Source organism: Giraffa tippelskirchi, chromosome 11 (assembly GCF_054371585.1).
Source record: "Giraffa tippelskirchi isolate mGirTip1 chromosome 11, T2T-mGirTip1v1.2.pri, whole genome shotgun sequence".
Classification (NCBI taxonomy): domain Eukaryota; kingdom Metazoa; phylum Chordata; class Mammalia; order Artiodactyla; family Giraffidae; genus Giraffa; species Giraffa tippelskirchi.
This window is the reverse complement of record NC_137285.1, coordinates 107,412,011-107,988,726: the sequence shown is the minus strand read 5'-3', so window position 1 is coordinate 107,988,726 and position 576,716 is coordinate 107,412,011. Positions and strand designations below refer to the sequence as shown.

Below are 576,716 nucleotides of genomic sequence, written 5' to 3'. Positions count from 1 at the left end.
ATGTATGGGAGTTTTTGCAACAAAAACCAGTAGTCAAAACATCAAAAGATTAAACAAAAAACAAACATCTCAAGTTAGTGAGTTTAGTGCTTTTCTATGAATATGTATGGGAAGATGCAAGAGTGTGGGCTTAATGAAGCTGCTCCTTTGATATGCACCTCAGATATCTAGGGCCAGTATCCAGTTCTTTAACAATGTGAATCCCCTCAAGGTCCACAGTTGAGGGTGACTGCAGTGGCTGACTGGCTTGGCTTGATGGTAGGCAGCTTCTTTGTCTCCATCCCGAGTACCCTCAGGGCTCACCAGCCCAGTGGCTGTAGTGGCTGATGGCTGATGGCTTGATGGCCACAACATCCTTTGTTTGCTGATGTGGCAGGTGGCATTCTTTGTCCACAGCTGTGAATGTGACTGCCATGGTGCTGGAGCACGTGGCAAGGGGGATGTTCGGTTATCTATTGTTATGTAATAAACCGCTCCCAAAACTCAGTGGGTAGAAACAACTATTTATTCTCTTCTGATTATGCAATTTGCACAGGGTAGGGTTGGCATGTCTCTGCTCCTGTGGTACTGGCTGGAAGGTCCAGAGAGGCCTCACTCATATGTCTGGTGCCTTAGCTGGTGAGGCTGAAATGGCAGGGGCTTGCCTGGGTCTCTCTTGCTTTCATCTCCCACAGCTCTAATCTCTCCATATGGCCTCTATCTCCAGCAGGGTAATCAGACTTCTTTACATGGTGGTGGGCTTCCAAGAGGAGGAAGCCACCAGTCTCCAGAAGGTCTAGGACTAGGATTGGCACAGTGTCACTTCTGCTACCTTTTACTTGTCACAGCAATTGAGACCAGCCCAGATTCAATGGGATAGGAATTAGGCCCCACCTCATGAAGGGCTGGTAGGAAATGTTGGTGGCCCACCTCATGAAGGGCTGGTAGGAAATGTTGGTGGCCTACAACAGGGAAAGAAAATGTGAATAAGATCTGTTTTTTTTCCTAAAGGAGTTCATGGTCTCACTTTCCTGTGGATAAGATAACATGAAACCATTAGGTGTTGTGTCCAGGGCTCTGGAGAGCTCCAGTACTACAGTTCTTTATGTCTCAGCACAGAGAAGAATTCAGTGAGAGTAAGGTGGTAGATAAGAAGTGATTTATTAGAATAGGATGCTTGTGAGGCTTACAAGCAGAGAGGCAAGAAATGCTGCACCCTGAGAACTTGATGGGCTACAGTTTTATAATCAAAGGAAAAGTGGGGAGGGGGAGAAGACCATCTTTCTTAAGTAGACATCATGTTTTCATCATCAGCTCCTTGTCCAGGTTGAGCAGGGGAGTTTTCTTGTCCCTACATGGTCAAGCTGGGTCCACAAATTATCATTTTTTATGTGTGCAGAGCATGTCCTAGGAATCATTAACTTACTGAGCTCATTGGGCAGGTTGTGGTCTCACGTCGCCATTGTTTTATTGTTTAGGGGCATAGTCCATGATTCTGCTGTATGGTTTGGTTGCTAAGCAAGCCTGCTTGGTTTTGTGGTTAAGCAAACCTGCTTTCTTGAGTATTCATTAACTTACAGGGGTCGCCCATATTTTCTCTACTTATAATCCCCTAGTGGGATGAACTCTCTACTCACCTACTTTGTCCCTTCCCTCTGTCCCTATCAAACATACACTCTGAACAGAGTATAAAAAGTCCCCGAGCTCTGTGTCAGCTCCCTTGGGAAACAACCTGCAAGACTTGATCCCTGTGAAGTCCTGTGTCCAGCTATTGGTTTAGGGAGATTTCTGGTCACCTGATATTGCTTGTTCAGGTACCAGAATCTTTCCTTTGGAATGTTGTGCCTGCCTTCTGGAATGTTTAAAGCAGTAAAGGAACAGAGAGCTAGGATTCATTGTGTTTGCCAAACAAGTTATATGAACTGTGCTCTTTCAGTTTGCTCCTAATGCTTGTTGAATAATTTTTTTTTTCTTTTGGCCACACTGGGTCTTCATTGCCTCATGTGGCCTTTCTCGAGCTGTGGAGCATGGGCTCTAGAGTGCACAGCTCACTAGTTGCCGTGCACAGGTTCAGATGCCCTTAGGCATGTGGGATCTCCGTTCCCTGAGCAGGGATCGAACCTGTGTCCCTTGCATTGGAAGGTGGATTCTTAACCATTGGACCACTGGTAAGTCCCTTGTTAAATAATTTCTTGTATGTATTCGGTTTGAGGTTTATTTTCATTTTAATCAAGGTCCCAGGTGGCTCAGTGGTAAAGAATCCATCCACCAATACACGAGAAAGAGGAGACCTGGGTTCGATCCCTGGGTGGGGAAGATCCCCTGAAGAAGGAAATGGCAACCCACTCCAGTATTCTTGCCTGGGAAATCCCATGGACAGAGGAGCCTGGTGGGCTACAGTCAGTCCATGGGGTCGCAGAGTTGGACATGACTAAGCATGCACACACATCTAGATTGGAGGGGAGCAGCTAGTTTATGCCACTTTTAAAATTCCTAGCTGGGGACTTCCCTGCTGGTCCAGTGGCTAAGACTCTGCTCCCAATGCAGGTGGCCTGGGTTCAATCCCTGGTCAGGCAACTAGATTCCACATGCTGCAGGTAAGACCAAGCACAGCCAAATTAAAAAAAAAATTTTTTTAAAATAAAATAAAAGTCCTGAGTGGCTTTTACAACAGGTAGTCTCTCCTTTCACATCTCGGGCCACAAATCTCCAGCTATCTTCTCTCCTCTGCTGTTGGTGGCGTTTTGTCTCCTAAAGTCGGAATCACCTGTGCGCAAAAGTGCCCCCTTGTGGTTTTCCCTGGGCTCTGCATTTCTTGTTGTTCAGTCACTAAGGCGTGTCCGACTCTGCAACCCCATGGATTGCAGCGCACCAGGGTTCCCTGTCCTTCACTATCTCCTAGAGCTTGCTCAAACTCATGTCCATTGAGTTGGTGAGGCTATCCAACCATCTCATCCTCTGTCGGTCCCTTCTCCTCCGGCCCTCAACCTTTCCCAGCATCAGGGTCTTTTCCAATGTGTCGGCTCTTTGCATCAGGTGGCCAAAGTGTTAGAGAGCTTCAGCTTCAGTCCTTCCAATGAATATTCAGGGTTGATTTCCTTTAGAAGTCCCTAGGGGCTGGCTCATGGGTCCCCGGAGGAGCCTACACAAGATGCCACCAGGCTGTGGGAGGCATACATCAAAAAGAACAGTCTGTTTGCCAAGGGAATGTGTGTGTGCAGAAGTGTATAGCTCAGTGTAACTGCTGCACCGAGAGGAAAATCACAGCATCTGCCAGCCGGAGAAGGCTGCTCACACTCTTTCCCGTGTCCCCCTCCCTCCCAAGAACAGCTGCTACACTTATTCCAGTCACAGTTGAACGCTTATTTTGCAAAAGAAGAGCACAGGCCTGCAACAGCCATCTGATCTAAGAGCCAATTTATACTTGAGCAAAAGATGAAAATTTCTGGTGTGATCAGCCTCAGGGAGTTGAAAGCTGAGGGATGACATTTTAATGATGTTTACATTTTCAACGAGTTTTTATCTGAGGAAGTCTGCTTTTAACTGAGGAAATCTCCTATATGTATCAATGCAGATAAATTAATGTTCAATAGCAGTGAAAACCATTTAATGAAACCCATGGCAGATTTTGAGAATGCATTTCTATTATATTCAAAGGACTGTGCTGAATAATGTAGGAATGTGAGAGATACCCTACTGAAGCCCGATTTTGTTGTTGTTTTTCCCCTATTGAGTTTAGAAATTAAAATATTGGATTTCATTTGAGTTTCTTAAGGATCCTCATGTTGTGATCTGTTACTGTGCTAAGGATTAGAACCAGCTGATGTGTATGGGACTTTATGTATTAAAAATGAATTTACTTATTTGCTTGTTTGTTGTCAAGCATGTTTTTAATTGTGGTAAGGATATTTAACATGCGATCTACCCTCTTAACAAATAAGTAAGTGTGCTATAGTATGGCTAACTATAGGTACAAGGTTGCACAGTAGATCTCTAGAACTTGTTCATCTTGCATAATTGACGCTTTTTACCTTCTTGCCAACTAAAGAATATCTCTCACCACCTGATTCTACGAGAATTAAGTTATTAGGTACTGCCGTTACTGACCTTCAACACACTCTGAAAGGAACTCCAGGTGGAATGAGGCATTCTGTGCTCTGGGAGAACTGGCAGAACAGGGCTTCAGACAGTTAGATATTTCTAGGAGAGATTCTTTAGGAACCAGGATTCTTGCATCTTCCTGAACTTAGAAAAGCACTGAAACTGAAATTGCACAACTCAGATTAGGACTTGAGTCCACTGTCTTTTAATTAGAATCACTCACTTGGTGTCATGGACAGAGGAGCCTGGTGGGCTACAGACCACCGGATCACAAAGAGTCGGACACAACTGAAGTGGCTTAGCATGCATGCACACACATTTGGTGTCAGGACTTAATGAAACTCAGGTTCTTTTCTTTATGTCTCAGTGCAGAAAGAATTCAGTGAAAGACAAAGTGATAGGTAAGAAGTAGGTCTTTTAGGGAGATGCACATTCTATAGAAAGAATGTGGTCTGTTTCATTAGGCAAGAGTGGCCCTGGAATATGAGGTGGTTGGTTTCAAGGGTTGGGTAATTTCATAGGCTAAGAAGCAAGGGGATTTTTTTCAATTATTTTGGGGAAGAGGTGGGATTTCCAGGATCTGGGCCACTGTCCGCTTTTTGCCTTTTATGGTAAGCCTCAGGACTGTCATGATGCCTGTGGGTGTGTCATTCAGCATATGCTAATGTAACACCATGAGTACATAATGAGGCTTGAGGTCTACTGGGAGCCAAATCTCCTGCCATCTTGGGCCTAATCGGTTCTAACCAATTTTTTTGTCGTATCCACAACAGCTCTGTCATTCTTTTAAAGGTTGTGCCCTGTCCCCTTCCCTCTTGTTTCAAAACCATTAACTGAGCTATCTGTTCCTTGTGACTAGCAGCAAGGCTCTACAGAGGTGTGCTTGATTGCATTCTCTCTCCCTCTCCTTTTCTGAAGCAATAAAAGCACATAATGAAAGACATAGGTGAGTCTTCCCTCTCAGACTCCTAATCCACGACTTCTTAGAATCAACCACAAACATTGTTTTCTTCTTCCAGATTATCCCCACTTTTATTAAAAAACATAATTAGTAGCACAGTCTTTTTCTGTATTTGGTTTCTTCATATGACATTTTCAAAATCTCTCCATGGACATACTAGAGCACCACCTTATTCTATTAAAGAGCTATATTTTATTATATTCCTTTATCACAGGTTATATAACTGTTTCCAGTCTCATATTACTAAAGATGCTACAATTAATAGTCTTGTACATGCATGATTGAGCACATATATATCTGAAGGATCAACCCTAGAACTGAAATTGCTGCATAAAAGGATATCTTTTCACTCTTGATGATCTTGCTAAATTTCTTTCCAAAAGAAGTTGTATCAAATTATCCTCTCAAAAGAAAAGTATAGAAATGCTCATACATTGCATTATCCATTTTTTCTATCTTTGCCAACATAAATTTAAAATGATATCTAATAGTTTTAATTTGCATATACTTTATTTGAAAGGTAATAATAACAATAAAAGTTAACAGGTAGTTAAGTAAGCATTTAAAAAATACTTTGTATATATTTGAACACTTTTTAAATACTTAAAAGACATCTGTAATTATTCTGTAATTTCATTCTCGTCCTTGTCCATTTTCTATTAAGGAGATTAGACTTTGCATATAATGTGAATTGAAAATACTTCCCCCTAAGCTGTAATCTGTTTTTCAACTTTATAGCCCCTTTAAAATGGAAATTAAAAAAAAAGTAAAATTTATGACTTTAAAAAAAGTTAAGGACTTCTGCTTTCAGGTTCTGCATGTTAGCTTAGAAGTTGCCACTTCATCCTAGCAAGTAAAAAGCTGAACAGACTGAAAAATCAATAACATTTCTAGGATCTGAAAGCAGCATGGACACAAGGCAAACTGCAGCTTGGGAGACAGTCAAATGAATACAGGAAGTCCCAGCTTCCCCGAACAGAGACTCACGAATGGAAATCACCTGGAGGCCAGCACAGGCATAGGAAAACCAGCACTCTAATTGGCAAATTGCTGGAGGCTCTGCTTGTACCAGTCTGAGAATTAAAAACTCTAGGAAAACCCAGTCATAGGGGGACCTTCACAATATTGTAAGTTTACCTCCAGGAGCTTGACTATGTTCTCATAGTAAATTTTGGAGAAAAATCCCCTAGTGCTTCGGGCTGGGGAAGAGGAAAAGGAACCATTTAAAATAAGCCAGAGCATTCTACTCTTCTGAGTGCCAAAGAATCGATGCTTTTGAACTGTGGTGTGGAGAAGACTCTTGAGAGTCCCTTGGAGAACAAGGAGATCAAACCAGTCAATCCTAAAAGAAATCAACCCTGAATATTCACTGGAAGGACTGATGCTGAAGCTGAAGTTCCAATACTTTGGCCACCTGATGCAAAGAGCCGACTCAGTGGAAAAGACCCTGATGCTGGGAAAGGTTGAGGGCGGGAGGAAAAGAGGGCAAGAGAGGATGAGATGGTTAGATAGCATCATGGACTCAATGGACATGAGTCTGAGCAATGAGATGGGGAAAGACAGGGAAGCCCGGCGTGCTGCAGTCCACGGGGTGGAAAAGAGTCAGACATGACTTAACATCTGGACGCCAATGCTACTCTTGCCCTCAGGGGAAATTAGTTAACAAGAGCTTAACCTTCAGGGTATTCTTAGAGCCTAAGTGACCTGGGGGAGGAAACGCCCAACACTAGCTCACTCCACCATCCTCCTCTACCTCTTAAAGAGGGGAAAAGGAAAACCCAAGAAAGTCTTGTGAAGCTCACAGTCCAGAGGCATGGGCTCACTAAAACACTGAGACTTTGTCACAGGACTGTAGAAAGTTTCCCCTCAATCCATTCCTCACCACCACATTACTAAAGGCCTTTTATACAGTACATTAGGACAACTATTAAGAAAAAAACACATTAAAAAAAATGCACCAGTTGTAAGTTGAGAATTGTATTTTACTTGGCAGATAAAACTGAGGACTCTGTTTAGCCTCCAGAATATCATGTATTTGGAGTCATATGATACGACCTTTCAGACTGACTGTTTCACTTAACTATTTGCATTTCAGTTTTTTTTCCCAGTCTTTTCATGGCTTGATAGCTCATTTCTAGCACTGAATAATATTTCGTTTCGGTATCCATTCACCTATTGAAGGACATCTTGGTTGCTTCCAATTTTGGGCAATGATGAATAAGATTGCTATAAACATCTGTGTGCAGGTTTTTGTGTGAACCTAAGTTTTCAACTCCCTGGGGTAAATATTTAGAGTGAGGTTGTTGGGTCACATGGTGAGACTACATTTAGTTTTCTAAGAAGACACTGTCTTCCAAGTGGATGTATCATTCTGCCTTCCCACCAGTAATGAATGTCCTGTTGCTCCACCTGTTAGTATTTTCATTGGGATAGCATTAAATTTAGAGATTAATTTAGGCATGCTTGATCTTTTCATTACCTTTAGTGATTATTCAAGAATAAAACAGATCTTTTAATTTATGTAATCTTCATTTATATCCTCAAATAGCATTTTGAAGTTTTCTCTGCATATGTTGGGAGACAATTCTCCAAGGGTCTGTCATGTTTCTCTGTGTCTTGGTTTCTGCCTTTGTTCCAAACTATCTTTATAAGGATGTTTGCACAGCAAAAAGCCTTAAAAGATAACGTCTTCCTTTTGAGCAAAGGGCAGGCATGATCAATGTCTAATATAAAAGATTCAAGGGGCTTACCAGGTGGCTCAGTGATAAAGAATCTGCCTCCCAGTACAGGAGACGCAAGAGACGTGGGTTTGATCCCTGGGTCAGGAAGATCCCCTGGAGGAGGAAATGGCACCCCACTCCAGTATTCTTGCCTGGGAAATCCCATGGATAGAGGAGCCTGGTGGGCTATAGTCCATGGTGTTGCAAAGAGTTAGACATGACTAAGCATACACAGTGCTTTTAAAATGGGAAGCTCTTTGATAACATTTTCCATTTTCTCTATTATCTTTTAAGGCATTTGTACCCTGTGCCATATTCATTGGAGCTTGGTTATATTATCCTGTGCTAGTCTAAATGCACTCGATTTCCCTAGTTAGACTGTAATGATGCCAATACCTCTAGTATTGGGCACTTTCTACTTCATTCGTACCAACTTAAAATTTTTTTCCTTTTAACTTTTTATTTTGTAATGGGGTATAGCCGATTAACAATGTTGTGATAGTTTCAGGTGAATAGAGAAGGGACTCAGCCATATATATACACGTATCCATTCTCCCCCAAACTCCCCTCCCATCCAGGCTGCCACATAACACTGAGCAGAGTTCCCTGTGCTAGCCAGTAGGTCCTTGTTGGTTATCCATTTTAAATACAGCAGAGTGTACATGTCCGTCCCAAACTCCTAACTATCCCTTCCCCCACTAACTTCTAAGTTGATTGAATTCACTCCTTGAATATACCTAACAAACCACTACTTTTAGTTTATCAGTGGATGAGTTCGAAGTCCATAAAGTTTAATGAGTGTTTTGTGAGGACTGAGTTTGATGATCAATTATATTTCATAAACTCAGGCTTCAACAAGGGACCAGATTGCTTCACTGCAGAGTATCCGGGAACCTCAGACACATAGGGCGTCTCGGAGAGGATGCGGTCTGCACACAGTGTTTTCCACATTTATTTGGCCATACAACTTCGCTCTGGCCTCTGCCAAGAGTGACTCATATGTTCTGTAGCAGTACTACTCAGCGAGTAGTTTGTAAAATGTCTTAGAAATTTTATTTTTCAAGTAATTCGCTTTTATTGTATGCTACAAAAATATCAGTCTGTCATATAAGTTGGAAATAAAAGACAAACTGTCACTCCCCAGTTTGAGGAACATTGTTCTATAGCCACTTTGTGATATGCTGCTTGCGCATGGCACACACTGTTGGTATCTCTTTTGAGTCCTTTGTGTTAGTCGCTCAGTGGTGTCCAGCTCTTTGCGACCCATGGACTGTAGCCCGCCAGGCTCCTCTGTCCATGGGATTTCCCAGGCAAAAATACTGGAGTGGGTTGCCATTTCCTTCTCCATTTGAGTGCTTTACTGCAACTTAAATTCCTTCACTGCAACTTAAAAGTGTGGGAGAGTTAACTCCCTATAGAGTGAACTTGGGATCAACAAGGAGACAGACCGGAGGTTGGGGTTGGGGGGAGGGAGGGCAAGGCAGGTCGCTTCCCCCTCCCCATCTTCTCTACGCAGAATTTCTGGAGACACTCCACGTGCCAAATGGACACATCTGCAAAGATCTGCTTTGTCTCACTGTGGCTTGTCATGAACAGTAGCCAGAATGCTAGCGCTGCCGTGAATCTTTCCTTGTCTCATTTTTCCTGCCCTAGATTTGTATCTCACAAATTATCAAGCTCTTTTTTTCTAGAGAACCCTAACTAAACACAGCTACAGGGATAATACAGTCTCTAAGCAGCTTTCACAGTGATTTTTCCTTATGTAAGGATAACCATACAGATATCAGAATATGTATCTATTTGGGGCTTCCCAGGAGGTGCAGCGGTAAATAATCCACCTGCCAGTGCAGGAGATGCAAGAAACCTGGGTTTGATCCCTCGGTTGAGAAGATCCCCTGGAGGAGGAAATGGAAACCCACCCCAGTATTTTCGCCTGGAAAATTCCATGGACAGAGGACCCTGGTGGGCTACAGTCCTTGGGGTTGCAGAGAGTTAGACGTGACTGAGAATGCAGTCTGTCTATATGGTCACAGTCTGTCTATATCTATTTATCTCTAGATCTATCTACCTACCTACCTATCTTTAGAATGTGCAAGTCTAAGTTCCAGGCACCAGAGCAGAATTTTTGAAGACTCCTGACTCTCATTCATTCACTGATCATGTTTTGACTGCCTACAACGTGCTGCGTTTGATAGGAGCTGGGAGATGATGCTGAGCAAAATCTGACTGTGTGACTGAGGAGACCACCGTGGAGTGGAGGACACAGGCAGGCACAGAGACACTACAGAGAAGGGAGTGGGGAAGACGTGCACACGGATATCATGGGGCATTTGAGGCTGGTACCAAACCCGAAGGATGGGACGGTGATCAGAGGGAGGCTCTGCAGAGCTGCATGGAGAATGAGTTCACATCAGCTGCGTGGGGATAGGGCTGCAATGTGGGATAGCAGCAGAACACTCATGTTCAAAACACAGAAGTGGCCCAGGGGCTGACATGTTCAATCAGGGACCTCAGGGTTGTTGTTTTTTTTAACTTATTTTTGGCTGCACTGAGTCTTTGTTGCTGCACATGGGCTTTCTCTAGTTGCAGCAAGCAGGGGCCACTCTCTAGTTGTGGTGCGCTGGCTTCTCATCATGGTGGCTTCTCTTGCTGCGGAGCACAGGCTCTAGGTGTGTTGGTTTCAGTAGCTGTGGTGCATGGGCTTAGTTGCCCCAAGGCATGTAGAATCTTTCCGGACCAGGGATTGAACCCATGTGCCCTCCTTACTGGCAGGTGTATTCGCAACCGCTGGATCACCAGGGAAGTCCCCAGAGTTGTTTGGTGAGACTGTTTGGTATGAGATGATGGGGAGAAGGTGCTTGAGTTGGTGAGGCTGAATCCAGACAGCCCAACAATGCCCAGATCAAGAAGAGCCCTGAGAGCCTGCTACGGGAACTTGCATTTCATCCTGAAGGCAGTGGGGGACAGCTGATGGATGTTAGGAGGAGAAATGGTGTCATAGTCTTAAAATCTGTCTGCAAAGTTGTGTTGTGACTTTGGAAAATTAACACTTTGTTCAGTAGACCCCTGGGATGTTGGTTGGTGAGCCGAGGTTCAAGAAAAGACTACAAGGGTAGTTGAAGTATAGAAATTTATTGCTCACAGGTCTGGGAGAAGGTACACATCCCTCCTGGAGGGGCCACACAGGGAGGTCAAGGCTGGGTGCAGGCAGATAAGAGTGGCAGGGCCTGGGGCACCTGCCTTTATTAAGACGTGAAGAGGGAGTGTTTTGTGGTTCCCCAGCTATGGCTGGATGGGTCAATTCAACCCCCAAAGTGTGAGGTTTGGGTGAGTTCTGAGGGGCACATAGGGGCAGGCCCTAAGAGGTGGGGGAGATTGTGGCTCATGAGGGCTGCTTGTAAAGTAGTATCAGGAACTTAAGTTTGCTCATGGCCCTGCAGGCTGTTCTGTCCCCAACATTTTTGGCACCAGGGACCAGTTTTGTAGAAGGCAATTTTTCCATGGACTGGGCTGGGCAGGGGTGGAGGGATGGTTGGGGATGATTCAAGCTCATCATATTTATGTGCACTTTATTTCTATTATTATTACATCAGCTCCACCTCAGATCATCAGGCATTAGATCCTGGAGGTTGGAGACCTCTGATCTAGGGCATGAGCTTGTATGAGGGGCTAATGTCAGTTTAAGGGCCTTGAGGATGCTTGGCCAAATAAAATGTGTGTCAAGGCAGCAAACAGCATGGAGTAGTTCTCTAAACTCTTGATAAGACACTCTTTCTTTCAAAAGAGAAAGTCTAATTCAACTCCTCTTGAAAGTGACTCAGACTAAGTAACTCACTTCCATTGAATAGGAAGTGGTGGGAATGACACTGAATCATTTCTGAAGCCAGGCAAGAACAGATTATAGACCTTCCGACTGGCTCTCCTGCAGGGCTCATGACCTTGGAGCACTGGGCCACAATGTAAGAAGTCTGGCTGCCTTGCAGATGCTACACTGGAGGGACCATGCGTAGAGATCATATTAAAATAGAGAGCGATGCCCAAGAAGCCTCGAGATTTTGAGTCCTCCCAGGCCAGGTACCAGTCATGGGGGTGAGTGAGGCTACAGGTGACCCCATTCCCAGTTACTATCTGACAGCCACCATGGAGATCCCCTGAGTGAGAACCACTGCAACTTTTGTTGTTGTTGTAGTTCAGCTGCTAAGTCGTGTCTGACTCTTTTCGACCTCATGGACTACAGCACGCCAGGCTTCCCTGTCCTTCACCATCTCATGGAGTTTGCTCAAATTCATGTCCATTGAACTGGTGATGTTATCTAACCATCTCATTCTCTGTCGCCCTCTTCTCCTCCTGCCCTCCACCCTTCCCAGCATCAGGGTCTTTTCCAACGAGTCAGCTTTTCGCATCAGGTGGCCAAAGTATTGGAGCTTCAGCATTAGCCCTTCCAATGAATATTCAGGGTTGATTTCCTTTATGACTGACTGGTTTGATCTCTTGGCAGTCCAAGGGTCTCTCAAGAGTCTTCTTTAGCATCACAAGTTGAATACATCAATTCTTTGGTGCTTAGCCTTCTTTATGGTCCAACTCTCACATACATACATAACTACTGGAAAAACCATAACTTTGACTATAATGACCTTTGTGGGCAAAGTAATGTCTCTGCTTTTTAATACACCATCTAGCTTTGTCACAGCTTTCCTTACAAGACCTTTTATTTTATGGCTGCAGTCACTGTCCCTAGGGATTTTGGAGCCCAAGAAAATAAAATCTGTTACTGCTTGTACTTTTCCCCCTTCTATTTGCCATTGCAGTTAAGCCCAGTCAAATTCTAGGACCAGTCAAATAATAATCATGCATGACTGCTACTGTTTTCAGCCATTCTTTTAGGTTGTTTACCCCATGGGAACAGATAACTAATACAGTTGGCATGGTGGGACATGGTGGAAATGTACTCTGGAAGCAGGGTAAAGACTGAAGACAGAGTATAGCCATGCGGGAAAGAAGTTCTGAGCTCTGAAGCCAAAACTGGACAACCTTCTGGCCCTTCCTGATTTGGGATTTCCCCAGGCATTCCAGGAGTTGTTTGATTAGCACTCTTTCAGGCTACTGAAAACCTATTTTTTAAGAAATATTCATTTATTGGGCTGCATTGGGTCTTAGCTGTGGTACGTGGGATCCCTGTTGCAGTGTTTGGGCTTCTCTAGTTGTGGCACTCAGGCTTAGTTGCCCATGGCATGTGGGGTCTTTAGCTCCCTGACCAGGGATTGAACTCGTGTCCCCTGCACTGGAAGGTGGATTCTTAGCCACCGGGCCACTAGGGAAGTCCGTGATGTGTGGTTCTTTATCAATTACCTCGCAGTGAATCTGTTAAAAGAATTAGTGCTTCCAGAGCAGGTGGCTTCATTTCTCATTGTCCTCACTCTGCTGTGTTATTTATCTGTTTATTTCTCTGCATTCTCCTACTCAGCTGGGGGCTCCTTTAAAAGTTTTTTCCTCCCTTATTCATCTTTGTACTTCTTCAGTGCCTCGTAAAGTTGCTAGCACAAAGTAAGTTGTTAGTAAATTGAATCTACAAAGGGGAGGACCAGATAAGAGAGAAAGGGGGAGATGGGGTGTGTTTAAGTTTTCAGTCCTCCTTGTCTCCAAAGATGCATGAAGTGACTCCGCCTGGCTACTTAGCATCTGGTTGGTACCACCCATATACACCTAGGAATTCGCTGGGGTCAGCATAATGGCCCTTATCTGGCTCTTAGAAACCAGTTTGCCTACCTGTGCTGTGTGGTCCACAGTGGAGCTCTAGCTGTGATCTGAAGTGGGTTTGCGGGAGACTGTTCAAGAGCTCATCTTCTATAGTGTTCATGGCATCTCCTCTGCCAACCCTAGGAGAGGATGTAGCATTTTCAGTTTTGGCCAGACAGTCACACTTAGGTCCTCACATTGCAGTGATGTTTCATTCATCATGTTTTTAAAAAATTAATTAATCTATTTTTTTAAATTTTTGGCTGCACTAGGTCTTCGTTGCGGCACTTGGGCTTTCTCTAGTTGTGGTGAGCGGGGGCTACTCTTGTTGCAGTAGCTTCCAGAGAAGCGGTGCCTAGCCTTCTCACTGCAGTGGCTTCTCCTGTTGCAGAGCATGGGCTCTAGGGGTCTTGGGCTTCAGGAGGTGTGACACATGGGCTTTAGTTGTTCTGAGGCATGTGGGACCTTCCCTGAGGGATCGACCTGTTTGACCATGTTCCCTGCATTGGTGGGTGGATTCTCATCCACTATACCACCAGGGAAATCCCTCATTCATCAACTTTTGACTTCTAGCATTCTCAAGTGTTTGTAGGGTAGCTGTGAACCTAGAAGGAAGCAGCAAAAAACAGCAAGAAAATAGATTTCACAGAGCTTGTATCCTTTACCTTCTGCTTCAGTAGAGAATGGAACCACCTTCAGGTCTGTTGATCCCAACATATTTTTGTAGCCTAAGTGAATTGGCTTGGTTGTCTGATGTCTTGCAATGGAGGACTGACAGTAGAGATGAAAGTGAGGGATTGCCTAAGGTGACATCCTCAGACATGAAAGAAGTCAAAGTGTTAGTCACTCAATCATGTCCGACTCTTTGCGACTCCATAGACTGTAGCCTCCCAGGCTTCTCTGTCCATGGAATTCTCCAGACAAGAATACTGGAGTGAGTTGCCATTTCCTTCTCCAGGAGATCTTCTCCACCCAGGGATCAAACCCACGTCTCCTGTGTCTCTTGTGTCTCCTGCATTGGCAGGTGGATTCTTTATTCTTGTGCTACCTGGGAAGCCCCTCCTCAGACATGGCCAGAAGAAACTCCCTGATGGTCCAGGGGTTAGGACTCCATGCTTTCATTGCAGGGGGCATGGGTTTGACCCTGGTTGAGGAACTATGAGCTGACAAGCTGTGTGGTGTGGCCAAAAAACAAAATTGAAACATAAAACAAAAGGTCAGAGACAGGAAGAATAGAGTGACATCCCCAACAGCAAGAGGAAATGTCTTGTTTAGGGGGGAGCCCCTCTAATATAACCCCAAATCATGAAGAGAAGGTAAATTATTGCCTTTTCTGTTCAAGAAAGTAGGAACATAGGTGACACATTTTAGAAATATTTCCAAATTAATTTATAAATTAAAAAACTAAAGTTATATGCATATAATGCCATAACCCTATTGTCCAATGTCAGGGAAGCTCTGTGATTAAAAAGATACACTGAGGCAACTAAAATAGTTCTAAAATCATAGTATTTCACTCACAGGTCTCAGGTAAAGGACGGAAAACTTCTGCTCTTTGTAACTTTCCTCAGAACAAGGCCTCTTATCAAGTCACCCTCCTTTTTCTTTCTTTGGGTAGGTTACCTGGACTGGTGGGATCTTATTTCCCTGAGCAAGGATTGAACCCGTGCCTCCTGCATTGGAAGCACAAAGGCTTAACTATTTGATGACCAGGGAAGTCCCCTCACCCCTGGATGAGGTGGATGCTCATCTGACTATTTAATTACTAATGGTGATGGAGAACTTATTACCCTACAAGTTAACTCATAAACATTAGGAACAGAAAATTCTTTAGCTTCAGCCAAAAAAAAAAAAACAACAAAAAAAACATGGCCTGGAAATTTCTGCCCCTTGGCTTCCAAGCAAATCCATTTCTACATAATGTCAGGTATGTGCTCTTGAGTCTTCTCTGTTTTGGGTAAAATATGCCCAGTGTCTTTGACAGCCGTAAGTAGTGATTCAAAGCAAGGTCTCTGTGATTAGGCTTATGGGCAATAATTTATTTAGCCCAGGGGTTGGCAATTTGTTCCTGTAAAGGACCAGATTATAGATCTTTAGACTTTGTACAATCTCTGTTGCAATGACTCAGGCCTGCAGTTGTAACATGAAAGGAGGCACAGACAACATGGCTGTGTTCCAATAAAATTTTACTTTACAAAAACAGGGGTGAGTTGGGACTTGGGTGGTAATTTGCTGAGCCCTGATTTAGCTAATTCTCTGATGGTTTATTGCCCAGGAGGTGGCTCAGATGGTAAAGAATCTGCCTGCAATGCAGGAGACCCAGGTTCAATACCCGGGTTAGGAAGATCCCCTGGAGAAAGAAACGGGTACCCACTCCAGTATTCTTGCCTGGAGAATTCCATAGACAGAGGAGCCTGGGCGGGCTACAGTCCACGAGGTTGCAAAGAGTCGGACATGACTGAGCAACTAACACACATACACACACTGGTGGTTTCTCAAATCTCATCTATTTGATTGACTCCTTGTCCCTTCATCCCTCTTAAAACGTGGCCTCCAGACCTGAAGACAACCTCCAGATGAGGGTGACCAACACACAGTTTAATGGGCTTCCTGGCTGGCTGCCTCTCCTAAGAACACTGACACAGGAAGACTATACCACGCAGTGGGTTAAGGCAAAGAATACTAGCCCTGCCACATACTGTGTGCCCTTGAGCAATTATTCGTCTTGTTCTGAACCATGGCTTCTGCATTCTGAAAATAAGCGCTTCATACCTCTCCTGAAGAACTGCTTTGATGATCTTGCATAAAATGTGTAATGTACGTAGCACAGGGCCAGCACTTAGAAAGCAGCTCTAAATATTAGCTGTTACAAATGATGTTGTGCTGTTCTGTTCTATTGTGACTGAGTGCTGGAGCCCAAACTGAAGTAAAAAGGAGGAAAATTCCACTCCGGTTAAAATTAGGTTACGGCAGTCAGCTTCTGCCCTATCCACTCTTCGCTCACCCCACCCTCTGTGGCTCCACCTGTTATCCAATTAACACCCTATTATGCTGAACACCTGCACGGAAGCCTTTCTCTGGCTCCTTTCCAGCACTCTCCTTACCACCTCACTCACCCAGAGCCCCCTGAGTCCACTGCCAGGTCTTGCAGGTGTTTGCCTACAGGAAGGCTTTAGGCTTTGCTGAGCTTTCCCTGGGACAAAAAATTAATGGGGTAATTAATGCAAATGGCTTTGCAGAAGCTTCTCTCCTGGGTCCTAATCAGAAGAGATGCTCTTCACATCTTTCTTAACTTTGAAAATCTAACTCTGTGTGTGCATGTGTGTGTTGGTGGCGGGTGGGTGGGATGGGAAAGACACGAGGAGAAGGGACCATGAGAAACAAGAGCAAAGGCAGTGGGAGGACAGAGGGAGAAAACCTAGTTTCTGAATCTGTGCCAGGCAGTGAGAGGAAAGCTCAGTGATGCTGGCTTTTGAAGTCTCACTTTCTCAAGTGTAAGTCAAGGATAGTGAAAAAGCCTGGTGATCTCACTCCCCTCCTACATGATTTACCAACAGGCTGCTGCCTAAGGGCTCCCATGTACCCCGAATAGTGCTTGATGCTCTACCGTTATCACCTTTTTTGATGAGCCCCGGGTGTATCATCTCAGTGTTCAAGATGCTGGCAGTGGACTTACACCTACTCCCCCACCTGCTAGCGTGCTGGCCAGAGGGTACCGGATGAGAAGCTGCATTTGTAAAATCTCAAGGGTGCAGGGGAGTGCAGATAAGTACTTCTCAAGCAGAGTGGGCACATGATCTACCTGGGTCCTTGTTAAAATGTTGATTCTGCTTCAGTGCATCTAGGGTAGAGTGCGGAGTCTACATTTTAACGAGCCCCAGGTGATGCCCACCAGGCTACTTTGAGTAGCAAGAATAGAGACAAATTCATTCTGAGTCAGTCTGGAGGACCACTGCTTCCAGCACCCAGTCTGACTTCTATTACAAACAGCCAGGCTTCATTGGACAACACAGCTTTGTTGTTGTTGTTTAGTCGCTAAGTAGCGTTTGACTCCTTTGCAATCCCATGGACTGTAGCCCGCCAGGCTCCTCTGCCCATGGAATTTTTCAGTCAAGAAGGCTGGAGTGGGTTGCCGCTTCCTTCTCCAGGGGATCTCCCCAACCCAGGGATCAAACCCACATTTCCTGCATTGGCAGGCAGATTCTTTACCACTAAGCTACCAGGGAAGCCCCAACACAGCTTTAGGTGATCATAAAGATCAGTGTCATGGATCCAGGGCGTTTGAGCATCCTGAGCCTACTCACTGAGTCCTGAATCTAACTGAATCTTCTAGTAGTTTATAGTCATCGACTCTGAACCAGTATTTAAGCCCTGTTTCATGCTAGTAAACCTGTTTTATAGCTGCCAAATTCAAGACCCCAAATCAAGTGGTAGCTAAGTTTTCTCAGGGTAGAAACTTCTACTGTTCTGAATTTAAAATGAGCAGGTCAAAAGGAAAGTATATGCAGGCAGATAGCTAACTCACATTGTTGTACAGCAGAAACTAACACAACACTGTAAAGCAATTATACTCCAATTAAAAATAAATAAAATGCAAAAAAAGAAAATGAACATGAAATAAAGTTGGAAGATCAGAGTCAGCAGAGGCTCTGACATTCACAAGCAAAATACTTCACCTTCCTGGGCCTCAATTTTATCATCTATAAAGTAGGATAACATCCTGTAGTACCACCTACGGTGAAGCATTCATGGACAAAGCAAATGATTCCTAAAACTTTAAATGGATGTAATACATGTGGGAGTGCTCTACTAAGTAGCTTTATTTTGAGACAGAATACATAAAGGTGCAGTTTCTGTAGAATAAATCCAAAGAGCAAGGCTGTGCAACTGTACATTTGCTCTGGGTAAGTCAAGGGTAGGGAGCTGGTCTGAAAGGTTTATGCCAATAAAAACTGTGCTTTCTTCACCTCTCCCTAGCCCACCCCGGCCATGCCATGTGGCTTGTGGGATCTTAGTTCCCTGACCAAGGATTGAACCCATGACCTTGGCTGTGAAAGCATGGAGTCCTAACTACTGGACTGCCAGGGAATTCTCGAAACTGCTTCCTTATCCAACGACCTGCACGAGATTATGTTTATGGGGATGATGGGGCAGGATAATTAAAATATGAAATATCTTGGAAAATCTGAACTTCCGTGTCTCTAAAATGATGCTACCTCTCTGTTCACACATAGGTGTCCCATCAATTCCCCCAACTTCTGAGTCTACTCCAAGAAGCTTATTTAGTTAAGGTTATGGAACTCCAGGGAGCTGCAAATTTCTGAATCTGCCTGGCTCTGCATGGCTGTTCTGTGAGTCAGATCATGGAATCCGTGAATCCAAGAGTCAGAAGGGCCCTTTGAGACTGTCCTGTGCAAGGCCCTCGTCTTCCAGATGTGGAGCGGGCACAGCCGGCCAAGACCACACTGCTCCTTAATTAGCGGAAAGCCAGGGGTGGGTTGTGAGGCTTGGCCTCAAGCAGGGCACCTCCCCCTACAGCAGGTTGTCAGTCACTTCTTAGGGTGGAGTCCCCAACCTCCAGGATCTAATGCCTGGTAATCTGAGATGGAGCTGATGTAATAATAATAGAAATAAAGTACACAGTAAATGAAATGAGTTTTAATCATCCCAAAACCACCTCTCTCTTTCACCGGTCCACGGAAAAATTATCTTCCAAAACCCGTCCCTGATGCCAAAAAGGCTGAGACCACTGCTTTAGGGACTTAGGTGAACTCAGCAGAAGGCTTCTTCCCTTTGCGGAGCAGAGTGTGCTTAAAAACCAACATTCAGGGCTGCCTGTTTTCAGGACCACCCAGTCACTCAGTCTAATGTGTCACTTTTCAGTGAAAACCTTGTGATTTCATCATCAGGAAATTCAATCAGAGACTGTGGGCAGTGAGGTAGAGCTGGAGAGGGTTAGTACAAGAATTCTTTTGGGGGGAGGGGCAATCTGGAGGTCATCACCATGTTCTATATGTATATTTATTTATTTGGCTACACTGGGTCTTGCTGTTCACAGTATCTTTGTTGTGGCACTCAGGCTTAGTTGCGTGTGGGATCTTAATTCCCCAACCAGGCATCAAACCCATGTCCCCTGCATTGAAAGGTGGATTCCTAACCACTGGACCACCAGAGAAGTACCCATCACTGTGCTCTTGACTATGGGCAGTGCCACAGCCAAGTGTACTGATTACTGTAAATATTAGTGGTAGTAATGAGTTATTAGTAAGATAATAATGTTAGCAGATTTATTTTTTGTTTTTGTTTTAATATTTATTTATTTTAATTGATTGATGATTGCTTTACCATATTGGTTTGACTTGTCATACAACAACATGAATTAACTATAGATGCACATATGTCCCCTCCCTCTTGAATCTACCTCCCACTTCCTGCCCATTCCCACCCCTCTAGGTTATTACAGCCGGTACTCTTGCCTGGAAAATCCCATGGACGGAGGAGCCTGGTGGGCTGCAGTCCATGGGGTCTCGAAGAGTTGGATACGACTGAGCGACTTCACTTTCACTTTTCACTTTCATGCACTGGAGAAGGAAATGGCAACCCACTCCAGTGTTCTTGCCTGGAGAATCCCAGGGACGACAGAGCCTGGTGGGCTGCCATCTATGGGGTCGCACAGAGTTGGACATGAGTGAAGCGACTTAGCAGCAGCAGCAGGTTATTAGAGAGCCCCAGATTGAGTTCCCTGAGTTATATAGCAAATTCCCATTGGCTATCTATTTATATATTTTAGTGTATATGCTTCCCTGGTGGCTCAGTCGGTAAGGAATCTGCCTGCAATGTGGGAGATCTGAGTTCAATCCTTGGTTTGCAAAGAACCCCTGGAGAAGGAAATGGCACCCACTCCAGTATTCTTGCCTGGAGAACCCCCATGGACAGAGGAACCTGGTGGGTTACAGTCCACGTGGTCTCAAAGAGTCAGACACGACTGAACGACTGAGCACAGCACAGCAGTGTATATGCATCCATGCACTCTCTCCATTCATATCATCCTCTCCCTCTTCTCTCCCATTCTTGTTCATAAATCAGTTCTCTATGTCTGTGTCTCCATTGCTGCTCTGTGAACAGGATCATCAGTACCATCCTTCTAGATTCCATGCTGCTAAGTCGCTTCAGTCGTGTCTGACTCTGTGCGACCCCATAGACGGTAGCCCACCAGGCTCTGCCGTCCCTGGGATTCTCCAGGCAAGAACACTGGAGTGGGTTGCCATTTCCTTCTCCAATGCATGAAAGGGAAAAGTGAAAGTGAAGTCGCTCAGTCATGTCCGACTCTTAGCGACCCCATGGACTGTAGCCTACCAGGCTCCTCCATCCATGGTATTTTCCAGGCAAGAGTACTGGAGTGGGGTGCCATTGCCTTCTCCTCTAGATTCCATATATATGTGTTAATATACAATATTTGTTTTTCTCTTTCTGACTTACTTCACTCTGTATAATAGGCTCTAGGTTCATCCACCTCATTAGAACTGATTGTTAGCAGAATTTTGATGGCAATTTTAACTTGCTTGGGTGTTCTCAAGACACCTGAGTTTTTCTAGCTCTGGGTCTACCATAACCCAGTGGCTGTCTGACACTAGGACAATACTATCATTTTGCTAAGCTTCATGTCTAGAGTGTAGATTCTGCTTATGATAAAATTTTGACCAGAGTCGACACCCCCTGGATGAAAATAAACTGGCTTCCACCTTGTACTTGACAGACTGATATAATCATGAGTTCTCTCCTTTCCTGCTCCCTTTTTTTTCCCCTTTGCTGAGCAACTGACGGTACTTTTTTTTAAGACGAGTACAAGGTAGATTTCATCCGGAAGAATGTATTTTTAAAACATTAATTTACTTTATGGCTGTGCTGGCTCTTTTGTTGCTGCTAGGGCTTTCTCTAGTTGTAGCGAGCAAGGGCTGCTCTTTGTTGGGGTACAAGGGCTTCTCACTGTGGTGGCTTCTCTTGTTGAGGAGCACAGGCTCTAGAGCACAGTCTCAGCAGTCCCACAGCACATGGGATCCTCCTGGACAAGGGGTTGAACCCGCGTCCCCTGCGTTGGCAGGCAGATTCTTAACCATTGGATCATCAGGGACATCCACATGGTACTTTTCAGTTTAGACTCAATGCTGCTCCTTAATCCGGGTTTTATATTTGCTCAAGAATGACAATCTGAATTTAAGACTGGTGGAAGGGGCCAGGACTCTGTTCTGAAGGGGTTAGCCTGGCTGTGAATCTTTAAAACGGCCCCCCATTTACTCCAAATCCCTTGGGCTCTGCCACTGGGACAGACATGTGGACGCCCATGAGTGGGCACCCATCAGTGGACAGTCATGTGGATACCCCTGTGTGGGCACCCAGGGCACCCATGTGTGGATGTCCACGGGTGGGCGCTGATATCTCATGCCTGAGAAGGACAGCTACACAGGTAAGCAGCCCCCAAAACCCGCTGCCCATTAGACTTGGCCTGGGGGATTTTTAGAAGTCATGGTGCCCGGCTGCACTCCATCCCAAATTAGATCAAGATGCTTAGGTGAGGCCCAGGCATCAGTTTTCCCTAAAGAACCCGTGTGATTTCAATGGGGAGCAAGTTTGGGACTCAAGAGATGGGAGACAGGCTCCACGTCCATGAAGCAAAACAGAATGGTCTTTTCTGACTTCCTTCTTGCTTCCATTTACACTGAATTTTTCAGAGGATGATGAAGAGAAAGAAGCTGCAAAATGTACAAGTTGGATAAGTCAGAGTGGGGAAGCTGCCAGGATTAGAGAAAGTATAAAGGAGGGAGGCTGGGGAGGGAACGGGGCGGGGGGGACAGAGGGGAGAAGCCCTGCGACTTCTGAGTTGAAGAAGTTGGGATGTCACAGAAGGTGGTGGGAGAATTTGGGAGGAGAAGAGTGTCACCGAGAAATATGGTGGGACGCGGGCGTGTAGAAATACACTGCTGTCTGGTAGGGAATGCCCGGGGATATTTCTGTACTGAGGAATCATTCTTGGTAACTAATTAAGAGAAGGGAATCCTCTCTGAAACATTGCTCAAGTTCCTTGAGGGAAATTTACACACAGGTTCAATTTATAGCCTGCCAGGCTCCTCTGTCCATGGAATTTTCCAGGCAAGAATACTGGAGTGGGTTGCCCTTTCCTCCTCCAGGGGATCTTCCTGACCCAGGGATAGAACCTGCATCTCTAGTGTCTCCTGCATTGGCAGGCGGGTTCTTTCCCACTGTGCCACCTGGGAAGCCCAGATAAATAAATAAATAAATATTGAAGAAAAAAAGAAGGTGGGAGTTTAGTGAGTCCTCACACCCCTTATTTCTTCAGGTACAGTGACCCCTCCTTCCTTCCACTTCACATATTAAGTAATGATTAGTTTTTCCTTTCTTCTTTCTCTTGTCCTCTATTTATTCATTTATTCTTCTGTTCCTTTGAAAAGTTGTGACTTTTATAGCTAAATAAAATTTGAAAAATCTGGGCCAGGGAAATCTTTGTAGTTCTATTAATAACATTCTGGAGTATTATGTTAGTATCGAGCAGTAATAAAGCTTGCTTCCCAGGTGGCACTAGTAGTAAATAATCTGGCTGCCAATACAGGAGATGTAAGAGATGCAAGTTCGATCTCTGGGTCAGGAAGATCCCCTGGAAGAGGGCATAGCAACCCACTCCAGGATTCTTGCCTGGAGAATCCCATGGACAAAGGAGCCCAGCCGGGTACTATCCATAGGGTCACAAAGGGTCAGACATGACTAAAGCGACTTAGCACGCACCCATGCAGTAAAAAAAGCGTACGAGATCTGACAATTCTCAAAGTCCTGATAATTCATGAAAGCAGAAAACCTTCACACCTTCCTTTAGACCCCGTTTGCTAGCTGAGCTCCTCCAGGAAGATAGAGAGGGCTAGATAGCTGCATTACAAACTTTCTGCTTGTCCTTTTTGTACGTTTTCTTGTCCCTGTATGTTAACACATTTTTCCCTCCAATGTCATCTCTTCGAAAATAAACAACTTCATATATAATAACATAAGGAGACTTGCTTTTTTCCCCAAAGACTGACTTCTTAGTGGCCCCATATATCTTGGGAGAGCAAAAGGCAAGACAAGACTCCCAGACCAAAAGGTAAGGAGTACTTCTGCTTCTGTCTTTCTTACACAGGCTGTGTTAGGTCTGCCAAACCGGAAACTCCTCCTCTGTCACTGCAACTCATAATATGCTTCTTTTTTTTTTAAAAAAAAAAGTATAACCCCTATGTTCTATTTATTTAGTTAATAGTTTATTTATTCGGCTGTGCTGGGTCTTAGTTGCATCATGTGGGATCTTTCAGTTGTGGCATGTGGGGTCTAGTTCTCTGACCAGGGATTGAACCTTGGAACCCTGTGTTGGGAGCATAGAGTCTTAGCCATTGGACCACTAGGGAAATCCCCATAATTTGATTCTTTTAATCACAATGAGAGGAAAATGTCAGGACATCAGCATGTAGTGTCAAGAAATGCCTCTATATTCTAAGCATGGTTCCTGACCTCTTTCTGAGGGTGGAAGTCTTCAATCATACAAATAGTTCGGAGCCTCAGAACAGGTTCAGTTTACTTAGTGTTTACAAGCAGATGACAAGAGGAGTCGGCTGCCATGTCTGCAGCCTCATCCTTGCCATTATACCTAAGGGTGCACCTCTAAGGAGGGACGTGTTCTGACCCCATTTTTTTTTTTATTGTTTTCAGTGCAGAAACTATAGGCCGGTTGCATTATTCAAACATAAGTCTCTTACATAATTTGAAGCAAGTTTTTTTTAAAAAAAAGATTTATTTTCATTTACTTGGCTGCTCTGGGTCTTAGTTGCATTATGTGGAATTTAGTTCCCCGACCAGAGACTGAACCCAGGCCCCCTGCACTCGGAGCATGGAGTCTTAGCCACTGAACCACCAGGGAAGTCCCTGAAGCAAGTTTTATAAGGGCATCTCATCCCCGCCTTGCTTTTCAAAAATCTTATTTGGACACTGAGACTTTCCTTCCTTATTCTTTAATGAAAACTTCACAAATATGTATAATTTCTGAGCAAAGACAGGCTTTTCACAGGAAATTGCAAACAAAATATGTGCTTTTTTTGGTTGCAAGTCTATAGCTTCTCTTCCGGGAGGGCAGGCACAGATCCTTCCTGTACTTAGGAACAACAGGCAATCGTCGGAGTCTGTAAACCTTGCTGGATTCCCAAGAGAATAAAAAGCAGTTACGATAATGTAATCAATGGGTCTTTAAGGCTTCCTCCAACTGGTCTTCCATGGTGACTGGAGATGTGATTCAGGAGGGCAGTGGGAGTAAAATCTTTTGAAAACCTTTTTATGCAATTCAGATAGCAACTGAAACAGTATCTAATTTTCATGATGTGCTATATTAGCACAATCTCACGAATCTTCTAACCGATTGGTTCTGGTCTTTAATCCATCCCAGGATCCCTTAAGAGTCACAGTGACAGAAACTTTGGGGATGGGTCTCTGATGGCCAAGATGATGGGTATATTTGCTAAAAATTCAATAAAAACACTGCTCATTATGTTTTTTTAGGATCTCACTTGGAGCCTCTGTTATTGTCCCCACCAAATTTCTAGGTTGAAGCCCTATGAATGTAATTGTATTTGGAGATAAGTTCTTTAAAGAGATAGTTAAGTTCAAAGGAGGTCATTAGGGTGGGCATTAATTTAATGTGTTTCATATTCTTAAGGAAGAGGAAGTTTGGACACAGACTTGTGTGCACACAGAATAAAGACCATGTGAGGACACAGCAGGAGGGCGATCAGCTGCCAGCCAAGGAGAGAAGCTTCAAAAGAAACCAACCCTGCTGACACCCTGACCTTGGACTTCTGGCCTCCAAAAGAGAACTCTCAGAAAATAAATTCCTGTTATTTAGGCCACCAAGGCTGTTGTATTTTGTTATGGCAGTCATAGCAAATTAATAGTCGCTAGTATATTCTTATGTCCTTAGATTTTAAAAATTGTATTTATTTATTTTTGGCTGTGCTGGGTCTTTGTTGCTGTGTGTGGGCTTTCTCTAGTTGGGGAGAGTGGGGGTTACTCTGTAATTGTGGTACATGGGCTTCTCATTGCAGTGGCTTCTCTTGTTGCAGAGCATGGGCTCTGGGCATGCAGGCTTCAGTAGTTGTGGTGCACAGGCTTATCTGCTCTGAGTCATGTGGGATCTTGGTTCCCCAACCAAGAACTGAACCCATGTTCCCTGCACTAGCAGGCAGATTCTTAACCACTGGGCCACCAGGGAAGTCCTAGGTTTTTTAAATTATAAAAGTAAGATAATCACATAGTGAGTGGTGTTAAATACTAGATTTTCCGAGCAGTTAAGATCTAGTCAACAAACTATAGAAAAGAAAATGTTACTGATAGAGATATTCTGTGTTGCAGTGACCAGAGGTGGTCCTCTGAAAAAGGCTTGGACCTTGGAGATTTTTACCGGAATCCGCCATCTGCCACTTAATGCCAATGTGGTTTGGGGGCAAGTTTCTAAACCTTTCCAAATGTTCTTCTTTTCATTTGTGTATCACGGACAACAGAATTTATGTGCAAAAACACTGTGAGAGTAAAGATAATATAGGATGGCCTGAAAAAAGGCATAACCTATAAGTTGAAAGTTATGTTTTATTTGGTGGACATACTGATGATTCAAGCCTGAGACAGACTCTCAGATAGCTTTGAGGGGCTGCTCTAAAAAAGGGAAGAAAGAGTCAAGATATATGAGTTTTTTTGGAAAAAAACCCAGGCAGCTGGAACATCAAAAGATTACTATTAATTAAAAAAAAAACAGAACATCTAAAGTGAATAAATGTAGCACTTTTTGAAGTATGAGAAGATGCAAGGCTCTGGACTTCATGAAATCATTTCTCTGAGATGCACCTTAACTAACTAGGGCCAGTATCCTGAAACAGTATCCTGTTTCTCTCCATCCTGACGGTGCACCGTTGGGGGTGGCGGTAGAGGCTGCTGGCTTGACGGCTGCAGCGTCCTTTGTTTACTAACACGGCAGACAGCATCCTTCATCCACAATAGATATAAGATGACCCTCTTTCTGGACATAAAACATGCTCAACATTAGATCGAGCAATTGCAATGATAATAATTCTGAACTGATTCTAGCCAATACCTTGTTGCCAGGACATTTGTGAACCTCTTGGTCAGGAATGCCTGGTAAATGTCTATTGTGATTTTGGTTGTTTCTTCCACCCATCTTTGAGGTCATTTTCCAACTGTTTTCTATGAGCCCCAACAATACACATCTCACTTTCACCATCACCTCTGGACACATCAATTGCAAACGGTCCTTGGTCATTCATCCTGGAACTGCTTCAAGTTCACCACCTGGATTTGCACTGGTCTGGCAGTTTCTGTTCTGATTGTATCTGAACTCTGCTTAGATGCTCACAGACTTGCTCCAGCTTAAGATAATACCCTCTGAGGTCATTAAGTGAGGGGATTTTTAGAATGAATTTTGGCAGGGAAAGAACAACTTCCCAGCTGGGTTATTCTCAAGAGATTTCCATCCTATGATTATAAACTCCTTACCCCACAACTGTTTCCCATGTCCCCCGCTCAAATATCTGTCCCTCTGAAGCAGCTGGGCTTAAAAAGTATAACTTCTGCCTCATGACTGTTTTGCAGTTTAACTATTTCATGAATATGTCCAGCTAGAGTTCACATGAACCTTGAATTGTCTTTCCAGGAGTGAGGATGGACTTTTTCATTTTTTATTCTACTTCCCTCCCCCCACCTCCTATTTTTTGGCTGCGCTGTGTGGCATGTGGGAACTAGCTCCCTCACTAGGGATCGAACCTGCAGTAGAACTGCATGGCCTTAACCACTGGACCACCAGGGAAGTTCATGGATAGATTTTTTTTTTTTTTAATGTTTCACTATAGGAGAAAAGCCTCATAAATCATGACATTAGCTTTCTTAAAAAATTTATTTATTTTTGGCTGTGCTGAGTCTTCTCTGCTTCGAGGGCTTTTCTCTAGTTGTGGCTATCGGGGGCTATTCTCTAGTTGTGGTGCGAGGGCTTCTCATTGAGGTGGCTTCTCTTGTTGCATAGTGCAGGCTCTACAGAGTGCGAGCTTCAGTAGTTGCAGCCCCCGGGCTCTAGAACACAAGTTCAGTAGTTGTGGCACGGGCTTAGTTGCTCCTCGGTGGCATGTGGGTTCTTCCAGGATCTTATTTAATAGCCATGCTAATGGGTATTCAGTGATATCTCATTGTGGTTTTGATCCGGATTTCCCTGACTATTAGTGATATTGAGCATCTTTTCACATGCTTATTGGACATTTGTTTATCTTCTTTGGAGAAATTTCTATTTAAGTCCTTTGCCTATTTTTGATTGGATTTTTTGTTGTTATATTATAAAAGTCCTTTATATATTCTAGATGTTAATCTCTTACATATATATGACATATAGAAGTATTTTCCCATTCTGTGGGCTGCCTTTTCACTCTCTGGACACTGTCCTTTGAGGCACCATTTTTTTAACTTTTGATGAAGTCTAATTTATCCATTTTTCTCTTGTTCCCTCTACTTTTAGTGTCATATCCAAGAAATCACTGTCAGATCCAATGTAATGAAATGTCTTTTCCTATTTTCTTTGAAGAGTCTTATAATTTTATCTTTTACACTTATGTCTGTAATCTACTTTGACTTAATTTTTTTATGTGGCTAAAGTAAGAGTCAACTTCATTTGTTTTTCATGTGGATATCCAATTTTCTCATCACCACTTGTTAGAGAGACTATTCTTTCCTCACTGAAGTGTCTTGGCACCTTTGTCAAACATAATTTGATGATATATGTATATGATATGCTTGTATTTCTTGGCTCTCTATTCTAGTCCACTGGTGTGTCTGTCTGTCTTTATGGCAGTATTATATTGTTTTGATTGCTGTAGCTTTATAACAACTTTTCAAATCAAGAAGTGTGAGTCTCTGACTTTGTTCTTCTTTTTAAGACACAGTGCTTTGATAATCTTGGAAATGATAGCCAATTTGCCATATTTCATTCATTAGATGTAATTAATACATCAAGCCCACACTCAGTGGGAGGGGATTACACTGGACTTTGAATACCAGAGGTAGTGATCATTGGGGTCAATATAGAGGCTGCCCATCCTTTCTACAGAATATCTACTACCATTTCAGAAGACAATACTGTTTCATAATTTACTTTGAGAAACCATGAAACAGAGACTCACCAGGCACTCCCAGAAGGGTCACGGCATTAACTTTTTGGTCTACTCATCTGCTTCTCAAATAGTCTATCCAGGGTGACTCTGAGAAATGGTGGACAACTAGAGAAAAAGGTGAACCGTGCTTGAACTGGTCTGACAGTCTAGTTGGAGGGACAAAATGTAGAAGACACACGAGGTGAGTATTTATTGAAACAAAATTCAACAAATATTCACAAATTTGCCAAATGTCTGCCTAGCACTTCGCCAGAGGCTAAACCCATCCAGGACACATCAATGCATCTGCAGGTCTCACTATGCTGAGAAGTGCAGTGTGGCAGGTGAGACCTCACAGTGCAGTCCCCTAGGTAGATGAACACCTATGAACCCCACTATAACAGCAGGGCATGGGAGACTGTCATGGGTGTGGAAGGTATTTCAGAAGGAGTATTTCAGGAGGTGATCTGTGTGCAGAAAAGTCTATTAACCTGGATGAAGCAGGGAGTCTGCTGAGAGAAGACTGAAGAAACGTGAAGGCTGTGATGAGCCACCAGAGGGGCTGGACAGCCTGGCACAATCTGCACTGCAGGCATAGGGTAGGGATCTTTGTCAGAACTTGGCTCATTCGCTATAGGCAAGCAGCCCGCTGACCTCTTGTCAGCTGCTTCTTCTGTTATTTCTACCCACATTTCTAAGTAACATGCTTTTGAGCAATTTCTTGATGGAGTATGTACACAATATCCGTTCACTGCCCTTAATGTTTGATAGTTTTCCTGTCAAGTCCCTTCTACATTTTTCTTTAATTCTAGTCCTTTGACGGTAATTGATCTGTTAAGTTTCCACTTCTTAGTCTAAGTAATTAATATCTTCCCAGGAAGCCAACCACCTCATATGGCTTTCTATAGTTATATGCATAGTTCTGAGCAAAGTAGTCTCAATGAAAACCTTAATCTCCTCTGTAAGAGTGAACATTTTTCTTCAATAGCATTCCTTATTTTCTGTATATGTTGCCTATTTATTGAAAAAAAAAATCAAGTTTTATGATTCTCCTCTTGAGTTCTCTAAAGTACATTCAATGTTTAAAAGCAAAAATTATAACATTGCCTGATGGGGTTTTAATGTATGTAGATGTAATATAATATAAAAGAGCATGTATAAATAGCCCTACGTGGTGGTAGAATTTCTACATTCTACTTGAAGTGGGAAGGACCCTGTTAAGAGAATAACAAGCTAGAATAAAAGAAATATTTGTAAATCATATATCTGACCAAAAAACATACCTGTGTCCAGAATATATAAAGAATTTTCAAAACTCATTAGCAAGATAACAAACAACCAAATTTTAAAAAGAGCAAAACTTGAACAAACACCTCACATTGACGATATATGGGCAACAAATATGAGTAATGAAAAGATATTGAACGTCCTTAAGCATGAAGGAAATGCAAATTAAAATCTCAATGAGATACCTCTGTACGAATGTTGGAATTGCTAAAATTAAAGCACCAACCATACCAAGTGCTGAGCAGGATGCAGAACAACTTGAATGCTCACACATAGCTGATATAAATAAAAAATGAAACAACGATTCTGGAAACATCCTTGGACATTTCTTTCAAAGTTAAATGCACAAATACTATTACCCAGTATTTTTGTTCCTGCATAGTTACCCTAAGGAAATGAAAAATTAAGTATACAAAAAAACCTGTACACATATTTATAGCAAACTTATTTGTAATAGCCAAACACTGGAAACAACCCATATATCTTCAACAAGTTAAGACATAACTTATATTACATGCATAAAATAGAATACTACTCAGCAATAAAAATGAATAAGCAGCTGATGTTTGTAATAGCTTGGATGAATCCCAAAGGTATGACACTGAGTGAAAGAACCTTCTCAAAAGGTTGTATAATGTGTTTCTATTTACATGTTATTCTCAGAGAGACAAAACTGTGGTGATGAAGAACAGATCAGAAGTTGCCAGGGGTTAGAAGGGCAGAGAGGGTGTGATTATAAAAAGAGAATGAGGAAATTCTGAGTGATGGACTGTTCTATCCTAGGTAGTGGTACATGAATATATGAAAATGTTAGTTGCTTAGTCGTGTCTGATTCTTTGCAACCCCATCGACTGTAGCCCACCAGGCTCCTCTGTCCATGGGATTCTCAAGGCAAGAATACTGGAGAGGGTTGCCATGCCCTTCTCCAGGGAATATTCCTGACCCAGGTGTTGAACCCAGCTCTCCTGCATTGCAGGCAGATTCTTTACCATTTGAGCCACATGAATATATACATGTGTTCAATTTCAAAGGTCTATATACCAAAATAAGTTAATATTACTCCATGTTAAAAAGTAAAATTAACAATGTTAGTGGTAGAATCTAGGTGATGGATATACTCATATTCACTATAAAATTCTTCTAGTTACACTGCAGGTTTGAAATTTTTAATAATATGTCAAGGGAAAAAATTACGAATTCATACACCTCTGTCCATTCAGACTGCTGTAACACAATACTGTGGACTGGGTGGCTTACACTGGCTGTACCCCATGACCTGATCACCTCCCAAAGGCCCCACCTTTGAATATCACATTTGGGATTAGGAGTTCATCATATGGCTTTTTGGGGGGGGAGGGGACACAAACATTATAGCAATCTCACTCGCAGAAATTCTGATTTAATTTTCCAAGAAGGCCTGAGCACTCATATTTTATAAACCACCCAGGGGCAGTGTCGATGGGAAAGCTAGGACCACCGGTGAGGACAAAGCCTTATAAAGCTGCGTTGTCCTATCCCTCTTATTCCTCTGCACAGATTTTCTTCCCACCTGCCACCCAACTTTCTGGTTTTCTCCCATAATAGACTTATTAGTGTTACGGAAAGTTATCCATGGGGTGGGGGTGGGGGTCTAGCTGCTTGTCACTCAAAAGCCAATAAGCAGGCCGGGTTGGTGGAAAGGAAAGTTTGCTTTATTTCAGATGCCAGCAACCGGAGGGGAGGGTGGCAGACATCTGTCCAAAGGCCAACTCCCTCCGACCCTTGACAAGAAGGGGGTGAGAGCCTGTATAGACAGAGTGGGCGGGGGGGGTGGTTACATGAAGAAACAGCACAGTTGTCTCTAACAGTCGTGTTCAGTTGGTCACCAGTGGTCTGACTAGCACCATCTTGGTTGTTTTAGGTTCAGTTAATCTTTGGTTCCAGGGTGCACTTGTTCCCATTCCTTTGCAGTCAGTTCTTGGAACTGTGGCAGCTCGAGTCCTGGGTACAGTCTGGCCATCATGTAGTTAACTTCTCCACGTGGGGTTCTGGTATCTATCAGACAGCTCACAGGATATGGCTCAGAATATTATCTATAGCCCTGGAGAAAGAACTAAAGGTCCTTGACTATGCTTAATGACTATATCATTATTATTTAGTCTCCTTCGACTGTTTTCCTTTGTGGCAGCTTTCCTCACTTCTCTGATTAAACTTTATAAAGTTTTCCACAGACAAAAGGCAGGCAGAGGACACGGTGGTGGGGGGGGGGGTATGGGCCATATGGTCCTCCTCCGTTTTACGAGATGTGGCAGCTTTATACTGACCATATCATTTTCTCCTGTTGTTGTTCTGTTATCAGCTGTTTTTATGCTCACACTTGAAACTCAGGTCTGATCTGTTTCCTTTCAATTTGTATTTATGTTGTTTGCAATTCTTTTTTTTTTTGACCAATTTGTTCGGCATGCAGAACATCCCTGACCACAAACACCACACCCCTCTTTCAGTGGAAGCATGGAGTTTTAACACCGGACCACTGGTGCCAGCACTCCACACCTGCATGCCTTTGCTCATACTGTTGCCTCCCTTTCGGAAATTTCTTCTACCTGTTCCTACAAAATAACTCCATTCTAAATTATCTTGAGTGTGGAGTTGAGGGCCATTCCCTAAGGAATTCCAATCATTGAGGTCTGGATAATGTGAGAGACGCTGCTGCATCACCTAAGTGAGATGGTGATAATTATGAAGAGGGGAGGGGGAGGAGAACTGTACTGATACCAAGAGGTTCAGAAGCAGACAATGGGAAGAAGCCAAGGAAGACAGGCAGGACCAGAATCCCAAAAGCAGTGTGGAATGTTGACGGAATCTGGGCAGAGGTCAGGATGTTGAATCTACTGTGTCCCAGTCTGGGCGCTTCCAGGAAATACGCTGGGACTCAGACAATACACTGAATGTCTTCAGGATTCAGCTGCATCATTTGGAGAATATGGGATGTGAACCAGACGACCTCTAAGCTCTCTCTGATTTCTAACATTCAGCAGTTCTAAAATTCTGACAGAGGATTATGTAACGCTAGGATCCAAGAGGGAGAGGCTGTTATTAGTCATTTTCACATGATTGTACATCAATTCAGTGAGCTTGCTTTCTCAGAAACTGACATAGCCTGACACTGAAGAAAAATGAGTTTGGATGACAAGGTAGGAACGGAGCATGTAATCTGGAGGCATGCGGGTATTTTTAAGGGAAGGTTAGACTGAAAGGATGAAGCCTCACAAGAGCGGGCTGGTGAGGTTCCGGTACTGCCATTTCACATATGAGAAACAAGGTCGAGAAACATGAAAATGTCACCCAGCTAGCAAGGGAGGCTATCTGAATTTAACCCCAGATCTGTCACAGGCCAAAGTGCAGAAGAGTGGTGGCTCGGAAAGCGGAAGAAAAATGCAGAAGGAAGGAAGGGAGGGAAGAGCGGAGGAAAACAGAGGAGGGGGCGGAGGAGGGGAGGGGGCGGGGGGAAGGGAGGCAGATTCGGGGCTGAGCTCGGGTACTCGGAACATTTCCTCCGGCCAAACTGAAGTAGGAAATACACGGTGCCTTTTTTCCCCTTCTTCTGTACCCAGAGATGCCCTGGTCCTCTGCTAGGTTCTGTGTTCCTGGCCCAGGAGCTTGAGCAAGAGGCTGTTAGGGAGAGCTGGGAGTTGTTGCCAAGACAAAGCTTTTGGAGGAGAATCAAAGATTTACTCAGGCTTTCTGAAATGGTGGGGGGTTAGAGAAAACTGACCTCGAATGCTATGACTATGAGGCTCCTGCTCAAATAATAGTGGGGTGCTAGGGTGAGGCCTTGGTTCTTAGGAAGCGTGAGAGGTCCTTTGCGATGTTCACTGGGACTGTAAGGTGACAGAGACCGACTAAGTCCTCACAGGCAGCTATGAATATACTGACCACCTGCTTTGGACCTGACACCAGGAGGTGCTGGTGGGGACAGAAGGGTGCTGTGACAGGTGTCACAGAAAGTCCACGTGAAGCATCTACACCAGGGTTTTATTTGCCTGTCCAGAGAGAAACAGCTCACATTCACCACTGGGTGGCAGTAGGGGGCTCCTTTTTGTTTCCAGTAAGTGGCTCTATTATCTGGACCTAAGGAATCACAGGTCTTTGGATTAAACCAACTACACTTTCCTTCTTCCCTCCCCGAATGTCCCTGTCCTGTCCCTATATATTCTGACCTGGAGTGTGTGTGTGTGTGTGCGCGCGCATGGAGGCGGCTAGGGATGAGGGTTGGGGTTAGAAGGCAGAAAGATAAACGTTCAGGATCGAGTCCATCCTCTCCTTTCCTCACATCATCTTTCTATACCTCTGAAGCAGCTCGGTTAGGTCTTTGTTTTATTAATAGAGATTGATAATGAATAAAAAAATAGATAGCAAATGTAAACACAACACTGTGGGGGGAATTCATTTCTAGGTTGAGACGTAAAATATTTCTGTTCCAAATTTTACTTAGCGGAAAGTCCTGAAAAGAGGAAGTAAGGTATTTTTCGAAAGATACACTGATGCTTTTTGCCAAGAGCAAAGCGGCGCAGGTAACAAGAGGTGGAGCCTCAGGACGGCAACTGTGGAGCTGCTCTGCCATCTGGTGGACAGAGTGCAGTTTGTAAAGTTCATGGTTCCCAGACTTAATTTTTATGAATAATAAAATAAGTACAAACAAGCAACCAAGCAACAAACCCAACAAAACGTCTGAATAAATGAATAAAGCCAGCTCATGGTTGCAACTTTTTAGTCTGTCCACTAAAATTTTTTAAAATCCAGCATCTATAGTTACCATCACCTTACCCTTAAAGGAAAATATTTCAGTGTTTTCTAGGAAAAAAAGAGCAGCCCTTTTAACTGTATATTTGGCTTAATTAAAATATCATCATACTTTTCTTATTTTTATCATTTATAAAAGGGTGAAAAACTTACCAAGATTTGACACTGCTCTAAGGTGTATTTGAGAACCGTGGTGTAAAACAGGGCTTCCCAGGTAGCTCAGAAGGTTCACACAATTATTTTAAATCATTTAAAATTACGTAGGGCCTCTAAAATATTTCAACACAGGGACCTGGGGTTAAAATACCATATTCAAAATTGTCTTTGGTGGTTATTATTATCATTTTTTAAATTTTTTGGCTGTGCTGGGTCTTCGTTGATTCTTGGGCTATTCTCTGATGGTGACGGGGGCTACTCTCCTGTTGCAGCGTGCAGGCTTCTGAGCGCATGGCTTCTTCTGTTGTGGAGCATGGACTCTAGGGCACTGGGGCATCAGCAGTGGCGACAAGTGGACTCAGTAGTTGTGGCGCATGGGCTTAATTGCTCCACATGTGGGATCTTCCTGGAAACATGGGATCAAACCCATGTTTCCTACACTGGCAGACAGATTCTTTACCACTAAGCCACCAGGGAAGCCCTTTGGTGGTTATTTTTAACCATACATTTTTTTTTTTAAAGTCACCATTTCAGAGTTTCTGAGTTGTAAAGATTCCTGTGGGTGTCTCACATTTGTTCCATCTTTTCCGGGTTTAAGAATAAATTGCCAAAAAAAAAAAAAAAAAAGAATAAATTGCTTCATTCTAGTATCATCTCAGTAATTTACTGGTGGTAGCATATTATGTTTCTCTGGCTTGTTTCTAAATTTTGATTGTAAGAATCATGTTTAAGCTTCACCTCTTGTTTTATGTGTACTTATGAAGTTCATAATATACTATCACATATTATATATGTTATAAAGCATATGCATGACTGGCATCTGAAGTTAGGGCAGTCTTTTTCTTTTTTATGACCACATTGCACAGCGTGTGAGATCTTAGTTCCCAGGCCAGCAATTGAACCCAAGCCCTCAACAGGGAAAGTATGAGTCCTAACCCCTGGACTGCCAGGGAGTTCCCTGGGCAGTCTTGTTGGGGACTATGCCCCTTGAACTCTGGGGTCTGTGATAAGTAGGGTAGTTAGTGTATTTGTGTGTTAGTCACTCAATCATGTCTGACTCTTTGAAACCCCATAGACTGTAGCCCACCAGGCTGCTCTGTCCATAGGATTCTCCAGGCAAGAATATTGGAGTGGGTAACCATTCCCTTCTCCAGGGGATCTTCCCGACTCAGGGACTGAACCCAGGTCTCCCGCATTGCAGGCGGATTCTTTACTGTCTGAGCCACCAGGGTAGCCCAGGGTACTTAGTGCTAGAATTGAATTGTGGGATTATAGTACTTTCATGTCTTCATTTGTCAGATGCGACATAATAGTAGTATTTAGTTAATACATTTATTAGTACAGAATAATACATGTATTAGTACATGCCTCACATTAGGGAAATAAAATATTATTGGATGGTAATTCTTCAAAATTCAACATAAAATCAAAATCACACAGCAATCATTTTGCACTTCTGAATTTTACCAAGGAGAAGAAGCAGGAAAAAATTTTAAGGACAATTTGAAAGGTGGAGTAGAAAGGGAAATTCCCTAGCAGGTAGTAAAACATCTAATGCTGCTACACTGAAATCAGTGAGGTGCTGCCATCAAATAGTGACATAGAGAAGAGAATTCAGAGACAGGCAAGACCCTAAGACTTCTTTTTCTGTGTGTGAGATGAGTACAGCAAAGTTCATTGTGAATCCAGAAGTTTCATGATTTCATAACCGAGTTGACAAAATGCATAAGGAAACTGTAAGAGTTAGGAGTTTTAACATCAGATTTACACACTTAAAAACATATGTCTCATCTGCAAAATATTCAATCCATTCATGAAAAAGACTGAACATTGCCTTAACTTTAAAGTGAGAACAGAATGCGTAATTATCATAGTTTGTCACTTCTGATATTCATTAACATCAGTTAAGTTTTTAATTTTGTGAGGTTAACTCTACGGGTGTTTATGGTTTGTTTACTTTTTTTTTTTTGGCTGCACTGCCTGGCATGAATGGGGGCAAGATGCTCAAATTCAAGCTTACCATAATATATAGTCAAAACCATCTTTAAATACATAGAATTTCTATATCTGGTATTGTAAACACTTAAGCTTCCTGACCACGTAATTGGTTTATTCAGCCATCCACCTACGTATCTTACTATATGATCGACATTGCAATACTCAGGGAATATAAAGGTACACAGGACACAGTCCTTGTTTGGGAGTTGATGTATTTGTGACTGGTGTGGATAAACCAATTGCTACAAATTCCTGAAAATCCCTCGGACTGCAAGGAGATCAAACCAGTCAATCCTAAAGGAAATCACTCCTGAATATTCTTTGGAAGGACTGATGCTGAAGCTCCAATACTTTGGCCACCTGATGCAAACAGCCTACTCACTGGAAAATATCCTGATGCTGGGAAAGATTGAGGGCAAAAGAAGAAGGGGGTGGTAAAGGATGATACAGATGGATAGCATCGCTGACTCAGTGGACAAGAGTGAGTAACTCCAGGAGACAGTGGAGGGCAGAGGAGGTCCATGTGTCCACGAGGTCACAAAGAGTTGAACATAATTTAGTGACTGAACAGCAACAACAAAAGTGCTCTAGATCAGTGTTCACACAAAGCGGGGACTGCTCTGAAGACACAGAGTAGGGAGTTCTAACATGTCCTGTGTCAGGGAAGGGAGTGACACCTGAGATGGATCTTGATGTTTTTTATTATTTTTATTGAAGTATAGTGGATTTACAATATTGTTAATTTCTGCTGTACAGCAAAGTGATTCAGTTATACATATATGTATCCTTTTTAAAACATTCTTTTTCATGATAGTTGAATATAGTTCCTTGTGCTATACAGTAGAACCTTACTATTTATCCATTCTGGGCATTATATTATAGCTCACATCTGCTAACCCTAACCTTCCACTCCAACCCTCCCTCAGGTCCCTCCCCTGGATCTTGATGTTTTAGTTAGTGTTATTAAGTGAAAGGTGAGGTCAACAGGAAGCAGAGGGAACAGTGTGTGTAGGTATAGTATGAGCTATAATATCAATTCGATTTTTAGTTTTCATCATATGAGCTCACCACATGTTTACAGTAGGTACAGATGCTGACACAGGAGCATGTATTACGTCACTATAATTACTGCTATCCCAACAGGAGTGGAAGTATTTAGTTGATTAGCAACCCTTCACAGAGGCAGTATTAAATGATCTCCAGCCATAACAAACCTTAGGTTTAATTTTCCTTTTTATAGTAGATGGATGAACAGGAATGGTCCTAGCTAATTCATCACTAGACACTCCTTCATGATGGATATTAGGTCACTGCACAAGTCCACGTACTTTGAGTAGGAGTCATGTTCTCTGTTATAGGAGGCTTCGTGCATTGATTCCCACTATCCTCAGGCTATATGTATACACTCAAATTAACATGCGCAAAAGTTCACTTTGTAATTATATCTGTAGGTGTGAATATAACTTGATTTCCACAACATTTCCCAGGTCTATCTGGAATATCACAGCGATATTCTGACTACACAGATGCATAGACAATATGAAACATTATCTCATCAATAGGCCTTGTTTATTTTACTAACAGCAGTAATAGTCATAATTTCCATTATTTGAGAAGCATTTCATAAAACAAGAAGTCCTAACGGTAGAATTAACTACTACACATCTAGAATGACTAAACGGATGTCCTCTATCATATCACACATTTGAAGAGCCCATGTATGTTAACTCAAAAGAAGTAAGAAAGGAAGGAATTCAACCCTTTTCTACTGGTTTCAAGTCAACATAATAACCATTATGTCTTTCTCAATATGTGAGCTATTAGTAAAATTGTACATAACTTTGTCAAAATTAAATTACAGGTGAAAACCCTTTCTATCTCTGTGGCATATCCTCTCCAATTAGGCTTTTAAGAGGCCACACTACCCACTGTAGAAGAACTATGACATTTTTGGGATCACACATTAATAACTGTGGTTTTAATCAGCTCTTTGGTCGTCTATATTATTTCACTAATAGTGACAAGTAAATTAGCAGAAACAAGTACAACAGATGCACAAAAAGTAGAAACTATATGTACTATCTTACAGGCCATTAGTCCAGTTCTAATTGTCCTGCCATCATTACAAATTTTCCACATGATGGATGGAGTTAGTAGTCCTTCCTTCACAGTAAAAACTCAAGACATCAGTGATACTGAAGTTATGAGTACATGGACTATGAGGATTTAAATTTTGACTTCTACATAATCCCAGTATCAGACCTAAAGCCAGAATTATATTAGAAATAGATAACCAAGTGGCATTCTCTACAGAAATGACAATCCAAATACTAATTTCTCAGATGATGTTTTATACTCATGAGCCATGCCTTCACTAGGCCGAAAGACTAATGCAGTCCCAGGCCACCTAAATCAAGCAACTCATATTAACATGATCAGGTCTTTATTACGGACAATGTTTGGAAATCTGTGGGTCAAGTCATAGTTCCACACATATTGTCCTTAAACTGCTGCTGCTAAGTCACGTCAGTCGTGTCCGACTCTGTGTGACCCCACAGATGGCAGCCCACCAGGCTCCTCCGTCCCTGGGATTCTCCAGGCAAGAACACTGGAGTGGGTTGCCATTTCCTCCTCCAGTGCATGAAAGTGAAAAGTGAAAGTGAAGTCGCTCAGTTGTGTCCGACTCTTCACGACCCCATGGGCTGCAGCCTACCAGGCTCCTCCGTCCATGGGGTTTCCCAGGCAAGAGTACTGGAGTGGGGTGCCATTGCCTTCTCTGTGTCCTTAAACTAGTATCACTAAAATACTAGGTTGGCCAGAAAGTTCTTTTGGGGTTTTCCATACGGTGTTACAGAAATGAACTTTTCCACCAACTCAATACTATAAATCCATAAAGAAGCTAAACAGCGTTAACCTTTTAAGTTCAAGCCTGAGAGTTAAAAAACTTTCCTTAATAGTACGCCACAATTAGATACATCAACATGATTTATTAGTGTTTTATCAGTATTTCTAGTTCTGTATATTCTATTTCAACTAAAAATTTCAAAATATATTATTCAACTAATTGATGTCTACCAAGGTACAAAAACAATCATAAGTGTAAATGATATGACACACTTAGGAATGAAAGCAGCTGGGTATGGCTGAATGATGGCTGTGTGTGTGTGTGTGAAAGAAAGTGACAGTGTTAGTTGCTTAGTCGAGTTTGACTCTTTGCAACCCTATGGACTGTAACCCGCCAGGCTCCTTTGTCCATGGGATTCTCCAGGCAAGAATACTGGTGTGAGGAGCCATTCCTTTCTTCAGGGGACCTTCTCCACCCAGGAATCAAACCCAAGTTTCTAGCACTGTAGACAGATTCTTCACCATCTGAGCCATTAGAGAAGCGTGTGTGTGTGTGTGTGTGTGTGTGTGTGTGTGTGTGTGTGTTAGGAGATAAAACTGGAAAGGTAGTTTGAAGTAAGAATGTGAAGGCCTGTAGGATGCTGAAGGTCTTAGCAATTTCTGGGGGTTCTGACTTTGAACACATTTGTTGAATCTCATTTATATGTGTGTAGAACCTGCTGATTGGGTTGGTAAGAGAAGAGAGAGGAATCACCTGGTGAAGATGCTTAACACTCACATATAAGGTCAATGAATTCTCCATCACTGTTGGAAAGAGGCAAGATAGTGTCTTGTGGGGTATTCTGACTCCTGTGAGTGCCTAGTGTGGGTTGTCAGCCTTAAAAAGGAAGGGTTAAGACAGTCTTCTGTTGGTTTTCACTCTGCAGCATTCACATTGTCTATAATGAGGTAATCAGGTAAGGAGAGCGGCTTGGGCACACATCTAAGCTGGCTGGCCCCTGGGAAGAGATGTAAGGACATGTATTAAAAGACTGCAAGGGTTTCCCTGATGGCTCAGCGGTAGATAATCTGCCTGCCAATGCAGGGGACACAGGTTTGACTCCTGATCCGGGAAGATCCCACATGCCGTGAAACAACTAAGCCGGTGCACCACGACTATTGAGCCTGTGCTCCAGAGCTTGGGGGTCGCGAAGCCCAAGAGCCCATGCTCCGCAGCAAGAGAAGTCACCGCAGTGAGAAGCCTGGGAACAACAACGAGAGAGCTGCCCTGCTTGTCAAAACTGGAGAAAAGCCGGCACAGCAGTGAAGACCCAGCACAGCCAAAAATAAATAAATTATTAAATTAAAAGAAAAAAAAAAGACTACAAGCACAGATCCACCTCCAGGCTCAAATTCCCTCAGGATTATTGTTGTTTAGTCCCTAAATCGTGTCCGACTCTTTTACGACCCCACGGACTGTAGCCCACCAGGATAAGCTAAGCTATTATAATGGGAATGAATCTTAAGTCTACAAACCCAGGTGTGCAAAGCATATCAAATTTCTTAATTTCCTTTAAATCAAATTCCTTCTGACTCAAAATCGCTAATCAATTTGCTGGCAGGAAATTAAGCCTCAGTCATTACTGGAGTTCCTCTCCCCAAGGACATACGCAGGTCCAAAGGTCACCGGGTGCTAAAGCACCGGCGAGGCCCTTCCAGTCACTGTCTGCTGAGTAGCCCAGTGTCTATGAGTTTGTCCCTTCAGGACCAGTGCCCACCTGTCTCTATGCTACATGCAGAACACAGGAAAAACTTCTAAGACTTTAGACTTCAGTTATTGGGGTTCAGTCTTTTTAGGTTCACAGTGGAAGCACATTACAAGAAGCATCTGATACATAGTTGGAGCCTCAAAGGCTTCTTGAAAGAATGCCCTTTCTGCTAAAGCATTCTGCTTTGTCTGTTAGACTCCTTCTTCTCTTGAACTAGCTAATCATCTTTTTGCTTTTTTCCCTCCCCTTCTGGTCACTCCAGCTCTGGTCCCTCTGGAGTCATCTGGCCCACTGCCTTTTTCTTGCTCTGCAGCTTGCTGATATCATTCCTGCAGAGATAAAGGAAACATCTCCACCATGCAAGCAATACATTTTTCCATAGGAAAAAAAGCATTATAGAACTTCCTTGGTGGTCCAGTTGTTAAGAATCCACCTGTGAATGTAGGGGACATGGGTTCGATCCCTGGTCAGGTAACTAAGATCCTGCATACTGTGGAGAAACTAAGCTGGTGTGTGGCAAATCCTGAGCCCACACACTGCAACAAAGATCCCACATGCCCCAACCAGACCCGACGCAGCCAAATAAAGAAATAATTTTAAAAAGATCCATCTACCTAGGGATAGATTGGGATTCTTAAAGCAGGGATGTAAAGGAGAAGGGAGTGCGAGAGGATGAGAAGAAAGGCAGCTTCTACCTTTTCATTTTCCTTTTCTCTCTTGAGGCTGAGACACTCAATAATCCCAGAGTCTTGGCTTCCACTATGTGGTTCGGCAAGGGACTCCCCACCTCCCCACCACACACAGAGCCCTCTGCAGAGGAGAGCTCAGGAGGCAGGCAGGAAACAAGAGCCCTCTGAGGGCACAGGTATTCCGTTTTCCACATAGAGACTAAGGATTCCCAAAAGGGACAGTTCTGATGACTGTCCTGGATTCAACCCAACTCAGGGAGAGTCTCCTTCCCACTTAACCATTGGGTGTGGGCTTATGAAGAACACTGAATCAGCGAGACAAATAAACCAATTTTCTCTCACATCTGAGTGTACTGTGAGTGGATTTCCACCTTCATGTGCCATATAGGGGGTGGGGTGCAACATGGGACAGAAGGAGGGAATTTTAAAGGCCGTAGCACAGATAAAGGCAGAGACGAGAATGTTTAGGGTATGTTTGGAATTGTGCTGTGCTGAGTTGCTCAGTGGTGTCTGACTCTTTATGACCCCATGGACTGTAGCCCAGGCTCCTCTGTCCGTGGGATTTTCCAGGGAAGAATACCAGAGCGGGTTGCCATTTCCTACTCCAGGGGATCTTCCCAACCCAGGGATCGAACCTGAGTCTCTTGCATCTCCTGCATCGGCACAGGGACAAGCCCTACATTCAAAGAGTAGTGTGCCATCCAACTGGGCTGGAATGTTGAGTATATATGAAGTGACAATGGAACATGGGTCCAGAAAATTGGGCTAAGTTTTAGAGTGCTTTGCATATTGGAGTGAGAAATCTGCATACATGTCAGTGGGAACTGAAAACCATTAAGAGATTTAGAGGAGAGAGATGCCATTACAGGATAACTCTTCACCTGTTGGGTTAAATCCTTGAACCCTTTGACCTACAAAAATAGTGTCCTTGTAAGGTTCCACCTAACATTTAATGCAATAGTGTTGAGTTCCTGTGATATCAAGGCTAGTTTTCACTTGTTGGTTCAGGACCCACCAGCAGGAACCTCTAAATCAACACATTTTCATTACATTAATTCTTTGATTATTTGTCCTACTACTTGCTAATACTCTTAGTTACCTTTTCATAGATACATACTTCCTTGTTTTTATTCTCTCTAAAGGGTATCATTGAAAGTCATTGTCAAATGCTTTGATAAAAATCTGTTTTAGTGCAGTAACACTCTCAGGGAAAGGAACAAGGTTCATACAATGAGATAAGCTCTCGGTGAATCAGTTCTGTGTTTTAATGGTCATTGCTTCCCCTGTCAATATTTCCAAACAGCCCTGTATATGTCCACTCATCAGTCTTGCTCAAGTGTGACATCAAGACAGCCTATTTTCAGAATTCCGTCTCTGAGTTTCTGGTAATGCCCTCATTTTCTACAGCAGAAGCATTTTACCATCTATCTACCTATCTATGTGTCTGTCTCAGTAGTGCAGAAGGGAGTGAAAACACTGCACATCATAGCAGTCTTTTCTATAAACATATGCAGTTTCTCATGTGTTTTTATTTTCTTCTAGAGCAGTGGTTTTTCAAGTGTGGACCCAGACTAACCATTTTAGAGAATTTGGGAGTTTTTATGTTTTTAATTGATTATTTATCTTTGGCTGTGCTAGTTCTGCACGTGGGGCCTACTCTCTAGTTGCGGTGCACGGGCTTCGCATTGCAGCGGCTTCTCATTGCAGAGCATGGGCTCGAGGGCACGTAGGCTCCAGCAGTTGTGGCTCTTCGGCTCAAGTGTGGGCTCGGTCGTCGTGACACAAGGGCTTAGCTGCCCCCACGGCATGTGGCATCTTCCCAGGACAGGGATCGAACCTATGTCCCTGCATTGCCAGGTGGATTCTTTTTTTTAAAAAATAGATTTTATTTATTTTGACATGGACTATTTAAAAAATCTTTATTGAATTTGTTACAATATTGCTTCTATTTTATGTTTTGGTTTTTCGGCCTCGAGACATGTGGGATTTTAGCTCCCTGACCAGGGATTGAACCCTCAGCCCCTGTGCATTGGAAGCTGAAATCTTAACCACTAGACCACCAGGGAAGTCCCGACAGGTGGATTCTTTACCACTGAGCCACCAGGGCAGTCCGAGAGTTTCTATGTTTTAACAAGACATCTTGGTAATTCTGCTGTACACTGAGGTTTGAGAATAACTATTCTAGAGAAATATTTTATGATGTGATAAAGTGGACCCTACACAAATACAGTCTTCAAAGATTTTAGTTAATGCATTAACTAACTACTAAAGGCCAAGTACTTTATATTAGACATTTTCAATTTAATTTTTCTACATGTGAATTAACCATATTCATTTTTACAAATGAAGAAATTAAAGTTCAGAAAATTGAGCAATTTCCAATCCAGGACTCTGTCCACTATCCTGATTTGTAAAATATAAGAAGTCCAGTTAACAAATGTCATTCTAATGTCATTTAAAAAGAGCGTGTATGTTGTTGGTGCTGTTTTCATTTTAGGCAAAATGTATGCACTGTTACACATTTTGAAGTCTGTCACTATTGTTGGGGTTGGCTGAGGGTTTTTTCCCTTGTCTGCATAATAAACTGACTGGCACATTTAATTAACAAAACCTGTCCTGTGAAAGGTGCAAATACAATTACACACAAATTGACAAGTCAATGCACTAGAATAATGGAGAGATGAATGGAAGCTTGTACATGAATACACTTATAGATACACTACACACACCCGCATTGCCCAAGCTGCTTCTATGAACCTTTGCTACGGAAACTGTGGTCTGTGGACCAGTTGCCTTGGAATCAACCGGGAAAAACTTAGACATGAAGAACTTTAGGCCCCATCCCAGACCTACTGAATCGGAATCCACATTTTAAGAATAAATCCAGGTGAGCCATAGGCAAATTACAGTTTGAGAAGCTCTGTTCTGATGTTTTCCTTTGGGACTTCTCTGGTGGTCCAGTGGTTAAGACTCCATGCTTCTACTGCAGGAGGTATGGGTTCAATCCTTGGTCAGGGAACAAAGATCCTGCATGCCATTGCAGCATGGCAAAAAAAAAAAAAAAAAAGAGTAGTTTCCTCAAAGCTAATGATATGTTTTCTGTAGGCCAAGGGTACCATTGTCAAATAAGCTTGAGAACACTTGCATTTAACAGGCGGCTTTATTTATTTTTTTTATAATTTATTTAATTATTTTATTTTTGTTTTTGCTGAGTCTTTGTTGCTGTGCTCAGGCTTTCTCTAGTTGTGGAGAGCAGGGGAGAGGGGGCTACTCTCTAGCTGTGGTACTTGGGCTGCAGTGGCTTCTCTTGCTGTGGAACATGGGCTCTAGGTGTGTCGGCTTTAATAGTTGCAGCATGCGGGCGCAGTAGCTGTGGCACATGGGCATGTGGGATCTTCCCCGACCAGGGATAGAACCTGTGACCCCTGCATTGGCAGGTGGATTTCTATCCACTGTACCACCATGGAAGTCCCAACAAGTGGCTTTACACTGCATAGCTCTGATCCAAGGGAGTAGAAGAAATAATGTTGCTCAAGTTTAAGGTCATTTTCAGGTCTACGACTGTAGCTCTCTGACCAAGATAAATATCCTCAGAAACATGCCCACACTTCTAATTCTAATTGCGTCTTCATCTTTTATCTGTCCCGAGAGACACTGCAGCATAATTATTTTGTCACTCCATCAGTGCACTGGGTGAAACATTGAACAGAGATGATTTTATTTCTCTTACAAAGGAACAATCAATACTTCTGTTTTACAGGAATATAAACTGAGGCACAGAGATGTTAACTAACTGACTCACAGATTGTAACTGGCTGGGCTGGGATTCAAATCCAGGGAGTCTGGAGCTGCAGTCTGTGGTCTTAACAATTATTCTAATATATGCCTGTGCAGATCTGTGCACTTCAAAACTTGGGACATGTGATAACTTATGAAGAAAAGTAAGTAACAAAAAATTTTAAAGGTTTAAAGGCATTTGATTTTTATTTAGTGTTTGTGTGTGGGTGCTTAGTTGCTCAGTCTTGACTCTTCGTGACCCTTTGGACTATAGCCTGCCAGGCTCCTCTGTCCATGGGACTTTTCAGGCAAGAATACTGGAATGGGTTGCCATTTCCTTCTCCAGGGGATCTTCCCCACCCAGGGATTTTCCCCAGCCAGGGATTGAATTTGTGTCTCCTATGTCTCCTGCATTGCATGAAGATTCTTTAGCTACTGAGTCATTGGGGAAGTCCTATTTAGTGTATAAACAATAGTTTAAATGGTATTTAATTTTTGACTAGTTAATACACTTCACACGGTTCAAGGATCAAAACACAGAAAAGGACGATTTGATGCAAAGTCTTTCTCTGACTCTTCCCAACTGGCTAGCTCCCCTTTCTGGAAGCAAACAATGTTATCAGTCTCTTTGTATCATTCCACAAACATTTTAGCAAATGCCTAAATGTGTGTGTTTGTATATCTTTTCTCTTACTACCATTTTAGACAAATGGTAGAGACCATAAATATGTTTTTCACCATTAATGTGTTTAAGTAACAATATATCTTGAAATACATTCCACATCAATATACAAAGGACTTTCTCACTCTTCTGGGTGGGTACTTAGTATTGTTTGGATACACTTACAATACTCTGTGTGTGTGTTAGTTGCTCAGTTGTGTCTGACTCTTTGTGACTCCATGGACTACAGCCCACCAGGCTCCTCGGTCCACGGAATTCTCCAGGCAAGAATACTGGAGTGGGTACCCATTCCCTTCTCTAGGGGATCTTCCAGACCCAGGAATCAAACCCAGGTCTCCTGCATTACAGGCAGATTCTTTACCGTCTGAGTCACCAGACAATACTTTAACAGTTCTATATGGCTGGACTGGTTGAAATATTTTGCTATTTCAACTCCTACAGTCACATATAATCTTGCATTCTCATCATTTTGCATGTTCAAAAATAAGTATGTAGAATAAGTTGTGTTCTCTAGGAGTGTTTTTAGGATTCTGTCATTAGTTACACAGTTCTTGCTTCTTGGGTATTAGAGTATGCTCCTTAGTATAATGTCTAATATTTGTATGTTTGAAAGCTATTGTGACATATTTCTACTCACGACACTTCTGACACCAAATACATGGGTTCCCCCCACCCCCACCCCCATACCAACAACCAGTTCTCTAACTCTCCAGACACAACAGAATGCCCAGTGATTTAAATCAATCCTGACACTAACTATCCAGAGTTAATGCAGACCCCAGAGGTTAAAGGCTCAGTCCTGCAAGACTGCTCCCACTTCAGAGATCAGCAGCAAGGTGAGCACCTCCCAGAAGTCAGCACTTCACAGAAGATCAGCACTTCCCAGGTCTCTTGGTGTTCTGATCAACCAGTTATTCATTAGATGGATCCCCATGACTCCCTCCTCAGGTTCAATAATGTGCTGGAGTGGCTCACAGAACTCAGGGGAAAGAGTTTACTATTACCGGCTTATAAAGGGTGTTATCAAGGACAGGCATGTAGGGCAAGACGAAGGCAAAAAGCTGCACAGGGCAAGGTATGGGGTGGGGGATTAGAACTTCCATGGGAGCACCATCTGTCCAGCATTTTATGCACTCACCAATCTGGAGGATCCCTGAACCCCATCATTTAGGTATTTTTATGGAGGTCTGACACAGGCATGAGTGATGAAGTCATTGGCCATTGGTGATTAACTGAATCTCCATTCTCTGTCCCACCGCCTGAGGTTGGGGCTGAAGTTCCAACTCTCTAATCATGTGGTTATTTCCTCTGGTAATAGATCTAGGGGACCACCAAGAGTCACCTCATTAGCACAAACTCAGGTATGATTGGGGCTTCCCCAGTGGCTCAAGTGGTAAAGAATCTGCCTAACAATGCAGGAGTAGCAGAAGACGTGGGTTCGATCCCTGGGTCAGGAAGATCGCCTGAAAGAGGAAATGGCAACCCATTCCAGTATTCTTGCCTGTACAATCCCATGGACAGAGGAGCCTGGCATGCTACAGGTCACGGGGTTGCAGAATTGTACATGACTAAGTATGCACATACATATACGTACAGGTATGATTAAAAGGGGGTTATTATGAATAATAATAGATGCACCCCTCCCCCATAACTCAGGAAACTCCAAGGGTTTTAGAAGTTCTTGTGTTAGAAACCCAGGTGAAGACCAAATACGTTATTTATTTTATCACAATATTACAGCTATTGATTTCTGTATTCTGATTATATATTCGTTCATCTTTCTGAATTTTCTTATTTTTCTTATGGCTTTTCAGCTGATTCTTTTGAGCTTTGCAGATATATATCATACTATTTGCAAAAATTCATTTTCTCTCCTCCTTTCCAATATTTATACCGCATTCTTTTTGTAAATTAGTGTTGCCGGAAATGGGTCAGCAAATGACAGCCTATTGGCTGAATCCAGCTAGCCACTTCTTTTTGCAAAGTTCCCTAGGATCACAACCCCATGCATTCATTTACATACTATCTATGGCTTTTTCACTTCAACTGAGTAGCTTCCTCAGAGACAATGTGGCCTATGAAGCCTTAAATATCTACTATCCAGCCCTTCAGAAAAAATTTACCCATCTTTATGCTAGAACAATGTCAAATACTAAATTATAGTTAATAGTGGGCATCCTTGTTTCTCACTTTAATGGGAATACTTCTGATGTCTCCTCATTTAAGCATGATGCCGTGGTGGTTTTCCAAAATGTATCTGCACATTTTTAACAGTCTCCCACAGAGGTGGAGTCTTGTCTCCTCTCCTTGAACTTGGATAGGCCTTTATGGCTGCCTCAGGGAACATATACAAATTGACTCCATTGGTTTTCCCAGCAAGCTTTCCCAGAAAAGGCCATGCCTGTTTCTATTTCCTGGGACACCAGCTTTGGCACGTTCAGCTGCCGTTTAAAAATATCTAGCTCCAACAAATATTATATATTAATGCATATATGTGGAATCTAGAAAAATGGCATCAGTGATTTTATTTGCAAAGCAGAAACAGAGACACAGAAGTAGAGATCAAGTATACGGACACACGAAGGGGGAAAGAGGCTGATGGAATGAATTGGGAGATTGGGATTGACCCTGTTGATGTGCTCTGTGCTGTGCTGTGCTAAGTCACTTCCGTCCTGTCTGACTCTGTGCAACCCTATGGACTGTAGCCCGCCAGGCTCCTCTGTTCATGGGATTCTCCAGGCAAGAATACTGGAGTGGGTTGCCATGCCCTCCTCCAGGGGATCTTCCCCACCCAGAGATCGAATCGCCCTCTTGAACTCTGCCTTGCAGGCAGATTCTTTACCATCTGAGCCACCAGGGAAGCCCTACACTATTGACACTATGCATAAAACAGGTAACTGATGAGAATCTCCTGCACAGCAGAGGGAACTCCACTCGGTGCTCTGTGGTGATCTGAACAGGAAGGAAACCCAGAAAAGAGGGGATATATGTACATATATAGCTGTTTTCACATTGCTGTACAGTAGAAACTAATACAACATTGTAAAGCAATTATACTCCAATAAAAATTAATTCAAAAAAATCTAGTTCCTCTGAGTTCTCTACCTGAGGTCTCATACAGAGAGAGATGCCTGCTGGGTCCTGCCTGTTTGATTCTCTGCAGACTAAGCACCAGGCTCTGGAGTGGAGGTGCTCTGTTGAAGGCAAGCTTGAGGGTATTCCTAACAAACTCAGGCAGGAACTGCCTCTCTGAGCCCAGGAGACCCCGATTTGTGAGCAAAATAAATGTTATTGTATTAAAGCCACTGATTTTGAATGGCTTGTTGTGTGTGTGCTCAGCTGCTCAGTCGTGTCTAACTTTGCGGCCCCACAGACTGTAGCCTGCCAGGCTCCTCTGTCCATAGAATTATCGAGGCAAGAATACTGGAGTGGGTTGCCATTTCCGGGTCCAGGGAATCTTCCCCACAAAGGGATCCAACCCACGTCTCCAGTGTCTCTTGCATTGGCAGGTGGATTCTTTACCAGTAGCACAACCTGAGAAGCCCATGGCTTGCTACAAAGCAACAGATAACTGGACACTGGCTTTGCAGTAAAGTTACACATACCTTTATTATGTTAAGGAAAACTGTATCTGTTTCTAATGAGTTTTTTTTTTTTAATATTCTACGTTAACTAATGGCTTTTTAACAACTATGAAAATGTCTGACTTTTCTCCTTAGATACATTGTAATGATAAACTGTATTAGTAGATTCCTAATACTAACCTATTCTTGCATTCCTGAAATAGGACCTCCTTGGTCATAATCTTGCATGCAGCTAAGTTCTGTTTGATAAAATTTTATTTAGGGTTATTTGTATTGGTATTCATAAGTGAACTCATACTGTGGTCTTATTTTCGTGCTGTTTTTACTAGATTTTGGTTTCAGTAGGAGTGGACGTTAAGTTGTAAGAGACCAGAAGCTTACACAGTTTGGGAGGCATGCTGAGAAAAAGAACAGAGTCGGATGAATATACATTTGGGGCCAGGGCTCTGGGAGGAGCTGTTGCTACCGAGGGAACCTGAAATTTACGCCTCTTCGCTTTGTTTTATATCCTTCGCCAGGTGTCAGTGTTATTCTTACTTCACAAAAATTTTTGGAAGCATGTCTTATTTTCCTTTGGGCTGTAGCAGTATAAATAATTTTTTAAATAAGAAAAATAAAACAAATATCACTTAATATCATCATCGTACCAAACAATTTTCTTTTTTTACATCCTATTATAGTCCTTGTCTTTACAGAGGCATTTTTAAAAAACAGTTCATTCATTCTTCCATTATCTATTAAACAAATGTTTATCATGTTAGGGAGATTTTAGGACTTCCTAGCGGTCCAGTGGAGAAGGCAATGGCACCCCACTCCGGTACTCTTGCCTAGAAAATCCCATGGACGGAGGAGCCTGGTGGGCTGCAGTCCATGCAGTCGCGAAGAGTCGGACACGACTGAGCGACTTCACTTTCCCTTTCCACTTTCATGCACTGGAGAAGGAAAGGGCAACCCACTTCAGTGTTCTTGCCTGGAGAATCCCAGGGACGGGGGAGCCTGGTGGGCTGCCATCTGTGGGGTCTCACAGAGTCAGACACGACTGAAGCGACTTAGCAGCAGCAGCAGTGGTCCAGTGGCTAAGACTCTGCACTCCCAACGCAAGGAGCCTGGCTTCTTCCATCCCTGGTCAGATTTCCACATGCCTGCATCTCAGAGTTTGCATGCTACAACTAAGACCTCATGTAGCCAAATAAGTAAATAAATAAAGATATATTAAAAAAAAAGATATTATACTAGCGGCCATGGGCTTAAAGGGCCCAGAGAGAATACCTACCTCCCGAGGCAGAGGCAACGACCGAAAAACACGCAGACATTTACATCACACCAAGGCCGTTTTAACACTTGCAGGCCCGCGAAGCAACCCGTATCCACAACATTCACTTGTCTGCCTCAGCTGTTTTCAAGGACCATCAAGTCAGCTGTGCTCAATTCAAATTGAGCCGGTTCAGACCGGATAGGACCGCGGACCCTCCAACTGGGCATGCGCGGCGGCCTTTTGGGGGCGGAGGGCAGAAAACTCCACGTGCAGAGGCCTCTAGCTTAGCTGCGCCTGCGCAGGAGGAGAATCAGCGTCTCTTCTCCCCGTCAGTTTACCTACGTGTCCCGCGCTCCTGCCGCCTTGCACCCTTTTATTCCTTGTCTCAGAAATACCCCAGTTCTTTGCCTTCAGGTGGAGAAGGGAATGGCAACCCACTCCAGTACTCTTGTCTGGAAAATTCCATGGACTGAGGAGCCTGGTAGGCTACAGTCCACGGGGCTGCAAAGAGTCGGACACGACTGAGCAACTTCACGTTTGCCTTCAGGAGGTGAATTTCAAACTTGTTCTCCTGCTTCTCTGCTTGGCTGTCTTGCAAATCAACCGTCTTTGGGGCAGACCTCGGCATCTCAGCCTTTTGGCTTACTGTGCGTCCGGCGAAACGAACCTGATTCGGTAACTGACCAAGAGCTCTTACAGAAGAGTGGAAGGCACCATGGAGATATGCCGGTGTGCGCCTTACTCAGCCTGAGGGAGGGGTTGGAGGGGAGAAAGAGCCTTCAGAGAAGGCTTCCCAGAGGGGCCAGCATCCAAGTTAGATTGGGATGGAGAAGTACTTCCTTATTTTTGCTTTTTCTGTTGAGCTAAAGGCCATAGTGGGCCCTGACACTGTGTGTGTGTGTGTGTGTATTAGTATTAGTTGCACTCTGTGACCCCATGGACTGTAGCGCGCTAGGCTCCTCTGTCCATGGAATTTTCCAGGCAAGAATACGCGGTTAGGTTGCCGTTCCCTTCTCCAGGGGATCTTCCCAACCCAGGGATCAACCCGAGTCTCCTGCACTGCAGGCAGATTCTTGACCATCTGAGCCATCAAGGAAGCCCTGACCCTTTGGTGATACCGAAAGTCCTCCCAGAAGACTTGGTTGGCCGGCTAGTAGGAGACCTAGGGAAGTCTCGCTGGGCCGTGAGCCGAACTCAGAGGCAGGTGGTCAGACAACCGGTCTGTTCAGTGTCTTGGTCAGGCTGACTTCCCAGGGGACCGAACCTCTGACGCAGAGTCAGAAATATGGAGCGTCCGGGGAGAAAAGAGGTGGTGTTGCAGCCAGGTCTGAAGGCCAGGTATTTCCACTATAGGTCTGCTGCTTCCTCCACAATTTTAAGGGCTGGTATTTTGTTTCAGGCACAAGGTTCGGTAGGGGTTGTACTGAGGAATAATTTTACCTGGCCAAATCCTTGAAAGTCTGTTATTGAGCATCTTCATTGAATACTTTTGTTTCCCAGGGCTCCTCTTGGTTGCTTTCTTGTCCTGGGATACCCTACACCCACCTCTCTCACACACGAAGGTTGGAAGCTTATATGAAGCTGAGGATTCTGAGCCAGAAGCTCTTCTATGCTACTTGGTAAGTCTGTTTCCTCTTCTGCAGTATTACACATGATTACAGGGTGATTGTGAAGATAAAATGAGAACACATTAGTGAAAGAGTCTTATACATTGTACCACTATGCTATTACAATGTGTAAGTCTTATACATTATACAATGTATTAATGTTGTTATTGTTTAGTCCTGTCCTCACTCTTTTGCAACCCCATGGACTATAGCCTGCCAGGCTCCTCTGTCAGTGAGATTTCCCCAGATAAGAATACTGGAGTGGGTTGCCATTTCCTTCTCCAGGGGATCTTCCAAACTCACTGATGGAACCCACTTCTCCTGCATTGGCAGGTGGAGTCTTGACTGCTGAGCCATGTAGCCCCTGTTCATAGGGTTTAGAGATTCTTAGTGTTCAGTTCAGTCTCTCAGTCGTGTCCAGCTCTTTGCAACCCCATGGACTGCAGCACGACAGGCCTCCCTGTCCATCACCAACTCCCAGAGTTTACTCAAACTCATGTCTGTTGAGTCGGTGATGCCATCCGACCATCTCATCCTCTGTTGTCCCCTTCTCTTTCCACCTTCAATCTTTCCCAGCATCAGGGTCTTTTCAAATGAGTCAATTCTCCGCATCAGGTGGCCAAAGTATTGGAGTTTCAGCTTCAACATCAGTCCTTCCAACGAAAATTCAGGATTAATTTCCTTTAGGATGGACTGGTTGGATCTCCTTGCAGTCCAAGGGACTCTCAAGAGTCTTCTCCAACACCACAGTTAAAAGCATCAATTCTTTTGCACTCAGCTTTCTTTATAGTCCAACTCTCACATCCATACATGACCACTGGAAAAACCATAGCTTTGACTAGATGGACCTTTGTTGGCAAAGTAATGTCTCTGCTTTTTAATATGCTGTCTAGATTGGTCATAACTTTTCTTCCAAGGAGTAAGCATCTTTTAGTTTCATGGCTGCAGTCACCATCTGCAGTGATTTTGGAGCTCCCCCCCCCCAAATAAAGTCTCTCACTGTTTCCACATCTGTTTGTCATGAAGTGATTGGACCAGATGCCATGATCTTAGTTTTATGAATGTTGAGCTTTCAGCCAACTTTTTCACTCTCCTCTTTCACTTTCATCAAGAGGCTCTTTAGTTCTTTGCTTTCTGCAATAAGGGTGGTGTCATCTGCATATCTGAGGTTATTGACATTTTTCCTGGCAATCTTGATTCCAGCTTGTGCTTCATCCAGCCCAGTGTTTCTCAGTTGTAATCTTAGAGATTAGAGAAGTGAGGCTTGATGGCTTGGAAATGTTTGGAAAGCCATCCAAACAAAATGATACCAAGCTTATGAGGACAAACACAGAGTTCTACCAATTGGCCAAAGTAGAGGAGTCTCAGGTGATTTCTAGCTGAGCTCCAAAATACGCTGGGAATGGAGTAAAACACATGTGTCAAGATGGCAGCATTTCTTGCTATACCTTGGACAAGCACATATTTTGTATTTTAGCAGATTTTTCTAGTGAGACTCCAAGAGGTTGGCTGCTTCTCACTTACTTTCAAGATAGCAGAAGCCACAACAGGTGTTATGTGGAAGGCATGGGGAACTAGATAATGACCTGGTATGGATGGTCTAATGCTGAGGTAGAGTTAGTCATCATCCTGGCCACATAATGTCCACTGATGGTCTGGGAACTTTGCATTCTCAATTTCCCCTGGATTGGTTTCAGGAATTTAACTGGCATCAAAATGGCCCCAGCTATAATCCCTCATATCTGCAAAGCACTTAAGTTACCGAACACTCAGGTGTGCATTATCCACATAATCATGGGGGCACCAGGTGAGATAGATGAGACAGGCATTTTTTATACCCAGTGAGTAAACGATGGCTAAGCATTTGCCTGAGGAAAATAATGACTTTATGCCAGGCACTGCATCAGGCCCTGAGGATGCATTGCGTTATTTCTTCCTCAATAACTCCACGAGACAGGAATTTAATCCTGGTCTGACAATTGGGAAACTAAAATTGCGGAGTGATTAAGGAAGCCAGAGAAAGTTGCACAGCTGTCTCCAGCAAGTGGCAGATCAGTGGTTGGAATGGAGGTCCGTCTTCTGACTCGAAGTCCTGTGTTATTTCCACCTTCCTCCTTTTATTAAAAAAAAAAAAGGAACTCTGTTTTACCTCCAATTGTTTCCAAATGGAAGCATATGTTTGGTCTGGTTGTTGAGTCTGAAATAAATAGCTCCTTTTAGACTGTTGAGACAGCCAAATGCTTTCAATATGCTCCCAAGGTCAGTGATTGGATCTGAATAGAAGCCAGATGTCCTGGATTCCAGAGCTATTTCCTCGTGGTCCGGTTTTCCCTCACCCCCAACCCTCCATGAAACGGGGGAAGGGAAGGAGCGGCCAGACTGCTCCCATTTTTCACATAGTTCTTTCTGGAAGAAGGAGGTCAGGGAGCCATCGAGGTTACAGTTGGGCTGGAGCAGGCCGTGGGCTTTGGTTGGAATGCAGACTGGATGAAAAATAGCCAGGAAGAATGTGCAATCGCTTATTCCAGGCCTGTCGCACCCCTCTGCCGCCTGACCTTTCTCTCCTCCTCCATCGCTGACAGCCCAGCTCAGCTCCCCGTGAGGAGGAAGTGCCCCACAGTTGGTCTGCTGATTACAAAAACAGAACCGTCGTAACACTTGTCAGCTCTGCTTCCTCCATGTGCTTTGGCAGATTTTTTTTTTTTTTTTTTTTTTTTTACCAATATCTTGTTTTATTACTGTTTGTCAGACTGAGGAGGCTTTGAAGTTCTTTACAGATCTGACTTTTATCAGAGCATGTAGGAGTTGGGGGGTGGGAAACGGGGTGGATGGGACCCATCAAAATATTCTATTCCACACCCAGCTCACTCGCCCCCCTCTCCCTGTCTGAAAAGGTTTTTGACATGGTGTTTCTATACGTGGCCTGCCTTCCGGATGAGAGAGTGACATCTATTGTCGTAATATAGGGAGGAAATTATGATTACTTAATGATAGCGTGTCGCAGCTTGTCGCTTCTTTATTTTCCTCTTAAATACTTGCTGTCACAGCACCACACAATTGGCCTTCAATCCTGGGCTGGTGGGACCTCGTGTGGTACAGGGTGGTGGAAGCGTGACTTTTGGGGGGAACTGGGGGAAATAAGAGGGAACACAGGTGTTTCTGCTGCCCTGCTTGTGATGTGAGCATCCTGCCTTGACCTGCGCTTGGCCAGCGCAGGTCAAGTGCACCCTTTGTCCCCCAGAGTCTAACCATCTTTTCTTGTCTGGTTGGTTCTGGGCATGTAGTCAGCATCGTTCATGGAGACAGTCAGCAAAGGGGGATGGGCCAGGTCTCAGCTGGTTGGGGTCACCCCTGACTTAGCTGTCTGGTGACAATAAAAATCACTTCAATACCTCTTAATAATCTGATGTGATTCCCTTTGGTTGAAACAACGAAACACTCATTTTGACATGCTACATCTTCCCCAATCTGGTCCGGATCTACCAAAACCCACCTCTCAACCACCTCCTATCCTCTGCCCCAGTCGTGTACCTTTCTTTGCTTCCTGAAAAATCGATTTGAATCAAGGAACATTCCAAAGCTAGGAAAAAGTCAGAAAACACAGACTCTTGTGTCTCCATCATGTAAATACATGGGCAAATGTAGAATACATACTACTGAGTGTCAAAGTTGAAGAAAGTCTGTATAGTGAAATAGTCTTTGTGAAGGCATCAGAAGTCAGTTCTGTCTCCACCTCTTGAGCTGCTTTTATTCCTTATAACCCAGTTCAAATACCATCCCCCCTCCCAGTCTCCAGATCAGCAGGGTCGTTGCCCCTCCCTCATGACTTCCAGCTGCTCATTTATAGGGTTTCTATTACATGTTCCTACTCCTTGAATTATAGTTTCCGTTTTCATGTTGGGATCCCTCAGTAAATCGTGAGCTCTTTAAGGCCTGGGCTGCATTCTTCTTTGTACATCAGGGCCTAAACTCATGGTAAGAGTCTTACCAGGAGTCTAGTGAGACTGAAATATTATTATATGACACAAGTGTGACCTGACTATCAGTAGAGAATGATTTCAGGAAGAGGCCCCAATTTTAATAGCAGCAGCTCTTCAACTGTTTACAGAATGCTTTCAAACGCATCCATTCCACTTCATTATAACTCTTTAAAGTATGTCATGCAGGCGTATTCCCATTTATTGGACGAAGAAACCAATTCAGAGAGGTTAAAGGACCTGTTTGTTGTCACACAGCTTGTAAGTGATGGGGCTGACTCTCCAGCTTTAAAGGTCATGTTCTTTTTTTGTTGCTTTTAGATTTTTCTTCCAGTTTTATTGATATAATTGACATGGAGTGTATATGTTTAAGGTGTACAGTATAATGATTTTACCTACGTACATCGTGAAATGATAACCACAGATTTAATGAATGTCCATCATCTCATATAGATACAAAATTAAATGGAAGAAAAAAATATTTTTCCTTTTGATGAGAATTATTAGAATTTACTCTCTTTTAACTACTTTCATATGTGACATACGTGTGTACTCAGTTGTGTTCAACTCTTTGCAACCCCATGGACTGTAATCAGGCAGGTTCGTTCCTCTGTCCATGGGATTTTCCAGGCAAGAATACTGGAGTGGGTTGCCATGCCCTTCTCCAGGAAATCTTTTTGACCCAGAGATCAAACCTACGTCTATGTCTCCTACATTGGCAGACAGATTCTTTACTACTGCACCACCTGGATACAACAGTGTAAATAATTTATTATTTTGTGTATTACATCCCTAGTATTTACTTATAACTAGAAATCTTTACCTTTGACTTAAAAGATCATGCTCTTTTATTATGACTTTTGACATTGGAGTAACTCCAGTCAATCGTTCCATACCCCCCTCTTTTCTTCTCCCTTCTCCTTTCTCTTTATTCAGTCACTTGTGTAACTGTACAGCATCTATACACACTGTGTTAGTCTCTGGGGATAAAATAACAAGCCAGACTATTACTAGTTGTGGCACCTACAGAGGTACCAGTCATTTGGAGAACTTGAAATCCTTCTAAACAATACACAGCATGCAGGCTGGTGAATGTTTGGTAACTCCTTGCAAGACTGTTATGCCAGAATGATGATAGTAGGATAAAAAGCTTCCCAGTGCTTTGCAGAGTCCTGAGCACTCTGAGATTTTTCTAAAGCTAATTGGAGGGGGGGGGGGTTTAATTCACTTTGTTTAGCTCTTAAGCACTCTTTCCCCTGGTAGTGAATTGCTTAATGGTGGGTGCTTTGATGCTGGCAGGTACTTTTAGTGGAATATGATGGCTGTTGCCCTCTCTTACAACCTGCACTGTTGTGTGGGCTGAAACCAATTAGACCTAAATTAATTAGCAAGAAAATGATGGGCCCACTTGCTGAGCCATTCACAGTACCATGTGAAGAAAGAGGAACAGTGTTTGAAGGATGCTGTGTGCTTCTGCTCAACCCTAATGATTGAAGTAGTTCTGAATATGGAAGTAGATTTAAGGTGTTTCTGGATTAAGTGGTCCACTTCTTTTAACCCATGCAAGTCCTTTATTGAAAGGTGAGTTAGAAAACTATTAAGAACTCCTTATGGGTCCTAGGACTTTTGATATGCTTTGAGATGAACTTAGAAAATATTTGGGATCATTATGTAATTAAACTTTCTAAGACCCAAAGCAGATGAAGAAATGGATGGCAGAAAAATATATAAGGACCAGTGTCCTAAAGCGCAATGTGAGCTACAGGTGAGAAAGCTTTCTTCTGAAGGACAGATTCAGTTTTCCCTGTTCTTGGTTTCTTTATAATCTTCTTGGCTGGTACCTCTTCCACTGTCTGCTCCTTAAATTAGAGCATTCCTAAGGCTCCAGTCTCAGCTAATGGCTCCTCCAGGACCATCTCTTCTCCCCTAATGATAAACACCACCACTGCATGGACCCCCTCCAGAGCTAGACTGCTATTCAGAGGCTCTTCTGAATTCCAATTGCCCATACTTCTTCTACTGGCTGTCTCACTAGTATGTCAAACAATTATTTCTAGAACCTAACATCTTCTTCCTTCTCCTGACCAGCCAACTGTTCATGCAAGCTGGAAACCTCAGGTTCATTCTCTCCCCCTTCCACTCCCTCATTCCTCTCATCCAGGATATTGAGGAGCTCCATTCATATCTTTGTATGTACTTCTTTCCAACCCTTCTTCAGACCAGGTTCCTGCTCCGCTGCCTCTAGGCTTATTCTTCTGGTCTCCCTTGATGTCGCTCAGTCCTCAGTCATCCCTTAAATGGCAGTTTTTCCTAGAGTTTTGCTGCCAGGATTCTTCTCTTTGAACATTATATTGTGCCAGAGTGACTTCACCCATTTCAAGGTTTTGGCTACCGTTTTTCCACTCATAGCTCCCAAATGTATGTTTCCAACTGCAGATTGTCTCCCCAGCTCCAGATCCACATAACCACTGACAAGCCAGGGCACGTCCCCGTGGATATTCCATAGGTGTCTCAAACTCAGTGTGTCCTTAAGCAAGTTCATGCTCTTCCTCCCTAAACCTGCTCTCCTACTGGGAACAGCATCCCTATCTATTCAGTCATCCAAGTTAGAATTCTAACTGCCATTGTTGACTCCTAACTGTCCTTTATTTCCTTTATATGCTTATTCTTGTTTCCAAGTACAGTTGCATCTAGAGTTTAAGACACTCCAATCTGTCTACTTCTCTTCCCATTGCTACCATCTTTGTAGAGGGCACCACCATCTCTGCCCTGAATTACTACAACAGTCTCTTTCATGAAGGTCTTGCATATATATCATTTTGCAGTCTGTATGCCACATGGCCAGACTGATTTTTTTGAATGCTGATTGGATAATACCATGCTCTGATTTTAAAATGTTCATAGTTCTACAAAAGTCCAAGGGTGAAGTCTAACAGCTTACTTTGGGTTTGCAAAACTCTTTTAAGACTTGGCCTCCTAATGAGCTGGTCTCATCATCTTCTGCTTCACTCTTGACACTCCCATGTTCTTGCTGTATGGAACTTATTGCTTTTCCAAATGTGCAGTGTTTCCAGTTGTCTCTGGTTGTCTTTGGGCCCTGGTGGCTCAGATGGTAAAGAATTTGCCTGCCGTGCGGGAGACCTGGGTTCGATTCCTGGATGGGGAAGATTCCCTGGAGGAGGGTGTGGCAACCTACTCCAGTATTCTTGCCTGGAGAATCACCATGGACAGAGGGGCCTGGTGGGCTCCAGTCCATGGGGTCGCAAAGTGTCAGACACAACTGAAGTGACGAAGGACAGTACGCGGCCCTGGTTGCAGACGTTGTCAGTGCCTGTTTATCTTTAAGACTTAGATGACACTTCCTGGCACATCAAGAAGCCTTGCTGTAGTTACATCTAATATGAATGCCTGTTTTCTCATCTGTCTTCCTCGCGAGACTGAATTGCTCTGAGTGCAAGGACTTTGTCTTTTTCATTGCTATGCATCTAGGTGGAGGTTTTTTCTCTATGGACAGAGAAGAAATGATATATTGATAGTTGATGGTTTTGAATTTGAATGATATCCTCTTACATGTTCTTCTCTCAGCCTCAGTCTTTGCTAGTGTGCCCTCCATCTGTTCCAGGATGATTCTTCTGAAATACAAATATGACCGTGCTTCTTCCCTTAAATCTTTCAGCAGCTCCCTACTGCTAGGAAGAAGAGATGGGCTATGCTCTTTCTTATGAGCCCCTGTTGTTTTTTTCTATACAGTCTGCACTAACTCTACCTTTATCAGAATTAATTTCTCCTGCATCTCAAACTCTGGGACTGGAGTGAAGTTGATTTCATCCTAGCCGTCAGGGTAAAACATGTGATTCAGGCCTAAGACAACTATAATGAAGCATCCTCTTGTACCTGGTGACTGGTTTGGGAATGGACATGTTAATCAATTTGGGTGGCATTTTTGGCAAAGGTACTCTTCTCAGATCTTGCTATCACATGAAGCCCAGGACTGAGGCTACAATGATGGAAGATAAAGCCTATATATGGAGAAAACTCGAGTCCTGATTATTTAATCCTTGAGCCCAGTGATATCTGAAGACTGCCTTATCCTGTGAGTTTAGCTTGTGTATTCCAATATGTTTCCTTGCTTGCTTAAGCCAGATTAAACCACATTTGTTACTTCATTTATTCATTAAGTGAGTAATCATTGAGGTCTCCAATTTTTTATGGAGATGCTAGGGATACAGTGGTAGACAGTAGCAGTAGACAGGGCAGTAGACAGATAGACAAAGTGTTTTTAAGGGGATATCACAAGATGAATGAATGCCATAACTTTCATAATCTATCTCCTGGCTGTTTCTCCAACTGAAGATGAATTCAGTCCTGACCATGGTGCATCTGAAGTTCTGTGTTCCTTATCACAATTTTCCTCCATCTCTGAAATCATCAACTTTAACATCCTATTGTTTAACCAGTCCTTTATCCTTACACCTCTTGGCACCTCCACCTCTCCCCGCATCAAAACCTCCAGTTTTTACAACAAATTTATTTATTTGCTGCACCGGGTCTTAGTTGCAACATGCGGGATCTAGTTCTCTGACCAGGGATTGAACCCAGGGCTCCCTGCATTGGGAGCACAGAGTCTTAGCCTCTGGACCACCAGGGAAGTCCTGACCTGCAGTCTTTTATCTCTCTTAGCCATTTCATCACACACCCATTTCTATCCTGGCTCTGTGTTTCCCTTCAAGACCAGCCTAGATAGGTAGGACATCACTTTCAATTACCCAAGTTCCTTTGCCATATTAGTTTCCCTCTGCCCTGCCTTTGGAAAGCCTCAGTGCTGTATCAACATCCCCAGCCACATCTACAGCTCCTATGCCTTCTTTTCAGAGCACAGCTTGGAGAACACAGACTCGTGAAGATCAGTACCACTATAATTTCTGTGTATTAATGATCTCCAGACTCTACTGGCTCTTCGTTGTTGCCTGGAATCTGTGTGTCTTGTCAACAATTTTCTGTATTCCTTTTAGCTAGACTTTCAGTTCTTCACTTTTCTACACAAGGCCTCTACATAATCATCTAACTTTAGCCTTAACTTATTAATTGTTTAATAAAGACATTGAACTTGCCATGTAACAGCCACTTAGCTGGGTATTACAGTCACACTGAACAAGGTGGACAGTGATTTCAGATGTGGTGAGTGTTATAATAGGGGAGGAGGTGACAGGGTGCTGAGGTGGCACTTAACCTGGAGACATAAAATTTTGGGAGGGAGGTTAAGAAGACTTTATAAGGAAGTGACATTTAATGGCAAAGGAAACAGTCAATAGGAGCAGCTCATGGGAAGTCCCCTTGGTGACCTACTGCGGGTTTAGTCATGTCTGGCTCTCTGCAATCCTGTGGACTGTAGCCTACTGTAGGCTCCCCTGTCCATGGGATTCTCCAGGCAAGAATAATGGAGTGGGTTGCCATTTCCTCCTCCAGGGGATCTTCCAACCCAGGGATTGTATCCGAATCTCTTGTCTCTCCTGCATTAGCAGGCAGGTTCTTTACCACTAGCACCACCTGGGAAGCCCCTCCTTGAGGTGAATACTTGGTCAAAAGTCCAGTATGGATGAAATATAGAAGTCAAGGGGAACATGGCAGAGATGGAGAAGGCCACTCCTTCATTTAGTTACTGATTGCAGTTTTCATTCAAACATCTATTGCAAGCTCACAGTGTACCTGGCACCCTTTTTTATTCCAGGGATCTGAGAATTATAGTGGATGCTGTCAAGGGCCTGCTCCTGTTCCCTTGAACATACTATTTCTAAGACCCTCTGTCCTAACTTCCGCTTCCCTTTGCTGCTGCTGCTAAGTCGCTTCAGTCATGTCCGACTCTGTGCAACCCCATAGACAGAAGCCCGCCAGGTTCCCCCGTCCCTGGGATTCTCCAGGCAAGAACACTGGAGTGGGTTGCCATTTCCTTCTCCAATGCATGAAAGTGAAAAGTGAAAGGGAAGTCGCTCAGTCACGTCTGACTCTTAGTGACCTCATGGACTGCAGCCTACCAGGCTCCTCCGTCCATGGGATTTTCCAGGTAAGAGTACTGGAGTGGGGTACCATTGCCTTCTCCGCCCTATGCTGTATGTGATGTTTTATCTCAGGGCTCTCTCTGGCTGCTGAAGCAATTCTACCAAACATCTAGAAGTGTTGGGAAGCCCTTCTTCCCCATCCCCCAGCATCCCTCCTGTAGTGACCTAGCAGTGGTTCCCAACCTTTTCGCACCAGGGACTGGTTTCGTGAAAGATAATTTTTCCACGAATGGGTTGGGGGGGATGGTTTGGGATGATTCGAGTGCATTACATTTATTATGCACTTTATGTCTATTACTATTGCATCAGCTCCACCTCAGATCATCAAGCATTAGATCCTGGAGGTTGGGGACCCCTAAGTGTAGGAGATAGATAGATAATGGAAATCCCAACCCGTTTGCCCCCACGTGTGTGGGGAAACCTCTGTGTCCTCCACACTGGCTGACAAACATTCCAGGTGGGATTACACACCAGTTGTTCACAGTGGTAACTGGTCTGAACACCCATTCCTTATTGTCTTCCTGACGTTTCTTTGGATCACCTTCCACATTAACTCCTTGCGTTCACATCCCAGTTTCAGGGTCTGCCCTTGAGAAATCCAAATGAAGACAGTGGGAAACAAGATAAATGGGCTTCTTGCCTTCATGACACTGATGTCCTATCAACAAATACAAAGGAGACAAAAAATAAACAAGGTATTTTTAGCTAGAACTAACGTGATGAATAAAGTAAAACAGGCTAGTATAATAGAAGGTGACTAGTGCGGCAGGAAGACAGGCAGAAAGGGTGGGCCACATAGGTTGGGTGTTCGGGGCAGATGAGGTGGGGCAGGCTCTGATTCTTCGTGTCACTTTTTCCTAGATGACAGTTCTGTGCCAGATCTCCCTTCTTGAAGCTGTCCTCATGCCGTGGCTCCAGCGCTACTCATCTCCTAAGGTTTTTCTTTCGTCCTTTCTGGTGATGACACTGAAATCCCCTCCATGAACTTTTTCTCTTCATCCACCTAAATTTCTAAGCGTCATATTTTACCGGGGGCTTTTCTGGTCCGTCCTTCCTTCTCTCTGATGGCTTCAGCCAGCCCCGCTTGGTGATGACTCTCAAATTTTTATCCATCGTGGACCCCTTTCTTGAATTCCAAGTCCAGATGTCCAACTGTTTGTTGCATATCTCTTCTTAGATGTTTCACAGACATCCTAAATTAAAAATTTCCAAATCCAGCTTAATCTTTTCTCTCCCCAAACTGGTTTTCAACTTAAATTCCTTACCTCAGAGAATAACACATCCGTTAGTCAGTCAATTAGTCCGCTAGTCAATTTCTGCCAGACACTAACTCACAAATTTTGATATTTTCATTAACTTGACTGATTAAACTTTATATGAACTAAAAAAAAGAAAAAGAAATTCCCTTTTAACTTTTGTCCCCTCATTTCCATTTTCATCTCTGATCCATGTCCAGGATGTCATTAAAAGTGCTTTTCTGGATTACTACAACAGCTTGGAAACAAACCTCTCCATCCCCCTCTAATCCAGATGCTAGATGGCAGCCTGAATAATAGTTCATAAGTTCAAATTTGCTCATGTCACTGTTACGCTTAAAAGTATTCATGGTCTCTCTTCAACTTGGATACAGTTCAGAGTCCTTCACATCGCAATCAAGATTTTGTACCACACACTGCTATATTTAACATGGGTAACCAACAAGGACCTACTGGATAGCATATGAATCTCTGCTTAATGTTATGTGCCAGCCTGGATGGGAGGGGAGTTTTGGGGGAGAAAAGATACATGTATATGTATGGCTTAGTCCCTTCACTGTTCACCTGAAACTATCATAACGGTGTTAATTGGCTATACTCCAACAGAAAATAAAAGGTTCAAAAAAAAATGGAAAAGAAAAAATTAAAAAAAGATGCTGTACGAGTTTGTTCTTAACTCCATTTTCAGTCTCTTTAGCTGCTTTCCCCTCTCACCCTTTTTGTACCTCTGTGTCATTCCATATGCCGCTTGCTCCCGCACTTTGATGCCTGGTTTATTAAATCTTGTTGCCTGGCATATTCTGCAGGATTCAGCTGAAGCATCACCACTTGTAGTAAAGATGTCTTGACCATCCAAAACCAGAGGTTCATTCCCTCTGAACTCCTTCAGCTCCCTCCCCGTGGGGTTATCTGTGTATCTGTATCTATAGTGCATTGTCATAGTTTGTGCTTTGCTTATTTCTGTCACCAACTCTGAGCTCCCTAAAAGCAGGTAATTGGTTATTTATGTCTCTCAGTGCCCAATACATGTAGACGTTCAGTCAACCTTTGTCACATGAATTAACAGTGTAGCTTACTCTGTGTGTAGGTCTGGGATAACATCTGACCTACCCTTGACTATTTTCCCTAAATCATACTATGAAGAATTCTATTTGACATAGAAGTGTAAATTGTTTATAAAGATCACTCACCCTGTTCCTTAAACCACCTAGACCTTTGCTCTGTGACAGAATGCTTCAAGAACAAAGATACCTTCACATTAGCTAGACTGTTTCCTGCATTTGCCTTAATTTATTACAGAGGGAGCTGTGGTTTCATCTCTGAATTCCTGTTACTTTTGTTCCATTTCTGTGCTTAGCCTTAGACAACAGAATGGAGAGGCTGAGTTATTCAGTAATGCTTAGCTGTGTTATTTCTGAAATATGCTTTTGTTCTCCCTATCTCAAACCAGTCATTGGAGGTGACCCATGAAAAACAAATTGAAAAAATTAAAGCAGATTTGATCATTTCCATTGAGCTTCCTATTTAGTTTAGATCTGTGTTGGCAAGGTCTCTCACTTTTTTTTCCTACTGTCATACAAAGCATTGCCTTTCTGTTCTGTCATTCCTTTATTTAAGCACTTATATGTTCAGAGTACAATTACAAGCACTTTGTGGGTAGGGAGAAAGTGGGATGAATTGGGAGAATGGGATTGACATATATACACTATTGATACTATGTATAAAATAACTAGTGAGAACCTACTGGATAGCACAGGAACTATACTCAGTGCTCTGTGGTGACCTGAATGGGAAAAAAATCCAGAAAAGGAAATATATGTATATATCTTGAAATATATAAGTACATGAAATATATGCATATGCATGAAATATATGTATAGTTGACTCTTTACAGTAGAAAGACAACATTGTAAAGTTAACTATACTCCAATAAAAATTAACTAAAAAATACTGTAGAAAACATATGGTAGAGAATACTCCACAAACTGTCAAGAATTGGTGGTTAGGGCATATGGGAGAGTTTGGAGTATATTGTTCTAGACTTGAATATAGCTTTACCCATTTATAGATCTGAGTATATGTTCACATATCTGGATAGACAGTTTTTTTAATTAAAATGAGGTTAAAAAAAAAAGCCATGTGAGTATCACTTTGAATACATCTAGGCATAGTTTTAAGTATACATAAAATATACTATCTTTTTTTGTTTTTCAACAGATGAATTACATTTGTCTTTCTACTAAAACAAAACAAAAGAAAGTACAGTTATAAGCACTTTGTATCTATTTCTTAATCTGTCCAGCAACCCTATGAAGGATTAGTATGTGGAAACATAATATGATGGTCATACCCAAGAGAAGGTATGAGAACCTTGGGAAACTGGTAGTATAATTGTGCTATGTTGCTTTCAACATTGAGATTGTGGGGGAGGGGGCCAGGTGAATGATGGGTGAAGATACAGTTAAACAGAGGCTTTGTCTTATGATCCTTATATCCCATGTTTAAGAGTCTGGGCTTTATCCCAAAAGTAATGAGTGTCATTGGTGGTGACCTTGTTAGATGTGTTCTTTATATATAAAGAGTACTGGCTGCAGAATGGAGAATGGACAGAAAGATTATAAAAACAGAGGAAGAGAGACAAGTTAGGATAATCCAGTAATCTAAGTAACTTCAAAAGAAAAGTGCTTGGGAATTCATGCTATTGCCATGGCTTAATTTGGAAAAGCTAAATTTGGGGAATTGAGAGATTCATGTGGACATGTTTACCTGGTGGTTAAGATACAGGCTCTGGACCTTAGGTTTGGGCTACAGAAACATATATCATCACAAAGAGAATGAGCTTGTTTCACTCCATCACACTCAGTAGAAAGTTGGGGAAAAAGGATGCCTTCTCTGGTCCCTGGATCCTCAAATTGACTTCTTGGGCCTTACACTCAGGATTGCCTGGGGGCACAAGGGCGTATCTGTGTCTTGGTCAATCATTTCTGGGCTAAAATCAGTGTCTTAAATACGGCTGTTAACCCAGGGGAATACTGAAATTGAATCTTACTCCCCTTTCTTGAAGCAACAGAATCCAACTCTAAGGGGTTATTTCACATGTGAAAAGTAGCCATGAAATTAGAAGATGCTTGCTCCTTGGAAGGAAAGCTGTGAGAAACTTAGACAGTGTATTAAAAAGCAGAGACATCACTACCAACAAAGATCCGTGTAGTCAAAGCTATAGTTTTTCCAGTAGTCATGTATGGATGTGAGAGTTAGAACATAAAGCTGAGCGCCAAAGTATTGATGCTTTTGAATTGTAGTGCTGGAGAAGACTCTTGAGAGACCCTTGGACTGCAAGGAGATCAAACCAGTCAGTCCTAAAGGAAATCAACTCTGAATGTTCATTGGAAGGATTGATGCTGAAGCTCTAATAATTTGGCCACCTGATGTGAGGAGACCACTCATTGGAAAAGACCCTGATGCTGGGACAGACTGAAGGCAAAAGGAGAAGGGAGTGGCAGAGGATGAGATGGTTAGATAGTATCACCAACTCAGTGGACGTGAATTTGAGCAAACTCTGGGAGATAGAGGAGGACAGAGGACCCTGGCGTGCTGCAGTCCATGGGGGTCACAGAGAGTCAGATACAGCTTACCAACTGAACAACAACAACAAATGGAAGGGAACTGATGCTAGGTGATTGCTCTGCCTGATTTTTAAGGTATCGAGCATGCCTCTCAACTACCAGCAACCTCAGCCATGAGGTAGACTGATTTTCCCCCCGCTTCTTTCTGTTACTACCTACAATCCTCCAAGCTGGATCTGTAATATTGTGCTGTGTCTTAGATGTCAAAATACTTGTGTAACTGCCCTAAGTGATTCTGCTTGGAGGATTTCCTAGCTTACTGTGTCTACCTCCAGCAATAACAGAATGACACAGGAACACAGTCAGACCTTCTCACTGACGTTATTTCAAGCTCAGAAAAAGGCTCTGTTACTGCCAGGTCAGTGTATAAGTGCAAATCTGTGTGTTCCAACCAAGCACAACTGGACACAAGCTCTCTAGTTGGGCCTAGGCCTTCTCCACGTCCTAAGTCCTACAAAAGAACTACTTGGTGGATAAGAATATCCACTAAGGCTTCAGAGTTTCCTGGTGGTTCAGAGTTTGTCAATAGAAGACATACCATGTTATAATCACAACCACTACCATTTCCGGGGGATCTGTCATTTGCTTCATCCTGTGCTATGGTGCTTTACATGTATGATTTCTTATGCTCACCACAGTTTAGTGGGAAGAGTATTGTTATTTTTATCTTCATATACTTTTTTCTTAGTATATTAGGGCTTCCTAGGTGGCACTGGTGATCTCCTAGAGGAGGATATGGCAATCCACTCTAGTATTCTTGTCTGGAAAATCCCATGGACAGAGGAATCTGGAGGTTTACAGTGCATAGGGTTGCAGAGAGTCAGGCATGACTGAAGAAGCAACTTAGCATATTAGGTGAAGAAATGGAATCTTAGGCAATTTGAATAAATTGCCCAAGCAAATAAAATGGCACAGCCCTAATTTAAAATCATTTTCATCTGCCTCCAAAATTAACAGTGTTTCTCATGTACATGTTTGCAGTGTTTATAATGAAGGACAAAGCTGGGATGGTACAAGACTTTCTAGAGCTTCAGCCTGAGCCGTGGTATCTCTGGGAACTTCACCATTAATTCCCCCATCCCAGGATTGCATATGTATTCTTTATTTCAAACCAGCATTTATTATTGAGTATTCACCATGCCAGGCATTGTGCTACTTGAGGAAGATGTGTCTATTGCCTTCAAGGAGCTCATTTTCTCATGGGATAAATGAACAAGATATATTCTCTCAGGACACAAGGAGGCAGCTTGCTCTGGGGACTTGATGAAGAACTGTAATATTCTCTTGATCGTGTCGTCTGTCTTTCCCTGTTCTACTTTGACTGTGGGCCTTCAGATGCATGCTTGTGGTCTTGGAACACTAATGCAAAACTGCTTAGATGCAGTCTCTTGGTCTACATGATTTCCCATCTCAGCCACCATTATTTCCCTTCCTTGTCTGTCTTCCTCCATTCATGATAAAATAGCAATGAGGGTCACATAACAAACCCTATAACAGTCACTATTTATTATCCAGAGGCTGAGGAAGGGGTCTAAGGCTCTGTCATTTCCCAGATGCTCAAGACTTGTCTTTGCTCCACTGGCCTCTCAGTGGTAGGCCCCTCCTGAGTGTCAGAACTGGACGTTTCAGCCTGACTTCTTTGCCATCAAGGGCCACACCCGCTTTGCAGTAACCACAGGCCAGAAAGATGCAGTTCAGCAGAATGAAGCTGGACTTCTCTGTTTTCCCACCTGGACTTCCCATTCCCTGAGACCTTGACCTTTGCTCCTACGCACAACTACACTGACAGCCCTTGTGTTGTAGAGTCTTCTCCTTCCATGTCTTGTGCACCCCACTCCCATCTGTGTACCCTCTAGGGTTGCCTCTCAGACTAGATTTGATTGACACCCACAGTGTCTGGGTATCAGTAATAGGCAAATACCTGATTTTGATCTCCTTTTGCTTGTCTTTCATTGCTGTGGCTGGATCTTGTGTCAGTTCATTCTTCCTAAATGTTGCTGTCTTTCTTCTCAGTGCCATAGCAAATATTTTAAACACTTGGACCTGTCTTCTGATCCCATCCTGCATCTTAGCCCTGTCACATGTGCGTGCATGCTCAATCGTGTCCACTCTTTGCAACCCCAAGGACTGTAGCCCTCCAGGCTCATCTGTTCTTGGGATTTTCCAGGTAAGAATACTGGAGTGGGTTGCCATTTCTTCCTCCAGGAAATCTTCCCAACCCAGGGATCAAACTCTCATCCCCTCCTTCTGCATCAACAGATGGATTCTGTACTGTTGAGCAACCCAGGGAAGCCCTTACCTTATCCCTAAACCTCTCGATTGTATAGCACTGTTGTATAGCATTCGGACCAATCTGGACTGCTCTCTGCTCTCAATGCATTCTTGTTTCTGTGTAAGCTACTTTATGCCCCAGATATGCTTCATTTATTTTTCTTTTTCAAACTCTTTCATTTGTCTGGCTAGCTCCTACTCATGCTTTAAGACCCAGTCAAAGCCTTTCACTGTTGGGTCCCTTGCCCTTTGCAAAGGCTGAAATAATAACCCCCATTTTTATAAGAAGTATGGAACTTACATGTAGCACCTTACTAACACCACACAGCAATTATTTCTTGGCATATTTACCATTGGTTTGTGAGTGTTGTGAGGTCAGAAATCTTGCCTCTTTTATCTGTTTATTTCAAATACCCAAGCACAATGACTGGCATTACAATAGACATCCTGTTATTGTTTCTTGAATAGATAAACAGATTAGTGTTCGCTCTACTTGCTATGTTTTGAAAACATCCCACAGTGGCTGTGAGACAACACTGAAGGTGTCACCAAGACATCATTTTCTGGTGAAAAGAAAGTGAAAGTGAAGTTGCTCAGTCGTGTCCAACTCTTTGCAACCCCATGGACTGTAGCCTACCAGGATCCTTCGTCCATGGGATTGTCCAGGCAAGAGTACTGGAGTGGGTTGCCATTTCCTTCTCTAGGGGATCTTCCCGACTCAGGGATCGAGCCCAGGTCTCCCGCAGTGTTGGCAGATGTTTTACCACCTGAGCCACCAACTCTTAAGAAGGATCTTGTTGTTTAGTCACTAAATCGTGTTTGACTCTGTGACCTCATGGACTACAGCACACCAGGCTCCTCTGTCCTCCACTATCTCCCAGAGTTTGCTCAGAGTCATGTTCATTAGAGTCAGTGATGCCATCCAACCATTACATCCTCTGCCACTCCCTTCTCCTTTTGCCTTCAGTCTTTCCCAGCATCAGGGTCTTTTCCAATGAGTCAGCTCTTTGTGTCAGGTAGCCAAAGTATTGGAGCTTCAGCATCAGACCTTCCAATGAATATTCAGAGTTGATTTCCTTTAGGATTTACTGGTTTGATCTCCTAGCAGTCCAAGGGACTCTCAAGAGTCCTCTCCAGCACCACAATTCGAAAGCATCAGTTCTTCAGCATTCAACCTTCGTTATGGTCCACCTCTCACATCTGTACATAATTACTGGAAAAACCATAGCTTTGACTGTATGGACCTTTGTTGGCAAGGTGAATTCTCTGTTTTTTAATACACTGTTTGTCATAGCTTACGAGGCAGAGAAGTGAAGGAGTTCATTTAGACTAGAGGAAACAGCATAGGCCATTCAGGGATTAGGGAAAAGTTTAGTGTGTACTGGAGGATGGGGAGATTGTAAGACATGACAGGTAGTCATGCCTGGATTCTGAAGAGCCCTGTCTGCTTTACTAAGGAGTTCAGACCTTACTCTGTAGTCAGGGGAGGAACCATTGGCCATTTAAGGTCTGTAAGCGATGGAGTGACATGGTTGGATTCAAGTGGTCCATAACTCTGATGCTTCTTTTGATGTATATTTTCTATTTATTTATTTGGCTGTGCTGGGTCGTAGTTTCAGCATGCAGGGTCTTTGGTTGCAGCATGTGGGATCTAGTTTTCTGGCCAGGGATCAAACCTGGGCCCCCCTGCATTGGGAGTATGGAGTCTTAGTCACTGGACCATTAGGGAAGTCTCTTTTGATACATTTTTAAAGATGCTGTGCATAGATTTTCTGGAAAGCGGTCCTGTCATCCTGCATGCTGGCTGAGAGAGAGCCTTTTTCCTAGGACTGGAGGTGAGGGAGATGGTTTTGGGATGATTCAAGTGCATTACATTTATTGTGCATTTTACTCCTAACCTCAGCTGCTGCTGATCTGACAGGAGGTACCAGTCCTTGGCTCCGAGGTTGGGGACCCCTGCAATAAGGAAACGGAAGCTGGGGAGGGCCCCAAGGTGTCACGGGACTGGATGGGCTCAAGCAGACTTGGATGCCTTGGACCACAGGGGCCGGCACTTGGATTTGAGGGCACTTATCTATATCCTTTACCAATGAGTGCAGGCATTTTGTCCTCTTCCAGAGGCACACCTGCCGCTGGAGGTCACTATTGCACCATAGATGCGCATGCACGATGCCGAGTTGCCCTTTGGCTTCTGCAGAGGGTGAATCCAACATGCTCTGCGCAGGTTGGAAATTCCCTAGGGCAGACATCTTTCTGTCTCCACTGAAAAATGTGGGTGAGGAAGAGCTGTGTCTGAGGCAAGAGGGAGAGAGAGTCTGGACGACCTAGTGCGAGGAGGGAATAGCAGTCATCAGAGATGGGGAATTTGGTATAGTCTGGACTTCATTATACTGAGTCTGGTGTGGGAGAGGCTGGATACCCCTTGGGTCAAGACGACTTTTCTCCTGCTGCTTTCTAGTTTGAATCTGGTTGAGGTTAGGGAAGGTTGTTATTGTCCTGTGGATCCATAGAGGTCAGGGGACACAACGTGAGTTGGCACCTCAGACTCCATCCTGGGGGTCGTCTGGGGATTGAAGGAGGCCTTCCTTGTCCTGCTTGGCTGTGACAAGAGAGCTGCCAGGTGCAGGGGGAAGTGGACACTGAGACCCACCCCTTAAACACACCCACCGGCCTTAGGGCCAGGTGTCAACCAAGGCATCCAACAGAACCACAGAGAAGGGAAGGAACTGCTGTTTCTCATGAGAAACCCCGTGCCAGGTCTTTGTATCTGTTTCCTCAGTTCTCATAATAAGTGTGTGCAGCGGATATTATTCTGCCCATTTATTATTTGAAGCTTGGGGTTTGAGCCGACATTCAAACCTGTGTCTCTTGAAAAACAAAGAGCACAGTTGGTAAGATGATTACTCATGGGCATCTTCTAAAAATTTATCCAAGCTTGAAAATTTGGTTGTGTCCTAGAGGAAAACAGAGACTGGCTGTAGAGTTTGGCAGTAGCTCACTTCACCATTGGTTGAGAGTAACTTCTGGTAGAAGCTGAGTAACTTTCTAATAAGCCATCCTTTGCTTATAACTTGATGTAAAAAGAAGCAGTTAACTAATCTGATTCTTAGAATAAATACATTATTCCCATTTTTTTAGATGAAGAATCTGAGCATCTAAGGATTTGCTGAAGAAACTATAGTTCATTAGTGAGGTGGGGTTCACATTCAGGTCTTTTTTTATTCCCCATGCATACTCATTATATGACACTGGACTTACACACCTGGGTAGGTCTTGAATGATGGAAAGATGTTGCATAATAGCCTGGTTAGCAACAGAAGTCAGAAGTCATGCAGCATAATATTTTCAGAGATGAGGGAATTTCAACCCAGAAAGGTTAAGCTCTGGAGAGAAAAATCTTTTCTTCTGAAGTTCGGGTTCCCAGATTTAGTCAATAAAAAGAGAGGATGCCTAGTATGGATGGGATATGCTTATCCTAAATTTTTCACTGTTTATCAAAGTGAAAGAAAACTTAAAAGTGTCAGTTGTTCAATCATGTCCAACCCTTAGTGACCACATGGACTGTAGCCCACTAGTCTCCTCTGTCTATGGAATTCTCCCGGCAAGAATACTGGAGTGGGTAGCCATTCCCTTCTCCGGGGGATCTTCTGACCCAAGGATTGAACCTGGGTCTTCTCACATTGCAGGCAGATTCTTTACCATCTGAGCCACCAGGGACATACTTATCCTGAATTATTCACTGTTTGTCTGAAATTCAAATTTAACTGGACTTCCTATGCTTTAGGAGAAGGCAATGGCACCCCACTCCAGTACTCTTGCCTGGAAACTCCCATGGACGGAGAAGCCTGGTAGGCTGCAGTCCATGGGGTCGCTAAGAGTCGGACACGACTGAGCGACTTCACTTTCACTTTTCCCTTTCATGCACTGGAGAAGGAAATGGCAACCCACTCCAGTATTCTTGCCTAGAGAATCCCAGGGACGACGGAGCCTGGTGGGCTGCCATCTATGGGGTCGCACAGGGTCGGACATGACTGAAGCGACTTAGCAGCAGCAGCCTATGTTTTATCTGGAAACCCTGTCCTGAGTCCAAAGAGCGAGTTGTTGTTCCTTTGGACCTCTTTTAATTTTGGAAATAAGAATGCTTTGAAAAAACACCCTAAAAAATTAGAATGACTTTCTGTGGCTTTATCCTGGCTTTGCCACCCCAGCCTCCCCGAGCTGGGCTTGCCCCATGACATCGCCTAATGGGTTCATGCTAAAGAGCATGCTTAGAAAAAACAATTGCAAAGCAATTTGAAAATACAAAGGGCTGCAGGACAATTATGAAAGAAACCAGCCCAGTTAATCATACCAACTACTCAAGGGAAGCCAAATCATGGAAAGAAATCCCCAAGGAGCATCAGTTAGAATACCCTTCCGATGTACACCTTTAATCAAGATTCAAAAGGAAGACAGCCAGTTCCCTTTGGAAACTTTTATGTAATGAAATCAACCCTGCTTTGTACTCCCAGACTAATTATTGGATTTATTCTTCTTACTCGATTTATTGCTAGGTATTTGGACATTTTTCATTCATATTCTTTATTTTACTCAAGAATAATATATAAATAGTAATAATGATCTGACCTGACCTGGTGTGAGAATGATTTTAGAGCTAATATTAAACACTAAAATATTAAGGGAGTTTTGTGCTTCTTAAATATATTTATATTTAACTATAAAGAGACTTTTCTGATCTATTGTGTGTATCATTGTAGGTCTAGGACTTGTAATAATAAAGCTGTGTGCCTATATGGTGACTGTCATCCTGGAAAGAGAAAATTATTGGTTTTTAAAGCCTCATGGTGATAAGGTGAACAATAATAATGCATGTATGTTTCACCTAATGCAGCATAAACGTTGGCAAGTTGAATTTCTTTGTTTCCGCATCAGAGTCTCCCGCCTTTCACCATCTTTTCCATTCACTCACACTTTGTGCTTCCCTCTCATCACTCATTATTTCCACAGATATTTATTGGGTGCCATCTATGAGGCACACTCGGTGCGAGGAACTAGGGAAGCAGGTGAAAGCCACAGTGCTGTCCTCAACATGCTCCCAGGCTGGAGGAGGGGAAGGACCTGTAAACAATGAAGTCGAGCAGATGAAATGTGAAAGCACAGAGGAGCAGGCATTAATTCTGCCTGGGGTGGAAAGGAGCAGAAACCTCCGTGCAAGCCAGAGAACAGTATTTACAAGGCAGAGGCTTGTGGAAGGAGGTAACATATTTCATGAATGACAAGCTTATGATGGAGGGAAGGAAGAAGAGACTGGGTAGACGGTTGAGATTCAATGGCAAAAAGGTCTTTGTACATGAGACAAAGGGATTTGGACTTAATGGGAAGTCATTGGAAATCTTTAGCAGGAGAGTGACATAAGCAGGTTTTAGAGGAGAGGAACTGAGAGAGAGGAGTCTAGGATAAATGGAGGTGGGGTGAGGGGAAATCAGTAAAAGGGGCCACTTAGGATGCCACTGTTATCCAAAAGGGTGATAAGGGACTGATGTAAGCCTTGAGCTTGTGGGGGGAGGAGGAGGGGAAAGGAAACCAGATTCTCTCTGGTTGTATTCCTTTAAAAATTTGGTTTTTTACTGGAATATAATTGCTTTACAATGTTGTGTTACTTTCTGGTCTATAACAGCATGAATCAGCTATGTGTGTGTGTGTGTGTGTGTGTGTATCCCTTCCCTCTTGAGCATCACTCCCCAACCCTCTATGTCATCACAGAGCACCAAGCTGAATTCCCTGTGCTATACAGCAGCTTCCCACTGGTTATGTATTTTACACATGGTAGTGTACCTATGGACGTCCCAGGTGGCACAGTGGTAAAGAATCTGCCTGCCAATGCAGGAGATGGAAGAGATACAGGTTCAATCCCTAGGTCGGGGAGATCCATCCCCTGGAGTAGGAAATGGCAACCTGTTTCAATGTTCTTGCCTGGGAAATCCCTGGACAGAGGAACCTGGTGGGCTACAGTCCATGGGGTCGCAGAGTCAGACATGACTGAACACATACGCACAGTGTATATATGTCAGTACGACTCTCTCAGTTCATCTCCCTTCCCCTTCCCTCTTTGTGCATAAGTCTGTTCTCTACATCTGCACCTCTATTCCTGCCCCGCTAATAGGTTCATTAGTACCATTTTCTAGATTCCAAATATATATATGTTATGTATTCCTTTTTTATTCTTTGATTTTTCTCCTCTTCAAGTCCTGCAAAACTCAAAGTATCAATAGTAATTGAGTAGGATGGTACAGTTCAGTTCTGATCAGTCACTCAATTGTGTCTGACTCTTTGCGACCCCATGGACTGCAGCACACCAGGCCTCCCTGTCCATCACCAACTCCCAGAGTTTACTCAAACTCATGTCTGTTGAGTTGGTGATGCCATCCAACCATCTCATCCTCTGTCATCCCCTTCTCCTCCCACCTTCAATATTTTCCAGCATCAGGGTCTTTTCAACTGAGTCATTTTTTTTTTGCATCAGGTGGCCAAAGTGTTGGAGTTTCAGCTTCAGCATCAGTCCTTCCAATGAATATTCAGGACTGATTTCCTTTAGGATGGACTGGTTGGATCTCCTTGCAGTCCAAGGGACTCTCAAGAGTCTTCTCCAACACCGTAGTTCAAAAGCATCAATTCTTCGGCGCTCAGCTTTCTTTATAGTCCAACTCTCATATCCATACATGACTACTGGAAAAACCGTAGCTTTGACTAGACCTTTGTTGGCAGAGTATTGTCTCTGCTTTTTAATATGCTGGCTAGGTTGGTCATAGCTTTTCTTCCAAGGAGCAAGCATCTTTTAATTTCATGGCTGCAGTCACCATCTGCAGTGACTTTGGAGCCCCAAAAAATGAAGTCTGTCACTGTTTCCACTATTTCCCCTTCTATTTGCCATGAAGTGATGGGGCCAGATGCCATGATCTTCGTTTTCTGAATGTTGAGTTTTAAGCCAACTTTTTCACTCTCCTCTTTCATTTTCATCAAGAGGCTCTTTAGTTCTTCTTCGCTTTCTGCCATAAGGGTGGTGTCATCTGCACATCTGAGGTTATTGATATTTGTCCCGGCAATCTTGGTTCCAGCTTGTGCTTCATCCAGCCCAGCATTTCTCATGATGTACTCTGCATATATGTTAAATAAGCAGGGTGACAATATACAGCCTTGATGTACTCCTTCCCCTATTTGGAACCAGTCTGTTGTTCTATGTCCAGTTCTAACTGTTGCTTCTTGACCTGCATACAGGTTTCTCAAGAGGCAGGTCAGGTGTCTGGTATTCCCATCTCTTTCACAATTTTCCATAATTTGTTGTGATCCACCCAGTCAAAGGCTTTGGCATAGTCCATAAAGCAGAAATAGATGTTTTTCTGAAACTCTCTTGCTTTTTTGATGATCCAGCGGATGTTGGCAATTTGATCTCTGGTTCCTCCTTTCTAAATCCAGCTTGAACATGTGGAAGCTCATGGTTCACGTATTGCTGAAGCCTGGCTTGGAGAATTTTGAGCATTACTTTATTAGTGTGTGGAGAAGGCAATGGCACCCCACTCCAGTACTTTTGCCTGGAAAATCTCATGGACGGAGGAGCCTGGTAGGCTGTGGTCCATGGGGTCGCTAAGAGTCAGACACGACTGAGCGACTTCACTTTCTCGTTTCACTTTCCTGCATTGGAGAAGGAAATGGCAACCCACTCCAGTGTTCTTGCCTGGAGAATCCCGGGGATGGGGGAGCCTGGTAGGCTGCCGTCCATGGGGTTTCACAGAGTTGGACACGACTGAAGTGACTTAGCAACAGCAGCAGCAGTTACTAGTGTGTGAGATGAGTGCAATTGTGTGGTAGTTTTAGCATTCTTTGGTGTTACCTTTCTTTGGGATTGGAATGAAAACTGACCTTTTCCAGTCCTATGGCCACTGCTGAGTTTTCCAGATTTGCTGGCATATTGAGTGCAGCACTTTCACAGCATCATCTTTCAGGATTTGAAATAGCTCAACTGGAATTCCATCACCTCCACTAGCTTTGTTCGTAGTGATGCTTCCTAAGGCCCAGTTGACTTCACATTCCAGGATGTCTGGCTCTAGGTGAGTAATCATACCATCATGATTATTGTGACATCTGACTTGGGACAGTTAAGTGAGCAAGAATTCAATTTCAATTATGTTAAGCCACTGAGATTTAGGAAACTCTTTTTTACAGCAGCTATTACCTTACTATCACACACCTGCTAAAATAGTATACAAAACCATTTATTTTGAAAAAAGGGACCTCAAATCAATGTATTATCACTGAAAACTCCTCATGTAATGAGGAGTACAAGGATGGTACAAGTGTGCTCTAATTAGAGGAGGTTCCAATTAGAGGCCAGAGTTAGAAAAGGTCTGTAGAGAGCTCACAAAAAATGCAGTCATGAAAATATTTCTGGAAATGTTAGTCTAAGCCCAACTTTTCAATAACTTTTATTAATGGCTCAAAGGTAGAAACTTTGATTAAATTTGCAGATGCCAGGGAATTGAAAGGAATAGTTAATGCACAGACTGAAAAAAATCAAACTCCAAATGGATATCTAAAATATTCAGAGATTGGCTAAATCTAATAAGATGAAATTTAATAAGGATGCATGTTAAGTTCTGTTCTACAATTGGATCCAAGAAAGCAATACAAATTTACAGACTGGGGAAAATTTTAGTTTGCTTATATGAGGAGTTTTCAGTAATAGCACATTGGTTTGAGGTCCCTTCTTTCAAAATAAATGGTTTCGTGTGCTGTTTTAGTAGGTGTGTGATAGTAAGGTAATAGCTGCTGTAAGTTTCTTAAATCTCAGTGGCTTAACATAATTAAAATTGAATTCTTACTCACTTAACTGTCCCAAGTCAGATGTCACACATCTTGCGTGTTTTCTTCCACATGGAAACCCAGGTCCTGGGCTCCTTCCATGTGGGTCCCCAGCAATTCTCTAAGCTATGGTCTCACTGTTATTTACTGTTACTTACATCCAACTTGAGGAAGAGAGAAGAAAGAGTGGAGAGAGGACCTCTGTTTCATACAAACCTTGGCCCAAAGATATTCCATGCCATGTCCTCTCACATTTCATTATTGAGGGAGACTAGGAAATATACTAATAGCTCTTGGATGGCAAACTTCTTTCCAGAAACAAATCTATATTATGAAAGTAGAAGACCCATGTTGCTGACTTGTTTACCATCCATCCATCCCTTAGGCCATCCAGGCTGGAGATGATAGCCCCAGCTTCGGCCAATCCCCAGTTGGTGGGTTAGTATCAATTCAGAGCTTTCCATTTTAGGAGGAAAAATTGGCAAAAAAAAAAAAAAAAAAAAAATATATATATATATATGTATGTATGTATGTATACACACACACACACACACACACACACATATATACTTGGAAGCAATGGAACAGAAGAGACAATGGAAAGATCTGTGAATGTTTATTCTAAACAAGAGAAGGCCCTGAGGGACTCAATGGCTATCTCTAGATATTGGAATCATCTTTAAATGTTAGAGTTCCCTGGTGTTCTATTTTATGCTTCTCCTTTCTCAGACTGTGTTTTTTGTACCTGGATGATCCCACATATTCTTAAGCTCATTATTCACTGAGATTCTGGGTTTATTTCTCCAAGCTCATTTTTGCCTCTGAGCTGCTAACTTGTATCCGATTACTCACCATTCATCTTAACTGGCATTTTAAGTTACATCAAACAAATCCAGTCTCAACTCATTGGTACTTGGTATACCAACAATTGGCAGTATCAACAGTCACCTAATTCTTCATGTTAGAAGCCAGAGACATCTATGAGCTGCCACCTTTCCTTTATCATTTGCATCAAATGAGTTATCCAGGCCTGTTGGTTTTATTTCATAAACATTCCTTAAAGGTGTACATGTATTAGTACAGGTTGAACTCAGGTTTTCGATATTTTATTCACCTGGATAACAAATAGTCTCATTTCTTCAACCCTTGTTTCTCATACTGCCTCTAGAGTAACCTAACAAAAAGCTACTTTTATTTTATTCTCTTTTTCAAGTCACTTTTAAGGTGCTAGGTCTGATACTTACTTAGTCGCTCAGGCATGTCCAACTCTTTTGCAACCCCGTGGACTGTAGCCCACCACGTTCCTCTGTCCATGAGATTTCCCAGGCAAGAATACTAGAGTAGGTTGCCATTTCCTTCTCAAGGGGATCTCCCCAAACCAAGGATCAATCCCATGTCCCCTGCATTGACAGGCAGGCTCTTTACCACTGACTCACCAAGAAAGCCCTTAGGTCTGATATACAAGTCTCTTGATCAGATTCTTGTTTATATCTCTGATCTCATTGCCTATTACTCCCCTCATCCTTCTATTTGTAGTTTCCTTGAATAGATAATAGTATTTCTCATTGCTTTGTTTCCTTATTTTTTCTTCAGGGAATTACTTCCTTGGAACTTTGACTTTCTTCATCCCTTCAAATCTGAATTAAGTACCGTGTTCTATACATGTGAACACTCTGAGTATACTAGTAGGCACCTGTCTGCCCACCACAATGTACCTGTCTCTAAAGGATGGGCCATGCCTCATTCATTCATTTATTCACTGTTTAGTGCCCAGCACCATGTCTGGTGCACACTCAGGTAGTGTCTGACTTGAATTCTCCCATGGGAGATGGGACAGATTTGGCCTCTGTATCTCAGAAGGCAAAACCACAAAACTGTAGGATCACAGCAGGTGGCTTTCATTGGGTGGTAATGCATGAAATTGATAGGTGACTTCGGAAAGCTGTAGGTTTCCTCTTGTTCACTGAATTCAAGTAGAGGCTGGAAGAGCCACTTGATAGGGTACAATGGTGGGGATTTAAGACACTATCGAAGGTGGACTTGACATCCTATCACATCCCGATAAACAGTAATACTCCCTAATTTTGATTCATATTTGATGGTTTTATAAAAATGTATTTTAATCATCTTTAGTGTGTATGGGGCATAATCAGTGGTCTTGGAAAATGTCTTAAAGAGGAAACAGACATAAAAATCTGTAGGTAGAAAACCCAGTCTGAGTATAATATGTATTCCAATGAGGTTTGGCAAAAATAGAGATCTTTTAAAATCATTGCTGGTGACTCTTTTCTGATGTCTATGCATATTATAACAAGGTGGGTCCAAAAAGGGATTTAAGACTGGGGTCCACATGCTTTAATGAGGAATTACCTTTTCATTGTGTTACCTCTACACCCCAAATATCTGTGTTTAGTTTCTCAAAGGGTTTAACAGAGAAAATGACTATTTGAGATTTCATGAATATTCCTTTGAGGGATTTGAACTATTACAGTGATTCCTATACCTATTTAAAATACTTGGACCCTTAATACTGTGACCCAAGATTGCAAATCCTTTGGGTTAGCTTTTCTGGGGGCAATGTTTAGAAAGGCAACAGCATTAGGCAAATGAAGTAATAGCTTTCTTTTCACAAAGAGATCTCTTATGTTTTAATCTCCTCGGGCAAACTTTGCCTTCTGGAGGAATCTGAAACTCAAAGAGAAGTATGGCTTTTGACTACCTGGCCTTGAAGCTGGCCAGAAAATTTTATTCTCATCATCTACAGGCTTGTTTTTCTATTAGTCATTAAGAAAGATTATCCCATTTGTCTTGTAGGATGAGCATGCACTTTTATATTTCCTTGCATGGAAAACAATGTTTTGGTGTTTTTTTTTTTTTAAACAGGTGTAAGTTCTTTGAGGGGAGGCTTATTTCCTATTTAAGAAAGAGTTGGATGTAATGGAAAGTGCTTTGGATTTGAGAATTAGGTACCTGCATTTTGGGCTTCCCTGGTGGCTCAGATGGTAGAGTCAGCTTGCAGTGCAGGAGACCCAGGTTTGATCCCTGGTTTGGGAAGATCCCCTAGAGAAAGGCGTGGCAACCCACTCCAGTATTCTTGCCTGGAGAACTCCATGGACAGAGGAGCCTGATAGCTACAGTCCATGGGGTCACAAAGAGCCAGACATGACTAAGCGACTTATACTTTCAACCTGCATTTTAACTATGGTTAATTTTGACTGTTGTTTGGGGCCTCTGCCAACACCCAGAAAATGAGGTCATTGGACAAAAGAGCCTCTAAGCTCCCTGTTACTTTTTTTTCAAAATTTTTTTTATTGGAATGTAGTTGCTTTACAGTGTTGTTTCTACTTACAGCAAAGTAAATCAGCAATATGTATACATATATCCCCTCTTTTTTGGATTTCCTTCCCACCACAGAGCATTGAGTTCTCTGTGCTACATAGAGGGTTCTCATCAGTTATCTGTTTTATACACAGTATCAATAGTGTATGTATATCAATCCCAATCTCCCAATTCATCCCACCCCCTTCCTCCCTTGGTGTCCATACATAACGTTTGTTCTCTATGTCTGTGTCTCTAGTTTTGCTTTGAAAATGTGGAGAACAGTATGGAGGTTCCTTACACTAAAAACAGAACTACCACATGTCCCCACTACTCTTATATTGTGTTCTGAGATTCCAGATGATACTTCTCTAATGCCCGTGACAGGGTTTGCCAGTTGGATTCAGTTCAGTTCAGTTCAGTCACTCAGTTGTGTGTGACTCTTTGCGACCCCATGGACTGCAACATGCCAGGCTTCCCTGTCCATCACCAACTCCCAGAGCTTGCTCAAACTCATGTGCATCGAGTCAGTGATGCCATCCAACCATCTCATCCTCTGTCGTCCCCTTCTCCTTCCGCCTTCAATCTTTCCCAGCATCAGGGTCTTTTCAAATAAGTCAATTCTTTGCATCAGGTGGCCAAAGTGTTGGAGTCTCAGCTTCAGCATCAGTCCTTCCAATGAATATTCAGGACTGATTTCCTTTAGGATGGACTGGTTGGATCTCCTTGCAGTCCAGGGGACTCTCAGAGTCTTCTCCAACACCACAGTTCAAAAGCATCAATTCTTCAGCGCTCAGCTTTCTTTATACTCCAACTCTCATATCCATACATGACTACTGGAAAAACCATAGCCTTGACTAGATGGACCTTTGTTGGCAAAGTAATGTCTCTGCTTTTTACTATGCTGGCTAGGCTGGTCATAGCTTTTCTTCCAAGGAGCAAGCATCTTTTAATTTCATGGTTGCAGTCACCATCTGCAATGATTTTGGAGCCCAGAAAAATAAAGTCAGCCACTGTTTCCATTGTTTCCCCATCTATTTGCCATGAAGTGATGGGACCAGATGCCATGATCTTAGTTTTCTGAATGTTGAACTTTAAGCCAACTTTTTCACTCTCCTCTTTCACTTTTATCAATAAGCTCTTTAGTTCTTCTTCGCTTTCTGCCATAAGTGTGGTGTCATCTGCATATCTGAGGTTATTGGTATTTCTTCCAGCAGTCTTGATTCCAGCTTGTGCTTTATCCTGCCCAGCGTTTCTCATGATGTACTCTGCATATACATTAAATAAGCAGGGTGACAATATACAGCCTTGACCTACTCCTGTCTCTTTTTGGAACCAGTCTGTTGTTCCATGTCCAGTTCTAACTGTTGCTTCCTGACCTGCATACAGATTTCTCAAGAGGAAGGTCAGGTGTCTGGTATTCCCATCTCTTGAAGAATTTTCCACAGTTTGTTGTGATCTGCCCAGTCAAACGCTTTGGCATAGTCCATAAAGCAGAAGTAGATGTTTTTCTGGAACTCTCTTGCTTTTTCGATGATCCAGCGGATGTTGGCAATTTGATCTCTGGTTTCTCTGCCTTTTCTAAAACCAGCTTGAACATCTGGAATTTCACAATTCACGTATTGCTGAAGCCTGGCTTGGAGAATTTTGAGCATTACTTTACTAGCGTGTGAGATGAGTGCAATTGTGCAGTAGTTTGAGCATTCTTTGGCATTGCCTTTCTTTGGGTTTGGAATGAAAACTGACCTTTTCCAGTCCTCTGGCCACTGCTGAGTTTTCCAAATTTGCTGGCATACTGAGTGCAGCACTTTCATAGCATCATCTTTTAGTATTTGAAACAGCTCAACTGGATTCCATCACCTGCACTAGCTTTGTTCATAGTGATGCTTCCTAAGGCCCACTTGACTTTATACTCCAGGAGGTCTGGCTCTAGGTGAGTGATCACACCATCATAATTATCTGAGTCATGAAGATCTTTTTTGTATAGTTCTTTGAAGAGATCTCTAGTCTTTCCCATTCTGTTGTTTTCCTCTATTTCTTTGCATTCATCACTGAGATCATGAACTCCTTATTGCAAAATTCAAACTTAACTTGAAGAAAGTAGGGGAAACCACTAGACCATTCAGGTAGGACCTAAATCAAATCCCTTATGATTATACAGTGGAAATGACAGATACAAGAGATTAGATATGATAGAGTGCCTGAAGAACTATGGATGGAGGTTCATGACATTGTATAGGAGGTCAGTTTGATTGGAGCAACTTAGATGAAGAAAATGACCTAAAGCTGGTGTCTTTAGTTGAGGATCCTGGACTTGAAGTTCACTATGTATAATGAACACTCCTCAGAAATAATGATGGCATTTACCTTGGATTCCCTTTCTTGGACACCACTTCCCCATACAAGGACTGCATATTAATGATTGTTAAATGTAAGCGTTGGACTCTGCTTATAGCAATTACTTCTGAGATCTCCCCTCTTTCATCAGTACCTCCTTGCTCGCATTTAGATCCTTATTGCTTACTAATTATATTCCCATATTATCTTGTTCAAATCACCTGTGAGGTATCGATTATATGATTTAATTGCTCTTTATATTTCTGTTTTCAGAGGTAGGGTATGAGTTTTTTGATTAAAAAAAACAAACTGTCTTTCCCCCCCCTAGTGGCCAGCCCCAGTGCCTGGCACATGGTAGAGATACTCCCTGAATCTTTGTTGAGAGAATGAATGCTGTCCTATTCGATTTTGCCAGAAAGAGCTGACTCTGTAAGAAGTTGATGAATTGAACTGCTTTATGATCAGTCTAAAACATAGAAGGTGATTGCTTCTGAAAATGGGATGCATCTTTTCTTTGTTTCTTGGCATTTTTCCTGTGAGGAATGGAACTTGAGCAGATTAAATAGGACTCGATCTTGAATCCACACATGATACCAAGCCTGAAATGATGCTGAGGTTGGAAGTGATTTAGTTCACTTGAATTTTATTTGAGGGATAATGTTTTCCTTCTGGGAAGAGAAATGCTAATGAAAAAAATCACCTCCTGACTACAACTCAAAAGTAATAGGAATCTGGCCAGAAATATGATCTTATGAAAACTCTCCAAGCAAAGCATCTTATACTCATGTCTGTGCCTTTGGATTGACATTCTGATGTTTGCCTTTCTCTGGTTTCCAGAGATCAGGGTGGAGAGAGGCGCCAGGGTAACAAGCCAAATAGGTCTATTATGGGATGTCATGCTCACTGGGCATGAGTGCTGTCTCCTAGGACATTTATAGCGTTTATTACTCAGCCCAACTTTAATAACACATGGACAAGCCTGGAGCAATTTGTAAAGGATCTGAGAGTTTTTTTGTTATGAATGTCTGTATTATAGAATTAGTGAATTTCAGGATTGGACTGGATTGGAAAGATGATCTCATCAAAGGGGCCCCAGCTCTCTACTGGAGAAGAACTGCTTTCAATATCCTGACATTCTAAATAGTCATGGGTATTGGGGGACCATTTATAAGGATAAGTTGGCAGATGGTGACTGTTGAATTGTAAGATAGAACATGGGCAAAAGTGGCAAATACTAACTTGACCTTTTCCCTTGGAGCCATGGAGAGATGGGGAAAGACAGGAACGACCAGCTGTCCTGAATTTTCTGTGATATACCATAGCTAGGAGAGTGTGAATGAGGTGCAGTGATGTAAGTCAACGAAGAAAGAATCCACTGTCTTAGAGGTCAGTGGTTCTTTTTCAAGTTCATTTTTCATTACTATAGTTGCTTTATAATGTGTTAGTTTCTCATGTACAGCAAAGTGAATCAGTTATACATATATATATATATCTCCTCTTTTGTAAGATTCTTTCCCATATAGGTCATTACAGAGTATTGAGCAGAGCTCCTGTGCCATACAGTAGGTCTTTAGTAGTTATTTTATATATAGTAGTGTATATATGTCAATTGCAATGTCCCAGTTTATCTCCCCTTCCCCCTTGGTAATCATAAGTTTGTTTTCTACCTCTGTGACTCTATTTCTGTTTTGTTTATAAATAAGTTCATCTGTTTCATTTTTTTAAAGATTCCTCATGTAAGTGATATATGATATTTGGCCTACTCTGCTTGACCTCACTCAGTATGACAATCTCTAGGTCCATCCACATGGCTGCAAATGGCGTTATTTTGTTCTTAGACTTGAATGTTCATCAAGTCACCTGGAGATCTTGGTAAAATTCAGGTTCTGTCAGGAATTCTGGAGTGGAGTCTGAGATTTGTTAGAAGCTTCCAGGTGATGTCAGTGCTGCTGACATGTGAACTACGTTTGACGTAGTAAAACTGTAGAACCTACAGGGCTGATCAGTCTATTGGGAATTGAGCCCCATGATAACCATCTTGAATAGAGAAGAAGCAGAGTCTTAACGTCATAATGATGAAAAAATTACTGAGTTATAGATGGCCAGAACTGAGAAAGAACTTTTAGAGATAATTCAGTCAATTGGTTTCCAAATTTGTTTTTTAAATTCTTTGTTTTTTTAAAGAAAAAGTGCACATAGATCTTCACTATATAAGACAGTTCGAAACTTTGATGCTTTGAAATCTGGAACAGAGAGTTGGGAGCCAACTTGCCCTCCCTTGACTCCTCTCATTTCTTTAGAACTCGTGCGTCATTTCCTTAGAACCCCAGGACTTTTGAGTAGCACTTGAAAAACTGCTAACCTTATTCAGTGCATTCAGGAAATATCAGGTGGAACCCAAATCCAAATCACGATTGCTTGACTGATATTCTTTCTAGTATGCAAGGCATCATGACTCATTTTTGACCTTGGTTTGGAAGCTAATTATAATTGATGTGGGCTATCGCTGGTTATCTGGGTGTTGGTCTATCTCTGACATAATTCCTGCATCCCTTGCACTCACAGCTAACTTTGGACTGGGGAAAGTCACTTAACCTTTCTGGGTCCCAGGTTTCTGATCTATAGAATGAAGAAAAATACAACCTTCTCTATTTGGGCTTCCCTGGTGGCTCAGACAGTAAAGAATATGCCTGCAATGCAGGAGACCTGGGTTAGATCCCTTGGTTGGGAAGATCTCCTGGAGAAGGGAATGGCTACCCACTCCAGTATTCTTGCCTGGAGAATCCCATGGACAGAGGAGCCAGCAGATCATGGGGTCGCAAAGAGACTCTTTGCTCAAGACTGAGAAACTAACATTTTCATTAAATATATTACCAGCACAGTGTCCAGAACTGTATGGCAACTAAATAAATATTCAGTGAATGTAAATTAAATGAGGGCAGAGACTGTATTTCTCCTCTCTACCATTGTAACCCCAGTGAACATCTTGCATGGCACCTGTCATGAGCAGATTTTAATGCCTATTTGTTAAATAAATGAAGACTAATGATATATCATAGGCAGGAAGCTATTTTTTAGTCTTGTGTTTTAAAAGTTTAAGGGATCACCAGGATGATCATGATAATCAAATAAGCTTGAAAGCATCTGTGATGCTCTGCCAGGGGTTGACAAAAGGGAACCCACATTATCTGTGTCCCTGGCATCTGGTTGCTTATCACCTCTGACAAACAGCAATGATTAGAATGTACAGAGCTTAGTAAAAGTTAAGCAAAAATCTGATCCTTTAGAAAGGGATTAGAAAGGAAATTTTTTACATAATGTATAGATAGGGAAATGCATTTCAGATTGAAGAACAAGCACAAATGTAGTTCAGATGGAAAGAAAATAAAGTCACAGGTAATTTTACTTTCAAACTAGGCATGCAAGGGATTTTATTAGCTTTCCTCTGAGAAACTGGAGAAGGCATTATGAAAGAAATGAAATTCTCAGAATTGTGCAGGTCCCAACTCTTTTGGCAACAGGTTAAAGCATTTGTCACAGGGGAAGTCAAACTATCATCTGGCTTGTTTCTGGGCAAAGGCCAGTGTAGAAAGCAATTGCATTTTCTGTAGAGAAACGCACAGAAGACAGGTACAAACCCTACTCCTCGTCCAGGTATTATTCTTCTCTTTGGGGAGCAAGACATTTGGGACACAGTGCATGTATGAGCTGACTGGGGCTGGATTGTGGGAAGAGGACTCTGCAAGCCAGCATGTGCACTTTAAACAACTGCACCAGGATTCATTTACCTCTTTTTCTTACTTGCAAAGCCTTGATGGAGAATATCTGCTGGTTCGGTTGGAGAAAAGAGACTTCCTGAGACATGATGTAATTTTTGTAAAGGGGAAACACATGTGGAGTTCTGCAGTGCAAAACAATACCGAGGTGCTGATAGCCGAGCTGTCAGTCATGTGACAGGATACAGTGGGGGTCAGGCAGTACTACCCAGGACCCTTTGGAGCATGGGGTGTGGGGGAGGGGAAGGGAAGAAAAGGTCTCTGAAGCTTTTTAAATATAGAGGCTCCATTAAGTTTATGAGAGTCTGAAAGGAATGCTTTTCTGTTTTTAGTTAGAATGATTTTCCTCCTTGGAACATGACAGAGCATGCCTGTGCTGCTTTTCTGCTCCAGAGACAGACAGTACTTAGAGTGTTTGTGGAAAGTTTCAGTATATCTGTGTTTAAAAATTCAGTAGAATAAATGATTATTATCATCATCAGTATCCTTCTTAATGCATTTCTCATAATCATACGTGAGTAATGTATCTATCTTAGAGCAGTGGGCTAAACCTTGGTACTAGGGCTTGAAGGCTTCACTAGATCTTTACTTGTCCTTAACAATTGAAAATCGGATACATGTCCATAGATGTCAGCAAGTAAGAAGTCAAGGTTTCACCAGGAAGCGGAAGACTAAGGTGAAACCTGTTTGTGTCTCTGAATCTCTCTTGTCTCTTTATCTAGCTAGTATTAATGATCTATATAGTCCTCTATTCCATGCTATGGTAATTACAAAGGTGGGAATAACTCACTTTCTTCTTTAAATAGTTATTTTTCTAGTTGATGAGATGATAAAAATATAAGACTTTGCTGCTCACACAGTGGAGTCCTCTGAGACCAGAAGCATGAACAGTGCTTGGGAGCTTTTAAAACTACAGAGCTCAGAATCCATTTCAGGTGACCCGCATGAACATTAAAGTTTGAGAACTGCTGGTGTAAAGTAGTGTATTCTGGGAACATAAAAGAAGAAGAGATGACTTGTGGAAGGATGCTAGTTGGAGAATTCAAGAGAAGTTGGCACTGAGATGGGCTTTGAAAAATGGATAGCTAGAAATACACACAGTGACTCAGAAGTGAGAAAACAGTGGGTTCGAGAACAGTGAATAATCCAATAGGCAAATGTGTTGTGGGGAAAGTAGAGATGAAATTGGAAGATTAGGGCAGGTTACCATGAAGTTTGGGCTTTTGTAGTATATACATAAAAACATGATTGATGGAGTTTTAAGTAGGAATAATGATAAAACTAATACACTAATGATAATGTATTATTAAAATTAAAGTATATGAGTTTATTTTCTTATACATTATTTCATTGAGTCTTTCTGTAAGAAGGTGTGATGGGACTATTACTATATTCATTGAGAGACAGAGTAACAAAGAGGTAAAGAAAAAGCATTTGCTTCACTTTGAAGGTATAGTTCCATTGTCCTCTGACTTGCATTATTTCTGGTAAGAAGTTCATGGAATTGCATGTTTTCCCCCCTCAAGGTAATATAATGTGAATTTTTTCCTCTGCATTCTCCTAAACATTCCTCTTTGTTGCTGATTCTGGCAGTTTGATTATGATGTGAATTGACATTTTTTAAGAATCAAATTTGGAACAACTTTAGCCATTATTGCTTTAAATACATTTTCTGTCCTCTTTCTCTCCTTCTGGGGCTCTTAACTATGCCTGTAGTAGTTGCTTAACATTGTTTCACAAGTCATCAAAATTCTGTTCATTTAATTTCTTTTTCCCTGTTAAACTTTAGTCTGAAGAGTTTTTTTTGCTATGTTTTCAAGTTTACTGATATTTCTTCTGATATACTATAATCCAGTTCATTTCTTACTTCTATTAGTCTTCTAGAAGACCCATATGTATGTTTTGTTTTATTTTTTTACTTCTTTAGTATTTTCCCATATTTGATGTTTCTTTTAATTCAAAGTCTAGTAAATTATGACCTCTGGGCCAAATTGAACTGATGATCTATTTTTGTATGAGCTGAGAATGGCTTTTAAGTTGTAAAAGATTATTTTAAAAAGTTGAAAATATGCAGCAGAGACCATGTATGGTCCATAATACTTAAAGTATTTGATATCTGGCTCTTTACAGAAAAATTTTGCTGACCTCTTCTTTAAATCCTTGATTTAAATTATATAATTGTTTTAAGGTACTTGTTTGCTGATTCTGTTATCTCTGTAATTTCTAGGTCTGTTTCTGTTGACTAATATTTTCCTTTGCTGCTTCTTTGCAAGTCTGGGAATTTTTTATTGGATGTTAGGCATAATGAATGTTGTTGAATATTTGCATCATGTTGTCTGTCTTTAAAAAAACTTGAGCCTTGTTTTAGAAGCCTGTTAAATGACTTTTGGATCAGCTTGATACCTTTTGAAGCTTTATTTTGGTACTAATTCAGCCATGTCATCAGGGTGTGACTCCTGGTCTTTCGTCAATGGCGTCTGTGTTCAGCAAGGTCTCTCCGTTCTGGTTGATAGTTACTGGAATATTTTCTAGTTGTGTGTGGACCTACAGAATTGTTCAGCTTATAACTCCCTGGAAATGAGTTGGTTTTATCCTGCCTTATAGAGTTTCATTCTAAACTTGGGCAGATCAGTATTTAAACAAACACTCGAAGGAGCTGTTATGTAGATTTTTGGATTTCTTTCTTTGCCTACTTCCTTCCTTTTCCATTTTCTTCCCCAGAAGTCTCATATTCTTTGTTGAATCTCATTTCTGACTCATCAGCTTAGTAGAACCCTGGGGCTATGCTTGGCTTGCCCCCCACCCCCTACCGAAGCAGCTGAGCGTTCTCTCCAAGGAGAAGGATGGCGCACTGTGGCGCTCACGTTGCTGTTTCTGGACTGCAATGCTGTTGCTGCCTGTGCCTTCCAGTCTCTGAAAATACTTGTTTCCTGTATTTTGTTTACTTTCTAGTTGTCTATAGTGGGAGAATAAGTCTTGGGCCCTTTTATGGGCCAAGAGCATGTGCATTTGAGTCAGACAGACTTGTTTCTGGTTCTGATTCTGCATTCGCTAGATGTGTACCTTAGGCTAGTCATTAACTTCCATAAACATCTGTTTATCATATGTAGAACAAGGATAGAAGACTTTTTATGAGGATTAGATTGAAACAGTGCGAGTCAGATATTAACTATGTGCCTAGAAAATAATATAAAATAAACACATGATGGTTATTATTACATCTCATTTTGGGGAAGCCCAGAGAGAGGAAGTTACTTGTTCAGTATCATACAGTAAGCAGTAGAGTTGGTTTCTCTCCTGGAAACTCTGACTCCAAAGCCTCTGTTCTATGTCAGCATTGACCTTGGCTAGCTCACATAGAAACGGTTGGGATGGAGACCAGAGAGTCAAAGGGCCCAAGAAAGGGCCACGCTGATGCAGAATGTATTAGAGGCAATGAGAGGTTCTAAGTCACAATTAGATCTGAAAGGATGCTTGGATTGGAACACAAGCTTGTTGCTTGTTGGGGCTAGACACTGTGTGTAATGGTGACGCATATGTCAGTGGTGGGAACAAGTGGGTTTCTTCCTTACTGAGCCTTCGATTGCACTGTAACTGATTCAGCCAACATGGTTCTAACTGTTCCTATTTCCCATTTTCTATCCCTGCCCACACCACTAGGGTACTTCAGTCAGACAGACTCTACCCTTTCTGGCTGCCTTCCATTCCTGCACCCTGTGAGAAATATCCCTTTATTGCAGGGGGCTCCTGCAGGTCCTGAGTGGGTCATGAAAGGGCATCTGAGTAAACACACAGTCAGTACATTGAGGGCGCAACAGTCTAAGACAGGTGTGTCAAAGTGGGCGTCAGGGTGGACTTCAGTTGTCCTGGGGCCCAAGCCACGGAGATGGGTCTGACAGGTGATAGAAGATTGATTTGAATTCTGACCTCAGCTCTGCCAATTCCTGGGTAGATAATACTGGGCAAATTACCGAACTTCTCTCAGCCTGCAATATCTTATGTGAAGTGATGAAAACAGGGGCTTTATGAGATTAGATAAGATAATGTATGCAACACACTTTACACATAGTGAAACTGAGACATACAACATCCCCAAATAATAACAAGAAAGTGTACTCACGAAAATCTAACTCTCGAAAGTCCATTCCATTCCCTTTCCTCCCAGATTATTGTGCAAACTAGGAACCTGGAGCCTGAGCTAATGTTCTCTGATAACAGCTTTCATTCACAGACTCAAACCTAAATGGGCTTCGTTCTGGCAAACAAAAACCAAATGCATTTTTTAAAAGAGAATTTAATGTTAGGAGTTTGTTAAACAGACATCGCAAGAATGAAAAGGCAAAAAAGAGACTATGGAGGCAGCATGGAGATGGTTCCTGCAGGAAGCACCTGCCATTCCTAGGCTGTTCCCTGGGGAGGGCAAGAGACAAACTGGGAGGATTAGAACCCAAAGCTTAGAGGAACAACCCCAGGAAGCCGGGACTGAGAGGAGAAGGGGTTTGACCTTGCTGGTGCCACAGGAGCTTAGTTTGGGGACCCCGTGTAGCTAGGACTTGGGCAGCAGAAGAAGGGGCACTGCTCAGCTGGTGATGGTGCCTCTGAAGGGCCCTGGGCTAAGGGAGCAAACCCGGGATCCCGGGCCAATTGTTTCTGCGACTCACCGCTACTGCTGAGATGGGGAACTTGCTGGGTGACACTCACAGGCAGTAAACGGGAAGAGAAATCCCTTTGTCTCGGCTCGCAGTCTGTGGACAGAGTGCAGCAGACATCTGGCTGGCAGAGGAGAAGTGAGGTGTTCCGAGTCCCTGCCTCTGTGGTGAAGCCGAGTCTGGGAGAGAGCGTATGGAACTGAGAGGAACCAGCACAACGTGCTTTGTGCTCTGATCCCTGACCTTTTTCTGATCTCCGTGGCTCCCGACTTCCAGATTTGTTTCCTGTTTACTCTCCTGCCTCCATGCTAGCACTTGATATTTCATCCCATTTATGCAGCTCTGATCTTTGGGATTCTCTCCTCGATTAGGATTTGCATTTGTTAGGACTTTTTTGGGTGTGAGTCAAAAACGGCCAGCTTGACCTAGCTTAGACTTTTGTTTGGGGCCTGTACTGAACAATATAACTAGGAAGGAAGAGAGACCAGTGGGGGCAATTAAAGCAAGGATGCCACGCTGCTGGTGTTTCTCCTTCATCCCTGGTCTGAGTTTTCTCGATAAGTTGGCCAATTCTTTCCCCTGTTTGGCAGACGTCCTGGCATGAATGGTGCATGCAGGCTGTAGGTGCATGTAGCCTGGGCTCACAACCTCACCGCTGTGTAGAAAGAAGAGAGTTTTCTCTCTTGTAGCCCCAGAGTGAACAATTCCAGGGGTTTCTGGTTGGTTGGCTGTGGTCCTGGGCCCTCTTCTTGGACAAGGAAAGGAGGTATTAGCTTTTCGGTTTAGCTGACATCTTCTGTCCACTCCCGTGAACTCGTATGACTAGAAGGAATAAATGAGATCTTGGGAAAATAAGACACATAGTTGTCCACTGTAACTTTTAATTATTTTTAAATTATAGACAAGAATTCCCTCATTATTCCTGTAAAACAGTGACAGATAGAAATTGTACACTGATAGGTCTGTTCTAGGCAATGCCTTGATTGTGTTGTCATTTCTGCAGACACCAGGTAGTCAAGAATCTAGATGGCATTTTTACAGGGTCCCTATGTATCTTACTGTTGGACAGTTGGGAAACACAATAAACAATAGTCTCTCCCCAATTTTTTAAGCCAGAGTTCTGAAACAATTGGAGAAAATCGTAGGCTCCCCCTGATCTGTGACAATAAAGTCAGGTAACCATTCATTAAATCATTCATCTACTACCTCGCTTAAAAGATATGTCAGGAGAGCAGAAGTAAGAAAATACAGCCATGGGTTTATAAAGGAAGAATCAATAAAGCAATGAATATGTATCAGTCCAGGGACAATGTGCCAGGGATAATGAAAGATTTTAAAGGAAACACGGATATGCTGGCTTAACCCCTAATAATGTATTCATTTATATGGGGAGACAAAATTAGCCTACAGCTTATTTATTTATTGAGGACTGTCCCAGTGGTTGTTCTGAATTATTCCAGTCCCCTTAAGTCCTTTGTCCTTCCTTCTCTTCCTTTCTTCTCTGTTTCTCCTTCCTCCCTTTCCTTTCTTGCCCCTTTATTTTACTGTCTAGATGGAGGCCAGCATGTCTGTCAGGGCTCAGCCAGGAAGACAGAACCTGTATGAGGTACCTGTGTGTGCTCAGCCGCTCACTCGTGTCCGACTCTTTGCGACCCCGTGGACTGTAGCCCGCCAGGCTCCTCTGTCCATGGGGACTCTCCAAGCAAGAGTACTGAAGTGGGTGGCCATGCCCTCCTTCTGTCTGTAGAATGCTCTGAGGCAAGGACACTGGAGTGGGTTGCCATTTCCTACTTCAGGGGATCTTCCCAACCCAGGGATCCAACCCATGTCTCTTGCATCTCCTGCACTGGCAGGCGGGTATGAGGTATATATTAATAGATTTAGTGCAGGGAATTGATTGACATAATAGTAGGGGCTAGTTAGGTTAAGTCTGGAATCTATAGGGCAGGCAGGGAGAATCATATAAATCTCAATCATTCTTTCCTCCTTTAGTTTGCTGTCATTATCACTTCTCCTCTGAATTATTCTTTAAGATTAACTAGTGTAAACCCTGGAACTGCTCTTGATTCTTCCCATTTCCTGTCTTCCATATCAGTCACTCAGTAAGGTCAGTGGTTCTTTCTTCCTGATAATTCTCACATTGGCCCATCCCTTTCCATCCCTACTTCCACCTCTCTAGTTGGAAACCTTGATTCTCATTCCTGGACTATTTTGTTAGACTTTCATGAATAGATACTTGACCTTTTTGCTCTTCAATTCTTCCTGTATAATATGATCAGATTATTCATCTCAAAATGGTATTTTTAGTATGTTACTCCTCTAACAAGATTTTTCTATGAGTTAGAACTATATATAATGACCTGGAGGGATGTCTATGGTAAATTTTTAGATTAAAACAGCATGGTGCATAGTACTGTGCATAGAAATATACTATTTTTAATTAAAACTGGGTATATTGGAATGTATTTATGTATGGTTGTATGAACATAGAAAAAAGAGTGGAAGAGGTCATGCACTGAACTATAACACTAGTTCATTGATTATCTAGGGCAGTGCTTTTAATGGTGATTTCACATTGGAGTCATCTGGATAACTTTAAAAAATAGAAATTTCATTGGCATGGGCATCAGAATTTTAAAAAATTCCTTATGTGAATCTAACAGGTTGAGAACCATGGCTCTAGAGGCTTAACCTGGATGAAGTGACTCAGAAGTATTTCTATGAATAGAAAAACATATACTCACAACTCAGTCACACTTCCACACCCCAAAAATGTGTATGACTCTACTTAGTCACATGAGCAGAGACAAGGCAGCTTGGCTTAAAAAATACTATACCAAGAGGGAAGGGATATATGTACACATATAGCTGATTCACGTTGGTGTACAGCAGAAACCAACACAACACTGGAAAGCAATTATCCTTCAATTAAAAAAAAATGGAAAAAGAAGTGTCACTATGTACCCAGGGAAAAAACCCGATACATCTAGTAGTAAATGCACACTATCCATGAGTAAAGTATAAAATGAAACAAAATGCACAATCAGAAAAAAACAACGAATGATAATGAATGTACCTTGGAAAAACATGTATTATGTCACAACATTGTAAATCAGCTATACTTCAAGAAAAAATAAGTTACTATTGATCTACATGATCAAAAATTATATGTATATAACAAGCATCTATGTTGTATTACATAACTGTACACACCCATATATATGTATATATATATTTGGTATTTGATTATGTATTCCTGTGAAGAGATTACATGATTTTTGTTTCTATTTTTCTTTTGTTTTTTTCAATATGACATCAGTGGCTGAGATCTTTCCTTGTGCAGTCCCTATGTTTGACACCAGAGGGAGGAGGCCTGAGTATTGATATCTGATTAAAAGGCAGTTTTGCTGAAGAGGATGTGTGTGAATGTTATTTAATCATTACTAATTAGAAGGCCAGGTTTCCTGTGCTTTCTTTTTCTCAAAGCCAAATAACTCGAAATAGACATGGGACTCTATAGAGACAAACTTGAATCGTATTTCACAAGTGACAGGTCAACTATGAATTGATGTACGTGAGACAAGAAGCCATTGATCTTGTCTTAGAAACTCTGGAAACCATGGGTTTGGGCCTATGTTTGCTCAAACCTAGAGAACAGCTTAGGCTGAGAAACCGATAGCAGATTTCTTCCCCCATCCCAAGTTTGGAAACTTTGCCCATTATTTCTGCTTTGATCTGGACTCTGTTCAGTTTCAGACTGAACCATCTTAACAATGTAAAAGCCCCTGACACTGGAAGCTCATATCTATATAAGGTCCATACCACAAAAATTTGGGCAGTAGGTGGTATTTGGAGAAAGCACATGGTCTCTATGAGAGGCAGGCTGGTGCCTGGACTTTCTGGGACATCTTGTTTTCTCTTGTTCAGAGTCCTTAATGATCTATAGTGTAATTAAAAAGTAGATGGTCACTGTGGCCACCAGACTGAGATATATTCAGTGATGTGCTGTGCTGGTTCATACTGGCTCATAAAAGATCACTGCTACATTTTCAAGAATTTTGCTTGTTGGTTGTTAAACTTGGATATTCTTTCTTTTTTTTGTAGTATGTTATTCATTTAAACATAAATTTTCTTTTATTTAAAAAATTTTTTTTATTGGTTTACAGTGTTGTGTTAGTTTCAGGTGTACAGCAAGGTAAGTCAGTTATGCGTATACATGTATCTATTCTTTTTTAGATTCTTTTCCCACATAGGTCACTATGGAGTACTGTGCTTAGTCGCTCTGTTGTGTCCGACTCTTTGCGACCCCATGGACTGTAGCCCACCAGGCTCCTCTGTCCATGGGGACTCTCCAAGCAAGAATACTGAAGTGGGTGGCCATGCCCTCCTTCAGGGGATCTTCTCAACCCAGAGATCGAACCCAGGTCTCCTGCATTGCAGGCAGATTCTTTACTGTGTCCTTATAGGTTATCTATTTTATAGATAGTAATGTGTATATGTCAATTCCAATCTCCCAATTTATTTCTTCCGCAAACATAGATATTCTTAAAATATATAAACTTAAATCACATATAATTATATTGAATTACATTAAGAACAAAAAATACTATCACTTGTCACTTCCTAATTATTTTACTACATTTTGCTATTATCTATTCCCATGAGGCTATTTGTCTTTTATATCTGTATGATTGAAATACTGTATGCTGATATGATGCTCATCTCATCCTAACTCTACATTTAGTGACATCATGTTGGTAGCTTGAAATTGACCACTCTGGGTCATAAGGCAACATGACAGGCCCCCATGAAGGTTACACAACCTAGTTCTCTCATAGTCACACTATGGTGATTTTCACCTACTTAATTGCCTATGTGACTAGCTACAAAAATGGCTCAGGGTCAGAAGATGGTTAGGTCATACAGTTTGGCACACCCAGCAAGGACATGCCAGGATGTTTGGAGCCTGGGATGGACTGCCTTTCTGAACAACTGTGGATACAAGAGTTCAGAACGAGTCAGTGAATGAAAGCATACTGAGAAGCAATTGGTTACATAGGATTTATTATACAGAGTATTATATATTTATTATTTGTCAGGTATACATACACGTCCTTTGTATTCATAAAATTTTAATAAACACAAATGCATACATATACACCATTGTTTTTTTCTTTAAAGAGAGCTGTTAAACAGTTACCATAATCTCACTGGATGCCTTCATTATAGAGTTCTTGTTAACAAGATAATCTGGGTCCAAAGGAAAGGGTGCAGAATAAATAAGGAGGGGAAATTTGTCAGTGGCTTGCAGATTATAAACCTTGAAAAAAATCTCAGGAGAAGGATATTTATACATAGGCAGGGATCCAATGCTAGACAACATAAGACCCCTTAAGTATGTGGAGAGGCAATCTGATATGTGCAAATTTCCCACCTCTGATACCGCTAAACCAGATAGGGGGTCTCTTTAAAGATATTTACATAGATATTACTCTGAAAGCGTGAGCTGCCTGCAACAGCAGCCACAGGGGAGAAGCAGGGTGCTGGAAGAAAATGGAATCTCCCTTAATTTTTTCCCCCTTTCCTTCCCTGCAAAATATCTAATTTACTTGTTAAACCCAACCTCACATTGTTTATCCAAGCTGTCTATTTTTTGTCCTAATTGATACTAATTAAAATCAAAATAAAATTACAACTGTAAAACTTGGCTGAGATTTTGAGCCACTGCCAGCATGCCCACAACCAGTGAGAGTTACTATATCAACACTCTTATTTGGAAACTCCAGGTATTTTAATAGTGAATAGATGCGGGGGAAAGAAAAGAAAAAACAGTATTTTCATTCTAAGATTTCTTTCCAGCTGCTATTATGGAGCATAACAAAAATAGAACCTATCTCATACTTTATTGAGACTGAGGGTCTTCGTTCAGAAATTGAAAAGTCAGTGTGGTGTGTGTGAGTGAACACTGATGAATCTGGAATTGTTAAATGAGTTGTTTAGCATTTGGTGCTAATGAGGCTAGACTCCTGTGTTCTGTCCCCTTATGGACTGGTTATCTTTACCTGGAGGAAAAAGTCTGATCCTCAATTAGGAAGACATTCCAATTGGCAGAATTATCTTGCAAGTGCAATAATGGGTCATTTGGGTACTGGGCAAGAGTCTATGAATGGTTCAAGCAAATCAGCTACAAGCAGTCTTGTAAAATAACTCTAAAGTACACCTTTTATTGAGGGTAGGTTATTAATTGTTTGCTAATATACCCTACTACAGCACTGAATTGAGTATAAAGCTATGTCTTAAATCATATCCAGAAGAGATTGTTGGAAGTATCAAAAGTTCAAGAGATGTAGTAGAAAGAACATGCAACTTTGATTTAGATGTGAGGGTTCTGCCACTGATAATTTTTGTTACTGTATGCTAGACATAATAAATGCCTTAAATTTTGTTATTTATCTTAAAAATCTGTGGGGTAGGTAATTCTGTAGCTTCATTTCCTAGATAAGAAGAGGTTAAGTAACTCACTTGATGTTACATAGGTAAGCCAGTGAGCTGGCATTTGAGCTCAGGTCTGTAGAACTTCAGAATCCAGAGCTTTACACACACTACTATCTCTACACCAGACACCTTGTGTTTAAGGTAGAATTGCTTTACTGCTCTGAGCCTGGGTCTCCTCTCTTATATGATGGTGATAATAATGTCTACTGTTCTCACTTAAAGGGTACAATAGTCGAGAAATAATGTAGGTAGATTATAAAAGGTTGGCATGAATCCTAAAAAAGAACATTATATAGCAGGACATGTATTTAAATACAATGCAAATAGGTCAATATTTATCCTCGGTCAATGTTTCTGATCTATTCATTTACTAATTAAAAAAAAAAAAACAGATCTTAGTTGAGTCACTTGAGTAGTAGAAAAAGACTTGGAGTTGATCAATTTGGAAAATTTGAGGATCAGCTCTTGCCTCTCTCTTGATAGTTGTGGGAACTTGGACAGATTGCTCATACTCTCAGAGCCTGTATAACAGTAGCTCCTCCAGCGGCCCATGGGGAGAATGAATCAAGATGACATATGCATGCATGCTTAGTCACTCAGTCATGTTCGACTCTTTGTGACCCCATGGACTATAGCCCACCACGCTCCTGTGTCCATTGGATTCTCCAGGCAAGAATACTGGAGTGGGTTGCCGTTTCCTTCTCCAGGGAATCTTTTCAATTTAGGGATCGAACCTGGGTCTCCTGCATTGCAGTTGGATTCTTTACCATCTGAGCTACACTAAATGTAAACTTCTTTGCTTAACTCTAACTTTTGCTGTGGTAAGGGTAATATGAAGTTTAAAAGATAAAAAGATAAGTAGGAGATAAATGCCAATATAATTTTAGAGTTGGAAGACAGAACTCATCTCATTGGAATTTCCCTTTTTGCTGATGTAGAAGATAAAATTGAGAGGGACTGATGCAGGATTACACAGCCAAACATCAACAAGAATCAGCCATAGATAAGATTCTTGTTGATGTTTGACAGAGAACAACAAAATTCTGTAGAGCAATTATCTTCAATTAAAAAAAAAATTACACAGCCAACTCATGAAAGAAATAGGACTGGAACCCAGGTTTTTTTTTTTTTTTTTAACTCAATTTTCAATTGAATCAAAATATGCTGGTTTCCGAGTACTTCTGAATAATGACACAAATCCGTCTTCATGTCCTAGCATTTAAGTTGTATACACAGAATAGTTTTAGAAATGTGGTTTGGAGATGCAATTGTGAATCCAGCTTTTCTGAGTCAGTCCTGATGACTTCACAACCATTTTTCCATTTTACAGTTCACTTGCCATGTGGGCACCATTTTGCTTGCAAAATTTTGTCCTGTGTATCTCAAATACTCAAAATTTCAACATGGCTCTCATCCTCAAAGAGCTTCTTTCAGATTTGTGGACAAAAATATGTACCCTTAGTAAGTGGGGCTTCCCTGGTAGCTCAGTTGGTAAAGAATCCACCTGTAATGCAGGAGACCCCGGTTTGATTCTTGGGTTGGGAATATCCGCTGGAGAAGGGATAGACTACCCACTCAAGCATTCTTGGGCTTCCTTGGTGGCTCAGCTGGTAAAGAATCTGCCTGCAATAAGGGAAACCTGGGTTCGATCCCTGGGTTGGGAAGATCCCCTGGAGAAGGGAAAAGCTACGCACTCCAGTATTCTGGCCTGGAGAATTCCTTGGACTGTATAGTCCATGGGGTTGCAAAGAGTCAGACCCGACTGAGCAACTTTAACTTTCAATAAGTTGAAGGAACTTCCCTGGTGGCCCAGTGGTTAAGAATCCATCTGCCAGTGCAAGGGACATGAGTTTGATCCCTGGTCTGGGAACTAAGCCCTTGTCTGACAGATTGAAACTGTGAACCTAAGATTCTGAATAATCTGGACCACAAACACTTTAAAAATATAAAATCCAACTTGTCACTAAGTTGTTCAGATTTTATTCTCATGAAGAACTTGGAAAGAATCTACTGTCCCATGTCTTTGTATATGTAGGATAAATTGCTGGTAGGAGTGAAGGAAAGCTTCTCATCAAATATATTCCTATGTAATATACCAAAAGAATTGTGTACTTCTGTAATGTCATCCTTAAAGCTCAAGGTAATGTAAAGATAAGGTTTGTTGTTTAGTCACTAAGTTGTGTCCACTCTTTTGTGACCCCATGGACTGTAGCCCACCAGGCTCTTCTGTCCATGGGATTTCCCAGGCAAGAATACTGGAGTGGGTTGCCATTTCCTTCTCCAGGGGATCTTCCTGACCCAGGGATCAAACCTGCGTCATCCACAAAAGATAAGGTTACTGTCCATTTTATTTGAAAAATTAAACACACACATATCATCACAAAGTAACACACATATGCTGAGGTCCCATAAAGAGGCACAGAATACTAAGATTTGCTATTGAATCCTTATTCTGTATCTGTTTCTCCTTAAGTGATTCAACTACTTGCCTTCGTTTCTTGACTAGAGATTAGTGATATTCTTACACATCTTAGAGGGGTGACGATTGGCTAAGAGAGCACACGTCAGGCACCCAGAGTAGTGACTTTCCTAGGGGACACTCTTAAGTTCTTCAAGAAAGATCAGGACTTCAGAACTAAACTTGAGAAAGGAAACTTTCTCCCTAAGGGATGTATGTGTAAGCGAAAGCATGGAAATGTATTTTTTTTTTTTTTTTTTGGCACCTTCCTAAAATGATGATCTGTGAAGTTTGGCTAGAGGAGTGAGTTAAAAGTAGTAGTTATTGGCAAGTAAGCACATGAAAAGATGCTCAACATCATCAGTCTTTACGGAAATACAAATTAAAACCTCAATGAAATACTACTGCTCACTGTTAGAATGGCTGAAATTAAAAAGTGTGACCATACCAAATGTGACAAGGGTGCAGAGAAACTGAAACTCTCCTACACTCCTGATGGGAAATTAAAATCATAAAATCACTTTGGAAAGAATTTGGCAGTTTCTTTAAAAAAGTTAAAATATACCTACTGTATGACTCAGTCATTTTAGTCCTTTGTATTTACCCAAAAGAACTAAAAGCATACATCCACACGAGACTTATATAGAATTATCCATAAATGTCCATAGCAGCTTTATTTGTAATAGATCAAAATGGGAAGGAATACAAATGTACATCAACAGGTAAATGAATAAACAAATTGTAGCACATCTATAAAATGAAAAAAGCAATAAAGTATTAATATAAACAACGTGGATGAATCTCAATTATGCCAAATGAAAGCAATACACACAGTATAATTCTGTTTATAGAAAAATTCAAGAAATAGTGATAGAAAGCAAATCATCAAACACAATATTGTAAATCAGCTATCAGTTCAGTTCAGCCCAGTGGCTTAGTCATGTACAACTCTTTGCGGCTCCATGGATGGCAGCACACCAGGCCTCCCTGTCCATCACCAACTCCTGGAGCTTGCTCAAACTCATGTCCATCGAGTCGATGATGCCATCCAACCATCTCATTCTCTGTCGCCTTCTTCTCCTGGCCTCAATCTTTCTCAGCATCAGGGTCTTTTCCAGTGAGTCAGTTCTTCGCATCAGGTGGCCAAAGTATTAGAGTTTCAGCTTCAACATCAGTCCTTCCAATGAATATTCAGGACTGATTTCCTTTAGGACTGACTGGTTTGATCTCCTTGCAGTCCAAGGGACTCTCTAAAGTCTTCTCCAACACCACAGTTCAAAAGCATCAGTTCTTCGGGAGTCAGTTCTTTTTATAGCCCAACTCTCACATCCATACATGACTAATGGAAAAGCCATAGCTTTGACTAGACGGACCTTTGTTGGCAAATCAACTATACTTCAATATAAAAATTTTTTAAAAAAGATAAACACCCCCCAAAAAGAAGAAAAATCAGTTTTCTAGAGGGGCAATGGCAGCCCACTCCAGTATTCTTGCCTGGAGAATCCCAGGGACAGAGGAGCGTGGTGGGCTGCCATCTATGGGGTCGCACAGGGTCGGACACGACTGAAGTGACTTAGCAGCAGCAGCAGCAGAGGGGCAAGGGGCAAGAGGAAGGATTTAGACAGAGGAGTGAAGTAACTTTAGTGGGTGGTGGTTATGTTCAGCATCTTGATTGTGGTGATAATTTCATAGGTGTATTTGTGTATCAAATTTTATTTTAATAAAATTTAAAGTGCACATGTACAGTTGGTCATATGCTAATTATACTTCAATAAAGCTGTCTCTTTAAAAAAAAAAGTAGTAGTTATTGGGATGGGGAGGGAGGTGGGAGGGGGGTTCTGGAAGGGGAACACATGTACACCCATGGTGGATTCATGTCAATGTATGGCAAAACAAATACAATATTGTAAAGTTAAAAAATAGATAAATAAACTAATTAAAAAAAAGTAGTAGTTATTGAAAGATTTTGGTGGAGAGACAGGTCAGGAGCAGATTTAAACATTACTATATGTCAGGATGAATGGTTCAACTCTATCCTGCAGGGGAATAGTTTTTCTTTTTAATTCAATCCAAAAGAGTTATTTTATTTGAAATTCCGTGAATAAAGAATACCGATACTAGATTTGTTTTGTTTTCTTCTGTGTCATAGATCTTTCTCTTTGAGTGAATAAACCAGATATACAGTCAGTGAAGTAATCCCACTTTTTAAGTATTCAGAAGTTTTCTTTATTTGGGGAATGCTTTCTTTCTTTTTTTTTTTTTTTTGGTAGGGAAGGGAAATTCACAAATGTCTGGAGAGAAAAGCAGCTTTTCCACGTTGAAACATTTGAAAAGAGAGGAGGCAGGAGGCATAGAAAGTCTGTGCTTTGTGTGGATGGGTGGACTCTGTGGGACACCCCTGCATTTTCTAAGAGAAAGTTCTGTTGAACTAGTAAGGCAGCCCTGTTCCCTAGTCTCTTCTTGGTCCCTTGTTTTGGCTGATTTCTTTCCCTTTTCTCTCTACCAACTCATGTTTCAGTCTTCCTTCTGAACCCAGCTTGAAGTTCATCTCCACTGAAAGATCTGTTTGGTGTCTGGTCTAGAACTGATTTTTAATTTGGTTCAGTGATCCATTAAAGAAAAATGGTGGCCTATTCTGAACTACAAGACTGACTGCCAAGAGCTGAGCCAGTGTTTCGTGGTGGTGTTGAGAAAGTGCCCAGTGAATGTCAGATCTGTATTCTCCAGAGGAAATCAGAGAGTGGATCTGACGGAAGTGGAATCAACCCTTCTTCACGACATTTTCCTCTTTGTGTACTATTCTTGGGATGGTGCCCAGGTCTGGGAAGAGGAGAGTGACTATAGCGCCATATGGGTGAGCTGTGAATAGGCATCTGTGTTCTTGGATACCATAGCCTAGGAGCAAGAGGAGGTCAGAGTGCTTAGGAGAGGAAATGAGAAGATTTTAATTAATGCACAGATACACCCAGTTTGCAGGTCTAGGAAAAATCTGCAACAAATCTATGTATGAAAATGTCTGAACCTGCTCTTATACTTGCTCCTATTTTATGACTGTAGAGTAAAAATAAATAGGTATTTAGTAATATTTAACTTTGTGTTTGTCTCAAATATATATTCAGTTCATTGGTCAGTCACTTCAGCCAGTTTTCTTCCTTTTCAAGTCAGTTTTATTGAAGTATAGTTTACATAAGTAAAATTCACACTTTTAAAGTACACAGTTCAATGAGATTTGACAAATGTCTACAGTCATGTAACCACTGTCATAGACAAGAGCTAGAACATTCCCACAACCCATAAAAATTCCCTTGTTCTCCTTTGTAATAAACCTCATTCTTCTATTTCTATCCTAAGTTAATGATGATTTCAGCTTTCTCTTTTCCAGAATGTTACATAAATCAAATCTGGCTTCTTTCACTTAACCTAATGCTTTTGAGAATATCCATACTGTTTCATCTATTAGTGTTTTTTTCCCCTTTTATTACAGAGTGGTAGTCTGTTATCTGAAAGTGGTGGACCAGTGGGTTGTTTCCAATATTTGCTAATTAAGAATAAACTTGCTATAAACATCTGCATGTAGGTCTTTGCATGGATACAGACTTACCTCTTTTTGTTGAGCTTCCCTTTACTGCCCTTCCCAGATACTGTGCTTTCTAAAAATTGATAGTTTATGGCAACTCTATATTGAGCAAGTCTGTCAGTACTATTATTCCAACAGTATTTGCTCACTTCGTGTCTTTTGTCACATCTTGGTAATTTTTCTTAATATTTCAAAGGTTTCATTATTTGTTCTGGTGATCCGCGAACTTTGTTCCTACTATAATTGTTTTTGAGTGCCATGCTGCTGCTGCTGCTGCTAAGTCGCATCAGTCGTGTCCGACTCTGTGCGACCCCATAGACGGCAGCCCACCAGGCTCCTCCGTCCATGGGGTTTCCCAGGCAAGAGTACTGGAGTGGGGTGCCATTGCCTTCTCCGCGAGTGCCATGAACCACATCTATATGACAGTGAACTTAATAAATGTTGTGTGTGTTCTGACTGCTCCATTGACTGGCTGTTCCCTCATCTCCTTCTCCTGGGGCCTCCCTATTGCCTGAGTCATAGTTACATTGAAACTAGGCCAGTTCATAATCCTACAGTGGGCCCTAAGTGTTCAAGTAAAGGGAAGAATTGCAAAAGCTGGAAATGATTAGTGAGGAAGGCATGTTGAACGTTGAGCTAAGCTGAAAGCTAGGCCTCGTGCACAAACAGCCAAGTTGTGAATGCAAAGGAAATGTTCTTGAAGGAAATTAAAAGTGCTTCTCCAGCATGCACACAAACGATAAGAAAGTGAAACAGATTTATTGCTGATAAATAGAAAATCTTAGTGGTCTGGATAGAAGCTTAAATCAGCCACAACAGTCCCTTAAGCCAAAGCCTAATCTAGAACAATGCCCTTAACTCTCTTCAACTCTGTGAAGGTTGAGAGAGGTGAGGAAGCTATAGGATAAAAGTTTGAACCTAACAGAGGTTAGTTCATGAGGTTTAAGGAAAGAAGCTGTCTTCTTAAGATAAAGGTGCAAGATGAAGCAGAAACAAGTGCTGATATAGAAACTGGAACAATTTATGCAGAAGATCTAAGCTAAGATAATTAATGAAGGAGGCTACACTAAAGAACACAGTTTTCCGTGTAGACAAAAGAGCTTTCTATTGGAAGAAGATGCCATCTAGGATTTTCATAGCTAGTGAGAAGAAGTCAGTGCCTGGTTTCAAAGGATTGGCTGACTCTCTTGTGACAACTCACTCCAGTACTCTTGCCTGGAAAATCCCATGGATGGAGGAGCCTGGTAGGCTACAGTCCATGGGGTCGCAAAGAGTTGGATATGACTGAGCGACTTCACTTTCACTTTCACTCGTTAGGGGATAAAGCAGCTGGTAACTTTAAGTTGAAGCCAGTTCTCCTTTGTCATTCTGAAAATCTTAGGGCTCTTAAGATTTATGCCAATTTTACTCTTCCTATGTTTACAAATGCTGCACTCAATATGCCAGCAAATTTGGAAAAGTCAGTGGTGGCCACAGGACTGGAAGAGATCAGTTTTCATTCCAATCCCAAAGAAAGGCAATGCCAAAGAATGTTCAGACTACTGCACAATTGCACTCATCTCACACGCTAGCAAAGTAATGCTCAAAATTCTCCAAGCCAGGTTTCAATAGTATGTGAACTGTGAACTTCCAGATGTTCAAGCTGGATTTGGAAAAGGCAGAGGAACTGGAGATCAAATTGCCAACATGTGCTGGATGATCGGAAAAGCAAGAGAGTTCAAAAAAAACATCTACTTCTAGCTTTATTGACTACGCCAAAGCCTTTGACTGTGTGGATCACAACAAACTAGAAAATTCTCAAAGAGATGGGAATACCAGACCACCTGACCTGCCTCCTGAGAAACCTGTATGCAGATAAAGAAGCAACAGTTAGAACTGGACATGGAACAATGGACTGGTTCCAAATTGGGAAAGGAGTACGTCAAGGCTGTATGTTGTCACTCTGCTTATTTAATGTATATGCAGAGTGCATCATGAGAAATGCTGAACTGGATGAAGCACAAATTGGAATCAAGATTTCTGGGAGAAATATCAAAACCTCAGATATGCAGATGACACCACCCTTATGGCAGAAAGTGAAGAAGAACTAAAGAGCCTCTTGATGAAAGTGAAACAGGAGAGTGAAAAAGTTAGCTTAAAGCTCAACATTCAGAAAACTAAGATCATGGCATCTGGTCCCATCACTTCATTGCAAATAGATGGGGAAACAATGGAAACAGTGAGAGAGTTTATTTTTGGAGGCTCCAAAATCACTGCAGATGGTGACTGCAGCCATGAAATTAAAAGATGCTTGCCCCTTGGATTATGACCAACCTAGATAGCATATTAAAAAGCAGAGACATTACTTTGCCAACAAAGGTCTGTCTAGTCAAGGCTATGGTTTTTCCAGTAGTCATGTAAGGATATGAGAGTTGGACTATAAAGAAAGCTGAGTGCCGAAGGATTGATGCTTTTGAACTGTGGTGTTGGAGAAGACCCTTGACAGTCCCTTGGACTGCAAGGAGATCCAACCAGTCCATCCTAAAGGAGATCAGTCCTAAATATTCATTGGAAGGACTGATGTTGAAGCTGAAAGTCCAATACTTTGGCCACCTGATGGGAAGAATTGACTCATTTGAAAAGACCCTGATGCTGGGAACGATTGAAGGTGGGAGGAGAGGGGACAACCAAGGATGAGATAGTTGTATGGCATCACCGACTCAATGGATATGAGTTTGAGTAAACTCCAGGACTTGGTGATGGACAGGGAGGCCTGGAATGCTGCAGTCCATGGTGTCACAAAGAGTTGAACACGACTGAGCAACTGAACTGAACTGATGCTCTACAAAAGGAACAACAAAACCTGGATGACAGTGCATCTGTTCACAATGTGGTTTACTTAATATTTTAAGCCCCTTATTGGCACCTACTGCTTAGAAATAAAATACTTCTTTCAAAATATTTTGTTCATTGACAATGCCTATTGTCACCCATGAGCTCTGATGGAAATATACAGCAAGATTCATGTCATTTTCATGCCTGGTAACACAATACCCATTCTGCAGTCCATGGATAAGGGGTCATTTTGGCTTTCAAGTGTTAGTGTTTAATAATTACATCTCATAAGGCTATAGCTGCCAAAGATAGTGATTTCTCTGATGGATCTGGGAAAACCAAATGGAAAGCTTTCTGGAAGGGATTTGCCATTCTAGATGCCATGAAATACATTTATGATTCAAGGGGTGAGATCAAAGCATCAACATTAACAGGAGGTAAGAAGTGTATTCCCACCCCCATAAATTAGTTTGCGGGTTTCAAGACTTAAGTGGTGGAAGTAATTGCAGATGTGGTGGAAATAGCCAGAGAACTACAATTAGAAGTGGAGCTGGAAGTAGTGACCGAATTTCTGCCATCTCATGAAAAAACTTTCACGATGAGGAATTGCTTCTTATAGATGAGCAGAGTGGTTTCTCAAGATGGAATATACCCCTGGTGAAGATGCTTGTGAACTGCTGAAATGACCCCTGGCAGTAAACTCGTCTTCCTCATTGTGAACAATCAGGGGAGATCTGTTACAGGCACCTACGATGGCTTCGAGATCCCCTGGAGAAGGAGATGGCATCCCACTCCAATATTCTTGCCTGGGATATCCCATGGACAGAGGAGCCTGGCAGGCTATAGTCCATGGGGCTGCAAAAGTTGGACACGACTTAGTGACTAAACATAACGCATGTTTGTTTTCTCTTCTGACTTTCACCTGATTTAATCCTGTAGTTCACTTGTTTCTTAGTCTTCTTTAAGGAAATGATGTGAGTGGTTTCAGGCCAAAGGCCCAAACTCAGGGTATTTTGGTCGTTTGAGGAGGGTATGTGCCCAGTTAACCAGCCACTCCCTTGTGTCCTTTCTATCTTCCATGTGCCCAGTCTCTCAGCATGTGATTGTGCCACAGGGGGACAGCTGACTCATACCGAGCCTGCTGCCTTTTTTTGCCTTCTAATTTGGCATCAGGTTTCAAGAACAATGTATTAAAGGCTGTGTGGGCCAGGAACTGCAACATGTAAATGATTCTGCACCCACATTCTAGCATGTGTCCAGAGAGGGAGGGAGTTAGTGAAGGAAGAAGTTTGAAGAAAACAGGCAGAGATGAGAGAAAGGCAGAGTTAGACCCATGTCCCTACAGCTTTCTAGTTCATGCTTCCAAATCCTTCCTTAGACCCAGCAGTTTTTTTTTTTTTTTAATTCTGTTAATACCATATCACTTGTATAACAAATACTCCTGAACCTACTTTTTTTCTTCAGGTTCCTCCAGTTTGTTTCCGTTAGTCATATTGGAGAGCCTTGCATGCATCCTTAGTCGCTTCGGTCGTGTCCAACTTTTTGCGACCCCATGGACTGTAGCCCACGAGGCACCTCTGTCCAATGGAATTCTCTAGGCATGAATACTGGGGTGGGTTGCCATCCTCTTCTCCAGGGGATCGTCCTAACCTAGGGATCGAACCCGCATCTCTTGTGTCTCCTGCATTGGCAGGTGCATTCTTTACCACTAGTGCTACCTGGAGGACTGTGGCTAGCATGTGTTCCTCAGTTTCCCACATTAGATGCTTTATCATCCCTGGTAGGTGAAGGAAACGTCCCCAAAATGCTCTTTGCAGGTCTATCATTAGTTAATGAAATCATTTCCTCTAGAAAGACAGAGATTTTCTCCTTTTAAGCTCTTTTGCTTTTTTTCACACATTTCCTTGATGTGTAATCACTCTGATGTTCCTCACACCTACTGCATTTTATGCTGTTCCTGAGTTTATTCTTCCATTATATTCTGTTCCTTCTCAGCATGCTTTGGTCTATCCCAATATTAGCATTTATTAAGTATCCATATTGCATAAAAGGTGCAGAAATCACATTTCATCTGATATTTTCCACCATATTCATTATGCAGGATCCAGTTTAAATCTCATTTACACCATGAACTCCTGTATCATCAGTTTCTTTGCTTCTCTTTCAGAAAGAATGTTGGTAGCTCTTTGTGTGTAATTATAATATTCCTCTATTAAATCTCCCTAAGACAAGGGATCATATCTTATTTGTATTATAAGTACTTTGTATAATAAGCACTTAAACCATAGTAGGTAATCAGTAAGTGCTTGTTGAACGAATGAGTAAGTGAATGTAAGGGTGTGTATTTTGCTGTATGTGAAATTGAGAAAATTGCCTGATGATCACAAATGTCTCTTAAAGCATCCTGTTTTCAGGGCTGTGTTCATCTCAGTCTCTTTCTCATTCCACTTTACCCTGTTTCTCTAGATGTTCTTGACTACCACTAGAATGTCAGTTATCATCTGCCATATGTCAGGCACTCCCAAGTCTATATTTTTGTAGACTGGCTCTGTCTCCTGAGAGCCAAACCCCTAAATCCAACTGTTTACTAGGCTTTTCTAGTGGGAGTTTCTGCAGGCACTTTAGTCTTCGTCTGCCTTATCTTTATTCGCGGACTTCTCCACTCACTCCATGCTGACCTCCTCTCTTTCTCTTCCTCCTCTTCTGATGTTCCATAAACAGTTAATGGCAGCATTATCTAGCCACCTGAACAAATTTGATGTATGGTACCTAGTAGGTATCAGTATTTCTTGAAAAAACAAATGCCATTCATGGAGATGGCCAAATCAGCTGAATATGAAAATTTGATGGCTACATTTAGAAATGGTGTTAAATACAGCAGTAAAAAGCTAGAATGAGAGTGGGCTCTGGGAATTTCCCATCTTGCACTTTTGGCATCTTTGGAACATCAGCCAATGTCACTCTTGAGGTCTCCATTTAAAACCAGACCTAGAGGCTGATTGATTTGTCATCCTCCTTGCAATTCTGAAATGTTTTCCTCTAGGCTTGTGGGACTTTGTAGTGAAGCCCTCTCAAGGACACGTGCCAAGGTATGTTTTCCTTTCTTCTAAAGATTGGGGACATTTTATGTAATATCATGTTAGGAATGAGGCTCAGAACAGATTTTTCATTCTTCCTTCTCAAGCTTCTATTGGAGGCATCAATTATAATGAAAAAGCAAGAGATTTGGGTGGCAGACTGATGTGAGTGTGAATTCTGGCTCCTTATTTATTTCTAGCTGTGTGATTTTGTTTAAGTTCCTTAAGTTCATCGAATCTCAATTTCTTCATAAAATGGAGACAATGTTAGGCATAATATAAGGTTATTGAAAAGTTACGTGTAAGAAGCTAAGCATGGTCTCTGAAACAGGGGTCTCCAAAAATGCACATTCCTTCCCTTCTTTTGTTAAGTAAGTAGTGTTTTCTGCTGCTAACCTTGATTATCACTTTCTTCATTAGTGAATGAAATAATGCTTACCCACAGTTGTGAGGACTAAGTTAGTTACAGTCACATGAAGTACATGATTAAGAAATAGTAGAGTACTTCTTATCTTCCTTCCCAGGTTTCATCCTTCCCAGGAAGGCATTGGGAAATACCTGTTAACGGATGTGTTTTGAGTCTGTTAGAACTTCTAGTGGACCTTAAGGCTCTTGTTAGGAGACCTAGGAAGATATGAACATGGAAGAGTATTACTGCTTTGCTTATTTTCTATGATTCAGTGCTGCTCAATAGCAATGGTTCTGAGAGGAAACTTGCCATCTTCTCTCTGTGCCAGCTGCATACACCAGTATACCTTTATCAGATTTTCCTTGAGGGTCTTTCACTGTGGTGCATTTAACCAATGGGAACTAAATAATGCCCTGAGAGCTTTCATTGGTTACTTGTGGGTGTCCATATTTTCTGACTGGTGTAAGAATCCACCAGTGTTCATCCACTTATTGGCAGTTCAGTTATTAGGCTGGTACTGACTTCCATTAAATGAAGGTATTTTTTCCCAGCCATAATGGACTCCTGTGTATTCTTTCTTCCTTCCACGGTGTACAGTGCCCACCCCAAATGAAGTGATTGTAGTCCATTCTCTTCAAACACCCAGAGCTTTCTGCAGCTAATACCTACAACAAAAGTAGCAGGAGCAAGAACTACTTGTATTTCTCTGGACACATAAACTCTAATGAAAGAACTGATATGTATTCAGTGTGTTTATGTAATGATTTGAGCTGGGGAACAGGCATATGGAGGCAGGTGTCACACACTGAGATGACACCACTACAGTGAGCTGTTTTTCAGGATGGGTTGATAAATGCATGGCTCTCACCTAATCTCTGCTTCAGCTATGACAGACTGTGTCACTCATCAGCTTACTTTAATGGTAGATGGAGTCTGATGAGGAAGAAGAGAGGGAGCAAAGCAAGAGGACAGGGGATTGGCAAGGATGGGCATTTCCATGTAAGAGACTCTGGGAATCTACAAGCAAACAATTTGTAACCCAAACCTCCCACTCTCTTGATAGATTGCTGTTGGCATTTGTGTTTCTGCAAGAAAAAAAGTCGTTGCTTCTTAAAAAATTAGGCAAACACAGGACTTTAAAATGTGGCAGTGGGAAGGAAAAAAAGCGAGAAAGTGCGCTTGGCAAGAATTCAGGGACAGCCAGTTGTCTTTATTGAAATGGCATTGAATTAAAAACTCAAAGAAGGCAGTGGCATCTTCTTTAATAGAGAAATTAGAAAAATGCTAGGCCATCACTACCCAGTAAACATCGCAGGGAAAAAAAAAAACCCCACAAAAACTGTGTGCAATGTTTCTTGCTTTTTTTTTTTCTTCTCCTGTCTCCAAACAAAGAGATCTGTGCTTGCTCCTGAAAGAAGGCAAATAAATACACTGCCCACATACCCTGGTGGTTGTGAACCTCTCTCAGGAAGGCAGACCCCTACCGCACTCCACCCCACCCCAGCCCTTCCCATCGGTTCAGGCACCAAGGCCTGCCTCTGTGCCGGCTGAACAGGTCCTCCAAGTCCACGTTTACATACACTTGTTTCCAGACCATGGGCTTTCCCAACGGACAGTGTTTCTGTCTCTGATGGTCAAAAATGGGGTTCAGGGTGAGAACAATTAGAAACTTTAATTACTCTCCAGGCATCTATAAGCCACATTCCTATTTTTATAAGGAATTAGCTACAGATTGGGTAGCGCTTGTCGCACTTTGAAACGTTTCCTGTGTCTTTCTGGCACAACTGTGTTCTCTTTGGAACGCTGGGGCTTCAGAGCCCCTCTCCGCATCTCTCGCTCAGTCTTTTTTGCTTGCCAGTTCCAGCACCTTTGCATGCATTACTCCGTCTTTTCCTCTCCAAGATGACCTGAAATGACCTTTTGCTTGGCACGAGACGTGATTCAACTGATAATAAAAGGGTTGGGGGCGGGGTGGTGACTGCACTGGCTGGCTGTTCAGAACCGCGGAGGCGAGCAGGGGAGGGGGGAATCGTATCCATTTGAAGACAAACGCTGCTCCATTTTTTTTTTTTTTTTGGCCATGCATTTCCTGTAATTAATTTTCCACCTATCGCCTACTACACGCAGAGAATTTTTTTTTTTTTTTTTAAGGCATACCACTCTCTTTGTTTAACCCAAGCTCTTGGGTTGTTTGGATGAGGCCGGGGAGGAAGCGGAGGAGGAGGGAGATGGGGCACCCCGGCTGAGAGGCCCGAGCCCTCCGCTGGAATGCGGGGTCGGCTGCCCCGCAGCTTCCTTTCTTTCTCCCGCTGGGGTGTTCAGGGCTGGGAGCGTTTCTCCAAAGCCACGGTGGCGGCTAAGGTTCCGGCGCCTGGCTCCTCCTATTTCCCATCCGCTGCCTTTGAGGGGCGTGGGCTTGTTCCGGAGGCCGTGGTTCTTTGTTGTTTTGCGAAACGTAATTTTTTTTCACTAACTCCAGAACTCCCAAAAATGCCCCTGGCAAGCCTCATCGATCCTTTCTCTTATTCTCTCACTTGGGGAGGGGCGGGAAGAAGAACAGACCATTTGTTTGGGTAGTAGTTGGCTGAGGTTGCAGCAGTTGCCACAGCAACAGCTCTGAACCTTGCACTACGGAAGGTCCTCATTGTAGAGTGTCCTGCCTTCCTAAAGACCTCCTCTTTAAAGAGACCCTGCTAGCGTTACTCCGTCTGTCCGTGTGAGGTTTCCGTGCATTGGTATCATCGAGGCTGTTTGAAAAGACAAAGACAAGGTTTCCTTGGGTGGTTGGCGGGATATTTTTAACCAAGCTTGATTAGATGAGCTGTGAGAAGAGAAACGTGGACTTAAGTCACGTGGGATGCTGAGGGTAGGGAACGTCTCCGTCCAAAGGCTTGTGAAATGCTAGAACATAATCTAAAGGTGTGTTGCCACCCTGCAGGTTGCAGACAGCTTCCGTGTGAGCTGATGGGGATGGTTATGCAGCCATCCTGTCGCTCTCTCTTCTCCCAGCAAAGGGAACTTACACATGAGATGCTCAGAGAGGTGAGGACCATATTCCTTAGTCTGGAAAGACTTGCTCTTCCCAAGAATGCCTTACAAGCTCAAAGTTTCCTGAAAGGCAAGGGGATTGCTGCACAGCCCTCTTCTAGTTTCATACTTTCTGGCTTTTGTTGGAAACCATCAATTCATTAATTCATCATGGACATCTTGAATGTTGACTCTGTGCTAGACACTATAGCTATAAGATTACCAAACACACACCCACCCACCCAACTAGTCTTAGCACTTGTCCTCCAGAAGCTTTCAATCAAGAAGTAGAAATAAGTAAACAGAAGATGAAATTCAGGGAAGAAGTAACTGTAGGATGCTGCCATTTAAGGGGAAGAGTAACTCTGTGGTCCTGCCAGTTGCATTAGAGCCACCGGTGTGATCTGCACTGCTTCATTTATTAAAAGGAAGTGACACCTGTGAAACGCTTAATGAAATACATCCCCTTCTCCTCTCAGCCAATCAGTATCCCTCTCTTACTCTTCTTCAAAAGAAAAGAACTGCCCTTCTGGAACAAATGCCAGGAAGCTGGCCTTGAGAATCCCAGTGTGGATGGGCACAAGCACCATCTTGGATGAGAACCTCAGCCCAGTTTCTTTCTAACCTGCTGTAGAGAAGGAAAGAAGCTCATAGCCCTGAGTGCCTTCCATGTACCATTGCTGATTCTTTATCATGTCTGTAGTGTTCTCATGCAGTCTTTCTCATGTGGTACCTGGTTTCATCTGAACCATAGAATTAAAGAAAAAGATTTGAGTTGATAGTTTTCTCAGTTATCATAAGGATTGTAAATAACTGGTTCCATTCTAGATGTGCAGACAGAAATAGATTGGTTGTGTAAAGAGTGAGGATTCACTTCCTGGGGAACATAGAAGCCAATATGATGATGGTTCACCAGGTTTTGAGAAGAGAGAGTGTTATTTTGTGATCAGTCAGCAAGGAGACAAGAGGCAGGGCTCAAATCTGTCGCCCCAATCCAAGATTTGGGGCCAAATTTAAGGGATTAGGGGAATTTCCAAACTTGGAAGCTGACTGGCTAGTCCATATAAGCTACTTCTGCTGCTGGAAGCCAGATCTTCTTTATTGAAGGACTTCTTGTAAGGGCTCAGGTGGCAATGTTTCTGTTCTTTATGTTTGTTGACTGAAGAGTCTTGATTCCAGATTCATCCTGGAGATTGGGTTCCTATCCTGCAAATGCTCAGTGCTGTCTCTATAAAGTAACTCTGGTTTTGATTAATCAACCACCTATTTTAAGGAAGTGAAACCAATTTAAGCCAGTCAGTGTCTTACATGCTGCTTCAATTTTATGCAATAGATGATCTGAGTCATTAGTCTTAATTCGCCCTCAGAGTCCCTTTTGAGAATGTTGCAAGGTATCTGTATTAACAGATGAGGAAACTGAAGCTCAGAGAAGCTGTTCAAGATCACATAGCCAGCAGTGATGAAACTAGGGATGACAACTTTTCCTTTCCGACTCCAAAATTCAGTCTTTCGAGATGGCTTGAGTTGCTTGTACTATTAAAAAGAATTGGTTCCAATTCTCCTCTAGGCTATTGAAAAAGAATGGAATGGTAGGATTAAAATTCAGTGACTTAAAGTGCTAATAGTTTGATTGGAAACTCTACAAAGACAAGAATTGAGTCTTTTTTCTTTTCTCGCTAATCGCTCTCTCTCTTGACATTATCTTTTGATTTAGGCAGAGAGTCTTGCCAGGAAAGTGACTGCTCAGCGTGACAGGGACGCCTTGTTTTTAACTCAAGTCATTACCATCCAGCTTCATCACTCACTGGACTTGACCTCACATGTCTTGTAAAATCAGATCTCTCTTCAAAGGCTGGAAACTTTTGCCATCAAAATCAAATACTGAGCCTCAAGGTCTAGGATCATTCCTAAAGAAGAGCTAGAAGCACTAACATGTTTGACAAAGTGAGAGCTTTTCAAGGGATGATAGTAATTTGTAAGACTTTGTCTATGAACTTCCTCCTTTGTACCATAGATTGTCAGTTACTCAAACTCTCTCTTCCTTAGTTTCATCTGAAAAGTAGGGTAACAGTAGGATTATCAAAGAAGATCATGGTAAGGGTTCCTCTGAGAATAAGCCTGCACAGCCCTGTGCACAGTGCCAAGCCCGTGTGAAGTGCTATTTATTATGCCAGCTATTATTATGTTAATTATCGCCATCACTTTTATTTGTATTAGAACTGATGGATTAAATGGAGAGTTGGCATTGTATTTCCCAGGCCTACGATGGATGTAAGCCACATTACAGGCTGATAAATCTTTTTCTTTCTGAACTTTGTCTTCCTCTCACCATGACACCACTTCTCTTGGTTTTAAACATCCATGTATCCTTGGACTCGTCGCTTCCTTCTCCCTTAGCCTTCTCAAGCAACACAAAATATCTTGCTCCTAAAATGGTTGTATGACAACACCAGGAATCAGCAAGTTTTGTTTATTTATTTTTTTTTGGTAAATAAAAAGCCAGATAGATTTTTAGACTCTGCAGGCTATAGGACCTCTGATGTAATGGCTCAACTCTGTTGCTCATAGTGCAGAAGCACATGCCTTAGACAATACTGAAATGAGAGTGCAGGTGTTCTGATAAAACTATGTATGATTGGATTTCACAAAGGTTCAACTGTCACAAAATATTAGTACTTAAATTTTTTTTCAACCATGTAGAAATGTAAAAATCACCCTTAGCTCCTGGGCTTTATAAAAACAGGGAGTGGGATTTCCTGGCAGTCCAGTGGTTAAAGCTCTGCACTTCCAATACAGGGGGCATTCAATTTGATCCTTGGTAAGGGAACTAACATCCCACATGCTCCATAGCACAACCAAACAGTTAAAAAACACCGAACAGTTAAAAAAATTCAATTAAAAATCTATTTTAAAAAAAGCAGATAGTGGACCCCTATTTTGCTGATCACTGCTTTACACTTAAATATGTTTCAATCACTGTGGCACTAGAAGAACTTACAGAAAATACATCTTTGAGGGGCAGTGCCTTGTGTGGGCCACGCACAGTGGCAGTTTATCCCCTTGGTTCTCTGTGGGAAGGATGGCTGGCACAGTGGGACCCAGGTTGGCCAGCTCAGTGTTTTCATTTTCAGGAAAACATCAGAGCATCTGGGAAGAGCATCTGCCATCACAACAGACATGGCTTCAACCACATTTGGGCTCTCAACCCTTAGTACTGTTGTGATTTAGTTTTTCAGCTTCAATTTTCCTAACCGTGAAAGTGGAAGTGACCGTGCTTACTCTGATGTTACTATACAACTAAATGATATAGATGCTCTGTGTGACGATATATATTAAGAGGATAATGACAAATACATGGTGGATATTTTCTGAATGTGTGAGGAGTATCAGTAGGCACTCAGCTTATGTTTCCTTCTGTCATTCACCAGTGAGGGCAGCTAGGGGCCAGTCTTGGCTGTTGTTAAAGATGAGAGTAGGAGGGTACGATGTCTGGAATTTAAAAAAGAAGTCTTCTGATCTTTTCAGGGATAGATGTGAGGGCTGGTGAGAAGACAGAGTTAGGACATTTTTGGCAGAGGGAAAAATAGATCATTTGACATAAGTGAAACTGGAGCTTGTAGAATCAGAGGCCCTGTCATCGGGTTAGGACTCGGCTCAAGATGACATTGGTGTCTGAGGGCGCGATCAAGGTGTCAGGGCCATTTCTGGTACGGCATCTTCAGGGAGAGGGAGCCATCATTGCCTGATTCCTGTGTGAATTGGGGCTTCTTGAATGGAGAAGCAGAGCTCTTTGAGAGACTCTGTCTGCACTGTCAGGATCTGAACCACTGAGGGAAGTAGGTCTATGTGCATGCCTGTGTGCATGAGAGAGAGAGACGTACTCTTTTGCTCATATGCATTAAGTCTTGCTGGTTGAGAAAAAAAACAGGAGAGAAGTGTCTTAGGAGTTTGGAAACACAGGAAAAGTGAAACTGTTAGTTGTTTAGTCGTGTCTGACTCTTTGCGACCCCATGGACTGTAGCCTGCCAGTCTCCTCTGTCCATGGAATTCTCCAAGCAAGAATAGTGGAGTGGGTTGCCATTCCCTTCTCCAGAGTATGTTCCTGACCCAGAGATCAAACCCAGGTCTCCTGCATAACAGGCGTATTCTTTACCATCTGAGCCACCAGGAGACACAGGGCAGTCAGTCAGTTCTGTGGATTGCATACATCGTAAAGGGTTCCGAACTGAAGGAAACATTTCTTTTTTTCTCATCTCTGAGACAGCTTAGTTATATATATTTTGATATATGAATACAGAGATTATTTTGTATTAAAATTAACTTATGTGATGTTCCTGAAGTTGATGCCTCAAATTAGGGAGATTTAACTTTAGCTTAAAAACAGCTGTATTTCTGCTCCCTCGTTTGACCAACATTTAAAAGTAATGTTAGCAAAATATTTTAAGACAAGATTTGGATTTAGTTTATCATGCATATTCTAAAAATATAAAAATTCCTACATAAATTCTATGAACTCAGTAAGTTATCATTGTTTCTACAAATTATTTAAAATCATAAGAATGTGGAGTCATATTTAATTATATGAACTTGTAACAATACATATCTTTTAAAAACAGTTGATCCTGTGAATTCCTGTAATGCTAAAAATCATTCATATGTGATGTGTTAGCTTAAATTGTAATTTCTGTACCTTTAGTCAACTTTAGACTAACATTAAATTAATATTAATTTATCCATAAATTTTGGATTTGTGGGCAATTTTAAGAAAAAGATGTAAATATTAGGTATTAAATATGATTTTAACTGACCTTTATTTTATATATTAATTACTATACCTTGGGCTTCCCAGGTGGCTCAGGTAAAGAATTTGCCTCTCAACGCAGGAGGTGTAGGTTTGATCCCTGGGGTCGGAAAGATCCCTTGGAGAAAGAAATGGCAGCCTACTACAGTATTCTTGTCTGGGAAATCCCATGGACAGAGGAGCCTGGTGGGCTACAGTCCATGGGGTCGTAAAAGAGTCAGACATGACTCAGCTACTAAGCAACAACAACTGTCCCTTGGCAAAATATGCAAATATCTTTAAATGTTATAATAAATATGCTTGTTTTTCTACCTTATAAATTGTCACAGTGGTAAAATATATATGTGGAAAAAATTAGCTATTTTTGTTTCTGATCTTCCAGTTTTCTGTCTGGAAAAACAAAAGCTACTTACCTTAGGGAGCAATTCATGTAAATTGTTGAGATAATACTAAGTGCAATAATTTTGGAGAAATATAAGTACATATAAAAAATAATAAATATGGTTTGCCTTTTAAGGAAATTGTTACAGTTTATTAGAATGATAAATGTAATTATATATACATACATGTATGTACACACATTTTATTTTATGCTAACAAAATCTATTTCCATAGTTATATATTTGTATATGTCTAAATACATACATGTAAAGGCATATTAAGATTGATCTAAAAAGTTTAGAGATAACATTAATCTTTTATTACATTTTTTAAAGTCAGATTAAATGTTAAGGGTCTGAGGAAGGTAAAATTTGTTTGTTAGGTTTGTAATGCTAGCATGAGTTTGAAGGAAATGCTGAATTGTGAAAAAAAAATACTATTTACAAGGTTGCCCTAGTGTTAATGGATTTATTTAAAAAGAGTCTGTGCATCTTTTACTGAAAATTGTTACACGGATCATGTATCTCATGTCTCAGTTCAGTTCAGTCACTCAGTCATGCCCGACTCTCTGTGACCCCATGGACTGCAGCACGCCAGGCTTCCCTGTCCATCACCAACTCCTGGAGCTTACTCAAACTCATGTCCATTGAGTCAGTGATGCCATCCAACCATCTCATCCTCTGTCATCCTCTTCTCCTCCTGTCTTCCATCTTTCCCAGCACCAGAGTCTTTTCCAGTGAGTCAGTTCTTTGCATCAGTGGCCAAAGTATTGGAGTTTCAGCTTCAGTATCAGTCCTTTCAGTGAATATTCAGGACTCATATCTATGACATATCAAATTAGAATGTATTTGGGCTTTCTTTTTAGATTTTTAAATTTTATTTAATTTTTTAACCTTTTAATCTTGCATTGGGGTATTAACAATGTTGTGATAGTTTCAGGTGAACAGTGAAGGGATTCAGCCATACATAAACAGGTATCCATTCTCCCTCAAACTCCCCTCCCATTATTTGGGTTTTCTTTTTAAAAAAATGACCAAATTATTCTGTGTCCAAATAACAGAGATTCCTTTTCATTGCCCAAATATTCTGCCAAATGTCTAAATTTTTGGCAAATTTTGAATCGTTTTGACCCAGATTCCCCCTTTTATTGACAAAGGTTAAATTTCTAATAATCATTGTTTTTCTTGTGAGTTTAAAAATATTGTCTATAAATATTTTTTGCCTTTGGATGTGATGATTTATATTCCTATTTTGTTTCCTTTGACATCCCTTCTTGATTTTAGCTTTCCAGGGCAAAATCCCCAAATCAGAAGAATTAAACTGTTAAGATATCTTTTCAACAAAATCTTTGGGTTTCCTGGTATGTCCATGAGGTAGCATAAAATTGAACTCTTTTACTTTATCAAAGAAAAAGTAATACAAAAATTTTGGACCTTTCATTTGAGCTTGCCTTTGTAATCAACCTTATTTTAAGAAATAGAGCTTTGGAGTAATTTAGGGAACAATGCTCTGTTTTTGGACACTTCCGTTTTTTTTTTTTTCCAGACCTTACAAGAAAAGCTCATTACTTAAGGTAAAGCCCAAGTTATTTTGATTTAGTCATATCTGATGACAGCTACATTGCAAATTTCATCTCCTGGTGCAGTATCACTTTTGATGAGTGGTTCAACACTTTCTTGTGTTATTTGATAACCCCATTGGAGTATTTTTTCCCCTGGAAAACAGATCATTGGATGGCCCTTAATATCTGATATTCAGTTTGCAGTGTACAAATCTCTTGACAACTACCCACAAATAGGGCACAAATCTTTTATCTTGTTAACATGATGCTTTTCAGGATAGTCTGTGATGTATCACCCATGATTATTTTGGTCCATGAATTTTTCTTCTCAGAAAAAGAGATCTTTGGATAATTTAATTCAAGAAGGGGAAAAAAATCATAAGTCTCATTTAGAGTTCAAAGTCTTTAACAACCAAACAGGGGACTCGGGACTGCCTTTTTTGTCTGAAAGCTCCTTCATTTCATGTTTTACAAGAATTCCCCCAAATGAGAGGATCTTAACATGTTGTGGTTTGGAAAGGAACAGGAGAGTCAGAATTACTGATGGCTCAGTGGTAAAGAATCCAACTGCCAATGCAGGAGATGCAGGTTTGATCCCTGGGTCAGGAAGACCCCCTGGAGAAGGAAATTGCAACCCACTCCAGTATTCTTGCCAGGGAAATCCCACGGACAGAGGAGCCTGGTGGGCTAGAGTCTATAGGATCACAAAGAGTTGGACAGGACTGAGCAACTAAACAACAAAGAGCTTGAATAACACAGGCCCCCTAGAGGTAATTGTCTCCTATAAGAAGATTTTTTAATTTGTGTCTCTATAGACCTCCTAGTATCTTTAACATTATCAACAAGATCTAGGGATCAAAGAAATCTTGACAGTAGGCAAATTAGTTCATTCTCCTGTATCTGGTTCTTTAGTCTGACACCAGAGTTTATCTATTGTAAGATTCCATTTATTTTTAAAAAAGTTAATTTATTATTTTTTATATTTTAGTTAAGTGTCTACATCATTTTTATTTCTCCTGGGATTTAAAAAAATTTTTTATTGGAGTATAGTTGATTTATAATGTTGTGTTAGTTTCAGGTGGAGAGCAAAGTGAATCAATTATACCTGTACAATATATCCACTCTTTTTTAGATTCTTTTCCCGTATAGGCCATTACAGGATTTTGAGTGGAGTTTTGTGTGATTCCACTTAAATGAAATATCCAGAAAATGTAAATCCATAAATCCTAAAAATCCTGGGGGTGGGGTTAGGGAATGTGAAGCAAATGTTGTGGGTTGGGGGTTTTTTGTTTTGTTTTTGAATTTGATAGAGATGGTGACTGCACAACATTATGACTGTGCTTATTGCCACTGAATTGTTTTCTTTAACGTGATTAATTTTACATTATGTGAATTTCACCTAAAAAGCGAAACTGTGAGATTGTTCATGAAGGCCCTCTTTAAGATCCTTGACTTGCTGTGCCCACCCCTCCAAGGGTCCAGAAGCTTTGCTGAGTCTCAACTTGTTCCAGGCCTTCTAAGACCTGCCTTAAAATCATGCAACTCAGGTCCTTAAACTTTATAAATACATTCCTCTGATTACTCCAGCTGAGACACTTTTGGTCTCTCTTACTGCAGTAGTTTCAATAAACTTGTCTTTGGACTCAACACAAACTGGATCAGGGGATAAGGGAAAAGCCCAGAAAAGCTAATGTCTGAGGCTCAACTCTGCATATGGGAGGCCAGGCTTATAGAGAAACCAGTCTTAGACCAAGTCTATTGGGAAGGAAGGGTATAAAACTGTCAGTGGACTTACACGCCTTGATCTGATTTGACTCAAGAAATAGTGAATGCATGCGTGCTCACTTGCTCAGTCATGTCAGACTCTTTGTGACCCCATGGACTGTAGCCTGTCAGGCTCCACTGTCCATGGAATTTTTCAGGCAAGAATACTGGAGCGGGTTGTCATTTCCTACTCCAGAGGATGTTCCTGACCCAGGGATAGAATCCACGTCTCCTGCATTGGCTTCTTTATCACTGCGCCACCTGGGGACCCCTCAAGAAAGTGCCCAGTCTGAATATGAAGTGTCTTGGTACTTGACGATAATTAGGATTTTTTAGAGGTGTGTGTGTGTCTGAAATAATGTCTATTACTTTGTAAAAAATTATCCCTAAACTAGTGGCTTAAAGCAATACACATTTGAGTAGCTTATAGTTTTTATGAATTAAGTTTACAGGTACATCTTAGCTGGTCCTCTATTCCAGGATCTCTTACAGGCTGCAATCAAGGTATTGGCTGGGCTGCAGTCATCTTGAATTTCACGTTGGAAAGTTCTGCTTCTGAGCTCTTGAGAGAGTTCCTCCTGGGGTGTTTGACTGAAGGCCTCAGTTCCTCACTGGATGTTATTTAGAGGCAACTTGCTTTCTTCCCACATGGATCTGTCCAACATGGAGGCTTGGTTCATCAAAGGATGAGGACTGAGAAGTTGATAGAATCTAGCAAGTGAGAAATCAGTCTCTTGTAATCTGATCATGAAAGTGACATTCTATCCCTTTTGCTGTATTTTAAAAAATGATTTATTTTAATTGGAGGATAATTACAATATTGTGATGTTTTTGCCATATATCAACATGCATTGGCCATAGGTATACATGTGTCCCCACCATCCTGATCTCCCTCCCACTTCCCTCCCCACCATCCCTCTAGGTTGTCCCATAGCACCAGCTTTGGGTGCCCTTCTTCATTCATCAAACTCACACTGGTAAGAATCAAGTCACTGAGTCCATCCCACCTTCAAAGGGAAGGGACTACACAAGGGTATGAATACCGGTGAGGGTCATTTGAATGCAGCCTGTGAAAACTGGCTACCACAGATGGTAATCATACCCAAATTAAACAATATGTCTCATTAGCCACAGAAGCTTGAAAATTATAGTGAAATTGGTTTTCTTTGATTTAAACTTAAAGCTAGAATATTAGGTTGGCTAAAAAGTGTGTTCAGGTTTTTCTCCATAACATCTTATGGAAAAACCCAAATGAACTGTTTGACCAACCCAATATCACAAGTAAAAGTGAATTCAAATTTTTATCTTGAGGTTCTACAAGAGGCTAAATAGTTAATACACACTTTTGTTTTTAAAATTCCAGACCTGTCTGAAAGTATTATTGCCTTTTTCTCAGATAAAGTGCCAGATAGTCTTGAAACAGGAGTGTCTGAAAAGTTAGGGTGTTTTCTGAGTATTTCCTGTTTCCCTTGAAAATTACAAGGCTTGTGTTGTCATCAGCCTCATTCCAGTTAATTAACTGGATTTGCAGACCTCTCCATGGAAAAGCTTCACTAAATGAACCAAGCATTTTGCAACTAGTGAAACGTCTCAAAATATGGGAAATTGTAGTGTCTGCTTCAGAAGCAGAAGAGATTATTATATTTTCTTACCATCTGAACTTGTCTAATTGTAGAAACAGAAACTTGGTTTGCCTGTATCCAGTAGATTATCAGTAAGTATTGCTTTATTCTCTCTTGGAGATGGAGCTCTTTGGTGTGCTACAATGGAACAAGATTTAGATAAGTAACTAAGAGACCAAGGCATTGAAAGAACAATTCTGTAATATATCTGGGATAGACCTTAAAAAAACCTTCTCATTTTGCCTGGGAAGAAATTGAGGCACAAAGAACTGAAGCAATTTATCCAAGAAGATAAAGCTGGTTCAAGGAATTTTTAGATTGATATCTGATCTGTTGTTGATATGTTTAACTACATACTATAAGCATTATAGTGGAAAGTATACAAGACTAAGACCAAGATTCAAATCCAACAAACTTTGTCCATTTTTTCCCCCACTGTATCCTGTGCCTGAAACTGAAAACCTATATCTGACATTATATCTGAAAAAGTATTAGTCACTCAGTTTTCTACAACTCTTTGTTACCCCATGGACTGCAGCCTGCTAGGCTCCTCTGTCCATGGAATTCTCCAGTCAAGAATACTGGAGTGGGGTTGCCATTTCCTTCTCCAGGGGATCTTCCTGACCCAGGGATCAAACCCAGGTCTCCTGCATTGCAGGCAGATTCTTTGCTGTCTGAGCCACCATAGTTTATATTAGTAATATTTCTTGAACACATAATGAGTGAATGAAGCCCTAGTTGTATGATGAACTGGTTGAGAGATTATGGGCAGTTTGTTTCCCTTCTTTGAATGTTCGTTTCCTCATATTTAAAACGAGGATTTTGGTCTGGTTCATCTTTAAAATCCCTTTCAGTTCTAAATTTCTATGATGTACTTATTAATGTTTGTCAAACACTCTTTGTGTCCTGTGCATGATTGACATGACCCTGCCGTTTAATTCTTACGACCGCCCTGTGATACAGCTAACCCGGAAGGAAAAGGGTGAAGAGCTAACAGCTACTCTGACCTCACGCTGAGCCAGACACTTATTAACCCGCTTTAATCTTCATCTCCACCCTATGGGGTACAGAGAAATTTAATTTGTCCAAGGCCACATAAGTAGTCAGGGATAGCGCTACAACTTGAACGCAAATGGTCCAATTTCAGAGCTTACCTGCTTAATCCCATTGTAATACCAAATAGTGACATTGTAAGGTCAAGACTGTGGCTCATTCTGCTCAGTTAAACCTGCGTTTCAGCTTCTTTGTGGCTACCAGCTTCCTCTTTATTTTTTATTTATAAAATTATTTGGACCCAAATACATTAGTCTTTACATTTCTTCCCAAGGTATAGTTCCCAAGCAAGCCTTAAATTACTAAATGTGTTGCTTATTTGATATATCTTCTGTAATACTACCCAGTCATTTAAATGGTGGGTAGAAGTTAGTATAATTGGCGTTAGTTCTGTTTCACAAATTGGAAATGGAGAAATATTTTCTGAAGTCATGTCTGGGGTATGGTGGGTGGATATTTGGCTCTCTTGGAGAAATTTAGCTGAAAACTCCAGAATTACTCAAATGTTTGGACTGGTGAGGCTTAATGTTTTGGCCAACTGGCAGCCGGAAGACATGAATCAAACCCATGGAGAATGAGGAAGATGAGGTTCAGATGCTGTGGATCCATCTGTTTTATTTTTGTTTTAGTCTCCTTAGACTCTGACTCAAGAACTCTGTGAGTCTTCATTTTTTTTTTCTTTTTTCCTTTTTCTCTATCTCTGTCTGATTTATCTCTCTTAACAAAATGCCTTTAGGGTCCATCTGTGTTGTCACAAATGGTAGGATATTACTCATTTTTATGGCTGAATAATATTCCATTGTGTGTGTGTGTGTGTGTAGTTCATCTTAATTTCTGAATACCTGTTATGACTAAGAATAGATACTTTGTAAATCTTTATGCAAAAAGTGAGATTAGAGGCAATTTTCTAAATTAACTTTTTGTATTGAACTGTAAAAGACTTGGAAGAGTCAAAGAAATGTTGAGAAAAAAGAACAAAGCTGGAGGTTTCACATTTCCTGACTCCAGGCTATACTACAAAGCTACAGTAATCAATACTATATGACACAAAACAAACACGTAGATCAGTGGTGCAGAATAGAGAGCCCAGAAATCAACCTATGGTAGTCAGTTGCTGCTGCTAAGTCACTTCAGTTGTGTCCGACTCTGCGCGACCCCATAGACGGCAGCCCACCAGGCTCCCCCGTCCCTGGGATTCTCCAGGCAAGAGTACTGGAGTGGGTTGCCATTTCCTTCTCCGGTAGTCAGTTAATCTATGACAAAGGAGGGAAGAATATACAATGGGGAAAAGACAGTCTCTTCAATAAATGGTGCTGGTAAAACTGGACAGCTACACATAATATAATGAAATTAGAACACTTTCTTGTACCATATAGAAAAACTCAAAATGGGTTAAAGACCTAAATGTAAGATCAAAAGCCATAAAATTTCTAGAAGAAAAGAGAGGCAGAACATTCTTTGGCATAAATTGTAGCAATATATGCATTTTTATCTGTCTCCTCAGGCAAAGGGAACTAAAACAAAAATAAACAAGTGGGATCTAATTAAATTTGAAAGTTTTTGAAAACACAATCTACTGAATAGAGAATATTGAAAATGATAAGCCCAATAAGTGTCTTACTGGTAATACCCAAAATATATAAATAGCTCATACAACTCAATATCAGAAGACCCCAAACAGCCTGATTAAAAAATGAGCAGAAGACTTGAATAGACATTTCTCCAAAGAAGACATACAAATGACCAGTAGGCACATGAAATGATGCTTAACGTTGCTAATCATCAGAGAAATGCAAGTCAAAACCACAGTGAGATATCACCTCACACCTGTCAGAATGACCATTATCAAAAACTACGAGTAATAAATGTTGACAAGCGTGTGGACAGAAGGAAATCCAGTACACTGTTGGTGGCAATGCAAATTGGTGCAGTCACTGTGGAAAACAGTATGGAGATTCTGCTCAAAGCTAAAAATAGAACTGCCATATAATGCATAAATTCCATTCCTAGGAATATATCCAAAGAAAATGAAAACACTAAATCAAACAGATACATGTACCCCAATGCATGGCAGCATTATTTTCAGTAGCCAAGATATGGAAGCATCCTAAGTGTCCATCAACAGATGAATGAGTAAAAAAGATGTTACACACACACACACTGGAATATATTATTCAGACATAAAAATTAATGAAAATTTTCCATTTGCAGTAACATGGATGCAACTAGAGGGTATTATGTTCAGTGAGATAAGCCAGAAAAAGAAAAAAAAATAGTGTATCTTATCAGTTATATGGGAATCTAAATAGTGAAACATGAATATAACAAAACAAATTCACAAACTAGTGGTTACTAGTGGGGAAAGAAGGGTAGGGACAAGACAGAGGTTAGGAGATTAAGAAGTTCAAACTACTGTGTATAAAATAAACTACAAGCATATCTTGTGTGACACATGGAATATAGCTGATATAACTTGAAATGGAGTATAATCTATACAAATATTGAATTATTACGTTTTACAGCTGAAACTAATGTAATACTGTAAATCAATTATGACTCGATGAAAAAAATTGAGATTGTGGTGAGGAAATGAAAAGGCATGTATTTTGAGCACAGTTGTCTTCTCCAGTGAACCCACTGAGTATCTTTTCAGTGCTGGCTTCAGTTCAGCCAGCCTATAATTTCATATCCATATGAATGTGGGTGGTACTGTATAGGGTAGTGTTAAAGAGAAGTGGAATGCTATTAAAAAAAAAAAAAGGCCAAAGATTGAACAGTTAGTAGGAAAAGTGTTCTTATCAAGTACAGGACCTTGTCTAATACAGAGCCTAGATTTTGGAAAGAAGATTGAAGTGGGTCTTTTTTATTTAGTATTTCAGTTCAGTTCAGTCGCTCAGTCGTGTCCGACTCTCTGCGACCCCATGAATTGCAGCACGCCAGGCCTCTCTGTCCATCACCAACTCCCGGAGTCTACCCAAACCCATGTTCATCGAGTCGGTGATGCCATCCAACCATCTCATCCTCTGTCGTCCCCTTCTCCTCCCGCCCCCAATCCTACCCAGCATTAGGGTCTTTTCCAATGAGTCAACCCTTCGCATGAGGTGGCCAAAGTATTGGAGCTTCAGCTTCAACATCAGACCTTCCAATGAACACCCAGGATTGATCTCTTTTAGGATGGATTGATTGGATCTCTTTGCAGTGCAAGGGACTCTCAAGAGTCTTCTCCAACACCACAGTTCAAAAGCATCAATTCTTCGGCGCTCAGCTTTCTTCACCGTCCAACTCTCACATCCATACATGTTTAATTTTTATTTATTTACTTGGCTGCGCTGGGTCTTAGTTGTGGCATGCAGGATCTTCAGTCTTCGTTGGGGCTTGCGGGATCTGTAGTTGCAGCATGTGGGATCTAGTTCCCTGATCAGGATTGAACCTAGGCCCCCTCTATTGGGAGGGCAGAGTCTTGGCCACCAGATCACCGGGGAAGTCCATGAAGCGGGTCTTTTCAAGCTAAAAAGTGTTAGTTGTCTCTGCCTCATATTAGGAGAGCACTGTTTTTGAGTGATGCTGACTTGTTGAGGGTGCCTGGGATTGTCCATTCTGTAAGTCTATGCTGGCCAAATGTTCTTGGCAGTGTATGTGGGGTGCCTACTTCCAGATAGCGGTGGCCAGTTACCTCTGCTCTGTATGTGATATTTTGCCTCACATTATGTCACTTGTTCAGTGTCTGCAGGTTAAGTGGCCAGTTCAGAACTTGCGGGAGGGAGCCTGTGGATTCTAACACAGGATTGAGAAGTCCTGGGTTCTGTTCTTGGTAGTGCGATGCCCTTAGCTCTGTGAACCTTTGGCTCACATTAGCATTCCCTAGGACTTAGTTTCCTAATTTGTAAAAAAAGACAGAGTGGCCCTAGATCTGTGAAAATCACCTCACATTCTGCTGTAAGTTCTGTTGAAGGATTTCAGGATCCACCCTACCTGAACTCCCACCCCACAAGAGTATCTCTTTATGCCTGCTGTTTTACATAGAGGGGCTTCTTCCCCAGAGTTTCCTTAAAGACAGGTCCTGGTTCTTAAAAATAAAATGGTCTTTAAGATTCCTTCCAGTGCAGACGTTCTAGAAAAACAAGTTTGAAACTACTTACCCTCAGAAGTATTTTAAAAATCAATTATAGTCTGACTGAAAACATCGTTTTTGCATGGAAGGAGAGAAGAATGTGAGTATCATTTTTTTCTTCTAGTTTAAGATGAGCCTGTTGACATGTCATTGTGAAAATCTGGGAGCCTGAGGTGGCAAGTGAATTCATGTTTCTGGATCCTGAGTTTAGCCTGAGAAATGAAACTGGATGGAAGACATCCTGTTCATCCAAAGAAAATATCCTCTCACTGTGATTTCCTTTGGTAAATATCATTTTGGAGAAAGATGGCATCATTTCTTTTGGAAGTTTTCCCTTCGTCATTCCTCAGAGTGTATTTCCATTGAGCTCCCTGGGGGGGAAAAAGGGCAAATGAAAGGGAAATCACAGAGTATATCCACTGAGAGTACCTAGTGTCCCATCTGAACTTCTGGGAGATGTAAACGCTCCTCTCTAGCCCACGTGACTCAGTGCCCTACTCCTCTGCCTGCAGCCCCCAGGTCAGTGGTGCGGTCAGCATATCTGTGTTTTATTAACTAAATGGAATTTGCCTGCATCAGGCTATTAGTGATTTAGCAAGAAATAATATGTATGTTGCAAAAGTCATTGACTCTCATGAAAATTAAAGTAGAGGTCCACTTTTCTGCCCAAACACTTCATCGTTATGTAGGCAAATCCCATAAAGGTGACCATTCTCCATAGGCATCTCCTAGTATCTTAACCTCGTCAGATTCTCCATGAGGTTTTCTCTAGTGAGTTTGTGTCCCCACAGCTCTAGAGATGGCTTTCACAATTCCATCTAAAGACCCTAAGGTCTCTATTCCAAATGAGATACAGATGAGAACATCAGGGAGGCTTTACGTGACTTAGTGCTGTCTTGGGAAAGTACTGACTTTGTTTTTCATCCGCTCTGTCCAATAGGCACAGTATTTGTTTGGCAATCTGGAGTGAAGAGGCACCTATGAAAGTGTATTTGACAGTCATGGGGAAGTAGTTGAGTTAGGTACTGTCCTTCAAGGCTCTTATGTGTGCGTTTTTTTTTAATGTTAAAAATTTAATTTATTTTTTAATTTAAAGATTTATTTTTTATTTTTAAATTAATTTTTTTTTTACCTATGTGTGTGCTTTTGTGTTCTCTTTATGTATAACAAAACTTAGTGACTTAGAACAGTGGTGATCATTACTTTGCCTATGTCTCTGCAACTTGGGCAGCTGGGTGGAGTTACCTGGGCCTCTTCCCTGCTCCATACAGACATCTGCGGCCTCCGCTGGTATGACATAAATAGCAAAGCGGGAAGCCCTTTCTCTCTATGTTTTCTAAGGGTCTTCCCACTGGGCCTCTCAGCATGGTGGGCTCAAGGTAGTTTAAGTTCTCATATAGTAGCTCAGGGTTCCCAAAGCTATTGTTCCATGAGGCCTGGGTTGAAGCTCAGAAACTTCTTATGACCTATTGGTCTATTTTTCATACAAGTCACTATGGCCAGGCCATGTTCAAGGGAAGGGGGAATTAGTCTCCACCTCTCAATGGGAGTGACAAAGAACTGACACATCATCTAACATGTGTTGAGTTAAAAAAAATTAAAAAGCACAATGTGAGAGTTGCAATTTTATCTGGGGCCAAATGAGGACTGCAGCCTGGGAGATAGCATCTCAGATAGCTCTGAGAAACTGCTTCAAAGAGGCAGAGGAGAAGCTGAGGATGTATGTGATTTTGGTGCAGGGAAGTACATGCAGTCAAGTACATATTTTTCTAGAAGGTTTCTACTAGTATCATGAAACTTTTGCTAGTCATGAAGAACAGTTGTCACCATGAAGGATTTTAGTGTGTTTCTAGATATGAGGAGATACAAGAATTGGGCTCATGAAAGCAACTCCTGAAAATATCTATCTGAAGACCTTTCCAGCCAGTTTTTCCCTGAGCACAGAGTGCCTCTTTTCTGCTCTCCACTCTGAACTCCATCAGGAGGTGTTGAAGGTCTGCAGCTGCAGCAGCACATAATTTAATCCTTAGAGAGGTAGATGGCAAGTGTCAATGGCAAGGGCCCGTTTGTAGTTGACACATGTTATATGTGTCTCCCTCTGTGTTCACAACCACCTTGGATAAGAATGTTACAGATGAGTTAACTGAGCTATGATGGCTCAGGTAACTTGCCCAGGCCACTCAGGTGGCAAATGGCAGAGTCAGGATTCAAACCTTGGATTCTTGTCTTCCAGAAGAGGCCTTTTAGGTCTTTTGTTCAGTTTCTTTAATTTACATTAAGAAAAACAAACAAAAAAACTGAACCCCAAAGAAAGGAAAGGAACGCCTGCTTGGTATCACACATTTTATCAGCAGAGTTAGGATAACCCATGCCCAGCAAGTTAAGCAAACACAGTGATTGTAGGCCACTTTGGCAGTGCTCCAAGGGAGGGGCTTTGAAAGGGTTAATGGAGGCCGCTCTTTCAAGGCTGGATGTTTTTAGATGAGGTAATGCTGTCTGTGGTCAACAGACACAGTGTTACTACACTGTTCAATGTGTCAATTCCAGGAAACTATAGAACACTTTAAACTGATGCCCAAATGACTTTGACCTATTGACATACTTGGGGTAAAATTATTTCATGATGAAGTCTAAAATTCTGTCATGTTCTGTTCAAATGTATTTTAGATGATTGCATGAACTAGGATTTGAAACTCCAAATGGATAATACATGTTTAAAAGAAGGAAGATTTTTTTTCTGTGTTGCGTGAAAGAGGCTTGCCATTGCCTTTAGATCCATCAGCATTTACTCGTTAGGTGGGAGGAGAGGAGTCTCTGTTGTAACAGGGAATTAAGCTTTTTTGATTACAAAAGATAGACTTGTGTCATCTTGTTGATACAGATGCACCCTACAGGTCTATGCTGCTGCTGCTGCTGCTGCTAAGTCGCTTTAGTCGTGTCCGACTCTGTGCGACCCCATAGACGGCAGCCCACCAGGCTCCCCTATCCCTGGGATTCTCCAGGCAAGAATACTGGAGTGGGTTGCCATTTCCTTCTCTAATGCATGAAAGTGAAAAGTGAAAGTGAAGTCGCTCAGTTGTGTCCCACTCTTAGCAACCCCATGGACTGCAGCCTACCAGGCTCCTCCGTCCAGGGATTTTCCAGGCAAGAGTACTGGAGTGGGGTGCCATTGCCTTCTCCGTTACGGGTCTATGCTTCCTCTCTTTCTGCAAGGAAATGATGAAGAGAAGCAGTTTTTCTTCTTTCAAAGAAAGAAGGTAGAAACCTAGATACTATATAGGAACGTGGCAGGTAGAGAGAGAGAGAGAAAGGAGAGAGTGCAGGAGAGCCAGCCAGCCTCTGGTTATCAGATGACTGACTCCCTTTTAGGAAAGAAACTGTAACAGAAGAAATATTGCCATGGTTTCCATACCTTCTGAAATTGTCAAAAACTCCAGAAACAGACCATTGAGGAGGTCCAATTTCAAATTTAAGAAATCCACTTGGAATTACTATGCAAACTAGGGGAAAAGTTGAAACATATTAAAGTTTGCTCTAACGGAGAATCGGTGTGTAATGTGTCTGAATGTATGAAGGGGTTTGAAGCCAGTGTGTGTATGTATATTTCAATGTGTACATTTCCTCCTATCTAAAAGTATTGTTAATCTAGTTTTCTTGTAATTAGGTATAAAAATTAGTTTTTGCTCCATTTTTCAACAAAATGCTCAATTTTTAAAAAGGATGAACGAGGAAGAAAACAACCTGCTTGTCTTTAATCACAATGGGAAAGCATGAAAGTTAACAATAAAACCAAAGGAACACATTGCAGGAGACTTGTAGTTGCTTACTCTAATTGCAAGCCAAGTATGCAAGAAAAAAAAAGGACACCCCATAAAGCAAGCCCATAAAGAAATGGTTGTCATCATGCTTTTCTTAGGTCAGTCCTCATCTTTATGCAAGCCACATAAAGTATTGTCTAAGGAGATCAGTTACCTGCTTTAGGTGGGGCCTGTGTGGAGGGCAGGGATGGAGAAGGGGCCAAGAAGAACAAAGTAAAGGAAGAAGGAGTGAAATTACTACACAGAGAATTCACCTTGGCAGCTAGAACTTGCCATTATCTTTTTATAACTTTATTTGGGCAAAAAAGGAGTTTGGCTGTGTTTGTTGTTTATTTTTTTAAGTTTGGAAACTATTGTGATATGAAATAAGTTTGGAATTCACAGCTCCAAGGTTACAAGATGCAGAACAGGAATGTTTCATGTAGGCGAAGCCTTTACCAAAGGATGTGAAGAGAGTCCCCAGCAGATGGGTAGGTCCTGGGTGAGGCAGCTGAGCTGCAGCTCACCTGAGTCTGTGTGTTGGGGGTTAGGGTAGGGGGTGGTGGAATTTTGTGAATTCTGACAGAAACAGGTTGGAGGAAAGAGACCTGTTCCCTGTCACATTGCCTTTGTCCTTTCCAGCCTCTTCCAACCACCTATCTGCCCTCTGTTGCTTCCACATTCTCTCCATTCATGATAGGCAAGGAGGCTAACCAGGTTCTGGGACTTTCTGGAACAGTTAAAAGCGATTTAAAAGGATTTTACTATAGTGAAATAATCATATGTAAATAATTCTCATTCCAACGAGGGTTAAGTGACGTGCCTCTGTCCTAGGGCTTATGAAACCATTCAGTCACTTCAGGAGGAGAGTAAGAGGAACGAGTTAATTGAATTCCATTCTTTGTAAGACTTTTAATTCCATAACATTATTGAAAGGCAATTAGGATGGAAGATCACTTTGATCTAATTTTCCTCTTTGAGACATTTTGGGTCAGTTTGTTCCTAATGGGCTTGACTGAGCCACAGTGGGTATTGCCACATTAAAAAAAAACAAGGCAACTCTCTCCTCTGTTGGATAATTGGACAGTTAGATGGTAAAAATTACATCTCTGGGATTTCTTCTTCCTTCTAAATGCATCATGTGGAGAGGCAATTTAATGGAAAGGGCTTCTTGAAATTTCATGTGGAACCCTTGCCAAGAATTTTAGCATCAAGCTAGATGAATCTTCCCAAGACGATGTGAACTAAGAACATCTTTTCTTGCAGTACATTCCCTTTACCTCCTAGCCTACCCCGAAGCCTGATGTCATCTTTGGCTTCAGTCTACTTTATTACTCTTCTAATTCCATTAGATTTTCTTCCTTTCCCCCGGACCTCCATCAAGGATCTGGCTGATCATCCAGTGGCAGATTTCTGCGGTTGTGCCAACATTGAACTTACGGAGGGTGGTGGCTGAGTGGAAAACTGTGGGTGCCATTTCTTGATGGGCTTTACTTGCTGGTTTTGGACCAAGAATCTGGCTGTGTAAGGAAGTAAAATGACTCTGAAGTTTCACATATGATAATTTACATGCTTCAATGCCATTCTCCCATATCATCCCGCCCTCACCCTCTCCCATAGAGTCCAAAATACTGTTTTATACATCTGTGTCTCTTTTGCTGTGTCGCATACAGGGTTATCTTTACCAATTTACTAAATTCCACAGCACAAGTTCAATGCATGATACAGGGTGCTCAGGGCTGGTGCACCAGGATGATCCAGAGAGATGGGATGGGGAGGGAGGTGGGAGGGGGGTTCTGGAAGGGGAACACATGTACGCCCATGGCGGATTCATGTCAATGTATGGCAAAACCAATACAACATTGTAAAGTAAAAAAATAAATAAATTTAAAATTCCACATCTAAATTGAAAAAGAAAAAAAAATGACTCGGAAGTTAAATGCTGACTTTAGGTTACGCAAGAGACAATGTAGTTTAACCTGAAGCCTTTTCCATCTCTTGACTAAATCCATGCTCAGTTTGAAGGAGGCCAAGAGTCTTGCCATAAGCTAAACCAACAGAAACGGCTTTTTCTTCCCATTGTTAATGGTATATTTAATTTTATACTTGATGTGTTTGGTTCATTCGTTCATGCATGCTCAGTTGTGTCTGAGCATTTATGACCCCATGGAATTTTCCAGGCAAGAATACAGCAGTGGATTGCCATTTCCTCCTCTAGGGGATCTTCTCAACCCAGGGAATGAACTTGCATCTCTTGCGTTTACTTCATTGGCAGGCAGATTCTTTACCACTGAGCCACCATTTTATACCTGAGGTGTTTGGTAGCTATTTGTGTATATACACACACACATATATACATAAAATATATATGATAGAAAAATATGTATACATGATAGGAATTCTCTTATCTAACCTCCAATTAACTGACCACAGATTAACTAAGGCTCCCATTTTCTGTAATATATACTGTGTGAAACCAGTGCAAATTTGATACAGTGTAGCCAGCTCACTTCTCCATCTGCTGAGTATCCAGGAGCCAGTGGTGTTTGCTACCAAGTCTGTTTCTTCTGCCCATTTTACTTGTTATTCTATAGATATAATTTTTTTTGAGTGTAACTTTTTTTAATTTATTTTTTTATTGAAGGATAATTGCTTTGTAGAATTTTGCTGTTTTCTGTCAAACCTCAACCTGAATCAGCCATAGGTATACATATATCCCCTCCCTTTTGAACTTCCCTCCCATCTCCCTCCCCATCCCACCCCTCTAGGTTGATACAGAGCCTCTGTTTGAGTTTCTTAGCCATACAGCAAATTCCCGTTGGCTATCTGTTTTACATATGGTAATGTAAGTTTCCATGCTACTCTTTCCCTACATCTCACCCTCTCCTCCTCTCTCCCCGTGTCCACAAGTCTATTCTCTATGTCTGTTTCTCCATTGCTGCCCTGTAAGTAAATTCTTCAGTACCATTTTTCTAGATTCTGTTTATATGTGTTAGAATACGATATTTATCTTTCTCTTCCTGACTCACTTCACTCTGTATAATAGGTTCTAGGTTCATCCACCTCACCAGAACTGACTCAAAGGTGTTCCTTTTTATGGCTGAGTAATATTCCATGGTGTATATGTATCACAACGTCTTTATCCATTCATTTGTCGATGGACACCTAGGTTGCTTCCATGTTCTAGCTATTTTAAATAGTGCTGCAAGGAATAATGCGATAACATGTGTCTTTTTCAATTTTGGTTTCCTCAGGGTATATGCCTAGGAGTGGGACTGCTGGGTCATATGGTGGTTTTATTCCTAGTTTATTAAGGAATCTCTATACCATTTTCCATAGTGGCTGTATCAATTTACATTCTCACCAACAGTACAAGAGCGTTCGCTTTTCTCCACACCCTCTCCAGCATTTATTTTGTGTAAACTTTTTGATTATGGCCAGTCCCTTGGACTGCAAGGAGATCCAAGCAGTCCATCCTAAAGGAAATCAGTCCTGAATGTTCATTGGAAGGACTGATGCTGAAGCTGAAACTCCAATACTTTGGCCACCTGATGGGAAGAACTGACTCATTTGAAAAGACCCTGATGCTGGGAAATATTGAAGGCGGGAGGAGAAGGGGATGACAGAGGATGAGATGGTTGGATGGCATCACTCACTCAATGGACATGAGTTTGAATAAACTCCAGGAGTTGGTGATGGACAGGGAGGCCTGGCATGCTGCAGCCCATGGGGGTCACAAAGAGTCGGACACAACTGAGTGACTGAACTGAACTGATTCTGACCGGTGTGAGGTGATAGCCCATTGTAGTTTTGATTTGCATTTCTCTAATAATGAGCGATATTGAACATCTTTTCTTGTGTTTGTTAGCCATCTGTATGTCTTCTTTGGAGAAATGTCTATTTAGGTCTTTTTCCTACTTTTTGATCAGGTTGTTTATTTTTCTTGTATTGAGTTGTATGAGCTGCGTGTATATTTTGGAAATTAATCCTTTGTCAGTTGTATCATTTGCTATTATTTTCTCCCATTCTGAAGGTTGTCTTTTCACCTTGCCTGTAGTTTCCTTTTCTGTGCAAAAGCTTTTAAATTTAATCAAGTCCCACTTGTTTACTTTTGTTTTTATTTCCATTACTCTAGGAGGTGGGTCATAGGGGATCTTGCTTTGCTTTATGTCATCGAGTGTTCTGCCTCTGTTTTCCTCTAAGAGTTTTATAGTTTCTGCTCTTACATTTAGGTCTTTAATCCATTTTGAGTTTATTTTTGTGTATAGTGTTAGGAAATGTTCTCATTTCATTCTTTTACATGTAACTGTCCAGTCTTCCCAGCACCATTTATCGAAGAGGCTGTCTTTGCCCCATTATACATTCTTGCCTCCTTTGTCAAAAATAAGGTACCCACAGGTGCATGGGTTTATTTCTGGGTTTTCCATCTTGTTCCATTGGCCTATGTATCTGTTTTTGTGCCAGTACCATACTGTCTTGATGGCTGTAGCTTTATAGTATAATCTGAAGTCAGGAAGATTGATTCCTCTAGCTGCATTCTTCTTTCTCAAGACTGCTTTGGCTATTTGGGGTCTTTTGTGTTTCCATTTAAATTGTGAAATTTTTTGTTCTAGTTCTGTGAAAAATGTCATTGGCAATTTGATAGGGATTGCATTGAATCTGTACATTGCATTTGGCAGTGTGGTCATTTTCAAAATACTGATTCTTCCTACCCAGGAGCATGGAATATCTCTCCATCTGCTTGTGCCGTCTTTGATTTCTTTCATCAGTGTCTTATATAATTTTCTGTGTATAGTTCTTTTGTCTCCTTAGGTAAGTTTATTCCTAGATATTTAATTCTTTTTGTTGCAGTGGTGAATGGGATTGATTCCTTAACTTTTCTTTCTGATTTTTTCATTGTTAGTATATATAAATGCAAGGGATTTCTGTGTATTGATTTTGTTTCCTGCATCTTTGCTAAATTCACTGATTAGCTCTAGTAATTTTCTGATACTATCTTTAGGGTTTTCTGTGTACAGTATCATGTTATCTGCAAACAGTGAGAGCTTTACTTCTTTTCCAGTCTGGATTCCTTTTATTTCTTTTTCTTCTCTGACTGTTGTAGCTAGGACTTCCAGAACTATGTTGAATAATAGTGGGGAAAGTGGGCACCCTTATCTTGTTCCTAATCTTAAGGGGAATGCTTTCAGTTTTTCACCATTGAGAATAATGTTTCCTATAGGTTATAATATATGGCCTTTACTAAGTTGAGGCAGGTTCCTTCTCTGCTTACTTTTAGAAGAGCTTTAACCATAAATGGATGCTGAATTTTGTCAAAGGCTTTACTGCATCTATTGAGATGATCATATGGTTTTTATCTTTCAATTTGTTAATATGGTGTATCACCTTGATTGATTTGTATATATTGAAGAATCCTTGCATCCCTGGAATAAACCCAACTTGATCATGGTGTATGAGCTTTTTGATGTGTTGCTGAATTCTGTTTGCTAAAATTTTGTTGAGGATTTTGCATTTATGTTCATCAATGATATTGGCCTGTAGTTTTCATTTTTTCTGTTGTCTTTATCTGGTTTTGGTATCAGGTGATGATGGCCTCATAAAATGTGTTTGGAAGTGTTCCTTCCTCTGCAGTGTTTTGAAAGAGTTTTAGAAGGATAAGCATTAGCTCTACTCTAAATGTTTCATAGAATTCTCCTGTGAAGCCCATCTGGTCTTGGGCTTTTTTTGGGGGGGGGGATTTTTGATCACAGCTTCAATTTCAGTGCTTGTAACTGGGTTGTTCATAATTTCTATTTCTTCCTGGTTCAGTCTTGGAAGATTGAACTTTTCTAAGAATCTGTCCATTTCTTCCAGGTGATCCATTTATGGCCATATTGTTGTTTATAATAGTCTCTTATAATCGTTTCTGTTTCTGCATTGTCTGTTGTAACCTCTCCTTTTTCATTTCTAATTTTGTTGATTTGATTCTTTTTCTTGATGAGTCTGGCTAAAGGTTTGTCAATTTTATTTATCTTCTCAAAGAACCAGCTTTTAGTTTTATTAATCTTTACTATTCTTTCTTTCATTTCTTTTTCATTTATTTCTGCTCAGATCTTTATGGTTTCTTTCCTTCTACTAATTTCAGGTTTTTTTTTTTTTTGTTCTTCTTCTTCCAGTTGTTTTGGGTGTAAAGTTAGGTTGTCTATTCAATGTTTTTCTTGTTTCTTGAGGTAGGATTGTATTGCTATAAACTTCCCTCTTAGAACTGCTTTTGCTGCATCCCATAGGTTTTGAGTTGTGTTTTCATTGTCATTTGTTTCTAGAAATTTTTTGATTTCCCTTTTGATTTCTTTGGTAACTTGTTGGTAAAAATGTATTGTTTAATCTCCATGTGTTTATGTTTCTTACAATTTTTTCTTGTAATTGATACCTAGTCTCATAACTTTGTGGTTAGAGAAGATGCTTGATACAGTTTCAACTTTCTTAAATTTACTGAGGTTTGATTTGTGACCCAAGATGTGGTCTATCCTGGAAATGTTCCATGTGCAGTTGAGAAGAAGGTGTATTCTTCTGCATTCGGATGGAATGTCCTGAAGATATCAATGAGATCCATCTCATCTAATGTATCATTTAAGACTTGTGTTTCCTTATTAATTTTCTGTTTTGATGATCTGTCCATTGGTGTGAGTGGGGTGTTAAAGTCTCCTCCTATTATTGTGTTACTGTCAATTTCTCCTTTTATGTCTGTTAGTGTTTTGTCTTATGTATTGAGGTGCTCCTATGTTGGGTGCATAGATATTTACAATTGTTATGTCTTCCTCTTGGATTGATCCCTTGATCATTATGTAGTGTCCTTCCTTATCTCTTGTAATCTTTATTTTAAGGTCTATTTTGTCTGATATGAGGATTGCTACTCCAGCTTTCTTTTGCTTCCCATTTGCATGGAATATATTTTTACATCCCCTCACTTTTAGTCTATATGTGTCTTTAGGTCTGAAGTGGGTTTCTTGTAGATAGCATATATATGGGTCTTGTTTTTGTATCCATTCAGCCAGTCTATGTCTTTTGGTTGGAGCATTTAATCCATTTGCATTTAAAGTAATTATTGATATATATGTTCCTATTGCCATTTCCTTAATTGTTTGGGTTGATTTTGTAGATCTTTTTTCTTCTCTTGTATTTCTTGACTGTGTAAGTCCCTTTAACATTTGTTATAAAACTGGTTTGGTGGTACTGAATTCTAACTTTTGCTTGTCTGAAAAGCTTTTTATTTCTCCATCAATTTTCAATGAGATCCTTGCTGGGTACATTAATCTTGCTTATAGATTTTCCTCTTTCAGTACTTTAAATATATCCTGCCATTCCTTTCTGGCCTGAAGAATTTCGCTGAAAGATCAGCAGTTAAGCATATAAGGTTTCCCTTGTATGTTACTTGTTGCTTCTCCCTTGCTGCTTTTAATATTTTCTTTGTGTTTAGTCTTTGTTTGTTTGATTAGTATGTGTCTTTGGTTGTTTCTCCTTGGGTTTATCCTGTATGGGACTCTCTGTGCATTTTGGACTTGATTGACTATTTCCTTTTCCATGTTGGGGAAATCTTCAACTATAATCACTCCAAAAATTTCTCATACTCTTTTTCTCTTCTTCTGGGACCCCTATAATTCGAATGTTGGTGCATTTTATATTGTTCCAGAGGTCTCAGAGACTATATCCTTAGTTCTTTTCATTTTTTTTTACTTTATTCTGGTCTTCAGAAGTTATTTCCACCATTTTATCTTCCAGATCACTGATTCATTCTTCTGGGCCCAGTATTTTGCTATTGATTCCTTCCAGAGCATTTTTAATGTCAATAATTGTGTTGTCTCTGTATGTTTATTCTTGAACTCATCTAAGTCTTTGTTAATTGACTCTTGCATTTTCTCCACGTTGTTTTCAAGGTTTTTCATCATCTTTACTATTATTATTCTGAATTCTTTTTCAGGTAGTGTAGTTTACCTATTTTCTCTTCATTTATTTGGACTTCTGTGTTTCTAATTTGTTCCTTCATTGGTGTAGTATTTCTCTGCCTTTTCATTATATATATATATATATTTAAACTTGTGTTTGAGGTCTCCTTTTCCCAGTCTTCAAGGTTGAATTCTTTCTTCCTTTTGGTTTCTGCCCTCGTAAGATTGGTCCAGTGTTTTGTGTATAGAGTGAGATTTGTGCTGAGTTTTTTTGTTTGTTTTTCCTCTAATGGGCAAGGCTGAATGAGGTGGTAATCCTGTCTGCTGATGATTGGGTTTTTATTTTTGTTTGCTGTTTGGATGAGGTGTCCTGCACAGGGTGCTACTGGTGGTTGGGTGATGCCAAGTCTTGTATGCCAGTGGTTTCCTTTGTGTGAGTTCTCACCATCTGATACCCCCTCGGGTTAGTTCTCTAGTAGTCTAGGGTCATAGAGTCAGTGCTTTCACTCCAAAGGCTCAGGGCTTGATCTCTGGTCAGGAATGAAAATTCCACAAGTGGTTTGTTATGGCATTAGGTGAGATTAGAACAAATATCCCAAAACGAGAAACCAAAGATGAACCCCAGACAAGTGGCAGTTACAAAATCAGGCAAATAATAATTAAAATAATGGAATATACACATATACATATACACTCACGAGCAAAGTCAAAACAGTCCAACAAAAATAAAGTACAATAGATTGACTTGATGAACAAAGGAAATCAAAAATTATATTTACCAGTTAAGAACAAAACTAACTAAAGCATAAACTGGAAAAGAAAACTAAAGCAAGATGCCAAGTGGGGAATAAAGCAATGAAAACAAAACTAACATATGTTGAGAGGAAAGGAAAGAAAGAATAGATATACAAAGTTAAATAGAGGTAGATGAAGAAGATTTATATACATTAAAGATTAACTTCAAGGGAGAAATATCAGTAGGAAAGACAAGCAAAGGAATAAATGTAGAAAAAATATGATAGGTTTAAAAAATTAAAATTATAACAAAGAGAAAAAAGAGAAGAGAAAAAAATGAAAGAAGAAAAAGGGGAAAAATGGAAAATTTCACAGAACTGTGAAAGCCCAACGTAGATGCAGAGGTTTATAACAATAATAAAAAGTGTGACTGAGTATACAGATATACATATACACCCATAAGCAAAATCAAAACACTCCAACAAAAATACAGTGCAATAGATTGACCCAGTGAACAAAGGAAACCAAAAATTACATCTACCAGAACAAAACTAAGGCACAAACCGGAAGACAAAGCTAATGCAAGGGTGTCAGTTAGGGAATAAAGCAATGAAAATAAAACTAACAAATATGTTGAGAGGAAAGGAAAGAAAGAAAAGAGAAAGAATAGATATGCAAAGTTAAATAGAAGTAGATAAAGAAGATTTGTATACATTAAATATTAACTGCACGGGGAAAAGAACAGTAGGAAAAGCAAACAAAGGAATAAATGTAGAAAAGATAATAATAGGTTTAAAAAAATAAAAATTAAAATTAATAGAAAAGAAAAAAAAGGCTCAAAAGCTTAATTAGATTTCATAGTGCTAATAGAATCGACAACTACAACAGAGGGGGAGGAAAAAGGAAAAAAAAAAATCCAAAAGAATCTACAGAACAAATCAAAACATAAGAATAATAAATGTTTTTCTTGAGTCACTGCTGTCAGAATGCTTTCCCTCGCTGGGAGTCACAGTCCACCTCACCTCCTAGGATGCCCTCCAACTCAGTGCTGATCTCTGGTCCTGCTGTGGGGGCAGCTCCTATTTTAATTTGGTCCTACACCTGTGTGTTCTTGCTTCCCATGTCCAAGGCTATCAGAACTAGTGGGTTTTCTTTTGTGCGAGCTCTCAATGTCCTTTAATATATTCTACAGACACAGAGTCTGCCTAGTTGATCATGTGGATATAATCTGCAGCTTGTATAGCTGATGGGAAGGTTTTAGGTCTTTTTCCTTAGCCACACTGCCCTTGGGTTTCAGTTGTGGTTTTATTTCCACCTCTGTACATGGGTCATCCAATGGGGATTGCTCCTGAGGCTGCCCTGGAGGACTTGGGTTTGCCCCTGTGATGGCCAGGTGTGGAGGTGGTGCAGCTGCTTGGGTCTTAGGGGTTCTGGCATCACCAGGTACTCAGGGGAGTTGGCGGTTAGGGCAGCAGGAAATATAGTGCTCTAGAAGGGTATGGCAACCAGTATTGGCCAATGTGCTCCAGTATGCTTGCCTGGAGAACCTGCCCTGACAGAGAAGCCTGGCAGGCCACTGTCTACAGGACCACAAAGAGTTGGACATGACTGAAGCAGCCCTGTACATATAGAAGATTATTTTTTTTTGCCTTCTGGCAGCTCTGCCCCTGTGAGAGTCGAGCGTGATGGTGGCACAGCTGCTTGGCTTGCGGTGACCCTGACGGCCCAAAATGTGCAGGGGTACAGACTGCCTCCACCGCAGGAGTTATGGCCCTATCAGAGTCTTTTTTCGAGCCTCTAGTAGCTGGCGATCAGAAGGCCTCTTTGGCCAGTCTTTCTCCGTAGCTCTGCCCTTTCAGGCACTTAGAGGGCTTCGTTGCATGGGGTCCTTCTCTGTTGTTTGGCGTCAGGCACATAGAGCGGCCCCCCTGGCTGGGGTCCTACTCTGTAGATCGGTGCGTCAGGCACTTCAAGGGGCACCCTGGGAGGGGTCCTGCGCTGTAGTTCAGTGCGTCAGGCATTTGATGGGCCAGCCTCTATTGTTCAGCTGCCAATGCTGGCATGTGGGGAGGAAGAGGCTATGGTGATGGCTCCACCCACTACATGTGACTCAGCAGTATCACCTTGTTTCCATGGCTGCCCGACTTTCTTCCACAGGCATTTCCTACTGCATTCTCCTCCCTCACATGCCCTTGATCTGTCTCTCTGCACTCAACAGCAGCCCTCGCCCTGGGATTGCTCCACAATCCCTAAACTCCAGCTGCCAGCCGCTGTGCCTTCCCGGGGACCTGCATCCCTGTCCGGGGTATGTATGACTGGCAAGGACTGTCTGATTCTCATTCCATCTAGGCTTCCACAGATCAGCTGTTTCACTCTCAGCCTTAAATATTTCTCCTCTGACTCAGACAGTTGCCACCAAAAACCTTATGTGGGGATTGGACCCCTGCTTCAGTTCCCCCACCTGCCTAGGGCAGGTCCAGTCCTACTAACACTTCTGTTTTTCCCCCTAGTTCCTTCATCCTACTGAGTTTTGTGTGGTTCTGTATTTTCTTTTCCACTGGTCAAGTACTCCTGTCCTCTCTCAGCTGGTGTTCTGCATGCACTTCTGTGTCTGAAGGCGTATTCCTGATGTATTGGCGGAGAGAGATGTACTCCACGTCCACCTACTCCTCCACCATCTTTTTCTCTCCTATAGAAATAATTTAATTTTATGTTACAGGAGATGTTTCTATGAAAACTAAGTTGAATGCTTTGGAAAGACTTGGGAAAACAGTCAATATGAAACTTGTCTTGAATTAAGTATGATAAAGATGATTGTAAAAAAAAGTAGGAAATATCCTAAATATCTAGAAGGATCCTAGATATTTTTTAATAATTACTCCAGGGTAAAAATTTTCACCTAGGACTGCCCTATGTAGAATGCTGCATATTTTCTGCTCTGTTTAAAAGAGAGATGCTTGATCAGACCAGGCATGTGGAGGATGAAGGATATTTCAATAAAAGTGAACTGCTTGAGTAAAGATGCTAAAAGGAAGGCATGTGCTGTGTGTGCATGAAAAAGTGGAACCTTGGTTTGGTAGGTCACAGAAAGTCAATGCAAATTATTGAATAATAGGAGACAACCATGTGCTTTGTTTTGTTTAAACTTTTTACTAAAGTGTAATCTATATATAAAAAGGCACAAATGCAAAGTGTAATGACTTTTCATCATGTAACTAGTGCCTGGAATAAGAGACAGAATATTACAAGGACACCCTTCTGGTCCTGACTAGTCAGTATCCCCATAAGGGAAGCCATGCATTATAGATTAGTTCTATCTGTGTCGTCTATGTAAATTGAATTTTGCCGAATGCATCTTTTTGTGTCTGGCTTCTTTCATTCAGTGTCATTTCTCTGAGACTCATCCATGTTGTTCACATATTGTTGTATTTCATTCATACTTTCTGCTAATAAGTGTTTCATAGTATGATCACACAACAGTGTATTTTTCCATTGTACTCTAGGTGGATATTTGGCTTATTTTCAGGCTTTGGCTATTACAAAAGACACGAAGTGAGCAAATGTTCTTGAATATGTCTTTTATGGAATACATGCCCGTTTCTGTTAGTGTATACCTGGGGGTGGAATTTCTGGGCCTAGGGTTTGTGTGTGTGTAACTCTCACTGATGTGGAAGTTGTCCCCAATTGGTTGTGCTAACTTGTATCCCCACCAGTAAGCCGGTTTCAGAGTTCAGTCGCTTCACTTCCACACCATCACTTGGCATTTTTTTTGTCTTTTTTATTTAACCTTTCTTGTGAGGTGTGCAGTAGTCATTCATTGTGCTTTTAATATTTATTTTCCTGGTGACATATGAGGTTAAGTGTGTCTTCATAGATATACTGGCCATTCATATATCCTCCTTTAAGAAACACCTGTTTAGATTTTTGTTCACTTCCTATTGAGCATCTAAGTTATTTCTGTATTGATTTAAGGATTTTTTTGGGAACATTTTTATTTTGAAATAATTTTGAACTTACAGAAAGGTTGCAGACATAGTGTAAAGCTCCCATATAATGGTCACCTAGATTCTTCAAATATTAATATCATATAACAGTAACATAATAAACAAAATCAAAAAATTAACATGGGCACAATACTATGCAGTAACCTACAGACTTCAGTAGGATTTCAGCAGAGTAGTGATTTTCAAACTTCACATTATGACCCATTAATGCAGTGATTTTTCAACTTTGGCTTCATATTGTTATCATTTGGAAATTTTGTTTATTTATTAAAATTGTATATGTTGATGGTGTATGACTTATTTTGATACACACATATACATATAAATGATTGCTACAATCACTCAAATTAACCTACCTTCTCATATAATTATTAGTGTGCATGTGTGTGTGTTGAGAGCCCCTGAAATCTACTCTCAGAAAATTCCCAATATTCAATGGAGTTATTATGAATACTAACTATAGTCTTATGCTCTATATTAAATCTCTAGACATGGAGAAGATCATGGTGGCATATACCTGCCAGAGGGCTTGTGGGAAGAGGTTGGAGATGGACTAGCCAAGAGCCTATATACATATACACACACGCACACACATATATATATATGCGATATGTAGCAAACACTTAGGTATCACCTAGGATTTAAAGAGAAGGAGAATAGGATCAAGAGCTCTGGTGAAGACGTGGGGTCGATCTTCCTGCCTGACTGCGTGAGGGAAGAATGGATCCAGAACGCAAGTCTAACTTTGATACTTACTTAGATACAGAGAGAAGGGAAATCCTTTCAAATTGCAGAATCCACCCTTCTCAGTGATGTATTGAGTACCTATTTGCCAGATTCAGAGAACAGAATAAGCAAGAAGTTGTAACAGGTATAATTCTGGAACAAGAAAGGATTGGAGAAGTTGGCTGGCGGAGGTCCTGGGTCTTGATCTGAGAGACAAGCAGAGTGACCAGCCAGCCGTGTGAGTAAGTGTACTGCTGGCTGGATGGAGTGAATGCTAACGGCTTTAGTGTGTCCTCATCTCACAGCTTGAGGCTGAGTCATGGGAGCCATTTACTTGGGGAAGCTGACATCTGTTTAATGCCAAAGATGGCTGGGTTTGCCAAGTTTACTTTTCTGAGGCCGTGATTGGTAAACTTCGCTGAAAGACCTTCTCCTCTAAATTACAGACGTCACATTTGAATGGCTTGTGCCCTGGGACTGTCTAAATGACGCAGACTTCAGCATAGTCACGTCATGAGGGAGAGGTCTGTGTAAACTTTTCAGAGAAGAGAGCCTGCAGTTTAGATATTTTTGTTACTAATTCATTCTCACTGCATTCTGGTGAGGATGTGTGTCCATGATTTAAGTAAACAATTTCTCCATTAGACTGGAGATTGAGGTAGGAGTAACCCCATCCTTTGCTAACTCAAAATATTGTGCCAGATTTGAAATTCCACAAATTTTGACTAGCAGTTGGGTTTTATTGTGAGGCAGTGAAAGGATAAGTAGAACATGAGATACGCAGACTCTGGTTTTTAAAAAATTTTTTACTGAAATATAGTTGATTTACAGTGTGTTAGTTTCAAGTGTACAGCAGAGTGGTTCAGTTGTATATACATAGATACATATATTCTTTTTTTTAACATTCTCTTCCATTATAGGTTATTACAAGATACTGCATATAGTTCCTTGTTGGTTATCTATTTTATATATAGTAGTCTGTATATTTTAATCTCAAACTCCTAATTTATTCCTCTCTCTCCTCTCCTTTGGACTTCCCTGGTGGCTCAGAGGTTAAAGCGTCTGCCTCCAATGCAGGAGACCTGGGTTCGATCCCTGGATTGGGAAGATCCCCTGGAGAAGGAAATGGCAAACCACTCCAGTATTCTTGCCTGGAGAATCACATGGACGGAGGAGCCTGGTAGGCTACAGTCCACGGGGTCGCAAAGAGTCGGACACAACTGAGCGACTTCCCTTTCGCTTTTCCTCTCCTTTGATAATCCTAAGTTTGTTTTCTGTGTGCAGACTCTGATTTTTTAATATCTTAACATCATTTAAAATTCTCTCATTTTTGGAAGTGTTTACTTGCCTTTGTGCCTGGTTTGTCCTCTTTGGACTAGTGAGGAATTGGGTTTCATTTGCAGAGGACTCTAGTCCCACAGTAGGGCTTTATCTGTGGGTTCATTCATTTGCTCAGTTTCAAATCCTAAAAGATGATGCTGTGAAAGTGCTGTACTCAATATGCCAGCAAATTTGGAAAACTCAGCAGTGGCCACAGGACTGGAAAAGGTCAGTTTTCATTTCAATCCCAAAGAAAGGCAAGGACGTTCAAACTACCGCACAGTTGCACTCATCTCACATGCCAGCAGAGTAATGCTCAAGATTCTTCAAGCCAGGCTTCAACATACGTGAACTGTGAACTTCCAGATGTTCAAGATGGATTTAGAAAAGGCAGAGGAATCAGAAATAAAGTGGCCAACATCTGCTGGATCATCGAAAAAGCAAGAGAGTTCCAGAAAAATGTCTACTTCTGCTTTATGGACTACGACAAAGCCTTTGACTGTGTGGATCACAACAAACTGTGGAAAATTCTTCAAAAGATGGGAGTACCAGACCACCTGACCTGCCTCCTGAGAAATCTATATGCAGGTCAGGAAGCAACAGTTAGAATTGGACATGGAACAACAGACTGGTTCCAAATCGGGAAAAGAGTACATCAAGGCTGTATATTGTCACTGCATGTATTTAACTTATATGCAGAGTACATCATGTGAAATGGCCGGGCTGGATGAAGCACAAGCTGAAATCAAGATTGCTGGGAGAAATATCAATAACCTCAGATATGCAGATGACACCACCCTTATGGCAGAAAGTGAAGAGGAACTAAAGAGCCTCTTGATGAAACTGAAACTCTCCTATGAAAGAGGAAAGTGAAAAAGTTTGCTTAAAGCTCAACATTCATAAAAATAAGATCATGACATCTGGTCCCATCACTTCATGGCAAATAGATGGGGAAACAATGGAAACAGTGAGAGACTTTATTTTCTTGGGCTCTCAAATCACTGCAGATGGTGACTGCAGCCATGAAATTAAAAGACGCTTGCTCCTTGGAAGAAAATCTATGACCAACCTAGACAGCATGTTAAAAACCAGAGACATTGCTCTGCCAACAAAGGTCCGTCTAGTCCAAGCTATGATTTTACCAGTAGTCATGTATGGATGTGAGAGTTGGACTACAAAGAAGGCTGAGCACCAGAAGAATTGATGCTTTTGAACTGTGGTGTTGGAGAAGACTCTTGAGAGTCCCTTGGAGTGCAAGGAGATCAAACCAGTCAATCCTGAAGGAAATCAGTCCTGAACATTCATTGAAGGGACTGATGCTGAAGCTGAAAGTCCGATACTTTGGCCACCTGATGCAAAGAACTGACTCATTTGAAAAGACCCTGATGCTGAGAAAGATTGAAGCCGGGAAGAGAAGGGAACAACAGAGGATGAGATGGTTGGATGGTATCACCGAGTGGATGGACATGAGTTTGAGTAAGCTCTGAGAGTTGGTGATGGACAGGGAACACTGGCGTGTTGCAGTCCATGGGGTCACAAAGAGTTGGACATGACTGAATGGCTGAACTGACTGATACCCTTAACATCTCATCTGGGTTGTCACCTTCTAGAGATATAGGTCCTTCCTTATTCTTTGCATTCCCTAAATATCCTATTGTATTGTGTTATGTGTAGAAAGTACTTAATAAATACTATTGAAACAAAACAGTGGACTAGCACAGGGAAATGGGGGTGAGAGATCTTCTGTCATATGTTCCAAACTTCTGTATCCTTCCTTATCTCTGAGCACAAACTGTCATATAGCCTGTCATTTAGTTGCAATGGCCAATTTGCCACTTCTTGAATTTTTCTCCTGTATATATATATATATACAACCTGTAACTGTACCTCACAGTAGAGAAAATTGGGGGCAGAAAAAACATTTGAAGTAATAATTGCTCCCCAAAAGTCCAAGTTAGATTTAAAAATTGTAAAGTGCCAAGAACGTCAATGAACCCCAAGTCAGAGAGAGAGAAAACAATATATCTCAGCTCAGTGATTTGGAGCATCCCTTTCCCTTCAGCATGGATGACCTTTTTCTCCCAGGAAAAGCCTCCAGCAAACTTTTCACCAGAAAAGATATCCAAGTGGTTTATAAGCATATGAAAAGGTACTCTGCATTTTAGAAACACAAAATCACAAGGAGGTAGGGATTTCCTGGTGGTCCAGTGGTTAAGAATCTGGCTTCCATCGCAGAAGTTGGGGGTTCCATCCCTGATCATTGAACTAAGATCCCACATGCTACAGGGCAACTAAGCCTGCATACTGCAGTGAAGAGCGCATGTGCGGCAACTAGGACCTGATGCAGTCAAAAATAAAATAAATACTTAAAGAAGAATCAACAGGATGTTAATTTCTTTAAAAAAATTAAAAGGACGTGCAGAAAGAATCCAGAGGGAGAAAAAAGAGTATTTATTATATGGTTCTATTTATGTGAATTTCAAACCAGACCAACTAATCTCTCATGACAAAAGGTCAAAATAGTAGTTGCCGTGCCTGGGTAGGGGTATAACCTGGGAGGAGGCATGGGACAGGGGAGCTGCACTTCCATAAAATTAATTAATAAAATTAATTAAAATAAGGATACTGAAATTCACAAAAATAACAATACTAAGTGTTGGTGAAGATGTGAAGTTAATGGAAGTCTAACTCCTTGCAAGTGAGTGAATTGTTACAAGTGCTCAGGGAAAATGTTTGGCAGGATCTAATAAAGCCAAACACACCCACTCTGTTATACACTAGCGAATATATACCCCAAAGAAATGAGTGCTTATGTTTGTCTATAGCCATTTATAAGAATGTTTGCCATAGTCAAAACTTGCAAACAACTCATATATCTATCAGTGGTTGAATGGATGAATAAGTTGTAGTGTATTCACACAATAGAATATTGCATGGCAATGAAAATGACTAAGACTGCATACGATACGAATGAATCTTTTAGACATAACATTAAGTGAAAGAATCTGGGTTGGGGGAAGAGTATATGTTATATGGTTATATTTAGGTAAATTAAAAAAAACAGACCAAGTAATCTCTCATGATAAAAAGTCAGAATAGTAGTTGCCATGCAGGCAACTGCCTGCAGTTGAGAATAGAACTGACATGCAGTTCTCAGAGACTGGACACAATATTTGTATGCTTTAAGTTATATCTCAATAAAACATTAAAGAGGGGAGGGAGGTGGGAGGGGGGCTCAGAATGGGGAACACATGTAAACCCATGGCTGATTCATGTCAATGTATGGCAAAAACCACTACAATATTGTAAAGTAATTAGCCCCCAACTAAAATAAATAAATTTATTAAAAAAAAATTAAAGAATTAAAAATCTATACAGTAAGCACCAAAACCAATTAAATGCAGATTTACCAGTAACTGTTATAAATATCATTATAAAAAATCAAGTATAAAATTTAGAAATGAAATATATTGTAAAAACAATTTTTTTCAAGAATATGGCTTTTTAACCTAGATTATATTGACATTATTTGGAAGTAGAGGTGAGAGGTGGGTAACTAATAGCAAAATAAATCAATCATCTTACATAAAAAGAGTAAAAATTACTATTTTTTTAAAACTGATTTTACCTGTAGGAAATATGGGAAGTAGAAAATAAACTTTCAGGTGCCTGATTTGGATTTACTTTGTTAAAACACGTAAAATTTAAACAAGAAGTTTTTTTGTTCTTAAGTTCCTATGTTAGCTAGTAACAAACACTAAATTTTTTTCAAATCATGATCTTTGAATTTAGACCCGTTCTCTGTGGTTTCTCTTCCATAGTAATAGACCTCGGCACCATGAAATATTAATAATAAACTGGCCTGGTGGACAAAGCAACTTTGACCTCTGTTCTCTCATGACTCCTCAGTCGGTCGCATTTAATTAATTAATGTTTGTCTGCACTGGGTCTTTGTTGCTGTGCACAGGCTTTTTCTAGTTGCTGCAAGCGGAGGCTACTCTTCACTGAAGTGTGCAGGTTTCTCATGGCAGTGACTTCTCTTGTTGTGCATTATGGGCTCCAAGTAGGGGGACTTCAGTGGTTGTGGTGCATGGGCTTATTAATAGCTGCCCTGAGGCACGTAGAATCTTCCTGGACCAGGGATCGAACCTGTATGTCCTGCATTGACAGGTGATTCGTAACCATTGGACCACCAGAGACATCTGGCTGCATTTTACAGAGAGGGTGGGGTGGGGATTATTACTATGTTTACAGACTCGAAGCAAGGAAATTTTTGAAAGATGTCTGAGAAATCAAGTCCGTTACCTCCCCTCCCCCCGTCCCATATTTCTCTGCCTTCAGCCTACCTCTCAGGGGCTTCATATATTGTTCTTTTCTTGGCACTGAAGTGTGAAACAGGCAGCTTTTGCGGTTCTTCAGGTTTCAGGGTGCTCTGGCCTGCCATGATCTTGGATCAGTGGCCACAGGCAGAAAGAGGGTCTCTTAATAAAGCTGTCATCTCTGTCTTACTGTTCCCTTCTGATTTCAAATCCAGCTCCCTTGAACTAATGCTCATCTCTTTAGCTCCACAGTCATCAGAGACAAAGCTCCCAAAACAGCAGCTTTGGAGGGAGCATTGTTTAATCCTCAAGACGCCAAAAGGACATATGAAATCTGCAACTTTTCTATGTAACAAAGATTGCTTTTAGAAAACTTAAATGCAAATATGAAAGAAAATTAGCAGTGGAACAAATAACATGAACAATTTTATAGCAAAATATGGCTTTTCAACCGAGATTATTATTTGGAAGTAAAGTTGGGAAATGAAAAAATAAAATGAACTAGTCATCTTGTATAAAATGATGCCCATCACCTGATTTTGACAAAGGCAATTCCGTATTTTAGTGTCTGCCATTTGTAATACCCTAAGCCTGGTAGCAAATCTCTATGAAAAAGCTTGCCATTGAAAAAGCTCAATTTAACTTAGGAAAAAACAAACAGAAGGAAAACTTGCAGAGGCTCGTTGACAAAATATTGTTGAAACTCTAGAAGGTAGAGATTTCAGGGCAGGCACATCTTACTAAAGTGGGAATTGGAACCAGAAATCAGCCACTGTCTCAGTTCAGTTCAGATCAGTCGCTCAGTCGTGTCTGACTCTTTGTGACCCCATAGACTGCAGCACACCAGGCCTCCCTGTCCATCACCAACTCCCGGAGTTTACTCAAACTCATGTACATTGAGTCGGTGATGCCATCCAACCATCTCATCCTCTGTCATCCCCTTCTCCTCCTGCCTTCCATCTTTCCCAGCATCAGGGTCTTTTCAAATGAGTCAGTTCTTCCCATTAGGTGGCCAAAGTATTGGAGTTTCAGCTTCAGCATCAGTCCTTCCAGTGAATACTCAGGACTGTTTTCCTTTAGGATGGACTGATTGGATCTCCTTGCAGTCCAAGGGACTCTCAAGAGTCTTCTCCAACACCACAGTTCAAAAGCATCAATTCTTTGGGGCTTAACTTTCTTTATAGTCCAACTCTCACATCCATACATGACTACTGGAAAAACCATAGCCTTGACTAGATGGACCTTTGTTGGCAAAGTAATGTCTCCGCTTTTTAATATGCTATCTAAGTTGGTCATAACTTTCCTGCCAAGGAGCAAGCGTCTTTTAATTTCATGTCTGCAGTCACCATCTGCAGTGATTTTGGAGCCCCCAAAAATAAAGTCTCGCACTATTTCCATTGTTTCCCCATCTGTTTGCCATGAAGTGATGGGACCGAATGCCGTGATCTTAGTTTTCTGAATGTTGAGCTTTAAGCCAACTTTTTCACTCTCCTCTTTCTCTTTCATCAAGAGGCTCTTTAGTTCCTCTTCACTTTCTGCCATAAGGGTGGTGTCATCTGCATATCTGAGGTTATTGATATTTCTCCCAGCAATCTTGATTCCAGCTTGTGATTCATCCAGCCCAGCATTTCTCGTGATGTACTCTGCATATAAGTTAAATAAGCAGGGTGACAATATACAGCCTTGACGTACTCCTTTTCCTATTTGGAACCAGTCTGTTGTTCCATGTCCAGTTCTAACTATTGCTTCCTGACCTGCATACAGATTTCTCAGGAGGCAGGTCAGGTGGGCTGGTATTCCCGTCTCTTGAAGAATTTTCCACAGTTTATTGTGATCCACACAGTCAAAGGCTTTGGCATAGTCAATAAAGCAGAAATAGATGTTTTTCTGGAACTCTCTTGCTTTTTCAATGATCCAGTGGATGTTGACAATTTGCTCTCTGATTCCTCTGCCTTTTCTAAAACCAGCTTGAACATCTGGAAGATCATGATTCACGTACTGTTGAAGCCTGGCTTGGAGAATTTTGAGCATTACTTTGCTAGCGTGTGAGATAAGTGCAATTGTGTGGTAGTTTGAGCATTCTTTGGCATTGCCTTTCTTTGGGATTGGAATGAAAACTGACCTTTCCCAGTCCTGTGGCCACTGCTGAGTTTTCCAGATTTGCTGGCATATTGAGTGTAGCACTTTCACAGCATCATCTTCGAGGATTTGAAATAGCTCAACTGGAATTCTGTCACCTCCACTAGCTTTGTTTGTAGTGATGGTTCTTAAAGCCACTTGACTTCACATTCCAGGATGTCTGGCTCTAGGTGAGTGATCACACCATTGTGATTATCTGGGTCGTGAAGATCTTTTTTGTACAGTTCTTCTGTGTATTCTTGCCACTTCTTCTTAATATCTTCTGCTTCTGTTAGGTCCATACCATTTCTGTCCTTTATTGAGCCCATCTTTGCATGAAATGTTCCCTTGGTATCTCTAATTTTCTTGAAGAGATCTCTAGTCTTTCCCATTCTGTTGTTTTCCTCTATTTCTTTGCATTGATCACTGAGGAAGGCTTTCTTATCTCTTCTTGCTATTCTTTGGAACTCTGCATTGAAATGGGAATATCTTTCCTTTTCTCCTTTGCTTTTCACTTCTCTTCTTTTCACAGCTATTTGTAAGGCGTCCTCAGACAGCCATTTTGCCTTATTGCATTTCTTTTTCTTGGGGATGGTCTTGATCTTTGTCTCCTGTACAGTGTCACAAACCTCCATCCATAGTTCATCAGGCACTCTGTCTATCAGATCTAGTCCCTTAAATCTATTTCTCACTTCCACTGTACAATTGTAAAGGATTTGATTTAGGTCATACCTGAATGGGCTAGTGGTTTTCCCTGCTTTGTTCAATTTAAGTCTGAATTTGGCAATAAAGAGTTTACGATCTGAGCCACAGGCAGCTCCCGGTATTGTTTTTGCTGACTGTATAGAGCTTCTCCATCTTTGGCTGCAAAGAGTATAATCAATCTGATTTCAGTGTTTACCATCTGGTGATGTCCATGTGTAGAGTCTTCTCTTGTGTTGTTGGAAGAGGATGTTTGCTATGACCAGTGCGTTCTCTTGACAAAACTCTAGCCACTGTCTAGATGCTGTCTTTTTTTTTTTTTTCTCATCTGTGATTCTCTCTACTTGGTTTCTTTGTATCTCTGACTGTAACATAGACGCATACATCACACACACATATATATGTAACATATATACATAACTATCTATATCTAGAGAGAATGCCTTTTTTCCATTTGGTGGGAACATTGGTCCCAGCAACTCTGAAGTTTTTGTCATTTTAGTTTCATGACTGAAGAAGCAGGAGTTTCTTTTTCTTCTTTCCAACTTTAGTGAATATAATTCCAAGGGCGGATTGTAGCTGACAGAGGTTTAAATCATATATCTCTGAATATATGTCCAGCTACTATAGTCAGAAGGATAGAATACTATGGTTTGCTTCAGACTTGGCCTTTGATCAGGATGGGAGATATGAATTGGACTAAGATCTTAGCTGCTGTCTTCTATGCTTTACATGGGAAAGGTATTTTGGATGGAAAACTATTTTTATGTCAAAATACTTTTCTCTTCATTTTTTATAGATACTGTATTATTGTTTAGAATTGCAGAGATCTGAGAGAATTCACTGAATTTTAAATTGATTTTATTTTTTCCCACATGGAGAGAATATTTTTCTTTATAATTTAAAGAATTGCTAGGACATGGTTATGAAGTTAAGAAAAATTTTAAAGGTAGCTTATTTACCTGACATGTAGTCAATCCTTTCAACTAATACACAATACATTTTCAAGTTTTTATAGGATTATTTCTTTTATTTTTGTTTATTTTCACTTTTTTTTGCTTGTTCTCTTGAAAAATGGTGTACTTTCACAATCTAATAAAGAACACTTAATTTGCATTTATTAATAATTTTCTCATTGTGACACAACAGAAGTTCTCACTGAAGAAATGAATAAAGTATAGGCTTCCCAGGTGACACAGTGGGAGATAAATCCACCTGTCAATGCAGGAGATACAAGAGATGTGGGTTTGATCCCTGGGTTGGGAAGATCACCTGGAGTAGGAAATGGCAACCCACTCCAGTATTCTTGCCTGGAGAAACCAATGGACAGAGGAGCCTGGTGGGCTACAGGCTTTGTGACCATGGGGTCACAAAGAGTCCGACATGACTGAGAGATGAGCATGCTCACGTGCTTATTAACGCTGTTGAAAAGTCACATATGAGACAAAGGTTGCCTGCCTGCTCAGCAGCTCAGTGACACCAAATTGAGATTCCTATTCTTTGTATTATGCTGATGATAGAGAACTTTTTCCTTTTCCTCTCTTCTACACCAACCTCTTGATCTTTGTGACTGCTCTCTGCCTCCTTAAACACTTTTTACCTGACTTTCATATTTCAGTCTGTCTAGAAATTCTTTTAACTGTTGGATAAGCTGAAGTAAAGAAGGGTGTTCCATTTTAGCAGGAAAGATATACCTTATTATTTCAGTTCAGTTTAGTCGCTCAGTCATGTCCGACTCTTTGCAACCCCATGAACTGCAGCACGCCAGGCCTCTCTGTCCATCACCAACTCCCGGAGTCTACCCAAACCCATGTCCATTGAGTCAGTGATACCATCCCACCATCTCATCCTCTGTCATCCCCTTCTCCTCCTGCCCCCAATCCTACCCAGCATTAGGGTCTTTTCCAGTGAGTCAACTCTTCACATGAGGTGGCCAAAGTATTGGAGTTTCAGCTTCAACATCAGGCCTTCCAATGAACACCCAGGATTGATCTCCTTTAGGATGGATCGATTGGATCTCTTTGCAGTCCAAGGGACTCTCAAGAGTCTTCTCCAATACCACAGTTTAAAAGCATCAATTCTTCGGTGCTCAGCTTTCTTCACCGTCCAACTCTAACATCCATACATGACTACTGAAAAAACCATAGCCTTGACTAGACGGACTTTTGTTGGTAAAGTAATGTCTCTGCTTTTAAATATGCTATCTAGGTTGGCCATAACCTTCCTTCCAAGGGGTAAGCGTCTTTTAATTTCATGGCTGCAATCACCATCAGCAGTGATTTTGGAGCCCAAATCACTGCCAAAAAAATAAAGTCTGACACTGTTTCCACTGTTTCCCCATCTATTTGCCATGAAGTGATGGGACCAGATGCCATGATCTTAGTTTTCTGAACGTTGAGCTTTAAGCCAACTTTTTCACTGTCCTCTTTCACTTTCATCAAGAGACTCTTTAGTTCTTCTTCACTTTCTGCCATAAGGGTGGTGTCATCTGCATATCTGAGGTTGTTGATATTTGTCCCGGCAATCTTGATTCCAGCTTGTGTTTCTTCCAGCCCAGCGTTTCTCATCCTGTACTCTGCATATAAGTTAAATAAGCAGGGTGACAATATACAGCCTTGATGTACTCCTTTTCCTATTTGGAACCAGTCTGTTGTTCCATGTCCAGTTCTAACTGTTGGCTTCCTGACCTGCATACAGGTTTCTCAAGAGGCAGGTCAGGTGGGCTGGTATTCCCGTCTCTTGAAGAATTTTCCACAGTTTATTGTGATCCACACAGTCAAAGGCTTTGGCATAGTCAATAAAGCAGAAATAGATGTTTTTCTGGAACTCTCTTGCTTTTTCGATGATCCTTATTATTTATAGTATCAATAATTGGTGACCCACCCTAGGCAGAATGGTAGTGACAGTACAGATTCTTCTAGTCACAGGACCTCTGGCTAATACCTTAGCCTGGGTCTTTGCAGAAAACAGAGGGTGAGACAAAAGTTTATGAGCTACCACTTCATTAAGGAATATAATCACAGGAAGGAAGAGTGAAGAAAAAGGAGTGAGGCAGAAGATGTGCCTTTATGGGGCTATGTTACTCAGGTGTCTACTGCTTGGAATTTAGTAAACTGATGTCCACAGAAAGTCTATTGTTACAGTGGCAACTGGGGTGGAACAGGTGGTAAAGGGTTCCCTAAAACTGATACAGTTGAGAGGATGGCTCACACTAAGTCACTGACAGTATAACACTTACACCATTGAAGTGTCCCATTGAGTCCTTCTCTCACATCTGGTTCTTAGTTACAGTGTGGCACCTCCATTTTTGTGAGAACAAAGTATTTTCACTTATTTTCAGACAGAGCTGGTAAAAGCCCAGCTAATCACAAAGAGCTCCTCAGGATAGCGGCCAGTGGCAGCAATCTGGCATAAGACTTATGTCAAGAAGATCGTGGAAATAAGCAGCAGTTGGTCCCCAGGCTGTTTTTGATCATCATCTCTCCTCTCCTCCACTCCGTTTAGATTTTCCTTTCTATCAGCCACCCCTTTAGCTGTCTGGTGGGGAAATCTAGATTTCCACTCCTGTGGGGTTGGCACGCTAAGTTACCTTGACCATTTGAGTTATGGTCACTGCAGTTGCTGATTTGCTCTAGCCACTGAACATGAAAACAGAGAGAAACCTCAGAGGATCCCTAGCTTCCAGGCAATCCCTCAGACTCCCTGCTCTCAACTGTGGAGCAGCAATCCTCATTTCTCATAGTAATCAGGTTTAATTACCACCAGGAGTCCAGCAGTTCTTTTCTTTGACCTCTAGTCCATTGAGGTGAGGAGAGATAAGTGGCTGTGTGGCTACTCCTGCTTTCACCTTAGTAAAACCGGTGGAAGCGTTCTCTCCAAAGAGCCAGGACTTTTAACCTGGCAGAGTCTGATGATGCAGAAACGGGGAAACATACATTTTGCAAGTAAGTCACTGGGAGTGATTCTGAGAGGGTTCAATCTTACTACTCTCCTTGGGTTCCCGGATTCACGTATTCCAGCTTTTAGAGTCATGGGCCATCAAGCTAACTGGCTGGCTGGCTGTGTGTGATGGGGTGCCCGGTACAGTGGATCCCGTGATTATATGTCCAGTGTTGCACCTCCTTGACTGTAAAATATTTCTGTTGGTCTGAGGCAGTCTTGAAGTGTTGTACCTCATCAGTGCAGTAGACATCTGGATTGTGGTGCTGGTGAAAGCAACATGCACAGGAGCAGGGAATGAAAACCCATTTTCTGAATAGAAATAACCCTGAATAAAGAAGAACCACTGCTCCTTTCAGAGTGGAAAAGACCTGATGGAACTGATCTAACATCAGTGCTGGCCTGTTTATAGGGCAATGCTACTCAAAATGAGGTCCATGGAACCTCTGATGTGTCTTTTACCAATCTGGGAATAGTATAGAAATTGAGAAGAAGGGCTTAGAAATTAAAAAATAATTTGTTGGTGCCACATTCAAATATCTAATCACTTTTCTAGTAATTTATTTCATTGTGCTATAGAAAAATATTTTGTTTAGAGGTTTAAGAACAGAAGACCTTGTTGCTCACCACAGATAGATTGAGAAGCAGTGTCCTAGAGGAATGGTACCCTATCAAGTGGTTAGAATTGGTCTCTGCAGCTGGCAGGCTGTGCAGGATCAAGGACCCTGGTGGGAGGGAGCCAACACTGTTGTGACTATGTGATACTCCACCTTTCCCGCCCTAGCCACTCAGGGGTGACTCATGGCCCCTGAGTTGGTACTAAGCCAAACTGAGAGGCTGACTGACATTCATTGCAGGGCATGCCGTCTCCTTGGGGACTGAGAACATTTTTCTGTTTGGCTAATGGTAACACGAGACAGAAGAATTCTCACAATTATTTTAAAATTTACTTTATAATTGTAGTATAATTGCTTTACGATGTTCTGTAGTCTTTGCTGCATAATGATGTGAATCAGCCATGTTTGTATACGTAGATCCCCTCCCTCTGGAGCTTCCCTCCCGCCACCCGCCTCATCCTACCCCTCTAGGGTATCACAGGGCACTGAGTTAACTCCTGGTGCTATTCACACTGGCTTTGTTTTACACATGGCAGTGTATACATGTCAGTGCAACTCTCCGAATTTGTCCCACCCTCCCCTCCCCTGCCACCCCCCCGCCCCCAGTCATGTCCAAAAGCCTGTTCTCTCAATTTTTGTGCCCACTCACGTAGGTCCACTCACAAATCTCTTTCTAGGACCTGCTCACTCCAAATTGTGGTGGATTAATAGGAGCCGCTGAAGGGATCTGGCCTTCATTTCTGGAATCTATAAATATGATCTTATTTGGAAAGGTAGTTTTTGCAGATCTGACTAGATAAAGATCCTGAGATTCAGAGATTATCTGCGTGGGTCTTAAAAACACATGTGTCTTTATAAGAAAGAGGCAGAGGAATTTGATAAAAACTAAGGAGCAGAGCGTGTGAAGATGGAGCCCAGGCTTCTGTGATGTGGCCACAAGCCCAGGAGCACCAGTAGTCATCAGAAGCTGAAAGAAGAGAGGGTGGATTTTCCTTTCAAGCCTCCAACACTTTTCTGTCAATCCAGTCATAGTGGCCTCAGACGTCAGGCCTCCAGAGCTGTGAGAGAATAAATGTCGGTGGCTTTAAGCTACCAAGTTTATGGTACTCTGTAACAGCAGCCACAGGGAATGAATACACACATATTCTAGTGGTGTCCCTTTCAGCCAAGCAGCTGGCCACTTCTCAGGAGTTCATGTACATATCCCAACCTCAGACCTTCCTCCATATGAAGTGTATGGCCTGGATTACTGCTTTGAAGTTCTGATTTCTAGGGGGATTATCCTTTACCAATGTCCTTAGTGTTTCTCCTGATTGAGGCTGGAAAGTGTCAACTGTCCACGTTTGGTGTAGCCCCATTTTTAAACTAGGTTTTTGTTTATTTTTTTTAAATTGGAGTATAATTGTTTCACAGTGTTGTGTTACTTTCTGCTGTTCAACAGTGTGAGTCAGCTATAAGTATACATATATCCCTCCCTCTTGATCCTCACTCTGCCCACATCCCCCTACCTGGGTCATCACAGAGCACTGAGTTGAGCTCCCTGTGTTACAGTTATAACAGCAGCTTCCCACTAGCTGTCTGTTTTTCACATGGTAGTGTATGCATGTCACTGCTGCTCCTTCAGTTTGTTCTACTTTCCCCTACTGTGTCCACAAGTCCATTCCCTATGTCTGTGTCTCTTTCCTGCCTTGTAAATAGGTTTGTCAGTACCATTTTTCTAGATTTCATATATATGCATTAATACATGTTACTTGTTTTTCTCTTTCTGACTTACTTCACTCCATATAACAGACTCCAGGTTCATCCACGTCAGTACAAATGACCCAATTTCATTCCTTTTTATGACTGAATAATATTCTATTGCATATAAGTATTAATGCCGCAACCTCTTTATCCATTCATCAGTTGATGCATATCTGGGTTTCTTCCATGTACTGGCTGTTGTTAAAATAGTGCTGAAGTGAACATTGGACTACAAGTGTCATTTTGAATTAGCAGGGTCTGTGCGCAGTGGTGGCATTGCTGGGTCATGTTTAAGCTATGTGTCCTTCACAGTTGTGAATTGAAGGAGAAATAGGAAGGAGCATGGAAGTCTGGCCACTTACTCATATCATTTATTGGTGATATCATTTTTCTAAATCCCTCCGGGCCTGAAGCACAATTTCCATCGCACAGGAATTTCTCTCGCAGTTGGTCAGGTAATACCCAGCTTCTGATGGGCGGCCCTCATCACACAGATGCTTGGTATCCTGTTGCCATTCATTTACTCATGCACTTCTTTTCAAATGGCAGTCAGCAGTCATTTCTGCTGCAGCAGACATGGTTTCCCTCCACATTCACGGTCTGTGCTCAGTGTCCTAGTGTAGCCTACAGTTCTACACAACATCTTTATCCATGTCTAGTGTCTCTAGTATCAATACCATTGAATCTGGTCCTGAGTGGCAATTGAATCTAGTCCAGAATTTGAACTAGAGGCTGGACCTGCAGCGAAGCCTTATCTTACCCTGAACCTCATTTGAAACTGCACTTAATATCACGATGTTCAATTTCATGACTGCATCTCCTGTCAGTTCTGTTCTGTGGGGGATAGCCACCTCTGAGCTTCTCAAAGATGGCAGTGACCCCACCACCAGTGTGTTTCTTATTATCTTAATGAGGAGAGAGTGCTCTGGGTTCTCCCAGAGCAATGGTTTCTAAACTCTTATATTCTAGTGTGTTCAGTGCTGAGGTGAAAATATGCAGAAGGAGGACAGCGGAGCCCACTGGGTTTTGCTGATCCAGGAAGGAGGCCTGGAAAGCCTTTGTCTCTCTGTCTGTGATTATTTGAGGTAAGGAATAATATGCAAGCTCATGGGACAAGAAGGGATCTCAGTAAGCACCTGTTGCACCTCTCCCCCTCCTCCGCAAAGAACCTTTTGAGGTTGAAAGGAAAGTGATAAGGAACAGAGCTGGAGCAGGGATCCAAACTGATGTTTAAAGTAGTTATCTGAGTTGACTGGGGTGTAGTTTTGGTAATTGATTATCTTATGTATTTGGCTTTTATGTTAGAAAACCCAGAAGAGTGGCATGAATCCCTGAAAACCATTCGTCTTCCTAATTTCTATGAGGCAACGGCCTCCTTTGCTCACCCATCATCTTTAATGCACTGGGGAGTCAGTTGTGAACTTTCCATGTAGAGGAAACGGCATAGTCTTGAGCCTGCACAGAGTGGAGACTTTCTTTGCCCCCACCTCCATTCCGTCTCCTCTTCCTGGGCTCCTCCTACAGCCTGGTCCTGGCAGGACTGCTTCTCCACAGTCTGCAACATTCCACGGGGCAAGGCCTGAATTCTATTCTAGGATTCCTGGAACAGTGAGAAAGAAGCCAGGACCGTTACCTTATACATCCTGAGGATTTAATAAGTCATTCTCCCCTCTGCCTGTCTGGGTCAGTTCTGAGAAAGAATGGTAGTCTACTGCCTTGCAAGGCCTAGGGAACAGTGGCTCCCAACACCAGTCGTCACCGTTCAGCTTGCAGCTTAACCTTCAGTGGAACAATTTTCCTGACTGGGAATAATTAGCTTCTGGGACAAGGAAAGATAGCCAAATGCAAAATAATTAAGAAGACAAGGTCTGTGCATTTCAATAACTCACTCATCTTGTTCCCCTGCCCCTCCCTGACATGGAGGCAAGGGCCAGGGCTGGAATCCTTTCCAACTGGAACAAGAACCTGTCTCCATTCCGAGCCAAGGCGGAGTTAAATAAGCCATTGTGCCATGTGCTCATGGGTAATTAGGCATGAAAAGGATCTGCCATCGGCTCCCTCCATTGTTCCTCGCAAGCTGTCCTTTTGCCATGTGCCCGAGCCCCTGGGTCTCGGAGCTGGCACTGCTACAGAGATGGGGATGTCGTTGTCATGGCAACTCCTCTCTGCTAAGCAACTTTATGGTCTAATATTATTAAGGGGGCAGGGGTCAAAAGCCAGCGAAGGACTTTGTCTCTGAAGCCCAGGATAACTGTGGCGGGGATGGGGCAGGATTGCAAGCTCATGGGAGAAGAAGGGTTCCCAGTCAGTACCGATTGCCCCCGCAAAGAATCTTTTGAGGCTGAGAGATGGCCATACTGTGAAGTCAATAAAATATGACTGTGAAACGCCCAGTTTCTCATCTCCATGTCCTGTTCTCCCCCTCACTCTCCCTTCAGGTGCCCCATACCCTGCTGCTCCCTCCTGGGAAAGGATCTGCTTTCAATAGTTTCCATCTGAATGTGAATTCTAGTCACTGTTCATCGGTATTTGTGTTTGTATTTCCAATCTTATCTCCAACTGTGAAGTGAAAAGCATTGACTAGGAGGGAGTGGAAAACGTTTGGGGGAGAAAGATCCCTTTTCCCCAAACCCTAAAGTTAAATAATATATAAACTGCCTTTTCTTTCAAGTTTAATTTTTTATTATGGAAGATTTCAAACATTGACAGAAGTGGAGAGAAGAGTGTCATGGGATTCTGGGTACCCATTGTCCCAGGAGCCTTCTTTACAACCTTCTCCTCAATTGACAGGTAAATACAGAGCAGAAAGAAGCCTTTATATCCGTCTCTTTACCTTAGCAAGAGAGGGTTACTCAACAAGCCGGGGTAAAAGATTCCTTCAAGACCTACACAGAAGAGGAAGTACTGGGCACTGCCTGGGTCCCTTTAAAGCACTGGATTAGATGTTGAATGTTCTGCTTTATTCTCCCCTCCATCAGCTATTCAGAAGACCTGGGGATGCCCAGAACACCCAGGTATCCAGCCAAGCAGTGGCCAAAGGTGGCTGGCTTCTCAGTCATTCTGCTCTGTTAGCCATGATACCGTTCTTTGGTTTACACAGGCCCTATTTACAGACTGTATCATCAAGTAATCTGAACCAGCAGATGGACTCTCGGTGTTGACCAAGAGAAGGGTTCAAGAAAATGTCCTCAACCTTTGAAAAACTTCGTTCATCTTCATATTAAGTGACAAAATGAATCCACTGTTCTGATAGAATCCCCAGTGCTGCCACTGTTGCAGAGGTTTTCATAGCATACACTGGTGTTTCTTCTGAACTAGCTTTTGACCTTCATGGACAGGGAGTAGAGGACAGTACAGTCTAGGAGACTGTTATAATGAGGTTATTCTTGTCTGTCTGTTAATGAATTAGGTTTATGATACTCCCCAATTATATTAAAAATGGTATTGTGGCATGAAAAAACTGTGGTTTAAAAAATAAAAGAGTCAGCATAGAGTTCTGTGTGAGGTATAAAGATGTAAGAGTTGAGTTCAATTTCACATTACCAGATGTAATTTTCTATAGTGTAGACATGACCACCGCTACCGCCAGTGCTTACTGCTGTCACTACTGTGGCCATTACCACCTAATATTTACCATTTCTAAAGGACTCTCTTGCGTATCATAGCTGGAATAACTTTTTTTCAGTCAAACAAACATGTTAGAGTGTTTCAAGGTGAGATGTGTTGATTATTCAGTTATTGGATATTAGTAAAACTTGGCCAGAAATAAAAGACAGTAATGGTAGAGTAAGTACTATAAGAGAAAGAAGTGGTAGGTAGGTGGGATGGGGTGGATGTAGGACTGCTCAGTAAATCTTCAGCTGATGTTACTAAAAAGAGAATGTAAACAATTGTTCCTGTAATTGATACAACTCTTGATTATTTTTATTAGTACCTTATATTTTCACTTTTTAATATGATACCTAATCTTTCAATATGATTATCCATCCCATGAGATAAATAGGTCAAGGTTTACATCACTACTTCGTAGGTAAGGAAATGAAGACCCAAACCAAGAGACTTGTTAAATAACTGAATGAGTTGGGCAAGCATCAGCCCCCTTCCCAATCCAGAGAACTTTAGGAACAAATCAGTAGGACCAATCGCTGGTTGAGTTGCTCAAAGTAGCTTACTAACATCTCTTCATTCCATTTTAAAGAACTCAAACGGCCTTTGTTTTATACAGCTTCTGTTCTATTGCCTTATATTTTTCTTTCACTTCACAGACAAGGCTCCTTTAAAATAACTTTAGTCAGGCTCTTCTGGTTTCAAAGAAGAGAGACACTCAACTCAGACTAACTCAAGGAATAAAGGAACTTAATGGGCATGTATTTGCGCTGGAAGCAGGAAGCTCTCTAGAGTTGAGGAGTTGTAGAGACCAGTGACTTCTTTCTCTTGAGTGACCCCTCTTCTGTCTGCTACTGGAGTCCATTTTTCTCTCTATCAATGAATTCCTTAGCTTGCTTATCATTCAGTCTTCTATTGTTTGTTCAGTCGCTAAGTCATGTCCTACTCTTTGCAACCCCATGGACTGCAGCACACCAGACTTCCCTGTCCTTCACTGTCTCCTGGAGTTTGCTCAAACTCATGTCCATTGAGTCGGTGATGCCATCCAACCCTTTCATCCTCTGTCTTCTATAACTTTGGTCTATGTGTGACCCATTGCAGCTCTTTTAGCCTCTAAATGATAACCTTTCTTCAGCTTTTCTTCCATGGTCCACTAGTAAATTTTTATGATATTTTCTTGCTCAAAGTCTTAGAAGAGGAAATATGATTAACTCAAGTGTTCAGAGGGTTTAGAATTAGCTCCCCTTGGATCAGATGTTCACGCATGGGCTGTCAAATGTGGCCTGTTTTGGGGTTCATATAAGACAAAACATGGTAGCTTAAAGCTACCCTTTCAGGGTGACTCATAGGAGAAAGAGATGGAAAACTCGAGTCAGGGCAGTACAGTTAAGCTTGCTGACTCTACCTGTTTCCCTCTTGTTTACTCTTCAGCGTGGCCACCAAGGGCACCAGTGGCCTCTATGTTGTTGTAAACCAATGAACATTTTTAGACTTTTAAGATCTCTTTTTTTGACCTTGCTATGTGTTTGACACTCCTTCATTAAAAGTATTCTCTGTATTTTCTTCTACTATCTCCAGATAATCTTTTTTAAAACAAAAATTTTATTGAAACATAGTTGATTTGCAATGTTGTGTTGATTTCTGCTGTACAACAAAGTGATTCAGTTATATATATATATACACACATACATATATATACACATTTGTTTTTATATTCTTTTCCATTATGATTTATCACAGGATAGTAAATACAGTTCCCTGTGCTTTACAGTGAGACCTTGTTGGTTGTCTATTTTATATCGAGCAGTTTGTATATCTGCAGATAATCTTAATCTCATGCATGCTCCCCTTTTCAACCGGTCTTCACATTTGGGCATATTATGGTTGTCTCTTAACATAACTTCCGTAGGACAGTTGAACTATACCTTGGGTTTCCATCAGAACCATGTATTGATGTGATTTTGAAGTTTACATCTTCAAACTGGATCTGTCTTCTGATTGATTGTCCACATCCCGTTTGCCTTCCAAACCTCTATCTTGATGTCTTACGTCAGAAGTGTCAAACTCAATATATCCCAGCACATGTATATAACTGTCCCACAAAAAAATCTTTCTCAGCGTTTTGTTACCCACATCAGCAAATCTATTAGATCAATCAAAACAAATGACCATATCATTCATGACTCCTTCCCATGATAGCCAATTTGGTAGTGAGATTTTTTTAACTGTCTCCTAAATATCTTGCATCTTCTCATTCTTGTCCATCTGTACTATTGTTACCTAACTCAGACTCTACTCCAGTTGCCCACAAAGTGATCTTTTTAAGTCCCATCTTCCTCATTTTCCAATCCATTCTCCAGACTACAGCTAGAGTGATCTTTCAGAAATGAAATTCTGAACATGTTAGTCCATTGAACAAGATTCCTAAATAGCTTATCATCATTTAAAAGAGAAAGTCTGAACTTTTTAGTATGGTTTCAAGATCCTTTATAACCTGATCCCTTACTATCTCTGAATCTTATCTACCACCACATTCTCAGAGCTTCTAATCCAGTCGTATCATATGACTAATATTTTCCCCCAAGACAGGCGTTTCATGAATCTATGCCTTTTATATGCTGTTCCTTCTACCATTTTCCATTTGCCCAGAAAACTCCTACCCATCATTGAAGACCTATCTTCAGTGTTACTTATTAAGAGAGTGTTTCTCATATAACCAGAGCTGAAGGCTACCTCTGTACGATTGTGTGTTTTTGCATCTTTTCTCCAGCACTCATCTGACTAGGTAGTGGTAATTTTTCACTTCTTAGACTTGCAGTTCTTTGCAGAACAGGAATTTTCTTTACTCCCCTTTGTAACTTTGGTGCCCAATTGTTTCACAGAGCTAACTCTCAGTGGGCTTCCCTGGTGGCTCAGATGGTAAAGAATCTGCCTGAAATGCAGAAAACCCAGGTCTGATCCCTGGGTTGGGAAGATCTCCTGGAGAAGGGAATGGCAACCCATTCCAGTACTCTTGCCTGGGAAATCCCATAGACAGAGGAGCCTGGTGGGCTACAGTCCATGGGGTTGTAAAGAGTTGGACACGACTGAGTGACTGACACTTTCACTTTCAACTCTCAGTACTCAGAATATGAGCTGCTTCTACCTTTCTGGGCTCAGGGAATGTTTGTTGCTGAGTTAATACTGCTGTCTGATTTCCGGAGCATTTTCATGGGGTTCCTATTGTGTGGGGTCGTTACTGCATTGGATGATTTGCGTCATGGCTTCTCCCTTGGATTGCTCCTATTGAAAGCAGAGTGGAGTGGCTGGAAGGGGACCAGAGATCTCCCGGGTCTGTCTTTGATGGTGACATCACCCAGCTCTCCCATGTCATTGCTTGGGTGTAGCTGCCCTCTCTCCCCTTCAGATGTCCAGTGTGTTCCCGCTTTTCTCTATTCTCAAGAATGACCTCTCTGTTCTTAGGAAATAATCTGATAAGCTAATTCACCCATAGGTGAATGACTGAAAGCACTCAAAGGACACCTGGCCTCAAAACCTGTCAAATCACAGTGGTCAGGCCACCACTACGCAGCACCTTCAAAAGACCCACATGTCTCCCAACCCCTAGTTTCCTTCTTCAGCACTTGTTGTTTCATTTCATGAATAAAATGTGTGGCAACTTTGATAATATTCAGTTGTCAATCCATTAAATCTTATTAACATCTTGGCACTGGTGAGTTTGTCATAGTATTGAATTGGCCAAAAATATCTTACCGAAAAACCCAAATGAACTTTTTGGCCAACCCAGTGTCTTACTTAGAGGAGCCCTGAGAGAATAAAGGTCTGACCAGGGGTGGGAGGGTGGAAGGGGGAACCTAGGAACTGGGAATCAACTGTGTCTCTAAGATCTGGTCCAAGTGTGGGTCATGGGTAATTTGGGAGCAGGGGAACTGGCTGGCTTTTGGACAGTGGTGAGGGGTGGTAAAAAGGGGAAGGAGGGACTGAAAAGCAAAGAGGGCATGTTTGGTGATTCATTCAATACTTTTATTTAATTTTACTATGGGCCAGGCTCCAGGGTGATGGAAAAAAAAATTAAAAATTGATGCTTCTGCATTGAAGAAACTCATTATGTGGGAACATTAGATACTGAAGATTACAAAATAGTGTCTCGATTATTATGGCAGAGGTTAAATATAACATGCTCGTTAACATAAGCACTAGGAGGGAGCAATGAACTCTGATGGGGAAGAGAAGTCAACAAAGCTGGGAAGCTGCAGAGAGAAGGTAATCTTTGATATCTGAGTGGGTAACTATGTCTGAATAGAGAAGAGGAGGAAGAATGTTTTAGGGAGGGAAAATGTGGGAAAGGTATTCATTGAACAAATATCTACTAGGCACCTACTATGGATCAGGTGCTTTTCTGATTGTATGGAGTATATCAGTGAATAAACAGTCTTCGTGCTTATAAAGTTTACAGTCTAGTTAGGGAGACAGAAAATAAGGTGAATAATTAAAATATATAGTAAGTTATATATGATAAGTGGTAAACAGCAAGAATAAAGCAGACATGAGACATGTGAAACATTTGGACGAAGAGTAACCTTTTATTTATTTGGTCTTTTTTTAAAATTAATTTTTATTGGAGTATAGTTGCTTTACAATTTTTTTCTCTTTGTTTTTTACTTATTAAATTATGAAAGTAGATAACACATTTACAAGAAACTTGGAAAATACAGAAGAAAATTACATATAGTTCCTCTGTATTTTTAGGGCTTCCCTGGTGGCTTAGTGGTGAAAGAACCTGCCTGCCAGCATGGGAGATGTTAGAGACACAGGTTAGATCCCTGGGTCAAGAAGATCCTCTGGAGGAGATGGCAACCTACTCTAGTATTCTTGCCTGGGACATCCCATGGACAGAGAAGTCTGGTGGGCTGTAGTCCATAGGGTGGCAAAGAGTTGGATAGAACTGAGCAACTAAATAAACAACAACCTCTATATATTACAATTATTTTTTAAGTAGATAAATTAAAGAGTTTTAGTTAGAGTTTCAATAGCAAACTCTCAAAAATGAATAGAATGAATATACAGAAAAGTAAAAGGACATAGTAGGCCTGGAAAGCACTGTGAACTAATTCAACATAATTAAGATTTATGCAATTTTCACACAATAGTAGGATACAAATTCTATTCGAATTCCTATAGACTATGAACTTGGAGACGCTGGAACATATCCAAAGACATAAAACAAGGTGCGAAAAACTTCATGGTATAAAAGTGTGGAAATCATACAGAGTCTGTTGTCTTATCACTGTGGAATTATGTTAGATGTCAATATCAAAAGATATTTGAAAATAATCCACATATTTTCAAGTGCAATGTGACATTTACCAAGAGAGATCTTTGACTTAGTCATTGAAAACCTCAGTAAAGTTAGAGGAATGACAAACCACAGAGAGTGACTGCAGAGAGGAAAGCTTTTAAATGAGAAATTAATATCAAAATGAGAAATTAGCATCAAAGATACTTTAAAAACCCATGTATTTGGAAACTAAATGTCCACTTTTAAATGGTGGTTGTATCTAAGAAGCCATACCAAGGAAAATTAGAAAGTAGTTGTAACAGAATAAAAATGAAAAGAGAATTTACCAGAATTTGTTGCATGCAGCTAAAGCTGCTCAGTGCAGTTAAATACAGTATGGAGTCTTGAATTAGGTATGAAAACAAAAAATGAACACTAGCATAAAATTTTGTGAAATTTCAGTAACTTTAATTAATAATGTATCACATGTTAATTTCCTGTTTTTTTAATTTTTGCCACATAATATTTATATTCTAAGAATTGGATTAAAATTTTCAAGCCTCATTCAATAAAAAAAAATCACTAAGATAGTAAACTTTCTGGACTTTTAACAGTCATACCAGAATATATGTTCCAAAATATATGGAACTATATCCAAGTTTTGAGTGAATGTAAATTAGAAATCTAGCATTCTATCCATACTAAGTCAAACAAGTGAAATCAAAATGTCATAAACTTTTTAGTTAGGACAAAGTTTAAAAGTTTTCAAATATATATTATGCATAATATTTATATATGTGTGTATGCAAAAGTTTTTGTAGTAGGCTTGATAAAGGGTTGAGAAAGAACAACAACAAAAAGAGATGGAGAAATTGGAAAATAAAAACTAAATGAAATGAGATTAACATTTTAGATGGGGGACCAGGAAAGGGTACCTGAGAAGGTGGCCTCTGGGTAAAGGTCTGAAGGAAGAGAAGGAATGAATCATATGAGATTATCAGAGGTAGGAATGCTCTGAGTAGAGGAAACTGAAAGAGCAAAGGCCTCAGCTGGGGGTAGGCATGGAGTCTTTGAGGGTCACAAAGGAGGTGAGAGTGACAAGAATGAAAAGATGGAGTTGGCGTTAGGAGGAAGTGAGGTTAGGGAGGCAAGGAGGAGGCAAATAATTTGGATCTTTGTGGGTGTCAATAAGGACTTTGGCTTTTACTATGAGCAGATGGATAGCCATCAGAGGGGTCTAGACAGAGCAGAAAGACATTCTTAGGTGCTAACAGCACCACTCCGGCTGTTATTTAAGAAATGATTGCAAGGAGTCAAGGAGGATGATTTAGGGGGCTCTTTTGACAGTCCAGGCGAGAGTTGATATTGACTGGAACTGCAGTAGAGGTGGAGGGGTTGGTGAGAAGTGGTCAAATCTTAGATTTATGATGACAGTGAGCCACAGAATCCATGATGTTTTGGCATGAGGTGCAAGAGAAGGAAGAATCGAGAACAGCTCCCAGTTTTAAAGCCTGAGTAAATTGCCATAAATGGAGAAAGGAAAAGAATGGGTTTGGGGAAAAACAACAGGAGCTCAGTTTGAGGGCATGTTAAACTGTAATATCCAAGAGGTGATAATAGGTAATAAATAGGTAGTTTTGGGTACGTTGGGAGAAATCCAAGATCCAGGCTGAAGAAATAATATTGAGAGTCATCATAACCAGATAGAGTGTCATCCTAATTATATCGATAGCATTTAAAGTCATGAATCTTGAAGAGGTTATGTAATATAGATCATAGACGATATCTTTTGTCAATAAGTATAAATAGAAGACATTCTAGAACTGAGCAATGGGGGGATAGCTTTCAGAAGTTATACATTAAGGAGTAAGAGAGATGAGGACAAACCAGGGAAAGCAAATGAATAGGACAGCCAGAAATGAAGAAAAAGAAAAAGATAATGTGCTGTCCTGAAAGCTAAGAATATGAAGTGTTTCAAGGAGAGTTTTCACTTATGTCAAAAGCAGCTGATGGGTAAACAAAGATGAGAACTTGAAAAATGACCTTTGGATACAGCAACGTGGAGCTCATTGGTAGTTTTCTGTTCCAGTGGGGTGATGGGGACAAAATTTTGATTGGAATGTGTTTAAGAAAGATACTTAACATCATTAGCCATCAGGGAAATGCGTCAAAGCTACCATGAGCTACTGCTTTTCACCCATTAGGATGGCTGTAATAAACGTGATGGATAATACCATGAATTGGCAAGGAAAGGATTTGGAGACATCGAAAGCTTCATACATTGGTGGTGGGAATGTAAAATGATGCCACTACTTGAGAAAACAGTCTGGCAGTTCCTCAAAATATTAAACATAGTTACCATATGACCCAATAAATAATTCCATTCCTAGTATATACTCAAGAGAAATAAAAACATACATCAACACCAAAATGTATGTATGAATGTTCATAGAAGCTTTATTCATAATAACCAAAAAAGCAGAAATGACCCAAATGCCCATCAACTAATGAATGAATATGTAAAACGGAATACTATTGGCAATTAAAAGGAATGCATCGCTGATACATGATATAATATGGATGAATCTTGAAAACATTAGGCTAAGTGAAAGAATCTAGTCACAAAAGACCACATGTTAATTTCCATGTATATGAAAAGTCCAGAATAGTCGAATCTATAGAGACAAAAAGACTAATGGTTGCCTGAGTCTAGAGGGTAGGAGACAGGGATGGATAGGGAATGACCTGCTAATTGATAGGATGTTTCTTTGGGGCTGATAAAAATGTTCTAAAATTAGATTGTGCTAAAAACTGCAACTCTGAATACTAAAACCATTCAATTGTATATTGTAAATGAGTGAATTGTATGGTATGTGAATTATATCCCGGTAAAATTCTCTAAAAAAGTCATACTATGAGGAAAGGAGAAAAATAAGTTGGAGAGGGAAACTGGATTAAGGAAGGAATTTTTTTAAGTCAGAGAAATTTATCAGCATGTTCTTTGATATTGCAGTTGACCTAATGGAAAGGAAAAGTTTGATGATATAGGAAAGAGATTTGGTGGAGCAAGAGAAAATGACGAGTGCATCAGTGAAGGGACTATGGGGAGCTCAAACAAAATAATAACAGAGAAAGTGGAGTATATTCACTCTGGTTCTGGTAGGTAGGTGGATATGGAGTTGGAGGAATTTAAAATTCTGTTCTAATTGCTTCATTTGAAAAATTATAGTAGAAAGCAAGATTGCCTAGCTGAGAGTGAAGGTAGGGAAAGAGGTGCTGGAAATCAGAGAAAAAAATCTGAAATAGTTGTCCTGGAGAGTGAAAAAAAAAAGAATGAATTAGGGAAGGTAAGAATGATTTCTGAGGAGAGTTAAAGACCCATATGAGGTTGGGTGAGCCTGAGTGTAAGATGAGACTAATTGGCTTGCTTGTATATTTTCTCTCCAGCTATTTTCAGTTGCATGGGTTCAGGCATGGAGTAAGTTAAGAGTTGAATTTAGCCAGGGTTTTGATTTTACCAGATTAGATTGGGTTTCCAGAAAACAGACTCTGAGGTGGAGATTTGTGTGCCGGAAGTTTATGGAGGAATGCTCTCAGAGACGACATCTGTGAAGAAGAGAGAGAAGGAGGAACTGACCAGAGGAAGGAGAGGTTGACTGGCCAACACACGTGTAACAGAGGCTCAGGCAATTCTGTGAGGAGTTATGGGGCTGGAATGCCTTCAGTTGTCCCAAATTGAGGGAAGGGGGGTGGTTTGCGTGCCTTTGTAGATACTTAGATATGGGATTCCCCTGGGGCAGAGGTACTGTCTTGGGTAAGGAGACTTCCTTCGGGTGAAGGGAATTCTGCAGGAGGGACTTGGCTGTGAGAGGAAAGTCATCAGTATTCCTAGGAGCTGAGGTAACAGTGCCTCAGTCCTCTGGGGAGGGGACCCAACCAAGACCACACAGCCCCCTCCAGTTCACCCTGCACTCTGCTTGCTGGTGTACGAAGTTTGCCCCTTCTAGGAAGAGTGCCTCTGAGTTTCTGATTGGTCTCCTTTTCCCAGCAAACTTCCAAGAAGAAAGTTAGTGGGACTAATCCCACCTCTATAACTGGCTTGGAGGCTGTGCCTGATATGCATCATCTCTGTATTCTGTACCCATTCTAGATTCTCTCTTTCCTTGGCTGGCACCTCTGCATATCTAGGTGGCTCACCTAGTTTTTATATATGAGGCGTCTGAGCCCGCGGTGACCAACCCATTCTTAGGATTTGGCTGTTGCATTTGTCCATTTACCATTAAAATTGGGTAGAGAAGTATCAAGAGATGCCACAGTGGATTACCTAGTTTCCAAACCCAGTTTTCACTCCCCCCTTATGGAAAAACCATCCTGTCTTCTAATGGTCAGGGTTAAGTTCTTCTACCCGGATGGTGACAGCTTTCTTCAGTTGCTAGTACTGTGGTACAGGGAGCTCGAAGTGACCAACTGACAGACGGAGTTTAAAGTTTGGCTCAGTCTGTATAGAATCCACCTGCAATGCAGGAGACCCCAGAGACCCAGGTTCAATCCCTGGGGTGGGAAGATCCCCTGGAGAAGGAGAATGGCTATCCACTCCAATATTCTTGCCTGGAGAATCCCATGGACAGAGGAGCCTGGTGGGCTACAGTCCATAGGGTTGCAAAGAGTTGCACATGACTGAATGACTAAGCACACATACATGCAACATGTTTCTTTATTGATTTCCATTTTGGGAATGAGGAACTTTAAACCTGTGGGGCACTGATGTGACAACAGGATGCTCATGTTCCCAAGTGGGTCACTGGGATGCTAGGAAGCAGGCCACCTGGTTCCCAGACCCACGCGTTTCATATACTGAGGACATGGGATCATAAAGTCATCATTGCATTAAGGTGTGCACTGTGTCTTGGAGGATAGCACCTCATCCTTTAGAGTATCATCTCCAAGCTGGTGCCAGTTCTGCACTTCTGAAAAGTCTTTCTATTGCCTAATCAGTGGGCTCCAAAATCACTGCAGATGGTGACTGCTGCCATGAAATTAAAAGATGCTTGCTCCTTGGAAGGAAAGTTATGACCAACCTAGATAGCATATTAAAAAGCAGAGACATTGCTTTGCCAACAAAGGTGATCTAGTCAAGGCTATGGTTTTTCCAGTGGTCATGTATGGATGTGAGAGTTGGACTATATAGAAAGCTGAGCGCCAAAGAATTGATGCTTTTGAACTGTGGTGTTGGAACCGACTCTTGAGAGTCCCTTGGACTGCAAGGAGATCCACCCAGTCCATCCTAAAGGAGATCAGTCCTTGGTGTTCATTGGAAGGACTGATGTTGAAACTGAAACTCTAATACTTTGGCCACCTCATGCGAAGAGCTGACTCACTGGAAAAGACCCTGATGCTGGGAAAGATTGAGGGCAGGAGGAGAAGGGGATGACAGAGGATGAGATGGCTGGATGGCATCATTGACTTGATGGACATGGGTCTGGGTGGACTCAGGGAGTTGGTGATGGACAGGGAGGCCTGGCGTGCTGCGGTTCATGGGATCGCAAAGAGTCAGACACGACTGAGTGACTGAACTGAACTGAATCAGTTTTATAGGTGAGGTGGTGCAGTATATAATGGGATCTTAAGTTCAGGTGCTCTCTGCCACATCTGCTTTAAATAAAGTTTCTTGGTACAGTCAATGTTATATGGCATTTCATGCTAGTGGATCAAACATTCTAAATGGTCTTGGTTAGCAGTGCTGATCAAGGTTTTTTTGGGCAGGAAAGGCAAACCCACATTGGGTTTGGATTTCCTGTGAAAATGAATTGCTGTTACTTTTAGCATGGAAGAGATTCAGTGTAATAAGCTTACCACCAATGTCTTATTGGTCTCCTCTAGTGATAGGGCCCCATCAGGGGCTGCCTATTTGTCTCTGTTGCTAGCAAGTTGAGCATTTGGCAGCATCAGTAGGGAGCATCGGTAGCTAGATTGGCATTGCTGACTGGTGTTTCATGCTGTTGGGTTCATGAATAGCCTCTAACTCTATTACCATAGCTTCTCTATTCAGAAGCCTGTTATGCTGGCCTTGGGGTGACTACTAACAGTGGCTGGAAAAATTACTCAGTCCATTTGGTTGTTTAGTGCTTATTCCATGGTGGGTGCCCTCTTGTGGGCATAGCCAGCAATAAAGACTTCCTTTCTTTGTGATCCTTCCATACTTCCATTTGGGGCTTCCCAGGTGGCGCAGTGGTAAAGACTCTGCCTGCCAGTGCAGGGGATGCAAGAGATGGGAGTTCGATCCCTGGGTTGGGGATATTCCCCTGGGGTAGGAAATGACAACCCACTCCAGTATCCTTGCCTGGGAAATTCCATGGACAGAGGAACCTGGTGGGCTGTGGTCCACGGGGTTGCAAAGAGTTGGACATGACTGATCAGCACAGTGGAGCATACTTCCATTCACACATCACTTCCCCTGGCCTCCTGTCCACAATCTGCCAAACTTGCTAGGTTCTGACCAACAAGCCACGTTCATTATCACTGCCCATGAGTCATGTATATTCTTATATCGGGCCACTTCTTTCTCCGTACAAAGTAGATGAACAACTTCTCCCTCTGAAGTCTACACATTGGGAAAACTTCCTCTTACCTCTGTCTTTGGTGTCACCTTTGAGTGAGGCTATAATACATCGGTGGCCCTCATTTGTCTTGCAACATCATACTGAACTGATGCAGCCATGATCCAGACTTCAACTTTTTCATCCCCTGCCAGAGTGATCCTGCACCCCATGTAGTCATAGGTGTGAGTTTAGAGACAGGCATTGGTGCAATTGTGGGGATAACACAGGGGGCGGGGCTCTCTGCTTACTCAACTTGTACCTGCTTGCAGTCCTGCTCATGCCTGATCCTGATAGACCACTTCCATCTTACAGCAAATTGCCTTTGGGTCCTCTGGACCTTACAAAACATAGATCTCTCCAGATGGCTAGCAGAATCTAGCCCATAATGGTAGTTCTGGCCACATGGCCTCTTAATGTTCAATGGTCAAATTCTTTATCTCAACCAGGGTCCAGTAGCAATGCAAGGAACATTGTGTCAAATAAATTATAGTTATCTGTAAGAGAAGGCATAGCCTTGCTCTGGATGCCTAAGAGTTTGTGTTGTGATTCTTTTATCCAAGTTTGGTATGAAGTCCCTATGATGGACAGTCCATGACTCTGCTGGGTCATATGGCCCAAGTGGTTGGCTTCCTGCAGTGTGGTCTTGATTCCTGTTCTAGACCTTACTTGAAGCGGAAAGACTTTTATATTGTTCAGTAAGTGGGTCAGAGAAGCATCCCAAGAGTGGAATATGCTGCCTCTAGAATGTGGAGAGGTTTACCAGGCATTTTTTCCTTCCTAGTAGTGGAAGGTACATGATACAATAATATGAGCTTTGATATAGACAGGGTGTTTCAGACCAAATTCTTTGTACGAATGGTGGTCCCCTCATTCTTTGAAAGTTGGCTTTCTAACTGTCATACACATCTTAATAATGTACTCGCTAGTTTTTATCCACCCAGTTGGACTAACGAGATGTCATCAATATAGTGGAATAATGTGATGTTCTGTGAAGAATCCGAAGTGTTCAGGTACTTTTAGACAGTGTTAAGGGGAAGGGTCACCTTGGGGCAAACTTGTGTCTGTGTTCTTTTGTCCATTGCACATGGATGCAAACTCTTTCTGAGCCTACTGTTGATAGAGAAGGAAAAGAGCACATTTGCCAAGTAAGTGGGTATCCAAATACCATGTGCTTAAGGCTGTGTAACCAGCAAAGATCCCCCATCTGGAAAAGTAGCTGCAACCAGGGTTACTATTTGGTCAGATTTGCTGCATATCATTGTCATATACCACAATCCATCTGGTTTTTGTAGGAGTCAGAATGGTGCATGAAATGTGATATGATGGGGACCATCACCCTTGCATTCTTCAGGTCTTTAGGGTAAGTTATCTCTAACATTGTCTCCTGGGACAAAATGCTATTTTGATTCATTATTTTAGCCAGAAGTTAAGATTTAGAGGATTCTTCTTGGATTTCTCAGTTGATAAATCTTCTTCCACAGTCCAAGGAACCATATGTGGATCCTATCAGTTATCAAGTATGTCCATTGCGATTGCACATTCAGGAATCAGAGAAATGACCACTGGTGGATCTTTGAGTAAGTGGACCTATTGTAATTTGGACCTGGGATAAGACTCCATGCATTACCTGGCCCTCAAACCCCCCACTCTCAGAAAGTGGCCACGAATATATCAGATTTCAGTGTCCTCAAGATGCCTCATTACTCCCATCTTCTTAATAAATGACTTTCTTTCACTTTGGTTTTTCTGGAAGGGTCAGGAAAATTATTTTCACATATACTTGCTGACAGCAAGGAGATCAACTCAGTCATTCCTAAAAGAAATCAACCCTGAATATTCATTGGAAGGACTGATGCTGAAGCTCCAGTGGCCACCTGAAAAGCCGACTCATTGGAAAAGACCCTGATGACGGGAAAGATTGAAGGCAGAAGGAGAAGAGGATGACAGAGGATGAGATGGTTGGATGGCATCACTGACTCAGTGGACATGAGTTTGAGCAAGCTTTGGGAGATAGTGAAGGACAGGAAAGCCTGGCGTGCTGCAGCCCGTGGGGTTGCAAAGAGTCGGACACAACTGAGCGACTGAAAAACAAATACTTGCTTTATTCCATACATTTTCTTCATGGGAAATCAGGCTGTATTTCAAGCAATGGGTTCTGGATTTGTCCAAAAGATTTTGACTCTTGATTGGAGTGACTACCTTCAGTTTCTAGGATCCATGCTTGATTTCTTTTGGTTCTATGAATTAAGAAACTTCCTTGTTGGCTGCACATCATCTTTCCCTAAGGATTAGTAAGAACCATTTTTTATCAATCATCTCCATGGCAGTCCTTCAAGAGGTAGTACATGTTCTTTTGTAAAACCAAGACCTAAAAAAGGCATAAATGTCCTTATAAAGGCATAAATGCCAGCTTTTAACAAAGAAGAGTGGGCCACTGCTGCAGGTCTAGGAGGTCCTTGGGTATCTGGGGATTCTAGATTTTCAAGTTCATCACCACACATGTCCCTGTACCCAGATTCAGGGTTCCATTGCTTCCTAATTGTGGAGTAGCAGCTCCCCAGGGACTGAGAATTCAGCCTCCTCTGGAATTCTGCTACAGCAATCATTAAGTTGCCCTGGTCCCCAGCTTTCTGTTTCTCCAGCTGCAAAAGAGAAGTTCTCTTTAAATACATCTGAAGAGGCCTACTGACTTTCACACTTAACCTTTAATTGATGATTAATCACCCACAGCCTTTCACTGTCATTCCTCGCGTCAGTAACCCCCAACAACAGCTATTCAACTTCATGGTCTGTGTCTTTCATGTTCCTGAGATATCCTTCCTAGTGCATTTCATTACACCAGCAACTTATCCAGTTTACCGCTGGTGGAAGTTACAACAGTTGTACTGTGGGAGCATGCCAGGAGCTACTCATACCTCTCACCCCAGTGATGGGGTCTTCACTGCCAGCTAGCTGGTGGGTGATCTGGCTCCAAAATTTATTTTAGAGTCTGTTTCCAAGAACTCATGGGACCAGTTGTTTTGGGTCAAAATTTCTTAAATTTTTTTTTTAAATTTTATATCAGAATATAGTTGATTAACAATGTTGTGTTAGGTTCAGGTGTACAGCAAAGTGATACAGTTACACATAAACATGTATTCTTCTTCAAATTCTTTTCCCATTTAGGTTATTGCAGAATACTGAGAAGAGTTGCCTGTGCTATACAGTAGGTCCTTGCTGGTTATTTAAATATAGCAGTGTGTATATGTCAATCTCACATTCCCAATCTATCCCTCCCTCCACCCTTCCTTCAGTAACCATATATTCATTCTCTAAGTCTGTGAGTCTGTTTCTGTTTTATAAATAAGTTCATTTGTATCATTTTTTTATATTCCTTGTAAATAAGTTCATTTGTATCACTCTTTTTTTAGATTCTGCATATAAGCAGTATTGTGATATTTGTCTTTCTCTGTCTGACTTAGTATCATAATCTCCAATCCATCCATTTGCTGCATATGGCATTATTTCATTCTTTTTTATAGCTGAGTAATAATATTCCATTGTGTGTTTATGTGTGTGTGTGTATAATATATATGTTGTATGTGTGTGTGTTAGTCACTCAGTTGTGTCCAACTCTTTGTGACCTCATGGACTGTAGGCTGCCAGGCTCCTCTGTCGATGGGATTCTCCAGGCAAGAATACTGGAGTGGGGTTGCCATTTCCTTCTCCAGGGGATCTTCCTGACCCAGGGATCAAACCCATGTCTTTTATGTCTCTTGTATTACAGGCGGATTCTTTACTGACTGAGCCACCACACAGCCATATACGTATTTACATGTACATACACACACATACAGCATCTTCTTTGTTCATTCCTTTGTCAGTGGACATTTAGGTTGCTTCCGTGTCTTGGGTATTGTAAACAGTGCTGCAATAAACGTTGGGGTACATGTATCCTTCCGAACCATGTTTTTCTCCAGATACATGCCCAGGACAGGGATTGTCGGATCATATGGTAGCTCTAGGTTTAGTTTCTTTAAACACACGTGGAGGTAGATGTGTGCATGTAGGAAGCTTTGGGGGATGCTCTTGGCAGAAATACCTGTAAAGGAGTGAGGGTAGCAGGATGAGGCAGAGGGAGGTAGAAGTGTGGTGCTACTGCCAGAGAACTGGCAGCATTGTTCCAAATGAGGCCAAGGGGGTCTGGCTTTTGTACCTGCTCAGGGACCGATCAGGATGTGGGCTGTCTCAATGGATGGGGTCTAGCCTTGGAGAAGTGGCTCCCATTGGCCGAGGACAGTGCTCAGGGAGAGACTCACCTGTGAGCCCTCAGCAGCAAATGCCCCCCACACCCCCTGGCTTGGGTATTGTACTGGGGCCTTCAGGACTGACTCTTCCAGGCCACCACAGCATCCCCTCTGCTCTGTGAGAACGATGACTTGAGAAAGGATCAGGAGAACTGAGAGTGTCCACAGAGGGAGAACTCGGATGGTTGCCCATGCCTTGGTCAAGAGAAAAGTTGGGGTAAGGATAGTGAAAAAGAGGCAGGACCAACAAATTGTAGGTTCCTGAGGGTCTGAAGGGTTGTTGGAGTTAGAGCAAGTGGTTGAAATTAATCTGAAAAGATAATTAAGGGTTAGCATATGAAAAGCTCTATGGATCTAGCTAAGGCATTGGGCTTGTCTCATAGAAAATAGGTAAGTGATGGAGATTTAAAACACCAATTGTCTTAATCATATGTTATTTAGAAAGATTAACCTTGCAGTGGCTCACATACCATACAGTCCAGAACAAGGGCAACTGATTAAGATGCTTTTGCAAGAATCCAGGCTTGGTTCTGGCTTCAAATGCTAGATATTTGTGTCAAAAGCTGCCAATTACCTATCCAACATCTAGCCTTCCTCATTCCTTAGGAAAGGCTGCAATATTGTCAAAGGAGGGGCCACTGATGTAAGAGAAAGACATTGGATAAAGCTTTTAAGAAATCTATATTAAGAGAGGTAAATCAGTTGAAGGCAAGTGTAGAAAGCAGGCTGATGTTCCCCAAAGATGTCCAGGTCCTAACCCCTGGGCCTTTGAGTATATTACCTTACATGGAAAAGAAGGATTAAAGTTGCAGTTAGTGTTGATTATCAGCTCCATCCTAGATTATCCAGGTGCACTCAATGTCATTTCATGGATCCCAAAAACTGAAATAGAGGGAAGAGTTCAGAGTAGTGCAACATAAGAAGGACTCAACCCCAGTAGAGGAAGGGGCTCAAAACCAAGGAATGCAGTGGACTCCAGAAGATGGAAAAGACAAGGAAAAGGTTCCCTCCTATAGGCTAGAAGGAAATGCTGCCCTTCTCATGCTTTAATGACACCTGAAAGAGACCAAGTCAGATTTTTAGCTTATAAAACTTAAGGTAATGTGTTTATATTTTTTAAGTCACTAAATTTGAGGTAGTTTGTTACAGTAGTCATTTTTACTTTTTACTTCACCCCTGCTTCTTTCTAAATTCTGGAGAGTAGATGCGATGGTTGGAGTTCCAGCAGCCATATTGGACTATAAAGCAAACCAAAGCAGGAACCGTGTACGTTAAGGATGGTAGACCAAAAAATTACAAAGACTTGAGTGGCCAAGTTTTGGACTGTCAACCTCCAAATTTCTTTTAAATGAGAGTAAAACAAACCTGTGGGTACTTAAGAAACTGTAATCAGGTTCCTACTAATAATTACACATAGTTTCTGAATAAAATAATAGTGTAGGCTGGATATTCTTATAACCCTTAAACTCAACATAATCCAGTAAATATTGGAGCTAACCATATATTAGACATGATTTTCTTTCTCTAGATTTCTGCTAAAGGTACCACCCTTCTCTTTTAACACACATTAGATTGGCATAATTAGTTTTCCAAATATGCCTCCCATTTTCCTGGTTTTGTGGCTTCAAGCCCTGACACACACACACCCGCCCACCCACCCAACATGGTTTTCATAACTTATTCTTTCTCGTCATTTCCCTTTGACTCCTTCCCTTTGCTTATGTTCATATTTATTAGTTTACATGGTTATTTATTTATACTTGCACCAGAATGTAAGCTCCCCCAGGAGAGGAACCATGTCCATCTCAGCCACTACCCGATTTCTAGGGCCTAGATGAGTGTCAGAGTAGGGGCTCAGTAAATGTTCTTTCAATTAAATGAATGAGTGTGCTGTCATTGTAGAAACCACCATAGCTTTGCATAGAATTGTCTTAAAATTCGAGCTGAAAAAGGAATGACTGTTTCCGTCAACAGCACCCTTAAATTCAAGATGAATGCTCATTCTCATGGGAGAAGACAAACAAGCCTACTGTACTATGATGGCAGGGGGGCCTGGCTCTCTAAGGTCAGAGCACCAACCTTGATCGAGGGTCCCTCGTCTCTGTGTTGTGGGGCCTCTCTGATCTCTAGTCCATCTCTTTGGGTCAAATGGACAAATGTCCTTCCTATTTTACTGTATGGCAGGCGATGAGATTATTTCATCTTTTTTATTAAAAAAAAAAATTTATTTTTAGCTGCGCTGAGCCTTTGTTGCTACATTGGCTTTTCTCTAGTTAAGAAGAGCAGGGGCTGCTCTTTAGTTGCGGTGTGTGGGCTTTTCGTTGTGGTGGCTTTTCTCATTTCAGAGCGTAGGCTCTGGGGTATGCAGGCTTCAGTAGCCGTGACACATTGTGGCTCGTAGGCTCCAGAGCACAGGCTCAACATGGCAGCCCGTGCTGGAAACTTAGTTTTCTCTGTACCAGGACAAATAAATACACTTGGAACAGGGGGCTAAATCTTATTTTTCAACAGTTGTGGCTCACAGGCTTAGTTGCTCCAGAGCATGTGGGGTCTTCCTGGACCAGGGATCAAACCCATGTCTCCTGCATTGGCAGGCAGATTCTTTACCACTGGGCCACCAGGGAAGCCCTATTACATATTTTGAAATTCCATTTCTCCTGGGCTTCATCTAACTGCTAGGAACTTTGCTGTTTGGTCGCTAAGTCATGTCCGACTCTTTGCGACCACATGAGCTGTAGCCCTCCAGGCTCCTCTGTCCATATGATTTCCCAGGCAAGAATACTGGAGTGGGTTGCCATTTCCTTTTCCAGGGGGATCTTCCCGGCGCAGAGATCGAACCCACGTCTGCCTTGCAGGCAGATTCTTTACCACCAAGCCAGCAGGGAAGTCCATTCTGGAAGCTTAGTTTGCTCTGTAACAGGGGACAAATAAACACACTTGAAACAGGGGGCTAAATCTTATTTTTCCCTTAGGCAAAGCCGAAAACAAAGAAAACACCCCGTCATCCCTCATAGTGAGTCTGTACTCACTCCAGACTTCATAATTACAGGAAGGAAAATGTGTCTGAGGAAATTTTATTCATTCAGCAGCAGGCAAGGAGATAGTTTATGCTGCAAGGCTCTTACATAAGGAAATATGTCCTAGCAGTTGAGTGGCTGCTAAAAATGTTACAGGTATGAAGAAGCAATGGGTTTACTCATAAGGTATACAGAAGCCACTTGTGTTAATCCATGAAATCAAAGCTAGTTAGGCAGGCTTTGTATTAGAGGCTCGGTGCATCATATTTCCCTGTACACTTAGAAAATTTCTGTTGCTTTTCATCCTCTGTGTCATCATTTCTTTTCAAACACAAATTGGTGTGTATGTGTGTGTGTCTAGGCAAATAAGTACTTTAATTCCAAATGATTATTTAATTATATTTATAATTTGTAATTTGATAAAGCACAGAAACCCATGAATGGTACCCTGAAAATGTCAGAAGAAAAACAAAAGATATTTTATTATTATGATTATTTTAAATATAAAATACCCTTTCATTACTATGCTGTCTATATTAAGTTCTCTCTCTCTTCAACCCTTTTCATTTGCAGGGTAAGAATCCTGCCCTCTTGGACTATCAGAGAAATAGTTCATTTTTACATTTTTTCAGAATCTCAGGCCTCCCATCATTAAACATGACAAAGGGATTTAGAGAAAGGGAAAGCATTGTTTGAAAATTAAAACCTTTTTTTTTTAAACTGTGACCTGGGCAGCAGGGCAGATTAAATCTGAATTTTGAACATATTTTAACACTGTCTACTGGTGTATAGCATTTTAGAAAGACATGATGTATAAGTTATCAGAAAGAATACATTTGGGGTAGAAATTTAAAAAATTCCTGAAAGTCCAAGCATTGTCACAGTGTGTTCTGATATACAGATGACCTTTATTCTAATCTGGGTTTGGAAGCTTCATCTGGAAAGACCTTTACACTGGCGTTTAAGACGTGATGTTCTTTAGAAAAAAAGCGGTTTCTTTTTTCTCCAGGGGAACTGCAGTTTAGGACAGGCACAAGGCTTGGAACACAACCAAGGGCAGAAAAAAAATTCACCTTCATGTTCTATTTGTCAAACTGACCTGCAGGTCATAACCTGAAAGTTTATGGATCGGTGAGGCCTTGTCTCCGCATAAGCGTGTTTTCTGGACTTTGGCTGGAGCTAAATTCCTGACTTCTGAAAGCGGAGTGGGTGTGGACTTCCAGCAGGAATAGCCAGTGGGAAGGAAGTAATATTCATTAAGTGTGTCTCATGCAAGCCGTGCGGGGCTAAGCATGCTCAGTGTAAATTCTCCTGTAGCCTGTCAAGCTATGTTTGAACCCGGTCCAGAATCCTGGATTTACTTTTTTTTTTCCACGAGGAAGAATGCTCGATTAGACTGCATTTTGCCCTGCTTTTCTCTCTCTTTCTTCCCTTTCTTTCTTTCTCTTTCTTTTCTCTCTCTCTTTTCTTCCTGCCAGAAGATTGGAAACAATATCTTTTTCCGATCAGTTCAGTAGTACAATGTCTTTCAGTGTTCACAGGAGCATTTCAGTGGAGAAGAAAAGAAACTTTGCTACCTGGGAACAGAAGACTACTTAGGTCTGCTAATAAAGTCCTTAGGACTTCTGGAGCCAGGAGTTAAACTTTTCTCAACTGTTAAGGTAATCTATAGCAAATTTAATTGCCTTTTCAACTAAGTGGGTGTACATCAAAAAAAAATTGTTTTCCACACAAAAAGTATGTTTTTCATATGTTGGAGCGATTTTCCAAACACAGGGAAGATATGTCTTTTGGTTCATTTGCATTTGAAAGAACCTCTTTTTTGTATTAGAGGTTCTCTCTCTCTACCGCAAATTATGTGTTTTTCAAACAAATATTGTGGTAAGCTGATGTAGCCATAATGGTCTGAATGTGGATGTGTTCTGTGTTATATTAATTCTTGGCGTGGGTTGGTTTGGTGAAAGTTATTGCTTTTGTTGCTGCCAAAGATGAAAGAGAGTTTGTTTTCCGTTGCTGTTGTTTTTGGAACTTTTGGTGGGCTTTGAGGCTGCACTGGGAGCCCCTTAGAGAGAGGAGAGCCACCTCTTTCTATGTTTAATGTGCATTTTTTGTAATGTTCAACTCTAACGCTGAGAAAAGGGGAAAGGAGTACAGATTTTACTTTAGAATCAGGGTAGGAGTGGAACTTTATTTTTTTTTTAAATATAGTTTTGGAGGGAAAGAGTATTTAGAAAGGCAGAAACAGGTTTGTAATGAGGGAATTAAAATCAAGACCTTCTCGGTGAAAATAAGAAGTATATGCAAAAATATTGCCTGCTATATACTCACTGATTTCAGTTAATAATTTTACTTTTTTAATTAAAAAAGGGCAGATCAGACTTTAATATCAATGGATGACACAGAAAACTCAGATTAGAGAGCTGTTGGGATCTCAGAAATAGCAAGTTGGCAAAGGCAGCCCCTTTAAAACATCCGAGGACTGAGGTTATGAAACCACATGGCTTCGCGTAGGAACAGTGCATCCTGGGCTAAAGCAGTTTAATTTTATTCAAGAATTTTAAGAGTAAAAAGGGGATTTATTTCTTTTCAAAAAAAGAACAGTCAGACAGGGATTATTGATCAGTCAGGGATTAAATATTTGCTGGAATACAAAGCATCACATATTATCAATGTGTAAATCAGACTGGCCAGCTATTCAGGGGATGTAAATGAAAAGACCACAGTTTCATAGGAAATCAAATGCATTAGCACCTCTGCCCTTCATTCTCCATCTTTATGTCCCAGAAAGGGATGATAGAGGTGGGGCAGCATGTGAAATAAGACTTTAGTTGATGGGCTGACCTTGTTCCTTTAACTTCTGTCCATCTGTGCTCACTGGGCAGCTGAAGCAGTGAGCACACTCAGAGGGAAGGGACCTCAGGGAGACGAGGACGCAGAAGCCAGACCCCACCAGGGCCGTGGTCTGCTCACTCCCCATCCTGCAATTTCGACGTAAGCAGAGGAGCTAAGTGGATGCATCTCAATCCACTTTCTCCTGCTCTCAGGGTTTTGATTTAGTACCAGTGCCGCCACTCTGCACCTGCCTCTGTTTTTCATAAGTAAAAGCCTCTCCAATGCATAGATGGTGGTTTATTTGATATAGATTGATCCCCAAGGAGATGGCCACAGTAATTCAGGCTTGATTTGGTTTTTCCTTTCTTTCCTAACATGTGGTGTAGATCTTGATGGGTTTAATTGAAACAACAAATCCTTTCTGGGATGGGAGAGCACAGTTTTCCATGAAAGTGTGTGTGTGTGCGTGTGTGTGTGCGCATGTCCACGCCAGTTGCACTGTGGGCTCTGGGACAGTGCTGCCTGGGAGGCTTTGCATGGCTGATGGCATTTGTCTGGACTCAAGGACCCTCTCACTGCCTTGCCTCCGTCTGTATTAAGAGAGGGGAAACACACATTCTGGAGCTTTCTATACCTCTTTTTTTCCTGACTCCCCTGCGTCCCTCTGCAACTTTGTTCCCTTCTTCATGGCCTGTGTTGTAAAGAATAGTATGGAAACCTATTGAGGCACAAAGGAAAATGAAAGCGTATGCATAGAGACAGAGAGCAAACAAAGACAGGCCTCTTCATGTTCACATCTGGATAAAATTTAGACTGTGACAAGGGAAAGTGAGTGGGAGAAAAAAAGAAAAAGTCTGACATCACATTGAAAGAAATGCGTATACTTGACTTTCTAGAGGTTTTCTTGTCTCAAATGCTCTGAGTGTTTCTGTATCCTGCCCACACCCTACCTTCTGGGCTTGGGGAAGGCAAGCATCATATCCTTATTTCACAGTGAAGCCTAGTGACTCATCCAGAGCAGTAGCCGAGTAAGAACCAGCAGCCAGAGCCCTCAAGCTTCAGTTCAAGACTCTACCTATGCAGTAATCAAGAGCAATCTGGGCTGAGTTTCTGTATCTTGGACTCAGTTTCCCCATTCACTTTGACATTTTAAATGATGGTAGTTATTCTGTGCAACAATTTCTCAAACTGAATCCCTTACTAGGATGGTTTCTTAACTTGGAGAAGTGCTTGCAAACCTTTCAGGGATCTTTTGCCTCTTTCCTTTTATCTTACCATCAACACTACTCATTACAAGAGATCAGGCCAGTGTTGACATTTTCCTTTGACAAATGATAAACATCAAAAGACTGAATGACTGACTTGCCACCTGAGATCAGGAAGAGGATGGGAGTTCAGGTTGCTCAACTCAGGATCTGAAGTTCTTGACCATCCTGAATATAGATGGGACCCTCTGGACTTCCTGAGGTGTAGGGATAATACAATAGGAGGAGTTCCATGATTTATGAATGTAAGATGAGTGGTAGTGCCAGGAACTTTATTGTTAGTCCCACGGTGAAGGAGAAAATTTGGGCTGGAAAAGCTATGCACATCACCCACAGTCACACTCAGGGTACTGGGGAGCTCGCTTTGAATCCTGACTGTGGGACCTCTGGGTGTGTGCTATCTGGAGTAATGACAAAGCACATGGCCTTTTTTAATTATCCTGTTCATTTATGTCTGTGCTGGGTTTTTGTTGCTGTGTGGGCTTTCTCCAGTTGCGGCGCACGGGCTTCTTGTTGCGGTGGCACATTGTGGAGCACAGACTCTCGGGCTCAGTAGATGTGGTGCATGGGCTTAGTTGTATCGCATGGTCTTAGTGTGCACGGGCTTTTCTGAGTTTCTTTGTGTCTCTGTTTCCTTGTATGTAGTTTGGGGGTATCTAGCACAGGGTTGGCCATGAGGATTATATAAGATGATGCTTCACACAGAATAAGCCTTCCAGTGTTTTGAACGGTGCATGCTTTCATTGTTGTTTTGTTCTATGTTAAGCTAAGTGTCAGCTCTTCTGATTGTGATTCCCAATCCCTGGTGGCTCAGAAGGTAAAGAATCTGCCTGTAGTGCAGGAGACCTGGGTTCGATCCCTGGGTTGGAAAGATCCCCAGGAGAAGGAAATGGCAACCCACTCCAGTATTCTCACTTGGAGAATTCCACAGGCAGAGGAGCCTTGTGGGCTACAGTCCACGGAGTTGCAGAGTCAGATAGGACTAAGTAACTAACACTTTCACTTTCAATCAGCTCTTAGCTCAACTCCTAGATCCTCAGGATGGTTGTGATGGTGAATTAACATCATCAGATGAGTTCAGCATATTGACTGAAAACTCAAACTGTGCTGAATGGCCCAAGGAGATAACTGAGACAAGAGCAGGGGTCTCCTTGGTCTCTGCTGAGGGACAGGCTGGAGGAAGGTCATTGTCTAAGAGGACCAGTACTGTTGGGTCACATCTAGTTATCTCTGAGGGCCTTCAAGTGCAGGCTTCTAGCATGGGAGGAATCTTCTATGAAGGGAAGAATGGATAGTTTGAGTTATTCTCAGACCATGGGTCTGGTAGGTATAGAAAAATGAGGGAAGGCACACATACAGGCAAGCCATAGAATTGTCATGAGTTTGTTTTTCTTGGCCCTTCTGAACAGCACCAACTTGGCTGTTTACACTGATGGATTATCTGGACCCTGAAACTCCTGGGATTACCCTTGGCATTGTGTTATCAAGATCCCCCTAGAGAACTCAAACGCTTGTTTCTGACCAAGCCAATACTTTCTCATTGAGTATTCTCTGGATAGAGAAATGTAAATCCACCATCATGGCATGCATGCATGCTTATTCGTTTCTGACTTTTTGCAACCCCATGGACTGTAGCCTGCCAGAACCATGCAAGAATACTGGAGTGGATAGCCATTTCCTCCTCCAGGGGTTCTTCCCGACCCAGGGAGCGAACCCACATCCCCTGCATCACCTGCATTGCAGGCAGATTCTTTACCGCTGAGCCTGAGAAGCCCCAAGTCCACCATCACAGGGCTGCAAAATGCAATGGAGGGCAGGACCGTTTCCCTCAGAACACGTTCGGTCTAGCTGAATATATGGTGCATGTAAAGGGAAGCACAGACTAACAAAACAAGTATGGAGAAGCAGAAGCATGAAGCAGTCTGCAGGAGCAGTGGAGGATGAGTAGAGGTGTAATCTTCTTAAGTTCTTTAGTTGTGTTCTTCTTCAGATGCCTCGCCATGGCCTTCAGCCACTTGTCCTTGCTGAGAAGGGAAGGTCACTCCCAGGAGATGGGGTAGATGAGTCTCAATTTCTTGAGCATCTGTTATGTACCCAACACTAGATTTTATTTTACCAACAGTCTTCAAAGTTCACAATATCCATGGGAAGCTTAAAGAGGAGGAAATCTGCTCCGAGGAGAGAAGGATATGGTTGATCCTCTGTATCTGCATGTTTGGCATCCTCGGTTTCAACCAACCAGGGATTGTCTGCCAAGGTCAACTATACCACCCTATTATACATAAGGCTTAAACGTGTGGATTTTTAAAAAAAAATAATAGTTAGTTAGTTATGTGGCTGTGCTGGGTCTTAGCTGCAGCTTGCAGGACACTTTAGTTGCAGCATGTGAACTCTTAGTTGCTACATGCAGGGTCTTAGTTCTCCTACCAGGGATTAAACCCATGCCCCCTGCATTGGGAGTGCAGAGTCTTAGCCACTGGGCCAACAGGGAAATCTCCATGTGTTGATTCTGGTACCTGTGGGAACGTGGGGATTCCTGGAACCGATACCCTGTGGATACCCAGGGCCAGCTGCACATGGCAAAAAGTGTTCATGTAATTGAACAACTGGGCATACCTTGTCTTGTGTAATCGGAAAGCATCCACAAAGCATTTTAGTTGGAAAAAAGATGACTGTGGTCCAGTAGACTTGGCTATTGAGTAGTACTTCTCCAAGCTTCTTAGATGGAGGATCTAAGGACCTGTTTCTTGTCTAATTCTGGATCCATCAACATGAGTTGTCCAGAGTTGGGCAAGTCTGGTCCCAGGAAGAGATAGTGCTTCATGCTCTATGCACTGCCTGCCTTTGGGGAGCTGTTGAACAACAGATAGAAATTATCCCCCACCCCCTGCCTATAGTTAGATCCTTAAAATTTTGCAGCTTCAGAAATGAAGACCTCAGTCATTATTAGGTAGTATCATGTAGTTTAAAAACAGGATTGGAGTGACATGACTAGGATTTAGGTCCTGACCCTGAAATCTTCCAGCTGTGTGACTTTGAATCAATGATTTCACTTCACAGCACCTCAGTTTTCACATCTGAAAAGTGGAATGTAAGCAGGAATTCCTTCAGGTGGGAAGATCAAAGGTTAAAGTGATTTAGAAAAATGTAGGCTGCTATGCAAGCATCTGTTTTACACCTGTCCCCTGGCTGTTATCTCAGAGTTCTAATGCCTCACTGTTTTGCTTCTAAAAAGCCTTTCTGCCTCACTTACTTAAATGGTAGGTGGCATGATTAACAGAGCTAGACAAACTGCTTTGAATCGGAGGACTAAAAACTATTTTTTTTAAACAACAGTGAAATAGAGTTGAGGTACAATGTTGCATGAATTTCAGGTGTACAACATAGTGATTTGACATTTATATACATTGTGATATGATCACCATGCTAAATCTAGTTGCCATTTGTTACCATTTAAAGTTACTATATTATTGACTATATTCCCTATGCTGTATGTTACTATCTCATGAATTAGTTATTTTGTAACTGGAACTTTGTGCCTCTTATTCCCCTTCACTTAGTTCGCCCATCCCCCAACCCCTCTCTTCTCTGGAAATCACCAGTTCTCTGTATCTATGAGTCTCTTTCTGTTTTGTTTGCTCATTTATTTTTTGTTTTTTAGATTACTCATGTAAGTGAAATCATGTGGTATTTACTTTGACTTACTTCACTTAGTATAATACCCTCTAGGTCCATCCATGTCGCAAATGGCAAAGTTTCATTCTTTTTTATGGCTGAGTTGTATTTCGTGTGTGTGTGTGTATCTCACATTTTCTTTGTCCATTCTTCTGTTAATGGACATTTCATTTCCTTCCCCTGAAATCTCTTTAATTGCCCAAATTAACTTTACGTTTCCTAAATTAGTGGAAGACGGAAGACTTTGAAAGGACAGGAAGACTATATAGAAAATGTAGCCAGAGCAACATTTGTTTGAGCATAAGAAGTTCCTGTGTGCAAACTAGAAATTAACAACAAGTCAGTGTACCAGACAAATTGTTGACACATGCATATTTCCCCCAAACTCGCTGAGAAGATGGGAGAACAACTACATCGATTAGGATGGCTACTTTAAAAAAAATGACAAGTGTTGGCAAGGATGTGGAGAAATTAGAACCATGTGCACTTTTGGTAGAAATGTAAAATTAGGTACAGCTGCTATGGAAAACAGTATGGCAGTTTCTCAAAAAGTTAAACATAGAATTACCATTGTTGTTGTTTAATCACTAAGGCATAATTGACTCTTTTGCGATCCCATGGACTGTAGCCTGCCAGGCTCTTCTGTCCATGGGATTTTCCAGGCAAGAATACTGGAGTGGGTTGCCATTTCCTTTTCCAGGGGATCTTCCCAACCCAGGGATTAAACCCACATCTCCTGCATTGGAAGGCAGGTTCTTTGCCATTGAGCCACTAGGGCAGCTCTAGAATTACCATATGATACAACAGCTCCACTTCTGAGTGTATAACCAAAATAAGTAAAAGCAGGATCTCAAAGAGATATTTGTATAGCCATGTTCACAGCGGTTTTATTCACAGGAGCCAAATGGTGGAAGCAACCCAAGTGACCATCAACAGATGAGTGGATAAACAAAAAACAGTATGTACACAAAATAGAATATTATTCAATCTAAAAAAAAGGTGGAAATTCTGACACATGCTACTGCATGGATGAACCTTGAAGACATTATGCTAAGTGAAACAAATCAGACATAGACAAACATAGGTATAACTCAGTGATACTGGATATTAGGTTCCAGACCACTGCAGTAAAGTGATGATAGCAATAAAGCAAGTCACAAATTTTTTGGTTTCCTAGAGCATATGAAAGTTATATTTATACTCCACTATAGTTTATTAACTGTGAGATAGCATTATGTCTAAAAACAGTATGCATATCTTAATTAAAAATATTTCTAAAAAATGCTAAGCAGCATCTGATTGTCCAGTGAGTCGTAATCTTTCTGCTAGTGGAAACTGTTGATGGCTGCTAAATGATCAGGGTGTAGTTCTGAAGATTGAGGTGGCTACAGCAATTTATTAAAATTAAGACAACAGTGAAGTATGTCACATAGACTGACTCTTCCTTTCATCAGTACTGCTTGTAGTATGCAATGCTGTTTGATAACATTTTACCCACAGTAGAACTCCTTTCAAAATTGGAGTCAGTTCTCTCAAACCCTGCAGCTGTTTTAGCATCTAAATTTATATAATATGTCAAATCCTTTGTTGTCATTTCAACAGTCTTCACCACATCTGTACCAGGAGTAGATATCATCTTAAGCATCCTTTTTTATTGTTTTACTCATCCACAGGAAGCAGCTCATCATCCCTGAAAATGTTATTATCAGATTACAGCAATTCGTTCACATCTTCAGGCTCCACATCTGACTGTAGTTCTCCTGCTCTTGCTACCACATCTTCAATTACTTCCTCCACTGAAGTCTTGATCCCCTCAAAGTCATCCAGGAGTGTTGGAATCAACTTCTTTTAAACTCCTGTTAGTGTTGATATTTTGACCTCTTCCCATAAATTACAGATGCTCTTTATGGCATTTTTTCCATTCCAAAAGGTATTCAATTTACTTTGCCCAGATCCATTAGAGGAATTACTATCTATGGCAGCTATAGCTTTATGAAATGTATTGCTTATATAATAAGACTTGAAAGTCAAAATGACTCCTGATCCATGGGCTGCAGGATGGATGTTGTATGAACAGGCATGAAAACAACATCAATCTCATTGTACATCTCCCTTAGAGCTCTGGGGTGACCAGGTATGTAGTCAATGAGTGGTAATATTTCAAAAGGAATATTTTTCCTGAGCAGTAGTTCTCAACAGTGGGCGTAGAATTTTCAGTAAATGATGATAAAAACACATTCTCTCATCCAGTCTTTGTTTCATTTAAAGAGCACAGGCAGAGTAGAATTGACATAATTCTTAGGGTCCTAGGATTTTCAGAATACTAAATGAGCACTGGCTTCAACTTAAGTTCAGCTGCGTTCATCCCTAACAAGAGAATCAGCCTGTCCTTTGAAGCTTTAATGCCGGGCATTGACTTCTCCTCTGTAGCTATGAAAGTCCTAGATGGCATCTTCTTCCAAGAGAAGGCTATTTTGTCTGCACTGAAAATCTGTTGTATATTGTAGCCATCTTTATTAATTGTCTTAGCTAGATCTTCTGGATCACTTGCTCCAGTTTCTATATCAGCATTTGTTGCTTCATTTTGTAAAATACTTTGAGATTATGGAGTTGGCTTTTTGCCTTAAACCTCATGAACCACACTTTGCTAGCTTCAAATTTTTCTTCTGCAGCATCTTCACTTCTCTCAGCCTTCATAAAATTGAAGAGAATTAGGATGTTTCTCTGGATGAGGCTTTGGCTTACAGGAATGTTGTGACTGGTTTGATATTCTGTCCAAACCACTAAAACTTTCTTTAAACCAGCCATAAGGCTGTTTCACTTTCTTATCATTTGTTGTTCACTTTAGTAGCACTTCTAATTTCCCATTATACAGAGTGAAGTAAGCCAGAAAGAAAAACAACAATACAGTATACTAATGCATATATATGGAATCTGAAAGATGGTAACGATAACCCTATATGCGGGACAGAATGAGAGACACAGATGCATGGAACAATTTTATGGACTCTGAGGGAGAAGGTGAGGGTGGGACGTTCTGGGAGAATGGCATTGAGACATGTGTATTGTCATATGTGAAACAGAGCACCATTCCATGTTCGATGCATGTGACAAGGGCTCGGGGCCGGGGCAGTGGGATGATCCAGAGGGATGGGAGGGGGAGGGAGGTGGGTGGGGGGTTCGGGAAGGGGAACACATGTAAACCCATGGCTGATTCTTGTCAATGTATGGCAAAAACTATTACAATATTGTAAAGTAATTAGCCCCCAAGTAAAATAAATAAATTTATAAAAAAAAAAAAAAAAGAATGTTTACTTTGCATTTGCAACGTGGCTAACTTTGGCACAAGGGGCTTAGCTTTTTTTTTTTTTTTTTAATAGTTTTATTTATTTATTTTTGGCTGTACTGTGTCTTCATTGCTGTGTGGTTGGCGCGAGCAGGGGCTACTCTCTAGTTGCAATTCCGGAGCTTCTCGTTGCAGTGGCTTCTCTTGTGGGAGCACAGGCTCTAGGGTGCTCAGACTTCAGTAGTTGTGGCACATGGGCTCAATAATTATGGCTCCCAGGCTCTAGAGCACAGGCTCAGAAGTTGTGGTGCACAGGCTTAGCTGCTCCTCAGCATGTGGGATCTCCCTGGATCAGGGATCAAACCCATGTCCCCTGCATTGGCAGGCCATTTCTTTATCACTGAGCCACCAGGGAAGCTCAGGCACTTAGCTTCTGACATGTTTTCCTCACTAAACTTAATCAGTTCTAGTTTTTGATTTAAAGTAAGAGACATGCAACTCTTACGTGAACACTTAGGGCACACTCTAGGGTTATCAACTGGCCTAATTTCAGTATTGTTGTGTCTTGGGAAATAGGAGCTTTCCCAGTGGCTCAGACAGTAAAAAATCTGCCTGCCATGCAGGAGACTCAGGCTTGATCCCTGGGTTGGGAAGATCCCCTGGAGAAGGGAATGACAACCCACTCCAGTATTCTTGCCTGAAGAATTCCATGGACAGAGGAGCCTGGCGGGCTACAGTCCAAGGGGTCACAAATAGTTGGACACAGCTGAGCAGCTCACACAAACACATACAACAAGACACAGTGAGACTGGGGACCAGCTGGTTGGTGAAGCAGTCAGAAGGGATAGGAGGTTTATTGGTTAAATTTGCCTCTTATTTAGGTGCACTTGGTGGCACCTCCCAACAATTATAGTAGTAACATCAGAGTTCTCTGATCACAGATCACTGTAACAAATATTGAATATGGTCATAAGCAAAAGGTGAAATACTATGAGAGTCACCAAAATGTGACAGAGGCATTAAGTGAATAAATGCTGTTGGAAAAATGGTGCCAACTGACTTACTCAAGGCACAGTTGTTATAAACCCTCAATTTATAAATAACACAATGTATCTGTGAGGCCCAGTAAATTGAAGCACAGTAAAACTAAGAAAATGGGGTATGCCTCTGTTATATGATTCCACTTACAGGAGGTCCCTGCCAAAGTCAAATGCGTAGAGACAAAGTAGAATGGTGGTTGCCAGGGGCTCGGATAGGGGAGAACGGCCAGTTTTTCTTTAATGTGAGTACAAGAGCTTCAGCTGGGGAAGATGGAAATTTTTGGAGATGGATCGTGGTGATGGTTGCACAATAATGTCAGTGTGCTTAGTGTTACTAAACTGTATATTAAAAAATGGTAAAGATGGTAGCATTTGTATTATGTATGGTGGTGATAGTTTAGTCACTAAGGCGTGTCCAATTCTTTGCGACCCCATGGACTGTAGCCCGCTAGGCTCCTCTGTCCATTGGATTCTCCAGGCAAGAATACCGGAGTGGGTTGCCATTTTCTTCTCTAGGGAATCTTCCCAACCGAGGGATTGAACCCGGGTCTTCTGCATTGCAGGCCAGTTCTTTACCAACTGAACTGCAAGGGGAAGCTATTTTAGTGCAGTTACAAAATTGAGGATATAAAAAATTCAGTCTATTAGATAATTGTGAGGGCTGAGACACTGAAAGTGTTTCATTACTGAAATTCAGCTGCATATGAGGAAGAAGGTTAGGCTCAAACTGAGAAGAAAGAGAGAATAATATCATTCAATAAATGCAGTTTATGGAAGTAAAACAAAATGAGGGAACAGATACAGGAGAAAAATAGGCTCTTGGAACAGAGCAATGGAAATTCCAGAATTTCTCTCCATGAGATACTTAGGCATAGGGTTTTGTTTTGACACTGTGTTCACATAGCAAGTATCTCACTTTAACACAGGCTATTTATTTGGGGTGGCATTTAGCAGCTGATACATAGAGATACCAAAAGCCCTTCTGAGCCTCCTATTTTTGGTGGACCCTGAACTTTCTCTCAGATTAAATTTTCATCAGCCCTCACCTTTGTGAGTGATCTGTGATGAAAAGACTTGCAGAACTCAAGAGCAGTGAAAAAGCTACTCAATAATCAGGCTGAGGGAGGGAGGAAAAATAACTAGCATCCATTCTATGCCTATTTATGTGTATTATCCAGTTAATCCTCTTAGTTGCCTCTAAGGTAGATCTCATGTTGGCATTTTATAAAAGTGACTTTCTTAAGATCCTTTTGCTGCCGAGTGGTGAAGCCAGGACTGGAACCCAGGTCTGAGAGAGCCTAAAGCTTATTCTGTTGCATCACCCTTCAGGCTTTAGAAATGATTTCCTTAGTTAACAATCTAGGTGATCCCTCCCTGGTTTTGCTGTCAGAGGCCAGAGAGGTCTTCCTGGAATAGATACAGATCTCACACACTGTGCTTAGGGCTGTCCAGGGGTCCCCCAGCATTAGCATGCACAATCTGAACATCGTTTCTAATTTTCACAAATACTGACAGAGCAACCTTTAGCATCCCCGAGGCAAAAAGCTCCAGACGCGCAGGTGTCTGGGATGCGTCTTTTCCGCGGTGCTGTCTTGGGTTCAGGTGTTGGGATGAATGAACCCACAGAGCACCCGCCCCTCCCTGGCAGGCTGCTCTCAGGCTCCTTTGTTTGGTTTATGTATAGCCATCAATGCATCATTCCTTCTGCTTCAGCTGTTTGAGAATCCCATCTTCTCTATTGATTTCCCACAGAACGTTTACTGCTCTCCAAGGTGTGACCTGTACCTCTAGCTAATTTATTTCTGTCATGGCTGTAGGATTTAGGAATGAGGGGGGAGGGGAGCGAGGGCTTGAGGGGAAAGAGGGAGGGTGGCGAGAGAGCTGTGCGTCCAAGATGTGGGAGATAAATTCAGCCCTGGAACCCCCGACAGGCAGGCCGGCAGCTCCGGAGGGCAGGCACGGCAACAAGGAGACTTTGCTTGAAAATCTGCTCAGTAAGATGGAGGCTGCAGCCACGGGGTTTCAGGAGGCCGGGAATGATAGCAGGGCCCCATGGGGATGGAAAAGCAAGGAGAGAATGTGTTTGGAAATAATCTCTTGCCTGTTCAGGAGCCAGTCACCCTATTGAGCAGGATGTGGTAGGTTTTTTTTTTTCTCTTTTTAATGAAATGATGGAAAACTCTTCTAGGGGCGAGGTGGGGGGGGGGCGACTGGTGAAGTCCTATTCTCTTCTTCATTATGAGATTTTCAACAGCAGGGCATTCCTGTGTCAGTCCTGGCACTGTGATTACAGTGACTGACGTGTGCGATATTAAATCGAACCACGTTAACATAAACCTCCTTCCCCTGCGTGCCTAGAACAGACTGAGTTACCCTTTCCATGGTCTCATTTTGCTAGATAACTGTTAGAATGCCCACTTCATTTTTTTCTTCCTCGTGAAAACAGCTTATATCTTCTGAGAAATTCTAGTTATAAACTTATGCAAGGAAAGATGTTGGTTATTTATTACTTTCACCTAGATGGAGACATGTTTGTGAAGTGAGTGGATGTGTCACACGTGAAGGGCATTTTAAAGTTTTCAAAATTTTTTTCATATACTTTATTTCATTTCCATAACAATTATTATTTTCACAGTTGTAGAAATGCTGGCTTATTAGCCCAGCTAAGATCACGTGGCTAATAAATAGCAAATGCAGAGTGCAGGGTTTCTGGCTCCAGATTCAGGTTTCAGTACATGACACCCCAGAAATGTGGGGTCACTCTGTTCTACCAAGACCACCCCTTGAAAAGCAGAAGCTGGAGAGTAAGAGGTACATGAGTCAAAATTTGTCCCCCTCTTAGAAAGGTGTTGATGGAATGAATTTGAGTTAAACCAAACATGTACCCTTCTAAGCTTCCACTCGTATGTTTTATGCCTAAGGTCAGTCCATCTGAAGTATAAAAAAGCCTTAGGAAGCAGGGCAAAAATCACTAGTAGTTTCTCCCTCCTTCCCATATACCAGTCTCCAGTCCCTCCCCAACTTATATACAGATTCTTTGTCATTCTTTATAGGGAGTAAAATAAAACAAGTCATCATTACCACTTTATGTATCACCATCTATTGTAATGTACTCTGAGCTGGGCATTAGAATAGCAGTTATTTGTGAGGCTGGCTAGTGGAGTTCATGCTTATACATCCCAGGCACTCTGCGACCCCCTCCATTTTCATGGTGTGATGTATGGAGGGGCTTCTGGGATGTTGGTAGGAGAACATGATGGCAGGGATGGTGGACTGGTGGGTCTTTCACAACCTGGACCTACTCTAACTGGAACTGTCTAACTTTGGGAGAAGAGTAGCCTACCTCATCTTCCTTGTAGCCAGAAAAATGATCTGCGTGCCACCTCAGAGCCTAACAGAGCCTCAGAGCCTCCTTAAAGAGTTATTTGACTTTTAAAAACAAAGCATGACAGTATTATGGAAAAGATTTCTATCCTGAGTGTCTGTCATGAAAGAAGGGATCATCTTGTGGATAAATAAAAGTGCCTCCCTGGTGGCTTAGACAGTAAAGAATCTGCCTGCAATGCAGGAGACCTGGGTTCAATCCCTGGGTCGGGAAGATCCCCTGGAGAAGGGAAAGGCAACCCGCTTCAGTATTCTTGCCTAGAGAATCCCTTGGGCAGAGGAGCCTGGTGGGCTAAAGTCCATGGGGTCGCAAAGAGTCAGACATGACTGGGTGATTAACACACTTTCATATCCAATGTGTAGGAATTAAATATTACTGTGAACATCCCTGGAATAACCAAAGTTACTTTGGTTTGAAAAGATCTGGACTTTGAAAAGAAATGTGTACATTTTCTTTGTAGTCAGCAAACTATATTCCCGCCATCTCTGAAGTAACCTTCATCTTAGGACTCAGGATTTGGGAAGGGATGAGTAAGGCAAAAGTAAGAAATGCTCAGAAGAAGATCATATTTACTTCTACATCAACATTGTGTGATGTGTTTTGCTGTTTCTCTCGTCTGGAGCAATTTTTATTTCTCTACTCTTTTTCTTTTTGCAGACTGACCTAGGGTGATTTAAAACGACTGAATTTTGAGTCCTGTTTCCATAAATGAAATTGTGTGCTGCGTGGCTAGAGAGTTTAATGATCAATTTCTGCAAGGTGGAATGGGTATGTTAATATCTATCCTAACTCACCAGGTTGTTGTGAGGACCTCAGGTAACAATGGGTGGTGTAGTGTTTTGTAAACTCGAAAGCATGGTACAGGAAAGAATTTACCCTCTATTATTTTGAGTTCTCAAAATATATACACAGGGACTTCTCTGGAGGTCCAGTGGTTACAACTGCATGCTTCCATTGCAGGGGGCATAGATTTGAGCCCTGGTTAGGGACACCAGATCCCACATGCTTCACAGTGGTCAAAAAAAAAAAATGTGCAATCAGTATTATCTTCATTATCTGTGTGATCATGGTGGTGAAAGGGCATTATGGCATCCAGAGTGTCATTATTTAGCATTAGAGTCTGTGTGGGGCTATGATTTGGAATTAGCCTACAGCTCACTCAGTTCACTTCAGTTCAGTCGGTCAGTCATGTCTGACTCTTCGCAGCCCCATGGACTACAGCACGCCAGGGCTCCCTGTCCATCACCAACTCCCAGAGCTTGCTCAAACTCATATCCATCAAGTCAGTGATGCCATCCAACCATCTCATCCTCTGTCATTCCCTTCTCCTCCTGCCTTCAATCTTTCCCAGCATCAGGGTCTTTTCAAATGAGTCTGTTCTTCGCATCAGGTGGCCAAAGTATTGGAGCTTCAACATCAGTCCTTCCAATGAGTATTCAGGACAGATTTCCTTTAGGATTGAGTGGTATGGTCTCCTTGCTGTCCAAGGGACTCTCAAGAGTCTTCTCCAGCACCACAGTTCAAAAGCATCAATTGTTTGGCGCTCAACTTTCTTTATAGTCTAGCTCTCACATCCATACATGACTACTGGAAAACCCATAGCTTTGTCTAGACTACAGCTCACTATTAAATATGAAATATAAGCCTTGTCCCTTCTCGGCTTTACCTCTCCTTATATTTTCTAAATATCTTGCCACTTTGCTTTGAGAGTTCATGCAACCCTCATATCCACTTCTGTTTATCTTTGGAGGTTTGCCTGGGAAGATCTTTAGTTTAAAGATCATCAGCGGAATTCCATCTCACTTCTCTCGGAGTTTGCACAGTTATTGGAGCACAGTGGGGTGGGGTGGGCCAGGCAGGATGCTGAGAGAACCACTGCTGGGAGGGGAGGCTGAGTTTCATACAGCCGTTCAGACATTTTCAGACATTTCTCAACTTGGAATGGTTTTTCTAATAAAAATTATAGAACACATGCATTTTAAGTCTGATAACTCGATGGAGTTCTACCACGTTATGGATTAGCTAGTTGGTAGACTAATATGAGACTCTACAAACCGTTTATACAATTGTGTATTTGGGAAAATGCTTTGTGAATTACAAGGACTGACTGACAAACGTATATTTAGAGCTAAACTTAGTTGTGACTTGAGGCCTTTCTTGTCCCGAATATGAGAACCTTTCTTCCAAATTTATTTTGTACCTATTTTATGCTCAACGTTGTGAGTAGTGGCCGGGTTAGTGTGAGTAGCTGGATGACCGCTGATGCTGGGGTGGATGGAAAGGGAAGGTTCCCATCCTGGTTCTGTCATTTGCCGGCTGTGACACTGAACAGCTACTTATGCTCTTTACTTCTCAGTTTCCTCGCCTACAAAATAAAGATGTTGATAATAGAACTCAGTTCCCAGGGTGGTTATTGTTAGAAATGCATCAAAGGAAAAAAAAAAAAACAGTTTGGGGAGGATGGGATGAATTGGGAGGTTGGGGTTGACATATACACACTATTGATACTGTGTATAAAATAGACAACTAATGAGAGCTTACTGTATAGCTCAGGGAACTCTCCTTAAGACTCTTTGGTGTCCTAAATGGGAAGGAAATCCAAAAGAGAGGGGACATATGTGTACATATAGCTGATTCACTTTACAGTGGAAACTAACACAACACTGTAAAGCAACTATACTCTGGTAAAAATTAATTAGAGATTAAAAGTTAAAATTAATTAAACATTAAAAAGAGAAAACTACAGCTTATACGAAGAGAGTTGTTATCCTGACTTCACACAATATTCAGAGAGCTTTCTATTTTGTTGAACAGATGATGACTGGCTTCGGAGCGAGGACTCTTAAGACTATGTTCATTGATAGTAGGGAGATCAAAAATTACCATGGATGCTTTAGGTGCACCTAGGAGTTGACTAAACTGGTATATACATACAATGGAATAGTCATTGTTGTTTAGTCTGTCAGTTGTGTCTGACTCTTTGTGACCCCACAGACTGTAGCTGCCAGGCTCCTCTGTCCATGGAATTTCCTGGGCAAGAATACTGGAGTGGGTTGCTGTTTCCTTCTCCAGGAGATCTTCGCGACCCAGGGATCAAACCCACATCTCCTGCACTGGCAGGTGGATTCTTTACTGCGAAGCCACCAGGGAAGCCCTTACAATGAAATATCATTCAACCATAAAAAGAAACATGACAGTGATGCATGCTACCAGTGTGGATAAACCTTGAAAATATTATACTAAGTGGAAGTCTGTCTCCGAAGCTTATTATATATAGCTCCATATATACGAAATATCCAGAATGGGTGAATCTGCAGAAGCAGAAAGCAGATTGGTGGTTCCCAGGGGCTGAGAGGAGGGGGAACGTGGGAGGTAACAGTGGTATGAGATTTTCTTTGGAGATGATAACACTGTTTTAGAACTAGATAGAGGTGATGGTTACACAATACAGTGAATGTACTAAATATCACTGAATTTAAAATGGTTAATTTTATGTTATGTGCAGTTTTTAAAAATGCTATGGGAGAAGAAAGCCACCTAAATAAGTTAACTGTCTAGGAAGCATTCCTGACTATAATTTATATACTCTTGATCATTTGCTGAGTCTGTGAAGACAGTCTCTCTTATTTCCTTACAATTTTTTTTTTTTTTTTGCCTTTTGTAGTCCCATCTTAAGACCTTGGTTTTCTGTCCCTCCATGAAGACTCAGATTCTGTTTGAGTAACTTCTTTCATTCACTTCCTGACTCACTCATTCACCTGGTGTCCAGGAGGATGACAATTAATATGTGATCTGGGACAGAGGACAGCTGGCCCTGCTGTGTAACCTTGGCAAGCATCTTAACTTCTCTGGTCTTAGGGAGATATCAACAAGATCATTTCTTGGGATTCTTTCAGTTTTAAATTTCTAGATTTAAGAAATAAGGAATTCATTATTAGGTTACTTTAAATAGTCTGTCAGCTAAATTCTCTGATTCTTTTACTTTGAATTCATTTATCAGACCTAGCTAGACAGACAGAAAAAAAATAAATTACATTTAGAATGAGCCTCCTCTTTTTCATTAGACCTCAGTAACGAGGAGAATATTCATCTCCATGTCTGGGGTAAAACTTCTTTGACCATGGGAAACCTTTCTTCATGTTTTTTTTTTTTAAGATTAAAAATGTCCAAGGCATGAAACTGATCTGCTTTTCTTAAGGTTTGAAAAGCATCAAAAATGATGTTTTTCTCTTTAATTATAATATATTACAGAAAACAGACATTGCAATAACTTAATAGCCCATCAAAACACTATCTTCAAGGGTCATTTAGTATTTCCATGATAAATTGCTATTTTTAGAAGCTTATGTAACCAAACAAAGAATGTGTTCTTGGCTATGGCCATGAAGACAAGTTATTATCGTGGGAGGGACAAAGGAATCTGAGAGGCTCATGAGAGACGGAGCCAATTGCAGGGAACAGTTTATAGAGCACCCTTTCTTCTGGGTCTCCAGTTTCTGCAATCAGGATAACTCAGTTCCTCTCAGAGCCATTTTCATTTTTGAAGTGCTCTTTAACCATTAGCTAATAAATACTCATCAATGAATTTTCCTCCGCATCTTGGAAGTTGGGGGAGAAAGAAAATCGCTTTCTATTTTGTAAGTATTATTCCCCATGGGGTCTCCCTTCTCATGCTCCTAATGGAAACAAGAAATAAATTATACCTACTCTTTGAAAGGGCCAAAGACCACCATTCTTTCCATAGAGAACACCTGGAAATTTGCATCAGAGATTAATGACCTTCAGTAATTACCTCACTGTCATAGCAGAGGGAATGTCTGTCTCCCATTACCACGCTCTATTCTCATGAGGACAGTTGAGTGGAAAGATGCTTTGGGGGGGTCTTCTCAGGGAGCTGTGTGTCTAGAGTTGAGCTAAGGGAAGGTGGGGTCTGAGCGTGGGTTTCCAATGGACTTCGTATCTCCAATTTCTAGCATCAAAAAGTTAACGGTTTTGGAATTTTCTGTTCTTTTGTATTATCTGTGTATCTTCTCCCCTTTATCAGCTTCATTCCATTTAGACTTGGCTGTGAGTTTGTTTCTGCTGTGGTGAATTGCACCACACATACTGAAAGCTGCACCAAGACTTTTCTAGCTGCACATGTGTTGTGAGGAAGACAATCTGATTTATAGCAAGAGCTATGTCTTATTGGGTTTCTGTTGTCTTATGGTCTAAAGTAATGCTATCCAACAGACATAGAATACAAACCACATCGTGAGCCATTTATAATTTTAAAGTTTGTGGCAACTACGTTAAAAAAGTGAAAATAGGTGAAATTAATTTTAATAATATATTTTACTTAATCCAGCATATTCAAAATTTTATTACTTCTGTATCTAGTAAGTGTAAAAGTTAATGAGATATTTGACGTTTTAAAAACCAAACTGATGAATTTTTTTTTTTTTGAGGTTAAAAAAATCTATATTTGAACTGCCCCATTCACCATTATTGGTCACTCTGTTATCCATGAAACTCATTTTTTTTTCATGGCAGTTGTGATACCATTCTCTTTTTTTGAACTGTATACTTAATATTTTTACTATTTTAATTTTATTTAAGTATAGTTGTGTCACCAAACTGATAAATTCTGATGTGTCTTTTATACTGACAACATCTTATACAACCATCTCAATTTGGACTAGCCGTGTTTCATGTGTCTTATAGCTACAGTATTGGACAGCATGTAGTCATAGTAGATGATATTTTAACAAATATTTTAAAATTAAAAAGTAGTTCTGAATTACTTTTTACAACCTGAAGTTCTGATATAAATTGCTGTAAGTTTTGTCTTCAGGGCTTTCTCTTTATAAAGTAACCCTTGTTTTATTTTTTCAGGAATGGGGGGATGTTAGAAGGTTCTAGTGTTTATCCGCAGGAAAGGGGTTAATGTATGTTCTCTCAAACCTACAATTCATTCTGGAATTAAGATAGCATCAGTGAATTATGATCCCACCCTCCCTATTTTGCTTTATGTTTGGCTGTACCTTGACCTCAGAACTACGTATGAGCCAAGAAATGCCAAGACTGTTGATTTTAGATCAAGATTAGGATTTGGTCATGTTTGATTGGAGCCCTGTCTTACATTGTTGCTGCACTTGAAGTGCTTTGCACACACATTCTTAGTTTTTTGGTGCCATCATCCTCCAAAATAACTTTCTGTGTTTACTTTTTTTTCTCTTTTTATGGATATGAACTTTATTTTTAAAATTAAAAAAAAGATTTTATTTATTTTTATTTCTGGTTGCACTGGGTCTACGTTGCTTCGCTCAGGTTCTCCCAAGTTGTGGCGAGAGGGGCTACTCTTTGTTGTGGGGTGCAGGCTTCTCATTGCTGCGGCTTCTCTTGTTGTGGAGCACAGGCTCTAAGCAAGCAGGCTCAGTAGTTGTGGCACATGGGCTTAGTTTCCCTGTGGCATGTGGAATCTTCCTGGACCAGGGATTGAACCCATGTCCCCCGCATTGACAGGAGAATTCCCATCCACTGTGCTACCGAGGAAGTCCTTTATGTGCTTATTTATATGTGGTTGTGTTCTCATAACAAAAAAGCATACTTTTTGTACTTGTAGCTTCTCACCTTAACTGAAAGAATTCCAGGGGGCAGCAGCCACAACCAAAGGAGGCAGAGACACTGAGGTGGCTACACATCACTTCCCAAAGGCTGGGCACCCACATTTTTGGGCCAAGTGTCTCATTCTGAGGGAGAGGGATATCACAAATAATTGGTCTGTCTGTCATTCCATTGGCTAGAACTTCAGCCATTGGCATTTCCATCCGTCTACATAAGAATGATGGTTAACAGCAATAACTATTTATCATTGAACATCAACAATGAACTGTGGTAGGTGTGATGAGAAATGAAATGGAGGTGGCATCCTTTCTGCCCCTGAAGAGCTTAGCTCGATCATGAAGAAGAGATGACATATGGAGTCCTAGTTGAGGTTCTCAAGTGTTGGACCTGAGATATCAACAGGGTATGAGGTGACCCTGAGGTCCTGAACAGGGGTATCCAACCTCCAAAATCTAATGCCTGATGATCTGAAGTGGAGTTGTTCAGTTCAGTTCAGTCACTCAGTCGTGTCCGACTCTTTGTGACCCCATGAACTGCAGCATGCCGGGCCTCCCTGTCCATCACCAACTCCCTGAGTCCACCCAAACCCATGTCCATCGAGTCGATGATGCCATCCAGCCATCTCATCCTCTGTTTTCCTCTTCTCCTCCCGCCCTCAATCTTTCCCAGCATCAGGGTCTTTTCCAATGAGTCAGCTCGTTGCATCAGGTGGCCAAAGTATTGGAGTTGCAGTTTCAACATCAGTCCTTCCAATGAACACTCAGGACTGATCTCATTTAGGATGGGCTGGTTGGATCTCCTTGCAGTCCAAGGGACTCGCAAGAGTCTTCTCCAACACCACAGTTCAAAAGCATCAGTTCTTTGGTGCTCAGCTTTCTTTATAGTCCAACTCTCACATCCATACATGACTACTGGAAAAACCATAGCCTTGACTATATGGACCTTTGTTGGCAAAGCAATGTCTCTGCTTTTTAATATGCTATCTAGGTTGGTCATAACTTTCCTTCCAAGGAGTAAGCGTCTTTTAATTTCATGGCTGCAGTGACCATCTGCAGTGATTTTGGAGTCCCCCAAAAATAAAGTCTGACACTGTTTCCACTGTTTCCCCATCTATTTGCCATGAAGTGATGGGACCAGATGCCATGATCTTAGTTTTCTGAATGTTGAGTTTTAAGCCAACTTTTTCACTCTCCTCTTTCACTTTCATCAAGAGGCTCTTTAGTTCTTCTTTGCTTTCTGCCTTAAGAGTGGTGTCATCTGCATATCTGAGGTTATTGATATTTCTCCCGGCAATCTTGATTCCAGTTTGTGTTTCTTCCAGCCCAGCGTTTCTCATGATGTACTCTGCATATAAGTTAAATAAGCAGGGTAACAATATACAGCCTTGATGTGGAGGTGATGTAACAGTAATACAAATAAAGTGCATAATCAATGTAATGGCTTGAATAATCCCCAAGCCCCTGCCCGGGTCCTCAGAAAAGTTGTCTTTCACCAAAATGGTCTCTGGTGCCAAAAAGGTTGGGGACCACTGCTATCAGATACAGTGAACCAGCATTTATTAAGGACTGTGTCACGCCACGGAGAAGGCAATGGCACCCCACTCCAGTACTCTTGGCTGGAAAATCCCATGGATGGAGGAGCCTGGTAGGCTACAGTCCACTGGGTCGCTAAGAGTCAGACGACTGAGCGACTTCACTTTCATTTTTCCCTTTAATGCACTGGAGGAGGAAACGGCAACCCACTCCGGTATTCTTGCTTGGAGAATCCCAGGGACGGCGGAGCCTGATGGGCTGCCGTCTATGGGGTCGCACAGAGTCGGACACGACTGAAGCGACTTAGCAGCAGCAGCAGCAGCAGTGTCATGCCAGGAGACTGACTAGGTGTCAGTGACAATTAAGGTGAAGACAGTCTCTCTTCTTACCAATATCCTAATCTACTGTGAGATAAGGGTGAAAAAACCACCTGCCGTGCCATGTGAGATGTGATATAATGGAGAAACAGAACTACAGAAAGACAGAGGAAGGAGAGAGTAAGACCTCCAGTCTAAGCTGCAGTCATGTCTTCAGAGGTAAGGATGATGGGGCTGGCTTTCAAAACAGGAAAGGGCAGGAAAGGGAGATGGAAGCAGCCTGAAGAGAAACGGGTAGGAGGGAAGGTGAAGGTGGTTCTGGAGCTGGTGTGTGTGTGTGGGTGTGTGTGTTAGCTGCTTAGTCGTGTCCGACTCTTTGCAACCCTATAGACTGTAGCCCACCAGGCCCCTCCATTCATGGGATTCTCCAGGCAAGAACACTAGAGTGGGTTGCCATTTCCTTCTCCAAAAGGAACTATAGAAAGAAAGAAAGTGAAGTTGCTCAGTCGTGTCCGACTCTTTGCGACCCCGTGGACTGTAGCCTACCAGGCTCCTCCATCCATGGAATTTTCCAGGCAAGAATACTGGAGTTCGTTGCCATTTCCTTCTCTACTGGAGCTGGTGAGCCCTGGAGAAAAGTCACACTTGGGCGTATTGTGATCTCAACTGTCTTAGGACGTTTGATTCAAATGCTGCCTGTGTTATGTTCGTGGATGTTGAAAAAATTATTAAAAGTTCTGAGGGATGGATAATTTATTTTTTCAAGATTATTTAAAAAGTACCACATCAATGACTGTTTTGGTTTAATTGCTGTAATAGTGAGGATCCATGTACTCACTGAGGACAGACTCTGTCCTTAGGTTAAGGGCAGACTCTGGAAGTTGAATTGCATAGATTCACATCTCAGCTCTGCCACTTAAACTGTGCTATCTAGCTCCTCAGTCCTTCAGTGTCTTCATCTGTAATAGGAGAAATAATACTAGCACCTCCCTCAAAGATTGTTCTTAGTCATGAGTTAAGATTGGGGAAGGGCATAAAAGAGTGTCTGCTTCAATATAAGTATCCTAAACGTTTGTTAAATGAAGGCACTACACAAAGTTCTAGTGGCTGGTAATGGCAAAGAGTTTTCTGGGTGAATGTTAGATGATCAGGACATTGTGTTTTTTTGTTTTTTTGTTTTATGATAGAGTGAATTTGTTTGTCGTCCACCTGGGCTGAATGCATCCATGATGTCACTGACATGAACGACGATTGCAGTAGGCAGCTCTGACCTGGGATTGTACATGTTTTATATTTTACTTTAGCCTGTGCTAAAAACACTTTTAGTTCAGAATATCTAAATGATCCACTTCAAAAAAACTTGCATATAAAATATTCAAAATGCAGCTCTCTTCTTAGAGAATATGTGAGAATATGTATACATCAGTATTGGATCATATGTGAAAATAGCACTTTTGTAAGAAAAAGCAGAACCATGTCATGTTGCAGTGATTGATTTGCACTCATAAAACTGATAAGAAAAATTACAAATAGGCATAAAAGTAAAGAGAATAGTGTAGTGATCCCTCATGTACCCAATATTTAGATTTTAGCTCTTCTTTTGGGGAGAAGTATTTTAAAGGAAATCCCAGAAAACATGACATTTGAAACCATTAAATGTTAGATTAGAAATTTTGAAAGTTTGCTTTCTTATACAACTGCATTATCCAAAGCAATAATTTTTTTTTGATACATCCCATCTATAGTCAGAATTCCCCACTTGCCCCCAAATGGCTTTATAGAGAATTTACTTGAATCAAAATACAAATAAGACCTACCCAGGGCATTTGGTTATCAAGACCCATATGTTTCTATTAACCTAGGATGGTCTAGATTTCTACATTAGTTTGAGAGGGTCTTATTGTGGGATGGCCTCCAGGTCGGAGACCTAGTTGACGCCAAATGATGGACATGACCAAGTTCATCTTGAGTAGAAATACTTTTGTCAACAAAGTTAAATTATAATTCTCTCACAACCAGCTTTTAAACGTTTTGTTTATCTGTTGATGGCTGTGCTGGGTCTTGGTTGCTACGCACACGCTTTCTCTAGTTGCAGCAAGTGGGGGATACTTTTTGTTGTGGTGCAGACTTGTCACTGTGGTGGCTTCTCTTGTTGCAGAGCGTGGGCTCTAGAGCACAGGATCAGTGGCTGCGGTGCACATGCTCTGTGGCATGTGGGATCTTCCCAGACCAGGGCTCAAACTCTTGTCCCCTGCATTGGCAGGCAGATTTTTAGCCACTAGACCACCAGGAAAGTCCCTTACAGTCAGTTTGAATGTCAACTGTAAGTGTTGTAGGCAGGGGACCAGGGACCAGGAATGAATGAGACAGGATCCCTGGGCTCCGCAATCAGGCAGAATTTCTACTCTTTGACCTACCAGAGGATAAGATCTTGTGGGCGAGTGGGGAGTGTGGCTGCCGTCTCATACAGTGCTGCCAATTCCTGCTTATGGCTTTTCTTTGCATCAGACAACTGAGAAGGCTGGAATTTACAGCTCAGTGGGAAATGTTCCTGGGTGATTAGAGACAGGAGGTCTGGGGTCTGCCCTCCATCCTAACACACTCTCTCCTTGGGACACACTGTCAGATGTTTCCTTCCTCCATGATTATAAGTTGTGTCAAGCCTCCACATGTATGCCAAGCCCTGGATAGCATTTGAGAGAGAGTTAATATTTCCCAGGAAGGGGCATTCTAAAGAAAGCACACGTGAAGTATTAATATTTCCCCTCTTAGGTCTTGGCTTTATGTATGCCGTCCTTCTTCTAATTTGGAAGGAATTGCTGAAGGTGGAAAATTTGCTGGGAAGAAAGGAGAAAGCTCCTCCTGCCCGTCCCTTCTCAAGAATGTGTACATCAGTGAGAAAGCATGTTCTAGACACCAGAGGTGGACCAGGAGAATGTGGAGGGGAGATAGGGGGTGGTGAAAGCCTGGTCTGAGAACTGGAAGGAACTGGTGTTGAGTTCTTCTCTTGTCACTCAGAAGATGTTTTAACTTGAGCAAGTTTCTGAACTTCTTGAAATCCATTTTCTAATCTGTAAAATGGGTAGTATGATGCCTTTTCCACATGGTTTGAAGATGAAATAAAAGATTATGTTGTTGTTCAGTCGCTAAGTTGTTTCCGACTCTTTACAACCCCGTGGACTGCAGCACTCCAGGCTTCCCTGACGTTCACCATCTCCCTGAGTTTGCTCAAATTCACATTTATTGAGTCGATGATGCCATCCATCTCATCCTCTGTCGTCCCCTTCTCCTCTTGCCTTCAGTGTCTTTTCCAGGGAGTTGGCTCTTCCCATCAAGTGGCCAGGGTATTGGAATTTCAGCACCAGTCCTTCCAATGGATATTCAGGGTTGATTACCTTTAGGATTGACTGGTTTGATCTCCTTTCTGTCCAAGGGACTCTCAAGAGTCTTCTCCAACACCACAGTTCGAAGGCATCAATTCTTCGGCCCTCAGCCTTCTTCATGGTCCGACTCTCATATGACTCCTGGAAAAAATCATAGCTTTCACTGTATGGACTTTTGTTGGCAAAATGATATCTTTGCTTTTTAATGTGCTGTCTAGGTTGGCCATAGCTTTTCTTCCAAGGAGCAAGCGTCTTTTAATTTCATGGCTAGAGTCGCCAACTGCAGTGATTTTAATTAAAGTCTGTCACTGCTTCTATTTTTTTCCACATCCATTTGCCATGAAGTGCTGGGACAAGATGCCATGATCTTAGTTTTTTGAATGTTGAGTTTTAAGCCTTCTTTTTCATTCTCCTCTTTCACCTTCATCAAGAGGCTCTTTAGTTCCTCTTCATCTTCTGCCGTTAGAGTGATATCATCTACATATCTGAGGAGATTGATATTTCTCCTGGCAGTCTTGATTCCAGCTTATGATTCATCCAGCCCAGCATTTCACATGACGTACTCTTTATATAAATTAAATAAGCAGGGTGACACTCTACAACCTTGACATACTCTTTGCCACTTTTGAACCAGTCTGTTGTTTCATGTCTGGTTATAAATTGCCTCTTGAGCTGCATATAGGTTTCTCAGGAGGCAGGTAAAGTGGTCTAGTATTCCCATGTCTTTGGGAATGTATACCATAAAACTCGGAGGCCATTCATTTTTAGTCTGAAAAAGACTTGGAAATAAAGACTTTCAGAATCATTACATTTCTCCCAATAGGACACTCCCCTACCTCCCCCTACCACCACCACCCAGACCCACACGTGCACGCGTGCCAGATCACTCAGTTGTGTTCAACTCTTTGCAACCATATGGACTGTAGCCCACCAGGCTCCTCTGTCCATGGGATTCTCCAGGCAGGCATACTGGAATGGGCTGACATTTTCTTCTCCAGAGTATCTTCCCGACCCAGGGATTGAATCCATGTCTCTTGCATTGCCAGCAGATTCTTTACCATTAGCACCACCGAAACACCCATATGCTTTCTGTCTATGCACATGCATACCATGTAGACTCACTTCTGTTCACTTTTTGGTCCTCTGATCTTTGTTATCTAGGTTAGAAGAAGTAGTTAGGGAAAGTGAATTGAAAGTTGTATGTTACAGGTTTTAGGCCTTAAAAGATGGCATATCATCAGAGAAATATATCCTTTCTTCTGAGATGCCTGTATTATTATTTTGTGTCGGGGACAAGTCCTCCTTCTCCTTTCCAACTCTCCCTCTTTAAGTTTCATCCATTATCTCATTTATTGAAATGAACTTCACTTGGGAATGAGAAAGTTTTGGCATAGCTAGGAGCTTTTAATGGAAATAAGAGAGAAGACATCTCTGACATATATAATATGTTCAATATGTTTCCATATATTGCACAATCTCTGATGTGTTACCCAAGATTCATAATGACAGATGGGCTGAGTAGAAGCAGGAGCACTCCCCAAGTGGGAATGTCTTTAGGAACCAGCACTCCTTCCAAGGTGCTTTGAGCTATTCTGAGCAATTGGGGTTCAACACATTCACCCCCAGCCAGAGAAGGTTCTGCCAACACACTGCCTGTGGGAGCTTTGTTGCCTAGCATTTTGCTCCAAACAAGAGTCAAGCCAGACAGCAGAGTCTTAGAGAAACCTAGAGCCAGAGCATTGAGTTCCTGTTTTCAGCTGTGTGACAAGTTATTTGACTTCTTTCAACCTGTGATTCTTCAGCCATATAATGGGGATGAGAAGTAGTTTCTGTTCATTTTCCAGCTATGAAATAAGTGATGAGAAATTTTTGAGAGAACGGTAGAGATTATGAAAGTCTTGATGTTCTTTGCAGCTATCCTTTTTACACATCTAGAGTGGAAATATTGGGCTGCCCAGATGGTGCTGGTGGTAAAGAATCCATCTGCCAAGCAGGAGACACAAGAGATATGGGTTCAATCCCTGGGTGGAAAAAGATCCTCTGGAAAAGGAAATAGCAACACACTCCAGTGTTCTTGCTTGGAAAATCCCATGGACATGAGGATTGCAAAGAGTCAGACATGACTGAGCACACAGCAGAGTGGAAGTAATTAGGAGGGATGTTTCTTTCCTGTCTTGTTTGACTCAAATCTAATCTCATCATTTGATGACTCAAGATTTCCTCAAATGCAAACCGCACATTCTAGAATAATGCAAAATTTTATTTTGGGGTGAGAGAGATGAGAAGTAAAGAGATTTGGCCATATAATGTGGAGTTAAGAAAATTTTAAAAACACCTAAGTGAAAATATAGGGTCAGAACAATAGCTGTGCAGTCATTTGCAATGTTTTCCTGTATAGTCATTCTAAAAGCTTCTTTTACTTTCTTATTTTTCCCCCATCCTCTCTGACTCATGCTATAGCAGATCTGAATCTATGGAATATTTTGTATGCCATCTTTCTTAACCACATTCTGTGAGCTTAAACTGTTTATCAGAAACTTTTTCTTTTTTAAATCATTTCTTTTTAACTTGCACACAGTCTAATTGCCTTTTTTCACCACGCCCATACATTGTGCTGACAGAGCCTTGTTTTTTTTCAGCATAGTTTTCCTATCTAGGGTGTGTTCTTGTTATTGTAGTAAGATAGATAAAATGCCTACGTAAAGATATACTCGGGCTGAACCCAAGTATATTCCCGGATTTATGGCTTGTTAAAGTAGAAGAGAACCAAGCCGTCTTTGGAGCCAGTGCCTTAGCTTTGCAGATGAGACAGGAAGGATTTAGAGAAAGAAAGTGCCTGGGTGTTATAGGGCTCATGATTCATCAGGGGAACACATGCCTTTGAAAGGGAATATCTACCAATGACAGATATCCTAGGATGTCTCCTTGGGTTAATTTAGGATTTTATTTATTTTTCATTTTTTTTCCTGGAAATAACTGGGGCCACTGGAAGTATAGAAAATTAAGGATATTATCTTGTTTCTCTGAACGAATAAGAATATTCTTCAAACTTGGAAAACATTATCCAATTGCAGATTGCAAATCAGAAGATAACTATAGCAGGCAGCTTTACTGGATGTTCTCATTCCTCTGGAAACTGTACAGTAAAATGACTATAATCTTTTTTCCTTTTTGCATTCTTGACATGCCTACCAGTCTGATCACTCCCTGCTTCCCACTGCATACCTTCTCTGCCTCTGCCCTTTCATCCAGCCTAAACACCCATTGCAAACATATCCTTATGTGCTGTTGTCAGCTGCCTTTTGTTCTCATCTGTCCTACGTGTGCACGCTCAGTCGTGTCTTACTCTTGGCAACCCCAGGGACTGTAGCCCGCCAGGCTCCTTGGATCTGATCTCAGCCCATCTCCAAAGGCCTGACTTGGCAGTCTTAAACTCCATTCTGCCTGTGATTCTTAGGCTTGGTGTTTGGCCTTGGCCTCCATGGAGTCTGGATAGTGATGTGTTCGGTAGACAAGGAAGCAGGGCTCAGTGAGAACCTGAGCTCTCAACTGGAGGCAGGAGCTCCTCCAGCTGGGACTTGTTGATTCAGGGGCCATGCCATTCATCACAGAATCACAGGGACAAGATGTGCCCACAAAAGGTGGCTCTTCATGTCAGGCACAACGAGTATGTTCTCACCAGCTTGCCTGCGTTAGGGAATCCTGCAGTAGCTGTGAAATGCAGGGGACTTCACTCAAGGGAACACCCCACCACATGTCCAGAGCTTGTTTTACGTCCTCAGCCACTCACAATGCCCCAGCCATGGTCTAATCCTCTTTTCCACTCATCTCATTGCCCACACCTGTGGTGCACACGCTTCTCTCTTCTGAGTGAGCACACTGTTCACTGTCTGTAAAACCTGAGTTTTCCTCTTGCTTTACCTTTGTTTCTCCTGTTCAATTTGAGCACCAAGCTTTCAGGTAATAATCCTGTTCAATTTGAGCACCAACCTTTGAGGCAATAATCCCTTCCTTTGCTTCTAGAAACTTCTTCCACAGCACCTCCCATTCAGGTGACATTTCATTCCACTTCTTTTGGGTGAATTCAGGAAAGTGTATACATTGTTCCTGAATCAAACTGTAGATCCTCTTTAGAGGGGTGTGGTGTGTGTTTGTGTTTATGTGTATAAATGCCGCTTCAGAATAGTGATTTAGCTCTTGATTCATACAAAACAGGCATAGAATCTCAGCATGAGGTAATGGACGGAGTCCTTGATAAGGATCAGCAGACCTGAATTTTGTACCTAGGTCTGCTACTATCCTTTGCTGTGTGACAGAGGACAGTCACAGTCTCCATGCAATCTTAGCTAAAAACTATGGAGTCAAATTATTTGACACTGGCATCTTTTACCGATTTTGTCCATGTAAGATAGATCAACTTAGCATGATTTGGGAATAACACGTGTGGGAATTTATTATAGAAATAGATTAGATCTCTTAACCACCCACTGCAGTGATTTTGGGGGACCTGCAAGTTTGATTCAGTGGAAGAAGATGGACTTGTTAATGGCTAGTAAGTAGAAGGTGAGAAGACCTAGAGGAGATACCTCATTAGCAATTATTGAAGATATTCTTCTTACATCTGGCTGATGCTGTTGACATGTTGACTTTCTGAGAAAATATTCTTCCAGCAGCACTTTACTGGCATGGGCTATATTTTTAAGATATTTGGCTTTTCTCACATAAACCAATTAACTGTCATATTCTATCTTTCCAGGAGTATCCAAATATAAGGTTGGCTGATAGCCAGTTTGCCAAGTCTTGGAGGATAATAGCTTATTATCTATCAACAGCTTTCTTTTAAAATCTCTTTGTTCAATCCTGGCAGTACTTGTGATGCAGAGGTTATTTATAAGGCTGTGAATAAAGGTCTTACTTTGGGTGTGAGCTGCCCTGAGTAGCCCTGGTGATTTAATTTTTCCATTCAACAGCTCATTGTTGCTGTAGATGAGCAAAACATGGACTCCCTTTCGACTCTTCGCTGAAACTTTCACCATTGTCTGAAAGCTTTGATATGTCTGACTTGCTGAGTGGTTTAGAATGGTCCAATGCAATCTTAGTAATATCCTGCAAATACAGATAAATAACGGGAAAATGTACTTAGTCAAATTTGATAGTTCAGATTCATAGGCAACAGTATTATAATAGATTTAGGTTTCTCTTCTGTAAAAAATGACCTCCATATTTAAGAGGAAAATCTGCTTTCAACAACTTCAATGAGAGGGTGATTTTTTTTTTATCTTATAAAGCTTATTTGAACCAGCATATTAATGATTTATGAACCAATAAGGGGACAATATAAGGGATTACATTTTTGAGCTATACAAAGTTGTAAAAAGCTTAGAGAAAAAGGACTTCATTCAAGATAAATGTTTGTTGAACTGATTTATTGCACCCTTCTAAATGCTCTTGGATGAAAAGTTCATATCTGAACTCATGTTTTTTCTGTTGGTAAGTTTTCTAGAAGATGGCTTTGAAACTTGAATGAACATAGATTTAGCCATAATGCCTGGCCCTTGATAATTCCAGTTGAGAATGTGGACACTGTGATTTTAGTGCGAGAAAGGATGGCACTCAATTTAGCGTTGTGGCACCCTACAAAAAAAGGAAGAACCATGTGACCAGTCTTCTCTGTTTTGAATCCAGTTGCATGATCTCACAATTCAATGAATATTTACCGAGTGCCTTCTATGCACTATTACATGGCTGCATTGTAGCTATAGTAATAAAGGAGAAATGCATTCTCTGCCTTCAAGGAGTTTATAGTTCAGTGGAAGGGTGTGGACAAGGAAACAGAATATTAAAAGGCAGAGTTACCACCAGAGACAAATAGGGTGGTTCTGGAATTTGTGGAGCATAGTCAGGAGGGGCAGGGAAGACTTCTGGGAGATGGGCAGTTTGGGCTGAGCCCTGAATGGTGAATAAGTTCTTACAGGTTAAGGGTGGAAGTGGAAGAAAATTATTGAAAACAAAGGAAGTAATATGTGTGAAGGGCTTCAGATGCCAGAGGATGGAACTAGAGCAGAAAGGGCAAGGGGTAAACGATCTTCCTCAGCTGCTTTTCATCATCATCAAAAGAAGACCTTCCCTGTGGGTCAGTTGTGAGGCTCTGTGAGCTGTCATAGAGCACGTGCTTATCAATGGTTCCCTATTTTGAAAATGTTGTTCAGCTGCTCAGTCGTGTCCAACCCTCAGCGACCCCATGGACTGTAGCCCACCAGGCTCCTTTGTCCATGGGATTTCCAGGCAAGAGTACTGGAGTGGGTTGCCATTTCCTTCTCAACCCTGCAAAAGTACCTTCATTTAAAAAATTTTTGCACATGTATTTTTTTTTCATTTTGGCAATTTTATTTTTTTTTTTTGCTTTTAATATGATTTATTTAATAACAAGTTTGTACAATTTATTTTAAAATAATGGTTGTGCTTAACAATGCCAATATTTCATTTTTCTCTTTTTTTAATATTTAATTAATTAATTTATTTATTTATTTTTACTTTACAGTATTGTAGTGGTTTTTGCCATACATTGATGTGAATCAGCCATGGGTTTACATGTGCTCCCCATCCTGAACCCTCCTCCCGCCTCCCTCCCCATCCCATCCCTCTGGGTCATCCCATTGCACCAGCCCTGAGCACCCTATCTCATGCCTTGAACCTGGACTGGCTTTAAGTTTAATTAGGTCCCATTTGTTTATTTTTGCTTTTATTTCCAATATTCTGGGAGGTAGGTCATAGAGGATCCTGCTGTGATTTATGTCGGAGAGTGTTTTGCCTATGTTTTCCTCTGGGAGTTTTATAGTTTCTGATCTTACATTTAGATCTTTAATCCATTTTGAGTTTGTGTATGGTGTTAGAAAGTGTTCTAGTTTCATTCTTTTACATGTGGTTGACCAGTTTTCCCAGCACCACTTGTTAAAGAGATTGCCTTTCCTCCATTGTATATTCTTGCCTCCTTTGTCGAAGATAAGTTGTCCATAGGTACGTGGATTTATCTCTGGGCTTTCTATTTTGTTCCATTGATCTATATTTCTGTCTTTGTTTTGCACGTGTATTATCTCATTTAATTCTCACAGTAAACCTGTGAAATAGATCACATTATCTGGCTTTATAGCTGAGGCTCAGAGATGTGATAACTTCACCAAGATTTCTTGAGTAATGAGCTAGAGTGGTTTGCTTTCTTCCCTACACTGCCCTGCATCTTCATCTTCTCCATCTCCATCTGCTTAACAGTGGCCACCATTGTTAACAAAGCCTCTACCATTGGTCAGATACTACCAAGCACTTTACAAATATGGGGTCACATAACCCTAATAACAACCAGGATCACCTGGAGAGGAGGAACCCATGTTCTTTTCACTCATCCTATCACCTACTTTGTGAAGAAGAGAGCTCACCCCTCTTCTGCCTTCAAACACAGTTGGAAAGCACTGATTTGTGGGGAGAGGGAAGGTTATTTAATAACAATTCCTTATATGAAGACTGAGGCCTTTTATCTTCTGAATACCATGGATTGTATAACTGATCAAATTTTCCTCTTTGATGGACTGCTGGCCAGTTTTGAGCTAAATTTGTACCCGCCTCTCCCCATGTCTCCTGCAAATCCATAGGTCTTTTTGAAATGTATTTTTGTATTAGCTCCACTCCTGTTTCTGTTTTATGGTATTAGTCTTATTTTTCTTCCTCTTTTTTTCTCCCACATCTAGTTCATCCTACTGTTCCTAGAATAAAGCAGGACATAAACAATTAAAATGTCATTAAATTACCTGAACATAGCATGGAATTTAAATGTTATGCTTTGTTGTTCTCTGCTGCTGGAGGGTGAGTTTGTCCACGTCATTTCACTCACTCCTCCCTGGGACCACAGCTTTTGCTTGTGAGTTGGCAGTCCAGGATTTCAGGCGCTCAGGGATCAGAGGACAGTCTTGGCTTATCAGTCAGTTCAGTTGCTGAGTCATGTCTGACTCTTTGCATGGACTGTAGCATGCCAGGCTTCCCTGTCCATAACCAACTCCCAGAGCTTGCTCAGACTCATGTCCATCAAGTCGGTGATGCCATCCAACCATCTCATCCTCTGTCTTGGCTTATAGTGGCCCCCAAATCTTTGCCAATAAACTTACCTAATTAGCCTTATAGTAATATTTTTTTTCCTCTGAAGCTCACTATTCACTTACTCTTCAGGTTTGCCTTGTCTTTATAAATAACAGCAGGTTTTTTTTTCTTTTTAAACAGATGAGCTTAAGGAAGAAGTCAAAGCTGTAGCATCCTGTGTGCTTTCACTCCGGAAAGATGTACATGTAATTTACTGTAATTTAGAATGAAGTGATAGGATGCAGTTTAGTAGATTTCTCCAAAAGTGGAGCATCAAAAATATACTGTATCTGCAAATGAACTTATTTATAAAACAGAATCAGACTCATAGACTTAGAGAACTAGCTTATGGTTCCCGGGGGAAGGGATGGGGAGAAGGGTTAGGGAATTTGGGATGGACATGTACACACTGCTATATTTAAAACAGATAACCAACAAGGACCTACTGTATAACATAGACATCTCTGCTCAATGTTATGTGGCAACCTGGATGGGAGGGGAGTTTGGGGGAAAATGGATACATGTATATCCATTCAAAGGACTGAGTCCCTTTGCTGTCTACCTGAAACTATCACAGCATTGTTAATTGGCTATATTCCAATAGAAGATAAAAAGTTTTTTTAAAAAGTATAAAATAAAAGGATATGGTAAGTCTACAGGCACTCATTTGAAAATAAATTTTAAAATGTTAAAAAAAATACTGTATCTGATGGAAAATAAGAAACATATTTCTTGGAGATGTTTATCTAAATCAGTCAGATAATATTGTGCTTGGGGCAAAGGACAATTCAATATCATGAACCTGGCTCTTGGAGCCACGTCTAACTCTGCCTGCTAACTTTGTGACTGGGCTAATGAAATCATTGTGCTGGCTTTTTAAATCTGTATAGGTTAAAAGAAAACAGGAACACCCTAGTCTTGTAAAGATTCCTCTGATGCCATGGAATTCCTCTGTAGAATGCCTGATGCTCAGTGTTAGTTATTATTCTTAGCTAGACTTCTGCATAGGCTTTGTATGTAAGCTTAATTGTTCCATTTCCTGGAAAGATTTTAATAGAAATAACAATCGTTATTATGATAACCACGGTGAGGTTATTATATATGTGTATATTGTATAAAGTATCCTATATATTCATATGTATACTGTGTGTATCATATAAATGATATAAATAGAATACTCTGTACACATTGTATATAATATGTATTGTTTTTTGTTGTTGTTCAGTGCTAAGTCCTGTCTGACTCTTTGTGACCCCATGGACTGCAGCATGCCAGGCCCTCTTGTCCCTCACTATCTCCCACAGTTTATCCAGATTCATGTCCATTGAGTTGGTGATGCCATCCAAGCACCTCACCCTCTGTCATCTTCTGCTGTCAACTTTTCGCAGCATCAGGGTCTTTTCCAGGGTGTTGACTCTTCACATTAGGTAACCAAAGTATCGGAGTTTCAGCTTCAGCATCAGTCCTTCCAATGAATATTCAGGGTTGATTTCCTATAGGAGTATATATATGTATGTATATATGTCCAGTGTTTTTGCTACTTCTTGGCGTACTTTTGCCATTTATAAGACCTCACTTCCTCTCTGCTCTCCTGATCCCCCCTCCCTTTTTTTCCTCTAAGCATTTCTCACTGTCAAATTTACTACATATTTCACTTGTTTACTGTTTGTCCCTGCCTTGTAGAATGTACACTGCAAAAGGGCATGGTGTGTGTCTGTGTGTATGTGAGTTTGTTCATACTACAGTAATCCTCAACATCTAGAACATTACCTGGCTTGCAGTAGTCACTGGAATCTGTATTGAATCAATGAATGGTCTTCAAACATCATCAAATTTTCATTAATATGAGTTTTGATGATACTTGAAAAAGAAAAGGTACTTGTTTGGTTAAGGGCAGAAGCTCTTCCCGGTGGAAGTGGGTGCTTGAAAGGCCAAGGGAAAATACAGGTTTTAAGACTCTTAAAGTGGTTGGTAGCTCAGAATTCTGTAACAAATTAGTTGCAGTCTTTTTGTCATCAATGAATGGAGTGCTGACTGTAAGCTAGGGCAAGACCAAATAGGAAACGTCCAACATGCCTTCAGAACACTAGCCATTTTTCTATTTATACACAAGGGTATTTTGACAGTACCGAGACAGTTGAATGTCTTAGTTGGAATTCACAGATGTCAGATATTTTTCTTGTGCAGTGTCTGGTCTACTGACCCATCTGGGGTCATGGAAGTTGACCATTTTGTATCCAAATACCATGTTAGTTCAAAACAATCTTAAGTCTTGATGGACACAGGAATCCTAAGATAAATTCAGCTCAACAGATATTCACATAACACATGTTATATGCAAGGATTCTGCAAGGACAGCAGGGGACGTGAAGATAGAACCCTGTGCCAGACCTTTAGGAACCAACAGTCAGGTAGAGAGAATGAAAAAAAAATGCCATCATTCTGGGCCAAAAACAGTCAGAAGAGTTGTTTTTCTCTATTCTTTGCAGAGAGTTTTAATTCTTCTGACTGTATTAATGACAAACTTTCTGAAAATACCTCTCTCTTTATGAGAAGGCTTAATTTCCTGCCTGTCACAGGTAGAGATGAATGTTTTTACATTCTTGGGGCTTCTGGATTTCTGTATGAAAGGAAAGTATTTACCAATACTTCCTCTGTGGCGAATAATGTGGTAGACATGATACTCCCTACATTCCATTTACTCCCTGCATTCCATTGTGAATCAGGTATAATTATGCTCACATCATAAGGAAGCTGAAGCACAGAGACATTAAGTAGTTATTGCCAATTTGCTGTTGTTTAGTCACTAAGTTGTGTCTGGCTCTTTTGCAATGCCCATGGACTGTAGCCCACCAGGCTCCTCTGTCCATTGGATTTCCCAGGCAAGAATACTGGAGTGGGTTGCCATTTCCTATTTCAGGGGATCTTCCCAACCCAGGGATTGAACCTGTGTCTCCTGTATTGGCAGGTGGAATCTTTACCACTGAGCCACCCATGGAGTTATCAAATTCAGTTAGTAAATGGCAAATAGATTCCAAAAACATTTTTCTGACTAATATCATGCTTCTCCCTGCCCCATTTTTCTTGTTTACACTGTAATTGACTATAGAGACTCTCTGAGAAGTAATATTATGGCATCAATTTTCCTGGTTCGAGGGAGAATATCACCATATGTTTTATATACACAGAAAACATACCTTTTAACCTATAGTAAATCTTTCTCTGGTGTATGAGATCTTTGAGCATAAAGTTACACTTGAATTACTCATATAAGAGTTGAATTTGTTGTTTCTGTTCAGTTACTCAGTCATGTCCCACCCTTTGCGACCCCATGGACTGTAACACGTCAGGCTTCCCTGTCCCTCACTATCCCCCAGAGCTTGCTCAAACTCATGTCCATTGAGTTGATGATGCCATCCAACCGTCTCATCCTCTGTTGTCTGCTTCTGCCTTCAATCTTTCCTAGCTTCAGGGTCTTTTCTAATGAGTTGGCTCTTCAAATCAGTGGCCAAAGTATTGAAGCTTCAGTTTCAGCATCAGTCCTTCCAATGAATATTCAGAATTTATTTCCTTTAGGATTGACTTGTTTGATCTCCTTGCAGTCCAAGGAACTCTCAAGAGTCTTCTCCAACACCACAGTTCAAAAACATCAATTCTTTAGTGCTCAACTTTCTTTATGGTCCAACTCTCACATCCATACATGACCACTGGAAAAATGATAGTTTTAACTATATGGACCTTTGTTGGCAAAGAAAAGTCACTGCTTTTAAATATGCTATCTAGGTTTGTCATAGCTATTCTTCCAAGGAGCAAGCGTCTTTTAATTTCATGGCTGCAGTCACCATCTGGATGATTTTGGAGCCCAAGAAAATAAAGTCTGTCACTGTTTCCATTATTTCCCCATCTTTTTGCCATGAAGTGATGGGACTGAATGCCATGATCTTAGTTTTCTGAATGTTGAGCTTTAAGCCAACATTTTCACTCTCCTCTTTCACTTTCATCAAGAGGATCTTTGGTTCCTGTTTGCTTTATAAGGGTGGTGTCATCTGCATATCTGAGGTTATTGATATTTCTCTTGGCAGTCTTGATTCCAGCTTGTGCTTCATCCAGCTTGGCATTTCGCATGATATACTCTGCATATAAGTTAAATAAGCAGGGTGACAGTATACAGCCTTGACGTACTCCTTTGCCATGGAACCAGTCCATTGATCCATGTTTGGTTCTAGCTGTTGCTTTTTGGCCTACATGCAGATTTCTCAGGAGGTAGGTAAGGTGGTCTGGTATTCCCATCTCTTTAAGAATTTTCCACAGTTTGTTGTGATCCACACAGTCAAAGGCTTTGGTATAGTCAATACTGCTACTGCTACTGCTACTGCTAAGTTGCTTCAGTCGTGTCCGACTCTGTGCGACCCCATAGACGGCAGCCCACCAGGCTCCGCCATCCCTGGGATTCTCCAGGCAACAATACTGGAGTGGGTTGCCATTTCCTTCTCCAGTACATGAAAGGGAAAAGTGAAAGTGAAGTCGCTCAGTCATGTCCGACTCCCAGCGACCCCATGGGTCTGCAGCCTACCAGGCTCCTCCACCCATGGGATTTTCCAGGCAAGAGTACTGGAGTGGGGTGCCATTGCCTTCTCCGGTATAGTCAATAAAGCAGAAGTAAATGTTTTTCTGGAACTCTCTTGCTTTTTCTATGATCCCATGGGTTTTGGCAATTTGATCTCTGGTTCCTCTGCCTTTTCTAAATCCAGCTTGAACATCTGGAAGTTCTTGGTTCATGTACTGTTGAAGCCTAACTTGGAGAATTTTGAGCATTACTTTGCTAGCGTGTGAGATGAGTGCAGTTGTGTGGTAGTTTGAGCATTCTTTGGCATTGCCCTTCATTGGGAGTTGAATTAGTTAGAAAATTTTTCAAATATAAACTATAAATTGGTTATGAAACAGCAAAGAGGAAAGTAGTAACCAGCAAGGACTGCCATTCCATGACTGAGGATCTGCTAGATGCTGCATGCAGAGATTTTGCCACAGAAATTAAAAAGACAAGAGTCACCAACAGCAAGCGGTGTTTGGCTTGTTAGTCTTTTTGTGCTCAGAGCAACATTGAAGATAAATCTATTCTTTGGTCCACCTATGTTTCTTTTTTTTAAAGTTTTTTTTTTTTTTTTTTAATGGTGACCATTTTTAAAGTCTTAATTGAATTTGTTGCAATATTGCTTCTTTTATGTTTTGATTTTTTGGTCCCACGGCATGTGGGATCTTAGCTCCCCGACCAGATATCAAACTTACATCCCCCACATTGGAAGGTGAAGAGGTCTCAACCACTGGACCACTGGGGAAGTCCCCAACCTATGTTTCAAATTGCGTCCTGAAAGTTGAGTATGTAGTACAACAAGATCTTGTTAATTTGAATTAATTGATGGGAAAGAGAATCTAAATTAATAAGAAATTTGAAACCAAGAAGAGATCCAAAAGAAATACATTTTTGTTATTTTCAAGGAACTTGAAACAGAGACACTTGGAGAGCTCAAGAAGATCTCTAGTCCTTGGGTAACATAAGACTAAAGTGTCCTTTTATTAAAGAAATCCATGGAGACTAGAGAGATCAAATGATTTTCCCCAAGCTCCCTAGCTGGTAAGTGACCTGAGAAATGCCAGAGTCTAGTCTTCCAAGAATAGGGCTCTCTGCTCCTATGTACACTGAATTTAAAATGAACAAAATATTGCCCTTTTCATATAACTTCTCATGAATGGATTTTAAAAAATCATTACATGACATTTATTTGTATATAAATGATTGCTGTTAAAGTGCTTTACCTCAATTATGGTTTTATTTTCTCCTTGTTGGTACTAATTGACTTTTTAAAAAAAATTAAGTATAATTGACAAGTGAAATTGTAATATATTTAAAGTATGCAACCTGATGATTTGATATACATAGATGCTGTGAAAAGATTCCTGTCATCAAGTTAGCACATCCATCACCTCACAGATTTACCTTTTTTTTCTGGGTGTGAGAACAGAAGTTTTAATTGCTTATCAAATTTCTGTTATAACATTCAGTATTATCAACTATAGTCATGTTATGCATGAGATCATTGGACTTTATTCCTGTTTATTTATTATTTATTTGGCTGCACCAGGCCTTAGTTGTGGCACACAGGGTCTTTAATTGCCATAAGCAAACTCTTATGTGGCATGTGGGATCTAGTTCCCTGACCAGGGATTGAACCTGGTTTTCCTGCATTGGAGCACAAAGTCTTAGCCACTGGACCACCAGGGAAGTTGCTGGACATCATTTCTCTTACAGCTGAAAGTTTGTACCCTTTTACCAGCTTCTCCCTATTTTCCTCACCTTCCTAGCAGCCACCATTCTATTCTCTGCTTCTATGAGTTCAACTTTTAAAAAAAAATTCCATATGTAAGTAATACTATGTAGCATTTTCTTTCTGTCTGGCTTTATGGCCTCCATGTTCATCCATGTGGTTGCAAATGACAGTTTTCTTCCTTTTTAAGGCTGAACAGTATTTCACTGTGTATTTGTGTATCACATTCTCTTTACTCATTCATCAACGGACACTTGGATTATTTCCATACCTTGGCTATTGTGAATAATATTGCAGTGAGCACAGAAATATATATTTCTCTTTGAGATAATGATTTTGTTTCCTATGAGTATATATTCTGAACTGAGATTGCTATATTATATGGTAGTCTATTTTTAATTTTTTGAGTGATCTCCATACTGTTTTCTGTAACGGCTGTACTAGTTTACATTCTAATGAACTGTATCTGTGTCTGATACCCTTACTATCATTTGCTGTCTTCTGTCTTTGCAGTGAGAGCCAGTCTACCAGGTACGAGGTGATATAAACATCTATTCTGGATATTTGTCCATTCTAAAATTGGGTTTTTGATATTGAGTTATATGAGTTACTTGTATATTTTGGATATTCTTTATTCAGTATGTGGCTTGCAAATACTTTTCCCCAATTTCATAAGTTGCTTTCTTTTGTTGATGACTTCATTTGCTATGCAGAAGCTTCATCTTTTTTTTGAAAGAGAATTGGCAGTAGAAAAGTAAGTTGAGCTATCTGGTTTGAATTATCCATAATTTGAATTAGTATGACCCAAATTAATAGAATTTTACTTGACTGTTTTTAAAGAGGATAGTATCACCACGAAGATGTTCTGATGAATTCAGGGGATATTTCAAATAATCCTTTGACAATCAATTTCCATGTCCCTTATAAAATTGTTCTTTTTCTCTTACATATCCTATGACCTCCTAAAGAACATTAATTTAGTATTTTCCTGTGGACTTGAGGATTCATTTACAGTGAATATCTTTTTATTTTTAAAGCTTTTCTGTTGGGTCTCACTCTGTTTGCAGTGTTCTGTGTAAAATAAAAATAATAGCTATAAAGGTAGTCTGTAAGAAGGCCTATTCACTTGGGTTGAACAGTCTCAACTGTGTGAACTTTTTTGGCTCACGCTGTTATATACGTTTCAGGTATATGACATAGTGATTCAGTTTTTAAAGATTATACTCCATTTATAGTTATTATAAAATACTGACTGTATTCCCTGTGCCATACAGTATATCTTTGTAGCTTATTTATTTTATGCATAGTAGTTTGTATCTCTTAAACCCCCTACCCCATCTTGTCCCTCCTCACTTCCCTCTCCCTACTGGTAACCAATAGTTTGTTCACTGTATCTGTGAGTCTATTTCTTTTCTGTACTGTTTACTAGTTTTACCTTTTTGATTCTATATATAACTGATAACACATAGTATGTGTTTTTGTCTGTCTGATTCATTTCACTAAGCATCATATCTTCTAAGTCTCCATGTTGTTGCAAATGGCAAAATTTCATCCTTTTTTATGACTGAGTAGTACTCCACTGTCTGTGTGTGTGTCTGTGTGTGTGTGTGTGTGTCTGTATACCGTGTGTGTGTGTGTGTGTGTGTCTGTATACCATGTCTTCTTTTTCCATTTGTGTGAAGTTTTTGAAGCTATGCTTATCAAAGGAAAGATGCACATTGAACCTAAGCTCACATCAAAGAAAGTGACTTTTCTTTTAATTTCACTCTGTAAAAGACTATTAAAATGAGACCAAAACTCAGCTCATGGACGTCAAGTAAATAGTATAGCAAAGTGCTGTGTTCTTACCTAGATTATTTTTCTTTTTTTCCAGTTTTATTGAGAAATAATTGACATATGTCATTATATTAATTTAAGGCATACCGCATGATGGTTTGATTTAAAAATATTGTGAAATGATTACTACAATATGTTCATCTAACATCTATCTTCTCATAAAGATACAATAAAAATAAAGAAGAAAGAATAATTTTCCCTTCATGATGAAAATGTAGTATTTACTCTCTTAATAAGTTTTCTGTACATCTTGTAGGACTATTAGCTATAGTCATCATGTTGTACTTTACATCCCTCATAATTATTTCTCTTGTAACTGGAAGTGTGTAACTTTTGACCACGTTTTTCAATTCCCCTTCCAACCACCTTTGGTAACCACAAGTCTGACCTCTTTTTCTATGAGTTTTGGATTTGGTTTCACTTAGAATAGTGCCTCCAAGGCCCATTCATGTTGTTACAAATGGTAGAATTTCCTCATTTTTTAATGGCTGAATAATATTTCTTTATATATCTGTTGTTGTTTAGTCACTAAGTTGTTTCCAACTCTTTGTGACCCCATGGACTGTAGCCTGCCAGGCTCCTTTGTCCATGGGGTTTCCCAAGCAAGAATACTGGCGTGAGTTACCACTTCCTTCCCGAGGGGATCTTCCTGACCCAGGGATTGAAGCCGTGTTTCCTGCATTGGCAGGTGGATTCTTTTGCACTGAGCCACCTGGGAATCTCTCTTTCTCTCTCTCCTCTCTCACTCTATATATATCAACTTTCTGATTCTTTCATTCACTGATGAACACCTATGTTGTTTCCATGTCTTGACTATTATAAATAATGCTACTGTAAACACAGAAGTACAGATATCTTTTCAGGTTGGTGTTTTCATCTGAATATATTTCCAGAAGTGGAATTACTGGATCATATGGTAGTTCTGTTTTTAATTTTTTGAGGAACCTCCACACAGTTTTCTGTAGAGGCTCTATGTCAATTTACAGTCTCACTAACGGTCTACAGGAGTTCCCTTTTCTCCACATCCTCACCATCATTTTTTACCTCTTCTCGTTTTGATGATAACCATTCTAACAAGCATGGAGGTGATAACTCACTGTGGTTTTCATTTGTATTTCCCTAATGGCTAGGGATGCCGAGCATCTTTTCATGTACCCATTGGCCTTTTGTATATCTTCTTTGGAGAAACATCTATTCAGGTCCTTTGTCTCTTTTTATCTGGGCTGTTTGTTGTTGTTTTTGCTGTTGAGTGGTACGAGTTCTTTATATGTTTTGGATATTAACCTGTTACCAGATATATGTTTTTTTCACTTTGTTGGTGGTTTCTTTTGCTGTCCAGAAGCTCTTTAGTTTGATACAGCCCCATTTGTTTATTTTTGATTCTGTTGCTCGTGCTTTAAGGAACTCTTCCATGGAAGATGTCAGTACAGCTGAGTCCCTGGGATTTTGTACATGCACGTTTCCCTGATATGAAGTTGCAGATGATGGAAAGCAGCCCCTTTGAGGTGATCATTTTTCCCAGTCTGTGTTTTTCTTGGCTTGGGTATGGAACACGGAGATCTCTGAGCCCTTGGAAGAAGGGCCCCCCATGCACGTACTGCTCAGCTCCCAGGCCTGTGTTTGTGGAAAAAGTTCGTAAAGAAACAGATTGGAATTGAGTAAGCTCAAGTATTCTCTTGGGAGTTTCCACGAAAGTTTCTTTAAAAATTTTTTTCCCCCTTCACGAGCTTGTGGAAATGTCTCAGGGCTGCCTCATCTAGAGAGATTTGCACATTAAGCAAAAATTTTTTATAATTCATATTCCTTCCTCTTCTCCCAGGGCTTCAACACACAGGCAGCCTTCATTTGCATTCTCCAGCATTCATCTCCCTGCTTCCTATTTGTTTCAGGACTGTCTTAGGGAATTACAACAACATCCTTCTCTCCAGCTCCCAGCCTGTGTCTCTTGTAAGTCAGATAGTTGGTTGTGTTCAGAGTGGAAGAAAACTGTACTTATTTACATGGAAAGTGTCTTTCTGGATATCCACTGGCCTCTTTCTCTGTATTTCAAATCCTTGAATTGAGAGCCAGAAGAAATGATAGGAAGCTGAAGGATTCAATGGCAAAGCCTTAGAACCAAGTGCCATTCTCTATTCTCTTTGCTTCAGGAGTTATTCTTAGCATGATGATTTTTCATAAACATTGGCTTAAGTGTACAGATTCCCCCCACCCCCCTCCCCATAAAAGATGTTTTTCTAAAAGAAGTTAATTTCCTTTAGAAGCATTGATAATTCTTTCAGACCAAAGAATGTACTTAAACATTTTCAAGCATTCTAACTAGTAAGCGAAAACCTGTTCCTCTGAACATTTTTGAAGCATTGAGAGCTATTTGAGAGAATAATTTATGTTCTGAGTAAATTTGGATAATAATATGTTGCACTAAGAACAATCCTCCTTGCCCCTTTGTCTCCGTATCAGTGAGGAGCCAAACATCAAATGCTCCTCTCATATTGTCCCAGTGAGTCCCTTACTAAGTCTGATGGTGAACGTCAGTCCGCATCTCACTCAGTCTAAACATCAGGGCCCAAATGGAAGAAGAAACTCCATTCAACTCAATAACCTTCCTTCTGCTTCTTTCCTGCTATATCTTGGAGGAAGTATGGTATAGTATAGTAGAGCATTAATTAGTCCATTCATTCAATCCATACTGTCTAGGTGCCTATAGTATGTAGGTCTAGGTGCTTACATTATGTGGAATGGTGGGCTAAATCAATATTTAAGAGCTGTGAGTAAGCTATTCAAGATAGACATGAAAAAGTGAAAGTGTTAGTTGCTCAGTTGTGTCCAACTCTTTGCGACCCCATGGACTAGCCTTCCAGGCTCCTCTGTCCATCCATGGGATTCTCCACGCAAGAATACTGGAGTGGGTAGCCATTCTTTTCTCCAGGGGATCTTCTTGACCTAGGGATTGAACCCAGGTCTCCTGCATTGCAGGCAGATTCTTTACCATTTGAGCCACCAGGGAAGACCATCCATTCATTCAGTACACACTCTCTAGGTGCGTATAGTATATGGGTCTAGGTGCTTATAGTATGTGGGATGGTGGGCTAAATCAGTATTTAAGAGCTAAGAATTAGCTGTTCAAGATTGACATGTACACAAGTAAATGAACTGAAGTATTATATATGCTATAATAGAATGTCTGTAGGAACAACGGGGAGAAATAGAGAACCTCTGTGTTCATGAGAGGTGCTTGATGCAAGAGGGCACTTAGCATTTCCTGTGGCTGGTCTCACCAGGAAATTAACACAGAAATGGAAAGTCTAGTTTCTCTAAGAAGCACCTTGCACTTTTTCATGTATTCTCTTAGCACTTCCTAGAAACCATTATGAAAAGCCTACATCCCACCCAGCCGACCTCCCAGTGCTGGTGGTTTAGGAGCACATGTTGCTAGTGAGGATCACTGGCATAGAACTCTGACCTGGACAGAGTCTGTGTAAGAGTTCACAATTTTACAACACAGATCTCAATATGAGTAAATTAACCAGTGACATGTGTCCTTTTCCTAGCTTTGTTGCTGACCCATTGTGTGACCTCCTGGGTTTTCTGTTTATTAGTTGTAAAAATGGCTGCTCTGTTTTATTTCATGGGGACTGATATAAAAGATCAAATGAGAAGACCAAGGAAATATTTTGAAATGTGTAAGGTGCTTGAAAAAATGATACATATGTAAGGAAATGCTATTTATCATTGTATTTTGGGAAAAAATAACATGACATAGTGAACATGGGCAGAAGAGAAGAAATGAAGGAAGCAGGGGAGGAGGGAAGGAAGCAAAGAAGGGAGAAAATAAAGGGAAGAGAAGGGAACAGAAGAGAATAATAAAATGAAACACATTCTTAGACACCTGAATCCAGGCTGTGGTTTCTGCCTAATGCCAAGGTGTGTGAAGGAGGTACTGGGAGAAATGGAAAATACGGTCAGGGAGGATCCCAGTGGACTCAAAGGCTGTAACGTGCTCTTTGGATTCTACTATTCAGCGACTGGAGTTGATCTTTGCTGCTTCTACTTCTACCGCAACCATTGAGGAAAACTTTTTTGGATAAATAAATGACATGAAACCAACCCTCACAGGATCAAAAGATGTAAGATGTGACATCAAAAACATAAAACATGGAGGAGGAGATTAAAAACATTGAGCTTGAAAATGGGATCAAACTTAAGTTGTTATCAACTTATTAAAATAGACTGTTATAGATTTAAGTTTACATGTAAGCCTCATGGTAACCACAGAGCAAAAACTTACAGTAAATACATCAAAGGTAAAGAGAATGGAATATAAGCATACTACTAAAGAAAGTAATCGAACCACAGAGAAGAGAGGAAGAGAAGAAGAAAGGAGTAGAGAGGAATTACAAATGAGGAAACAGTTAATAACAGAGCAATAAGCACATATCTATCAATAATTACTTTAAATGGACCAAATTCTTCAATCAAAAGACAGAATTGCCGAATGAATTAAAACACAGAACGTTCTATCTATAGGCTGCCTACAAGAGAGACACTTAAGATGTAAGGAAATCCACAGAGCAAATGTGAAGGGACGGAAAAAGTCCCATGCAAGTGGAAACCACAGAAAACTGGAGTAGCTACATGTATATCAGACAAAATAGACTTTAACACAAAGACTGTAATAGGTACAGAAAGGCATTATATAATGATAAAGGGGTTAATCCCTCCAGAAGTTCTTATATTTGTACATATTTATACACCCAACATAGGAGCACCTACAGGTATGAAGCAAACATTAATTGAATTAAAGGGAGAAATAGCATACAATAATAGTAGAGGACTTTAATACCTCATTTACATCAATGGATTGATCATCCAAACAGAAAATTAAAGCCGTAAGGAAGAATTGGCCTTAAACAACACATTAGACCAAAAGAACTTAGCATAATAGACTATTTCATCCAAAAGCAACAGGAAATATATTCTTCTCAAGGTAAAATTCACCACTATTCTGGTCCTACCAAATTACTTGAAATTCTTAAACCTCACTGTGCCATTTCTGCCTTAATGTCTGCATATTCTCTCTCTCTTTCCTTCTTGACTAAATCTCCTGACTCCCCCCCCCTTTTTTTTTTCTTGCCAAACATAGTTTCTGCTCATCCTTCAACACTCAGCCCAAGCTCTCAATCCTTCTATAAAACCTCCCCTGACTTTCCGCCAGGACAGGTGGTGGCTGTTTCTTCAGCTCCTTGTGACCCTTTTAGAGGGAAGGACTTGTCTTTTTTCACCTCAGTATCTTGATGCTTAATATAGTGTCTGGCAGGCAGTTCATTCTAAAATTTGATTAATACAAATGTACATCGAATGACATGTCAGTATTAATTTTCCCCAGTCCATTCTGGAATGAATACGGTGAAAGAGAGTTGAAACCAGGTTTTCTGAAATCAACTGCCTTTGATTTTTCTCCATTTCCATCTTTAGGCCACGATCTTATTACTTAGATCCTTGAAATGGCCTTGGAACATGTTTCCTGGATCCAGAGTTTTCTCTCCACCAAACCACTCTCCATGCAATCTGTAAATGGATTAATCTTTCTAAAAGTAATGTTTATACCACTCTTCAGTTTAAAATTTCAATCTCTCTTTTTCCTACCCGATAAAGTTCAAACTCCTTAGCCGTGTATTGAAGACTTCAAAATCTGTTCCTCAACTTATTTTGCTGCTTTTTATCTAACACTACCCCCAAAGCAAAAGCTTTCTGTTATAACCACCTGCACTGTTTACCATGGTCCATATGTACCCAGCCAGGCTCTTGTTTGAAATGTCTGCCTTCTTCATTTCAGGTGTCAGCACTACAGCCCTCCCCACATCCTTCTGCTTGCCCTCACTCTTCTTTTTTCACCCTACTTTGGGGTTCCTTTTTGTACCACACCATTCGGAAATGATCCCACAATTTCTGATCTTCCCCTACAACACGTAGGTTTATACCAACCACTTTGAACTTGCCACATACTGCATGACCTTGAAGACCTAGAACACCTGGTTTCTAGTTCTCGTTTCAGCGTTGATAAAAATGACTTACTCATCTTTGAAGGGGGACTGGTGATAGCTACCCATGTACCTTTGTTAGAGTATGGTAGAGATCAAGTGTGAAAATGGTATTTATGTGAAAGTACTATACACTGTAAGAGGGTTCTTGTTATATATTATCTTTGATATTGCAGTTCTAAAGGAAGCCAGATCTACATCTTATACACAGGTACTTTCTCTTTGCATCCTGAGCGGTTTGAAGTCTGGTGCCTTGCACATAGCAGGTGCTCAGGAAATATCTCTCGAATGAATGATGAATCATCTCTGCAGGAAAGAGGGGGAGCCAGTTCATTGTCCCCACAGGGTTTGTTGACAACTGAGACTAGGATCATCCTGAAATGTGAGATCATGTTTCAAGCTCTTTCCCCTCAAGCCCCCCCCCCACACACATATATTCACACTCAAAACCACTTATTCCCTGTGTCCTGCTGCTGCCTCTGTGCTTTAGAAAGTAAACAGTAGAACCATGAACACCTGCCATTCATTTTATTTTGATGCTAATACTTGGCTAAGCCCTTGGACCCTTTGCCCAAGCAGAAGACCTAGGATGTGTTATCAGGTTGAGTATATTTTCTTGGTTGTGATGAAGATGACAAAGGCCAGTAAACTATTCCACCTTGTTATGGGGAGAGAATGACGGTCAGAGTTAGAAATTGGATATAGATAGCTTTGTGCTTCTTGGTTTTTAGTGTTTTATTAAAGTCATGATCTGAGACATGTCCTCGAATAGACATGCCTGTGAAGATGAAAGAGCAGTTCTGAACATTATTGTGAAAGTGACTGATACTCACAATGAAGGGCCAGTGATGCATCTGGTGATATTCATGCAACTGAAGTGCCTGCACAAGAAGAGCATAAGTTTTACATTGTGGGACATCTGAGGCGGGTGTCTGGGTGTCACTTCGGTGCCACACCAAGCCATGTTTGGAGCCTAAGTCCAAAATCCGTAACAGCGGCTGATCCTGTCTTAAAAAAAAGATGTACTATGTTCATCATGGATTTTCTGGCATTGATTTTACTTTTATAATGCTGCATTAAATATTATTTGGGCTTCCCAGATGGCGCAGTGGTAAAGAATCTGCCTGCCAATGTAGGAGACGCAGAAGATGCGGATTAGATCCCTGTCGGGAAGGTCTCATGGAGTAGGAAATGGCTTCTCACATCAGTATTCTTGCCTGGAGAATTCCATGGACAGAGGAGCCTGGTGGGCTACAGTCCCTGGGGTCACAAAGAGTCAGACACTATTGTGTATGCGTGCATGAAATATTATTTGTCTTTTAAAAAACTTTTTATCTTATATTGGAGTTTACCAATTAGCAATGTTGTGATAGTTTCAGGTGGACAACAAAGGGACTCAGCCATAAATATACATGTATCCATTCTCCCCCAAACTCCCCTCCCATCTAGACTGCCACATAACATTGAGCCTTTTCCTGTGCTATGCAGTAGGTCCTTGTTGGCTTTCCATTTTAAATATAATTTATCTTGATAACTGAGATTTTAACTTCATCTTAAATCTATGCCTAAGGTAAGTGCCTTGGTCATCCAAACCTAGTTCCAGCTCTACCTCATTTGATTTTAATGTGCCTATCTGTGTGTGCCCTGGTAACAAATGAAATAGTTTAAACATTGTCTCAATTCCAGAAAGAGTACAAGTTTCTTTAAGGAAGCATAAATTAAGAAGGTAATGAATGTATACAATGTAGCCTGCAAAACCATAGAATAAATCATTATCCTTATAGTAACAGTGATTCTTTTTAGATTTCTGCTAGGTGTTTTCCAGAAGGCTTTGGTCACATGTGATGTCTTGGAATTTGCAATCTAGCCACATAGATGTGTATACCTGCAGGGACATTTAGAGGTGGTTGAAGTTTAGTGAGCACACATATTGTTCTAGATGCTCTCTGAAGCAGGTTTATGTGCTTTATATCCTCTTGTATCTTTTTTATAACAGTCCTGTGTAATAATATTATACCCATTAAGAAAGAGGCTATTTTTTAGAGCACTTTTTGGTTCACAACAAAACTGAGCACAAAAAACAGAGTTCCCACATCCATCCTCCTCTCACCAAACACAATCTCTCCCACCATCAACATCCCCCACCAGAGTGGGGCGTTTGTTACAACTGATGAGCTTACATGGATATACCAAAGTCTATAGTTTACCTTAAGGTTTACTCTTGGTGTTGTAAATTCTATGGGTTTGGACAAATGTATAATGACATGTGTCCACAGCTACAGTATCACACAGGGTATTTCCACTGCTCTAAATGTTCTCTGTGCTCCACCTATTCATCCCTTCCCAACCCCTCACAACAACTCCTGACAACCGCTGATCTTTTTACTTTCTCCATAGTTTTGCCTTTTTCAGGATGTCATGTAAGTGGAATCCCATGGTATGAAGCCTTTTTTAGATTGGCTTCTTTCACGTAGACATGTACACTGAAGTTTCTTCCATGTTTTTTCATGGCTTAATAGCTCCTTTCTTTTCTTTTTAAAAATAATTTTATTGATTTATTTATTTTGGCTGTTTTGGATCTTCATTGCAGCTCAGGCTTTCTGTAGTTGTGGTGCATTGGCTTCTCATTGCAGTGGCTTCTCGTTGTGGAGCAAGGGCTCTAGTAGTTGGGCAAGGGCTCTATGGGGGCTTCAGTAGTTGCGGTTCCTGGGCTCTAGAGCACAGGTTTAATAGTGTGGTGCACGAGCTTAGTTGCTCGGCAGCATGTGAGCTCTTCCTGGATCAGGAATCTTACCCATGTCTCTTGCATTGTCAGGCAAATTCGTTACTGCTGAGCCACCAGGGAAGCCCTATAGCTCCTTTCTTTTTAGCACTGAATAATATTCCATTGTCTGGATAATATTATATTCATTTTCATATGAGGAAAATGAGGCTCTATGCCGAAGTCAAAGTGAGCAGAGGGCCGAGATTGGAGCTCCAGATCTAATGCCTATTTGAGCGCAGTATTTACAAATCTATAGTTGCTTCAGATAAGAACACAGAGGACATTGTCTCGATATGTACGGATACAAAAGGAAAGTGCATTGATGGCGCCTTGGATACATGGTGAAGTCTTCAGAACCTCTTTTGGTAAGGCATGATTGGGACAAGCTGTCATTCTTCCTTTGGTCATTCCAGTAATGTTTCAGGGAGTGAGGAGTCCTTAGGAGTTGTTTTAAAGGCTTCTTAATGAAAGAAAGAGACTGAGACTTGGGAATTTCCCAGACATATGATGTCAATTGACAAATGTAGGACATGTAAACAAGTCAACTTCTTGAGAAACTCCCATGCAAAGCAATATAGTCCTATACACCAGCTATCAAGGTAGTGCAGCTAAAGGATGACAAAACCACAACTCTTTCAACAGAATCAAGTTTATGTCTCTTCCTTTGACATTTTTATTCTCTACTGAACAGTGGTCTAAAGTCAGGCCTGGTGCTAACTGCTTTATATATTGATTATGTACTTCTCATATGTCTTTTTTTTTAATTTATTTTTTATTGAAGGATAATTGCTTTACAGAATTTTGTTGTTTTCTGTCAGACCTCAGTGCAATTCTCGTATATCTTTAAGGCAGGTGCCACCTTCTGCCCAGTCTACAGATAAGGAAACTTTGTATCTAAAGAGAAGAGACTTGCTCAAGTATTTAATGGGGTGAAATTTGAACCTATGTTGATCTGATTGCAGATCCAAACTCTTACTTACTCTGTTTCGTACAATTGCATCAAAGTGTATTAAACCGGTGTTAATTACTGTTTATCACATTTGATCATCCTCTCTGCACTTCTGAAGAGTTATGCAGGGGAACTTACCATCAGTAAACACACACTAAGTCTATCATTCAATAAAGATGTGCTTATTTTCTGTTTTTAGCCTACAGATTTTAATATGTATCAATGAGATATAACTTATTAATTATGTAGGTCTTCCATTTCCTCAGGTATATCAATATTTTGACCTGTTGTAATCTGAGGAAAGTAAATTAAAATCTGTTACTACTAAAATAAAGTAAAATAAAATAAGGATGTGCCAAGCACTTTCAAGTTGGCTAGATGGAGCATTGATACTTGTGATAGGAGAGAGGAGAAACATGGTTTGTGTCTTTGATATGTCTGCAGTTATGTGTAGTTACACCAGACAAACATTTCCACTTCTTAAAAGTAGAGAAGTAAAGTTATATTGTGAGTTGGCAAATTGGCCAAGTCTTGTATCAGCAGCCTGTAATGAATAGAAGAGAAGCCAACATTTATTGAACTCTGTGGCTGTGATTTTATTTCCTCAATGATAAGGCATCATTTTGTTCACTTTATAAGTAAGGAAACTGAAGCTCAGAAGAGTAGTTTGTTCAGTTACCAATGAGGCAGTAGGTGGTAGAGTTAGAATTTCCACTCACACCTGTGTGACTCAAAAGCCTTTGCTCTCTCTAGTACATCCTGATGCTTCTTATTAAGCTCAGTTTTGTGGATACATGTTGTTTCTGATTTTTATATGTTGCCTCTGTTGAATGTGGACTGTTGGATACCTCGTAAAGGCAGATCTGGTTATTAAAAATGCCTATGAGGAGAAGAGATGTCAGGAGCATGTTGAGAGTTTAATGGCAGTTCTGAAGTATTCCACTATTCTTGTCTGGGAAGTCCCATGCACAGAGGAGCCAGGTTACTGTCCATGGGGTTGCAAAGAGTTGGACATGACTTAGTGACTAAACAACAACAACTGAAATACTCAGGTGCTCTGTTAAGGGAATACTCAGATTCACTGGTCTTATCCTCCCACCTTCCTATTCTCTTTCTATAAGGTGGGTCAAAAAATAGCATAGTATCAACTCAAGAGTCCTGGCCTGTCTACAGTGTCCAAATATGTATGGATACGAAAGGGAAGTGCATTGATCACGTATGGTTTTGCATATGGTTTTCTGCAACTTTGGATGTTGGTTTTCCTTTTTTTGCAAAATGAGAAGGGGTTGGACACATTGCATTCCTTAGCCTATGTTTTTATAATTCACCTCTGATCTGGGGGTCTGCTTCCACTCAGTTTTCCTTAATTCAGGGGTATGAGCTGTATCTTCATCTTGTAAGATCTTCATTTTTTATTTTTCACTCTAATCACAAAGCATCAGTTACACTTAGGCAACCTTGAGTGCTTTCTCCACTTGTCCTAAGTTTGTGTAGCTCTCAGTGGTTTATCAAGCCCCATTATCCACCGTGCGCTGTGTCTCATTTTCTCTCTCAGTAACCCAGATGAATGGAGGCAGCATCAAGCGTAGGTTCGAGTTATTTAATCTGAAAAAACATGCATAATATTAGTGTCTACCTCTGCAACAGGCCATGGGGAAGAAGTAAGTTGACGCACATAATGTGATTAGCAGGGAGTCCACCAGCATAATCAGTTGAGTATGTGCCAGCTATTTTCTGGTGGCTTCCTCCAGATCTACACGTTCCTGATGACAGAGCTAGTTTAGAACCTCGGTGCTCAACTCAAAGAGAAGTGCTCTTACTCCTACATTCTCCTGTTTTTCAAGGTCTCTGAGAGAAACTGGAAGGAAAATTTCTTTTGGGCAAACAATGGAGTGTTGACTTTGATCTTGGGTCTGTGGGTACTCAGTATATCCATGCAATATGTCTTACAGTTACCTACTCTGCTTTAGGCACTGTGGAGGCTAAAATATAAGCATGGCCTTGTCTTTGTGTGCAGAGAACTCACGTGTATCGTGTGAGATAGAAATGTTAAAAACAGTGAGCCAGGCTTTTAACAAAAGTTATTTTATTTTTTAAAGATTTTTGTTAATGTGGCCCATTTTTGAAGTCTTTATTGAATTTGTTACATTATTGCTTCTGTTGTTTATGTTCTGGTTTTTTGGCTGTGGGGCATGTGGGGTCTTAGCTCCCTGATCAGAGATCAAACCCACACCCCCTGCATTGGAAGGCGAAGTCTCAACCACTAGACCACCAGGGAAGTCCCTAACAAATGTTATTGTAAGTGAATAATAAAAGCAGGTGTGGGATACCTTGGCGTGAATAAAGAAGGAAGCACCGAGGTGCCAGGGGGAATTTGGCAAAGTTATATTTGAGCTGAGAGTTCAGAGTGATGAGGTGGTATTTGCTATGCAAAAGGCTGGAGAAAGGAAGGGCATTACAAATAGTGGGAATGGTGTGTACAGAGGAAAGAACGTGAGAGAACACGGCACACCCAGGAATGCAAGGACCTCTGTATGCCTGAAGCCCAGCAAGGTCTGAGGGGTTGACAGAGGTGGAGTCTGAGAAAGAGGGTAGGAGTCCTGTGGCAAAGGGGCTGTGTATGCCATAAGGGGATGGACATTTATCTTGAAGGCAACTGAGTAACATTTCATGATTTTGAACCACCGAAAAATGACATGTTCTCTTATTTTACGAGTGTTCCGGTGTTTAAGTGGGGAAGGACTGGAGAGTGCAGTTACTGGAAGCAGGTTAATAAAATTATTTTATTTGGTCTAGATACGAATTGCACAATTCTCAGCCATGTTGGGAAGTACCTTAGGAGACTTGTTTGATGCTGTTTAGTCACTAAGCCGTGTCTGACTCTCTTGCGACTCCATGGATTATATAGCCCTCCAGGCTCCTCTGTCCATGGGATTTCCCAGGCAAGAATACTGGAGTGGGGTGCCAAATTTTCTTCTCCAGGGCATCTTCCCCACCCAAGGATCGAACCCGTGTGTCCTGCCTTGCAGGTGGATTCTTTACCACTGAGCCAGTTACAAACAAGATTGCTGTGGTTCTGACACACTGTGGAGTTTAGACTTCATTGGTGACTAGGTTACTGTGTGCAAAGTGCTGGGCTTGAAACGATTTCAGATGCTATTTCTGAAAACCCCACATTGCCCCTTGAAAAATCTGTTTGGGAAGTCAGATTCTGTCTTTCTTTCTTTTTTTACTACTACCTTTTAGGCAAGAGAGACTTTGGATACAGAATGAGACTGCAACCTTGGACAATTGCCTCTAGGTTGATGAGCTATTTTGGAGATATTTGGGAGGATTGTTTATTGGAAGTGGAGAAGAAGTTAGAGGAAGGAAGTAGAACTGACTCCCAGGTTTCTGGCTTGAGTGATAGAGTGGATGGTTGGCCATTGTTGGCAGAAGCCATAAAATGTCATGTATTAGCAGGGGAGAAAAGGGCACTCACTGATGATATTAATAGTTCTTTTTCAGCGATGTTGAGTTTTAGTTTCCTGGAGGTCTTTGAAAGAAGTCTTGGGGGACTTTGAAAGTATCTGCCTGGAGTTCTGGAGAGAATCCTAGAATGACAAAGGGACTGTGAGTGAGCACTATCAGGAAAGTGTGAAGGGCTTGTAGCTTCAGCTGTGGCAGAGATGGCCCCGGGAGAATGGGATTGAGAAGTCGTTTTGTTGTCCGTGTATCTGCAGAGACCAGGGAGTTTCACCCCATGAATGAGATTGTTGAATGAAGCTCCTCTGAGAACCAGAGGTCCAGGCACTTCACTGGGGCTGCACGTTTCTCAGAGTGACGAAAGTGATGAGACAGCCAGGAGGTGATTGAGGCTTCCTCCTCCCCACTGCTCACCTCTGCCATATCACTGCTCTTCTGAGACTGAATCAAATAAAAATGAGGAGAGAAAAAACAGAAGAGTCCACTGGGCTACGTGGGAAAGACCCATAGTTTGTGAGGACTGGAGATGAACCCCTCAAACTGTTGGTGATCGTGATGCTGTCGTGTTATTCTTGAATGTGTGTCTCCATTCCCAGATGCTGTTAGGGATGGTGGGAAATGGACCATCTTAATTATGGTCAATATTCTTTTTTTGTGTGAGACATGTTTTATATATATATATATATAAATTAACCCCCATTCCCCAAGTTCCTTTCTCCAGAAAGCTATTCCAGAATGGGTAGCTCTCTGGAAATTTTTCTCAGAAGAGCTTCTCTTTTCAGCTCAGAGTTTTATCAGCAATTCTTATGCTAAGAGGGGTCAGGAGATGAGGCATTTCTCACGTTACTCTTGAAGCTACTCATGAATAATGGCCTATATCACCTCTATTGTCTGCCCCCAAACATAAGCAACCAGACAGGCAGAGGAGAAATTAAAGATTGCTGAATGAGCGAGAGGGCCAGGCTAAGGCAGAGATGGTAGGAAGAGGTGAAAAATGCAAGGTGGGGCAGAGGGTTACACAGGGGGAAATGTTTGAGTTGATTACTCAACAGATAGAGAATAAGTCAGATTCTCTAGCTTAAAGGCAAGCAGGATGAACAACAGAAAAGTATTGTGAAATCTTCCTAGGGAGATTAAGGGCATCCCCACTGAAGAGTGATGTAGCTAAAATAAATGAGGGGTCATTATTCCGGGCTGAATGCATAATGGATTAAGAAGTTCACAGGGGTTTTCACCACCTCTTCATACCATTACTGGTGATTTATGCTGCGGTTTCTGCTTGGGGGGGGGGTGCGGGTGATGGAATCTGTCTGAAAAATTTTCTTCCTTCATCAGTGAATTGATTTCCTTGGTCTCTGACTGGGGTTTTAGGTTTGTGGGGATTAAGAGGGATAAGAAAAGTCCAAATAATTTGAAACCATCTTGGGACTTGCAGTACAGTTTCTTGATGGGAAGGCTGTGTGTAGTTTTTGCTACCTATAGGTGATGCGATGTATGAAAATGGTGCCTTCTCCTGACTTGAAAGCATCTCACCTGCCTACCAGAAAACTCATCCAGGACTCTGAAGAGAGAGGCAACATTTAAAATGAAAACTTGGCGGGGCTTCCATGCTGTGCCGGCTGAGTCATTTTACAGTGAGAGGAGGCAACAAAGACTACACCAGCCGAGGAGGTCACGGAGTGTGACTGAGGTCTGTGAGAAGGCACGCGGTGCTGCAGGATGAGAGCAAACCAAGCTCTTTGTGCTACGGCTCAAGTCTTGGGGAGTGATGGATGCTTTATGTACTGAGGAGGCTCCAAGCATCCTGCCCTGTGGCTGTGCTGCTCCTGGGCCCCGTGAGATGACTGGCTGGGGGTGGGGGTGGGGGTCTGGGCTTTTATTTCAGTGTCTTCAGAGCAGTGACATCAGATTTGATAGGCTCTTGGTATCTTCAGAGAGGCAAACTTTATGTTCCTGTGAAGTGAAGTGAAAGTCGCTCAGTCGTGTCTGCCTCTTTGCAACCCCATGGACTATATAATATAGTCCATGGAATTCTCCAGGCCAGAATACTGGAGTGGGTAGCCTTTCCCTTCTTCAGGGATCTTCCCAACCCAGGGATCAAACCCAGGTCTCCCGCATTGCAAGCGGATTCTTTACTGGCTGAGCCACCGGGGAAGTCTAAGAATACGTAAGTGGGTAGCCTATCCCTTCTCCAGGGGATCTTCCTGACCCAGGAATCAAACTGGAGTCTCCTGCATTACAGGTGGATTCTTTCCCAGCTGAGCTATCAGGGAAGCCCAATAAGTTCCATAGGAACGTATGTTCCTATGTTTCTTATTAAAGTTTGTTAAAAGTAAGTAGAAAGGAGCCCTTTAATCCTAATGGGGAGCCAGAGCTGAGACTTTTGATTGATTATAATGGTAAAACCACAGCAAAATCACTGCAACCCTCCTAGCCTTTCTTAAAAAAGAGATTACCACATGCTAGATCCATGAAGACATGAAGAGAATAAAACAGTGTTGCACTCCGGCCTGAATCTTCCTCATTTTATTTTTAATCAAGTATTTTAAGGCAACAATCTCTTCTTTGCCTTGTCAGTCTAGCACTAGTGAATGCAAAACTGGTTGCATTCTGGGGTCTTCTGAGAATATGCTTCGATGTGACAGTGTGGTGGCAGTGATGGAGATGGTGGTAGTTGATGGTGGTGGTGGTGGTAGTTATGGTGGAGGTGGTGGTAGTTTTGATGGTGGTGGTAGTTATGGCACTGGTTGTGGTGGTGGATGTGATGGTCTTCCATCCCAGAGCTAAGAGGGGTCTGACATATGCAGGGTATCTTTCAAGTAAGATGGTTCAGGGACTATTACAAGGACTGGCTCATACTCCCATCGTGGACCCTTTGAGTTAAGATGATAACAAATCGGAATCTATAGAATCAGAATTGTACATGGAACGGACTTTGTGAGGTCTTTCTTGCCCATCACACGTTGCCAGCTGAGAAGCCCTTTAGCTGCCCATCTTGTTGTTGCTCTTGTTTAGCTGTTAAGCTGTGTCCAACTCTTCTGTGACCCCATGGACGGTAGCCCACCAGACTCCTCTGTCTGTGGGATTTCCCAGGCAAAAATACTGGAGTGGGTTGCCATTTCCTTCTCCAGGGGATCTTCCTGACCCAGAGATCGAACCTGCATCTCCTGCATTGCAGATGGATTTGGGGGAAGCCACAGATGAAAATCTCCACTGCTGTACACTATGTCCTTCCTTTAAATAAGAACTAATATACACTATTAGACATACTTCTGAAATGACTACTCAGCTCTACCTAGAAAAAAATGTCTCCATGTTGTTATTCTCAGAACACTGCCTTTTCTTTTTCTTTAACCTACTGAATCTTACAGATATGTGTATTAATTAAATCATTCATTTATCCAACCGATATTGATACATTAAGTGCCTAGAGTGGGCACAGTGCTAAATGGAGCACTGTGGGGAATACAAAGGAAATAAAAGAGCAGCCCTAGTTCTTGAGGAGTAAGTATATCATATCGCAGAGGCAAGAAAATAATTCATGAAGTGTCTACAGAACAGTGCAGCCCAGTGCAGTGGAAGTAGGACTCTGGGGTGGCGGGTGGAGCAGGGTGACGCCACAGGCTGTGGGAAAGAGGAAGGTGTCATGGAACAAGGCCAGTCTTGATTTCGAGGAAGGGATTTCAATTGGTAGAAGCTGAGGGTTTGGGAGAAACATCTGACTTTTTGTTTATAGAGTGTATAGGAATTTAGGATTCCATTTCTTTCTTCCTTAGTGACTGCTCCCATGCAAGATGTAGGGATCATCCCACCAACCTTATAACCCATACTCTCCATCCTGCACCCTCCACCAAGACTTCTATTACTCATGTTGGAAGAGCTCTGTGCTGGCTGTTCTCCAAACAGGACCCTGTCTATGAGATGCAGCTTAGGTGCCATAGGAGGACTTGGTTCCATGGACAAAGCTCGCTGAATGCCCACCTTTCTCTTCTTCCCTACTGGTGGGCAATACTAGATTGATGTTTCTTTCTACCTTTATTCCCTCCAATGAAGGGCTGGTAAACTAAGATAGTCAGGGTTTTTGCACTTCAGAGCATGGGACCCATTATTTACACTATAGTTTCCGAAGGTCAGTATCGGTAATTTCATCAGCCTCATGGACTGCTTCCTTCCAGCCAATGTTCATGAAAATTTTATACTCTAAGCTAGTGTTGCATCTTTTATATCATGATGTCAGCTTCAGTTACACTTCCTCAGGGAGATTGTCCTTAAATCCATATAATCTCTTTCCTCTGCTCAACTGTGGTACTCCAGTCATGATTTGTGACGACATATTTACCTGTGTGGTTACCAGATACGCTTTTGAGTCTCCCACTAGAAGGAAAGATCCATGAGTTAGGAAAATAGTGTGTCTTGTTCACTACTATACACTTCAGCCCCTAGCCTAGCTGTAGAAATAAATGTTTGATGGTTGGAGGAATGAATTTAAAAATAAAGGCATGAGTGGGTAGAGATGCATGATCCTGGGAATTAGGACACCTTGGGATGACTATCACAGGCAGGAAGGTTTACTGGCTGCTGGCTCTGGAATCACCCACAGGACCTCAAATAAAGCAGTTGAGAAAGAAGCCTGCTGCGGCAGCCTAGAGAAATGTCATCCTTGTGCCCTCTGAATTAACTCAGCAGACCCTTGGAACTGCCATCCCAGCTGTTTTAGAGGTATTACCTTTTCTGTGATTACAGGCTGGATACTCTAGCGTTGCCACTGGAATCCATTTTATTGCAGTGCAGATTTTCCATTAAGGATGGGTCAATCAGCTCAGAAAATCAGGTTTGTTGTTGATTTTCAGCTAAGTTGTGTCTGACTCTTTGTGACCTCATGGACTGCAACACACCAGGCTTCCTTGTCCTTTACTATCTCCTGGAGTTTGCTCATGCCCACTGAGTGAGTGATGTCGTCCAAACATCTCATCCTCTGCCACCCTCTTCTTCTTTTGCCTTTAATCTTTATATTTCCAGAGGAAAAGAAATTTCCCTTTATGTTTTCAGTTTCTTACTGACTTTTGACCTGGGGAGTTCCACCATGCATTCTGAGTACTAAAACAATAACAACAGCTAATTTTTTATAGGTAGGCACAACTGTTTAAGTTTGTATGTATATCATTTCATTGAGTCTTCAAAACAACCTATGGAGTAGATAGCTTCCCTGGTTTCTCAGCTGGTAAAGAATCTGCTTGCAATGCAGGAGATCCCAGTTTGATTCCTGGGTTGGGAAGATCCCCTGGAGAAGGGATAGGCTACCCACTCCAGTATTCTTGGACTTCTTTGGTAGCTCAGCTGGTAAAGAATCTGGCTGCAATGCAGGAGACCTGGGTTCAATCCTTGGGTTGGGAAGATCCCCTGGAGGAGGGCATGGCAACCCACTCCAGTATTCTTGCCTGGAGAATCTCATGGACAGAGGAGCCTGGCGGGCTACAGTCCATGGGGTCGCAAAGAGTTGTACACAACTGAGCAACTAAGCACATGGAGTAAGTAAAGTTGTAATCAAATACCCATTTGGTAGAGGGGGGGCAAGGGAGGCATCAGAACAAACAACAGTGGTGGTCTAGTGGTTAAGAATACTCCTTGCAATGCAGGGGACACAGGTTTGATCCCTGGTCCAGGAAAATTCCACATGCTGCAAGGAACTAAGCCATATGCCACAACTACTGAGCCCACACACCACATACCTGTGCTCACAACTAGAGTGAAGCCACCACAATGAGAAGCCTGTGCACCACAACTGGATAGAAGCCCCCTCTTGCTGCAATTAGAAAAAGGCCGTGCAGTAACAAAGACTCAGCATGGCCAAAAGTAAAAATAAAAATTAATAAATGATTTAAAAAAGAACAAACAATAGAGTTGGCGTTTGAGCCCAGATTGAATCTTCCACCTCACATTCCCTTTCCTGTCTCCTAACATAGGCCAGCATTCTAATGCTCCCCATGTAACAGATCCATATATATTGTCCAAGTGTGTTTTCTTATTTATTGTTATAACAACCCTATGGGGTGAATACAGCTACTCTGCCCATGCTACAGGTGAAGGCACCGAGGCTCAGAGAGGTTAGGGAACTTACTCAAGATCACACAGCTAGTTATGGGCACAGTTAGACTCGACCATTGGTTGGCTCTCCTCTAAAGGCCATGTTTCCAGCCACGGCACCTTGATCCCTATGCTGTCCCAGAAATGCCACGTGTGGACAATTCAGTGTGGTAGCACGGAAGGACTAGTTAATTGTGTACCAGGCAATAGCAGAAGAAAGCCAACAAGTTTTTCTACTATATGCCATAGCCTTCTTTTCCCCTTTACCTTAAAAAGAGGAAGCATTCTTTCTTTTGACAACCCTGCATTGTCAATGGACCTGTTTTCCCTGATTGGAACCCTCCATGTTTCCAACACTAGCACAGTGCTGGTAAATGAGCTGTTTCCGTTTTCATCCTTCCCACCTGAACTGATGTGGGCACTGCAAAGGGAGAAGGTGACCTGAGGTGGGTATCCCTCTCTTTAATTTTGGACCAAACTCGGTCTTTGTACCAGTGAAAAATAAAGAAATTTAAATGACCCAGCACAGTTCGATATAACAAATTCATCACATATTTCTTTGGGGAAATCTAAACTGTAGTTGGGCTTACCTGGTGGCTCAGATGGTAAAGAATCTACCTGCAATGCAGGAGACCTGGGTTTGGTCCCTGGGTCATGAAGATCCCCTGCAGAAGGGACTGGCTACCCACTTCAGTATTCTTGCCTGGAGAATTCCATGGACAGAGGAGCCTGGTGGGCTATAGTTCACGGGGTCACAAAGAATTGGACACGACCGAGCAATGCACATGCACACATTTACACACGTAGTAGTTAAGTTTCTGCAAACTAGATGTCCAGATGAACTCGTGCTTCCTGGTTCTGACTAAGAACCTTGCGTCATTCTTATGCTTGCTCAGGAGATGAGCAGAGTCCCCTCCCCACCCCCATCCTCTTACAGGGTCTATCTTCTCTTCAAGATGCTCTGGCTCCCCTCTTCATCTGGGTCTATAAGGATGAGCTCAAATTTGGCTGATCTCTTCAAACTTTAATTTCTAAGTGCTCTTGTCAGTACCTGAGTCTTGACTTTCTCCTGTAGATTTTTATTTGATTAACCCCTATGACTCCTGCCTTCCCTTGTTGCCATAAGGTGGAATCTTCTGCCTTAATCTCAACTCCTCTGAATTCAATTTCAGCTCTTGGTCATCGAGGCTCATCCAGAGATCCAGCTGGTTTTAGCAGCAGTCTTATCACCTAATATCAGCAATGTGATTGGCCCAATCCGTAATAATAGGATATTTTTGTCTCTCTGATGGCAGAACTCTTTCCTGAGATGATGAAATAGAAAATGCTTTGATAGTTTCATACATTAGAAAGAATTTAAATATAAACATCTGAATGGACTAGGTGGTCCTGAAACAAGTTTGAATATATATATTTTATTATACTTAAAATATCAATGGGGATCAGGGTGAAAGGTAGGGAAATCGCCAATTGAGAAAAGAAAACCTTCCTGTTATATCCTTATCTCACAAAATGCACTAACTGAAACTTAGTAATATTACATGCAAAGATGTTTCATGTAAAATAACTTTAAGACAATATAGGTGAATAATTTTGAATGAAAAGTGCTTCAAAAACATCTGATGATATCACAAGGGAAGATATCAATAAATTTGCATATACAATATAAAAGTTCTGCAAACCGAAAAAATTCATAAACATCTTAGAAAATATATTTCCAATAGTTGACAAAAGCTATCTATGTGTCTATAAGATATACATATATATTATGAATCATGCAAATCAGTAGGAAAAACAATAGTGACATAGTAAGGAAATGAAAAAAGATAAACAGGTAATTAATAAAAAATAAGTGATGAATAAATTCGTAAAATATCAGTCCAGTCTCACTAGAATTCAAATAAATACAAATTAATCAGCACTACTAAAAAGTAGATACTAAAGTAAATAAAACTAAAGGCTGGTGAGATTATGGCGAAATAATTTCCTCCAGTAGTTAAATATGTAAATTGTCAGAAGCTTTCTAAAAAGCAATCTAACAAGACGTTAATAAAAACACTTTGATCAAATAACCCTACTTCTAATCTGTACTAAGAGAAGTAGCCACATAGTTACATAATAAGATGGTTTTTACACATTTTTATATAATACAAATTGTAAATACATCTAAATACCTAATATTGGGAAAATAGTTAAATAGCATATCCCATAGAATAGAATATTACATAGTATTTTTATATGTTTTTGAAGGATATTTAAACACCAAAAGTGCTTCTGATGTGGTGTTAAAACTAAGAGCGTCAGAGGCAAAATTATTTACATTTTGATCCAAGTGCTGTAAAAAAAAAAAAAAAAGCCAAATATTAATACGTAAACACCTACATATGTAAAAGACTAGAGGAAACTCTATTAAAATACCAAAAGTGGTTATCTTTAATTACTATTATCATGGATAATTTTAATTGTCATCTTTAAATTTTTATTTTTTTCTAAAATTTTGATAGCGACTGTGTTCTGTGTTACTGTTATGATCAGGAAAAGTAATAAACATTATTAAAATGTGAGTCCCTGCCTTACCTGAAAAAAAATTTTTTTTGCGCATCTGTTCCAGTTGAGGCGAGAGAGGAAGACAGGAAGGTATCTTCCTTTCTTTCCTTGTAGGATCTGGGCTGGAGCAGGTTGTTTGCACACAGGGGATGCATGTCTCCAGGGCAGTTGAAAGGGGGTCCTGGTGAGCAGCTTACATCAGCATGTATCACACAGGGCCAGAGAAAATAAAGATAGAAATTAAGAAGAGTGATTGTGGTTAGCATTAAGCCAGATGAAAATACTTCTCTGAGAAATTTCTGGATCCTGACATACCTAATCTCACAAACCTGCTCTCCTAAAAGCTATCCTAGATGCAAAACAAGTATCCGGCTTTTCAGTTCTAGATTTTCTAACAAAGCCCTCATCTCCGTGTGTTGTCATTGTTGTGACAGTGCTCTTATACCAGCCTGTAAGCTCTGTTGGGCTAGGGACCCACTCTGTCTGGTAGAGTATTGCTCAGTGATAATACTTGAAAGTGTGAATGAATGAACTTGGGAACTGAACTAGAGGATAAACAGAAGACTGGCTTTGTAGCAGCTTCACACTGTTAATGTTTTGGTTTTGGCTGTAGGTTTTACTTGACTATGTAGATGCCGTCTCTTTTTTTCTCTTAGGGTTTACCCATGGCTGATTTAACTTGTTGTCCACTCGGCCCCACTTTGTAGTGAAAATCAGAATTGATGAGGATCTAAGGGGGGAAAAAGGATGAGAGGTGATTGACTCTAGTGGTCAAGAGTGTGGGCTCAGGCATGCAATTGGTTGGGTGTGCAACTTGATTTTGCTTTGTGCTAGCTGTGTGATCTTGGGCTGGTCACTTGACCTCTCTGTGCTCTAGTTTATTCATCGGTAAGGAGTGATGAAAACAATAGAATGAATGTACCTCAAAAGGATGCTGTGAGGCTTAAGAGGATTATTATGACACATAAAGCACTCATCTTGACAGCGTAAGTGATATATGCATGATAGCTTCTATTGTTTTTGTTCCAAAAATCAGCAGACATCCTCTGCAATTAACTGCAGCTATGGAATTAGTACATTTTGGTTTCTGTGTGCCTCCCAATGTTTCCTATCCAAAACCATGCATAAATGATGTACCTGAAGTCTTCATAAAGCTTGTTATTTTGCAGCATTTTAATCTCTCTCATCTATCATCTTGTTTCATTAGTTAAGAATTGTCATGACAAAGTAACAAAAAGGGTCCTTTAAAAATAGTTCTAATATTTCAGATGTCAAATACCAATTACCACAAAATTTTATTCTGATACCTGTAGTATTTTTCTCACTCAATGCTTTGTAATTCTTTTCATTTTATGATTTAAATGTCTCCTTTTCTAGACTCTAAGCTCTCTGAGGGCAAACACTATTTACTAGCCCTCCTACCTATTCTACTCTTTATGGATATTTTACTGACATACAAGTGTTTCTTAAACGAATGACTAGGTCCCTTTTTGTTTTATTACAAACACAGGGGACCCTGAGTTGTGATAGTCTTACCTCTTAGTAGAGGTGTCTCTGACACTTTGGTAGATGATTTCCTATAATTTCATCTGGGAATTTAAAAATCTTGTTTTCCACCCTCTAACAATGCCATCTGCAATGAAGAGAGGATGTACTGGAAGACTGGTTGGTGATGACCATTCATGACACACCTTATCCTGTAGAAAGCAACTGTTGCGATCTCCCCTGTGGATTTGAAATACATAATTGTGCACACGAGACGCTGGACCATATTCCTCAGCCTCTATGTCTTACACTAAATAACGTGTTTATTTTTAAAAGCATTGTTGTTATTTTATGACAAAAATAATACGCTTCTGTTATGCTAAACAGTTTGTAGAATGTCCTATATATATTATTTCATTTAATCTGTACAGTAAGTTTATGTATATATTTTTAAAAATTTAGATTATTTATTTGGCTGCATCATGTGGATCTTTCATTGTAGCATATGGGCTCCAGAGAGCATGGACTCTAGAGCACATGGGCTTGGTAGTTGTGGCACATGGGCTTGGTTGCCCCGTGTCATGTGGGATCTTGGCTCCTCAACCAGGGATCAAACCCATCCTGCATTCCAAGGTAGATTCTTAACCACAGGACCACCAGGGAAGCCCCAGTAAGCTTATATTTTTATTGCTATTTTGCATGCAGCAGTCTGAGAACTGGAAGGAGAAAGAGCTAGCTAGTCTGTGCCATGTGCTTAGGTACATTATCTCATTCAACTTGATAGCAGCCCTGGAGGTAAGCAATAGGGTCTCTATTGTACCAACACAAATCCAAGGTTCAGAGATGCTTACTATAATACAACTGAGACTCAAACTCTTGTTTGTCTGGCAACAAAACTTATGCTCCTCTCACTACACCAGTGGTTGATTCAATGCTATAGTAACCTTTATTCTGTAGAGTCTACTTCTTAGGACTGAAGTCACTGATTTCTGCTCTCCTCCCCCCGCCCCAGGTTTATTGAGGTATAACTGACAAATAAAAATTGTATGTATTTAAGGTACTCAATGTGACGATTTGATATATTCATACATTATAAAGTGGTTACCACAGTCAAGCTAATTAACATATCCATTGCCGCACATATTTACCATTTTTGTCTCTGAGACCAATTAGGTCTACTCTCTTAGCAAATTTCCAGTATGCAGTACAGTGCTGTTGACTATAGTTACCATATTGCACATTAGATCCTCAGAACTTAACTTGTCTTATTACTAGAGGTTTGTACCCTTTGGTGCCCTTTGACTCACCTCTTCCCATTTCCCTGACCACCAGGCCCTGGTAACCATGATTTCACTCTCCGCTCCTGAGCTCAGGGAATCCTTGCTTACCCCTGGTAACCCTGTGATGTAGACATGCACGTGAATCTGGAGAACATCTTAGGACAGGCTTTCTCTGCCTCCTTCTTTACACACTTGAGTCCTCTGTCTGTGGTGATAGACAGAGAAGATCGGACACCAGGTTTTATTCCTGTCTGGTGCTGTTCACATTGTCTCCAACCAAGGCAGTGATTTGGGATTAATAATGCCGACCATTATTAGCATTCTCATCATTCTTTCCCTGTCCCCCCTTCCTAAACCTAATTCCTTTCTACAGAATGCCCTCGAAAACTAGGACCACAAATTTGGCAGTTTGGTTGGACTAAGAAGCAGAGAGCGATGGCTGCCCTGCCTCTGTCTTGCATTTCAAGGATGTTTGTTCTAAAACTCCCCAAAACGACTGATTTAACTAGACCAACCTGTGGCCTTGTGAGAATACTGCAGAGACTCTTTAGAAAAAAGACTAAGCTTGCTTCTGACCAAGTAGACTAATCTTTGGATGCTAGTAACCCTGGTTGGAAGGTAGAAACATCAGTGTTCAGTTTGGGGTCAGGAAGTCCTTGTTCAATATGCTAAGAGAATTCATTTTCCTTGAGTGTTTTTCTTTTCAAGTCACGTTTTACTGCTGGAGTTACTCAGCAAATTAATAGGTATAGAAATACAAAGCTCTTCTCTTATTACATCCTATCGATCTGATTGCAGTGTCATTAATTGAAAGACGGGGAAATGTGATGGATGGCTCAGCTTAGGATTCTGTATTCATTTTGGCCCAAATCTGTTGGCAGAATGCTGCAGGAAACTGACCGAAAGCAGCCTTTTGGTCTGACGTGAATTCTTTCTTTGTCAGTACTTGTGAGAGCATTCAGTCCTAGTGAGATTTACAACGTGAAATTATAAACTGTTTCTACTCTTAAAGGAAAACCAACACTCAGGTTGTTTATTTGTAGAGTTGGCAAGAATCCATTTTGTACCTCCCTTTTATAGATACCATATATATGACATTTCCAAAAATAGCCAGTTCTGACAGAAACAAATTTTGACTCAAAAATAAGGAAGTGGACATTTTGCTCTTTGTTTTAAGTACTTTTATTTGGAATATTGTGGTTGTGAAACATTATTTTCATTCATCACCACTGCAGCCATCTCATTTTTGTGGTGTGTGAAACTTCAGAGACTGGTATGTGGTTAGAGATTGTTTTTTAGGGTTATTTTCTTTTGGGGTTGTTGGACCTGCAATCCCTTGAATTTCCCCCACAAATTTAAATTAACTTGGGAATTTTATATGTGTACAGATGTGTCCAAATACATATTTAATAAGGAATCTTTTAAAATATTTTAATCCTCTATGTGAACGAAAAATTCCCAGGCTCAAACAAAAGCATATCAGATTATGTCTGATTTGTTTGCAAAGGCTGAGCTGGTCTCCTTGCTTTCTTGCTTATGCTTTAATGAGCTGGGCTATTTTTCTCTCCTGTTTATTGTTTTAAATGTTTGAAACTTGACGTGAACGGGAGGAGCACTCAGATTCAAAGCACGTCAACATGACACAAGACATCACTCGTCTTGTCGCTTGGTTTTAATAAACGTTGTTTGGAGAAGTTTTGAAGTTTAAGACATGTTACTCATAATACATGCCCCGCCAAATATTTTTTCATCACTAGTTTGTGGCATTCAGATGTGGTATTTCTCAAGGTACGAATGCTGCTCCTGGTTGTACTGTTGGATGGTAGAATAAGACATGCGTGGAAAGATATGAAGTGAGCAAATGGCCACACGGTGTGACCTCGGTCTGGAGCACATCTTGAAAATGTATTTCATGGTCTGAGTGCAGAGACAATGGATTGCAGTTTGGGGTCCTCTTCACTGACCTTTGCCTTGGTGAGAAACGTGGGCTGCTTCCTCTGATCTTCAACTCCTCTGAGAGTGAGAAAGAGGCTGCTCTCGCATTCGGATGTGAATACTGCCGCTGAGTGCACAGACTGCCTTACCCCGATATTGTGTCTAAAAATACATCCTCAGAGAGGCAGGCATATGCTCGCGCCTCGGTGTGAAGGAGCTGTCGCCTATGTTCCTTGCTGTCCCCGTCTAGATGCTGGAGTGAGAGATTAAATGATCCCAGAAGCCCTGCCAGGGTTTTGATTTGCCATTGTCTCTGCTTCTTCGCTGCCTGTGACCTGGACCCCCGATGCAGGGCTTTCAGAGACCAGCCGGTGCTGATGGAGTCCGTGACTCGCTGCCGGTGCCTGCTCCTTCGGTTGTGCTCTGTCCCAGCCACACTTTTCTTGTCTTTTTGGGAGGCAGAGAGCACGGGGCAGAGGTTGCACTTGGCACATTTCAACTCCGTTGTCACTGCTGTGGCTGTTACTCCCTTCGGCAAGAGCCAAGGAGCAAACAGGACGGTGGGTCACCTCTCCAGCTATTTAGCACCATTTCCCTTCCCCTCTCTCGATGTGGTTAGGATTTTTTTTCTGTCTTAAGTGACAGGGTTTGATGGGTGGTGTTGTGTGTGTTGGGGGGGGGGTGTGTGTTTCATGAGCTTCCCTCGCTACCTCTGCTGTATCTTGATGGGGACCTGCTTTCTCCTGATTTCTACCATCTCTCCTCATTTCCAGAGCTTGCTAGATTCTTCATCCTGCTCCTTCAAGTCAGTGGGGTTTTCTGTTTGAGGGTTATCTCCAAATTTCTCAGCTTCTGTAGTTGCCTCCCAGGTTAAAAGGGGGTAACATGATTGTTGAAATAATTTTGTCCAGGAAGAAAGAAAACAGAAATGGCTCTTTAGAGTGATAGTCCTAAGAAGAGGGATCCATAGCACAGGGAAATCAGGTGGACTCTTGGAGCCCCTATCACAGTGTGGCTGTAAATGTATGTCTTCAGGTGAGACTTTCTGTCTTATTTACAGAGTTAGGAAAATATATTAACCTTCATGATAGCTCCCATACCTTATTGGAAAATAATTTCAATTCTAACAACAAGTGCTGAGGAAAGAAATGCAGCTTTTTATGGGACAGAAAAGAAGAGTAAAATCACAGATCACATCAGAAACAAAGTACACCACTCCCTTTGCAATGACCCCTATGCAAAAGTGAGTAAGATCAACTGTTACTTGTTCCTCCCTCTTTCCTCTTATATATTCAAGTTAACAATATTTTGATGGCCTTGAAAACTGAAAGTCAAAGCCTTGCTTTTCCAAAGATTAGTTTTTTTTGAGGTTTCTGCAAAATGAGAGAAAAGAATTCTTTGTATTGTTTCAGATGGTTAGCAGGATACATCCAATATAAGCTGATATTCACAAGATGTGCAATTAGAAAAAATATACTCACGCACACACATGTACACACACATATACACACTCCAAAAGAAACCCACCCAATGTTAAACAATATCCAGATTTGAATTTAAACCAGAACAGTTTCATCTATTGTGGAGAAGAATTAGTCTTCTTATATACTTTTTAATGGCTGAATACTTCCTTCTTCTTTCATCATTATTTTATTGGTTTATTTCATAAAAGGCAATGAAATGGACAAAGAACTCTACCATAGAGTTAAGTTCTAGTGGCAATTCATTGAAATGGAGCATGGATCAAATGTGTCATAAACTCTTATTTGTAATCAAGTATTTCCTTTTAGTTCAGCTTAATACATTTTTTTCCCAGTTGTGTCAAAGAAACATGTATGCCTTTAGACACTCTGTGCCTAATTATGCAGCTGGATACATTAATATCCTGTCATGTTACATGGATTGGGGAGTTAAACGGGGAAAGGTGCTGTTATTCATAGCCAGCAATTTCCCAGGATCCAGCAAGATCCTGCTGCTGGAGTATTTGCTTGTCTTTCTATCTTTGTTCCTTCAGAGGCAATGAGGGTCTCTGCTATTGCTGACTAATTGATAGTCTTACTAATCACTGTGGGCTTCTCAGATTAGAATTGCATGCAGATATGGGTCTTGATTCAAACACTAAGGAATGCACACTCTCACTTACATGGGCAGAAAGTCTTCATACTAAAAGAGGTGTGATGGAGACCGCAGGACATAGAAGAGGGTGGGGGTGGAGTGGGAGAGAGATGGCTGACAGCAAGTATACCCCTGCAAATAGTTCTAAAATGCGTGTACAAATGTAGAAGCCTTCAGAATCATCCAACAATGCAGACACCCTTTTTTATTTCTTCTCGGCAGGATATCTCCATCCAGAGTATTCACAAACACACACACATGCACACGCAAACCAAGAAAAGGTGAGAGCCCTGCCATCTTAGCTCTGAATTCATCTGATTTCCTTTTTTCCCCCCTGCCTTGTATTCCTCCATGCATTGTCCCTGCATCCGATGGCAGCCGCCCTTCCTCTTGAAAGCAAGAGACACAGCAGGAGCAGAAAGGGTTGAGGGAGGCTTTGTCAAAGCCACTGTTGTCTATTGTTTCTTTGCTTTTACTGCTCTGCTATTTTTTTTCCTGAGTCTTTCCCTTACTAGTGGCCTGTGTCCAGGAGGAGGGAAAAAATTGCAAGAGTCTGTAGAGTAGCAGAGGGTAGCTATTTCTTTTGCACACTGTTTTAAGAAACAGCTTAGCAATTCGGTCCACGAAATTAGGAAATACAGCAAGAATGGGGGTTTCTGGTGGAAGAGTGAGGAGCGGGGGTCTTCGGCGCTCATTTGCTCCAGCCTAGATGCCAAAGGCAGTTTCTTCACAAGGACTTCTGTGGTTGTGTGTGTTTCTGGCTACATTTACAGTTTTAAAAAATCATGAGACAAGGCTCATGTCTCTGTCAGGCATTCCGCATGTTTATTTTTTCGGCTCCACAACTGGATGGACATTTTAAGCCAGGCCAGATCTGCTGTTTGGGATTTACTCAGATGCTGAAATCAGTTCAGCCTGAATTGGTGATTGTCTTTTAAGCTTGCATGTAAAATGTACATAGTAAATTTTCCAATGTAGATTACAAAAACTGTTTTTTGACTATCATTTGTATGGCTATAAATCTTGGGGTTATGCTATTTTGCACCTAAACTAACCATAGCTATTCTTTTGGGTGATATTTATGCCCAAGTGATTACCTTCTAGTTGGGCCAACTCCTCTGATAACTTGCAAAGCTGTCAAAGGTTACAAAGTCACACTCTCAAAATAGATTTTCAGCAAAGTATTTCAAATGGGCATTTGACATAGCATGAAAATCCTGGGACTTTTTCCCAGGGATTTTAGCTTCCTATAATTTGTATTTCTTCAAATAAATAAAAGTGATGAAAACTGATTCCATGTGGAAGGAATCAGAAGGCAGATTAAATCTGAATTCCATTTTCACAAAATTTTGCTAAAAAACACATTTGCCTTCATTTTAGCTTAGGAAAATCACATATGTATATTAGTTGTCCATAGTTTTTTTTTTCCCTTCTAAATACTATACTATCTATAATTATCTAGAAAAAAGTTATTCTAAGTTGATTTTTTTTTTTCCCTCAAGCCATCTAACTTCTGACATGGGCCCAGGACTCCTGACTGTTGTCAGAATTTGCTACGATTCAGCGTTTCACTTCCAAAATGTATTTTAAGTCCAAAGGGAGTACATCTGCATGCAGAGGAGTTTGTTCTTTCTTTTGAGGAGCCATTCCATTTTATGACACATGCTGTTGGGTTGACGTTCAGTATGAGCTCATGATTTCTTTCTTTTCCAAATAATGATTGTAGTCTGCATGTGAATGTCAGAGTAGAATACCTTCTGGGTTCCATAAGAAAACACCCTAAATTGGAAGTATGAGACCTTCACTCGGCACCCTGCAAATACATTCTCTTCCTGCCCATTTTCATTGCCTTGATTTAGGGGACTCAGGCCCAGCCACCCTGCCTCCTTCTTTTGTGAAGAGACATTCTGAAATGTCTATAGAAATCTAACTTCTCCAAGAAATGCAGTGCGGGCCATGGTTTGAATGCAAGTCTGAATTTAATTGCGGCCACCCTGGTAGCACACTGTTTAATTTCCAGCACACATCTACATGAACCTACAGCAACTCCAGGCCAGGAATTGTGAACAAGGAGAATTTATCTGTGATAAAGCATATCTTTTCCAAGGAGCAGTCCACTTGGGGTTGATTCCAAAGTCAAATTTTAAACACATGTTGCCAACGCCTCTGTGTCCTGGGAAACTGGTGTTGCTAACTTGTTCAGAGCATTTTGGACAGAAAGAAATGGAGAGCTCCAACTTGTGACCAATTCTTCTTTGGTAAATGGGGAAATGAAGGGAAAATGAAAAGTATTGCAAGGCTGGCTAGCATTTCCACTTGAAAATACCAAAGACAAAGAGGTTCATGAAAGGCTCAGGGTCTCAATGACTGAAGTAGTTCAAACCAGTCCCTTTTGCACTGCAACACTGTGTAGTTCTCCATGGAGCTGGGAGGAATGCTCATCCCCATGGGAGGACAGACTTGGAGAGCACTCCATCTCTCAGCCTGTGCCCCCTGCAGATAGCTAATTTCTGCTGGCTCAACTTAAAAGGAACAGCTAAGCTTGTGGCCAAGGTGAGTCTCTAGATATTTTAAAGGCACGGGTTCAAGTTCAGCCGTTAATCCAGATATTTCACACAATAGTCTGTAGTTGCTCCAGTTGATGTTAAACTTCCAAATCATGCAGAAGACCCAAGCTGGGCTTTTCTTGAAGATGGAAACCCCACTTCTCATATTTTACATATTGAGCACAATGTGGTCAAAATACTATCTGTGCCTTAAATCTCCCGGGTCCTAAAAATACAAATGTCTTTAAAAACTAAAGGGGAAAAATAGCATCTTTGGCATGTTAGAACAATTTAACAAGAATAAAGCAAAGGGTCACAGGTGTGTGTATATGGCAGCTAAAGTGCTAAAGTAGGATATAGCTGCTTCTACTTCTCTTTGCCCATATGCCTGCAGGCTGATTTAAAATAACCACTAAAATGGCAGCATATGGTCCAAAATATGAAACTCACCTACAACCCCCTCATTCATTAAATGAGCTTCCATTTCAGAAGCATATACTCCATTGAGACACTACAGTTCAGTAGTTGACACATCTTTCAGGGTTCATCACTTTGTAAACCTTTTCAGAGTTTTCTTCCCTCCAAATTGAGGGAACAAAGTGGAGCTGCTTCCCCTTTGCCACCACCGCCCCCCCTTTTAATTTTTGGCTGTGCTGGGTCTTTCACTGCTGCACATGTTTTTCTCTTGTTGTGGCAAGCGGGGGCCACTCTCCAGTTGCGGTTCACCAGCTTCTCGTTGCGGTGGCTTCTCTTGTTGCGGAGCACAGGCTCTAGGGCCTTAGGCTTCAGTATCTGTGGTCCGTGGGCTCAGCAGTTGCAGCTCCTGGGCTCTGGGGTGTGCATGGCTTAGTTGCTCCATGACATGTGGGATCTTCCAGACCAGGGATTGAACCCACCTCTCCTGCATTGGCAAGCAGTTTCTTTACAACTGAGCCACCAGGGAAGCCCTGCCCCACTTTTAAATAAATAGCACACCTTCCTCTACTTAACTGTATAAGGCCTTTAGAAAGAAAATGCTCATTTAATTTCCTTTGCGATGTAGGGTTCCTAGTCCTCCTAAGAAATGTGACACACATTAGCACTGAAGAAAGTCTTCGTTTTGCTAATGAACCAGCACAACAAACTGTTCTTGTGGTATTTTGGGAAGCAAACAGAAAGCTCGTAATGGTTTGTTAAAATAGCAAAGAGGTAGCACTTGGATGTGGTGTTATATGTTCAAGGAGATGGATTTTAAAATAAGCAAATCTGGAAAATGAGGATTTCATCGATAGGGAATGATGCTTCGATGAAGCTCTATTTTCTCCCCAGATTTATTTTTTTTAGCTGGGGGACATGAAGACGCTCTTCCATTTATATAAACTTGCTAGGCTAATTGTAGATGTTTGGGATTTCCTTGAAAAACCATTATCTTATTTTGACAGTTGGTGTTTTAAGGACAGCATAAAACTCCCAGAATGTTCTAAGAGAACATTACCACAGGATTGGATTTTTTCCCCATGTTCATTTAATGTGAAATTCTGTGGAAGAGATGATTTGGAGACAATTCCTCCTGTACTCACTTCTCTAAGTGTCAGTCTGGAAGTATGGAAGAGGAAATGTAAAAATGCCTGCCCCAGAACTGCCAGCAAGAAGGTTTGTGGGAGGGTATTAGAAAGGAAACTAAACAGGGAACTGTATTCAGTGTCCTGTGATAGCCCATAATGGAAAATAATATGAAAAGGATGAATGTGTGTATATATATTTATGTGTGTGTGTCTGTGTGTGTGTATATATATGTATGTAAGTATATGTATATATGTATATATATATATATATGAAAATGAAAAAAAATGAAAGCGTTTGTCGCTCAGTCATGTCCGACTCTTTGCGACCCCATGGACTGTAGCTCGCCAGGCTCCTCTGTCCATGGGATTTCCCAGGCAAGAATACTGGAGTGGGTTACTACTGCCTTCTCCAGGGGATCTTCCTGACCCAAGAATCGAACCCAGGTCTCCCGCATTGCAGGCAGATTCTTTACCATTGAGCTACCAGGGAAGCCCATATACATATGCATAACTGAATCACTTTGCTGTACAGCAGAAATTAACCTAACATTGGAAATCAACTATATACTTCAATGAAATAAATTAAATTAAAAAGGAATTTGAGATCAGCCTTTCTTTGAAAAGGGAACAATTTTGTAATGCCTCTCTATCCTTCAATCCCTTTTGCTAGTCCCCATCCCTTTGGGTTTTCTTGTCCCACTCTTGCCCCAGCCACTCGCAAAGTAGAACTGAAAGCCCAACAGGAATCACCAGTGCCATGACCCCCATGAAACCAGCTCACCCAAACAGAAATCAAGAACTCATAGAAAAATTTTTCCACCCCTAGGAGGAAACAGGTTACTGTTACTGCTGCAAAATCTTTTCCCAAAAAGCTAAAGTCATTTGACTATCACAGTCTAATTCATCGTCATACTTTGGAAGAGTTTGTGTTGTCCCCCCCCACAATATACATAAGGAACCACTGAGGACCAAAGGGAGCTTTGGCTTGTCCAGGGTTACAAAAACATCGTGCTGAATCACAAGACAAAGACCTTAGCTTCTCAGTTCAGCAGCTTGTGGCAGCATGTATCACTTTTCAAGGTTATGCTTGAGATGGTGGAGGAATTCAGTGGCTGCTCTGGGGTGGTTTGTGGGATCCTTGATGTAGACTGCCCTAAGAAGCTCACAATCAAAAGGAAAAGTTGTTTCAATATGCTGCACTTGGCTAATTTCAGGAACCAATTTCCTGGTAGAGAGAATCAACCGTTTGGCCCACTTGAGGCATCTAGAGTAGTTTTGAGCTTTCTTTGCACATCAAGTGTTAACAAAGTAGGACTAGTGGACATGAGGGTGGATGACGCTAAAAGTGTTGAAACTTCTCAAAATGTTTATTTCTTTTCACTTCCTGGAAATCTGAGAAATGATCTGAAATGACACCTCAAGTCTGCAGCATAGTGACCTTAACAAAGACCTCTCCTTTTTGTGTTGGGACTAGTCATTTTGGATATGCAAGATCACTCCATCTTATACCAGTGAATTTCAGTTGTATGGATAATCAGTCAGAATCATTCAAGTCCAGAGCAATCTTTTTTCTAATGTCAGATTTTATAAGACTAGTCTACATTGTTGCCTCAGTTTCTGATTTCCTTTCATTCTTCTTGATGGAGTCTTAAAATACTGCATTGCAGCTAATAACACAAATGATCTCACTGCAGAAAGAAAATGATCTATCCTAGATCATAGGATTTAAAAATAAGCATGACTCTGGGGATGTTTAAATATGGTGATAAAATGTGAATTAAAGTTCACCAGTATCCCATGTCACAGTCATTACTTTCTGTTTCCAAGTAATTTCATTCGTAGACCTATCTGGAAGAAACTCTAAAATTTTTTGACATCTCTGCTGTCGTGATGTATGATGGTAGCAGTCTTGCTTGGCATCTCTCCTCTCAGTTGATGTGCTATGATCAATGTTGAGTCTGTTCTTTTTATTTAACTCAAGTTAATATAACTTACCAACTTCCAGAAAAACTATTTCTTCATTGGTTGTTCAGTTCCTAACTTAATGTTTTGAATGATGGTGTTAGGTAAGTTGTACCTAGGCATTTGAGAATGGTTGGGCAATTTATAAACTTATAGGACCATGTTTGTGTTGTTTTATTTAAACAGTGGAGAAAAAGAGAACTTTTATCACGTTAGTGCTTTTTAAAAGCATGATTATTTTTACTACCTAAAATAAAACATACTGTTCAGTGTCTTCATTGTTTTAATAATAATGAGATATTGAGTTTATTTTTTTGTTTTTGTTTTGTTTTTTAATTTATTTTTTATTCAAGGATAATTGCTTTACAGAATTTTGCTGTTTTCTGTCAAACCTCAATAAATATTGCGATGTTTTAGTTTTTAAAAACAGAACTCCAAAAATGTTCAGTTGTGGATAAAGGAATGTTTTTCATTATCCAGTTGGCCTCTGTATTATGAATACATTGAACAGTGATCCCACCCTCAGCCTTGTTGGACTAGAATTTATCACATTAGTAGGCATTATTTTCACTCCTGGTTGAAGTTAAGATGGTGCATGCCATTCTGATGAACACATTGGGACAACTGGAGAGAAGGGAGGTGGTTGGTATTGGACCAGGTAAATAAGCTGGGAATTGCAAAGCGACAGATGTGATCTTTCTAGTGACATGATGAACCATGATGAAATACCAGGATATATACAGTATGACAATTAGAGTTAGGAGATGGTCACTGCAAGACTAAATCCCTCCTTTCTTGGAAACACAGCCAATAGGGACATGGCACCCTCTCAAGCAGGCCTCAACTTACTCAGGAATATTCAAGAAGAATGCATCAATGGACGAATATTTTGCTGAATGTTTGCTCTCAACCCAGGACTGGAGGAGATGTTGAAACTGTGAGAGGGGTAATAAAAGATACAGTGAGGGTCTTTGAAGAGCTTATCACCTGGAAAGAAATGCCAGTAAATTCGGTTCAGTTATTCCAGAAGCTTGGTGGGTAGAGCTATTTGTTGGGCACTGTACAACATGTCACAGGTCAGACAAAGATAAAGACGTGGTTCCCATCCCTGATACACTCATTGTCTTAGGTAAGGCTATGAACTCGTAAATAACAATAGAAGGTGGTACTGGCAGCATGCTGTGGTGGCAGAAGGAAGGCACTGCTACTTCTTAGAGCCTGTAAATGCTTACTGAGGGGATGATATCCAATCTGGATCTTTTCTTTTTAAATATTTTTATTTATCTGGCTGCACTGGGCCCTAGTTGTGGCATGCAGAGCTTAGCTGAAGCCTGTGGGATATAGTTCTGACCAGGGATTGAACCAGGGCCCCCTGCATTGGAAGCTCAGAGTCTTAGCCATTGGACCACCAGGGAGGACCCTCCAATCTGGATCTTGACTGAAGTTATATTTGTTTAGCATGCAATAAAATTCCATACTCTTACTTGTGCTGGGGATTCAAAGAAGGATAGGATGGTGTCTATCTTTGAGGAGTTCATGGTCTGTATTACTAGAAGAACAGGTTATGAACCACCCCACTCCCCAACACATGGAATAGAATAGGGTGTAAGTATGAAACAGGTGTAAACAGTTACTGAGAGGACCAGAGGAGGTACTTATGTCCTTTCGGAGAGTCCAAAAAGGTGACCTTCTTGAGCTGTTACTCAATAGATGAGCACTGTGAATATATTGAGATGGGATATAGAGAAGAGAAGAACTAATTCTGCCTGGAAGAGGGTGAAAATGGGTCATGACTTTGTGGAAGAGATGGCATAGGTCTGAACATTGAAAGTCACGTGGAATTTTCCCAGGCAAGGATAGTGAGGTGAGAGCAGAAGAGAATCCCAAGAAGATGAGATGGCATGAATCAAGACCTGGGGTGTGAGAGGGCATGGTGTGTCTAGAGGAACAAGGTCAAATTTATTTTGGCTGGAACGCATGAGGCATGGAAGGAGTTGGGGAATCCCGTTCAGGAAAGTAGCCTGGAACCAGAACGTGAAAGCCAGGCTAAGGAATCTCGTTTGTTTGCTTGTTTCTGAAAGGCAGTGAAGAGCCATGATAATTGGAGGTTTTGAAAAGTAATTTGGGCAGTAGAGAGGGCTTCCCTTGTGGCTCAGCTGGTAAAGAATCTGCCTGCAGTGTGGGAGACCTGGGTTCAATCCCTGGATTGGAAAGATCCCCTGGAGAAGGGAAAGGTTACCCACTCCAGTATTCTGGCCTGGAGAATTCCATGGACTGTATAGGGGAGTAGAGGGGGAAGGGATTGGAGGAAGGGATTGCTCATCAGTGATGAGCAATGTTATCAGAATACCTTGGAAACTTGTGCAGGAGACTCAAGCCTAGTTTTTCCCTTCGTCTTCTGTCTTTTCCTTCAACTAAAATTTCAGATCCTGTATGGGCTGATGGAAACATTAATAGGGGTATTTTGAAAAGCTTACTGGATGATGTTGATACATACTTCCCTCCACTATTGCATTAATCTAGTCAAGAGAGGCTCCAGGAAGGCTGAGACGATGGAGATGAGAAAGGATGATGTGAGATGCATGAGAGTTGGAATTAATGGGATGGATAGGAGGAGGCTGTGATGGAGACAAAACATAACAAACACTTACATACCTAGTATAAGCAACTGAGAAACTATGAACCAAAATGATCCCATGAAGAGGAGTAAGGTCTTTGAGAAGATTATGGATTCTACTTGAAACATGTAGAGTTTGAGGTCACTGGAGGCAGTTGGTAACGTAGGCTGGAGTCTCTGTGCTTAGTTGCTCAGTCATGTCTGACTCTGTGCAACCCCTTGGACTGTAGCCTGCCCGGCTCCTCTGTACATGGGGATTCTCCAGGCAAGAATACTAGAGTGGGTTGCCATGCCCTCCTGCAAGGATTTTCCCAACTCAGGGATTGAACCCAGGTCTCCTGCATTGTAAGTGGATTCTTTACCATCTGAGCCACCAGGGAAGCCCAAGCTGGAGTTTAGGAGAATTTAAACCACAGACATCCAAGTCAATCATGCGGCAACAGAAAACACCACATTGGTGTTTTAAAAGGCAACAGAAAACCAGAGACAAGGGAGATTTGTGTTGGCTGGAGCAGGCAGATACATCTCTGTGAAAAAAATGGACTTTGAGTTGCATCTCAAAGCATTAATAGAAAATTCAATTTTGAGCGATGAGATTAAAAATGGAGGTTACTTGCAAAAAGAGTGTGGGGTAAGAAAGAAAAATGCTGTTTCGAGAGGGCAGGACAGTAATATAAATGACTTAATAATAAAACCTAATATACTCTCATTTATTTTTCACTCCTAGAAGGAGCCATTATTATTCACAGTTTACAGATGAAGGAATAGGTTCAGAGAGGTTAAACAAATGACCCACATGAGGACAAGTGAAACAGTGGCTCCTTTAAACCTAGACTCTTGTTTTGATCCATGAGATTGTATGTCCTTAAAGGCAGTTATCATTTCTTATATGTTGTTAAATACCTTCCGGCTAATGTGTAGCCTGAAAAGACAGTAGGCTCACAAAAAACATTTATTGAATTATTGAAATGTATCCGTTCTTTTGTATATCAGTTTAGTTATTTGCTATCTACTCTTAAGACTAAATGGCTTCCCAGGGGGCACACTGGTAAAGAATCCTCCTGCCAATGCAGGAGATGCAAGAGATGTGGATTCGATCTCTGGGTTGGGAAGATCCCCTGGAGGAGGAAACGGCAACCCACTGCAGTATTCTTGCCTGGAAATCCATGGACAGAGGAGCCTGGCAAAGTGTCCAACACTACTGGGCAAACACACACACAAAGACTACATATGATATGTAACTTTATAGGACTGGAAAGTATCTTAATAATTTTCCAATCTAACCAGCTCACTTTATAGAGGAGGAAATTCACTCTCAAGAAAGGAAGTGTCATACCTAAAATCTCACATCCAGTTACTAGCAGAGCTGGGCCAGTAACCTTGACCTCAACTTCTTCCACCAAAGCTTTTCTCTCATAACATTCAATCCAAGGGAACCATGGCAGTCATCCCTCTTCTGAGCTCTCCAATGCTTCATGGAAATGAAAAATGTGGATAGGACATAAGAGGTGATTTGATAGGTAAGAACTTTGTCTTTTTAATCATCCAATCAAATCATTGGATTTAGTGGCATGGGTCAGAGAAGCCTGACAGAGAACTGAAGACACAGGAAGTAGTGAATATTTCATCTGAAACAAAGAATAAAGGTAACAGCAACAAATAAAGAGGTTCAGGGAGGCAGCAAGTTTTTCCACATGTCGTCATGGAAAGCTATGGAGCCACCAGCAAGTGGGGTGGGACAGTGACGTGGGGTGGCTCTACATTGCCATGGATGTGGGCTCCTAAGGGTGAGCAGAGCCCCTGGGGCTGCAGGAGCATTGAGTGGCAGCCTCTGTGCTCAGTCAGCACCTTGTGCGTCCAGCTGGCTCCTCTGCTCCCTTCTGCTTGCGTTGCTGGTGTTCAGCGGAAACCCCACCTCAACCAATCAGCAGTGAGAACCTGATCTTTTTACCTGATCCCCAGCAGCCTGTCCTCAGGGCTCAACTCTGCCCTTGCCCTCTGCGCTTTACCTACATTCTAGACAGGGACCTAGGCATTATTAGATCTCACTCTAAAAAAGATTGTTTTTTTGTTTTTGGCCACATGGTGTGGCATGCAGCATCTTGGTTTCCCTACCATGGATAAGACCCTGCACCCCTTACAGTGGAACCTTGGAGTCTTAACCACTGGTCTGCCAGGGAAGTCCCTAGATCTCACTCTTTATCTGTGCATCCTCTCCTGTCCCTCAAGTTCTACCCCTTTAATTTTCTTTTATGGCTCAGTTTTTTTTTTTTTTAATTTTTATTTTTTAATTAACCTACAGTGAAACTGACTTGCTTGTACAGTTTAATGCATTTTAACACCTGTATACATTCATGTAATCATCACCAAAAGCAGGACAGAGCAGTTATATCAACTGCAGAAAATTCTTTTGTGCTGTTTCCTTTGTTGTCATCCCCTTTCCTCCCCCCAGCCCCTGGAAATGCTGAGATGTTGAACATGTCTTACAAATGGAATCATGCTAATGGAACTTTTTCTTGAGAATGGTTTCTTTCACTCCATGTGATACCTTTGAGGTTCATCCATATTGTTGTAGGGCTTCCCAGGTGGCACTCATGGTAAAGAACCCGCTTGCCAATGCAAGAGACATAAGGAATGTGGGTTTGAACCCTGGGTTGGGAAGATCCCCTGGAGAAGGGAATGGCTACCCACTCCAGTATTCTTGCCTGGAGAATACCATGGACAGAGGAGCCTGGTAGGCTACAGTCCATGGGGCTGCAAAGAGTCGGACATGACTGAAAGTGACTTAGCATGCACAGCACGCATATTGTTGTATATATCAATAACTTGTCCTTTTAAAATTGCTGAGTGGTTTTTCACTGTATGGATATACCACATTTGGTTTATCCATTCACTGGGAGAAGGACATTCGGATGGTTCCCAGTTTGGGATGGCTGTAAATAGAGCTGCCATAAATATCCATGTACAGGTGTTTGTGAAAACGTAAGTTTTCTCTTCTCTAGGGAAAATGCTGAGAAGTTTGTGGTGCTGGGTTGACCCCCTTCATTTTGATCATTTCCCACTTTTGAACTAGGCTTACCCCTCCCCTTGGATTTCTGATACTGGACTCTCTCTGTGGCCTTCCCTCTTCCTCAGATGAGCAGGTCCATCAACTAATACATTTTTGGCTCCATCTCTTCCCTCCCATGGCTCTCTTCTTTCTGGCTAGGAGCTCCCAGCACATCATAAAGCTGGAGCCCATTTTGATTAGTCTAACATCATTTTCGGCTCTGAATTTGCAGTGATTTGGATTATTGCACCAGTTTTGAGGTGCCCTCTGCTGGCTGATTTACAAAGCCGGCTTTATGCCTAAGCCCGGGGAGAAATCATAGGTGCAATGGGAAAAAGAAAAATTATCAGGAAGGGATGTTGTTGTGGCAAACTAACATTGTCGTGACAGCCTGATGGGGACTCTTCCTGTATTTGATGCTACACATATAAAGAAATGCTGCAATATTTTTCTGGTATCCTACAATATTGTGCTTGTCTTCTCAATTGTGGGCAAAGATGGGCTGTCTGGAAAGCTGGACTCAGCCTGGAGCCTGTTACCCAGATTGCTGTTTTGTGAAGACATCCGCATACAAATGACTCAGATCCAAACATTCAGAAATGCTCTTGGAGGGCCATCTGGTTCTTGCTGGTTCTAAAAGCCTCATTCAGCCTGGTAGATGGATCCAGTACAAAAGATAGTGAAGGCTCTTCACTGAGGTTTAAATAGCTTCCACTGACCAAGAAGAGAAGCTGCCTTTTAAAAACAGCTGATACTGATGCTCTGAGAGCCAGTGGATGATGCTTCCCTCTCGTAGGTCAGTGGGAGTTTGATAAATATTTAATTGACAATCGTGCGCTTGCACGGAGGCTTTGAAACACACACTCACACAGAAACGCAATTTTGTATCACCATGGAACATGTGTTAATTTGTTTGGGTGTCTGAAATAGGCTGGAAAGTCGGCTGACCCAGTCTGTCAGGCACTGAGGTCTGTATGAGCCTCGGAATCATTGTGATGTGTCATATTTAATTCGTGAAGACAGCACTGTCTGAATGGTGGTGCTGATGGGTGTGCCATTTGTACTCGCTGGCTGCTGGCCTTTCCAATCAAAGGTATGGCTGCGCGTTCTGTGGCCAAAGGGACAGGGAGTGTCTCCTTCCTGGGAGGCTGACCAGCTGGAGAAGGGAGGGAATCCTGTGCTGTCAGCCTCAGCTTTGGGCTCTGACCAAGTCCAAACAGAGACTGGGCATCTAGGGAGAAGGACACTCGGTACTAGGGAACAAAGATTTGAGACAGCCATCTCAGCAAGCAAAATGCAGGACATGGTGCTCGTTTCTCGAGTAACCTTTTGTTTCTCTGAGGTTTGTCTTTCTCATCTGACAGTGGAATGATGAGAGGTGCTCATCCTTCCTTTAGTTTATGCAGACATTAAAACAGTATATCCTGGATTGTGTGTGTGTGTGCTCAGTCGTGTCTGACTCTTTGTGACCCCATGAAGGAGCCTGCCAGGCTCCTCTGTCCATGAGATGTCCCAGGCAAGGATACTGGAGTGGGTTGCCATTTCCTCCTCCAGGGGGTCTTCCTGATCCAGAGATGGAACTTGCATCTCCTGCATCTCCTACATTGACAGGCAGATTCTTTACCACTGAGCTATCTGGGAAGGTGTATCCTAGATAGTGACAGTGTAATTCATACTTCAATGCATTCTCACTCATGAAGACTCCCCTGGTAGCTCAGACAGTAAAGAATCTGCCTGCAATGTGGAAGACCTGTGTTCAATCCCTGGGTCGGGAAGACAACCTGGAGAAGGGAACAGCTACCCACTCCAGCGTATCTTGCTTGGAGAATCCCATGGACAGGGGAGCCTGGCGGGCTACAGTCCATGGGGTTGCAAAGAGTCGGACACGACTGAGCGACTTTCACTTTTCACTCATGAGGATATCAAGTTGTTGGAGGCAGGGGTAGCATCTTATTTCTGTATGCCCCCATCTCAGCACAGCACTCAGCCCAAACAAGAGATGAAAGGGAGCTTGGTAACCACTGTGGATAGAGGTGTGGCTTTTTTAGTGCACCTGTGAAGTTGCATGAAGTTTATAAATGTTGACTCTTCAGGGAAGCCATTTCAGCTTTGCCTCGGGTAATTTGTCTTTCTTTTCTTCCCTCTCAATAGAGATGTTGGTGTCCCACATCCTGTTGGTCTCCTCTCTCCAGGACTGTGGCCCTCCAGGGAAATTTCCCTGCTGAAGGGGAAGCGACAGCCTAGAGGACCTCTTAGAAAGGATCGGTAAGTCCTTACCAGCAAGCTTCTAAAAGAAAAGAACTACAGAGATCTTCTCAGTACCTGTTGCCCCCATCTGAGGACACAAAGCAAAAACCTCTTAACAGTCAAAGGCAAAGCTAATAATTTGAAGTTTTTTAGTTTGTCCTACTCTGTCTCTCCTGTGGCAATGACACTTGAAATGATTTCTGACTGTTAATGGAGAAATTTCACATGGTCGATTTTATAAACCTCTGGTGAGGCTTATTGTCTGCAAGGAAGACTTGGCAGGATTCTGCAGGTGACCAGCTTTATTCCATGTGGACTCTCCTCTTCTCTCAGTGTTCAACACTTTCAGAGAGTCTTAACCTTCTTTTTCTTAAATTATTTTTTAGGAAATAATTAATTTATCTCTATCTGGGATAGAGTTGCTTTACAATATCGTGTTAGTTTCTACTGTTCAACAGAATGAATCAGCCATACATATACATATATCCCCTCCCTTTTGTAGTTCCCTTCCATTCAGGTCACCGCAGTGCATTAAGTAGAGTTCCCTGTGCCATGCAGTATGTCCTCACTAGTTATCTGTTTTATACATAATATCAATCATGTATTTGTGTCAATCCTAATCTCTCAATTCCTCCCACCACCCCCTTCTCTTTTCTGCTTGGTATCAATATATTTGTTCTCTATATCTGTGTCTCTGCTTTGCAAATAAGATCATCTGTACCATTTTTCTAGATTTCATATATATGTGTTAAATATATATGTGTGTGTGTGTGTGTATATATATATATATATATGTTTTTTTTTTTTTTTTCTCTTTCTGACTTCATTTTGTATGACACTCTCTGGGTCCATCCATGTCTCTACAAATGACCCAATTTCATTCCTTTTTATGGCTGAGAAATATTCCTTTGTATATATGTACCACATCTTCTTTATCCATTCCTATGTTGATGGACACTTACGTTGCTTCCATGTCCTGACTATTGTAGATAGCCAGTTCTACTATGAATATTGGGGTGCACAATCTTTTAAATTATAGCTTTCCCAGGGCATATGTCCAGGTGTGAGATTGATGGGTTATATGGTAGGTCTATTTTTAATATTTAAAGAAACCTCCATACTGTTTCCATAGCAGTTAGAGTCTTAACATTCTTTTGAGTGGTTTCTATTGGGCCCTCTCCTAGCCTGATCTCTTGCAGTGTGGCTGGGGCACCAGAGGCTTAAATTGCCTCCTGATGAGTTTGCTGATGATGGTTATTGCAGTGCTTGTATTTTTTTTTTAATTTTGGTAAAATACATATAGTATAAAAATCACCATCTTAACTATTTTTGTGTTCAGCTCACTGGCATTAAGTACAGTCACATTGCCTTGTTATTATCACCTTAGTCCATCCACAGAACACTTTTCATCTCATAGAAATGAAACTCTGTACCTATGGATCAAGTACCACCCCTTCCTCCCTCTCCTGCCCTTGGAACCATCATTCTGCTTTCTGTCTCTGTAAATGACAGCTACTCTAAGTACTTCATAGAACTGGAACCAGACAGTATTTGGGTTTTTTTGGTGGCTGGGTTATGTCCCTTAGCACACCGTCCTCAAAATTCATCCACACTGCAGCATGTATCAGAACTTCCTTCTTTCTTGAGGTTGAGTAATGCTCCATTGTATGTATATATCACATTTTATTCATCTATTCATCTGCAGATGGACACTTGGTTCACTTTTACCTTTTGGCTGTCTTGAAAAACTCGGCTATAAGCGTGGATGTACAAGTATCTCTTCAAGACCCTGCTTTCAGTTCTTCTGGGCATGTACCCAGAAGTGAGATTGTGAAATCAAATGGCAATTCTATTTTTAAGTTTTGGTGGAGGCGCCACTACCCTGTTTCCCACACTGGCTTGTGTCTGCATTCCACCAATGGTGCACAAGAGTTCTGATTTCTCCATATCTTTTCTAACACTTAAGCTTTCCGATTTTTTGATAGTAGCCACTCTAAAGGGTGTGAGCTAGTAGTTCACTGTGGTTTTGATTTGCATTTTCCTGACAGTTAGTGATGTTGAGCATCTTTTCATGGGCTTATCAGCCATTTGTGTGCCATTTTTGGAGAAATGCCTATTCAAGCCCTTTGCCCTTTTCTGAATCGAGTTCTTTGTTTTGTGATTGAGCTGTTGGAGTTCTCAATATGTTCTGGATCCCTTATCAGATACGTGATTTGTAAACATTTTCCTCCATTCAGTGGGTTGCCTTTTCACTCTGTTTATCATGTCATTTAATGCATAGAAGTATTACATTTTGATAGAATCTGATTAATTTTTTTCTTTTTTTGTTTGGCTTTTTGTATTGTATCCAAGAAATAATTGCCAAATCCTGTTTTGAAACTTTCCCCCTATATTTTCTTCTAAGAGTTTGATAGTTTTCAGTCTTATATTTAGATCTTTGATATACTTTTTGTAGGAGAAGGAAATGGCAACCCACTCCAGTATTCTTGCCTGGAAAATTCCATGGATGGAGGAGCCTGGTAGGCTACAGTCCATGGGGTCGCAAAGAGTCGGACATGACTGAGCAACTTCATTTTCTTTCTTTCTATAGTTCCTTTTGGAGGAGGAAATGGTAACCCACTCCAGTATTCTTGCCTGGAGAATCCCGTGGACAGAGGGGCCTGGTGGTCTACGGTCTATGGGGTTGCAGAGAGTCGGACACGACTAAGCAACTAACACACACACACACATACTTTCTGTAGTGCTTGTTTTCACCCCTTCCTGTACAGTGAATTTCTTAAGCACAGAGACTGTGGTTGTTCATTTTTATATTCTTAGTGCTTAGGGTATACCTGACACAGGATAGGTGCTCAGTAAATTATAGTTGAATGAAGCAACTTTATCAGATATGATGAGACTAAATGAAGGCCTATGTTTATAGTGATTTGCCATTTTCATAATAATAATAATTATAGCAGACTGTCTTGGAGACCCATAAAGAAATCTCTGAAATAAAAATGTCAAACCGGTTTCAAGGGCTTTTTGGTATTGTATTTATTTACTTTTCCTTGAGGATGTTGAATAGTACGCTTGAATATTTGTCACACTAATTGTGTTCTCATCATACTTGACCTCTAGTTCCTTTCTCATGAGCTCTGTACACTGTGAGCTCCATCATGATGAAACAATTAGACAAGGTATTCTACCATCCATGGTGCAGTGGTAAAGAATCTGCCTGCCAATGCAGGAGCCACAGGAGATGTGAGTTCGATCCTTGGGTCAGGAAGATCTCCTGGAAGAGGAAATGACAACCTATTCTAGTATGCTCACCTGGAGAATCCCATGTTTAGAGGAGCCTGGATGGCTACAGTCCACAGGGTCGAAAAGAGTCAGACACAACTGAGTGACTGAGCACACACATTCTACCATCCACGTGGGTCCCTAAAATCCTGCTTCAGCCAGTGAAGGAGGTGGACACTGGATTGCTAACTGGCCTTGGGAAACTTATTCCCACACCTCTGTTTCTCCCTTAGTTTTCTCGTTTATCAAATGAGAGCTTGTATAAGATTCCTTCTGGTTTTATTTATTTATTTGGCTGCTTGGGTCTTAGTGATAGCATGTGAAATCTTTCTCTGCACCATGCAGGATCTTTCATTGCGGCCTGCAGTCTTTCTAGTTGTGGCATGCGGGCTCAGTAGTTGTGGTGCGAGGGCTTAGTTAAGCTGTGGCATGTGGATCCCTGGCTGTTCCCCAACCAGGGATTGAACCCACATCCTCTGCATTGCAAGGAGTATTCTTAACCACCACTCCTTCTAGTCCTAACATGATGATGAAAGTTTAGGTATTGCAGTGTGTGTGTGAATGCTAAGTTGCTTCAGTCATGTCCAACTCTTTGTGACCCTATGGACTGTAACCTGCCGGACTTCCCTCTCCATGGGATTCTCCAGACAAGAATGCTGAAATGGATTGCTGTGCCCTCCTGCAGGGGATCTTCCTGACACAGGGATCAAACCTGCGTCTCTTACCTTGGCAGGTGAGTTCTTTACTACTAGCGCCACCTGGGAAGCCCAGGTACGGGCAGTAGAACATTTCAAAAAAGAGTCAAAATTCAGCCACTTCTGGGAAGAAATAAAGACAAGATCACCACCATCCAGCCTCTTTCTGAGCACCTTCCTGCCTGAGAAATGACCTGAGAGTCAGGTAGAGAGAGCCACAATGCCACCTTTGCAGTTAAGTTCCTGCTTGTGCCCCATGTGTAGGCAACGGGAGCAGAGGATGAGTTGAAAACAAAATTCCTATTATAGTTGTGTGGTCTGAATCAAGGACATCATCTCTGCATCTCGGTATTCCAGAGCCAGTTGTCTCATGCTTGTATGTGTGTGTGGCACAACCAGCTTAAAAGATATGAGAGCTCCTATTTATACCGTTGGCTAAAACTGTGAATGCCATGCTACATGTCCAAAATGTCCAAAATGCCATACATCCTACATGTTTCCTGGGCCAGTTTCCACCGAGTGAGGGGAAGTTACAACTACAGCCTCCCTGGTAAACATCCTGCAGGAGGTAGTCTGTGTTGCACTGATATCTGACCCCGAGGCTGCCTCTGCCAAAGCCATCATTGGACCTGTCTGAATCTGGATATTGGGTCATCTTCCTGGTACCAGTCAAACAGCAAGGCCTAGCGAGGGCATTGGGGAGATCTGGGTTCTTGCCTCCACTATGTCCATCTGAACACTTTGAAAAAGTGACTTACCCTCACTAGGAATGGGTTTCCACAAGTGTGAAAAAGTAGAGATTTTCTCTGCTGTTTTGTATAGAGAATTGGGTTGTTGAAAAAGGAATAAGTAGCTTTTACTGAGCACGTTCTAGGTGCTAGGTCCTGTGCTGTGTGTTTATACAAATTATCCTGTTTACTGCTCAAATGGCTCCATGAAGGAGCCACTATTAGACTCCTCTTAGGATGGGAAAATTGATGGCCTGGAGAGGTGAAGTGTTTAGTTCAGAGCCACACAGCTTATGCACACAGCAAAATCAGGACTGCAGTGTACCTCTGCTAGGCCTGAAGCCAGTGCCTTCCCCACATCGTTAGACCTAGATATAGAGTAAAGTGGGTGCATTTTTCACTGATGGGGGCCCCCCTCACCCTCTCCTTCCTCTGCTCACAGTGCTGATTTGCTTTCCTTAGGGCTCCTGAGGAAGGGAACTTGAAACCATATTTTCAAGTGAAAGAAGTAACTTTTGGTTACATTTGAGGGGGTAGGTGGGACAAAGTGCTAGTCGCTCAGTTGCATCCGACTCTTTGCGACCCCATGGACTGTAGCCTGCCAGGCTCCTCTGTCCATGGGATTCTCTAGGCAAGAATACTGGAGTGGGTAGCCATTCCCTTCTCCAGGGAATCTTCCTGACCCAGAGCTTGAAATTCAGTCTCCTGCATTGCAGGCAGAAATTCTTTACCGTCTGAGCCACCCAGGGTGGGACAAAAACAATCCCAGTGCAAAGATCCAAGCACAAGTGAGGTTCATCTACCCGTGCTCTGGCCTTGCAGTCCTTTCTTTTCCTCTCTCTTCCTTTTTCTAAACATACTCTTCAAAACCTCGTTCTCCTTGTGGCCCCTGGTGAGGGTGATGGTGTCCAGATTTCCGCGCCGGGGCCTGGGTTCACAAAAGGCCAAGTTGACGTCCATTCTGCATCTGGCTTATTTGATGCCAGAGGAGTGCTGGGGTCTCCTGAGGAGCCAGGAGAGATTTGCCTCCTGCAGAGGTTTGGATAAGCCCCAGCTAATCTCCATGGCTTCTTAAGGGCACACCTGTTTGTCTGCCAGCCAGCAGCCTCCTGGCTCATTTCCCGTGGGACGGCTGGGGTCAGAGGGCCTCCAGAAAGCCTTTCATCCCCCACTGCCCCACCAGGCCCCCCTCAGCAGCACCTGGGCTCCACACAGAAAACTTCCTTTGAGGGGAGATCAAGACGTCCCTCCCCAAATGGGGTCCGGTGCCCTTTCCCTTCCTTCTGAGGCAGCTTGCCTGCTCCTTCTTCCTAAAAAAGCGTTTAATTCAAGCTTTATCATGCATGGCTCCAACTTTATCCCACTGGGGCTAAGCTGATCTGAATTAGTTTCTGGGCTGCTGAGCTGTGAACACGTAGTAGGTGCTCAGTAAATAAAGATGATGTCTAATTACAATCTGCTTGGGCATCCAGGAAAGCCCCGTCAGCTTTCCCTGTGTTTTGTCACCAGAAAGTAAATAATAACACTGGTAATATTAAGATGGCAGAGAATTTGAAAGTCATTTCTGTTTAGCTGTGGAAGTTAGAGATTGGAGGCTATCTCCTCCCTCTTTTCCCAAATCACATTTCCTTCTTAATTATCTTTAGGAGTAGTTAGTAGTGAAACTAATTCTTTTTCTGTGAGCACTGTGCTTAGGATGGGTGGCGAGAGGTTGCTCTTTGACATGCGAAGCTCCCAGGGGTTGGCTGTCTTCCTCCTTCCTTCTGCCCCTCCTTCCTTCTCTCTCTCCCACCTTCCATCCTTCCTTCTTTTTTTCTCCTTTCTTTTTCCCTCCCCTCTGTCCCTCTCTTTCCTGTTCCTAAAAGGAAGACAAAACTCATTTTGGAAGAGGGAACTGTATTATTAATGGTACCCTTTGAGGTACCATGGCTGAAAAATCTAGTTTGAAAAACTGGGATTCTCTCTTCCTTTGAACTCACCAGTTGCTCTGTAGGCTTATCATTCCACTTGTCCCTAATTCCACTGATATTTGTTGAGCCCTTACTCTGAGACCCTGGATGGAATAACATGGGATGGATCCAGCCCCATGGAGACGAGTTTAACTGAAAAGATGAGCCATTGGAATTATATGATAAAGTTATGTGTGAATTGATCGCCAATTGGAGTTTTAAGGAAGGGAGGAGAGATGAGCAAAGATTTATTACTCTGATGCCAAGCATGATCTCCTGAGCTTATACATATTTCAGTTATCTTCCCAAACCATGCAAGATAAGCAGTGTTATTCCCATGTTATAGTTGAGGAAGTGGAAGCCCAAAGACATTGAATAGTTTGGTAGATTGTTTGCAGAATTAAGACTATAATTCAGGTGATAAAACTTTGCCTAGAAATCAAGCTGTAATTCGAACCTGGCACTGGGTCTAAACAACCGTTGGATTCTCTCCTTTTCCGTCTACACAGAAAAACAGCTGTGAGAGAGGCAGAGACTTCTGTGTAGGCAGCCGCTTTAGAAAGTGAATACTCCAAAGTGATTTTTTTTTTTAAGGGGAATGCATGTAAAGATAATTTACCAGCTAATTGCTAATGTCCCCTTTCAGTCCGGATTGTGTATATATCAGGGTATGTGGTGACTTTAAACCATAAGTTTTAATTATTTTAGCTGCAGTGCTGCACCTCTGCCTCTGCCAATGGCATTCCCATCAAGATGCTCCCCGCTCCCTGAAATGCTTTGGCATTGTCTCTCTTCTGATAACGTGTACACAAAAGGATGCTCCCCACCTCCCTTTTCCCCAGCGGAGTACACAAACAGCAAGCAGATAGACACTCTCTAAGCGACTGCAACTCAGAGCCCATGATATTTTGGCAGAAAGTGGAAAATTAAACAGCCAGTGCTGGGTGCAAGAAAATAGCATAATAGGGTAAGTGTGAGAGAGTCAGGAGGCAGTAAATGGCCCTGGAAATGTCGAGATTCTGGGAAAGTAGGGCAGGATAAAAGCGGAGACAGCATCTGTGGGAGCCAGGCAGTTGTGAGAGACTCTGAATGACACAGTGTGGGGATCTGTTACACAACACAACAAATAATAGTAAAGTAATCATTGGGCCTTACGATCGACAGATACTCTTTGTTTGAAATGCCACCCTCCTGGCCATGAACACCAGTGTAGCCATGGTTATAAATGGCAAGGTTATAAACTGCCTCTTCCTCCAGCCAGTAAAATTGCAGAAAATAAGAATCAAAACAATGGATGCCTCCTTTCCTCCCTAGATAGACTCTCCCCTGGCCCAGCAGTAGGCACCATGCATGCCCTTACCACATCTTTTTTTAAAAAATTTTTAGTTATGCCATGTAGCATGTGGGATATTAGTTCCCCAACCAGTGATTGAACCTGTGCCCTCTGCAGTGGCAGCACAAAGTCTTAACCACTGGACCACCAGGGAGGTTCTCCTTAACCCAGCTTATTCAATCATAATAAGCAGCTATGTCAATAAACAGCCATATCAGAAGGAATTGAGGGACAGAAGAAGGGATTGAGAAAGGAACTGAGCTTTTCCTTTCTAAAAGTTTGTTAGGAAGTTTAGTTTCTAGTTTGAGTGGGTACGTCTGTGTGCTGGCCTTTCTGCACAGACCATCTCAGTTTGTTCTCACAATACCACTTTGAGGTTGATAGCATCATTCTGACTTTAAAGATGAAAACTGAAGTGCAGAGAAGGGAAAAGTCTTGCTCAGCTTCATCCGGTGGTGAAGTCATGGTTCTCATTCAGATGTGGATGACCCCCAGGTTCCTGCACTTTCCCATTCACCCTGTGTTTCCCATGGGTGGAACAGTTGCGAAAGTATTGCATCTGCTCATCTGAGCTCCTTTCCCCAAAAGCCATTATCCACAAAAGATCTTTTGGACATGAAAAACTTCTCGTTAAGTCTCTGGAAATCTGGAATCAACTAACCCAAAGCCTCAAGTAATTGGAATGATTCTTATATATTTCAATATTAGATGAAAGAGACAAAGGAGAGTTAAGCCACATAGTTTAGGAGTTTAGCAAAGCATTTGCTTCTTGGATATACATTTATTTCAGTACATTTTTTTTTTCAGCTCAATAATATATACTTCTGCTCTGTTGAACTATGACTTCCAGAGTTTAGAATGATGACCCAGAAGTGTGGCAGGGACATAAATCATTAAAGAGAACCAAGGAAGAGCATAGAAGAAAGAGTACTGATTTACAAAGTCTTAAGAATTTTGGCTTGAACCCCCAATGCAACCCACAGGTCCTGCCTCTAGGCATATACCATCACTGTAACCTTCAGTTCTATCAGCTGCTAGATAGGCATGTAGTGCCTCAAAAGGTCATTGTGAAAAGTCAGAGAGATAGCATGTGTATCCATTACCTGGTGCAGGGGATGTGCATTGTACCTGCTCAGTCAATCCTAGTGTTCTTCATAAATCAGAAAGTTAATCTTTAAACACAAGTAAAACAAAATGGATATTAGTCATTTACAATTTTTCCATCTTTTGCTATTTATGTAGCATCTGTGAAATGGGTCGAGAGGGTTGAAGAGATTCAGATCATTTACCTTGGCAAAAGGGTCCTGAGAATGTGCTCCCAATGTGGAATTTTTTTATGTCCAGTCAACTCTCTGCCTCCTACATTATTCCTGCTCCTGCCAGTGTCTCACAGTGATATATTGAACAACAACAATAACAACACAGATGTTGAGGTTTGAGCAACCCACAGTAGAATTTACCAGCTTATTGCTTTAATGCAACAGTCCAGTTTTCTCTAAGCAGACTCAGTCAAGGGGAGCAAATAGTAGAGTACAAGGCTGAAATCTCCTTGCTTTCTACATTTCTTCATAACCCATTATTTTATGCCTCGACTCTCTGCCTAAATAACTCAGTTGCCTTCGGAGGTATTTGTTCTTGTTCTTGTGAATCCAGACAGCTCAAGAGCTTGCCAGTAACTTGGACATGATGAAGATCATGAAGAAGAGAATGGCTTTGAAACACGTATTTGCAAGTGACTGTTTAACATTGGAGCGAGGCAGACCTTGGTTTGAGTCCTAGATTTACTGCTGACAATCTTCAAGCTTTAGTTTCCTTATTAGTCAGCTGTATCTGGCTCACGTAATAAGTTCTCAATACATTTCAGTCATTAAAAGAAGTTTGCTTTCTGTTTATCCTACTGTTAGTAATCTCATTTAGCTACCTCCCAGTCTCTTCTGAGACTGAGATGTAGTTTATACCCATCATTCTAAAAACAATTCACATTCTCAGTGTTTACGCCTTGGATTAGCCGGATGGGCACTGCAGTCTTTGGGGCTTCTCTGTTAAAGACAACACAATGCGGTATCCACCCTCGGCTCCTGCTCTTTTTCTCCTTGCCTCTCTCTCATTCTCCCCTCCCAAGGAGGGAGGGGTGTCCCAGTGACAAGGTCGATATGGCAGATGTAGGGCTTCCATCAGGAGCCCTGCACATGGGGGACATTTTATCTAAATTTGCAATGATTTGCTTCTTACTGCAGACACTCCTCTTTAGCATTATTGATCTCTGTCTGCGGAGCCACGTCAGATGTCTTTGACCCTGCTTTGCACCACAAGCAGTGGAGAAGCCGCCCGAGACTGTCTGGCACTGGATTGAATTCAGTTCCTCATGATGTTTGCAAAGGCCTTTTTCATTTTGCCTTGAAATGGCTTGTGCCATTGTAGGTGGGGTCCAGAGCCTGCCTCCTTTGTGTCACACCTTGCAGTATAGTAACTTCTTCCGGGGGTGAGACTCTTACCTGCATGGATCGGGTTGTTCCAAGTTGAGAAGGGCTCTTGAAGCTTGGGTTTGTTCTCTAGGAAGTTGGTCAGGATAGTTTCTGAATAAAACTAGGAGGGGATGAAAGAAGATGTTGTTTATATAAAATTATTTTTTAAGGATGTTTTTTGATGTGGGCCATTTTAAAAGCCTTTATTGAATCTGTTACAATACTGCTTCTGTTTTATGTTTTGGGTTTTTTGGCCATGAGGTACGTGGGAGTTTAGTTCCCTGACTAGGGATCGAACCCATACTTCCTGCATCGGAAGGAGAAGTCTTAACCATTGGACCACCCAGGAAGTTCTGAGAAGATATTATTTAATGAGTGCATATAAACTGAAATGGTAGCATAAGTGGGAAGGAAAGGAGAATAAAGACTAAAAGTAGGGGTGCTGTCTTCTTTTCTTTTTTCTTAGAATTGAAGGTTTTCCTGAATTATCCCCAGGGCTTTAGTGAGAAGAGAAGCCAGGTGAAGATTTTTTCTTTATTGTTTTATTTTACCCATCCAAAGACCAGCTCAAAATATTACACTCCCTAGGTCTTCCTGGACCATCAGAATTCCCTACTCCAGCTTACCACAGCTCATGAACTCAAACCCATTTTTTTTTCCCTTGTATTCTGGATCCTGTGTGATAATACAAGACACCTACTGTTTGTGCCGTCTCACAGTGACGACTTCTGGACTCTTTGAAGCCCTGAGGTCACTCAGAGAGACGAGTAATAATAACCCTGGAGGACCCAGAATAGCCCTGCTTGAAACATTTAATTTTCATAAGAGAATGATGATAACTTACATCAGTAGCAAATATATAGCAGAGAAATAGGCCCCTGGTCCACAGAGAGCGGATCAATAAAGGTTGTGCTTGCAAGATGAAGTAAATCAGAGAGTTGGGGTAATTACTGAACAAATTTTCTCTAGAACCTCTGCTCAGGAGGGGTTTAATTTGAGTGCTTACTTTAAATTTATTGTCCCCTAAATTCATCAAGTTTATCAGATTTTACTTGTGCAGGTCCAATCTCTTCTCTCTGTCAGTTCCTCTCTCTCTCCCCACCACCTCTTTTCTCTCCCCCGACTTCCTCTGTGTGTGTGTGTGTGTGTGTGTGTGTGTGTGTGTGTATTTTTCTAGGTGGCTGGAAATTGAGTGATGATCCTCTACCAATCTCATCCTTAGTCTAAATTTCATTTTCTGCCAGGACTGGCAATATTATCAAAATTGTTAACAAATTATTGTGTTAAGTTATGGTCCCTTGAAGGTGAAAGACAAATAGTTGACTATCACACATTACCCTTAGTATAGTTCTTTTTGTAGGATATAATTATTTTATGTTTTTGCTGGCATGGCTAGCACCAGGCATCCCAGTACATCACATATACTCTGTTGCTTAACCCTGTTGCCATGACAACCTCAGCATTCTCCCACAGCAACAAAATTTAAATATGTATCTATGAATTTGAAGAAACAACTATAAGATTGAATAAAACTCTACTAACATCAGTCTGTTTCGTATGGAATTCTGAGATGATTTTCATAATAACAATTATTGCATATAATGACATAAAATGCAATCCATAGTTAATCTTTCCTGGTAAAGTACAGTGTAATCAGGTTCTTTCATAGGCAAATAGGTGAATGCCCTATTCATTATCTTTTGAGTGTCTTGTATGCCACTGCATTAGACTCATGTATCAGTTAGGGTGCTCTCTAGTAACAAACAACTCAAAACTATGGTTTCTCAAAAATGGAAGTACAGTTCTTTCTTTTGTAGTAATCCAGTACACTGTTTCTAGTCAGTATGAGTGCAGTAGAGTGTGGCCCTGCACAGCGCTTAACACACAACCATTGCTGTGCACCATTACCCTGCAGCCTGTTACTAGGCAACCATTACCCCAGGACCATTACTGGTGCTGCTCAGCCATTGGTTGGTGCTACAGAGGACCCCTCCCCCAAGCAACCAGCTGTCAGTGAGTGACTGTTAGTGGTCCTGCTCAGCCATTGGTCGGTGCCACAGTAGGCCCCTTCCCCAAGTGACCAATTGTCAATGAGTGACTGTCAGTGATCCTTCTCAGCCATTGGTCAGTGCCACAGTGGGTGCCTACCCTGACTATTAGTGGTACTGCTCAGCCATTGGTCAGTGCCATAGTGGGCCCCTACCCCAAGTGACCATTAGTGGTCCTGGTCAGTCACTGGTCAGTGCCACAGTGGGCCCCTCCCCCAAACAACCAACTATCAGTGAGTGACAACTAATGGTCCTGCTCAGCCATTGTTACATGCCATAGTGGGCCCCTCCCCTAGGCAACCAACTGCCAACGAGTGACAGTTAGTGGTCCTGCTCAGCCGTTGGTCAGCACCAGAGCTGGATCCTTCCCCGAGTGATCAACTGTCAATGAGTGACCATTAGTGGGTGATTCAGCCAGTGGTCAGCAGAGTGATGGTCATCAGGCAGAGTGAGGTAAGAGGTAGATCCTGGCCTTCTCCTGGAGGCCTCCAGCTCATCTGGCCTCAGGTCAGTAGGTGACCTGGGGGCCCAGGGAATAAACTGAAGGATGTGTCCTGCAGGAATCCAGAGCCCTCATCAAAGCTGCCCACTGGTGGGGCCAGGCCTTGAGGCAGTGGTGACCTTGTCTGCCATTCCCATTACCTGATGGCAGTGGCAGTCCTCACAGGATGCAGTCTGCCCCCCACAGTCTGGGCACCCTGAAGAGCCTGGGGACCTGACCTTGAGGGACTGCCAGCTGAGATCTGCCTCCTCTCAGCCAGAATTGGGACCTCAGACAATGACAGTTGTACCTTGGGACCTGGCCCTTTCTTGTCAGAACAGAGGATAACATTTGTTTGGTGGAGATTTATAGATACATCATTACCTGACCACGACCTGACCTCAAGAACATAGGATCTACGTCAGGACGTTTGCAACAACTCACCATGCCCCTCCCTCACCTTTCCTAGAAAAGAGCTTTGCTGAAGGCTTTCAGGGAATTTGGGGGTTTGAAGGTATGAGCCATCCATCTTCTTGCAGGGCCTTGCAGTAAACCTTTCTCTGTTCCAGACCAACATTTTGGTATAGTTTGGCCTCTCTGTGCATCAGGCACATGGATTTCTGGTTTTGGTGACAGTAACTTTCTTTAGGGCAGTGATCCAGAGACCCAGGTTCTTTCCATCACACAGCTCAACCAGCCCCTGAGCCCTTCTCAGCCTCAGCATGTAGCTGGCAGCAGGCAGAAGACAGCATGGAGATGTGTTGTGTTGTAAACGCCTTGAAGCGAAATGCACACCTTCTCATTTTCCATTGGCTGAGATTAGGTCACGTGGCTGCCACTAGGTGTAAATGGACCTGGAAAATGTAGTCTGTGGCTTGGTAGGAGTTTCTCAGCAGTAATTTTATGATAGCAGGAGCATCATGAATTTTCATAGGTAGCTGGCTAGCTCTGTCAACGTGCAGGAAGATAGAAAGAAGAAGAAGGCATGCTTCAAACACATGAAGGTTCACAGTTTGGGGGGAGAAAGTCATGCGGTAGTAAAAGGTGAGCTGGGTGCCATGGGAAAGCCTGCTTCCACTTGGCAGGATTGGGGAAGTTGGTGGCAGTGCCATTTCATCAGGGTAGCTTGCATTGTTAAGAAGACATGTTCATTGTTGTTAGTCACTCAGTCATGTCTGGCTCTTTTGTGACCCCATGGACTGTAACCTGCTGGGCTTCTCTGACCATGGGATTCTCCAGGCAAGAATCCTGGAGTGAGTTGCCATGTCCTTCTCCAGGGCATGTTTCCGGCCCAGGGATCGAACCCACATCTCCTGCCTTGCAGATGGATTCTTTGCCACTGGGCCACCAGGGAAGCCCATAGGAGGCATAGCGTCTAGTAGTTTTAAAATAATGAACTTGCTTAAAAGCGTATGGGCTAGAGAAGATGGGATTGAAGAGGAGTAACTAGATAGCAAAGTTGTCTCTGCTGATTCTCAAGTGATAAGCCTGTTTTTCTCTTGCACTCTCCACTTGCCTTATCATGAGTGGGTGACCTTGATGAGACATTTTCAACACAGTATCTTTGGTTTCCTTTAATCTCCTGTCAGTTGCTATCACTGTCAGCATGACCTAGCTCCAGTAAAACATTCAGTTTTCATTTCTGCGTTAGCAGGAATGTTAAATTATGAGGACATGTCAGGATGGGAAGAGGCCATACACACCATGGACACATTACTTGAGGGGAGTCATTGAAGGACACTGATCTCTACTCTCAACATTACAAGGATTAAGAAGGCATGCATTTTGACTTTCTGGATTCTTCTACAGTTTGAATTGATATAACTTGTCACTTGAGCACTGTCTCTTTTGAGTGCTGACTACTGTTGTGTTCTAGCCAGGTAAATTGGAATAGACACCTACTTGCCTGGAATGAGAATGACAAGTTATCAGTTTACCAAAAGGCTCCAAGACTCCAGACATAACTTTCATTGGTGGGTGAGGTGATTGATAAAGGATTTGTGGTTGTAATGTTCTCTGAAGTGTGTTCAAGAAACAAACACCAAAATGCAGTGGTCACTGTAAAAATGCTTTGAAAAGTTATAATGACTTCAATACAAATGAAAGACAGAACAGAGTAATGATTTGGAATGGAGAATTTCTCTAGTGACATTTGTATGAGGCACTTCAAGTAATCTGTCTTACCTAAGGAAAAGCAGAAGTTGGGTTTGTGTGATTTCAAAGCATTTCAGTGATTCTTTGAGATGCTTGCCAACCATGGTAGACATGGCAAGAGATTAAGATGGATGAAAGAAAAGCATTCAAGTATTTGGAGATTGGTTTGGGAGACAACAAAAGTAATAATTGATGAAGCATGAATTTAAATGCATAAACAGGCAGGAGAAATGGAGGCAGATAATTGGATCAAAACCCCTCTCTATGAATACTGTACATTTTGATATATTTTGCCATTTAACAAACTCGTTTTCTCTCTTTGAAAGCTTTTTAAGGGAAAAAGAGAATTTCATAGTTTAACTTGGTTTTCAGAACTTGGCCCTTAAGTTCTGGTCATGGCTTTGTTGCGCCTTCACTCTAAAATAGTATTTTAATAAAATATTAAAAGTCATAGACCAAAAATAATAAATCTAAGCTTCCCTAAGATAATCACTTTACTTTCTGCTTCTCTAAAAAATATAAAATGGTCACTGGGCAGCCTGAGCCTGTGTTTTTATAAGTCTATTAATGGATAACGTTTTTCTAGAGGTCTTGGATTCTAAGGGTACATGTGTTTCTAGTTTTTATTCCAATTGCCTCTGATATACCCCACATTTGATTAGTTGCATAATGGAAGTTTTAATCATGATATAGCCTTTTGACTCCACTTTTCTCTTAGTGCTGGTTTTCCTGTCACCCTCTTTTTTTTTCTTTCTGGATTTGAATCTTTTTGTGTTCAGTGCTTGGACTTAAGTCCTAGATCTCAAAAAAGACAAATGCCTCCCTAACTCTTTTAACTTACGTTTGTAACATTGGTGATGTACTTGTTAAACAATTTAATCTTTTAAATGAAGTTTATGTTCTCTGTTTGACTGTTGATGGGATAGGTGACCTCAAATTTCTAAGATAATGCTGAGCTCTAAAACATCTACATTGACTTTGGCCAGAAAAGAACACAAGCTAAGACCCACTGCAGACAAATGTGTCTGAGTGATGAGCTGGGGCCAGGGGAGTTTAGTCTCATGGCAAAGTCAGTCCCTTGGGACCCAGACATCATAAAGGAGCGCTACAGGGTGTTTGAGTGAGAGTATAATTGTCCATTTTTAACAGTTTCTTCTATGTAATGAACAAAAGGCCTTTCCAGCAGGGATGGGATGTTGCAGTGATGTCCATATCATAGAATAATATTGGTGATTTTCTTGTGAAGTCATTCAGTCATACAACTTTCCAGTTAGAAGTGGTATTCAAAGTCACTGACTCTAGCTTTCCAATGTGCTTCCATAGAGTGTTCTTGACTAAAGAGCATTCAGCCTCTGTGTGACCCCAAAGTTATATCAATAACAAATAAATCCTGCTATTTTATCTCTCTCCCAACTAACTGTAAGTTTGAAAAGAGCTCTGAGCGACTAACATTGAGATCAACTAGATAATGTAGATACCAACTAACCAATATGGTGGTGGCAAATATTCTGCATTTAATGTTGGGGAGTAACCACTGATTGTTAACTGCTTTATTAATAAGAAATAGACTCTAGAGTTTTAGAAAGTCAAAGGATCTTCAGTATCAGGCATGTGGTCATTGAAGGCTCTCCTCAAATCTGAAATGTCCCTACTCTGGGAATGTTTGAGTGAATATTGATGAAAAATATGGGAAGGAATCAGGACCACTGACTGAAACCCACAGCTACCAATATTTTCTGCTGCTTATCCCTCTTTCTGCTTTATGTTCTTTTCCTCTCTTCTAATCCCATTTTTTTCTCCTACTGATCTTTTCAACTCTGATCTGTTCTCCAGTGTATAGATACCTTGTGATTAACTTGACAATTAAAAATCCCAGACCATCTTTACCCATTTTTATCACAGGTACAGTTAACCTGGAGTGTGTGTACTGGGAGACAGCCAATTATGAATATATCTTAAGCAAAATCAACCCTAGAAGCAGGTTTGAATGCATGTGTTTGTGTGTATAGAAAGTGCAAGGGCAAGTCTCTCAGTTGTGCCCGACTCTTTGAGACCCCACTGACTATACAGTCCATGGCATTGTCCAGGCCAGAATACTGGAGTGGGTTGCCTTTCCCTTCTCCAGGGGCTCTTCCCAACCCAGGGATCAAACCCAGGTCTCCCGCATTGCAGGCGGATTCTTTACCAGCTGAGACACAAGGGAAGCCCAAGAATACTAGGGTGGGTAGCCTATCCCTTCTCCAGCAGTTCTTCCTGAGCCAGGAATCGAACCGGGATCTCCTGCATTGCAGGCGAATTCTTTACCAACTGAGCTATAAAACATATATTTAGAATTACCATCTCTCTAAACTTTTCCCATAGCGTTGCTCCTCTATATTAGGACCAGCCATCTGAAGTACATTATGTCTTAGATTTCTACAGCCTTAGAAATGAGTACAGAATATGTCAGTCATAAATTTGTTGTTTTATAAAGCCTTGGACCATACCCATGCACTAACACGTCTTATTGGTCAGTGTCATATTGTTTTTTCAGCTCAGCTGGACTAGATTGTATCACACCTTGTGCACATGGGCTGGTAGCTGCTTCCAGGGCTTACTGGGTATCTATTTATCTAGCTAACACTTGGTGAATGGCAGTGACAAATGATCATGTACTTCCCAGGAGCGCACATGTATTTCCAAAGGTCAAATCCATTTCAGTGATCTGGTGATTCACTCAAGGGGGAAGTCAGGAGCCACAGGACAGAACAATAGGAAAAGCTGCATGTGAAGTTAACCAGGGAGCACGGTGGCCCCGAGCTGGGAGGCACTGCATGACACGGCTCTCATACTTTCTCACAAATGCTCTTTCACAGCAGTTCCTGAACTCAGTGAACACACAACCTCATGAACTAGCAGTGCCAAGGACTCCGAGAGAGCCCTGCATCCTCTGTAACTGCTTGTGTTAGAGTGCGATGTGGTGGAAACCCTGGAAGGAAGTTGCTACATTGTGTTGGAGACACATTTTTGTCATCCTTCTCCCTTCAGAAGCATTTTCTATAATCATCTGCTTTGCCACTTAGAAAGCCCTTTACTGGCATTCTCTAATGAAGCTCCCAGCTCCATGGACTGCGGTTCCCATTTTTCAGAGCCTGGGTTATTAGATACAGAGCAGTTAGGGTAATTGCCCAAGAGCAGACTTTCTATCTGAAATGAACCCAGATGTTTAGGATGCTAGTTCTACAATGCTATTCCCCAGCTTTTCTGGATCTGAATTGCAATTCTTTTATGTATGACTTATGGAGTAATTTGTTTATTCATTCAACAGTTAACCAAATACCATTTTGTATTGGTTAGATGTTTGAGAAATTAAGATATGGTCTCTATCATGGCCCTGGAGGAGGAAATGGCAACCCACTCCAGTATTCTTGCCTGGAGAATCCCGTGGACAGAGGAGCCTGTAGGGCTACAGTCCATGGGATCGCAAAGAGTCAGACATGACTGAGCATGCATGCACAGCTCTATCATGGAGGTCTTGAGTCTAGAAGGGGAGAGAGACACACACAAAAATAGTGATCATATCGTGTGACTGATAACATCAGACAGGAGTAAGTAAACAAGTGCAGGTGACAGTCTCCATCTCTGCTTGGGCACTTAGGGGGCTAGAGAGGTGGTTTGAGCCTAGAAGAATTAGTAGGAGTTTGCCAGGCAGCCAAAATAAGGCAATGGCATTTTCCATTATGACTTACCTAAGTGATCTCTAGCAGCATCCTTGGTTCCTTTCTTAGAACCCTCCTTGCTAAGAAGGTGGGTACCATCTGATTGATGTCAGTTTCCTCAGCTTCCCTCCATATCCAAATTTCTCCCAATCTTCACCTCTCTTCCCGTCCTTCTCCTTGAATCAGAGGAGGATGTGTCTTCCTCTTTGCCAACCTTGGAGCTCCCATGGGAGCCAGATGAACTCTCTAGGTTCTATCCTCATTCATAGGTTGGCCACAGCTCTCTCCCACATCTCTATTCTTTCTCTGCTTACAAGTTCCACTCTGATGAACAAGGTACAACATTATCTGGGAGGGGGAAAAGTGCCTTTGAACTAACATTCATCTCTCGCCTCCCTTTTGTTACCAACTTTTTTGAAAGGTGAGTCTGCACGCAGTAGCATCGCTCTTCCACCATCTCTTGTGATTTGACCTCATCCTCCACCCTTCATGGGATCTGAGCTCCTTTGATTGCACTCCTCACTGTGTACCACCTAGTTGCTCTCTAGGCTCACCCTCCTTTCATCCCTGTAGTGTGTGACACGTGACTCACCTGCTGGCTCGATAACTTCCTTTCCTGGTATTTCTGTGACACAGCATTCTGCTGCTTCTCTTAGCTGTTATGTCATTTCACTCTTGCTAGCGCCTCCTTGATTTTCCCATTTGGATTTGGCAGTTCTCATTAGCTCTTTCTTCCATAGTTGTATGATTTTTGTTTCTCCTGAGTCTTACCATAGGCCAACTTGCTTTATAGTATTCATCACAAGGCCTCTATCTTATTTCTGATGACAAGAAGCAACATTGCAGAGTGGTTGGGAATGCAGTCTGAGCCAAACTGCATGGATTTGAATCCTGGTTCTGCTGTGTGACCTTACAGTAAATAAATTACTCTTTGCTCTCTATGCATGCTTCCTTGCCCTTGAAACAAGTGTAACAATACTTCTCTGAAAATATTGTTGTGAGAATCAGATGAGTTAGCACATATGAAGTGCCTGGGACAGTGACTGGAACATGATAAGAGTCTAAAATTGTTAATTAGCTGCATTTACATCTGCCATGGCACTCAGCTCATGAGTAATATTATTATTTCTATATACACTTATATTTAAAAATAAACAGTTAAAAATAATCAAAATTTCATTAAGTTCATTATTACCATTGAGAGTTTACTCTTGGTAGACTTGGGGTCAATCATTTTCTTGCTTTATCTCATTTCATCCTCACCTCAGCCCTAGAAATAGGTGCCATTTTATCTTCATTTTGCTGGTGAGACAGAATGGTCTCTGAGAGGTCAGAAGGCCTCCCCAGCTTCAAGGGCTTGTGGCAGAGCTGGTCTGTGGCAGAATGTGGTGACTGTTAACTGCTGTGCTCTTAGTAGATGTTTCCTAAGTGCCAGGTGACTGACACATTCAGGAATGTTCCCCAGCCTCCGTGAAAGCAGTCCACAGCCATCAAACGTTGCTCTGTGGTGAATACCCACTCTGTGTTGCTATGTGGAATTTGAGAAGTTACAGAGTTTTACACAGTCATAAAACCACAATTGTAATTGCATTGTCTTGCATTCACCTGGGTTATCTAATTATTTTACTGACACTTTTTTGGTTTCACTGTTACATTTTATGTTCTTGAGGTATAGGGGTACTATCTTTTACTTCATTTATGTGCCCTCTCTAGCATCTGAGGCAGCACTGTGTTCAAACATTTATTCTTACACACAACAGGCCGGAAAGTTTTTGTGTTTTTATAATTTAATTTTTTTCTTTTTGGCCATACCACACGGCTTGCGGGATCTTAATTCCCTGAGCAAGGTTTGAACCTGTGCCACTGGTGTGAAAGAATGGAGTCCTAACCACTGGGTCACCAGGGAAATCTGCTGGCCAGATTTGACAGAAGCAAATTCAGTTTGAAGGACCTTAGTGACAAAAGCCTTCATCTTCACCCCTAGTGGCAGCTCCTCTGAAAAGACTTCCCAGGTCCCACCGCTTGCCGTCACCCCACCTCCTCCCACCCCGGCGTGCCCCGCCTGCCCCTAGCAATCCTGACAACAGAGCACCCTAGCCTTGAGTCTAGACGACTTCCCCCCATTACAGGTCAGGGACCTATCAGTCTGATTCATTTCCTTTGTGCCTCGCTGTGCTCAGCACATAGAAGGTTCTCAGTAAGTACTAATCCAATAAAGAAATGAAGGAGGCTTTTGAATGAAGTTTTCTGAGTCGCCTGAAGAATTTGCAGATGGCAATAACATTTGACTCCTTGGGGGCTTGAGGTAAGAGTGGGCGAAGATTTCATCCCTGGGAGTGTGTGTTTTCCAAGCCTGAAGGGTGGTGCATGTGTGTTTGGGCATTCTGTGGTTGGCTCCCTGGATTGTCTACTCCTTCCCCCCAACTCTGACTACCCCTGAAACATCACCCACATCTGTACCTCCACCCAGCTAAGGCAGGCATGATACCAGAGTGTCTAGACCTTTCCTCCACACCCTTGGCTGAGCCACCTCTAGAAATGAGCCCTCGTTCCCATGCGCCTTTCATTCCCCTCATTGCCCCAGCGAGTTCCGTTTAAGTGCATCATCTCCATGGAACTTTTGGATCAAGAAATATTGTGAATTTTCCTGTGGGCCAGCTCCAGTTATCACATTTTTTAATTTGTTTGCTTTCATAAAGCCCTTTCACTTCTTGAAGCGTTGTCATATACTGTTTTTCATTTGGACAAAGCAACAGAGGGAGTTTAATAATGATGTTGGCAAAGTAAAATGATCAGTAATATTGCTGTGTCTGGTACCAGAATCAATACTTTATATATTATTCCATTTAATTCCTAAGTGGTGGCTAATAGAGCTCTAGAGTTTGGGCTGATTGGATTTGAATCTTGGCTTCCTTACCAGTTGCATGACTCTGGATAAGTTACTTCAATGCTCTCTGCCTGTTTCTTAATAAGGAAAAAGGGCATTTAGGAGTAAATATTCTGTAGAGTTGTTGTGAATAGGAAATAAGATAATGCATGTCAAGTGTTATGCACCGTGTTTAGCACATAGTGAGTATGTAGTAATTATTATTTCTCACAAAAACATGTTATAAACTATTTTAACAAATGGGTAAAGAGAGGCTTCAAGTTCTGATTCAAGGTCCATGGATTAACCACAATGAATCCCACCTCATAGGTGTTGACAGTCATACATTCTTGTTAGATTGACTTGAAGATTTGGGCCAGTTGGTCTTGCAAAGTAATGAAAGCTTCTGACATGTCATTGTTAGACAATTTTGAATTCTCTTGTTCCCAGGTGGTAATGTGCCAGGCCCTCTGATCTTTCTCCCTCATCCCTACCCCCCACCAGACTAGAGGAATGAACTTTTCTGTTTGCAAGGGCAGCATAGTTCCCCGATATGGTTCAGCAGTCACATCCCAGTCACCGACCTTCCCACCAGCTGTCACACCCTCTACCTGCTGCCAAGTGGCCCTGGAAGAATCATCTGAGTGATTTCCTGCCCCTGGAGACATCAAAGCTGGCCCTCTCTCTGTCCCCATTCTTCTTACTGAATGCACCACTGGTCGATATCAATGGACACAAGTGTTCCGCAGCCTCGACAACTTGGGGAGAATTCTGGTCCATGGGAGGGGGGCTCCATGGCCAGGATAGGGGGGGAAGTTGGAGCAGCATCCAGCAGTATGGCCAGGCACTCAGGCCCTGGAGGCATCCATGAAAATACCAGTAGGTGAGGGGCATCATCATACGCCCAACACCCTGCGTGGGCTTCCAAAAGCAAGCCTGCTGCCTTGAGTTATTATTTCTATATTGTATAATAATCAGGCCACTATTTTGAGATCATGTCAAAGAAAACAAAGCATCAGAAGCCTCTTCCGCCGCTGAAGAACCAATCAACCTAAACTAATACTTTAATGACCACTTTTCCCAACGAGAAAACAAATTCAGGCGAAAAAAAAAATGAAGCAGGTTTGCTGAGAAGAACCTTGTCTGGTCAATGAAAAGAAGAAAGAGACGTCTGGAGCCATGGCAATGGAGTAGGGATTACTTTGATCTGGAAAATAGGTTTCTTTCTTTCTTTTTTTTTTTCTCCCTCCAGTGCTTTTTCTCAGGCAGCCAAGAGATGCTATTGAGTTTGATGAGGGAGGCCCTTTCAGAATGAAGGGGCACCTCAGAGGAGAATTGAATGACCGCTTTCATAGACAGCTAGTTTAATAGTCTCATGTTTGAAAAATATGCAATTAAAGGAAATACTATTACAAATAGCCCCTATTTGTTGCTTTAAAAATACTATCGATTAACTGAAAGATGAGAGCGAGGTGTGCAAGATTATTATGTTAAGTGTAAACTGCAGATTGTTGCAGGGAAACACATACCCACCGAGACGCACGACCTATGTGTGACACCCAAGGAGCTGGAGAGAAGGCGCCTGTGGGGGATCAGAAGCTCTCTATTCCTTTACATATTAAAAATGACTTGCAGAGAAAGTCTTGCTCACCAGAGTTTTTATCACTTTCTTCATGTCAGTACTGTTAATAAAAGTCGAAGTGTTATTGGTTAGGAATTCAGTTTCTTGTACGTGTAATTTGCAGCATTTGGGGGTCTCCATGTATGAGAATGATGCTTTTTAATGAATGCTCCATGGGCATTTGAAATGAAACAATGGGGATCCTGGGCAGTTTAATCTTGCATTTTCCACTGATCCTGCCTTTACCTTGAAGCCCCCTGCCAAGTCCCCTTGCACCCCACCACCTGCCTGTGCACCACATCCCAGATCTTCTCAGATCTCGCCCTGTGTTAATTGGGAGATATTTAGCAAACAAGTGGATGTTTGTCTTTAGCTGGAGATAAAGGAAGGCTTTGTCCTTCCTAAAATATACGGAAACATCTCTGGCTATTCTTTTAAGAGATTTCCAAAAATCTTTGTCCAGGTAACCTGCCTCGTTGTCATGGCAACTGTGGGATGATTCCTGTCTGCAGTCTTGCCTTTTTGCCTTTCTGGATTTATTTAACACCTTTGTAACTGATATAAAGCTGCCATTTAAAAGTGGATTTCTATTCTTCTGCCCACTTGAGGCAAATAAGACTAAAAGTATAGTACCTATTTTTAGGTATTTGATTTTTGTTGTTATTGTTGTTCAACCTGAAACAGTTGACCAGAGATTCATATGTCCCTGTGTTGTGTACATATTTACCTAAGATGCAGGTGAAATTAGTTTTTCACTTGCATTTTAAAGCTAAATTTTGATAAGCATGTATGATAAGCTAGGCAATGTATTAATCAGCCTTTTCTCTATATTTAATCCTCAAAACAAATCCATGTGTTGGTGTTATTATTGTGCCCATTTTGCAGGTGGAAAGCTGAATTTGTAGAAGGTTGAGGAATTTGGCTAATGTCTCATAGCCCCAAAGTGCTAGAGCCAAGAGGCAAATCCTGACTCCATGGTCCAAGTGTGGCTACATCACAGGTATTTGAGGGAGTCTCCTCAGTGATGATCTATTGCTACCACACAAGGATGCAGAGCTGGGAGTTCAGGCCTTGTTAGCGTGAAGGGTTTAGATCAGACCTAAGTAAGCATATCTTCATGGAAAGGACCATCTGACCTGGAAATGGGAGATGATGGGTTATGGAATCTTCTTAGTCTGACTGTATAATAAAATCCTGTCTGGAAGCAGAGGCATGAATTAAAATGGCCCTTGGGATCATACGAGATCCTCTGATGCCATGGGCTGGGGGCAGGCTGGTGTTGCAGGGAGAGTCAGAGATCCGCTGGTGGGGAGGACTCCACCCAGTCCTGGGGCAAGCGGGCAGGGGAGACACAGCAGAGCACAGTCCCTGGGGGCCCAGCTCACCAAAGGCTTCTGTGTAGCAGAACCACAAACCTCTCAACAGAGAGAGGCTGTCTCTCCAGGGTTCAGTCACTGTCCTATGCCCCAACTGGGAGAAGTCCATCTCAGAGTAACCAGAGACTCACCTGGAACTTTAGAGCCCATATCAAGCTCCTTCAGTTTATCCACGTAGACTGCTTGAACTCCCCACGAGTCCTTAATATCCATGGGGCCTTTGGCTGGACCATTCTTTCTCTCCCTCTGTAACAGCTCATCTGTTCGATACTTGAGCAGAAGGGCAGGATACTGTTGAGAGGTGTGGTCTCTGAGAGCCAGGCTGCCTGGGTCTGATCTTCTGACCATTGACAGTAACCTTGGGCAAATTGTTCTCCATCACCTCAGTTTTCCTAATAGTAGAAAAGAATAATGAGAACATCTGCTTCACAGAGGGAGTGAGAGGGTTAGGTGAAGTGACACTTTTAATATGCATTGATTGTTGTTATTACATAATTCTTAAAATTTCATGCTAGGTACCAAACTCACCAAACAACTGTCTTGTCACCCCATAGATTAGGGTAGCTGCTGCTACTTTGTGTGTCTACAGTACCTGTTCTTCTCTTAACCTAACAGAGTTGCTTCTTTATATTTTCTGATAAACTGAGCAGATTGGGGAAGGAAGGGGACCTGTCTTGCTTACCAGCTCACAGCATAGTGTATATGGTGTTCTTTGCTGTGGAATAGTATCAGAAGTGGGATCCCCAGGCTAGACTCAAGTAAGGCAAGTTTCGTTAATGTTTCCCAGTAATTATTTGAGAAGTTTTCTGTTAACCTCCTACTGTCTTGGAAACTGGTGGAAAGAGAAAAGAGACACATTTACATATTCTATGCCTTCACAGGAAAGCCAAGCAAAGTATATTATGGTTCTAAGACCTGACTGACCAATGAATGTGACAGAGAATGATGAGTGTGAAATAGAATTTTGTTACAGAGACGTGTACTAAAGGCAAGGCTTCCAGTGGGCCAGACAGGATGCAGACAATTCAGTGAAGCAGAGGGGACTAATTCACGGAAGGAGAAGAACAAGAGTAAAAAGTGTAGAGCTGGAGACGACCACTGAGAGGATGCAGAAGGGTGGGGAGGGTGGATGTTAGACTAGGGGGCTGGGTTCATGAATCCACAGCTCTGTAAACAAACAGCTCCAGAGTGGTTGAGAGCATGGATCTCAGAGTCACAATAAGCAGGGTTTGGACGCTGGCTCACCTGCCTACTGGGAAGTGACCATGGGCAGAAAGGCTGGGCTCATTAAACTTCCATCATCTTTCTTATAAAATTGGAGGTTCCTGGAAGGAGTCCATGAGACGATGCACGGGGGAGGTCGAAGCCTGGTGTATAGTGAATGCTCAGCTATTATTTGCTTTGTTACCAAACATACCTCTCTGAATTAACAAAAAAAAAATTCTCCTGACTCTGGAGGTTGATGAGACATGTTTCTTTTCCAGGTCCATTTGGGAGATTTTACCTGTTGTCTCAATTTTATAACCAGTGGAACATGCATTCCACTACACAAGTTACAATTGCAAAAGGATGATTGTATTCAGACCTCTAACAGCTTGTGAGGTAGGGTAATTTTCATTTTCTAGCTTAGGCACCTGAGGCATGGAAAGGCTAGAGAAATGTGCAATTAGTGGGTGGAGGTACCATACATACACTCAGGACTTCTGACACTAGTGTAACCCCCCTGCCCCCATACCAAATGGGTGTGTGTTTCTGGTGAATGACTTAGATGAAACCAAAATGCACGGATGTCTGCCAAATTCTTATCGAATTTGTATCACATCATAATTGGTAAAATTTGCTAAAGGAGGAATGTATAAAGGCATTTCAAGGGCATTGGTTTTGCATTCATTATCTGTAAAGGACTATTGAAAAAGAATGTAAAAAGAAATCATTTTACTGGATATCAGCTTCAAAAGCACGAAAAATCTATTGTACCAAGTGGATAGACCTGGCAGGGACCTTGTGCTCACTGCCTCTAGGCAGACTATAGGAATTATGTATGCCATGTGTATTATGGTTCAATATAGAGATTTTTTGTATATTTTGAGCTCATGGAGTTGATGCTATTGCATATTTTTTTTTTGGTTTGGACTGTTGTTGTTCAGTCGCTCAGTCATGTCCAACTTTTTGTGACCCCATGGACTGCAGCACATTAGGCTTCCCCGTCCTTCACTATCTCTTGAAGTTTGCTCAAACTCATGTCCATGGAGTCGGTGATGCCATCCAACCATCTCATCCTCTGCCGTCCCCTTCTCCTCCTGCCTTCCATCTTTCCCGGCATCAGGGTCTTTTCCAATGAGTCAGCTCTTCGCATCAGGTGGCCAAAGTATTGGAGCTTCAGCATCAGTCCTTCCAATGGATATTCAGGGTTGATTTCCTTTAAGATTGACTGGTTTGATCTCCTTTCTGTGCAAGGGACTCTCAAGAGTCTCCTCCAGCACCACAATTCGAAAGCATCAATTCTTTGGCACTCAGCCTTGCCTTCTCTTGGCTCCGTTACGTGATTCTGGCAGAAAGCCTGGTCACCATCTTCCAGCCACCAGAAGGGAACCTTTTTAGGAGAGATGTGTGCAGATGCTGGTGGTATAAATTCCTTCTCAGGTACTACAAGAGCAATTGAATATTCCTTCCAACCTGGAAACCTAGTAGATCCTGTGTTTGAAATGACTTCTTTGGAGGCTGCTGGAGACTTTTTAGCCTCATTTCTGGAATTCATGTGGTGATACACTACTTTCATTTTTGTCTTGAAGCAGATACAATAAAAGACCTGAAGCACAAGCATGCTTAGCCTCTGATGGTCTCTGGGATACAAGCGCATGTTGTATCTGTTGCACTTGTCTTTGATCTTACTTTATCTGGGACCAAGATGTTTGATAATTTGATACTCTAGTGGGATTATTCAGAACTTAAAAAAATCCAAGAACTGTCTCTCATTGTTCAGAGACAAATTTCACAAATTAAATCAACAGTCTAGTTAGGACAGTGGTGCTCATACTGCATAACCAAGCCATCTGTCTCAAATTGCAAATTTGAGAATTTTGTTTTCATTTTATTATGGGGGAAAGCATGGCATATTTTTTGTATATATCTTCAAAAGACATGGTATAAAGTGATATAACGATAAAATGTTGAAACTGGAAAGACCACAGAATAACAGACATCTCTAGTTCCTGACTTTTTCCTACCAGAGAATAGTTTATTTACATACAGAGTCATAATTCAGGTCGACAAAGAACCCTTGCTGTGATTATAGGGTTTAAGAAATTTCACATATACTGTTACTGCAGTGGCTATACTGTTTATACTAATTTACAGTTTTCTTTGGAAATTTCCTTCAATGATAAGTTTTAGTATTTTAAGTATCCATACTTAATCAAACTTTGCATTTCAAGACTTTGTTTAGGGTGTGTCTACAGACTTGGCTTCAGGTCTAGAAATTTATCTGACATTGATGCCCTGTGTCATCAGCACCACTCCCAGATTTTGTTGTGTTTCCTCTATATAATATACATTGTGCATACGTTGTATATGTAGATCACAAATCACCTAGGTTAGGAATAAGACTACAGTCTAAGAGGGAGCAGGTTTACATTCTGGAAACCAGTGGCTGGGCAATAGGAAGGAGAAAGGAAGGCTTCAGCTTGGTGGGCTGAAGTGTACCCAGGGCGGAATGATTCCTTGTGGGCTCCATCTGCTGTGGACCTCCTTGGAACTCACCTTCAGGGCCAGGCAGTTTCAGTTTTTGGCTAAGGCTGCCGTACTTCCTCAGTGTCCTTATCTATAATAAGCCTTTGATGGTGACAACAGAGTCTACATTTTTCTTTGAGCTTTCATTTTCATAGTTTCTTTAAGCATCTTCTGACTGGATCACAGAATCACCTCTTTGCATTGCTGTTATTTATTTTATTAAATTTCTTTCATAGAGAACATTTATCCTTTTAAAATCCTCAAATTATCCTTAGGGTTAACCCCTGGGATGCTTACTACATCATATCTACCCTAGTTTCTCTATTTTTTTCTTGCTAGGCTATGGTAATGCTTCTTCTGCATGCAGATACTGTTTTCTTCTTTCAATTCAGTTCAGTTCAGTCACTCAGTCATGTCTGACTCTTTGAGATCCCATGAATCGCAGCACGCCAGGCCTCCCTGTCCATCACCAACTCCTGGAGTTTACCCAGACTCATGTCCATTGAGTCGGTGATGCCATCCAGCCATCTCATCCTCTGTCGTCCCCTTCTCTTCCTGCCCCCAATCCTTCCCAGCATCAGGGTCTTTTCCAATGAGTCAAATCTTCGCATGAGGTGGCCAAAGTATTGGAGTTTCAGCTTCAACATCAGTCCTTCCAATGAACACCCAGGACTGATCTCCTTTAGGATGGACTGGTTGGATCTCCTTCCAGTCCAAGGGACTCTCAAGAGTCTTCTCCAACACCACAGTTCAAAAGCATCAATTCTTTGGCACTCAGCTTTCTTTACAGTCCAACTCTCACATCCATACGTGACTACTGGAAAAACTACAGCCTTGACTAGACAGACCTTTGTTGGCAAAGTAATGTCTCTGCTTTTTAATATGCTGTCTAGGTTGGTCATAACTTTCCTTCTAAGGAGTAAGCGTCTTTTAATTTCATGGCTGCAGTCATCATCTGCAGTGATTTTGGAGCCCCCAAAAATAAAGTCTGACACTGTTTCCACTGTTTCCCCATTTATTTCCCATGAAGTGATGGGACCAGATGCTATGATCTTAGTTTTCTGAATATTGAGCCTTAAGCCAACTTTTTCACTCTCCTCTTTCACTTTCACCAAGAGGCTCTTCAGTTCTTCCTCAAAACTTTGAACTTTGCTGGTGGTTCAGTGGTTAAGACTTTGCGCTTCCAATGCAGGGGGCATGTGTTTGATCCCTGGTTAGGGAACTAAGATCCCACATGCTGCATGGCGAGGAAAAAAAAATCATTCAATAAAGATTAAAAAAGAAAAAAGAAATTAAACTTCCGCAAAGCTCTGAGTTACCAAAGACCATTCCTTTTCAACATGTAATTTCCTGGTGGAGAGAAAGACATGAGTGTTCCCTGGGGAGGTGCATCAGATAGCAGGTTTGTTCTGGAGGAAGGCAGCAGCAGTGAACATAGCTTCGGTGAAAGGTGATGCAGTGCATCTTTGATAAATGAGAGTTTTATTGTCTTGATGCTCTCTCTGAAAACTGAAGGTCCAGGCAAAGAAGAGAAAAGGACTTAGGTTGCTTCAATAGGAACATTCTCAGTTGACAACAACAAAAGTTTTTAAACCATTTGCAGAACATTAGCTGCTGCTGCTGCTGCTGCTGCTGCTGAGTCGCGTCAGTCGTGTCCGCATAGGTTACCAATTGTGGATATGGGGTTCCTGGAAATCATTGATGAAAAGGAGAGACAGTCACCTGCCTAACTGGTTTTGGCAGTGTGCTACCTGCAGGTAGGTGGATGGGACGTACCGGAGATACAAAACAAAAGTGACTAACAAGAGAAGGGATTAGGTGTGGAGCAGGGGCTATGTTGAGCCATGTTCTGGACCTGAACAGGCAGATACCCTTATGCTCCTTGTCTCCTTTGCCACCATATCCAACATGTAGTCTTCAAGTGTAGTTTTGTTTAGATTTTGTTAATTTTAATGGCTACCTGTGGCTCGGGGCTGCCGAGAACAGGATAATAGCCACGCACAATGCCTGGAATAGGAAGCTATTGCACTAATGCTCATTGACTGACACTTCTTTTGTGGTTTAGAATCTGCCTTCTAATGCAGGGGATGTGGGTTCAATCCCTGGTCAGGGAGCTAAGATCTGATGTGCGGAGGAGCAACTCAGCTTATGCACAACAGCTCAAGAAGCCTGCATGCTGCAGTGAAGATCCAGTACAATGGGGGAAAAAAAACACACACACACAAATGAAAAGAATGAACGAACAATGGCTAAATGAGCACTTATCTACTTGCCTCACAGGGTTGCTATGAGGATTGAAGGGTTTGATAAACATCTAAGAACTTTAACAAACTTTACAAACCATCATTCTATAGTAAGGTACTATTTGGAAATACATTATTTGAAAATGCATGCAAATATGAATTTTATTTAAAATTCTTTGTGAATGGAAATCTGTAGAAAATGTATCATATATTTTATCATCTTAAAACTTGACTTCTCTTGGATTGGATTTTGGTTATTTCATCTGTCAAGCGAAGGGGTATAAATAGGTTGGGTTTCAGGTTGTATTAGATGGTTAATGGCTGAGAGTAGCTGTGTGCCTAATGCCAGTTCTTCTTGCCACATTATCAACTTGCACTTGTCTTGTCATCATGTTTGACTTGAAAGCTTTTCTCACTCTCCTACTGGTTTGTTGTTTACAATCTGATATCCTCTAAACAGTCAAGTAAATAAGCTGTTAAGAAGTATATGCAGTGAGAGCTGGGAAGGCTCTGACTGACCAACTGTATGTGATCAATATGTACAGGAAGATGGCTGCCTTTGCATTCAGTTGACAAAGTGGTCACTTGACTTGGAATTCAGATACTGTTTGCCCTTATTTATTGCTAGGTTCAGAGAAGGCAATGGCAACCCACTGCAGTACTCTTGCCTGGAAAATCCGATGGATGGAGGAGCCTGGTCGGCTGCAGTCCATGGGGTCGCACAGAGTCGGACACGACTGAGCAACTTCACTTTCACTTTTCACTTCCACTTTCCACTTTCATGCATTGGAGAAGGAATTGGCAACCCACTCCAGTGTTTTTGCCTGGGAAATCCCAGGGACAGGGGAGCCTGGTAGGCTGCCGTCTATGAGGTCGCACAGAGTCGGACACGACTGAAGCGACTTAGCAGCAGCAGCAGCATTGCTAGGTTAAGGCTTTATCCAGAAAATAAAGCATTGCCTTTTATAGGATTGTGATTTTATTGCTTTGTTTTATTTCTAGACAGAATCTAAATTAAATTCTCTCTGACTATAAGGACATGGTGCTTTATACAGGCTTGCTCTTGCAAAAAGATGGAGGGAGGATGAGATTAGATATTGGGCAATGTTAGCTCCATCCCTGGGTTAGACAGAAACCTCTGTTTGACTTAGAATTCAGGATATACATGCTTCATTTTCCTGCTTATTTTGTAGTTAAAAAATAATTTGAACAATCTTGTTTTTTTAGCAAGAATTTCAGCCAGTAGGTTGTCCAGGAAAGGTTCTGACTGACTCATGAGAAAGTACAGGTATGGGCAGAATTGACCACTAGCCTTCAGGCTTTGTGGTGGCCAGGACAGTGTGCCCAGCTCCAGCAACAGAGATGGGCATGGATTAGAGCTCCAGAAGTAATTGTTGAGTGACCAGTAAATGAATGATGTCTGAATGAATCAATGTGCATATATGAAAGAATCAGCAGCACATTTAACTTGCCAGTAGGTTTTCAGAGGATAAGGTACATCCCAGCTCTTTACTAGGCTAGGGAATTTATACTGACCTTACTCAGTTGCCTGGGAAGTCTTTCCCTGGCACACTCAGACACAGCTGTCTGTTCAAATATGATCCAACGGCAGTCTGGTTTGTCAAACACCAGAAGCTGGTCGGCTTGGTCTTTTTCACATCTTTAAGCAACATGAAATGAATATTACAGAGCTGTTCTGAGCCACCTGCTGGCAGTCACTGTTTCCCCAGGGCCAGCTGAGTCAGAGACAACCACTTGCTCCAATTCGGTTTCTCTGATATAATTCCCAATTTTATCGGATAGCTGAAGGGGGCTCGTCTTCATCTCCGGCAGATCTGGCTGAGTCGGACACAGCAGAGGGTCTGGAAGGGGGCTGCTCTAGGGCATTGTGGCCCAGCTGGGCAGGTTGTGAGACTCCTCGGCATCTCTTAGGGGAGTGGACAGGCAGGAGCTGTAGTGTCAGCGGTGACCAGGACAACTAGCAGGGACAGCCCCTGCACTCTTCTTGTCCCAGGCCCCTGATTGGTGGGGAGCAGAGAACCTTGGTCTTGGGGGTGGTCAGTGCCTCTGACTCTGAGTCAGAGAACCCGTGGCTAGTGTTATTATTTTTATTCTTTGAGGGATGTCATTTTTTAAAAACTGAAAAAGAAAATTAACTGAAATAATTTTCATACTAATGAGAGACCTAGAAATAATCACATTTTGGGGGGGGGACTTACTGAAGTCACTCTAATGCTGGGGGAGGTAGAATCCTTTTTTACTCTTTTCTTTCATTTCCACCCCAGTCTTGTACCTTGCACATTTGGTAGTGGTCTAGGGCACATATGGGCCAAGGTGACTACAGAATCAGGGGTCTTATTTAAAAGATAACAGTTTAACAACAGTGGTTATCATTAAATGAAATCAACAACTCTCAGCACAGCCAGAATAGAATGCAGGTCATGAAGCAGCGAGACTGATCAGCACCATCAGAGGGGGCCCTTGGCCCTTCAAGGAGAACACGAGATATGTCTAGAGGCCCAGAGTTAGTCCTGAAAAGCTGGTTTTCCAGCTGATTTGCTAGGGGACTCAGCGTATACCCCTTTCCCTTCTTTGATTTTAACTCTCTGAACCTTTGGGGTCTGAGAAGCCGAGTTATATTTAACTCCTAATTCCCGTGGCTACATTGTCACCTGTGTAGAAATAAGCATCTCATCTTGCATTTTTCTTGATGCTTAGGAGAGACACAGAGTACAAGATGAAAGGAAGAAAAGATATCCTATTGCTTACTACCCTTGAGTAATTTCAGACATGTCACAGAGGCTGTAAGTACAATGTTGACAGAAGTGCCAGACATGTCAGTTCTAACAAAGATGGTTGGATGAAAAACTTAACTGAAGGCTTCTATGAGAACCTGCTTCATATCAGCTGTTATTGGAGGAGGGCTTCTTCGTAAAGCTATGCCATGGCACACCCAAGGAGCATGGCTTTCAGGAGAGCAGACTCAAATATTCATTTTGAGGGTTCTTTCACATTTTACTCATAGCAGACTATAAAAACCCACAGCTGCCCCACATAAGAACCCTTTCCATAAGATGTAGACATCATCCTATATCGAACATTAGACTCCAAGAGTTGATTGAAGGAGTAATCGTGACCCATGCTATTAAGAAGTCACACTTGACTAGTTGCAAGCCGATGAATAAATTGAGTAAACAGAAGAAAAAGCATCTAAATGTACGTAATTCCTCATGTATTGCAACCATCGTTTGTTTCGTGCTGACTCAAGGGTTCCAACAAAGTCTAAAATGATGCTTTTGAGACAAAACAAAAAGCAAAGCAGAGGTTCTCTAAACAAGATGTGGCCAAAACCACCTGGAAATTTGTTAACAGGTTCCTGTCTCTCCCACCAAGAGACACTGGGATTCCGTAAACCTCAAGTAGGACTTGGGAATTGCATCTTTTAACAAGTCTCAGATGATTTGGGACCATATTCTGAGAAATACCAAACTATGGCCACCATCAAACTAATGGAAAATATCACATTAGCCAATTCAAAAATTTTTAACTCAAACTGATTAATCAAAATCTCACACATACCAAGTACTGTGCCAGGGATCCAGAGACTAATATTATACAGCTTCTGCTGTTAAGATGCTTAGAGTTGAGTGGAGCTTAAAAGTCCTAGAGGGCAGTTTAGTGCTTGTTAGCACTCATCCTATATCGAACAGTATTAATACCAAAATAAACTAGTTTGAGGGGTTACACATCATTCTCTAATCACATTTATTATAATAAAGACTAGGAAAAGTTTATAAGCAATATTATTGGGAGTATAGCAATCAAATGTTGATATTGTATGAAAAATCTGTAATCTATTTCTACTTTCTAGTATAGTAATTTTTCTAAAATAAATGTTGTAGCTTGGAGGTTAATCTATTTGGTTATTTATGTCAGAATTCCACTTCCAAGGAATTCCAAATTCCAATCCTAGATGTGGAAAAAATGGAAACAGTGGCAGATTTTTTCTTGGGCTCCAAATCACTGTGAATGGTGACTCCAGCCATGAAATTCAAAGATGCTTGTTCCTTGGAAGAAAAGCTATGACAAACCTAGACAGCATACTGAAAAGCAAAGACATCACTTTGTCAACAAAGGTCTATATAGTCAAAGCTATGATGTTTCCAGTTGTCATGTATGGATGTGACAATTGGACATACAGAATACTGAGTGCTGAAGAATTGATGCTTTCGAACTATGGTGCTAGAGAAGACACTTGAGAGTCCCTTGGGCTGCAAAGAGATCAAACCAGTCAATCCTAAAGGAGATCAACCCTGAATGTTCATTGGAAGGACTGATGCTGAAGTTGAAGCTCCAATACTTTGGCCACCTGATGCAAAGAGCCTTCTTATTGGAGAAGACCCTGAAGCTGGGAAAGATTGAGGGCAAGAAGAGAAGGGGGCAACAGAGGATGAGATGATTGGATGACATCATCGACTCAATGGACATGAGTTTGTGCAATCTCTAGGAGATGGTGAAGGACAGGAAAGCCTGGAGTGCTGTGGTCTGTGGGGTCACAAAGAGTTAGACACTACTGAGTGACTGAACAACAATAACAACAATCCTAGCCTAGGAGTCTGTCACATCTCCTTGAATTATTTTTCAAGTGGAAAACTGAAATTGTTGCCTGGAATGGGAAATGGAGACCTCTGACCCACCACTTACTGGAGGAAATAGTACCCAGATTGTAGAGGTTTTGGTTAACCTTGTTGGAATCTGATAATCCAGATACCTACAGAAGTTACTAAGCTGTTGTGTGGGCAGGCATAAAGCCTCATCTTGGTGTCATAGAGAGAGTGTTATTCTTCACTGGGGGGTTTTGGAATTCTTGGCACAGATAATTTTAAGTGATCTTTTAAGGTTGACTGAAAATGAATTGCAAAGCTGGGAAGTGAATTTCTAGTCCTGTGTCCTCTTCATTAAGAATCTGAGATGTAAAGTCCTTTATGTTTCCTCTGATCATGTTTCCTGGGGGAGGTGGAAATGACTAAGATAGATGTCTCTGAAAGAATGAATATTGATGATATATTATGTAAGGCTCAATGCAAGTTGTGAATCCACCAGATGCTTGGAAAGTCAGCAGCTTCTCTATTATGCATTTCCTTGGCCTAAGCTTGGATGTTTTCCAAAAAGCAGTTACAGAAGCAAGTGGAAGGACCTGGTGGTTGTGAGTGTGTGTGCATGTGTATTTGTGTGTGTGTGTGTGTGTGTGTAAACTCTAACTTGTTAAAATGAGTAATGTATGAGCAACTTTCCAATCTTCCTTTAACTGAATGATGAGCTTAGATTTTATAGGAAATCAAATTAGAGTCTGAAAAAATCCTGCTCCTTCCTTCTAAGCAAGTTGGCCTCTGGGCAATCATTTTTACGGGAACCAGGTCCTTACCAGTAAGTTTGCTTAGCAACACGTTTTCTTGATGACAGTTCTCAAAGCAGAGGAAAGTGAATGGAGGTCTGATTAACCACAGGCCATAATGGCTATATCAGTTTCTTTTGTAAGTGAAAGATTGCCTTTGAATATTCATAAGGAGGGTGTCTCAGCAGCACTGCTGGAGCTGTCAGGGCCGCTAAGCTGGGCTGGATTAGTGTGTGTATGGGAGGCCTCCCAATGGGTGGCCCCGGGGACATTTTTTTTTTTTCCACAATTGAAGAATTCAGACTGTACAGAATTTACTCACTGTAAAAGTTGTTAGGCATAGAAGAAGGTTATAGAATTTATTTTTCCCATAGATCTTTAAGGACAGAACAGAAACTCACTGAGTAGCTTGGGTTCAATACAGTCCTGAACCTTTGAAATTAACTATTACTAGGATGGAAGGGCCAAGGGGAACGTAGGAACTGAGAAGCATGAAAGTCAATCCAATTATCTCAGCAGCTGGGGGTGGAGGCTAGTATATAAATTGGACATTGTGTGGGTTGAAGGATATATTTTGTGTTTTAGGATAATTCAGATTTTCCTAATAATATACCAGTGTAATGAGCTTGGCCAAATGGCTCTAACTTGTTAAAATGTATGTATATACCAGAGTCATCTGAGTTAGGAAAAGAAATAGAAGGCTTACATCATTTATACCAGAGTCAACCAATTGCTAAAGATAAGGCATTATTTCATTTATATATATATATATATATGTGTGTGTGTGTGTAAAATATATGTATATATATAGTCTTTTGAAGTTACTTTTATTTTTTTCATGTTCATTTTAATTTATTTTTTATTAAAGTATGCTTTTTCACTGTCAGTTTCTGCTGTACAGCAAAGAGAATCAGCCAGACATATACATATATCCCCTCTTTTGGGGGTTTCCTTCCCGTTTAGGTCATCACAGAGCACTGAGAGAAGTTTCCTTGCTATATAGTAGGTTCTCATTAGTTATCTGTTTTATACATAGTAATATGTTATGGGCTTCCCTGGTGGCCCAGTGGTCAAGAGTCTGCCTGCCAGTGCAGGAGGCGTGCTTTGATCTCTGGGTAGGGAAGATCCTTTGGAGAAGGAAATGGCAGCCTGCTCCAGTATTCTTGCCTGGGAAATCCCATGGCCAGAGTAGTCTGTCGGCCCACAGAAGAATCCAGTACGACTTAGCGACTAAACAACAGCGGTGTGTATTTGCCGATTCCTGTCTCCCGATTCATCCCGCTTGTCCTTTCCCCCTTGGTATCCATACATTTATTTCATACTCTGTGTCTGTATTGCTGCTTTGCAAATAAGATTGTCTGTATCATTTTTCTGGAAGTTACTTTTAAATGCATCATCTCATTTTATCCTCCAAACATGTTTAACTAAATGATGAGGATCTGGGCTGTTACTTACATCCTGTCTTAGAATTACTGACAAGGCTAAGATTTGAATCCAGTGCTGTTTCCATGAAGCCACATTGCTTTCTTCTGAACACTTTGAGAGTCTTGGCATTGTCTGATTCTGCAGTTTTGTAAAAGTGTCATTATGTCAGAGTACTCCCTCCTAGAGACTTGAATCTAGAGAGGCAAGCACAGATACCTAAGGGAAATCAGAAAGAGATTTCCACACCGTGGTTCCACTCCAGTCTTTATTTCACAAAGTCTAAGATTGAGGATTATGTTCACAGACATTTTGCTAAAGACAAATGCAAAGGTAAGAGTTAGACTCTCACAGCAGCTTGAAAACAATTCCTACTCAAGACACAGACTTAGCTTAGTGAATACACGCACTGAACAGTAAAGACTTTTCAGGGAATTGGCTTTGCCTGTGAGCTCCTAGAGACCAATTTTTGATCCCTAAATTCAGCTTACAGGAACCTTTAAACAAATGTATGCTGCATTATTCTCATTATTCAGTTATGACAGTCTTTCCCCCAGCATTTTAATTAGTGCTCATTTACAGAGAATTAAACTGTCATTTAAGTTGAACTCAAAGGAGTACCCCAGGGACACACATTCCACAAGATAATAAAAGCACCATATAATTCCAATGCTTCAGCAATTTAGACTAGAGTCACAACTGGGCTTCTCTGCCAGCCAGTTCTGATGGGACTTCATCATGACTGTTTACAGGGGTCGGGGGACACTACCATTCTACACCTGAAAACTTGAGGCCTAATTGTCTTGATCAAGAAAAGCTGATGTTTCAATGTGGGACAATAATCCCTTAAACAAGTTTCTTGTGGTTTGTACAGATTTGTTAAAATGTGAACATTTTCTAACTGCCTTGAATGGGAGAAACCATTATTTTCCAGGATGCTGTATTTCACTCCTCTAAGGAATTTCTTTATCATCGCATTCATAAGGCATATACTTACATGTAAGTTGTCCATGTTGCAAAAAAAGGAGGCTGTGCTTACCACAGATTCTCCTTAATATTGTACAGTTAAACTGTAGCTGTCATTTCTGATATTGCAGTCCATTTTGATCTTTCATTGTACATCGACACATTAAGGTGTGCTAAAACTGCAGCATCTCTTTAAGATGCTGCTAAAATTGTAGACAATGTAGTCAAAATAGTAATAAACAATGACAGTTAAAAATTAAAACACAAAAGCTGATGTTTGATTCCTGCTTGATGACATTAAACAGAAAAATCAAAAGTGATCAGCATGTTAGTGTTAGACATTTGGCTTCCAGCTCTGGTTATGCCCCCTGACTGCTGTGTTTTCTAGGTGCGTATTGGCCCTGTTTTCCCATAGACGCCGTGGGTAATGACTGGTTAGCAACAAGGGGCTGTGATTATGGCTTCCCTTGCTTTCTAGATCCATCCTCATCTCTGCAAACCCATCGCTTTTTCTTGGCATTTACACTGTGAAATGTTTCATGTCTGAGTGTAGCAGGAAACTCTGTCAAGAACATGAGATCAAGAAGCACTGTAGAATGTTTCATTGTTATGTCTGAAAAATGCCATTTCCTTTCATTTCTGGAGGTTCATGGGAGAACCAGTGGATTTTTAAAACTCACCTGAGACATGTTTCATCTTACAGACTTTCATGCTTTCTGTTCCATCAGCAAAGCGGTTCACCAACTTTGAAAAGCTGAATGACCTTAATTCATTAAAATCAGCATAGATTAGAAGGCCACAATCAAAATGTACAGACTTTCAGTCATAAGATAAATAAGTCCTGGGGATTTAATGTAAGGCATGGAAGCTATAGTTATAAATACTGTATTGTATATTTGAAATTTGATGAGACTAGATCTTAAGAAATTCTCATCCCCCCAAATTGGTAACTGTGTGAGGTGGTGGATGTTAACTGAACTTATTGTGGTGATCATTTCACAATATATACAAAGATTAAATTATTATGTTGTCTACCTTAACCTATCTTATACAGCAATGATATCTTAATAAAACTGGAAAAAAAAATCATGGGACCACAGGACTATAGAAGAGACATGAATGATCTTAGCAATCCAGTAGCATCTAATGTCCCCACTTTAAAATTGAGAAGACTGAGCAAGAAATCAGATGATTTCACAGTATCAAATAACTTAATTTGAAGGAAACGAACACTGGAACTCACGTACCCTAGTTTCCATGTATTTGTTTTCTCCGTGTCCATGAGGCAGCATATTGTAGCAGGGAGGACCAGGAACTCTGGAATGCATATGCCACAGTATGACTTCCAGCCCCATCCCTTCCTACTGGGTTTGAGGGAAATGTCTCAATTTTCATGAAAACACTTCTCTCAGTGTTTAACATATAGTAAAAACTCAAAAATAGTATCTGTTATCATTACTGTATCTCCCTGTTTTCCATGAGTCCTTACAGCCACCCGGGACTAGGAAGCAGGCGTTCATCTTTTCTCTGACTGTCTCCTGTTTCTTACCTTCTGCCATGCTTTGTGTCAACTTTTTATGCTTTGTATCCAAAGCTCATAAAAGCCATGCAAGGTCAGTGCTGTTCATCTATATTTAAGATTAAAATAAAAAAAGACACAGAGAAATAATTTGTTCAAGGCCCACAGCCAGCAGATCAGGACTCTAATTACAAAATCTAGACAACTTCCAATATGTCAGGTTGATATCACTTACAGTTGTAATTCGAGACCTTTCAGATGTTGACTGCTGTCTTGGAGTTTTTGTTCTTGTTGGGAGTGGGTGGTAGTTGTGTGTGTCAATATATGTTTTAGAAGTATGTTCTGTTGTTTGCTAATGAGATGGCTCCACCTCTAAGCCTCTTTCCACTTAGCAGTAAGGATTAATTTTTTCTTACCTTGGCTTCCCTGGAAGTCAGTTGTGTGGAGAAGGAAATTTAGAAGCCCAGCGAGAAGGGAGGGTGAATTTCTAATATAGGTGAGTGTGTTTGTCTCTTTTTGTTTCTTGAGACTGTGTTTGGTTTTAACAAGACAGAGCGAAGAAAAGAGCTTCTTTGAAAAATTGGCAAGAATAACATGAGAGAGGAAAAAGTAGAAAAATTTGTTTTTTTCTTCTCACAAACGTCTCCAGTAACATTTGCTCTGCTCTTCTTGATGGTCTGCCATATTGATGTTCCCCACTCAGAAGGATGCTGAAGTCCAGAGCTCTTACAAGAGTTTCCGTTAAATCCTGTTTCCTTTTAGTTTGAGTTGTCTTATTCTTGTGTGTGATTTCGAATCTTCTTGGCAAAGCTGAGAGGGAGAAAAATCCATCCTGAAGATGAGCATCTCTCCTGCTCACACTGATTTGTGAAAAGGAGCTTCTGCTGCATCCTTTCATAAGAATTAAAGAGGTCTGATGTCTGCCCTACAGATGCAGAAGTGCAGGCAATAGGACAGACTGAATGGTGGTTTATCAGAAGCCAACCTGAAGCAGACATTGGCCAGTTATTCCCTTGAATATAGAGTAACAGTCAGTCAGTCAGTCAACACTGATTTGTTCTAGGTGCTGGAGAAGCATCAATGGATATGATGATATTATTGTCCTTTGGAGTTTTTAACCTTTTAGTGAGAAGAAAAGCAGGAAACACATAAATAAATTCAGGATCTCAGTCAGTAAGTTAGTAATTCTATTGCATATTATTTCAATAGTAAGTTGCAGTTCACTAAATGCTTATCTATGTATTATTCCACCAAGTCCTCATGAGGATGGGCAGTGGTTTTCTAGGTAGGCTCTAGGGTGGCAGACATGTTCTCTCTGGTTCAGTTCCTTTCACTTTGGGTTGGTGCTATGCCTTGAATCAATCACCCTTTCTTCCTTTCAGGAAGGTAAGAGCCTCCTCCTCTATTTGAACTCTTTATCCTCTTGTGTGGCTTTTTGTTTGTTTGTTTGTTTTGTTTTTTTTGGCTGCACCATGCAGCATGGAGGATCTTAGTTCCCCGACCAGGGATCAAACTCACCACCCACTCCTGCCCTCTGGTGTTGGAAGGCAGACTCTTACCCACTGAACCACCAGGGAAGTCCCTGTCACTTCTTGTCTTTGTCACTACTCTCTGCCTAGGTGAGCTCACCCAACCCAGGGACTGTATAAGTCATCACTGATGATGCTTCCAGATTTGTATCTTCATCCCTGCCCTCTCACTTGACTTCCAGATTCTTATATGTAACTAAATAACTAACAATAGATGATGGCTTGAATTAGATCCCTCATAGGAATCTCAGTGTGAAAATATCCAGAATGGAGCTCTTGATCTTTTTCCTGCTTCCAAACTCTTTGTCAATGCACCCAACCTCCATCCCTCCCAGTCTTGCCTCTAAAGACAAAGGGCATAGCAAGCTACTCATGGCATCAGGCCAGAAACTTAGACATTACTTTTAATTTCTTCTGTCTTTGCATCATTCCCAACATCCAGTCTGTGAGCAAGTCCTGTTGATTGTATTCCTACAATGTATGTCAGACTGTTTTTTCCTCCTCCTCTCCTTTTAATATCATCCCGACCCAAACTATCATTATCTACTGCCCAGGTTACTGTAGCGACTTCTAACCTAGCTCCCTGCTGCCATTCTGCCCTTCTGTCCCACCCCTAACAAGCCATAGCCCAGTATCTGGGAAGATCTTTAAAAAAAAAAAACACCGAACTAACTCATGTCTTTTTCATGCTTAAATCTTTTTTTTTTCTTCTAAAATATCACGATGGTGTGATCACTCACCTAGAGCCAGACATCCTGGAATGTGAAGTCAAGTGGGCCTTAGGAAGCATCACTATGAACAAAGCTAGTGGAGATGATGGAGTTCCAGTTGAGCTATTTCAAATCCTAAAAGATTATGCTGTGAAAGTATTGCACTCAATATGCCAGCAAACCTGGAAAACTCAGCAGTGGCCACAGGACTGGAAAAGGTTAGTTTTCATCCCAATCCCAAAGAAAGGCAATGCCAAAGAATGCTCAAACTACCACACAATTGCACTCATCTCACACACTAATAAAGTAATGCTTAAAATTCTCCAAGCCAGGCTTTAGCAAAACGTGAATCGTGAACTTCAGATGTTCAAGCTGGTTTTAGAAAAGGCAGAGGAACCAGAGATCAAATTGCCAACATCCGATGGATCATCGAAAAAGCAAGAGAGTACCAGAAAAACATCTATTTCTGCTTCATTGACTATGCCAAAGCCTTTGACTGTGTGGATCACAATAAACTGTGGAAAATTCTGAAAGAGATGGGAATACCAGACCATCTGACCTGCCTCTTGAGAAACCTGTATGCAGGTCAGGAAGCAACAGTGAGAACTGGACAGGGAACAACAGACTGGTTCCAAATGGGAAAAGGAGTACGTCAAGGCTGTATATTGTCACCCTGCTTATTTAACTTATATGCAGAATACATCATGAGAAACGCTGGGCTGGAGGAAGCACAGGCTGGAATCAAGATTGCTGGGAGAAACATCAATAACCTCAGATATGCAGATGACACCACCCTTATGGCAGAAAGTGAAGAAGAACTAAAGAGTCTCTTGATGAAAGTGAAAGAGGACAGTGAAAAAGTTGGCTTAAAGCTCAACATTCAGAAAACTAAGATCATGGCATCTGGTCCCATCACTTCATGACAGGTAGATGGGGAAACAGTGGAAACGGTGGCTGACTTTATTTTTGTGGGCTCCAGAATCACTGCAGATGGTGACTGCAGCCATGAAATTAAAAAATGCTTACTCCTTGGAAGGAAAGTTATGATCAACCTAGACAGCATATTAAAAAGCAGAGACATTACTTTGCCAACAAAGGTCCATCTAGTCAAGGCTATGGTTTTTCCAGTGGTCATGTATGGATGTAAGAGTTGGACTATAAAGAAAGCTGAGTGCCAAAGAATTGATGCTTTTGAACTATGGTGCTGGAAAAGACTCTTGAGAGTCCCTTGGATTGCAAGGAGATCCAACCAGTCCATCCTAAAGGAGATCAGTCCTGGGTGTTCATTGGAAGGACTGATGTTGAAGCTGAAACTCCAGTACTTTGGCCACCTGATGTGAAGAGCTGACTCATTGGAAAAGACCCTGATGCTGGGAAAGATTGAGGGCAGGAGGAGAAGGGGATGACAGAGGATGAGATGGCTGGATGGCATCACCGACTCGATGGACATGGGTTTGGGAGGACTTAGGGAGTTGGTGATGGACAGGGAGGCCTGGCGTGCTGCGGTTCATGGGGTCGCAAAGAGTCGGACATGACTGAGCGACTGAACTGAACTGAATTGAAGGATAATTGCTTTACAGTATTGCATTGGTTTCTGCCAAACATCAACATGAATCGGCCATAGATTTACCCATGTCCCCTTCTTTTAATGACTTCCAATTTGGCTTAGAAAGCATTTTAACTCCTTACCCTGCCTTAAACACCACGTGGCATCTGACTCCTCCCCAACCTCATTCCAGGCTTCTGTCCCCTCAGTCAGCATTGCTCAGCCCTCCCCTCACTTTCTGACACTTCCCAGAGCACTCTTAAGTTCTTCCCTTCCCCCAGGACCTTTGCACCTGTTGTTTTCTTTCCTTCTCTTCCTCTTAGCTGGGCTGCCTTCCATTTTCCATGCTTCATTTTAAATTGAACCTTTCCTGGACACTCCCTTTCCTTACTTTTTTGCCTGTTGCCACACCTGATTGATTTTCTTCTTACTTACTTCTTTACTTTACTTACTTTACTTTTGTCTGGAACTGTTTTACATCTGGAAGTGGAGTAGTCCATGTGTTATAGGCCAGTTTTCCAAATTTATCTGCTTTGGTCTTAGATGCAAAGCCATCTATAGCCTTTTTTTAAATCTATTGCTCCCACAATAGCATCTGCTGGAGTTCACTCTTATCCTGATTTCCAACAAGGCTAACGGATTTATCCAAGTCACATAAGAGGCAATTTTCTGTTTGCTAATCAGAGCTGTTTGCACTTAACTTAAGCTTCAGTGACAGTGGAGGTTAATGGGTTCGTGAGTTTCAAAGTAAGTAAAAAAGAATATGTCTGGTGGCTGCCTATTACTGAGACATTTGCCCAAGTAAAGAATATCATCTTTACCATATATCAGTGAATTTCAGTTAGCTACTATTTGTGTCTCTTCTCTCTTCAGTAAAATGGAAAGAAAACTACTCCCTCTCCTGTAGACACAATATGAAGACTAATGAAGCCTTTGAGCTTAAAAAGCACACACTTACCTCTCTGGGCAATTCATTCTGGTTTTATTCCACAGTGATTTAAAACCCACCAGAGGCAGCTTCTCAGCAAACATTTTATGCTTCTACTTGCTTTATTTCTTGCCCATAACATTGTCATCCTTGTTAGGTGCCTGCTGCAGAATAACCTTTGCTGGAGAGAAAATGAATAAGACAAAGGAAGAAGGACATGACACCGAAAGAGAGTGGTTGGGTCAGAGTGCAGGCGAGGCCGGTATGAACAATCTCCACTCCTGCCTGTTTTAATTATCTCCCAGTTTAGTTCAAGGCTAGCTTCCTTGTGGCTGTCATGAGCTGTGACTTCAGCTTGTGATATTTGAATACAGTGGAATTTAACACCACCAACATTGTAATGATGCTCAGTACCACACACTAATTAAAGCCAGCCAGTGGCAGTCATGTGACTCTGCGTGCAGGAGATGATGCAGTGAATTTGACGCCGAAAAGAGATAGGAGCAGAGCAAAGAGAGGAATGAGGAATAGTGAGAAACCTGAACTCTACACAAGGAATATGATTTCCAAGTACTGTCCGTTGTCTGCTCTTCCATCCTTGTAGATCTTAGGAGATGCCTCTGTTTCTGGTTTTGCTTCTTCAGAGTGAGGAGAGATGATATGGTTCAATTGGAAAATACTTAAAAGTAAACACACAAAAAAAGTTCATTCCATAGGGAAGAAAACCAAAGCCTAGAACAACAGCCCAGTGAAAACCCCAAGCTTCAGTCAGATCATTTTTTTTGCAACCACCTAAAGTGTAAGGCTTAGCATTGATCAATGAATTGATAAGTAACCTGATTGATGTGAAATACTGAATGCCAAGTACCAGTGGTTTTTCTCAATGGACAGGCTTCTTCTACTGGCTGTGTCATGAAGTTTGCATGAACTCTACTGATATGTAGAGACAGAGTTGGGGTTAGGGTTGATTCTCCCCTCCTCTCCTTACCCCCAACTGCTCACAATAAATGGCACCATCCCAGTTGGTTACTTAAGTTGCTCAGTTTCATCTTTGGGTTCATCCTTGTCCCTCTTATTTTTTTATGTGTTGACATTCAGTCCATCAGATGCCCTGTCCACCTGCCTTCACAACACTGCCATTCAGCCATTTTCCATCTTGACCACCACCTTAGTCTAAGCCAAGACTACAGTGTCTCCCCTGGACACTGGGCAGGACTCCTGAACACCTGTCTGCTTCCACTCATGGCTTCCTATCACCAGCATCCCTTCCCAGAGCAGCAGAACATTGTTGTGAGTATAAATCAAACCATGTCACATAGCTGCTTCAAACCCTGCAGAGATTTCCCATTGCATTTAGAGAAAACCCAACTCCCTCACCTTGGCCTGAAAGTTCCTACATGATTCAGCTCCCGCTAATATTTCTGACTTCACCTTGTCCCTCTCTATACTTTAATCACCACCTGAAGTCACACCAGCCTTCTTCTGTTCCATGAATCCACTGGTACCACTATTCTCTCTGGAATACTCCCTCAGACACTCTTCAGACTGATTTCTCCTTCTCATCCGGGACTCAGCCTTAAATATCTCCTTCTCAGAGAGACTTTCACCAATTATGCCCTTGCACATGCACTCTTGTACACGGTCATCATTACATGATTCTGTCTTATTTTCTTTGTGGCACTTACCACTCTTTGAAATTATTGTATTTTTCCTTGTTATTTTTGATCCTTCTCTTTAGAATGTAAGGCATGCATGAGCTAAGACACTGTCTTTTTTTTAATTGGAGTATAGTTGCTTCATAAGATTGTGTTAGTTTCTGCTATACAACAAAGTGAATCAGCTCTGTGTATATATATATATCCTATTCCTCTTGAGCCTTCCTCCCCCATCCCATCCCTCTAGGTCATCAAAAGCACTGAGCTGAGCTCCCTGTGCTATACAGCAGCTTCCTGCTAGCTCTCTGTTCTACACATGATGGTGTATATATGTCAGTCCTAATCTCCCAATTTGTCCCACCCTCTTCTTCCCCCTCTGAATCCACATGTCTGTTCTCTATGTCTGCATCTCTATTCCTGCCCTGCAAATAGATTCATCTGTACCATTTTTCTGGATTCCAGATATAATGCATTAATATATGATATTTGTTTTTCTCTTCCTGAGTTACTTCACTCTATATGATGGACCCTATGTCCATCCATGTCTCTACATATGATCCACTGTCTTATTACCCTCTTTATTCTCAATGCTGGGAACGATACTGGGTTCACAAAAGGGTGTTGCTCAATGAATAGTTGTGGAATGAATAAATGAATGGAAAGATGAAGCTCACTGTCATTAGCATCACCGTCATAGCAGCCGTGACTTTACATGGGCTTGTCACATGCAAGGCACATTACCTCAATCTTCACAGCAACCAAATGATAAAAGACTACTATTGTTTTTCCCATTCCAGTACTCTTGCCTGGAAAATCCCATGGATGGAGGAGCCTGGTAGGCTACAGTCCACGGGGTCGCTAAGAGTCGGACACGACTGAAGCGACTTAGCAGCAGCAGCAGCAGCATTGTTGTTTTTACAGATGAGAACCTGAGACCCAGGAAGGTTATGAAACTTCCCCATGGTCACAGGTAGTAAAGAATGAAACCAATCTATCTGGCTCTGAAGTCGCTGCTTTTCCAATCTCATATTGAGGTCCATTGTATGGACAATAGAGCTCTATGGGGCATCAGTCTGGGTCCATTCACTTGTTCTTCTATCTTGTCAGCTATTTATTAAGTACCAGGTATATGCTGGGAGAAGGCAATGGCAACCCACTCCAGTGTTCTTGCCTGGAGAATCCCAGGGACAGGGGAGCCTGGTGGGCTGCTGTCTATGGGGTCTTACAGAGTTGGACACGACTGAAGTGACTTAGCAGCAGCAGCAGCAGCATATAAGGTGTTGCGCGTGTCGCAGGCATGAGATAGAATCCTTGCTTTCATCTGTCTTGCACTCCAGTGGTTATTTGCTTGATGTTCACAAGAGATATTCTGACTGTATTAGTCTTCTGGAACTTCCATACCAAAAGCCAAAGTGAGTAGCTTACACAACAAAAAATTATCTTCTTAGACTTCTGGGGGCTGGAAGTCTAAGATCCAGGTGCTGGCAGGGTTGGATTCCTTTGAAGCCTCTCTCACTGGTTTGCAGATGTTCACTGTCTTGCAGTGTCCTCATACTGCCTTTTCTCTGTGCATACATATCCCTGGCATCTTGTCATCTTTTTACAAGGACACTGATCCTGATGGGTTAGGGCTCTACTGCTGCTACTTCATTTGATCCTATTTGCCTTTTTAAAGGCTCTGTATCCAAATACTCTTAGGATTAAGGCTTCAGCCTAAGAAATTTGGAAGGATACAGTTCAGTCCACAGGACTGATCACCTGAAAATGTAAATTCTTTATTTAAAAACATGAATAAAATCTGAATTTCTAACTGAATTAGTATCAGTATTATCTGTGTCTTAGATTCAACTCACTTGTATTAGTATTTGTATTAGCATTTATGTATTGCCTGTGTTATTTCAAAGTCCAAAACTACGTTTTTATTGAGGTACACAATCAGTTAGTTGTTAAGTCATGTCTGACTCTTTTGCGACCCCATGGACTGTAGCCCGCCAGGCTCCTCTGTCCATGGAATTCTCCAGGCAGGAATACTGGAGTGGGTAGCCATTCCATTCTCCAAGGGATCTTCCCCACCCAGGGATCAAACCGGTGTCTCCCACATTGCAGGCAGATTCTTTACACCTGAGCCTGGTAAAGAATCTGTCTGCAGAAAAAAAAAAAAAAGAAAAATAATCTACCTGCAGTGCAGGAGACCTACATTTGATCCCTGGGTTGGAAAGATCCCCTAGAGAGCAAAATGGCAACTCACTCCAGTATTCTTGCCTTGGAAATCCCGTGGACGGAGCCTGCAGTCCATGGGGTCACAAGGTGTTAGACACTGAGCGATTAACACTTTCACTTTCTTCACACAATCAGTTATTCCTAAGAGAAAAAGACCTGGAGAAATCTCGCGGTAAATAAGAAGGGTATTAGCACATATGATGTGCACAGGAGCATGGGATGGCCAGAGAGGAGCAGCTTTATCTCGAATATATTGATAGTAGCAAAGGCTATTGCTGCCACCCACATCTTCATATGTACCTATGCCATGTCTTCTCATGGCAAAAATGTACAAAGAAAGTTCTGAAGAGCTCATGTTTGCACATATGTGGCATATTCCAGCTGGATTTTGAATAATCTCCCCTAACTGATTTTGCAGAACAGTGAGCTATGGCTGGTTAAAACTTAGCTGTTTTTATGACACTTTGCCTGAAATACCAGCATGAATTATTCACACTGATGAAGGAGTACAGTGGTTTAAAAATTTTTTTAAATAATATTTAAAAAAGAATATCTTTATAATTGGGTTAAAAAATATTTTTGACCCTTTGCCTGTATTAAGATTTAAAATTTTTTTTTATTTTCCTTAGCTCTTTACCAATTAATACTATGAAAGCTCTAAAGATCCGGGCAGAGTGTGTTCACTTCTTTTATCTTCTGTCTGTCTACAGAATGTAGTAGAGAGGTCTGAACAGGTTCTGCCCAAGAAATTTCAGATTTGTGAACAAATTTTTGCAAAGTCTAGTTAACACAACTGCAACAATAAAAATAATATTGCATTGTTATTAGAGAAGCGGGATGGGTAGTGGGTATAAACCTGTCTGGATTCTAGTCCAAACACTATCTCTTAAGTAGCTGTGAGACTTAAGAACAAACAACCCTCTCCCCATCCCAAAAAGCTCTGAATATCAGTTCAGCTTAGTTCAGTTCAGTTGCTCAGTCGTGTCCGACTCTTTGCGACCCCATGGACTGCAGCATGCCAGGCCTCCCTATCCATCACCAGCTCCCGGAGTTTACTCAAACTCCTGTCCATTGAGTCAGTGACACCATCCAACCATCTCATCCTTTGTCGTCCTCTTCTCCTGCCTTCAATCTTTCCCAGCATCAGGGTCTTTTCAAATGAGTCAGCTCTTCGCATCAGGTGGCCAAAGTATTGGAGTTTCAGCTTCAACATCAGTCCTTCCAATGAATATTCAGGACTGATTTCCTTTAGGATGGACTGGCTGGATCTCCCTGCAGTCCAAGGGACTCTTATGAGTCTTCTCCAACACCAATGTTCAAAAGCATCATTTCTTTGGCATTCAGCTTTCTTTATAGTCCAACTCTCGCATCCACACATGACCACTGGAAAAACCATAGCCTTGACTAGACGGACCTTTGTTGGCAAAGTAATGTCTCTGCTTTTTAATATGCTGTCTAGGTTGGTCATAACTTTCCTTCCAAGGGACAAGTGTCTTTGGATTTCATGGCTGCAGTCACCATCTGCAGTGATTTTGAAGTCCCCCCAAAATAAAGTCAGCCACTGTTTCCCCATCTATTTGCCATGAAGTGATGGGACCAGATGCCGTGATCTTAGTTTTCTGAATGTTGAGCTTTAAGCCAGCTTTTTCACTCTCCTCTTTCACTTGCATTGAGAGGCTCTTTAGTTCTTCACTTTCTGCCATAATCTCAACCTTCTCATAAATAAAACAAGGCAGTAGTTTGGTTCAAAGTTCTTTCTAAAATGTTGTTTTATGGTGATGGGTGATGATTACCATTTGGACATTAAGCAGGGTTGCCAGACTCAGTAAATGAAAATACAGGTGTCCTGTATTTTTGTCAACCCTGATATTAGAAGTTATACTGAGAGGTCCCTGGAGAATCCAGAGTCATCAGAGATAATTGTAGTGTGCATGGTCCTGATGCCACATAATAGAGTGACTGCTCTTGGTCATTTTTGGAACTTGTAGCATTTCAGAATGGAAATGCTACATTGCATTGGTGGAAAATACTCCTCTCGCTGTTAATATAGACCAGAACCCAGGACATAGCAGAAGTTAGGTGACTAAGCAGAACAGACACAACTGTTATCAGCTTTCCCCAGCCCCGAGATGGTTTCTTAGCAGAGCCCATCATTCTCCCTAGTGGAGCAGAAACCTACTGGAAACACTTCCTTTTCAAGGGTCTACCAAGTTCTTGCAATGCCTCTGCCCTTTCAGACTCCATTGACATTCTGGAAGAATCTACATTCATAACTAGGTACTTTCAGGAAAATATGTCAGGTTCTCTTCAATCTTGAATCAAACTCACCCCCAACCTGGCCACATTCTCTTCCAGGATGGGAAAGAAAAACATTCTGGGTCAGAGAAAACCATCTCCTTGGAGAACTTTAGAAATGTTCTGTGCCCAAAAAAATCCTTATAGAGATCAGCAGATTTTTTGTTCTTTATGCCAGGATAGGGTTACCCTTCCAGCATTTTCAGAACTGACTTCTCATGGTTCAGGTCAGACATGATAAGTAAGTTAGCCAATTTCTCCAACACCATGGCAAAGGAATTGAGACTAAGCATAGCAGAATGAGGTATGTGGGTTCTGGGTTTTGAGGTCATAAATACAGGTTAGGAGCTTTATACCAGTTGCATCTATCCCTTGACACATTTCCATTTTAAGGTTAAGTAGGTTTAATTACACAGCTCCTTTTCCCATCTTTGCTTCTTTTTGACATTACATAAGATATTTTAGGGACAGAGAAAGGTTAATGGGCCTGTGATAGGGCCCAGAATTAACTTCCTTAATTAAGCTCCAGAAGACATCTTTTCATTTCTTTTAATGACCTGTCTCAGTTAAAAAAGACCCAAAGCTCTGGCAGTTTGGTGCAGGTCCTGCTTGTATAAGACCTGAGCGATCCATCACAGGGTCAGAGCTTTGTCTTTGGTGATGTTCTGGATTCAGGCAACTGCTGTCATCAGCAGGGGAGCCAAAGAGAAGTAACATCTGGTCAGTGTTGTGACTTTGGAAAATTTGCCTTTGAGGATTTGGACATTTACAGTGCGGCATCAGTTTGGAGCTGACACATTAAGCCCTTCCTCAAATTGTGCTCAGCAAATACTTGTAAATTAAGTTATAATTTAAAGGCACTAGATCAGTAAAAAAAAAAAAAAAGCCTCGATAATTAAACACCTTGCCATGATTCTTCTCTCAAGCTTGTATTTATACTCTTAATTTCTCTATTATCTAAGAATTTTTTATGTTTCTCTTACACAAGAGTCAGCTATACATTCATTTCTTACCTATTTTTTCAAATTAGATTTGTTTGAGAAGGAGTCATCACTGGTGAGATTTTTACAGAGTCCATTGCAGCATGATCAGAATGCTCAAAATTTAAGAACACTTTCTGTGTTCCTGAGGCTTTTGGATTAGTTTTTCAACATCTCACTTATATTTCTTGATATTACTGGAACAAAATGTATATACTATTAGTGTTCTTGCTTTTCCTAGATAATAATTCTAGTGATATTTCCTAATCAGTAATATGTATTAGAATCTCCTCTTAAAATTACCTATTTAATTCTCTATCTACATCTCCAGGCCATAGCAGGCAGGTTCTGATTTAGAGAGATACAGGAGCACAGTGCAATCTAATTTGTGTTTTTCAGAGTCCTCCAGAGGACATTGATATACACTCCTATGCACATGTGGTTGGAAATATAGGCTCTTTACCAGGTACAAGCTCAGGGCAGTGGACAGCTTCTGGTCCCTCTTCTGCTTTTGCAAATCTTATCTCCTACTTGATCACCTAACTGTCTGAAAGGGGAATTATTGCCAAACAGCTTCTTGCGACATTGACCTCAGGTCTGTGCATGAAACAGAGACCTGTTATTATCTGAACTATACAAACATGAGAGTAAGTGAGCATACAGTTCATTGAAAAGGCTTGTTAGGGACAAAAATCCCAACTCTGCTCCAGGTGTGTCCACTAAAGGCCCCTACCTGGTAATGGAGCAGTAATGACTTGTGTCTTATTATGCATAGTTACTTCAGTTTGTTAATTGACAGCCTGTATTTTATTACAGACAGTGTTTATGGAGCCTGGATATATGTCTAGGAAAATGTCAGCAAAGTGATGCACTTTTTATGTTGGAGTATAGTTGATTAACAATGTGTTAATTTCAGTTGTACAGCAAAGTGATTCAGTTATACATATATCTACTAGTTTTCAAATTCTTTTCCCAATTAGGTTATTACATAATATTGAGGAGGCTTGTGCTATACAGTGTGTCCTTGTTGATTATCCATTTTAAATATAGCAATGTGTGCATGTCAGTCCCAAACTATCTATAACCTTCCCCCCAAGTAACCATAAGTTTTTCTCTAAGCCTATTTCTGTTCTATAAATAAGTTCACTTATATCATTTTTTTGCGATTCTGCATATAAGTGATATCCTGTGATATTACTATTTCTCTGTTTGACTTACTTCACTCAGTATGACAATCTCTAAGTCCCTCCAGAGAAGTGAAATGCAAAGGAGAAAGGAAAGATATATCCATCTGAATGCAAAGTTCCAAAGAATAGCAAGGAGAGATAAAGCCTTCCTAAGTGACCATTGCAAAGAAATAAAGAGAAACAATAGAATGGGAAAGACTAGAGATCTCTTCAAGAAAATTAGAGATACCAAAGAAATATTTCATGCAAAGATGGGCACAATAAAGGACAAAAGCAGCATGGAGCTAATAGAAGCAGGAGATATTAAGAAGAGGTGGCAAGAATACACAGAAGAACTATACAAAAAAGATCTCAGTGACACAGATAACCACGATGGTGTGATCACTCATCTAGAGCCAGACGTCCTGGAGTACAAAGTCAAGTGGGCCTTAGGAAGTATCACTACGAACAAAGCTAGTGGAGGTGATGAAATTCCAGCTGAACTATTTCAAATCCTAAAAGATGATGCTGTTAAAGTGCTGCACTCAATATGCCAGCAAATTTGGAAAACTCAGCAGTGACCACAGTTCTGGAAAAGATCAGTTTTTATTTCAATCCCAAAGAAAGACAATGTCAAAGAATGTTCAAATTACCACATAATTGCACTCATCTCACATGCTAACAAAGTAGTGCTCAAAAATCTCCAAGCTAGTCTTCAGTGGTACGTGAACCGAGAACTTCCATATCTTCAAGCTGGATTTAGAAAAGGCAGGGGAACCCGAGATCGAATTGCCAACATCCATTGGATTATCGAAAAATCAAGAGAATTCCAGAAAAACATCTACTTCTGCTTCATTGACTATGCTAAAGCCTTTGACTGTGTGGATCACGACAAACTGTGGAAAATTCTTAGACATGGGAACACCAGACCACCTTACCTGCCTTTTGCGAAATCTGAATGCAGGTCAAGAAGCGACAGTTAGAAGCAGACATGGAACAATGGACCGGTTCCAAATTGGGGAAGGAGCACATCAAGGCTGTATACTGTCACCCTGCTTATTTAACTTATATGCAGAGTAAATCATGTGAAATGCGGGCTGGATGAAGCACAAGGTGGAATCAAGATTGCCGGGAGAAATATCAATAACCTCAGATATGCAGATGACACCACCCTTACGGCAGAAAGTGAAGAGCCTCTTGATGAAAGTGAAAGAGGAGAGTGAAAAAGTTGGCTTAAAACTCAGCATTCAAAAAACTAAGAGCATGGCATTCAGTCCCATCACTTTATGGCAAAGAGATGGGGAAACAATGGAAACCATGACAGACTTTATTTTTCTGGTCTCCGCATCACTGCAGATGGTGATTGCAGCCATGAAATTCAAAGATGCTTGCTCCTTGAAAGAAAAGCGATGACCAACCTAGACAACATATTAAAAAGCAGAGACATTACTTTGCTGACAAAGGCCCGTATAGTCAAAGCTATGGTTTTCCCAGTAGTCATGTATGAATGTGAGAGTTGGACCATAAGGAAAGCAGAGCGCCAAAGAATTGATGCTTTTGAACTGTGATGTTGGAGAAGACTCAAGTCCCTTGGATAGAAAGGAGATCAAACCAGTCCATCCTAAAGGAAATCAATCCTGAATATTCATTGGAAGGACTGGTGCTGAAGCTGAAGCTCCAATGCTTTAGCCACCTGATGTGAAGAACTGACTCATTAAGAAAGACCCTGATGCTGGGAAGGATTGAAGGCAGGAGGAGAAGGGGATGACAGAGGGTGAGATGATTGCATGGCATCACCAACTCCATGGACATGAGTTTGAGTAAGCTTCGGGAGTTGGTGATAGAGAAGCCTGGTGTGCTGCAGTCCATTGGGTCGCAAAGAGTCGGACATGACTGAGCGACTGAATTTACTGAAGTCCATCGGTGTTGGTGCAAGTGGCATTATTTCATTCTCTTTTTGTGGCTGAGTAACATTCCATTATATATATATATATATATATATATATATATATATTCTTCTTTTTACATTCCTTTATCAATGGACATTTATGTTACTTCCATGTCTTGGCTATTGTAAATAGTGCTGCTATGAACACTGGGGTATATGCATGTTTTCAGATTATGGTTTTCCTTGGATGTATGCTCAGGAGTAGGATTGCAGGATTATATGGAAGCTCTATTTTTAGTTTTTTAAGGAACCTCCATGTTGTTTTTTATAGTGGCTGCACCAGTTTACATTCCCACCAACAGTGGAGGAGGATTCCCTTCTCTCCATACCCTTTCCAACATTTGTTTGTGGATTATTTGATGATGGCCATTCTGACTGATGTGAGATGATATCTCATTGTAGTTTTGATTTCTGATTCTCTAATAATTAACAATGTTGTTGAACATCTTTTCATGTGCCTCTTACAAACATCACTATGTCTTTCTTCTTTCGCTAATTCAGATATTATATAGTGTGGCTGCCTGTCATCATGCAGCATTTTATCCATATGACACACCCTGAGTTTACTTCCAACAGCATTAAGTACCCATATTAAATAGAGTGGAAGATAAATGACCCTGTAACTGTCCTTAGGACAAGGCTAGAATTAGCAGATTAATCAGTAAAATAGGATGGCCAGACTGGGAGGTGGCAGGAGGCATGTGGCCTGGGGACAGAGAATGTGCAGATCCATCTCCAAGTTTAGAGCATATTATGTGAGGGGTGAGGAGATGCAAAGAAGTTAACTCATGCACTCTGTAGTCAATGTAGAGTCCATAATCAAGAGAAACCAAGAAGCAAGCAGTAGATAGAAAGTTTTCTAGGTCTCTACTTCTGTCTTCTGTAAAAGAATTCAGCACCTAGTAATTTGGTTCATAATGAAGGTTATACTTGTTAATACATGAAGTACCCAGACTGGTGCCTGGCACATAGTCAGGCTATATTAACCTGTGAGATAGCATTATTATTACTGTTTTCAGGAGCAAAAACTGGAGGATGAGGTGACTTCTGGGTCTCAGTAGCAGGAGGGGGGGATGGAAGACAGGGTAGGGATGTAGCCTGAACTCTGAGCAATGATGCTGAGCTGGTGCTCCTGAATTCTTCCCGCTTGGGGACCTCACTGATCTTGGAGACAAGCTGAGCTGAACTTGAAGCATAACATCCCGTAAAACCCAGTGTGGGCATATTGGGGAGCAGAGGCTGAGACCCACTTTCTAAAACTGTCTTCTCCAGTTTAGCTCATGCTCTCCTTTTGACAATAACATCCAGCCCAAAAGGATAGGGCTCTATGACCACCAGAGAGAGTGGCTCATGTCCACATTTACTGTTGGCTCTGCTTTAGGCTGTAATTCTGCTGATCTGTAGATGATACAGATAAATAGATGTTTAGTAAATGATTTGAGGTAGCTCATTTCCCTTTAAGGTGGTGACAGAGCTAACATGATAGCTATTTTCACCACTACCACCAGTTCAATTCCTTAATATCCACCACTGGAGAATCTCGAAGATTAATCCACTGAAAATATTTCCACAAGATCTGTGGTTGCTGTGTATTTTTCACAGTTCTCAGAGATAAAGTGGTAACTATTTTCCACAGTAACTGTATTCAGTTAATCATGTAATTCATGAGACTGTCATTGCGTTCCTGCTGTATGTTGAGAATAGCACTTGATCCTCAAGATACCGAAGAAGAATGGGACATAGTTCTTGGCTCATGGAGCAGTGCAGGGACAGAGACAAGCTGGCAAACACTGCAGTTCAGTAGAAGTGCTGATAATAGGTGAAGTAGATAGATAAAAGATGAAGTGCCATCTAACTCCAAGGATGATTAGCTCTCCATCGGTGGTAGAGTCATGGTCAAGAAGAGCCTCACAGAGGGGATAAAAAGAATCACATGACCTTAAAAGATAAGAACAGGTTGATGGGCAGAGAAAGAAAGTATTCCCAGCAGAGAGGCACCTTGTTCTTAGGGAGAAGTATGGAGCATATATACAAGGAGAGGGGTATAAAAGTGGGAAAAACAGAATTGGGCAGGTCTGGGAAAGCAGGGTCGTCAAAGACCTTGCTTCGAAAACTTGCAAGTATTGACTTTATCAGAATCATTAGAGGACTTTAAACCAGAAGATAATATGATGAGGTTTGCCTTTGAGAATATTATTTCTGATGACAGTTTGGATGATGCAATGACAGGAGCAAAAATACTACATAAGGAGACCAGGAATGCAGTTGAGAGACTATTTTAATGCCCCTGTCGCAGATGATGGAGGAACTGAGTTAAAGTAGAGAGACAGTGATGGAAGGCAGGACTCAGATTAAAATCTTCTAGAGGTAAAGGACTTGGTGGCTACCTGGATATCTAGAAATGAAGCTGAGGTACTTTAATGCCAAATATGTATATTTACTCTTGGCTATCACATTCCATGGTGCATATTCCTCCTCCAAATGATCCAAACCATATCTGGTTTTTTGTGTGTGTTTAGAGGGAAAAAAATGGAGGTGATCATCCTGTTGGAGCAGAAAAAAAAATACATTTTAAGGAAGCATTGGATTTTATTGGGATCCTTTCTCCATTTAAATGCAGAGAACCAGAGGCAGTTCCCTTACCAGAACTTTATAGATGGAGCTAATGGAGAAGCCAAAGTCAAGGTCTTCATCTCTAGATCAGTGCTTACCACATTTGATGTGCATACAGTCACCTGGAGGTCTTGCTAGAATACAGCTTCTGATGCACTGGGTCTGGGATGAGGTTTGGGATTCCATCCGCTTAACAAAGCTCCCAGGTGACACTGGCGCACTTGACCTCAATTTGAGCAGTGATTACTTATTATTCATTATTCCCAGATTATTTATTATTCCTGGAAATACAGCTTGTTAGTGTAATGGCATGGCCACAACCAGATTATAATGGAGGAAGACAGTGCACATCCCAGATTATGCTGCTGTTGGTGGTCTTTCAGATCTTATCTTGGTGTGGCCTCTTGGGAATGAGGTCTGTCCCAGGAAGAGAGCAGATAAAGTCATATACAGTCACAGGTAGTCAGAGCCAATAGGTGGTTCCGGTGTTCTACAAAGAGCCACTGAGAGTCTTCCCTCATGCTACCCCTGGCAGCTCTCACTGAGTCAGTCAGTCCTGACGCAGACTTGAAAATAACTATAACCCACTGGCCCGCAGGCAGTCCCACCTAACCAACATGGGATAACGTAAGTTTTGTTAAACTTGCCATGGGGTTGAGGAATATTTTGAGTTAAGAGTTATAAAGGGCTCTTTGTAGCCTTTGCAGTATTTATGTACCTGTCACCAGAGACAAACAAGACTGGAAATTTGCAAACTGACTCCTTCTTACCTTATGAGTCAGCACTCGTCCACGTTTGGCCTCTCCTCACTAACCATGTCGTGCGTAAGTTATGGTTTGTTTGTGTATGTCAGCCCTATAATCAAAAGAGCATAAGTGCTAGGGAGCAGGACCAGATGCCAGGGTTGGCACGGCCTGGTGGGAGAATGGCACTGACAAATGGCCCTGAGTGGCTCGAACCCAAGCTGGCCTGCCCTTGTTGCCTGAAATAGACAGGAAATCTTGCTTTAGGGAGACTACAGTAGGCTCTGAAATGGAGAGGTGTCTGGTATGAGAAAAAGTGAATCTCGAGAAGCAGGAAACTAGTCCTTTTCAGCAACGACTGGTTATGTGATTTTGGATAAGATGCTTTGTTTCTCTTGGTCTTGGTTTCTCTCTCTGAGAAATGAGGAAGTCGGCTAGATCAGTGGTCCTCAAACTTTCCTCTGCAGGGTCCTTCAGCTTGCATGGAGGAGCCAAGAGCATCAGGCAGGAGCTACCTAACTTCTTGCCAACTCTCAGTCATATGAGTTGGTAGGTCCTCAACATTTCTCTGCACTTGGTTCTTGCTGTCTTGGTAATTTCTTTCCAGTCTGTAGACGTGTTCCCATTTGTGAGGCCATTTGATTCAGATCGTGGACTTCCTACAAGAGTTCTTTCTGTACTCAGCACTGATAAAATTCTAGAGGATAAGAAATCTTTGGAAAAACAGCCCTAATGTGACCCTCAGGAATTCCGTGATCATGGGTCACACATGTGGAAAATACAAGAAGGCATTTTAACAATACTGTACAAATGCAATAATAGCATCTACTGTATCTCTAGAGTGTCTTAAGAAAATGGATTGATTTCTGAATAATCAGCTGCAGAGTTAATTTCAGCCAAACCAGAATTAACCTACTTTTTGAGAAATGCATTTATTTGGGTTCCTGAACCATGAGCTGGGCTTATTAATACACAGCTTGTGCAACCACTGGACTAAGCTTTGTCTCAAAATATTTCTTCTAAGCACCCTAAAATCTTAGTACTTCATTTAAAAGAGATTGGCCTGTTTTCACTTTCTCCATTGTGTTTATATGCATTTAAATTCTTTCCATGGACTCCACTTACAAGGATACTTACTATACTATTATGTCTCTAACCCTGATTTTCCAGGGTCCTCCAGCAGGATGTACGAGAATACAAGTGCAGAAGTGCCTGGCCACAGAGTTCAAAGGGGCTCTGTAACTTACTACTTGTAGATACAATGGAGCGTTTCACAAAGGGTTTTTCTTTGTAACCCTGACATCAGCACCATAAAGACAGTAGGCATACTTGTTGAATGACTGAATGACCATTCATTTGTTTTATTCGTTCCATGTTGACCCCATTGCAGAGCTTTGTATGAATTTTTCTCCTTGGAGAATTGAAATAAAGCTATGCATTGCCTAATCACTAAATGCTCATTTTGATTCACTTAGCCAGCTGGGGCTTCAGAGTTACCTGGCTTTGTGGATCAATCTTCTTTTGGCCGAAGCTGCACACTGTCATTCTCCTCTTCTGTCTCCTCCACAGGATTCCCCTCTTGGGCTCTTCCCCTTGGGCACAGAAGAATCATTCAACACAGAGGCTACTGACAAAAAGGGACATGTTGGGTATTAATAGGGTGGTGCTGTGCTGTGACTGTGTCACTTAATCTTGTCCCAGTCTTTGTGACCCCATGGACTATATAGCCTGCCAGGCTCCTCTGTCCATGGGGATTCTCCAGACAGGAATGGTGAAGTGGGTTGCTATGCCCTCCTCCAGGGGATCTTCCAAAACCAGGGATCAAACCCAGGTCTCCCTCATTGCTTGTAGATTCTTTGCTGTCTGAGCCACCAGGGAAACCCTAATTGGGGGGAAAATCATAATTAGTTAATGGTTAATAATAGATTTTGGTTCTTAAAAATCTAGGGAATTTTTATCACATTCAATATGGTTTTTTATTGGATTGTGTCAGAATATGCAAGTTCATGTGCACAAATTTTTGATTCATTTGGATTTTTTCATATTACAGCAAGTAACTGATTGAAATATGACGTTAGAAGATTGATAAATTAGACTCAGCTTCCCAAGGGCTTCAGAGAATCTCTAGAAAATAGTATTACACGGACTTCCCTGATGGTCCAGGTATTCAGACTCTGCCTTCCAAAGCAGGGGGTGTAGGTTCAGTCCCTGGTCAGAGAGCTAAGATCCCTCCTGCCTTGTGGCCAAAAAACCAAAACACATAAAACAGAAGCAATATTGTAACAAAGTTAATAAAAACTTTAAAAATGGTCCACGTAAGAATATAAAAAAAAAAAAAAGAAAATAGCATTATATTCCTAGGAAATTGGCATTTTAAAGCACTATTTATGAGAAAGGTGATTAATGAAACTATAAAAATTATGGAACTATAGACTCGAGGGAATCTGTTCTGAACTCAAAGGGTAGATGAGTACAGTTTACTTAGCTAAGAAACATATAGGTAAGAGAGCAGAAGACCCCAGTGAGGATATACTGGGAGAGGGGAGCAGAAGTTTAGGCTTTTTAATCTCCTTGCTTGACCTTGAGCTTGTTTGAAATTAGCATGTTCTCTCTGTCCCTTCCCTCTACCTAATGGTGGCTCAGATGGTAAAGCATATGCCTGTAATCCATGAGACCCAGGTTCGCTCCCTGGGTCAGGAAGATCCCCTGGAGGAGGAAATGGTAACCCACTCCAGTATTCTTGCCTGGAGAATTCCATGCACAGAGGAGCCTGGTGGGCTACAGTCCATGGGGTCCCAAAGAGTCAGACACAACTGAGCGACTAACACTTTATACTTTCCTTTCTCATAGAGCAAGGAGTCTCTCACTTTTTTTAAGGGGGTTTGATGAGAATATGATAATGTTGCATCATAGATGTACAACAAATCATCATGATATGGCCATGGCAAACACACAAGGCATTGAAGCCATATAGATCATTGTTCAAATCACAAACCCTTCCCCTTATTATGATACCTTGAGAAAGATATTCAACTTTTCAGAGCCACAAAACTACTACTGTATCTTTAAAATGGAGAGAATAAAGTTTGTGGAATAAAAATTTAATTTAAATATATAAAATACCATACTTTATACAGTAGATACTCAATTCCTGGTTCTCGTTATCATCATAGTATCACAGGTAGGAAATAAGTCCATTACCTAAGCATTCATTTATTCAACAGATATTTTGAATGTTTGCTGCATACGTTGGAAGTTAGATAGATTTACTGTCACCTTTTCATGCTGTTCACACATTGGATCATAGAAAAAGCAAGAGAATTCCAGAAAGAATTCTGGAGAATTCTGCTTCATTGACTATGCTAAAGCCTTGTGGATCACAACAAACTGTGGAAAATTCTTAAAGAGATGGGAATACCAGACCACCTTACCTTCCTCCCGAGAAACCTGTATGCAGATCAAGTAGCAACAGTTAGAACCAGACAGGGAACAACTAACGGACTGGTTCCAAATTGGGAAAGGAGTACATAAGGGCTGTATATTGTCACCCTGCTTATTTAACTTATATGCAGAACACATCATGTGAAATGCTGGGCTGGATAAAGGACAAGTTGGAATCAAGAGTGCCGGGAGAAATATCAACAACATCAGATATACGGATGATACCACCCTAATGGCAGAAAGCAAAGGGAACTAAAGAGCCACTTGATGAAAGCGATAGAGTAGGGCAAAAAAGCTGGCTTAAAACTCAGCATTCAAAAAACAAATGATGGCATCTGGTCCCATCACTTCATGGCAAACAGATGGGGAAAAAATGAAAATGGTGACAGGCTTTATTTTCTTGGGCTCCAAAATCACTGCAGATGGTGACTGCAGCCATGAAATTCAAAGATGCTTGCTCCTTGTAAGAAAAGCTATGACAAAACTAGATAGCGTATTAAAAAGCAGAGACATCAGTTTGCTGACAAAGGTCTTTAGTTCAAAGCTGTGGTTTTTCCAGTAGTCATGTACAGGTGTGAGAATTGGACCATAAAGAAGGCTAAGTGCTGAAGAATTGATGCTTTTGAACTGTGGTGTGGAGAAGACTCTTGAGAGTCCCTTGGAGAGCAAGGAGATCAAACCAGTCAATCCAAAAGGAAATCACCCCGGAATATTCATTGGAAGGACTGATGCTGAAGCTAAAGCTCCAATACTTTGGCCACCGATGCGAAGGGCCTACTGTTTGGAAAAGACCCTGATGCTGGGAAAGATTGAAGGCAGGAAGAGAAGGGGGTGACAGAGGATGAGATGGTTGGATGGCATCACTGACTCAATGGACATGAGTTTGAGCAAGCTCTTGGAGATATTGGAGGACAGGGAAGCCTGGTGCATTCCAGTCCATGGGGTCACAGAGGGTTGGACACAACTGAAAACAACAGGTGTCAGCTTATGTTACCAGTGGAGACAAAATGAAATCATGGAAATGCATATGCAGGGAAATATGTTGTCCTTAAATAAAAAGTTAATGTTCATAACTGACCAATAAGATTTAAGTTGCACACAGCTTTTTTTTTGTCTGGTGTTTGTTTTTAGGTTTGTATGATAAATAATTCATATCCTTGCCCATTCTTCCTTGTGATTAACAACATGTTTGCAATATGGTCATATAGTAGATTAGAGCTGGAACCTAGCTAATAAACTATGAGGTCCTTTTGCTGCTTAGTATATTGCAATGACACCCTACTCCAGTACTCTTGCCTGGAAAATCCCATGGACGGAGGAGCCTGGCGGGCTGCAGTCCATAGGGTCGTAAAGAGTCAGACACGACTGAGCACCTTCACTCATTACTCACCCATATTGCATGTAGACTTTAGATTTTATTCTGGAGGAGATGGAAGCTGTTTGAAAATTTTGAGCAGAAGGTGTCATGAACTGACTGTATTCACAGAGACTTTGCCCAGACGGCTCTAGTGGTGAGGAACCTGTCTGCCAATGCAGGAGTTGTAAGAGACATGGGTTTGATCCCTGGGTCAGGAAGGTCCCCTGGAGGAGGGCATGGCAACCCACTCCAGTATTCTGGAGAATCCCATGAATGGAGAAGCCTGGCGGGCTACAGTCCATAGGGTTGCAAAGAACGTGCCCACATATTCTGCCTCTGTGACTATGTGGAGAAGAGATGATTAAGGGGGCAAAGGTGAACACAAGATTATTTGGATGGTCATTGTAATAATAAAGGGGAAATATGATACTGATTTTGTCTTGAGTGGCGGTAGTAGGAGGTGGTAATACATGGTCAGATTCTTAATCTGATTTGATGATAGAAATTATAGAGTTTACTGGTGGATGGTGGTGTGGTATGGTTTGAGAGAAAGAACTCAAAGTATCTCAAACCTGAATTCAGGGATTTTTGACTGAATGATGGGAAGAATGATGTTTCACTGAATAGAGATAAATAAGACTAGAAGCAAATAGGACTATTTTGAGGGGAAGATCAAGGATAGTTTTGTATGACTTAAATGTGGGGCGTATATTAAATACTCTAGAGAAGATGCAAAGTTGACAATTAGATGTTTGAATCTAAACTTCAGGGGAAATACTGAAGCAGGACATAGAAATTTGACAGTCACTGGAGTATAGATGGTACTCCATGTCAAGGGAACAGATCACCAGAGACTTAATGTATAGAGAAAAGAAGGTGGAGTCCCAAGACTGAGCCCTGGAGCCTGTTAATGTTTACAGGTCAAGAAGGTGAGAAGGACCAGCAAAGGAGAACACAGAGCAGGCAGACTGGTGAAGACGTAGAAAACAAACTTATGGTTATGAAAGGGGAAAGGGTGGGGAGGGATAAATTAGGTGTTTGGACGTAACAAGTACACAGTACTATATATAAAATAGATAAACAACAAGGAACCTACTGTTTAGTACAGGGAACTCTATGCAATATTCTATAATAACCTATAAGAGAAGAAAGTCTGAAAAAGAATCACTTTACTGTACACCTGAAACTAATAGAACATTGTAAACCAACTATATTTCAATTAATAAGTGCAAAGCAGAAAAAAGGCAGACTGATGGGAAAGAGAAGAACTCAGAGAGCAATTGGTGCATCAGAAATGAGAAAGGTGGTTAAAAAAAATGTAAGATGCATTTAAGGAGAGAAAGTGGTTAACTGTGTCAAATGCTGCTAATAAGCCAAATAAGGTGAAGATGGAGAACTGATCTTTGGGGTTTCGGTTTTTTGGGATTTTTTTTGAGAACTGATCTTTGGATTTGGCAAAGTGAAGGTCCTTTGATGACCTTGACAAAAGCTGAGATGCTAGAAAGATTGGAAAGGTGACCTGATTGGAATGTGTTCAGAACAAAAGGGGAAGAGAAACAGAGACTGTGAGAATAGACATCTTTGCTCTGAAGGCCAAGAAAGTAATGGAGGCAGAGGGGAGAATGACTCAAAGAAAATGTAAGGTCTAAGCAGATGTGATACTAAAAAATGATGAATCACATTGGGTTCTGGCTGTCAGTCTGGTACAGAGTCTGGCAGGCCCACTGATTGAGACTTCAACCCTTTGGTTGCTGGACTGTGGAATGTCCAGGAGGCCCCAGGGGAGAGGTTGGGTTGGCAAAGTGGGAGAGGGGATACTTGGGAAGCTCAGGATAGTGGGTGCTTATCAGCAGATCTAAAAGTGTCTCAGTATTTTCTTAATCAGGATAGCAGTACCGGCATGTTCTATCTGAACATCTGCCTTGGATACAGAAAGAATTTTTTTCTGTATTATCTTCATTTTTCAAGATGAGGATATTGTAGCATATTTCCACCATGATGAAAATGACCAAAAGAGAGGGAAACTTGGAAAACATGATCATATCAGAGAGCAAGTTGAGGGTCAGAATTACAGGAGCTCCTTGAGTTGGTGGGTGAGAATGGGGCCGGTACATAAATGAGAGGATTGGTTTTGACTGAGACACAATCTCTTTGTTCCTTAGGACTGGAAGGCACACAAGGAGAGCTGTCATGTGGTGGTGGAGGGTGTGTGGGATTTCTTGCATGGTTGCTTCTGTTTTCTCTGTGAAAGAGAGGAAGTTTATTGTCACCTCACGTTTTTCTCTTCCTCAGAATCACCCACATTTTCTGAGATTTATGTAGAATTCTGGAGACATCCTGGTTGCTAGACCAATTTTTTTTTTTTTTAATTGAAGTATAGTTGCCTTACAATGTTATTAGTTTCTGCTGTACAACAGTGTGAATCAGCTATTTATATACATATATCACCTCCCTCTTAGATCAGTGTTTGATTCAGAATGTCTGTCTTCCATTGTGCGTGTGCTTAGTCACTCCGTCACTTCTGACTCTTTGCAACCTGTTAGACTGTGGTCCGCCAGGCTCCTCTGTCCGTGGGATTTTTCACGCAAGAATACTGGAGTGGATTGCCATTTCCTCCTCCAGGAGATCTTCCCGACCCAGAGACTGAACCTGGGTCTCCTGCATTGCAGACGCATTCTTTACTTGCTGAGCCATTGGTGTCTCCCACTAGGAGACATCAAATGGCAGAACTGCGGTCCTCTTTTATTCCATAGATGATGATTAGAGCCCAGTTAGCTTTAGAGGCAGTTTGTTTGGAATGTGATAAACCCGGGCCATCTAATGTCCTGCTTTGCTATGGAGTGGCCCAGTAGGGCCACCACTGAACCTGGCTCGGTAGGTGTTCAATAAGTATTTGTTGAACGGCTATAGGACAGAAGAAAGCAAGCAAGCAAGAAGATAACATTCAATTTGCATCTATAAAAGACACTACTAATCCAGCCTAGTATCATATGTTTCTGCTCAGGAGAGTTACATCTTGCTTGTAACTAATTCCTCCATCACATGTTTGGCATGCCAAGATTTTTGCCTAGACTCAGGAATACATCCAGAGTGGCTGAAGGATGGCAGTGCTTGATTGCTTGCCTCTCCCTCTACCTCTGAGGTTAATATGATGCTATCTGAGTGCAAAGACACAGACAGGGAGAAATTTAATGCAAATTTAGCCAGGAGTATAGTGCCACTTCACAAAATATTGATTAGGTGTCTGATTTGCTCTCCCTTGACAATGGGCCAAAGGAACGAACCAATGAGGCGGCTCAACTCCAGCTCGTCACGGTCATTCGATAAAGCCAGGCATCCAATGAGCAGCTGCTATCTTTTGATTGGGCGAGAGGCCAGAGAGGGGGGAAACCATCTTAGCAACAGCGAGGAAGAATTGCACACGCCCTTGCACACACGCACAAACACAGACCTGATGCTTTCCCTGCTGCAGGGAATGGGTGCTGATTGTGTCTCGTAAGGCTTTCCTTCAGTCACAGTCCTAGCTTCCTAAAGGATGGGTTTCTGTACACAGATCACGCTGCTCACCTGGTCTGTTAGCCTATAATCCCTTTTTAATAGAATGAAGGGGCAACCTTCCTCTCTCTGCCCCCTTCCAGCCCCACGCACAGCTTATTATGAGCCAACTTGGATCTGCAGGTAAAGGGCAGAGGCTTTGTTCTTGAAATGGGCTGTTCTGATCCCTTTTGGGCAGCTGGCCCCACCATTGCCCTTCCCCATACCACATGCCCATGGGGAAGGAGGTGGCCTGGAGGCCAGGCCCTCTCCTGATCTGTTGTTTCCTGTGCTTTCTGGAAGAACCCAAGAAGGGGTTTCCCCAGGCCAGTGCAGGCTTCTGGGTGGCTGTTATTTTCCTTACTGGCTTCCCCTTGTTTCTTGGCCTTTACATCCAAGGGCCCAGGAAAGCTTTCCTGTTTCCAGCTTGACACTTGGCAAAGCCTTTCGTAGCCACTGGGTTCCCAGCATTTAACACTATCTTTTGAAAGGCTCCCCTCCTTTGGTCTCCACTGGATTTTTATGTTTTCTGAGCAGTTGCCCTTATTCCCCAGGTGCCAGGGGCTGGGAGCTGCCTGCCAACCCATGGTTCCCCCAGATTAGTGGCTTCTTGCCCCCCCTTCTCTAACCCCCACCTCCTGCCCTGGCTCTGAGTCTATTTGGAAGCCCGTGGTGACCGTGGGTAACTAGTGGGGCTGCACACGGGTTCCCAGCATCTTTCTTTCCTCCATAGACATTGCTGACAGCTGCTTTCAGCATGAATCTTTGATCTAGGAGCATCTGTCCTTGGGTCACCCAGTCATGCTGGTGGCTCTCACTCATGTTCCCTGCCGACAGGGGCTGTTCTGTCTGGGCAGGAAAGCCTATCAGGAAGGACAGACTTCACTCTAAGCGGCATGTGGCTATATTCTGTATCAGAGAAAAGGAAGTTGAGATCATGTCATAGGAATTTTCCAGTCCAAGAAGGATTATTGTCCAGGAAATGGTACGCAGCTGTTTTCCATCTTCTAGCCTAACCAAACAAAGGGAATGGCATGAAATGGAAGCCAGAGAGGATTATTAAGACAGACATGAAGAACTCATTCCTGCATATTAGGCTTAATAGAACCTGGAAGATGTTACCGAGGGAACATTTGGAATTACTTTCCAAGTAAGGTATGATCCCCAATTACTTTCCAAGAGAGGTACAATCCCCATCCACTGGAGTTTTTTTTAGGTGTCTTCTCTCCGAGATGCAGTGGGATGGACGTGATGACCTCCAGGGCAGCATTGTTGCCCTTTGGAGTCAGAGTGTCCTGGATTTAAGTTGCAGCTTTGCAGCAGCCTGATAATGTGGTGTCAGCAAATTTCTTAACTTCACTGAGCCTTTTAAAAAATCTTTATCAACCATATTGTTTTAAATAAAACCATATATGTAAAATGCCTTGCTTAGGGCTTCCTATGTAGTAAGCGTTCACAACTCTTGGCACTTCCTCCCAGTTCTAGAATTCCCAGAGCTTCATGCTGTTAGTAGACCTATGGATACAGTGTTATTAATCAGTTTAAAAACCTGAGCATCTCCATGGAGCTTAGCTTCATGAGATCTGCCCATGGTTTCTACCCATGACAATTTATGTTTTAAGCCAGTAAAGCAGCTGAACAGTTTACATAACAGGGAACCCCTGAGGCAAGGCAAATCTAATGCCAGTTGTACAGAGTCAGTGAGTGTAATGTGAAAGGGCTATCTACTCAGGTTAGAATCACCCAAGAAAATATTACAGGAAGGGTGTGTTTTAGTTCAGAAACTATCATTTATGTCCTGTGACTCAGTTTTCTTAGCTATATAGTATGTAGTGTTAGTCGCTCAGTCGTGTCTGACTCTTTGCGACCCCGTGGACTGTAGTCCACCAGGTTCCTCTGTCCATGGAATTCTCCAGGAAAGAATACTGGAGTGGCTTGCCATTTCCTCCTCCAGGAGATATTCCCGACCCAGAGACTGAACCTGGGTCTCCTGCATTGCAGGCAGGTTCTTTACTGTCTGAGGCACCCAGCTGTAAAGTGGGCACAATGCTGCTGCTGCTGCTAAGTCGCTTCAGTCGTGTCCGACTCCGTGCGATCCCAACTCCGTGAAGCCCACCAGGCTCCCCCGTCCCTGGGATTCTCCAGGCAAGAGTACTGGAGTGGGCTGCCATTTCCTTCTCTGAAAGTGGGCACAATAGTTGTGAGGATTAAATGGTATTGGGAGCAGATGAAATGCTGCGGGCACGTTTAGCTGTAAAAAGCATACTTTATCCAATACACACACTGCCCTCATCACAGGACAGTCAGTCGAATATTTTTAATGTGTCAAATGAATTGATAAAAGTTTCGGCTATGAACAACAGCTGGACAGAATTACTCGTGTGCTGCTGAGGGACTCCATGACAGTGACCTTTGGTGTCCGCCCTCCCAAGCAGCCGCAGACACCCACTCCTCCCTCTGTGGACTGTGATTCATCTCATACGCGTTTTCCCTCTTGTCTCCCCATTTGCACACTCATAGGCAACACGGATTTGGTTGGACCTGCGTCTGTTGAGATGGCCAGCCAGTAACAGAAGCCCCATGGGGATGGCTGTGGTCTGGTTTCGGGAGTGGATCTAGCGAGTGAGGTCTAGGTCAGGAAGCTATTAGCCGCAGAGTCAGGGAATATATTCAGCTGTCATCACTTTGTAATTAAAATAGCCTGGTGGTGCTCGCATTCCCCCACTCAGCTGCCTACCTCACACTCCATCCTCTCCCGTGCACTCGGTGCTCCCGCAGAACAGGGGCAGGTTATTTTCTCCCTGGTCCAAGGTCTCTGAGACTTGTTTGGAGACCATGAGAAACCTGACTCTTAGGAGGAAATGGGCACAATGCGTGTTTCTCCCCAGCTCCACCTTTAGTAATGACATGGGGAGTGAGGGTCTGCATAGCAGGGAAGTCTGAAAAATGCTACCAACAAGGGCTTTTGTCTCCCTGGAGAGTGGCACATTAAACACAGACAATCACATCCCTAGAAGAGACTTGGGGTCAATTCCCAGCTGATAATTCCTGAGATTACCATTGTAAAGTAGGATTTTCCACACTCTATATTTTTTTCTTCATTTTCCATCACATTACATCCACGTGTTTCATTGCTTAGATAGAATGGAAACTTGAGAAACAAGATGGGCTCATTTTTAGAGCCTGTTCAGCTACACCTAAGTTAAAATCCCTGCTCTGTGATTGCTTGTCACATGCTTTGACCTTTTTTATATACTTAACTGTTTTAAGCATTGATTTTCTCATCTGTAAAATGGGGCTGATAATAGAATCTACTGCTGAAGGTCGCCGTGAGCATTCAGTGTAATCTTTCATTAAAGCACTGAGTGTGATATCTGGCATGAAATGATCGTGCAGTAAATGTTGGCTATATTGTCAGTATTTATCATTCTGGTTGGGGGACATGATAAAAAAAATTGATCAGATGTAGACTCGCCATGTTCAATCAGGCTTGTCATGCATGTATAAGTTTAATGAGGACATTATTTGACACAGTTGTCTGAACCATATAACAGAAGTGTACGAATAGGGTGCCATAACACTTAATTAAAATGTTTAATTTATTACCCTGGTGTTTTCTGCATTTAAAGATATTGTGCACAACAAAACACAGCACAGTCCCCACTCTCTCAAATTGGCATAATACTCAAATTATATATTCAGCACTTATAGCAATATGCAAATAAAGCATTAACATAGATGCAGCTTCATCAACACAAAGCACTTATTTTGTGCCTATTTTCCGTAGGCATACCAGAGCAAAATGATTTTGGACAAGTCTAGTTTCTACTCTTTTGGAGTTTGTGGTATGTAATAGATGATATAGGCAAACCTTGTTTCATTGTGCTTTGCAGATATTGCTTTAAAAAAAAATGGAGGGTTTTACAGCCCTGTGTTGTGAGGTGATAGATAGTAGCATTTTTTAGCAAGAAAGTATTGTTTAATTAAGGGATATACATTGTTTCGATTGACATAATGCTATTGCATTCAACAGATTATAGGATAGTATAAACATAACTTTTATAGGTACCAAGAAACAAAAGAACTTGTGTGACATCCTTTATTGTGATATTGGAGTTATTGCATTGCTCTGGAACTGAACCCACAATATCTCAGAGATATACCTGATACTGAGATGTAGCATAGGTGGAAAGAGATCAGAGATTCTGAAGGCAGACTAAAAAATTTTGTACCAGGAGCTAACTCAGAAATGTGAAGTTCCTCACCTTTGTTGTGAGACAGAAATTCACTTTAGGTGAGCATGAGTTAGCCTCTTGGGAATCTTATACATGGGCCAATAGGCTTTGATTAAAGTTTGTTGCCTAGGTTGACACATTTTAAATTGTTTTTCCTTGAAGTGCAGTTTTCTTCTTAAGAGTGAGCCAAACAAGAGTGAGGGGCCAGTTGAGCAGGGACCCATGGCAAAGCTCACCCAGCATTCAGCATTCTGTTCTCAGAAGCCACCCCCCCACCCCTGTTTCACTGGTTGCAGTGGTAGCTTTGGAATTAATGTTTCTCCACAAGGCTCCTCTGTCTGATGTATTTGCACTCTAGAGGTAAGTATCGTCAAGTCACCCTGCATTAGAATCACCTGGAGTGCTTGTACAAATGAAGATTCCTAGGTCAAAATCAAGTCCAATAAATCACGGGGCTGGGACCTAGGAAGTTAGCCTTTCATCGTGGGCCTTGGATCACTGCTGTCCACAGCACACCCTGCTCTAGATGCTGCCCTTTCAACATTCCTCCTCTCCCTAGGCCTCCTAACTACTTCTGCTGCTATTGCCTTAGATCATATGTCTAACCTGGCTCCTTTAACTCTCTCTTAATTGGTCTCCTAGTTGTCCTCTTTACTAGTAAAAATAAGCTAAAAAGAATTCAAATCTTATAGTGTCAGATTCTACAGTCAGCCCCTGTTTTCTATAGGATAACTTAGTCTCTTTACTAGGACAAGTAAAGCCATCACCAGCCTTGCCTCCTGCTTTATCCCCCAGGGTACCCCTGTCCAGCCACACTGAGGACAGGTCTCTGAACACACAGTGTCAGGGCACCAGGTCCTTGCTTCTGTTCTGGCATTTGGCTCGAATGACCTCCCATTACCCGACTCCTGACCCTCTGACAAATGCCTGCTTTAATAGAATAGCTCAAGAATTACCTCATCTGGGATGACTTTTCTATCCTATTCCTTTTTTGTGCCTGCCTCCTCCCTCCCACCTGTATTTTCTTTGATGACAGCACTTGCAACACTCCAGTGTAATATTAGTTGACAAGTCTTGTCACTCCTTTAAAAGCATAGCCCAGGTCTGTGTCCTCTTGGTATCTCAAGAAACATATTGATGTTTTCCAGAATGAATGAATGAACCCATGAATCGTACAATGTGGAGCCTCAGTCGATTCCCAGACTAAATTTGCAGCTCAAGAGTTGGCCACGTCATCTTACATTATCTTGATAAGATAATATATAATCTTATCAAGAGTCTTGAAGATTGAAAGCAAAATGAAATCATTTAGAGTTTTCCACACGTGAGTGGGCTCCATCCAGTTTGACTAACACATACTAAAACTGTACAAAGCCCACAGTCTTCCTTCCCTTCGAGATGTGGAGATAAAAATAGGGAGAATGAAATAAATGAAACCAGTGTCTTTGTTATATAAACCGCAGGGTAAATTTGGGTAAGTGAGCAATCTATGTGGCAAATGTAACTGATCTTTCTGGGGAGTTATTTTATTTAATTGATTAATTTAATTGCCTAGCAAATGAAATCTGAAAATCCTATCCCTGAGAAGACTTACTTGCTACAAATCCATTCTCTTGTCTAAACCTCATTGATTGCAGTTAATTTCCCATCATTCCTTCTGTCTACAGTGTGATTTGAGCATTTTACTATTTTCTTTCAGGGCTGAAGTTCAAAGATTAGACATAAAAAGTTGAAGACTTTCAATTCTACTGTCTGAGGCATTTTAAGAAATGCTCTCGTGTTGCTGGTGGGGATATGAAATGGAACAGCTGCTTTCGAAAACTGTTCAGCAGTTGCTTATAATGTGAAGTGGAGATTTAATATGAGACTTCTCTATTTCATCCCTAAGAATTTACCCAAGAGAAAAGAAAATACATGTTCACCTAAAGAGTTGTATGTGAATTTTCACCCCAGCAAAATCATAATACCCCTGAAGTGGAAAAAATTCAAATGTTCATGAGTTAGTGAATGGAGAAACAAAATGGTGTATATCATACAGTGGAGTACTAGTCAACAATAAAAATAGAATAGTGCTGCCTGCTACTACATAGGTGAGACTCAAAACTGTGGTAAGAGTAAGAAAATAGACACAGAGGTGTTCATACTGTGTTATTCCGTTTATTTAAAATGTCCAGAAAAGGCAAATTTATGGTGACACGAAGCAGAGTAGTGGTTGCGTGTGATTGGCAGGTAGGAGCATAGAAGCTGACTGCAAACAGGTGAGAGGGAATTCGGGGGGTGGTGACTGACATGTTTTAAAACTGGATTGCAGGGCCGTGGCACTTTGTCGCCTTCGTATTTTTGTCATAGTGATGTTACATTTTCAGAAACTTTTCCCAGGTAATATTTTTTAAAGTCTTTAATCAGTCTGGATTTTAAGTTGGTTTCTTTCCCCTTCTACAGGCCTCTGAGACCCTTCACCTTTATACCACTAGAGACATATTCAGACTAAAAACTTTTTCTTCTCCTTCAAACTAATTAAGCTCTGATGACATCAGCTGTGTTTGCAGTGCACCTGATTAAGGCCATGATACTAATTAAATTTTTGAGTGATTGGAAATGCAAATTACCAGACTGGGTTGAGCAACAGACCTTGCTTCTGGGCTCCATAAGAGTAGAGAACAACCGGCTTCAACTCAGGTGAGGGAGCTCTCGTGTCTAACCTGTGTTGAATGAGACAGTGTTAATGACTAAGAGTTACCGATCTCATACAGGGCCATATTTCATTTGTGGAAGCAGTACCTTTCTGGATGGCTCATATCCTTGTGGATACATTGATAAGTGTTGTATTGGGATGGAATGACCTCCAAGCTTTGGAGTTAGAACTGAGTTCACATTCTGCCTCTGTCACTTACCAGTGGTATGATCTTTGTCTAATTATTTAATTTCTCTGAGCATGTATATCTTTATAACAGGGAATTTGATATCTAGCTCAAAGGACTTAAGGGATAATTCAATGAGATCACTTATGTCACTGGGCCTAGCATACAGGGGGCATTTAACAAGTGGGATCCATTCATGAGGTAGCTTAGATAAGTTCTTTGTTCCATTCAACAAATACTAACTGATTGTTTGCTGTTCATTTACTCCTTCAATTTAGAAAATATCTGTTGGACATTTGTCTTCTTGATGGTATTCTCAATGAATTAAAAAAGACAAATTCGCACCATAGCAAAGCCTATGTGGGGAATATCTGTAAACATAATAAATAATTAAGTTATATGATGTGTTGCAAAGAGATATGATCTATGATAAAAAAAAAAAAAGTATTGGGTTGGCCAAAAAGTTTGGGATTTTCTATACCATCTTCTGCCCACTCTAGTACTCTTGCCTGGAAAATCCCGTGGACGGAGGAGGCTGGTGGGCTGCAGTCCATGGGGTCGCTCAGAGTCGGACATGACTGAGTGACTTCACTTTCACTTTTCACTTTCATGCATTGGAGAAGGAAATGGCAACCCACTTCAGTGTTTTGCCTGGAGAATCCCAGGGACGGGGGAGCCTGGTGGGCTACCGTCTATGGGGTCGCACAGAGTTGGACACGACTGAAGTGACGCAGCAGCAGCAGCAGCAGCAGCATACCATCTTCTGGAAAAACTCGAATTAACTTTTTGGCCAACCCAATAGAATGTGGGGGACCCAGAGTGATGGAGATGAGGGAAAGGATGGATTGCAGTTTTGGGTGATGAGAGAAGGGCTCAGTGAGCAGGTAGAAAATGAGCAAAGCCTTGAAGGAGGTGTGGGAGCTGGCCATGTGAGAAAGAACCTTGTAGGCTGAGTAAACAGTATAAAGAGCCACGAGTGTCATGTCCCAGACACCTTCAAGAAGTACCAGAAGGCCAGTTACCATGCCAGACACTTTATACATGTGGTAACCCAATGGTCAGAACTGCATTCAAATTCTGCCTTTGTCACCTGCAAGGTTGGTGAGGTTTGGCTAATCATTTAATTTCCTGGTATCTGTTATCTATAAAATGAGATTTGAATCTTTCCTAAAGAATTACCTGTCCCAAAGAATTGAGACAGTCATTTACCCTAGTCGTCTCTGAAACTAGAGTTTGTAAATCATGCTTCAGCAGAATGAGAGCTATGGTTTTATTAGGCTGGTGCAAACATAATTGCTGTTTTGGACTGTGAATTTTAAATCATTATAACTAGGCTCAAACACATCTTCATTAATCAAAATAGGAACCATTACAATCAACACATTTTTGCCAATGAGAAATGTTTATTCCTGTAGTATAAAACCCCATGCTACAGGATTCAACAAACTCGTGAGAAGCATTTTCTGTGTCCAGCTGGTTGTGGAAGCATTTTCCCTGCAAAATGTTGTTGAGATGCTTGAAGAAGTAGTAGTCAGTTGGCGAGAGGTCAAGTGAACATGGCAGATGAGGCAAAACTTTGTAGACCAGTTCGTTCAACTTCTGAAGCATTGATTGTGCAACGTGTGGTCAGGCATTGTTATGGAGAAGAATTGGGCCCTTTCTACTGATTAATGCTGGCTGCAGACTTTGCAGTTTTTGGTGCATCTCATTGATTTGCTGAGCATACTTCTCAAATGTATTGGTTTCTCCAGAATTCAGAAAGCTGTAGTGGATCAGCCTGGCAGCAGACCACAGACAGTGACCATGACCTTTTCTTGGGGGCAAGTTTGGCTTTGGGAAAGTGCTTTGGAGATTCTTCTAAGTCCAGCCAGTGAGCTGATCATCCCTGGTTGCCATATAAAATCCATTTTCCTCGCACATCACAATCCAATCAAGAAATGGTTTGTTGTTGTTGTGTTGTGAAGATGACACTTCAAATTGATGACTTTTTTGATTTTCAGTCAGGTCATGAGGCACCCACTTACCAAGCTTTTTCACCTTTCCAATTTACTTCAAATACTGAATGACCGTAGAATGGTTGACGTTGAGTTCTTCAGCAACTTCTTGTGTTGTTGTAAGAGGATCAGCTTCAATCGTGCTCTCAATTGGTCGTTGTCAACTTCCGATGGCCAGCCACCAAGCTCCTCATCTTCAAGGCTCTCATCCTTTGCAAAACTTCTTGAACCACCACTGCACTGTACTTTCATTAGCAGTTCCTAGGCCAGATGCATTGTTGATGTTTCAAGTTGCCTCTGCTGCTTTATGACCCATTTTGGACTCAAATAAAAAAGTCTCTTGAATTTGCCTTTTATATAACATCATTTTTCAAACTTTAAAATTTATTTATTTTTAACCAAAGGATAATTGCTTTACCAGAATTGTGTTGGTTTCTGCCAAGCATCAACATGAATCAGCCATAGGTGTACATGTTCATATCATTTCTATAGTCTAAAATATAAACAACAAGTAATAAGTCATTAGCAAAAAATACAGGGCAAAAAATGCGCATTAAAATGATGTATAACATAGCCACATTTAAGAATGTATTCCAGTATCAAACAGCAAAGTTCAACAATGTAAAACTGCAGTTACTTTTGCACCAACTTGTTTGGTTACTTATAGCATCCCCTGACACTGAGCCTGTTTCAGTACTTTAGTGTGGGTGGCGAGGCAGCGGGAAGATGGGACTGGCTGAAACAGAAGGACCATTCTAAGGTGTAAAAAGGGGTGAGAGAGAAAGCATTAATTTGTTCATTCAACCAATAGTTAGTTGAACTTCCGCTATGTTCCAGGCACTTACTGCTTGGAGAACAATGTGGAATATGGTAAAGAGTTTTAAATACTGAGAGGATAATAAGTTTACACACATATAAATATGTGTCAGTGTGTGCGTGCATCTGTGTAGTTTTACTTAGAATCAGTTGTGCCCCGCGGGTGACACAGATATCCATGGAACTTTTGTCAGGGACTTCCAGTACACTGTGGATTTGGGGGGTTGCAAAACCAGGAAAGGACATAGGGGCTCCTTCAATTTCAATAGGGTGAGTCCCCTACATAAGAACTTCCAAGTTGTGAACTTTTAAAGATGTGAACGTTCATTCTGTCAGTGTCAGGCGTGAGTGAAATTGCAGCTTGCCCTCCGTCTCCTCTTGCTGATGATCCTTCAGCTCCACCATCTCCCACCTCCTCTCCCTCCTCCAGTCGGTAACTCTTCTTGCCTGTTCACTTGATGCCAGCCCCTGTATGCCAGCTGTTGTACCGTACTACTGTGCTTTTCAAGGTACTGGACTATAAGGTTGAAAATGTTTTTATTTTTGTGTTTGTTTTCTATGTATTATTTGCATGAAAAGTGTTGTAAACCTACTACAGTAGAGTATGACATAGCCGATTGTGTTAGTTGGGTACCTAGGCTAACTTTGTTGGACTTTCGAAGAAATTGGACTTACAAACGAGCTCTAGGAATGGAACTAGTTTGTATATAGGAGCTTTGCTGTACTGGCCTTCTCAAATGTTTCTTTCCTTCTCTGTCACTGGTTATGAACTGTGCCCTGGAATACCAGATTGAGTCAGAAGACCTTGGTTGGACAACGAGCCCTGCACATTTTAGCTATGATTTGGACTTGTCACATGACTCCTCTGAGCTTTATTTTTCTCACTTACATAATGGAAATAAAACTTCTATGTTGTTGCCATTCTCATGTCAAAGGTTCGATGCATGAGACAGATGCTCAGTGCTGGGGCAATGGGATGACCCAGAGGGATGGGATGGGGAGGGAGGTGGGAGGGAGGTTCAGGATGGGGAACACATGTAAACCCATGGCTGATTCATGTCAATGTATGGCAAAAACCACTACAATATTGTAAAGTAATTAGCCCCCATTTAAAATAAATAAATTTATTAAAAAATAAATAAAAGCATAACCACAAAAAAATAAAAATAAAAAAAAATAAAACTTCAAAAAAAAAACTGAACACGAGATGAGGGAGGGGGCAGCTCATTGTTGGAGAAAGAGGCTGATGGGAAATGGAGATGGTCAGTTATCTGCTGTAGGAAAGCATGGCTTTGGCACTTCTCCAAGGAGTAGATGTTGGTGTTAATTTATGCACATTAGTTATTCTGCCTTGCTGGGGGCTCAGATGGGACTCCTTGATGGATGTGCCATCCATGACAGAATCATGGAAACCACATGGCTCAAAACTGTGATCTTTCCGGGGATGGAACTAGAGGAGAGGGGCTCTGGAGAGGCATAGGCTTAGCTGACAATTTTAAAGTTGTTTGCTCAGGGAAACCCTGCTGAGCCCTGGGTAGTGGGGTGAGTGGAGAAAATCTTTTTGTCCTACAAACTGTCAGGTGCATCTTCTACGCTCCCCCCAGTCATCTGGGTTTTACATTCCAGGCATGCAGAGATAACAGTCACCCAGTGGTAGCTGGTGGTGCTAGGCCCTTCTTCCCAAGCTCTGAAACCATATAGGCTGGCTGAAAGTGAGAAGGGGAAAGGCAGCATGCTTTTCAGGAGGTGAAAAACACTCTCAAGAGTCAAACTTGAGACAGGTGCTTGGAGCAAAGAGAAGTATTCAGGGGAAAAGAAGTCAGATGCTCTGTAAAAGCATGTGTCTGGTTATAGCATAAAGTGAGGATGGGCAGGAAAGAACCACTGAATCTTAAGAATTACAAACATTCCCTACTAAGCAATGATGTACACACAAGATGGCAGAGTAGAAGGATGTGCACCCATCTTCTCCTGTGAGAAGTTAATTGCAGCTAACCACTTAACAGAAGAATGTTGGATCCCACCAAAAAAAGATACCCCATGTCCAAGGGCAAAGGAGAAGCCCCAACAAGACGGCAGGAGGGGCGAAATCATGTTTAGAATCATAACCCACGCCAGAGAGGCTCGGAGGGCTCAAACAAAATCTTGTGCACACCAGGACCCAGGGACCCCACAAGAGACTGGGCCAGACCTGCCTTGGAGTGTTTGAGTGTCTCCTGGGGAGGCATGGGTCAACCGTGGCCTGCCACGGGGACAGGGGCTCTGGCTGCAGCAGACCTGTGTCAACTACAAATTGGCACTTACCAAGAACATTGCCAACAACTGAACAAAAGCATTTGCCATCTGCCTCTACAGAGACTGAACCCTGTGCTGCTATAGCGGTTGATCTTCAACAACCCCTGAGGGAGTTCAGGGTAGAGTGAGGTACTCTGTGCTCCAGGGAATCTGGTGGGACAGGTCTTTAGATAGTTGGATGTTTTTAGGAACAAATTTTATGATCTCACTCCTTCCATCTCCTCATATCTAGAGAAGCACTAAATCCCTTCATGGTGACATCAGATCTTCATGACTAACAAAAACCTTTTATAAAATGAGTGCTTAATGGTATTGAACTCCCCCTTCACCAAAACCTTGTATATTGACCTTCCGCCATTGCCACTTTGAAGCAGTCTCTCAGAGGTATCTGAGATGCTGCCTCCCTGTCTGCAGTCCTTATTTTGCCCCAAATAAAACTTAACTTGCAACTTTCAAGTTGTGCATCTTTTTTAATCAACACCTGGGAGGCATAGCGTGTGAGCCCCACCATAGAGCCACCGAGCAGACAACCCGCAAACTGGAGAACAATTATACCAAAGAAGTTCTTGCACTGTTGCAAAAGTTCTGGGGCCCACAACAGATTTCCCAACCTGGTGATCCAACAAAGGAGCTGAGAGCTCCTAGGGAATTTGACTTTGAAGGCCAGTGGGATTTGACTGTAGAACTTCCACAGAACTGGAGAAACAGACTCTTGGAGGTTACAAACAGAACCTTGTGTGCACCAGGACCCAGGAGCAAGAAGCAGTGACTCCACAAGAGACTGAGCCAGACTTGCTTGTGGGTGTCCAGGAGTCTCTGCTGGAAGCGTGGATTGACAGTGGCTTGTGGTGGGGTCAGGGGCACTGAATACAACAGTCCTGGCATAAGCCCTTTTGAATGAGGCTGCCATTACCACCATTACCCCTAACATAGTTTGGCCTCAGGCCAAACTACAGGGAGGGAACACAGCCTCGCCCATCAACAGAAAATTGGTTAAAGATTCACTGAGCATGGCCATACACTTCAGAGCAAGACCCAGATTCGCCCACAGCCAGTCTCTCTCATCAGGAAGTTTCCACAAGCCTCTTATCCTTATCCATCAGAGGGCACACAGAATGGAAAACACAGTTACAGAAAACTAACCAAACTAATCACATGGACCACAGCCTTGTCTAACTCAATAAAACTATGAGCCCTGCTGTGTAGGGCCTCCCAAGATGGACGGGTCATGGTGGAGAGTTCTGACAAAATGTGGTCCACTGGAGAAGGGAATGGCAAACCACTCCAGTATTCCTGCCTTGAGAACCCCATGAACAGTATGAAAGTATGAAAAGGCAAAAAGATATGACACTGAAAGATGAACTCCCCAGGTCAGTAGGTGCCCAATATGCTGCTGGAGAGGAGGAGTAGAAAAATAGCTCCAGAAATAAGGAAGAGGCTGAGCCAAAGCAAAAACAATACCCAGTTGTGGATGTGACTGGTGATGGAAGTAAAGTTTGATGCTGTAAAGAACAATATCGCATAGAAACTTGGAATGTTAGATCCATGAATCAAGGTAAATTGAAAGCGGTCAATCAGGAGATGGCGAGAGTGAACATTGACAGTTTAGAAATCAGTAAACTAAAATGTACTGGAATGAGCAAATGTAATTCAGATAACCATTATATTTACTACTGTGGGCAAGAATCCCTTAGAGGAAATGGAGTAGCCCTCATAGTCAACAAGAGTCCAAAATGCAGTTTTGGGTGCAATCTCAAAAATGATGGAATGATCTCTATTTGTTTCCAGGCAAACCATGCAATATCACAGGAATCTAAGTCTATGCCCCAACCAACTAATTCCAAAGAAGCTGAAGTTAATGGTTCTTGAAGACCTAGAAAGAAGGTCTACAAGACCTTCTAGAACTAACACCAAAAAAAGATGTCCTTTTCATTATAGGGGACTGGAATGCAAAAGTAGAAAGTCAAGAAATACCTGGAGTAACAGGTAACAGGCAAGTTTGGTCTTGGAGTACAAAATGAAGCAGGGGAAAGGCTAACAGTTTTGCCAAGAGAACGCATTGGTCAGAGCAAACACCCCATTCCAACAACACAAGAGATGACTGTACGCATAGACATCACCAGATGGTCAATACAGAAATCAGACTTATTATAATCTTTGCAGCTGAAGATGGAGAAGCTCCATACAGTCAGCAAAAACGAGACCAGGAGCTGACTGTGGCTAAGATCATGAGCTCCTTATTGCCAAATTCAGAATTAAATTGAAGAAAGTAGGGAAAACCACTAGGTCATTCAGGTATGACCTAAATCAAATCCCATATGATTATACAGTGGAAATGACAAATAGATTCAAGGGATCGTAGATCTGATAGACAGAGTGCCTGAAGAACTATGGATGGAGGTTCATAACATTGTACAAGAGGCGATGATCAAAACTATCCCCAAGAAGAAATGCAAAAAGGAAAATGATTGTTTGATGAGGCCTTACAAATAGCTGAGAAAAGAAGTAAAAGGCAAAGGAGAAAATGAAAGATATATCCATCTGAATGCAGATATCCGAAGAACAGCAAGGAGAGATAAGCAAGCTTTCCTAAGTGACCAATCCAAAGAAATAAAGGAAAACAATAGAATGGGAAAGTCTGGAGATCTCTTCAAGAAAATTAGAGATACCAAAGAAATATTTCATGAAAAGATGGGCACAGTAAACAACAAAAGCAGCATGGAGCTAATAGAAGCAGGAGATATTAAGAAGAGGTGGCAAGAATACACAGAAGAACTATACAAAAAAGATCTCAGTGACACAGATAACCACGATGGTGTGATCACTCATCTAGAGCCAGACATCCTGGAGTACAAAGTCAAGTGGGCCTTAGGAAGTATCACTACGAACAAAGCTAGTGGAGGTGATGAAATTCCAGCTGAATTATTTCAAATCCTAAAAGATGATGCTGTTAAAGTGCTGCATGCAGTATGCCAGCAAATTTGGAAAACTCGGCAGTGACCACAGGACTGGAAAAGGTCACAAAGAAAGACAATGTCAAAGAATGTTCAAATTACCATGATTGCCCTCATCTCACACGCTAGCAAAGTAGTGCTCAAAAATCTCCAAGCTAGTCTTTAGTGGTACATGAACCGAGAACTTCTATATGTTCAAGCTGGATTTAGAAAAGGCAGAGGAACCCGAGATTGAATTGCCAACATCCTTTGGAGTATCGAAAAAGCAAGAGAATTCCAGAAAAACATCTACTTCTGCTTCATTGACTATGCTAAAGCCTTTGACTGTGTGGATCACGACAAACTGTGGAAAATTCTTAGAGGTGGGAATACCAGACCACCTTACCTGCCTTTTGAGAAATCTGTATGCAGGTCAAGAAGCAACAGACATGGAACAATGGACCGGTTCCAAATTAGGGAAGGAGTACATCAAGGCTGTATACTGTCACCCTGCTTATTTAACTTATATGCAGAGTGATCATGTGAAATGCAGGCTGGATGAAGCACAAGGTGGAATCAAGATTGCCGGGAGAAATATCAATAACCTCAGATATGCAGATGACACCACCCTTATGGCAGAAAGTGAAGAGCCTCTTGATGAAAGTGAAAGAGGAGAGTGAAAAAGTTGGCTTAAAACTCAGCATTCAAAAAACTAAGAGCATGGCATTCAGTCCCATCACTTTATGGCAAAGAGATGGGGAAACAATGGAAACCATGACAGACTTTATTTTTCTGGTCTCCGCATCACTGCAGATGGTGATTGCAGCCATGAAATTCAAAGATGCTTGCTCCTTGAAAGAAAAGCGATGACCAACCTAGACAACATATTAAAAAGCAGAGACATTACTTTGCTGGCAAGGGCCCGTATAGTCAAACTGTGGTTTTCCCAGTAGTTGTGTATGGATGTGAGAGTTGGACCATAAGGAAAGCAGAGTGCCAAAGAATTGATGCTTTTGAACTGTGATGTTGGAGAAGACTCTTGAGAGTCCCTTGGATAGAAAGGAGATCAAACCAGTCAATCCTAAAGGAAATCAATCCTGAATATTCTTTGGAAGGACTGGTGCTGAAGCTCCAATGCTTTGGCCACCTGATGTGAAGAACTGACTCACTAGGAAAGACCCTGATGCTGGGAAGGATTGAAGGCAGGAGGAGAACGGGATGACAGAGGATGAGATGGTTGGACGGCATCACCGACTCCATGGACATGAGTTTGAGTAAGCTTCGGGAGTTGGCGATGGACAGAGAAGCCTGGTGTGCTGCAGTCCATTGGGTTGCAAAGAGTTGGACATGGCTGAATGACTGAAGTGAACCTTGTACCCTGTTGACATGCTGGTCTCAGTCTCCACAAAGTAAGCTCGTCTAAATAGGACCAAGATTTTTGCATTGTTTTTCTCTCCGTAGTGGTTGTGCCAGTGTTGGCATTTCACGTGGCTCCAGGTATATGATGGAGTGGAATAGTTCACTGGCGCTTTGCACATATTAAGGCTGGTGAAGGAAGGAAGGTAACCCTTAGGTCCTCTGTGGGGAACTTCAGTGTTCCATAATCCTTAATATTTGAGGAAGATTTTATTTTGGTTAAAAGACAAAACTGTTTCTCTTCTTTGGTATCTGTTCATCTTGACTCTGCCTTTGTATTATCAATAGTGGGCTAGAAATAGATCAGAATGATCTCATTCTCTAAGGCAGAGCTTCTTAGGGGCACTGTGGGTAGGCTCAGGGTGGCTGGCATGGTTTATAGGCATTTGCCCAAGATATAGATGGTTGAAAATTTCTTATTGTGGGAAAATATGTAAAAGCAATTTTGTTAACTATTTAGAGATTTTTCATTCTAGTTATTTGAGCATTCATTGTATGGCTTCATCTGTAAACTTCCTGACTTTTATAATGACTATTTAGGTGTCTGAAACTCTATGAATAGCAATCACTGCCCCCTCCTACCCCCACCACCCATACTGTGTCCTGGGAAGCTATTCAGTACAGTTGACTTTCCTCTGATTATTCTGTTAAAACGTCTTGATTTGATTAGTTTTTAGTCATGATTTATTTTTTTTAACCATCAGTGATGATCTTTGCTTTGTCCTATAAAATATTAGATTTTTTTCTAATTTCATTTGCTCTTATATTTAATATTTTGTTTCATAATATAGGAGACATATGTGATTTTAATCATTGCAGTTTTGTTTTGTTTTTGGCTGCACTGCGAGGCTTGTGAAAGTATAGTTCCCAACCAGGGATTGAACCTGCACTCTTGTCAGTGAAAGCACGGAGTCCCAACCACTGGTATATCACCAGGGAATTCCCTAATTATTACATTTTACAAGCAGATGTTAGATGTTTCTAGAAAGAAAATGATTTATTTACTGGGAGAGTTTATGAAAGTCCATATTTAATATCTTCTGTAACATTTTCTAATTTAAAACATAAATAATGAAATTTAATTAATTTTATTAGTAAGTCTCAAATAGAATCTCCTGATGCCTTTCCAATGTATCCCAGTTATACAGTTATAACTTCCTGTGTGTGGTGATGTCAAAAAGGTAGGGCAACATTGCCATAAATTATTCTTGTTGCAGTTTTTTTCCCTGGGAGATGGAGTGTCAGTGGAAAGAATGTTAATCTTGGTGGAAAGGTTTTTTTTGGAGAAATCCAAGATGTTGCTATTTTCGCTTTTAAAGTTCCATTTGCTAAAATAGTGAAATAAAGAGGGCACATTGAACTTGAAGATATTTCACAGTGATGGACATGGTATGATGGGCTTGGCTGTATTCCTGCAGATTCATACTTTGCCATATGTATCTTCCTGCTTCTTCCAGGACAGAATAGGTTGAAAGAGCCACAGAAACTGAAAAGGTATATATCACTACATCCAATTGGCCATACCTTGAAAGTCAACATGGACTTAATAGATTTCAAAGTATCAGAGAATTCATACAATTCATGAATCCACATTTAAATGAAGAGCAAGTGATAACTCTCCTACTTAAAAACAACTGAGCAAGTGTTTTTATATTGAACAAAACACTTAAACTTCATTTCTATTGAATAAATACATCCAGTCAGTACAGATGAAAAACACGAAATGGGTCTGAAGTTGACCTTACTCCTCCAGTATTCTAGAGGTGAGTGTGCAAAGGGTGCCCTCTTTCTTCTAGAAGGTAGGCTGGGGAGAGAGATCAGTGCTGAGCAAATGTACTTGCAGCTTTGAATGCACACCCCCATCCCCTGCCACAAGGAGATGGGGAGGGGGAACCAGTCATGAACTCAGGGGTCTCAGGAATGGGGCTGCTATATTTAGCAAATATAGCACCAACACAATATTGGGGATATACTTCTACTAAAAATTATTTGTTGTTTATCTGAAATTCAAGTTTAATTGGGTCTTCTGTTTTTATCTGGCACCCCTACTTCAGAGTTGACAGGAAAGGGATCTGGGAAAACATGAAGTAGAAGGGCAGAGGTCTACAGCACAGCAAGGAGATTTTATCAGGGACGGGGACAGCAGCATCATTTCTATGTCATGTACTTTGAATGAGATTTTCACAGGACAGGGTGCTGGTCAGGAAGGGATTCATATAGGATCTTTATTGATTCTTGAAAAAGATGAAAAATTACCCACAAAAGGAAGATGGTGGGAGCTGATGAAGGACATTCCAGGCAGAACAAAGCAAGTCCAAGGCACAGAGGGTAAAATAGCTCCAATATCTGTCTCCATGAAGCCTTTCTGGTCCCACCCAGAGGAATTGATCTCCCTTCCTCTGTGTTCTCACGGCCATTTGATGAAGCCTAATTGCTGAGCTGAGTGCCAAAGAATTGATACTTTCAAAATTGTGCTGCTGGATAAGACTCTTTAGAGTCCCTTGGACAGTAAGGAGATCAGACCAGCCAATCCTAAAGGAAATCAACCCTGAATATTCATTGGAAGGACTGATGCTGAAGTTCCAATACTTTGGCCACCTGATACGAAGAGTTGACTCCTTGGAAGAGACCCTGATGCTTGGAAAGATTGAGGGCGAGAGGAGAAGAGGGTGACAGAAGATGAGGTGGTTGGATGACATCACCGACTCAATGGACATGAGTTTGAGCAAACTCACGGAGATAGTGAAGGACAGGGAAGCCTGGCACGGAGTTGTAAAGAGTCAGACACAACTTAGCGACTGAACACAACAACAAATCTCTGAGCTCTTATGCTTTCTGCTATTGAGATTTCTGTGCTGTGGCCCTATCAAGTTATAAGGGGCAGGTTATAGAACAGACTCATCTACTGTCATAGTTGAGCAATAAACTCAGCAGAACAGACCCTGCTTTTTGCAAAAGACTAAAAACAAATACATCAAATATTTTGTTTCTCAATGCAAAATTTTTCATATATGTCCATGTAGTTAAATAAACACAGAGAACTGATTTATAAAACATCAGACTTGAAATATCTAGGATTGCTTCCCCACGAGAGAAATTAACAACATGAAACTAAACCAAATGGAAAAATAAGTAAAATTCCTTACATTCCCTAAGACTTATCCCCAAGCTAACCCACACTGCTTCAGTATAGAAGGTCAACTCTCTGTTGCACGTCTCAACAGTCTACTGCTCTTGAATGTTCTGTCTCAGAGGAGAGAGATTGTCCTATACTCATGTGTGTGATAATTTTATCCCCCCCCCCCATTTAGAACTTCCCCATTACAGTTCTTCAAGTTATGGTGCTGCATAATTAAATAAGTAGGACCACGCTTTCTGCCCTTTGGGGCAGAGAAACTGAGAAACCTCGGGTGTCTATGGGAGGACTTTTCCACCATATTCTTCCCATAGCTGTATGATTTAGGGGCAACTTACCCAGAGATAATGGGCTTCCCTGTGGCTCAGATAGTAAAGAATCTGCCTGCAATGCATATGACCCAGGTTTGATCCCTGTGTCAGAAAGATCCCCTGGAGAAGGAAAATGGCAACCCACTCCAGTATTCTTCCCTAGACAGTCCCATGGACAGAAGGACCCTGATGGGCTACAGTCCATGGGATTGTAAAGAGTCAGACATGACTGAGCGACTGGCCCCCAGAGATAAGAAGGTGGAGAAGGTGGCTTCGTCTAGGAGCTTTAAGATGGGAATAAATGTCCCTTTTGTGTGTATGTTTGGAAATGTTGCTTTCCAGAGCCTCACCAACCAGATTAAGTGGGTTGTGGTTTTGTTCTGTTTTGCTTTGTTGGTGGTGGGGAGAGGTTATTGGGGAAATTATACTTTACCCATCTAAGGTTCAGAGTCTAAGGGTTCAGAGTGGTTTGAGCTTTTCAACTCGAGCAGTGTTTATCTTGTCCCCTCAGTTAATACTGTATGTTGTTTTCCTCTTTCTTTTACGTATTTGCTAAAAGTGCTGACCTCTCAAGGATTTTACTCAGATCTCTGAGCACCTCTCTTGGTTTACCTTTACCTGAGAAATGCCCATATCTGGCTGTATGTTCCATCTGGACAATCTCCCTTTTTTGGCACCACTCAGAGAGCCTGGTCGCCTTGGCCTTTCTTGGCCCTTGCACCTCTTTGGGGTGGAGTTAATCCCATACTTTCTTTGGGCCCCACGGAGGGTTGGTTTCTGCTCTCCTGCGCCACCTGCTGTAACCTGCTCCAAATGCAGCCTTCCGGGCTCCAGTCCCAGGCTCCCCACAGGAGCCAGAGCCAAAACCTCAGCCCAAGCAGATGTTTCTTAGGCTGCCAGATTTCTGTCCTGGTCTTATCTGTGCTGCCTCCACTGGCTCATCCGATCAGAATCTCAAATGTCCCCAGATGACTTGTCCTAAGTCACGCAGACCCTGAGCTCCTTGGCCAGAAGAAGGGAGGCTGCCAGTGGGGGATTGGTTGGTGATCAGGGGCTCCTGCCAGCTTGCTGAATATGTGGTCAGTGGACGCCAGCCTCTGCCCAGTGGTGAAAATGCAAATGGATTTCTTTCACAATATCAACACATCCAGGGCACTGATCCTTTCATGGGCTCACCAACACGTCCTCAACATGTTCCCTAACTTAGCCACTAGTTTTCTCCCGAGCTGCTCAGGAACCAGAAACTTTTTTTTTTTTTTTTAGCACTCTGGACTTTCTTATATTCTCGCAAAACTTGGTAATTCTAATCAAGGCACCCCAAAGAAACTGGAGTGCTGCTATTTATTCCCTATTCTAGGTTACAGATCTCTTGATGGTCAGGACTTTGGCATGTGTTTATTCTCTCTCACACAGCCTGGCATATAGTAGGTGACTCCCAGAAGCTTGTTGAAATGCACAGATTCTCTCCAGCCAAAATCCTTCTTGAAAGTCTTTCTCTATCTCCTATGTAAAGTTAAAACTGTCAGATCTGAGATTCTGATAGTTCATTCCTGATTTAAGCCTGAAAAAAAAAGTCTGACTTGGTAGAAAGAAATGATGAGTGATAGCTGTGATTTCTGTTAGTACTCTGATAAGGATAAGGATGGCCATCAGCTGTTGTCTCCAGCTGAGGTTAGAGAAAGTAGCAACCGTTAGAGAAAGTAGCAACATGTGTGTGCAGGGGAGAGTTGGGTTAGATAAGAGATAGAACTTCCTGAGAGCAAAGGTTACAGGAGACTCTTATAAATGGGGGTTTATGCCAGCAATCATGATAGATACACATCCAGTGGGTTCAATAAACATTTATTAAGTTGCTACATGTTGCCAACACTGTGCTAGAAGCTTGATAACATATGATTCCTGACCACAGAGAAAACTGAGACACGTAAGCAGACAATTTCAAATCATTTCCTAAGTGCCACAAGAGAGGTGTGCCTGGGGCATTGTGGGAGCATGATGAAGGGGCACTGATTCAAGCTATGTAGTCAGGGCTTCCTGGAAGAGGTGGTATATGTACTGTGTTTTACCACTGGATGAGAGAGATCTCAGTGAAAAATGCAATCAGTGTATTTTAGAAAAGGTGGATAGTTGGATTAATTGATGTAGAAACATCTGTAGATCATAGAAAATCCCTTCAGTCCTTCTGAGTTGAGTCATTTGCAGAATGATATTGTCTCATAGGAAATGTCTTACAATCCTCGTGGCAAAAGAGTGCTCAGTTTTCTGTTCCATTATTGGAATAGCCTTTCATAATTTTAGAATGGTAAAAGTAAAGGAGGGAATTTTATTTTCTCCACGCATCATGGTTGGTCCTTTAAGCAGCCTCTGTGTTTCAAAATCCTGAGCACTGCAGAGCTGGCATGCTCTGAATGCATCCGATTTGACATATCTGGGGGCTGCACACAGAGCTGTGCAGCCAGGAGCCCTAGAATGGGTATTCTCCATGCAGTCTCGGGGGCCACAGCCTGCCTGCTTGATTGGCGAGAATGGACAGGCTGCTACCTAGAAGCTCTCTCAACAGCTACTCCTTGGTCTTTGTGTGTGTGTTTAAATTAATTTTTACTGGAGTATAGTTGATTTACATGTTGTGTTAGTTTCAGGTATACAGCAAAGTGAACCAGTTATACATATATACACTTTTTAAATATTCTTTTTCCGTGGAGATCATTACAGAGTATTGACTAGCATTCCTTGTGCTATATAGTAGGTACTTATAGTTGGCTACTTTGTATATAGTGGTGTGTTTATGTCAATCTCAGTCCCTCAGTTTATTCCTCCCCGCCCCTTTCCACCTTGGTAACCTTTCTTTTCATCTTAAGTTTCTTTACATCTGTGACTCTATTTTGTTTTGTAAGTTAGTTCATTTAAACAGCTACCCTTTGAATTCCAACAGATTATTTTACCAGGCCCCATTGTACAGATGGGAAAACTGAGGCTGAAGAACATGAAGCCACCTCCTAGGTCCTGGGGAATAATGGGTGGCTGCCATGTATTAATTTAGCCTCTTGTTTGTCACTTCAGTGCTGCAGCTAGTACCTCCCCAGGGTGGGAACCTCTGAGAGGCATTTTTCCCAGAAAGAAGTGCTTTTGAAATGGCAGGCCAGTTAGTAATGGCCCGTTTCCACTGGATACCCGGCTTACTGGACTGGCATGGTGGGGGTGGGGGTTCCCAGCCTCCTGCAGGAAGGTCATTCAGCCCCAGCCATGGCAGCTGGTGTCTCCAGGCTCATACGAGGGAGGACAAAGAGTGCGGACCCGAGCCCTCTACGCCCACTTGCCCACGGCGGCCCCACAGGGTCCGTGCCAGGCGCTGTGTTGCCTCTCCACCCCCTGCCAGGGCCCCTCCGCTCATCTGCTCACTCTCAGAACTCCTGAATGGGGCTTTGTGTGCACCCCAGGAGCTGGCTGGGCAGAGCCCCGATTGAAATGCTGGACCGAGATATCTCCTCTGGGTCCAGGCGCCCCTCGGCACACTGCCCATCTCGTGGGAGGCGGGTCTTTATTTTGCTGCTGGCCTGGTCTGTTATCTGTGAGCAAGCTGGGGCCCGGGTGAATGGGAGAATATTCTTCACCCCTGCACAGTGGGGTCATGGCCAGAGCCATGGGGATGGTGGTGTCTTGGTCCCTTCCTGGGGCTCTCTTTTCCACTCTCTCTCTTTGCTAAATATTTTGCCCCCAGAGGTGACTCTCTACTAATATTAATACCAAGAGGTGCAGTTAAATGGTCCCACCTTATGTGCCAGGCATTGTGTTAATAAAGGTTTTATCCCATTGAGTTAAGACTTCTCAACAATCCCATGAGATATGTCCCCATTATTATCCCCATTTCACAGGTGAGGAAACCAAGGTCAGGAGTGTTAAGGAACTTACCCTGGTGATTCTGAACACAGATTGAATGGCCTTCAGGACATCACTCACCAGACTCGAAAGTCCTAGGGCCGCTTCTTGCTTGGCCCCTCGAGCAATCACCAGGCTTCAGGGGGCCGGCTGCCTCAGGGAAAGCCAAACAAAAGTAAAGCCTGGTTCTGGCAAAAGGCAGACAGCCTCTGGCTTTCTCAAGTCTCATCTTGTTTATACCGTCACCCCTTTGTGCTCTGTTTTAAAATAAAGTCAAGAGTAACATTTTATTTTTTGAGATAGAAGAAACTAGGGACTTCCCTATAGCTCAAATGGTAAAGAATCTGCCTGCACTGCAGGAGACCAGGGTTCGATCCCTGGGTCAGGAAGATCCTCTGGAGAAGGGCATGGCAATCCACTCCAGTATTCTTGCCTGGAGAATCCCATGGACAGAGAAGCCTAGCAGGCTACAGTCCATGGGGTTGAAAAGACTCAGGCATGACTGAGCGACTAACACACACACACACAGGGACGTATAAGGAAAAAATTGAGGAAATTTTTCCATGTTGGAAATTTTGCTGAAGAACCCTACCCTCGCTCTCGGGAAACAAAATGGTTTTGTGAGGCAAACACGACTGAAAACTAGAGCCCAGGATTGGCCTTGGGGTGACCCTCTGCTGTGGCCCAGAGTCTTGCTCTCACGAGGGGATAGAGCTTAATTCCAGGTGGCCGAATCTTCAGTGCTCTCAGGCACCAATTTGGCTTTGACTTTTTTCTTAGTAGATAGAAGCAGTGGTCATGGCACCATCTGTATTCACACGCATCTGGCAGGGCTGCCTAGCTTGAGAGACATGGTCCAGGGCAGTCTTATGGAGCAAAGCTCAGTGGCCCTTTTCAGGCACAGACATTATAACCGTGGATTTTAGAACAATCCTGTTAGCTGAGCCAAATGGCCAGCTGGAAAGGGCTGTGAGTATTTCTCTATTGGCAGAGAGGCTAGAGCCATCTATGGTCAAACAGACAAAAACAGCAGAAAGAATGCAGTTTAGATCTTGAGAAGAACTTCCCAGTTTGTGTCATGGTATACTGATAATCAGGCACAACAAATTGTCCTTTAGAGTCTGTATTTGCTTGTTTCTTTTTTTCATTTTCTCCTTTTTTTTTCTTTTTAAAGAAAAGACTACTCTTCACCCCTAGGCTCTTATTGCAGTACATGCTACTTCTGGGAAAAGGGGAATGAAAGTGTCAGAGGCCTTATGGAGAGGGAGATTCTTTTATGTCCATCTGTCACACATGACAAGAAGCTGTATAGAATTGGAATCTTCACAATTGTGTATGATATGGTGTGTTCCCCTCTTTCCCCCACTGTGAAGAGTTAATATCCACTCCTAGCCACTGTTGCATTTAGCCCCAGAAATGACAGTGCTGTCAAGATGTGTGAAGTAACTGAGTAATTTTTCTATGCATTATATTCCAAGTTCCTTTCTATGATCTTTATGCATTGCTGTGATATCCAAGGATCTTTACCCAAACATATTTCTCCATGAAACCATTCCCATCATCATGGAGTATTATTATGGTCTAATTGTGGTGATACATAATAAATACTTGTGTTTTCAGTAACTGAAGCATAAGCATGGCAAAGAAATCCCCATCGAAGTCAAGAGGATAGTCTGTGGACATTTGAGGCCCTGAGATGCAGGGTATCGAACAAACAAGAGTCACAAACACCCGTGAGCTCCCTGTTCTGTTCCAGCTCTTCTCCACTCAAGCTGTGGTCATTCTGTAGTGTTTTTCTTAGTAGTCCCTTGTTCCTTTTTTACTGTGCTCATCTCATTTCTGAGAGTGGAACTCACTTTAAAAGATGTAATAGTGTTAAAGTGAGCAGAATTCAAGAGCTTGAGAGATAATTCAGGATAGACATGGGAAAGGACTTTCTGATTGTGACAACGCGAATGTAGAGGAGAGAAACCCATTGAAATAGCACAAATGAAATTTACCACTAGTACATGGGCTACTGAAGCCTGAGCAACTTTCTGGGTCTCAGTCCTTTATTCATAGGGTGACATGTGAGTTTCTGGACAGTTTCCTCTTTGTGAATAAAGCTGTCCCTTTATCCATTGGATTTTGGTTGGTAAGCAATGCAGAATCACCATATTTGGACTGTGAACAGTAGGCAACAAAGCATCATCGTGAGTGAATGGAGAGGCATGTATCAGGCAGACTCAACTGAGAGTCATGTGTAAAATGGATTACAGCTGGTAGAAGCTGGTAATGGGAAACAAAATGGGAAGACAGAGGAAAAGTCCAGCAGAGAGAAAATGAGACCGTCAACCAAGGACGATGGCAGCAAGAATCAAAGAAAAGGACTGATTCAAGAAATACAGGGAGAAAGAATGGACAGAGCTTGGCAACTAAGCAGCCAGGAAGGAGGGGCTTGGGAGGGAGGAATTCACTATGACACAGTCGCTGTGCCATTTCCCCGGGGAGCAGTTGGGCATTTGTTCAGTGGCCAGTGGGAGTAACTGAACTTTCTGCACTTTTCTCGCTGAGAAACAAGGAAGAGAGGAGCAGTGGCCCATTCGCTCTGTAAACTTACCCCTATAACCTATCATTATGGGTAAACCATGGCCTTGACATAGGGTGAGTGGGATCATATGACTCCATTGCCACTGCTATGGCCCCACTCTTAAAGGTGATGCTCTCTGACCCTCAGGTTACTGTAAGTTGCTGGGGCTCTCTGCATGCAGAAGCAGGGAGAATTCTCCAAAGAACTGAGAGGGAAAAATTTTTTTAGCAGAAAGTGCGATGGCAGTATCCTGTGTGACCAATAGCACTGGGTGACATTCAGCGTTGTGAATGACTTCACACACTAACTCTTCTTGTCACCATTTTCCAACTCGTAATTCCAAGGCTCTGGTACCAGATTTCCTTGGCGTTAATGCTGAAGTGGGAAATGAGTGGCAGTTGGGTTCTGTGCTCATTGCTGTCATGCAGCCTGAAGACAGCAGGCATTGGGAAGGGTAGTGAAGATGGCATCTGATTTGCCTTCAAGATGAAAGAGTTCAGTGTGGGACCACTGGGCCTGTCTCCATGGCATCTCCCTGTCGGCCTCTCAGATAACCCGGCATCACATTCTTTACCCTGACTCCAGAACAAGAAAGAATATTCTTTCAGTAAGCAAAGCCCAGATGACTAAAGCTCTTTCTTTAAAACAAAAAGCCCGGGGGGTTTCCTCTTAGGATCCAGGTTGGTCTCTGGCCAAGGACCTATGAAAATCCCCTGAAGATGAGCATCTCTGAAGGATCCAACTGTATTAATTAAGGGCAAGAAATTTGACTCTTCTCACAACCTCATTTGATTTCCCACATTGAGGCTGCTTTTAACCTAAAGTATCCTCCCCGCTTCCTTGGTTAGAAATGTCAGTGTCTACTCTTCATTAGTTAATATAGGAAAACTAAGTATCTTTGTTGTTAGGTCAGGTAACTTTCAGTTCGTAAATTTCCCTCCAAAGCATGGAGATGGGGTTACTTCTGCCTGTCATGTTCCCACTACAGCTGGAAACTGCTAGAGAGCTTCTGGGTCAGACAGTGTGGTGTGCTTTGTTTGAGCCCATTCCTGGGAGGGTTTTCAGTATCAAGCCTCCTGCTCATAATGCCAGGTTTTTTGATAAACTTGTTGAAGTCACCTTAGTTTCCTAGAAGGTATTTATCCATCTACAAATGAGACTTGCCCTGATTTCTTTAGGTTGAAAATGACAAGGTGGATCCTGGAACCCTTTATTTTCCATCTGAGTAGGAGAGCTCAGTACTGAATGACTGCTCTAGGTATTTCTGGATACATGTGGGTCATCTTGTCCTGCGAGAATGTGTCCAAATCTTACTTTTCAAGAGACTCTGTCAGACTCTGACCGTGAACCTGCAACTGTGTTACCTTTGTTATCCATACACTGATGCCAAGAATTGATGATGCAATTCTATGATCATCTTCTTCTTGTTGTTGCAGGGCTATTTGGCTAAACTTGCAGGCACCTCTCAGAGGCAGTCAGTTCTCAATGATCTGCCCATGGATTACACGCTTTGTGAGTTATTCACAGATAATTTTTGATTCCAAACTGGCTGTGCGACTGCTTGACAGGCTCCCATGAAGATACTCCTCAAGGTTTTCCCCCTCATCCAGGGACACCTGGGGAACAGTCCACATTCTAATGTTCACGTGATAGAAAATAAACGGGAAACTAAACTGACTGAAAAGTCATCAAATGTAACAATTTCCAAATCAGGAAAAAAAAAAACAAAAAAACTTTGGAGTAATCCCTTATGGAATTGGATTATTTCTACCCAAACACCCCTCTATGATAATTAAAAAAAATAATAAAGAAAAATCAAGCAATATATAGCCCGACTTCATCTTCCTCCCAAAGCCACAACTTACAAGAATGCAACTGCAATATTAAACCCTAAACTGAGTGGAAGCTCGGGAATGAGAGAGGGTATTGACACATATAAATTCTTCTGCCAACTTGGGATCCCATGGGGCTTGCACTAAAAGCTTCCCTAGTCCTTTCTCAAGACAGTCTTCAAGGGAGCTGACTCTGAGCCATCTGGTCCATCCTCTTAAGTGGAATGAAACCCAATCAAGCAAGGTAAAACCAAAATGAAAATCAGTTGCGCCTCGTCCCCTCTTTGGTTGAGGCCTCCCATGCCTCTACCACCTTAAACGTGGAGTGTGTGCATTTTGTGAACAGAGACTGCACGGAGTGGGCCCCTGCCCTTTTCAGGAAGGGAATGTAAGCAGATCCCCAAAGAAACTGCCTGGCTCAGCGATTTAGGGGCTTGTTGTGACTGGCCTGGCCTAAAAGAATTCAGCGAGCTGCACCTTTGCCAAGGAAAATGCAAACACTTCCCCGAAACAGGCGTTGAGGGTGATGGGCTCATCTGTGAACCCAAGCAGGAAAAAGCAAGGCGGACAGAACATTCAGGAAATCGGAGAGGCTCCTTAGAGACGGTTTTCTCACTGAGCCATGGGCGGAGGCCACATGAGCTGATGAGGTGATACCCGGCAGGGTGAGTGGCGTCCGGAGTGGAAGGAGGCTGGGTGGAAAGCTTCCTCCTTCCATCCTGAACCTCCTGATCTCCCTGAGGAGCAGAGCCCCATTTCTTAGCCAGTCCGGCTCCTCCCTGGTGCCCCAGTGGTCCTCTGCTGGGCTCAGCATCTGCCACCTTGCCCTGGACCCTGAGAAGTTGTCAGGGGTGCTCTCAGCTCTTCTGAGGCCAGGAAGAGCCTTGCCATGACCTGACTCCTCCTGCTTCTTGTGGCTCCTCGCCATCTCTTTTTTTTGTTAAAAATGTAAAAGGAGCACAGACCCTGTTTTGTACATCATCTTGTGGCTCAGACAGTAGAGAATCTCCCTGCAATGCGGAAGACCCAGGTTCGATCCCTGGGTCGGGAAGATTCCCGGGAGAAAGAAATGGCAATCCCCACTTCAGTATTCTTGCCTAGAGAATTCCATGGACAGAGGAGCCTGGTGAGCTACAGTCCTTGGGTTCGCAAAGAGTCAGGCAAGTAACACTTTAGCTTGCTCAAATCCCCCTATACTTCTTGGTAGATGTTTTACATTTGGCTGCCACCGGCCCTTGCTCCCACTTTGTGACCTCTATGTCCACAGGCCTGATGACCCAACTATATACCTTGTGCTGACCATGGTCCCCAGCTGTAGCTGTTAGTAAATCAATGATTGTTAGTTGACAGTAATTAAAATTACTATGGGACATTCTTTAGCATGATTTTTTTTTTTTTACTAGTATTTCTATTTCTCTTACATGTGTGAGCATATAGGAGGTGTTCAGTCAACACATGCCGGATTCAGATTTTCCTGATGGATTAATGATCTTTTGCAGCCGGGAAGAAACTAAGTCTTATGATGAGTCTGGCTTCCTCTCTGCTTCTTTCTACTCAGGAGATCTTTAAGGACTTTGTTTCTGCTACACCCCTCAACATTTACCCTTATACCCACCTCTCACCATCTCTCGAGACCCACGACGGTTTTGGAAACACCCCCGGCATCTTGGACCTCCCTTGAGGGTCTCTCCTCCCTTCTCCCTGCCGCTGAATTCCCTTGCTGGTCTCTTGTCTCTTCCTTTTCCTCCAACCCTAAACTCGGTGTCTTTTCCCACCTCCACGTAAGCCCTCTGTCCTCTCAAGTGAAGGGAAGTCGCTCAGGCGTGTCCGACTCTTTGCGACCCCGTGGACTGTAGCCCACCAGGCTCCTCTGTCCATGGGATTTTCCAGGCAAGAGTACTGGAGTGGGTTGCCATTTCCTTCTCCAGGGGATCTTCCCAACCCAGGGATCGAACCCAGGTCTCCCGCATTGCAGGCAGATGCTTTAACCTCTGAGTCAATTCTTTAATGCATCATTTCTCTCGTCTGCTACCAGCTTAGCCCGCATTTTACAACTCGGCCCCAGCCCTCATCATACACGCAGGCCACACACATACCACATACCAGCATCCCTCCAAGTCCCGTACCTTGCTTTCTTCCTTGTTAGCAAGCTTCACCTTTTAAATTTCTCCTGTCCCTATTCTTCCATCTTCCCATCTGGCACAGGAAGTCTTACAAATACACTCAAAAGATACCATGACAGGCAACAATTTCACCTACGCTTTTTATCAGCACTGTGTGTCATGATACACTCACACTGGAGGTGGTATTTTTATTTTATTTTTTCATTTTTTGAATTGAAGTACAGTTGATTTACAATGTTGTGTTAGTTTCAGGTTATAGCTAGTGTTTCAGTTCTACATATCTATCCTTTTTCAGATTCTTTTCCATTACAGATTATTATGAAATATTGAGATAGTTCCCTGTGCTATACAGTAGGTCCTTTTTAGTTGTCTGTTTTATATATAGTAATGTGTTAATTGCATCCTCCTCACTTATCCCCCTCCCCTGCAATTTCCCCTTTGGTAACCATAAGTTTGTTTTCTGTCTGTGGATCTATTTCTGTTTTGTAAATACATTTATTTGCATTGGAGGTGATATTGTTAAAATTTACTATAATCTGGCTTTTTATAATCCTTATTAATTTTAGATTCTGCCTTTATATTCTGAACATAATGCATACCATTTTTCTTTTCCTTTGTTTCCATGTCTTACTGATGCATTTTACATATGTATATTTTTGCTCATTTCCCCATTAGAATGGCCAACAATGAAATTAACTTTGGAGGCAGTCTTCAAGTAGAGATCAGGCAACACTCAAACAGAGAGGAGAGGGAAGAAATTCAGACATGAAGGGGGCGGGTGGATCTTTGACAAGCTGGCTTCTAAACATCTCTTTTAAAACCTGAGAGTCTCCATAAACTGATGAGCGTATGGGAATGTGGCCTTCTCCTTTGTGTTTTGCACTATACTAAATGGTATTTGCCTCACCTAGGAAGTACTTAAATATTGGAATTACCAGAGAGAGTGAAATAAATGATTCTGTTCAAGGGAAAGAGAGGAAAAGACGTAAGCACATTTTTTATTTAGATGATCACTGAATATATTAGGGTGTGAGATCCCTCGATAGGAGTTACATGCTCTATGGGAGGATTTCCTGCGTTTCTTTTGTCCTTTCTCCTTTTGGCACTCAGGTTGTTCAGAGACCCCAACGCTCTCAGAGCTAGAGGGATGCCTGGGGTTACTTCTGTCCAGGAGGTCTTCCTGGAGCCTGGGCCCATCCTTTGACCAAGGAACTTCCAACAAAAGAACCTTCCTGATCTTCTCCAGACAGAGAAGATCCTTTTACTTTTGGATTGAGCTAGCAGAATGTTTTTCTTCTGTGAGTCAAAAAGCATTCTCTTTGGAGTGTCTCCCCACTGGTTCCACCATATCCCCTCAAACCTAGAGGAAATCCCATCACTTCCTACGCGAGAGCCATTTGGGTAGTCGAGACGGCAGTTATTTCCTGTATGGAGTTGTGTCTTCACCTGCGAAAACATTTCCACTTTTCCAGAGTCCTCCTGAGATTACTGCTGGTCTCTTCTATCCTACGGCTGTTCTATCATCAGCGTGCTTGATTTTGCCTGCTGTGGGGTCCAGAGCAGAAGGGGATGCTCTGACTAGCCCAAAGGGGAACAAGAGTCTCCCTCCCACCCCCGTTGTTTTCCTGTTCTTCTACCCCTGACCCTGTGTCCTTCACATGCTCCAGACCCTCTGTTATTTCCTCCTTTAGAAATATTCCTGGATTCTTATTCCATCCTTCATAGCAGACCTGTCCCTGAAGGTCCTCACGTTGAGAAAAGGAATCTTTTGTTTTGTTCTTGCAGCTTTCCATGAATTCCCCAAATCCTTAGTGCTGTTTTTTTTTTTTTTTTACTTGACTTCAGTTTATAACAACGTGTAAGCATCTTCACACCAGGGAGGCCTGGTGTGCTGCAGTCCATGGGGTCACAAAGAGTCAGACACAACTGGGCAGCTGAACAACAGCAAGCATCTTTAGGGTGGGTTGCCTTTTTTGTATTCGGTCCAGAGCCCAGTATAGGTCTGAGAAATATTTAATGAGTCTGTGTTATGAGTTGACATTTCTCCTTCGTCACATCATTTCATTTTCTTTTGCTCAGGGTGTTTGTGTGTTTGTTTTATCTTCAGTTCTATGGTGTCAAGGTTGCTTATGGAGAAGGAGCCAATGAAGAAGGCATTTATTTTTATTTTTTTATTTTTATTGAAGGATAATTACTTTACAATATTGTGATGGTCTCTAAAAAGCAGACATCACTTTGCTGACAAAGGTCCCTATAGTCAAAGCTGTTCTTTTTCCAGTAGTCATGTATGGGTGTGAGAGTTGGACCATAAAGAAGGCTGAGCACTGAAGAATTGATGCTTTCCAATTGTGGTGCTGGAGAAGACTCTTGAAAGCCCCTTGGACTGCAAGGAGATCAAATCAGTCAATCCTAAAGGAAATCAACCCTGAATATTGAAGTACTGATGCTAAAGCTGAAGCTCCAATACTTTTGGCCACCCGATGTGAAGAGCTGACTCATTGGAAAAGACCCTGACGCTGGGAAAGATAGAGGGCAGGAAGAGAAGAGAGCAACAGAGAATGAGATGGTTGGATGGCATCATTGACTTTAATGGGGATGAGTTTAAGCAAACTCTGAGAGATAGTGAAGGACAAGGAAGCCTGGCATGCTGCAGTCCATGAGGTCACAAAGAGTCGGACATGACTTGGCTACTGAACAAAGGCCATACATCAACATGAATCGGCCATAGGCATGCATGTGTCCCCTCCCACCCGAACCCCCAAGTCTATTATTTTTACTCCCAGTTCAGTTTTTCCACGTGGTTCAGCACAGAGCTGCTACCAACATCAGGGAGGTAATGGAGTTTAAATAGAGATCGGTGGGAACTGGCTTGAATTTTGGCTTGCTGAAAGTAATATGCGGTGGCCCAAGTCCCCTGGCCAGGATAGCTGGAAGAGTCATGGAGGCAATATGATATGGTGGAAAGAGCTCCAGGCTGAAACAGATTTAGGTTTGATCCCTATCATGGTCACTTATTTTATGGGCACTTAACCACTCTGAACTCAGTTTCTTCATCTGTAAAATGGGGCTAACCCAACTCCATCTCAGAAATGGTATGAGGGTAAAACGAGACAGCGTGTCACCACACATGTAGTGGCATGTGAACTCTAGCCAGGGCACTGTTGTCGTTCTGTAGTTTCCTTACTCTGTTCTAGCAAATAAAGAGCATCTCAGTAGGCCCACTGGCTGTTTCCTTTGCTTTTGATATAATCACATAATGATGCAGTCTCTCCAGCAGGCTTGCTCTGCATCTCCTGTCTGTGTCACACCCAGCACACTGTTCTCATGATTGTCCAGTCGATCAATATCAATACTCCTTCAGGGTGCAGCTTATTGTCCTGCACCAAGGAAGGTCTGGGAGTCCCCCCATCCCCATCTCTCCATAGATTGAGCACAGTCTAAGTGGGGGAAGGGCAGGGAAGTCAAGAGACTTGGGCCCTTAACTCCACCAGTGGCTTCTCTAGGGCACTGGACACGTTTCTTGGGTGCATGATCCTCCGATTCTGTTTTCAGATAGAGTGGTATATTTGATTTCCTCCTTGCCAGCCAGGGTGGGACTTCCCTGGTGGCTCAGATGGTTAAGAGTCTGCTTGCAATGCCAGAGACCTGGGTTCCGTCCCTGGGTCAGGAAGAAGAAGGAATGGGTCAGGAAGAAGAAGGAATTCCCTGGAGAAGGGAATGACAACCCGCTTCAGTATTCTTGCCTGGAGAATCCCATGGACAGAGGAGCCTGATGGGCTACGGTCCATGGGGTCACAAAGGAGTCAGACAAGACTGAGCCACTAATGCTTTCATTTTCACTACTACTTGCCCACCAGGGTAGTTGGGAATGAATGAGATGGTCTCTCCAGAGAAAGACACTGTTTGAACATAACAGTCTGTTTCCATCAAGGTGGGGAGCAGGAAGTTGCCAGGACTCCAAAAGGCCGGATGTCAACACCAGTGTGAGTCCAGGAGCCTGGCCCATCCTCCTGTCCTCAGATGGCGGACATCACCCCTGTCTCCCCAAAAGAGTCCCGTGTGAATATCCGACTTCATGATCCGTTAGGGCCGGTGAGGGAATTGGACGTGAAACAGAGGCAAGGGGTGGCCAATCACCACATCCACACAGAGCATAAACTGCAAGCTCATGACTCATGCCATACTCACCTGGACCAGAGACCCCCAGGCACTGGAAACTGTCTCCCCAGACTGTTTCTCTCATCAGTTACGGAGGACCTCAATCCTGCAGCTCACGCTGGGACTGTTATTTGTGGCTGGAACGGGTCTCCACAGCCCTGGGCGGGGGCACGCCCCTGGGGTGTGTGCACACCTCTCCCACTGCTCCCAGAGGCCCTGGTCTGGCTGGGTACCGCCTTGCCATGCCCCGCATCTTCCACAAGGGGGAGCCCCCGGAGGGCAGCGGAATTTGGGAAGCGCTGAAGTTTTCTCCTCCTGTCCTCTAGCTGATTTTCCCGAACCCAACTGTTAGATTCCTTTGTTGCAATGTTGGGGCCTGAGCTGACACTTTTGGAGGCTGCGGGTGAGAACCACAGCTGATCTGCCATCTTTCCTGGTTTGTTGTTCTTTACCTAGCATCATCAGCTAAGGAGGAAAAGTAACAAAGAACTTGAAGAATTTCATGGCTCCCAGGCCCTGGATGGAGGCAGGCAGCATCAGGCAGCTTCGGACAGAGAACCGTGGAAGCCGAGGGGCAGCCGGGATGTGCCTGTGGCTGCAAAGCCCAGGTAGGTATCTGGGAGGGGTTGACAGAGGGGCGCCCGGGGCCAAGAGCCCCTGATGGTGGGAAAAGTGGACGGACAGGAGGGAAGGAGGACGAGCAGTGCAGACAGGACCTGAGAGGTTGAGGGAGAGTGAAGGAGGAGCCCCAAAAGAGTGCAGAAGAAAAAGTGATGCAAAAGAGTGACCTTGGAGCTGGAGAGGGAAGGTTTGGGGGCTGACTCAGAGACTTCATTTGAAGTTGGTTCCAGCTCGGCTGCCCTAGAAACTTTATAGGACATCAGAGGCCGAGAGTTTGAGAGCAAAGGCTCCGTTGCAGAAGAAATTTCAAAGTGAGTAGGTGTGCCTGGGAGTCTTTCTAACCATTCGGGTTGTGTGTCATCGAGCCACACCTACTCCAGCTTTTCTACCTAAACCAGGAGGATTCCTCGCCTGATGGTGTGTTCAGATTCTCTCTACCTGGAACCACCGTCTCGGGCTTTCCCTCCATACTTCCAATGCCCGCAGTTACTCTTGAGAATGACTAGGAGGCAAGTTCTCATTCTGCCACTTAGTGAGATTCACTTAAGCAAGGAAACCTCAGTGTCTTCGTTTTCCTTGCCTATAAAGGGAGATAATAACATAATATATTACTGATGAGCCTTATAGGATTTTTCTGAGGATTGAGTAAGTACAATAATGTGAATAAATGCTCTTAATAGATTATAATTGCTAGCTAAATAAAAGATGGCATTAATAGTAATTAATCAGTGAATATACCCTTCCTACTCTCAGTGGGGTGTTTTCCTTCTGGGCTTTGGAAGAACCTGTGTGAGTATGTGTGTGTGTCTAAGTGCATATGTGTATCTGTATATATGTATATCTTTGACAGATAAGTGGGAAACTTTGTGTTCTTTCGCTTTCAGCCACCTTCAAATGTTCCTTTTCGCGGCCTCTGCTGCATTTTTCTATTTTTCAAACACGCGAATAATGATTGATGGTGTCTGCTTGGCTCCCTGGACAAGTGATTTGTCTGTGTCCTGGACACTGTGCTGCCCAGGTCAATGTCATACCATGCCTTAGGCACATGATCAGACCAAATACGCTTAGAAGAAGCAAATAAGAGGTTGTTTTTATAATCCCATCATCATATTCCCTGACAACGTTCTTTCCAGTCCGCTTGTTATTCACAGAAATGCCTCACATGGGAGGTTGGGTTCTGCATTCTGAGTCAGGCTGGTTCAAGCAACCTATGAAGGCTGCTGAGCTTGGCTTTGATACCTGTGGACACATTCACTCTTTCTTGGGGTTTTCCAGATGACTGTGGTATATGGGGAAGGCAGTGTAGACCAGGACAAATCCTTTGACTTCACTGAGCTATCTCTTCCCCATCTGTCAGGTGGAGTCACTACTCCCTTTCCTTCCTGTACCCCTTCCTGTAGGGACACCCAAGATAGATGTAAGGTACTCCTAAGATCATACCTGAACCCTCTGAAAGTCTGTAACTCTACAGTGTGACCTTATTATAAGGTATCACCATTGCTATTCTGCAGGTTTTTCACTAGGGATTTACCTGCCTTTCACAACTTTATTTTAAAAGCTATCTTTTCCTAGATGTTAATGTACTCTCCTTTTCATCTCCGCCAATTGGCTGATGAGTCAAATATTTACAGAGACGCTAAGTGATACACTTACTTTCAAAAAACTGGTATCATGTACAAATCAGATGTATACATGTACAATGTGTACATAGACTGTATTTTTCTAAAACCACCAAACACATATATATTCCTTCTATTTTCAAGCATGTACTTACTCCCTTTTAAGTACAAAATATACACAAATATATATTTGAGCAAAAGACATATACTGACATTCATGCAACATACTTACGTAGCAGATTTAATGGGCAAGAGGAATGAACAGAAACCCTATCAGCATTCCAGCTCCTTTAGAGTCCCAAAGTGACCGCAGTACACAATTCACGTGGTTAAAAAAATCATGGATCAATTTCTGCCCTGTTCCTAGTAATGAATATCAATATCTTGCCTCTTCCAGACAGACTCTCAGCAGCTTCAGATAATTTTAAATGTTTTTTTTAAAATACATTTGCAAAGTCAATTATTTTGAAACTCATTTGAAGCAATTAAAAAACATCCTGACATTTTAGGTGATATTTTTTCCTAAGTAAAATAATTATAAATAATACTAATTATGAGCAAATCATTCAGTTACTCTCAGCCTGGTTCAACCTTTAGGTTAATAAACCAATCCATTAAAATTCATCTTGCTCAAAGGACCAATTTGTTAAAAAAAAAAAAGTAGCGACCTTTCACCACAAGTATGATTGATATTTTCTTTAACAATAATCAGAGCTGTCTTTCCCAGAAGAGAGTGTGGTCAACTGGTAGGTGTAGAAAGCTAGGGTTCCTTTATGCCTGCTCTCAATAATATTTCTTGTGCTAAATCGCTTCAGTTGTGTCTGACTCTGTGCAACTCCAAGGACTGTAGCCCACCAGGCTCCTCTGTCTGTGAGATTCTCCAAGCAAGAATATTGGAGTGGGTTGCCATGCCCTCCTCCAAGGGATCTTCCCAACCCAGGGACCAAATTTAAATCTCTTATGTCGCCTGCATTGGCAGGAGTGGTGCTAGGGATTACCACTAGCACCACCTGGGAATCCCTAATATTTCTCAGTTAGGTACAAAATGATGTTGATGAAGATGGTAATGGGAATACACAAAACTAAAACTCTGATTTCAAGAAGTACTGAAAGAGATGTAAGTTTCAGGACAGTTACTCACAAAAACTGACAGTATCGTTCTTAGCACTGGGAAAGATTTTAGCCCCTCTGTCTGCCTCTGGTGTTTCATTTCCTTCAAGGATGTAGGCCTGGGATTTGCAAATATGGCCCATTGGCCAAATCCAGTCCACCACCTGTTTTTGAGATAAAGTTTTATTGGAATAAAGCACATCCTTTCATTTGCATATTATCCATGGTTGCTTTCCTGCTATAAACTCAGAATTGAACAGTTGCAGTAGATGCCATATGGCCCACAAAGCCTAAAATATTTATTTGGCCCTTTACAGAAATGTTTGCTGACTCCAGGTGCAGGATGATGGGAAAAAAAGCAGTTATCTTTGAATGTACACCAACAAGTAATATTGAAGCAGCACTTTACAGTTTACAAAGTCTGACAGCATTATTTTGCAACTTAACGGATGAGAGATTGCAAACTTTTCTGTGGTCATTCAGCCATTATGTGGTGTGGGTAGGACTTAGCCTCTGCCCTCATGGCAGCCTGGAGGGAAGCGGTCCATGGAGGTGGCTCTCAGGCTGAAGTGATGGCCGTCCATCTCTTTCATCCGCCCAAAAGTGCTTGCTGCTGAAAGATGGTTGAGGAAGCAAAATTCTTCACATTCTGTTCCCTCTTTATCTGACCTTGACCTGGGTGATTTTAACCTTGTTCCACTTCTGTGTCCCTATTCTCGTAATCAGAATGGTGAAAAAGTGAAAGTATCAGTCACTCAGTTGTGTCCAACTCTTTGTGACCCCATGGATCATAGCCCGCCAGGCTCCTCTCTCCAGAATGGTACCAATAAACAAAAAGGAGAGGAAAGTGCTTTGCAGTCAAATAAAGCTAAGCTTTATTGCGTCAGCTCTCGCTTATCCACACTGAAGGAATGTGTCTGCCCTGAAATTGGCACTTGGGGTGGTGATATTCTGAAACAGCCAGGAACAGCAGTCTTGGTGGAATATGCTATCTTTTGTAAAGTTTGCTTTTTGAAATGGTAGATACCTCTCAGTTATTTTTTTCTTTTCCCTGGTTTATGGTCAAAATTATATTTTCTTCCCCGAGCTTGTTCTGTCTACTAGCAAGATGGACCACAGGTGCTAGGAATGGGAGGCAGGAAGGCTGGGATCTTGCCTTTGAGATCTATGGATCTAAATCAATTTCTTTGCAGAGACCAAATATCTTCTTAATCTTATATTTTCTTGGAAAGGAGATAAGGTATAAAGCAAGAGAGATGAGAGTAAAAAAAATTCCAAGTCAAACCTTTCCTGAAGATTCTGAGTCAAAAGGATTTTTTTTTTTTTTGGTCTTTAATTTTTTTTTTTTAATTGGAGGATAATTGCTTTATAGTGTTGTGTTGGTTTCTGCCATACAACAAGATGAATCAGCCATAAGTATACATATGTCCCCTCCCTCTAGAGCCTCTCTCCTACCCCTTACCCCATCCCACCCCTCTAGATTATTACAGAGCATCAGGTTGAGCTCCCTGTGTTATACTTCTCATGAGCTATCTATTTTACTTATGGTAATGTATATTTCAGTGCTACTCTCTCAATTTGTCCCACCTTCTCCTTCCCCTGATGTGTCCAGAAGTCTGTTCTCTATGTTCCAGAACCCTGCTAATAGCTTTATCAGTGCCATTTTTCTAGATTCCATATATGCTTTATTCTGTGATATTTGTTTTTCTCTTTCTGACTTACTGCACTCTGTGTAACAGGCTCTAGATTCATTCACCTCAGTAAGATTGACTCAAATTCATCCCTTTTTATGGCTGAGTAATATTCCATTGTATGTATGTACCACAGCTTCTTTATCCATTCAATTGTCAATGGACATCTAGGTTGCTTCCATGTCCTAGCTATTGTAAATAGCTCTGTGATGAACATTGGGGTATATGTGCCTTTTCCAGTTATGATTTTCTCAGGGTGTATGCCCAGTAGTGGGATTGCTAGATCATATGGTAGTTTTATTCCTAGTTTTTTACAATAAATCTCTGTACTGTTCTCCATAGTGGGTGTATCAATTTACATTCCCACCAACTGTGTAAGATGGTTCCCTTTTTTCCACATCCTCTCCAGCATTTATTGGTTGTAGATTTTTTGGTGATGGCCATTCTGACTGGTGTGAGGTGATACCTCATTGTAGTTTTGATTTGTATTTCTCTAATAATGAAAGATGCTGAACAGTTTTCATGTGTTTGTTGACCATCTGTATGTCTTCTTTGGAGAAATGTCTTATTAGGTCTTCTGCTAGTTTTTTGATTGGATTGTTTGTTTTTCTGATATTGAAAAGATAAGGATTTAAACAATTGATCTAACTCAGCTTTTCTGCTCAACAGTGTTTATCTGGAGTGTCCTCTCTGGCAGGCACCACTAGGAGCTGAAAGAGTATCACATTGACTAAGATTCAGATATTCTTCAGAAATGATTTGTTAGAGAAATGAACCCACACATATGTGTCTATACAGTAAGCCTCCTACATAGGAACGTTCAAGTTTGTGAACTTGCAAAGGTGCAAATGTGCATTCTCATGTCTAATCGTGTAAGAGTTCACATTTCTGATTTACATTGTCACGTGTGTGCGTCCTCTACAAGTGGTTGTGCTCTTGTGCACTTTACCATGCAGTGGTGTATAGAGTACAGCAGTACAGCATCTTTATTTCAAGCCCAGCATGTCCAAAAGCAAACAGAAAAGAAACATTGATGTAGCTGGTACTACTAAGAAGAGCCAGCTATTGTACTGTACTTTCCAAGATACTGTACTGTAAGATTAAAAATGTTTATTTTTCATGTGTTCATTCATTTTTTATACATTATTTGTGTATTGCAGTACAGTACTATGTAGCCAATTGTGTTAGTTGGGTACCTAGGCTAACTTTGTTGGACCTATGGACAAATTGGACTTATGAACATGCTCTTGGAATGGAACTCATTCGTATGTAGGGAACTTACTGTAATTAAAGGAAAGGGAACAGAGATAAAATGTGCACATGCTCGAGAAGACATTATCTTCTTTATTGAGTAATCACTGATGATACTGTGGAGGAAGTGGTGTTTGGTGAGACTTAAAGAGTATGTAAGTTTTAGACATTTGGAAAAGGTAGGTGTTGGGAATGCTAGGAAGAAACAAAGGGAGCGAAGTCATAGAGCAAAGTATAGGATTTGTGTGTGATCAGAAAGTCTTTCGTCCTGTTTGGAGCATATGGTTATGTGAGTGTCCAGAAGGTATGCAAGGTAGAATAGGTCACAGTCAGAATCTAAAGGGAGGTACAGATTTAAAAGTTTGGTCTTTATTCTATAGATGATGAGAACCATCACATATTTTTCTGCAGCAGAATTACATGACCATACCTGTGATTTATTGAAAAAGAGTGTAACAGATGTTTGAAAAGAACTTGCATGGAAGGTAATCAGTTAGCAGCTAGAGCAGTGATCCAGGCAAGGTGAATAACATTAACTCCTTTGTCTTGTGCTATATTTGCAGGAATGCTCCTCTACAACCTGGCTGTCATAGGTTACAGCATTGGCTGAGGGCTTTCCAAGGGCATTTATTTAATGGCATGCCAGTGGCATTTACTCATAAAACCAAAAAGCCATTGGGGCCAGAAATAGGGGTTTTGGTTACTTCCCCAGACAGGATGCAGTTGGGGTGATTATACATGTGATTCATCGAGGTCGGGAAACAAGTCCTCCACAAACAAACACCCCTCCCCTCCAAGCCCAGTGACTCACGGCTTCTTCACTCTGGAAAGCTCTGGAGTCCAGGCAGAATGTGAGGTATGATGTTAAATCATAAATCCTTGGTGTTCATTGTTACAAGAGAAACATTTTTATTCATTCTTTTCGCTCATTGAAGCAATAAATATTGAGTGAACTCTTACTGTTTTAGACACAAAGACATGGAGTTATAAAACATAGTTCCTGCCATAAAATATTTTCCAGTTTAGCTAAGAAACAGGTGTAACATGTGTATTATCATAGAGAGATACAAACAGTACAAAAAGGTCAGAGGAAAGACCCATAACTGCTCTGGGAAAGGAGGAGCAGCATTGGAATTGGGTCCTGCCCTGTTCATCATTCATTCATGCATTCATTCAGCAAATGAATTGTCAAGGACTTACTATATGCCAGTATTCTTGCCTGGAGAATCCCATGGGCAGAGGAAGCCTGGCAGGCTGCAGTCCACGGAGTCACAAAGAATCGGATACAACTGAGTGACTAGGCACACACACATATGCCAGGCATTGTTATGAGCATGAGATTTCATGCTTTTGCAACTCAGATGTTAAATAGGGCTGGGAGCCAAACACATTGCTGTCCTCAGGGAATGTACTTATAGAGGAGCGTTACGGGCTTCCCTGGTGGCTCAGTGGTAAAGAATTCACCTGCCAGTGCAGGAGATGCAGGAGACATGGGTTCAATCCGTAGGTCGGGAAGATCCCCTGGAGAAGCAAAAGGCAACCCACACTAGTATTCTTGTCTGGGAAATCCCATGGACAGAGGAGCCTGGCGGGCTATGGTCCATGGAGCTCCAAAAGAGTTGGACCTGACAACTAAACAACAACAGCAGCAGCAAGAGGAACATTACAGAGGCGGGGGAGCTCGCACTTCATTCAAAGAAAGAACAACATAGTCAAAAAGAAGCATGGATCTCACCCTACTAGTAAAGAATAGAGAGGAATGCTCAGGTTTAGGAGTACCCAGTGTGACAAGGGGGCTTATTTATAGACCTTAAACGGGATGCGCAAGTTGCCCTGGTATTCTTTGGCAAGAGTTGACAGAAAATGGAGGTTCTTCTCACATGGAGACTCATGCCATTGAGTCCCCAGACTTTCTGATTTTGCAGTGCCTATCGGGCAACTGGCGTCACTGTTTTCAGGGATCCGAGTTCTGTGGTTTGAACTCACAGATGATTTTTCTGTACCTCTGTCTGACTGTCCTGCAGTAGCCCAGTGCCATGAACATTAAAACTGAAGACACTGGCTGCATCCTTGCTTAAATATCCAGGTCAAATTCTGTCACAGCCAACTCTGGCTTGGAGGTCACACCTGATTCTCATTTTATCAGGTTGTCTAAAATAACCCAGCCATGAGGTGGTTATTGTTATGGTACTCATTGGAACGGAATTTGACCTATATAAGGGAAAGAACTAGGACAGAAATAGTTCTTCAGCCCATCACAGACTTGGAGAAATCCAGTATAAGCAGCTGCAGAATCATCGAGTTGGAAGGGACTCAAGGTGACTTAGGTGTTATTGGCACCTGCCTCCAGGCAGATATATGCCTGTCTGGAAATTTAATATAAATTCTAGAAGTCATTATTTTAACAATACATAAGAATCTGCCCATCCTGAATAGTATAGTTCCCTTCAGGGCAATGATGCTGCCTAGCCTCAGGCAAAACATCTTTGAACCTCCTAGTCTACACTAGACCTCAGAACCCATAGCATATTCTTTTGAATATACTTTGGAGGAGGAAATAGTTGTCTTTGGAGGCTGTTTTGCATTTTCTACAAACCAAGTGCTGTATCCAGTTGGTCCAGCAGAATGATACCATTTTTGATTGAAAATGAATTTCAATGCAGCTGTGAAATGATGAGGTGACATTTTTGTTTGGCTTATAACTAGTTCAAAGGAGATTTACCAGCACTTGCAAAAGTAACAAGTACATATTCTCCCAGATGGCTAATTTGTGGGTCTGTGAGCTCTGGTTAGCTGTACAATTCCTCATTCTACTTGGTGAACTGCTTGAGGTCAAGGAGTGTGCCTTGTCTCAAAATACCCACCTACCACAAGGGCAGGTGCATGCCAGGGGCTATTTGTAAAATTAAACAAAATTTATATTTATAGAATTAATTATATCCTATAATTAGAATTAATTATATTAGAATTATTTATATATTAATTATATTTAATTTATATTTATAGAATTTAACAATAATGGCGTCAGTTTACAGTCATGTCATGAACTCTTTGTCTGTTTTGATATTTTCACCAAATATGAACCCTGTGATCACTTCTTACCTTGAGGCTAATTGCCCAGCATGTGGCAACAAGGCAGCAGTCTGTGTGGTTGTGACACTGCTCTGGGAGAGAATTCAGCTTCTGCGTTGAGCTGGATGGCTGACTTTGGGAAAAGTGCGTGAGCCTGTGTCCCCATCTTTAAATAAAGAGGTTGAACTCGATGCTGGGAAAAGGCCCATCTGAGAAATAAAATATCAAGGAGCTACTTGGCCCCTAACTCTGTGCATGTTGTGGGCTATTTTCATAAGGTCTTAGTGTCAATCCAGATTCTTGTGTTTTCAGGTGACAGAAACCCGACTCAATTGAGTTGAGGTAGAAAGACAAACCTCAGCCAAAGCAAGGGTCTACCAAACTCCAGAAATAACCCAAGTCAGGGATTCAAACCCTTCCCAGACACCCTTCCTCCAGCTTGTCCTGGACTTCTCTCTCCAGGTCAGCTCTGTTCTCTCAAATCTGCTTCCTTGGTGAGCCTGAAGAAATTTGCAAAATCTCTGGGAAGTCCTCTGGGCCAGGGGAACAAGCTAATGTGACTGGCAGCTGCTACTCCAACCATGAGGTTGGTTGGAGAGAGGGGTGGCTCCCCCAGAGAAAGGGCTGCTGCACAGCCCCACACTGGAGCCCCTGGAAAGCCTGCCACCCCGTTTGTCACCCATGTTCCTCTCAGCTCCACACATATCGGGCTGGGCCCCTTCTACTCTTCTTGAAGCTTCTGCCCAGCTTCACTGTCTCTGAGGGCTAACTGTCTGGGTAGCAACATCCCTCCCAATTTCCCTGGTGTTCCCAGGGCACCTTGAACCCATCTGTGTCTCGGAAGGACAACTCCTCATGTTGCCTGCTGTGGTCTGTTGATAGATTTTTCTTCCCCATGAGACTGGGAGCTCCTCAAAGGCCCCAACTGCCTTAATTGGTTTTGTGTTACATTATTTATTAGATTATTTATTTATTAGTGATTGACAGCCTACTGTATATTAGGTTCTGGGCGGTCAAAAGAGAAGGAACCCAAGATCACTGTTCTAAAGATGACCAAGGTCAAGTGGGAAACGTATGATAAACAGGCACTTGGAGTAGAGTGAGGTTGTGGGAGTCCTCCACAGATGTCCACACTGGTCAGTAGGAGCACAGGGCACACAGGAGAGGCTCCTTCCTAAGCAAGGATGGGGTGGAGAAGGTCAGGGAGAGTTTCTGAGAGGTAGCAAGGGCCTATCCCGGGTCTGTGCTGGGTTCTGTTGCATAGGATTGAACGTGGTTGTACAGTCTAGAGGGAGGGCACATTCTTCAGGGATCCCTGAAAGTACAGTGTAACAACAGGCTTATGTTTGAGTGGGACAGATAAGGCAGACATACACGAAATAATTGAAAAATTGGACAGTTTCCAATGAAGTATTTATTTTATTTTTGCACAAGGAGTATAGAAAAAAAATTGAGATTATCATGGACTTATAAGAGTCATCCTTCAGGACTCCTGGGTTGGGAAGATCCCCTGAAGAAGGGATAGGTTACCCACTCCAGTACTCTTGGGCCTCCCTGGTGGCTCAGACAGTAAAGAATCCCCCTGGAATGTGGGAGACCTGGGTTCGATCCTTGGTTGGGAAGATCCCCTGGAGGAGGGCATGGCAACCCACTCCAGTATTCTTGCCTGGAGAATCCCTATGGACAGAGAAGCCTGGTGGGGTACAGTCCATGGGGTCACAAAGAGTCAGACATGACTGAACAACTAGCACTTTCACTTTCAGGACACGTGGGCACTGCGTCACTTCATGGGGAGTTGACAGTGCTAAATCTGAAATCAGAGAGGCTGGGTTTCAGTCTCACTCTGCCAGCTATGAGTTTGGTGGTAATACCTCAAGTCTCTAATTTCTATATCACAAAGTGAAGATGCTAAGATTTGTCTCTCAGAGTTATACTGAGGATAAAATAAGACACACAAATGAAAGTACTTCATAAACCATAAAGCACAGTACAAACTTGCTATTCTTTAAATCTGTTTTTTGTTACAAGAGAGTTCTTAATTGACAAGAATATTTTAAAATATGAAAAATAAATAAATACAATTACATGGAAAGATACAATATTCACATTGAGAGTTATGTTAATTTTACTTGCTGGCTAAACATTGTGGTTGATGCCATTGCAAAATGAATCACATGTTAATGAGTTGACTGACATCTCATACATTTCTGACTCTGAGGATAGGGCAGTCTGACTCAGCTGGCCATGTGATAGAGTAGGAATTAAGTCATTTGGATATAGTGATTGTAAAGTGTTCTCTCTACCAAGTGAGCTATATTCCTGTAGACAGAAGGTTTACCTAGGGATCCCTTCTAGCTGTAATTCTCTAAGAGATGAAATCTTCCCTTAGGTGCCTCTGTTTCCTCCTCTTTCAATCAGCATAAATAATGATGGCATTTTAAGGAGTTACACTAATCTAGAAGATCTGAAAGAGAGTGATCCATTATATTCTGGATGAATCTATCTTAGGTTCTAAAGGCAGGGAAGTACAGCCAGCAGGTACAGGACAGATTCCACCAAAGGAATCTGCACTTGGAGTCTTTGAGTGTATCTCAGAGACTAGGATGAAACACTAAATTTTAGTTGTCCAGTGGTTTAGGCATAACTCTCTCTCTCTGTGAGTCGCTTAGTCATGTCCGACGCTTTGTGATTCCATGGACTGTGGCCTGCCTGGCTCCTCTGTCCATGGGATTCTCTAGGCAAGAATCCTGGAGTGGGTTGCCATTTCCTTTTCCAGGGGATCTTCCTGACCCAGGGATCGGACCAGGGTCTCCTGCATTGCAGGCAAGTTCTTTACCAAATCTTTCACTCCATGTACTTCAGTTTTCCAGAGCTCTTAGCCACCACAACATGGAAAGAAACCCCTGCCTTGTGTCCCAAGTTCACCACTAAGGCCAACCCTGATCTGATGCTTGTAGGAGAGAGTAATTATAATGCTTCTTCATGTTGCTGTGAGGGTGGCCCTGAAAATCATGGAACGAGGCATTAGAGATTGTCACTTCAGTGATGAACCCAGAGACAATGAAAGTAAAGGCTCATCACTCCCAGGCATAAGGTCAAAGCCATAGCCAGTTGGTAGTTTTCTTTCTCCACCTTTTATTCAATTAACCTCACCTTTCTAAAACTTACATAAGGAAAGAGTACATGGCTCCTTTTTGGAATACTAGACCTATGAGATAGGATTACAAGGTCCACCAAGTAAAAGGGTATTCTAAGGTCAAATCAGTTTGAGAAATTCTGAATATGTCCCCAATGAAGATACAGAATACACATGCACGTATTTAAGGCTGCAAAAAAATATTGAATTCAGCTTTCCCAAAGTTATTTGACTGTAGAACTGTTTTATTTAGTAATATTCATTAGCATCTTGTATACTTCTTGTTCCTCTTTAGTACAGTTTGGAAAATGCTATTCTCAGAGAAGCTTCAGTGAATCTTCCCATTAAAGGCTGAGGTCTATGTCTTAGATTGGAGAAAAGTTGAATAGAGCTTAGATACAACTTTGTCAATAGGGAATTCTTGCTACCATTCCAAAGATTCTTTTCAACAGTGGTTTGCAGGGAGGGGAGCTGAAACCAGCAATTGGCATTCTAGTCCCTTCATCCAGTAAAGCTCTTATTTCCAAGATTAATTCAGAAAAAAATTTTCTCTTCTTTTTTGTTAGACTGGATAGATCTCATGGAAGATCCCTTAAAAATATTGAAATTGACTTTCTTTCCTCCCCTCTGCCCTTCTGTCTTTTTTTTCTGTAGAGAATATGAATGGGTTTGATTTATAACTATTATGGTTTGTATTTAATGGAATCCTATGGAAACCTATTTGCCAAGGGAAAGAGTAATAACTAGTAGTTTTAGCTATAATCACAGAAAAATCCTTTTCTATCCTTCAGTCTTTCGTTTGTTCTATGATCATAAGTCATGTCTTTAATGAAACCTTTTTAATAAGTGCTAAGGTTGTGTTTTCTCTCCATAGGCTCCCCAAAGTATCTTTTCTTTCTATTGACAAAACAGAAAGATAATGGAAATGGGATCAACTCCATCCATCATGTCCTTCATTTTATTCCTCTTCTCTGCTTTCATTGATTGACTTTTTCCTCCCCCTATCACTGCTCTCCCTGTGCGGGTTCAGAATTTATTCAGTTTATAGGATATCGTTTCACCTCTGCTTTGTAACTGGCGTTAGTCCATTCATATATGTATTTTCTCTGCCAACTAGAATTTAAAGTTTATTGGAGGTAGGTACAATACGTTTATATCTTTCACATTAGCTTCAGAGTCTCATATGCAGTGCTCTGTACATCTGAATTGATTTAAAAATACTTTACGTGGAGCTGAATGTGAATGAGGATAGCAGCTCCTCTTTTGGGCTTACTGTCTCTGTGTCTAGAACATAAACGTTGGAGCCCACCTGTGTGCATGCATGCTAAGTCACTTCAGTCATGTCTGATTCTTTGCTACCTTATGTACCGTGACCCGCCAGGCTCCTCTGTTCATTGGATTTTTCAAGCAAGAATACTGGAGTGGGTTGCCGTCTCCTTCTCCAGGGGATCTTCTTGGCCCAGGGATTGAACCTGCGTCTCCAGCATTGGCAGGCAGATTCTTTACCACTGAGTCACTTGGGAAGTCCCTTTTCTCTCTTAAATGGCACCAAAGTCTTCTGAAGAAAGGGCTCTTTTTTGAGGGTGGGTAGAGATCATGAACATCTGGATTAAAAATTTACATTCTGAAAGTGTGGTGAGTTAGAGATGTTTTTTATTGAACATAACCATTTTGTGATTTGATTTCCCCAGGATATGAATCAGAGAGAAAAAAAACTGAAGTCTTGTCCCAAAAAAAGACAGGGAGGACAGCAAAGGATTTTTCACTGGTAAGGCAGTTTACACACTTGTCCTTTTCGTAGTGAGTCATGGTCTATGATACATTTCATAGCGATGTCTATGAGTTTCCAAATCTGGAAGAAGACAGATCAGCCAAATAAGGGAGATGGAAGAAAACAGACTTTTAATCCACCTAGTTACCATTCACAGAACTTTAGAAGTGAAACTCCAAAAAAAAAAAAAAGACTATTCCAGCACCCCACTTTTAGTCACATCTTTAAACCCATTGAGAAAGAATTAGCTAATCACTTCCAAAATATCTTAAGCAGAGCAGCAAAGGAATTCAATCGCTAGCTCCAGGGTTCCAGAAAAAGTTCTCTCTTCCTAATCTCTTCTCCAAAACCTCCCCTTTTTTTTGCTATAATTCGAAACTAACTCTTCTCTCTTTTTTATCTTTCATATTGTCTGGCCTAAGTTCATCTTAAAATGAGATTGTAAGTTTTTTTAAAGATACTTATTACTTAACCCCTTAGTGTTTTTATTTTTCTATTTAAGCAATCTCAACTCATTTAAAAAACTATCTTAAGTCTAATTTTTCCCCGCTTTGTGTCATTTTGGGTTACTGTTCTGAGGGTGTTCCTCAGATATTCTAATACTAGAATAAAAAACACCAACACTTTGTTATATCTGCTTGGGTACCCCCAGGACCTAGTGCCATTCAGAGTACATCACAACTGCTTGAATAAATATTGACTGAATGCATAAATATGGCTTCATATTTGTATAGCTTCTAATATTTTATGGAAAGCTTTAACTTCCTCAAAAATTATCTGAGGTTCTCTTATTTTCATTCCCCATCCCCCACACGGAGAAGGCAATGGCACCCCACTCCAGTACTCTTGCCTGGAAAATCCCATGGCGGGAGGAGCCTGGTAGGCTGCAGTCCATGGGGTCGCGAAGAGTCAGACACAACTGAGCGACTTCACTTTCACTTTTCACTTTCGTGCATTGGAGAAGGAAATGGCAACCCACTCCAGTATTCTTGCCTGGAGAATCCCAGGGATGGGGGGAGCCTGGTGGGCTGCTGTCTATGGGATCGCACAGAGTCGGACACGACTGAAGCGACCTAGCAGCAGTAGCATCCCCCACAAAAAAAATTCTTCCTTTTAGTTACAAAGCCAGTCAGAGGTAAAACAGAGACCTGAACTTAGGTCTCCAAGTCTCAGTCACATGAGTTTCTTGACTTGACCTGAACATTTTCTAAAGCAGGGCTGGTAGTGTTTTGAAAAATATAAACCCCCAAACTCAACCTTATCCTCAGATAATGAAGCACGTAATGGAAGGAGAATATACCACTTCTAACATGTCTTTGTTTGAAGATATATCTGAGCAACATGTTATTTTTTCATTGTAAAATGTGATTTCTTCATAGATAGCTTTCCATCTTCTCTGGCCCTGAACTCCAATTCCCACTGCCTTTCTGCAAGCTTATCATTTTTTTTTTTTTGACATGGCATGTCCCTATTTTGTTCTGGACATGAACTATTAATAGGACAGGACAAGGCACTTTTAAACGCTTCATCAAGATGTATATGGCGCCCTGGTTGAATGCTGTGTGGTTCCTGTAAGGGTGTTGGGACACCTCATGATTCAGTCCCTTGCTGGTCCAAGATTTCTTTAGCGTTGACATCAACCATCTTTACCATTTATTCCATTCACTTTGCTAGAACATACAAAGTGAAAGTCGCTCAGTCATGTCCGACTCTTTGTAACCCCATGGACTATACAGTGCCTGTAATTCTCCAGGCCAGAATACTGGAGTGGGTAGCCATTGCCTTCTCCAGGGGATCTTCCCAACCCAAGGTCTCCCACACTGCAGGCGGATTCTTTACCAGCTGAGCCACCAGGGAAGCCCAGAACTTACAAAGGTGGGTATTAAATGATCAAAGAGACAGGGTCTCTTGAATTGAGCTCTTTAATGGCAGAGACTATGTCAGAAATTTGTATATTGCCTCCCCCTTATCCAAGGTCTGGCACAGAGCAGGTACTTAACACGTATTTCTTATATTTAATTGACATCCATAAGAAAATCCAGTCATCTGAGACTTAGTCTTGACTTTGCCCATAACAATGTGCCCTCGGATAGGTCACTGAGCTTTGTTCTGTCATCCAGAAAAACGGGATATGTATCTACTCTTAAAGAACTAATGAGAATATGAGAGTTACAGGAACTTGGACTTTACAGACTATTGGGTTTGGATTCCACGCACCAGGCAGGGTTCTATTCTTTAAATAAATACTTTATGAACTGATGGTCTTTGTGTCATAATCCTCTATCAAGCAAATGATCAAAGCAAAAGGACTCTTGGTGACCTACTTGTGGATTAATATTTGTAATTAGTATGTCATTTTTGACAAATTTCTCTAACCCTCAATATCTATTTTTTCCTTTAATTCACATTCCATTGCGGTCGTCTTTATTGTTGAAATGGAATTGTCAACTTGAAGCTAATTTGAAAAATGGTTTGCTGCAATCTGGGTTCATAAATCTTAACAGGAAGAGCTAAGAGCTAAGTAGCTCAGAGCATTGTGAAATCATTAAATTAGGCCCCTGGAATATGTGAGTAGTCTTCTACTTTCTCGTTAATCTGAAGCAGAATGCCCAGAAAGAGTATTTCATAAATGTTAGTGTTGGGTGCTGGATGACCTAACAGTGTATTGCATTTATCAGTGAAGGAAATCTGTATTCTAATGTTGACTTGTTTTTTAAAAAAAGATCTTTGTAAACTTGAAAGTGAACAATTATGATGTCTCGCATTTTGTTTCCTCCATGTTTCTTAAACCAAAGCTTTCCACAAATGTCTAAAGTAGACATTATAATTATCTGGAAGAGTTGTTAATTCACAGGTAGTTGGGCACTGTCATCAAAGTTTCTGATAGAGTAGATCTGAGGTGGGACGGGTCTCAAGAATTTGCAATTCTAGCAAGTTTCCTGGTGTTGCTAATGCTGCAGGTCCAAGGACCTCACACTGAGCTTGCTGTGTTTCCTGAACTCCCTTATGATTGTCAAGGCTGGTACAAAAATACTCATGCATTGCTCCTCTTTGTTGAGACTGCTTTAATAAAATGGAACTAGATAGCTATCAATGGCACAAACTCTTGGTGGACATCCATGGGTCAGAGTGTCTGAATAGAACTATGGTGAACTATGATGAAAGAGAAAGCCAGATTTTTTTTTTTTTTAAGTTAAACTTCGAGTTCCTTCATGACTTTTTAGAACACACTGTTGTGGTTTTTTCCAAATTCCTTCTTGAGTCATCTGAAAATAGATTACCTGAATCTTTAAAAGCAAAGCAGGGAAGACATGTCTCCATTTTTTTCCCTGGTTGTCATTTTTGGTTCCATACGCTCTTTCCCAGAAAGTGGACCACGTACCTGGACAACAGTTCTCTCACAAGCCATTTTAAGCTGAGCGCTTATTTCCTATAGACATGATGTTATCAATTCAGGATTTCTTTTTCTTACTGGAAGCCTATTTCATCCAATGCATTTCAATTCAATATGATACCCACTGAGTGACTACATACACCGGCACTATTTTAAGTCAGATGTTTAGGAAAAGACATGACCTAGATCTGCTCAAATTCATGCCCTTGCAGAGACTACATTCTAGCTGAGGCTGACAGTGAACTTAATACATAAAGCAATATATTAAGTTCCTGGTAGTAGATGCTGTGGAAAGGAGGAAAATAAAGCAGGGTAGTGAGGTTCAGGACTTCAGGGACTGGCCCCAGAGGATTGTGTATTCACTTGCATTTTTAAGTAGAGGGGCCATGTAAGCAAAGACCTGAGACAGATAGGACTATAAGCATGTATTTATCTAGGGAAGAGTATCCCAGACAGAAAGAATAGCCCGTGTGAAGGCCAAGGGGCAGGAGCATGTCTGGCACATTTAAGGAAAAGCAAAGAGGGCTGAAGTCAAATGTGTGAAGGGGAAATAGTGGTAGGAGAGATGACATTGAGGTAATGTCAAGACCATATAAGGCCTGATAGGTCACTGAAAAAGATGTTGGCTTTAATCTGAGTGAAATAAGAGTCACTGCAAAATGTTGACTTTCAAAAAAGGACCTGATCAGATGTTGTGTTTAGAATATAGTGAGTAGGACCAGTAAGGAGCTAAGAGGCCAATTACAAGGTTATGCAGTAAGCAAAGCAAGATATGATGTAGCTTGGGCCATGGGTTTATTGATCACTAGAGATGGTGAGAAGCAGTTCAGTTCTGTATATATTTGGAAACTAAAGTTCAATAGGATTTCATTGTAGATTGGATGGAGAATGTCAAAGGAAAAGAAATCAAGGTTTTGACCCGAGAAGCTACAAAGATGAAATTGCTGTCGGAGAGGTAAAAGGCTACAGGAAGATCAAGTTTGTGGGGAATGTTGGGAGCTTGAATCGGGCATACTGAGTTTGAAATGACTGTTAGATACCTGCTGGGAGATGTTGAGTTGGTTGTTGCTTATGACATGTGGGGCTTATGAGAGTATGTGGCATGTGTTTGGGTTAAAGATGGAGTCATCAGCATAATGGCATTGAAAGTTGTGAGGCTGAATGAGATTATCAAGCGAAGGAGAGACTGAGAATGAGTGACAATCCAAGTAGAGGAACCGGGAGCGGATGGTGTCCTAAAAAGCCAAGAGAAGGAAATGTACCAGTTAGAGGGGAGTGAAAAATAGAGTTAAATGCAGTCCATGGGGTCGCTAAGAGTCGGACACGACTGAGCGACTTCACTTTCACTTTTCACTTTCATGCATTGGAGAAGGAAATGGCAACCCACTCCAGTGTTCTTGCCTGGAGAATCCCAGGGACGGGGGAGCCTGGTGGGCTGCCGTCTGTGGGGTCACACAGAGTCGGACATGACTGAAGCGACTTAGCAGCAGCTGCAGATAGGTCAAATGAGATGAAAACTCCAAATTTACTGTTGAGTTTCACAACTGAAGGGCTGTAACAAGGACATGCTTGGTGGAATGGTAATGGTTAAAGTCTAGTCTAAGTAGCATAAGGGAGAATGGTAGAAGAAGAATTGGAAATGGTGAAGAAAGACAGCTTTTGAAGCTTCTGCCAAAGAAAGCAGAGAAATGGGTGGGAAGCAGGTGAGGAAAGTGGGGTCCAGCTAAGGCTGTGTTGGTGGTGGTGGTGTTTGTGTTTGTGTGGGGTTGGGAGAATCAACAATATGGTTGTGTACTGCTGGAAATGATCCAGTAAAGAGGGACAGATTAATGTTTTAGGCGCGATAGAAAGGGCTCCTTAAGCAATTACATTGGGTTGGCAAGCGGTGATAAATCTAAGATCCAGGTAGAAGATTAGGTGTCCAGGAAAGCAGGCATTTTCATCGGTGGTAACAAGCATGTTTGGGGGGAGTAGTGCTGATGGGGTGGCAAGTGTGGTATTGAGACTGTGGGTAAAATCCCTTTTGATTGTTTCAGTTTTCTCCATAAGGGAAGAGCCAACATTATCTCATAAAATACCAAAAAGGATTCAAAAGAAAATAAAGCCCACATATATGCTTCCACACATATTTGTTCAGAAAATAAAGCAAAGCCAAACACAATATGAAAAGTATGCTGTAAATGTTTCTTTTGGGGGCTTTTTCTAAATGAACTGAATTGACTGAGGTTTTTGAATAGAGACGTAATATCTTTTCATGTAGGGACTCTTCTCCTGGAGACTGCCTCTGTCTGAAGCGTAGGCATTCTTTGTTGCTCTGCTAACCTTCATATTGATTTAAAATTAGGGCTATTTGTATAGAAATTTTTATTTGCCAGTTCTGTGTGCATGAATATCTGTAACATTTTTTTCAGATGGTGAATGTGGGTAGGAAATTTCCATGAGACTTCTTTTACAGTGATCTCTTGCTTTCCATGTCAACAGTATGGATGACCTCTACCATCTTATCAGTGTGGTCAATTTTACATTTTGTAGATATTGGCTGCAGTTCTTTTTGTTTGTTAATTTTTATTAGAGTATAGTTGTTTTACAATGTTACGTTAGTTTCTGCTACACAGCAAAGTGAATCAGCTATATGTTTTTAAGTATATATATATATCCCCTCTTTTTTGAAATTCATTCCCATTTAAGTCAACTCTACCACATTGAGTATAGTTCCCTCTGCTATATAGTAGGTTCTCATTAGTAATCTATTTTATACATAGTATCAATAATGTATATATCCTAGTTCCCTCAGAGAAGGCAATGGCACCCTACTCCAGTACTCTTGCCTGGAAAATCCCATGGAGGGAGGAGCCTGGTAGGCTACAGTCCATGGGGTCGCTGGGAGTCGGACACGACTGAGCGACTTCACTTTCACTTTTCCCTTTCATGCACTGGAGAAGGAAATGGCAACCCACTCCAGTATTCTTGCCTGGAGGATCCCAGGGATGGCGGAGCCTGGTGGGCTGCCGTCTATGGGGTCGCACAGAGTCGGACACGACTGAAGCGACTTAGCAGCAGCAGCAGCAGCAGCCTAGTTCCCTAATTGACTGTTCTTAATTAGCTGTGGTTTTTCTTCTTTTTCCAGGGGGAGGTTCAGGAAGAGGATAACAGAGTGTTATTGTAGCCTAACACTGTTAAGAACCAATGTTTAGCAATGGAACCATATAGGGGTCAAGTGATCAAGAAACAATCATTTAGCTTTTATGTCCTAGGCACTGTGTGTGCTTAGTTGCCCAATCATATCCAACTCTTTGCGGCCTCATGGACCACAGCCTGCCAGGCTCCTCTGCCATGGGAATTCTCCGGGCAAGAATACTGCAGTGGGTTGCCATGCCCTTCTCCAGGGTATCTTCTGACCCAGGGATTGAACCTAGGTCTACCTCATTGCAGATGGATTCATTACCATCTGAGCCACCAGGGAAGCCCACAGGCACTATAGGCAGCATCTAATGTATACATTTTATTTGGTCCTTATGATAGACCTGTACCATAAGGTATATTAACCCAATTGTGAGGATGAACGAATTGAGGAGAAATGACTCAGTGCTATCCCAGGAAAACTCCCTGTAAAATTTTAAGTAAATTAAAAGGCTGACCTCATCTACTAAGCTGCTCACAAAAGAGCAAAATCCACCAAAATTACAGTGTGGTTTGATTCCTAAGTTCCCAGTCTTACTATATAAGTTATTGCATAGTTCATCTAAACCCAACTGAAGTCAAGGTGCCTATTGCTAGCTAGATTAGAATCAAGGAGGCAGCTTACTTGGCTGTCTCATGGCATTCAGTTCATGCTTCCAAACATGTATGTAGAAATGGCTCCAAAAGAGGACTTCCCTTGGTGATCCAGGGTTAAGACTTGGTGCTTCCCAGGAGGCCCAGGTTCTATCTGCTGTCCAGGAAGTCCTGCGAGCATAGATATGGCAAAAAAAGAAAAGAAAAGTAAAGGAGTGGTTCATGCTTTGTTATTAACTTTTTTTTAAGTCACTCAGTCGTGTCCAACTCTGTGACCCCATGGACTATACAGTCCATGGACTTCTCCAGGCCAGACTACTAGAGTAGGTAGCCTAGCCCTTCTCCAGCAGATCTTCCTGACACAAGGATTGAAACAGGGTGTCTTGCATTGCAGGCAGATTCTTTACCAACTGAGCTGTCAGGGAAATTAAAATTATTAAATGGTTGAAGACAAAAGGAAAGATCTCACCTTCTGTCCCTTGAGGGAAAAAGCTCCTTCCATTCCTGAAAGCTGTAACATAATTTATTGGACATGGCTGCATTTCATACTGAAACTAGTATTGGTCTGGTTGATGAAAAAGAGAACAATGTCTTTGTCTTCCGAGAGGAGTGCTGAAGTTGAAAGAATGAGAAACCCCAAAAGAATATCCGACTAAGTTTAAAATTTTTTCTATTCAGAACAAAAGAAAATCCAGTAGAGCAATAAATTTCTTTGTTCAAGAGGAACCAAATGGTGGTATCTTGGTTTTAACAACTTTTTGGAGAATTTTTCGTGGTAAACGTTGATTAACACTGTTAAGGATGGAGGAGAAACAGTTTTGCTGGCAGAGCAACTTACAAAATTATGTTCATGAATATTATGTAAATTCAGTAAATTCATTCAATAATGAATATGTGAAATACAATATTTTACACTTGAAAGTGAAAAGTGAAAGTGTTAGTCACTCAGCTCTGTCCAGCTCTTTGTGACACTGTGGACTATAGCCCACCAGGCTCCTCTGTCCATGGAATTCTCCAGGCAAGAATACTGGAGTGGGTTTCCATATCCTTCTCTGGGGGTCTTCCTGACCCAGGAATTGAACCTGGGTCTCCTACATTACAAGCATATTCTTTACCATCTGAGCCACCAGAGTTTAATCCAAAACAAAAAAGTAATCAACACCAACATTTTGGGGGGAGGGGAGGAAGTTAATAAGGAAATGTCAAATCTCTAGCTCTTAAACCTTCTCAATTTTTTTTGTTTATTCTTAAGATATGAAATTATAAACTATCTACTAAGTCTATACTGGGGCACCTGAAATAGGAAAAATGATGCCAGGACATCAAAATGTTTTCGTTTTGTTTTCCTTTCTATAACTTGGGGTAGGGGTGAGAAGTTCTCTTTTGAGAAAGGACAGGAAAATTTCTGGGTTTTCATTAGGAGTTTAGTATGAAAATACCTGCATGCAAATATATGTAGGATGCATCCTTTTCAATGGGCAAAGCTAAAATCACTCGTCCATGTCCACAAAGATCACTTAGTCGCTTAGTCGTGTCCAACTCTTTGTGACCCCATGGACGTTAGCCTACCAGGCTCCTCCATCCATGGGATTTTCCAGGCAAGAGTACTGTAGTGGGTTGCCAGTTCCTTCTCCAGAGGATCTTCCCGACCCAGGGATCGAACCCAGGTCTCCCACATTGTAAGCAGACGCTTTATCATCTGAGCCACCAGGGAAGCCCAAGATCACTTTAGAGAAACTTAAACTAGTTTTTGCACAGAACTTAGTGGCTTAGAGGGTATGGAAAGATAGAAATTAATTACTAAGAGGAATCATGATTTTCTTTTTCCCCAAAGAACTTAAAATTCTGTTAAGCCTCCAAATTGGATAACCTAGGTACCCTTCTACCTTGCTGCATCATTTTATAATAGAGATAGGATTTGGCAGGAATGAGTCTCACAGGTGCAGAGGATCCTGGGAAAGTCTTTCCTCCTCCCCATCTCAAGACTTGTTTATACAGTGTATATATTTTATATTATAAATGAAACTCGATTTCACTTTTTTGACAATTTCTCATTGCCCGGTGGCCAGCTCACTTGTTCCTTTTGGCTGATTGCAGAAGGGCTGAAATCCCTCGAGAGGAGGAAAAAAGGGAAAAGTGCAGAGACTCAACCCAGTTTCCTCCAGCTTTAGTCCACTTCATTTGAGAAGTCTATGACTCATCCCTGAATTCTCCCCACCCCCAAGCACCTTCCATCAAATCATAGCCCCCCAAATGTATTGTTGGACATTTTCTTTAGTGGTGCCATCTTGTTCTGAGATTACAGGGAATGCCGATTTTATTAGGGTTTTTTCAACAAACTTGTTTAATTGTTGGTGCCCCTTGGCAAGTGCTGAGTCATTCTCAGTACTTCACAGAATTCTACCAACACCTCATCCTTCTAACTTTCCTTTTTTCTTTTTTGAATTCTTCCTTTTGTTTGGTTTAGAACAAGTCTTCCCTTTATTTCCCCTACAGACTTGTCTTTGGAAAAGACTCAGAAGAGCCCGTTAACTTGGCTTCCTCACTTCTGCTCATCATGTGAGTACAATTTATATTTCTAACTATTATGCAAGTGTCATTAAACAGCGTTTTACCAAGGTTTCTATGGAAGAACTGCTTGCTTGATCTTTGCGATGTTGGCACTCTTTTAGAATTAACCACGGAAAAAACTTGATGACACTTCTGAGCTCTTGTAAAATTTGTCTTCAGAGTAATTTTATGGTGTGTGTTTCCCCCCTTGAAAGTTTTAAAGTGCTGGATTTCTGTCTCTTTGCAGAGTGTTCTAGCAGCTGTGTCTCATTTGCTTTGCAAGGGCATTGGAAGAAATTGCTATTTTGGAAGCTCCTTAACATATGGGAGAATTGTACAAAGCACTTTACAGTTTGCATAGTGCTTGCCCATTGTTTTACCCAGTCATTTCTCATAGAAGCCCAGGACATATTATTTACATTTCCAGAAAGAGAAACAGAGGTCCTGAATAAATAGCAGGAGCTTGGCAGGACAATTTATCTTACTGTGAAATTAATCAATAGATTAAATCTCTTCCTTCAGATCCTTTAATAACTATGACCAGAAAGCCTCATGTTTTTAGACCAACGTACTCACTGTATATCTGAGGAATATGTGGTCCAGCTAGTTTTAGGTCTACCCTGACAAAGAGCTGTCCTAGTGATTGAACATTGGGAACTGTGCTGTTTAATGCTTTTATTAAAAGTGATACAGTGGATGCTAAAAACACTTGTTCCAGGGTCACACTGCCTAGGTTTAAATACAAGCTCCAGCCTTTATCAGCTGTGTGGCATTGGATGAATCACCTGACCTTTCTCAGCCTCATTTTTCTTATCTGTAAAGTGGGAATATTAATTGCTCCTTCTTGGGATTATTGTGAGGCTGGATTGACTGAATTTACGTAAAGCTCTAAGCATTGCACCTGGCACACAGTCAGCCCTCAGTCAGTATTAGCTATTACAGTGTTACATTCAAAAGCTGGCTACCTGGTCATTTTTTCTAAGAATCCTTTAAGTTGATTTGTTTCATGAAATTACACATATGATCCAGTCAGGACCAGAGATGGTTGGGGATCTCAAGAGGTAGTTGATGGGATACACAGACCTTATACTAATATTTCCTCCCATCTTAAGAGCTGTGATCATCATAACTTCTCAGTCTCTCTGTCATTCTCTTTAAAACACAAAGCTGCAATGCTGTTCCTCCCAAATAATATGGGATTTTGATAAAGGACCCTATTTGCTGGTACCCACTATTTCATCGTAGCACTTTTGGAATGGTAGCACACAGAAAAGATGAAAGATGACACTGGTTTTCTTACAGTTCCAGGCGGAAGTAAGATATAGAGGAAATAGCAGAAGTTGCCTAGTTGTGAACGTTCTCTTGTTGGAATACAGAGACTGCTTCTAGTTTGCTGGGTAAACTGGGAAGAGCACTCTGCTTCTCTGTGCCTCAATTTCTGCAATATGAAGAAGGGTTATAACATCCACAGGATGATCCACCTGTTTCCCACTTGCTGGGACCTTTCCATGGCAAGTGCCATGTTTCACGGAGAAGGCAATGGCACCCCACTCCAGTACTCTTGCCTGGAAAATCCCATGGACAGAGGAGCCTGTTAGGCTACAGTCCACGGGGTCACTAAGAGTCGGACGACTGAGCGACTTCATTTTCACTTTTCCCTTTCATGCACTGGAGAACGAAATGGCAACCCACTCCAGTACTCTTGCCTGGAGAATCCCAGGGACGGCGGAGCCTGGTGGGCTGCCGTCTATGGGGTCGCACAGAGTCGGTCGCACAGAGTCGGACACGACTGAAGCGACGTAGCAGCAGCAGCAGCAGCCATGTTTCAGGAACCTCCTCAGCCCCAAGGAGACTGGGATGGTTGGTCACCCTGAACATCCACATCTCATCTTATGGGGCTCACAATAAGGGCAGTGGGCATAAATGTGCTTTGGCATTTCATGGACTGAGGAGTATAGGCAACCCAATTCTTAACACCTAAGTTCCCAAAATAGTGCTAGAGGTTGTTGGAAGAAAAACATGATAATATAGTGTATCATTTCTTAAGTAAGGATGTACTTTAATTTTTGGTACATTTTTTTATAAACTGCTTAGAAATATATAATGTGACTGGCAAGTTCCACTAGTGGATATGCCATTTTACATCATTCTTACATGTTTAAATAATATAATGTAATTGAAAGTATACAAATGCATATTCATACAGAACAGTTAGGACAATTACTTTCAAGTCATGACAAAAATAATTTGCATTGGAAAGACCTCCTTTGAAACATCTTTACTGCCTGAAAAGTTCTGGTTTGCACCCAAGGCGTATTTTTGAGAGGATTACCATTTACAATAAATGGATTAGTGATTTGTCTTCAAAGGGAAACAAGATAGTCTGGGGAAGATGACATAACTGACCATCTATTTGCTATCCAAAAAAGAAATAACACAACAAAGGATGATAGTCCATTAACTGAGGCAACATCAGTGTTCAAAAGATGTTCAAAAATATTAACCAAAGTGCACACTCAGGAATTAGAGTAGTTTCCCCAGATGATTCATTTCGATTTCTTTGAGTAGAACTTCAAAATGAACAAATACGCATTTGCTTGAAAATTCAAACACTTTTATTTGTGTTTGACCTAGACACATCCAACAAGAATTTAAGCCAATGTAAGATCTATAAATGAGGCTTCTTGTAGACATGAATAGCAAGATAAATAGTACAATAATATGTATTAGGAAAAGTATAAAAACAAGTTCAGTCAAACTCAATTGCTTACATTAATAGAAAAAAGTAATATTTATCTTACAAGTTAGACTTTTAAAACATAATGGCTTGTTTTCTGCTTGGCTTTTGAAATGGAACATGTAAAGAATTCCCTGGTTAAGGCTGTGCTTCCACTGTGTAGAGCACAGGTTCCATCCCTGGTTGGGGAGCGAAGGTCCCTCATGCCATGTGGCATGGCCATAAAAAAGTGAACAAGCAAATAAATAAAACGGAACATATAAACCTCTAAGAAAATGTTAAGATACTTGAAGACCCTGAACATGTCACAAAGTTTTTCTTTATCTACCCCAGAGGACCTACGGCAGTCTTGGGTACATGGAAGACGCTTAGTAAAATCTTGTTAACTTATATTGAGTGTTCTGTGTATTAATAATAATTCAAAATAACATAATGAAACTGGAGTCAAAAGGGCATGGTCTACCATTCCACATTCAACTTTCCCCAAGGAATGAACTACTTTGCCTCTCAGACAGAAGCAAAGAACTCATTCAAAAGCAGAGCTGAAGGCTGATGGAGTTATTGTTGTTTATATTTCCCGGGACAGAGGAGTAATTCTGTTGGCTTCAAAGGCCTTTTCTTCTACCTTCCATCACGACATGCTCGTACAGGAAGAAACCTTCACCCTATTCCTACATTTTACAAATGGAAACCCAGAGGAGGGAAAATTTGCCCCGGGTCACAGATTCAAACCTTCCCAGATACTTGTTAATCCTAATTTAATTTTTCCTAATTTCACCAAATCGAGCTGTAGGGAATTTTCTTGGCCCTTTAAATTTTTTATTTTATTTTTTATTTTGGCTGCGCTGGGTCTTTGTTTCGGCGTGGAGGCTTTCTCTAGTTGCAGCTTGCAGGGGCGTCTCCTGTTGTGGAGCATGGGCTCCAGAGAGCGTAGGCTCAGTAGTTGCCCAGTGAGAGCTTAGTTGCCCCACAGCATGTGGAATCTTAGTTCCCTGACCAAGGATTGAACCTGAGTCCCCTGCATTGGAAGGTGGACTCTCAGCCACTGGACCACCAGGGAAGCCCCTGGGCCCCTTTTAAGTCCAGGAGTCTCCCCTGCTTCTTGTGCCCTGCCCTGCCATTCATTGTTATTCCAGTGCCAATACTCCTGCATCACTCTGCTTCCTTCTGTCACTTTCCAGTGGCATTTTGTTAGCTTTCAGACAACACACTTGAACCTCCCCTCCAAGGTCTGAAGCTAAAAGAATTTTCTAGATTACCCAAAGTGCTATATAAATTTAAGGGCCACTCCTGCATTTCTTCTTAAGTCTGCACCCTTGGAAACAGTGATGCATAGCTCCGGGCTAGTACTGATTACTCTCAGGCTTCCATAATGCGAGTCAAGGCTCTGCTTTATGGTTAATTTAGCTGATGATGAGAGCAAGCTGAAACTTGTGAAGAGAGACATAAGTTGGAACAAACCGAGGTCATAGCTTGAGCAGAACCTCCAAGAAGACAGATTGCCTATGGCTCTTAGAGCATCCTTCCCTCAACAGTAGTGAGGCAGACACAAAGAGAAATGGCAGTCTCCTTTGAGGGGCATATGAGGGCACAAAGATTTTTCAGAACTCAGCCCCACAGAGAGGAAATCTGCTTGATATTTATTCAGGCCTCTTTCTTTTAAATCTTGATTACCCTTGGCTCAGCTAGGTGCTAAAATTTATGCACCAGCGACAGGTGATTCTTACGTAAGGATGGAATCTCGGGTGTGATAAATTTGGTCTTGAGACATCTCAGCTCACTTGCTGCAGATGGCAGTGTCATGATGGCAGAGTTAGAGAGTGGTGTCCTGCCGGGCTGTGGGCTGTCTGTGAAATGGCTACTCAGTTCAGAACTGCCTGAGCCAATTCCTTGAGCCTCAAGGTCATGACCAAGGGGCTCAGCCCAACTGTATGGTTAACATTCATCCTAGCAACATTCTTTCCTGCTCCCTTAGACACTCCTCTGACTCACTCCTACTCAAAAGTCCAGCAAGAATCAGCTAATCTGTGTTCTTTGTGGATATCTTTATAATATGAGGTCTGTGTCATGGTTAACTGTTATTAGGGGTGAATTCTGTGTTTTTAAGGAATTGCTTATATGATACTATAGCATTTGTTGGTTTGGCCAAGGAGGTATTTTTACTCACTACATCCCTGTTGGGTCCTGCAACTCTCAGGGCACAGGTTCTTAGCCTTTGTTTTGAGGACTCTAGAAATCCTCCTAAAGTGTGTATATGCTCACCAATTGTAAACATACACAACTCTTTCTAGGGAGAGCAGTGTTCATAAAATTATTATAAAAGTCTGAGGTCTAGCAAGTAGTAAGAGTCACTATTGTAGATGAAGGAAATGTTCTGAAGCATCTCTTGTTTCCTTCTGACTGAATCTCCAACTTTGGATTTTAGATGGAACTTGATCAGAGGTTAGAAGCATCAGGTAAACTTTGGAGTCAGATAGCCTCGATTCTGGCTTAGACCCTGGCTTTCCATTTCCTGACTCTGCATGCTTAGAAATTCCACTTCTGTGTGCCTCACCTCCTTGTTTACTCAATGGGGAAAATATCACCTCCCTTTTATGCTATTGTGGGACTTGATGGAGGGATATATTCAATATAAATCTTGTGTTGTACCTGGCATTTGTTCACTTTTCCACCAACAGTGGCTAGCAGTGGTTAAGAGTCAAGTGGAATTCATATCTCTAGAGCACGGGATGTGGTGCCCAATCCCGTGTGTCTTCTCCCTTGCTGCATTTTAAAGTTATCTCCTGTGTTTGTCTAATCACTGAGTCATTAGCTGCATTTCACAGTCCTGATAAGCATCAGCAGGATCTACACACCAGTCTTAAGAGATGTCACATTCCAATCCTCTAATCTACCTCTTATGGGCAAAAGAAGGCATTAGACCCCTGGAATCCCATTTTACATTTGTTAGTTTCTTTAGAAAAATCATGTTTTATGAATTTTAACAATTCTTCAAAAGGGGTATATGATGTATATTTTAGCAGGAGACATTTTTCTTTACCTTATATCATGTGCAATAACTTACTTCATCTCCTGCTCAATGTTTGCTGAATGAATGAAACAGAAAATCTTAACAAACAAAAAGCAAGAGATGTATGCTTGAGAACATTAGTTCTTTCACTAGTCATTCTCTCATCCATCCTGATCTTCCCATTCTTTGCCTCTAAAGACCCCCACAAACATGACTCACCTTGGGAATTATGGGGAAAATGATTCTATTTGAGGACACTTGCCATGCCAGGTGGTGCTAGTGGTAAAGAACCCGCCTGCCAATGCAGGAGACATAAGAGACAGGGGTTCGATCCCTGGCTTGGGAAGATCCCATGGCAACACACTCCAGTATTCTTGCCTGGAGAATCCCATGGAAAGAGGAGCCTGGAGGGCTATGATCTATAGGGTCACTAAGAGTCAGACATGACTGAAGCGACTTAGCATACACACATATCGTCCAGGTATCAAGTGCTGCTTTTCTATTCGGGATCTGAGGCCAACAATATCTAATCTCAGCATCTCTTTTTTTTAAAAATCAGTATTTCTATAACAAGTGTAAAATTGTCCTAATTGGGGAACCCTTTTTTTTTAGTACTAGAGATTACAGTTTTTTGATACTGGTCAAAAAAAGTTTTTGAAGAGAAAATGCACAGAGTGAAAAAACTATGTTTATGTAAATATCATGAGAGCTAAATGTGATGCCCTGGAAGACAGCAGACTTCACTCTGTACCCATGAGATCTATATCTCAACTATACCAATAAGTACTACTCAAGAATGTATAAAAATTCCTTCTGCATATATGCATTTTTGTTGGTCTAGCTCATTGCCTAATTCACAGGAGCTACTTAACAAATATTTGTTGGATGGATTCATATTATATTTCTATGATAATATGTATAACTTATTTATTTTATATTTATATCATTTCAATCCCAAAGAAAGGCAATGCCAAAGAATGTTCAAACTACCACACAACTGTACACATGTCACACACTAGCAAAGTAATGCTCAAAATTTTCCAAGCTAGGCTTCAACAGTATGTGAACCAAGAAATTCCAGATGTTCAGGCTGGATTTAGAAAAGGCAAAGGAACCAGAGATCAAATTGCCAACATCCATTGGATCATAGAAAAAGCAAGAGAATTCCAGAAAAACGTCTACTTCATTGACTATGCTAAAGCCTTTGACTCTGTGGATCACAACTAACTGGCAAATTCTTATAGAGATGGGAAAACCAGACCACCTTATCTGCCTCCTGAGAAATCTGTATGCAGGTCAAGAAGCAACAGTTAGAACTGGACATTGAACAAGAGACTGGTTCCAAATTGGGAAAGGAGTATGACAATGCTGTATGTTGTCACCCTGCTTATTTAAGTTATATGTAGAGTACATCATGTGAAATGCCAGGCTGTATGAAATACAAGGTGGAATCAAGATTGCCAGGAGAAATATCAATAAGTTCAGATATGCAGATGACATCATACTTATGGCAGAAGGTGAAGAACTAAAGAGTCTCTAGATGAAAGTGAAAGAGAAGAGTGAAAAAATTGGCTTAAAAGTCAACATTCAAAAAACTAAGATCATGCCATCTGGTTCCATCACTTCGTGGCAAATAGATGGGGAAACAGTGGAAACAATGACAGACTTTATTTTCTTGGACTCCAGAGTTACTGTGGATGGTGCCTGCAGCCATGAAATTAAAAGACACTTGCTCCTTCAAAGCTATGACAAACCTAGACAGCATATTAAAAACCAGAGATGTTACTTTGCCAACAAAGGTCCGTCTAGTCAAAGCTATGGTTTTTCCAGTAGTCATGTATGGATGTGAGAGTTGGATCATAAAGAAAACTGAGTGTCAAAGGATTAATGCTTTTGAACTGTGGTGTTGAAGAAGACTCTTGAGAGTCCCTTGGACTGCAAGGAGATCCAACCAGTCCATCCTAAAGGAGATCAGTCCTGGGTGTTCATTGGAAGGACTGATGTTGAAGCTGAAACTCCAATACTTTGGCCACCTGATATGAAGCGCTGACTCATTGGGAAAGACCCTGATGCTGAAAAAGATTGAAGGCAGGAGGACAAAGGGACGACAGAGGATGAGATGGTTGGATGGCATCACCAACTCGATGGACATAAGTTTGAGTAAGCTCCAGGAGTTGGTGATGGACAGGAAAGCCTGGCGTGCTGCAGTCCATGGGGTCACACGACTGAATGACTGAACTTAACTGAGTAAGGAGAATGCAGTAGTTTTCCATATAATATCTTTATGGACATTTATTTCTGTAGCCCATATGACTGATAAACCATTAAAAGAAAGTGTCTCTGCACCTCTTTTCTATGACAGATAGAAATTTTAGAGAAGATGGGTGTAAGGCTGTTGAGTATGAATTGCCATTTAGTGTGTTAACAGTGAGTTTTGCCATTACACCCATTCAGAAGGAGCTTTCTGCAGTCTTGTGGGTGTGTCCCCTTTCCTCTTTCATAAGAGAACTAACTGTAGAATCAGAATGGTGCTGGCCTACCTGCCTTAGGCCTCATAACATGTAGCGCAGCAGCACATTCAGCAACAAGTCTCTGGAGCATCCCGTCCCAGGGGGCAGACTCACCTGGGAAGTTTGGGGAAAGATGGCCATGTGGCCAGAAGGGCTCCCTCCAGTCTCCAGTTTTCTCGTGAGGCATACTTATGTCCGTGGCATTGGTATCCTGAAGCCAGTGGTTATGTTGGAAAAGCATAGAAACTGGGAGATCAAGAGAGTAAAAGATAATGAGATAGAAAGAAATTATCCCTCAAGTGAACCATGTCTTTCTTTCTTCTTTCTTTTATTGCTATCCTAAGCCCTGTCTTCACCTTTGATACTCAGTACTGTATCTCAAGTGTGTTTTCCAAATTCACCACTGATGCTGCTCTTTAATCCTCGTTGAGGGCTTACCAGGTGGTGCAGGGGTAAAGAATCCTCCGCCTGCCAATGCAGAAAATGCAGAGATGTGTGTTCGATCCCTGGGTCGGAAAGATCCCCTGGAGGAAGAAATGGAAGTCTGCTCCAGTATTCTTGCCTGGAAAATTTCATGGACAGAGGAGCCTGGTGGACTGTAGTCCATGAGGTTGCAAAGAGTCAGATACAACTAAGCACATGCACCGTGTGTTGTGTGCATGTGTGTGTGTCTCAAAACATCTAAGCAAACAAGGCCCTTGCCTTATATTTCTATTAGGGAATGAAGAAAAGTAATCAGCATTTATCGGGCACCTGTAAGAGGTAAGGAATTGTACGTACTTGTCAATTCAATGAGTTTTAGATGAAGAAAAATGAGTATGAGGAAGTAACTTATTCAGAGCTGTCCCCTAAGTGGTGGGACGGGATTTGAAACCCTTGGCTCTTGGGACTTCCCTAGTGGTCCAGTAGTTGAGAATCTGCCTGCCAGCACAGGGGATGAGGGTTCTATCCTTGATTGGGAAACTAAGATCCTACATGCTGAGGGAGAACTAAACCCATGTGCCACAATGAAGACTCAGCACAGCCAAAATTTAAAAATAAAAGAAGAAGGAAAGAAAAGAAACTTTGGCTGTCAAACTTCTGCATTTCTCCATAGAACTCCTTAGAACAGATAGAAAATCCCAGGAAACTGAGTGCAAGAACTTGCTTGGTGATAAAGAACATTCAACTTGGAGATGTACCATTTTACTTCCTTGAATTCCTTCTCTATACAGACCCACACGGAGCTACACTCATCTGTATACCCACCTGTGTGAGTGTAAGTTTCCTTCCTATTCATACGACCGCAAAGGTTCCGTCCCACAGATGCAGAGATCAGGGTCTCCGACTGCACTTCCAGTGTCAGGCAGGCAAGATGGTTGTGGGAGGTGATGAAGCTGAAGAGGGATGGCTCGATGGTGTTGGATTGGGTGACCACATACCAGAGCACTTTGGCTTTCCTCTCACCCATGTTGATGTCTGGAGTCATTGCACTTGAGTTTGAATTTACTCTAACTCAATATTATTACCCGTTTCTGGGTTCCTTATTCAAGTAGCTTCATTAAATGTTGAAGTACCTGCGCTCCCACCCTGATAATTTCTCAAATTCCTTCCTCCTCATCCTCTCTCCCTGACACTCTTCTTCCACTGAGTTCGACTTCCTGGTGCAGAATAGTACGCCGAATGCCAGGTGTACGTCAATAGATATCTCTGTGAAAATCAGGAGAAACAGAAGCTTACCACTTCCCCGTACTTGTTAAAACATCCCAAAACAGCTCATGTGCTAGTGCCAAGGTCAAGGAGGTCAGCCCACACTTGAGCTCAGGCATTTGAGTCTGTCAGATGAGTCAGTCAAATGGGAATGTTGGGGCTTCTTGGCTGGATGCGTGTCCATATTACTGTATATAAAGATGTCTGTTTGCTATACCAGGGTTTGCCATCATGCTAAACCATCAGTTTGAAGAGTGCCTAACGTCCGGAGCCCATTTGTCTTTACGTGAAGTTCCATGTTTCAGGGGAAGATGAATTTCATTGTCTGTTCTTTGGTCTCCTGTTTCCTGGTCTCTCTCTGATCACCCCCCTCTCCCTCGTGCCCCTTCGGCACCTCTCCTTGCCCATTGGCAACACAGACACACACGCCACCCCTGGTGTGCCATCCGTCTTCACCTCCAGGGGGGACATTCCATCTAGACCTGTTTTCCCACTTCAGTATAATTCATGTGCAAGTCACTGGTGCCAAGTACATGGCTAGCACAAACCAGACATTCAGTAAATGTTTGTTGAACGAATGTAAGATAGAATGAATAGACAGGTTAGTTTATTTTGCTGCATGTTTGGCTTCACTGCATCATTTGGGTTTTTTTCCTTTTCAGTATCATTCATTCTTACTGCCTCTCTGCCTTCCTCAGTCAATATTTATTGAGAGTCTTTGATGTGTCAGGCACTGGGCTCTATGTCAGCATGAGTGAGACATGGTCCCTACTTGCTTGGAAGGTCCAGAGTGGGTTGTACTGATTATGTTGGTTCTGAGTCAGGCAGCCATACTTGATGAATCACCAGCCACTGGGAGCGGAAACTTGAAGTGGCTCTTTGGGGGAGGATGCAGAGGAGGAGAACATTATTCTGATCTTAAGACTCTCACAGCTCATGGGGTAGTGAACAAATAAAGACATGAAATATATAGGATAATATAAGCCTAGTAATAGCAAATGATGGGGTTCAGTAGAAATGGCGAGGATGTCTCATGGAGGTAAAGCAATGAATTTTTCTCCCTTTACAGATCTCCTTGATGCCTGTAGCCAGTATGTAATTTACATAACAGATATTTTTTCTGTACTTTTGTGTGTTCGATGCTATGCCAGGGTTGGACACGTGGCAATGCAAAGTGTGAAACTTGCTTCTAGGAAGGTGCAGGCCAGAAGACGAGTGTCTGACTCATACCTGAAAGTGAAATTAAGGGTGAATGAGAAGAAAAGTAAAGGTGAGAAGAAATGAATGGGGATGGGAAGAAAGCAACCAAGTCTAAGGGTTCCTTCTCCTTCCCCTGTTGGGGTCCAAAGATGGGAGCTTTGAACTCAGGAATTTTAACTTTCTCCCTGAGAAATGTTTTCAGGAAAGAGCTTGATACATTTGAGGTGATAGAATGTGAATTTAAAAAAATAGAAATGTGAAAAATGTCTAACTCCAGCAGTCTAAATTATTGGAGACTAGCTCATTTCCAGGTGACTTAACTCTGACCTAAGATTTCCAGAGAATCTTCACATTTAGCCATCTCTCCTATCCATACACTATCGACCATTTAAACGAAGTTTTAAGTCTGTCTCTTTTACAATGGCTGGGAACATTAGATCTTGTATTCATTTTAGCGCATATTTATTTGGTGTTTGGGCTTCCCAGGTGACACTAGTGGTAAAGAATAGTCAACAGGCTATCAGGCTCCTATGAGGAAGGCAAGAGAGGCTCAAAGGACAGTTGGCCTCTGTACTGTCACTTGAAGAAAAGTGGTTTCTTTTAAACATTGACCTCACGCTTGATGTGCCTTGGACACAGGGTTAGGCACTTTACACATATTATTTCATTCAATTCTCCCAATAACCTTATGGAATAAATCTTATTAACCCCATTTTACAGGCAAGGCCTCTGGGGCTCTGAGTAACTAAGGCGGTCACCCAAGACAATACCCCTCATAAAGGGGCAGAGAACAGAGACAGGCTTCCCAGGTGGCAGTAGTGTAATGAACCCACCTGCCTGTGCAGGAGACTTAAGAGACACAGGCTTGATCTCTGGGTCAGGAAGATCCCCTGGAGGAGGGCATGGCAACCCCTTCCAGTATTCTTGCCTGGAGAATCCCATGGACAGAGGGGCCTGGTGGGCTACAGTCCCTGGGGCCACAAAGAGTCAGACATGACTGAAGCGACTTAGGGTGCACGTAGGCAGAAAGCTTACATCCAGATTCACTGACTTCCAACATTGCCTTCGGCAAAACTGTCTTTCAGAATATCCTCTTTAAGACTTAGAGCCCTTTCTTGATAAGTCGGAGAAGTTCTGCTCTATCTGAAGACTGAGGAGGGGTTAATTTGGTCTTGGATTTTGTCTTCTACAGACCTTTGGGGTTTCTTGGAGGATGCTATCACTTACCATATCTTGGCCTGCTACGCACAGAACATGCTAGAGGGTCCCTCTTCAACTCAGCCATCTGTGCTCTTGGCTTTCAGTTTCCATGAAAATGACTGGACACATTCCTCTTCTTCCATCCATACCCAGGGCTAGAGAGACATTCTCTTGGCTCTCTTCAGTAATATTTCCTAACGTTGTCTTTAGCATCTGTTCCAGGGTCTTGATACCACCTTCCCTTTCTCATGTGTGTGTGTTTATATGTGTTTGTTATCTTAATTCTTACAGTAATTGCATTATGTTAATGTATCACAGTTCTAACACAAATATATTAAAATTCAGAAATTGTAAATTTTGATCATTAAGAACCAGTGCTGAGAGACTGTCCTTGCTGGTTTGTTTTAGTAATTAAAGAATATAAGGTATAAGAATGAACAATATAGGCAACTTCTGAATTTGAAAATATCCATATGACAGCCTGGGGACCCAAAAGCAGCTCGCACCAGGTCTGAACAGTCCATTTTATATGGCTGAGGGACAGGACTGCCTCAAGGCAGGGAACTGGATCATTCATGGTCGTAGAATTCTACAACCTCAAGGAGACTTTGCCATGCAACCTCTGCATTGTACAGAAAGAATTGAATTCTGGAAAGATTAGTGGTTTGCCCAAAGTCAAAAAGGAAGGCATGATAGGATCTGAAGCAGTTATTCTCCAACTTTATTTTTTTTTATCTATACATAAAAAGGAAATTGGTACAATACAGATTCCTGAATCACAATCTCAGAGAATCTGATTCAGATCAAGAGTGGGGCCCAGGAATCTGTATGATTAATAAGCCTGTTGGATGCTTTGGCAGCTGGTGGTCCTGAGACCACACTTTAAGAAACATGACTCTGGAATCTAGGCCTTATGACTCTCAGTCCAATTTCTTCCCAAAGGAGTAGGCTGCCTTCCCACATTAAAAAAAAAAAAAAAAATCCAAACCAGACGTAAGACTGTTGGTGACTCACATTAGGGCTCTTCTTTCCTGACTCAACAGTTAATTCCTGAAAGCATCACTCATTGAGTAGTTTTCTTTCACTCAATCCATCAGCCCCTCTGATGTGCCAGGTGCTAGAGATATAAAGATTAAAACACAGCTCCACCTCCAGGGAAACCATCCATAGCAGGAGTCATAGCTACTATTTCCATTGTTTATTCATGCTTCATAGAAGTTAGCTCATTCCTTACCCTTAGGTAAGCCTGTGCGTAATAAGAAACTGAGTTGGGAGTTGTTCATATATATATAGAGAGCGAATCATGGATATTCTCAGAAACTTGTTCTTTACCCTTAATATGTCTTTCAAGTATTTCTCTTTATTCTTTATATATACTAATCTTTATAGTAGCTACAGCGTATTTTCCAGTATTGACATACCATCATATACTTAACCATTCCCGTATTGATGGATACTCAATTGTTTCTCTTGCCTCCTGTTACAAATAGTGTCATGATAGATTCCAAACTAAGTCTTGTTATCCCTATCTTACAGATGAGGGAAGTTGGGTAACTTGTCCAAGGTCTCTTAATGGCAGAATTAGGATTCAAACTGAGGCTTATATGTCTCAAAGACCACAGAGTTGCTTTCTTTTCACTATTACACCTTTTAATGATTACAAAAGAATGGTGTGAGTGCTGGACAAGGTGGTACTATAGGGCTCCTAAAACCTAGCTACTGATAGAGCCTCAGGGTCATCTGGGGAATAACATTTGAGCAGAATTTAGGAGTCTTCTGGGCAGAGGGAGAAAAGCCAGTCTAGAAGGAGGTACAGGTTTATTGCAAACCAGTCAGTCATATGTATTGATCACCTACTAAAGGAAACCTACAATACACACTGTATGGAGATTCACAGAAAAAAGTCATGGTATTTGCACACTGGAATCTTGCAGCATGATTATGTGAATGTGCGTGAGAAAAATACTAGAATAATAAGCTAGTGAGCATAGTATAAACAAACACCCACCTCATTTGGCAGCTTCAGCAGAGCCCTGGAAATGAGTGGGCTGTGGGGTCTTGTCTACATGGTGTGGCAAAGAAACGTGCCCTCTTAATAGCTCTGTTTCTTTCTCCGAAATGAAGGAAGTACTGTCTAGTCCCTGCCTACTTGTCAGGGATGGTGCAAAGCTTGGTTAATTTCTGTAAATGTTTTGAGTTCCTCCAAGGTGTGTGTTCTGTAAATAAGAGGTATTAATAGCAGCCATCAGAACCCAGGCAAAACTGACGTGAACTGTAGTTCTCTGAGAAAAACCCAGAAAGGGCCACAAAGCCTAAAGCCCACCCTGGGCCCGTCACATTGACCCTCCTTGAAAAGGCAGCATGGTTTTCCTACGGGGCACTGCAGTAGCTCAGGCCCTGATCTCGAGTGGGAAAATTCAGGAGACTAGCTGGATTTTCTAACATTTAATTTCCCAGCTGATTACTGTGATTAAGAGTCCATCTGGCACAGCCCATTTGTGAGGTATGTGTGTGCAGGGAAGTGGGACTCTAGTAAAGGCAGAGATCTAACCGAGAAAAAGAACAAGCACGGTGGAGCCAGGCCATGTTGGAGCCCTTGGCTAAGATGTTTAAGCAGGACTTTCATCATATTAACATTAACATTAGGCCATATGTTGTAAGAAAGGCAGTTCGGGAGCCAGTATTTCTCTTTCTCAGGGCTTTTATGTTCGCTTAGTGAGGATTTGGTGGTGCCTTTGTCTGCCTTGGGTCTAGAGGGGCTGTGAGCAAGCTAAGAAGAAAATCCAGCCCTGGGTTTCAGCAGCAGCATACCAACATTTCTATCCACAGACTCACGGGAACTGAGCAGAGGCTGGGAGATGCACCCTTACGCTCCTGCCCAGGGTTGGGGGGATTGTTTAGGACAGGGGGTTCCCTGGATCTCGTGCTCCCCTACTCTCATCCCTGCAAAGAGCAGCGGGTAGAGGAAGCCATATCACACTCAGATCCTCACGGCTCCTTTGGCATAACTGCAGTTCCAAACCAACCCACAGGCATGTCGATCTCATAAGCTCTAATAGGACTTACAGATGTGCACAAACCGACGTCGAGATGCTCAGCTGAACTCCCGGATGGAATTTCTCGTAATTTTCCATTACCCGGGGGATCCTGTGTAAACCTGGCCCAGACAGAGTTTTTATTGTGTTTTATTTCTGAGCTCCAACCGGGCCTTCCCTTTGGAGGTCAAGCCTCTCGGTCTCCTTGAAAATTCCGATCTCAAAGGTAAGAGGCTCCTGACTGCTGTAGTCACCACTTCTGCTGGGGCTCCAGGTCCACAAGGAAAACTCATCAGTGACTTGATCTTAATCCCTCGCTGTGTGTGCACAGGTCACTGAAAAACATCTGGCAGCCCTGACCCTTTGTGTCCATTTGCCAAATGTATTGAAGCGGGGAGGAACTCAGCGAGACCATCTGTGGTCCTCCATGGAGACAGAGCGATGGACTAGGTAATGGACTGACATTGGAAGGACCCTTGAGTCTATGTTGCTCAGTCAAAAAAGGATCAATGACCTCCCTCCCATGGCTGGAAGATCTCCACTTTTACAGGCTGTGAGGCTGAGTTCCCGGAGTTGAGACTAGGAAAATGTCCTCTCCCACATCTCAGAAATGTGAAAATAAAACTGGCTCCCCACAGGTTGGAATCAATACTTAATTGCCCTCTGGGAAATTCCCACCCTGCTTCTTGGAAAGGTGGATTTCATAGCCCACAATGTGAAGTTTGACAGAGAAAGCTAGATCAGTAGGAATGACAGTCTCTGCTGTGGTCCCCTTAAACTTCTATTTCTGGAAAGTGACTTTTAGTTTAATGACTTGGACCATAGACAAAAGTTTTGCCTTCTTGAAGGGATAGACATCCATTAGTGAACCTATGAAACACAGTGAGACCTTGTTTACAATGATGGAGCCTCCTCGGGGCCTAAGGATGTCTGTGAACTCTGTCTGTGAACTCTGTCTGTGGCTGAGTGTCCTGGAGAAAGGGCAAGTCCCCTGATTTCAGGTCCTGTTTCATCACAGATGTCTGATGTCCTAGCAGCAGGGAGCTTGGCAAAGTCAACAAGGTAAAATGGAAACAACCATACCTTGTCATTGTCTTATCCTTGCCCCTGCTTGCCCTTACCTAGCACCAGGAACCTTCCAAGCTTCCCAGGAGAAATGGTAATGCCAGTCAGGACCAGCTGCATTGTCCAGAGAGAGGTCTTTTCTTACAAAATGCATCATCTCATGTAACTTCTGAGGAGAACTGAATTAAGATAAATAGATTTGGCATCCCAGTCTGCACAGAAATTTTTCTTTGTCATGATTTTCCATGTCTTCAGCAGACTTACTTGTCAGGAGGTTTGTATCTCACAGTGTTTGGGGGTGGAGGATGGGAACTGTTTTGCCATTTTTTTCCTACCTTATTCTAGTAACTTTGAATGTGTGAATAAAATATGTAAGACCTATTACATGCAAGATAGAAATTCAATATGAACTCCTTTCTTTATTAGCTAGAGTGTCTAGAAATAATATAATAATAGCAATTAAACTTTACAGGAATTCAAAACTTGATCTCATAGAGGTTGCTGAATAACTCCTCCCATTGTCATGAGGAGGACAAAGAAATGCAGATGCAAGAGGGTTAGGGGCTCAGTCAGGAATGGCCAATACACAGTGTATGTTTCCTCATCAACCTCCTTCTCCCATGGCAGTGATAACTTACACTCGTAAAAACTCTTTCCTGCTGAAATCAAGCAGGATTTCGGACTCCTTCTCGTTTGTACTCCAGACACCCTCTACCAGTCAGTCTGTGTTGGCACAAGCGGTTTCATTTGTAAAGAGAAAAAAGTGGCATCTTGAGTTTTTCATGGCATCATTAAAATGTTTCAGGAAGGGATTTTGGACTCTATCTGTGGCATTTGCCAGCCTTTTCTGTTTACCAATCATTTAGATGGGATTCAAGACTCAACTTTCCACTTACCCCACCCATTCTTGTCTGCCACCCCAAAAATATCACACCAAAAGAAATAGGAAATATGACCATGCTTTTATGAGCCATCCATGAGGTGATGTCTGGTCCATATTAAATGTCAGAAATAAATTATTTATGTGAGAAGGAAACATAGAGATGTGATTATATTATGGATATTAATCCTACCCAAGAAGAGCATCTTAACCATCTTGAACCCCCCTGAGAGACCCTAGAACTTCTGCAGTTATCTTTTAATGACCACCTGCCTTGGTAATATATAGAAAATATGTCAACCTTTTTCACAAGGTTGCCCTCTCTTCAAATCTTGAGCTCATCCTCTCCTCAATCCTGCCCCATGTGTGAAAACAAACAGAAGTTCAGCAAGCACTAGCAATTACATCGGGTGGTGGATAGGTTGACTTTAGTCTCAGTGTAGATGGGCTAAAACCATTTTGCAGAATCAGGAACCTGAAACCTGTTATCTGTCACTCCTGGTCAGAGTTATAGGACCACACAGTTGGACTGGCTTGACTAGAACAGGCTGCTGGAGACCTTTCTCAACCTTAGTTGACCTCTGACATTAAACCCCACTATGAACTTTTGGTGGCTTAGTCTTTGGTGTTAACCAAGATGGCGGCTGCAAGAGTACAGGTGGCCAGGGTCTCCTGTATTTGGGGATTATAGGTGATACAAATGCCTGACTAACAAAGCAGAATGAGAGAAGGGACAGCATAAAATTCCTTCAGTCTGACCTAGGACCCTCTCACTAGTTTAGGGGCCAAGAGAGTCTTCTTCTGACGCTATCATTACAATAATATATGAGCTTTGGGAAGACACTTAACTTTCCTTTATGTCAGCTCTGTGCCATAATATGGAGAGATAATACCAACTAGACTTACTGATGTGTAAAGCATTTTTCAGTTTTGAGGCATTAACTCATATATAATGGAGAGGCCAAACATTCTCTTCCTTACCTTGCATGCGGGGTATAAGACTGAATTTCAGGGTAGAATAAGGGAAGGTCAGTTTACAAAATGTGAAAAAGATGTGGTCTTTGACCTCAGGGCTAGAGGTGAGAGATTTGGAGGGCAAGTGTGTGTGTGTGTATGCCTATATGTATATATGCATATATATGTATATATATAGGTATGTGTATGCTTATATATGAACACATGAACATGTACCTATACCCATGTTAAATTAGAAGTTGTATTACTTTATACTTTGAGATGTGTCTCTAGGCAGCATTTTAGCTTGCCAGCCACTGTTAACATGGCTGTTTTTCTTTCTGCATCTCAAAGAACAGACTCCTTAAAGATTTTCCAAGATGATGTGAAAAACCATATTTTTAAAATCTGAATGCTATCTGAATCAGCTTCTTGTGCATCTGATGTAACCTTTCTTCCAGACTAGCCCGGCTGTGTTGATCATTTGTTTACTGATATCTTTCCCTTTTTCCACAAAGGACTGGCAGGGTTGGAGGAGGGCAGGTGGTGCTGTAATGAGAGGTATCTAATATGTTTTCTGTTCTTGGGGGAATTTGAGAAAGCAGTAAGCCAACTTATAAAGGAAAAGCACTATTTTGGCAATCTAGACGGAAAAGAATCCTCCATCGCAGGACTGGTGTTACATTGATTTTGTAAATTAGTTCTTCCTCTTGTTGATGCTCTAGGATCACATAGTGTCCTAGCAAATGTGTCTTCACTTTAAGGCAAGACAGTCCTCTGATTCCTGGCAGGCAGGACAAATAGCCAATAGGCGACAAGGCTGGATTTCCTGGAGTCTGGGCTACTGCAGCTTCCTGAACGAATGAAAATATGCAGGTGACACTCCCCTGCCCCCAGGCCAAGCAGGTCACAGGGCAATTGCCCAGTTGCCCGCTGGGAGAGGCCCACCCTGTTCCTTTCCCTCCAGGTTCATTTTTCATGTTGATTGAGTCATGATGGCTCAGTGCCACAAAACATCTGAGGATGTGCCTTGTAGGGAAAAGGTCAGAAAGGACACCAAGGATCTCCCCTTCCCTAAAATGCAGGGCTCACTTGCATGCAGTCTGTTGTAAAGGATGGGCCGGCAGCGCTGGTTGTGGGGCTCTGTCTCTCTCTGCAAGTGGCAGGAGCAAACCCTCCATCTTGCTAGCTTCAGGGTTGCCTGGCGTCTTATTTCAACTGAGGCAGCACAGCTTGCTTTAGCTTTGAAGTGTGAAAACCAAATACAGGTTGGCAAAGGGGAGAAAAGGAAGCCATGTAGCCTTCTTGGAGCATGAAGGCACACACTCAGCCCTATGCACCGAACACAGAAACTTTTCCCATTCCCTTAGCAATCCCTTGTCCTGTGGCCTCTCCTGAGAATTGTGACGAACACAGCAGCAGGCCTGGTTGGTTGCCCCTTACTGGGGCTCCTTTCTCGTGACTGGTTGGCAGATGCTGTGAATTTCTCTCATTTGGGAAGGGTCCAACATATGCCCCCTTCCAACTCTCTGGTGTGTGTCTTCCTAATCTCGTGACAGTGAGGCCAGAACACACACACACAGGCACACACACACATAGGCACATGCACCCAGGCGCACACACACACACACAGGCACACAGACCTGACTGTGGTGTGTCCTAGCACCCTGAGCAATGATTTAGGCTATTTATTTTCTCCCCTTTCGAGGTCCTAGAGAAGATTTTAGAATTTCTAATACAGGAGACTGAGAAAGGAAAATATTGGCTTCAACAGTACAAACATCTCTGTCCTGAAAGAAAATGTTAATTTTCCCCTAAATCAAATGTTGACATCTATCGGCTACTGCCGAAGATGTGTCACTATGGGTAGGAGAAGGTCTCTGCTCCAGAGCATGGGTATTGGGCCAGAGTCTGTCCTCTGAAACACTAACTGGTTTAGAATCTAAACAGGCTTGGTTTAGAGGTTTCATGAATCGTTCCAGTTAGTTTTTAAAAAGCTGATCTCTCCGGGACGCCCTCCTGAGCAAGGAAGCAGGGGCCAGGGTTCCCTGTGGGGGAACGTGTTCCTTCCTGCAGAAGCCTGGGCCCCTTCGGGGCGTCTGCAGTGATGCAGGCACTGCTTACCTCTGTCACGAGATACAGGCTTTTAACTGGAGATGGGAGTGGGCAGTGGGAAAGGGCCAGCTGAGTGGAGAGAAGACGGAAACCACAGGCATAGGGAAACTTCCAGAGTTAGGTGCTTTACTTACCCTTTTCCCCACTGCCCCCAAAACACACAGTGTAAATGCTCTTCTTTGTTCAACACCTATGTTTTTAAAATTCCAAACTGAGTTCCCCCACCCAATCTCTCCCTCCAACTAGTCACACACACACACACACACACACACACGCATGCACGTACCCTTTTCACTTGTTAAGCTTGAAAAATGATGATATATACAACCAGCGCGCTTTGCCAGTGTGCACGGCGAAGGCCAAGATGAATGCAGAAGGTTGGTGCAACGTTGCCGCAGAGCAGCGTGATCAGAATACAAGATGGAGTGCAGGGGGAAAGGCCAAGAAATATGTCTGTGCTTGGAGTTTACACAAGTCTCCTTAGCAACTTGTCTGAATTTATTTTTCCCTTAATGTGTGTGGGTTTCTTCCAAACCCTGAGTGAAAGGGGAGTGGAGTTTCTGAGTCCGCCCCCCCAGCCTTCCCCTTCCCTGAGGGTGAAATCCGGGAGTTGGTGAGCAGAGCCTTTCTCTCCGTCACCAGCAGCGCCTGCCCGCCCGCCCCCTCCCCCGTTGAGGTGGCTCTGATCCTCTGCTTTGTGACTCTGTGGACTGTTGGTAGCTTTCCAGAAATTCTCGCCTCCATCTCTGTGGGGGAAGGATGGGACCAGTGTCTGATGGCCACAGCTGTGCAGATTTCTGCCGCAGCCCCACTTCTGGTGCCTGCCCTCGTGTGTGGCATCCATGTACCTGTGCCTGTTTACACGCCAGCATGTTGTGAACTAAGGGAGAAACCGCACCACTCCTTCCATCTCAACTATTTTTTTTTAATTTTTCTGTCTTGTTCATTTCCCTTTCTGTCTTTCATCACCTCCACACACACACACACACACACACACACGCACAAGATCCTGTAATTCTAACTAGAAGCTGAATATAAAGCTATGAGAGAAAAAAAAAAAAAAAAACCTGCCTTTTAGGAATCTGATATGTTGGATTTTATGTGACCCAGGCTTGCTTCAGGGGAAACGACCATAAATACTGCAGTGGTTTTCCCTACAAGCATTTTACCTGGAAATAACTCTCGGGAAGTACGATTGCTGCCTCGTTGGAGCCAATGTTGAATATAAATCTTCATATTTCTTCCTCTTGACCCTTCTCCTTTTAGAGTCAGGGGAAAGAAGAAAAAAAAAAAAAAAGAATCCTAGCCAAAAAACCGTTAAGGTTTGATTCTGGCTTTTTTACAAACAGATGTTGCTTGTCATTCTGTTGTTGTTAAGTAGGCACCAGATTGGACCAGGCAGCAGTGTGTGTGTGTGTATGTGTCGGTGTATCTGTGTGTGTGAGAGAGAGAGAGAAAAAAAGAGAGAGACAGAAGAAGGAGGGAGGGTAGGGGGGCAGAGAGAGAGAGGCTTGGAGGAGAGAAAAAGAGTGTGTTGGGGGGTAGATCAAGGGCCAGAAGGTAAAACCAGATTGATTTGGGGGAAAGTTGACGTAATATAGATGCAGATTTTTTTTTTTCTTTCCAAACTTCAATTTGATGGAGACTATATAAAATCCTATTCTATTTGGTTGAATTTTGTTTTTCCAAAAGAAGGGAGAAACGTGGGGATCAGTAGATGTGAAGAGCCCTGGATGAGAAAAACTAAGCTCTCCTGGGGTGCAGTGCAGAGAGAGGGCTGGAGACTCCCCTGGAGGCATCTCTGCCCTGAAGTAAGGCAGAGGTCCCTGTTTCAGCTAAACTTAGTTTCTTGTGTCTGCTGGTCTCTTCTCTTTGTAAGCATCACTGTGAAGGTTCCAGGCTCTTTTGTACTTTTCCCAAAACAAGAATCTCCTTGTTTCACAGCCAGGGTTCTAAGGAATACGGACTCTTTACCTATCGCCTATCTCCTTTCTTGAAATATCCAGGTGCTCTAAACTTCAGTCTCCCCCCCGCCCCAGCCGCCCTGTACCTCTACTTAATTTGTAACCTTCTAATCCAATTGTGGTCTGCTTTCTCAAAAGCAAAACATAGCTTTGAACATGCAAGTGTGTGAGAGTAGCCTGGCATATAGAAAGCTTTGTGCAGCAGATAATTCATTTATACCCAAGAAATGACAGACATCTGATTTTTTTTTTTTTTTAAATACGTCTTCATGTTTCCATACCAGAAGCAGGGTTTTCTCTGTTTTTAAAAATTTTAATTCTTGTAAAAGCCTTTTGGCTTTATTAACCTAGAACTAGAAAGGAAGTTGTAGGCTGGCATCCTTACTTGCATTTTAAAGAGGAGGAGAAATTGCCATCCTGAGCAAACTTAATGCTTTCAAAAGTGAAAGCGTTCTCCTCAGCCAGCTGCACACGAAACAACTTGTTACTGGCAGGCTCTCTCCCTTTTGTTTCCTCGGTGTGTCAAAAGCAGATTTGCTTCCAACTTCTCACTCTTCAGTAGTTGGTCCCTGTTATACATCTGTTGTAAATGAACACTTAGTGGGCTTAAGATCATTTTTAAATGATCCCCCCCTTGCTGCCAAAAAAGTCCACTACTCCAATAATCTGAGGGCATCTTTTGTTTTAGTCTGATCTATTTTATCCTATCACGCCATTTTTCATGTCTTTGTTCCTTAGCCGACCTAGCCACACTTTCATTTTGCATTGTACGTAAAATATTCATTTTTCTTTTTAATACAGGGAGCGTTTGGTAGGAAGGTTATAAATAGCAATTCCTGATTTTCCCTTTGCCCAAAAGTAACGTGAAAACCATGGCGTTGCTTTGCCAGTCTCCTCCCTCCCTTTCTGGTCAGTTTTTCCTGAGGAGGGAAGGATTCCTTCTACCTACTAAGCTGGCTGGCCGGGGCGCCGGAAGCCTCTGCGTGGGGTACTCCCACCATGGAGGCTGGTGTCCTGGTGGCCAGATCGCAGGTGGAGAAAACGTGCTGGGACGCGTGGCACCCACGAATTACTCTTGGAGCAGCACTTGCTGGATGCACCTCTTTTGTTGAGGTGATTGGATCTTTCTACAAAGAGCAAGGGCTGCAGAGGGTGAGAGAAAAGACATCAGGAGAACTGGAAAGCCACAGGGACACCAAGAGTAGCTGTCTCTCCTGCTTCGTTATGTTGAGTTAATGCCAAGGGTAGACTTGAGCTCTCTCTCTCTCTTTCTCTCTCCACCTTTCCTCCCCCCCTCTCTCTTTCTCCTGCCCTTCCTCCTCCTCTGTTTCTTCTCTCCCTCTCTTCCTTCCTCTTTTGCCATCTCTCATTTTCTAATTCCCTCTCCTTTCTTTTTCTCTGCCTCCTCCCTTCCTTCTTCTTTCTCCATCTCCCACTTTCTAATTCTCTTTTTCTGTCTCTTTGTCTCCTTCCTCCCTCCCTCCCTCTCTTTCTGTCATAACAGGTTGAAATTGCTCTTTCTTTTCAGTTGAATTGCTCTTTTCTGCCAGGACAAAGGAGATCTGCTGAGATTCTATACGAGCGATCCCTCCTAAACAGAAGGAGGGTGGAGGGCAGGGAATCTTTCTGTCAGTGTCATTCTGCTGACATCACCATGAATTTGGTGTTCAAGTCCACAGCCAGGCAAAACTCAAGTACATTTTCCCTTTTACAAGCAGCTGCTCAGTGAGTTTTCCTTCCTTTAGTAAAGGAACAATGAAGGAAAAGCAAACCCTGCATCTAAAACCTGGCCAATGAAAAACTGTTGGATTGGAAGCCAAGAATCCTGCTGGGGTGGAGGGGGACAGACTCCTGAAGCCACCACAATCAGATATTTTACTTCTATTTTAGCGGCCCCATCAGCAGAGAGGAATAATGACTCCCGAATCATTTCAGAATCAAAAAGTTAAAATGATGTCTCAGTGACGCTACATCGTGCCAGGTAATGACTGCCCAACTTGATTATACCTTAACTGTGCTTAATTATTGATAGGCTATCTCTTAATCATGTTTAGCAAATGAGTAGTTTGGTATAAAACATCAGAATTTGGGAGTATTCCGAGACGTCCCATTCCTATTTGATCATTTTTCTGGTAAAATCGTTCTCAAGCTTCATCAGTAGCCAGGGAAATTCCGGGAAAAATATGAAAGTGACTTATTTACAGAACCTTTCTATCATGTGTAGTTCTGGAAATGAAGAAAGCATAACGCAGCCCAGTGTTTTTCTAGAGTTACTTTTATTTCAGTCTTTGGTGTTCCTTTTTACTTTCATTTTGGCATTAATTCTAGTTTAGCTTTGTAAAAGAATTGGGTGACAAAAAGAAACCAACCACAAACCAAACAAAGAATCTTGATCCTTTTAAAATAATTTTATTTTCCAGACGCGGGTGAATGGTTTGAAGATGCTGGCCTAGCAAGATGGCAACATGTTTAAAAAATAGGATTCATAGGAAGTTCCTTTTTTCAGGTAACTACATTTTTCTAAAATTTCTCCCAAACCTTCCATTTCCTCAAGTTATTACAAGTTTTTAGAGTATGCTTGAATGATTTAATTATGAAGATTAACTGCATTTTAAGCTTTGTTTTTCTGACAATAGCAACCAGCTTTATTAATATTCAATGAAAAGAACGTTCAATTCTCGAGTTCAGAAAAATATTTTGAAAGTTATTATTTAATAGTGCTTATTTCTTTTGACAACAATTTAGGCAAAACTCATTTGAAACCATCAGGTGTCATTCTTAAACTCTGTGGCTATCTTCAGTAATTGTACTTAGAAGTATTAGAAGATTGCTTCTAAAAAGCCTAGTGTATGCTCTGAATTCCTGGAAGATATGGCTTCTAAAAATTGCATAATAATTTATGCTTTGTAACATAATAATTGCATAATGGTTGATGTTTTAACTTTAGTCCTAGATGAGTAATCTGTCTGGAATTTTATAAAACTATGCTTACACAGGTCCAGTGACAAAGATTTGAGTTCAGCTATCATGATATAGGTAGATTGTTTTCGATGCTGTTGAAAGACTTTGTGCCACTTAAATATGTTTAATAATACAAATGATATATTTACTTGATGAATTACCTTACCCTGCATTTACCATTGTTTTTAACTATTAGCTTTCATTTCCCAACTTAATTGTTACTATCTCCGAGAGCCCCGCAGAATCTTGCTTAAGAAAGCAGGCCAAACTTTGCTCTGAAAAGAGCCGTTATTTTTCTGCTCAACACAAAGAAGGTTCTTGAAGGAGGTATTCAGTTAATATTGGGAGGAAAATGTCTATTCCCAAATAAACCATTCTTCTACTATATCGGTATTTGACTTTCTTTTTTTTCTGCCACCTAAGCATCTTCTGATTGCTCTTTTACTTTTTAAAAGTAAAACTCTAGATTATTTGAAAGTTAACATTACAAAGCCTTTAGAATGAATAACTTTTCTCTGTCCTATATTTTCCAAAAAAAAAAAAAAAGACAGAGGCCCCCAATTGAAACTAACATTTACAAAGGTGATTAGTTCTTGAATGACTCAGTGTAATACTTTGACAGATCTTCATCCATCGCTGATGAATATTGCATGCTATATTTTTAACAAACGATAACAACAATTAGTTCTCATCACTAAGCCTATTCCTTTTTATTTTAATAAGAGCTCCAATGTCGCACCCGTTCCAGCCATCCTTAGTGGTGTTCAAAGTGCCCATCCTCAAATACCTCTGGCCCCATGCCCTTGTCAGGGAGATCAAAGGAAAATAAGAGGCTTGGCGTTTATTTTAAAATCTTTTATTTTATAAAGGAAATGAACATTTTAAAATAACAGAAAGTCCAAACCATTTTTGAAGTGACTGGTTTGGATCCTGCTTGCTTCCACTTGGGGTTGTTGTTTCTTTGGATCTAAAAGTCAAGCCACGGAGCTGCAACTAAATTCTCCGTCTTGGCAACCTTCACAGTCATGCCCGCGGCTCCACCATGATTAAACAGGCCGACAACGAAGTGTCTATGAATGGTTGCCTCTTCATCCCTGTTTGACCCACTGTTGGTTTCCTGCTTTTACCTTTTGAATTGTGTGCCTAGGGACCTCCTCTTTTCTCTGAATAATTCCCAAATTCATCTGTCTTTTTTGTTATTAGGACAGCCTCCCCTATTCTTGAGATAGGAATAAATGTTCATATGTCAAGGCAAAGTTCTATTTTTTTCTTTGAGAACCGAGATCTATAGACATTGCTTACAAAAATTGAAAAGATCTCTTTTTAGGTCCTACAAAGAGATGGAGGCATATGTTTTTCCCAACTTCTCAGAAGAGAGGTGATTTTGCTTTCCATTATTTGTCCTTGAAATACTCATGCTTAAGACTATGTCCTCAATAAAATTCACAAAAGGAGCCATTAGTGAAAGATCATTGTCTTGGCTACCCCATTCTTACTTGTAGAACATTGGTTTTGAAGAAAGAATGTTACACTGACAAGACCCTTTTATAAGAAGTCCTTAGAAATATATTCATTCCCACAACCTGGAACAGCTATGCAGGGAGCCACTATACAATTTCTTTTCTGGTTTGGATTTTATCAAGTATGCCCAAACTTGCTCATTGTTGGTGTTTGGACCAATAATGGGGATGAGGTGAAGGTGAAATATAAACTTTTCCTGAAGAAGAATCTTTCAAATTAATAGAACTGGACATCTCCTCTAGCATAATTTTCAGAAAATACTTACAAGCCTATTGGCGGTGCTTGCTAGTTTACTACTTCTGTTTTCTGGAAAGCACATAGGAAAGGAAAATCTCACCATCTTTTTTTCATGTAATTACAGGTATTTAAAAGAATGAACTTGCATTTGGGCTCGCCTATGTTTCTCTCCTTCTCTCCCCATAATTGAAAGACTTTTCTTTATTCTGCCGTTTTGCCATCCATATGTCACTATGTTCAGCTTGTGTGTTGAGGTCTGAATGAATGAGTCTTCCATAATATGAAACAGTAAAATGACGAGATTGACCCCAAAGCCCATTGTGTCTGTGGGGGAAGGGAAAAGAGAGGGAAGTGTGGGGAGAGCACAGAAGATGCTGCTCGACGTTTGCCCTTGTAAGAGCAGGACGAAGCCTTTCCATTTCTGGCATGAAACGGTGGAATGTCAGAGCCTTTGGTTGGACTAACGATGTTAACACTTCGTTTTCAGACATGTCAGACCCCCACATGCGAGAAGACACTAAGGCCTGTTGCCACAAACCCGTAGATCCGAACTTGTGGTGATAGTCCACACAAGCTTGTGTCTATAGGTATGTGTCTGTGGGCGATCTCACAGACCACGGGCTCTTCTTGTTTGCCATCCAAATCCCTCCCATTTCCTTGATTCTGCTTCCCTTCCCCCTAGTTTCTGCTATGAGGGGTAGGTATGGAAAGAGGGGCCGATGAGGAGGAAGGAGACTTTTGTCCTGAAATGGATGAGGCTCTTCAGGGATCAATCTATAGTCCCTTCTCTCTTCAAACTCCTCTCAAGCTGTCAAACAAAGAACCTGGGCTTGCAGGCGAGACAGCAGGAACTGAGGTGACTCAATGTACTGTTGAGCGGTGAGTAGACACATGTATAAGGGTTTGTTTTGTTTTTTATGAGCCTGCCTAATTGCTTTCAAAGTTATCATGATCTTTTTTGGAAAGTGACAGAAACTTGTGTACAAGACCTGTTTCACCCTGGTTTGGGTTCTACCTTACAGCAGTTCTTCCTCTCCCATTGTGCTCCAAGTGCCATCAAATCAGTCTTTATCTTTAAAAATAAAATTAACGAGGGGAATGGATGTGCCTAACTGTTTATACTTCTGGACCAACCATGTAAGAAAAAGAATTTTTTATAAAGCAGAAATGGCCCGTTTAGGTCCAGCTTCATATTTGTCCAGAGCTGTTTTATAACTCTTCACCATGTTTAAAAGGCTGGAATGAAAATAATCTTATCCCCTTGCCTCTTAAATGTCACCATTGTGCCAGGATTGGAAAGCCAAACTGACTCCAGATCAAAGCAAAACTGGCTATATTTGTCTCATTCCAACAATGTGAGCTGAAGAGTCTGTAAACAGAACCCAGGGTGAAAAGTTGATCAGATTTGGATGACTCCAAAACTTTTGCATTCCCTTTTGGTCAAACATAGCACCAAGAATCCCCTTAAGGGGTGTGTGTGTGTGTGTGTGTGTGGGTGTGTGTGTGTGGGTGTGTGTGTGTGTACACACACATATGTGTGTGTGTGTGTATAGGTGAAGCCTTGTTTAACAAGAACAGTCAATATGAAGTAGTTACTGAGTTAGCATCAACAAAAAGTTTGACATTCAAATGGATACTTCTATTTTTTTTTCACTAAGTGCTATGTTCTCCTAAGAGCCACACAGTTCAGGGGTAGCTAGAACTCTTTCTTCTATCAAATGAAATTTTGTATGTCGGAATTAGGAAGGCCCAGATATAGATGGAAGTTGTTTAAAGAATACCAAGCTCTGCAAATGCTACATCCCAAGGGTGTTGTCTGTATGTGTTTCCTTTGTGTTTGCTCTGCAAAGCATTGAGGAAGGCAGTTCGTAGATCTCAACTTCCAGCTTGGCAAGAAATCAGAGCTTTATTCTAGAATGATGGAACATTACATCCCGAAGAAAAAGTCTGTCCCCATTGGTGTGTATCATGTATAATTGTTTGCCCAAGGCCTTTATCTACTCATAAGCAAATAATCTATTTGGTTGGTTTTGCATGCCTCTTTGAAGCGGTTGACTTAGAATGGATAGGCTGCTAGCAAATTAAACCTGAACCTTCCCTGAATAAGTGCTTAGGTCTTATAAAGGCAAAATCACATCTCTACACTTCATCCTTTAACCTGCTATTAACTGTGCTACTCGTGGGACCAAGAGTACATTCATGAATCCAGGGGTTGCTGAGCAGTCTAAATTCCCTCTATAGGAACAATGTTAAGACTGCAGGGTGACCGGTCGGTGACTGTCAGGTCATTTCTTTTAAGGGAGTTTTAAAAACCCATTACCCTAAGAATAAAGATTATGCAAAGTAGTCCATCTTTTCAAAGTTTCTAAAAGGCCTAGGATATGATTTTTTGATTTACCTGGCTAGAAAATATTCTAGTGGAAAGCCCAAAGCCCCTGGACACTGGCCACAAGAAACAGGATATTAAATATTTTACAGGATGATGAAATTCAGTATTTTTCCCTTCTTCTGTGTTCATGAATGAATGGTTCTGTAGCTATTAATTATTCCCTTGGGACTCACTCAGAGTGGACTAGATATTTTACAGGAAACTGCAGAAAGTAAAATAACTTCAGGTTTTCCTCAGAAAGGCTCTAAATTTTAGAGTGTAAAATATATATTCAGTAGTCATTGCTGCATGAGGGTATAGAGAAAATGGGTGTAAAATGAACTGGTTCTATTAAAATTCTCAAATTCTCATTATCAAAATATACTCATGAAGCTGTAACACCAGGATACAGTTTAGATTTTTTTTTTAACAGAAAAAATTATTATTCCAAGAATTGTGTTTGATAAAGCAATTCACCCTTCAGCACCAGAGTTTGGGGAGAGTGGGGGAACTGATATTTAATTTTGAAAGGGTTTCTTATTTGCATTTCTAAATTAATAAATAGATTTCTCTTCATGGGAAGACAATGATATTTATAGGACAGTTAACTTTGAATTTTAAGTTAATATGATTTCTTATTTTTCAGTGCACTTAACCAATCATTCCTCGGCATTTATTATGTACTCTGGATCTTTGTCTGCCATGCCATTTAACTCTATCAAATGTCACCTAGCCTCTCTAATTGAGATTTTAAAAGTTTCTTATGTCTGTAATAGTGCTGAAATTTTACAAAGATTTCAGTATGAATGACTCTTCCAAATTTGCCAAGATTTATTAACACCTAATGAAGTAGGAAATAGCAACCCAGTACAGTATTCTTGCCTGGAAAATTCCATGGTCAGAGGAGCCTGGCAGGCAATAGTCCAGGGGGTTGCAAAGAGTCGGACATGACTGAGAGACTGAACACACACACTAACACCTAACATGTTGCTCAGTAAAGTATGAGTTGGAATAAAGCCACTTTTATATTTCAGTGTAACCATATGGCTAGACAATTTATAAGATGTATTCACTCAACAAACCTTTATGAATGCTTACTTTGTGTTCAGTACTTTGCTAGAGGGTGAAGATATTACTCTGACGCCGCAAAACTGATTATCTGGTCAGGGGTCCCTTTGCACAATTGCTTGTCAGCCATATTGACACATACTGTAATGAATCACATATTTTAATCATAACATTTGTCCAACTTCCAAACACCAAATCAATACAGAATATGTTTACTAGTGGGGAGTCCCTGCTTTTCCATAATCTCAGACATTGTTCAAGATTCATTCTCCCTTCATTTGAGAAGATGGCTGCTGGTAGCGCTTAAAACCTCAATGTTCAGTAGTCTGAGGGTCTGTCTGTATGTATTCAGAAAACCTTTAAAGTGTATTTTTTAAAGTTAAAGAGTATAATAGATGCTCTATACCTAAAGATATGTAACTACTGTTCTCCTATAAATGCTACTTATTTTATTTTTTCCTTTTTTTTCAATAAGACTTTTATGACATCATTCCATATCATAATTGCATGTTGTTATTACATGCCTACAAATATTTACACTAATTATGTAATGAGCCATAATTGCACTAATACATGATAATGGGCTAAAATCAGTGTAAATAAACATGGAAATTCACACAACCAAAAGAGCAGGGCGTTGAAAACCATTAGTATTCTAAGAGCAACATCTTTTTATCTTTGACCCCTAGAAGAAGAATGTACATGGAGAAGGATGAATGTTTCCATTTCCAAATATTTAACAGCTCTGTAAGCTATACATTTAGATGAATATACTAGCATTCTAGCACATTGAAACTTACCCTCTCTTTGTTATATCTTCTTTTACTATCTCTCACCTGCCCTTCCACTGCCTTGTTTCCCATATATAAGAGTTATATCCGCGCTGTGTTTATAGAATCAGGCAAATGATCAGTCAGTGCAAGGAAAATGAAGGAAATTCACATTCAAAGGAAAGAAAATAAATTCTATTTTCTTTTCATGTCCCAGTGGATGTTAAATTATATGCATAAGTTAGGATCTACAGGCAGGGGACTCAGAGTTACTTCTTGAATTTCCATATGAGATCCAGGACTTAAGGCATGTTTGCCAGGTTGAATACAGTCATTCCGCACTTTCCCCCACTCTGGAATCTTGATAGCAAATCCACTTTCCTGTGATCGCAGTTGCAATGCAAGTGGAAGAACAGGGAACCTGACATAAAATAAAAAATCACCTGGCCCTTAACTTTAGGTTCCTTTATACTCTCACTTAATCCATTCATTCATACATTTTTGTTTTCATGAACATATTTTGAAGTCCCTACTATGTAGCAGTTAGTAGGCATGCAGGTGGCACTAGATTTGCAAAGGTGAGGAGTAAAGCCTCATCTTCAAATAGCTCCAAGTCTAGTGAGGGAGACAGAGAAGTGATAATGTAATGGTGTATGCCTACATTTGAAGTGTGTGTATGAAATCATGAGATAGAGAAAGAACTCTTTAAATTGAGGCTTGAAGGATGAATGAGAGTTTGCTTGGTAAAAGTCAGTTCCTAGTCTTTCCCCCAAACCAGGTAGCATTGATTCAAGAGAGGCAGCCTCTCAAAAAAGCAGCTTTTACCTCCTTGATGTCAGTATGAGGAAATAGGGTTGGAAAAATTGGAGAAACAATCCTTCGCCAAGTTAACTGAGTAACGCTAACTTCAGTGTTTGATTGCCACCATAGAATTATCACTCTTTGAATCCCTGTGTGCCCAGACAGATTCTCCTCCAGCTGTATAGGTTAAGCCCAGCTCCTCTGAGGAACAGCCTTTACCAGGCAAAACCAGAGTCCACCTAAGCAATGAGGCGAGATGGCCACAGCGTAGTCCTCATTGGAAAATACAAACGTGACCAAATATGGGAACACAAAGAGATGAGAAGTCACCAACCTGGTGAGTCTGTCAGCTCCAGCACTGAACTGGGCCTGAAGGTAAAGAAAAGACCCAGTTTTAAAATGAAAAGTACAACCAGGGAAATTTATTCCTTATAAGGGAAAAATAAAGTCAGCATTTTTATACATTGTTAAAAGAAAAAAACTGCTAGGGATAAACTTTGTGAAAAAGTGCTGAAGTAGTCTAGTTTGGAAGATTGACACCTTATAAATATGTCAATTACATGATATACCTGATAAATACTATTGAGTAAATGTTTACTGTAACTTCTATATTATTTGTTTATCTCTAATTTGTTCATTGTCCTGTTTTCTGTATCTTATCACCATATTTTGGCTTAAACTGTTTCCTTTTGTCTACTGACCCTTTAGAGATTCCGGTTTTTCAGTTTCACATTTGTCTTTCTCATTTTCTCTCCAACGATGCGAGTTTAAATATTGGTCTACTTTCATTGTTCTATTAATAGATACCAGAGAATGTTAGACTGATCAGAACAACAGCTATTATATAATCTTTCTATAATTTTCATGCACAAATAATTTCAAGAAGATTGATCTCAAGTATTTCCTTCCTTCCTGTCTGCACAGTAATCTCATGCCAAGGTTCTTGTGTTATTTTCTTTACCATTGAGCCCTTTGATGGTCTCTTGTGAGTGGCCCAAATAAGTGACAGCATGAAGAACAATTATAAGACTAACTTGTAATTTCATTGCTTAAGAAATGGTAGCTTTCCAGCCATTGTGACTGCATGCTCCCAGGTTGAGGTAGTAGGTTGTATAGTTTAGAATTACATCAAGGGAGATAACTGTACAGCCTCCTAGCTTTCCTTGGGTCTTGCACAAAGCAACATGCCAAGAATGATCATGGTTCCTCCAGGCCTTTTTTTCCCCTAGGAAAGCCTATTGAAGGTAAGATTGGGTAGTTATTTTATTGGTATTTTAGAATTCATGTTTCATTTAATTCTTACACCCATGCTATATTTTCATGTTTTGTTTCTTTGGGTTGGATTTTGTTTTACCAAAAACATGAGACTTTGAGAGATTCAGATTATCAGTTATCCATTGTCAAAAGATTGCTGAATAACAACACAAAAGCTCAGTATCATATAACAATAAATATATATTTAGCTCATAAGTCTGTGGATGCATGACTGAGAATGAGAGGTTTTTCTGGTCTTGATTGTTCTCACTCACTCTGGCTGTCAGATGTAGGATGGGGACACTAGGATGACCGGGACAATTCGGATCTATTCCATGTGTCACATACTCCAACAGGCTGGTCCCAGCACATTCTCATGGTGGAGGAAGAGGAAGAGAAACAATAACAGGCCAAATGACTTAAATATTTTTTAAAGCAAGCTTATGCCTGCTTTATGCTTACTAATAATTCATTGGTCAAAAGAAGTCACATGACCAGGCATGGCAACAAAGTTTCATGGTAAAGGGCATGAACTCAGAAAGGCATGACAGATCAGACTGTTTTTGCAATCACATTCCACTTTCCTGAGTTTCACCAAATTGAAAGCAATCATGTATCCTCCATCTTAGGAAGCTCCCAAGATCAAGAGCTATGTTTGTGAATTCACGCTTTGGAGTTTGGGTGAAGCTGGTCTTTGACTGAATGCTGTTTATATCCCTGTTAATGAGTGTGATATGCTCCAATCAACTTCCCTGGGGAAAATACCAAGAGACTGAGATGGCAGTAGTGTGGATAGATTGTATCAGCATACAAGGCCTTGTCATTGCATGGTGATAACTAATGAATAGTGGAGATTTTGCCTGATTTAGACTGACCTCATAAAACCTTCCCTGGTAGCTCAGACAGTAAAGCATCTGCCTACAATGCAGGAGACCCGGGTTCTATCCCTGGGTTGGGAAGATCCCCTGAAGAAGGAAATGGCAACTCCCTCCAGTATTCTTGCCTGGAAAATCCCATGGACTAAGGAGCCTGGTAGGCTACAGTCCATGGGGTTGCAAAGAGTCAGACACGACTGAGCGATTAACACTTTCATACAACCTGCACAGCATGTGAGCAGCACTATAACAGTATTTTGGCTGAAGTTGTTTGCACCAAGTCTAGATACTTCTCAGTAGAAAATGCAGAAAGGTAATCAGAAAGTGATTAATGAGGTTATTCTATTTATTTTACTATTTTATGACACTTGAATACATAGAAGAGAATGGTTTTGCTATCTAACTATAGCTCTCTCTTCACCACCACCTCCTGCTGCTACATTTTTAAAAAGATGAGATCACTGTGTCACCATTTTAATTCCATGCTCAAGTATTTTCATGGTGAATCATAGTGACTGTGACATCACTAACAGGTCAAGGATAACTAGTTCCAATTTGATGATGAAGCACAGGAAAAGGTCCACTGTTATTAGCCCACCGTGTAGGTCTACAGCAGAAATAGGAGCAAGACCCTCAGGCTTATGTATGGTCTTCATTTCTTAGCTAAGTCATCCATCCTTTAGAGGAGCCTGCGGCCTTGCTCTGGAAGATAAGGAGCCTGCGGCCTTGCTCTGGAAGATACTGTCATTACTTTGTCACATTTATTATGAGTTTGACGGGAAACACAGTTACTACCTGTGTCTGTGTTGGCTAAGAGTTTGTATATTAAACGTCTGTAGCCACTTGACATATAAGGACCTACTTAGTATTGTTTATACATTTATAAAGCTTTTTTTTTTTAATCGAATTACCTTCCCCTACAAGACAATAATGTCCTCTCCTTTGCTGTGGCATAAACTTCAGTGGTTTCACACAGCCATATTTTCCAAAGGCAAAGTAGTATTTGGGGGTCTTGTTTCTGAAAACTATCTTCATCTTTGGTGAGTATGGGTTCTGTTTCCTCAGGGAAACTCTCCACTGAATTTTATATCTGAAAGTCATTCTTAGTCCCAGAAATCCCAAGTACACAATTAATGCAATAACCATAGCTTATCTTCTGAGAATTAATCTTGGGATTTAAGAAGAAAAAAAATTGTTGAAGCATGCTACATTTTTTAATACCCTCAAAAATTATAATATCTATAATGGGTGATGTGAATGCTATTTTAACTTTTCAGAATCTAGTGATTTAGTGCAGCTATTTTCTAGCATGCTGATAAGTTTCAAAGCATAGATTTGTTACTGGCAACTTGACCATCTTCATCAACAAGAAATATTTTGCTTGCACAATTTAAGGAGACCCTGACAGTTAGTATGGTGAGTTTATAAACTTTCCTGAAGACACGTCACCTGTACTTCTTTATTTGCGCATATCAGATTCTTTTTGACTTGGTTTATCAGTCGAAGCGTTTAACTAGTATGTGATAACACAGTCAACCCCTCCTGGAACTGGGTGATTATACATTTCCAAAGTCGTTCTTGTCAGGACAAACACTAGCCTTCTCCAAGTTGGTTTTGGCTCATGTCTTCACTGAGCATTTCTGAAAGACCCAGGGAGGAATAAGTAAACCAAGTTTTTGTTAATTCAGTTAATATGTATTGGGTTTGCTAAAGAGTTCCTTTGTGTTTTTACATACAATATTGACATCTTAACGAAATTTGAGCCAACCCAACATTTTCTAACTATTTAGTGCAAGTTTGGACTGCAAATAGAATAAAACCCTACCTCATTACTATTCTGGTCCCACTATTTCCCCTATATCTCTTGCCCTCCAAATTCTAACTCCACCACAACACTTGAATTTCTGTTCTGAGAGAGACTGATCTTTGAAGATCTTTAATAGTTTCTTTCTCTAATAGTTGTCCTTCTAAGTTCTATCGAACACTTCCTTTAAATAGCGTTTATCAAACTTTAATTACTGTGAACCCCTCAGAGATCTCGTTAAAATGCAGATTCTGATTTAGAAGATCTGAACAGGGCCTGAAATGTGGCATTCCTACCAACTCTCAAGTGAGGCTGGTGCCACTGGTGTGTGGAGTACACTTACTGGGTAGCAAAGTTTTACATAATCAAATGTTTCTAAATTCCAAGATGGTCAAACAGTTAGGCTGAAGGAAAAACATTTGGAGACAGCTTCCCATCTCTTTAATGGGATTCCCTGGTGGCTCAGACGGTAAGGCGTCTGCCCGGGATGGGATGCGGGAGACCCGGGTTCGATCCCTGGGTCAGGAAGATCCCCTGGAGAAGGAAATGGCAACCCATTCCAGTACTCTAGTACTCTTGCCTAGAAAGTTCCATGGATGGAGGAGCCTGGTGGGCTACAGTCCATGGGGTCGCAAAGAGTCTGACACAACTAAGTGATCTCACTCACTCCCATCTTTAGATAAGTACAACAGATTTCCCCTTTAATTGCAATTGCACAGTTTATCTTTTACAGATATTTCAGTTTCTTTCACTAATATAGAACCCTAAGATGCCACACTATGAAAGTGCATTTTAGCAACAAGGACCCTGTGACACTGAGTTTAGTCCTAAGATCTTCATATGACACTGATTATTCATTCAGTATACACATCCTCAATAGAGCCTGGAAAGAGAATCCACTGGGGGCGTGAGTGCAGGTAGCAAACCTGGTTTTGCCCTGCTAAAGTACCATAAGCCTCCTGAACATCAGCGCCCGGTTACATAAATCCTTGGACTAGAACTGGTCCTTTCTGAAGGACTTGTCAAAGGAATGTTCTGCAATTCTGGGACTGTCATTCAAGAATGGTAGATGGCAGTGACTTGAATTTTCCTTCTTAGCCTCCGTATTCTCCTGCCTTATAACATAAAAGTGGAAATTTCCAGTTCTATGTCCGTACCGTCAGAGAGACATGAGCAGAATAGTAAGAAACAATTTGCAGTAGTGGTTACCACACCAATATGCTAACACAGAAAGCCGCATTAAGGCAACGGAAAAAAACAGCCTAAGAAAACAGTAAATATTAATTCCCTTGTTCCTTCCATGGTTTGTAGATCATTAGGATAATAAAGAAAAGTAAATTAATTTCTGCCTAGTTAATGTCTTGTGAACAGGGTTAAAAGCACTGAATATCATTTTACAGTAGAGATTATCTCAGTGGTAAAGCGAGAGGGGGCTATGTCGGGCATGTGAAATTCACCACCTCCTTCCCTGGTTCCTGTTTGAGCTCTTTCTAAACAAAAATTATGTGCTTCGTGCTCCACCGCCAACTGCAGTATGGAGCACACGAGAGCTTCTGTGGCCCTTCTCAACCCTTTTACATCAGTCACAGAGCTCCCACTGTTCTGTGCTAATGCAAAATGCAATAACGTGTAGCATCAGGACATCTCTGAGTCAAGAGGTTAACGGAAAACACATCTCCCATTGTGTTCCTGCAGCTCTGATACTGTTAATGGTGAAAACACCATGGAGACAAATAGATCTCTCTTTATTCAGGAAGCTTTGAGTGAAGAGAAAATATATATGACATCTTTACAACATGAGAGCCCTCTCTATATGGTGCATTAAGGAAAGATGGGGGAGGGGAGAGGTGCACGTAACATCATGCTTGATAAAGCTTGAATCTTGTCTAGAGGGAGTTTTCTGTTGCCTTCGTTTTCATTCCATTGCTCTAATATTAATAAATTCTTCCAGTTATGGCAGGGAGTAGGGGGGAGTGAGATTTAATCTTTCGAGGTACAAATTCAGAGAAGGAGGACTCTTTGGATAAGTATAGTGGGAGCCTTTATGGAATATCTTCTAAACTGTGTTGGGAAGAGGTGTGTGGTGACATAGCACCCTTTCTCATCCTACTCTTAACGTATTGTCCCTTTTCCTGTTGTGTGCTTCCGTGCTCCCAGGTAGAGGATATGGACCAATATACTTGTGACAGGGAACCAAGGCAAAAAAAACCCCCAAACCCACATTATAATTATGCTGAGATTTTTAGTTAAAAATTACCTGAAAGTAGACTGAATGTTTTATATGGCCATATAAAGATCAGTGTGATCTTATTATCCATTCACTTGAGAATGTCCCTTAGGAAAATCTTAGGGTTACTTCTTGTTCCTATAGAACTTTAAAAAGAAGTTCGTTTTATAGTTTATGAGTTGCAATCAGAAGCTAAAATTGGGGTGTTCTGTTCTTTAGGACATAAAGACTTTTCAGTCTGTAGTTAAAAATTCTGGGTCAAGTATCCATTTTGGGAGGGTATCTGCACAGGTTTAGATGTACCAAATAATTATCAAAATTTTTAATGTTATATATAGTTTTTGAGGGAGTTCCCTGGTGGCTCAGGTGACAAAGAATCTGCCTGCAATGCAGGAGACCCAGGTTCAGTCCCTGGGTCCTGGGTCAGGAAGATCCCCTGGAGAAGGGAATGGCTCCCCACTCCAGTATTTTTGCTGTCCATGGAAGATCCCATGGACAGAGGAGCCTGGCAGGCTACAGTCCATGGGGTCACAAGGAATTGGACACGACTGAGTGACTAACACACACACATAGTTTTTGAAGCACTTGAAGGATGTACATTATTGATTACCACTCGATTCAGTTAGATGGCTCCACTGGGAAGGGAAGAGTAAGTATTTGCATCCAGCTTTTGCATTGGACTGGACACTTTTGGGATGCGTTTTCAAACCAGGCTGATGCCCTTCAATACTAGTACTCTAATTGTTGATTCTTTTGCATCAGGGCAGCCAAATTTCATGTATAAAAGTTTATCAAGTCTGGGAAACAAGGAAAGAAGTTTCAGAATGGCTCATTGTTTAATGAATAAGGCCCCAAGTGTTCTGTGGTTGCTGTTTTAAAATTTGAGGAAAACATATAGAATCCAAACCATAACTTGAATTCCAAATTAGAGCAGATCATGCTCAGTTGTGAGGCTGCAGGGTAATAGCAAACTGTTGTTGGTCAGCTGCTAATAAGCAACTTCCAAGCATAAATGGGACACTCATGTTGTGTGTTCTGAATCCTCTAAGGGTTCTTCATTAATCTGTTTGTCGCTTTTTGTTATTGAATAATGAAGTGCTGCTAATACACTGGAACCTGTATGCAAAACACATTGAATCAAGCATAATTCAAGGAGAATATATATCCCCAAAGACTGAACAGAAAGGTGCAGAGTGAACTTATGGGAATTAAACTTTGTGGGGTGAGGTGGGGTGGGCTGGGGTACGGAGAGTAAACTTTTTATTACTTTCATGACCACCAAGAAGCAGAGTTTTCTGGTTAACCAATACAGTTTTTGGGACTTCCCTGGTGGCTTGGATGATAAAGTATCCGCCTGCAATGCAGGAGATCCAGGTTCAGTCCCTGGGTCAGGAAGATCCCCTGGAGAAGGGAATGGCAATCCGTTCCAGTATTCTTGCCCCGAGAATCCCATGGAAAGAGGAGTCCTACTGTAGAGGCAGGCTACAGTACATGGGATCGCAAAGAGTCAGACACGACTGAGTGACTAACACACACACACAATATAGTTTTCAACAAGATCACCATATATGAGATTAATGAATGACTAAATTAAAAAATAAAGATTATATTCTGCTTAAGGCTAAGATTCTAAATATGATATTCTTGAAGATTTATAAGTTATTTAGAATTCAGTATGCTTCAAGACCACCATTATCTTGTATAGTTATTTAATAGTTGATGTGTAGAAGTGCCAATTACAGACCTTAAATAGGCAGAATACTGGTTAAATTAGATTTCACCATTTATGTTCCACAGCTTAAGCTGGAAACTTGTGTTAATATTGACAGTGATCTCATCTAATGGAAAAGTGCCAAAATTCCCTGTTGTAAATGAAACGCTCCTCTTAACCAATCTACCAAAATTCTTAGTTATGAATACAGCATATACATTATCCTGTGATCTTGGGTGGTTCTAAATTTAGCCAGTTCTCTCGGCTATTCTCTGCCTCGCCAGATGTCCTGTCTACCTTTTTCCATCCTGTTCTGTGCTCTTGGAGGTTGGCCTTCATGGACTATCTCAACAATCTCTTGCCTCTGGCTTCAGCGTGTGTTTGGGGAGAGGGAAGCACTAGCAGGAGACCCAAAGGAACATGCCGGTCAGTTTAGCGCATATCACCCCCCGGCCTTGTTCTCTCAGACCTGGGTGGCTGATGACTTCCTCTATTGTCAGTCCTCAGATACCTCGCCATTTCTTTTTAATTTCTCTTAACTCTGCCTAATCTTTGCAAATAATACTTTGACTAACTTCCCTTTGCTTCCCCATCAGAGTCTGCCATTTTCCTGTCCAGACTGGTTTTCCAGCTAAGTCTTTACAAGCTAGATAACAGAAATTAGTCCCTCACGTGCCACCCTGCATGGGACATGAGAGATAGCAGAGTAGATATGTATCTTCTCCATAATGCTCTAAGCTCTGGAAGGGCAGGGGCCATGTCTAATGCCCTTTATAATTTTCAGCAACACCTGGGGGTTGGCCTAGGTGTTAGCGCTTAGCCCATGGTGCATGCTTAGTGAACACGGAGAGTCTTACTGAGTTCCTTTGGGATCCTTAAATTGGTTATTGGCTTAAAATGGATTGTAAGCTCTTGATGTAGGAGGTATACTTCAGAAAGTCAAGGACCACATTTTTTTCAACAACATTTTTAGTATACCCTCACGTGATGCAAATACTGTACCTACATGAAATACTAACTCAATAAAAAACAGAAGATTTACTCCATGGGTTAGGTTGATATGTGTTTAGCAGATGAGAAATAATTATGTTTAAAATGTTTAGATCTAATTTTTCTTTTACATTATCATTCCCTACCATTTGTTATTTTTTCCTATTTGTGTTGTTTTTTGTATATTTGTTTATATGACTTTTACCTCTTCATTTGTATTGACAGTTTTCTGAAAATAATGTGGGTAGAAGGAACATGCCTGGTGCAGTTAAAATAGGACTTAAGAGCTGCGGAATAAAAAGAATAGTTACCAGAACAGGTATCTTCACTGTTTCTTTGTAGTTCACATTGCCAGTTTACTCTTTGACTTTCACCATAATGCCAGACCTCTCCATACTTTGTTTCAAAATTATTCCCAATTCTGTGAAATGTAGCAAATATAGAAATAGAAAACGCTTTGATTCTGAAAGTAGTAAGCTGGATTGTATTCTACTGTATTCACTCCCTACTTTGCTTAAACCAATGTTTTAACATCTAATTGCTCCAAAATTTGTGAAAATAGGAAAAACAGTTTGGAAGAATTTGCCTTTTGACTTCCAAAGAAGGGAAACTGCCTGGTTAGTTCAAAGAGCAGACTCCTCACTGTTCATATTTTGAAAACAAGATCATTTCTTCAACAAATGGAGGGGTTCAAACACTGTGAACTTAGATTAAGTTAAACTTTGTGTCTCCTTGATAAGTGAAACTGTTTAATGATAATTTTATTAGTCCACTTGGGAAGTGACCAAAGCACTGTTAGATAAGTTAAAACCAAAAAAGCATGGAAAATATTTTTGCCAACTGTTTCTTCTTGGCCTCTTGGCAAAGATCAACAATTACGTTCCCTATCTAGGGACTATCTCTTGTGGGCCAGACCAGATGATCTAATAGGTCTTTATAATCTCTAAATACTGTGACTTTTATCCCCAAGTGAACTACATAGTTTATTTACATAGAAACACACTCACAGGCTTAAGGAAATGCAGTATGACTAATGGTAAGAAAAGTGAGCCAGGATGACTTAAGTGACTTTTTTTCTAAATAGGATAAGTAAATTAAAATCATAGACATCCTCTCTAGTTCTCTTCCAGCATATCAATATGTAGATCTTAGATGTCAGAATTTCCCAGTAGTGAGTGAGTTTCATACCACCAGCAAATTATAAACATGTTTGCCTATTAAATCAGCAAACCTTTGCTGTGCTTATCCAGAAAGCTCTTCAATGGAGAGTTGGTTTAATTGTTTTAATTTCACATTCTGTTCTGGGCACATGGGAAATTAGAAATGTTGGGAATGATAAGAAAATAAAAATTGCTAGAAAAATATGAGCATTATAAAGAAAGCATATTCACTGTGCATTTCAACATTATTAAGAATGTGTTTTTGTAGCCTTGGGCTACATTTATCTAGACAAATGATGCATTGGGAAGAATCTTATTATTAATAAAAAAAATTGTTTCCTCAGGACTTTGTTGGCAAAGAGAACATTTTTGAGGTCTCTTTTCTTTCTCTATGTTATACAAATATTTCATGCTTTCTCCATAAGGTAATACTTTGAATAGTGTATCTGGGACTAAAAGTAAAAATTTTTGTTCTTGATGCTTTTTAATTTTTTAATCAAATCTTCTCCATACTTGATATTGGCCCCCCTTAAAAATAAATATAGGGACAGTCAAGAGATCTTATTTCCAGAAGGCTTAGTGTTTCTCAGTTGATTTCTCACCAACTCACTCTGCAATACACAGGGTAGAAGAATGTGGTTAAGAAATACCAATTGAGCAGGCAGATAATAAAATCCTAATATTACCCATCGGTTGTGTTCATGAGACAGTGGGACAAATTTCAGGGTTATCTTTATTTTCAGAGGTGGTGTCCGGATGCTGATCCTTTCTGATGAAAATAGTGTTTATGAGGAATTCTCTCTGGGGGCTTGATCAGTGAGATATCCATTCTATTGTGCTTTCCGCTTTCAGAGCCCTGAAGTATCATTTGGAAATCCCTTCTATTTCAGCCCTGAGGAGTGGGGCCATATAAATATCACACACCCTATGGCTTATTGCACAATTATGTTGCTCATCCATAAACTAAAGCCTTTCTTAAAAGATGATTATTTTTCCACAGGTTCCCTTATAGTATATGCTGAAAGCCCCAGTAAGTCACCCCCACTCACCTCTGTCATGGGAAGACAGTTCTCATGGTCATTTCCCATACGGGGTGAAGCATGATTTCTCATCTTGCAATCTCATGGTTTAAGTGAGAATACCACCTTCATGGACATAGCTCATTTTACTAATTCATCTCAGTTAAGGTTCTCATCAGGGCTTCCCTGGTGGCTCAGATGGTGAAGAATCTGCCTGAAAGGCAGGAGACCTAAGTTTGATCCCTGGGTCAGGAAGATCCCCTGGAGAAGGGAATGGTTACCCATTCTAATATTCTTGCCTGGAGATTTCCTAAATTCTAAGGGAAGCTGAAGCTCCAATACTTTGGCCACCTGATGAGAGCAGCAGACTCATTGGAAAAGACCCTGATGCTGGGAAAGGTTGAAGGCAAAAGAAGGTGGCCGAGGAGGAGATACTGGGTAGCATCAACAATTCAATGGACATGAACTTGGGCAAACTCCGGGAGATAGTGAGGGACAAGGAGGCTTGGTGTTTTTCAGTCCATGGGGTTGCAAACAACAAAGTACTCATCACATATTCAACCTATGATTTATCTTTGTTCTCAGTTACTTTCATAGCTTATGCTTTGAGATGATCCTAAAACTTAGGTTCCTGTCTAGGGCTTATTCATGGTTGAGGATACCTTTGTGTTTCTGGTTTGTGTCTTCCCAAGTCAAGCTGGAAGGTCCCCGTCTGTTCCTGTTCCCCTCTCGCCTCCCTCAGGCAGCTCTTTCTTCTGTGTAATACTTTGTTCAAACAGCTACCCCATCATACGATGTGAATGTTACACATGTCTGTTTTACTGATAGTTTTTGTGAATTCTTTGATGGAATGGACACCATTTTAATCATCCTTCTCTTCCCAGGCTGACACATAATAGTTATTTAATAAGTGTTGGTTCAGTTGAATCACATTTTCTTTCAGTAAACAGTTTTTGACAGGTCTGTGATTTAGGAAATGTTAAACTCAGATAACCCAGCTTTGTATACCCCACACCTAAGTTCTGTATTATAGTATTCTGTAACATCTAGAGAATTTTTTCCTTTCATTCTGCTATTGTTTCAGTGCACAAGATTGAATCTGAAATAGGGTCAATAGCCAAGTCAAAATAGGGTGCAATTAAAGCTTGGCTTTTAAAAAGTTTTCCTCAGGATGTTGGGAGTTTCTAAAAATTAAAGGGTTTATTAAGCTACAGGAGAAAGAATAAGCCCCAAGAGAGGTATTTGCATGTTTATCAGAACAAAATTGACTAAGTTTCATCACTTAATTTTTATTTCACAGTAATCTCATGCAATTTCCCTGCAATGGGACAAAAGCACTAGGGAAGTCATCTCCCTTGATAGTATTGTACCCTTTTCTGCATTGCTCACTGAGTGTAGATAGAGCTATCATGGTCTTGAAGATGATGGATGGTTGTCTTTGATGGTACTAAGCTTCCACAGTTGTTGTAGCTTCCTACTGAGTTACATTTCTAGTAGAGTTATTGAAGTGTTTTTTAACTAAGGAATATATTTTATGATTCTGGTGGTAGTGATGGTAATTTGTTTCATTAGTATTCATGGTGCAGACAGAATAGACACTAAATACTAAGTTACTTTTTACACTTAATCAAAATTTTAAAAGTCCTTCAAATGAAGTAATGTACCATTACAATAATATCGATTCAATTTAAGAATTTATTGAATGTACTTAGTCTTCTGCTATCTTTTGCTTTTTAATCCCAGGAATGAAATAAATCTTGCTATCTAGAAGAATTTCAGTACAACTGTATCTAAAGAGTTGATGTTACAATAATTAACCACTCATCAGTTTCTCCAATCAATTTCACTTTATCAAATGACTGTTAACTTACTACTGTTTTGTTTGCCCTATGTCTATTTCAGGTTTTAATCTATCAATTATATGAGCTACTAACAGTGTTTTTGGTCTTCTCTGTTATACATAGATCATATTGTATATACATATACACTTTATGTATATTATGTCCATACCCATATTAGGCATATATATATACACATATATACATGTATCTTTATATATATATATATATATAAAGTAGTTTATGTATAAATATATATAGAGAGTAGTTTACTGAGCATTTGTGCTAGGTGTTGTGATGAATGCAAGATAGATATATTTCCTGCCCTCAAAAGATCTTGAAATGTAGTAAGGAGAATAAAATAATTACTTAAAAATACAAATGTACTAAGTACAATTCCAGAATGCTATGGTGAGTCAGAGAAAGAGAATATTTCCAAATATTGAAGCAGAGTAGGCTTCATAGAAGAGATGTATTTTGAGCTGGGGCTTAAAGAATGGGTAAGATTGTGAGGGATAAAGATTAGGGATAAAGTATTTCTGACAAAAGGAAAATATAAATAAAGGGCTTGATTAAAGAGAAGAAGGACCTATGTAAGAATGGAAATAGTCCATTTAGGCTTAGACATAGTATGAAAATGAATTTAATAGGACAAAAGTCTTTACAAATAATCTGAAATCAGTTCTTCAAGGGACTTTAATGCCATGTAAAGATGTTTGGAATTTCGCCAGGTAGCTATAAGGAGCATGTAGGTTGATTAACTGTGCTCTTTAAGATGATTAATTAGCTTATAAAGTGGACAGGACAGAAGGTGGAGGAGACTATTTAAGGACTTATTACCATAGACAAGTGATCTGTGTATCAGTCTGAATTAGAGTGTTGGCAGTATGTATAGAAAGGAGGGAATATTTGACAGATCCTGTCTGTGCAATTGGATTTCAATAGTAGATGAATAAGAATGGTAAAGATTTGTTGAAGGTTGATTGAGTAAATTAATTTATTTTGGATTTTAACAGTATCTTGTGAATGTTTGCAGAAATACTTGGCAGACCAGGAATGGAAGTAGAAGAAACAAATGGTGATTATTCGAAGTCATAATTTGGAAAATTAAAAGGTGTAAAAGGCCGAAAGATAATAGGTCTTTGGGTGCTAGTGAAAGCATCATTGAAATGACTTCACAAGTATTACTGAATTAAGTACAGCTAGATAGGGCTTCCCTCATAGCTCAGTTGGTAAAGAATCGCCTGCAATGCAGGAGACCCTGGTTCGATTCCTGGGTTGGGAAGATCCACTGGAGGAGGGATAGGCTACCCACTCCAGTATTCTTGGGCTTCCCTCGTGGCTCAGATGGTAAAGAATCTGCCTGTAATGCAGCAGGAGACCTGGGTTCGATCCCTGAGTTGGGAAGATCCCCTGGAGAAGGGAAAGGCTACCCACTCCAGTATTTTGGCCTGGAGAATTCCATGGACTATACAGTCCATGGGGTTGCAAAGAGTCGGACACGACTGAGCGACTTTCGCTTCACTTCACTTCACTTCAGATAGGGCTGATTGTCTTGGGGGATATGCTGAAATTTTGGAGTTTCTATGTCACAAATTGAAATTGAATAGATTCACTAGAAGTGAGGAGTGGATGTGTGAAAATTAAGAGTGGCTTTCCTGAGGTTGAGACCATTCCAGATTTTGATGAACTTCAGGTTGTGGCCAGGTGTACTGATGACTAAAATGAAAAGGAAATCAGTTTCATTGGACTTGGTGAGGCCAGGGCCCTGAGAAGGTCCTCAATGTAGCCAGGGTGGGGAAAAAGAGACCATAAACTGAGATAGAACTAATTATAGATTTAAAGTGCCCCCAAACTGGATGGAAGTTCAGAGACAAATGTCCATTCATATTCATATTTCCATCTCTAAGAAAAGTGTGATACTATAATTGGGCAAGTCTTAGTGAAGAAGCCCCACTCTTTCTGCTGAGTTCTAATAAGTGAAGAATTTTCAGTTACTTTCTAATTTTCTGAGAATTCAGTCCACCTTGTGGAATGTAGATATTGTACTTATTCACTAAAGGCAAGAATGTAACTTCACAGTCACTGGACATGTTTAAAGGTACAATCAGTCCTCATTATTTATGAATCCCATGTTTGCCAATTCACCCACTGACTAAAACTTGTTTACTTGTGAACTCGAATTAGCATTGGTGGTGCTTCTGTGGTCACTGGCAGACATGCGCAGGGCAGCGAAAAGTTTGTGTTGCTGCTGTACACAACCTCCCGGCTGGAGTTGGACAATATGACTCTGCCTTCTTGTTGAAGCTCTCACACTGTGTCCTTTGGGGGGTTTGTTTAGTACCATTTTTTATTTGCATCTTTGATGATTTTGCTGTTTAAAATGGTCCCCAGGAGTAATGCTGAAGTGTGGTCCAGTGTTCCTAAGCACAGAAAACCGTGATGCGCCCTATGGAGAAAATACGTGTGCTAGATACACTTCATTCACACAAGTTATGGTGCTGTTGGCCATGAAATCAATGTTAATGAATTAACAATATGTATTAAATAAGATGTCTTTAAACAGAAACATACATAAAACAAGATTATGTACTGATCAGAGGCTTGTAGGAAACGACCCCTGTATTTCCCCCAGGAGGAATTCTTCAGTATTCCCTAATTCGATATCCTCAGCATCTCTGTAGAAAGTAAGTGCTGAAAATAATGGAAGTCAACTATGGCTTATTTCCATTAAAGATATCCATCTTAGTTGTTTGGATCCCCACTCAAGTCTTTTTGACTCATGACCATTCCCTCTGAAAAGTGTATGAACTTTGCATAAACACTATTCTCTTATTAATTGGTTGATGAAACCAAAATATAATCTATTTAAACTGTATTTTGAAGGCATTTTAGACCTATGGACAAGTTGCAAAGTAGTACAATGTTCATCTGGATTCCCCTAATGTTAACATTTCTATAACCACAGTTAAATTATCATAACCAAGAATTTAACATTGTTATAATGCTATTAATACTAGCTTATTATACCTTATTAGAATTTCTGTTTTCCTTTAATGCCCTGTTTCTGGTCCAGGCAGCGTTCTGGGATTCCACATTGCATTTAGTCTTGTTCCTTGGTCTCTTTCAAACCTGGACAGTTCCTCAGTCTTTCTTTGTCTTCCATGGCCCCAACATTGTTAAAGAGTACTGCTGCTCAGGTATTTTGTAGTTTGAATTTTGTTATGTTTCCTCATAATTAGACTGAGGTTATCCATTTTTGGCAAGGATACCACCGAAGAGATGATGACATCATATCAGGGTCAGTGATGTTAATATGTTATCTTACTGGTGATGTTAATTCTGATCACTTGGTTAAGGTAGTGTCTTCCACGTTTCTCCACTAGAAAGTTACTCTTTTTATCTTTGTTATTAATAAGTGGAGGATTTTTTTTATTTTAAAATTTTCTAGAAGATTGCTTTTCAACCAGCGAGTACAATGTTATTAATCAATTCCATTCTGAGCACAGTTGGCATAATTTTTAATTGGCTTTATTTTGTTCACTGGGAACTGACAGTCTAGTTGGGAAGATAGAAATAGCACACACCAAACAATGTTATATTAATACAAGGAAAGATATAGAGAACTACATTGTGGCAAATTGTGCAACACAAAATATAAAAGCTATAGGATTGATTAGGGAAGACTTCTTGTGGGAAGTGGAAACTCCTATTGTACTCTGAAGAGTGGGTAGGGTTTTTCTAGGTAGAACTCTGTAATTCAGTGAAGTATATTGCATATTTAGCTCCTTGGGAACTATGCTAGGATCTGGGAATGCATAGATAAAAAACAGAATCCTTACCTTTAAATAGCTCTCAGTCAGAATCCCGGGGACGGCGGAGCCTGGTGGGCTGCCATCTATGGGGTCGCACAGAGTCGGACATGACTGAAGCAACTTAGCAGCAGCAGCAGCAGCAGTCTAATGAGAAGGATGTATGTGTCTATAAGTGGAAGGCAAATGTGATTACTGTGGTATAGTGATGGGACAGGAGAGGATTTTACAGGTATGGCAGAGCAATACCACACCTTAGAGGTGAAAAGAGGAAGTTCCTGTGTTGATGTCATTCAATCTGTACTTGAACATTTCTAGTCCCAACAAATTACTTTCTCACAACATCTTATTCCACTCATTTGTATCTTTTACTGTTTTTTTAAGCTAAAATTCACCTCCTCCAAACTTTCACCAGGGGGTCTAGCTCTTTCCTCTTTTGGCATGAGAGAATATTTCTACTCTCTGTCAGGAGGATAGTCCTTAGAAGTAGACATTGCATCCTTCCTTAATGTCCTTCTTTCCAGTTTAATGTGAGTAAATTTATGTACAGATCTTTCACAAGTCTTCATGTATTTGTTTGTCAATTGATATGGCAACCAGAATTGAAGATATTCTCAGGCTTTCTAAGCAACGCACAACACCATGTAACTAGTCTCTAGACAACATAATTCAATTAATCCAGCCCAAGTGTGCTTTATTTTGGAGGCAAAACTGTTGGCTTGCTGTATTTTCCTTATAAATAATCCCTGCCCCCTTGCTCTCTTCCTCATCCGCTCACCCTCACTGTGATCTCCTCCCTTGTAAATATTTTAGAATAATTATTGTATGAAGTCTCCCCTACAAAGTGCAGTTGGGGTTTTGAGCCTGGCATTCAAAACTTATTTATTTCTGTCATATTGTGTGCTCTTCATTTTGACTTCTTGTTGGAGTTCTCTTTGAATGTTAATCTTGTCATCTGGCATGGCTTTCGTCCCCCCCCCACTTTTGATATCTACAGATTTGATAAGAATAGAATCTATTTTTATCCCAGGCCTTAATAAAGTAAACAAGGCAGGGTCAAGAGCAGAGCTCTCGGGCACGCCGTGTATGTCTGGTCCTTTCACAATATAAAAAGCTCTCAGTTGTACTGTCATTCAGCCTCCCTGTCTCTCTCTGGAGGGAACTGGCAGGGGAGAGAGCAGGGCATGCTCTTTGACAGCAATGAGCCTGACCTAAGCAGAGCCCAAGTGGCACATTGCCAGGTTCTACTTCATGGAAGGCGAGTCACATGGTGTCCTGTCCTAAAAGCCAGGAAGGAGCCATTCTTGCTAAAGAGAGAAAGTCGGTAATGTTTTACTCCTGATGGAATTTTCACACATGTATGGTCTTGTAGATATGGAACAGCATGAGGTAAGTTGCCAAAGAAGATTTGGGGTTAGGGAATGACAAGAGAAAAGCAGAATTTAAGGCAGAATATTCTGTTAATGGAACTCCAGATGGACCAGAAGGGAAAGAAACTGGAGGACAGGAGGCTAGCGAGGAACGCCGGAGGTGCCCGGGAGTAAGGGGGCGAGGACTTAGACAAGGACAGTAGTGAGAAGTGAGGAGAAAGGAACAAATCAGAGATACGTGTTCCATAGGGGAGAAATAAAATTTTGTAACTAAAAGTGAGTTTGGGGAGGGAGGAGGAGGGACTAGTAAAAGACAACTGGCACATTTTAATCTGGAAGGATGATGGCTCGGTAGGCAGAAACAAAGGAGCTGGTAAAGGGAACCCTGTTTAGGGTGAGGTTGGTTTTTCTTGTGTCTCTATTTGACTTAATGGTGGTGAGAGATGAGTAACATTCATCAGAACCTAAGACTAAAGAGTCATTGTCCACATTAGCATAGAAAGAGGATTTCTGAGGAATTTTATATTCAAGTTAAAACTTAAATGCCCCCCTGGCAAGGCAAACTGTATGATCACTGCAGCTGTATGCACCTTTAGGTTTCCTGGCACATTGGTGGGTTATTGTAAAAGTAATACACATTGTTTCTGGTTGATCTAAAGGATCTCTTAACCTTGCAGATCCATTTATGATGTAGCAGCTGGTAAATGTGGTTATGAAAATCTTGGAAACAGAGGTTGGCTAGGATAAATGATGTCCAAAATCATCGAATGAGTCACAGGAATAAAATCCTGGGTTTCTCATTCCTTCACCATCAGCAGATATTCTGACAAAGCTGTCTACCTACTTCTAAATGGAACATTCTGCTTGTTTCTTGCAATGAATGCTCAGTTTGTAGTCTCTCTACACACAGATCCACACACACAAATGAGTGCTGAAGAGAATACAAAGATATTAACTTGAAGCCCCATCACAGCCTTTAGAGAAGACCCTGTTATTAAGCTCTTGATGATCATCATCACCAGATATTCATTAAGCACCTAATTGTACCTGTGCTAAGGATGTACACACACTGGGCAAGCAAAAGTCACATGGGTTTACCCATGTCTGGGCATGTAGACCCTCCACACAAGAGCAAGAGAGAAAATAATATAAAATGGACAGATGAAAATGCTCAATGAACAAGGATTCAGTTTAAGTTATACTGGAGAAAAGGAAATTGGGCAAGGCATTTTTGGCTGAGCTGATAGGGAACTTCCTCTCTCATCTTCACAAGCTTCCCTTTAATCAGTCTCCCTAAAGATTTTGGCTAATCAGATTCTATACTGTGGGGTGATCTGAAGACCCAAGAGCTAAATATGTTTTACTCTTTGTTCATTTTTATTGTTGGTTCCTATTATTAGACATGAGCATTTTCCTTTCAAGTCCAACTATCAGTCTTTTTCTCGTAAGCAAACATTGCCTATTCCTGATACAGCATCAGAGCAGGTGTTCCATGTCTGGTTCTAACCTATTTTTATCTATAAAGGTCCAGAGAGGAACCATTGTAGACTTTGTAGGCCATATATATGATCTTTGTTACAATTAAACTCTTTTGTAGTGACAAAGATGCTGTAGACAAGAGAAAACAAATGGGTGTGATGAGGTCCCAATAAACAGGGTCTGGACTAAATTTGACTCCAGAGCTGTGATTTGCTGATCCTTAAACTAAAAGAAGGAAGTTTGTTTGCTAACAAAAAATGTGTTAAAAACCAACCCAAAGGGAGGAGCTATTTGAAAGAGTGACAATGAAACATATACATTACCACATATAAAACAGAGAGCCAGCGGGAATTTGCTATATGACACAGGGAACGCAAACCCAGTGTTTGGTGACAACCTAGAGGTGTGAGATGGGGTGAGAGGTGGGAGGAAAGCTCAAGAGGGAGGAGACCTGTGTATAATTATGGCTAATTCATGTTGTTGTATGTCAGAAATTAACACAATATTATAAAGCAATTATCCTCCAATAAAGAAGAAAAAAGACAAAACCCAACCCATATCTCCCTATATGTGATGAAAACTTCTTGGCCAGTAGACAGAGTAATATGAAGAAATGGCCAAATTCGTCTGAGGTCTTCAGTCACAGCATTTCTCAACAAATATAACTACTCTCATCTATAATTTGTCATTTTAGTCAAACCTTCATTATAATTAGTCTTTGAGAGATTGATTGCATTACCCATTTTATTTCTGGGAGAAGGGATAACTATGTTCTGTTTATAAAATGTGCCTGGTTACTTCTTAAAAATGACCTTCTAGAAATTTTCCTAAACATGTATTTCTTCTTCTAAGCAGCTATATTAAGAGATCTCCTCCTGATTTGACTTTTTGGGGTCACATGTGCTTGCTGTACCCATTACTCCCCTTTCCCCTTGAAATCTTCACACTGGGACCACATTTACCCATCACTTGTTTTTTTGTTGGTTTATTTCTTATTAGACAATAGTTTACTCTCCACTGACTGCACCAATAGAAAGCAGTGGCGTAGATAACCTAGAAACTGTGCTGTTTAGTTGCTCAGTCGTGTCTGACTCTTTGTGACCCCATGGACTGGAGCCCACCAGGCTTCTCGGTCCATAGGATTCTCCAGGCAAGAATACTGGAGTGGGCTGCCATAAATCACTGCAACTTTGGAATGCTTTATATGATTTTTGCGGAAACAAATTTACCCCTGTAGTTGTATTCTACCCAACCTAATATTAAAATCAACTCTCATTTCTGGATCACCCCATTGACTGAAGTGATAGAAAAGTATGTCTCTGATTAGGAAACTCAGTTGACTTGGGTGGATAATAAGAAATTTGAGTATATGAATAGCCAGATAACAACTGACATGCCAATAAAAATATGTTTAAAAGCCCTACTATTTGTCATGGACATGTAACATCTACTTAAATATTTTTCAGTTCAGTTCATTTCAGTCACTCAGTCGTGTCTGACTCTTTGCGACCCCATGGACTGCAGCACACCAGGCTTCCCTGTCCATCACAAAATCCCAGAGCTTACTCAGACTCATGTCCATTGAGTCGGTAATGCCATCCAACCATCTTATCCTCTGTCATCCCCTTCCCTTCCTGCTTTCAATCTTTCCCAGCATCAGGGGCTTTTCCGAGGAGTCAGTTCTTTGCATAAGGTGGCCAAAGTATTGGAGTTTCAGCTTCAGCATCAGTCCTTCCAATGAATATTCAGGACTGATCTCCTTTAGGATGGACTGGTTGGATCTCCTTGCAGGCCAAGGGACTCTCAAGAGTCTTCTCCAACACCACAGTTCAAAAGCATCAATTCTTTGGCACTCAGCTTTCTTTATAGTCCAAATCTCACATCTGTTCATGACTACTGGAAAAACCATAGCTTTGACTAGACAGACCTTTGTTGGCAAAGTAATGTCTCTGCTTTTTAATATGCTGTCTAGGTTGGTCATAGCTTTTCTTCCAAGGAGATATTTTTATTTGCATTTTTTAACCCTTAAGACAACTGTATTGTGGGGATATTATAATCTTCATTCTGAAGATTAGGCTTTGAAAGGTAAAATGATTTCCTGCAGTTCTCATAAGGATTAAGAAAAGGGTTGGAATGTGTGCTCAGTCTTCCAATAATAGATGTAGCAGCCTTTAAACAGCTACCTGTGGGTCTAGTGAATGGATCCCATGCAATTCAGAAATGTCACTGCCCTCCCCTTTTCTGTACACTGAGAGGGCATCTCTTGCATCTCCTGCATTGGCCGGTGGATTCTTTACCACTAGCGCCACCTGGGAAGTCCCAGTATCTGTATCCGTAAAACATCCATCACAATCAAGACAAAGAACATCTTCATTATCTCCAAAAGGTTCCCTGTGCCCCTTGGCAGTCCATCTCTCCTTCTGGCTCTGCTTATAGGCAAGCACTGATCTGCTCTTTGTCTCTATAGCTTAGTTTGTATTTTGTAGGCTTTGAATAAATATAATCATACAGTATGTACTCCTCTGTGTTGGTTTCTTTCATTCAATATAAAGATTTGGAGACTTATCCATGTTGCATGTGTAAATTGTTTGTTCCTTTTTATTGCTGAGTAGTATTTCATGGTAGTATGGATATATCACAATTTGTTTATTCATTCTCCAGTTGATGAATGTTTGGGTTTCCAGTTTGGGGCTGCTCTGAACATTTGTGTGTAAGCCTTGGTGTGGACATATGTTTTTATTTCCTTTGGTAAGCCCTAAAATTAGAATTTCTGGGTCATATGGTAGATATATATTTAACTTTGTAAGAAAATGCCAGTTGTTCTCAGTGGTTTACCATCTTACATTCCCACTAAGAGTATATGTGAGTTCCAATTTCTCCATATTCTTGTCAAAACTTGTTATTGTCAGTGTTTTATTTTTAATTTTACTTATTTTTATACAGTTTTAAAGATTGCATTCCATTTACAGTTATTATAAAATAGTGGCCATATTCCCTGCGTTGTACAGTCCATCCTTGCAGCCTACCTTATGCAGCTGCTCTTATGAGCGTGTACCGGTATCTCCTTGTGATTTTAATTTGCATTTACCTGATGGCTAAGGACTTTGAACATCTCTTCATATCCTTATTTGTATATCTTCTTCTGTGAAATGTGTGTTTAAATTTTAATCTTTTTGTTTTTACTAGATTGTCATTATTATTGGGTTATAAGAAGTCCTTATATATACAAACTAGGTACCAACCTGTCATATTTATTTGTGTGGCAAATATTTCTCTCAATTTATTGTGCACATTTTCATTTTCTTAATGGTACCTTTTAAAGAGCAAAAGATTTACATTTTGATCAACTTCAATTTATTGAATTTTTTCTCTTTGTTTTTGTGCCTGATCTTTCTTATCTTTCCTTATCTCCAAAATTTTAGAGAGTTTCTCCTATGTTTTTTTTTCTAAAAGATTACTGCTTTTAGCTTTTATGTTGTTGTTCAGTCGCTCAGTCATGTCTGACTCTTTGCGAACTCATGGCCTGCAGCATGCCAGGCTTCCCTGTCCTTCACTGTCTCCCAGAGCTTGCTCAAATTCATGTCCATTGAGTTGGTGATGCCATCCAACCATCTCGTCCTCTGTTTAGCTTTTATATTCAAGTTTATTGTTAACTTTGAGATAATTTTTATATATGTTATGAAATGTGTCAACGTTCATTCTTTTCTGTTCATACAGTTTTCTTGTTCTAGCATCATTTGTTGAAATGACCATTCTCCCCACCCCACTGAGTTGCTTTGATACTTTTGTGAAAAAATCAGCTGACCATATAAAGTATGGATCTACTTTGGATTCTATTCTGTTCCATTGGTCTGTAAGTCTCTTCTGTCCTCTAATTCTACACTGTCTTTATTATTATGCCTCTGTCGTAAATCTTGAAATAAAATAATATAAAACCTCTTTCTTTACAGATTAGTTTAAAAATTCTGGAACCTTTGTCTTTCAGTATTAATTTTAGGATGAACTTGTCAATTTTTGCAAGAAAAGGGAAGGGTTTGCTGAACTTTTGATTGTGAGATTACTTTGAATGTTTAGCTCAGTTTGCATAGAATTGACATTTAATGACATTGGAGTCTTCCAAGCTGTGAACCTGGTATGTCTCTGCACTTCCTTAGGTCTTTAACTTCTTGAAGCAGTATTTTGCCATTTTCACTGTCAACTCTTACACACTGTAAAAGCTTACACACTGCATTAGTTTCCCAGAGCTGCTGTAATAAATTATCACTAAATGATTGGTTGAAAGTAACAGAAGTTTATTTTCACTGTTCAGGAGGCCAAAAGTCCAACATCAAGATATTGGTTCTTCTGAACACTCGGAAGGAGACTCTGTCCCCTGCCTAGCTCCTGGCGTCTGCCAGCAGTCCTTGGCATTCCTTGGCCAATTTCTTGCCTCTGTTTCACCTGGTCTTCTCCTTCTATGCCTCAGTGTCTTCTTCTTTTCTCTCTCCTATAAGGACACTATTGTTGGATTTAGGGACCACCCTAACCCGGGATGATCTCATCTGAATATTTTTATCTTACATCTGCAAAGACCCTTTCCCCCCGCCAAAAGTTTACATTCTATGGTTCCAGATAGAAATATCTTTTAGGAGCCATAATCCAACTCACTGTGCACCTATTTTTGAAACTGTATTTCTGAGTATTTTATGTTTTATGATAAATGAATTTTTAAAATTTCATTTCCAGTGATTTGTTGCTAGTATATAAAAATGTAATTGACTGGTATGTATTAATCTTATATCTTATGATTTTACTAAATGCAGCTCTTAGTTCTGGTCAGTGTTATTTAGATTCCTTTAGGATTTTCTACATCAGCAACCATGCCCTTTAAAAACAGAGGCAGTTTTACTTCTTTTTCTATGTATGCCTTTTATTTTTCTTGCTTTGTTAAAAATTGCTTGGATGTCCAATGAGATGATGTCTAGAAGTAGTTAACACAGGCATCTTTACCTTGTTCCCTATCTTAGGGGGAGATAGTTTTATAATTAACTATCAAGGATGATGTTAACAACAGGCTTAATTTTAAAATCTTTATTGATTTTGCTACAGTATTGCTTCTGTTTTATATTTTGGTCCTTTGATCACAAGGCATATGGGATCCCAGCTCCCCAACCAGGGATCAAACCTGTAACCTCTGAATTGGAAGGCCAAGTCTTAACCACTGGGCTGCCAGGGAAGTCTTCACAATAGGTTTTTTATTGAATGCTCCTTTTCAGGTTGAGAAAATTTCTTTCTATTCCTAATATGCTGAATGATTTTTCTTTATCTTTTGTTGGTCATGAGTGGATATTGAATTTTGTCAAATGATATTTCTGCACCTGTTGAAATAATAATATGCTTTTCTCTGTTTATCCTATTAGTATGGTGAATTGCATTGCTTGAATTTTAAATATAAAACAAATATTACATCCCTGGAATAAATTCTAATTGGTAATATTGTATTTTTATTGTTTTTAGCTTTGATTTATTACAATTTTATTAAGGATTTTTGCATCTGTGGTCATAAAGGTATTGGTCTGTAATTGTCTTGAAATTTATTTATCCAATTTTGGTAAAAAAAAAAAAGAATCAACTGGAAGTGTTCTCTTCTTCTCTATTTTATGGAAGAATTTTGTAAGTTTAGTGTTATTTCTTACTTGAAAATTTGGTGGAAATCACCAATGATACCATTTGGATCTGGCATGTTCTCTGTGAGGAGGTTTAGATAGTGAATTTAATTGCTCTAACAGGTATGAAGCTATTTAGATTTTCTGTTTCATCTGTATCAATTTTAGTTAGTTGTATTTTTCAATGAATTTTTTCATTTTATTTAAATTCTAGCCTACTTGTTTTTATTTATCTAGCCTAGACATTTTCTCTTCTGTGAAACCTTTCCTGACACCTTCAGTAAGTGATTTCTCATCTTTGTGCCACTACTTTATCTAGTATCATTTGTCCTCTCCACTTTTCTTTCAGCTTGTCTGTTCATGTATCTCTTCCTATGCTCATTTAAGAGCCATGAAATTCAGTGATTCCATCCTATGTATCTTTGTACCTCTGCCACCTTGTATGTTGCTTGGCACATAATAGATGACCCTCCATCCCAATTTAAATTATCAAATTATTTTGTATACTGTTGTTTAATTTATAGTTACATAAGTGTGTTTTTAATTTCCCTAGTATATCATGAGCATCTTTTGCAAAAATGGCAAGTATTATTCAATATTCATATTCCTTTTATTTCTTACATTTAGAATGATTTTTGAACTATTAAGTTGAATAGATTTACTGAATATTACAGAAAAATCAGTATTCTAGGAACTCAGAAAGAGAGGTTAAATGGAAACCTGAAAATCACACATCAATAGGGGAAGAAAAATAAAGGAACTAACATTGTTAAGCACTTACTATGTGCCAGACATTATGATAAGCAATTTATATTCCTTATCTCATGTAACCTTAAAATACTTAGGCACAGAAAATATTATCATCCCCATTTTATAGATCAGGAATCTGAGGTTCAGAAAAGTTAAGTACTTTTCCCAAGTCCACAGAGTTATTAAGTGGCAAATCTGAGTTTCAGATCCAAGTCTGAATGATCCCATCATCCATGTTCTTGGTTTCAATCATACTTTTGTCCATTTGAGTTTCCCTTGTCTCACCAAGTGAGATGCTTGATGGATTTGCCCAAGTTACCTTTAAACTTTACTAGTGTAGATTACTCTGTGGTTCCCCTAATTGAGCACTGGAATCATTGTACATTTAGAAAAGCTACAAAACATTCCCTGGAAATGTGTTCTGCCTAGAGCATGAAATAGAAGAAGCATAAAAGATCCAGAACCAGACTTATCTCAAAGTATGTAGCATAACTCCCTGTGGTCTTCCCACCATTGTTCATCAGCCTTTTGTCCATAATCCTAGCATTCTTTCGATGGCATCAGGTGCCACCATTCTGGCAAATTGGGGGTGTCATTGGTTTCTGAGGCCCTATCCAAATAGCCCGGGGCTTTCCAGGTGACTCAGTGGGCTACAGTCCATGAGGTCACAAAGAGTTGGACATGACTAAGTGACTGAGTACATACACACACTCACACACCCAGATAGCATAAGGGGAATTAAGAGGTCAAGACCATGGTAACTCCATCTCTGTGACTTGGTGTGAAAGGAGAGTATCTTTCCTCACAGTGGATCTCACTTTTAGGAGTGTTTCATGTTGGTTCTGTTTAGAAAGATCTGTGGGCTAATTTGTGCAATGCAGTTCTTCTCCTTATGCCTTGGTACAAGATGAGTAAAACACCAGATCAGTCATATAGCCTCTATGCTGCTGACAAGTAAGATGCTTCTACCTGCAGTTTATTTTCTCTCTCAACACAACACGTACTCTGTAAGTCACCTAGAGCTGGATTGCCTGTGATAACCAGGCTTTTCTTAATTAGAAAAATGAATAATGCGCCATTTTACCAATATATCTTAGCCAAAGAACTGGGAGGGGAAGAAGTTTTTCTGTGATTTCAGTCTTTCAGTTGAAATAAGATGTTTCTGAGGTCTTCTCAATGTAAAAATAATAACAACATCATTTGTTTATTTATTTGCATACAATACCATGGTCAGGAACTTGCTACTTCTCCAGAGAAACTGCTTGCAATGCCTCATTGAGATGACCACTTAACAGTTCACACTGACCATTCCCTGTGGTCTCTCATGGTGTGGGTGATGCTTTCATGTATTACAAGCACCAGAAAGGGGAGCTGGATCAATTCTCTCTGTTTAAATTCTAGTCTTGGTTGGAATGATTCCCTTAGGCACCCACAGCTCTAGGTTCTTTTGACTAAAGAGTATAGCAAATATTCTCAGAGCTGTTCACATTAGGATTAAAAAAAATCTAAAAAGTATCCTTGCCCTTTAAATGTCAGAGATCAACATGGGGATCTTTCTCACTTTCAGGTAGTAGATATGGCTTCTTTGTGGTGTGAGCTTCAAACTTGTTGGGAGGAGGATGTTGTTGAGACTTGTCATTAATTAATCATGTTTACCATGCAAAACCTGGGTCATTTGATACTCCACATGGAGGTAAGAGAAGAGAAAATAGCATAAATACAGGACCCCTTGGAAGCTGTTTTCCGTGGAAATATTTGAGTAGGCAGTTGAAATCAAGGTAAATATAGGAAGAATAGGAGTTGGGAGGGATTCGCTGGTGGCTCAGTGGGTAAAGAATCCACTCGCAATGCGGGAGACACAGAAGACGCTGGTTCAATTCCTGTGTTGGGAAGATCCCCTGGAGAAGGAAATGGCAACCCACTCCAGTATTCTTGCCTGGGAAATCCCATGGACAGAGGAGCCTGGTGAGCTACAGTCCGTGGGGTCATAAAGAGCCGGACACGACTGAGTGACTAAGCACAGCACAGCACCGGAGTTGGGAAGAAAAGAAGGGCAGAATAGAACCACCTTTTTCCTTCCAACTAGTACTATGCTTAGACAAAACAGTCTGTAGCAGAGTGCCTTCTAGGATCCTTGCTGAATCTAAGTGCCTTGCTGAATGAACAGAATGAATGAATGGGTGGATGTCAGATTCTGAGCTTTCTAACATGGTAGCTTCAAATTGTGGTAAATCTGTTGTGTTCCATCTCAGTACTATAGAAGTCCAGGAAAGATCTTTCTGTTTATTAGATCCTAGAAACTGAGCATGTGGTCTGCATTGTCTGGATAGGACCAACTACTGTAGTTCTCTTTCTCTCTCTTTTCTTATTGGGGTATAGTTGCTTTACAGTATTGTACAGTAAAGTGAACTGGCTACATGTATCCATATCTCCCCTCCCTCTCAGCTCTCCCTCCTCCCCCCATCCCACCCACCTAGGCCACCACCGAGCACTGACCTGAGCCCCCTGTGTCGGACAGTGGGTTCCCACTAGCCATCCATTCTACACATGGCCATGCACATATGTTAATCCCAATCTCCCAATTCATTGCACCCTCCTCCCTTGCTCTGGGCCCACACATCTGTTCTCTACGTATGCATCTCTATTCCTTCCCTGCAAATAGATTCATCTGTACCATTTTTCTAGATTCCATATCATGTGTTAATATATGATATTTGTTTTTCTCTTTCTGATTTACTTCACTCTGTTTAACAGACAAATGAATGGATAAAGAAGATGTGGTACATATATACAATGAAATACTACTCAGGTAAAAAGGAATGAAATTAGGTCATTTGTAGAGAACATGGATGGAACTAGAGTCTGTTACACAGAGTGAAGTAAGAAGAGAAAATTAATTCCTACTGTTCTCTTTATCCAGAGGCAGAAGGGACCCTCTTGCCTGCAGCTGGAATACTGTTGCCAGTTTCGACAAAGAATCTATATTGCCTAAGGAAACCAGTGTTTCCTCTTCCAGCATTCAGTCTTGGCTCCTTTGCCTGAGAGGGGCTGTTCTTAGAAATGTCCTCCAGAGACTTTTCTATTAAACCAGGATGCCAAGTGCATTGCTGTGTAATTCTGCTGCTGAGGTCCTATGAAAGGAATGAGTTGGGACAGATGCAGCAAGGTATTAGGACACATTTTCCCCATTCTTCATCCTCTACAACACAGAAGTGAACTTACTTTCATCAAGATGACCCAATTCTTAGCATGTTTTTCTACCCACTTTTACCCATAATACTTTCAAATCACTGTCTTTAATTCAAACTGTGGAGAACAACGAGAAAATGAAAAGAAAATAAACTGGTTAGTCAAAAGCAGAATGGCATTTAATTAATTAAACTAAGCTGGCAAATTCACGGAAAATAAAAGTATTTTACTAAAAAAAAAATAAGAAACATCCCTGTGATTAAACCTCAGGGCCACAAAGAGCATCACTGTCCTTTTGAGGTTCTGAGTGTATTTCATTTGTACATTGGAAGCAATTATTTGTCACATTGTTGATAATCTCTCTACTAAATTGTGCACTCAGCACTGCCATCATTTTAACCTTTTTTAGTCACCAGACTTTCATCTTCTTTCTGCACTTTTCTTAAGTTTCTGAGTGGTAGTTTATTTTCATAAGCTTTTAATTTAAAAAAAAATTTTAATGAAGTATAGTTGATTTACAATGTTGTGTTAATTTCTACTGTACAGCAAGGTGATTTATATATTCTTTTGCATGTTCTTTTTCATTATGGTTTATCTCAGGATATATAGTCCTCTGTGCTATAGAGTAGGACCTTGTTGTTTACCCATCCATCTGCTAACCCCAAACTCCCAGTCCATCCTTCCCCCACCACATCCCCTTTGGCAACCACAAGTCTGTTCTCTGTGTCTTTTTCCTAGATAGATTTATTTGTGTCACAATCCACTTATTTCACTAGGTATCTTTATTCACGTAAAGTGTCCCTCTTCTCTGTTTCTTTCCACTACCTTGACTCCACCCTCATCCTATAGTCAGAATCAGGACACAGAGCATTTCAGACCCTGAAAGGAGAATAAGAGGCTGGCTTTTAATTATCCTTCCCCAATAATCTTGAAAGATTGAGGATGAAAGTTTATGCCTGGAGAAATTCCTCTTTACATTCCTAAAACTGCATCAGAGAAACTACTAAATTTAATCAGTGATCCACAATCTTTTAAGTAAAGAATTTTCTGTGTGTATCTAACAGTCTTGTTGGGATCTTTTGTGGTAAGACAGTATGATGAGAAATAAACATTCCCTATAGTCCGATGTATTGGGTATGCTCTTGGAAACGTGGGAGGGACTGTTTGCCAGAGAGTCTTGGCAGTTTTGAGAGATGACTGGCCAAGTCATAAGGGAATGAGAAGAAGAAGTTTATGTAAAACCGAGTCCAGCATTGTGTATAAAACACAGGTTTCAATGTAAAGAAATCTGTTGCCTTAAAATCTTGGGAAATATATCACCACATCTTGTCTTTACTACACAGATAACCCACACAAAGTAGCCTCTTCTTTAAAAAAAAAAAAAAAAGTTTTTTTTTTTTTTGAAATAAGAATAAAAGAAAATCAAGATGATCTTAAAGAAACAGATCTCTTTATATTAATTTTCTTCTTGCTTTTACTTTTAAGAGTTAAGACAGCATTTCAGGAGAGAGATGTGGAGAAGGATAAAGAGAAATCAATAAAATTATTCTGTGACTTTTCCCAGGAGGGAGCTGTGTTAATTGAGAATGGCTTGCTTGGCTATATATCAAGTCCAAGGAGACCAGGAGTTGATTTTGAACCAGATTTCCTAGCTAGACTGAAGAAAATAAATATGTATATTGATGTATATACAAGTGTGTATATGTATGTGTGTATGTATGTTATTTAGTTGCTAAGTCATGTCCAACTCTTTGTGACCCCATGGACTGTAGCCTGCCAGGCATCTCTGTCCATGGGATTTCCTAAGCAAGAATACTGAAATGGGTTGCCATTTCCTTCTCCAGGGAATCTTCCCGACCCAGGGATCAAATCCACATCTCCTGCATTGGTAGGCAAGTTCTTTACCACTGAGCCACCAGGGAAGCCCATATGTGTGTGTGTGTGTGTGTGTATACATATACATATATATGTATATAGATAGATACAGTTTTATAAGAATGGTTTATGTTTGCATTTATACTATTATAAACATTTTCCTGGGCTTCGCACGTGGTGCTACTGATAAAGAACCCGCCTGCAAATGCAGGAGATGTAGGAGACATGGGTTTGATCCCTGGGTCAGGAAAATCCCACTCTAGCTTGGCAACCCACTCCAGTATTCTTGCCTAGTAAATCCTGTAGACAGAGGAGCCTGGCGGGCTACAGTCCATGGGGTCGAAAAGAGCCAGACACGGCTGAAGCAATTTAGCATGCACACATACACATTTTACTATATATTTAAAATGTGTGTGAGTGTGTATGCACACATCTGTAAAAAGTAGGTAAGAGTAATTTCTTTAGATAACTAGTAATACCAGACAAAAATTCTTCTCATCATATTTTATATGTTTTGATTTAGATAATTTTACACTTTATAAGTTTCTCTTATAAGACTTTTGACTCCAAAAGAAGGCAGTTGGTTACAAGAGCCTAAAGAGAAAGAAAAGGCAATGGGAACCGGAGTTCCTGACCCTAGGCAAGTGGACATGTCTGTGACCACCGGAAATCTTCTGAAGAGTCTCTGTGTCATTCATGTGGTCATTTTCTCTTGTGATCACATTACAGAAATTTTTAGCAGGTGTGATTTCAGCCTGGAAGTCAAGATGGCCAGGAGACAGTTGGGATGCCAATGGTCCCAACTGCTGGGCTGGGACGCCATGGTCCCACGTTTACTAAAGCAGTGGTGGTGTCTTTGTGGCCAAACTGGAACAGCAGAGTTGGTTGGGAGACAGAATACCTGGGAGTCAGGCCTGACTTCACCTTCACAGTGTGACCTTGAGTAGGTTATCTATCCTTCCCGAACTTCAGTTTCTTTGATTATGAAATGGAGTGGATACTGATTCTTGCCCCTTCCCAGCAACATGCTGATTTTCTGCCCAAGAATCTTGTCAAAATTTCTTGTTCTACTCAGTGATCAGGAGATTTTGAAGACAAGTTAATGATCCTTTTAGTGACCTAATCTAGTGTGGTGAAACCCCCCATACTGAGATTCTGAGCTTCTTTCTTCTCTTGTATATTCAGACTCTAAGTTGTTTTTAACATCACCTAAGATGCTGTCTTTATTTTCTAAATCCCGTGTATATCATAACGGCTAAGAAACTATTCCTGTACATAATGGAATCTAACCAGAGAGGGACACGACAATTCTAGAATTTTCCTGGAGGGAACTTAGGAATTCAGCTAATCTAATCCTCTCATTTTATAGTTGTGGGAACTAGTGATCTGAGAGGTAAAATATTATCCAGAGATAAGCAGAGAACTCATGTCTCTTTAACTTTCATTTCTATGTTCTTTCCATTGATTCATGTGTCTCGGGATCACTGTAAACCAGAAATAGAACTTAACGTTCTAGAAAGCAGACTAGACCAGGGTGTATAAGTCTTTGATTTTCCCCAGGGCCAGATTCTAACTCTGTGTGCACATCCTGGCCAGCAGGGTCGTAACATCCTCATGAAGGATGGGAACTCAGGGCTGTCAGAGCCTCTTCTTTGCCCCTTCTTGCCCCATAAGACCCAGTCCAGAATCTGGATCCAACTGAACTTCTGCCTTTCTATGTTTGTTTTGGATGAGGTTGCATTTGCACTTCATCCTGCAGGTCTTACATTTTATCTTCCAGTCGACTTTCCTCATTTTATATTCAACATCCCTGAAAGTCTGCCTTGTGATAGTCATGGTGCAGTGGGCTAGATACACAGTCTTCACCACAGTCACAGTGCGACAGGTCCTGAATAAGACTTGCTTGCAGTGCTGGGGGCCTCTGAGGAAAGAGAGACTGAAGTCATCCAAAGGAGACAGGAAAGACAGCAGACAGCATATTCATTCTCCTTTCTCATCAGCACAGAAAGGTTCAGCTTGTGCAGTGGTATTTTCCAGCCTAATCTCTTCCTTGTTTTAAATAGAAGAAGAGGAGGAGGAATATGTCAGACCACCCCCCATCTTCAGGTCTGCTTGGATCTTACTTGGCTTGTTCTCCATGAATTGTCTGAACCAAGCTGCTTCCTGATCCTTCACACATTTGTTACCACACGATGAAAAACAGTCATCAGGGCCCAGAGATACACATGTATCAATACATATGTAGATGAGTTGGAGGGAAGATATTGTCCACCCAGTATTTCCTCCCTTACTTTAGTTTTCTGATCTGTTTTCTCTGTTTACTCTGCTTCTTAAAAAAAAAAACTTGACAACTAGATACCTAGATGTTTCCTAGAAACACCCAAAGCATTATTAATGTTTTAAATAGAATCTAAACACCATCCAGATGCTCTGTTTACTTTTCCAAATTCTTTTTCTCCTTCCTTACCTTAGAAGTTTTCTCTTTTCCATGCAGTTTAAGATATGGGTTTTGAGTCACTATGCTCATGGCAGGAGAAGAAAATCATCAGTTAGAGGTTGATCATGTCTATATCACCAGTCGACAGGCCTGAGTTACATAACATTATAACCCTAGATGATGCTAAGTTCCCAGAAATGTACAGAATGAGCAATAATTTGTAAAGCACCCATTACGTGGCAGGCACAGTTCTAAGCACAGTAGAATCAGAATTGGCACACATGCAGGTGAACCCCTTGCAGACTTGAGCATATAGACCCAAAAGTCTGTGAACTGAACAGTCCAGAAGAATGGGGGTAGACAGTCAGACTATCACAGTGAATCTTCAAAGACCTAAGAATGCTGAAAGAATTTACTCAACCTCTTCTAGTGTGGGAATGCAAGTTGGCCTCAAATTGTAGTTGGTTTGCTCCAGGCTGGCCAGCATTGGAGCGCACCATCCAGCATTCCTGGAGGGCGAAGCATCGGACCGCAGGAGACGAGCCTGGCTCCCTCCAACATAGTTCTCTGTGGCCCTCGTGTCATTGCTCACTGCAGCATGGAGAGACTCCTTGAGAAGTATCAAACATGGCAAATACAAAATCTCAGAGGTAGCAGCTTCTACTCTTCAAATATTCCTTGGCTTCTCCCCAGAGCGCTCCCTATCCTTCGCTCTGTGCTTTCATCTCAGCAGGAATTCTGATACTGTGCTGCACCTCAGTCCCAAAAAACATGTTTGAAAATGTTTCTGTGTTTTAATTTTTCTAATTCCACATGCTCAGCGCTTTGGAAACTCATCTATTTTACAAATGCTCAAGTAGACACAATCGTATCTTTTCAGAAGCTCTTCCCAACTGCTCTGTCTTTAGTTAATAATGGGGGAAACCAAGGTGTCCAGAGCATGATAATACTTTGTTTGTTTTGTTTTTAAGTATTTTTAATAGAAGGATAATTGCTTTATAATATTGTGTTGGTTTCTGCCATACATCAGCATGAGTCAGCCATAGGTTTCCATGTGTCCTCTCCCTCTTGAACCTCCCTCCCACCTCCCACTCCATCTCACCCCTCTATGTTGTCACAGAGCCCTGGCTTGGGTTCCCTGAGTTCATACAGAAAATTCTCGCTGGCAAACTGTTTTACATATGGTGGTGTATACGCTTCCATGCTACTCTCTCTGTTTGCCCCACCATCTCCTTCGCCCCGCTGTGTCCACAAGTCTGTTCTCTATATCTGCGTCTCCATTGCTGCCCTGCAAATATGTTCATTGGTACCATCTTAGAGCATAATTCTTAACGATACTTCCGATTTACAGCAGACTCAATCTGGGTGAACTTGAGGCAGTTCATACATACTAGTTCATCTTTCCCCACAACAGCTGAGTTCAGAGATCTAGATTCTCTTCTTGGTGCTCCAAGAATCCTTCCTGGGAAAATATACTTAGCCATGAACAGCCTTGGTTCCAAACTATGAAACAGGAATAATGATATGAGGATGTTTGCTTCCCTGCTTCCTTGTCCTAAACCTTTAGAAAGTAAACAAATTTAAAAGATCTAAAAAGTCTGAGATTGAAGGAGTTATGTCTTAACTTTATGACTCTTAATGGAAAAGTGAGAGAGAATATTAGGAAATTGACTAGAAACCCTGAAATCTGAATTGTAATTCATTCTCTTATTTTTTTTAATATTCATTTATTTGTTTGGCTGTCCAGGGTGTTAGTTGTGGCATGTGGAATCTTTCAGATGTGGCATGTAAACTGTTAGTTGCAGCATGTGGGATCTAGTTCCCTGACCAGGGATTGAACCCAGGCCCCTTGCATTGGGAGTGCACAGTCTTAGCCACTGGACCACCAGGGAAGTCCCTCAATCTCTTCTTGATAATGGGTCATTGCCCTGGATGGATACCTCTCTCTTTTATATGGAGAAAGTACTGTACAGTACAGTATATCAATAGTATATTGCAAAGTGCTCAGAGATCCAGAGATGGAGAACACAATAAAAGGAACCCAGTCTTCTAAAGAGCATGACTTTGGTCAGCAAAGATGCCTTTAGGAACCATAGCATCAATAGGACTAAATGTAAGTACAACCTCCAGGCTCTGTATCAATTTAAAAAAATATGCACACTCTAGACTGAGTCCCTAGACTGTACCATTGCACATCATCTCTGGACTCTCAACCTAGTAGCCTTAATCTTCCCAGATCTCAGTGGGTAGAGATGCCTCCTCACTTGCCAGCCTAAACCTAGTGACTGAATATCAGGGACCTAGACTGAAATAAAACTTGGCTCTTAGACGACACACAGCAGCCAAGAGTAATGATCTTTATAACATCTGGTTCAATTCTCTTAGTGCACAGGTAATAGGGATCTCACCTTTTAGAAGGACCTGGATCCTCATCCTCTTCCTCTCCCTTTCTCGCTCAGTTTACCCACTATTATACAGGAATGAAAGATTTTTTCTTTTACTTTCCTGGACCCAAAGGGCCAGTGAAACCTACTTCCTCAAATTGGTAGAATTAGGCACTAAGGCAATGGACAGTAGATTATGTTTCAGGGAACTTCACAGACCATGAGGGTCGATCAGATAAACCCCAGCTCTTCTATGGAGTTAAGGCTAGAAACCAGGAGAAGTCCTCTGAAACTCACCCAATGAGGAGGCAACAAGATGATTTTATAGATTCATATCAAACAATATTGGGCTTCCCAGGTGGCTCAGTGATAATGAATCCGCCTACCAATGCAGAAGACACGGGTTCAGTCCCTGGGTAGGGAAGATCCCCTGGAGAAGGAAATGACAACCCACTCCAGTATTCTTGCCTGGAGAATCCTATGGACAGAGGAGCTCGGTGGGCTACAGTCCATGGGGTCACAAAGAGTCAGACACAACTGAGTGAGCGTGCACACATACACACACACATGACAGTATTATTAAATATATACACTGAAGCATTATCTTACCATTGATTCCCCTAATATCCTAAAAGGTTAAAGGAAAGCAAAAAAAAAAAACAACAACAACAACTTTCCAGTGGGCCACATATTTAGTGACATTACTCAGCCTGAGACACCTGGAGCTTTTGTGGGTTTGAGGTATAAAATCCACCAGATAACTCCTTTTGAAACCACTTGAAGTATAGAATGCCTGTACCAGACACTGCTCCCTACTGGTTCAAATTTTCTTTGCTTTTGGACAAGGGCATTGCTAACCAAACAGTGCAGAACTAAGCTTCCTCTTCCTCATCATCCTAGGAAGACTAGTAGGAGTGTTTTTGTCAATTGATGAGCAACTGTTGCCAACAGAAGTTAGACAGTTCACGTCTAAAGCACACAGATGGACTATGTTATCCATCTGGTTCTCCCATGAGAGATGCCACCCACCCCCAACGGTACATCTTTAGAAACTGTGTTCCAGGTTAATATAATGGAAATTACCCCAGCTTAGTGAAGATAGTCACATATTTGTAACCAGATTCAGTGGTGCCTAAGCTCTGAACGTGCATGGATGCCTGTTAGAGGACAGACTGAATGCTATCCTGTGCCCCTTGCCCTCTGTTCAGAGACAGGGATTCCTCAGATGAAGACCAGCAGAGAAGCTAGCCTCCCTGGGATACCTCTTACATGTACTTAAATATTCTTTCCTTAGGCCAAAAAAGGAATTGTCCAATCTTTTTGCCAGAAGACATACTATGAAACCCTGGAGCCTTTAGGTCAAAGAGTCATGAAGCATTTCTACCTTCTCAACCTCTCTTTCTGAAATGAGGGCATCTCAGCTGAGTTGCTGATCTCAGATCTGGACTCACCCACACCCTCTAAAGTGTAAGAGATCTCTCTCCCTGCGTGTAGTTCAGAATAGTCCTTCACGACCACATTATCCTGGATGCTTTATCACTTAACGTTACCTCCTAATTCCCAGAGAAGTGAGATTTCAGATGAAATTCATCTGGCTTCCAACAGCACATCTTTGGAACTTTTAGAAAAGATAAAATAGATCAATTTGCTCTTTTTCAGAAACACATACATGGGTATAGAGGGAACCTCTGTCAGAGTATCATCATGGATAAAAAGAGTGCTATTCACCATTTATTAAATGCTACTTTTATGTGACATTTTACTAAGCATTATTCCCAAGGCTATTTAGACATGAATCCAGATCTCTCCAAAAGTTATGATCAAAACTGCATTTACTGGGGGAGAATAGATATATGTGTATGTATGGCTGAGTCCTTTCACTGTTCACCTGAAACTATCACAACATTGTTCATCAGCTATACCCCCAATACAAAAATAAAAGGGTTTAACAAATTACATTTACGTGAGTGTAAAAGTTCATTCAAAAACTACTTGCTGAGCTCCTGCTGTGTGCCAGGTGCTGTGTACTGGGAATACAACCATGGCAATGTCACAGCCCCATCTCCATTCACCTTTGTCTTTGGAGGTGAAGATAGCAGAGTATTTAGGCAGAGCCATTACCACAGCAGTGTCTTCTGTCCTCTGACTAAGGCGATCACACTGCCCAGCACAGGGCCTGACATATAGTCAAGTACTCAATATATGTTTATTAGATAAAATGAACTAAATGAAAAAAATGAATAAATGCTAATATAGAGTATGCCATGTATAATACATGGAAACTAGACTAATTTGAGATGATTACCTATAGAAAGTGTCATTTACACTGAGCAAGGCAATAAGAGTATACTGATCAAAAGGGAACGGTCATACTTACGGAGTTAGACCTGTGTTCTGGACAATTCTAACTATTCCAAACCTCATCTGTAAAACACTGATGATGGCTTTCAAGGCTGCTCTGAGGATTAAATGAGATATTAGTTATCTATATCTGTCTGGCTCATCTAAGAGCTCCAATAATAGCTTAAAGGAGTCACAGAGAGCATAAGTGTAACAGTAAACCAAAAAGCACCTAAGTAGTAAGGTTAACAGAACCAGTATTTTGAGCATCAGAGATCAATAATAAGCTTAAAATCATGGTGGAAACAAGGGAGAGGTGCCACTTCTCTTAGCCGCCAGCCCACACAAGGGTGGAGGGAGCAGGTGACTTGCGGGGTTTTATCTCCCCCCCGCTCAGGGTCATCCCAGAAGGCTTTCGTGTTCAGCTTTCAGCTAAAGGACCACGTGGCACCTTCCTGTCACTGTTCACAGGATAGTAAATACCCTTCGAGGTAATCAGATGATCTTAGGATATTGTGATGTATGGAGGCACTTTGTGTGTGTTTGCAACAAACACACACATACATAAAAATACAAGTTTAAAGTATAAGTTCTTGTAACAATTAGCTTTTGTTGCTTTTGTCCTAAATATCATAAATATGTGAAAATCCCTTCCTCTGTTCTTTTTTCTACCCATGTACATCAGACCTTTTCTTGCTTCATTCATGTAGTTAGATGAGTTAACATACACATATACACACACCCTGTCCTCTGCTGGCTTCATCCGTGTTGAGGTGAGCGATTAAGAAGTGCCCCAAGATGCACTGGCTCATTTTTTGTGTTAATGTGGGTGGGGAAAGACCAGGTTGAGGGAGATGCCAGCAGTGGACTTGCAGTTTGAGTTTTCAGTCTGAGACATGAAATAGGACTATATTTTGATATGGCCAAAAAAAAAAAAAAAAGAAGTCCAACAAGAGAGTGAGAGAGGTCAAAGAAAGGAGATGGTGGTAGCCAGAGATGAAGAAAAGTTGTAAGACATAAAAAGGATTTGAGACCTAAAAATCTGAGGAGTGGAAAACTAGATGTGCTTAAAATGATAGTGGGGGAGAGGGAAAGCAACTGTTTGGACCTGTGAAACCATGGCGGGAACTGAGAGCCAGGGGCAGTGGCAGAGGGGAAGGCCAGGTAAGACAAAGCGGAAATCTGGCTCCCTACAGCGCAGCATGGAGCAGGGATACAGAATTTGCTGCAGTGGGAGGTGGGGCCAGTCTGGCACAGTCTGTGGGTTTGAAAGGAGCTGGGCGGCTTGGAGAATGCCAGGCCGCCTTTGTAGTTCTGAGTTCAGAGAGGGGGTGACAAATACTGGGTTTCAGGTCAGAAGCCTGGCTTGGGTGGCTTCTGGAGAAATTTTCCCTCTGCTCCCAAACTCTTACAGTGCACTCATCACACCGCTGGCCTCCAATCAGAGCATAAACACGTGTCCCGGAGGCTGTCCTCCAAGCAGAGATTTCAGCAGTGGTACCTGTTGGCCGACTCATGGGGCCCTTTCCCTTTCCTATTCCCTGGAGGTGGTAAACTAGGCTGAACACAATATCCTTGTATATTTCCCGTCATCCTCCCAACATGCTTCACCTCTCCCAGACTCCTAGGGTTAATCCCCAAGACAACCTTGCTTTGAAAGAAAAAATGTGGTGAGCCTACTTGAAGATTTGGATCCCAGAGGCCTCTTCTCTGACCTGCCTCAGCGGGGCAAAGAGACGGGGCAAAGAGACGGACGTTTACAGAGAAAGAAGCAGTAAGTTCTTGTTTTCAAGGTTTGATTGCTCTCCAGATTTAGGTTCCCTGAAAGCAATAGGCTTTTCTTTTCTTCTTTTTCTCTCCTCTCTCTCTTTTCTTCTTTCTTTCTTTGCAGAAATTAATAATATCCCCTTTCCGTCCTGCGGGTGATTCATAAAAGCAATTGCATTAGAAAGTGCTTCTTCGTTGCTGCTCGTAGCCTGGGTTAAAGATATCTGAAGTTGATCTGTGTGTGCCTGTTCGCAATACTGTAATATTTGGAAATGTATCTGCATTTGTGAAAATGATTTGTACTGATGAGTCTTCCCTAGAAGAAACACTACATAGCTGGTTGATTGATTGTAATGATGATGAATTTGTCCCAGGACTGGCATGGATGTCTTCTTCAGGGATTTTTGTGCCTATTTGCTGCTCATCAAAGGGAAGCACAGACCGAGTTTGGAATGAGGGTGTGGTCCGCCTGATTCAGCTGCCTTCCCGGCCCATCTCTGACTCCTGCCTCCTGCTCCTCCCCTCCCACCCTGGCTCCTCTGATCCTTCCTGAACTGTGAAACGGCATCTACCATTCTTTTCCCTTACTGCCTGTGTTGTGCTCCATCAGGTCAAAGACCACTCCCCGTGATCAAACTCATCACGTTTGTGATCTCAGCATATTTTCAATCCAATTGAAATCAACTCCCTTAGCTTCTTCCATCCTGGGATTATTCATCAATGTAGTAAGAGCAATAATAATACTGTATTTAGAAGTTCCTTAGCACATTGCATCTCTGAGAGTCTTACAGATGTTACTAATTAATCTTCACAACACCCCATCCAGGAGTGGTAAATATTATTAACCATAACAGAATATACACACATGCACACGTGCACACACACACACACACATGCTAAAGACAGCAAAATAGTTCACTTATTTATCATGGTTCACTTGATACAGTAACTGATATTTTTGAGACACCCATCATAGATACAATAATTAGAGATGTGCTTTTGTTAACAAAACCACTACCCACTTCTAGCATACCCTTGGGTACTAAATAATTACCCACTTTGTGTGGTTATCTAGCTCACTAATTACCCACAGAAATTGGGGTCAGGTGTTAACTGCTTGAAATAAGTATCCTCTAAAGACATCGCTGAGTTGTATAGAGAAAATGATGTGTTCATAGCAAAACTTTTGTAAGTTACATATTTGTGTATCTTGGTAAACAGAGTGAATACACACGGGGATAGCTTAGTGTGTGAAAATCATGCTGAGCCATTGCTGCAAATATATAGAGTTTTTGGAGAAGCTCAGGAAATGTCATTCTCTGTCTACCTTTCCTTCATGAAGATGATCACAATCATGATTCCCATAATCTGGACTTCATATATGAGAACACTAAGACAATTGATGATTCTCCTTAGGAATGATTCATTTTGGTGTTACAGGGAGGCACCCAGTGAGTCAAAGATTTTTTTTTTGACAGCTCCACCCTTTATGATTATTCTAGCATGTTTCTTTTTCTGCATCAGTGTAGTGCAAACATCCTATTAGCCAAATCTGAAAAAGATTCTAACCCAGTCGCCAATCCCCGCCAGCCATCTCTTTCTCCTTCCCAGTAAGGACAAAAAGAAAAAAAAAGGAAACCCAACACTATGATTGTAGGTCTTTCCCTTTTTGCCTTGATTTGTTCTGCTTTCCTCTCTCCTCCTCTCCCTTCTTCCTCTCTCTGCATCTTCTTCTCGTTTGTGCTTTTTCTTCTTTTCCTTGGCATCCATCTGTGCTTCTGCAGGTCTCACAGTCAGAGACAAAGCGCAATATCTTGAGTTGAGCACAAAGAAACTACCTTTTAAAAACATCAACTTGGAAGAAACATGCATCATCAGCTACCTCCCTCCCTTCCTCAGTCTTTACAGAGCCCGGCATTATATTCAACACAGCACTCCCTGTTGTCTGCATGATTCTAGCCACAAAAATTGGGTGATGGTGGCAACATACCCACCGTGTGTTCAGATAGGTAGAGACCCCAATGTTCAAGGGACACTTGCTTTACAGGATCCTTGGGTAGCTGAGCTTTTAAAGATGTGTGCCCGCAAAAATGATAGGAGACGCTCCCTTCGTCAATTCAGGATGTCTTTCATTTTCTTCTTGTGCCACTCTTTTTTGTCATCTGAATGATTACTTCTCATGATCAAGGGACCATCAGCTGATCAATAAAGTGTGTATGGATCTGATGGACATTTGAGGAGAAATGCTTCAGGAGTAAGAAAAGATGTCTGCAGTGGCAGCAGAGGGTCAGGATGGGCTACAGTCACTGATACGTTCCCTTGGATTTGGAAATGAACTTAAGTGGTAAATTAGTACACATGACAAACAGAGTCAATGTGTAAAGCACAGCCATTGAAAAGAAAGAGATTTTTAGCATTGTAGTCATCACATGCCTTAATGGAGTGTATACTTTAAATATAGATTTGAATCACTGATCTTTCATCCCTCTAAATGTCAATTTCAAAAGTCCTTGGGCATTGTTGACTTTCTGTCTGTAAAGAAAACCCAACAAGATTCACCAAGTACTTCACCTGCAGTCACACACATCCGTGTTTTAAATGCCTATGGGATGGTGAACAATTAGGCAGAGAACTGCACTGTGGTCTCTTCTCTTCACTGCTCCCCTCCACCACCCCCCTTTTTTTTTTCTTTTAGAAAATGTGATACCTGATCTCTGGATCTAGCAGGGATGAAGGGGTTTTTTGGTTTTGGTTTTTTTGTATTTGTATAATACCATGTCTGGCCTTCCCCCTGACCTGCTGGTGTATTTTCGGTCTCATTAGTAGTCAGAGAGAAGCCCTAGTGCATCCGGTGCTGGGAGTCAGGTCTGAGACACAGGACAACAGAGAGAGGGAGCGGGCGAGAGGATATTAGAAGAGAGGCTTGTCTCCAAGATATGGAAGGAAGTGAGAAATGACAGGACTGCAAGCTTTGTATGGAGGAGCCTGGCAGGGCGGGGGGGAGCGGCAAGGAGCGCAAAGTGGGTTCTCAGAAGCCCTAGAAGAGCTAAAGGTGATTAGAGGGGGGATATTGATTCCTTATTCTGCCAGCGATTTAAGCAGGCATGCGAGGAATCCGCACCATGGTTGCAAAAGGAGACCCATTGCCTCCTGTAACCAGACACTCGGGCTTTCCAGGAGCCCAGCGAGAGCCGAGAAGAAAGGGGGCAGTGTGGTCTAGGAAAATTCAACTTGTCGCTGATTTGTGCCTGATGCTCGCTGTCCGTCAGCAGCCTCCCTTACAATCTTTTTTTTCTCTCTCTTTTTTTTCTTGCCTTCTCCTTCTTCACTGAAGCCTAGGGGAGCCAGTAAAGATTAAATGTGCTTTCTCAAAGGCAGCCACTCCATGCTGCCATGTCGAAAGGGCCATTATTATTATTATTATTTTAATAGTAAAAGAAGAAGGGAGAGAGGTTGAGAGAGAGAGAGAGAGAGAAGCTAGGTGGGATGATGACGGACTAGCTTTTCCGAGAGGAAAAGGGAAGGGAGAGAAAAAGCAGAGACCCTGAACGGAGGATTGTGCCTGAGGAGAACCTACAGAGGTGAGAAAAAAAAAAAAAGTTGTCTTGAAGATTGGGGTTGGGGGGAGATGCTGAATAACCCTGTACAGCAGGAAAAGAGACATAATTTAGCTGTCTTGCTGGTATGATTCTATTTTGGAAGGGGTGGGGGGAGGGACAGGGGTTGGGGGATCCTGGAGCTTTAACGGTTTTTAGTTGCATATGGAAATACATACAAAATACTTAGCATTTTTCCTAAGTGCCCGAGGCCCCCTCCAGGTCCTTCCTACCAGGGGCTGCTTTGTCATTCTCTTTGACTAGCCAGCCATCTACCTGGCTCAGGCTGGAATAAAAGAAGAAAAAGAAAGAAGGACAGGAGAGAAACAAGAAAGGAAAAAAAGGGGGAAGAAAAAATGTTAAAAGAGCCATCTTCCCACCCACTTCCCCTCCCTTTCGTTTCATTTTTTTTTTTTTTTTTGGAGGCGGCACTGGGAGCCGTCCCCACACAGGAAAGCCCAGTTTCCAGGCAGATGGGGGAAGCGCCGATCTAGCAGGTACAGAACCAGTAGCTGTCTGCGAAGATGGAGGGGAATTATGCTTCGGATTCCTCCGAAATATTGGCAAAAGGCTTCAAAGGATCCGCAGCGGTAGCGGGGCGGGGGAGATGCGCCTCCCTGGCTGGCGCCCACCCCTTCCCACTCCCCTCGACCGAGTGACAGCCTGGTGCTGGCTCTGGGTGGTTTGGCCTTGGCTTTAGCCAAGCAGCTGATGCACAGGAGGCCTGTTCGCAGGACTGGCAAAGTGCACGCTAAAGAAAGAAGGAGGAAATTTTTCTGAAAAGCAACCCTGGGGAGAGTTCATTCTTATGAAAACATTCAAAAAAAAATTTTTTTTTAACTGAATATTCTCAAAATTTGATCAGTCCCAGTCCTTCTCTCCACTCCCACCGAATTGCCCCCCACCTCCCCTCGTCAAAGCATAAACTACAGAGTTACAGTCTCTAGATTTGGTGTATCGCTTCCTGCCCCCGCCTCCCCCTCCCCGCCCAGTTCTCGGTCCACTATTGAAACACCTCGCCCAGGCGAGCGCCCTGCAGCTCACATTTCCCCCCCTGGCTCGGATGGTGCTACGGGAGCTGCAGCCTGACTCCACTTCCAATGGGTGAGTTTAAAACGCTATTCGTATTTATACTTTCCAAGCCTCCAATTCCTCCTCCTCGGTCTTCTTCTAAAAACCCGATTTGGATGGTTTTGCATGCGGCATGCTCGGCCCGGGGGAAAGAGATGCCTCCGATTTTCTTTACCGTCCTCGGTGCTAGTTGTAATTAAAGCTTTGAAGAGACATTTAATCCTGACTGTAGACCATGGTTTGCAAAACATGGGCATTTCTGAGTCTATTCATACTATTTTCTATTTTACTAAACTCTTTTGCCCAAAGCTCCAAAGAGTTTTCTCTGATAGACTGGCGATTGTATGTTCAGGTATGTATATGCGCGCACAGACCCTGCGTCTGTGTGCATGCATCTACTCTAAGTGGAATCCAGATTTTGTGGACTAGGGCAACTTAAGAGGGTGAGGGAATATCCTGCCACCTGTTTGTTGTCTTTTAGTCAAACCTCGAACACAAACTGCTTGTCATTCCTGTTTTGCTTTGTTTTGTCTCAAGAAAGAACAATTTAGCGCGCGCCTCTCAATCCCTGAGACCCTAACTTGTGATGTTTACCGTTTAAATCCACGGGTTAGGCTCTTGGGAGCTGCGAGTCGCGCCTTTGCATCCTGGAAATTTGGTGGAACTTTTTTTCTTTGAAGCAAAAACAAAAGAAAAGAAAGTTTGTCCGAAGTGCCTGAGTGCACCTCTGAGGTTTTCATTGTTAGGTGGGATCAGGTGATCAGAAAAGTGGCAGCTCCTGGATTTCTGTTAAAGTAGGTACATATCCCGTGGTAATAGCGTGCTGGCTGCGATGTGTATGCATGTATATTATTAATGCCTGAGGCTTGTGGAACTCACCTATCCTGGTCTATTCCTTGAGAGCAACACGCAGTACTATCCGAGCGTAACAAGAACAGCTCAGTACCTGGTGCTTGACCTCAGAACATATCAGCTGAAGTCCCAGCATGCCCCATGCCTCCAACTTTTCAACTCAACAGTTAATCTTAAAATTGTGCCCAATTAAAATGGGCATGTGGCTAGAGTATATATTCAGTGCCCACACATGCATCATATATGGCTGGGCAGTGAACACACAGACACAGATAGGGGTGAACCAATAGTGTGAGCTAAAATAGTAATAAGCTAAAAATTCTACTCTTACTAGACTTGCTAGAAGGATGGAATTTATGGTGTTGGCCAAGATTAAATTTGTATTACTTTGTAAGATTTTAAAAAATAAAAGAGATATAGCCTCCTTGCTTGGCATTTATTTTAAGAGGTTATACACAATGAGCGTAAAAATAATAGAGATTGCAAATGTATTGTCTAAACATATAAAAGAAAAAATAATAGGAGATATATATTTTTAAACATATAAATGGAAACAGCGCACACAATTATTGTATGCTGTAGAAGTTGTCAATGCCTGTTCTTTATTTAACAATTGGAAAAAAAATGATCAGGGTTTCAAAAAATCGATCCAACAAAGTTATTTATAACACCAAGCTATACAGTTCAGATAATCTCTCAAGGTAATTGTTAGCACTACCCAGTTTGCAGTTTTTAACTTTTCATACCATAATAATCTCAGTGATTTAGATCTGTCTCATGGTTAGAGAAACAGTAACTTACATTTCCTTTGTTATGAAAAATTCCAATATACAATTTCATTTAAACCATTTTAGTATTCTTGGGGCAACGTTTGTCTTCTATTTTTGGAAAATACCTAAATCAACCCTGACTTCAAATGCTTTCTTCTTTTGAAGACTTTATATCAGTTATAACCTCAATTTATACATGTCGTCAAAGGTTAAGGAAACTGTTCTTTTTCTGCTTTTCTTTTTCTTAAGGATTTATTGCCATTTTAGTAACTGACTCCAAATCGCAGTCAAGAAACCATTTTGTATCAGAAAACTGAATCGAGTAAATGAATTGTGCAACAATAGCATTGTGCCTTTTGTTGAAACCTTCTAGAAGTTGTAATATTTAAATATTACTTTCCAGCCTTTGATGGCCTGAATATATTTTGAAGAAAAGAGCTATTTGATTTTCAAGTTATCTTTTGGTTTTTATACAATAGATGAATGCTTTTCCCCCATCTTAGCTGATATGTATGCATAGGCGTTTGGAAATTATGGAAGGGCATCTATTTAACTTACAGATACATATTACCACTTGATTCATATCAAGTATTTGCCAAATATTTGGTACTTTTGGAAGTCAAAATATATCTACACCTTATTCTATGAAAATGTATGCGGAGATCAATAAAAGCACACTAGATGTGATTCTTCTATGATTTTTAAATGATAATAGCATAGTAATTTAATATAAGTGATACAATTTCTATTCCAAGACACTCTTTCGGTTTTTTACATGTTTTCAAGTGGGTTGCTCATGTTCTGAGGTTGCTATCATACGATTGATCACACAGGCAATCAGGAGTGCATAACGACACACGAGATTTTATATTTCAGCAGGGAACTGCTTCAGTGTAAGGGCAGGTTTCTCAACACCCCTTCTTCCTCACCGAGCCCATCAGTGAAGTTCAGTGAAATGAATAACATAATTGGTGGTTGGTTCAATCACTACCAGTCTAGACTAGCCCAGACGCATCAATTAGAGGGGGCTGTCTTTTAAAGGGAGAGTGCCACCGAAACAAGCAGGGCATTATTGATACTGATCTTTAAAAGTGCAAATCCAGCTTGGCAGATAAAAAAAAAAAATAAGGCGGAGAAATGAAGGGGGGGTGCGTTGTGGGAAGAAAAGAGAAAGAAGTGAACTGGAGCTTTCGGGACACAGAAGGACAGGAAGCTTGAGAGAAAAGCAGGGAATAATGAGTGAAATGCAATGCAGCACTTCCTTGCAACACACAGTTACAATTCAGTTCACAGGGCACACTGGTTCACCGTATTTTTAACTAGATTCCCCCCTCTTTTTTTTTATTCCTTTTTTGCCCCTCTTTCCAAAGTGCCAGCTTAAAACCAATGCAGTTGGAAATTTAACAGCTCTAGGAAGCTCTAGTGAGAATAAAGCCAAGTAAGACGAACCAGCCAAAACTCCTTTTGCAGCACTTTTCCCCAAAAGAAAAACATGGAAGATGTTTATTTTTCGAGTCTCTTATTCAACCTTTTTTAAAAGGAAAAAAATCAAAAGTGTTCAAGTGAACAGGACTCATTTAAATCCAGCACCTGGAGACTAATTTTATGGGCAAGACACCTTTAGGTAAACAGCTCATAGTTTTCTGTTGAATATAGTAAAATTGTGAAGAATGTAACAAAAGGCTCTGCTAATTTGGTTGGTTTTTTCCTTTCTTCTTTTTTTTTTTTTTTGGATGGATAAAAGACAGATGATTTAGAAAGCATTAGGAACACATCAAGCCCCAGGGAAAGAAAATGTTTGATTGGTATTAATTAAAACACTGCTAATATATTCTAATAAAATCAAATTTAACATTCTAAACTAATCCGCTTGGTATGTCAAAGGGAAAGAAAAGTATTGTCTTATTTGCATCTCTGCAATCCAAATGCATTTGCTCATTCAGCAGAATTAATTTTTATCACCAGCCTGTTTAATCTTCTCACAGATTTAGCCAAACTTATTCTTTCAAATTAAAAAGGATCAGAGTAGGGAATCCATAAAGGTATTGGGAAGACTAGTGACTGTATTTAGTATTGGCTTTATATTACGATGTGTTTTTTTCGTCTTCATTCGCTTTAATGGGGTTTGGAGGAAAACGGTGGGTCTGCAGCGAGAATGATGAATGGTTAATTTTTCCTTTCTCTCCTACCTACTGGGTTATTTAGGAATTCTAGTTGCCAAATTATATGAGTAGCATTTATTTACAGGAAAGATGTTGTTCTATTGATTAATATCTCATGTATTTCTAACTTCAGTATCTTATTTATTACAAATTCTTAATGGAAAAAAAAAGACTCTTAAACCAGAGACCAATTGCCTTTTCTCAAGAAAGTGGAGAGGTGAATGTAAAATTTTCTTCACTAAGAACTGAGTTCTTTGTTTCCTTTTTAAAGTCAAAATTTCTATTGAAAAATTCATACTTTCGTAAAACAGAGAGTTTTACGCTCTTAATTGTTAAACTCTCACAATGGGTAAAATTGTCCCAAAATGACATCATACCCAAAATGTTTCTCCTCTCATTAGTCTCCCATGACTGTGATATCATATGTAAATATGTACCTCACACACAAAATGAATGGGCCATAAATATCGAGAGCCACATTTATATATTTCAAAAACGAGGAATCCTGCACATTCTTCAGGAGATGTAAAACCACTGACTCAACCACTGACGATACTGCCTCTTGCTCCATTGCCTTTTTCAGTTCTTGGACGTAAAAGAGCAGTCGCAGTTCAGTTTCACATGTATTGTTCTATAATCCAGGCAATAAATGCTAATTAGTAATGCTCAAGGATCCGACCATTCAGAGTAATTATCATAATTTACTTCTTCCTTGTTAAAGACATTCCTTGCTGATTAAAAAAAAATTAAATCATGATTTTACCATTGCACTGCAATGGAAATACACTGGAGAGGTGTTCAAGGTATAGGAATATCACTCTGGCTGCATTTGAAGTCACCGACATGTGCCTCTTAGGTTATTCCAAATGGAATTGCAACTAGATTTCGAAAAAGAAATTCATGTAAATGCACAAAGTTTTGCATGTGCACCAGGAATGTATGATTGTATTTTACAAACCCCAAGGCTCCTCCTTCCCCGCCCACCCCCTTTTCTAAAACCACTTACTGAGCAGAACAAAGGAAGCTGCTAACTATAGAGGCATCATTAAGTATGAACAGCAACAGCATGATAAAGTATGTGATATGACAACATATTTCATTGCACAAAAGTGCAGATAATTAAATAATTCAATAGTAACCCTGGCTAATTAGGAGAAAGATCTTTAAGGAGGAATCAAGAAAATGGATCCAATCAACTTGAATAATATGCTCCATTCTCCAAGATCACAAATACATATTTGGTTATTTGCTGATTGATTGATACAGAAAGATGAGGACAAAAGCCTGTTCTTCAAAATGGAACTTTGATCTGATGTCCTCTTTAGGACAAATTAGCCATATGTTTTAACAGAGCAGAATTGAATCCAGGGCTCTGTTTTCAGTCCAAGGTGTAATCTGCCATTCGCTTGCACACTTATTTTAACTATTGATCTAAAAGCTTTTCATATCATTGCCTCCGAATATGTACGTAGCCTTCACCACATTTTCTAATGAGGCTCTTGTTTAACTTTGTTTCTTATTTCTTGACATGAGTAAGGATCCTCTAAGGAACAGAATAAATAACCATGTGAACATTATCTTTGGACCCTACCCCCTTGCTTTTTCCATTAAGGTAACATTCCCAATGTTCATTGTTTGTTGGTCCTTTAAGGAAAAGCTTCAGCTTTTACATGAGGGTTGAAAGCACATTAGAGAAATAATTCCCTTTGGATACTATACAGAAGGAGCCACCTGCAAAATGTTGATGCTGTTATTGAAATCTCAAGTGGAATCAGCTTTCAAAAAATTAGATATTAGATACATCCGATATAATTTGCAATGTGTAATTATACTAATGTGCATATAGTTGTGTGTTGCTTTACATGTTGCCTACTTGAGATTTTTTTTCCCTTGGGCATTTCTCCTCATTTGAAATGATTCCGGAGTAGAATATTTTTAACGTCAGCTTTTATTTTAAAGTCAGCTTTTATTTTTGTAATTCCTTGTTAATTAATAAAAGAAGCAAAGAACTCCATGTTCTCACGTAAGAATGAATGTGTCTGACCTAGATGTTGGAAATTAACAGTCACTAAAAGGGTGATTGTTGTGCATACTTGCATTATTTATAAAATATTTGCTGCTCTTTACGGATTTAGTCTTCATCTTGACTTTGGACAACTTGAAGTAATGGAGAATATTAGAATAGTAAATGTTATTCATAAGAAATCCATTTCCTTTATTAGAATAATGAGATAAAATGCCAGGGAAATGGCCTTAGGCAGAGATAGTAATTTTAATTTAATCAAAGTAATCAAAATCATAACAAAAACAACTTCTTTTCTGTTTTTCCTCCACTTTGGGTGGCACATGATGAATAATTGAAACTCTGGCTCTAGTCTTTTATGCACTAACATCACCTTCCTTTATGGTGTCTCGGTATGGTGTTCCCTGAACTGGAGACCCCACCACACCAGGGTGTTGACCTCTGAAGATCTAGCTGTTAAGGGAAAACCCAGGCAGAGCAACAGCAAGTTGACTGGTCGGCCTGGCACTTGGCACTTGCTATGTGCTCAGCAGGTGTCCCCACTCCAGTACTCTTGCCTGGAAAATCCCATGGACGGAGGAGCCTGGTAGGCTACAGTCCATGGGGTCGCACAGAGTCGGACACAACTGAAGCGACTTAGCAGCAGCAGCAGCAGCAGCAGTAGGTGTAGATGCTCCTGATGCAAATTTGGAGAACTGTCACCATCAGATCACAGAGGGACCCCGAGGAAGGCAATGCAAGGATCCCAATTTATGCTTGAATGTTTAGGAGACAAAAAGGGTTCCAAGGGAGGCTCATGTTGAGATGATACAAGATATTACTCATTCCAGTTAAGTAGTCACAGGTCCCAAAGAAAGCTGATTTGTTAAACCTTTGACTCATAATAGGCACCTAGAATACGGTGCTTTGCATATTTATACTATTTATTCCTCAAAATTCATTTTGATGATGGAGTCCACATCGTAGAAGAGACATTATGCGCGGGCTACATCTGTGCAACACCAAAGCAATACATTGATTTAGTTTTCATCTGATCATGTACACAAGGGCTTTGCATTATTAGCTACCTAAAGGAGTTTCTCAAAAATTGTGTGAAACATCCTTCCTTGCTACAATAACATTTTTGTTGATTCACAAATGTATTGTACACATGTATCAAAACCTTAGCACCCCACCCTCCCATTCTGTGTTCACAAAATAATCAGTTCTAAAGTCTGTAAGATGTTTATTTAGTGACTCATCCAGGATCATTCATTGCATGTTTCATCAGAACAGAAAAATAACTATTAATAATATTTTAACATTAGGTTGTTTTACAGTTTTTCAGAAATATATGTATGCTATACCTGTTAGGTATTAGGTATAGTATTAGTATAGTATTTTCTAGGTATACTATACCTAGAAAAAGAACCAACATTTTCAGTGTATCCAAAGGGTTTAGTGCTGAAAGAGAAATGTTTCAGAGTAAATCCCTTTTGGTGTACCTAATTCATTATGCATCTTCATTGTGCTAACATAATGAAGAGGTTGACAATAAAGGCTTTAGTTAATTTAAAATCCACCTGCAAAGTATATTTCATTCATAAAAACTTTTGTAGAATAAAAGAAACATTAATACAGCTCTTCCCAAGTATCCTTATCTGTAAAATGAGTGGGTTGGATTAGTTGGTCTCTAAAATCTTTTCCAGCAGGGAATTTTGGTAAACGATTCTTATAGAGGTGTAAGAAGAACTTCAGGACATTTGTACCAACAGCTGCCCTTTAAAATTATATTTGATCCCACCTCCAGGTGCTGTATTTACTAACATATTTTGCCTTGATGCTAAAACAGTAAAGACTGAAGTTCGTTTTCAGGAAGGGCAGGGATGAAAAGAGGAACAGCCGAAGGACGAAAAAAGCTACCCAGTGGGAGAAGGAAATTCTTGATCTGAGCCTAAGCCCATTTCCTTCAACATTAACGTAGAAGAAACCCAGACAAGCACCTGCCTTTCTGTTTTAAGACCAGAAGGACTATTCTTTAGTCCTTCTGCCTTCATTAATTGCTTGTAGTATCCTCTGGTTTTCTTTCTTTTTTTTTTCCATTGGGTTGACATCTTCGAGTTTCATATTCCCCTTTCCACTTGATGCATTTGAATCATGTTAATATCCTCTTCAGAAGCCTACAGTAGTTATATTAACATGCCACCCTTCCCCAATTAAACCTTAACACATTCAAAGCCTCCTGAAAATTGACCCACCCACTTTTTCAAACCACTCGGAATGTATAACCTCTTCTCAAATTAAGCGAGCCTGCTCTCATCAGGTCTATGAATATTCTCTCACCCAAGCTTTTCTTCCCTGCACACTCTGCCTCTCACCTCTTGTACATTTCAGAAATCTTTCTTTTCTTTCTCACTCTCTCTTCCTCCCTTCTCCTTCATTCTTTCTCTGCCTTTCCCTCCCTCCCTCTCTGTCTGCCTTTTGTGGTTCCTTTCATTCTTTCTTTCAGTGGGTACCTTGTGTCCTGCTCTAAGCTAGGCACCAGAAATACAAAGACACACACAAGGAATTAACATCGACTCCTAGCCGTTCTCTGTTCACTGCATTGCAGTGCAAAGCACTGCTGTACCCACACTTATTTTATTTTGCATTTAGTCTTTAGATTTAGTTGAATGTGTCCTTAATGTCGTGTGTTCTTTTGTTGTTTTCCTCCATGTCCTATTTCAAGTAAGTTGCCTGTTGGATAAAACCTGAAGCTTTTCTTACGGAGCGCTTTCTCCCCGGGGGAGGAGTGTGGCGCTCTCACACACTCCTGAACAATGCTGTTGCTTGACTGATTCCCAAACAAGGTGAACAGTGAGAAAGCTCCATTTTTCTCGTGATGCTGCATTTCACTCATAGTTGGAAATAGCCTGGCCCCCAAAGTATCGTAACATTCCTTTATTTGTATCAAAGAGTCAATGTGATAACCTTCTGTGACGTGTTCTGTTATTTTTTTAGTCGTCTCCATGTTCCTTTCAGCTGGTCCTATAGTCCCCCTTCCTCAGGAATGTCTTCCCAGTGAAAGAACACAGACTGCAGACACCCTGTTCCGATGGATGCTAAAGCCAACTGAGAAATGGAAACAAAGAACGCCATCACCTGAAGACATCGCTCCTGCCAAGCGACACACCCACATGCTGCAGTTTGAGCCAGTAGCATCTCAGAACAAGAGGCAAGCTTTTCAAGAAACAGAAACCCTTAAGAAAGCTATGTAGATTTCGAATGAGCAAGGACTTTCCCTTCCTCATGTGTATTCCTCTGTTTGTATTTAAATTCTGTGTGACATTCATTTTTTTTTAAACTTTTTTTTTCTAGTATGACTATGCTTATTAATACGCTAATTTTTAAAATAGAAGATTGTTCATGCCAGAGGTCGGTTGCATGTTAGCCACACACAGAGTTTGACCTTAAAAGAATGACTTAAAGAATATTGAGTTCTTTTGCAATCACGGAGTAGTAGGAGGCAATACAAAGGATAAAATGATGATGGGAACTCAGAATGTGTCATCGAAATACAGTACCCAGTGTATTTCGTAACATTCCTTTATTTGTATCAAAGAGTCAAGCAACCAACCGCTCTTTTTATCAGGCAAGCTAGGTTCTGTGAGACATAGTCACTGCCTCTAAGGAGTTTAAACCTAGTTAAACAGAGGCACATAAACTTTTGAAAAGAGAAGTAACAGATCAAGTCAATTTATAAGAGCAAGATGAACGATATAAACAAGGAGCTCGGAGGAAGTCCCCTTAGGCGGGGCAAACTGGTCTGTCTAGGAAAGAAAGTTCCCAAAGGAAGAAAATACAAGGTGAATTTTAAAGGATGTTAAAGATTTAGATAAATGGGAAGGAAGAATAAAATAGAATCCTTTCTATGGATGCAATATTGTGAGCAAAGTCAGAGAGGAAGGTATCTACCTGGTTATTTCAGGAAATTATGAATACACAGGTCCAGTTGACTAAATCCCAGACCTCCATTGCCAATATATATGTACATATATGGTGAAGACTTTGCACACATACTTCCCCTTGCCCACCTCAGGTGTAGACCAGAATTATAATCATATTTCTTCCATTAAAATAAGTGAGCGTGATTGATGATAGTATGAGGATTTGTGATTTTTCTGTTAGCCTAATAACAGTGGATATTTATTGAGTTCTCCCTACATGTGAAGCATTTTATATAGTAACTCTCTCAAGCTTCACAACAACCCTGCAAAATAGGTATTAATTTGTATTTCCATTTTACATAAAACTGAGGTTTAAGTAACTTGCCAGACTGCCACATACAGGGTTCACAATCAGGACTGTGATTTCAAAGCTCATGATCTAAGGCACTAAGTCACAGTGTTGCAACCAAGTTTGTAATTTTGCCACTTCTATATTCCTTGATATTTTTCTATGGTAGACACATAGCTATTTTCTTTAATTATCTTCTCAAAATTTTCAGTTTTCTGGTTGAACCAGCATAGTGGAATGTACTTTCATGACAGGAATGGAAGATACTGGGGGACAGAGTTTATCAGCATTTTAAGCTTTTTTTGGACCAGACTCTGAGGAGACTGTGAGCTTTGGTCAGCATGAAATCTCAGCTTCTTAAGAACAAAAACAGGGGGTGGCGAGAGCTTAAAGGTCATCTATTGCAATGTTCTTTCCTACAGATGTGATAAACCTGTAAAGATAGAGCGACTTACAGAAGACCGCACATTTGAGTATAACAGAACTAGATCCAGAAAGCATGCCCTCAGAGGCTCTTGATCTACACCGCCCTGCCTAAATGAAGCATGAGCTTGAATTTCACCAATGGAAACATTCTGTCTGGGTGATCAAGGAGCACCATACCAAGCAGATTGCTTTAGTTTTGGCTACCTCTTTGGCTTTTCACTTCAATGTGAAAAATAGATAGTTATGAACTGACATCTTTAGTTTCAAAACACACAGTAGCCCAAGTTATGTGTATAATGTCTTCAATGATATTCTTAAGTTACTTGGCATTCTTCCTACACCTAAACCAATCAGATCTTCTAATGAGCATTTTCTTAACCAATTTTATGCACTGTATATATTCATAAGAGTTTCTGCATGAATGTTTAAACATGTCTGTTTTGATAGTCTTTATGGTGTTTGAAAATATCAATGGTTATTTGCTATTTTAATTGTCAGTTATCCATATAACTAACCCAAGAATACTTCAGCCATAAAAAACTAGAATTAAGGAAATCTTAGTCTTCTATACTAGCCCCTTTGCCTTTAGTTGGCACTTAGTAATAATTAATAAAGTGGTCTACTGGAGAATACAGAAGTTCAAAATGCAATTTTGTCTTGAAGGAGTCAGTTGAACTGTGCCTACTTGAGAACAAGCATCTAGACGTTTGGAAGGACCTGAATATTTGACTGTTGTAAATTTCCATTTAGCTATCCGTCTTTGTCACACTTAGACCTCCTGGTGGCTCAGGATCATATCATATTTTCAAAATGATGATCATTGGCCATATCTCACACAGTACTCATTAAGTGAGCTCATAAATAAACAGGTTGTTTGCTTTTTTAAGCATAGCCAAGCACAAAATGTGACTCTGTTGACATTTTATGAGACTTTGTCATATGTCCCCTGAACCCCCAATAAAAGCAATGTTGCATCAACTGTGAACTTGTGTTGATTTCTTGGAAGAGTATACTCTCAAAATTTGGGTGTTTTCGCTAATGTATATCAAAGCTAGTTTCAGGATCTATGAGGAACAAATAATCTGATATGATGGGAAATTTTTAATTTAAAAGTAATTTCTAAATGATCCCACATTGCCTTTAATAAACAGCACAGTCATCTACTCATAAGTCATAAACCAAAGTGTGATCCTTGTCTTTTCTCTTCCCACCTGTCATGGCCAATCAGGTGAATTTCTGGTTTTTCTGTCTTTCCGTTTTTAAATGTATCTCCATCCTCCAACTGTTTAAGACAACCGTAATATCACCTGGACTACTGTCTCATGCCTCCAATTTCTCCCTTTCATGCTGCCAGATAGCACCCAGGGAAATCCATCTAAACCACAGATATGATCATATCATTCCACACTTTAAAAATTTCACTGGTTCCCCATTGCCCTTTAACCATCATTACATCTAGGCCCTTCCTAGCCTGGTTCCTGGCCCCAACATTCTTCTCTGGACTCACCAAGTCCCACTGCTTTTGTAGGTCCTTGCCATACATCTTTGCCATTTCTTAACGTCCTCTTTCTCTTCCGGGCTTTCTCACACACCTACACCTTCTACTTGGTACTCCATCACCCCTTCCAGACTCCATCTCTTGTCCTTCAGGTCTCATCCTAGAAATCACTTCTCTTGAAAGTCTTCACCTCGACCCTAAGACTAGCTTATTCACCTAGGTGCTTTCATAGCATTCTGTTCTTACCGTATATTAGTGCTTATCACCCAGGTTATGAGAACTTATGTAACAGTCTCCTCAATTTGAATATGATATTCTAGAACTGCCTTGTCCTCTAAGGTAACTACTTGCCATATATAGCTACATTAATTTAAATTAATATTAAGTAAAATTCAATTTCTCAGGTGCACTGGCTTCATGTCAGGTGCTCAGGATCCACCTGTGTCTAGTGGCCACCATGTTGAACAGCACAGATACAGCACAATTCCATCCTCAAGAAAGTTGTATTGGACAGGGGTGTGTGCATGCTCAGTCATGTCCAACTCTGCGACCCCATGGACTGTAGCCCACCAGGCTTCTTTGCCCATTGGACTTTCCAGGCAAGAAATACTGGAGTGGGTTGCCATTTCCTACTGCAGGGGATCTTCCCAACCCAAGAATCGAACCCCAGTCTCTTGCGTCTCCTGCACTGGCAGGTGGGTTCTTTACCACTGCACTACCTGGGAAGCTTCTATTGGAGAATACTGTTCTAAAAGACAGTTACTGTGTTCTGTTTGTCATTTTATCTCCTAAACTTGCAGCCTTTTTTATCTCGTTTGTCATCTGAACCCACAGAGCAAAACAATTATTTCAGTGACTATATTTTTCAATTGTCTCAACAATGATATATAACTAAAATTAGACTATATGTATAGGAAGGAAATTGATTCAATACATGTAAAGATGCCCAGGGTATTAAGGTTTAATTCTGGCACAAAATCCTCATGGAGAAAGCCTACAGTAGTTTATCACAGTGTTTGGCATGATATAAGTACTTCATAAACATCTGCTGAATGAGTGAGTGACATCTGGATACTCAGATGTTTTATTTATTTTCACCTGAATGTGTGGAGTCATGTAGGAGACATATCCTTAGCTCCCCCAAGAGCCTCTTCCCTAAAGGATACGGAGATGGATGATTTCCTTGCATCCACCCCAAAATAGTTGAATTGTGCTAACTACAATAGGTTGCCCATTATTTTACTTGCCTTTCTTGTTTGCACTGGCAAACAAAAGTAGGGAATTGAGCTCTTATTCAGTGAAGAACATCAAAGTGAAAATGATCAGTGTAGACACCAGATTTGAAAAACCCTCTTTTATGAGGGATTGGCCAAAATTCACTTAATATGTTAATGACTTCCTGAGCACCTACTTTATATATGCCAGACACTTTGTTAGGTTCTGAAGTCATAGAAGGTATCAAGATGGATACAATTCTTGAGTTCATAGTGAAACAACATATCTTTATTTCATTGTGCCCACAGCTGGAGTTCTTAGCTTTGACTGCGCATTGTTACTGCCAGGTGGAAAAATGCTGATACATAGGGCCTTCCTCAAAAGACTTTGATTTAATTGGGGTGGGGTGTAGCCTGGGAATTGGGAATTTTTTGTAAAACTCACTGGGTGATTTTAATACACAGCCTAAGTTGAAAACTATTAACTTTATGAGGACAAAATCTTCTCCATAAAGATTTTGTGTATATGTGTGTGTGTGTGTGTAATGTACATCCTTATATATAATGTATAAAATATACATTATATACATATGTATGTACATGTATGGGCTTCCATGGTGGCTCAGACAGTAAAGAATCTGCCTGCAATGTGGGAGACCTGGGTTCGATTCCTGGGTTGGGAAGATTCCTTGGAGGAGGGAAAGATCCCCTGAGTGAGCTCAGAGCTTAAAAGCTTTTGGTATTGATGACTAATAGCCTATTAGAACCCAAAAGAGAACTTTTAAGATCATCTAACATATCCTAATTTTACTTTTTATTCCTCAGAATAGAAACTCATACTTAAGAGTCAGTGGGTTGTCCAGGTCAATCAGTTCATGACTCAGATAAGACCTGACCCCAGGTCTCTGTCTCCAATACGGTGTTCTTTCTGCTACCCTAAGCTGTCTCCAGGAAATGGAAAATATAATTATCTTCAAATCAAGAGACAACCAACATCTACTCTGGTGATAATTTTTTAAAGTAGTAATTGAATTTAGACCAATTTTAATCCCATGTGCTCAAAATTTTCTGCTAATTAAATGTGAGCAATATACATTTATGTTGCTAGAGTGTAACTTTTTGAAAAATATACATTATATACATACGTATATACACGTATATGTATATATGCAATATATATCATACATAATCTATACTTATGTATATATAATGTATAAAGTATACATTATATACATTTGTATATACATGTATGGGCTTCCATGGTGACTCAGATGGTAAAGAATCTGCCTGCAATGTGGGAGACCTGGGTTCAATCCCTGGGTTGGGAAGATCCCCTGGAGAAGAGAAGGCTACCTACTATAGTATTCTTGCCTGAAAAATCTCATGGCAACCCACTCCAGTGTTCTTGCCTGGAGAATCCCAGGGACTGGGGAGCCTGGTGGGCTGCTGTCTATGGGGTCACACAGAGTCGGACATGACTGAAGCGACTTAGCAGTAGCAGCAGAGGAGCTTGGTGAGCTACAGTCCATGGAGTCACAAAGAGTTGGACATGATTGATTGACACTTTCATATACATGTATACTTATATATATAAAATATATATATATGTAATGTGTATGTGTATATATGTTGTTGTTGTTTAATCGCTTAGTTGTGTCCAACTCTTTGCAACCCCATAGACTGTATGTAGCCTGCCAGGCTCCTCTGTCATGGGATTATCCAGGCAAGAATACTGGAGTGGGTTACCATTTCCTCCTCCAAGTGATCTTCCTGACCCAGGGATCAAACCTATATACATATGCATACTATACACACACACACACACACACACACACACACACACACATATATATGTAATGAGATAGAGTTTAGTTTCCCAGGAGCCTTCACCACATTCTTACAAATTCAAAAATCAATAGACATGTTAAACTCCACGCATGACTAAGGACATTTTGCCTTTAAACTTGAACTACTAAAGAGCAGAAATGGGAATGGAGGAGAAATAAGTGTGTATTGTACTCCCACAATCTTTGTTCTCACCCACCTTATTACATGACATTCCATTCAGTTTAACATTTCACATATAGGTACAAGTTGCCAGTCTGTCCCCTTGAAAAAAGTTGACTTTGAAAAATAACTGCTATTTTAAAAAGTTACTTCTCTTGGCTACCACTCCCCACCCCCCACCCCCTATTTTTAGATTCTACTCATAGATCAAGAGATTTCAGGAGCCATACATCATCCAGTCCATTCTTCTTTGTCCATATAAGATCATATAGTGAAAATGTGCCTTTCCATTTTTTAACGCTCAAAATAAAACTCATGTCCATATACTTCCTTTGAGACACAGTTCAGTGTTTGAGAGCCTACACAGTTGGGAAATTCTGTTTCATTTCGATCCTGATCCCTCACGCTGCATTTTAATCCCATTTTCTCTTGTTCCCTGTGCAGAGAAAGGACAGCTGGTCTCCATTCTCTCTAAACCCAATCCCTTCAAGTCCTTAAGGACACCTACCTTCCAGCCTTCTCTTCTCTGAAATAAATACTAACAGTTCCCATCAGGAAAATGTCTCTCTTGTGCATATTCACTGCCATGCATATCACATACATTCATGTTCACTGTATAATTTCATAAATAAAACAAGCCAAGGCCAAGAGCAAAACAATCAAATGTATCATTGTTTTCATGAATGAAGTCACAGATCCAATAATAGATGCTGAATACTTAGTTGTGAATGGTAGCCTTCCAATAATTATGTGCCAAAATTATCATAATTTCTTTTAGAAAGTATTGGCAATCTGTTGCTTTTGGAGAAGGGAATTAAAAATTCAGTGATTAGGTTTCAATTTTCTTTATTCAAGTTCTCCCCATGTTCCACAATGGAATATTCCATTCAGCATTCCACAGCAGGAGCCACCATTGCTTTGACAAAAATAGATACAGTATTGGAACATTCAGTCAATGGAGTAATCCAATTGTCTGAACATTCTTTTCTGCTTTATCATTTACATTTTAATAAATCCCAGAATATGTCAAGCTGTAGCGAGTTGTACCAACTGTATCTAATAGCATGCAGTTACCAGATGCAAAGAGAAATCATACATGCAATGCATCCACATTTGGTTCATATATATTTTTAGATTTCTACATTTTAAACAGGGATACTCTTAAAAATAAAAAGTGGCTATTTAGCAAAATCTTTGTTATCAATATTCTGTTAGTATATTCAGCTTTCCTGAAGGAAGCTGTGGGGATGGGGTGCTCTATTTAATTGATGTAGCTGGCATCTGCAAATCCCAAAGATGACACTATATAGCGGGTAAAATGTGGAATGTTAAATTATCATGCTATGCCTGTTTCTTTGGCAGTTTACTGTCTCTCCATTCACGAGGCTCAGATGATCACATTTTAAAGTCATTTGACATCCCATGATGCCAAGATTCCAGGGAAATCAATCCTGAAAAGATTGTGTGTGCGCGATTATTATTAACCTGTTTGCGTAACTTACCCCATGAATGTATTGACTATCAACTGTTTTAACACTTTGAGAGATTTGTTGTCCTGGTTTGACAGAGTCCACTGAATTTTTCCAGCGTCACAGAGATGTAATGGTGGAGTGAGTCTCAGCATGTTGGGGGTCCCTAAGTGGTAGGTATGTACTTGGAGAAAGGAGGTGTTTTCAAGGATGAGACTATTCAGATTAGTCTCTATTAGCAAAAATCATGGGAAGCATGAGACTTAAACTTAGCTCTGCTTATCTCCTTTGTACCTAATTACCTAAATTATTTGTTAGCCCATCAGAAAACTCTCATTTTAGACTTCTACCCAAAAAAAAAAAACAAGATTATTTCCTGACATCAGGTATATCTGATTAGTGTTAAACTTGTAGTAGCCTGAAGGCCTACAAAGAACCATTTGTTTTTGATGATGCTTAGAGCAGAGTAAATGTTTACCAGGGAAACTGTGGGTAGCATACCACTGTCACTATATGGGGTCAAGTTCTGTGCTGAGGAGAGGATAGCTTACAGCAGTGGGATGGAGAAAACCAAAATGCACTGGCATTGCAGTGCACAAGTGAGGTCATCAGCATTTCTTAATTCCTAGATTTTTCTCTAATTTTTTCCACAGTGTGGTGATTGGTAGATTTAATGGAAAAGTATGACCTAGCCATTAGTAAAATGATCACAATATCCTGAAGGCCTCTTGAGAAGACCCTTTACAACTTCCTTGTTCACTTAGAGTACGATCAAACACTTGCTCTCCTAAAGTACTTCCATGATCATAGAATAATGAGTTATGGCTTTGTATAGCTTTCAATGACCTTGAATTAAGCAACTAATGATCTCAGCATCAGGGAGAATTTTAGGAGATATGTCAGACGGTGAAGGTCCAAAGGTATGATTGAAAGTTTAACTTCTGTGAATCAAAGGTTCTCTGTTCTAGATCTTACACTATTGATAATTATTTCCTTGAAAATTTCTGAAGTTGAGTTAGCTCTTCTGTAAAATGAGGAACATGGTAGTTGATGTGTTGTTACTTCATAAAGAAATCGGAAGTAAATACATTTAAATGTTTTACAAAGTCTCTGACTGCTTTTAACATTCTCTCTGTTTCTTTAACATTTGGCACTTCACTTATATTGTGTCTTGGTGTAGGTCTCTCTAGATTCATCTTGTTTGGACATCTCTGGGCTTCCTGAATCTGGATGTCTATTGACTTCCCCAGGTTAGGAAAACTTTCAGCCATTATTTCTTCAACAAGATGTCTGTCTCTTTCTCTCTCTCTTCTCCTTCTGGAACTCTAGTAACAGAAATATTAGTTTATTTCATGTTGTCCCATAAGCCCCATAAGTGATCTTCACTTTTTAAATTTTTGTTTTCTTTTTGCTGTTCTGATTGAGTGAGTTCTGCTGCCTTGTCTTCTAGCTAACCGATTCTTTTTTCTGCTTTGTCTAGTCTTGTTTTGAACCCCTCTTAGTGTATTTTTCAGTTTCGTTATCTTTCAGCTCTGTGACTTCTGTTTGGTACTCTTTTCTGTTTTCCATCTCTCTCTTGAAGTTCTCACATGTTCACCCATTCTTTTCCCCAGTTCGGTGAGCATCTTTATGACCTCTCGTTACAATTCTTTATCAGGTAAATTGCTTATCTCCATTTTATTAATTTTTACTGAAGTTTTATCTTGTTCTTTCATTTGGAACATATTCCTCTGTTTCTTCATTTTTTCTTGGCATTCTGTGTTGGTTCCTATATGGATGAAACAACCATCTCTCCTGGTCTTGGAGGAGTGGCCTTGTATAGGAGGTGAACCTTGTTATTCAACCCTGTCCCAGCTTTGTCATCTCTTAAATCTTTGTGCTTGTCCAAGCAGCCTATTATACTTTTAATATTTCCCAGTATTTGAGGATGTGCCAAAACCTGTCAGTATCTTTAAGGGGAGGATCTCAGCACCCAGATCTGGCTGGAAGCCAAACCCTCATACATCAGCGTTTAAAAGCTACAAATATATACAGCCTTGCTGAGATCACAAGTGTAATTCCTGCTGCTCAGTGCATTGGCAGTGTCTCCTAGGTGGCAGTCACAAAAATTGGGGCTGCAGACAAGTTTATAGGCATACCTTGGTGATATTGTGGGTTTGGTTCCAGACCACTGCAATAAAGCAAATATCACAAAAAAGTGAGTCACATGATCTTTTTTGTTAGTTTCTCAGTGAATATAAAAGTTGTGTTTCCCTATGCTGTGGTCTATTAAGTGTGCCATAGCATTCTATCTTAAAAAAAATCAACAACAATGTACATACCTTAATTAAAAATTAATGCTATTGGAAATATGGAGCTGATAAACTTGCTTGACTCAGGTTCCCACAAACTTTCAGCTTGTAAAAAAACACATTATCTGCAAAGTTCAATGAAGCAAAGTGCAATAAAACAAGGTATATTTGTGCAAACTCTTTTCTAGGAGGTACCAGTGAGCAAGAGAAAGGCAGAGAGGGAGACATCAAGATGATATCCTCAACCTATGTTCCTTGAGATCCTTGAGAATAGCTTTGTGTCCACTAGAAATGTGCCAGACTTGAAGTGTGCACCTCAAGCAGAAGCTTAAGGACAAGCCAAGAGACTTCCTTCCCAGAAAGACGGAGGTGTGCCTCAGTCTGCGGTCTACTCGGTGCCTTGCGTGTGGCAATCTGCCAAGAACTGTCTCTCCAATTGTCACAGTCCTGTGGGACCCAGGAATGCAAGTCCCTCTAGCCATAGAGCCAGGTGATCAAGATTACATATCATTGGCTTTTAACTACCCAAGTTAATAGAGAAGAGCAGGAAAGCAGATGTTATAGCAATATAGTTTTACAGGATGCACTATTATTATTTTAATTTTTTAAAATTTATTTTATTGAAGTATAATTGATTTACCATGTTGTATTTCTGGGGCTTCTCTACTCTAAAGTTTTTCGGTTATAGATATACATATATATATATCTATTTTTAATATTCTTTTCCATTAAGGTTTATCACAGGATATTGAATATAGATCCCTGTGCTATAGAGTAGAACCTTGTTTATCCACACTGTATATAATAGTTTGTATCTGCTAATCCCAAACTCTCAACCCATCCCCCCACCCCTTGGCAACCACAAGTCTGTTCTCTATGAGTCTGCTTCTGTTTCATAGATAAGTTCACTTGTGTCATATTTTAGATTCCACATATAAGTGATATCATATAGTATTTGTCTTTCTCATTCTGATCTCCTTCACTTAGTGTGATAATTTCTAGGTCCATCCATGTTGCTGCAAATGGCGTTATTTCAACAGAATGTATTTTTGATGTTTGTTTCAGCCAAATTTCCTTTTGGATTCTAAATCCACGGATTTTCAATGACAAAGAAGCCATAAAAGCCATCTAGTTTATCTTTTGTTTGAATTTTCTCTGCTACCTGTAATGGACCACTTCACTAATCAGCAATTCCATCTTTGGAGAACTCAGATAGTTTAAATATTTCTCCGTCATATCGAGTCACAAGAAGTTCTTCCATCATTCCTTGGATCATACGGTGTCAGTCTCATCTCTTGACCTATCAGTCCTACAGATATTTAAAAGAAGAAACCATGTTTCTTCCAGAGTCTACTTTTCCCTAGGCTACCTACACCTAGTACCTCCAAACTCTCCTTCTATGGCATATTTCAAATATTTCAATTATCCTCGTTAGTCTCCACACTTCAGCTTGTCTATCTGCCTTTTTTAATGTGCTACTTAGAATCGAGAGCGATTTTCTAGATGTGGACTGACAGCAGAAGGTGATGATAACTTTTAAAATGCTTCCTAAGTACTGAATTTCTATGCATAAAACCTCATATTAATCTTCTTGGCAACTGTTCAGCAGTATTGACCTAGATTGTCTTACTATTTATTAAAATACTTACGTCTAGTTTGTACATGCTCCTGTCAAACACCATTTTCCTCATCCTTAGATTCAGTCCATTATCCTATCTCCCTTTTTTGATCCTGATTAAGATATCTGATATATTAGATATTTCTCTGAGTCATCTTATTCACATACTTAACTCAAACTTGTCCAAAAGAGATCATAAGGCTTATCAAGTGACACGTTGAAGTTAGGATTTCAAATGTCAGTCCCTAAAACTTTAAGTCTAATAACTGTCAAAGAGGTGAAGTTAATCTGCAGGTTCTTTTGTTGTTTAGTTTGGTTTGGTCTCATACTTCCATTATTTTTGTCTTATTAATGACTCTTGCTGGGAAGCAGCCATCTAGATGAATGGTGAATGGTAAAGGGAAGTTATTTTCTTTAGGTAATTTTTACATAATTTTAAGTTTTCAAAAGAAGGAACATTTCATTTGGGAAGAATTGAGATCACTACTGCATATGTTGATATCTTAAATAACTGGATTTTCCTCTTTCCTCATATTACTTTTCTTTCCTGATCTTTTTGGGTTGGTTAATAACCCTCCCTGAAAGAGGAGGTCTATGGAATTTTCCAGGCAAGAATACTGGAGTGGGTTGCCATTTCCTACTCCAGGGTATCTTCCTGACCCAGGGATCGAACCCACATCTCTTGCGTATCCTGCATTGGTAGGTGGATTCTTTACACTAGTGCTACCTGAGAAGATACGGCAAAGGGAGTTGGAAATCTTTTGTCCACAGTATATAAGGCTATTAGTAGGTCCATATATCTTTGCACTTGGCTAGCCCACATAATAAAGTAAGAGTAAAAATGATTTTTTTTAAAAGAACTTTGATTCTTCTCTGTAGTAACAATTCTTTGAGGAGGAGAGGGAGTTACATAAGGTGAGTATGGTCTGGCATCTATTCAAGGGGTTTAGTTACAAAAGTGCCAGAAGATACTCATAATGAGGTATTTCAATTCAATTCAGATTGTTAAGATGAATTGAAATTCATGATAAAGCAGCTCCACAATCTGGCCCCAGAGGACAGAATTCATAGCAAGGCTCCAGTGTACTGTGCTATCTGATGGTAACGTTATCCAGAAACATTGAAAGTCCTCTTTTTATTCTTTCTCTTTCTCCTTCTGTGCTGAGATTTGGCACTTATTTCTCTGTACCTCATTTTCTTTTGCTCTTCGCTCTTTCTTTCCTTCCTTCCTTTTACTGTCCTTCTCTTTCCTTCTCCTCTCCCCTCTTTCTTTTCTTACTTTTTTTTTTTGTTGGCATTTCTTCTTCTCTCTCTCTCAGTCTCTCTCTTTTTATTTTACTAAATTTTGTTCCATTAAATATGAACTACTCAACAGCCATCACTACCTGAGTTTGGTGCGTGCATGTGGCTTTATATCTTATGCTACCTACTGTCCTCATAAGACTTTATCTTTTAATAAATCAATGTTAACATTTTATCTGAGGATAAAGCCACATGTAGTTATCAGGGTTCTGAACCTTCCTTGAAAGGAAAAAAAAAAAAGAAAGCCTTCCCTGGATTGTTTCTGTACTGTCTTTCCCCTTTGTGTTACTTCCTTACTTTCTTCTATAGCTCTCAAGTTTATTGGACAAGGGTTAAGAGTCAACATTTAAGAACACACACATCCTTTTTTTTTTCTGTTAACACTATTCATTTTATTATTCGCTTATGACTGCCACTCCTATACTCTAAGTGGTTCTTAAACTGCAGTGTGCATCAGAATGATCTTGGAGAACTGTTAAACCGTAGACTCCTGGGCCCGATCCTCAGAGTTTCTGATTCAACAGGTCTGAGATTAGAGACCTGGGATGGGCACTTAGAATTAAGTTCCTAAGTGATGCTGCTGCTATTGGTCTTGAGACCACACCCTGAGAACCACTGCTCTACTTCTAAACCTATTTCATTCTCTTCCCATCACTTCTTCAATGAGATAAATAACACTACTTCCTTTCATCTTCTTTAGTAACACATTTCCAGAACTTTCAATCATCAGGGTGGCTCTTGTTTGAACTATTTCCAAATCTATATTTTGCTGAAGGTTTGAAACTGAATACAAGACTGTAGCTAATTCTGACATAATAAAAATAATATTATATCCCTAGGATGTATATCTCCCAAAGGGTAAGAGCAATATTTTCTTATCTATTATCTTGTCTGCATAATATCCGTATGATACGTCTCATTTTGGTAAGAAGAGATATTGGGCAGTTACCACAAAGATATGCAGGAAAAGACTTGAACTCAGGTTTCTAGATTCCTAGTTCACAGTTCCATTTGAATTCTTAAAGGATTTATTTAACTTCTAAAATGTGAAGTCCAGTTCATCTCATTGAATTAAGGTGAACTGCTCTAATCTATTAATATACTGTCAAAAAATAGAAAGTTGCTTAATTTTGAGTAAAAGATACCATCAGCTATTCAGATACAAAATAAGCATTATTTAAAGAATTCCACTCCAGCAATATGAAAATTTAAAACTCATTTACTTGAAACTTTGTTTCTGTGATCACAAATATTGGCTTTTACTATGATCCCACTTTTGGTTTTCATTTAACTGAACATATTAATTTTGGTGTAGTTTACCCCCAGTTTTTTCCTACCGTAGTAAACTAGTCTTCCACCTGATTCTACAAATTGATTTTGACATTATTTGATTTTTATAGTCTTAACTGTTCTACATGATAATCAGAAATTTCTACATTTGCCATTTACCTGGCTTTATGGCCTACATGTTTCCAAAAATGCAAGCGAGAAAGAGAGGTTAGAGGGAAAGCAGTTTTCTCAGCATGTTGTTGTTGTTCATTCGCTAAGTCCTATCCAGCTCTTTGTGACCCCATGGGTTGCAGCACGCCAGCTTCCTCTGTCCTCTACCATCTCCCTGATTTTGCTCAAATTCATGTCCATTGAGTCGGTGATGCTATCTGACCATCTCATCCTCTGCCACCTTCTTATCCTTTTGCCTTCAATCTTTCCCAACATCAGGGTGTTTTCCAGTAGGTTGGCTCTTCGCATCAGGTGGAAAGTAACATATCAATGTTATTATTTATCATCATCTTAAAGTTTTTAGTTCCTTATATCCCATGGTCCTCTCTCAGCTTTTTTCATATCCTGTTCTGTTCTCCCATCATAGCAAATAAAATGAAGTGTCTGACATTTTATGAAACAATAAAGCTGGATTAAATGGGTTTTTAAGGGTCCTATAGTTTGCCCCAAACCATTGTTGCTACAGGGAAAGCCTCCAACTGTTTGACTGACACACAAATTGCCATCAGCAAGATATTAGAAGGAATCTCATTTATTACCACCAAAGAAATAAATAATGCCATGGACTGAGTGTCTTTCATCCAGATTAGACTAACCAAATCAATTCAGATCATTAGAATACATTATATCCAATTATATATAAATCTGCCTTGTAAATAACCACTTACCTGCTTGCCCAGAGCAATATAATGCTCTATACTAAATCAACAGTTAAAATTATAGAATCAACTGGTAAAATATTTTAATGCGTTGTTACATATTTTGTACTTAATTCATTCAGTAAACATTAACTGAGGACCTACTACATCTTGGGAATACAGCAATGAATAATAGATGATTCTAGTCCTCAAGTCCTCAAAGTGCTTACCTAGTAAAGGGAAATAGATATGTAAAAAAGAAAAATGATTGTCCTCTTGCTCTAAATTGCATTCAATCCCAGAAAACTAATGGGAGTTTCTTTATGATTTGTGCATAGGGAAAAAATGATGAAGAGACTGGTGAAAATATCTAGAGAAAACTAAAAAATGAGAATTTGCATAAAGGTTCAGGTTCAGCACCTTCCAATGACCTTCTCTAGCAAATGCAGGTTTTAAGTTAAGCAAAACATAAGGAGGAAGTGAGTGTGTGCAGGAGTGGTAAACATTGTATGCTGAAGTCAGGTAGCAATGACTTTTGGATTATCTAGAATGTTGTGATTCTATTCTGTCTGTTCTAATGGATAATTAAATGCATTAAAAACATTTTCAGGGGAATGACTAGCAAAGGATATACATGTTCATTCTTCAAATTATGTCTCTATCCCTGAGACAGTCCATTTACTTAGGTAATAATATGTTCTTTCATTTATTTATATCAAGATGGTTTGACTGACCCACCTTCAACTGAAAGATGCACAAAGATGCACATGGATCCACCTACACTTTCTTTAAACAATTGTCCCATCTCCTTTAAACAGTGACCCTTGCCAGCTGGACCTGGACAGGCCTGAGATCACAGCACAAGTGCATGTGGACGAATGTTTGTGGGGTGAAAATCGAAACTGGTTTATTTAGGGATTTGAATTTGTGACCTCATGAGTGCTGATTGTCCAAACCAGCTGATTGTAGAATCCTGTAAGGAGTGAGATTATCTTCTTGGTTTTAATTTTTTCATAGCTTCTTTAAAAAGGCACAACCCTAACACAACACATTGAGATGACATGCTGATTTTGAGACCACCAAGGTGGGTCACCAAGGCCTTCTTCAGACCTTTAAAAGGAAAGAGGTTCTGCAATCTGTGGGTGTCAAGTCCATTAACATGTTCAGCCAAGGGACCCTGGAAAAGAAATAACAACCCTCTTAGAAGGAGTGCTGAGAAAAATTTTTAGAAGTGGTGTTTGAACCCTAAAAGAGAGCCATAGAAAAAAATCATTTTTCCCCAAAGTCACTCATTTTCCCCTTCTTAAGCATAGTGTGTTTCCATTTTCAGGCTTCTCATCATTTTGCATTCTCCAGAATTTCTTTGCAATGATTATAGTCCTATTATTAGCTAATAACCATGAGTAAGTAATTCTCTTTTTCAACTGATTTTTTTGTTGTTACTGCTTATAAAGTTCTGTTATCAAGAACTTCTAAGTTTTGTTATCGGGCTCTGAAAACTGGCATTTCTTATGTCTGTGACCAGTTTGGGACCAGGCATTGCTGAGCTTTGATTGGCCAGTCTGCTTATGGTCTGACTGCCCATCAGTAATGCTCTTTCACAAAAGCATGGGGTGAGGTCATCATGCTTACAGTGAGGAAGTTTTGCATGCTTGTTATTTTGTATGTAGCTCATAATCACCTTTTACTTACATCTGGTGAAATATGTACCTCTGTGAATTCCATGGATACTAAAGAGCAAAGGCACCAAGTCTGTGCACGTTTTTGTTTTGATTGTGTAAGCGTTGCAAGTGTCCTGTGAAAACAGTGACTTTGTGTTAGGCCAGGAGCGGTGTTTTGGGAGCCAGTACAGGCACTTGAACAATCAAGATTCTGGCCAAGGCTCACTTGTGAAGCTGGATGGAACTTTCTCCAGCATGATCCCTGTGCCTAACTCTATCACCTGTTTCCTCCCTTTAGGGTCTCAGGCTCAACTCTGTGTGCCTATTAGAAAATAACCGATAGATTCATGCTTCTTTAAGGTATTATTTAAAAAGGGGGGTTCCTTCCATGGGTATTAATGAAGGACTTAACAGCTCAGAGAATACTTTCATCACAGACTTTTCTGATGCCATAGCAGACTTGCAGGGTGAATAGGGGAACCCAGGATAATCACTTTTATTCATGCTTCTTGATACCACTTGCCTGGGCAAAACTGTGAAGCAGACAAAGCTTATCTTTTGTACCCACACCTTCTCCTTTTCATATTTATTTTGCTTATAGGACTCTGAACAGTCAGTTTCTTCCACCTGACTTCAAATCCAAAGTCACTGAAGTTTAAATGGTGATGCCCCAGAGACAAGCTTTCTCTTTCCCATTAAGCATCTCATTGTTGTGTCAGCAGGACTAGAAAAGCTCACTTGATCCACATGGAGTGGAGTGGGGGAGGAGGAATGGAAAATATGTTACTTTTTTCGGCACATCCATGGTATCTCTGTTCTGTATCCTAAAAAGTTCACTGTGGATATTGAATAGTGAATGCAGTGTCTTAGAGTTTTTGATGTACCTTCTCCCTCTGCTATTTCAGTTCTTGAGAATTTTGACCACTGGTTTGGACCTTAGAAGTCATCTATACAAATTCACCTGCCTTCCCAACTTTTCCAAGTGTAACCTACAGCCATAATCTTTCTTTTCATAAGCTCAACTGAGAGCATGTTTACAAATAAATGGCCAGCCAGAGACAGAGGCACAGAAAGACAGAACCAATCCCCTACATTTAATCCCATGTAACCCCTACTCTTCTTTCTTTCCATGCATCCACAAGGGTGATAACATTACATTGGTCAAGGACCTAGGCAGAGACGTGCATGTTTTCATGAAGGGCGAAGAAAGGATTTCCCTTAGTCAAAATTCTTTCCTTGCATTTTAAATAGAAAAAGCTTAAAACACCTGCAAACGAGATGGTTTTCGGTTAAAGGTTTATAGGATTTATTTGAGGCATCCTGGAAGGAGAGGGATGGTACACTCATCACTTCCTGCTTTTTGCCTTGTGTTTATTTCTCTGCTTGTTCCAATTTATTATTTATTCATTGAGCTATTTCCCCCTGCCCCAGACTTATCTCTCTCCTCCTTTAGCATGTTCTCTGGGCCATCCTTCTTGCTGTCTGCCTACTTTATTTTCAACATACATTCAAAATTAGTAGCACCACTGCTGGACCACTTGTCATCCACATACAATCCTAGAAACATTTGATAGTGGGGTAGAAATGCCTTTAAATGGCCATTCTCTTCAATCCCCTGCTGTCAAGTCACTACTGTGCCCATGATCAACTGCTATCATCATTAAAATCTGAATAGAAACATCGATTCCTCAAGGAAGCCTCCCCTGACCTCCCCCCAATTGTATCGTGTTCCTTTGTTTGTGTTCTCATAACTTGCTGTAATGTTCTTCTTTATACCATTAATGGTTTATAATTATATAGTTATGCAATGATGTGATAAATGTATGACCCTTCCATAGGGCTGAGTGCTCCAGAGGGGAGAGAAGTGTATGTTTCACTCACCAGTGTATCCTCACCTCTTTGTTCAATGCCTCGCTCATAATGGAAATCAATAGATGTTAATTCATAGTTGTTACTATTATTGTTACAAATATAAAGGTCAGTGATCAACTTTTTTTTATTGTAAAACAAAACCTGGCTAGAGATAAGGGATTTATAGATTAACTTACCATTTCCTTCACTCGTTCATTCACATAGACGTTCATTTAATACAGCTGTCAAACAAACAATGACAAACACATGTTGCTTAACTACTATGTTTAAGCCCCTTTTCAAGCAAAGGTGAGAAAAGGCAAATACAAAAAGATTCAACACAAAACAGAGACTGCCAGGTGGGCAAGTGAGCTAGAGAACATGTACAGCTGGAGGGACTGAGGAAGGCTTAATGGAGGAAGTTGCCTTTGCTGAGACTGGAAGGTTCCCAATAATTTGGACAAAGTAGAGATGGAATGGACTATGCCTTAGATGGAGAGAAGGGTGAGACCAAAAGTTAGTGTCTCTCTCCTTGAATGCTCTGTGCATTGAGAGGAGACAGTGAATATCTCAGTGACCTTGAAAGTGGAGACTGAAGGAAGGTCCTGGAGGAACTTAGATGTTCATCACAGGAGTTGAGATTTTTATTCTTAGGCCAGTGCGGAGTGATTTAGGCCTGTGGGCATGGTGATCTCATCTGAATGGTGTGTTTGGGAAGATTAATTTGGCATCACTGCGTCTCGGGGTTAAGTTGGCTGTGTCGCCGACCTTCATGGCTCCCATCTCTAATGCTCATATTCCTGTCCCTGTGTCTTAGTCCCTGTTTAAGGCCTGGACTCTAACCACTGCTGCCCTGGCCTGTGGACAGGTGCTGAATTTCCCTGATATTGGGTGCCTGTAGTTTGAAACTCTGCTTATCACCTGTATAATCTCAATGGACATACTTCACCTTGGTCTCTTTAAAACACGGACTACTCATGACACATTTTTTGAGTGAGATCTCAAGTAATCTTCTTACTTCCATTTTCATATGATGAAACTGACGCTTATAAGTGGCAGAACTGACTTCCAAGTTCAGGATTCCTGATCCCAGGTCTAGAGCTCTTTTCTGTCATAAGTTCAGTCTCTCTCAACTAATGTAAGGAATGCCATTCTGTGCTAAATTGCTTCAATCGTGTCTGACTGTTGGCAACCCTGTGGACTGTAGCCTGCCAGACTCCTCTGTCCATGGAATTTCCCAGGCAAGAATATTGATGTGGGTTGCCGTACCCTCTCCAGGGGACCTTCCTGATCCAGGGATGGAGCCTGAATCTCTTACATCTCCTGCTTTGGCAGGCAGATTCTTTACCACTAGTGCTACCTGGGAAGCCCCTAAAAAGAATGAGTGAGTACAGTTCAAGCCACAATAGTTAAAATTTGTTGAGTACTTTCTGTGTGCAGGCTTAGTTTAAGTGCTTTTATATGTATTGAATTGCTGAATGACCACAAAAAATTGTGAAGTAGGTACTACCATTCTTTAAACAGGTGGAAAAACCATGATAAGAAAATTTAAGTAATGTGCCTAGTTATGAAGTTACTGAGCAGAATAGTCTGGATGGAAACCCAGACAGTCTGACTCTTGAGCCAGTATTCTACTGATATGCTAGGTTAAGAGGTGTATGTAGGTGAAGGCATCTACTCATTGTCTCACAGACAGTAGGTACTCAAGGAATGTTGCTAGAATGTCAGTTCATGCTTTGGTCTCAGCTAAAGCTACGCGCACCCACTTGTCCTGGGCCACAGACTAGTTCTGGGATCTGAGCTGGTCTCCAGATGCTCACACACAGGTGGTCTTCCTGGGATGAAAAGCTCTACTGCCATGTGTTTATATGTGGTCCCCCATCTGCTGCCAACCCCAGGAGTTTGTCTCTACTTTCCAACCTGGTCTCCCCAACCAAATGCAACCTTCCCTCTTCTGGTGAATTACAAATGGCATTCACTCTTCTGCACTTGCCACAGACGTGGTCTTTGCAATATATCCACACAAGCTCTTTCTGGGGAATGAAGCTTTGAGGAATCGATAGTCTCATCCACCAGCACTGATGAGTTTTCAAAGATTATCACAAAAGACCTTCTGACAAGCAGTTCACTTAAAAATTCAACAAAAGGTATTGAATTAAAAGGTATATTACATGCTACTGTGTCACTCTAGGAATTATGCATTTTCACAGATCTATCTTGTTTATTAGTCTCAACAGTTATTTGAAGAATTGTCATTTCATTTTATAGATAAGAATTCAGGTTTAGACATGTAAAGATGCCATAGCCAGATAAGTGATAGATCTACAGTATAAACATATGTGTATAAGAGCTCACAATCTACAAGGAAATCAGATGACTGTATAAATAACATCAAGCATGATAAATACTATGATGGAGAAAATGCAACCAATCTGTCCTTTCTTTGTACCATAATGGCAAAAGGTACAAACCTTAAATTTTATATATATATATTATATGGTGTTGGTGGTTTGGTCTCAAAGTCTTGTCCGACTCTTGCAATCTCATGAACTGTAGCCCACCAGGCTCCTCTGCCCATGGGATTTCCCAGGCAAGAATACAGGAGTGGGTTGCCATTTCCTTCTCCAGGGGATCTTCCTGACCCAAGGATCAAACCTGTGTCTCCTCTATTGCAGACGGATTCTTTACCAACTAAGTCACCAAACATCACACACACACACACACACACACACACACACACCATTTAGTAAAACAATTAATCCTTTCCCTCAAATCTTTAATCTTTATTCCTCATCTTTTAAAATTACTAAGGAGTTTATTTGAACACCTAAGGGTCCTAATGGTATGTAAAGTACCATGATATCTAATATTAGAAATGTTAAAAGCATGAGCAAGTATGGTCTCAGGACAATAGAAGCTTAGACAGAGCTGGCCATAGTAGTGTGCAATGTAATGCTAGAAAATTCCAGATAAAGCTCATAAAGAAGGGGAGTGTCAATACACTGAGTTCCCTTTGCATGAGTGGTCAGGGGAAGCCAGCCAGCATGGGCCAGAGTTTTGACGGTGACAGGCTGTGGGCCGTGAGAGAAGTTTGTGCCCTGGTCTTGTTTACAATCTGTCTGAGGCTTCTTGAGATCAGCCCAGCCAGATGGACTCTTCCTCTCAAATATCAGACCTGATCTTTTCAAATAAAACAGTACAAAGCACATTAAAAGCTTTGATCCAACTGTTTACTTTGCATTTGTGTGTGTTGGGGGAAATGGGGACAAAGGAAGGATTTATTAGGCCTTGCCGTGGGTGGCCAGTGCAACCACTGGGCATGTTCAAGAAGAAATGCGAGTGCTCGGAGCTGACATACGGGATCCATGTCAGCATTTGGACACCCTGGTGTTCCAGCTGAATTCCATGGACTCACCCCATGAGCCTCCTACATTTCAATCTTCTCATCCACAGTGGGGGCAAGGTTCCTGAGATAGGAGCCCTTGAAGTTTAGCTGGTCAATCCATCCATCCCTCTGCCTCAAGGCAGGTTGGAGTCAGACACCTTTTTTAGGATTCTCCTGGAAAAGAAGATTCTCAACATCTCTGGGTGATGCCACCTTTCTTTTTCATGAGTGTGTTGTACTTTCAAAACATTTCACATAAATTATTTGGTTTGCATCCTTCTGAAGAAGATGGTTATGTATTTTCTGCCTTTGTCTGTGTCTCTTTCTCTCTCACACACACACACTCACACTGACATAGACATTTCTACTACATAGATCAGAAAACTGTGTTGATAATAGGAGGGAGGAATCTTTAACTCCCATTACATACCAGAAACTCTCAACAGATATCATTAATCTTCTCCAAAGTCCCCTGAGGTAGGTACAGTTCGCCCATTTTAGAGATGAAAAGTTCTGAAGCTCAGAGAAGTTAAAAACTCTCTGGTTCATTCCTAATAGATATTGATACTTATTATGACCAAAGCGGTGGAACTAACATTCATGGATTCCAAGGCCTGTTTGTCTGTCCTCATCCTGCAAGCTGGTCTCTTATTGCTCGCTGTTCTTTGGCTCCACAAAAACCCAATGCAGAGAGGCGATTCCGAATCTCAGAAAATCCTCTTTTATGTCTGTTTTCTTTTATATTTGTGTTCATAGGGACAGAGAAGATCTAAAAAGAAAGCTGCGCTACAGGATTTTTGAGATCAGTAAATAAAAGGAAATTACATGGGCAGAATAGACAGTGTGCCAAATGGGGTTTCAGGAACCTTCTGTTTAGGAATGAGAAGATCGCAAAAGAACTGCAGCTTTCTTTTAGCTCAACAGAAGAGCAACCAGATTACTTAGTAAATCTAGTGGAAGAAGTATATGGTATCCCCGAGTGTGAAGACAGAATTGTCCTCTTATTTCTCAGCTCTGGTCACCTTTCTGCCCTTGCTCTCCCCACTCACTCAGTCCCCAGATAAAACTGTTGCACATAAGCCCTGGGTCTCTGGATAATTCAGAGATGGGCACTAGAGAGGAAAGGAATTTAGAAATTCCAGTACAAACACAGTACAGAAAGCTTCATCAATTGCACTGTCTAGTGACTTTAAAGCTACTCAGAAAAAAAAAAAAAAAGACACAGTTATTCTGAGATTTCAAAAACAAGTGAGGCATTTGGAAAACATAAAGATAAAGCATGATGGTTGCATGTTTATCAAGTAGAATTTTAAAATATCTTGTTGGTGTGTGTATGTCTGTGTGAATGTGTATAAGAGAGAGACAGACTCATACTGTAATTTTAATTGCTTGTAATCTAACTTGCCTTTTTGTTCCTTTTTTTCTTTCTTTTTTTTGTATCAGTTAATCTGTTGGTTACATTTTCAGCTTTTCTTTGCTTCTGGTTTCATTTTCAGATGAAAAAATGCTAGGCACACAGTGCTGCTGTCTGGTTGCCATGGCAACCACAGCCTATTATCCTGCCTTGTCATTCATCAAGAAAGAATTGCACTTGACAGAGGGAGAGGAAAATGCCTGCAGTCTGCAGCATAGAAGGAAAAAAAGGTTCTCTTTTCTTCTATGTCTGTAAAAGGTCTTTAATGCCCGTTTAGTTACATGTTCTATTTAGCATTATTTATTACTTGTAATGACAATAATTGATACCTGTAAAAATACATCCCCTCCCCCCAAAGTATTTAACTTGCAATTTGTTCATTTGCCTTGCTTTCCCATTTCAAACCTACACCTAGCGTCACACCCCCACCCCCCACCCCCAGAAACACTGCTTCCACACTCATAACAGAAATAGCCCAAAGATTCTATTTTCCACAGAGGATGATCATTGTAAAGGTAGCTAAAAGAAACACTTCTTCTTCCTGAAATTGTGTCTTATAATCAACAGTTCTCTTGTCTTGCTATTCCTAAAACTAATTATTGGGATATGTGATCGATCGATAATTGAATATAACTTTTGATGAAATGACTTCTCCAAGTGTGTGATGCTTATGAAATATGGTGTTAGCAGAGTAATGCAAAAGTATGGCAATCTTTCCATTAGATAATTGAATATAAGATCATGATTGCTCTTTACAAATTTGGATCTATCCCAAATCCATTGTTCTTCAAAGGCAGGGAAATGTAATTACTTGTTATTTGACTATTCCTCATCATGGCCATTGGAATTCACCCAAATTATTTCCAAAAATAAATGGTCTAAAAAAATTTTGTATAGTTGAACACTTAGGTTTATTTATTATTTTTAAATATGATATTTTCTACTTCATTATTTAACTCTTAAAATATCTGCAGCTGGTGGGACATTTTAAACAACTTTGCTCTGTTGATTGCTTGGCTCTTCTTGAATTCTTTGCTTTATTAAGGTGGAGAAAGTAGTTGTAAAATAGGCAGTATCTTAAGTTGAGATCATCTGAGCTTGGTTTTTGAGTATTTACTTGATCTTTTGTCTTAGTGGTGAGAGAAAAACTGGACAATTATGACACAGCATCATGAGTTGGTAAAATACCAGCATTTGGCATAACCAATGTTTGTTTCAAATAAGCCATCCCACCTTGAGAATATATGAGCAACGAGGGTGACGAATAATGAACTTCTAAAGTTCAAGTTCTAGTCCATCTGAAGAAAACATCCCTTCCAGAGGTCAAACTTCACTAGCACCCACGGCGACGCTGAAATCACATTTCTACCTTGTAAGTGAACAGAGAGTTGGATAATTATCCAGTCAGTTTTGGTTTTTGAGATGGTTTAGATTCTAACATTCCCACCACTTCCTTTATTATCTGGATAATTTTGGCAAGAGGAGGTTTGGGGGCGGAGAGGGATAATTCTAAAAGAATAAAATAATTACAGCTGTCAGGAAATCTGCCCTGGATTTTAAATATTGCGCCATAATAATTCAAAATCTCTTGATTCTCATTGCGTCGCAGATAAATTCCATGAATGCATACTTGCCAGGATCCTTCATATACCCTGACCGTGTAAAAATGTAGAAACCATGGGATGTTTTTCTTTAATCTTGACATTTGGGAGTGAAAAAGGAAACAAAAAGGAGAAGACATATTGAGTTTAGAATTGTGGCTGTGTCCCATTGGTTCTCAACTTTTACTTTAATATTGCAGTAACACTACCGGTTCATTTCCTGTTAAACTTCAAGCCTACCTTTTGATTTTCAAATGTCCCCTAGGCTAATGTTTTCACTGAAGAATGAAATGAACAGGCAGAAACAATTAAGCGAGCAGATACAGTGAAAAGGAACGCCACACTGCACTTTCACAGAAATGGATGTGTATGAAGGAATTCTGCTTGGAATTTGATCTCACAGCAGCAAAGCCTTTGCCTCTTGTCATTTTTCTTTTGCCCACCCCCAATCCATACCAATTCCCCTTTATGGGGGGAAAAAAGATCTAGGCACACAAAGGAACTCCTAAATATTCACAGGCATGGGAAATATTCTCTCTGCTTGTTACTAGTACAGGATAATCTCCAAGAAAAAAAAAATGTCATCTAGATATTCTAAACTGCAAATGTCTTCCAAAGCCTGTTAAATGTTCACATATGTCTTTATGAAATTTGTAATATGGATTGTTTATACACTCTTGATTATGGGCATGGACACCATTTAAAAAGGATCAAGTCAGTGTAAAGATGGAAAATTATAAAATCAGGTAAAATTGTAACCTACAAGAAAAAAGTGTGTATTAAAAAAAAACGTAATAATCTACAACTCTGTATATAAAAATAATAAATCAACAGCCAAAAGTGAGCTGTTAAAGAGCCTTCTAACTTCTATGAGGAATTAACAAGGAAGTAACTGACTCTCCCCCAACAAATCTGCCGTCACATGTTTATAGCATTTTTGTCACTCTATGAAAGCTGTATCTTCTTTTTCAGCACCAAAATGAGAGATTTTATATGGCATTAGGTTGGCATGCCTATTTTTGGATTTACTTTGTTAAAACAAAACTAAGTCATATGCTGTAATACAGAAGAGACTGGGTAGGGTATAGCAAGGTAAGGAGGCTGACAGTGAGGCATCATCATAGACATTTTGGAAGACTCTATGTTATTATCTGATATAAGACCTGCACAACAGGTTCAAGGTTAGTTCCCACTGAAATTCAAAGTGTATTTCTAAGGTGGTATACCATGGGAAATTGTCTTGTGAAGGGATCAGAACACTCAAAACATGCACAGTTTAAACCTTGCAACTCTCCTTTGTAAGGCAGAACAATACCTCAGTCATGGATCTGGAAGATGGAAGGCACCCATAAGATTATACCGAGCGGAAGGCCTAGTTTTGTTTTTTTATTGAATCCATCCCTTAGTATTTTCCCAATAAAACACCTCTCATAAACCAGGGACTTTGTATTTTTGTTGTTGTTATGGGGATTTAAAAAAAATACCAGTATAATAGTTTTACTCTGCAGTAGTGAAGATTTAAAGACAGCTGCTAGTAAACATAAAACCAGCTATATAATGGCATTACAATGGATTTTTTTATTTGAGATTCCAGGATGGGGTAAATTTGTTACCCTAACAAACAGCTGGTTACATGGAAATTGACTTCACATAACAGGGAACATTCCCCTGGAAAAAGAAGGCAATTTATATTGGTTAAAACACCAAGCAATGACACTTCCTTTTCTTTGTTACTTATTAAAAAAAAAAAAGAAGAAAACAGCAACAAAAACTCCACCCATGTAGTGTTTAGGTGTCATAAGAACACTCCAGTAAACCATTCTTCGTGCCATGGTCCTAGTCCTGGAGTATTACAAAAGCACAAATGAATTTTCAGGTATCCAGAAAGTCCCAAGTTGAAACAGGACATTCTTTAATCTTATCTACAGTGATCTGTCACCAGCATCATTTGAACTAAGCAAACTGAGGTCACCTGATGTTCTTGCTTGTCTTTATAACACAAGAAAAGATAAATCTAAAATATCCATGGATGTATTTCCATGTATTGCAACACCATATTATTTTTCAGATTATAGTGTTACATTTGTTAAATGTCAGAATGACCTTACAAGAAAAATATGGGCAGTTGTGGCAGTCGAGAAAGTGTAATTAGATATATGAAAGAATTTTTTGAGATGAATATCACTAACTCTTGAAACTAGTCACCACTCCAATTTGAGATTTTCTTTTTCTTGAGAGTCATAGTAGGCTTTGCCAAAGATATGTCCACCCAGAACCTGTGAATTTGCAGAAAGGGTCTTTGCAGATGTAGCCAACTAAGCTAAGGATCACCGCAGGATAACTGTGGGCCCTAAGTCCAACAACAGGCTTCCTTGTAAGAGAAAAGGGGGGGAGAAAATACAAAGAGACAACCAGAGGGGAAGGTCGTGAGTAGACAGAGGCAGAGGATGAATTGATGCATCTACAAGGAAGGAATACCCAGGATTACTCAGTGGTAAAGAAATCACCCTGCCAATGAAGGAGATATGAGTTTGACCCCTGGGTTGGGAAGGACCCTGGAGGATGAAATGGCAATCCACTCCAATGCCTGGGAAATTCCATGGACAGAGGAGCCTGGCGGGCTGCAGTCATCGAGGTCTCAAAGAATCAGACGTGACTGAGCGACTGAGCATGCACGTACACAGGCAGCCAGTAGATGCTAAGAGATCGGTTCAGTTCAGCTGATCAGTCGTGTCCGACTCTTTGCGACCCCATGAATTGCAGCACGCCAGGCCTCCCTGTTCATCACCAACTCCCGGAATTTACTCAAACTCATGTCCATTGAGTCGGTGATGTCATCCAACCATCTCATCCTCTGTCGTCCCCTTCTCCTCCTGCCTTCGATCTTTCCCAGCATCAGGGTCTTTTCAAATGAATCAGCTCTTCACATCAGGTGGCCAAAGTATTAGAGTTTCAGTTTCAGCATCAGTCCTTCCAATGAATATTCAGGACTGATCTCCTTTAGGATGGACTGGTTGGATCTCCTTGCAGTCCAAGGGACTCTCAAGAGTCTTCTCCAACACCACAATTCAAAAGCATCAATTCTTCAGTGCTCAGCTTTCTTCACAGTCCAACTCTCACATCCATACATGACCACTGGAAAAACCATAGCCTTGACTAGACGGACCTTTGTTGGCAAAGTAATGTCTCTGCTTTTTAATATGCTGTCTAGGTTAGTCATAACTTTCCTTCCAGGGAGTAAGTGTTTCTTAATTTCATGGCTTCAATCACCATCTGCAGTGATTTTGGAGCCCCCAAAAATAAAGTCTGACACTGTTTCCACTGTTTCCCCATCTATTTGCCATGAAGTGATGGGACCAGATGCCATGATCTTAGTTTTCTGAATGTTGAACTTTAAGCCAACTTTTTCACTCTCCTCTTTCACTTTCATCAAGAGGTTCTTTAGCTCTTCTTCACTTTCTGCCATAACGGTGGTGTCATCTGCATATCTGAGGTTATTGATATTTCTCCCAGCAATCTTGATTCCAGCTTGTACTTCTTCCAGCCCAGTGTTTCTCATGCATATAAGTTAAATAAGCAGGATGACAATATACAGCCTTGACGTACTCCTTTCCTGATTTGGAACCAGTCTGTTGTTCCATGTCCAGTTCTAACTGTTGCTTCCTGACCTGCATACAGGTTTCTCAAGAGATAGGTCAGGTGGTCTGATATTCCCATCTCTTTCAGAATTTTCCACAGTTTGTTGTGATCCACACAGTCAAAGGCTTTGGCATAGTCAATAAAGCAGAAATAGATGTTTTTCTGGAACTCTCTTGCTTTTTCGATGATCCAGTGGATGTTGGCAATTTGATCTCTGGTTCCTCTGCCTTTTCCAAAACCAGATTGAACATCTGGAAGTTCACGGTTTATGTATTGTTGAAGCTTGGCTTGGAGAATTTTGAGCATTACTTTACTAGCATATGAGATGAGTGCAGTTGTGTGGTACGCTAAGAGATAACAGGAAGCAAATTCTTTGTCAGAGCCCCCAGAAGGAGCAGGTTCTGGACTTCCAGCCTCCAGAACCATAAGAGGGTACATTTCTGCCATCCTAAGTCATTCAGTTTGTGGTGATTTGTTACAACATAAGGCAAAAAAAAAACAAAAAACAACCTCAACAATTAAGGCAAAAGAAGGACATATTAGCGCATGGAATACAAGGGAGAATAGCACAACCAAACTGTTAGAAGGTTAAGAGTACAACTGAACCTCAGGAACAACCAACACTCAGGGTACAAATTCTGCCAGAATGCTCCATCTTCCCTCTCAGTGTCTCTGCCTCACAATGACAACTTCACTTGGCTGGAAACATTGCCACTAACACCTGAATTTCCCATTTTATGGCTTCAGTCATCAGACAGACTGATTCCCTTTCATATGTCCAAATCCTTCAGAAAAATTATACTTTTCTAATTTAGGTCATGACGACCCCAGAACAAATCAACCAAGGCTAAGCTGCCGCATCTTATCAAATACGGTGGTTTCATGGGAGATCATAGGAAGAGGTGGAGGTGCTGCCACTCAGGTGTCCACCACGTGGAATCTTTTCTTGTCTATCATTGATGCCACAGCCACTTTTCATTAGGACTACAGTGTAATACTGGCAAAGACATTTGTTCTGTGGGTAAGGTATGGAGGTGAATCCAGGCTAGAGTGTGGTGTTAGCAAGTCACGGGACCTTTCTGAGCTTCTTTATCTTCTTTTGAAAGATGAGGGGAGATTCACCATACATATAGAAGGATCCCAGGGGTGTGTGTGTTCATGGTGATCGCAGAAGTAGAGATATTGGATGGGCCTGAAAAACACACAAGGTCAACTGCTTTGTTTCTGTAACTGAGATTTTAGAAGTTAAGTTGGTAAGAAAACCAGGGCGAGAATTTAGGTTACTTAACTACCAGATGAGTGCTTCTTTGTTATTTTATAGGATCTGTCCCATCCCTGTGGATATAAAATAAGGTCTCATCTGAAAGGTGTCATTCACCTAAGTCAAAAGCATCTCTTTTAGAACAGACACTGATATCAGGTTTTAGATTAGATAATAACACCAGGGTAAAGAGGTCAAATAAAAGAAAGTGGGTTGGGAGCTAAGATGTGAGGGACCCAGCCTAGGTGTTTGTCAAATTGTGCCTGCCCTGGAGCCTATGGAATGTAATTCTTTTGAGACAGCTTTCAGAAAAGAGAGAGATAAGCCCTGGGATGATCAGAACCCCCTCATTTTAAAGCCATATTGTTTATATCCCTCTACCCAGTGTTTATTTTTCTTTTACCATCCCTTATTACATAACGAAAACATTTTGAAAGATCCTACTTGCCTCAGTTTTGCAATGAGGAAATCAAGAGAAAGGTTTTGTGTTCTTTGGGCCAAAGTTGAGCCAGAATAACGACAACTACCAATATGCCTAGTGAGTGTAGGTCATCTCGTTTTGCTGCTGTTGTTCTTAACATTTATTTATTTATTTTTTACTCTGCTGGGTCCTCGTTGCTGCATGCAATCTTTCTCTAGTTGTGGCGGAAAAGTTGTTGACTTCCTTCCAATGGCCTTTGCAAAATATATGCCATTTTAATTTTACTGAAGAGTGGCTTCTCTGTGTATGTGTTCAACTCCAATGCTTGTCTCTGTGTGCTTCTTCAATGCTCTACAGTAGAAGGGAGTCTTAAATATCCAGTTACTCATCCATCCATTCAGCTCATTCGGCAAGTATTTATCAAGTCCCTACTATGTTCCAGCTGATGCTCTAGGTGTTTGGGATATATTAGCACATGAAACAGACAAAACCAATAGGACTTCATAGTGCTTATATTTTATTGGTTAAAATAAACCAAACCCCCTCCCCCCAATAAGTACAATAAATAAGCTATGGGACAAAAATAGAATAAGCATAATCAAAAGTGGTAACAGAAACAGAAGTACAGGCTGCAATTTTTAATAGGATGTATAAAGAGGGTCTCATTGACACAATTTTTGAGCAAAAACAATAGGCACAAGAAGGAGTTAAATATGTGAATACATGGAATAACAATACAGTATTCCAAGTGGATGGAACAGTCACTACAAAGGCACAAAGGAGAATGAGTACTTTGCTAGTGGCAGTAAGCACTGTGATGCCCCCAAAGGTATTAAGAGGTCCATATCCTAATACATGGAACCTGCAAATAATGTCACCTAACATGGCAAAAAGGACTTTACGGATATGATTAAATAAAGGATCTTGAAATGGAGATATTATCCAAGTGGATGCAATATAATCACAAGTGTCTTTATACATGAAAGAGGAAGGTAGAAAAATCAGAGAAAGAAATGTGTGATAGAAAGCAGAGGTTGGAGTGATGTGATTGCTGTTTTTGAAGATGGAAAGATGCCATGAGCCAAAGAATGTGGGAAGCATCGAGTAGGTAGAAAAGGTTAGGAAATGGATTGTCCACTAGGGTTTCCAGAAGGAATGTGGCCATACCAACAATTTGATTTTAGCCCCTTGAGAACCGTTTCAGACTTCTGACCTTTAGAAATGTAAAATAATAAGTGTGTGCTGTTTTAAGTCACTAGTTTGTTAATTAAGACCAAGAAACTAATAAACTAGTTCACGAAACTGTGTGTGTGCCCAGATGCTCAGTCATGTCTGACTTGTTGCAATCCCATGGGCTATAGCCTGCCAAGCTCCTCTGTTCATGGGATTTTCCAGCAAGAATACTGGAGTGGGTTCCCGTTTCCTCCTCCAGGGGACCTTCCTGACCCAGGGATTGAACCTACATCTCTTAAGTCTCCTGCACTGGCAGGCAGATTCTTTATCACTAGCCCAGTACATTCATTCATCTATTCAGATGATCTTCAGATAATATTATTTTGTGCATTTAATACACACGAGTTATTGACTGAGGACCAGAGATTCAGGGTTAAAACACACAGCTTTTACCCTGAAAACTGTGATCTCAAAGCAATGATAGATACTTCCTACAGAATGAGGTACAAACTATGATGAAACTAGGCACACAATAATTTGAGATCACATGGGAGAAAGGTTTAATCAGACTGAGGAAAGAATAATAGCCAGAAAGACTTCCTGCAGGAAGTGATATCTTAACTAAAATTTAAGCAGTTTAAAGTAGAATTTAACCTGGCAAAGATGGGGGAAGGGAGCATTATAAATAGAAGTAATTTTGAGTTCAGAAAGCCATAAGAGTACATGTCACTTTCAGGGGTCTGTGGGTAGTTTGCTACTTACCAAGAGGTAAAATGAAATGTCTGAGAAGCCAAGGACCAACATGCTCCTAAGATGAAGACTTTAAACACACAAATGAGTGTGTTAATATTAATTTAATGCTGTTATTTTTTTTCCTGAAGTCTCATTTAGATATTAGAAAATGCACGAATATTAAATGTATGGTTTAATTAGATTTGACTATTGACCTCACCTGTATGACCCATACCACAGCATGATAAAGTCAATTCTTCTACATTGCTAAATTTGTTGCTGTTGTCGTTCCGTCGCTAAGTCATGTCTGACTCTTTGTGATCCCATGAACTGCAGCACATCAGGCTCCCCTTGTCCTTCACCATCTCTTGGAGTTTGCTCAAATTCATGTCCGTTGAGTTAGTAATGCTCTCTAACCATCTCCTCCTCTGCTGCCCCCTTCTCCTTTTGCCTTCAGTCTTTCCCTGCATCAGGGTCTTTTCCAATGAGTCAGCTCTTTGCAACAGGTGGCCAAAGTTTTGGAGCTTCAGCTTCAGCATCAGTCCTTCCAATGAATATTCAGGATTAATTTCCTAATCAACACTGCCATGCAAGATCATGCAAGAAACATCACATCATAAGTCTCACGCAAAAATGTTGGAGGGTAAAACATTCAAATACTTTGTCAATGACATATAAAATAAATAGTAGCCTAGTAAAAACAGTAGTACAGTTTTACACATATTTGGTGATTAAGAAGTTCATAAAGGAGTTATTATAACAAGTTTACATAACAAATATGGCACTTTACTTTGAAAAAGACCTCAAGTCTGTTTGTGCAAGTAGGCATCAGAAGGGTTGCAGTTTGTGAGTTCTTATGAAGTGAAGGAAGGAAGGTTACCTGAAATGGGGCAGAAATACGTACCACCAAATATGGATGGTTGCGACTCAGAATACGTGAGATAAATGGAGGCAGCTAGTAGATGTTTGAGGTATGTTCCTTTGTGTGAGATTTGTGTTTTCCTAAGCAGCTCATTCTAGCTGGATGCAGTTTTTTGCATTTACCTAGTGTTTCTTGCAGACAGCATCACATGTAAGCAAATGAAAAGTTCCATTTCCCATTTCTGATTTTCTGATAGTTACTCCTACTACAACTGCTCCTCCTCTCCCTCCTATTATCATTGTCATTACATTATTAGGCATTGAATTTAGTTAAATGTTTTTTCTTCAACTAATAAATAAATTATATTTATCTTGTCAATATGTTGAATTACATCAATTTTATTTTGAAAAACAAAACACCTTGCTTTTCTGAGATAACCCCATTAGTTCATGATGTATTTGCCTTTTGATATATTGCTGGATAAGGATTGTTAGCATTTTGTATTTATGCTAATGAGAGGTATTGATCCGTCATTTTCCTTTTTTTGTAATGTATTTAAGTGGTTTTGGTTTCAGGGTAATGTCTCATTAAAGGAATTGAGAACTGCTCCTCTTTCCTTGTACATTCTTGAAAGAGTTTGTTAACAACTTGTATTGTTTGTTTCTTAATTGCTTGAATCAATTTCTTAATAGATTTAGAACTATTCTAATTTTTTATTTCTTCTTATGTTAGCTTTATCAATGTGTATTTTCAAGGGTCTTGTCCTTTTAATGTAAATTTTCAAATTTATTCTCATAAAGTTGTTTGTAATGTTCACATATCAAGTTTTTAAGTTTGAATGATCTCTATTAGTATCTCTTTTTTCATTTGTAATATTGATAATTTGTATTTTCTCTTTTTTCTTGATTAAGTAGGAGCTTATCAATTTGACTAATCTTTTTAAAAAGCCGATTTGTGATTTTATTGCTTTTTCTTTATTACTTGCCAGTTTTTTATTTAATTGACTTCTGCTGTTATCCTTATTATTTTCTTCTATATTCTTGCTTGGGCTTGTTTTTTTATGATTTTGCTAACTTCTTAAGGCAGAATCTTAGATTTCAATTTTAAACCATTTTTATTTTCTAACATAAACATTTAAAACTGTAAGTTTCTTTCTAAATACTGCTTTGACTTCCTCCTAGAAATTTGATGTGTTATATTTTTATTTTAATTTAGTTCAAAATATTTTCAAATTTTTCTCTTAATTTTGTCTTAGATCTATGGTTTAACAAGAAGTATTTTGATTGACTTCTAAATACTAGAGGATTTTCCAAATGTCTTTTTGTTGTTGATTTCTAACTTAATCCTAAGAACATATCTAAATGATTTATATTATTTTAAGTTTATTTAGACTTATGGTACAGCAAAGGGTCTTGGCAACATTTTGTGATCACTTCAAAAGAATATGGATTTTCCAATTATTGAGAGGAGTACTTTATATATATATATCAGGTTGTGTTGGTCATTAGAATGGTTCACATCTTCTACATGCTTTTTGATTTTCTATTTAGTTATTCTATCAATTGTTGAGATAAAGGTATTGAAATCTCCAGCTATAATTGTCAGTTTGTCTATTGCTTCCTCCTTTTCCATCCTTTTTTTCTCTCTTGAATTTTGATATTGTTATTAGGTATATATCCTTTTATGATTACTGTGTTTTCTTTACAATTTGGCACTTCTATTGTCATTTTCTTTATTTCTGTAGGACTACTTTGCTTGAAGTCAGCTTTCTCTAATATTAATATACACAGTTCATCATTCTTATGATTAGTGTGTTCACTAATGGTATGTATTTTTTCCACATTCTTACTTTTAAGCTACCTGCATCTTTACATTATATGTGCTGCTGCTGCTGCTGCTAAGTCGCTTCAGTCGTGTCCGACTCTGTGCGACCCCATAAACAGTAGCCCACTAGGCTCCCCCGTCCCTGGGATTCTCCAGGCAAGAACACTGGAGTGGGTTGCCATTTCCTTCTCCAATGCATGAGTTTGTCATAATAGCACATATTGAGTCATGATTTTTAACACAGCATGACAGTTTCACCTTTTTAATGAAATGTTTAGTCCATTTACATTTAATGTATTTATTTAAATGGTTGGAGTTAAGATTGTTACCTTGCTATCTTTTTTCTATTTGTCCCATCTATAGTTTGTTCCTTTTTCCCTCTTAACAGACTAATTTTGGATTGAGTGTTTATTATTCCATGTTATATCATCCATTGGCTTATTATTTTTACCTCACTTTGTTTATTTTTTAATAATCCCTCTCAGACTTATCACATGAACCTTAACTTATCATAGTCTACCTTGAATTAATATCAGCCCACCTCATGTAAAACATAGGAACTTAAGTTTTCTCCATTTTTTTTTTCTATTGCTATCATGCACTTAACTTCTACACTGAGACTCTCTCAGTTTTTCAACCTTTTCCTGTCTGTGTTTAAGTTTAGCTAATTTCTATTTTCCTCTATTCAAATTCACTGAGCTTTCCCTTTGCTGAGTTAAGATCATCCAGTGAAATTTTTACTGCAGATTCTTTTTTTTTTTTAATTCTAGGATTTCTTTTTGGTCTTTTTGTATTCTTTCATAAAATTTCCATGCTTTATTGTGTTTCTTTTACTTTATCCATATTTTCATTTAAATCTTTGAACACATTTATGATACTTGTTTTAGAGTTCATATCTGCTAAATAATTCCATTATCTCTGACATTTCTGTGTGTTTTTTATTGACTAATTCTTCTCCTGGTTATGGGTCATACTTTCTAGCTTTTTTATATGTAGTAATTTCTGAGTTGATGCTTAACATTATAGATTTCATGTTGTTGAGTATCTGACCTTCACTTTCTTTTTAAATTGAATATTAAATTTTGCCCTAGGAAGAAATTAAATCAAGGCAGCTTGATTCTTTGGGATCTTTTTTTTACTTTGTTAGGGCAGGTCTAGGATAACCTTTACACTGGGGATAAATTTTTCCTTCTTCTCAGGCATGGCTTTTCTGGCCTTTCTTCCAAGCACTGTGACTTCTCTGGGCGGTCTCTACACTCAGGAGCTAGAACCTGAATGTGCCTCATCATTGCACAAGTTCCGGTACTTGTTCTACTCACAGTTCCTCAGTAGGTTTTATCTTCCTAGTAATTGTCTTTGCTAGGTAGCTGTTCTGCACATGACCTATTGGCTTCTTGTTTTGCACATGGGAAGCTTTGTGTTCAAACACTCAAGTGCTTCCAATATAGATTTCTGAAGCTCCTTCTCTGTACAGTTCCCTTTTAGCTGGTAGCCTGACCCACAAGTTCCAACACAGGAACTCCAAACTCGTTCTCTTTCTCTTTAGCCAAGCAAGACCATTGTTTTCAGACTTCCCCTTCCCTACACTACACTTCAGAAAGTGCTTGTAAGCAGAAAGCCCGGGAAGTCATGGAGCTCACGTAATTTAGCTCTTTCCGCACAGTAATCATGGTTCAGTGTTGATTGTTGTTCAACAATTGAAAATAGTCATTTCATGTGTTTTCTCTAGTTTTATAGTCCTATACCAGTTACTCAATTATCACTGGTCAACAAGTATTTTAATGCTAAATCATTTTGGTCATCAAGTTCTTTGAAGAAAAGATATGAAAGTTTTTCTTCATAACAAGATCTCTATATAGCCTTTACCTGAAAAAAAAGAAAGGAAAAAGAAAGATTGCTTTAGTAATTGTACTCGAGTAAATTTGTTTTATGTGTGTGCATTTGTATAAATATAAATGTGTGTTTATATGTATGTACATGTGTATAATGGAATGTCAGCAATCATGAGGGGCAACAATCATTTAGTTTTATGCATACAATCTTATCAATTTTCTTTTTCATATAAATTTTGGATAGCTTGGACTTTTTTGAAGCCTGTGGGAAATACAGCTGTCAGAACAGAATGAAAGCATGTTTTTCTGTTTTCTTTAATACTAAAGTATATCTCTTTTCACAATGTTATTCATCTAAGGTGGAGAATAATTCTATTGGTGGGAGAGTTAATCAGAGTTAATTATAACCTAATAGACCTAACAGTCTTTACACAAACTAGGATATAAAATGGGTTTGTTCTTTGCATTCATATGGTTGATTCAGAGAGAACATCGTTTACAGTATTTGTGAGACACCAGATGGGGTGCCCAGGTCAATGGAACAAACATGGATTTATTTGATTCATATGGATTCCTATTGTTCAGATAATAAAAACCCATATGCATTAACTTGTAAGCAGCTGGAAGCAGAAACAGATCCATTATGTTGAACCGTACATTGAAAGTGAAAGTGTTAGTCACTCAGTTGTGCCCAACTCTTGGCATGCTCATGGACTATACCCCACCAGGCTCCTTTGTCCATGGAATTCTCCAGGCAAGAAAACTGGAGTGGGTAGCCATTCTCTTATCCAAGGGATTTTCCTGACCCAGGGATCAAACCTTAGTCTTCTGCATTGCAGGCAGATTCTTTACCATCTGAGCCACCAGGGAAGCCCATTACATTTTTCAAACCTAATTTCTATGATACAGACATATTTAGCAATTTGCTTGGAGGATTCTCCTAGTGTGAATAGTTCTTAACGCCTTGTAAATTTTTAGTACCTAGTAATACACTAGTAAACATGATCAAAATAGAGGTTGCAAATACATAGACTTCTTTGATAATGTAAATGTGAATATTTATTGGGTGTCATTGATCTAGTTTGTCATTTAACAAACACACTTTGAATACCAGAAACTATATTAGGTGCTAGAAAAACCATGATGAATTGTTGTAGGCACATGATAGAATATCTTTTAGAGAAAACCTATGTCTGTGTCAAGATGTGCATATAAATGACCATTTTCATTACCTACATATTGGACAAATCAAGAATTTGAGAAACCATCTTCTCAATCTCCCATTCCAGAGACATGAAAGCTGTCATTTATCTCAAAGGAAAAAGTCACCTGGCGAAAGAGAACTTTCTGTTTCCTCAAAGTGGAGTTGCACTGGTAGTAGTCATTACTGCATTTTACACTTGCTAAGCTGGTGGCTCAGATGGTAAAGAATCTGCTTGCAGTGCTAGAGACCTGGGTTTGATCCCTGGGTTGGAAAAAACCCCTGGAGACATGAATGGCTACCCACTCCAGTATTCTTGCCTGGAGAATTCCATGGACAGAGGAGCCTGGTGGGCTACAGTCCATGGGTTCACAAAGAGTCAGACACAACTGAGCGACTAACACACACACACACACACACACACACAAAACCTTAAAATCAATCTCACCTATGAGTAAACACTATGGGTTGGTTATTTTTTGAAGTCATCATGTCTTTGGCCTAAGTAATGGATGAAGGAGTTTGCTACCAGGAATCTTTTTTTTTTAGTGCTGCATAGACTGAATCTCAGTTTCTACATAGCTTCCAGTATTATCATTAAGAGCTAAGTTAATTTTCCATTGTATAGTGATGTATCACATCACATACAATTGAAGATCCCTCTGGGTGATAGACTACAAGATGGTGTATATTTCTCATCAAACGCATCTGTTAATTAGTTAATGTTGGTAAAGCATTTTCAAAATTAAAGAAAGAGGATAATTCATTTTTATCAGCTTTGGAGTCCCTCTATTCATGGAGACTGAAAGTATAGTACATTGAATCACAGTCATAGAGCTCATTGTGGCTGGTACTTAAAGCTTGTATGGGAAGTGAATGCCAATCAATTTCTGTGATTCTCATCTAAAAGAACATAAAGCTCAAGTTGTACTCTGGAGATTAACTGGCTTTATCAATAGCCAATGTTCTCCTTCACCTGAGATTAGCAAGAATTCAGACCTGGTCAGACTGCTTTTATATTTGTTCTGGATGATACTTTAACAGATGCCTAATTACTGAAAAAAATGCAGATGTTTTTGCATTTTATGGGAAATTGAATCTAGATATTTCAAATCTTACAGCTATTATACTTACAGTTCCAGTAAATATAATTATGATAGCTACAATATATACTATTTATTTTTCTGCAATAATTCATTGATATCTTGGGATGTCTATATATAAATTAATAAAGGATACATATGCACACACAAATATAAATGTGTGCATTTAAAAATTCTGTTAAATATTTGTTTGCCCTGGAAACCCAAATATGTCATATCAACATGAAGGAAATACAATTAATTGGAAAGTGAAAATATTTAGTAGTCAGTTTTGTTTATGCAGTCTTGTTTGGCTGAGTTTTTTTTTTTCTTGAAACTGACCAATTGTTTTGATATCATAAAGACATTTGAAGAATTATGTTTATTGTTGTTGTTCAGTCGCCCAGTTATGTCCGATTCTTTGACCTCGTGGACTGCAGCATGCCGGACCTTCCTGTCCCTCACCATCTCCCAAAGTTTGCAAGTTCTCCCAAGTTCATGTCCATTGCATCAGGGATGCCATCCGGCAATCTCATCCTCTGACGCCCTCAGTCTTTCCCAGCATCAGGGACTTTTCCAATGAGTCAAAATTATGTTTGCTGGTAATTAAATAATGAACTTTCTATGTAACACATGCTAATTTCATATTTTGCGAAAAGACTTGACACTTAAAAGGCAACTTGTTCATCCAACTTCAGCATAAGGCTGTATTTAAAATTGATGGAGGCAGAGTGATACTACCACACATCCTGAGTCTTAAAAGAATAGCTAAGAGCAGAATTATTTCAGTTTAGTGCAAGGAAAAAAGCCTCTCTGGGACCAAGGGGGCTCCGTGGAGACTCAGTAGGTAAAGTCTATTTAGAAATTTAAAAATAAAAATAATAGAAGGGATACTTTCATTAGAGGATACTTTCTTAAGCATAATGGAGAATCGGAAAAAGAAAATGTATATTTATATATAAATGAATGTATTTATTCAGTATATATTTATATATTTATTCAAATTATACTTCATTCATATATTTATATTATATAATATTATAGTTATTACATTATATTTTATGTTCATTCAACTTATAAATATTTATTATATTTATATTTTAATGTAGTTATATTTTTATTCAACATATATTATTCATTATATTTATATATATATAAATAAATCACTTTGCTGCATATCTGAAACTAACACAACACTGTAAATTAACTATACTCCAATTTTAAAATGGTTAAAGAATGAAGATAATGGAGAAAAACTATCTTCTGGCTGGCTTTTATAAAACCAAAGGAAGAAGCAGGCCAACAAGTATACTAACGGGGTGTTCATCAGATATTGTTTAAAAACCACCTGAGAATAAGCATTGTGAGCAAGAGAGTCACACCAAAGTTATCCACAGTCACAAAGAGATATATATGTTAATTTGGAGAGAGTGGAAATCTTTATAATATCCAGTCTACCACCCACAATATGGTATATTACTCCACATACTTAAGTTTTCTTTAATTTTTCTCAGAAAAATTATAATATCATTTTATAGTTAGGCTGATGGATAAATGAAGTAAGATGAGGTAGATATGAAAGAGAATTGTTTCATCTCAGCACAGGAGGCCTGTGCACTGGCACATATACCTTAACTCCAGTGCAATGGCCTCTGTTCTTATAAAACATGAAGATGAATAGAGGTGAAGTCAACCAACTGGTTTTAGGAACTTGAGGTCAATTCACCTTGGTGTAGAAGAACTGGAACTGAAGCTTACATTCACCATACATTTTTCTGTTTCCTGGGCTTCATTTTTAATAAAGGAGAGATGACTTAATTGAGGTGAGGCAGGAGGGAAAGGGAAGGATTGGGAACACCGTGTGAGAGAAGATGAGAATCCTGAGAGAATGGCTGGATGTAGCAGAAACATCGCGTGGTCTGGAGTGAGTGTCATAGAAACCGGCAAAGAGTCCTCTACTGGCTCTTCAAGGCCCAACCGTCCGAATGCTGTGCCCTGGCTTCTCCTCTCTCCCTTCTTCCCTAAGCCCTAGTGGAGTCTGATACCTGAGCTTAATGTATTAGCCACAGTTTAATGCTTGGTTGGGTAGCAGGATTGATGAAGGAAGAGTTGAAACCCACAGAAAGGGACAGGCTTGATATGGCTGCTGACCCAAACCCCTGTTGATGGGGTCCTGCTCTCTGCCCTGGCTGTCAGATAGAAGAGTAGAAGGGCAAAGACATGAACTTGGGAGATACAGTCTGTGTCCCTTCTACTCCTTCAAGGCAACCTGAAGCCCAATACTCAGACTCGCATGGCTGATATTTTTCCAACAGACTATGAAAAGGAAAAACGGAATGAGGGATAAACAAAGCATGGTATGTAAATGCTGCTGCTGCTGCTGCTGCTGCTGCTGCTAAGTCGCTTCAGTCGCGTCTGACTCTGTGCGACCCCATAGACTGCAGCCCACCAGGCTCCCCTGTCCCTGGGATTCTCCAGGCAAGAATACTGGAGTGGGTTGCCATTTCCTTCTCCAGTGCATGAAAGGGAAAAGTGAAAGTGAAGGCGCTCAGTCGTGTCCGACTCATAGCGACCCCTTGGACTGTAGCCTACCAGGCTCCTCCATCCATGGGATTTTCCAGGCAAGAGTACTGGAGTGGGGTGTCATTGCCTTCTCTTATGTAAATGCAATGGAATATTATTCAGCCATAAAAAGGAAGAAAATTCTGACATATTTTGCAACCTGGAGAAACCTTGACGAGATTATGCTAAGTGAAATAATGTAGTCATGAAAGGGCAAATACAATATGATTCCACAGATAGGAGGTCCCTAGAGAAATCAAACTCATAAAGACAGAAAGTTTTTATGAATGGTAGTTGTCAGGGGCTGGAATGTTGGGGATTAGTGCTTAATGGTTACAGAGGTTGTTTTATAAGATGAAAGAATTCTGCAAATGAGTAGTGTGATTTCACAGTGATGAGGATGTACTTAATACTACTGAACTGTATATGTAAAAATGATTAAGATGATAAATTTTATCTTATGTGTCTTTTTACCACAATTTTTCTAAAAAAGAAGAAGGAAATCCATAGTACTTTTGGGTATGCACATTTCTAGTCCCTGTATTTTCATCTTTGTTCTGATAACAGCTCCTACCAGGCAGTTAAACAAGTCCCTGACTAGACTGTTCTTTGGATTTTTCTTCCAAAAACATGGGGAAAACGCTTCTTAATATGCAAGTGCTTCTTTTGAAGTAGAATTGGACTTTCTCTTAAAGTCCAATTGAATAAAACTCATCTTTTCTTTTCCCGCTGCCTCACTATCCACCTTCTCAAAAAGAAGAAATACTTAGTCATGAAGCCAAAGTGTGGTAAAACTGTTGGGCTGGGTGGGGGCAGAAAGGGCACACTAAACGTTCACCGTGCAAGTGTGGACCAAGGATCAGGACGTCTTACTCAACAGCTTCCACTCTCCATGGAAAGGGCTAGGAAAGCTGTGATTCCGCCGCCTGTCCTGACTTTACTTCTCAGATCTTTTTACTAAATCTCACGTGTGGCAGAGTTCTTGTATCCTTATCCCCAGTTGTCCCCTTATTTGAAAATCAATCACTGAAGCAATTAACTAGTGGAAGGACCAAGGCAGAATAGTAAAAAGCTATGTATCCAGGAAGACTTCATTTTGTGTTTGGGGGTTTTTTGAGGAAGAGTTGTTTTGGAGGGAAGTAATTTTTTAACTCATTCATTATCTTGTCAAATAACAATCGTAGTTAGTCTAGTATGATTTTTTCTTATTATTTATTATTTTAACTAAATGAAAGATTCTTTAGATTCTATAGCGCTTCTCAATTTTCAAGTTTCACAAACATGATTTCATATAATTCCATAATAACCCTGTTTCCCTCTACCTTTGCTTATCCTCCCCCTTCCCCTCTCCCCCACTGGTAACTGCTAGTTTGTTCTCTAAATCCGTGAGTCAGTTTCTCTTTTGTTGTATTCACTAGTATGCTGTATTTTTCTTTTAGATTCAACGTATATGTGATGTCATACAGTATTTATCTGAATTATTTCACTTAGCACAATGCCCTCCAAGTCCATCCAATGTTGCTGCAAATGGCAAATTTTAATTATATTTTTATGGCTGAATAGTATTCCATTGTGTATACTTACCACATCTTTATTCATTCATATGTTGATATATACTTAGGTTGGTTGCATACCTTGGCAATTGTTAATAACACTGCTGTGGACATTGGGGTGCATGCACTTTTTAAAATTAATGTTTTTCTCCCCAGAGTTGCTGGATCATATAATACTTCTATTTTTAGTTTTCTGAGGAGCCTCCTTACAGTTTTTCGCAGTGGCTGCACCAATTTACATTCCCACCAACAGTGCACAAAAGGAACATCTTATTTTGACTTCTAGCTGCCACTCACTAACTGTGGGTCCTTGGCAACACTGCCAAACCTCTCAAACCTTAAAATTCTCACTGTAAAATGGAGATAATAAGAACCTACCTTTTGGAGAGGTTGAAAGGATGATGTCAAAATGCCTAGTGCTCTTAGTTTACAGAAAGTATTCAATACACATGACCATTTATGAAGATTGCCTCCAGAATAGGAAAAAGTGGGTAGAGATTTTGAGTCATGGTATCAGATGGTGACATAAAACTCTTCCTCTGTATCTGCAATCAAAGTCTCTTATTGAGTGTGTATCACATACACACATATGCAATTACCCACTGTGTTTTTGGTCTATTTCTGTAACTTCCTAATACTGTTTTATTCCTTCTTCCTTTCTTCACCTCTGAAAGACCTCCTTGTGTTTCCTTTTCTTTACCTCTTAAAAATGTCATCAGAGGTTGTGATGAATCACAGCAGTCTGGCTTGAGAATTGGTCCACATAAAAATTCCGAATATAATCCACCCTGGGCTGATGATGTTGATGATGTTGGTTGTGAATTATTCATAGTCTAATGAGGAACACGAGAGCATTTGTAGTCAAATAACAACTTTTCTCCAAATGACATAAAGCACATCTGAAATAGATCACACTGATCTCACTTTGCCTGAATGGAAACCAAGGCCAGGGGATGGGAAAGGACTGAGCCAAGTTGACCAACAATGGAGATTCAGACAGGACCATGCTTCTGTCAGGGTTCAAGAATGAGTAGTAAATCTCCACCCACTCCCTCTAGTACCCTTATTTCCTGTAGGATAAATTATATGATTTTTTTTTTTTTTTGGCTACGTGGCATGGCATGTGGGATCTAGTTCCCTGATCAGGGATTGAACCCACTTCCCCTGCATTGGAAGCAGAGAGTCTTAACCACTGGACTGCCAAGGAAGTCCCAAATTGCATGATTTTTAAAGGAAATACATAGCTGAAAGAAAAACGTAATGGTATGAGGACAGTGGTTAACCAGATGCTAACAGTATGTAAGTTCAGCTTGAGTGATAACAGTAAAAGACAAATATGAGCTAAAGCCAGCATCTGATCTGTGCTTCCTAATCGAGAAGACAAGGCCCTTGGTGATCCAGCCTCCTGTCTACTTTGCCAGGCTCGGATTTCCCTACCCACAAATGGAAACTGAAACCCTGCATAGTATCCATGCTGAAGTCTCTCCAAACACCCAGTATCTCATACCTGCCCGACTCTGCACATTCTTACCCTCCACTACTCTTTACTTCCTGACTCAAATTCTTGTTATCCTTGAGTCTTTGGCCTGAGTATCAGTGCCTCTGAAAATAATTGCCAGTCCTCTTCCACCCCTGTTAGAGCTCAGATTCCTCTCCTTTTTGTTCCCAGGGTTCCGCACTCATACTCTTGTCATGATATCTCACACTGTGTTAATATAGCCTGCTTCCTGGTCTGTTTTCCTCACCGGGCAAAGAACTCCTTTAGAACCAGGGCTGTAGCTTTGTATTGTGATGCCCAGTGCCTACTAGGCTTTCAGTAAAGGCTTGCTGAGGGAATTGGTATTGTTTCCAGTTCTCCTAAATTCAAGAACTGTTTTTTTTAAAAAACAAAATACTTTTATTGGGGCTTCCCTGGTGGCTCAGTGATAAAGAATCCACCTGCCAATGCAGGAGACAGTGGTTCAATCCCTGGTCCGCGAAGATCCCACATGCAGTGGAACAACTAAGCCTGCATGCCACAACTCTTGAGCCTGTGCTCCAGAGCCTGGGAGTTGCAACTACTGAGCCCATGCGCAGAGAATACTGAAGCCTGCAAGCGCTTGCTAGAGCTTGCGCTCTGCAACAAGAGAAGACACCTCCATGAGAGGCCCATGCACGGCAACTGGAGAGTAGCCCCAGCTCACCGCAGGTAGAGAAAAGCTTGCGTGACAATGAAGACCCAACACAGCCAAAAATAAATAAATACATACATTTTTAAAAATTGTAAAATTGTGTTTATTTATTTATTTACTATTTGGCTGCTCCAGGTCTTAGTTGAGGCATGTGTGATCTAGTTCCCTCACCGGGAATCGAACCTGGGCCCCCTGCATTGCAAGCAAGGAGTCACAGCCACTAGACCATCAGGTAAGTCCTCCCAAATGCAAGAACTTCTAACTCGACTTCTTTTCTTTCACAAATAGATAACAATGTCCTCTCCACCTCTCTCCACCGTATGCTGGGTGTATGGCCTAGCAGACTTATATGGAATCAATATGACTTACTTCAATTAAAAAGAATGACAGCGGGTTCCCTGGCTGTCCAGTGATTAAGACATTGCAGGGGATGCAGGTTTAAACCCTGGTTAGGGAACTGGGATACCACATACCTCACAGCCAAAAAACCGAAACATAAAACAGAAGCAATATTGTAACATTCAATAAAGATTGTAAAAATGGTCCACATCAAAAAAATATCTTTCAACAAAAAAAGAATGATGGATTGTTAGACTCAAAAGAATGAACAGAGGTCATTTGATCCACTCCTATCAGCACCAATGTGAATTTTCTGGAAATTTGAAAATATTTCAGTAATGGAAAGCCACAAAAGGAAGTAATCAGCATCAGAAATAAGGGGATGTTAACCTTCAAGTGGGCTCAGATGGTGTGTTCAGATAAGTTTGGTTTTCAAGAATCAAGAACAAAGCTTCCAACTTTTTACCCCTTCATGCTGAAACATGTAAGTACATAGAGAAAAATGTAATTCATAATGTAATTTCATATGCCTGTGATTCATTTACTGTTCACTCATCAAAACACTTAGGTGCAGGAGTGTGCTTGATACCTGTTTAAACTTCCTTTTCTTGACAAGAAAGTTTGTTCTTTGTGAGGTAACTCATCTCGTAAAATTTGGGTACTTACAGGGAAATTCCAAACCTAGAAAGTCAAAATGGCTTGTAAATTGGCCCCACAACTTTCTCACAGTACAAGTTAATAATCCTCTGTGTGTGTGTTGAGGGGGTAGTGTTAGTAGAGTTATCATGCTGTAGATAAAATAGGTCACTGACTAATTGACTGAATTTCCCAAGAGATTAGTGATCTACATCAGAACTTCTAAGCTTTTCCCAATTTGCTATACACCCTTAATCGGCTTCAGGTTTATGGCATGAGGCTAAAGTGTGTAAAACTGGACAAAAGCCTTTGAAAAGAAAACACTCCACTAAAATGGTGATCATTTTGAAAAGTGGATTGTGTTATTACCTATGCAAAAATCCCATACTCAGCTTTCAATGCCGTAAGTTGCATCTGTACAAGGAAGGGCTGGCTGTGGTCCTTTTTGTTTCTTTGCGTGATAGAGTTCAAGATCAAAAATGCTAAAATCAAACCGTGGAATGAGAGCATCACTCAGAAGCTGGTGTCAGATTACTGAAGCAAAACAAAGCAAGTCAAATAAAACAAATAATCCAGATATCAGAATCTAGGGTAAAAAGTTGGTACCTCCAAATAAATGTCACACCCAGAACTGAGGTCTGTTTCATAGCGCTGACCAAGCCAGTAGCAGCAGGGGACAGATTCATGCTGAGAAGAGAAGGCCTTGCCACTCAGAATCTTGGGCTGAATTAAAGGAAAATCAGTAAATTCAGATCAATTAGAATTATTGGGTGGGATGCTAGAAATATGTTAGTTTCTCAGTTGTGTCCAACTCTTTTCAACCCCTTGGACTATAGTCCATCAGGCTCCTCTATCCATGAATTCTCCAGGCAACAATACTGGAGTGGATATCCATTCTCTTCTCCGGGGGATCTTCCTGATACAGGGATCAAACCTAGGTCTCCTGCATTGCAGACAGATTCTTTACCATCTGAACCACCAGGTGGGTCATATCTTAGAAATCTAAGAACTCATCTAATTCTGAAATCATCCCACTCATGTCCTGTGGAGTTCCATCCTGTGTCTGAGTAATTCTGAACTTACAAAACCCTTTTCCTCCACTGGTCCTTTGTATAGATGACTCTTAATTTTAAATGATTGCTCCTTATATCTACCCAGTATTTATCTGTGTTTCTTCCATTGTACCTTTTTTAAGGTACAATATACACAATACACTGAATCCTTTTATCCAACATCATTCTGGGAGTTTTAAGACCTGATTCTGGAGATCTCTTGGATGCTTTTCTCTAGATGAAAGCTTCTTGGATCCCTTTAACTATTTTTCATATCCCTTCACTTTCCTTATTGTTTTCTTCCTCTGAAAATCTTTCTCTTTGTGTCTCTATCCCTTACGTATATTGATTAGAATGAGTGGATGGTTCTCGTCATGATCAGACCTTGAAAAGTCCACAATAGAGTGAACAGTAGATACATTTCCTTCCATGAGCTCATTCCCTCTGTAGTCAACACTTGTGATTTTCCTGTACTTATCACATCAAAGTGGCATGGTTGTAGTTATTTGTTTACTGGAAAATTCCCTTCTCATTATTTTCAAATTCTTACAGACTGTTGAGTGAAAGATCCTGCCTCAGACCACATTTAAATCTTACCTCAAGTACAGACCATAAAATTCATGGACACATAAACCCCAATGAAAATAAGGAAGAAAAGGGACTCTTTGTACATCATTCAGAAGCAAAATGAAACATCACTGCTTTATGTGAGTGTAAGTGAAAGTTGACAGGAAATTCAGGGTAGGGTTAAGGAAAGGACAAAAAGCCTTATTGGTTTATTTTTCCACAAAGAAAGGCAGACTGGGTAGCAATAGGTTGTATCTGCATCTAGGGCACATACTCATCCAAAATTAATCAAGAAGAGAATGTATGACTGAATCATATGTTGTTATTTTTATGGTTATTTATGGAGTTTTATTTGTCTATGCAACAGAGAACAGTGCCTAGGTTCCATGGAAAAGGTTTGCATGACATCAACTGTAGCAGAAAACAGATGGTCATCTGATCTTAATAACTGTGTTTAAACAGAGTGGAACTGCTATTAGTGATACCCTCCACAAAGATTTATTTGGGAAGCATGGTACAGGGACTTTCACCCTCATGGAATATTTTTTCTTTCAATATTTCTGATTGTCTACACAACACTGAAACATCCGGATATAAACGAAACCTTTCAGTTGGTCATCTGCATGGTTGGCACATGCAATGCCAAACCACTGAATGCAAGAAAAGAAGAATGCAACTGACAATTATTTAGAGATATATAGATTGCCAGACCTGAGTAATTATTCAAAGGTTGGTTCATATGGACATCTCACTGGGACAAAATATAAATCTAATTCAGATCACTTGGTCTATTAAGACCTACTGGTTCCTCAGTGCTTTCAAGAGCACAGTCCAAGTGCCCTAATAAAGCATTCAGGTCACTCTGTTATTTGGCCCCACCCTATCACCCCAACCTCATCTGTTACTTCTTTTCACTAAGTGAATTCTAAAATCCAACTACACAAATGATGCACCAGTTAAAAGTGCTTATGCTTTTTCATGGGCTTCCCCAGTGACTCAGAGGTAAAGAATCTGCCTGTAATGCAGGAGACCAGAGTTCTCCATTCCTGGGTCGGAAAGATCCCCTGGAGGAGGGCATGGCAATCCACTCTGGTATTCTTGCTTGGGGAATCCCATGGACAGAGGAGACTGGCAGGCTACAGTCCATAGTGTCGCAAAGAGTCGGACACACTGAAGCAACATGCTTTTTCATGATTTCAGCATGTCTTTGTTCATATGCCTTGTCCCTGACGCGTTTTTCTTCTAATTTCTCTGACTGATAAACTTTCTATTCTCCCATCCATCTTTTAAAACCACACTCAAGTATTAACTCTTTTGAGGATACATTTGCTGATTTCCCTGTACTAAATAGTTGTTATTTTCACTATGCTTTCATAGGGCACTTCACGAAAATTGCTGTTTCACTTCACATTGTCATTATTTATCCAGACATCTCTCTTTCTTATTGGACTACCAGCAGAGTAGGCTGCATGTCTTTTTAATCATTGATTCTCTTGTGCCTAGAACAGTAGCTGACTCATAACTGGCACTCCACAGATGCTATTTGAAAGAATTAATTCTGACTTAAACTCTTTTTCTTCAATGAGAGAATTTTTATCTGAATAATTTGGGGTCCTTGTTCAATAGTTTACTCCAGCCATACAGGTGATAGCTCAAGGTATATATCTCAATCCAATATTGGTTTGCTTACATCAATTTAAATAATATTGTGTTCAATCAACTTTAATTCATTGACTGCATGTTTTGCATTTTATGTTTTTGTGCAAAGGTATGGAAGACACATTTTAATAGTACTTACATTCTTATTCCCAAAATACATTTTAGGATGTATGTAGCTGTGATACATGCCTTGTGAGGATGCCTGAACTCTCTTTTGGAATTTTCCATCTCTCTGGAATGCATGATATTAAAAAAATACAGTGACTATTAAATACCTAATAACCTTCACAGAAGCTATGTTCACAGCATGAAAAACTATAAAAGGATTATAGAATGTCCTCTTCACCTATTCAATTCTGGGAATTAAAGACTTTTCATGTATTTTTGCTTTATGTTTCATTATTTGATAAGAAAACAAGTTCCCATGTTTGCGTGTGTGAGGATGTGTGTGTGTGTATAGTAACATACTATTGTATATTTACGTGTTTATTTTACCAATAGTGGGTATACACATAGATGCAGCATATACCTTTATATGCTTGTGTATACATATACATTTGTATTCAGTGAAATAGTAGCAAACAAACCCACAAAAGAAAATTACTTATCCCCCCCCACCTTCACCCTCAGCCCCTTGAAACATGCCAATATTTTTCATTTCTCTCCCAAATTGTCAGTATAGAATTGGATGCAGTAGCATGGAGGGTAATATAGGAATACTGTTACCAGGCTTAAGGGTATGAGATAATGAAACTTGCTCCTGGGATAAGCATATTTATTGGGTTTGTTATGTATCAAATGTAACGAAAGTAGAGGATCTGAGGAACGCCCTGTGTGGTTCTTTTCACACCCTTTGATCACACAATTCCTCTTTAATTCAGATGCAGTAGAGCTTAAGTGGCTTCATTGATGTGTTAAGTGTGGAATGATTTTTGTATAAAATAAAAAAGGCTCCATTATGTGTCCAGAAAAGCCTGTGTGTGCTCGTTTATTGAGACAGGAAGTCGGTTTCCCACACAGAACAACAGTTCTGCCATGCTGCAGCATTGTGTCTGAGAGGAGAGGAAAGAAACTTCATTTTCTACCTGGCAGAAACCGGCTTCTGGAGGAAGGGGCAGACAATGCGATTGGACTTCCACTGAATGAGAGGATTTGATTGATTTTCAGAAAATGCACCATGCCATGTAGAGGGAGGCTCCCTGCAATACTTTTGTAAGGAAAACGTACATTTTATAACAGGCGCCTGTCTTTTGAATCTTCCTTAAAATACATTTTTCTGAGCACTTATCATCCCACCTCTTGAAGAAGGGGGGGTAGGGGGGGAGGAAAATGCTCTTTTGGATGTTTCCCTTCTAGTTTTGTGTTTGAATTGATTTTTGTTTGTTTGTTTTTCCCTTAAGTTGGTTGCCAGTTGTTTTTTTTAAAAGAAGTTTTCTTGTTTGTTTTGTCCTCTTCTTAATAAGCATGTAGAATACTTCTGAGACTTTCCAAGGTGAAGTTTAAAAATCTATCCATAGTTTAAATATTTAGGCATGGATATAGTTCTTATCTGGGGGCTTCCCAGGTGGCTCTAGTGGTAAAGAACCCGCCTGCCAATGCAGGAGACGTAAGAGATGCAGATTTGATCCCTGGCTCGAGAAGATCCCCTGGAGGAGGGCATGGCAACCCATTCCAGTATTCTTGCCTGGAGAATCCAATGGACAGAGGAGGCTGGCAGGCTCCAGTCCATAGGGTCACACAGAGTTGGGGGACCCCTTCCAGGGCCCGAAACTGGGCTCTTGTCTAACACTCAGAAATGAATTGTCCGAGGAGACACATGTGCTGACAAAGCAAGAGGTTTTATTGGGAAAGGGCGCCTGGCAGAGAGCAGGAGGGTAAGGGAACCCAGGAGAACAGCTCTGCCACGTGGCTCACAGTCTTGGGTTTTATGGTGATGGGATTAGTTTCCAGGTTGTCTTTAGCCAATCCTCTGACTCAGAGTCCTTCCTGGTGGTGCACGCCTTGTTCAGCCAAGATGGATGCCAGAGAGAAGGATTCTGGGAGGTGGTCAAAACAGTTGGTGTCTCCTTTTGACCTTTCCCAAACTCTTCTGGTTGGTGGAGGCTTATTAGTTCTGTGTTCCTTACCAGGATCTCCTGTCATGAAAAACTCTTCCAAATAGTTACTATGGTGCCTGGCCAGGGTGGGCGGTTTCAATCAGTGTGCTTCCCCTAACAACTCCCCCCTGAGAGACTTCATACTCAAGATACTTCTTGAGAATTGGGGTGGAGATCTCTTTCTTCTGTAACTTCTTCCTGCTGTGCATGGGCGTAGGCCTGCCTAGCAGAGCAGAAGTCTCTCTCTACCTGATCTAAGTCAAGATATTTTTTGCCTTGACTGAAACCAGCATTCACCCTTATAACAACAACACTTTAGTTTGAAACTGTTGGCTCCTCTCAGTGATGAAATAGACAGGGGCCAAACAGGAGACCTAACAGGATGGTCATCACTGGTCCCCAGAAACAGGAGGCAACATTTGGGGTGAGGGCTGCAGGGTTTGTGACCTTCAATTTTTTTTTTTTTTGATTGGTTGGTGGTGAGGCAACAGAGCTGTGCTCCAGGAATCTTGTGTTTAGTCTGAAGTCACCATCCTCCACCTGGATGGGGGCTCCAGTTCTGTAGAAGAACTCAAAGACATTGTTATGCATATTTCTTTGAGTAGGAACCAGGACCCTGTCTGGAGGCTGTTACAACCATTTGATTGTTTCTCCTCTGTTTCTGCATACCCTGCCTTCCCTGATTAGCAATTGTTTGACTCCACCCTTTGGAACTCAGGGAAGGTCAAGGAGGCTGAATGAGGCCTAGATCCTACAGACAAGAAATGGAGAACACAGAACAGATCTGTACTCCAGAGCCCCACAGAGTCCTGCTCAGTTTTAATTTAGGGAACTGGGCAACTATGACTGTGATTACTTCCTGTCAAAATGGGGCATAGGACTGCCTCAGCTTGGAGAACAGACACTGAATTGGAAGTATTACTGAGTACCAAGTCCTAGATCTGCACCTTGTATGATTAAAATCTCAATCCCTTGGTCTGCCATTTTGTTGTAACAGACCCAATTAGAAGTAGCTGGAGGAGAGATAACTGGAATTTTAATAGACAAAATAAATCTCATTTCTTTTTAGAAGAATAGGCCTGAAACCCAGTCTGGACCTGGCACTTCGGGGAGACTTGTAGCCAGGTAGCCAGTTGCCTAGTTTTATAAAAAGTAAAGTTGTAGTTACTAGCTTCCAGCAGACATTGTTTTGAGAATGGTGGCATCTAAGCCTGACATGACTCAGAAAACTCAAGTGTTTATCAATACAACATCTAATCTGAAATTACCCATAGTATCACCTAGTTATTTCCCAGGATGTCTGAACCATAGCTACTCTATTTTGACTTTTAATGTAAAATTTTCCTTAAGAGCCAAAGCAGATATCACCATTAATGTTGTCAGTGTTTCTCTAGGTATGAGAAGATGCAAGAATTGGGACTCAGAAAATCTTCTCCTGAAAAGATCTAATTATCTGAAGGCCTGTTCTGCCAGTTTTTCCTAGAGCACAGAGTGCCTCATTCCTGATTTTCACCCTGAATTCCTTTCAGGGGAATTGAAGGTCAGCAGTTGCAGTGGCCATGATTTAATCTTCGTAGAGGTGGATGGCAAGTGTCAGTTTTCAGTTGGGAGAGCCACTTTTTGTTCATAAACTTGACCATGATTTTGAGGGGGGCATTTCATGACCATTTTATCCCATGGTGCTGAGAATGTCCATTCTCAGATTTGGCAAAGATTTTGTTGACAGGTCACTCAATGCACTGTTACTAGTCTAGGCCATAAAACGGTATCCAAAATTCTCTGGACCACCTGTCTTACTAGCCTCTTGGTCCAGGAAAACATTTCCTCTTGTTGCTTCTTCTGATATCTAGAGTTACACTGTTACCATCATCGATCTCACATGGAACTATATATTATGTTATCAGAGACCTCAGTCACACATTTGGCAGTGTAAGAAACAGCAATTTTGTAAAACAGGTGAAATACAAATAACATAGCTAGCAGTATTAGTAAAGTAACAAGTAAGACTTAAGAGCTTCCATTAGATGTAGCCCAGTATATCCCAGGTCATCTGACTTAGTCTACTCTGTACGAATCTTTATCTTCCAGGGAAATTATGCATCGGGACTGTCTATAAGGCACATAGCCCAATTTTCTAGTGTTACTAGACTGATTATTCTTAGTATGATTTAATTGTTTCCAACATAGAGGTGACTTTAAACCTAAATTACCATAGCCTGGTGTTGTCTATATAAATCCATCCCATAATTGTGGGAGATTTTTCCTCCTGTGCTGAAACTTTGCTTGTTGCTCTGATTGAGCTTGAGTAATAGAAGAAAGCTCAAATTTATGGCCAGAGTCAGAGCAGGCATTATTAACTAGCCCAGAGACGGCCATCTAGTAATCTCATCTAGTAATATCAATAATGACCTGAATATGACTATAATTTTTTTCAGTAAATTTTCTCAGAGCCAACCAGTTACAGCCTTGTAGTGGAGAAATTTACCAAGGTAACCCAGAACTAGACACAGGTAATTGGCCACAAACCCAACAATTGGATTGATTTCTAAAACTAGCATAGGATCAGGCCTATGATAGAAAAGCATTTGATTCATATGCAAAGGTCCAAGAAGTCAAAAAAACATTATAAATGATCATACGAATCAGGTCCAGCATCTTGGGCAAGCTGTCTACCTCTGATGTCATCATCTTCTCATCCTGGTACAATGTAGTTTCTCCTCTGTTTGACCATCATTTTAAGGTGAGATCAGGTCAGCTGTCTTCTCTATAAACCAGTCCAGTGTTGGGGCCTTTGGAAGTGGGAATTAATCTAAGAGTTAATTTCCCTTCAATTTCATTGTGCATGAGCTAGTTAAGAGTATCTGATCAAAAAGTCCTTCCATCCACGTTGGAGACAGTCCCTTAAATTATGTCTTTTTCCAGTCCTGGTTGCAGGTCATGAGGCATCTGATCTTCATCCAAAGATTAGATTACTGAGATAAGCTTCAGAAGCAAACTTAGGGTGTTCTTTAAGAATTCAATTAAATTTTACATTAATATCACATAACAGCAAAGAACTATCCAAGAAATGAGTCTTACTAGATGCAGACCTCCATTAACAAACTGGGATTTAACATTTATTGAAACATCTTTTTCTCCCTACAATTACCCTCATTTTTATCAAATATAACCAAATTAAGGCTAGCTTGTTTGCAAAATAGTTCTGTTCTCACTAATTTCGGTCTGATGATTTACATAACCATAATTGATCATAGACTTTTTATTTTGCTGAAATATTTATAGAGTCTTAGACTGAACTTTTAAAATAAAACAGGGCTGGGAAACTCACACCAAAGGCTTATCACAGATTTCGCCTAACAAATCTAGGTGAACTCTTCCCTTTTTAAGGTCTCAAAAATTCTTTGAGATTTTTATAATTGTTAGTGAGATAACCTTCCTAACTCATTGATAAACTTACTGGAAACCTAAGAGTTTCCAATTTCTGGAGGAGTCAGAGAGAAAATGTAGTTGTTTTGTTTATAACATATAATTTTATAATTATTGTCATAATTAGTTCGAGAGGAAGATTTTCCCTACTCCCAGAAAACACAAGATTCAAACCCGTAATTTTTCAGATAGAAACCATAAAATTTATAAGCATGTTGACTGTTTCATTTAGTGCTTTTGTTAACTTTTGTGAAGTCATTAGGTTTTCCATTAGAATACTGGGACATATCAGAATGTTAAGAACTCCATATAATTTCTAGGATATCTATATTAGTAATTTTACCATACATTATCTGAGTTAAATTCACCCATTCCAGTCCATTTTAGTTCACTGATTCCTAGAATGTCGATGTTCACTCTTGCCATCTCCTGTTTGACCACTTGCAATTTGCCTTGATTCATGGACCTAACATTCCAGGCTCCTATGCAATATTGCTCTTTACAGCATCGGACCTTGCTTCTATCACCAGTCACATCCACAACTGGGTATTGTTTTTGCTTTGGCTCCATCCCTTCATTCTTTCTGGAGTTATTTCTCCACTGATCTCCAGTAGCATATAGGGTACCTACCGACCTGGGGAGTTCATCTTTCAGTTTCCTATCATTTTGCCTTTTCATACTGTTTATGGGGTTCTCAAGGCAAGAATACTGAAGTGGTTTGCCATTCCCTTCTCCAGTGGACCACATTCTGTCAGACCTCTCCACCATGACCCATCCATCTTGGGTGGCCCCACACAGCATGGCTTAGTTTCATTGAGTTAGACAAGACTGTGGTCCGTGTGATCAGAATGGCTAGTTTTCTGTGATTATGGTTTCAGTGTGTCTGTTCTCTGATGCCCTCTCGCAACACCTACCGTCTTACTTGAGTTTCTCTTACCTTGGACATGGGGTATCTCTTCACGGCTGCTCCACCAAAGTGCAGCTGCTGCTCCTTACCTTGGACGAGGGGTATCTCCCTCATCCAAATTTGGCCTTGGAGTACAGAATGAAGCATGGCAAAGGCTAATAGAGTTTTGCTAAGAGAACGAACTGGTCATAGCAAACACACTCTTCCAACAACACAAGAGAAGACTCTACACATGGACGTCACCAGGTGGTCAACACCGAAATCAGATTGATTATATTCTTTGCAGCCAAAGATGGAGAAGCTCTATACAGTCAGCAAAAACAAGACCAGGAGCTGACTGTGGCTCAGATCCTGAACTCCTTATTGCCAAATTCAGACTGAAATTGAAGAAAGTAGGGAAAACCACTAGACCATTCAGGTATGACCTAGATCAAATCCCTTATGAATATACAGTGGAAGTGAGAAATAGATTTAAGGGACTAGATCTGATACACAGAGTGCCTGATGAACTATGGATGGAGGTTCGTGACATTGTACAGGAGACGGGGATCAAGACCATCCCCATGGAAAAGAAATACAAAAAAGCAAAATGGCTGTCTGAGAAGGCCTTACAAATAGCTGTGAAAAGAGAAGCGAAAAGCAAAGGAGAAAAGGAAAGATATACCCATTTGAATGCAGAGTTCCAAAGAATAGCAAGGAGAGATAAGAAAGCCTTCCTCAGCGATCAGTGCAAAGAAATGGAGGAAAACAACAGAATAGGAAAGACTAGAGATCTCTTCAAGAAAATTAGAGATATCAAGGGAACATTTCATGCAAAGATGGGCTCGATAACGGACAGATATGGTAGGGACCTAACAGAAGCAGAAAATATTAAGAAGAGGTGGCAAGAATACACAGAAGAACTGTACAAAAAAGATCTTCATGATCCAGATAATCACGATGGTGTGATCACTCACCTAGAGCCAGACATCCTAGAATGTGAAGTCAAGTGGGCCTTAGAAAGCATCACTACAAACAAAGCTAGTGGAGTGATGGAATTCCAGTTGAGCTGTCTCAAATCCTGAAAGATGATGCCTGTGAAAGTGCTGCAGTCAATATGCCAGCCAATTTGGAAAACTCAGCAGTGGCCATAGGACTGGAAAAGGTCAGTTTTCATCCCAATCCCAAAGAAAGGCAATGCCAAAGAATGCTCAAACTACCACAAAATTGCACTCATCTCACACGCTAGTAAAGTAATGTTCAAAATTCTCCAAGCCAGGCTTCAGCAATACGTGAACCGTGAACTTCCAGATGTTCAAGCTGGTTTTAGAAAAGGCAGAGGAACCAGAAATCAAGTTGCCAACATCCACTGGATCATCGAAAAAGCAAAAGAATTTCAGAAGAACATCTATTTCTGCTTTATTGACTATGCCAAATCCTTTGAATGTGTGGATCAAAATAACTGTGGAAAACTCTGAAAGAGATGAGAATACCAGATCACTTGACCTGCCTCTTGAGAAACCTGTATGCAGGTCAGGAAGCAACAGTTAGAACTAGACATGGGACAACAGACTGGTTCCAAATAGGAAAAGGAGTACGTCAAGGCTGTATATTGTCACCCTGCTTATTTAACTTACATGCAGAGTACATTATGAGAAACACTGTGCTGGAGGAAGCACAAGCTGCAATCAAGATTGCCGGGAGAAATATCAATAACCTCAGATATGCAGATGACACCACCCTTATGGTAGAAAATGAAGAAGAACTAAAGAGCCTCTTGATGAAAGTGAGAGAGGAGAGTGAAAAAGTTGGCTTAAAGCTCAGCAGTCAGACAACTAAGATCATGGCATCTGGTCCCATCACTTCATGGCAAATAGATGGAGAAACAGTGGAAACAGTGTCAGACTTTATTTTTGGGGGCTCCAAAATCACTGCAGATGGTGATTGAAGCCATGAAATTAAGAGACACTTACTCCTTGGAAGGAAAGTTATGACCAATCTAGATAGCATATTAAAAAGCAGAGACATTACTTTGCCAACAAAGGTCCATCTAGTCAAGGCTATGGTTTTTCCAGTAGTCATGTATGGAAGTGAGAGTTGGACTGTGAAGAAAGCTGAGCGCCGAAGAATTGATGCTTTTCAATTGTGGTGTTGGAGAAGACTCTTGAGAGTCCCTTGGACTGCAAGGAGATCCAACCAGTCCATCCTAAAAGAGATCTACCCTGGGTGTTCTTTGGAAGGCCTGATGTTGAAGCTGAAACTCCAATACTTTGGCCACCTCATACGAAGGGTTGACTCATTGGAAAAGACCCTGATGCTGGGAAGGATTGGGGGCAGGAAGAGAAGGGGACGACAGAGGATGAGACGGCTGGATGGCATCACCAACTTGATGAACATGAGTTTGGGTAATCTCCGGGAGTTGGTGATGGACAGGGAGTCCTGGCGTGCTGCAGTCTATGGGGTCACAAAGAGTCAGACATGACTGAGCGACTGAACTGAACTGACCATACATTATAACATGAGAGGATTTATTACTCATTTGATAATATTTTTCATGTAATTTACCCAACCAAATAGACACAATTAGTTTAATATTTCTCTTTGGGATGTTTCAGAGGGCCTCTGAAGCACCCCAAAGTTAGCTAGAGGTCAAAGGAACTTCAAAAGAATTCGATTTAGGAAGTTTTGTCAAAAATATCAAAAGGGTTTAGAACAAAATATTAAAAGGGTTTAGAGCATTTGGTCAGATTTAGTAAATATTGATGGGTGTATCATTTAGCTTGTTGATATGTCACAATGGGTGTAAATACTGAGGCTCAAGGTCTAGTGAAAATCGACTCCGCCATCTTGGACCTAGTTGGCTGTAACCAGTTTTCCTATGCTGTGTCATTCCTAACAAAATCCGTTTATCTAACTAATTGTAATCCAATTTTAGAAAATCCTGATCATGCATAACTCTTTTTAGTATTTTTTCGTACTTTTTTTTTTACTGAAAACACACTTCCTACTTTCCTTTAGCAACCAAGAACTAACTTTTATATTAGCATTTTATAGATTGGTGAGCATAAATACCAGTAATAATTTCTAAATCCTTTGCTTTCTTAGAACATTTTAGGATGGCACCAAACATTATTCATTTATAGTCCCAAATCTCTTTAGTTTCTCTGTAAAAGGAAATTAGTGTTTAGTAGTAATTGTTTCAAAATCTTATTTTATTTGGAAATTACCTAACTATTCAATAGACTTCCAAGACTTAGCACACTTAGCACAACCCTTAGAAATTCAAGTTACGCCAATCTAGAGACACTATTTTAGACAGATATTCCTAAAGAATAATTATTCTTAATAGGGTTTATATAAAAGCTCATATCTCATTTACATTTTTTTAAAAGTTTCTTCACTCGAGGTAATTTCCTTGTTGACAAACTTGTAACAGATATGATAATATTTAATTTATATTAAGCCTAAGTACAATGAAAATATTCTACTTAATGTTAATTACTCTAAGACATGTCTATATTAGACAGGTAAACAAACATTAATATCAGGTATTTAATACTGAATATTTATCAGTTCACATGAACCTGGAATTTATTGTTTAATTTAGAATTATTTGATTTGTAAGTGCTTACCTTTCTTTAAGCCAATTAAATAGAGCTCATTTACAAATTAACCTCAAAAATATTACCCAGAGACAAAGACATACCAAGACATATTTAGACAGACACAATGCAAGATCTAGCTTCATTTTCTAAGTTTAGTCATCAATTAGATATTACAATATAAAATTTACTAGTTTATAAAAAACAGTTGGAATAAATAAAAATTTTAAAGGCTTTTTCCCATTTTTTCTCAGTCTCAGGAGTTAGAGATGGTCTAGATAAGTGTTCCTGAGAGCCCTGGTCTCAAGGCACAGGGACAGAAAATCAAGTTCTAACAAAATGGCGGCAGGTCTAAACCAAATGGTGGCCAGACAAAGCAGAACAGCCATCAAAAATCACAACACAGAACACAGAGTTAAAACACACATATAAACCTGGTAGTCCTCATCAGACACTCCCTTAAAAACAAGAATACAGTCTCTCAGAAAACCTCCTATAGACACAGAACTTCAGATCCAAGTACTAACAGAGTAAACGAAAATATCTCAGGTCTTCAAAGATTTCAAAGGGAGGAAAGAAAGCCAGGTTGAAAGAACAAGGAGGAGGAGGCGGGAGAGGGGGCCAAAGGGGTGGCCTTACAGACGTCTGCTGCCACCTGCAGATACCCAGGCACCTGGGCCTCTGGAGAAGGGAGGACTGGAACTCGGCCCTACCAGAAACCAGACCAGAACAGAACCAGAATTCGAGTTCTCTGCCAAGAGGAGGTGATCAGTCTCCAATCCTCAGCTCAGGCTGAGGCCCTTCGACCAGATTCCTGCGTCCACGACTGGGTGACTAGAAAAAAGGGGAAGGGTAGGAAGGGTTAAGGAGAGGAAAGAAAGAGGAAAGGGGAGAGAGGTCAATCAATTCTCTTGTTCCTTACCAGTCAGGGCACTCTGGCCAGTTGTCCACATCAGGAGGAGACCAGGGACAAAAGGGTCCCAGTTGCGGCTGCTGGGTCTGGTCCATTGGCAGGCAAGCTGGCTCCTGAGTACCCTGAGTGGTCAGGATGTCAGTTGCAGTGAAGAACAATCCTCGCCAGAGTCGCCATTTGTTGCAGGAAGGGGGACCCCTTCCAGGGCCTAAAACTGGGCTCTTGTCTAACACTCAGAAATGAATTGTCTGAAGAGACACATGTGCTGACAAAGCAAGAGATTTTATTGGGAAAGGGCACCCAGGCAGAGAGCAGGTTCCCTTACGGGAACCCAGGAGAACAGCTCTGCCACGTGGCTTGCAGTCTCAGGTTTTATGGTGATGAGATTAGTTTCCGGGTTGTCTTTAGCCAATCATCTGACTCAGAGTCCTTCCTGGTGGTGCACGCCTTGTTCAGCCAAGATGGGTGCCAGAGAGAAGGATTCTGGGAGGTGGTCAGACAGGTGGTGTCTCCTTTTGACCTTTCCCGAACTCCTCTGGTTGGTGGAAGCTTATTAGTTCTGTGTTCCTTACCGGGACCTCCTGTCGTGAAACAACTCACGCAAATAGTTACTATAGTGCCTGGCCAGGGTGGGCGGTTTCAATCAGTGTGCTTCCCCTAACAGATATAGTTCTTATTTGGGGGCTTCCCAAGTGGCTCTAGTGGTAAAGAACCTGCCTGCCAACTCAGGAGACATAAGAGACGCAGATTTGATCCCTGGGTCGAGCATATCCCCTGAAGGAGGGCATGGCAACCCACTCCAGTATTGTTGCCTGGAGAATCTGATGGGCAGAGGAGCCTGGCAAGCTACAATCCATAGGGTCACACAGAGTTGGACATGACTGAAGTGACTTAGCATGCATGCACGCATATAGTTCATATCTGGTAGGAGTGGCCCTCAGTCATGTCATGAGGCCATGGAATAAACCCTGCGCTGTGGTCACAGAATAAGAAGGAGCAAGATTAGAATTTGCCTCTGTCTCATACTCCAAAACTCAGTCTTTTGTGTCGACATCAAGCTGCCTATGTTCTATGAGGCAGCTAGATGCTAGCCATCCTCCCCATGGCTCACGTAATACCAATGTCTACCCTCATGGTGACTGTCATTGTCATTTTCCTCTTCAGCCTCATTATGAACCAACCTTAAAAGCCACGAAATTAAAAGATGCTTGGATCTTGGAAGAAAGGCTATGACAAACCTAGACAGTGTGTTAAAAAGCAGAGAAATTACTTTGCCCACAAAGGTCCATATAGTCAAAGCCATGGTTTCTCCAGTAGTCATGTATGGATGTGAGAGTTGGACCATAAAGAAGGCTGAACACTGAAGAATTGATGCTTAGGAGCTGTGGTGTTGAAGAAGATTCTTCAGAGTCCCTTGGACTGCAAGGAGATGAAACCAGTCAATCCTAAAGGAAACCAATCCTGAATAATCATTAGTAGGACTGGTGCTGAAACTCAAATACTTTGGCCATCTGATGTGAAGAGTTGACTCATTAGAAAAAACCCTGATGCTGGGAAAGATTGAAGGCAGGAGGAAAAGGAGATGACAGAGGACAAAATGGTTGGATGGCATCTCTGACTCATTGGACAGGAATTTGAGTAAGCTCCGGGAGATGGTGAAGGACAGGGAAGCCTGGTGTGCTGCAGTCCATGGGGTCCAAAGAGTCAGACACGACTGAGTGACTGAACAACAACAGAGGCTTTTATATCTTTACTGGGAGTCATTCTAAAAGAATATATGACATAGTTATTCCACTTTACAGTTTTATAATCTGAAATAGACAACAGCTACATGGACCTAATGAGAAGAATGTATAGAGAATAGAACTAGACTTTGGAGATTTTTCCATTGGTTATGTTTTCCTTATTAATATTTCCAAGATAAGTAAATTTTTAGGGTGAAAAGCTCAGGAAAGGATCGGTATGGCAGCTTCATGTCTAAGAAGACAGTCATTAGGCTATGTAAACTTTTAAGGTAGGAGGTGGAGACAGGATTAGAAGAGCTATTTGGTTGAGGTTTGGTGAGGGAACTAAAAAGGGTAGATATTCCAGGCACAGTCAAGTCCTCTCCATTGATTATTTGATTCTTCCTTGTAAGGTTGTGTTCATTTCTGCCCATTCGTCTTCACTTTTTTCAAACCTACTGCTAATACCACACCTACTTTTTCCTTCCAGTCATGTATGGGTGACATTTTTACCCTTAAATTTGATATCATGCTCTTCTTTTGATTATTCTGTGTGTGCGTGCTAAGTCACCTCAGTCATGTCTGACTCTTTGCGACCCTATGAACTGTAGCCCACCAGGCTCCCCTGTCCATGGGATTATCCAGGCAAGAATACTGGAGTGGGTTGCCATGCCTTCCTCCAGGGGATCTTCCTGACCCAGGGATCGAACCTGAGTCTCTATGTCTCCTGCATGGCAGATGGGTTCTTTACCACTAGTGCCACCTCAGTCAGTTCAGTTGCTCAGTTGTGTCCGACTCTTTGCGACCCCATGAACTGCAGCACGCCAGGCCTCCTTGTCCATCACCAACTCCCAGAGTTTACTCAAACTCATGTCCATTGAGTCGGTGATGCCGTCCAACCATCTCATCCTCTGTCGTCCCCTTCTCCTACTGCCTTCAATCTTTCCCAGCATCAGGGTCTTTTCCAATGAGTCAGTTCTTTGCATGAGGTGGCCAAAGTATTGGAGTTTCAGCTTCAGCATCAGTCCTTCCAAAGAATATTCAGGACTGATTTCCTTTCGGATGGACTGGTTGGATCTCCTTGCAGTCCAAGGGACTCTCAAGAGTCTTCTCCAACACCACATTTCAAAAGCATCAATTCTTCAGCGCTCAGCTTTCTTTATAGTCCAACTCTCACATCCATACATGACTACTGGAAAAATAATAGCCTTGACTAGATGGACCTTTGTTAGCAAAGTAATGTCTCTGCTTTTTAATATGCTGTCTAGGTTGGTCATAACTTTCCTTCCAAGGAGTAAGCGTCTTTTAATTTCATGGCTGCAGTCATCATCTGCAGTGATTTTGGAGCCCTCAAAAATAGTCTGCCACTGTTTCTCCTGTTTTTCCATCTATTTGCCATGAAGTGATGGGACCAGATGCCATGATCTTAGTTTTCTGAATGTTGAGCTTTAAACCAACTTTTTCACTCTCCTCTTTCACTTTTATCAAGAGGCTCTTCAGTTTTTCTGCCACCTGGGAAGCCCTTTGATTATTAAAAATGTGTTTATAAAAGAATCCAGAGTCAAGGGGTTAGGTATTGGGGCAAGACAAAGAAATACTCTTCCAGAAGGTCCTATCCTAATAGCAACAACCATTAGCTTTCCTCCCCTTGGCATTTAGAACAAATTCTTCATCTCTGACTCCTTTATCAGCCTTCTTTATTTCATTACAATTCACAGTAGCACTGCCTTTGCTGTGATCCTAGGTATTTAATGCTTCTTCTTCATGCACTTCTCACATTCTTCTCATGCATTTCTCAGAGATCCCCATCTCTCACCCCTTCCATCTATGTGTGCAATGCTTGGTATGTGACTGTTGCCATGAATAACAATAGACCCTGCCCAAATTATGTGACTTTATCATGTCAGACACCTTTTTTCTTTCCTGCAGAGAATTAGTGGGTGCCCTAAAGCTAAATTTCTTACCTTGATGTGATATAGTTTCTCATCTCTCTTCACCCCACACTTATATCCAAAAAAAGAATACTGTGCTTTTATCCCTCAAATCAATAACTCAGCGAAAAGATGGTAAAGTCTGGAATCCAAGAGCTGGGTTCTGCTTCTCATACTGTAACTGACTTCTTACAACTTCAGACCAGTTGCTTACCTCATTTCTTACTGGGGGATTTTTGCAGAAACTATTGCCTATGGCCAGTGGTTTTTACTTTGGCTGGCCAAAAATTAATTCTATTTCATTAACACTTTGTAGGTTATTGCATTAAGTAGTTACACCTGACATACCTGTTATTGTTGTTGTTGTGTTAGTCGCTCAGTCATGTCTGACTCTTTGTGACCCCAAGGACTGTAGCCTGCCAGGCTCCTCTGTCCATGGAATTCCCTAGGCAAGAATACTGGAGTGGGTAGCCATTCCCTTCTCCAGGGGATCTTCCTGACCCAGCGATTGAACCCGGGTCTCCAGTATTGTAGGCAGGTAGAGCCTTTACTGTCTGAGCCACCAAGTCTTCTAATTTTCGTGAAATGTTACCTTCAATCTACTCTTCTGTAGAAGCAAAGGAGTGTTCTCCAGCATTGTGACTTTCATTTTCACTTTCTATATCAGAATCAATTAGTAAGGTTTTTTTGTCTTTTTGTTGGTCTAATATTCACATAGTCTGAATTAGAACTATATTCTGAAGAACTATAATCTCCTAGACACTAGTAAATAGGTTGCTTGGACAATCAGAGCAAGTATCTGCATAAAATTCTTTACTCAAAACTTCACAATGCATCATTTTTGAAAATTTCACATTTATAATATATACAAGGTTGGAACAAAAACCTAACAGAACAAAATGTGAATGATAACAATCAGAATTTGTATAACAAACCCTTGATCAATTATTTGGTTGGTTTAGTCACTAAGTTGTGTCCGACTCTTGTGACCCCATGGATTGTAGCCTGCCAGGCTCCTCTGTCCATGGGATTCTCTAGGCAAAAATACTGGAGTGGGTTGTCATTTCCTTCTTCAGATCAATTTTAAGCTCTAACAACTTTGTATGGTGGCATTAATTGTGTCACTCTAAAAACATATTGATACGTCTCCAGACAATAACATTTGAGTAACAAAAGACATATTAATACATTTCTGGTCAATAATGTGACCTCTCCCTGACCTTAAATCTCTCCTTCAGCAGATTGTCTTTTTTCCCTCTCTCCCTTTCTTCCTTCATTTTGCTTTCTTTCCTTTAACTCCTATCTGCTGCAAATCTCTATGCCCTAGTAGAGAAGAGAAAAAACAAATGAAACATTAAAACAACCACACAAGACTGTTGTAATTAAATGACCAGATAACAAGGAATAAACTCTATATGCATCTGTAAAGCACTCTGCAAAATTATGATATTGTTATGGGAGAATGACATTCTTGGAAAGACTGGATAACACAGAGATTAAGAACCTGAACCTTGGTATAGAAAAAACAAGAGTTTCAGTCCTACATGCTGTGTGATCATGGACACAGTAAGTTTTCCAAGTTGAAATTTCCTCATCTATAAAATACAACATGTTAATAAAATTATATAAATCAAAGAGCTGTTGTGAACATTCCCTGAGTGAGATTATAGATGTTAAATGTTAGGCACGAATGCCTAGCATATCATAAATGCTAGATAGCTATAGGACTTCCCTGGTGGTCCAATGATTAAGACTTCACCTTTCAATACAGAAAATATGGGATGGATCCCTGGTCGGGATCCCACATGCCTCCTGGCCAAGAAACCAGGAAGCAATATTGTAAAAAATTCAATAAAGACTTTAAAAATGGTCCCCATCAAAAAAATCTTTAAAAAAAAAAGTAAAGAGTGTTAGCTGTTATTATTATTGTTAAGGAAGGCAAAATAGCTTGCACTATTATCATTTCATTTTTATTGTTTAACTGTAATAACGCAAAGGAAGCAAAGGTCAGTGGGGGTTGAAGGAGTCAAGACCTCTGAGGTGTGTCAATTTCCTCTGAAGAAAGGCATTCTTGAAAGTAGAGGCGTTAACTGTGCCCCAGTAGAGTTAATGGTGCAAGTTCAAGCTCTTGAGCATCCTTTTCTGACTATGAGCTGTGTGAAGGCAGGAATTACATTGTATTCATCTTTGTACCCTGTATCTTAATTACTTGTGCTTAGTACAGTAGAGAACTAGACAAACGAAATGAATTTGTTTATATTGCCTTGAATTTAACCTTGCAAAGGAAAAAGCCAGGAGTCTGCTTTCCTGAGAGTTTTTAAGGTCTTGCTGGAGCTAAGTTGGGAGCATACAACCAAGGAAAGGGCCTAAGGGCTTGGAATTCCAGCTCAAATCCCCTGTTCCACCACAAGCTGCCTCTGGATTTCAGAGGCCCCTCCATTACTGACTAGGTGGCCTTAGGTCTCTTGAAGCTGGAATTAAAGATAACCCGTGTGCAATATTTGGATAAGTGTCTTAATAATGTGGACTCTAAAGATCATGAGGCAATAAGAATGTTCCATTTAGCTTATTTTTGCTGTGTGCTTATCAGAGCTTGGAGCACACGGTCCAGGACATTCAGATGGCTGGGGTTAAAATGATTAAAGGGTGTGGGGCCTGCATTTGGCTTAATGCTGCTAAGAAATTCCTTGGCTAAAAAAAAAAAAATAATAATCATCATCTTTCTTCTCTTCTTTTTATACATTTGTATAAGTTGATTGAAAAAAAATTATTTGCAGTTCAAGATGGAGTTTTCTTTTTCCTTTCCTCTGTCTCAGGGGCCTTATCTGATTTTAATCAGCACTGGCTTGATATGATTTGAAACAGCTGAGGCTGAAATGCCCTTAAAAGACATATCTGAAGTTAGAACTGTTGGAACTCCCTACCTCTTCTACTCCACTTGTCCAACGCAGTATGTGCTATTAAGTGTAAAATATTGGGGATTATGAATTTACCCTTAAAACTTTTCAGTGCCCTGCAGAGTTTTCTCAGCAATTTGAAAGTCCTGTTAACCATAATATAGCCAGTTCTTGATTATTCACAAAAAAGGAAATGAATAGTGGCACAGATAATCCAAAACAGAAAAACAATCAAAATGTTTCTTATATTTTACTTTGGAATGCTTTGTATGGCTTTGGGGGATTCAGATTTTCCTTCCCAGGGATGTTGCACTCAGGAAAAAGTTAAAATGAGTTTGCATTCCCTAAGCCCACACTAAATAGCTGAAGGGGGATGTGGCCCAGCCACATGCTGGGTGGCAGGGAGAAGGAGCCTGAAATAGAGGGGAAAGAATTCCACTGATAACCTAGAAGTGGAAAATGCCCATATGAATAATTAAGTGCTGACTGGAATATAATTCAGTCTTGTAAATTAGTGTGGACAATTTTCCACCCTACATTTTTGAAAAATCAGGTTATTCTCTTCAGTGGAGTTACACTGGTAGTTAAAACAAATGACCTCAGTGCTCTTTATTGCTCTCAGTCCATTGGCGCTGGCACTGTGTGGAATCAGGACCTATTGCTAATGCTGTGGGGAGTTAGTCCTCGGCTAATGCACACCAGCCCCATCCTACACCATCTTCAAGTGAACATACATAGGTTTATAAAATGCCAGACTCTATACTAAATATCATCTCATCCACTAGGATAGTTACCATTATTGGTCCTGTTTTACACATAAGAAGACTAAGGCTCGGACAGGTCCATTACTGATTTAAGATCACAAAGCTAGTCACTGGGAGAGACTAAATTTGAGCCCAAATCTCTCTTGCCTAGTTTAGGATAAGGAAGGGAAAAAAATTGAAACGATTTCAAAAAGGAGGTTTAGTGAATGAATGAATGGAAGTTAGTGGCTAACTACGATGGAATGTGGGTGATGTTACTTGAGGACCAGGTACAAGTGCCATGGAGATAGGTCTTAATGATCAGCACTTTTTTGAGAGCTCTGAAATGGACAGGAAGGAATTCTCAGTGGCTGGAATAACTTTGGCAGGAACATAGAGGTTAGAAAACACCAGACATGTTCACAGAACCATGAGTTGGTCTGAAAAAAGAATTTGCTCAAGGTGAAGAGATGTTAAAGCTATGGTTTTTCCAGTAATCATGTATGGATGCGAGAGTTGGACTGTAAAGAAGGTTGAATGCCAAAGAATTGATGCTTTTGAACTGTGGTGTTGGAGAAGACTCCTGAGAGTCCCTTGGACTGCAAGGAGATCAAACCAGTCAATCCTAAAGGAAATCATAATATTCATTGGAAGGACTGATGCTGAAGCTGAAGCTCCAATACTTTGGCCACCTGACGTGAAGAACTGACTCACTGGAAAAGACCCTGATGCTGGGAAAGACTGAAGGCAGGAGGAGAAGGGGATGACAGAGGATGAGATGGTTGGATGGCATCACCGACTCAATGGACAGGAGTTTGAGCCAACTCTGGGAGTTGGTGATGGACAGGGAGGCCTGGCGTGCTGCAGTCCATGGGGTTGCAAAGAGTTGGACATGACTGAGTGACTGAAATGAACTGAACTGAACTGAAGAGATGTTAACAAAAAGACAATAATAACAAATGAAAAGAAGTGTCTAAACAGCATAATAGTCATACCATAAAATGTTAGCTTGGGAAAGGAGAGAAAAGAGAGGATGAGGAAGCCTGTTTTTGAATCCCCCTTCATGTTTTTCCATGTTTTAAAAAATGTAAATGCTCACTTTGTTATCTAGTGCAGGACAATGAGTGCATCTTTCAGTAATTTTAGTGTTGGGAAGAGATGAGGAAAATAGGTAAAGATAAAGAATTAGTTGGGTCAAAGTTACCCAATTGGCCAATTGGATCCCCAAACTCAGGTCTCCTGACCCCTACCCTAGGGATCTTCCAGTGGGCAGGCTGGCCTTGGGGGTACCATGTTAGCACTCAGGTTAAGCCTCTGGGAAGCCTCAGAGTAGCTTTTGGGAAGAAAGTAGGGACTCTAGGATGCTTCAGAAATAACTCAAGGCTTATATATTTTCAATTAGTTCTGGAAATTTCCACAGTCATCTTAGCTAAATCATGTTCTTTTTCACAGGCTGACACTTGTTTGCTCTTGGTCGTTTCCCACCATCCATCAAACCTGGGTTATTTCCTATATAACTTGCAGGATCATGGAGTGGTTTACTTCTGGGTGCCATCTTCTGGTTCTCTGCCTCTTCAGTCTTTGGAGTCTTAGATGTCGGTGGGCCCCATTCCTTGTTCTAGGAACAATTTTTCATCACTTTGGACATGACCTCAATAAAACTGGTCCCAGAACTCTGGGTCTTCAGCATACAGTTCTACTTTTCCTTCCATAGTGGATACTGTGGTTCCTTTTAGAACCAAGGTGCCCTAGCTACCCAAAGTGTTGCCACCTACTTCCCACATCTGAGCCTTCCCTGGAAATTGCTTTCTGTCAAAGGAGACTCCCTTGCCCAAGGTCATGTCCCCTCCCCAGAGAGGCTCACATCTAATGACTGCCCAGATCCGATACCACAGTTCCAGACAACCATTCATAGCCTTTCAGTGCTCCAGATTTCCCTGTGACATCAGTTAGGCCCGCACTTGTGAATGCAGCCCTTTGCCCAGTCCTGCTTCCCTTCCTTAAAGGGTACCATTCTTGAGAGCATGCCTAAAAAACTCATCACCTGCAAAATCTCCTCTCCAGATTCATTTTTCAAAAGAGCTGATATATGGCATTCCCATCTCTCTAGATATATTGTGACTTCTGTGTTGGCATTGTAGTCACCTAACAAAAGAAAAACAAATTTTGAAGTGTTCAGAGACCAAGTTTTTAGGGGATTACACACAACATAATTCATCAAGTAAGGTCTGCAGTCCAGTTGCACCATCTTCTTGACTTGGAGGAAGAAATTTATTATCCCTATATACCCACTTCTTCTCATTCAAAATCGATAATAACCTATAGATTGGGGGTAATGGAGAAGAAAAATGAACAGATGGCTAAGCAAGTCCTGGAAGGCCATTAAGTTCAATGGGAACACTTAAACTCTGTGGTGAAAGCTCTGAAATCTAGGGCCCCATAAGACTGAGGTTCTACAGCCCACTTCCTTGGAGGTAGTTTTGAAAATACCCTTTGCTTCATTTCCTGTGGATTATGCAACCACAGAATTCCTCCAGGGACTCAGCCACACCCCAACTCTTAGCCTAAATCACTGAGTTTGACACAGATTCACAGGAATTTGGCAAGGAGCTCACCCAATTTTTCTATCTCAAATTGAATCCAAATGTTGCCTAGGTTGGCCGAGAGTTCAGTCGGAAGAGAAGGGAGGCCCAGGCCCATCAACTGCTAAATGGTGATATTTGAAACTCAAACGAGTTTGGCTTGGCTTTAAGAGTCAGAGGAAGTTTCAAGCCATAGTATATGATATAAGCCCTGGTCCAACTCAAAACGGTTTCCACTTTTTTCTGTTCTTGTTTCAGAACTGAGTCTGCTGCTAAGGTACACAAGTCACTGTGCTCATTCCAAATGCCAAGGCCATTAGCAGGGAACTCCAGGCTCCTACGGGGTCAAGGCATAGTGGAGAAGTAAATTCTCATCCGCTAATACTTGAACTCCCTCTGGAACAGAGCAAACCTTGACAGAGGATGGAGAGGGGGGTTGTTGGAGAAGAACCAGGGAAATCCCTTGTTCAGTTCCTGTGAAGAGTCCAGCATGGAGTTGGCTACTCTGATTGGATTCTCCCTCTTTTCTCTGGGTATTCAGAAAGTGCTGGACTCCTGCTTCCTGGAGTAGTGACAATGGCTATTACATGGAGCACTGATTTGGACAAAACCATAAGTTAGGGAGAATTAGGTTTTGCTGCTCACATAAAACTTTCTATCATAACTTCTCCTTTAAAACTTATTATTCAAATTTTTTTTCACCCAAAAATCCTCCATCACAATAGCCACTGTTTTCAGGCCTCATCTACTCCTCCTCCATGGCCCTAGCACCCAGCCTCTGGGCTGGCCTTTTCCAAGCAGTGTTACTTCCTCTGGACCTTGCTCCCTACCCCACCCACATGCTTGTCTTCACCTGATCCCTCTCTATCTCCCACCACAGTTAAGATTCATCTTTCATAGATACTGTCTCCTAAGGCCCTATGAGCAAAACTCTGGGAGATAGTGAAGGACAGGGAAGCCTGGCAGGCTGCAGTCCATGGGGTCCCAAAGAATCGGACACAACTCAGCGACTAAACAACAACGTGGGAAAACTTTAATAACCATAACCCACTAAACTGTTGTCAAAATATGTATGTGTCTTGATCTTGTCACTTACATAGCAAGGAACATCAGGTAAGCCATTTTGATTCTTTAAGCTTCAGTCACTTCACCTCTAAAACAGAGATGAGAAACACTTAACCCATAGGGGTCTCAGATTAAAATGAACTCCCATCAAAAACACCTCTTGGTCTTCTGAACTAAGATGAAGTGCCCCTTCTCTATGCTGCTCTGTCAACCTGTAATTCTTGTAATTCACGAAGCATGTAACGTTGCATCTGAATTGCCTTTTTCCTCTGGGCAAGGACTACAGCTGATCACACTTGAAGGCCAGTGCCTCACACAATGTCAGGCATGGAGTTGGTGCTCCAAACGTGTGTGTTCAATGCATGGGCCACCTCTGAGAGCATTTATAAATAGCCGAGGTTGTTTCTCCCAGAGAGCATGTTTATATTGGAACAGGGTCCTTTTGGGACCACGTCTTTCCTGGAGGAAAGACCATAATGGAAATGTCAGGTGCAGGGCGATATTTGAAAGCAGGTGGAGTTCATGTTGTCCCTTGAATAACTCCATGTAGGTGGCCTCTTGCAGGCATCCAGCTGGCCCTGGGCCTGTGCACCTGAAGGGGGATATATGAGACTCTTGAAATTTCCTGCTCCAATTCAGTGAAACCAGTTTGGCTCAGTTTTCACCTCCAAGCTGGGATCAACTGTTGCCCAAGTGTGGAGAGAAGAGGAGAGATGTTTCACTCCCTCCCTTGACTTTTTTCCTTGCCTCAATTCCTCTCTTCTCACATTCTTCATGGAAACTTAAACTAGATTCCCAGGGCAAAGTCCTGTTCTGGTCACCAGCAGCCTGTGGGCTCTGCCACTGCTCAAAGTCACTCATGATGGGTACCAAAAGTTCTTGGTGGGGGTGCACCACATGATGGGAGGAGATGAAGAGGAACAGGATGCAGGGCACATGTGATGTGGGAGACGCCCGTGTTCACAGAGCAAAGTGATGTTGTACAGAAAGCCTGCCTCTGTTAATGAGACTGGTAGAAGGACAGAAAGGAAATGGACTACTTCTGTTATGCCTTTGGGGAAATGGTTTTCCATGTGTCTGTCTCATATTTTTTACGTCTGGCAAGCAGGAGCGGTGACTGCCTTCATTCCATCTTTTCAAGCATGTCTCTACAGCAAATAGCATCGAAAGAAAGAAAGAACCTGGAGCACAGGGCAGGTACGCTGACTCTTCATTAGACAAAACTGGGGGTCTCTAAGCTCAGGCTCCTCTCCTGTAATATACCCCACGTGTGCTCAGCCATCACCTGCCTCTCTTCCCATTGCCCTGTGGAATTAGGACCTGGGGAAACAATGCAAATATGATGCTACTCATGTTGCTTGCTGCACTACAAGTAATCAAGTCCTTCTCTGATCTAGGAGAGTCCCGCGCATTTTTTTCAGCATCCATGAAAACAAGTCAGGTTAATTTGTAAGCTTAATAGTACATAATGTTTCAGATCCTTCACGGTTCTTGACAAGCCTCTCTCCTATCTGCATAGAGGCAGCAATGAAAGAATTCTGCCCTTTATGGGGTTTTGGGAGCCCTATCTGTCCTGTGAAAAGCAGAGAGAGAGAGAAAGATAAAAGAGCATCTATTGATTGAATGTCCTATTTGCCACACTGGACTGGGTTAAGCTGAGTCTTTCATCCATTAATTCATTTAACCTTCACAATAACCCTGAGAATAGGCATATCCTACCCATTTTGCAGATGAGGAATCCTAGCCTCTGTGAGGTGATGTGCCTTTCCAAGGTCACACCCATTAATTCATTTAACCTTCACAATAACCCTGAGAATAGGCATATCCTACCCATTTTGCAGATGAGGAATCCTAGCCTCTGTGAGGTGATGTGCCTTTCCAAGGTCACACCCAGGTGAAGTGTAGATGCAGAACTTAAACCTAGGCCTGTGTTTGCTAGGAGAGCCCCTGACTCCACCATTTTGGAAAGTCAGTCAGTTCTTTCTGTTGATTAGGTCACCAGCCCAAGATAACCTGAAGATGCCAGCAAGACTAAAATCAATTCCTCTACCCCGATCTGTCATCTGCCTCGTGATTTTGCCTAGTTGTATCCCTGGATATTCTCCTTTACTCCCAGCTTAGCAGAGAACTTACTTTTTAAATTGGCTCTAGACTCCTACCTTCTCTTTTTCTAGAACCCCAGCCTCCCACCAATGTCAGGCTTACTTTTTAGCCTTGATCTTCTTGATCCTGGCTACTGCCCTGTTTTTTTTGTTTGTTTTTTTTCCTCCTCAGAAGGAAGGATGTGAAACAATTTCTCTGATATCGCACAGAACCCATAACACTCTCCAGACTTCACAGTTCTAAAGAATCTTGTTTGGTTTTCAGATGTGACTGGAGTGATTTGCGCCCGGATGCTTAGACTGGCCATCTGCTCAGAGGCTGCTCAGGAAGATCCACCCATGTGCCCTCCTGCCACAGACTAGCCTGCTCTGCCTGCAGCTGTGGGTTTCCAGGACCTCATACGTATACCACACTGTTTGAAGCCGAGCTTCAAGGAATCACAAGAGCATTTGCCTGGACCCGCTACACGGCCTAAATGCAACATGAGCTGACCTTGTCTTATAGGAAGTGGGTCAGGGAACAGGCGTCTTTTTGGTGTAGTGCTGGCTTCCTGGGTGACACTAGCGGTAAAGAACCTGCCTGCCAATGCAGGAGACATAAGAGATACAGGTTTGATCTCTGGGTCGGGAAGATCCCTTGGAGGAGGGCATGGCAACCCACTCCAGTATTCTTGCCTGGAGAGTCCCCATGGACAGAGGAGCCTGGCGGGCTGCAGTCCATGGGGTCACAAAGAGTCAGACACGACTGAAGCGACTTGGCACACACACAAGTGTTAGTTTATTAGTTAAGAGGGGAAAGCATCAAGCAGGTGAAGTACACATATGAGGACAAGGGATTCAGAAAAATGAACAACCCTTTCCATTGAGAGGATCTGCTGAGCTCTCAGGCTTCAGGCTTCATCACTACTTTCTCTGTCTCAGGCTCAATGGGAGTGGATCACCAGGTTCTTCTGGGAGCTGTCATGAGGGTTAGAGTTCACTCATAAAAAGAAATGTTGTGAATCATCTAAATGTTTGAATCATATATATGTTTCTTCATGGAATAGGCTTACTTCAGCAACAAACTGACCTAGCTGACCTAAATCTAATGCTCTGAGGAAGAAAACAGCCACCTACCCTAGAATACCATCCAAACACTCAATTAGCCACGGATATTTTAAAGCACTTATCAGCACTGCCTAGACTCAGGGTAAGCAAATTTTGAAATAAAAAGAAAAGGATGAAGAAACATCAACCATGGTTTATGGAGCTCATAACCTAATGGAAGAGAAAGATAGTCATACTTGAAATAACCTACACCAGACTGTAGGTGAAATTACACATATGAGGAGCAGAGATGATAAACAGATGCTGCAAAAGTTGTGAAAAAGTATCATTAGTCTTCTAGTTACTAAGCCTCTAAATTGGGGTGACATGTTGAAAACCCACATCTATTTCAGTCCCACACAGACACCTCAAAAATCCCTCTTACAGCCTGCTCTTTCTCCTCTCCGAACCTAACATCAACACCTGTAAGTCTTTATCAATTCATATTTAAGTTTTAAAAACTCCTCATCTGTCTCCTTTTAGGCCTCTTCCCACTTCAATTCACGGGGAGTGCAAATTAAGCTTCAGAAAGCACGACTCCTCTGATCCTTTCCTTCCCTGTCCAAAACTCTCCTGGATGCTAATTTCCAAGTTGAAATAAAATAAAAATTTGAGGATTGGCTTGGAAGAAGAATCCAGGTTTGAGATCATCCGGGTTTAGTTCTAGGATGGTAACAGTGGAAAAGGGAAAGAAAGAAAGGAAAAGAGAAGCAATATTTGATATTTGGAAGGTAGGGGATGACAGCAAGTAGCATTACTAAGAACTATAGGCTGAAATCTAGAAGACTGGAAGGTGGGCAGAGGGCAAATATAGAGAAGAGATGTTTCCAAGGAGAGATGCTGAAGTGAAGAGATATAGGGCTTTAGTAATATCATCCACTATCTGGAATGCACTGAATAGGACCTCTGAGGTGTTCAGTAGATGTTTGTTGAATGAATAAAAAAAAAGAGTGAATAGCCCTCTTAATTTTGTCATATTCATCGCATTTTATCTCTACAACAACTCTGTTTGGTGGTTACTATTATTACCTCTACGTTACTGATGTCTAAACCGAGGCTCAGGGTGGTTGTATGATTCTCCCAGGATCCCACAGTGATGAGTGGCAGTGCTCAAAAGTGAGGCCAGATCAGTGCAAGGTTGAAATCTGTCATGATGCCCTCCGGAAATATCTGAGTCCAGCACACAAAAAAAATGGGGCTGGGAAGATAGGTCACAACTATCTTTGGGATTTGTTTACAAAAAGGTGATTGTTCATAATTGAAGCCAGGACCATGAATGAGACCCTGGAGGACTGTTGTAAACGTCTTTGACCTGAGCAATGGAGAAGCCCAAACTTACAGAGAGATAAGGGAAGAAAGAGAAACCCCTGAGAACAGCAGAGAAAATCAGAAGAGAATCAACAGAAGAAGAATAATGGAAGCAAGAGAAAAAGGAAATTTGTTGTAAATATAGGGTCCACAATGTCAAAAACTGCAGGAGTGTCTCTGAAGGGAATGACGAGGCAGTATGGTTTGAGTGAAAGGGAGACACCTGGCCCACATCAGATCACCTGGGCTAAAACCAGCCATTGCTTTAACCTAGAGCAAATTACCTTAACTATATGAAATCTGTTGCTTATCAAATGGCCATCATACATGGAATAAAGGACCTAATACCAGGCTTGGCATCATTGAGAAGATAGCTGACATTTATAAGGCACCAGGTACTGATCTAAGCATTCAACGTGTATAGATTCAACCTTGCTGCGTGCATGCTAAGTCACTTCAGTAGTGTTCGACTCTGTGCCACCCTGTGCATGATAGCCTGCCAGGCTCCTCTGTTCATGGGATTCTCCAGGCAAGAATACTGGAATGGGTTGCCACTTTCTCCTCCAGGAGATCTTCTCAACCCGGGTGTGGAACCCATGTCTCTTAGGTCTCCTGCATTGGCAGGTGGGTTCTTTACCACCAGCACCACCTGACCCAACAACCTTACTAGCTGGGTTCTATTGTTGTCAGCTTCAATTTGTAAATGAGGAGACACAGGTTTAGAGAGTGTAAGTAATTCCTTAATAACTTGTGAGTGGCAGAAGCTGGTGTTTAAACTCAACCATTCTGTTCCTAGAGTCTATGCTCTTAACCACCACGTTCTGCTGAATTTTGTTGAGTAAATTACCCCTAGGTCTTTTGCTTCAAGAACAAGTGAGCTACATTAATTTTTTAAAGTAGGAAGATTAAAAGTATTTAGACTTGGGGTGAGCAAAGGAAGTACCATAGGCCAAATATGGTGAGGCCCACAAGCTAATAATGTTTTTTTTTTTTTCAAGTGGTTGAAAAAATTTTTAAATAATATTTTGAGACATGTTAAAATTATATACAATTCAAATTTTTATTTCCACCAATAAAGTTTTATTGGAACACAAGTATATCCATTTATGTGCCTCTGGCCCATTTTGTTCTATAAGAGCAACACTGAATAATTGTGAGAGAGACTCTACAGCCTCCTAACCCTAAAATATTTACTATCTGACCCTTTGCAGGAAAAGTTTTGCTGATTCCCTACTATAACCAAAAACTCTGTGGCGAATGAACAGAAGTAAATTTAAGAGCTTGAATTTCTCAGGAATGTTGTTGCCCTTCACCCCTCTTCTCAGGGCCTGGATGGACCGCTCCCACACCTGCACTGCATTAGGAGGTGGGGGCGGGCGTGGGGAGGAAAGAAACCTCTGACCCAGTAGTTTGTTGCATTTCCTGGGTGGAGGAGGAAGGTGGAAGGACGCTCGCTGGTGAAGGTGAAGCTTTCCTTTTCAGTCCTGAATCACAGCCAGTTGACTTTATCCCGTTTTGGCTGTGGAATGGTAACTGTTAACGCCCATAGTAAGTTCAGACGCTCCACAGTCAGGGGAGGAGAGGCCTAGCTAAGGCACCTTAGAGGTGTCGTCTCCCGAGGCCTACACCAGGAGCCCGAAGCTTAGACACGTACCAGACGTCTGCCTGCTCCTCACTGGGGAATGACAGTGCCTCTAGGGCACGGTATGGGGTCTGGAGCCAGTTCACCTGGGCTCTAAGCTGAGAGTTGTCAGCAAACCTCCGGCATGATGGCACCAAGCGGATTTCTTCCCTTCCACCTTGCTTAACATAACTAAATGGAAGCCAGATGCTTACCAGCTTCTTCAGTGTGTTCCTGCATTCAGCCTATAAGGTAACAGGTAAACAAGAGGGTGACAAAAATGACGGGAATATTTTTGCTTGTTTTTTGTTTTTTTTTTAATTTTCTGAAATTGTGGCAATATATCTATGAATGCTAAGTCACTTCGGTTGTGTTTGACTCTTTGTGACCCCATGGACTGTAGCCCACCAGGCTTCTCTGTCCACGGGGACTCTCCAGGCAAGAATATTGGAGTGGGTTGCCAAGCCCTCCTCCAGAGGATCTTCCTGACCCAAGAATCAAATTCCACATCACTTAGGTCTCCTGCATTGGCAAACAGGTTCTTTACCACTAGCCCTACCTTATAATGTAACTTTTACCATTTTATCCATGTTTAAGGGAACAGTTCTGTGACATTAAGCCCACTTACACTGTTGTGTAACCATCACCACCATCCATCTCCAGAATTATTTCATCTTCCCCAGCTGAAACTCTGTAGCCGCTAAACAGTAACTCCCTGTTTTTCCTCCCTCCAGAGACCAACAACCATCTCTTCCTGCCACTTTGAATTAGACTTCTCTGGATATCTCAGGTAAGTGGGTCCATTCATTGTATGTCCTTTTGCATCTGGCTTATTTCATTTAGAATGATGTCTTTAATGTTCATCCATGTTGTAGCACGTGTCAGTTTCTTTCTTTTTTAAGGCTTATCAAATATAAGGCTGATATTTGGTTTACATAATTTTGTTTATCCGTTCATCTGGCAGTAGACATGAGAGTTTTCTATGTTTTGGTTGCTATGAATATAATGCTGCTATTAGCAAGAGAATAAAAATATCGAAGTCTCTGATTTAACTTCTTTTGGATATATATCCCAAAGTGGAATTTTGGGGTCATGTGGTAACTGTTTTTGATTTTTGGTGAAACAACCATACTGTGTTTCGTAATGGCTGCACCATTTTGCATTCCCACGAGCAGTGCACAATTTCCCCACATCCTTGCCAATAATTCTTATTTTCTCTTTTGTTTTTTATGTTTTTTTTAACAGCAGCCATCTTGATGGGTGTGAAGTGGTATTTCATTGTAGGTTTGCAATTTCCTTGGGATATTGAGCATCTTCTCGTGTGCTTATTGGCCAGTTGTATGTCTTCTTTAGAGAAATGTCTGTTCAAGTTGTTGCCCATTTTAAAATTGGATTGTTTTTGGTGATTGTTGTCAGAGTTCTTTCTACCTTCTGAATATTAACCTATTATCAGACATATGACATGTAAATATTTTTTCCATTCTATGGGTTGCCTTTCACTCCGTTGATAGTGTTCTTTGCGTAAAACTTTTTGATTTTAATATAGTCCAATGTATCTATTTTTCTTGTAGTTATTGCCTGTGTTTCTGGTATTGTATCCAAGAAATTATTGTCAAATACAATGTTATGAAGCTTTTCTCCTATGTTTACTTCTAAGAGTTTTATGATTTTAGCTCTTACATTTAGGTCTTTATTCAATTTTGGATTGATTTTTGTTTATGGTATAAGGTAAGTGTTCAATTTCATTCTTTTGCACATGGATGTTCAGTTTCCCTAACAACATTTGTTGAAAACAGTGTTCTTTCTCCACTAAATGGTCTTGGCACCCTTATCAAAAATTTTTGACTGTATATGTCAGGGTTTATTTCTGAGTTGGCTTGAGTTTTGATATTAGCAGACATGTCTCTTCAATCAAGACCTAAGTTGTATAAACTTTCCACAGATGATCTAATTAATCAATGCATTCACCCTATTTAGAACCTTGGTTGTAGCTCATCTCATATTAGAATTTCAAATGCATGAATCTGTATCACCACTAGTTTGTGAGTTCCCAGAGAATAGGAACTCTCTTATAACTCAAATTTAAAGTTAATCTATATGTATTGTTTGTCTGTTATGTGTCCAGTATCATGACAACAGTAATGATAAACAAACTTTTTAGTTAAGAGCTTGCAAATTAGTAAACATATGGATTTTTTTTTTGTAATAAGAATACTCCAGAAGATAAAGTAGGAGTACAAAAATGGACATGGTGACATCCAGTGTCCAGCATGGTTCAGTGCCTCTTGGAGAAGAGAACTTTCTCAGAAGTGGTCATACTTCTGCTGTGTTTTGAAGAATGATTAAGAGCTTGCCTGATTTAAAAAAAAAGGCAGAGGTCATAGGGACATTCAAAACAGAGGAATGTCCTACACCTGTCGATTTGGAGTGCGGGCCAGCAACATGGTCGTTGGAAGACTGCTACATATATTACAAGGCCAGGAGGGGTGGGAGAAGAGCCTAGAGATGTAGGCAAGTGATTGGGCCCAGAATTTGAACTTTATTGTGAGTGTGATTGGGAGGATTTACACGTCAGTCCTTTAGACTGGTTCTTAGCGCCTATCATAGTTTATTGAACTGATTTTAGTCTACAGAACAGTGCTTTGTGTTTTTTCTTCTCAAACATTTCCTCTCTCTTTTTTTCTCCTTTCCTTTTTTCCCCTTTTCCCTCTTTCTAATATGATTTTGATGGCTTCGCTATTTTATCTCGGATCAATGTCTCAACTACAGAAGAATATAAACTATGCTGGGGCTTGAATTTAGACAAAAAACAACAACAAAAAAGTGAACTCTTATGAGAAATCATTGAAACTACTTAGGTTAGGCTCAGCTGAACTTCCAAATGTGTTTCAAATTAGGTTGTCTCAACCATGACTGCAAGTTCAAAACATTCAAAGCAACCTTACTGGAATTGGAACAAGGCATATTTGGTTTCCTCTAAAGGATTTTTAAAAGTGGAGTTAAGAGCAGAGATCTCAAATGTAAAAATACATGAAAAGAAAGCCCGTAAGCAAATTGTCCTCATAACAAATGGCATTAAAACTTCCAAACTCTCAAAAGCCATAGTCTCTTAGGAACATCTCACTTGTTGGAACAAAGCCTGTGCAGCACCCTGATTTATCTGGGCAGGGCCAGTCAGGTCCAAGTGAGCCGAGGAAGCATTTGGAACCATCAAAACACATGAAAGGTCTAGGAACCCAGGTTTTGCTCTTATTTTATACAACATACAATCAAACTGGGTAGTCTAGTTTCTTATGAGCACAGAAGAGGAATAGTATATATAGGTCACCAAAAGGGAGATGTCTAGAAACGGACTCAAGCTCAAGGATTCTTTTGAGGGGGAAAAAAAAAGTGTTGGTTTGACAAGGAGAAGACAGGAAAATTCAAAGTAAAAACCTACAAACTACAGAAGAAAACCCACATAAAACATATAAACCATTCTTGAATTATTTAGTAAGGAAAAAGAGGCCTACACCCCTCAGGAGTCTCTGGTCCATTGCCAAAGGAAGGCACAGAATCAAAGCTGATATTCATAATGATTCCTTACCTTCATACAGTTACACCTGTACTTTAAAAATTTAGGCCCACAAAGTAGTAAAGATGAGCTAGTCTAGAAAACTTACTTCTGTAAAGATAACTGTACCTCATTCTGCCATGATGCCAGTTAAATGAAACATCAGATCACCTCACCTAATATTAGCATAATTGCCTACTTAAATCAAAAGCCTTTATAATTAGAGACCTTATGTAATTTTCCCATAGCCTAAAATATGATCTTAGTCAAGTCTCAGTCTCCTTATCTAAAAAATGATGATAATACTAAGTATGTCATAGATCGGTTGTGAAGACAAAAAGAGATAATTAATGTATGATAACCAGCAATTTATATAGTCAACACTTCATAAGTGCTAAATATGACTACTACTAGTACAACTATTGTTGCTCTTTTAAAAAAAATTTATTAATTTATTTTTTGATTGTGCTGGGTCTTCTTTGTTTTGTGTGGACTTTCTCTAGTTGAGGTGAGTGGAGGCTACTCTTCTCATGGCCATGGCTTCTCTTTTGGAGCACAGGCTCTAGGCACAGGCTTCAGTAGTTGCAGCTCATGGGCTTTAGAGCACAGACTCTGTAGTTGTGGTGCATGGGCTTGGTTGCTCTGTAGCATGTGGAATCTTAGTTACCCAACCAGGAATCAAACCTGCATTCCCTGCATTGGCAGATGGATTCTTATCCACTGTGCCACCAGGGAAGTCCTGTTGTCGATCTCACAGGACTGTACCTGGGTTCTTATTCTGACTCCACCATTTATGACTCAATATACGTAAGTTTGAGCAAACTTTGGGAGATAGTGAAGGACAGGGAAGCCTGGCGTGCTGCAGTTCATGGCGTCCCAAAGAGTCGGACACAACTTAGTGACTGAACAATAGCAACAACCGTTTATGAGCTATAAGATCTTGAAAAACTCACTTTACTTCTTTCTGCTTCAATTTTCTCATCTGAAAATGAAAAAAAGTTATGTAATGTCTACCTCAGGGGTTGCTACAAGGATTAAATGTGATACTATATGAAACATGCTTAAGTTAGGGTCAGGCACAGAGTAAGGATTGAAATAGTATTATCTGTAACTATAATACAGATAATTATAATATAACCTCTTCAACTGAAGAAGCTGAAGTTGAATGGTTCTATGAAGACCTTCAGGACCTTCTAGAACTAACACCCCAAAAAGCTGTCCTTTTCATTATATGGGACTGAAATGCAAAAGTAGGAAGTCAAGAGATACCTGGAGTAACAGGAAAATTTGACCTTGGAGTACAAAATGAAGGAGGACAAAGGCTAACAGACTTTTCCCAAGAGAATGCACTGGTCATAGCAAACACCCTCTTCCAACAAGACGAGAAGACTACACATGGTCATCACCAAATGGTCAATACTGAAATCAGACTGACTATATTCTTTGCAGCCAAAGATGGAGAAGCTCTATACAGTCAGCAAAGACAAGACTGGGAGCTGACTGTGGCTCAGATCATGAACTCCTTATTGCAAAATTTAGACTTAAAAAAAGTAGGGAAAACCACTAGATCATTCAGGTATGACCTAAATCAAATCCCTTATGATTATCCAGTGGAAGTGACAAATAGATTCAAGGGATTAGATCTGATAGACAGAGTGCCTGAAGAACTATGGACGGAGTTTTGTGACATTGTACAGGAGGCACGGATCAAGACCATCCCAAGAAAAAGAAATGCAAAAAGGCAAAATGGTTGTCTGAGGAGGCCTTACAAATAGCTGAGAAAAGAAGAGAAGCTAAAGGCAAGGGAGAAAAGGAAAGATATACCCATTTGAATGCAGAGTTCCAAAGAATAGCAAGGAGAGATAAGAAAGCCTTCCTCAGTGATCAATGCAAAGAGAGGAAAACAATAGAATGGGAAAGACTAGAGATCTCTTCAAGAAAATGAGAGATACCAAGGGAAATTTTCATGCAAAGATGGCCACAATAAGGAACAGAAATGGTATGGACCTAACAGAAACAGAAGATATTAAGAAGAGGTGGCAAGAATACACAGAAGAACTATACAAAAAAGATCTTCATGACCGAGATAATCATGATGGTATGATCACTCACCTAGAGTCAGACATCCTGGAATGCAAAGTCAAGTGGGCCTTAGGAAGCATCACTACGAACAAAGCTAGTGGAGATGATGGAATTCCAGTTGAGCTATTTCAAATCCTAAAAGATGATGCTGTGAAAGTGCTGCACTCAATATGCCAGCAAATTTGGAAAACTCAGCAGTGGCCACAAGACTGGAAAAGGTCAGTTTTCATCCCAATCCCAAAGAAAGGCAATGCCAAAGAATGCTCAAACTACCACACAATTGCACTCATGTCACACACTAGCAAAGTAATGCTTAAAATTCTCCAAGCCAGGCTTCAACAGTATGTGAACTGTGAACTTCCAGATGTTCAAGCTGGTTTTAGGAAAGGTGGAGGAACCAGAGATCAAATTGCCAACATCCATTGGATCATAGAAAAAGCAAGAGAGTTCCAGAAAAACATCTATTTCTGCTTTATTGACTATGCCAAAGCCTTTGACTGTGTAGATCACAAGCTGTGGAAAATTCTTCAAGAGATGGGAATGAATACAAGACCAGCTTACCTGCCTCCTGAGAAATCTGTATGCAGGTCAAGAAACAACAGTTAGAACCAGACATGAAACAATGAACTGGTTCCAAGTTATGAAAGGAGTACATCAAGACTGTATATTGTCACCTTGCTTATTTAACTTATATGCAGAGTACATCATGCAAAATGCCAGGCTCGATGAAGCACAAGCTGGAGTCAAGATTGCAGGGAGAAATATCGATAAGATATTTGCAGATGACACCACCCTTATGGCAGAAGGCGAAGAGGAACTAAAGAGCCTCTAGATGAAGGTGAAGGAGGGGAGTGAAAAAGTTGGCTTAAAACTCAACATTCAGAAAACTAAGATCATGTCATCTGGTCCCATCACTTCATGGCAAATGGATGGGGAAACAATGGAAACAGTGAGAGACTTTATTTTCTTGGGCTCCAAAATCACTGCAGATGGTGACTGCAGCCATGAAATTAAAAGACGCTTACTCCTTGGAAGGAAAGCTATGACCAACCTAGACAGCATATTAAAAAGCAGAGACATTACTTTGCCAACAAAGATCTGTCTAGTCAAAGCCATGGTTTTTCCAGTAGTCATGTATGGATATGAGAGTTGAACTATAAAGAAAACTGAGCACTAAAGAATTTTGCTTTTGAACTGTGGTGTTGGAGAAGACTCTTGAGAGTCCCTTGGACTGCAAGGAGATCAAACCAGTCAATCCTAAAGGAAATCAGTTCTGAATATTCATTGGAAGGATTGATGCTGAAGCTGAAACTCCAATACTTTGGCCACCTGTGGCAAAGATCTGACTCCTTGGAAAAGACCTTGATGCTGGGAAAGATTGAAGGGAGGAGGAGAAGGGGATGACAGAGGATGAGATGGTTGGATGGCATCACTGATCAATGGACTTGAATTTGAGCATGCTCTGGGAGTTGGTGAAGGACAGGGAAGTCTGGTGTGCTGCAGTCCATGGGGTCGCAAAGTGTCAGACACGACTGAGTGACTGATGATCTGTAATTATTACTGCTGCCATTGTTATCCTCCATTTTCCTTTTAAGAATGCTTGTTCTCAAAGAGTAGTTTGGGGATGCATGGTGGTCCCTTTTGCAGGCAGCCCAGGGGGTCCAAACTGTTTTCATAGTAACTGTAAAATATTGTGTGTTTTTTTTCACTCCTTGAATATACAGTGTAGGGTTATCCAAGACAACATGAAGTTTGATATCTTAAATTAAATGCAGTCACACGTCTGAGACAATAGCCATTTGCAAAACTGTAAAACAATGTTCTCTATTATTTTTTGAAAAATATAATTATTTTTCCAAAAATATGTTTTAGGGAAACCTATAATGAGTTAATTGTCATTATTTTTAAGTAAATCAATCTTAATGCTTAATTTTAATTTTGAATATGGTAAATATTGATAGATATAATCCACATAAAGGAGAATTCTTCGGGTATCTCTAAGAGTATAAAGGGTCCTGATACAGCACAGTTTGAGAACCACTGTCTTAGTACATAAAGCTTCAGAGTTTTGACATGCTTCAAAAGCACTTTCTTGAGATTTGAGTAGAGGTAGAATCAAGTCTCAACCAAAGTTTTCTGATAATGAAATCTGTTGATAATTATAATATGTCACACTCCAAGGGTTGTAGAACTCCTACATGGGGAGGGGGCCAATGGTTATTACAATGCTTTTGTAGTTGAGTATGGCTGCAGAGTTCTGTGTGGCTAATTTAACAAGACTACCCTCGACAATGTATTCAATGCTATAGATGTTTTTCAATGTCTTAAATTCTATTCCATGTGGCCAACCACCACAGCACTGAATTCACAGGCAGTTCTCGTCTGGTGATTAAGAGGAGGCACCTAGTGTTAATACTCTTGAGTTATGGCTTTAGAGTCCAAACTGATTCCCATCACGGGTTTTCAGTCTCAAATGTCAGGCAAGAATTCTCACCCGTTTGTAAGCCACTTTAAATATGCTTCTCAGGACTTCAAGAACTAATCCCTGAAGAAACTGGGTCAGGTTCTTCCCAATCCTGTCCCCATACCACAGATAGCTAAGCTTCAGTCTTAAGGAAATACTCTGGGACACCAGGGCATACTTAAAGAAGGGAAAATAAACAGGGACAGACTTGCACAGAAGAAGACATATGTGGTCTCTCTTCCAATAAGCATTTGATACTTGAGTGTATTTCACTGGAACAAATTGGTTTAAGTATGTACAATTCCAACTTAGGGTTCCCACCATTGTTTTGATGAAAAGTTGACACCTGCTATGTTAAGACCTTTTGTCTCAGAGGCTTCAAATTTTTGCACACATATACACATGCCTATATAATGCATTTGGTTGGGTTGGACTGAAATCTTCATCAGTAATTCAAAGAGTTTGGCTTATGGGGCAATGTCACAGGTTTGCATGCATTATGCAGAATTTTCTGCTAAGTGCAATCAGTTTTTGGAAATTGAATTGGTTTATTTCAATCCAATGCTTATTTGACATAAATGTCACATTTATGCTGAAGAGTCATATCATTCTTCTATTCCTGCTCCAATAATGTTAATTCTTAAAGTGTTACTGTACATAGCCTGTGACTACAGGATGCCAAATATCCATCTGGAGATAAGAAACCTTTATTTTATTATCCCAGTGTTCCTAAATCTAATATTTGAGAAGATGGAGTTAAATTACCTGGATGTTTAACTAGTTTCATTTATGGCTAGACACCGCAGTGTTGTCGAAAAACAGAAATAAGTAATATGAAATGAAAATCATTTTCCCCGAACTATATGGCACGACAGAAATAAACAACCCTCCTCCAATATTTTGCTCAATTTAATAATCTCAACCAAATGTTATCAGATCAGTTTGTGTGCAGAACACAATGTGCCAAACAAAATAAATTGACTATTTTACTGCTGAAGTAATGTGAAAGGAGCGTGGGTTTGGGTAAAGGAGCACGAGACACATTGGGTTAGGTGAAGGCGATTCAGTTCTCTCCTCCTCCTCCAGGGAGGGTTTGAGCAGATCTGGCTGTTTCTAGCAACATAGCAGGGACACTGGTCCTCTTATCTTTGGCTCCTCCTGTGATGCAGTCAACCCAGCCAGCCCTGTGGTTTTGGAAGAGAGGCACACAGGGTAGTGCTTACTACTCACTTATAGCAAACGATTCTCCCTCCCTCAGTTTCCCAGCTAGCGTCTTAGCGCACACTGGAAACGCTCCAGGCTTTAGGGATAATCCATTCATTGACTCCTCCTCACCACTTTTAAAAATTTTGTTAATGTATTTATCTCTCTATTATCTTGTTTATTTAGGTGCATCAGGTCTTAGCTGTGGCATGCTGAATCTTTTGTTGCAGCACACAGGCTTCTCTAGTTGCATAGCGCAGGCTCTAGAGCTCACGGGCTTCACTGCCCCATGGCATGTGGAATCTTAGTTCCCCAACCAGGGATCGAACCCATGTCCCCTGCATTGCAAGGTGGATTCTTAACCACTGGACCACTAGGGCAGTCCCCTCATCACTACCTTAATGTAAGACTTGGAAATTCAAGCAGCAGAGCACCATACTACCCATAGTGGGTATTGGTTTATCTTGTCCTGAGCAAACTCAGGGAGGTAGTGAAGGACAGGGAAGCCTGGCATGCTGCAGTTCATGGGGTTACAAAGAGTCAGACACAACCGAGCAACTAAACAACAACAACAATAGAGAAGTACCCAACTGAGATACTTCCTAGGACACAAGACTACACAACAGAAGAATAACCCCACAAAAGCTGTCCAGTCTCCCGATATATGTTGTTGAGGCTTTGAAGTATTCTGAGATTTCCATTTAATTCCATTTTTGTCCTGCTTAGAGTTTGACTTCATTATTCCCCTGCTCTAATCAGATCTACAATATTCAAATGGAAATTCAAAGTTAGCCATTTTTGATAAATCAGGAAAAAAAGTGAAGTATTATCATCTTTCCAAGCTCTACTCTTTTCTCAGCTAGCAGGGCCAACTGAGCCACAAAGCGGATTTGGCTTAATGATCCCATTAAATAGTTTATGTCTGGATGGTCTTGGTGTTTGTCTCAAATGGGTGAAGATAGAAACATAGGTGGAGCTTTTCAGATAAACAGTGCTGGTACATTGCCAAAAATAGACATACTTACTCAAACCTCCCTAATGAAATTGAAAGACATGTTATACATTTATGCAATTTAATTCAACACATAAGCCATTTAACCCATATTTCTTGAGTGCCTAGTGTGTGTTAATTTTGGAAAATGAGAGTTAAGTAAGACTTACTTTAAGGCACTCACAGTCTAAGTAAGAAACAAAAGCAAACATCATTTCCTACCCGTGTAGTTTATGCCCGAGATACAGGTATGCCTGCATCTTTTGGGAACTTGAAGGGTGATATTTTTCTTCATTAAGATTACCATTAACAAATACTATACATACACACACACACACAAGCATATATACACACACAAATGTATATATATGGTGCCCAGTAGAAATAGACTAAGAATTATGGGAGCTGCCTTGTTCCTTCCCAGTTCTTCATTGCCAAGGCTGTAATGATTAATCTTGAGAAAAGCTACAGTTTAGCACCTGTTGAACAATATTAGAGGAAATCATCTGTGTTGCAAATAGAGAATATGTTAGGGAGGCTGGACTCAAATGGCTCCAGGTTTTGATATCTTTCTCCTTCTGTTTTAGCAGACAAATAATCTGTTGCAACTTTGCTGCTTCTCTTCCCTCGCTTGGCTCTGTTCCCGTGCACCATTTTGTTCTAGGGGATGCCTAAACTGATTCTGCAGCGTTAGCCAAAACAAATGAGGAGCTTGGCTCTGGGTCTGGTCGCAGCAGCTGCTATGATTGAAGTTCTCTGCACCTAAAGACAGTGGGGCAGCTTTCCGTTTGACAGATGAACACATTTTCATCACTAGAGAAACAGGAAACATGGCGTACTGGGCAGAAAGGAAAAAAAGGGGAAAAAAAAAGAAATATTTGGGAAGTCGCTTTGTTCTTTCTTCTATCAATTGTGGTTATTGTTCAGTTGAAATGTTGGTGAGGAGGTTGACCGAGTGGGAGCCTCATACCCAAGCGTCAGGCTTCTCTTCCCTTCAGCCTGTAACTGGGAGCTGACAGCTGCATGGTTTTCTGACCTCAGGTTACCTCAACCAGAAAACTCCTTTTGCAGATAGGCTCTGGGAGGCCCTTTCTGCTCATGCATGCAGCACAGGGCAGGGGGAGGCCGGGAGGTCTAGGGGAACCCACGTATAAAGGAAAAGGAAAGCAACATTTGACTGTATCCATTGATTCACTCATACAGTGGAGCTGAACTGTCAAAAAGCTACTGGAGACTTCCAGGGTGATTTGGAAGCTTGTGGCTGACTCAGCTGCAGGGGGACTGGATACAGGTTCTTTAGAGAATAGAGCACATCTCCAGTGGGGCGACCTTACAACAGCCTCTCCTTGATCCCTTCATTCTCAGATTCCTTTTATCAAAATGGTAGCCTTGAGAGGCATGCTTGATTCCCAGGTTTTGCGTACTGAGGCTCTAGGTAAAGCTTAGTACCGTCCAGTGATAATGGAAATCCAAAAAGCAGAGGAAAAGTATGGGAAGGAGAGCAGAAGAAGATAAGAAATATGTAAATCTAAGGGGTGAAGTTGCACATGAAATGGTGAAAATTTATTAATTATTAATAATAATAAGTATTAGGGGATGTCTTCCGAGATGAGAGAAGTTGAGAATCGTCCCAAACACATGATTGCTGGACACTTGTTTACAGTGATCACAGTACCAAGAACCTCCTGGCTACTGTGGAATCTGTTGAAGAAGTTAGTTAGCCAGTCAAGGCAGCTAATGTATGTTGATCAACTACTATCTGTCAGACACTGTGCTTGGGGCTTTATATAGGTTGGCCAAAAGGTTCATTCAGATTTTCCCATAAGATGTTATGGAAAAACCCAGCGAACCTTTTGGCCAACCCAATACAATGACGTACCTACAACAGCACAGGGTGTAGGCATTCAGTACTTCGTTGTATACATAAAGAAGCTGAGACTTGGGATGTCCTAGGTCGCATGGTTAAGTGACAAAGTAAGACTTGCAACCCAGTTCTTTGTACTTCCAAAGCCATCTTGGAGTTTGCAAGTTTCTTCTACCCACATAACCCTGCTCTTTCTCACCTACAGCCTTGCTAACCTTTAGTATTCTTTCCTTCTTGGCCTGGACAAAGTCACCAATCTCGCTACACAGGACCCCAGACTGCTGGTAATTGATGGAAATTGGCACATGAGATGAATCCTATTTGTAATCCTTGGGCCAGGGTGGGAGGAGGGGAACTGATTCTGCTGTCCTATTTACTTACCAAAGATTTCCAATATAGCAGGATATGCATTGTACTTATGTGTTCATGACCCTGAATCCTTGAGGATTCACAAGGACTCTCTCGCTTTCGCATTCTTGTCACATGATGTGCACAATCCTTTGTCTCTGGTCTTCAGGCTAAGGACTCAGACTTGCTCATCCAAAAAATCAAGTGCCTTCCTGTCTGTTAATTCTGTGTTCATAAAAGCATTTGATAAACATAAAAGCATTTGATGAATAAGAGCTTATTAGTGGTAGTGTCTATTATGCCAGAAAGGTTAGGGTACTTAGTTGAGGTTCTGCAGTAAGTAAGTTAAAAAACCAAGCAAAAAATTCAACTTTTGTGTTCCCCAATGAACTCCTTCCTCTTATAGATCAAGATTTTAAAAAGTCACATCTCAGAGAGGTGTAAGTTTCAGTTACAGCTTCACAGGATTCCTTAGGGTTTCGCCCCAAGTTTAATTGTTCTTATGAAAGTGCTACATCTAAAATAAGCTTCTGGTAGGCTTTTTTTCCCTCTTATTTTAGTTCTTTTCTTTCTTTTTATCTCTAAATTACCCTTTTAACTTTGCTCTTGCAAATGAATTTGTTCCCAAGTGCAACCAAGGTCATTTTGTGAGAAAAGTATACGTGCAAATGTTTCCTATAAACAGAAAACTATGTGTATGAATTACTAAATTTATCGGACTCAATTTCTACATTAGTGGTATGTGATATCAGTGTCCACCTCTCAAGGCACTGATTGTGGGACTTATTTTATATAAAGCATCTAAACATGCCAAATACATAGTACATATTTAGCAAATGTTAGCTTATTATTAATATTGACATGAATTTTGTGTGTGTGCGCTAAGTCACTTCATTTGTGTCTGACTCTTTGTGACTCTATGGACTGTAGCCCTCCACGCTCCTCTGTCTCTGGGATTCTCCAGGCAAGAATACTGGAGTGGGTTTCCATGCCCTCCTCCAGGGAATCCTCCTGATCCAGGGATTGAACTCACGTCTCTTATGGCTCCTGCCTTGGCAGGCAGGTTCTTTATCAATGAATTGTGTAAAGAATGACATAAAAAGGGTAAAGAAAAGTACTAGCACCATAACTTCTAAACCTTACTGTATACATTATTACTTTTGTACCTATGATTTCCTTGTACCATAGATTTTTGATTACAGACTAGGTTTGCTTGATGTCTATCTATCTAAAATCCATCTGTCTATCATTGGGCACGTCAGGGTCAACTATTGTGCCTACTATGACCACAGCCTTTTCTCAGGAAGACCTCTTTGCATGCAGGTCTTCCCAAAGGACCAAAGGAGCATCCTGGAGAGCCATGTTTTCAAGCCAGCATTCCTGTGTCCAGCTTCACTAAGTCTGAATAACAGACTTCAGAGTGATCAATCCATAGACTGGCAGGTGGCCTGTGAAATCTCTCTCTATTCAGGAATATTTGCTCAGTCACTTCAGTCGTGTCCAACTCTCTGCAACCCCATGGACCATGCTCCTCAGTCCATGGGATTCTCCAGGCAAGAATACTGGAGTGGGTTGCCAGTTCCTTCTCCAGTGATAAAGTATGAAGTGAGTGAAGTGAGTGGAATGAAGTCGCTCAGTCGTGTCCGACTCGTTGCGACCCCATGGGCTGTAGCCTACCAGGCTCCTCTGTCCATGGGATTTTCCAGGCAAGAGTACTGGAGTGGGTTGCCATTGCCTTCTCCATTCAGGAATAAGCTAAACAATTAACAATCCTCTCAGTTCTGCAATGTGTCTTGGGAATTGTGGAGATTAGGCTTTTCACAGTAAGATTTTGAAGGAGACAGAGAGAGCTCATGAAGTAGAGTGAGGCCATACCCTGATGTTGCGTGGAAACAGAAGGTAAAATTTAGCTACTTCTGACGGCCGTCTCTCCGTGGCCTCCAGTTAAAAATTCCACGCACTTGTGTCCCCCTCATCCCGATGGTGAAGCTCCTCTTGAGTGGCTTTGAATTCTCAGCCGCTTTTCTCATGCCATGTCTTGGTTGGAGAGACTTAGAGCTCCTCTCGGGTCCACCTGTTGATTTGCTTCAGCAGTCACTGCTCTATCATCAAAGGCCATGTTGGTGCTGGAATTTCTCTGTGAAGCGTGCGATCCCCCCAGACAGCGTATGACAAATTAGAGGACGATGCATTCTGTTTTGAACTCCTCTCAGGCTCATCTGGTATTTCTGTCGCGGATTCTAGTCTCCTGTTATCTCCAGCCACAGCTGGGACGTGGGCCACTTCTCAGGGACTGAAGGGCATGCCTGTTAATCTACCCTGTCTTCCTTCTTTGATCAAACTGTTCTTAAACAATGGTTCCTAGTGTCTTCACACAGTCTACCTTACTCTGTGGCTTATGGCACATGTAACCATGGGATTTTGTTTTGTGGTTACCTTCAAGTTTGCAACGTCCATTTGTAACTAATGCAAATCCATGTTCAAAGAATACTATACTCCTTCATAGGTAGGGCAAGTACCTTATAACAGTATTCTCAATTCTTTCCTCCTGTCCCTCATGGCATTGCTGTCTTTTATTTCACTTATAGATAGACTGTAATTTCCAGACACATTGTCACTATTATTATTTTGGACAAGCTATTATCTGTTAGATCAATTAAGATTAAGAAAATATTTTATTTTACCTTCATTTATTCTTTCCCTAATATTTTTCTCTTCTTTATGTAGGTACAAGTTTCTGACCTCTATCATTTCTCTTCTCTCTGAGAATTTCTTTTAATATATCTTACATGGCAGATCCACTAGCAACAAATCCTCTAAATTTTTGTCTGTTTGAGAACGTCTTTATTTCTCCTTTATTTCTGAAGGATAATTTTACTAGACGTGGGATTCTAGTTGGTGGAGATTTTTTAAAAACACTCTCAATATTTCACTTTACTCCCCTTTTGTCTTGTTTGTGAAGAAAAGTTTCATGTAATCTTTATCCACTTTTCCTCTATAAGTGAGGTGAAGTTTTTCCCCTCTGATTCTTTCAGTATTTTCTTTGTCTTTTTTTTTTTTTTTGGTATTTATCATGGTTGGTGTTGTGTGAGCTTCCTAGATCTCTGGTTTAGTGCCTGTTGTTTATTGTGGAAAATGCTTGTCCAATATTACTTCAAATATTTTCTTTCTCTCTCTTTCCTTCTTTCCCCTCTTCCTTCCCTTCTTCCTTTCTCTCTTTTATCTCCTCCTGGTATTCTCATTATGCTTCTGACACATTTTGTAATTGTCCTACAATTTTTGAATATTCTTTTCCACTTTTTTCTCTTTACATTTTAATTTTTGCAGTTTGAAGTATTGACGTATCCTCCAGTTCGCTGAGTCTTTCCTCAGCCATGCTGAGGAGCCTACAAAGGCATATTCTTCACTTCTGCTCTAGTGTTGCTAGTTTCTAGCATTTCCCTGAGCCTTCCTTAGACTTCCTGTCTCTCTCTGCTTATGTTACCCATCTGTTCTTGCTGTATTTCGAATCTTCTAGGCCTTGCCTCTTCCACAGTTAAAGCCAAGGAAGTCAATTCTTCTTCTAGTTAAAATATATAGTTCTTGAAATAAAAGTAATGGCTTTCAAAACTATGTTTCTTACTTTAGATCCGCCCACATTTACATAAGAGCTCCAAGGTGAAGAATTTAACTCTTTCTTGAGTAACAGCCTCATCTAAAGGCAGCATTATAGTAAGTTCTTGATGATGCTTGAATCATTAGATGCTGGGGAAGATAAGGCAAACAGACTTCAATTTTAAAGTATCCTCTTACTACGTTTTGCTTCTTAAGGGATTTGTAAAACCTGGAACACTCACACGGCACTGACCCCGCTGAGAAATAAGACAGCCCCGACCATCACTGGGAAGATGAGACAGAAGGAGCATCTCCACCCCAACCCTGGGCATTATTTACAGCTCATTTACCCGTTTATTTGGTCAATCGATTTACACCCTGGTGGTTGTAAGAAATAGAAGGAAACCCAGACATAACCCACTTCTTTCCAAGAAAAAAAAAACCAGAGAAATTTGATACTGTACTTGGGATTGAGGAAAACTAATTGATTTGACAGCTAATCTAAAACTCCTAAGGGAAAAATCAATATAGAACCAAATAATCTCATCTGTAATTTTGTATGCTCTTCCCCCTAGTAAGTTGATTGTATAGCATGTGTCATCTATTTTAGATGGGAATGTTACCAACTATAATGCTTGTGTTGATATTTCAAACAGATTCTAATCTTATTTCAGTAATAGCTTCTGTCATTCCTAGCAACACATATGCCATAACATTCTTGGTTGCATTGACAGAAATATTAATGTGCTCAGATTTCATATTATTTGGACCACTATATGTCTCTTGCTCAGTGTTTGGTTGCTTTTGATATATACACAGTATTAGAGCCTGGCTTCCCAATCCCAGTGCTTTAGGTATTATTAATGAGGAGGATCCGTCTTCTCATCTCTGTGTGATTTGAGTCTCTAGCAG

At 41.1% G+C, this 576,716-nt stretch overlaps 1 protein-coding gene, 6 long non-coding RNA genes and 1 other non-coding gene across 41 annotated transcripts; 6 read left to right on the top strand and 2 right to left on the bottom strand.

Moving 5' to 3' along the window:
- The first annotated feature begins 51,797 nt into the window (after positions 1-51,797).
- Positions 51,798-64,567, top strand: LOC145526216 (uncharacterized). The gene is made up of 4 exons (XR_014068771.1): positions 51,798-52,255; positions 53,027-53,145; positions 63,741-63,861; positions 64,028-64,567. It is a non-coding gene; the product is annotated as an uncharacterized LOC145526216 (long non-coding RNA).
- Positions 64,568-145,047: 80,480 nt separating this feature from the next.
- Positions 145,048-563,932, top strand: LOC145526208 (uncharacterized). Of its 34 annotated transcripts, XR_014068744.1 has the most exons (9): positions 284,181-284,317; positions 297,545-297,662; positions 301,393-301,546; positions 373,011-373,162; positions 396,490-396,552; positions 420,793-420,883; positions 421,323-421,408; positions 482,008-482,221; positions 483,705-484,693. XR_014068744.1 is itself a non-coding variant. In XM_081541321.1 (8 exons), exons 2-5 carry the CDS (start codon positions 372,417-372,419, stop codon positions 420,815-420,817), a joined length of 312 nt encoding a protein of 103 aa, XP_081397447.1. In that variant the 5' UTR covers positions 337,848-339,154; positions 372,328-372,416; the 3' UTR covers positions 420,818-420,883; positions 421,323-421,408; positions 554,697-554,785; positions 555,956-559,178. The 34 variants fall into 34 exon arrangements, 10 of the variants coding, with proteins under 10 accessions (XP_081397451.1, XP_081397450.1, XP_081397452.1 ...); XR_014068752.1 differs by lacking the exons at positions 284,181-284,317; positions 297,545-297,662; positions 301,393-301,546; positions 482,008-482,221; positions 483,705-484,693 and adding exons at positions 186,432-186,794; positions 201,274-201,384; positions 271,272-271,385; positions 365,878-367,433 and having other exon boundaries at positions 421,323-423,170; XR_014068750.1 differs by lacking the exons at positions 284,181-284,317; positions 297,545-297,662; positions 301,393-301,546; positions 482,008-482,221; positions 483,705-484,693 and adding exons at positions 186,432-186,794; positions 201,274-201,384; positions 271,272-271,385; positions 365,878-367,437 and having other exon boundaries at positions 421,323-423,170.
- TRNAW-CCA (transfer RNA tryptophan (anticodon CCA)) lies at positions 148,625-148,696 on the top strand. The gene has a single exon. It is a non-coding gene; the product is annotated as a tRNA-Trp (tRNA).
- On the bottom strand, positions 276,915-284,068 carry LOC145526212 (uncharacterized). The gene is made up of 3 exons (XR_014068767.1): positions 283,965-284,068; positions 280,641-281,937; positions 276,915-280,523 (listed from the first exon to the last, which is right to left on the bottom strand). It is a non-coding gene; the product is annotated as an uncharacterized LOC145526212 (long non-coding RNA).
- Positions 315,086-319,871, top strand: LOC145526213 (uncharacterized). Its single transcript, XR_014068768.1, has 2 exons — positions 315,086-318,498; positions 319,698-319,871. It is a non-coding gene; the product is annotated as an uncharacterized LOC145526213 (long non-coding RNA).
- LOC145526215 (uncharacterized) lies at positions 373,187-383,964 on the top strand. Its single transcript, XR_014068770.1, has 2 exons — positions 373,187-375,611; positions 383,576-383,964. It is a non-coding gene; the product is annotated as an uncharacterized LOC145526215 (long non-coding RNA).
- On the top strand, positions 388,902-394,200 carry LOC145526214 (uncharacterized). The gene is made up of 2 exons (XR_014068769.1): positions 388,902-393,037; positions 393,182-394,200. It is a non-coding gene; the product is annotated as an uncharacterized LOC145526214 (long non-coding RNA).
- On the bottom strand, positions 428,001-451,240 carry LOC145526211 (uncharacterized). Its single transcript, XR_014068766.1, has 3 exons — positions 445,349-451,240; positions 428,963-428,997; positions 428,001-428,248 (listed from the first exon to the last, which is right to left on the bottom strand). It is a non-coding gene; the product is annotated as an uncharacterized LOC145526211 (long non-coding RNA).
- Positions 563,933-576,716: the final 12,784 nt, after the last annotated feature.

Coding starts and splice junctions, on each gene's coding strand:
- LOC145526208 (XM_081541320.1), top strand. Junction 482,222..483,704: donor GTAGCATCTCAGAACAAGAG/GCAAGCTTTTCA, acceptor TCTTTCCTACAG/ATGTGATAAACCTGTAAAGA.